This window comes from Rhinatrema bivittatum, chromosome 9 (genome assembly GCF_901001135.1).
Source record: "Rhinatrema bivittatum chromosome 9, aRhiBiv1.1, whole genome shotgun sequence".
NCBI lineage: Eukaryota > Metazoa > Chordata > Amphibia > Gymnophiona > Rhinatrematidae > Rhinatrema > Rhinatrema bivittatum.
In genome coordinates, this window is record NC_042623.1 from 193891570 (window position 1) to 194380878 (window position 489309).

General features: G+C 45.5%; 4 protein-coding genes and 1 pseudogene across 11 annotated transcripts; 3 read left to right on the plus strand and 2 right to left on the minus strand.

Moving 5' to 3' along the window:
• Positions 1–722: 722 nt before the first annotated feature.
• Positions 723–247265, minus strand: UGGT1 (UDP-glucose glycoprotein glucosyltransferase 1). 2 transcript variants are annotated; one of them, XM_029615445.1, is made up of 41 exons: positions 246950–247264; positions 227213–227355; positions 221819–221901; positions 216666–216796; positions 216290–216402; positions 215998–216172; positions 207687–207783; positions 194418–194496; positions 193593–193693; positions 191161–191260; positions 190723–190783; positions 185431–185522; positions 183764–183914; positions 182767–182886; positions 172521–172606; positions 159883–160018; positions 159193–159324; positions 157456–157620; positions 144150–144270; positions 135641–135739; positions 133736–133759; positions 132250–132344; positions 122313–122519; positions 111540–111671; positions 110688–110818; positions 110486–110581; positions 107227–107329; positions 97157–97236; positions 88793–88982; positions 78520–78678; positions 75501–75586; positions 66829–66913; positions 58518–58606; positions 56081–56185; positions 50331–50415; positions 35425–35607; positions 26207–26367; positions 15684–15798; positions 13620–13736; positions 11232–11397; positions 723–5782 (listed from the first exon to the last, which is right to left on the minus strand). In XM_029615445.1, the coding sequence occupies exons 1-41, from the start codon at positions 246995–246997 to the stop codon at positions 5757–5759; spliced, it is 4668 nt and encodes a 1555-aa protein (XP_029471305.1). In that variant the 5' UTR covers positions 246998–247264; the 3' UTR covers positions 723–5756. The 2 variants fall into 2 exon arrangements, with proteins under 2 accessions (XP_029471305.1, XP_029471306.1); XM_029615446.1 differs by lacking the exon at positions 133736–133759 and having other exon boundaries at positions 246950–247265.
• A 76847-nt stretch (positions 247266–324112) lies between these two features.
• Positions 324113–332003, plus strand: LOC115099045 (C-C motif chemokine 20-like). The gene is made up of 4 exons (XM_029616315.1): positions 324113–324323; positions 326091–326205; positions 330462–330539; positions 331561–332003. The coding sequence occupies exons 1-4, from the start codon at positions 324245–324247 to the stop codon at positions 331586–331588; spliced, it is 300 nt and encodes a 99-aa protein (XP_029472175.1). The 5' UTR covers positions 324113–324244; the 3' UTR covers positions 331589–332003.
• Positions 332004–341670: 9667 nt separating this feature from the next.
• Positions 341671–353381, plus strand: CCL20 (C-C motif chemokine ligand 20). Its single transcript, XM_029617190.1, has 4 exons — positions 341671–341826; positions 345109–345223; positions 349426–349503; positions 352623–353381. The coding sequence occupies exons 1-4, from the start codon at positions 341739–341741 to the stop codon at positions 352648–352650; spliced, it is 309 nt and encodes a 102-aa protein (XP_029473050.1). The 5' UTR covers positions 341671–341738; the 3' UTR covers positions 352651–353381.
• A 42934-nt stretch (positions 353382–396315) lies between these two features.
• LOC115098464 (mitochondrial fission factor-like) lies at positions 396316–456651 on the minus strand. 7 transcript variants are annotated; one of them, XM_029614970.1, is made up of 9 exons: positions 456496–456651; positions 455244–455461; positions 444650–444822; positions 434938–435026; positions 432033–432113; positions 430907–431065; positions 401815–401877; positions 397808–397892; positions 396316–397197 (listed from the first exon to the last, which is right to left on the minus strand). In XM_029614970.1, exons 2-9 carry the CDS (start codon positions 455458–455460, stop codon positions 397066–397068), a joined length of 999 nt encoding a protein of 332 aa, XP_029470830.1. In that variant the 5' UTR covers position 455461; positions 456496–456651; the 3' UTR covers positions 396316–397065. The 7 variants fall into 7 exon arrangements, with proteins under 7 accessions (XP_029470830.1, XP_029470831.1, XP_029470833.1 ...); XM_029614971.1 differs by lacking the exon at positions 456496–456651 and adding an exon at positions 456061–456296; XM_029614973.1 differs by lacking the exon at positions 432033–432113.
• Positions 456652–456783: 132 nt separating this feature from the next.
• On the plus strand, positions 456784–476091 carry LOC115098465 (annotated as a pseudogene).
• Positions 476092–489309: the final 13218 nt, after the last annotated feature.

Here is a 489309-nt window from a genome sequence, read left to right on the forward strand (position 1 = left end):
GAAGATGGGCATGGAAAGCAAATCCAGATCCTCTACATAGCATTATTTAGCAGAGTCAATGAGCCATCCAGGAAGACTGTTTAACATGTAATTTTCAAAAGTAGTAAGTTTACTTTTTTTTTTTTGTAATGCGTCTGAGAAATACACATTCCTATTTTTTGCAGGAGGCAGGGGCAGCTGCCAACTCCAACAGAACCAGCATCTTCTGGGCTACGGCATAATAAACCTTCATTTGCAACTGCTGGGGGAACTTCTCCTAGTTTATATCCCTTACCAAATCACTGAAATGCCAATGGTCGGCAAGAGGGCCATGCACCAGGGCACCGTCTGGAACCTTGCAACCATGGGCCCCACTGTCCTGATATAGGATACCTTTTCAGTTTTTCTCTGTCTCCCTCTGCTGGACAGGAGGCTCAACCCATTGTCTGGACTGATCTGGGTACGTACAGGGAATCATCTATTATGTGTTACTGTTGCACAATGACTGGGACTCCATGTGAACTTCCAGGGAGTGTCAAGTTCTGACCTGGGAATCAAACCCAGGTCATTCTGCAGGGCAGAGCACAACAGTGCCACTGAGCTAGTCCAGCACCCATTTTAACGTCTCAAGTCTTTCTTTTGTTGCACAACTGCCCCTGTTTATACTGGGGGGGGGGGGGGTAGTTACAGAAGCTCAGAGATCAACAAAATCAAAATCTCTTTTCCACCACATTTCCCAAAAATAATGGGAATTTTATTTTATTTTTTAAAACTACCACAAAAATCAGTAGGAAAATAAATGCCTCACTGATGCTAATTACCCATTTTCAGGAATGAGACTACTTAGAGACCTATCTAGAATTTGTGATCATCATCCAGATGCATTCTGGGACTTTAAGGGGTCAATTTTCAGTCACTGTGCAGCTCCGCTGAATATACCCGACCAACTTAAAGTTAGCCGATTATGTCTAACCGGCTATCTTTAGGACAGCCCTATGGCCCGACCAGAGTTATTTGCATAGGTCAAGCTGTTAACGCAGAATATTGGAGTTAGCCACATAAGTTAACCCCGCTCTGCCTGGAAACATCTCCCACACGCCCCAGAATGCCCCTGATTTATGTGGCTAGAATTTAGCTGCATATGGCAACGGATATTGCCGGGTAGCCATTTAGACGGATCGCTATTCGGTTATCCCTCTAAATGGCTCTTGAATATCGGCCTCTTACTTGTTTTGAGATGAGAACAAACTGCAAGTCTTATAATGCCCTGGTAATTAAAAAGAGGCACAACTGGATTGAAGTCTCACTCAGGAACCTAGGTAAGCTGACATCAGAGGCTCTCTCATTTGAAGGCAAATATTACAGGGAATGACATATACAGGTTTTAGCAACCGGTTTTCACTCTTTTTTTTTTTTTTATGAAGACTCATGTTGTCTACACCACAGGATACAAATGATCTTTAAACCATGACATGGAAGGGCCGAGTGAATGGGCCTGGCCTTAGCACTGCACATACTGTCACGTGGGAGACTGGTGGAAGCTCCTGCCCTTTGGATGGAACAGAGCAGGAAGCGCTGCAGAGATGGCATTCAGAGCCCCGGACAGACAGCGACTGTCATCTCTCTCCAAAGGGCAGCTGCAAGCATTGCGAGAGTGCCCTTGAGATAATGGAGCTTTGGGTTTGTACACCTGAGAGAGGAATTCGGTGGAAGCTGCAGAACTGTCACGTCCCGGCCAAGCTTGTCTGGGAAGCTCCTCCTTGGCCACAACCCCCACTCCCTGGGTCTTTTCGTTTTCAAGAAGGGATATAGGATTGGGTAATGAGGGTCACGAAAGCAAAGGCAATCTTCGGAAGAAAATGGGACCAAAGCAAATTCCTACAAAAACAAGGGAACTTCTTTTGTAAAAGATCATGGTGTCGGTCAGATCCAGTTAGACTAAACTATTAGGAAGATAATTCCATGGGGGGTACTACAGGAGCAGGCAGCAGCAAAACCTGGAAGTGGAAATCTTCGTACTAGCTGACAAAGAAGCCCTGAAGGATGGAGAGAGAGTGGACCACTCAACAGGATCCAAAGTGAACATGGAATGCAAGTTCCATCTCACCACAAATCTAGGTCTCTCAGCACACTCCCCCCGAGAAATAACGCCAGCTCAGGAATGCTTTTGTCTTTACCTTTGAGAAATTTTTTGTCACTGGATTTCCAGCTTTCTAGGCCCAAAAAAAAGGATTGACTTGTCCCAGGTTTTAAACTTGCGAGTGGTAGCGCCAATCACCAAGGTTTCAACCATGGCTGCTCTCTATCTAAGCGTCTTTCATAGACATCCATAATGTATCTATCTTTAAAAAAACAGGTGGCAGTCTGAAATGAAAGTGCATCTCAGATTCACTCATGCTTGGATCAGAAAAAGGCTGAGCTTTCTGGCTGCAACTTCTTAGGAAGCTCCTCAAGATTGCAGCCCAGAATCCACCCCCCTCAGCCTTTTCTGACTGGCACGTGGTGAATAAGCCTAGGATGTACTTCCATTGTAGCCAGATTTTATTTTATTTTTTTTTTTTTTTTAAAGATAATTGCATTTTGGATATACTAAGGTATAAGAAAGATGCATGAAAGCTGCATAAGAAAGCTGAAGACTCGACTACTTGTTACTTTTCACGAGTTTTAAACTTCTCCTAATTTAAGCCCTTTTTGTATCTGTTACCACATGTTCAATATGTGTGCACATATTTTTCCAGTGCTCTAAGGATATCTATTAGAGATGCATACAGTCAATCATTTTCACAACATTTCTACTTTAAATCCAAAGGAAGATACAAAAGAGTTCCTATTTGACAGGCAGAACGGTTTCCTCTGATCTGCGGTTTAAGGGCCTTTCCTGATCAGGCCTCGTGGAGTTGGATTCCTGTTTAAGCAGGTGAGGGAAAGAGAGGTTAAGCTTCGGGCGCTGATCTGAACAAGGAAAGGACTTTAATTCAATTGCAGGGTCTAGGTCCTGCTGCTGAAAAGATAATGAGAGTCTGAAGCTGAAAACCTGTTGGCTCTGATGGTACTTAAACTCAGAAGGATGACTGCTAGCTCCTGACTTATAGAATACTCTGGGATTACTTTTCAACCGCGCATATAAGGAACAAGCATGGAGACAAATGTGCCAGCTTCCCAAGGCAGCAGCACCAAGAAATGTTTTGTTTGATACTTCAGCGACAAACAAATTCTCTGAGATTCTGATCTTTCCCCCCCCCCCCCCCCCCCCTTTGCCAGATGTTCCTATTTCTGAATGCTCCTCTTAAGTCACGGGCAGCATTATAAATCTAAGAAACTCAGGCTCTGCTCTGCTGATCTCCCATCAGAGTACCCATGCCGACATCACACGGACACATGTAAAGCATGAACACAGCACGGACAAGCTAAGGAACAAAACTGAAGAAAAGAGATTATTAAACAGCTGTGACTATACAATTGAAAGAAATACTATATGCCAGATTGTGTTAACCTGGAAAACAAAAATGAAGTCAAATGTCTTGCTTTCAGTCTGGTCACAGGGGGCAAAGTCAAGGTTACAGAGCCTAGAATAGACCCGAGACAGAGGAAGATAAGGTGACTTGGTTCAGGATCAGAGTAAATTGGTGGCAGAGGTGAGTCAAACTCAGGACCCAGGATTGTTGAAGCACTGCGGTTTTTCACAGCCCCAAAGATCCTCATTTTTGGAAAGAAAATCCTGGCAGAGAGATCGCTTCAGAATAAAAGCTGGCAGGGCTTACAGACAGCACACAACTGCACATGGAGGGCAAGTTATAAACAGACCAGGGTGAAAATTTAGCTCTGACATCCCGGGAGGAGTATTTAAGTCAGAGACAAAGCTACGCACAACTACTGGATTTGTGAACGTGCAATGTGTAATTTTTCCCATGTAAGTCAGATCCTCCTAAAGTGTAAGAGTAGAAAGTAACTCCATAGTTAGGATACTGAGCAGGTTTTGGAAAATTCTTCCCTAAATAAACCTGATAGAAAAACAGACTAAACTAAGTATTTCTGATTGTCACGGGTCTTATGAAAGGAGGGATCTTTATTTCCTCTCCCGGCCATCAGACAAAAGCATTCAAGCTTCGCCTGGCTTTAGAAAAGGCACGCAGGTTGGTCTCAGCAGTGAGAATGGTTCTATTGCCCGGGATCCAGTTTCTTGGGACAACTTGGTTAATTGAACTACTATAAAACAATTTCATACCTGCGCTCTGAGGTCAGTTTTCAAAGTGATTTCTGCAAGTTAAAAGCAGTTTACACACACACTCACACATAAACTGCCCACTTCCGATGCAATGCAAAGTATGCAGTGTTGCTCCACAACTCATGGAGAGGAGGTGCTCCTGGGGGGCACATTTAGGCCTGGGGAGGAAAAGTACCTGTGGTACTTCTCATGCAAAAAAAAGCAGGTGCACGTAACCATGCATACACTTTGCACCTGCAGCAATTTTCAAAGCAAAAAGTTCACGTGTAGTTTTGCTTATGAAAATTGCTGCAAAGTGACCTTTCTCCCGACGCAGTTTGAAAGCTGCCCTATATCTGTTTCGATTTTCCAGAAACAGTAACATACTCTAGTAACAGTTAACATACATGGCAAGGTTACTGAACTAGTTATTTCAAAATCAGTCATACTGTTATCCAAAATATAACACCCCTGGGGATGGGAAAAGTGCAGCCCCCTCACTTCCCTCTGCTGATCTTATTCCTAAGTTCTTTGCTTTCTCCAGAGCTGTTCTAAGTTTTATTATGATCACACACTCTCTTTTTAAAATCTCTCCCTGGAACTCATTCTTGAAGCTGCTATCATGATTTGCATGACTCAAGTTGTTAAAATGGGTTTCTGATGACAAACAGAGCGGCAACATCTCTCAGTGGTGAAAATGCATGGAGAGTTTTCCAAAAAATATCAAATGCAGATTTCTCCTTACGGATGAAATCAAAATTAGAAAGGAAAACAGAAATTTCTGCCGGCCTTGTTGAAACCACTGCTAAAATTAAAAAAAAAAAAAAAAAAGGTTTCAGCGGTACTATCGCTTTCATAACTGAAATATAGTTCTTAACCAGTACCAGGATGTACCAGGAAGGGTCGCAGAACAGGGATCAGGGCTCACGTGCTCAGAAAGTCCATGGATGAGCTCCGCACGCACTGCCTGGTAAATGATCCTCACATCCACTCTCATTCCCTTTTTCCAACAGCAAAAAGCTGATCCTTGTTCTGTCATTGCCTTGGTGCTGCTGATTCACGCTCCCTCGTGCCTTGGTGCTTTATGAGGTGGGCAAACAGATGATTCTTATGCTCCATCACGCCTCAGTTTCAGCCGTTGATCCATGCTCCGGTCTTGCCCCCGTGCGGCACACAGTGGTGGTAGTAGCAATAGCAGCAGCCCCATTGGGAAAAATTTCCCCTGAAAGCTTCCCTTGTGCTTAACCCACACTATGGAGCCAGCAGGAGGCTCCCGTTTTCTCCTCCAAATCCCATTGTGCAGACACAGTATACATTGACCTTTCAAGCATCTAGAGCCCGTCCCTGCTAGAACCCTACGTATGTGTCAAGCTTTCAGGCCTGCTGCACACATAGGGCCCTTGTAGGGGGGGGATCTCATTGCTGGGACACAGAATCCAAAAACCCTCAAACACCCTCATATTCAAATCTTCAGCAGTTGAGCAGACATACGGGGGAAAAAAAACAAAAAACTCCTAGGCAATGACAGAAAAATTGTCTTTTAAACAACTTAACCCTGTGGCCTTCTCCTAGATCATAATTCCGCATGTGCTGTATGACCTACAGGAAAAAAAAAAGAAAAACACATACACGAGCGAATTAGACCCAGGAACGTGCAAAAAAGGCAATCAAAACACAAGAAATGCTTCAATACACGTTAAGAGGTGGGGGAAGCGAGAGGACAATAAGACAGAGTTGAGATGGGGGGACTTAGAGAAAGGGACTAAGTGGAAGCAGAGATTGGGAAAGAGACAGAGACAGAGAGAGATGAGGGTAAGCAGAGAAACATCTTAACTATAATAAAGTGGAAGGTTCACCTGCATCACCGGTACGCAAACTGAGCTCCGACCCCCTCTCTCTCCCTGTATTCTCCAGCTCTGCCCCTTTGCTCCTTGTACTCTCCAGTCCCACACTTCTAGTTCTTTGAATTGTCCAATCCAGATATAAAAATTGAGCTCTGCTCCCTCTTTTGGCTATACTCTCCAGATCTACCCCCTCTCTCTTTGAATTATCCAATCCTCTTTCTACTACCACACAGTACACCTGAGCTCGGCCTACTCTCTCTGCCACCACACAACTCAAGTATGAACTTCCTATTTCCATGTCTTTGGATGGGCTTTTACTATTAGTAGACTATGATAGTCCATAAAGGTCAATCTAGTCTGCCCAGTTTATTTCCTGGTGATTGCTGTAATGCCCAGTTGATCGCTGGTTTTCTTTTCGCTTCTTCGCAACTATAGGAAGTTTCACTTCCTAATAACCAAACAGAAAAGTTGCTTACCTGTAACAGGTGCTATCAATAGCTAGTAAGACAAAAAAGCCACACAAGTGGGTGATGTCACTGATGGCACCGAAATGGATAGGCCCTCCCAGAGCTCAGAAAGACTAAAGTACATCTGAGCATGTGCAGGAGTTTCCATGCTCCAGTTCCACACTAGTCTCTTCGGTTTCTTTCACTAGCTGATCTTCAACCCTAAGGGGAGGAGGCTGGGATTGCGTGACTGTTTTGCCTTGCTATCAATGGAGAACACCTGTTGCAAGTAAACAACTTTGCTTTTTCCATACAGAAGCAGGCAAATACAGCCACACAAGTGGGGACTCCCAAGCTGAGGGTTGCATAAGAAATGTTTTATTTCCTATATGATGGATAAGCTACCCAACTAACTGTGGAACGAGGTAAAGTTAAAGGTACTAATGAGGAGGGCTTTAAACTAAAATCGTCAGGGATGAGTGAACAAAATTCTAAGGAACATACATAAAACATGATATATTTGTATAGAAATGGGAAAAAAAAGGGTAATATTTGGAGAGCTACGTACGTTGATATTCATAGTATGGGACATAAATCCCGGATCTAGAGGCAATCATGAAGAAGATGATTAAGATATAGTGCCCATCACCGAGACGTAGTAAACACACAAAAAAGGAAGGGCTGGGTAGGAAGGAAGGGAGGAGGCGTGGCATCTACCTTATAAATGGCCTGTGACCGACGGCCCGCAAATGCGCAGTAGAGCTGCGCTCTACTGCGCATGTGCGGGCAAGGACGTCGGTCAGAAAAAAAAAATGGCGGTGGGGCCGCAGGAGCGGGAGGAGAAGTAGCGGCGCCGCGCATGCGCGGCGCCACTACTTCTCCTCCCCAGATCTGCCGGCAGATCTCGGGGGGGGGGGGGTCACTGCCGCGCGCGCGGGAGTGACACCCCCCCCAGATCTACCGGCAGATCTCGGGGGGGGGGGTCACTGCCGCGCGCGCGGGAGTGACACCCCCCCAGATCTGCCGGCAGATCTCGGGGGGGGGGGGGGTCACTGCCGCGCGCGCGGGAGTGACACCCCCCCCAGATCTGCCGGCAGGAGCGGGAGGAGTTAATGGAGCCGGGTGAGGGTTGCGGGAAGTCGCGCTTACGGCGCCGGGAGGAAATGGAGGTGGGTGTGGGCTGCGAGGAGTCGCGAGTACGGCGTCGGAAGGAAATGGAGGCGGGTGAAGGGAGGGACTGAGTGGGAGGGAGGGAGAGGGGGACTGAGTGAGTGGGACTGAGTGAGTGGGAGGGAGAGGGGACTGAGTGAGTGGGAGGGAGAGGGGGGGGGACTGAGTGAGTGGGAGGGAGGGAGGGAGAGGGGGGACTGAGTGGGAGGGAGGGAGGGGGGACTGAGTGAGAGGAGAGGGAGGGTGGAGAGGAGTGGGTGGGGGAGGGGGGGTGGTGAAGAGTGAGGGGAGAGAGAATGAGGGGGAGGTGAGAGACAGAGGGATGTAGCCCGTTTTAACGGGCTTTACGGCTTGTTTTATATAAAGAACACTATTAATGCAACAGCATTGCTGGGTTTACGAGGTGAGGAGGCATTAATTAATCTGGAAAGAGGCAATGGAACATCTATTTATATTGGTGCAATATACAGACCATCAAAGACTGAGGAGATGGGTAAAGATTTAATGGAGGATATTCACAGGATTGCTGAGAAAAGGGGAGGTGCTAGTGCTAGGGGATTTCAATCTTCCAGATGTTGATTGGGACATCCCAACTGCAGTATCTTCTAGAAGCAGGGAGATCCTGGATCCTCTGCAAGGAGAACTGTTCTGTCAACAGGTAACGGAACCCACACGGGAGGGGGGCGATACTGGACCTGGTGCTTTTGTCGTCCTCTGATTAGGGAAGCTCCTTAAAGCAGTACCTGGCCTCTCATAGAAATATGCTGCATCATTATCGCTAATTTTTCTTATTATTACAGTGTGATTTCCTCATGATGTGTGTAAATCTTGGATCCCACATTGTGGCCTTGTTAGCTATGTGGTATCTGATTTTTTTTGGATTCCTTAAATTTTCTTTTTATTTGTTTTTGCTGTAATACTACATGTATTGCCTTTCAAGTTAATACTTGATAATATATTGTAAATGAATACATTAAAAAACATTTAAAAAAAAAGTAATTGGTCCTTAGACCAGTTCTTTTCAATATTTTCATGAGCGGCACAGCAGAAGGATTATCGGAAAAGGTTCGTCTTTTTGTTTTTGATACGAAAATCTGCAACAGAAAGGTGTGGAAAACATGAGGCAGGATCTAGATAAGCTTGATGAATGGTCTAGAGTTTGGCAGCTAAGGTTTAATGCTAAAAAAAAATGTGGAATAATGCATTTAAGATGCAAAAACCCAAAGAAGAGGTATAGTATTGGAGGTGAAATTCTTCGAAGCACAAAAGAAGAGCGGGATCCGGGGGTGATTGTGTCTGATGATCTTAAGGTGAACAAACAAGTAGAAAAAAATGACAGCAAAAGCCAGAAAGATGCTTGGCTGCAAAGGGAGAGGAATGCTCAGCAAAAAAAAGGGCGGTGATGTTGCCCCTGTATAGGTCCCTGGTGAGACCTGATTTGGAAGATGTACAATTCTGCAGACCGCACCTTCAAAAAGATATAAACAGGCGGGAGTCAGTCCAGATGGTGGCTACTAAAATGGTCAGTGGTCTTCGTTCTAAAACACATGAAAGATCTAAATGTGTATACCTTAGAGGAAAGGCGAGATGATAAGGGAAATATGATAGAGACATTTAAATATCTCAAAGTTTTCCAGGCACAGGAGGCAAACCTCTTAACACAAAGGAGGCTCTAGAATGAAGGGTTATGGGATAAGGATGAAAGGGGGTAGGCTCAGGAGGAAATATTTCTTTACAGGGAAGGTGGTGGATGCATGGAACAGTCTCTCATTGGAGTTGGAGGAGACAAAAGCAGTATCCGAATTCTAGAAAGCATGGGATAAATACAGGGAATGAGGGAATCTCTAAGGGAGTGATGGAAATTATAAAACTAAATTAACTGGGCGGATGGGCAGACTAGATGGGCCATACATTATTTTTGTCATCATGTTTCCATGTTTCCATTAGTTGAATATTGTTTATCAATATTGTCTGTCTAAAATCATCATCTGAACAGGATTGTTCTTCTAGACCAGCGATTCTCAACCAGTGTGTCGCCAAGCTCCCGGATGTCCCACTGTCTCAGTTGTGCTTCCCTTCTCCCCAGGGGCAGATTGGCCTATTGGGAGATCAGTCATCCCCCAGTGGGCCGATGCAGTTGATTGCGGAGGGATTTTGTGTGCTGCCGCCTGAGGCCAGGTCTGTGGCGGCTGGAGTAATGCTGCGTGCCGCCACCGGAGACCATGCTGGTGGCAACTGAAGAGCAGAGGTCCCAAAAAGCACAAAGGTAGGCGATCTATGAAAGCCGTTAGGAAAGCCATTAGGAAAAACAAAAGAGATAGATGCCTTGGTCTTTTTCAATTCCTTTATTGAAGTGGAGACGTAAAAGAATGATATGGGCTATATCAATGGGTGCCTGGGTGTGTGAGTGAGAGCTTGTATGTAAGTGAGAGAGCATGTGTGTGATTGAGAGCGAGACTGGTTGGAGGAGATGTGTTTCTGTGAGAGAGAGAGACTGGTTAAAAGACAGGAAACAGAGAGTAGGGAAATGCACATCTACCATCTGCTGGAGATGGAGAATATTGGCAGGCTGATGTCACTGTAGGAGTATATATGCTATGACATCAGTTTGCTCTGTCTCCATCTGTTGGTAGAGGTGCATAACCCACTGGTCCTGAATCCATCTGTCTAGAATCTAGGAAACAATCTTTAAGGTGAGTAGCTTCAGTGAAAATGTCCCTATAGAACACTGAACCCATCAAGAAGGACAACATCCCAAGAAGGAACAGGTCTCTCACCGGAGACCTAATGGACTTGGACTCCTCTCAAGAAGCAGAAGAGGACTGGAAGGCTCATATGCATATCGATCCCAGCAGGCCCTGGGAGAGGACTCCAGAAGTCACTACAAACGATCCAGGCTTTGAACTCCACAGCCCCAGTTTCCAGAAGCCTTGCACCCCTTGAAGCAGAAGGGGACCGGAAGGCTCAGCTGTATACTGTTTCCAGGAGCCCCAGGGAGAGGACTCCAGAGATCACTGTGAGTGATCCAGGCTTCGAACTCCACAGCCCCAGTTTCCAGAAACCTTGCACCCCTTGAAGCAGAAGGGGACCGGAAGGCTCAGCTGTATACTGTTTCCAGGAGCCCTGGGGAGTGGACTCCAGAGGTCACTGTGAGTGATCCAGGCTTCGAGATCTATAGCTCCAGCTTCTAGAGGCCACACACCCTTTGCAGCAGAAGACAACTGGAATGCTTATCTGCATACCATTCCTAGCAGCACCCTCAAATATAATCAGACATAATACTAGTAACAGAAAACTTCAGCAGAGAATAAATATAAAGCAAAAATGAGAGTCATAGTTAATAACAATTGCCATCAGAACCCTGCAATTATCTTTATTTTCTCTCCTTTTCTGAGAGAGATTGGGAGGGAAGAGAGTGAGGAAGGGAGCTAGATAATGAGAGAGAAAAGGAGACTAACAGACAGAGGCAGAGAACGGTTAGGACAAAAGGAGGGAGACCGAGCACGTATATGCTGATGGCAACCCATGGGGACGGCGCTGACCGCACACAGGCTTTGTGGGAGAGGCAGGGAGCATTGCTCGGCGTACCTTGTGTATGTAGTTGTGTGTGGCTTAAGCTGGGGGAGGCATTGCTTTCCTTCTCCTCCAGGAAGGAACTATACAATCGCTTCACTTCCTGGTCATAGTCTTGCCACTCGGGCACGATCCGCATGGCCGCCTGCAGCTTGGGTTCCTTCGTCATCGGATTATTACACTGCAAGCAGCACAAGGTCAGAGAGGTCAGTGAACATAAACACATAAGATATGCCATACTGGATCAGATCAAGGGCCACTGAGCCCAGCATCCTGTCTCTGACGGTGACTAGTCCAGGTCACAAATACCCTGCACATCCCAAAAAGTGAGTTATTACTCACTCCCAAGGGATAGCAATGGCTTTCCTTCGTCTACCTTCTAATATTGTTTTATAGATTTGTTTCCCCCAGGAACTTGTCCAAACCTCTCTGAAACCCTGCTATGCTAAGTCACTTGTCCTTCTACAACAGATTCCTCAACTTGATTATGTGCTGCGCGAAAAAGTACTTTCTACCATTTGTTTTAAAATCTGCTCTCCTTTCCCCTCTCAGCTGTCTTTTCTCCAAGCTGAACAGCCCGACTCTGTGTAGCCTTCTCTTCATAGAGGAGCGATTCCATTCCCTTTCTCATTTTATTGTGCTTTTCTGCATCTTTTCTAGTTTCACTAGATCTTTTTTGGGCTGCAGTGACCAGAGCTGTACACAATGCCCATGGTACGGTCACACCCATGGATCGATACAAAGGCAATTTTGCTTTTAAGAATAGCTTCTGCTATTTTGCCTGGCACTGATGTCAGGCTCGCTGGTCTTTTGCTTCATGGGTCACTCCTGGAGCCAGGTTTCTGCAGAATAGAGAGTAAGGAGGGCATGGGAGGTGGGTGGAGAGAACTGTGACCTAGTATCTGTGATGATGTGAAAAGTGCAAGGAAGATAAGGAGCTCACAGGGGAAAGGGTTCACCCAGACTTGCTTCAAGCTGTTAAAAGTAGTTTCTGAAACTACCAAAAAGTTAAACGTGCAGCTGCTGAGTACTTATAGAAGGAGGGCAGGAGAGGAAGATACTCATCAGGACATTTACAGGTGTAATCAAAACAGAAGGAGAGATGGCTGTGGACGTGTGTGCGTCTGTGGTAACTGGCTGCTCACACATACACATATATAACCATCTTATCAACCCTCTCGTTTCTACTGTGTAAGCATTAAGAAGGGCATTAGCAGTACATTTGAGATATCCCAATTGTGTTTAAAGATATTATCTAAGTTTATCTGGTTTTTACGTTTTAAGATTTTATCCTTGTGTGTTTGTTCCATATTTTACTGTGTATGTTTACTTGGAAGCCATTGCAAACCTTGGTTATTAGCAGCCTATAAATGTGATAAATACATAAATAAAACGAATTAAGATCCTATCTAAATCCCTGGCTTATGAGTGAGGTTCATTCCTGTAATGGCATGCACAAAACCCTTTCGGAGACATTATTACCCCCAAGGGAATACCTAACTTCAGTTTTCTTTGGATTGGGCATTAAAGTAATGCCAGGCTATTCAAGCCATGTTTTTCAAAGCAAACTATTCTGTGAATCCACTTACAGTAATAAAATAATGATTTGCATTTATAAAGTGCAGTTCCCTTAAACAGAAGCCTAATGCACTTTATCATTTTTGTACTTCAGCCATCTCTGGGGTGGAAGGGCTGCCAGCATATCTGGCTACCAAATTTATATGTGAGCTTACAAGGGGAGCAGAGAAGAAAAGAGGAAATGTTAAGAGGTCACAGATAATCAATAGTTGTTTGTGCCAACCTCTCCAAACATCCAATCCCCTGAGCCATCCAGTCCTAGAGGTGGAAGGTTAAGTATCTCTGTACCATCTAGCCTTGGAAGTAATAAACTCTGGATGCCTGGTCCCAGTCCTCTTGGCCATCCAGTTTTAGAGGTGATAGGCTCTGTATCCTTGTGCCCTGAACCATCCAGTCCTAGAAGTCAAAGGTTCTGCGCAGTCCCAAGTTATCCACTCATATAGGTGGCAGGCTCTCTATCCCTGTGCCCTACACCATACAGGCCCAGAGGTGAAATGCTCTGCATCCCTACATGCTGGTCCTCTGAGTCATCCAATTATATAGGTGAGAGGCTTTGCATCTCTGTGTCCAGTACCATCTAGTTCTAGAGATGAGGAGCACCATATCTCTGTGCCAGTCTCCTGAGTCATCCAGCATACGGGTGAGAGGCTCTGTAATCCTGTGGCAATTATGATTGCCAGGTCACCCCAGATCGACTGAATCAACTGATCCAGTCATAGTTTTGCCCCACTGTATGCTTACAATTGATTCTTAGGGGAAATCATTGGGAAAATCAGGGGGAAAATCAGGACTACCTCCAGCATGAACAGATCAATAGTCTCTTACCAGATCTATAGTCTTGGCACTCTTCTTGGATGCTTCATCACACCACGTTTCACACCACAGCCATTCCTGGGGCAACGACTTGATGGGCACCTGATGGATCATATTATTGGGCAGATCCTGTATGGATGCCAGAATAATGAAGAAACTATCACAACCTCAACCCTATTCAATATTTACATTTTGCCCCTCTGTTACTTCCTTTCCAGTCTAAACCTCCCTCATTACATATATGCTGATGATGTTCAGCTGCTTATACCCATCACTGACTCTTTATCAAAAACCATGGATTTCTGGAATGAAACCCTCCACTCCATTAACAATCTCCTTTCCTCCATCCACCTTGCTCTTAACACCACTAAAACTGAAATTATGCTCATCTCACCCCAAAATCAACCGATCCTCCCCCCTATTCTGCAGTTCCAATTTGCTCAACAAGTCCGTGATCTGGGTATCATTCTTGATGGTCACGTCACACTAAAGAAATTCATTAATAACATTCTAAAAGACGGCTTTTTTAAACTCCACACACTAAAAAAACTCAAACCCTTATTACATCCCCCCGATTTCCGAACAGTTCTACAAACCACAATCTTCGCCAAAACAGACTACTGCAATTCCCTACTCCTCGGCCTACCTAACAATGCCATCCATCCCATTCAAATTTTACAAAACACCACAGCCCGGATCTTGACTAATTTACGTAGACATGACCATATTACACCTGTTCTAAAAGACCTACATTGGCTTCCAATAGCTTCCCGCATACAATATAAGGCTCTCTCTCTCATCCACAAAGCCCTATACAATCCCGAAATGAACTGGTTCAATGAATCCTTCCGTCTTCACCAGTCCAATAAGCCCACCAGACTAGCACATCTCGCAACCATGCCTATCCCCTCTCCTAAACTCTATAAACTCACTTCCACAAGAGCCCGTGCACTATCGATAGCCGGGCCGACCCTCTGGAACAAAATGCCTGTTGAACTACGGCAAGAAGAATGCCTCAAATCTTTCAAACGGAAGCTCAAGACCTGGCTCTTTGCAAAAGCGTACACAACTTTTCACTATACCTCACCACTTTCCCCTCTCTCCACTCTCCTCCCCTATTTTCCCATTCTACCGCCCCTCTCTCCCCTCCCCTTCTCTCCGCCGCCTCCTTTTCTTTCTCTCTGCCCCCCTCTTTCTTCGCTCTCCTCCCTTCTCTTCCCCTTCTTACTTCCTAGCCTGATTAAAATTAACCTCATAGTTCTTTTTTTCCTTTTGTACATATGTATATAATTGCAAACTTTGTTTATAATTTTATTGCAAAACTTCCCATGTTAATTTTCCCCCCCTCTCGTTAATGCCTTGTTATCATGTTTTTACTGTTCAATGTAAAGCGCCATGCCGTGCGTTTGTTTTGCGTTACAATGTGAACCGATATGATATCCTGGATGAATGTCGGTATATAAAAATTTTAAATAAATAAATAAATAAATAAATAAATAAAAACTCTGTAGGGAATCCCAGTTACCCATGTTCTGATGGGATCTATACAATACTTCAGAAGAACACATGGGAAGCAGAAATGCTCACCCGGCACCAAATCCTTTCCTTTCAAGTTATTGCACCTAACCTTCTTTAAGATGTTGCCTTGAAGCTGCCCAGGAGAGGTCAATGCTTGGAAACAGTGGCACATGCTGCATGATACATGACGGGCTTCTCACTGTTCCATTTTGACTGTGATGCCAACATTTGGAAAAGAGATGCAAGCTAGTGCAGCAGCTTCCTTATTCGCTCCGTAGGGATAAAAGGGCAGCAGGGAGTGAGAGTCCCCAGAAGGACTGAGAAAAGAACTGTTCATTTAATTCAAACTCTAACTGCAAGATGAGTAGTGTTTCTACCAAATAGAAGAGAACTTTCTTTTTGGTCAAACAGAGCTGCTGCTGCCCACTAAAGGAGGTATCATCACCATGCAGACTTTGCAGGATTTTCAGGTTTGGAAGTGGTGGGACAGACCGGCTGCCATTTGAGCATAAAGCATGCACTACTTGTATTGCTAGAGGAGGAGAAGATCCCACACACCTGATCGAGATTTGACAGACTGTTGGGGTCCTGGCTGAGACCTTGGTACTGTCCTCGCAAACGGTCCCCAGCAGCTATTTTTCGGAACTTCTTCAAGTCCACAACATAGAGGGCGCTGCGTGAGGGAGAGACGGAGCATGAAAACATTATTATCGGGAAAAGTCAGCTTGCAAGAGAACTAAGAAAGCAGCAGAGAGTTTGCAAGAGCATTAAAAAAAAAAAAAAAAGAAGAGACTACCAACAAGGTCTTTATCCTTCCCTTAATTTACCTTTTGAATACCATCTCAGTTCTCATTACCATTTACCCCTATCGCTCACCTGACCCACAATCCTCTTTAGTCAATGATTCTGATTCCTTTCTATTTTGCCTTGGCCCTAACTCTTCTTCTTGGTGACCAACATTCATCATTACAATCCCAACTCTTCTTATTTACTCTTCTTTTTCATTCTCTGTTCTTTCCACCAATTCAATTTCATGCTCTTTCAGCTTTCTGTCCACGGCCAGGATCCGACCCTTCTCATACTCACTTTCCATTTCTAGCACCTCTATGCCTGCCTCTTCATCTGTTCCCTGCCACCGCTTGGGCAGCTCACCCTGGGATCTGAACAATAAAAAGTCCTCTGAATACGATCAGGACTGTAACACTGCCACCCTCTGCTTTCACTGGTACACTTTACTGCGTCATCTCTTCTTTCTGCCTTGTGAGAGCTTCTGCTTTTCATTCTTCTATTCCAGAACAATATTTCAAAATTATTCTACCCTCATTTCTCAGTTTCTGACTGACCCAGGTCATTTTTTTTTATTCACTCTTACATCCTCCTCCTCCTCCATTTTTCATTCTTGCCTCTTTCTACCATTTTCTCATAAACAAAATGAACAGAATCCATCCTTCTTTTCCATCAGGTATGTATGACCTTTCTACTGTTTTCTCGTTAACAGTTGCCTCAAATGCTATCTCACTTAACTTTTTTCTCACTCTTGAAAGATGAGCTACTTAATCTGATTTTTCCCTTTAAGACTACTACTTCCCCTAATAATCCTTTCTCCATTCCTGTCCTTATTAAAATCTGATTTTTCCCTTTAAGACTACTACTTCCCCTAATAATCCTTTCTCCATTCCTGTCCTGCTTATTAACCTTGATTTACTTGTTCCTTCTACACTTGCTATCTTTAAACTGGCTCTTTCTTCAAGTACCTTCAGATATTTGTTAGACATATTTTGAAGAAGCCTTACTCTTGACCATCTTGATCTTAATCTGTTGCCCTGCCACAATAAATCCTTTTCTATCCAAAGTTCTTGAGCATTCAGAAAGCTGCATTCATTCACTCCCTGGGTAATGGCCAGGTTACAAGGAACCCGAGCTTTGTGCGCTACCTTGGAAACATCTTTTTGGGGGACTGAAGGCCTCACAAGTTTGTGCAGCGATTACATAGCTGTCACAGCATAACTTTGGCACATATTAAGACAGAAGATTATTTGGGGGTCTTAGCATTCCTTAGAATAGAGCTATATTCGAAGGCAATTATGTCCAGACTTCCTGAAGAAAAACTGATGAAACTGAAGGGACTGGTCTCCAGGAAAGAAATGCTGAACACTAACAGACAGCAGGCCCAAGTGTGGCCTGTCATGAACCTCCTAAGGTAATTTCATTTTGCACTGTTTAAGCTGAACTTATCAGCATGGGTAGGCATCTACTGGGGATGAAGAATATCATAACAAACCCACCCTATCATTTAAGTGTTCTTGTTCAGGTAATAAGCATGAGGAATGGATGAGTAAGGACTGACACACCAAAGGGGACTAGGGTACTTCAGGAAGTGGTGGCGGCTTGGGAGCTTCCCTGCGTATTTCAGCCCCTGCAACTCGGAGCACCTGCAAGAGTGGCTTTCCTAAAGCGTACTTCATACCGCAAAAGGGAATGCCAGCAACGGCCAGGTCATCCTGTGGAACCACAAATAAGGCCTTAATGAAATCCAAGTACACTGCTGGTCATTCGGTCAGGATATAAAGCAAATTAGCTCTCACCAGCTGCTGCAACTGTTCCAATATGCAGTGAAAATGAAAATGGGTTTAAGGCTCCAGGAATCTGTAGCAGCATCTCCTCGGGCAGCTCTGGCTCTCAGCTTGATTTAGCTGAATAGAGCCAGCTGGTTAGGTTCTATCTGCAATATTAATGACCATATAAACCTGGCCTGGATAAATCGTTGGACTTTCCTAAGTGTCTGATTAAAGACCACATTTACAGATCTGTCTCTTCTGCAATAGTCAGGATTTTATTCTGGGAGTTACATACTTCAGAGAGACATGCAGCTCCAGGAATGGACTGGGAAAGGGAGGGTTGGCAATAAGGGAGGAGTGATGCATGGCATAGTTTATAGGGGGAGGGAGTTAGTGTTACACTTTGACATACACTGTGCTTCACCTTTTGAGAAGGTAAAAGCACAGTGGTTCTTACCTGCTAATTTTCATTCCTGTAGTACCACGGATCAGTCCAGACTCCTAGGTTTTGCCTCCCTTCCAGCAGATGGAGACAGAGAAAGTTTTACTGGTACTGCTACTTAACCGCGTGTGCCACCTGCAGTTCCTCAGAATAAGACTGTACCCAAGCCAAAAGAAAAGCCAAGCAACCAAAAAATCTATCCAAAACTTCAAAAACTCTCTTCAACTAATTAACTTTATTTAAACAATCCTGTATTTCATATTAAACAGATTGAGTGGACGACTCTCTCTCTCTACCAAACAGGTGGGTTCTGGACTGATCTGTGGTACTATAGGAATGAAAATTAGCAGGTAAGAACCAGTTTTCCTTTCCCTGTATGTACTCAGATCAGTCCAGACTCCTGGGATGTACCCAAAGCTCCCTACTCAGAGTGGAACCTGGAGAGTCCCGCTCGCAGAACACTTTTGCCAAAAGATGGGGCACCCATGTCCCCCATATCCAGCCGATAGTGTCTTGCAAAAGTATGCAATGAATTGCACATCACCGCTATGCAAATCTCTTGTGGAGAAACTAGTTGCGCCTCCGCCCACATGGCCACCTGAGAACACGTAGAATGAATATGCAAGCCCTCAAGAACCGGACGACCCTTAGTAATATAAGAGAATCCAATAGCTTCCTTAATCCATCGTGCAATAGTAGTCTTAGATGCCTTCAAACCTCTTTTCGGCCCACTCCGCAGAACAAAGAGATAATCTGACCATCTGAAGAGATTAGTCACCTTGAGATATCTCAACAACGCTCTCCTCACATCTAACAACTTGAGCTCCTTCGCATGAGGAGCGGAGGCGTCCACCTCAGGAAAAGCCGGAAGCTCCACTGTCTGATTTACGTGAAACGTGGACACCACCTTAGGTAAAAAAGGAAGGTACTGAAATCTGAAGGAATGGATCACGGTAAGATAAGGCCAGCAACTCAGAAATTCTTTGAGCCAAACATATAGCCACCAGAAAAACCACTTTAAGAGTCAAGTCCTTAAGGGTAGCTCTTCTAATCGTTTCAAAAGGAGTCTCAAACAAACCCCCCAAGGACCAGATTAAGATTCCAAGATGGCCAAACTTTCCAAATCGGCGGACATAAATTCTTCGTCCCCGGAAGGAACCGGTCCACATCTGGATGAGCTGATATTGTAGAGCCCTCCATTTTGTTCCGAAGACAACCAAGAGCTGCCACCTGGACCTTAAGCAAGTTCAGAGACAACCCTTTGACCAAGCCTTCTTGCAGAAAAGAAAAAAATGTCAGATATTGAAGATTTGAGAGGCTGAACTGCCTTACAGCAACACCAGGACTCAAAAACCTTCCATATTTGCATGTACGAAAGATTAGTAGATGTTCTCATAGCTTGTAACAACGTAGAAATGACAGACTTGGGATAACCCTTACGTTTCAAACACCACCTCTCAAAAGCCTTACTGCTAGACAAAAGCGAATGGCCTAGTCTGAAAATATGGGTCCCTAACAAAGAAGGCCCGCTAGATGACCGAAGCGAATCAGGCCGTCCACTGCCAAGTTGATCAGATCTACAAACCATGGGCGATATGGCCACCCCGGAGCCACCAACACCACCTTGCTCTGATGCTTTTTTATGCGCTGCAACACTTTGCTCACAAGTGGAAAAGCAAGAAAAATATAAAGCAGAATCTCCTGAGGCCAAGGCACTTCTAGAGCATTGATGCCCTCGGCCCCGTGCTCCCTTCTCTGACTGAAAAACTGAAATGCTTTGGCATTTTGACGACTCGCTATTAGATCCACATGAGAGGAGCCCCACCTTTCATGAATGAGCTGCATTACCGGCTCCGACAACTCCCACTCGCCTGGATCCAATATCCTGCGGCTCAAATAATCTGCTTGAACGTTTTCAGCCTTGGCAATGTGTGACACCACTATCCTCTCCAGGTGTTGTTCCACTCAAAGAATCAACTCCTGCGTCTCCTGGGCTACTGCTCGACTCTTGGTTCTGCCTTGCCAATTTATGTAAGCTACTGTTGTCACATTGTCCGACAGGACCCGTACCGAACCACCTCTCACCATCGGCAGAAAAGCTGTAAGGCTAAGTGACCCGCTCTGGTCTCTAACCAATTGATAGATTTATTTATTTTTATTTGACAATTTGCAGACTCTTTCATGGACCAGCAATATTGAGCTGATTGATGCTGACAAATGGTTCCCCAACCAGAGAGACTGATATCTGAGATAATTACTATCCAATCCAGGACTTCGAGGTCTATCCTCGAAGGAGATTGGGAGTTAGAAGACACCAGGACAGACTGTCCCATGCGACTCCCTCGAGTGGCAAAGAAACTCCTCTGAGACCAGGTTCCAAAGCGCCAAAAGAGCCCTCTGCAAGGGTCTCATATGAGCAAATGCTCATGTCACCAAATCTAGGGTCGAAGCCATAGAACCCTGAACCTGCAAATAGTCCCAGATCATGGGCATTGTAAACCCTAACAAGCGCCTAATCTGCCCTTGCAGTTTCCAAACACACTCCTTCGAAAGGAATACCTTGCCTATCAGAGTGCCGAATCAAGCTTCCAGATACCCCAGGGACTGCGACAGCTGTAGGTGACTCTTTGCAAAATTCACCACCCAGCTGAGAGACTTGAGAATATCTATAAACTTCTGAACTGACTGGTGACAAAGAACCTCCAACTTCACCCTGATAAGACAGTGGCCCAGGTAAGGAAGCACCAGAACTCCTGATGCAACGCCGCTGCCATCACCACCATCACCTTGGTTAAGGTGCATGGAGCCATGGCCAACCCGAAAGAACATAAGAACATAAGAAAATGCCATACTGGGTCAGACCAAGGGTCCATCAAGCCCAGCATCCTGTTTCCAACAGTGGCCAATCCAGGCCATAAGAACCTGGCAAGTACCCAAAAACTAAGTCTATTCCATGTAACCATTGCTAATGGCAGTGGCTATTCTCTAAGTGAACTTAATAGCAGGTAATGGACTTCTCCTCCAAGAACTTATCCAATCCTTTTTTAAACACAGCTATACTAACTGCACTAACCACATTCTCTGGCAACAAATTCCAGAGTTTAATTGTGCGTTGAGTAAAAAAGAACTTTCTCCGATTAGTTTTAAATGTGCCCCATGCTAACTTCATGGAGTGCCCCCTAGTCTTTCTACTATCCGAAAGAGTAAATAACCGATTCACATCTACCCGTTTCTAGACCTCTCATGATTTTAAACACCTCTATCATATCCCCCCTCAGTCGTCTCTTCTCCAAGCTGAAAAGTCCTAACCTCTTTAGTCTTTCCTCATAGGGGAGTTGTTCCATTCCCCTTATCATTTTGGTAGCCCTTCTCTGTACCTTCTCCATCGCAATTATATCTTTTTTGAGATGCGGCGACCAGAATTGTACACAGTATTCAAGGTGCGGTCTCACCATGGAGCGATACAGAGGCATTATGACATTTTCCGTTTTATTCATCATTCCTTTTCTAATAATTCCCAACATTCTGTTTGCTTTTTTGACTGCCGCAGCACACTGCACCGACGATTTCAATGTGTTATCCACTATGACACCTAGATCTCTTTCTTGGGTTGTAGCACCTAATATGGAACCCAACATTGTGTAATTATAGCATGGGTTATTTTTCCCTATATGCATCACCTTGCACTTATCCACATTAAATTTCATCTGCCATTTGGATGCCCAATTTTCCAGTCTCACAAGGTCTTCCTGCAATTTATCACAATCTGCTTGTGATTTAACTACTCTGAACAATTTTGTGTCATCTGCAAATTTGATTATCTCACTCGTCGTATTTCTTTCCAGATCATTTATAAATATATTGAACAGTAAGTGTCCCAAAACAGATCCCTGAGGCACTCCACTGTCCACTCCCTTCCAATGAGAAAACTGCCCATTTAATCCTACTCTCTGTTTCCTGTCTTTTAGCCAGTTTGCAATCCACGAAAGGACATCGCCACCTATCCCATGACTTTTTACTTTTCCTAGAAGCCTCTCATGAGGAACTTTGTCAAACGCCTTCTGAAAATCCAAGTATATCTACCGGTTCACCTTTATCCACATGTTTATTAACTCCTTCAAAAAAGTGAAGCAGATTTGTGAGGCAAGACTTGCCCTGGGTAAAGCCATGCTGACTTTGTTCCATTAAACCCTGCCTTTCTATATGTTCTGTGATTTTGATGTTTAGAACACTTTCCACTATTTTTCCTGGCACTGAAGTCAGGCTAACCGGTCTGTAGTTTCCCGGATCGCCCCTGGAGCCCTTTTTAAATATTGGGGTTACATTTGCTATCCTCCAGTCTTCAGGTACAATGGATGATTTTAATGATAAGTTACAAATTTTTACTAATAGGTCTGAAACTGGAAATGTTGACCCAGAATCATGAACTGCAGAAAAAGCTGAGAGTCTGGCTGAATGGGAATGTGCAGATCCAGAGACACCAGAAATTCTCCCTTGCAAATCACTGCAATAACCAACGCTCTCCTGCTTGGTCTCCCGGCCTCCTCCACTAAACCTCTTCAGATGCTGCAAAATGCAGCAGCCAGGATCCTTACTAACACGCACAGGATGGACCACATCACACCGTTACTAAAAATACTTCATTGGCTACCCATACACTTCAGAATACTCTTCAAGACTCTGACCATCATTCACAAATCCATATATCATCAATCCTCTCTGCAACTCACCATACCCCTCAAATTACACTCCTCATCAAGGCCTACCAGATCTGCATACAGAGGCTTACTACAAGTTCCTCCCAGCAGTTCCACTAAACATAACTCCATCGAAAAACGAGCGCTTTCCACTGCGGGACCTCATCACTGGAACTCTCTCCCACCAGACCTACGCCAGGAACATTGTCATCTCACAGTCAGAAAAAAACTGAAAACTTGGCTCTTCGCCCAAGCTTATCGCTGAAGAAACCCATGGTACCCGCAAGGACCTCCACCCCCCGGTTGATGTCCTCTTCCAGCTACATTAAGTATCTGCTGTTCTAGAACCGCTCATGTATATTAACATTACAATTGAATCTCCACTATGTAAATATGTATTTAAGTTTAACAGAGAAGTAACCGCTCCTTGATGTTCGGCTCTTCTATACATTTAGAATAGAAATTGTTAATCTATCCTTTCTCTTCAAACAGCCATGTTCGACCTCCCTGTTTTAATGTAACTTTTCGCTTCCTGTGTTAACTGGTTTCCCCCCCCTTGTTTATTGTAAACTGGTACGATAAGACCTTGTCTTGAGCATTGGTATATTAAAAGAACTTAAATAAATAAATAAATAAATAAATAAATAAATCTCAGTGTCTCCATAGGGAATCATGGTACCTTGAGCGCTGCATTTACCTTTTCCAGATTTAGAATCGGACAGAAAGTCCCTTCTTTCTTTGGAACCACGAAGTAAACAGAATTCCTTCCCAATCCTAGCTGCTCGTGTGGAATCGGAATTAGCGGCCCCAGCTGTCACAGGCAGTCCAGCGTGTCTCAAGCTGCCACTTGTTTGTCTACGGAACCATAAGGGGAAACTAGAAACAAGTTTCAAACCGGCCGAGCAAATTCTAAAGCGTAACCATCTTTTACCACACTGAGAATCCATTGGTCCTGAACAATCTTGGCCTATTCCATGTAAAACCATGCCAGGCGATCCCCTAAAATAGGAATGACAGAGTGGACCAACCTAGCCTCATTGCGAGGAAATTCCTGCTGAGCTGCTCCCAGCAGTGCCCTGAATGGTCTCCAGGCTCCCCGAAAGGACTGACCCCAGGATTGACTCCGCAAAGAAAACTGCTTTTGCGGACCTTGTGCTGCCCTTGCTGGACGAGACCTTCGACCATCCTGAAAACGAAAACAGAACTGAAAAAATCTCTTGCCTTTAGGTTTATCTTCCAGCAATCTGCTCCAGGTCCTCACCAAACAGGAGCCGGCCTTTAAAAGGAAAAAACCTGAGACTTAGAAGATATGTCGACCAACCAGTTCTGCAACCAAAGCAACCTTCTAGTGGAAATGGCTGACACCATAATCCAGGACGATGTGTGAACCAAATCATACAGGGCATCCGCCCTGTGAACCACTGCCACCTCAACACATTTAGCCCTGTCTGCCTCATCGTCAGACCTTCCTGTATCTGCTGTACAGCATAAAACTAGTACAAATAGCAGCACGCAAACTCTGGGCTGAAAAACTCAAAAATCCTCTCGAGTTCTACCTCCAATTTACGATCTTGCACATCTTTCAGTGCAGCAGAACCAACCACTGGGATGGTCATCTTTTTAGTCACCGCCAAAACTGCAGCATTGATCTTAGGAAGGGAAAAAAACTCCAGTGTCTGCCTCAGCGGTGGATAGAGCTTTGCCATGGCCCTTCCCATCTTTAAACCTGAATTGGGAGTCTCCCACTCCCTCTCAACTGACGTGATAAGGGAAGGCCATCGGGGGACCCCACAGTCTATCCAGGACCGGGTCCACCCCCTCGAAATCAGAATCTTCCTGAGGGACTTTAACTCCCAACACTTGAATAGCCTGAGGAATTAAGGGACAGAGTTTCTCTTTTCTAAAATGATGGACTATCGTTGGGTCATCCCCCTCGGAGGCCAGGAGTTCCTCTGGATAATCCCCCAGGCCCATATCTCATGCTGCCTGATCTACTGGCAAGTCATCATCCAAAGGGTCCCCTGTCACCACAGGGGCCTCCTCTGCATCCTCTGAGTCATCTCCACCTGGTCCAGAACCCGAAGAAGGACCCAATAACGTCTGAACAGAGGGAATGCATTTTTTGACCGAGCCATCCAGCTTGGCCCCCAACGCACATCTGTCCGACAACTGGGAGTGGGAATCCGGACGAGAAAATGCTGCCTGTTGCTTAGCTAAATAAGCCTCATGCAGCAGCAATACAAAGTCAGCCAAAAAAAGATTAGATCTCCTGCTCCAGCAGCAGAGGAACCAGGACCGGGTAGCAGTGGAAAACTATCCTCCTCCGAGGCTCCCTGATCATCCCAGGAGCCTGAACGTGCTGGCAACAATTGCGAAGGGACATCTCCCTCCCCCCCACCCCCCCAACAATGTGGAAATGGATGAAAAAGAATTCAAAATGGCCGCCGTTCCCAAGCTGAGCGGGAAGAGGTCCTCCCCCTGTGCAAACCCGAACAGAAGCGGGAGCCCTCCGTGCCTTTCTCGCTCCCACCCGGCCATCTGACGAGCCCTCCCTGCCTGCCGAACAGCCAGAGCACAAACTGTGCCTATTAAGGTGCAAACGCACCAAACCGCACGCATGGCATGCTGACCCCCGGCCCATCACTAAAGGCAGGTAACCTACCTTAAAAGCAGGAGACAAATAGGTTCTAAAAACCCCAGCCAAACAGCCCAGCCGTCAGATAAAAGAGGAGAAAGTCACCCACATGGCAGAGCTGTGCTGCTGCCTGAGACTCTTTTTTTTTTTTTCCCCCAACTTTACTGAAAACTCCTCTAGGGCTGGAAGAGAGAGCCAAAAACAGAGAAACCATAAATAGTGTCCCTCAGAGTAAAAACTGTTACCCCGAGCCTGCAGCCGCCTAAGTGGCCTTATGAAGGGGAGGGATCTGGATCACCAGATTTACTCCCCACGGGCGCAAGGAGCAAGCGTACTAAAGTTTCACCAATTCCCAGCTTGTCCACCTCAACCAGACAGGGAAGGACCCACCAGGATCCAAAAAACCTCCAGGAAAAAGGCTCAAAAACACCAAAAAATTGTCCAGACTGCAGAACTGCAGGTTTTGCATTGTCTACCATCTGCTGGAGACAGAGAAATACTGAAGAACTGCAGGAGTATCAGTTAAACTTTCTCTGTCTCCATCTGCAGGAAGGGAGGCGAAGTCCAGGAGTCTGGACTGATCTGGATATGTACAGGGAACTATAAATATTTATTTTTTTTTCCGTCTAGAGATGCATAGTGATACTAGCACTGTTTCAATATGACTGAGTGCTGCTAGGCTGAAAAGACCCTCGCAAGGGGACAACAGGCGTCATTGTCCTGCCCAGCCTTACTCTGCGGTTTCGTACCTTATATGATACCTTCTTCCTGCCAGATGGCTGGCCCAGTAACCCGATCTCCAGAACCGGTAGCCATCCATCTCCTTGCGACTATCGCAGAATGGAGTGTAGCCGTAAGGAGCACCATCCAGATTAAAGTCTCTGAGTTCTTTCAGGTCAGTACGTACAATCTGAGGAGAGGAAAAGGACAAAGCCACTTAACTCAGTTCCTGCCCTAGCCCAAATGCAGCAGTGAAGGAGCAGAACATGTACTGTAGGACAACTCAAACTATCATCCAACAAGGGAAGCCTATTATGGAAGTCCATCCTATAGAGCAGTAATGCTGTCAAAATCTCAGAGCAAGGTTGTTATTTTTGCTGACTGGAAGAGCTGAACATACATAATGCTTACGGCAGGAGATAATTAAAACTGCTTTGCTCTCCTCTTTTAATACAGACCCCTCTGTGACACACATCATTGACTTTCAAACAATCTGCTAAGCCACTGCATGTCAAGAAGGCCAAACCTTTGGCAAAGCAATTGCAATCCTTTGAAGGACTAGGGTCCTGAACAGAACATGCACAGGGCAGTGATGGGAACAGCAGGAGCCTGCTCCGAGATGAGGCTCCCTTACTGAGACCTGAAGAAATCTTTCACAAAGCTTGCTGGAAACCTGGGAATATTTACTTAATGAAAATAAAAGGTCAAATTTAATATGCAGTTCAATCAAACAATAAGAAACAAACACAACACAAAAAGGCAGAGCCACAAGCATGAGAAAGCAGTAGGGCAGTCATAACAGACGCTCACACAGCTCTTCAGTAATGAGCAGAAAGCCAGCAACATTAATCATTTGCTCTTATGAATGCAGAACAGAGTAAAAAGCAGGGCAAGTCAAACAAACACCATAAAACTGAAATGGGATTTTATAAATCAAACAAATCACTAAATTATCCAACATGGAAACAAAATGAATCAATAAATTAACCATCAAGCAATTACCGCCTTGTATCAGCTGGTTGAAGTCCATCTAAAATAAAATAAACTTCAAACTCTGGAAATATTCTATCTAAAATGGAAAATATAATCATTGGGGACATTAAAATAATTTTACACAACAGTGATTCATTTTGATTCCTGTTTATTATCAGTTGGTACAGCAGTGAGAGTGTATATTATGACTGCTCTGTTTTATGCTCACATTTGTGATCCTACAGCCTTATTCCTGTCTTTTGCCAAATACGGCACAGGCAGCTAAAAAGTGGATCTTCATCCGAGCCCCAAGCAAGTGTCACACTGATACATGAAATCCATTTAATTAAGCTCATATCACTGAAGTACAGATCTTCATCCAAGCCCTTTGCAGGTGTCACACTGATACATGAAACGCATTTAATACAGCTCATATCACTGAAGTACAGGTCTTCATCCGAGCCCCAAGCAGGTGTCACACTGATACATGAAATGCATTTAATACAGCTCATATCACTGAAGTACAGATCTTCTTCCGAGCCCCCAGCAGGTGTGTCAATGATACATGAAACGTGTCTGATACAGCTCATATCACTGAAGTACAGATCTTCATCCGAGCCCCAAGCAGGTGTGTCAATGATACATGTAAAGCATGAACATTAGGGCTTCCCAAACCTGTCCTGGGGACCTCACAGGCACTCAGCTTTTCAGGATATCCACAATGAATATGCACGAGATCAATTTGTGTACACTGGAGACTTAGTATGTACTACTCAGTACTTGGATTTACTGTATATCCTGCCTTTCTGAATACGTAATTCACTCAAAGCAGGATATAGCATATTATAAAAACATTTTCTTACAAACAGGTAATTTGTAGCTTCACATTTCTCGAGTAACAGGTTTGAAAAGCAGCAGGATCTCAAAACAACTTGACAATAAAGTGAATAAAATAAATTGTGCCTTTAGGCCTAAATCTAAATAATCTGTAATAATGATTAAGCTCCGACACACAAATGCCAATGCCTAAATAAATAATACCACCAAAGAACACCAGATTGTAGCAGCATGTTTAAGGCCTTCAGGTGAAAATGCCAGTTTCACAGTCAATATCATGTTTAGTATTTGAAGACATGATAAAATAGCCAGGCTTGTATTTGTCAGAGCTCATCTGGAAGGGAGTTAGATAAGGCAGATACCGCTCCTGCGAAGGACCTATTTATTTATTAATTTGATTTAGATTCTGCTTTTATGTAAGCGGATTACGTTCAGATACTATAGGTATTTCATTATCCCCAGAGGGCTTACGTAAACCATAATATTTTATTGCTGGAGGGGCCAGTTATCGCAGGAGGTCGGTCCCTCCCTGACAAAAAATATCGTGGCAGTATTGTAGCATTCTTGTCTCGCAGTAAAAGTCTGAGGCCTTGTGAACGCACGATGGTGGCCCCAAATGCATGGGTAAAAAAAAAAAAAAAAGTCACTGGGGTCTCATGAGACCTCCCCCCCCCCCCACACACACACCGGGGCTGCCATTAGAGACAGCCCCGCAGTAAAAAGTTAAAAAACAGAAACAAGGCACAGTGCCATGGCAACCTTCCCCTGCTCAAACCCCATCCTCAATTAGGCAAAGGCCCTCCCCCAGGTCCCTTAGCTGCCCACCCCAAAGAGTGACCCTCCCTTTCCAAATAAAATACAGGCCGGTTCAGCCACTCCCCCTTACACCCTAAACCCCCCAAAATAAGCTGGTGACCCAGTCCCCTCCCCCACACTCCGGTCCCCCCTACACCCCACATGTCACAGGATGGGGCAAGGCCTGGTCGGCACCATTTTGGAAAATGGCGCTGACCTGGCCCAGAGCTAGGGGGCGCCCTGGGCCCTCCTGCTGGCCACCGATGCTTATTTTAAAGCTTAACTGGTGAGGGTTATTTTTGTGGACTTGAGAGTGGGGGAGGGGAGCAGCCTAACTGGCTTATATTTTATATGGAAAGGGGGGGGGGGGAGAATAGCTAAGGGATCTGGGGGGGGCGGTCCTTTGCCAGATTGAGGAGGGTTTTGGGCAGGGAGGAGAGTTGTCACCGTGTTTCTATCTTTTATGATTTTATTTAATGGGCTGCCTCGAATGGCAGCTCTGGGGTGGGGATGCGGCCTAGTAAGACTCACAGTGTCTTTTTTTTTTTTTTTTTACTTTTTTGGGTGATGTGGTATTGGGCCGCATGGCCCTTTAATTCTACCGTGGGAGCATCGGGATCCACGTTAGGATCTTAGTGCTCCCGCTGTAGAATACCATTTCTAGAAAAGGTGTAGATAAAATAACGTGGCTGAAAAATTTCTAACCAAAGGAGGAGAGCGTGAAACAATTAAAGTAGTCCTTACTAAACGTGGCGGTGCAAACAATTAATCTTTATTGCAATGGTGAAACTCCATAAGTTCTTGGCATAAAACAAGGTCCATTAAAACAGAATAATATCCCCCCCCACATGGCAACCATGTTTCGCCCAGTGGGCTGCATCGGGAGGGACCACGGAGGGTGTTTCAAATACACTGAGTTACAGCTTGTGGCTTCTTATTGACTGAAAGCGTTCACTGCGTTATTGTATTTACTTAGGATTAAGAACGCATGAACTGCTTTACATGGATTTGTAAAATTCAGACAAGCAAATTAGCTCCTTGTAATAGGGGTGTGTTTCAGGTCTGAATACTGCACAAGATACGCTGTTTAAGATAAATTATAGCCCTACTGGAGCTTGATAAAACTCCTTACAAGTTTGTACCTGAGGCGACAGACTTGCCCAGTCACAAGGAGCGGCAGTGGGATTTGAACTCTGGCTTCCCTGGTTCATGGCCCACTGTTCTAACCACTAGGCTACTGCTCCACTCTATTGTGGGTGATTTTTTTTTTTATTTCTTTTGTCAACAGAGTGATAATGGGAGCTTTAAGTGATGATCTTGGAAGTCTGGAAGGCGTATATGTGGTTAGTCTTCCAATCCAATACATAAGTCAATCTCCTCTTAGACAAGGGGTGGCCAAATCATGGCCCGTGGACCAAACCCAGCCCAATGACAGATTTATTTCTGTCCCTCCTCCTCCTCAATTTGCCCCATTATCTCCGGCCTGCCGGCACCTTGCAACAATATCAATAACAGCGTCCTGACATCGCAGCCTTTGTTGATGACTTCGATCAGTGTCGGTGGTCAGAGGTGATGTCCCCCCTCAGAGGCAGTATAGGGAAAGCAGTGCAGCCCCAGCAGCTGCCAATTAAAAGAGGAGCAGTGGGGCAGGAAGAGTAGGAGCTAGAATCAGCTGTGAGCTGAACAGAGAGGCCTGTGTGGCTGCTGGTGGACCCCCATCCCATCGGCAGCCAAAAAAAACCGAGACCCCCGTTCAGCTGCCAGTGGTCCCATCCCTCCGGAAGCAAAGAGGAGAGGATATGAAGCTGCACATCTGTAGCACCAGGCGAACCGAGTTGTCTTATCATCTGTGCAGGCCTCATGTCATTAAAAACGAGATCGGCATGGTGGAAGTGCTACACTTATTTTTTTTTTTTATTATTATTTATTTATTTAAGGTTTTTATATACCGGCATTCATGATAAGAATCACATCATGCTGGTTTACATATGAAGAGGAGTGAATAAATACATCAACTAGAACTATCGTGCAGGAAAAAGCAGTTACAAATAACAAGGAATGATAAACTGGGAGAAGATGGAAATAAAGGAAAGAGATTAGTAATGGCTAAAAAGTATGTACAAGGAGACGGAGATGAGCTGCTTGTTTTAAATAAGTAGAAGGTGAAGGCATTAGTTTGAAAAATTTTAATACCCTAGGGCCTGCAGAGAGGAGCAGCAGCAGGGCAGGCTTCTGTAATGATGGATCTTCTCATCCACAACTGACACATGGCGGTGGAGACAGCAGCAGCAGAGGAGTTAGAGAGGCTCCAAGGTGGGTATGGGTGTGTGTGTGTGTGTGGGGGGGGGGATGGGTGTAAATGAATGTGTGTGTGTGTGTGTGTGCGTGCGTGAGAATGAATGGGTGCCTGTGTGTGTGTGTGAGAAGGAAAGGGTGCCTGTGTGTGAGTGTGTATGAATGGGAGCTTGCTTGGCAGGAGTGTGTGAGGGAGCCAGTGACAATGAGTGCATGTATGTGTGTGTGTGCTTGTGTGTGTGAGGGAGTCAGTGAGAGTATGTATATATGTATGGGTGAGTGAGTGAGAGCACACTGTGTGTATGGGTAAGAGAGAGCATATATATATATATATATATGGGTGGGTGAGAGAGCATTGTGTCTATGGATGAGGGAGAGCATGTATGTATGTATGTGGGCAAGAGAAAGAGAGTACATGTGTGTGTAATAATCCCCCCTTCCTCTCTGCCTGCTAATGGATAATCCATGACATGGGGCATCTGGAAATGAAAAGTACCCAGGTATGGAATGTGGGTAACCTTTTAAAATCCTTACTAGTTTTAATTATTGGGTATTATTTGATGTGTCTGTATTTGTATGTGAATTTTTAACTATTTGATGTTATTATATTTGTTACTTGTTGAATTAGTCTTCTTATTGGTATGGTTGATGCTTTGGTCCTCTAACTGTGGGGTATACTTCTTACTGTACCCCTTCCACCCCCACAGAATTCTAAGGGCTCCACTAAGCTCCAGTAATGTGGCCCTGTTTAAAAAAGGTTTGCCCATCCCAGTCAGACCCTTGAATGTCTTAGGGTTTTAAATGCCATTCTGTACGGTATCAGCAGTCAGTATAGTTTAAAGGCGCGATGATAGTATTGTTTGCATCCTTCTACTAGTCATGCCGCTGAGTTCTGTATTATCTGGAATTTGTGTAGGGCCTTGCCTATTAGACCCTTATGTGACCAACACCTCCGCACCCCCGAGGTAGTTTAAATTGCCCGGGCTAAGGGAGGGGCAAGTTAAGCATAGAAAAAAATACTATGATAAATCCTTGCGGATTCGCTCACCTTGTCCCCCAACCCCAATACCACATCTGATGCCCCTTCTTAGAAACTCCTTGCTTGTAACATCATGTGCCATATAAAGGAAAGAAGCAGCTCTCCTCTGTAGGGCTGTAGAAAAAGAAAAGTTGGAGCCTTTGAAGATCTCTTTGATGCAGCTGGCAGAGGCCGCAAGGATAAGTGCCTTAAAGCAGTGAAGGATTTATAAATCTTAGGAAATGCTAATTCTCCAAGTAATCCACAGAAAGGAGCAGACTGAAATCAAGCTTTTATCGACAGATCCCTGGCACTATGAGCACCGTCCTCCTAGTAAGCTGTGCCCATGGAGGGGGGGTCTGTGCTCCTCTTAAAAAGAGCTACTTCAAACAGGGAAGGACGAAGCAAGGAGCATTTCTTACCTCCTCTCAGAGCCCCCAGTAGAAAGATTAGACAGTACTTAGCTCAGTCTCTGGGAAGAGAGACCCAGTACACGAACCTGGCGCTGGACACCACGCAGCTTTTGATCTTCTAGCATCCAGCCTCGTCCCTCTCTCTCTGGATGGTGACCCAGCCACAACTTATAAAGTCCGCTGCACTAGTCAACGTGTGCGGTTATCATGCTATGAACAAATGTGAGAAGATCTGACTTCTCAACAAGTGGCTGCAGTCTTTGTAAGTGGCAGCATTTTACCGCTGCCTGGATTTTATGGCAGCACACTTTTAGCTGTGATTTTAGTGGCAGCTCAGAGGTTCCAAATAGTATTTTCAGGTCAGGAACATGAGAACAGGCCATACTGGGTCAGACCAAGGGTCCATCAAGCCCAGCATCCTGTTTCCAGCAGTGGCCAATCCAAGTCACAAGAACCTGGCAATTACCCAAACACTAAGTCTATCCCATGCTACTGATGCAATTAATAGCAGTGGCTATTCCCTAAGTCAACTTGATTAATAGCAGGTAATGGACTTCTCCTCCAGGGATTTGTTTGTGCCTGTTTTGTATCCATAGTATTTCAATTTTGTTGGAGTTCAGGTGGCGTTTGTTGTTTTTCGTCCAATCTTGAATGGCTGTAAGACATGTGCATAGTTTATTTATAGCTGTTGATAGGTCTGGGTCCTTTGGTAGCATGAGCTGGACATCATCTGCATAGACATAGGCCTTTCTGTCAAAGGTTAAAATCAGCTGTGTGGATGTTGGAAAAGCACTGGTGACAGTATGGAGCCTTGAGGAACCACACAATTCAAGATCCAGGGTACCAACGAGTCATCAGCAAAGTTTTCTGATTGCTGCCTATCTGACAGAGAGTGAAGCCAGGATAGGACCTTACTGCTCAAGCAGCCTCTGCTAGACAGCATGAAATTGTGATCTACGATGTTGAAAGCTGCCGAGAAATCCAACAACATTAGAACTGCTGCCTGGCTTCTATAGTGGTTATTTAAGGAGATCATCCAATGGAGCTATGAGGACTGATCTGTGGCTTTTTCTGAAACTGATCTCATATATATTCATGGAGGTGTCCTGAGCACCTTACTAGCTGAGAGGTCACCAGGACAGGTCTGGGAAGCTATGATGATTACAGCCTGGACAGCTGGACAGTGGATCTTCATCAAAGCCCCATGCAAGTGTCACAACCCCTAGTTTTCTGTGGCAGTTCAAAAGTAGATCCTGCAGCAAGTGTTTGCAAATTGGGCTCCAAAGTATCTCAAATTCTGCAGCAATTATTCAGCACATTTGTATATTAAATATTGCTTTGTTTTTACTTTATATAAAGTTGCTTTGTGACACTGTGTGGTTAATTTATTTAGTTCTTTTAGGGGAAGGGGACCTCAGGAAGGATATGAAGAGGATTAGGAAGAGGGGGATCAGGTGGAAGGGAAGAGAGGAGGAATCAGAGAATAGAGGGAAGAAGGATCACAAGGAGAGGCAAGGGAAGGGGCGATCAGGTATCAAGAAAGAGATGGGAGAGGAAGAAACCACTCTCACACCTTCTCCAGACCCCGATTCCTTTTCTCACTCATTCACACCCGACCTGCAACTCCTTCCCATCCCCCTTACTCTTCCTTCTGCACCCACTCCCAGTTCCTTTCATTCCCCTTCCCCCCACCCCAGTCCATCCTGGCTTGGAGCCCTGAGGACAGCGGAAGTACAGTATTCAGGGCTGTTCTCCCTCCTGTACTGTTTGGGATCTGCCCCATTGCACTACGGCATCCTGTGTAGCTCAAAACATTCCAGGCTGGCCTCAAACAGCACAGGAGGAGGACGCAGTCTGAAATGACGCACTGCTGCTGTCCTCCTAGCCCCAAGCTGGGATTGACATGGGTGAAGAGGTAAGGATGCCCCATTGGTCACGATTTCTATTTTCTCTTCCAGCTGGTTTCCAGTCTCCCACAACAATTCCGCTGACAAATTCCACACAGCAAGGGATGGATTTTGTGGCTCTTACTGCACATATGGATGTGCAGAAAATGGGGGGCCTTGCATGTAGAGGACCATTTTATATGTCATTTACGTATGTCAATAGCGATTTAAATGTGGCAACTGGTCATCTGAAAACTGCCCTCTCTTTGGCAGCAAGTTTAGATCAGGAGAGGCTAATAATGTGTGTTGATTGCATCTTCAAATCCGCATGCATTATACTCCAGGAAATAAGTACCTGCAGAAAAATCAGGTGCAAATGTCCAGGGCAAGTGGGGTTACCTGCTGCAAATTTCACAGTGAAAGGAGGCATGCCCATTGAAATTTGGGATAAAAGGTGCTCACAGACTGTCCCAAAATGCACACTTTGAAAATTGCCCACAAAGGACACGTACACAGCATGGACAGCTGAAGAACGGATTTTAATTCGAGCCCCCCCCCCCAAAAGCACGTGTCACACTGATACACATAAAGCATGAATACAGCATGGACAGCCGAGGTGTGGACTCAGGGAAGGAGATATTTCAAAGCAGGGGGTTTATATTCTTAAATTATTAGGAAACAAATGAAATATCAAAAAAATTAAAGAGGAAGCAGCTAAGATCAGAAGCCAGCAGGCTGAGCAGCTGAAGAAGCCACTTAGTAATGTGGCTCTTAAGCTCTTATCTTCTCCAATCTTTGCAGTCTAATCCCCACCCCTCAATGATGGTAAAATATCAATCCACCAAGCCGAATGCACATAAAGTCAAAGCTACTAAGGAAAGCATGTCGGAAAACTGCAGAGAAATCTGAAATTGTGTCTTTCACCTGATTTTAACTACAGAAGCCAAGTCCCCATTTCTCTGCTATGCAGACAAGTTTGAAGGAACTCAAATAGTGTCCCCCCCTAGGGGCACTGAAACCATCCAACTTACCTGATCCGCATCTACAAAGAGGAACTTATCAACCATGAGCGGGAAGAGCACGTCCAGGAAGAGGATCTTGTAACCCCAGATAATCCGCTGCTTCTCTGTTTGCTGGTGGAGCCACCGTGGCCACTTGTACTGTACCAGCTCATACTGAAAGTTGTACTTTTCTGCCATGTACGGGATAAACTCCTAGGATGAGAAAACACACCAGTATGAAGAGGTTGCAAGGAAACGGCCATGCAGCGATACTGGATGGGTAACGGAGATGGAAGGAACACAAAGACTGAAGCCGGAGGCAGTGCCGTGTGTATATAATATTTAGAGCCTTCTGACCATTGACTAAAACCGATAAACCCTGAAAAATCCACCTCCCAGCTGAAAACTGGGGCTGTCCGTTTTAACCGATAAGCCCCTCTATCTTATGAAACACCTACCATACTACCAATTCCTCTACAACTCCTATACAAAAGAGCACAGCTTATCCATTAGCCAGAAACTCTCTTTATTGAGAAAATGGATCTCTGGTTTGTTTCTTCTCTTATCAGCTAACTTCAGCCACAGCTCCTCTCCCTCCTGCATGGTTCACAGCTCAGATAAGCTGCTTGAACCATGGTGTGCGCACAGATTTATCCATCCTGAATGCACAGCAGGGATAAGAGTGATGGCAGAAGGAACAAGCCAGAAGAGAGCTGGGTCGGGGTTAAACCATGGTAGTTGGGGGGAGCAGAAGGGAAACCAGAATTTCTATTATTATGAAAAAAAAAATGTTTTAATTGGAATGGTCTTAGTCCTGACCACTCTAGATAAACGGTGCTATACTGTATATCGATCTAAAAGGGAATGAGAACATGCTGTACCATTGCTAATGTGCTGCAAAATTCTGTCACACTATTTTGCTGGTATACTTGGGTGGATCTGTATTACTGCTCACAAGTCTAACAAGTTCTCTCTCTAATGCATTCACAATAATAGGAAATGCCTTGGATAAGCAGCATTGGGATGACCTCACTTATGTACCAGGTTCGGAATGCAAGCTTATTATGTGGGGTGTCCTGGCTATACTATTGGCCTGGTATAGCTTTATAGATTCTGTCATGTATATAGTTAAGGCTCCCTTGCTATTGCCACAACAGACCAGAAACAAAGACTATGGAAAAAATGTTTACAATCAGGAAAAAGAGAAAGGAAAAAGGGTGGTGGATTATACACATTATGATGGCAATTTTCAAAGGGATTTATGCAGATAAATGAGACCTTACCTGCCAAAAAAAAGAAAACCTCTTTGAAAACTGCCCAGATATAAAGGGCAGTACCAGGGATGGGTCCAATGTGAGAGGCTAAGATCATTTGCAGGTGACCTTCCGCCCATTCCATCAGCTGGTCTATTTCCTGCGACACTTGATGGCTCCTGGTTCCTCCCTGGCGATTGATATAGGCCGCCATCAACGCGCTGTCTGACATTACGTGAACTGCTTGATTCCACAGCCTGTGGCTGAACTGCAAAGCCTGCCAGCTGTACCGCCCGAGCCTCCAGGCGATTGATGTTCCACCAGGACTCTTTGGGCATTCCAGCACTCCTGGGCCGTTAACTCCAGACAGTGAGCCCCCTAACCGTGGAAACTCGCATCTGTCGTGAGAACCAACCAGACTGGAGAGGACAAGAGAACTCCCTTTCTCAGCTGATCCTCCTGAAACCACTTCTGGAGGTGGGAGCAGATTTCCATTGGCAAGTGCAGCTGAACCACATAATCCTGATTCTTCAGGTACCAACGAGATAGCAGAGAGTGCTGCAGAGGATGCATTTGCATCCTTGCCCACAGCACCATTTCCATGGTAGCTACCCTGAAGCAGAATACCTGTAGGTAGGACCACACCGTCAGGCGCATGGTGTTCATCAACTGTCGCACTTGAGACATCAATTTTTGGATCCGAAGTTCCGGTGGAAAACTGTCCAATGTCGAACTAGACCCCCGGATACTCCAACGACTGGGATGGTTGAAGATTGCTCTTGGTCAGGTTCACCTCCCAACCGAGCTTCTGCAATATGGAGCTTACCTTGTATGTCACCAGGTGGCTCTCTTCCTGAGACTTGGCTCAAATCAGCCAGTCGTCCAAATACGGGTGCACCAGGATTCCTTCTTTTCGCAAGGCTGCCGCCTTTGAGAACGGTGGCTAGACCAAAAGGCAGCGCCCGAAGCTGATAATGAGAACGGTGGCTAGACCAAAAGACCAAAAGGCAGCGCCCGAAGCTGATAATGTCACCTCCAACACCGCAAAGCGTAGAAAGTGTTGGTGTTCCAACTGGATGGGAATATGAAGGAAAGCCTCTGAAAGATCCAAGGAGGTCAGAAATTCCCCCAACTGCACCGCCATTATTACAGAGCATAAGTTTTCCATTCGAAAATGAGTCATCTTCAAGTGATGGTTGATTCTCTTGAGATCCAAGATTGGACGAAAGAGAAAAATAAATGGAATATCACCCCATACTTTCTTGAGAAGTGGGGCACTGGAACCACAGCCCTCAGTCTGAGGAGCCTTTGAAGCATGAACTCCACTACCTGCTTCTGCGGGGAGTGGCAAGGGGGCACCATGAACATGCCCTGAGGAATACTGCAAAATTCCAGTGCATACCCTTTGCATATCACCTCCAAGACCCTCTGGTCCGACGTGATCTCGACCCACCTCTGATGAGAGAGAGACGGACGTCCCCCTATTTCCTATAACGGAAGGTGGGTCAGCAAACCTTCATTGGGAAGCTCTGGAAGGTCCACCACCGAGCCCACTCCTCTCTTGGGCTGCCAGGGACGAAAGGACTGAGACCTACCAAAAGACAGTCCGCTGAAAGGCCATCCTCACTAGAGACGAAAACGCCTGGAACCCCAGAAACGGCCCCTCATACCAAAGGTGCACTAGACCTGTTTCTTATCCTCTGACAAATGAGGCACCGGAGACTCGCCCCACTTACTGGTCAATTTCTCCATCTCACTCCCAAACAAGAGTGAGCCTTTAAAGGGCATCTTGGTAAGATTGGCTTTGGAAGCTGTGTCAGCTGACCAATTTCACAACCAGAGTTGATGCCTGGCCGCCATCACCGAAGCCACTCCTCTGGCCGAGGTCTGGACCAAATCACAGCCTGCGTCTGCTAAAAGGCGGCAGCATTCTCCATAACCACTCTAGAATTCCCTCCAGACTCATCAACCTCCTGAGAGAGAAGCAGACAAGATATCATCACTAGGGCACAACAGGAGGCAATTTGTAAATTCATCACCACTGCCTCAAAGGCTTGCTTAAGAATCCTTCAATCATGTACAGCCTTCAAAGGCTGCTCCTCCCTCCACAGGGATAGTCGACCGCTTAAACATGCACGTACCAGATCATCCACTTTGGGAAAACGCAAATGTTCTCTCACATCTGGATCCAGGGGGTACAGGCCTTCCAATGTTCAACCCCCTTTAAAATTTGCCTCTGGGGCATCCCATTCCAGATCAATCAATTCCTGGATGGCATCCATCACTGGGAAAAAACAAGAGGCTTTATGTAAGGAAACCAAAATGGGATTCTTCCTTGGCTCTGACATAACATCTGAACCAGGAACACCCAGCTGTTTCAAGGTCTGGGAAATCAGGGCTGGCAGTTCATCTCTATGAAAAAAACGCAACATGGTTCGATACAGTTCCAGCCCTGGAAGAATTTCCCAATCTTCCGGGGAATCAGGATCAACCTCATCATCAGTGCCATCCAGATCCCTGTTGGGAACACCCACAGGAAGTCGAGGCGAGTCCCAGCAGAGAGGAGAGGATAGGAAAGGGGGAGGAGTGGCTCTTTATGTCAGAAACAATATCCAATCATCTGAGCTGCAAGGAAGATGGGGCAATGAAGAAGCACTATGGGCCGACCTAAAAAAAGATGGGGCATTATTTTTATTGGAGTGGTTTACAGGCTTCCAAACCAAAAGGAAGAGCTGGACAGAGATCTGGTTGAAGACATCCAAAAGATAGGAAAGAAGGGAGAAGTGGTGATCGTTGGAGACTTTAATATGCCAGATGTAGACTGGAGAATCCCATCTACAGAATCTAATAATAGTAGAGAAATAGTGGATGCCCTGCAAGTTGCTTTGTTCAAACAAATGGTAATGGAACCCACGAGAGAAGGAGCTATACTCGAGTTAGTGCTCACTAATGGAGATAATGTCTCTGATGTCCAGGTGGGCACCCACCTCAGCAGCCAAACGGTATGGTTTAATATCACAAAAAGGATACGGAAAAGAAGCACAAAGACCCAAGTTTTGCAGTTCAAAAACACGGACTTTGATGAAATGGGTAAGTACCTGGAAGAAGAACTAAAAGGCTGGGAGAACGAGAGAGGTGTGGATCAACAGTGGACCAATCTAAAAGGAGCAGTTACCAAGGCAACTAATCTATATGTTAGAAAAGTAAAGAAGAGCAAAAGAAAAATGAAACCTATCTAGTTCTCAAAGGAGGTGGCTGACAAAATAAAGGCCAAAAGAACAGCGTTCAAGAAATATAAAAGATCCCAAAGGGAGGAGCACAATGAAAAATATCTGGTAGAACTGAGGGAGACGAAGAAATTAATCAAGACGGCAAAAAGTCAAGCGGAAGAGAGGATTGTCAAGGATGTAAAGAGAGGTGACAAAACATTTTTCAGATATATCAGTGAAAAGAGAAAAGTTCAAAGTGGTTTAGTGAAATTGAAAGATGGAAAGGATCAATGTGTGGAGAGAGACGAAGAAATGGCAGAAATATTAAATGAATACTTCAGTTCTGTGTTCTCTAAAGAGGACCCTGGAGAAGGACCGTCGCTAGTTAACAAGAAACTGGAGGGGAGTGGAGTAGATGTAACTCCATTTACAGTAAAAAATGTATGGGAAGAGCTGGGGAAACTGAAAGTGGACAAAGCCATGGGGCCTGATGAGGTTCATCCCAGGATACTGAGGGAGCTCAGAGATGTGCTTGCAGGTCCACTGTGTGACTTGTTCAATAGATCCCTAGAAACGGGAGTGGTGCCAAGTGATTGGAGAAGAGCGGTGGTGGTCCCGCTTCCCAAGAGTGGGAACAGAGAAGAGGCTGGTAACTACAGACCGGCTAGCCTCACTTTGGTGGTGGGAAAAGTAATGGAGTCACTGTTGAAAGAGAGAATAGTGAACTATCTACAGTCGGGAGAATTGCTGGACCAGAGGCAGCATGGATTCACCAGGGGAAGATCCTGTCAGACAAATCTGATTGACTTTTTTGACTGGGTAACCAAGGAATTGGATCAAGGAAGAGCACTCGATGTCATCTACTTGGATTTCAGCAAAGCTTTTGATACGGTCCCGCATAGGAGACTGGTGAATAAAATGAGAAGCTTAGGAGTGAGTGCCAAGGTGGTGGCCTGGATTGCAAACTGGTTGACGGACAGAAGACAATGTGTGATGGTAAATGGAACTCTTTCTGAAGAGAGAGCAGTTTTAAGCGGTGTACAGCAAGGATCGGTGTTGGGACCGGTCCTGTTCAATATCTTTGTGAGCGATATTGCGGACGGGATAGAAGGTAAGATTTGTCTTTTTGCGGATGACACTAAGACCTGCAACAGAGTGGACACGCCGGAAGGAGTGGAGAGAATGAGACGGGATTTAAGGAAGCTGGAAGAATGGTCGAAGATATGGCAGCTGAGATTCAATGCCAAGAAGTGCAGAGTCATGCATATGGGGAGTGGAAATCCGAATTAACTGTATTCGATGGGGGGAGAAAGGCTTATGCGCACGGAGCAGGAGAGAGACCTTGGGATGATGGTGTCTAATGATCTGAAGTCGGTGAAACAATGTGACAAGGCGATAGCTAAAGCCAGAAGAACATAAGAACATAAGAAAATGCCATACTGGGTCAGACCAAGGGTCCATCAAGCCCAGCATCCTGTTTCCAACAGTGGCCAATCCAGACCATAAGAACCTGGCAAGTACCCAAAAACTAAGTCTATTCCATGTAACCATTGCTAATGGCAGTGGCTATTCTCTAAGTGAACTTAATAGCAGGTAATGGACTTCTCCTCCAAGAACTTATCCAATCCTTTTTTAAACACAGCTATACTAACTGCACGAACCACATTCTCTGGCAACAAATTCCAGAGTTTAATTGTGCGTTGAGTAAAAAAGAATTTTCTCCGATTAGTTTTAAATGTGCCCCATGCTAACTTCATGGAGTGTCCCCTAGTCCTTCTACTATCCGAAAGAGTAAATAACCGATTCACATCTACCCGTTCTAGACCTCTCATGATTTTAAACACCTCTATCATATCCCCCCTCAGTCGTCTCTTCTCCAAGCTGAAAAGTCCTAACCTCTTTAGTCTTTCCTCATAGGGGAGTTGTTCCATTCCCCTTATCATTTTGGTAGCCCTTCTCTGTACCTTCTCCATCGCAATTATATCTTTTTTGAGATGCGGCGACCAGAATTGTACACAGTATTCAAGGTGCAGTCTCACCATGGAGCGATACAGAGGCATTATGACATTTTCCGTTTTATTCATCATTCCTTTTCTAATAATTCCCAACATTCTGTTTGCTTTTTTGACTGCCGCAGCACACTGAACCGACGATTTCAATGTGTTATCCACTATGACACCTAGATCTCTTTCATGGGTTGTAGCACCTAATATGGAACCCAACATTGTGTAATTATAGCATGGGTTATTTTTCCCTATATGCATCACCTTGCACTTATCCACATTAAATTTCATCTGCCATTTGGATGCCCAATTTTCCAGTCTCACAAGGTCTTCCTGCAATTTATCACAATCTGCTTGTGATTTAACTACTCTGCACAATTTTGTGTCATCTGCAAATTTGATTATCTCACTCGTCGTATTTCTTTCCAGATCATTTATAAATATATTGAACAGTAAGGGTCCCAATACAGATCCCTGAGGCACTCCACTGTCCACTCCCTTCCACTGAGAAAATTGCCCATTTAATCCTACTCTCTGTTTCCTGTCTTTTAGCCAGTTTGCAATCCACGAAAGGACATCGCCACCTATCCCATGACTTTTTACTTTTCCTAGAAGCCTCTCATGAGGAACTTTGTCAAACGCTTTCTGAAAATCCAAGTATACTATATCTACCGGTTCACCTTTATCCACATTGTTTATTAACTCCTTCAAAAAAGTGAAGCAGATTTGTGAGGCAAGACTTGCCCTGGGTAAAGCCATGCTGACTTTGTTCCATTAAACCATGTCTTTCTATATGTTCTGTGATTTTGATGTTTAGAACACTTTCCACTATTTTTCCTGGCACTGAAGTCAGGCTAACCGGTCTGTAGTTTCCCGGATCGCCCCTGGAGCCCTTTTTAAATATTGGGGTTACATGTGCTATCCTCCAGTCTTCAGGTACAATGGATGATTTTAATGATAAGTTACAAATTTTTACTAATAGGTCTGAAATTTCATTTTTTAGTTCCTTCAGAACTCTGGGGTGTATACCATCCGGTCCAGGTGATTTACTACTCTTCAGTTTGTCAATCAGGCCTACCACATCTTCTAGGTTCACCGTGATTTGATTCAGTCCATCTGAATCATTACCCATGAAAACCTTCTCCATTACGGGTACCTCCCCAACATCCTCTTCAGTAAACACCGAAGCATAGAAATCATTTAATCTTTCCGCGATGGCCTTATCTTCTCTAAGTGCCCCTTTAACCCCTCGATCATCTAACGGTCCAACTGACTCCCTCACAGGCTTTCTGCTTCGGATATATTTAAAAAAGTTTTTACTGTGAGTTTTTGCCTCACTTCTTTTCAAATTCTCTCTTTTGCCAAATTCTCTCTTTTGCCAAATTCTCTCTTTTGCCAACTTCTTTTCAAATTCTCTCTTAGCCTGTCTTATCAATGTCTTACATTTAACTTGCCAATGTTTATGCTTTATCCTATTTTCTTCTGTTGGATCCTTCTTCCAATTTTTGAATGAAGATCTTTTGGTTAAAATAGCTTCTTTCACCTCCCCTTTTAACCATGCCGGTAATCGTTTTGCCTTCTTTCCACCTTTCTTAATGTGTGGAATACATCTGGACTGTGCTTCTAGAATGGTATTTTTTAACAATGACCACGCCTCTTGGACATTTTTTACTTTTGTAGCTGCTCCTTTCAGTTTTTTTCTAACAATTTTTCTCATTTTATCAAAGTTTCCCTTTTGAAAGTTTAGCACGAGAGCCTTGGATTTGCACACTGTTCCTTTTCCAGTCATTAAATCAAATTTGATCATATTATGATCACTATTGCCAAGCGGCCCCACCACCGTTACCTCTCTCACCAAGTCCTGTGCTCCACTGAGAATTAGATCTAAAATTGCTCCCTCTCTCGTCGGTTCCTGAACCAATTGCTCCATAAAGCTATCATTTATTCCATCCAGGAACGTTATCTCTCTAGCGTGACCCGATGATACATTTACCCAGTCTATATTGGGGTAATTGAAGTCTCCCATTATTACTGCACTACCAATTTGGTTAGCTTCCCTAATTTCTCTTAGCATTTCACTGTCCATCTCACCATCTTGACCAGGTGGACGGTAGTATACCCCTATCACTGTAGTCTTCCCTGATACACAAGGGATTTCTACCCATAAAGATTCAATTTTGTATTTAGTCTCATGCAGGATGTTTATCCTGTTGGACTCTATGCCATCCCGGACATAAAGCGCCACACCTCCTCCCGACTGCTCCTCTCTGTCATTGCGATATAATTTGTACCCCGGTATAGCACTGTCCCATTGGTTATCCTCTTTCCACCATGTCTCTGAGATGCCAATTAAGTCTATGTCATCATTTACTGCTATACATTCTAATTCTCCCATCTTACTTCTTAGACTTCTGGCATTAGCATACAAACATTTCAAAGTTTGTTTTTTGATTGTATTTTTATTCTGCTTTTTAATTGATAGGGATAAGTTAGAATTTTTTAGCTCAGGTGAGTTTTTAGTTACAGGCACTTGGACTACTTTTCTAATTATTGGAACCTCACTGTCGGGATGCCCTAATTCTAATGCATCATTAGTATCCTTTAAAGATACATCTCTCCGAACCATGCGCTGCTGAGCGACTGTCGGCTTTCCCCTTTGTTCTAGTTTAAAAGCTGCTCTATCTCCTTTTTAAAGGTTAGCGCCAGCAGTCTGGTTCCACCCTGGTTAAGGTGGAGCCCATCCCTTCGGAAGAGACTCCCCCTTCCCCAAAAGGTTCCCCAGTTCCTAACAAAACTGAATCCCTCTTCCTTGCACCATCGTCTCATCCACGCATTGAGACTCCGGAGCTCTGCCTGCCTCTGGTGACCTGCGCGTGGAACAGGGAGCATTTCAGAGAATGCTACCCTGGAGGTTCTGGATTTAATCTTTCTACCTAAGAGCCTAAATTTGGCTTCCAGAACCTCCCTCCCACATTTTCCTATGTCGTTGGTGCCCACGTGTACCACGACAGCCGGCTCCTCCCCAGCACTGTCTAAAATCCTATCTAGGTGACGCGTGAGGTCCGCCACCTTCGCACCAGGTAGGCATGTTACCAGGCGATCCTCACGCCCACCCGCCACCCAGCTATCTACATTCCTAATAATCGAATCACCAACTATGACAGCCGACCTAACCCTTCCCTCCTGGGCAGTAGGCCTTGGGGAGATATCCTCAGTGCGAAAGGACAATGCATCACCTAGAGAGCAGGTCCTTGCTACAGGATCCTTTCCTGCTACATCTGGTTGGTGCTCTCCCATTTTGAGACTTTCTTCCTCCAAGGCAGCACCAGGGCTGCCAGTCTGAAGTTGGGACTGGACTACTATGTCCCTGAAGGTCTCATCTATATACCTCTCTGTCTCCCTCAGCTCCTCCAGGTCTGCCACTCTAGCCTCCAGAGATCGGACTCGTTCTCTGAGAGCCAGGAGCTGGGCTGCATAGAGAAAGGAATATCGAGTAAGAAAAGGGAAGTGATAATCCCCTTGTACAATGTCACAAGTCACCCTGGACAGGCTTGAACCTATGAACAGCTTCAGCGCTAGTACTAGTGGCCCCAAATGAAACAAGATGTCAAAGTCTACATTTATTCATGCCTGACCTGTGCACAGAAAAATAAACTTTGCATGGCTGACCCTGGGGGCTGTTATAGCCATTGCCAGCCCCCAGGGAACCCTGGATCCTCCCCCTCTAAGACAGCACCACTGTGATCTGGATGGTCACAGATCGTTTCTAAAAAATGGCACACTTCACTCCTCTACAGGGCCTCCCTTCCACACCCGCAGGTATAAATGGCATGTGCTGAACCACACTTTCTCCCCTATTTTAAATTGAGCTGGTCTTCTGTGAACTTCTACCATCGTCTTCGCCCTGTCAGCGGCCTTTTGAATTAGAAGATTGGTCTGTGCTCAAAGTTCTTGCAATTCCTGGGCTGACAGTTGGGCCGTTGGCAAGGGCACTAGTCCAGGCAGTGAAAGCGGAGGCAACATTTGTCTCCTGTAGACCAGCAAGGAGGAGGAGGGAGGACCCAGTGGCTGCATTAATATGGGAGTTGTGGACAGACTCAGCCCAAGATAGGAGAGCAGCCCAGGTGTCTTGGTGTTCGTTAATATAGGAGTGGAGGAAGGGCTTGAGAGTCCTGTTGGTACGCTCAGCTTGTCCGTTTCCCTGGGGATGGTAGGCAGTAGTAAAGTTCAGTGTGATGAAAAATTTCTTGCAGAGGGAATGCCAGTATTTTGTCATAAATTGCACTCCTCAGTCAGACAGGATATGCTTTGGTAAGCCATGCAGGTGAAAGATGTGAAAAAAGGCATGCCAACTCAGGTGTGGATGGGAGGCCCGCTAGAGGAGTGAAGTGTGCCATTTTTTAGAAACGATCTGTGAACATCTGTGAACATCTTCCCTGTATTACACGTAGGGCCCATCACTTATCAACCGAAATTACTATCAGCTCTCAAGATACATAGCGTATTCCATGTCTCACTATTAAAATCCTTGATACTCTCATGGCCCTTTAGAATATTACTGGAACCTCAGGAATTAACCATTGATGGAGAGACAGTCTATGAGGTCAAAGAGATCTTACTCTTGTCGCAGGTGCAAGAGGCTTGAATAACTCATCTCTTGGAAGGATTAAGGCCCAGAGGAGAACTCCCGAGAACTAGCTTCTAACATCCTGGACGATAACCTACTGAAGGAGTTCCATATTTGTCACCCCAAGAAACCTCAAGGTCCTGAGAGAGGGCTTAAGATGGGGGGGGGGGGGGCGTACCTTTGCTTTTGGCGGTCTGCAGGCTCCTCCTGTGAGCCACTGCACTTACCCCTCAGGCTGGGCCTTCTCACTGGTCTCTGGACGCTGCCAGTCTACTGCTCTTTCCCATGTGGCAGGACACTACTGAAGTTCTTTGCTGCGAGATGCCATTGACACAGCCAGGCCCTGTTCCTAGGGCAGACATGAGCCTGATGTCTGCATTCTTAAAGGGCTTGAGGAGGGAAAGCCCGACGGGCGCCCCCTGATGACATAGCCATCTCTGGCCTATACAAGGCCACTGCAGACATTTCCCCAATGCCTCGGCAATAGGTCAGCACTGCCTCATAGTGTGTGAGTTGCTACAGGGTTTTCATCCTTGATTCCAGTTCTTCATCTTCATCCTTGGTTCCAGTTCCTTGTCTTCATCTGCAGTCCCTGTGGTCTCATCTCCTGTCCTGAATTTGTGTCTTTAGTCTTTCTCATTCAGTTCTTCAGTGTTTCATGTTTCCTAGTCTGTCCACCTGTCCAGCTCCTTTCCTACCTGCCTTGCCTCTCCATCCCGTCTTCCCTTCAGTCAGATACTCGGTATTAACTTCAGCATGATCACTGGACCTCCCTGAACTCTGCCTACCACTGACCTCAGCTCTCTCAGAGGACCTCCTGAACGCCACCTGCCACTGACCCCAGCCAGCTTCCGGATTCACCTGTGATCCCTTCTACTCTGACTTGATGGATCTCCATCACATCAGCAGAAGCCCCCACCTAAGACTTGCCGGTCGCAGCACCCAAAAGCTAACCTGAGGGGAACGTGGGCTAGTAAAGGTGAAACTCCAGTTGGGCCTCTGCCTCATCCAGATCCGCCAGCCAACGTTGGGGACCTGCAGGGTTCCTCCCTGCAGTTTGCACCAACTCCATCTCAGTCCAAGGGTCCATGAATTCAACAGTGAAAAACGAGGTTAGACCATTGGATCAAAAATAGATAACTCAATGATCCAACTAAAGAACCTAAGAGTAGTAAGTAGAATAGGAATTAGTAGAAAGCCAATTACTATGAACAAATACTAGATGCAGAGTGTGCCCTTGATTGTGGGTAGGAAAATGAATCATCTTGAGTCCAGCCCAGAGACTGCGTAATAGATAAAAATTATCTGCAAGCTCTTGAAGGGGGGCTAGCAAAGATCAACATGAATATTAAAATCACCAAGGATTATAGCGTTACTTATATCAGCCTTGGCACAAAGAAGACTGCCAACAAAGACAGAAAAATTAGCTGACATACAGCCAGGAGAGGAATCCACTAATCAAAGACCACAAATTCAGAGGGGAGGCTAAAAATAAAACTTCCAGAGGAGTAGTGTCCTCCAGTTGAATAGTTGACAGCTGTAAAGAAGATAGGGCAATAACGAGAAGCTCCCCCTCCCCTCTTCTTTTTAAGAGGTTTAGAAAAAGCAACATAATCAGCAAAACAGAGCTGATTTAGCAAAACTGTATCAGAAGGCAACAGCCAGGTTTCAGTCACACAGAGCACATCCGGAGTTTTCTCTTTCAACAGATCAATAAGCACAGATAAGCTTTTCCAAATTGCCTGGGCATTCACAAAAGCAAGGAAAATTGATCAGAACACGAATGTGGCTTGGATACGAAGGCATCATAAGGGATACTGACATTACCCATATTGAACCCCTTGCCCGGGGGTAAGCTTACGGTTACACAGCTGACCATATCTGCCTCTCCCAGAAATTATAGACACAGAGCTTTCCATGGAACCAGTCAACCCATCCAAACCACAGGAACAATCATTCACAAAAAATTGTATAAAAAAACCCCCAAAAACTTAAAATAAGACCCAACAAGAAAAACCTGCAGAGATACAAGAAACAAGTAGATAAACTGCCAACATTAACCCCCCCCCCCAAAAAAAAAATTAAAAAAAAACCACGAAATATCTGAGTCAGGCAGCCTAATCAATGTAAGGCACATGAATTCAACTCTACAAACCACAAATTGTGCACGAAGAAATAGGCTCCTTTCGTGTACACGACTGAAATGTGTGTATCCCCAGTGCCTCCGGCACCGTCGCAGGCTTCAAATAGAACACCATGTGGCATCATCCAGGCTAGCAAATGCCTCTGATGCAGAAGGCTCAGTCTTCTGATGCCCAAACAGATGTTCCAGCAAAGCCAGGCAGGAGCGGCATCGTTCTGGGGGTCATCTAGGCACACTTGCAACAACCCTGGACATCATGCAATGCCCCCAAGTAGACATAGTTCTCTTGCATTGAGGGCACTGCTGGAACCCTGAAGCCATTTTGGAGCGAAATAAAAGGGACCACTACAGGGAGACTGCAGGACCCCGCGGGGTGGTGAGGAAGGAAACACAAGAAAAAAAGCGCAAAATGCACCAACTTGTTGAGAAAACATTTTGTAGAGGCTTAAACTGTGAACACTGGGCTCCGTGGAAAAAGAAAGACTGAGGGGACCCCGTGTGGATGCTTGATATATTGCAAGACATGGGCACACTCGGTGAGGTGAGGCTCAGACAAAGTTCTAAACATTTTTGACGTCATGTCAAGCTCCATCGGATGATATTACCTATATGTGAAGAGTACCATCCTGCTTGTCTTAGGAGAAATGCAACAGACTGAATCCCATTGTGTAAAGCAAACCCTTCAGAGTGCTACTGTGGGCTTTTCTCTGCCCACAGAAGCAATCCTTCTTTATCAGGCCATTGTTCCCCTTCAGTAACCATCACCCCCCTCCCCATACATACAATTTCCCATTAGGTTTCCCCTCTTTTCCAATAAGGCACCCTCCTCTCCCTCTTCCCCCCCATCTGAGCACTCTAACCCCCTTCTCTATCTGGCTCCCCCATTCATTTCCCATCAGGGCACCATCCTCTCACCTTTCCCCATTGGACCTCCTACCTTTTTCATGCAGGCCCCCCTTCCATCTTCATCAAAGCACCCTACCCTCCCATCCTTATCAGGACCCCCATTTTTCTTTAGAATTCTCCCTTTCTTCTATCAGGGCATCTTGCTCTCCCCTTTCCCATAAGGGAAACCCTTTCTCCAACAGGACAACCTCCTCTCCTCCTTCTCCATCAGATTCCTCCCATTTCCCATCAGGGTCCTTCCTCCACCTTTCCCCTTCCAAATTAGTCCCCCCCATTTCTCTTCCCTGGCCAGGAATTAGACTGCCTGCTCCTATGCTCACTTTAAGTAGTTCAGCCATGGTCACTGCTAAACTGAAATCTCCCTCCACTGATCCAGCGGCGGCTGCTCTCCTAGACTCCTTGGTACACACTGCTCCCTTAAATGTGTCTCCCTTGATCTTCCTCAGTCTGCAGACCTGGGCCTGCCTGCAACCTGCAATATGACTTTAATTAAGCTGCTAGCTCCTTACGTACACCGCTCGTCAATGACAGGGCAGGTGGCAGGATATAGCATCGCTGACTGGTTGGCCCGACTGCAAAGCAGCTTTCTGTTCCTGCCGTATTCCTGTTCCCCCAGATTCACAGTGAGGAACCTCTCATGTTGAGCCTTTCGGGGGAATTCACTGAATCTCCTGAAGGCCTTGACTGCCCACCACTGCAGAGCAGTCACAAAACCTCATTGGCGTACACTAGGACAAACCATACTCTTTCTCTGCTCTTGTAGAGTTGAGCATCATTTCCAGGTCAGCAACAAACCTTGAAGGTGGGCGACAAGTAGTTTTTCAAAAACCAGAACTTCACGGGGGTCTGTGTGTGCTTCAGCACCGACAACATCATTATTCTGTCAAAATAAAAAAAAAAAAAAAAAAGAAATCATACATTGATTGTAGTAAGAGGTGGCAATATTTCTTCCCATACATGGCCTTCAAGCATTTTATACATACTAATTAAACAAATGTACTTCCTTCAGAAATTCTGTATTAGGACAACTCCCTACGACTGGAGCGGCATAAAACAAAGATTGTTCAAGTAGTGAAAACATATAACAGCTGAAGGATTGCATAGCTTTGTTTGCTGAATAACACAGACTATGAAGTCATATCTTCTCCAACTGATATGGAAGTGTTTCAGGTTTGCGTGTCTGTGCATACTTATTATTAGGGATGTGCATACAAAAAAATGTTTTGTTTTGTTCATTCATTTTGGTATAAATGTGTTTGTTGGTGCATTTTTTCAGTTTGTTTCGGTAGTTTATTGACATATTCTTTTTTGGGGGAGGGGTCTTGTTACTCTATCTTAGGGAGGGGGATAGAGATAGAGAATATGAGAATGGAAGGTGATCTGGGGGATGGAGGGAGTTGGAAAATGGATCTCAGGGGGAGAGGCAGAGACAAGAGATGGAGGGAGAAAGGACAGCAAGCAGATGATGGTAAGTGAAGGGAGATTATGGATTGAGGTGGGAGAAAGAGGGGGGGGATCCTTGATCAGGGAAGAGAAGGTGGGATCTAGATTGGATAAGAAAAAAAGTCAGGGATCTTGAATAAGGAGAGATCAAGGACCAGGACAGCAAAAGAGGATCCATTCTTTCATACCCTTCCTCCCAATGCAGATCCCTTATCTCATTCACTCACCCCCAAACCTCTATTCCCTTAAGTCATTCACTCACTTGCGCACATCTTAAACGTCTCCCCTTGCCAATCCCCCATCCTCCCCTCCTCTTTCACCACCCCTTCGCCCCATGTTAATCCCCTTCTTCCTTTGATCCCAGCCACCGATCTGGGCTTGGCAGTAGGAAGAAAGACGGGGTAGTATAGATAAGTCCGCGCCATTCTCCTCTAGTGCCTGGTGGGATAAGTACTGTGATTGAACCACGTGGGACACCGTAGTGCACAACATCAGGCTTCAGGAAGCAGAAGAGAACCAACGCTGCCCAAAGCGTTCTCCTAGCATCCAGGCAGGGTGCAAGGCGGGGGAGGGAGAGAGATGGGCAGGCCGTATTGCTCCTTCTTTGACCTGGCCCAAACGGTGTCCCACAATTCCACAGGGCTGGGAAATTTCACAGCAAGGGCCAGACTTTGTGACCTTTACCATACTTATCATGGGAGATGGAAGCCGTGACCATACCCCATTCCACTACTACAGACTGCCTGGATGCCTGTGAAAGTTTCACACTTGCTACAAACCGAACGGTCCCTAATTCTAAGGTTTCCTATGTCCAATCCAAGATCTCTGTCTCTATCATTTCAGCCCTTTGTTTACCAACTGAGGATTTTATTGGATTGGTAGAGCAGCTGATTTCCCTGTTCAGCTAATACAAAATCCCTATATTTCAGGGCTTGGTTAGTTCTCTCTTATATCTAGTCCTCTTATTCTTTCGTTTTCAAGCTGAAAACAGCTTTCTTGCATTTTCAGGTCATTTCCTTTTCTCTCCTGGATTCCACAGTTGCATGGATCTGTGAACGCTCCATCAAATACATTCATCAATAAGTGCAGGATCTGAACTTCCAAGAACAAGCCCCACAAAAAGGCTCCAGCACTGAGCCACATTAGCAGTGCCCTAAGCTGAGCTACCAAAAAGATCCCAATCATATACTGAATGTTCACTTACTTAACCACATCACTTCACGCGATCAAAATACGCTCATACAGCATACAGAAGACCAAACCAGAGTAACAGTATGCACACAGGATAATTTTGAGGATCAGGAAGATACCATTATTTTATACTGATGGGCATCGAGGTTTTAGGCCTTTTATCTTCTTAGCATATAAAGAAATCAATCAGTATAGACTATACTCACTGATCACATGCTCTTTATTCAAGCCTACACAAAGCAGCGATCAGAAGAGACTATACTCACTTTATTTGACCTACATAAGGCAGCAATCACTACTCAAAAAGGACTTGATTTACCCATTTTATGGCTAAAAAGCAAGCAGTAGCAACTAGCTATTTAGAAAAACTTTGGTATTCAAAGTTGGAGCAGAGGTAGTGCTACTCCTGGGGAATTCTGCACAGAAAAAATTTAAAATTCTGCACCAAAAAATTTAAAATTCTGTGCACACATTTTCTAAATTCTGCAAAATTCTGCACATTTGTCAAAATAACACAATATTTTTGCTAATTATCAGTCATATGTTTTCTCTCATATACCATCTGTCACACACATGTTCTGTCTCTCCACATAAAACTCTCTCACACACACAGATTCCCAGGAAGACACCTACCCACCCGCACCGGCTTACAACAAACACACTGGCTCACACATACACTCTCAGGGCCTGGGCCTGTTTTTCAGCTGCATGCTTCCAGTGATGCTTCCTCTTCCAGCAGGTGAGCATGCTAGCCTAGCAGTCTCGGCAGCAGTGTAGCCGAGACTGCTAGGCTAGGCGAGGGAGGAAATCTGCGATTCTGCGAGGTGAGGGAGGAAATCTGCAGGAAGGGAGAATTCTGTGCAAATTCTGCAATCCGCAATAGTGCAGAATTCCCCCAGGTCTATAGTGTGGAGCAGGAGGAAGGGCAAAGGAGGTGTTAATGAACATATATATATATATATTTATATTGTTCCTTTCAACAAAGTGGATAACATTGAGATACTGTAGGTATTTCCTTGTCCACAATCTAAGGGCCTGATTTACTAAGATTTTTCTCCCATTCTGCGTCTTTGGGAAAAATGCTTAGTAAATGAGGCCATACGTTTGCACCTGAGGCAATGGAGGGTAAAGTGACTAGCCCAAGGTCACAAGGAGCGGCAGTGGGATTTGAACTCTCATTTCCCTGGTTCACAGCCTGCTACTCTAACCATGAGGTTACTCCTCCATTTGTAGCCCACCCTGCTTCAAGTCATGAAATGCCTCAGTTGCCTCATTGTGCCATGTATAAGCTTCATTATTCCTTTTCAGACATGCACCTTTTTTCCTCACATTGAGGATCTATGTTTTGTTATACTCTCTCTCCCCTCACATCGAGGAAACACATTTTATTATTCTGTATTTTCTCAGCTACCTTTTACCCCCTTCCCAGTTTTTTGACTCCCCTGTTAAAATGTAATCTCTAAGCTTAACCAGTTTTACTGTAAACCGGCATGATGTCCACAACTAATGCCGGTATATAAAAATGTTTAAATAAAAAAATGAATGCAATCAATTGCAGGGAAAACCAAATTGATGTCGGCTATGATGTCAGCACAATCTAAGAGCAAGACATCAACAATGCCTGCCAGTACTTCAATCTCTACACCACCTCATTTGCATTCTCACTGAAATACTCATCCTGGCTCCACAAGATTCAATGGGGAACACCTCAGCATTCACATGTGTGCAAAAAAACCCAAAATTACATTCAGAAAACAAACCACCAATGCCTTAGAAACCTGCAGGGTATGAGGAACTGCTAGCAAGTAAGGACAGTGAGTCTTTATACTAATACTTTGCTCGGCACTTGACTAAGTCCATTAATAAGCATCTTCTTTATCTGCATGTTTTTCAGATCAACCGAGAGCCCATGAGATGCCTGCTTCAGAGGTCAAAGAAGGGCTTCCTGCCTCCTGAATACTAGGAGGCTATAATGGAGGGTGATACGGTACCCAAGTAGCTTATGGCGGACCATCAAAAGTGGAAAGACCCAGAGGACCAGCTATGGTGCATGGAGATCTATCCCTTGAGTATTTTCCTTTATGTGTACTTCATAGAATTTCTATTATGCTTGTTTAGCACTTACTGTGTTCTCCTGTCTTGTGTGCATTTTATTTTGTTCATCTTTACCATAATGCCTGTTCCCTCCTTCTGTCCCTTTTTATTATGCCTATGTCGGTGCAGTGTGGCTTTTTTTTTATATACTGTGCTTTTGGCGAAGTCCTCTGTTGGATGCAATGCTTATTATGCATCTGGTCATGTTGCTTGTCTTCGTCTTTCCTGGTTACATTGTACCATGTGGTATTTCTGTGCATACTGTCTTTGCATTCTTTGTTCATGCTTCTTAAGGTTAACTGCACCCTGTTGTATCAGAGTTTCATTCCTTTGCCCCCCCATCCGTCCCCCCCAACCCAGTCCTTCTTCACTCTAATCAGAGCATGCATTAGCCTTTCTAATGAGCCAGTCTCCTGCAGACCAGGCATGCAATCAGTGGATACAGGCAAGTATTCCATGGGGGCTTTCCTTGGAGGGGAACAGATAATGTCTTTCTGGGAGAAGGAGCCTGGTTTGCACCTGCTTCCGTTCTGATTTGCCTGGGAGCCATCATGAATGAATGTTCGCCCCCCCTTTTCACCTCACTAGGACATGTTGAGGTGGAAAAGCAGGCAGTGCTGGATTCGCACTCCACTCGCCAGTTTTCTGAAGTCCAGCACCCTGTTTCCTGCTCACATGCTGGTAAGGGGAAAAATAATATTTTCCTGTATTTGTAAGTTTCTTTCTACTTCTGGCTAGGACAAAGGTAAACATCAGGGAACTTCTGGGCTCTCATGCAACTCATACGACTCCCAGGGCTCTTCCAGTAGGGGCTGGGAAGACATGTTTCAGAAGCCTAAGAGCTAGAGACCTCCACTGTATTTCTGATCTAAGCAGGAATACATATATTCATGCTATAGAGCTCAGGGAGGCAGATACAGTCCACATAATTAGGGCATTAATCGCTACTTGCAAGCAGGAGCAAAGGCGGAGCAAAGCAAAATAATAGATAATATATGAGAATTATACCTCCCTTTTCACTCAGAATTTTTTTTTTTTTTGCTCTTGCAAATGTGTTTTGTAAAGTTTTAAATGATCAAATAGTGATGAAATATCCCTTTGTACAAAATACAACCTAATATTTGGCCACTCTTCACCTCCTGGAAGTCAAAGGGGCCGATGCAATACAGTACGCTTAGCCGAGCGCACTGTTTTACCCGGTGTCGGACGCGGATTAAATAGGCGCTAATCCACCCCCTAATGCAATAGGGGGATTAGCGCCTATTTAACGTGCATCCGACGCGGAGTGAATGAGTTAGCGGGGTCGCGTTAGCAAGGAGGCGCTAAGGTCAGCGCCCGCTTTCCGTGAGTAATATTGCATCAGCCCCAAAGCTACTAGAGCTGAATCTATCCCAGGATCTTTATTTAGCCTACAAGAGGAAGTGATCAGAAGAGATCACATTCACTGATCAGACGGTCTGTATACAGTCTGCAATCAACGTGCTGCTACTGAACTCCAGGATTAAATTCAATACATAAAACAGGGTCACACATAATCATACATAAATTATCAAAGCTCTAAGAAATAAACTGTTACTTAAACCCCTGCACTGTTTGTTGAAGACTGGTAAAATTTGTGATTTTTTTCCCATAGGATATAATATGCCATCATTTTTGTAAATTTAAAACACTTCCAAAATGACAGAGACTACACCAAATGTACTGCATGGTTTAGAAGATGTTTCATGTATACAGGAGGAAGAGATATGACATAAGGCCAATGAAATGACTGAGCCACACAGCCCAAACTACTGTCCCTCCATAACATATCCACTAACCGGAGAAACCTCTCATACAAATGTCCTGAGGCCACCGAGAATATATTAATCACATCATCTCTTTCCTGCTTCACATCTTCTGTCTTCTGCCCTCCTGTCAGGCCCCTGTAACACATAAAAAAATAAAATCTTTTAATTTCAGCCATTCTGACAGTGGGATGCAAGCTTCAGAAGGGAAGTCCTACGTTATACGCCAGGGGAAACCCACATCCTTTGCAATAGCAGAGAACAACAGACCTCCTGTCTTCTTCAAAAGACAGTGCCAAAAGGGGCAATTCATGCAAGAATGGAAGGGAGCAAAACCCGTTTGTCTGGTGATTCAAATGCAAAGTTTTATATAGTAGCAAAATTTCTGAAATCTTTTCAGAGTACAAACTGACCATCACAAGATGTATACACTGATTTCTGCCTGTAAATACCCAGGGCAATTCATTTAGCGAGGAATTTCAGTTCAGCTGATTCATGAATGCTTCTCTGAGCACAATGTTAAATCATTTACTAAACAGTGAAAAAAGTGAAAACTAAAAAAAACCCAAACAATTATTTGATCCTTGTTAAGGTTTTCCTTCTAGATGCATGAAACTGCCTATCTTGTGATTGTGCTTATTCTATTACAGGAGCATAAAGCTTTCTGATACACTCGGCAGGGTTTGGAGAATGTTGCAGCACGAGTATGCAGCTTCCTGATAGGTTCAGCAGGATCATTCAACCAATTCTCTTATAACGTAATGAGGTCCAGGGCCTATCAGTAACCCACATGCGGCTCCTGAGTCACAGGGCTGGCCACCCCTGCTCTATCACTTTCGTCGCCCTCCTCTGCATCTTTTCTAGTTCTACTATGTCTTCTTTGAGATGAGGTGACCAGAACTACACCCAAGACTCAAGATGTGGTTGCAGTATGAATCGAAGCAGAAGCAATACAATATTTTCTATGTTTTCCTCCATGGCTCTTTGGATCATCCTAACATTCTATTTGCTTCTTGTTTTTTGTTTTTTTTTTACTGCTGCTGCACACGGAGTTGGAGATTTCAATGCGTTGTTCACAAGATCTCCAGGGTCCTTTTCCTGGATGGTGACTTCTAGTTCGGAACCCAGCACTGTGTACCTGTAGTTGGGATTACTTTTCCCTAATTGCATCACTGCACTTTTCCAAATTAAATTTCATCTATTTAGATGTCCGGTCTCCTAATCTCCCTAGATCCCTTCTGTAGTTCCTCACAATACACTGCTATTTTAACAACTTTGAATAATGTTGTCTCATTTGCAAATTTGATTACCCTACTTCTTGTTCCCCTTTCCAGATTATTTATGAATATGTTAAACTGCATATATCCCTGTGGTATTTTACTAATGGCTTTTCTCCATTTGGAAACCTGATTATTTAGTCCTATCCTCTTGTTTGTGGCCTTTTAACCAGTTACAATGCACAATAGAACGCTGCCTCCTATCCCATGACTTTTTAATTTCGTGAGGATGACTTTGGCAATAGACTATATCAACCGGCTCACTTTCATCTACATATTTACACCTTCACAACAGTCTAATAGATTTGTAAGACAAATAAGTTAGCTGTTCCCCTTGTTTGAAAGGTAAAACTGATTCTAGACATGGCCTTTCCTTAGATATTCCTGCAGTCCAAACATGTGAATGAAGTATTCAGAGTACTAGCACAGTCTGAACAATTTCCAGAACTTCTATATTTTTCTTCCCCATTCTCTATGGAGAATCATAAATTTGAAAAAGCATTCAATAAATCTGCAGAAGTATTTAGGAACGTTGAGTGTAGCCCAGACCATGAGACGATTCCGTGCAGATCTTCAGATTTCTGCTCCAAAGGTCTTGTCATTTTATTCTAAATTAAAGTTTGAAAGCTCTTCCTGGAGACCCCCTACCCACAATGAGTAGACAGATTCTTTGCAAATATGCTGAAAGACCAATTTCTTGAAAGGTGTATAGTAGCAGTTTATGTTTCCTTATCACATCATGCAAGAAAATCAACTTTTTAAATCAAACATTTTCTGCACTGTGATCTGAGGCCTGGGTTGTGGTAGAACTGCAAAGAAACAGCTTTTGTGCCAGTGAGACTCCCTTCCATCCTGTGGCTGATGGGACTAGTGATTGGAGCAGCAGATAACACAGGCACAGAGAAGCCCTGGGACCCAAGCTCAAGCAGAATTAGCCCCATGGAATTAAAGAGGAGCCTTCCCCGGGGCTCCTGTAGGTCTATGGAATTTTAATTGTCAGAAAAGCCATTTTAGTTTCAGGCGGAGAAGTTTCAGAATAGATATTTTCCTCCCAATCCTAGCGCTCATCCCCCCACCCCCACCCTGCACACAAGCTCACTTATGATACAGAGCGCATAGATAAAGCACTCGCTGATCAATCCTACTACTTAACTCAAAAGGCTTTTCCAGATGGATTTTGTAAGAGCAATTACCATTTGATAGATTCCCAGAAACCAGCCTCGTTCTCACTGCTGCCATCACTCAGCAGGTCCTCGTTTATATGGTCAGGTTTCTTCTGAACCTGCACAGGAGAGAAAACACAAGGAGCTCAAGAACCAAAGCCAACTTGAAGGAGAAGCTAGTTTTACAACTGCTAGGAAGAACAAGAGGTAGTTATACTGCTATGGCGGGACAGGGGATAAAGGAAAAAAGAAAATTATTACTTACCTGCTAATTTTCGTTCCTGTAGTACCATGGATCAGTCCAGACAGTGGGTTATGTCCCCAATCCAGCAGATGGAGTCAGCACAAGCTTTGAGGGGGCGTATCCATATATACTACTACCCCCTCTGCAGGAGTTCAGTATCGAGTATATCAAAGCCAGAGTAGAAACCCCCGAAGGATCAAGTTTGTGGAAACAGATAATGAAAACAATTGTAACCGCAACAAGTAACTGCAAACATCCTACCAACTTGTAGGGAGCTGTGAAAAACAGCGAAAAGAAACGACTGTGAAGACACAGAACACTGCGAGCAAGAAGTAGCGCAGAGCTGAGCAGGATCAAGAACCCAAATGCGGTGGGCGTCTGGACTGATCCATGGTACTACAGGAACGAAAATTAGCAGGTAAGTAATAATTTTCTTTTCCCTGTACGTACCTGGATCAGTCCAGACAGTGGGATGTACCCAAGCTTCCCTAAATCGGGTGGGGTCCTGCGAGGCCTGCTCGGAGAACCTGCTCGCCAAAGTGTCCAGAGACCGAAGAGGCGAGGTGCAGACGATAGTGCCTCGAGAACGTGTGTAACGATTTCCAGGTGGCTGCCCTACAAATTTCCTGCGAGGATACCGAGCGAACCTCCGCCCAGGAAGCCGCCTGAGAACGTGTAGAATGTGCTACGATTCCGGGTGGGGGAGTCCAACCCGCCCCAATGTAGGAAGCAGCAATGCCGGCCTTCAGCCATCTGGCAATGGTAGTCTTCGAGGCCTGAGACCCCTTCTTAGGACCGGCCCAGAGTACGAAGAGATGGTCAGAGGTCCGGAACTCATTTGTAGCCTCCAGATAGAGGCGCAGAGTGCGGAGAAACGGAGATAGGGCTCTCTACACGACAGAGCCTGCAGCTCCGAGATGCATCGAGCGGAACAGATGGCCACAAGAAATACAGTCTTGAGAGTGAGATCCTTTATCGTTGCGCTGCGCAGCGGCTCGAACGGTGGTCCCGACAGGGAGCGAAGCACAAGGTTAAGACTCCAGGAGGGACAAGGGTCCCGTAACGGAGGACGCATATGCTTGACACCCTTGAGAAAACGAGCAATGTCAGGATACTGTAGAAGAGAGCCCCCATCGCTCAACAGCGAACCAAGGGCGGCCACCTGAACCCGTAGTGAATTATAGGCGAGCCCTTTTTCCACCCCCGCCTGTAGAAACTGAAGGATCTGAGGTACAGAAGCCTTAGCGGGTCTCGTGGCCTGGCTGGTACACCACAGCTCGAACACCTTCCAGGCTCGAACATAGGCCGCCGACGTCGATGTCTTTCGTGCCCGCAATAGCGTGGATACTACTGCCTCCGGGTAGCCCCGACGCCGGAAATACTGGGCCCTGATGTATGAGCTGGGGGAGGTGCCCCAGCCTGATTGGCCCGTCGATCACCAGCTGTAGCAGGTCCGCAAACCAGGATCGCCTGGGCCATTCTGGGGCGACGAAAACCACAGTCCCCTGATGGCTTTCTATTCTGCGGAGCATCCTGCCCACCAGGGGCCATGGTGGAAAAGCGTAGAGCAGAAGATGTGGCGGCCACGGGAGGACCAGGGCATCCGCGCTCTCTCCGGCGACTGAAGAAGCGTGGAGCCTTGGCGTTGAGAGCGGACGCCATCAGATCCAAGTGGGGGGCCCCCCACCGATGGACGAGAAGTTGCATCGCTTTGTCGGAGAGAGACCACTCTCCGGGGTCCAGCAGTTGACGACTGAGGAAGTCCGCCTGGACGTTGTCCACACCGGCGATGTGCGAGGCCGCTAGCCGGACGAGATGACGCTCCGCCCATTGCATCAGCAGCGCCGCCTCGAGCGCGACCTGTGGGCTGCGCGTGACTCCTTGTCGGTTGATGTAGGCCACGGTGGTAGTGTTGTCCGATAGGATTCTGACTTCCCGGTTCCGAAGAAGCGGGAGGAAATGTCGCAGAGCTAGCCGGACCGCTCTGGTTTCCAGACGGTTGATTGACCACTTCGCCTCCACCGTGGACCACGTCCCCTGCGTGGTGCTTCAATCGCAGACTGCACCCCAGCCTGCTAGACTGGCATCGGTGGTCACCACCACCCAATGTGGCAGATCGAGGGACACGCCACGGGCCAGGCTCGGCGGATCCAACCACCAGCCCAGACTGTCCCTGGCATTCTGCGGGAGCGGGAGAATCATCTGGTAGTCCTGCGATACTGGTTTCCAACGGGAGAGGAGCGCCCACTGTAAGGTCCTGAGGTGCGCGAAAGCCCAAGGTACAAGGTCGATGGTGGACCCCATCACTCCCAGGAGTTGCAGGTAGTCCCAGGAGGTGGGCTCTGGTAACGCAGAGAACCGTCGTGTGTGATCCCGCAAGGATTGAGCTTTGTCCTGGCGCAGAAAAACTTTGCCCAGTAGGGTGTCGAAGGTCGCCCCCCAAAAAAACCCAAGCGTTGCGAGGGCATGAGGGAGCTCTTGGAGAAGTTCACTACCCATCCCAGGGAATGTAGAAACCGTACTACTCGAGTCACCGCTGAGCGTCCATGATCGAATGACTTCGCCCGGAGGAGCCAATTGTCCAGATAAGGATGAACCAGGATGCCCTCCTTCCGGAGAGCTGCCGCCACGACTACCATGATCTTGGTGAAGGTGCGCGGCGCCGTCGCCAATCCGAACGGGAGAGCCGTGAACTGAAAATGCTGGTCCAGAATTTTGAAACGAAGGAAACGGTGGTGGTCCGGGCGGATGGGAATGTGCAGGTAGGCCTCCGTTAAGTCCAGGGAGGCGAGGAACTCCCCCCGATGCACCGCCGCAATCACTGAACGGAGCGTTTCCATGCGGAACCGAACGACTCGAAGGGATTTGTTGACTTCCTTGAGGTCCAGGATAGGCCTTCTTTGGTACGATGGAATAGTGGCCCGAGCCCACCTCTCCGAAGGGCACGGGCGCAATAGCGCCTATCTCCCGGAGTCTGTCCAGAGTCAGCTGCACCGCTCCTCTCTTGAGGTCAGAGCCACAGGGGGAAAAGATGAACCTTCCCTGCGGGGGGCGGACAAATTCCAATGCGTAGCCGTGTTTTATGGTATCCAGGACCCACTGGTCCGAGGTGATCCGTGCCCACTCCGCGTAGAAATACGTTAGTCGGTCCCCAATCCTGGGGACAGGGGAGTGGGCGAGACTGGCATCATTGTGAAGACTTGGTAGAGGGGTTCCCGGTTCCGGGAGTAGTGCGTGCGGGCCGACGCCCGCGAAAGGAGCGCGACCAGGGCTGAGACCTGGGGGCGGATGACCGGGAGCCCGCCTGTCTGTATCCCCTGTAGCGCTGTTGCGCCCTGGCTCTGGTCCGAGAAGAAGAAAATGCTCTGGATGGTCGAAACCTATCCTCCGGCAGCCGATGAACAGCGTTCTCCCCCAGGGACTTGATGATCTGGTCCAAATCCTCCCCGAAGAGGAACTTGCCCCTGAAAGGAAGAGAGCCCAGACTCGACTTAGAGGACGTATCAGCCGCCCAATTGCGTAGCCACAGTAGTCGTCGTGCTGCCACTACCGAAACCATGGATCTTGCGAGGACCCGAAAAAGGTCGTAAGAGGCGTCCGCCCCATATGCCACTGCAGCTTCTAGCCGATCTGCCTGGGCAGCCTCATTGGACAGCAGGTTCTGAGACGTGAGGAGTTGTTGCACCCAAAGGAGACTAGCCCGCTGGGCAAGCGAACTGCACATCACCGCCCATATACCCAGAGCGGAGACCTCGAAAACCCGCTTAAGGAAAACTTCCAACTTATGATCCCGTGTGTCCGCAACGCCGCACCTCCCGTCACTGGGATAGTCGTCCTCTTCGTGACCGCCGACACTGCGGAGTCCACCTTTGGGACCTTGATGAGGTCCAGAAAATCTTCGGGGAGCGGGTACAGCTTTTCCATAGCCCGGCTGCTCTTCAGGGAGGCCTCCGGGGTGTCCCATTTCCTGGTGAGAAGTTGTAAAAACGAGTCATGAATGGGAAAAGCCCGAGCCCTCGGCCGGAGTGCCGCCAGGACAGGATCTCCCTTCCTTGAAGAAGTGACGACAGCGGGAGCTACTGGGGCAGGCGGGTCTGGTGGCGGGTCCAAATCTAATTCTTGGATGATCTGCGGGATGAGGTCGTCCAGCTCTTCCCTCTGGAAGAGGCGTAGGGTACGCGGATCATCCCCCTCCTGCGTGCCGTCTCCTTGTCCCCCGTCCGGGAGGTCAAGTCCATGTCCCGCTGGGTCTGGCACCGCCCCCACTGCCGCGGGCGTGGATCGGACCCGGGTAGGAAGGCGGGAGGCCCCCACTCCCGGAGGGTCGGGGGGGGCCGGGGTCGAGGGCGACATCCGAGGGATCTTAGGAGGGGGGGGGTCCCACAGGTGCTTCCAGCCCCTGCAGATAAGCGGTATGCATGAGCAGGATAAACTCCGGAGAGAACCCCGGCCTGCTCGGGTGCGCTTCGGGGGCGGCGTGGTTCCTGCTCCCTGGCTCTGGGTGCTTGGTTCCTGCACCAAAATCGGGGGAACACCCCCGCTGGTAGAGTCCTCCAGGGATCCGTTCTCCCTCGTAGCCTCCAGGGATCCGTTCCCCCTCGTGGCCTGCGCCTCAGGGCGCTCAGAATGTAAAATGGCCGCCGTTCCCGCCAAAAATGGCGGAGTGGCCGGCCCGCACCGCCCGGGCAAAAAAAGAGAAATCAGTCAGGGACTGTGAGGTACCTTCCCCCCCCGGGAAGGCATCGTGCACAGATGCCCTCCCGGGAAATCCGGGACCCCGGGTCTCCGCAGGCCGCACAGCGGGACGGCCGCGGCATCGGGATCGCTGTAGGAGAAAAGAAAAAGCCACGGGGGGGGGCCACATGCACAAAAGCGCCGCTGCGGGGGGGCCCGGTCGGCCCGCACTGCCCGCTGTCCAAAAATAGAGGAGGGTGCCGCGGGGGGGCCTTCCCGGCCACACGACCCGCCCCAGACATCTTTCCCTAAATGGCTCAGCAGCCCATGAGGAGCTGTAAAATGGCCGCGGGTGAGGTTGTAAAGAGCGAAGAGGCCGGGTCCACCGGCTTTCGCGGGCACCAGGGGCTGAGCTGTGAAGGAAAAAACTACAAAGGAAAAACAAACTTACCCCTGGCTGCAACGAGAAATAAACAGCAAGGCCGCAGAGAAGAGACAAGGAAGATAAGCCACTCCCCAGAAGTTGAAAGAACTCTGCCTTACTTTTTTTTTTTTCTTTTTTTTTTTTTTAAACTTAATACAAACTTGATACAAACTTGATCCACAGAAAAAGACAACAACAAGCCATAATCAAGCAAGAAAGTGAAGAAAAAGGAAAAGGAGGGGAAGCCTGATTCCCCTACTCGCATCTGCTGGAGTCAGAAGATACTGAACTCCTGCAGAGGGGGTAGTAGTATATATGGATACGCCCCCTCAAAGCTTGTGCTGACTCCATCTGCTGGATTGGGGACATAACCCACTGTCTGGACTGATCCAGGTACGTACAGGGAACTGGTTCTTACCTGCTAATTTTCGTTCCTGTACAGGGAAGGCAAAACCCAGGAGTCTGGACTGATATGGGTAGAGGGAAATGGACACAGAAATAGAACAGGAATGAATGGGATGTAGTTTTACGTGGAATAATGCGAGGTGAAGGGTGTACCCTTACAGAAATCGGACACAATAGTGTTATAAAGGTGAGGCAAAACAGAATGTGGTTTTACAGAGATCTGGTGGGGAGGACTGCGGTCCTTCAGGGAAAGGATGGCATGTGGGTGTATTGTTACAGGAATACAGTATAATAAGAAGTGCAGTGTTACAAGGATAATACAAGTCCTTACATTCCTGGAAGCCCCTCCTGACAGCTCCTGCAATATCAAGAGCACAGGTCTGCAGACTTCTGAGAACTCCTGCTGCATAATAAGCCCAAGGTGAACTCCTGAGAGCTCCTGCTGATTAAAAGGCTCGTGGATTCAGCTTCTGAAAAATCCTGTTAAACAACAGGCCCAGAGGCTTGGCTCTTCAGTGGCTCGTGCTATATAGCAAGTGCAGTGATTCGGCTAATGAGAGCTCCTGCTACGTAATAAGCACAACGACTTGGCTCCCTGGTGGCTTCTATTGTATGATAAGCACAGGGACACAACTCCTGGGAGCTTCTACTGTATAAGTGCAAGGAATCAGCTTCTATGCATTCCTGTTAAACTAAAAAAGCCCAGGGTCTTGGCTCTGGCTGCATAATAGTGCAGGGACTTGGCTACCGAGGGAATCCTGCTTTATAGTAAGCCCCAAGCCTCAGATTCCTAGAAGCTTCTACTGTATGATTAGGGTCCTTTCTTTTCAGTTTAAACCGAGTTTTCACCCATAAATTCCCAGATAGTTCCAAAAGTGACAATTGGTTTAGATAGTCATCCTAGTTTTAGGCTGATTAAAGAGCAGCTCCACAGCTACAGTTGCGTCCTCAAGGCCTCCAACTACTGCTGGAAGCCAATGTGGGCTAAAACACCTGCAGTGTTTCAAGTCCTCCCCCCCCCCCCCCCCCCAACCAGTGAAAACGCTCGTCCCCCCATGCCACTGAGGTACTGTTTCAAGTCCCACCTCCCCCCCTCCTACACCAAGCAGCCAAAATGCCTGCTGCTTGGTACTGGACAAGGAAAGCATTTGACGTGTGCCACACCCAGCAGAAGCACTTATCGGCAGGCTCCCTGACCCTCACAAAAAAAAGAATTGCCCAGTGCTGCAGAGCGCAGGAGCCTCAGCAAGCTGGTGCTGAAGGAGAGAAGAGAGAACTGGGGCCAATGCTAGTGAGGATGAAGCTGTTGCAATGGTTGGGGGGGAGGGGGGCGGGGGAAGAGGGAGATTCTCACTGGGGACGTGGGGAAAGAAATGCTGCTGAGCGGCTGGATAGGAGAATCCGCTTAATATTCTTTTATTGTCCTGGCTTCCGTCCACCCGATTAGGGGAAGCTTTGGTACATCCCAGGAGTCTGGACTGATCTGTGTATGTACAAGGAAAGGAAAATTTGGTTCTTACCTACTAATTTTCATTCCTGTAGTACCAAAGATCAGTCCAGAGTCCCGCCCAATGGGGGAACGGAGATTTGGAGAGTCCGTGCGATCTGTTATTGTAATGATTCTGAAGCATGGTGCTGGTTCCTTGTTAGCCCTTACAATTAAAGTTCCAATTGGATAGAGTTACCCGTTATAAGTTCTCCTCTTTCCTCTGCTCATTCGGGGGATATTACTTCATTCGTTTATTAAAAATGTTTTTGCTATCTTAGCTTGGGTACTTAGTAATACCGAGGGACTGCAGGTAGCAACACCAGGGTTATGTGGCGCTGGCTGCGAAACTCTGTCTGGAAGGGAGGCAAAACCCAGGGGGTCTGGACTGATCTGTGGTACCACAGGAATGAAAATTTAGAAGGTAAGAACCAATTTTCCTACATCACAATGCCTCCATATCGCTCCACCGTGTGTCTGCACCTTGAATACTGTGCGCAGTTCTGGTCACCGCACCTCAGGAAATATACAGCAGAATTAGAAAAAGTACAGAGAGAGGCAACCAAAGTGATAAAACTGGGTGAAATGATTCCCCTATGAGGAAAGGCTAAAGAGATTAGCACTCCATCTTAGAAAGAAACACCTGAGGCACGGGCACTCAGGTCTCTGGTGGGGAAGGGGGATCTTGCACATGAATCAAAAGCCTTCTGAGCTTTTCTAGGTATACATCGTATCACTCCATCCTTGGTACCATCTGATAATGTTATCCATATATGTGACCGATTCATCCTGCTTGTACTTGGAGAAGGATTCCTATGAGATAGACATGCAGGGGCTCCTTTCTTTATACTTTATTTTCAGGGACGGCCAACTCCAGTCCTCAAGATCCACAAACAGGCCTGGGTTTCTTGATATTCATAATGAATATGCATGAGAAAGATCTGCATGGTACTGACTTCTATTGTATGCAAATTTATCTCATGCACATCCATTGTGAATATCCTGAAAACCAGACCTATTCAGAACCGGTGAAGGCCACCCCCATGTATTATTTGCTACCTCCTAATCAATTCAATAGAGAGTTAGAATATGAATATCAGAAACTTACCTTGACTTTGATAATTTTACTCTTGAAGTTGTTTAGCACCACAACTACCTCAGCAGCTTCTGGTGGGGAGTCTGTACCATCATGGCTACAATAAGGAGAGATTGCCAAGATTCAAAAGCAGCAGTGGCATGGCAGCCTGATTCCTTTTTTTTACATGGTATACAAATTCCTTTATGGTGAGAGATACTTTCAGGTGATGTAAGACAATGCTCTTCTGCCTAAAGCTGCATGCTCACTATTTAGAGTTCATCAAAAATGATTACAGAGATTTAGAAACTGATAGCCCATGAAGACTGCAAAGTCCACCTACTCTACCCATTTTGCCTACCTACTGTAAGACTGCAGATTTGATAGCCAGTTTTAACCTTGTGCCCCACCAAAAAGGATCTTCTGGGCCTGTCCCAGGCCTTCTTGAATTCTGTGATTATCCCCATGACCTTCATTGGGAGGTTCTCCAGCTTCAACACTGCTTGATTTAGATCTTCATTTACACTAATGCTTAATTCTTCTATATAATTTATGATCTGGAAATATCTGAATGTCTCTCGCAGATCTTCCAAGATATCTATGTTCTCTTACCTCACATAGCTATGATGTGGACTCTAGTACTGAATATAGGAGATCTACAAAGGGTAGACTAAATTTGGGAGGTGGCTTTCTGCCCAGTAGATAAGATGCAAGTAAAGAGGAGATAGAAACTGAGGATGTTGTTTTAATTTTATTTTATGAGAGTATATTGATCAGATTTTAAATATATGCATAGTTAAGCTATTAGTGGGTTTGTCTAAGGGTATTGTGTTTTGAGTTATTTTATTAAGTTTGTAAATCACCTTATCGACAAGACAATTCAAAGGTTACCATCAATAAATCAATAAACAATATTCCCTAGGAGATGTGACCTCCAAAACTGAATGCAGTACTCCAGATAAGGTCTCTCACCTCCTTTTTATGGCTGGTTATATGTTCTATGCATCCTAGTATTATACTCCTCCACACTGCTAAGCCACACATCAGATACCGAGACTTCCTAATTCCCTTACTTAATAGTCACCGTTATATAATCTTTTCCCTTTCGTGTACTGTTGCCCTTGGCTTTTACATCTGAAATGTGGAACTGAATTCTTTACATTGTGTTTCTGAGGACCTCAGGTTTTCAAATCCTGGCTTATTTTCACTGTTTTCTTAGTGTCAGCACTGGCACAAATCTCTGGATCATCTAGGAGACTGCACATATTCCACAACTCCTCTCTAATATCACTTATGAGAACACCAAACCAGTCGCAAGGCTAATTGCTGTCCTCTTCTCACACTCAGTGAGTTTTCCAATCCAGTTTTCCCCCTAAGGATCCACCCTGGATTCATTTCCTGGAGTTTCTTTTGTGAAAAAGTGTTGAAAGCCTTACCCAAAATCTAAGCAGACCACATCCACTGCTCTTCTTTGGCCAATCTAATAGTCATAGAACCGGTCACATTTGTTTTATATATGCCCTCTCCTAGTAAACCCCTGCTGCCTCAGATTCTCTAATGTTTTAAATTCAAGATATAACATTTCTGTTTATATTCCTTTTTTTAAATTTAATTTTCCTACGTCTACGTTTAAGGCAGGATCTCTTCCAAATATTCTTGCTGCACAGGAGGTGTGCAAGCTTGCAGAAACAAACAGCCTTAAGGAGCACAAACCTCCATGTACTAGCCCAGTGCTTCTTAACCTTTTTGATGCCAGGGACCGGTTGGCTAACCTAAACTGGCATGGACCAGCTGGCTGGTAGAGTTGGGGAAGACACCGTAAGAGTGGGGGGAAAAGGAGCTCCCTCTTGTGGATAAAGTGTGGAGGATGGGGATTTTCACACTCCCCCCCCTCCCCCTTCAAACGTCTCTCCCAAACTCAACCCAGCTACCTCCTAATATTTTAAATTACAAGAATTATGACTAAGGAGCTGTGCGCTTCTTGCACTCAGAGCAGGATAGGGAACGAATACTACTTCTCCTCATTCCAGAGGAGAGTGTATGCAGGGGCTAAAAATACTTACACTGGTGGCAGTGAGGGTAGATGGTACCTCTTTAAGGGGCCTAGTGCTGCCAGCAAACCGATAAATTTTTTGTTTGTTTATTTATAGAGCCGGAGTAGGGGTGGTCCAAGGCTCAGCTGAGCCTGATATTCATGTTCAGTCTGCCAGCCTGATCAGCTGTCCAGAGCCAGTGGTAGTGAAGAGCTGGAGAGAAGCGGCAACAAGAACAGTGTGCAGCTCTCTGGGGCACGGACTGAGGCCACTACTAGGACAATTTAGCCTGGAGGTTTACAGCAATAGAGAACATCCCACTCGTGGTTACAGGTGTCCCAGATAGGAGCAGGTACCTGTGCAGCTGCACCATGGGTATGTTTCCTCCTGCAAAGACTGTCACTGTCACTCTGAAGGCCAGCAATAATGCTACTGGTCCACATTCCAGTGATTGAGAAACATTATACTAGCCTATCAATACACAAAAATCCAGCTCTTCCAGCTTGGAAATGCTCCACAAAACTCAGCCAGCCTGCTATTTTCAGGTCTTTTATCCTCACACACACCTGTCCATGTAACTTTATATTACTTCAATCCTGTATCTCTTAGAAAAATGAAGTTTTAATGTGCTACAGACTATCGGGCAGGACGCACCTGGATGGCCACACATTGTCTGTCTCCCTCTCTCTCTATATATATATACACACACACACACACAAATATATACAGTTGTGCTCATAAGTTTACATACCACTGGCAGCATTTGTAAGATTTGCAGCATTTTAAGAAAACATGAGCGATCAGACAAAACCTGTCTGTTATTTTTAATGTGTTTCAAATTAAAACTATTATGCATCACAGAACAGCACAATCGTTACTCAAACCATAGCAATAAAGGAAATAATAAAATGGTCCTGTTCAAAAGTTTTCATATCCTTGAATATTTGGGCTGATAATATATATTTAAGTTGATACACACAGGTTGAGATGGCAATGAAGGACTGGTGTCCATACTTGTGCCTTGTTTGTAATTAGTGTCTGTGTAAAAACAGTCAATGAGTTTCTTAGCTCTAGAGAAACCCTTGTGTATTTCATCCAGGGCTGCACAGACTTTGATGATTACTGAAGCATGGGGAAAGCAAAAGAACAGTCAAAGGATCTGCGAGCAAAAGTAGTTCAACTTAATAAATTAGGAAAAGGATATAAAAAAATGCCAACCTAAACTGTTCAAACTTTGATCAAGAAGTGGAAAATTATGGGTAAATAACAAGCTAGACTAAGAAAGATTTCACACACAACCATCAGGAAAATTTGTTGGAATGCAAAGAAAAACCCACCAGCAACTTCTACTGAAATACAGGCTTCTCTGACACTTGCTGGCTCTTGATTCCCTCCCTGGCGGTTGATGTAGGCTACCGTTGTTGCGTTGTCCGACATTACAGTGGACAGAACTACATATTGATTCTCCTTGACTTGTCAGCAGCATTTGACTCAGTCAATCACTCCATTATGCTCGACAGATTAGCTGATATCGGATTGTCAAATACAACTCTACATTCGTTCATATCTTTCTAAACGGCATTTCCAAGTACAGATTAATAATTCCTCTTCAGACAGAATTTCCCTTCACACCGGAGTTCCACAAGAATCAGCTCTTTCCGCCACCTTATTCAACATTTACATGCTTCCCCTCTGTCACCTCCTTTCTGGACTTGGATTAACACATTTCATATATTCAAATGACATACAGATTCTCATTCCAATCCAAAAATCTCTTGAATCCACCTACAAAATAACAGCTATGTATTTAACAATTATCAAACAATTACTGTTCCATATGAAGTTTATACTAAACATTGATAAGACTGAAATCATCCTACTAGATAGAAGACCCACACCTGACAAACCACTTTCTTTAATATTAGAAGATCAATCAACTACACTAAACCCTGTACCACATCTTTGTGACCTAGGGGTGATCAGTGATACTGAACTTAGTCTCAAAAAACACATATCTACTAAAATAAAGGAAAGATATAACAAAATTCAAATTTTAAAACGATTAAAACCATTACTCAATCCATTGGACTTTAGAATTGCTCTTCAGCTACTTTACTTTGCAAACACAGACTACTGTAATTCACTCCTACTTGGTTTACCAACCTCCACCATATGCCCACTTCAAATTTTACAGAATACTGCAGCGAGAATTCTAACAGGCACCAAGAAACATGATCACATAACCCCGATTTTAATTTCATTACGTTGGTTACCAGTTAAACATAGGAAATGAATACAAAATCCTATGTATCCTACATGAAATTATATTTGGTGAACAAATGGTCTGGCTTAATGCCGTCAATCTCTGCTCTGCTAGCAAAGGTCTCCTAACTTTTCCTTCTGTGCATTCAGCACATCTCAGCCAAGTCAAAGACCGTGCTTTATCATTAACGGGCCCCAAATTTTGGAACTCCCTTCCAGTAGCAATGCAGCTTCAACCAGACCTAAAATCATTTAGAAAGGAGATAAAGACTTGGCTATTTAAGAAGGTTTATCAGGATCCAACTTAGGCCTCCCTCAAGGGTCATTAAGAACCCTAAGGATACAGACATATCTTTTAAATGAATGATATATTTCACTTTTTTGATGACAATATTATTATTGTGCTGTTTTTTATTTTTTTAATGCTGCCTGCTCCTTTTATCTTTTGATTTTTTATTATTATTATTTTATATACACTGTCTTTTGTATTCTTTTAGCACTTATTTTCTTTTTACCTAAAATCATGTAAACTGTTATGATGGTATACAAAAGCTACTAAATAAATAAATAAATAAAAGTACACAGACCGCTTGACCCTGGAGTATGTGGCTGAACTGTAGACACACCCATATGACTGCCCAGGCTTCCAGACGGTTTATGTTCCAGAGTTCCTGAGCCAAGAGCAAGTGGAGGCAAACTGAATAGTCTTGGGATAGCAGGTTCCAACATGACATTTATGTATGGTTTCAATTTATGTATGTTTTAATTTGTAAACCGCCTAGAAGGATAGATCCCTACCCCATTGTGCGGTATATAAAACTTTTAAATAAATAAATAAATGTGCGCCCTCGCCCACAGTACAACCTCCAGAGTTGATGCCATCAAACTGAGACCTGAAGATAGCTCCACACTGTCGGGCATATCGTGTTTGTTGACAGACGCACTTGGGACATCAACTTCCTTATCCGAGTGGATGGAAAGAATACCTTGCCCTCCTTGGTGTCAAACCGGACTCCCAGATATTCTAAGGATTGGGAGGTTTTGAGACTGCTTTTGTCCATGTTTACAACACAAGTGAGTTCCTGAAGCAGGGAGGTCACCCTGCTGGTCACCTGGAGGCTCTCTTCTACGAAATTTGCCCAGATCAACCAGTTGTCCAAGTATGGGTGCACCAGGATTCCCTCTTTTCTCAGTGCAGTCGCTACGACCACTATAATCTGGGGGCAGTGGCCAGGCCAAATGGCAGCGCCCGGAACTGATAATAGCAGCCCAGTACTGCAAAGAGTAGGAAACTATGTTCTTGCCAGATTGGAATATGAAGGAAGGCCTCGGAAAGGTCCAGGGAGGTTAAGAAGTACGGCCATTATCAAGGAACACAGAGTTTCAATGCAGAAATGAATTACTCGTAGATGCTGGTTGACAATCTTGAGATCCAGGATGGGGCGAAAGAAACCATCCTGGCACGCAGGTACTAGAATTATAGCCCTCATCCTGAGAAGCCTTACTAAGGTAGACTCCACTGCCTGCTTCTTGTGCTGGGAGTGGCAAGGAGTGCTGCAAAATTCCAGTGCATATCCTTCTTGTATGTACCCATTTATCCGAAGTGATCTCGACCCACTGCTGGTAGAAGAGGGACAATTGACCCCCTATCTCTTTGTTCCGAGGGTGTGTCAGCAAAACTTCATTGGGGGGTTCGGGATGAACCTGAACCTGCCCCTCTCTTGGGCTGTCAACGTCGAAAGGACTGAGACATCCCAAAGAACTGAGACGTCTGAAATATCAAGTTCTGTGGGGCTGAAAGTGTTGGGAGCCCTAGAACTGACCCCTCATGGGTGAGGGGCAATGTAACTGCTTTCTCTTAACTTCTGGTAGCTTGGGCACTGGAGAGTCACCCCATATACCGAACAGCTTCCAAAGAGAAGTGATCCCTTAAAGGGCATCTTTATGAGGTTTCCCTTAGAGGTTCATCTGCTGACCAATTTCAACAGCCATAGCTGTCTTCTGGCCGCTACCACTGAGGCTTCTCAGTATGGAGGCCAAGGTATGGACTAGGTCAGAGCTTGTGTCAGTGGTTCCATAACCTCTCTGGAATTCACCCCCGAGTCATCCACCTCCCAAGAGAGGAGCAGGCACAAATGAGCTTCCAGGACACCACAAGAAGCAATCTTAAGGTCATTGCTATTGCGTCAAAGGATGGATTCCATCCATCTATTATGCGCATCCTTCAAGGCCGTTCCTCCCTCCACTGGGATCGTTGTTCAACCATGCATCCATTCACACCCACAGACACAAGGTCCCACCCAGGCTTCCATTCACATCCACACACATAAGCTCTCACCCAAGCACCCATTCACATCCACAAGCTCTCACCCAGGCCCCATTGACATCCACAAGCTCTCACCCACATCCATTCACACCCACCCACACAAGCTCTCACCCAGGCATCCATTCACACCCACACACACAAGCTCTCACCCAGGCATCCATTCACACCCACATCCACAAGCTGTCACCCATTCACACCCACAAGCTCTCACCCAGGCACCCATTCACATCCACAAGCTCTCACCCAGGCATCCATTCACACCCATCCAACACAAGCTCTCACCCAAGCATTCATTCACACCCACACACATAAGCTCTCACCCAGGCATCCATTCACACCCAAAAGCTCTCACCCAGGCATATATTCACACCCACCCACACAAGCTCTCATCCAGGCATCCATTCACACCCACACACACAATCTCTCCCCCAAGCACCCATTCACACCAGCTCTCACCCAAGCACCCATTCACACCCACACACACCAGCTCTCAGCCAGGCACTCATTCACATACAGACGCACCAGCTCTCACCAAAAACTTCTCCCTTCACTGCAGGGATGGGCTCCAGTTCCACCGCGGCTTTACTCCGGCGGGCCTTCTTTTTTCGCCACCACGGAAATGGGCTCCCGTGGTGGCCTCGGTCGGGGTCGGGTTTCCTCTTCGCCGCCAAGGGAATGGGCTCCTATGGCGGCTTTGCTTCGTCAGGGTCAGGTTTCCTCTTTGCCGCCACAGTCCAGTGGCGGCCTTGCTTCGATGGAGTTCAAAACTTCCATTCCTCCCACCCCACGGCATTCTGATGCCTGCCTCACCGGCCAATCAAAGGCTTCCTCCCTTCTTCCCACTCCCACTGGTAGGTAGAAGGGAGGAGGTTTCCGATTGGCCTGCGTGGGGGCAGGCAGAATGAAGGAGGCTTCCCATTGGGCAATGGGGATAGGAAGAAAGGAGGCTTCCAATTGGCCCGCGGGGGCTGGAAAAAGGCAAAAGGAAAGTAGAATGGGGTAGTGGGACACCGGGAGACGCGACACACCTGCCAGTGTTTGGCGACACACTAGTGTGTCACGACATACCGGTTGAGAAGCGCTGTTCTAACGGGTACTGTGATCCCCATAGGGAAACATGTCCCCATCTGCTAGGAGACAGAGAGATAGTGAAGGGCTGAGGTCACTGCAGGGGTATCAGCTTTGAAACACGACTGTCTCCATCTGCTAGCAGGGGAGCAAATAACCCATTGGTCCTAAGTCCATCTGGCTACACGCTAGGAAAATATATATATACATATATATTGTTGTATAGGAAAACAATAGTGAGGCAGTGCACATATACAACCAAGTGTTCTAGTAGTAATATACTTCAAAATGACAAAACATGAACACTCATGTATAGATTTAAGTTAATAGGTTAAACAAATTAAAGCAAAAATACTTATCATACTAAACAAAATCTTTTTATCGTTACAAAAATCTTCTATTATATTTAACTTTTTAAAAAATATATATATTTGATAGAAAACCACAGTCCTTAAATAAATCACAGTCCTTTTAAGTTAGCCTATTATTAAGTTAAATCTATACATGAGTGTTCATATTTTTAAGCCTATTATAAGCCTATTATTAAATTAAATCTAATCATGAGTGTTCATATTTTTTTTCCAGCTCAGCTTATCACAGAGCTATGGATCATTAGACAGTCCAGCCAGTCTTTATATTGACCATCCCACTACATTCAGGGAATTTCAGTCGTAGCAAAATCAAAGCCACGAGTCTCAGATTGCAACAGGTTCAGTATTAAGAAAGAGGATGACTGATTGAGCTTCCTCCTGATGACCCCAACAGAGACTACAATGCAACATTCCTAATCTATCCCAGGCACACCAGACATTGCAACTCAGTATTCCTAAGCTATCCCAGGAATACAAGACAGTGCTACAAGAGGACAAAAACATTTGCATAGTGGAAACCAATAGACCTACCTCCTGTTCTTAGAACTACTACTATTTCTAATTTTTAAAGTACTACTAGAGCATCTTTTTATAAAGTTTGCTAAAGGATCAGTACATAGGAATGACTGACTTATCCCTGCTCACCTGTAGATTCTGTAAATATCCTCTGACCTCCCCTTCCTGAGCTGCAGAATCCAAGCGCCAGGGTTTGCCTTTAACTGGAAGTAACCCTATGAGATGAAAAGCACAGAGATCCAGAAAGAACAGGGGGAAAAAACAGAAAGGAAGATTGATGGGGAAGGGGAGGTAGAGAGAGAATATTTTACATGGTTAAATGATGACAAACAACCCATGAAGAGCCAAAATCAAAAGAAATATGTCAGGGGTATGTCATTATGTGCCCTTGCTCACTGCTTTTCTACGACGAACACAATCAAAAGTTCTGGGTGTTATAGTTGATATTACATTGAAATCGTCGGCTCAGTGTGCTGCAGCGGTCAAAAAAGCAAACAGAATGCTAGAAATTATTAGGAAGGAATGGAAAACAAAACTAAGGATGTCATAATGCCTCTGTATCACTCCAAGGTGAGACCACATCTTGAATACTGTGTACAATTTTGGTCATCGCATCTAAAAAAAAAGATATAATTTCGATGGAGAAGGTACAGAGAAGGGCAACCAAAATGATAAAGAGGATGGAACAGCTCCCCTATGAGGAAAGGCTGAAGAGGTTAGGGCTGTTCATCTTGGAGAAGAGAAGGCTGAGGGGGGATATGATAGAGGTCTATAAAATCATGAGAGGACTAGAACGGGTAAATGTGAAATGCTTATTTACTCTTTCGGATAGTAGAAAGACTAGGGGGCACTCCATGAAGTTAGCATGGGGCACATTTAAAACAAATCGGAGAAAATTCTTTTTCAATGAACGCATAATTAAGCTCTGGAATTCGTTGTCTGAGCATGTGGTTAAGGCAGATGATGTAGCTGGGTTTAAAAAAGGTTAGGATAAGTTCCTGGAGGAGAAGCACATAAACTGATATTAATCAATAGGGAATAACCACTGCCTATTACCAGCATTAGTAGGGATCTATTTGTTTGGGTACTTGCCAGATACTTGTGACTTGGCTTGGCCACTGTTGGACACAGGATGCTGGGCTTGATGGACTCTTGGTCTGACCCAGTATGGCCTACCTTGTGTGTTCTTATGGGCTGCAGCAGGATGAGTTCCTTCGCGGCCCTGCCAGCCTTCCCGCTCTGAGGGGGGAAAGTTGTGTGTGCCAGCAGAAAAAGTTGTGCACTGGCGCACACGCGCACAGCTTAGAGGCAACAATGACGCTCATCAATTACTCTAGTCACCTTTCATTAAAGAAATCAATAAATTTTGTCTGGCAAGATTTTCCCTTTGTAAAACCATGTTGCCTATGGTCCTGTAACCTACTGGCATCAATGTATAGAACTATTTTGTCCTTCACTATTTCCATCACTTTTTCCTTCACTAATGTCAAACTAACAGGTCTGCAATTTCCCCCTTCTTTACTGCCACCCTGGTACTCCCTGTGCCCTTTACCTATGCAAATGAGATCTTCTATTACCTTGTAGCTTAGCTAATGTGATCCTTGCTCTTACACACCAGACTTGTAGACATGGCTTACAGGTTTCTGTTTTCTTTCCAGACCTCAGGTGAAAAGTATTGTAGGACCAACTGAACTATTTGGGACAAATTTTTATTAAATGTTAGGTCAAGCTAGGTGGAGAGCAGCTGGATTCATATTATTACGCGTGACGGGGCTGTAAGAGAACAATTTTCAAAAGATATTTACCTGGGTAAAAGAGCTATCTGAATATTGCCCTCCCTTCTCTGTGGCTAAAAGAACATAAGAACAGCCAAGCTGGGTCAGACTAATGGTTATTTAGCCTAGCATCCTGACTCAACAGTGGCCCCAGAGTCATCAGATGAAAACCAGAGTTATCTAATTGCTCCCTGTAGATCTATAAACATACACACATACTTTTACTCACATAGGAGACATTCCTGGAAAGGGAGGGAGGAAAAATAATGTGCATAGAATGCATTTGAAATTTGTGCGCATTCTCTATGGAAAACGGACCTGCAAAAAAACAGTAAGCACAAGTTTCCGCAGGTACTTTTTTCCCCGTGGCAATTTGCAAAGAGAATGAAAACAGACTTTACATCTAAGCATTTATTTATTTGCTATACTTTGATTGCCTGTCTCTTCCGAAGACCGTCAGGTGGGGGGACAATTCAAAAGATTACAGCACAGTTAGCTATACAGCGTGCATTTAAAAAAACACAACCAACGTAGCAAAGAAACGCAATAATCTGAAAATTGCCCATTAAGAGATCAATATTCAAAGGCTTTATCTGGCTAACTGTTAAAGACAGCTGGACAAAAGCCAAGATTTTAAATCCTCCCCTCCCCCTTGCTAAGCGAATACATTTTGTTCGCACCACTGACTGCGAGCACAAAACGAATCTGGATAGGCAGAGGCCTATCCAGATTAGTTTTGAGCTCACTTTATGTGACCCAGAAGCTAAACTTTATGTGACCCAGAAGAGGTGGGGAAGACGAGAATGATAATGGAATTCAAAAAGGCATAGGATAAGCACTGGGGATCCCTACAGGCTTAAGGACGGAAATGGAAAATATGGGGTTAACCTATATTAACTTTAGGGGTAACGCTTCTGCATGGTGGTAACCTGCGCAGAGCGGCAGTTACTACCCTTAAGAGTAGGCAAGGGAGTAAGCTGCACGGAGCAGCAGTTTCAACCTAAAGCAACTTGCTGGGCAGACTGAATGGACCTTTGGTCTTTATCTGCTGTTATTTACTATATTACTATGTCCTTAAGTTATCCAGGTTAAGTTTTGCCCTTAAGTTATCCAGATAGATTCAGAGACAAGATTTATCCAGGTAAGACCTCCTGAATATCCAGATAAATTCATGTGCATAACTTTATCCACATAATTTGCTCGCTCACCGGTCCTTAAACTTCTATAGTATCAGATTTTATGGCCCTTAATTCGTCAGTTTTGTCCTGTATGCTGTGGTGTAATGTTTGGGTTTCATCAGGTTTATTCTACAATCAGGTGACCCGACCGTACTGAGCAGCTCTCTGGGAATGAGACCCCTTTTTCTGATTTACCAGGTTTGCCATGACGATGGTGTCCACAATGACCCGGTTTGTGGACGTTCCCAACGTAAACTGAAGTCCTCGCGGGGGCTGTCCCGTGGTGATGTCGTAGCAGTGTCCCTCCAGCAGCAGGTACTCCAGCTCGTATTCTGCAGCTACGATGCTGTCTACCTGTGGATATTAATCAGACACACGTTACCCCCGAATCCCAAAGCTCACCCCCAACTCCCAGCCACAGATACCCCTACCTTATACTCTGTAGCACAGCGCTGTCTGCCTGCAGATATCACAAACTCTGTTACCTCCAAGTCACTGAGCTCAAATCACCCCTTCTGCCTCACTCCAAACAGTAGGAACTGACCCCTTTTCGCAGTACTTACAATCTCCAAACACCCCAAGGGGTTCAGAGATTGCTCTTTTGCTCAGGGTCATTAGGGTGTTGCTCAATCTCTCTCTCTCTCACACACACACACACAGACACACAGAAACAACCTATTCACAGATCTAGTGTGTGGGAGCTGATTTGTGACATCAGAGTTACTGCCAGGGATTCAGGGGAATAACAGAAGAGCCGATTAAAGAATTTAATTTCTGTTACAACGCAATTTCTGTAGTGCAGCACAAAGATGAAAAAAGAGACTGTGCTGCATCTGCTACAGAGGCACCGGAGACTCTGCTGCCACCACTGCTGGTGAGAACTAAAAGCGGCAGTACCATAAGAACATAAGAAATCGCCATGCTGGGACAGACCAAGGGTCCATCAAGCCCAGCATCCTGTTTCCAACAGAGGCCAAAACCAGGCCATAAGAACCTGGCAATTACTCAAACACTAAGAAGAACCCATGCTACTGATGCAATTAATAGCAGTGGCTATTCCCTAAGTATAATTGATTAATAGCCATTAATGGACTTCTCCTCCAAGAACTTATCCAAACCTTTTTTGAACCCAGCTACACTAACTGCACTAACTACCTTCTCTGGCAACAAATTCCAGAGCTTTATTGTGCGTTGAGTGAAAAAGAATTTTCTCCGATTAGTCTTAAATGTGTTACTTGCTAACTTCATGGAATGCCCCCTAGTCCTTCTATTATTCGAAAGTGTAAATAACCGAGTCACATCTACTCGTTCAAGACCTCTCATGATCTTAAAGACCTCTATCATATCCCCCCTCAGCCGTCTCTTCTCCAAGCTGAACAGCCCTAACCTCTTCAGCCTTTCCTCATAGGGGAGCTGTTCCATCCCCTTTATCATTTTGGTTGCCCTTCTCTGTACCTTCTCCATCGCAACTATATCTTTTTTGAGATGCGGCGACCAGAATTGTACACAGTATTCAAGGTGCGGTCTCACCATGGAGCGATACAGAGGCATTATGACATTTTCCATTCTATTAACCATTCCCTTCCTAATAATTCCTAACATTCTATTTGCTTTTTTGACTGCTGCAGCACACTGAGCCGACGATTTTAAAGTATTATCCACTATGATGCCTAGATCTTTTTCCTGGGTGGTAGCTCCTAACATGGAACCTAACATCGTGTAACTACAGCAAGGGTTATTTTTCCCTATGTGCATCACCTTGCACTTGTCCACATTAAATTTCATCTGCCATTTGGATGCCCAATCTTCCAGTCTTGCAAGGTCCTCCTGTAATGTATCACAGTCTGCCTGTGATTTAACTACTCTGAATAATTTTGTATCATCTGCAAATTTGATAACCTCACTCGTCGTATTCCTTTCCAGATCATTTATATATATATTGAAAAGCACCGGTCCCAATACAGATCCCTGAGGTACTCCACTGTTTACCCTTTTCCACTGAGAATATTGACCATTTAACCCTACTCTCTGTTTCCTGTCTTTTAACCAGTTTGTAATCCACGAAAGGACATCTGTTTTAGAGGCTCAAACTAAATCAATCTTTCTCATTTGGAAAATATTCAAAAGGATTTGTCCGGCTAAATTTGAGACTTAGCCGTACAAACATGGGATCTAAATATTACTCCCCAGAGACCTGCTAAGTTTTAGCTGGTGATTCATTACCCGGTTAAAATTTATCCAGATGGAGGGGGGGGGTGAAGGAGAGGAGACCTACTCCCCGGACCGCTGACAAAGGAGCGGAGTGACTTTTGAAGCCTGTTACTATCAGGGAGAAATTGTCTGGCTGTGACTCCTGCTTGGCTCAGCTCTGACATCATTTACTGGCGACCACTGCCACCTTCCCATAAAAAAACAAGCTCAGTGGTGCAAAGCCACGTGCCAAGTGGGCATGCCCCTTGGGGAGATTCTTTTCTTTTCTTGTTTCGGTTTTCGTAGAATGGGGAAGAGAAAAATGAAGCCACAGACCTCTCCTCCAGCTCAGGCTTCCATCATAGGCCCGATGGATCCTCACCTGCAAAGGTTAGCAGGTACGCCACTAAGGGCTGCTGATTTAGAGGATCCAAATTCCTCAGGAGCCTCAACCAGTCAGTTCATTTTGACTGTTATTAAGGGATCACAAGATGGGGACATTGAGACATTTGACTCCTCTGGGGTGGATAATAGTGTGGTTTCTCTATCTACTGACCCAAATACTGCTGTGTTAGATAATGTAACTAGTAGAATTAATTTAAGAACTGTTAAGAGATTCTTTGGTATTGGGTAATATGGAGGAAGATATCAAACCTATTAATGTTACACTTGCAGATATATGGAAAATGATTTTGAAAATAGTTCGGACCTTAACCCAATCCACTTCTCAATTTATGCAGTTCATGGGGTTCGCCAAGAATAAATTGGAAAGCCAGTATCTACATTTATTTATTATTTATTTAAAAGTATTTATATACCGCTTTTCAAAACAGGGTTTTTTGTCAAAACGGTTTACAAAGTAAAAATGAAAATAAAATTAAATAAAAAATTAAAATAATATTAAAATACAAAAACTGGTATATACCTTAAAAGGTGGTAGTGTTAACAAAAAGTCTAACTAATAATGGAGCTGGGCCAAGGTTCATTTTATAATCAAGGAAAGGAAAAGGGTAGGGAGGGGGGGGGTTTGAAATGAGAAGAGAAATGAGATAAACTTATGGAAGCCCGGAGGGATAATAGGTAGTGAAGTGTTGTTGATTAGATTGTGAAGGGATGTTGAATGCTGTTTGAAATAGATATGTTTTTAATGATTTTTTAAATTGTTGAGAATTGGATAGAAGACGAAGTGGATTGGGTAAAGAATTCCAGAGAGAGGGGCCTGCTACTGAAAAGGCCCTTCTTCTGGTGATGTCTAGTCTAGCCTGTCGTGATGAGGGAATATCTAGTAAGTTTTGGGTTAGAGATCTTAAATGTCGTGCTGGTTTATAGATGCGAAGTAGTGAACAGAGCCATGTGGAAGATGAGTTATTTATTAGACCGTGAATGATAGTGAGGATTTTATATTTTATTCTGTATTTTATGGGTAACCAATGAAGAGATTGAAGAATGGGTGTAATATGTTTTCAAACAGGAGTACCTGATAAAATACGAGCTGCACTGTTTTGAACGATTTGTAAGGGATGAATTATGGAATCGGGAAGTCCTAAATAGAGGGCATTACAGTAGTCTCAGCCAGAAAAGATTAAAGATTGAAGAATAGTTCGGAAATCTTGGTAAAAGAGGAGGGGACGAAGACGTTTGAGGAGCTGTAGCTTATAAAAGGATTTTTTTATTAAGGAAGAAATGTGTTGTTTCATTGATAAATCTGAGTTTATGATAACACCTAAATTTGTAGCGTATTGCGTAATGGGAATAGATGCCCCGTTTATAAACCAATGTGAAGGTGGGCCTATAGAAGTATCTGAGATGGATGATAAATGGACAATTTCAGTCTTGGATGGGTTCAGTTTCAAGCGGTTGTGAGAGAGCCAGGAGTTGATGGTGGTAGGTAAAGGGTAACCATAGATAGAGTATTAGACCAGGATGTTTTGTAGGGAACTAGGAATTGTATGTCATCTGCATAAATTTTGAATTGTAAATTGAGAGAAGAGAGACTATGACAAAGAGGTAAAAGATATATATTAAATAATATAGGAGATAGTGAGGAGCCTTGTGGAACACCGGATGAAATTGTGTAAGGATTGGATGAATGATGGTTAATGTTAACTTGTTGAGGACGGTCAGTAAGAAAAGAAGTAAACCAGTTTAAGACTGTACTTGTAATGCCAATGGATTTGAGACCTGAGATGAGTATGTGATGATCTACGGTATCAAAAGCTGCTGAAATATCTAAAAAAACAATGATGTAGTCAGTATAAGAGTCAAAAGCGCGGAATAGAGTGTCAAAAGAAGCTAAAAGAAGAGTTTCAGTGGAATGACCTTTTCTGAAGCCATGTTGATTAATGTGAAGAATGTTATTATCTGATAGAAATTTGGTAAGCTGACATAGAACTGCAGATTCAATTAATTTGGCTAGAGAGGTAAGTGTAGCAATGGGTCTGTAGTTGTTAAGGTCTGTTGCATCTTTTGTTTTGGATTTCATGATTGGTAAAATAGAGGTTTTTTTTAAAGTATTTGGAAATTGTCCTGTCTCTAACGATTGGTTAACTAATGAACAGAGAAAAGTACTGGCATGTGGACCAAGGGCTTTAAAAACGGCACCTGAACATGGATTTTCAGGGGAGTTAGATGGTTTTTGCTTATTGATTATGGTAAATATGGTGTCTTCGGATATAAAAGAGAATTCAGACCATTGTTCATTGATGTCTTTTATAACAGTTGAAGGATAGGGTAACTGAGAGAATTCTTTAGAGATATTTGTTACTTTTGTTTTAAAATGAGTGGCAATTTTATTACAGAAGATATCGTCGTATTCGGTGAAGTTGTCGCTTTGAGGGGTAGTCAACTGGTTTACAATGTTAAATAGCATATTCGGATTTCCATTGGCTTTGGAGATTTTATTTGCATAATAGAGTTTCTTAGCTTTATCTATTTCCCTATTGTAACGGCGTAGTGTGCAGTGATAAGCATTTTTTGCTTTGGTAGTTCGGTTATGTCGCCATTTACGTTCAAGTTTTCTAAGAAGTGTTTTGAAGGTTTGTAGAGATTTTGTATACCAAGGGGAGGTTGCTTTCTTTTTATTGTTGTTAGGGTAAATTTGTTTGAAAGGAGCGATAGTATCCAGAGTAGATGAGATAGCATGGTTCCATTTTTCTACTGAATCTTCTATAGTTTCTGAGGTAGTATATGGTAAGGTGGGTGAAACTGCTTCGATAAAGGTATCAGTACTAATAAATTTTCTTTTAAATATCTTGGTATGTTTTTCGGTCCCTTGTTTATAATGAACTAGGTTAATGGAAAAATGAATTTTACAATGATCAGACCAGGGTATAGGAGACACTGTAATGTTGTCCCAAATAGGGGTGGCAAAAAGCGGATTGAAAAATACTAGGTCCAGTATTTGGCCTTTAATATGAGTTGGAGTCTTTATGAGTTGTTCCCAGCCAAGACCAGACATAGAATCCATGAATGAGTTTGTGAACATAGTGGAACTTGTGATATGTACATTAAAATCTCCAAGTAAAATGGTTTTGTTTAGATCTATAGGAAGTGTTGCAATAGTTTCTAAGAAATTAGAAAGTTCAATGTTAAGACACCCAGGAGGACAGTAAATAATGCCAATGTTTAGTAAAGTGGTAGTAATAAGTAGACTTTCAAAAGAACCAGAGAAAGTAAGTTGTTTTTTTATTGGTTTCAGGGATGATTTAATGATGGCTAGCAAGCCACCACCTCTACGATTTATTCTGGGTTCAGAGATAGCAGTATAACCATCAGCTATAGAGACTACATCTACTACCCTTGCTTCCCAAGTGGGTTCTCTTCAGGTCTCTAGTGCTTCCTTTATAAAGCGAGGTTTTACCTGTCACAGGTGCTCTCCTAGGACAGCAGGATGTTAATCCTCACATATGGGATGACATCATCAGATGGAGTCCAGCATGGAAAACTTCAGTCAAAGTTTCTAGAAACTTTGACTGGCACACTGAGCATGCCCAGCATGCCACTATTCATGCAGGGTCTCTCTTCAGTCTCATAAGTAGATTTCGAAAAAATAAAACAACAAACTAGAAGAACCCAAATCCGCAGGGTGATGGGCAGGTTTCTTGAGGACTAACACCCTGCTGTCCTAGGAGAACACCTGTTACAGGTAAACAACTTCACTTTCTCCTAGGACAAGCAGGACTATAGTCCTCACATACGAGTGAATCCCTAGCTACAGACTAGACCTGAAAAGAAAATAATGGGACCAACAGACACCAAACCGGGTGCCAACAGGCACAACAACCACGGTGCTGGTGGTAACAGCCGGGACAGTCTGAACCCAAGCCAGGGGCCTTAGGTAGGAAGACCTCATTTCACAGCTGGAAGAGATTCCAGAGGACAGACTGGCCAAAACTGCTATCTTAGCGGCCTTCCCTGTCCAGACAATAATGAGCTGCGAAGGTGTGGAGATAACTCCATGTCGCAGCCCTGCAGATCTCCCTCATGAGAACTGAACACAGGTTTGGGCTGAAGTTATTACTGAGCTTTAGGCTGTCACCTTTCTCTCTGCCGACCCCTGCTGGAAAATTGTTGAGGATAAAGAGATGGGGCTCATTACCTTTGGAAAGAGTGAAAGGGTCTCCTATGGTGAAAAGGCCATTTGTACAAAATGTACTGATGCCTGGATGCAATGGTCTCCTGGCACTGAAGACAGTGACTGAGGGTAGACTGATGCTCCTTGATCAGCATTACTGTCTTCAAGAGGTTCTCTCCCACAGATGGGACATCTACTAGGCAATCATGAACATCTTCCTGGAGCCTGCTTATCTGAAGCCAAGTTATCCTCCTGACTACAACAGATACTGCTGAAGTTCTGGCTGCAGTGTTGAAGGCCTCATATGTGAAACAGATTAGTTGTTCTTTGCATTCTTCTGCACCCACCAAGGACTACTGGAACTCAGCTTGATGAAGATCCTCAGAGTCCACCAGAAACAATTTTTTGAACACCTTAAGCTTTTGAATCCTTGAGCTGATCACTGAACTCTAGAAGACTTGCTTTCTGAAAGAATTCAGTGCCCTCTGATCTTTTCCAGGTAGTGTGTTAAAATGCTCTTTAGAGTATTTGGTATGTTTCAAAGCCAAGTCTACCAAGACCGAGTGATGTGGTAACTGGACCACTTTACACCCAGGAGAAACTTATATTCTCTATTTTAAATCAATCTTGTGTTCCATGGGTAGACAAGACATGCGAGTCTACCAACATCCTCATTTGGATGTCATTTAAAAGGCTATGGACTGGGACTGAAGTGAATTCTGTAGGGGATTGGATGAATTGAAACGGCCAAATACATCTGTCCTTCGATCCTCCTCCTTCCTGAAGTTAATGGAAAACATGCACACCATGCTTTCCATGAACCACAAGAAACTAATGTCCTCAGTAAGGCTGAGGAGGAATTAGATGACATCCACTTAGACCCTTCCTCGTCCAACTATGCAGCATATTCACTCATGACTTGGATGAGAGGATGTTGCCCAAGGAGAGCGGACTGGCAAGAACTTCAGATCACTAGGGAGGGATGCCTTGAGGTGAAGGGAACTAGTCGTGATGTTAAGAGTACTTGCTCTGGCTGTTGAAAGTTCTTGAGAGTATGCTTGGACATCTTGGGGATAGACTTTGGATCCCGCAGTGCAGAGAAAGCTTCTTCATCTGTCCTCTAGACTTCAGGAGTAAGAATATAAAGAAATTCCTCACCATGTCAGACTGGTGCAGGAGTGAGCAGGTAAAATCCTCCTCGGACACTCAGATAGATTTGTCCTTGCTTGGAGCTGCCATTGCTGGAGGCCCAAAAGATGAACTTGGTGGAGTGGACACTTGGCTCTGACAAGTTCTGTGTCAATTGCACTGATGCATTCTTGTTTGCTGGAGTCAGCTGAACCATCAAGTGCAGTAAGGATTTTGCTGCACCAAGGCTCTACTTTTCTGCTGGCTTCTAGGTGCCAAGGTGTTCTGTGCCGATGAAACTAATGCACCTTGGCCGGTGGCATTGGTGCTAGTATGCTCTGCACCGATGCCACTCAAGGCACCTTGGATTCTGCTGGTATGCTCCACAACAATGAGACTAAAGGTGCCTTAGATGGTACGAAGACTGGAACCTCTGTAAAGAACAGGATGCTCAGCACCAAGGAGGATGGCCGTCAATGCCAAGGAGCTCCTCATGGATGAGACCGAAGGCACTCTTCTTGGTGTGGAATCATGCCCTGCAGCTAGGGAGCCCTGTGCTTATGGCACAAACTTCTTTGGCTCCAAGAGAGGCATTCTCCTCAGTGCCTCTGCCTTAAGTTTCCATGCCAAGCTCAAACCAGTGCTAACATGAAGGAATCTTCCTAATTGATTTGCAGGAAGACAAATAGGCCAGCTCCCAATGGGATTTCCAGTGCTTCTTATGGTGACGAGAATTTGGAGAGGCCTCACTTGGGAAGGTAGAGTGACTATGCTGCTCGTCCTAACATCAAGGATTTAAGGCCTTAACCGATGACGACTTCTGCAGGTCTTCTATTTTCCAAGCAGTGGTCTGAAGTGCTACACTCAGGCAATTGGAAACATCATGGTTCAGACCTGGGCAGTGGCAGCAGATGGTATGAGTTTCTGTGATGGACCTTCAATGCTCACACTTACAGGCCTTAACCTTCTTACCAAAAGCTTCTTAGATTCAGGGTTTTCCATTTCATTTTTTTTTTTTTTTTGGTAGAACTAAAATGATCTTTTGAGAGGCTTCAGATGCTGCAGCAAAAACAGAATTTGCAAACTTACAAATTTTAGCTAAATAATGAAATTGCAAAAAAAATAAAGAGACAAATTGGGAATCCACCCATGCTGAAAAAAAAAAAAAAAAAGACTGAAGGATTCACGAGGCAGCGACCACTCGCGGGAACTCATGCGCAGGCTCAGAAAAACTTCTGAGCTCTGAGAGTTGGATTCCTATTGGCGCTATCAGATGTCGTCACCCACTGACTATGACTGATATAATCCTGTTTGTCAACAGGGAATGTGACAGACACAATCTGTGAGATAGCACTCCCCTCAATAAGCGCTTTGGGAAAAGGATCCGAATTCTCTCCCCTTAAAAAATACAAGACAGGACACACAAATACATATTTCTCTCTCTCTATTTCCACTCAAAAGGCCATTATTTACAGGTCACAATTCAGTTCAATGACCTTTGGTCCCCTCTAGTGGCCGGCTGCCCAAAATTCAAGAAAGACGTGCTTTCTTACATACCAGTGGGAGGAGGGGGTTTCTTTGATGTGTGGGGATGCCAGGTGAGGGGGAGGGAAGGAGATCATGGGGTAGGAATCCTTTAAACATGCCAGCAAGAAAGGAAGATGGGGGCTCTGGAGGTCAGGCATAGCAGCCTACATTTAGACCAGCTATCTTGTATTCAAGGATATAATGCAAAACTCAGCCAGTTAGCACTGAAAATTGGCACTAGCCGACTAACTTACTCGCCTGACCGATCTCCAACCCCAGAATGGACACAATTTGAGAGACTAAAATATATCCATCTAGTGAAACTAAGCAACAGTATTTAGTTATTCAGCAGCAGTAAATTTTCAAAGGCTCAGATCTAACTAGCTAAGCTATTACTTAGCCAGCTAGATTCCTTTGAAAATTCATCTCATTGTTGAGAGAGGACAATTTTCAAAGTGTCCACATTGGGACAAAGACCCCTGGGGCTCTTTACCCACATGCTTTGCACCAATTTCCAAAAAAAAAAAAAAAAATGTATGTATTTTTCTTTTGAAATATGCTGGAGGGTAACGAGTACCCAGGGTCATTTGTGTCTGCTTTTTTGCAGACACATTTTTTTCTGAAAAAGTACATGTAAAGATTTGAAAATGCCATCCACATAAGTACTTTTCCTCCCCTGGCCTAAACATGCCAACGCAAATGCCTCCTCTCAATGCAGTAGAGAGTATGCAGTGTGGAACAATGCACATACTTTTCACCACATTGAGGGAAGGCAATTTCCAGACAGCTGATATGGGTAAAATGTAACCATTAAAATCGCTTTGAAAATTGTCCTCCTTGTGTGCAACTTATTTATAACGTGAAATTTACTAATAACACAGCAACTTCATGACTTATTTGCAACAAGATCCTGAATGCATGCCATTTATCAGCCAGAGATATGCTATACAATAGGAAGCCATGGTAAGTGCCTGAACTGTATCACAACTTCTCCATATTTGGAGGTATGTGTCCGCTATCTCAGCAAGCATTTGGCGCCTCTGTGCATACCTCCTGGAGGTAGATGTTATCCAGATCATAGGGCGTCCTGACAGATTCCACCATCCAGCTCTCGGGCGTGATCACATTCAGAGTGAAAAGTGGAGACTGCGGCATATCCAGGAATTTTGCGATGGGACCGGCAGCAATGCTGTTATCCTCTGCAAAGGAGATCTCAGGTTCCAGCACATAGCGGTAGAAGCTGAGAAAAAGAAAAATCAGAACAGTGAACAGATGTCTATCAGCAGCTCCTAAACTCTGCCTGACAAAAATGAGTAAAATAACTTTCAAATAACGAGGGCAGTTTTCAAAAGCCATTTATTCAGGCAACACTCCAATCTTAAAAAGCCTCCATTGGTTACCAATCCACTTCAGAATAATCTTCAAGTCCATTCTTACCATATACAAAATCATCCATCAACTGGCTCCAATTGACCTACATATCCCTCTCCAATTACATAACTCTTCAAGACCGACAAGAGATGCATACAAAGGATCATTACAGGTACCTCCTTCCAAAACCACCAGACACATCACGTTAAGAGATCGGGCCTTCTCTACAGCCGGCCCACCTCTATGGAACTCCACCCCCCCCCCCCTCCCCCGATCTTAGACTGGAACCCTGCCTCTCAATTTTCAAGAAAAGACTCAAGACGTGGCTGTTCAAACAAGCATTTCCGGACTCCAATTAATTCAACATCTCAACATCTATACCTAAACATCAACTACTTCAACGTTAACTACCTGTAACGATCGTTAGCCATTATTGATCTCTCCTTTCTTTCCTTCTTCACCCAGTTCTATACACCCTGTTACATGTAACTGCTTTTTCTGCACCGTAGTTCCAGTTTAAAGTTTATTATGCACCCCCGTTTTATGTGAACCAGCATGATGTGACTGCTGTCTTGAATGCCGGTATATAAAAAACCTAAATAAATAAATAAATAAATAAATAAATAAATAAGTAAGTAGGATTTAGAAGGATAAAAGGGCTGTCTGAAAAATGCCCCACCCTTAACCCAGTTAAAGTAACACACATACTTTTAGTGGTATTAGAGGCAGCATTCACAGAAAGGTGTTTAGGTCAGAGGAGGAAAACAGGATGTGTAGATTGCATTTTCTTCTGAATAAAAATAAGCCACAGAAAAAGGAGGCGCAAGCATCAGGGCAATTTTCAAAGGGAAAAAATGCACATACTTTCCCCCTTTGAGAACTGGTGCAAAGCCTGCGGATAAAATACCCCAAACAAGAAGGCAAGAGGGTAACCTACATTACAACCCTGAACACCTTGCTGAGCAGACTGGAAGGGTCATTTTGCTTCTTATCGGCTGTCATTTACTGTGTGGGTAGTTTGAAAATTGCCCTCCAAAAGATTGAAAATGTTTGATTTCCAATAAGTTCTTTTTTTTTTCTTTAAAATTTGTGGCCTTATCATTTTGGTTACATAGAATTCCTCCATTCTTAGAGGAACCCTTTTACAAACATAAGTAATTTTGCTGGCTTGATTCAAGTGTTGTAAGCTTATTTTAAAAGGAGGATTTTTCTCTTCATTGCTTTTGTTTTGTTTATTTTTGAAAAAGGGATATTGATTACATTGTTTTTCTGTTTGCTGGGATTTACTGCTTAGGTTTAAAGAGGCATCAGCACCTCCCCCATTTCTCAAATACAAGTCTTTCAACTTTGCTCTATTAATGCAATCTTCTTGAAGCGATCTTCTTGCCTAGCCTGTGCCACTTGAGAATGTACTGCACAAGTGCTCTGTTCCACTCCATCCCTTGTCCCAGTGTTTCCAGGCTGTACTCGGTCCTGCAAGTCCCTAAGTTACTCGGAGGCCCTTCCCCTGGGGAAAGAGATTGTCTCTTGGGATAAATTCTTGATGGGGACATTGAGCCATAAAGTGTCCCAAGCCTCCACGCCACAAGCAGCAGGAGTGGGGTATGGTTGTGACTGTCAATTCTCGCTCCCAGACACTGGGGTTTCAAGAGGGGGCAGTGAAAATTTGCAACGGTTCTGGGGTGTCATGTTCTTCAACTACTGCAGACGGATTGCTTGGGGGGGGGGGAGGTGTTGCTCCCCTAGACATGTGTCCATTTGGATACATATATCGATTAACTCTTCTAGGGAGGAGGGAAATTCGAGCTGGGCCAATTCACCTTGATCTCTTTCCTTAACCCTAGACGAAATTGGTGCCACAATGGTTTTTCACTCCCCCCATGTCTGCTTGGAGCTGGCAGCAAATAATCAGACACAGTCGTATTAATCCTCTCTCAGCCATATGTTTCTGGTGGAGATTGGAAAACATTTTCTTAAACTCTTGTTCCATGTTATGATGTGTGGCTTCCGTTCCCATCAAAGTGGTGGGCCATTTCAGAGCATCTCTCTGTTTCTTTACTTCGATGGAAAAGAACTCTGGGTAAAGTTGAAAATGTAAGTTGCATTGATACAGGAAGCCTCAGTAGCTCCCCCTATTCCCCTCAAATTGCTCTGGGGTAGCAAGTTAGTTTCTGGGCAGATTTTCTGTATCTCAGCATCCAATTGTTGACATTTTTGTTCATACAATGTATATGCTTTTTCTAGTTGCCGATACCTCTGCCGCCATGAGTCAGTAGGTTCTTTGTGTTGCGCTTGGAGTGTTTGCACCTGCGGCATGAAGCATGCAACTTGCTGTTGATGATTTTCAGATATGGTCATTTTCAATGCTGTGCAGGGAAAGAAAACGCTACCTTGTACTTTTAGCAACTTTCCATGGATTAAAAGTCTTTTTCTTAACATTACCAGAGCTGGGTTTCTCAGATCAGTTACGGGTGTGATCCATGCTCTAGCAGTGTTAAGGCTGGCTGCACAAAAGAAAATCCAAGGGGAAAGAAATTCTAATTCAGCCAAGCTCTGACTGACCAGAAAGTTTTCCCTTTCTATGGGTAATTAAAAAAAAAAGAATTTGCAACCCCTGCCAGAAAAGGGAAACTACTGGTTTCTCCAGTTGGGCTAGCATAATCTCTGTCAAGGTCTAAAAGACAACATAATAGCTGAGCTTTCAACTGAAACTTTTTAATGTAGAAGCAAAAGGTAGAAAACAAAACACGTGCTTTCTGATTTACAGATTGCAGGGAAGCCACCAAAATACTCAAAAAAGATGCAGTCTCCCTTAGCGGGTAATCTGGGGAAGAACCCAATGCAGTTACTATACGTCTTCAGCACAGCCTTGTTCAGACCAGCACAATGGAAGTTCATTGTACTTCTTGTGTACAAATTGTTCATATTAGATTCTTTTTCATGGGTTAATTCAATGCTCTATATTTATAATCCGACAAGAGTACTGCAATCCTCCCAGAGGGGAATTTTAGACGTCCTGTTTGTACGACATGCCCAATTACCTGAAACAAGGGAACAGACATTCTCTGTTGCCTTTCCTGTATTCTTGAATTTGCTGCCTTAAGAGTTACAGCTAGAGTCCTGGTCTAAGACCTTCAAGGATCTATTAAAAAATATTTCTGTTTAGGCAGGCATTTTTATAAATGATGGCCCAGGGTCAGCTTCGAGTCTTTCATGTTGCTCTATCAATCTATGCTTGATACCTTTATCCATTTTTTGGTTTGTAAGCATTTTTCTATAGGAAGTGTTTTTGCAGGTTGTGATCTGATCTGTCTAAGACATACTTAGGGCTAGCATTGGCTTGTAGTAGTATTTTTTATTTTTTGCGTTTCTCTGTTTTTATGTATGATTTTATTATGTATGCTGTTTTATAGGTTGCCTAGAGCCTCGTAATAAGCAGCGTATAAAAACTCTAAATATATAAATATGATTTGCGTGTGAATCCTTCCTAGATGCCAGAAGAATATGAGACAATCCTTAAATAGGTTAAGGGAATTCAACCCTATCCTCTTAACATCCAGGCTGTAAGTGCTAGGGGGGCCTGATGTTGGAATGATGCAATGTTTTCTGGTTCTGAGTGATGAGAGTTATGGAATTTCTCAGCCTGGTTGGATCCCTGATGGACAGCTCCTACAGAAGTGGAAACCAAATCTGTCGTAGCCAAAAGGAGACTATGAGGACATGGTTCCCTGGTCTCTCATAAGTTTTAGCAAAGTTTTTGCCACTAGAGGACCTGATGACTAAGCAAATAGAAGATCCTAACCCCAATCCAGGAAAAAAGTATTTGAGGCTAGTTAGCTCAGTTCCTCTTCTGGAGCAGAAGTTCAGGACCTTCCTATTCAGAGGATATGCAAACAGATATACCATAGGTGTTTACCACTTATGAAATATCAGATTTGCTATTTACCCTGTCCAGGATCCTTTCAAAATGACAGACTGACAGAATATTCTCCTTGCCTGGTAGGTACCTGGCACTTAGGACCATTTTTTGAGAAATGGTCTGGGCCCACTTCTAAACTTCCTGACATAGGAGTTATGAACCTGTGCCTGCTTCTTCACAAAGAACACTGTTACCCAATTATCTGAACGAGGGCAATTTTGTCGGCCAACTGATCTCTGAAAGCCATTAGAGTGTACAATATTGTCCTTAGCTCTTGGCAATTGTGATGAGGTTTTCCCTGAACAGACCAAATACCCTGGTCTGGGTGTGAAGTTTTTCTACATGAGCTCCCCAGCCCGGGTTAGATACAGCTGTAGTTAAAACAATTTGAGGAACTTGGAAGGAGATTTCTCTTACCAGGTTTGATTGAATCAGCCACCAGGACAGATCTGGATGCTATCTCCAAGTTCATGAATGACTTGACTCCACTGTAATAGTAACTTCCATTGGGCTTGTCTCATATGGAGACATGCCACTGGGGAGACATGCCACTGGAGGGACATGAGCTGCTGATGCCGTAAGGCCCAACAACCTCAACATGTCCTATGCTGACGGCTGACAACTCATTTATTCCACTGCAAACATTAGCGTGATGATCCTTTCCTGTGAAAGACTTTTACCTGAGTTATATCTAGCAGAGCTCCAATAAATTCCAATTAAGATGAACTCTAAAGGGATTTGAGATAAATTTATGACTAACTCTAGCAACTCTAACACCTGGATTGGCTTTGCTCATTGAATCTATGGCACCTTGAGGTGTGCTCTAGACCAGCCAATCATCCTGGTAGAGAAATGCGTACACCCTAATTTGCGGAGATGCACCACAACCACTGCAAGACATTTCCTGACTATGCATGGTGCTCACACTAGGCTGGAACAGCCATATGCGATACTGGAAGTGGTGCTTCCCTCCTACAAATCTGATATACTTCCTGTGACCATGAAATTTCTTTATGTGGGTATAAACATCCTTTAAACCCAGAAGCATAGCCAGTTCTTTTTTTCCAAAGAAGGGAATTAAGGTGCTCAGGGAAATGGTTCTGAACTTTTCCTTTAGCAGAAATATGTTTTAGGCCCTTAATCTAGATGAGATGGAATCCTTTTTTGTTTGTTTGGAATCAAAGTACTTGAAATAAAAATCTTGCTCTCTTTCCCCTGGTGGATTGGATTCAACTAATTGGTTTCAGGAGAATTTTGTGATGCTGAGAAGCAAACCAATAATTTCTTGGAGAGCAATTTAGCAGGGTTTCTGACAGAGACAATGTGTTAATTTCTGATTATGCTGCAAGCCACAGTACTGGGCTAGACTCAGGATGCACAAACACAGAATTAGATATTTTATTGTACAGCTTGATATATACTAACAGAGGTGGAAGTAGTGAGGTAGTCTGGATGTAGCAGTCTCGGGACCTCAGCAGAGGGGACCCTTCTCACCCCATTGGTATAGGGGAATTCGGGTGTAGGTTTCCCAGCAAGGCAATGCTGTAGATGAGACAGACTGAGAGTTAGATTACTCACTAGATGGTAGCTGTAGGTATGCGATTCCACCAGGCTGAAGTAGATGATACTGGCACCGAGGCAGGGAGAGCAGGCCCTCGAGGAGCGAGTACCTGATCCCTGTAAGGCACCTGAAATAAAGCAGAGGGCCCCTGAGGAGCGTGTACTCAGGTTAGTCAATACCCTGAAGGGCAGAGACAGAGCTTCCAGCGGCAGCAAGGAAGCGGCAGAGTAGCTTAGACTGGGCGAGACCAAGCCGGAATCCAGTCCTTGCTAACTCGACTAGCTAGCAAGTAAGGGCAGGCTAAATACCCAGATGGCATGATGTCACTTGAGGGGGACGCCCCCGAGGTTCGCGCCAAGGTTGGAATAAAGATTAGGGTAGCGCGCGCATACCCTAGTAGACCTTGGGAGGAGCATGGCGGGAGGCAGCACCATAGCTGTTCTGGGGATGCCGGAGAGAGCGGCTTGCAGACGCGGCGGTAGCCATTTTCCCAAGGTAAGCGGGAGGAGTCGTGAACAAGGTGAGGCAAATGGGGCAAAGCCGTCTAGGACTGACGGACGCAACAATGGGAAGTAAAGTAGTGGTCACATCTGGGACACTTGAAGATCAGTGGCTGACAACTGAGATGCTGGAAGCTATCGTAATGCTCAAGACTGATGCAAGGATGAGCTGTCCTATAGGAATGCTTAGGGGGATTAATGGCCACTGCTAGAATCTCCCTGCTCCTGGCATCAAGCATCGACTGGGAGGATGCCAATGCTCGGTATCAGTGCTCCTTGATGCTAGTATCGATGAAACAGAATCTCACTTTCATCAGGTAGGGGGAGCAAGAAAACCTTTATGAGTGCTCGATGTTGAGGGAGATCAATGCTTCCTCAATGCTGATTCACCAATAACGTCCTTTGCAGCTCCTATGCTCTTCAGTGCTGATGGATGAGACTTGCTTTTCTGAAGAGCATTTCTAAATAGTTGTAAGCGTGAACACTGTCCTCTGAGAGTCATCTTCTAATATGTGGAACATTCCAAAATGTCAGAGTCATCTCCAGGCAGAGCACACACCTAGCATGGGGATCCATGGTATTTATTTATTTATTCACTTTTATATACCGATATTCGTGAAAGCTTCATATCGGTTTACATCACAAATCGAATTAAAATCCAGTAATGTGTAACATAATCAATTAATATACAATCTTTAAAAGAAAACGTTTAAAACATTATAAAATAAGGGGCGGATTTTAAGAGCCCTGCTCGCCTAAATCCGCCCAAATCCGGGCGGATTTAGGCGAGCAGGGCCCCGCGCGCCGGTGAGCCTATTTTACATAGGCCTACCGGCGCGTGCAGAGCCCCGGGACTCGCGTAAGTCCTGGGGTTCTCCGAGGGGGGCGTGTTGGGGGCGGGCCCGGTCGTCGCGGTGTTTAGGGGGCATGTCGGCAGCGTTTTGGGGGCAGGTACGGGGGCGTGGTTACGGCCCGGGGCGGTCCAGGGGCGTGGCCGCGCCCTCCGTACCCGCCCCCAGGTCGCGTCCCAGCGCACTAGCGGCCCGCTGGCGCGCGGGGATTTACGCCTCCCAGAGGGAGGCGTAAATCCCCCGACAAAGGTAAGGATGGGGTTTAGACAGGGCCGGGCAGGTGGGTTAGGTAGGGGAAGGGAGGGGAAAGTGAGGGGAGGGAACGGAGGTAGGCTGCGCGGCTTGGCGCGCGCCGGCTATACAGAATCCATAGCCTTGCGCGCGCCGATCCCGGATTTTAGCGGATACGCGCGGCTCCGCGTGTATCTACTAAAATCCAGCGTACTTTTGCTTGCGCCTGATGCGCCAGCAAAAGTAGGCCAAATCGCGCGGTTTGAAAATCTACCCCTAAGATTACAATAGTTCATTAAATAAGCATTTTAAATTCTAGCAACAAAGTAATTCTAACTGCCCTTAAAATAGACATGATGCAATTGCACAGAGGGCATTTGTTGACGCCAATAGCCCTCTTCTCTTTTTGAGACGACAGCTAAAAAAGAAGCTAGATAAAATTAAATGACGATTTTAAATAAAAAACACAGCCAATGCAGCCCGATGCACAGATACCAATGAGCATGATGAATTTGGAAAAAATAAGAAAACTTGAAAAATGTCGAGAAACCTAGTTGGTGAACTTAGGAGGGATGAGATAAGATGAACAGTGATGGCTCTGTGACAAAAAAACATGAGATTCAGAACATTTCTCTTCAGAGAAAGGAGAGATATTGATTTTCCATGGAGCTCAATAGTCACAACTAAAGGGGGCCTCGTGCATACACATGCTCGATGGAGCATGACAAAAACTTCTAGAAGCTATGAAGTCAACTTCACCAGTCTGGGCTCCATCAGATGACATCACCAACCTCTAACCTCACATCCTGCTTGTCCTCAAAGAAATGAAAGAAACAGACCCCAGCACATATAGAACCCAGCAATTTGATTCAGTTGCCACAACACTGTCAGACAAAAGGCTCTGAGTGAAGCTGCTGCTTCCTGCATTGTTAAATTAGTATTGCAGAGAAATTTCCCAGTCTGCTACACAATGGCTCTTACCTTTTCAAAGGCATGTCAGACAATTTGGACTGACAGTTCATGAACACCCGAAGGTTCATATTTATCAACTGGTGCAAAACCTAACAGGACAAAAAAATATGATGTCAGTAATTATTTAAAATAATTATTTTTGTTCACGTCTTATTTTCCCCTCTCCTTACAGTCCTCCAAATGTGATGGTTCCTTCACAGTCTAGGAGGCTGCAAGAATCCTCATTGGCCTGAGGGCTGGAGAAGTACGTCTTCCAAGGCACATCCTCAGTGCAACTTGACTGGCAGGGGCTACCACAGTAATGGCACAAATGAATCATCTTCACAGTGTGCCTACATGCAAATGTCTCTAATATGTAGGGGAACTAAGACTTTTTGATGTCTATATTCAGAAACAGTCCAGATAGCAAAGTTAGCCGGATAAACTTATCTGGCTAACTTTGAAGCATATTCAACATGCAGCCACACTATTTAATATAGCCGACTACCTTAATTAGTTAGCCGACTAACTTCGGGCAGCTCTTTGACTCGACCAGACTTAGCTGGCTAAGTCATCCAGCTAACTCAGAAAATTGGAGTTAGCCAGTTAACGTAGCTGGCTAACTCAACTCCTGCCAGTTACACCCCTGTACTGCCCCTAACTTATCCAGCTAAATTCTAACTTCCTTACTTATTAGAATTTAGCTGGATAAAGGCTAGAATTTAGCTGGATAAAGGATGAATATAGCCGGGTAAGCCATTTAGACTGATAACTATTACGTTCTCTATCTAAATGGCTTTTGAATACGGACCTCTTCTTTTTTTTAATGTAGGACATCATCGTTACATGAGGAACACTTTTAACTAAAGTCTTTACCTTGTGTTTTAGGGTCTTGCAAGTGTTGTGATAATTTTCTGACACCTCATTTTGATAGAAAGGTGAAATTACTTCATACCGGATAATTTCCTTTCCTCAAATACAGCCAGACCAGTCCATAGGAATGGGCTATGCATGTCAACCAACAGATGAAGGCAGGCTACCAGTTTTCAGGGGATGAAAATCCAAACAATGGCATGTGACCTGGGTGTTGCAATAGACACTACATTGTCAATGAAATATCATATATAGAACCTAGTTAACTCCGGCTATGACAAATTAAGAATGTTGAGAAGGTTAAAACTGTTCTTAGAGCCGATGATTTTAGGTTGGCACTCCAAACCATGATTTTCGCAGGGTTGGATTATTGTAACTCCCTGTTCTTGGAGTCCCATTTGTTTCCTTCTATATTTGATAGATTTGTAACTGTTATCTCTTGAATAAAGATATATTAAAAAAAACCCATCAGGCTCTTCAAAACTGCTGCAGAATTCTGCGGCAAGAATTCTAACAGTCACACGCAAATATGACCATATAACCCCAATTCTGCTCCAACTACATTGGCTGCCAACACAGTACAGGATACTATACAAAGTACCGGTGTTAACCTTACTTCACTACACAATCTTTAATAGTGATGCATCATGGGTAGGTACCAGATTACACTTATACTTCTTGAAACCTTCGATCAGAAAACAAAAGGTTGCTGTCTGTTCCAACTATTTAAGAGGCACACTTGGGAGACATCAGGGAAAGAGCAATTATCAGTAGTCAGCCCCATCATTTGAAACACAATGCTGGAAACCTTGAGGCTAACAACAGATAAAAAATTATTTAAAAAAAGGATCAAAACCTGGTTATTCCAGCAGGCATTCAATAAGCTGCTTTCAGGCACTTATTTGAGAATTGCAGTCAGAGCTTTATTTAATATTGTTTTACTTAGTACATTTTCATTTTAAGTATGAAGTGTTTTATGACATGCTAGTTTTACATTATATTAGATGGGTAGTTGGTTTTAATTTTCATAAAAAGCATTGTAGTTCTGTTGAGGCAATATTTTCAAAAGAAGATCAAGTGGTTTCAACAATAGATGCAAGAGTTATTTTGTTGCCTATATCAATTGGAATAGAGTTTATCAAATTCAAGGGTTTGGCTCTAAAGAAATTGACCAACTCGTTGCAGAGGGATTCTGCTTTTTGATTTATCTCTAGATTGGAAGAAGGATTGACTAAGTCTGAAACAAAGGAGAAGAGAACACTGGCATTGAATTTGAAGTCATGAATTTTTTTATTTTTTTTTTAATAGTGGTTACGTTTAGTATAATTGATTTTAGTTCAGTAATTATGAAGGGTGATTCTGTAATTAGTAAGTGTAGTTGGTGCTTTGTGCCATTTTTTTTTCCAAATTTCCTAAAACACGTTTCATTGCTTTTAATTCAGGAGAATACCAAGGAGAGTTATTCTTATTACTTAATTTAAATTCTTTTTTAATTAAACGGCAACAGTTGTTAGCAACATTGCTGGTAATATCCAACCAGGACTCATCAGCAGTGTCAATATTGGAGACATCTAACTTTTTAATAGCATCTGGGTGAAGATCGATAAGGTTCTCTATGGAGCATATCTTTCTATATTCAATATTGGTATTCTGATTAGACGGGATTACATTAGGATTTTGTACAGTGATCATGGGTGAAATCAGAAAATGATAAGACCAAGGAATTGGAAGAATTTTTGGTGGACCTTTATATTGCATTAGAGAGTTAATGAAGATGAGATCCAAGGTATGGCCTGCTTTGTGTGTAGGTGAATTGATAATTTGTTGAAAACCAATGGCTGTCATGGTGGATAGAAAAGATTCACAGTTGGATGAGAGTAATCCGAGTCAGCATGTTTGTTAAAATCACGCAGAATAATAGAGGGGATATCAGAATCAATGTTGTTCATAAAAAACTCAATTAATGTAGAGGGATTATGCTCAGTGCAGGTGGGGCATATATTAAACATATTTGTAGCTGTTTAGACTTTAAAAGACCAATTTCAAAATTAGAGGGAGACACAGCAACTTGCAGAGACATCTTGAAGGTTTTCTTAATCAGTAATAATAATCCGCCACCTCTTTTGTTCAGCTGGGGGATGGAATGAACATCATAAATGTTTTTTGGTAACTGATGTACTGTGACAGAGTCTGTTTTTTTGAGCCAAGATTCAGTTACTCCACAAAAGTCTGGTTTATTGTCCAAGAGAAGATCATTGAATACTGGCAATTTTTTTGTTAAGGATTGTGCATTTAACAGTAATATGGATATCATCGACATTCCTAGGATTAATACGTTATTTGATGTGGGAATTTGCAAAGACAACACGAAGAAGGTTTACTATATGGTTTTATACATCTCTGTCTGTTAGACGTGTTGATTGGCAGAATCCGAATATTTTCAATGTTGAATACCTACAAACTACAGTTTTGATAAAAACAGCTGCTGAGGTGATGGCAAGTCAGATAAGCAGCAGAGGGACACAAAGAGGGGGCACAAGGGGCATGCTCCTTCAGCACGCGGCGCCTACGGCCCACGCATGCGCTTTTGGCCCTCCCGGCGTGCAGGAGACGTCAGCTGGAGGGGGGGGGGGGGGGGGAGGGCACGGCTTGCTGATGCAACTGTTACTACCCTTAACCAATAAGCCTGATACTTTTGATGGGGAATTGGACTCAGACAGCAACCAACAAAAGCCCTGACTTTGACGGTTTGGGAAACTAAGTATGGGAGTGACCTGTATGGTGCAGCAGATGTTACCATTAGCTCAATGGACAGACTGGATGGAACATTTGGTCCTTTTCTGCTGTCATTTTCTATGTTTCTCCGTTAGACGATTGAGGGGTTAAAGGGGCACTTAAGAAAGATAAGGCCATTGCAGTAAAACTAATTGAATTCTTTGCTTTGGAGTTCACTAATAAGGATGTTGGGGAGATACCTGTTCCGGTAACGTTTTTCAAGGGTGATGATTTAGATGAAATGAACTAAATCACGGTTAACCTGGAAAATGTAGTAGGCCAGATTGACAAACTGAAAAGTGGCAAATCGCACGGACCAGATGGTATACACTCCAGGATTCTGAAAGAACTCAAAAATGAAATTTCAGATCTATTAATAGTAATTTGTAAACTATCATTAAAATCATCCATTGTACGTGAAGATTGGAGGGTGGCTAATGTAACCCTGATATTTAAAAGAGCTCCATGGTGATCCGGCAAATTACAGACTGGTGACCCTGGCTTCAGTGCCGAGAAATATCATGGAAACTATTCTAAAGAACAAAACCACAAAACATATAGATAGACATGGTTTAATGGGATACAGCCAGCATGGATTTATCCAAGGGAAGTCCTGCCTCACAAATCTGTTACATTTTTTTTGAATAGGTGAATAAACACGTGGATAAAGGTGAACCAGTAGATGTAGTGTACTTAGATTTTCTGAAGGCATTTGACAAAGTTCCCTGTGAGAGACTTCTAAGAAAATTAAAAAGTCATGGGATAGGATCAATGTCCATTTGTGGATCGCAAACTGGTTAAAAGACAGGAAACAGAGAGTATAATTTAATGGTCAGTTTTCTCAGTGAAGAAAAGTAAACAATAGAGTGCCTCAGGGATCTGTACTTGGACCAACACTTTTTAATATATTTAAAAATGATCTGGAAAGGGAAACGACAAGTGAGGATCAAATTTGCATATGAGACAAAATTATTCAGAGTTGTTAAATCATAAGCAGATTGTGATAAATTACAGGAGGACCTTGCAAGTCTAGAAGACTAGGTATCCATATGGTAGATAAAAATTCATGTGGACAAGCGCAAAGTGATGCACGTAGGGAAAAGCAACTACATAGTTACATTATCTTAAGTTCCATATTAGGAGCTACCACCCAGGAAAAAGATTTAGGTGTCATAGTAGATAATATATGGAAATCACCAGCTAAGTGTACTGCAGTGGTCAAAAAAAGCAAACACAATGTTAGGAATTATTAGAAAAGAAACGGTGAATAAAATGGAGAATGTCATAATGCCTCTATATCACTCCATGGTGAGATCATACCTTGAGTGCTGTGTACAATTCCATTAAAATATATAGTTGCTCTGGAAAAGGTACAGAGAAGGGCAACCAAAATGATAAAGGCAATGGAATAGCTCCCTATGAGGAAAGGCTGAGAGGGCTAGAACAGGTAATTGTAAATCAGTTGTAAATCAGTTATTTACTCTTTCAGATAATACAAGGACTAGGAAGCAGTCCATGAAGTTAGAAAATAGCAAATAGCATATTTAAAACAAATCAGAGAAAATTCTTCTTCACTCAACACACAATTAAGTTCTGAAATTCAATGCCAGAGGATGTGGTAAAGGCAGTTAGCATAGCTGGGTTTAAAAAAGGTTTGGACAAGTTCCTGGAGGAGAAGTTCATAAACTGCTATTAATCAAGTTGATTTAGGTAATTATTACTGCTTATTACTGGCATGAGATTTATTTAATGTTTGGATTAAATAAAGTACTTGCCAGGTATTTGAATCTTGGATTGGCAACTGTTGGAAAGAGGATGCTGGGCTTGATGGATCCTCGGTCTGACCCAGTATGGCAACGTCATATGTCCTTATGAGTTTTTGGGGGAGAATGGGGGCAAGAATTTGGAAAGTGCTTTAGGGGGAGAGAAAAATGAGCGGACAGTTTTGGAAAAGGGCAGAAATGTAGGGAGAGCCTTCTGGCTTCTGAGAGCCTAGGGGGTGTGAGGAGAGCCTTTCAGGGATGGGAGAGAGGATATGGGATGCACTTTCTTTAGGTTAGTGAAGGGAGATGTAGGGAGATCTTTCTGGGGATTGAGAAGACTGAACCTGGTCTGAGAGAGGGGCAGAGAGAGAAGGGATAGGGAATGAAGGGGAGGGAGAGAGGACTCATGATGTGAGGGAACAGGTTCAGAGAAAGGGAGAGAAGCCCAGGGATGGAGGGGGTGAAGTACCCTGGATTGGCAAGGGGGTTGACAGAGAAAGAAATGAAGATGGAGGGAGAGGGAAGGCGGACTGGTTAGTGGGTGGATGGAGTGGGAGAGAAGATAGAGGCAAGAGAGAAAAAGGAACCCAGGTTTTGTTGGGGGGAAGATTCAGGAAGATAATGTGGGAGGAAAGGGAAGAGAAATAGTGCAGAGGATAAAAAGGACAGAAAGGAGGTGGTATGGGGAAAGGCATGCAAGAAGAGAAGATGAGAAGACAGCGGAAAACAAAAAGAAAGGAAATGGGTGCCTGCAAAGTTGGTACTGTATTTTATAAGCAGAGCGGAAAGATTGTAAAACCCGAGTACATTTGCACACACACATGCTCGTGTATGTAAAAACCACAGGCTGATAGACAAACTGAAGAGTAGTAAATCACCTGGACCGGATGGTATACACCCCAGAGTTCTGAAGAAACTAAAAAATGAAATTTCAGACCTATTAGTAAAAATTTGTAACTTATCATTAAAATCATCCATTGTACCTGAAGACTGGAGGATAGCAAATGTAACCCCAATATTTAAAAAGGGCTCCAGGGGCGATCCGGGAAACTACAGACCGGTTAGCCTGACTTCAGTGCCAGGAAAAATAGTGGAAAGTGTTCTAAACATCAAAATCACAGAACATAGAGAAAGACATGGTTTAATGGAACAAAGTCAGCATGGCTTCACCCAGGGCAAGTCTTGCCTCACAAATCTGCTTCACTTTTTTGAAGGAGTTAATAAACATGTGGATAAAGGTGAACCGGTAGATATAGTATACTTGGATTTTCAGAAGGCGTTTGACAAAGTTCCTCATGAGAGGCTTCTAGGAAAAGTAAAAAGTCATGGGCTAGGAGGCAATGTCCTTTCGTGGATTACAAACTGGTTAAAAGACAGGAAACAGAGTAGGATTAAATGGGCAATTTTCTCAGTGGAAGGGAGTGGACAGTAGAGTGCCTCAGGGATCTGTATTGGGACCCTTACTTTTCAATATATTTATAAATGATCTGGAAAGAAATACGACGCGTGAGATAATCAAATTTGCAGATGACACAAAATTGTTCAGAGTAGTTAAATCACAAGCAGATTGTGATAAATTGCAGGAAGACCTTGTGAGACTGGAAAATTGGGCATCCAAATGGCAGATGAAATTTAATGTGGATAAGTGCAAGGTGATGCATATAGGGAAAAATAACCCATGCTATAATTCACAATGTTGGGTTCCATATTAGGTGCTACAACCCAAGAAAGAGATCTAGGTGTCATAGTGGATAACACATTGAAATCGTCGGTACAGTGTGCTGCGGCAGTCAAAAAAGCAAACAGAATGTTGGGAATTATTAGAAAGGGAATGGTGAATAAAACGGAAAATGTCATAATGCCTCTGTATCGCTCCATGGTGAGACCGCACCTTGAATACTGTGTACAATTCTGGTCGCCGCATCTTAAAAAAGATATAATTGCGATGGAGAAGGTACAGAGAAGGGCTACCAAAATGATAAGGGGAATGGAACAACTCCCCTATGAGGAAAGACTAAAGAGGTTAGGACTTTTCAGCTTGGAGAAGAGATGACTGAGGGGGGAAATGATAGAGGTGCTTAAAATCATGAGAGGTCTAGAACGGGTAGATGTGAATCGGTTATTTACTCTTTCGGATAGTAGAAAGACTAGGGGGCACTCCATGAAGTTAGCATGGGGCACATTTAAAACTAATCGGAGAAAGTTCTTTTTTACTCAATGCACAATTAAACTCTGGAATTTGTTGCCAGAGGATGTGGTTAGTGCAGTTAGTATAGCTGTGTTTAAAAAAGGATTGGATAAGTTCTTGGAGGAGAAGTCCATTACCTGCTATTAAGTTCACTTAGAGAATAGCCAGTGCCATTAGCAATGGTTACATGGAATAGACTTAGTTTTTGGGTACTTGCCAGGTTCTTATGGCCTGGATTGGCCACTGTTGGAAACAGGATGCTGGGCTTGATGGACCCTTGGTCTGACCCAGTATGGCATTTTCTTATGTTCTTAAGTTCAAACTTATCCGGATAAATGCCGATTTATCCAGCAAAGTAGCATCATACAGCAGGATAAGTCTGAAAAGTGCTACTCAGATGGACAAGCAGCACTTTTTAGACTTGTCTGGTTATGTAAGCCTGCTCCTAACTTAGCCGGATAAATCAGAATATAGCTGGATAAGTGTCGCTACTTATCTGAATAAGTTCAAATTTATCCAACTAATTAGCAGGAAAGGTACTACTTAGCCAAATAAGTTGGAAATTAGCTGGATAACTGTGCGCAACTCGTATACCTGCATATTTGTACTCCCAATTTTAAAAGGATACGCTTGTAAATTTTTATCGCATTGTCGCTTTTAGCCCCCATAATTCAGCTTTTACGCGCGTAAGTCAGGATATTTTATAAGATGCGTTTGGCAAAGAAATAACCAGGGATGTGCAATCGTTTTTCCTGAATTAGGCAATGTCAACGAAACGACCTAATTCGGAATGATTCGGGAGAACTGAAAAACGATTGAATATTTCCATAATTTCAGAAAAAATTCATTTTTTGAGTTAGCGCGCGCTAACTCCCATTAGTGCACGCTAACTCCTGATAGCGCGCACTAACCTGAAAATCGGGGCCCCTGGAAAAAAAAACTCGAACCACGGGAAAAACAAAATTCCCGCGGGGGGGGGGGGGGGGGCCATCCCGAAACGAAGCCCAACACGAAATTTTTACCCGAAGCACATCTGTAGAAATAACCAGTTTTTCCAATTAGTCTATCAGTTTTCCCAGTCTATCTCAGCTCGGGAAGCCCCTCCTGGCTCTTCAGACTGAATTCCCTCTACCCAGTCATTTTTTTCACTTTAACAATGTTTAGGATTACTTACACCAGATATTGAGCAGAAGTAAATATGCAGTATGCAAGTAAAAGACATACACGCATCACTTTGGCTTTAGCAACATTTGCGCCTTAATGTTCGCCCTGCCCTGGAACGCCTCTGGCACGCACCTTTCTTACTCGTGCAAAATTACTCACAGACCCCAATTTAGGCATGTAAGTTGCTGTTTTGAAAATAGCATGCACTTGCATATGTGCTATTTTATGCGCGCAAGTGCTAATTCTTACACGCACAATGTTAGAAAATTCTATTGTATTTTTTAGGATTTACATGTTGATAACAGCTGGCGTTTGTTGGCAGATCTGAATTTTTTTTGATGCATAATTAATTCCCTTGAACATAGGACATAGCCACTAGCCCTGAGGCTTTTGTGCTGAGTTTAACATATTTGGTGGCAAAAAAATTCAAATAACATGCTTTGAGCTATTTATTGCAAGTAGATTTACTACAATTTTTCCATGAGGGTAGCACATCGGACAACCACCCTTCTCCCTAAATGAACTGCCTATCCACTACTGGAACTATGGGGAATAGTGTTGCAGATTTCAGAAATCTGATAGTCTTACTTTAACTTCACCGCACCTGTAAACAATGTTCAGATATTCAAAATAATTCTTAGGAAAAAAAGAAAAGCCCGTGAAGGGCTCCATTAGAATCCATAGTGGAAGGGCGACTGCACAGTAATCATTTTCACAGGGCAGCAAGTCAGGTTACCCCCGCCCTGCCTGGACTAGATCATTAATGAATATATTAAAAGACACAAGACCCAGGAGAGATCCTTAGGGTGATCCACTCGTCACCAAAACTAGCCAGGTTAGTCCTACTGTTTGTTTCTTATCCTTTAACCAGATACCAGTGCACTATAAGACCATGCCTTCTGTCCCATGACTTATTAATTTCTTCAGGAGACTCATGAGGAACTTTATCAAATGCTTTCTGAAAATCCAGATATATTATGCAATGAACTGATTTGCCTTTATCCTTATGTTTCCTTGCACTTAACTCTAATAAATTAGTAAGGCATGACTTCCCTTTGTTAAATCCATGCTGGCTAGTTCCCAGCAAGTCATATTTACCCATATGGCCAGCAATTCTTCCTTTCTCCAAGGGATTCTGGCAGCATATGACACATCCCTTCTTCCAGGGAACCCGGGGCTGATCAGAAGCAAAAAGGTATCTAATAGTTGTAGTATGTAAGAAGCAGGCACAAGATGACACACAACAAAAAAAATTCCGTAACCTATAAAAACAATTAAGACTTGTGTCCCCCTTTTCTCAGCGAGCTTTCCGATAACACTAAAAGCAGAATCCTTACCATAAGTAACGGGGTGAGCCGCTGACAGTCACGGGTGACAGGATCAACAATTGCCACAACATCAAAGTAGGTCTCCCCCTCCCTCGGTCTCATCAGAAGTGCACTGTAAAGAAAAAAAGGCTAACGAACATGAGTTCTGTACCAAATCCTCAGCGAACTTACTGGCAGTGGCACAGAAAATCTGCTTGCATGAAGATACTGTGACCTCATTATTTAACCTGCTGGCACAGTATCAATAACAATCTGAAAAAAAAACCCAGAAACCAGGGACAGCAAACATCAGAATACAGAAAGAGATTTAGGAAAGAGCCAAGATTTTTGCTAAACATCTTTGGTGTGCCTGGGGAACATCCATGGTCTGCTATAGCAAATGGTAGCTTTTTATAAATGCCAATATTCAGTGCTGTTAGACATTCGGCATTTTTCTCAGCAATTTGAATCAGATCCATGCCATGGTGAATAAAACGTCTTCCTGCCCTGCTCCATTTTACCATCCTGTAGAGAACCTCTGATGTCCCTAACTAAACACTGGTGTGCCAACCAGCTGGGGAAGTTTAGACAGAAATTAGTAAAGAGAGATTTGGGTTTACTCCCCCTTGTGAAAGCTGCAGATGTTGTGACCTAGCAGTTTATCATCCTCAAGCACCATCTATCCTTGTGGAATCTGAGTTAGACATTCATGAAGACAGGAGAGGAAAATTGGTTCTTACCTGTTAATTTTCATTCCTTGTAGTACCATGGATCAGTCCAGACTCCTGGGTTTATGCATCCCTGCCAGCAGATGGAGACAGAGAAAGTTTAACTGACACTGTTTTATAATCACTGGTGCCACCTGCAGTTCCTCAGTACTGAACTGTACCCAAGCCAGAAAAAAACATTGGTAAAATACACTGGTAAATAGTCAAACAGCTTAAAACATAATAGAATATCTAAAAAAAAAAAAACCTTACAGAACTGAAAGCAACCAGTCCAGAACGGGCGGGTTCTGGACTGATCTGTGGTACTACAGGAACGAAAATTAGCAGGTAAGAACCAAATTTCCTTTCCCTGTACGTACCCGGATCAGTCCAGACTCCTGGCATGTACCAAAGCTCCCTAGTCGGGGTGGGACTTGGAGAGCCCCACTCGCAAAACACTCACCAAAAGAGCGAGCTTCCGGATCCCAGACATCTAAGCGATAATGACGTGAAAAGGTATGCAACGATTTCCAGGTTGCCGCCATACAAATTTCCTGTGGCAAGACTAATTGAGCCTCCACCCATGAGGCTGCGTGTGATTGAGTAGAATGAGCCCGCAAACCATCAGGTACCCAACGTCCTCTGATTATGTAGGATTACCCAATAGCCTCCTTAAGCCATCTCGCAATGGTAGCCTTGCAAGCCTGGGTACCTTTCTTTGCAACACTCCACAACATAAACAGGTGATCCGATCTGCTAAATCCATCTATCACCTCGAGATATCTCATCAAGGCTCTCCGGATGTCTAAACGTCTGAGCTCTCGCGCAACAGATGCAGACGCATCCAAATCCGGAAAAGCTGGAAGTTCCACAGTCTGATTAACATGAAACAACGAGACCACCTTGGGAAGGAAGGAGGGAACTGTCCGCAAGGACATGCCTGAATTTGAAATCTGAAGGAATGGATCTCAACAAGATAACTCTTGCAATTCTAATATTCTTCTCGCCGAACAAATAGCTATCAGGAAAGCAACCTTCAGAGTCAAATCCTTTAAGGTTGCCCTGCAGAGAGGCTCAAAGGGCGTCTCACATAAAACTCGCAGGACAAGATTAAGATTCCAGGATGGGCAGTCTCTCCTAACCGGAGGCCGTAGATTCTTAGCCCCTCGAAGAAATCTGACCACATCCGGATGAGAGGACAATGTCCCATGTAAGGACACCAAAGCCACCATCTGTATTCGGAGAGAGTTAAAGGCCAAGCCTTTGCTCAAACTTTCTTGCAGAAAAGACAAAATCTGAGACATCGAAGAGCGCAAAGCCTGAACATCCCTAGGTATACACCAAGACACAAAAACTTTCCATACCTGGACGTAAGATAGAGATGTAGACGTCCACCTAGCATGAAAAAGGGTAGTGATAACTGAACTCTGGCTAACCCCTACGCCTCAAATGCCACCTCTCAAAAGCCAAGCCGCTAGACAGAAGCAATCTGCCTGATCTGAAAAAATGGGACCCTGACGAAGTAGGCGAGGAAGATGGCAGAACCACAGTGGCCCATCCACCACCAAATTGATCAGATCCGCAAACCATGGCCGACGCAGCCACTCCAGGGCCACCAACATGACGTCTCCCGGGTGTCTCTCTATCCGGCACAATACCTTTCCTACCAGAGGCCACGGGGGACATACATAAAGTAGAACTTCCTGAGGCGAAGGAATCACCACTGTTTTTTCCCTCGGCCCCGTATTCTCGTCTGCGGCTGAAAAGCACGGTGCCTTCGCATTGTAGTGAGTTGCCATGAGATCCACATGCCCCGTTCTTCCGGAGGGACTGCACCACAGCTTCTGTGTTTAAAGTCTCCCCAACCACCCGCTGTTTTTCCAACGAACCGCTGGAGGAGACCAAAAAGAGGTCATGAATGGGGCGGCAAATTCTAAAGCGTAACCGTCTCTTATGACCGTGAGTACCCACTGATCCTGAGTGACTTTGGACCACTCCCCGTAGAAACAAGCCAGACAGCCCCCTAAAAAAGGAATGACGGAGTGGACCGGCCTTGCCTCATTGGGAAGATTTCGCCCCCGGAGCTGTGGCACTCTCAGTTATGTAGCAGTGCCTCAAAATTTGTAGTTCTCTGCCTCCATCTGCTTTTAGGGATGCAAAATCCACTTGTCTGGACTGATCTGGGGTATGAACAGGAATGTCTCTTACCCATTACCCTCATGCATTGAGGCTTCACAACTTCCTACTGCATGCATCTGTGGTTGCAACTATGTAGCAGTGCCTCAAAATTTTTAGTTCTCTGCCTCCATCTGCTTTTAGGGATGCAAAATCCACTTGCCTGGACTTATCTGGGGTATGAACAGGAATGTCCCTTACCCATTACCCTCATGCATTGAGGCTTCACAACTTCCTACTCCATGCATCTGTGGTTGCAACTGTGCAAAAGAACAGAACTCTTTAGGAATAGTTGCAACATTTTCTATGGTTTTGCACGACATGTTGTGATATCTTTACAAAAGTTACCAACATGAGAAAGTTTTCCAGGACACATTTTCAGACACATTTAAAAAGGATTGTCATACCTATGTCTGTCTTCCAGGAACTGGTACTCAATTCTTGCTTCTCCTTTAGGTTGAGAAGACAGAAGAGCATCAACTCTCATCAACAAGTCACTAGCACTGCAAGTGAAAGTAGGAAGAGCGTTACTGGAATATGGATAGGGCAAGGCATGGGCTGCCATAGCTGTAATATACTACTTAATAGTTACAAACTGCTGGAGCTTACTGATTCTCTTCTATTCCCAGCTGCTCAATCTGTGACTTGATCTTCTCCCCTGATGTCTTCAGAATGAGATTCTCCAGGAGGTGGAAATCATCCTGATTAAAAACTTCTCTGTCTTCTAATGGACCAATAATCTGAACAAAAAGAAAAAGGGAATGTATTTAACAATCGTGTTCTATCAAAATGGTTTCAAAAAAAGCTTTAGTGGATGGAACTCACTGGCTCCAAGAGGCTCAGTGGTAGAGCTGGGCAACCTTGGAAGGATGCTATAAGAACAAGCCAACACCAAGTCAATCAGGACACTCTGCTGCTCCAGCTCCCTCTTACCTCCCCCACCGTTGGTTCTTTAAATAGTCCTGCACAGTTCTCACAAGGAACATTAGTTTGCAGACATCACAAAAAAAAAAAAAATTAGGCTCGGGAGTGGAAGAAAGAGGGAAAACAAAGAGAGAGAACAGTTGGACTAAACAGAAGGAAGGAGAAGAAAAATAAGCCAGCGGTGGAAGAAGAGAGATGGAGGGACAAGCTGGGCTAGGAGAGAGCAAGAGAAAGCTGAAGATAGAGGCTGAGTTGGGAGAAGCAAGAAGGGACTGAGACAAGCTCACCTCACAAGATCAGAGTCCACTTTCAATGGGACACTTGGTCCCTGTACAGAGACTCACCTTTCTACTGCTAAAATTGCCTATCAGAGGCCTTTGCCCAGTTATTCCTCATCTTTTCTTTGATATTGACCTCAAGTTCCCACCACCCTCCTTCTCGGATGCCAATCTCATATTCTATAGCCTTCAAGTCATACATTTACCCTTTCAGCATTAATAATGCCCAGTCCATAGCTCTGCTCAATCATGCACTCACCCTTCCATTGCTAATAACAGCCCTCTGTCCTTTTTTCAGCTTCAATACATCTTGGCAATACAATGTGTGTGACAAAACAAAATCCATTTTGGGGGACTCATAGGCCTCTTTAAAAAGAACGACATCCATCCCCTGAAAGGAAAGAGAAAGATCAAGAATTCAGACTCAATGGTATAAATAACAAGTGATTTTACAGGACTTACACATCATACAGAGAAGATATTCCTGAATGAGCCATGTAGACAGGACTTCAAGGCAGTACCCTACAGTCTGCAAAGCCTGCCTCACACAGCTCTTCAGTACATCCTCTGGAATGGCTTAGATCAAACCAACCTTGAACCATAAATGCCTGGTCTACATGGGCAAGTAGTTCTATTGCACAGATTAAGTATCATAGTCAAAGCAACAATTTGGCCTTCGCTTACAAGAAAACAGTACTTGCTGCAAACAGTGTAATATTGAGAAAGTAAACATTACAACCAGAAATATTCACCATTTATGAAATAAACATTTTACTGTTAAATTACGTTTCCTGCAAATTTCTTAAACTGCTCAATGCTGAGAGAAGACCTGTTCAGAAGTATCACATGATGATTGCTCTTACATAAAACAGCTGGAACTTCCACCCTCATTCTATAATACAAGGAGGGAGGGGGGAAAAGGAATGACAGTAGCAGGAGAAGGATAAATATTAAAGAAGGTGAAATTACTACTTACCTGATAATTTCCTTTCCTCTAGGTCAGGCAGGCCTGTCCACGTAAGTGGGTTATGCATGCCAACCAGCAGATGGAGACAGAGATCAACTGACTCACTGATATTGCTGCACTAACATCAGCCTGCCAGTATTCCTGGAAAAGCCAGCTATGGACAACTGAGCAAATACTTGAACTTTACAACACCATACATTCCCTCTCCCAACCATTTACTGTTTTTTGTTTTACTTCCAGTGAGGAAAAGCACTGGACTCAGAAGAGAAGGAAACGCAATAACCATAACAGGTAAAGAAAGCACGCACTTACCAGGTACCTTGGCGACACAGAGATCTACATCAGCCTTTGATTTCTGATTCTGAGAACGTCCCTAAGAAGGACAAAGGCAATACAGTACAGTAGAGTAGAGGCAGCCCAGGGTGGGAATGAGGACTGGCCTGCCTTTCTTAGAAGAAAGGAAATTATCAGGTAAATACTAATTTCACCTTCCTCTGCATTCAGGCAGGCCAGTCCACTCAAGTGGGGAGTATCAAAGCTTCTTCCTTCACTGGCAACACCACTCTGGCAATAGACGAATCTTCCCGAACTCTAACATCCAAATGATAATGCTTGAAGAAGGTATGCAATGAAGACCACATTGCCACTCTACAGATCACAGTTCCCTGTACGTACCAAGATCAGTCCAGACAGTAGGGTTATATCTCCCTTCCAGCAGGTGGAGTCAGAGGTCAAAGTTCTAAGCACCTCCCATATCCCAGGGTGCCTCCTGCGATCCTCCAGTATTCCTCTGACTCCAGCAGGTGAAGGAAGACATCCCCTGCGGTCCTGATACTTTGGTCAGCTGAGTAAATTTACCTTTATTTGTAGTGAAGGGAGTTTTTTGTCCCTGGCTGATCTTTGACTAGATCTTATGTTTAAAAAAAAAAAAAAAAGAATTTAGAATTAATTTGAAGCTGTGTCCATTGGCCTTGACACCCGGAAGACTTTTATTATTCCCGGGCAAGGAGGGGATTTACCGGTGGGCCGGTCCCTCCCCCTTTCAATGCCAGAGAAGTTTATATGCCTCTGAAGGGAGCTTAGAGATTTTATGTTGATTTCCAGGGAGGTTTCATTCCCCTGAAGAGAGAGCTCCATTAACTGTATAGCAGTTTAAAAAAAAAAAAAAAAAAAAAAAAAAGACTTAAGTTCAAGGCAAATTTCAATATTGGGAAGGACACAAGCAAAATTTAATTTTCAGAGCTGTTTATTAATTTTTTTTTGGTTATGCCACGCGGTTATCGCTGTTCTGCCTGTAGAGAGCTGGCAGCACGGCTCTCCAGAGACAGTCTGTGCTTTCGCTGTGTTTCTGGCGGCGAAGGGCCATCAGAGCTGCCTCTTACTGGCAGAAAATGGCAGTTGCCGCGTATGCGCGATTCTAATGCTTCATATTTTAGCCCCAGAGCACTCTAGTTTTAATGAAAATGATAGTATTCAACATTCTTTACCCACGGGGGGGGGGGGGGGTATTAAAGCAGCCATTTTCTTCACAATTTATTTTGCTTATGCATAAGGCATATTTGGAGGCTGCAGCAGATACAGAAGCTATTCAGCCACCCTCTGCTAAGATTCCTAAGCATGCAAAGGAACCTATGTCACATTTAATTAATATGGGTCAGGATCCTGATTTATTAGACCCACTTCTGGGATCATCAGCTGATACTATTGATGAGGAGGTTATGGGATCAGTGCTGGTGGAAGGGGATGATCCCCAAGTACTGTGATTGTTTCACAAAGAGGAGTTAGATCCCCTTATTCCTTTTGTACTAGAGGAACTGGCAATTCCAGCACCACAACCAGTAACGGATTCCACTCCTGGGGATCCTGTTCTCGCAGGGATTAGGGCTCCGCCTAAATCTTTTCCTTTTCATCCTAAACTTTTCCAGTTGCTTACTCAAGAATGGGATTTCCCAGAAGCTGGTCTTAAGGTTACTAGAGCTATGGATAAACTTTATCCACTTCCACAAGAATTTTTGGATTTGTTAAAGGTCCCTCAAGTTGATTCTGCAGTTTTTGCTATTGCTAAGCACACCACAATTCCAGTAACTGGAGGCACTGCTCTAAAGGATTTTCAGGAGAGAAAACTTGAGGTTCTTCTTAAGCGTATCTTTGAGGTATCCGCTTTAGGTGTAAGGGCGGCGGTGTGCAGTAGTCTAATGCAGAGGGCAACTCTTCGGTGGGTCCAACAGTTACTTACCTCTCAGGATTTGCTGTCAGCAGAACTAGAGCAAGCCAATTGTTTAGAATCAGCAGTAGCATACACTGCTGATGCATTATATGACCTATTACGTACTTCGTCTCGTTCTATGGCTTCTGCAGTTTCTGCAAGGAGACTTCTTTGGCTTCGTCATTGGGCAGCTGATGCAACTTCCAAATCTCGCTTGGGTTCTTTTCCTTTTAAAGGTTCATTACTCTTCGGGAAAGAGTTAGAGCAGCTCATTAAGGATTTGGGAGATAATAAAGTTTATAAATTACCTGAGGATAAACCTCGTCCCTATTGTTCGTTCAATACCTTTAGAGGTCGTTTTCGGGGACAGAGAAGATTCCGAACTGGTAGGATTCCATCTTTTTCTACACGTCAACAGCTTTTAAGGGCTCAGGTATGGTCTCATTCCTTTCGTGGGAGACGGCCTCTCCATTCTAACAGCTCCCAAACTTTTCCATCCTCCAAAACTCCAGAATGAAGGTGCGCCAGCCCATTCCTTGGTGCCAGAAATAGGAGGACGCCTCTCACGTTTTCACAGGGAATGGGTCAAAATTACCTCTGACAATTGGGTCCTCAATATTATAAAACAAGGCTACGCTTTGGATTTTGCACGCCCATTAAAGGATCTTTTTCTAGTATCTCCAAGTGGTTCTCTTCTAAAGCAGCAACTTGTTCGTCAAACCTTACATCGGTTGCAGGATCTAGGAGCTATTGTTCCGGTCCCTCTGTCCCAATATCGAACCGGTCGTTACTCCATTTATTTAATTGTTCCCAAAAAGGAAGGAACATTTCGTCCAATATTAGATTTGAAGGAAGTAAGCAAGTCACTTCGGGTTCCTCGTTTCCGTATGGAGACCTTGAGATCAGTCATTGCGGCCTTCCACAAAAACGAATTTTTGGCTTCTTTAGATCTGTCAGAAGCTTATCTTCATATACCAATTCAAGAATCCCACCAGAGATATCTTCGTTTCATGGTGTTGGGCGAGCACTATCAGTTTCGGGCTCTTCCATTCGGTCTAGCAACTGCGCCTCGAGTATTTACCAAGGTAATGGTGGTAGTTGCAGCAGCATTCAGACGAGAAGGGATATTGGTTCATCCCTATCTCGATGACTGGCTCATTCGAGCGAAGTCAGACTCTGCAAACTAGCGATCCAAAAGGTTCTGCATCTTCTTCATATACTTGGTTGGGTAGTCAACTTCAAGAAAAGTCATCTAGTCCCGACACAAGTTTTGCAGTTTCTGGGTGCTCGATTCGATACGGCTGTGGGAAAGGTTTTTCTTCCACAGGACCGGATGATCAAATTGATGTCTCAAGTCCGTCGCCTTTTGGATCTAAATTTACCCACGGTATGGGATTATTTACAGGTTCTTGGTTCTATGGCATCTACTCTGGACATGGTCCCCTGGGCTTCTGCACATCTAAGACCTTTGCAAAGGGCGTTGCTTTCCAGGTGGGACCCCAAGTCAGAGGAGTTTCATCTTCCTCTACCCCTTCTGGAGCCGGTTCAGTCCAGTTTAAATTGGTGGTTGGTACCGCGTCACTTGCAGGAAGGAATGGACTTGGAGCCTCCTCACTGGATATTAGTGACAACAGATGCCAGCCTTTTCGGTTGGGGAGCTGTATGCCAGTCACATTCGACACAAGGTCAGTGGTCAGCTTCACAAGCCAAGTGGCCCATCAATCGTTTGGAAACCAGAGCGGTACGACTAGCTCTCCGCAGATTTCTACCACTTATTCAACATCAGTCGGTGAGGGTTCTCTCCAACAATGCCACGACGGTAGCGTACATCAACAGGCAAGGCGGCACAAAAAATCACTCTGTCGCCATAGAAGCAGCATGCTAATGACCTGGGCCGAATCTCATCTACATCGGTTAGCGGCATTGCACATAGCAGGAGTAGACAATGTTCAAGCAGACTTTCTCAGTCGTCAGTATTTAGATCCCGGAGAGTGGGAACTTGCCTGGGAGGCAATGAACATTCTCACTCAAAGGTGGGGGACACCCAGGCTAGATCTGATGGCTACCCATGTCAATACAAAAGCGGCTCGGTTCTACAGTCGAAGGAGAGAACATGGAGCAGAAGGGGTGGATGCCTTGGTTCTACCTTGGCCCAAAGTTATCCTTCTTTATGTGTTTCCACCATGGCCACTAATAGGAAAATTCGTGAGACGATTATAATCCCACGAAGGTCCGGTGATTCTCGTCGCTCCAGAATGGCCTCACAGACCATGGTATGCGGATCTCATCAACTTAGCGATCGACGGTCCAGTCCGCCTAGGCCACCTCAACAACCTCCTTCGACAGGGTCCAATATATTTCGACCAGGCGTTTTCACTTTTGTCTAGCAGCCTGGCTTATAAAAGGGGGCAATTAAAAAAGAGAGGCTATCCAGACTCAGTCATTACCACCATGCTTAGTTCAAGAAAACCTTCTACTTCTCTCACCTATGTTAGAGTATGGAAGGTATTTGATGCTTGGTGTAGTAACTCCGGTTTGTCTCCGCGCAGAGCTGCAGTCGTAGACATTTTGGCTTTCTTACAAGACGGGTTGAAAAAAGGTCTGGCTTATAATTCGCTCTGAGTCCAAGTTGCGGCAATTGGCTGTTTAAGAGGTAAGGAGAATGGTGTGTCTCTTGCTATGCATCAGGATGTTGTCCGTTTTCTCAAAGGAGCCAAACATTTGAAACCACCAATCCGGGCTATCTATCCATCGTGGAATCTGAATTTGGTTCTTCGTAGTCTTTGTGCTCCTCCTTTTGAACCTCTTAAGCGAACAACTTTGAAGGACTTAACGCTCAAGGCAGTGTTTCTAGTGTCAATTTGTTCTGCTAGACGCATTTCAGAGATTCAGGCATTGTCTTGCCGTGAGCCTTTCTTGCGAATTTCAGATTCAGGTATATCATTACGTACAGTATTGTCCTTTTTGCCCAAAGTGGTTTCCTCTTTTCATATCAATCAATCTGTTGAATTGCCAGCTTTTCCAGATTTGGATAAATCTTCTTCTCAATCACGAGACTTAAAAAGACTTGATGTCCGTCGAGTGCTTTTACGTTATTTAGAGATTACTAATGCCTTTCGTCTTTCGGACCACCTTTTTGTTCTATGGAGCGGTCCTAAAAAGGGCTATCAGGCTTCAAAAGCTACCATTGCACGGTGGTTGAAGGAAGCCATTGCTTCGGCATACATTTGTAACGGTCGTCCAGTTCCGGATGGTCTCAAGGCACATTCGATACGCTCTCAGGCGGCGTCTTGGGCCGAGAGTCATTGTGTTTCACCTCAAGAAATTTGTAGAGCGGAGACTTGGAAATCTTTGCACACTTTGGCCAAACATTATCGTTTAGACGTTTGTGTTCCAGACGTCGACTCTTTCGGTAGTAGCGTGCTGAAGGCGGGACTCTCCAGATCCCACCCCATTTAGGGCAGCTTTGGTACATCCCTACTGTCTGGACTGATCCTGGTATGTACAGGGAAAGGAAAATTAGTTCTTACCTGATAATTTTCGTTCCTGTAGTACCAAGGATCAGTCCAGACACCCGCCCAGTTTTCTTTTCCGGAGAGTTCGCTATTGATTATTGTTTATTTCCTTTTTATATTTTTTCTATGCAATGATTTAAGAAGCTCTGAATATTGTTATATTATTTTTTTCATGTTTTGTATTTGTTCTATTCATATATATAGTTGATCTAGTCATTGATTATCCTTCTTCATGAGTTTCTGCTTTGTTATTCAAAATATTGGAGGATCGCAGGAAGCACCCTGGGATATGGGAGGTGCTTAGAACTTTGACCTCTGACTCCTCCTGCTGGAAGGGAGACATAACCCTACTGTCTGGACTAATCCTTGGTACTACAGGAACGAAAATTATCAGGTAAGAACTAATTTTCCTATTTAACTGTAACTCCGCCTAAGACACAAGTCTGTGCTCTTGTAGCATGAGCTCCAATCTGTCTTGGCAGTGGCAGATCCGGATCCACAAAAGCTTTCTGTGTAAGAATAAACCCTAATTTGCCTGGGCAAAGGCTTCTCCACATCCACAGTTCCTTAATCCAACCTTCCACTGTAGCACATGAAGCCGCTTCCCCCTTCTTCACACTGCCAGGAAGGATAAAGAGACTAACTGTTTTCCAAAATGTACTGGTAGCCTTAAGGTACCGCAACAGATGCCACAAGCTGCAAAACTCTTGCTCATAAAGAGTCCTTTCCAAAGATGGCAGCGAAATGGACTGATTCAAGTGAGTCTCAAACAACCTTCGGCAAGAAGGAAGATACAGTCCTAATCTGCACCCTATCCAGGATTATCATTAAGGAAGGCTCTTGACAAGAAAGAGCCAGCAATTCAGAAATCCTCCAAGCCAAACAACAAGGAACACCATCTTCACCATTAGCAAGCACAAGGGAAGCTGCCGAAGAAGATGGAAGATCGAACCCGCTAAAAAGGTCAAAACTGGATTAAAAATCCAGTGTCACAGATATTTACAATGGCAGTCAAATATGCTTAACAGCTCTCAAAACATCTAGAAACATCCAGGTGTGAGGAGAGGGGTCCATCCTGAACATGCCCCCTATAACAAGGCAATGCTGCCACTTGCACCTTTAGCGTATTAAAGGCCAACCCTTTAACCAAAACTTCCTGTAGAAATTCCAAGATTAAGGGAATCATTGCGCTCAAGGGGAGATACTTCCACCACAGCATCAATTCTCAAAATTTCTCCAGACTCGTATGTAAGCCAATAAAATAGAGACTTTTTTATCTTGCAAAAAGGTGCTCACCACCGCCGAGGAATAACCATGCTTCAACAGCCATGCCTTCTCAAGGGCCAAACCCCAGAACAAAACTGATCCAGATTTTCGTGATGAATCGGCACCAGATACAGCAGGTCCTTTTGCATAGGAAAATTGGTTCTTACCTGCTAATTTTCGTTCCTGTGGTGCCACAGATCAGTCCAGACTCTTGGGTTTTGTCAGTGTCAGTGAAACTTACTCTATCTCCATCTGCTGGCAGGGAGGCAAAATCCAGGAGTCTAGACTGATCTGGGTACATACAGGGAATGGCAATTACAATGGCCTGCCTACTAGTAGATGCTGAAGATCCACAAATCAAGATCTTTGGTCAATCCTGGGCTACCAGAAGAACCAAGCCTGGATGCCAGGCTATCTTCTGCAGAAACCTGTGGATCATGGGCCATAGGGGAAACACGTAGAGCAACTCGTCCTGCGACCATGTCTAAATGAGAACATAGAGTCCGAGGGCTGGAGAGTCCTGTCTGAGACTGTAAAACTGATGCACCTTCATTTCCAAGCCCACAGGCTGTAAACCCTTAAAACTATGGGTCATTGACCACAGGATGCCCAATTCCTATTTCAACAAAAGGCAACAGCATAAACCTCACAGAGCGGTAGTTACAACCCTCAACAGAAGGCCTGTTGGAAAACTGCTCAGATGGAGTAGCTACTACCCCTATCGGAAGGTATGAGAGTAACCTGCTCAAAGCAGCAGTTCCTACCCCTTAGTGAAGGCACGGTAGTAGCTGCCATGAAGTGGCAGTCACTACTATCAATAGAGGGCCTGGGGGTAACCTGCTCAGAGCAACAGTTACTACCCTGCCCTACTAACAAATTGCATGGGGTAACCTGCATGGTGCAGGAGATACTATCCTTAACAGAAGGCATAGGGAGAACCTACTAGCCTAAATAACCTACTGGGAAGACTAGATGGAACCTTTTGTCTGCCACTGCTGCTATTACCAAGCAATCCCCACCATGAACCTCTCCTGCCTCCTAAACCCAGAGGGGAAGTAACGCTGGAGCAGACTCCTTGAGACCTCTGCCTCCGAGGACTCAATGCATGCCTAGCATAATGTAGGTAGTTCATAACCAGAGCATAAAAAATCCCAGGCCTCCCAATCACAGACTATCACTGAACAGGCCCACGACTCTGCATCTTGCACCTGATACATGGCTTGCAGCCTCCCTTGAACTACCTTGCAATATCGGAATATCAGGGCAGGATAGAAAGAGCAGAACCAGTATCTAATGCTTGGGGGAGACTACTATTCTGCCATCCTGAGCCAAGAGAAACTGCAGGAGGGGGAACCTGGAACAGTTATTGAAGAAGCATATAAACTCTGAAACAGAACAGAGTTCAAGGCCATGCAGGATCTAATATCCCAAAAGGGGAACAGCAATTATCTGCGATCAGGGTCCAAACTGAACTGTTCTGAAGAACACAGAGCGGGAGAGAAAGGAGAGATGTATTTGGGCTTTTTTTTCACCATATGCTAAACAATATGGCTGCTGTTACTGCTCTGAAATTGCCGGTGGGAACAAAAGTGTGGCTGAACCTTCATGGGGATCTGCCTTTTGGCGCATACCTAACTGCTTGAGCAGATTCACTGATCGGGTGCCTCAGCAATCCTGTTCAATGGACTGTGACTGACTTCCGCCATAAACTAGCAGGGCTGAATGGGCCTTCCGCTCAGACTCCGGCGCTACATTGCACAGTCACCTCTCCTTCTAGCAAGGCAGCACGGACTCTCCTGCCACGGCCAGTCATGCTGCTCCTCCGGCCCACTCGTTAATGTAGTGCACTCCCCATTGCTCTGAACAGCCATAGCAACTCCATTATTTCCCTGTTTGACATCTTTTATTTAACATGCCGCTGCTGCTGGTGTGCTTATGCTTCCTCCCGTGTTTGCAAGAGAAGCTAGCATGCCACCAAAACTCCCTGCGGGAGTTCACCAATACCCTCGGGCATCAAATGTAGCAAACTCCCTCCAAGCAGTCCCCCCTCCCCCCCCCCCCAATGGATCCCTTTGCCGTTGGCTTGCATGGTTCACCATTCCAGCCGAACCTCAACCCTATTTAAGGGTATCTTTGGGGCCACAATGAGGGGTGCCAGTGGCAGGGAAGGAGGAAAGGTGGGGGGGTCAGGGCAAGACAGAAACCCTTACCCCAAACCCCAGCTGGAAGCTCTCCCTGTCCTGGAATTGCTCCACTAAAGGAGGAGGAGGAAGCGAACACTGTCACCTTGGGAGCTGCTACCATCCTTCACTTCTAACAGAGAAGAAAAGGGGACGCTGACCCAGGATCCTGCTCAACTGAGGGAGGGAGTGAAAACTTTCACCTCAGGAGCCAACCTTTAACCAATTTGGCCTATCTAGGACTCAGTCCATAGCACGAAATGCATGTCCACCATCGGCCAGAGATGGAGAATACTGGCAGGCTGATGGTGCTGTGCTATATGAAAGTGACATCAGCGAGTCTGTTCATCTCCACCTATCTGCTGGTTGGTGTGCATAAGGCACTTGTGTGGACTGTCCTGCCTGAATGCAGAGGAACAGACTCCATTTATGCAAAGAGCTAAAATTTGATGCTAACTGGGCAAAGTCTGCTGCAGCCTAAGGAAGAATCTTATATGATTGCTTTGCAGGAATCCCACACCACCTAAGAATAACACCTGTAATCTATGGACGTGTGCCCAGAAAATAACCGCAATAGGGCTTGGGCAGATAAGATGCATGGAAATAAAGAATAGAAGAAAAAGAAAATCCAAACAGCCACAATAAAGGCCTCCTCATCCCATCACCATGACAAGTTGGGCAGGGATGTGTTGAGCCTGGGTGGAGGCCCACCTGGAGAACCATACCACACTGATGACCCTTCTTTATTGGGGATGGCTACGTCTTCTGCCCATGGCTTGTTTTACTGCTTCTCGTGGTTCATTTCACAGCAGTTTGGGTGCCTGCCCACTTTCAGGGACTTAAATTCTACAGCAAAGCATAAAGGCATTCTGCCACGAGAACAATCACAGGTACTTACACCAACGGCAAATTCAGCAATGTCAGCCCCCGCCTCCAGTGCTTTTGCAGTCTCCTCCTTTGTCATTTTCAATACGAAGTTCTTGGCGTTGTTGGAGCTTTGTGTCTGCAGAGCAGCCCAGATGGCCCTGGTGATGCGAGTGCCCTCCAAGCTGGGGTCAGCGCTGGGGTTATTAACCATGCCAATTCTCACGTTATTGCTGGACTTCTGCCAGGACAGGGACAGACAGAAAAATAAGTGGCATCAGATTCTAAAGCATTATATGGCTAACATGCTGATGTAGATTTCAGGATTCTGTATTTGTATTTCACATCTAATTACTCACACCTTTCCAGATCTGAGTTCAAGGTGAATTACAAATTCAGGTTTGACTGGCACTGCATTAACTTAGCATCGGTGACCATGCCCCTGTTAGTTTCATGAAGGCTAAAACATTACAAGAGGCAAGTTCAGGAGAAACAGACTTCATGCAACAATACAACCAATGTTGGCTCACAAACTGCTCACTTTTTCCTTTACCTCTAATTCAACCTGAAATGCCACTTCCAAAGTCCCAACCCAACAATTACATATTTATTTATATAATTCATATTTCCTTAGGCCTCTATTCTGTGAAATGCAGAGATATGCCTCAATTTAGAAAGAAAAAAGTTTCCACAACACAGAGCCCTCAAAATGGCACAATATCTTTTTAAAAGCAACAGACCACCCGACCAAGTGAACAATATCTCTATTTGCAGATATATTTGGAATATATAAACAAATTCTTGACTCTGTTTATTAGGGATGTGCATTCACTCAGGACGAATTAGGCAATTTTCAACGAAATTGCCTAATTCGTCCTGGTTCGGGGACCTCGAAACCCAAATGAATTTTTCCCAAAATTTCAGGAAAAATTTGGTTTCAGGTTAGTGCGCATTAACAGGAGTTAGTGCATGCTAACATTTTAACACTAGTGCGCACTATCCCGAAATTCAGGTCCCCCCCCTGAATTTCAAAGGCCCGAACCATGGGAAATACGATGGTATGAAGGTTCGGGCTTTGCACATCCCTACTATTTATTAAATATGTATATGTAGGGAAAATTACTCATAAAATGGTCACCAGCACTTAATAATACTGGCTGTAGAGCCACAATATCAGCATCATACCCCTTCATATGTATACATATGATCTCTATCTGATTATTTTTTAATATTTTCTGTATACAAATAAAAACATGAACTTAACCTGCAACGTGTGTTTCCAATGAGTGTTATAACCCGTGTTTCAAATCCTGTCTTTCTCAGGGGCACTGGTACAGCATTCATGAAAAAGCAACGTGACTGGAGGTGTGCACGCGCCTGAAGAAGACGTAATCCGAAAAGCAGTCTGTGTCAGGCTACAACACTCATTTGAAACATGCTTCGATAGGAAAATTGGTCCAGACTCCTGGGATTACGCCTCCCTTCCAGCAGATGGAGACAGAGAAAGTTTCACTGGCATATAAACCGGAGTGCCACCTGCAGTCCCTCAGTATTGACCTGTACCCAAGCCAAGATTATTCCTCTAAAAATCCTAATAAACATGCAAACAACTTCCCACAAACAAGCAAGGGGAAAAAAGGTTAAAACCCCACCTTGAAAGAAAACTCTTCACTTCATAACTCCAAACCAGGAGAACAAACTTGAAATCTGAAGTAGCTCTGCAGCCTATATACAATAGAACCATGACAGAAGTATGAGTGGACCCTCCTCCACACAGGGCGAAACTCTGGACTAATCTGTGGCATTCCAGTAATGAAAATTAGCAGATAAGAACCAATTTTCCTTTTCTGTTCATACCCAAATCAGTCCAGATTCTTGGGATGTACCCAAGCTTCCCTAATTTGGGTGAAACTGCGAGAGTCCCACTCAAAGAACACTCTCACCAAAGCCCATGGCCTCGGGAGCCTGGACATCCAAACAATAATGTCTGATGAAAGTGTGCAATGACTTCCAAGTAACCGCCTGACAAATTTCCTGCTGTGACACCAGATGACATTCTGCCCAAGAAGTCACTTGAGACTAAAATGAATGAACTCTCAATCCCACCGGGACAGGACGCCCCTTACAGATATAAACCGAGCGTATTGCTTCCTTCAACCATCATGCTATTGTAGACTTTGAAGCTTTCTGCCTCTTCTTAGGATCACTCGACAGCACAAAGAGATGGTTATTGGTAACTTTGAGGTAACGCAACAAAGCCTGCTTCTCATCCAAACACCATATGTCTTTAGCATGCAGAGCAGATGCATCCAAATCCGGAAAGACCGGAAGTTCCATAGTCTGATTCAAATGAATGCTGACACAACCTTCAGGAGAAAAGAGGGCACCATCTTCAAAGAGATTCCAGAATCCGAGATCTTCAGGAAAGGCTCTCTGCACGACAGTGCTTGAAGTTCCGAAATCCTACGGGCGGAACAAATGGCCACCAGAAACACCACCTTCAACGTAAGATCCTTTACCATTGCCCTTCTTAAAGGTTCAAAAGGAGCCACACACATCCCTCTGACGACTAGATTTAGGTTCCATGAGGGACATATTCTCTGCAATGGAGGACACAAATGTTTTGCCCCATGAAGGAAGCAAACCACATCCGTCAACGACACTCCATGCACCTTGCCTCGAAGACAGCCCAAGGCTTCAACCTGAACCTTAAGAGAGCTAAAGACCAAACCTTTCACCAAACCATTCTGTAAAAAAGCCAAGATGTGAGCTATCGTGGCCTGAATCGAGATTATTCCTTGAATAGTGCACCAGGACTCAAAAACTTTGCAGACTGTCACATATAATAAAGAAGTGGAAGTCCTTCTAGCCTGCAACAAGGTAGTAATGAAGTCCTCTGGGTATCCTTTCACTTTCAAACACTGCCCCTCAAAAGCCAAACCACTAGACAAAAGCGATCCGCCCAAACCTAAAATACTGGAATCTGCCGAAGATGGTTTGGCAAATGAATGAGCTGCAGTGGACCATCAACCACCAGGTTGACCAGATCCGTGAACCACAAACGCCACCAGAATCACTTCTCCGAGGTGATTTTCTATTCGCCATATCAGCTTTTCCATCTCGGGCCACGGAGGTAACAAATAAAGGAGAATTCCCCAGGACCAAGGTAGAGCCAGAGCATCTACGCCTTCTGCTCTATGCTCTTTTCTGCAACTGAAGAACCGGGGCGTCTTGGCGTTCTTCTGTGTCACCATCAAGTCCAGGTTGGGATTACCCCACCAGCGACATATCAGAGCCATCGCCTCTTCCGATAGTTCCCACTCACTGGAATCCAGTTTTTGCCGACTGAGAAAATCCGCTTGTAGATTTGTCCACTTCGGCAATGTCAAATGCTGCGAGCATCGCTAGATGCCACTCCACCCAGAGAAACAACTCCTGAGCTTCCTGGGCTTCTGTCCGACTACTAGTTCCCCCTTGTTGGTTGATGTGAGCCACCGAGGTCATGTTGTCTGACAAGATGCACACTGAGCGGCCGCTCAAGAGAGGCAGAAAAGCAAGTAACATGTACCGCACTGACCTCATCTCCAAACAATTGATAGACCAGGTCTTCTCTTTTATGGACCATTGCCCCTGAGTAGACTGATTCTGGCACACCACCCCCCAGCTGGAGAGACTGGCATTGATGGTAACTACCACCCAGTCTGGAACCTCCAAGTCCACTCCGCGTCTTAAATTCTCCTGACCAAGCCACCATGAAAGACTAGCCCTAGCAGGTTCCTTGAGCAACAGTGGAAGGTGAAACTGCTCCGACAAAGGATCCCAATGTGACAGGAGGGACCGCTGCAGAGGCCTCATATGTGCAAAGGCCCAAGGGACCAACTCCAATGTCAAGGCCATAGAGCCCAACCCTTGACGGTAATCCCAGACTCTGAGGATCACTGCATCCAACAACCTGCGTAGCTTGCTTCTGCATCTAGGGATAAATCCTTCCGTAAGGAAAACTTTCCCTACCCTAGTGTCGAAACATGCTCCCAAGAACTCCAGGACATGAGATGGGGTGAGATGACTCTTTGTCAAATTCACCACTTAGCCCAGAGACCACAACTGATCCAAGACCTGAGTTACTGCCTGAGTACCAGGGGCTTCTGACTTTGCTCGAATGAGCTAGTTTTCTAGAAGTGGATGAAACAAGATATCCTTCTTCCTGAGCGTCACTGCCACAACCACCATTACCTTGGTAAATGTCCATTGTGCCACTGCCAGACCAAACAGAAGGGCACAAAACTGAAAATGTTTCCCCGAGGACCATGAAGCACAGAAACCACTGGTAATCGGGGTGGATTGTAATGTGTAGATACGCCTCAGTCAAGTCTAGAGAAGCCAGGAACTCTCCTTTGTACACTGCTGCAATCACCGAATGCAGAATCTCCATTCGGAAGCATGGAAGTCTGAGAGCCACATTCACCTTCTTCAAATCCAAAACTGGATGGAAGGACCCTTCCCTTCTTCAGGACCACAAAATAAATGGAATACCTTCCTGTCCTTTGTTCCCCCATAGGAATGGGAACTACGGCTCCCAGTTCTTGAACCACCTTTCTCTTGCAGGCAAGAGCGCAGGGGGAAACATAAACAAGTCCTGGAGCAGGCAAGAGAATTCTAACGCATAGCCATCTTTTATCACACTGAGGACTCATTGGTCTGTTGTGATTTTGGTCCACTTCTCGTAAAACACAGACAGTCATCCTTCAATATGAGGAAGAGAGGACTTCTTTGGGGAGGACTTTGCTCCACCAGAACCCTGGCCAAGACCTTCTCTGCCTGATTTTCTGCACCGTCGAAAGGGTTGATTCCAGGATTGCTGCCTCCCAGTGCTTTGCCTCTGAGCTCCTGCTAAGGGCCTACTCGGACAAAACCGTCTGTTTGATCAAAACAGGGAATGCCCAGCAAAGGAACCTCTGTTTCCTTTTGGCTTATCTTCTGGCAGCCTATGCCCTTTGGTCTCTCCAAGACACTTCACAGGCTCCTCTAAGTCTTCTCCAAAGAGAAGCTTTCCTTTGAATGGTAAGGCTCCCAAGACAGACCAAACATCCGCTGACCAGTACCTCAACCAGAGGAGCCTCCTGGCTGACACTGCAGACATCATAATCCTGGACAAAGTTCTGATGAGGTTATACAGGGCATCCACAACATAAGCTGCTGCCACCTCCAGACAGTCCGCCTGCTTAGCCTCGGACGGAGACAGCGTCCCAGTAGCCTGTAATTGCTGCACCCAGTGTAAACTAGCCCTCTGCATGAAACTACTGCACACAGCAGCACAAATGCCAAGCGCAGGCACCTCAAATATCTTCTTGAGATGTATCTCCAACTTCCTGTCTGGCATATCCTTCAGCGCCGCTGAACCAGCAGACACCGATATATACACCTTAGGGAATGCCAACAACTCGAGCATGTCCTTAGGCAATGAAGACAACTTTGCCATCGCCTGGCCCACCTTCAGGCCCGTTTCCGGAGTGTCTCACTCCCTGACTGCCAGCTTTTTTACAGCTTGTGAAAAGGAAGGGCCTTCGTTGGACCCCTCAGGCCATCCAAGACTGGTCTACTCCCTCTTGATCCGACTCCTCCTGAGAAACCTTGATCCCCAGTTCTTTGAGAACATGAGGGATCAAGGGTCACATCTCTTCCTTCCGGAAAAGACGCACCACCTTTGGGTCATCCCCTTTCGCAACTGGCACCTGGTCCAAACTTCCATCAGGATCCGAATCATCTGAGCTATTATCAGGCACAGTTAGATCCTTGTCAGGTATAGTTGGATCTGGAAAAGCAGGAACCTGCGAAGCTCCGCCCTCTGAATCGTCAGAGTCGACATCTGGACTGCCTGGAAATGTCCTCATACCAAGGACCATGGGTACCTTCTGCGGCACCAAACCCAAAGACTCTCCAGGTCTTTTGCCCAGTCGTAGACCACCAGGCCTCTCTGAGAACCTTCCAGCGACCTTACATTCCAAATATGCCTCGAGCATAAGAAGGACAAACTCCGATGAAAACGGAGCAGGAGCCACCAATCCATGTCCAGGAGAACCTCTCTCACCATCAGAATCGGCCTCCCTCCGGTGAACAGAAACCTGACCCATCGGAAACAAACAGGGGGCTGTAGATCCTCACTCCCCCCCCCCCCCAAACAGCCCTGGCAAGCCTTCAGTTCTCAACAAAAAAGCCGCCTTTTCCATGCCCGAGGGGAAGGAGTGGTGGACTTCAAAGGCGCTCCCACACCTGCCACTCTGGCGCGAAGTCTGCCAGCCCTGACCCATCCTCTCCACCAGAGAGGCAGCAGAAACACAGCCCGGTGCAGGACAAACACGCACGAGCATCGCCACACGAGCTGCATGCACAGTCACGTGCCATCAAACTGAACAATGCTGAAATGCCTGCAATAAGACCTGACTGCATGGCAAAAGCAGCCCCGCCATGCCGTGCAGTCAAAAGCACCGCCGCCCGCGAACTCACCTTCCAGCAGCCCTGCAAGTTTTCAATGCAATCTTATCAGCTGCTAACAACCTTGCTGCTCTGCTTCCCTTCTTCCTCATCCTTTCTATTGGGTTTTTTTTTTGTAAAACCTTTTTTTTTTAAACTTTACTAAAACACAGGAAGGAAAGAAACAACACAAAGGGTACTTCCCTGACCAAAGAGCTGCCGGATTCTACCTGTTCTCCTGGGGGGTAGGGGAACTGGCCCCACCAGTTATTCACACCCCCCCCCGGCGCCAAAAAGCCAAGACAGAGAAGGCTGCCTGACCACCTATACATTCCCCTCATCACCAGTAGGGATAGCCCCATCAGGGCCTAGCAACCTCCCAGGAAGGACAATAAAAAGAATCTTCATTCTCTGTTTCTCCCTTTTTCCCCCCCCCCCCCCCAGACTACAGGGATTGCACCTCTGTCATCTGCTGGAGAAAGAGAAACACTGAGGGACTGTAGGTGGCACTCCGGGTTATATGCCAGTGAAACCTTCTCTGTCTCCATCTGCTGGAAGGGAGGCATAATCCCAGGAGTCTGGACTGATCCGGGTATGAACACGAACATGTTTTTATTTGCATAAAGAAAATATTAAAACATAATGAGGCAGACCATATGTATATATGTAGAGGAGTACGTTGCTGCTATTGTGGCTCTACAATTAGTACTGTTAAGCAATGGTGGCCATTTTATGAGCAATTTTCCTCACAAGTACACATTTAATAAATAAGAGTCGAGAATTTGGTTACATTCCAAGTGATCCCTGAAAATATACCAAATATCTTTTTGGCATAGCTAGAGGTAGAAAACAAAGGCACTGCCCAGTAGGTATAGATGTAATTCTTTCACAGCTACCTAAGGAAACATTTTCACATAGATCCTGTCCACACATGTATTCATATAGGGGATCTATGCTAATATATGGAAATCATGACAGAACTCAGGACACTTGGCTACCACATCAGATGCCAGTTGTCATTTTTAGATTGTGATAGTTCTGTTAAAATAGAGGGTTTCCTGGGACCTAGGAGGCATCTAAGACCACATGAATGTGACTGATACCGTGTTTCCCGGATAATAAGCCCTACCCTGAAAATTAGCCCTAGCTTGATTTTCAGGATTTTTGGAGTAGGGCTTGAAATATAAGCCCTACTCCAAAAATAAGCCCTGGTTATAGGTGGACACGAGGTTGCACCCCAAGACATGCCCAAACTCCCCCCCCCCCAAGACTTACCGAAAATCCGGGGGGGGGGGGGCAGGCAGACAGGGGGGATTGTAAAAAACAAAACAAAAAAAAATAACTCACCCAACCCTTCAAATTTACTTCATTGCAACACCCACCCCCCACCCTCCCGATCCCTCCAAAACTTGCCGAAATTCCCTGGGCCATCCATTGCTCCTACCATGTGACAGAGGCTGGCCAATGGCACCGATAGCCTGTCACATGGAAAGGGCAAAGGGCCATCGGCGCCATTTTGATTACTGGCAGCCAACGGCCCGAGAGCAGGAGATCGCTCCCGGGACCCCCGCTGGACCATCAGGGAATTTCGGCAGGTTTTGGGGGGGAGGGTTGGGAGGGTGAGGGGGTTGCAATGAAGTAAATTTGAAGGATTGGGGTGGGTTTGGGGAGATTTTGGGTTTTTTTGGGGGGGGGTTTTACCATAGAAACCCGGTTTTAATTAATCAAATTTGAAGGGTTGGGGGCGGGTTTCGAGTATCGTTTCGTGGGGGGGGACAGCTGAACTAAAATCGGCCCAAACTGCAGGAAAACGAAATTTCCCGCGGCGGGCCGATAACGAAGGCCGAACCGAAATATTCGGCCAAAATTTGAATCTGACTGGTGAATGAAAGAGGAGGCGGACTTAGCCTTGTCCTCGTTCACCAATCATGGAAAAAAAAAATTAGACATCCCCTGAAAATAAGCCCGAACTTCTTTTTCGGAGCAAAAATTAAATATAAGACCCATCTTATTATCGAAGAAACACGGTAGTTCACATCCTCAGTGTGACTGGAGTTATTATAAAAACCCTTTTGCACTTTCCATCTCCTGCACTATAACATGGTTATTGTACGTCATGACTGTGACCGTACTGACAGGGTACACAGTTATGAAAATATTTGCAATTATTCATGTAGAAACACCCTGACTCTTCCCCTGCTGCCTCTTTTATCCACAATCCTTCTCTGGATGCCTAGCTCTACCCCTTATTCAGTAGCGCGTCCAATCCCCCGAACCTAATAGCGCCCGCAACATGCAAATGCATGTTGATGGCCCTATTAGGTATTCCCGTGCTATACAGAAAGTAAAATGTGCAGCCAAGCCGCACATTTTGCTTTCAGAAATTAGCGCCTACCCAAAGGTAGGCATTAATTTCTGCTGGCACCAGGAAAGTGCACAGAAAAGCAGTTTTTACAGCTTTTCTGTGCACCCTCCGACTTAATATCATGGCGATATTAAGTCGGAGGTCCTAAAGGTTTAAAATAATTTTAAAAAGACAAATTTTAAATCGGCCTGCGGCTTGAAAACCGGACGTTCAATTTTGCCGGCATCCAGTTTCCGAACCCGTGGCTGTCAGCGGGTTCGAGAACCGACGCCGGCAAAATTGAGCGTCGGCTGTCAAACTCGCTGACAGCCGCCGCTTCCGTCAAAAAAAGAGGCGCTAGGGACGCGCTAGTGTCCCTAGGCCTCTTTTTACCGCGGGCCCTCATTTGCGTAGGCCACCCTCCTGAATCGCGATCCAGGAGAGTGGCCTGTGCGCGCGCCGGGAGAGCGGGCGTTCGCCAGCTCTCCCGTGCGTTTTTCTGAATCGGCCCGTTACTATTGATCCTTTCCAGGCTGTTAATTTATTTATTTTTTTTTTTTTTAATCACTGAACCTACGGAGGCTACCTTGTTTACCTCCAATCCTTCCCTTGTTGTCTCTTCTCCCTATCACCCGATTCTTTGTTGTCTCTCTTGCTTTCTGATCCTTCCTTTGTCTCTTTGCGAGGACTCTCTTTCCCCTTCCTTCCCTGTCTGTCTCTTTTACTCTGATCCTTTGCGGCCACCTTTTTCACCTCTTGATTCTTTTCCTTGCCTTTGCGGTCTTCTTCTGCCCCCCCCCCCCCCCTGATCTTTTTCTGGTACCTCCTTGTTTTGTACAGCAGAATGGTATGATTTCTGTGACTCTGCTGCTATACCAAGCCGAGAAGAAAGTGGAGAGGAGAGGTCAGCCTGACTGACCAACCGAACAGAATTAGGGACACTACCATGAACCAGTCAAGTGAGAATGGTCACTGCGGAAGTGCTTATCATTCCATCAAACATGGCCACAAGCAAGCGACCTCTGCACAGTATCTCAATGCATCGCTGCTAAGACTACTGGCTCTCAGCTTCAGGATGCATTACTGCTGCCAGTAATTTGCTCCCGTCGCACCATCTGCCTTCCTCGGGGGAATGGAAACGGGACTTTAAACACACCTGATGCCTGATAGCGTCATACAACAGCTGCTTCCCAGATGCGGTGTCAAAATCTCCAACAATCCAGAAAGTGACTGGTCGGATGAAAGAATCGTCTGGGTGAGGAAGAAAAGAAAAGAACAAAAAAAAGAACAAAAGTGTCAGGGGAAGGCAGCGTCACACACTTAAAAATGCAGAAATGAGGAAAAACCCTTAAGAGAAGTCCACATGCACCGGTAGGAAGGGAGGAGGAGCAGCAGAGGAGGCTGCAGATTAAAACTTCAGCATAAACTACCAACATGCAGCCACCTGAAGGAGAGCTAGTATAGGACAAACACTATTTTCTGATGTCCCTGGGGGGGTTTACTGATCTGCTCATAGAAGTGTGGTACCGGTGCTGCCTTCACACTGTTCCAGATGAAAGGTTTTCGGCATCGATGGGCTGACTGTATGAAACCAGCAAAGCAGTTCCATTCCACTCCAAGGACAGTTAGACTTGGGGCACCAATTTGATTTTTTTTTTTGTACATATATATAACATTCTTCTTGTACCTTGGACATTATATTGCCTGTAGTTAATTGTTAACCGCTTAGCACAGTTTTTCTGCTATAGGCGGCATGTAAAAGCCTGTAAATAAATTAAAAAAAAAATAAAGAAAAAAACCAAACCAACGTGGTTTTGCAAGTACGAAAAGCAGTAAAATTTAGAGAATGGAGACGGCTAGCTCTCCTTCATTCCAGCAGTGTGTGTGTACATGCATTACACATTCTCCAAGAAAAGACAGGCAAGCGATCGTGCGCCAGGCTGAACCCTAACCTGTGACCTCCCCACCTGCAATGTAATATTACCGAGCAGTCAACGTGCAAGCTCGTGTTGGTGAACAGCATAGCGTCTGTCTCGCTGGTACAGGCGGCAGACACTGTAACCTCTCCTGCCAACGTCCTTCGCATGGATTCACATGGGTTACCCTACTGGATAAGCCAGTCCCCCAGAAGGAGGCTATTCACATGAAAGTCTACTTCCAGAATGGGTATACAGTCATGAATACTGGCACACCAGCACACCGTGCAATAGCAAACAAAGTCAGGTTTACTCACAATGCACAGGGGTATTTATTTATTACAAATGTTATACACCGCCTATCAACATTTCTAGGCGGTTTACATAAGAACTGGCCCCAACCTTTCAAGACAGTGCTATGTAATCAGGCACGTCCAGAACATGGTTAAACATCCTTACCTGGAGGGCAACACCTCCGGCAGTGCAGCACTTCCCCTAGCACCGCTCTGCAGTGTCGGGATTGGTAGGACAGCACCTCACAGCAGGGCCGGTGCTAGGGGGAAACGCTGCTTGATATAAATCCAAGAATGCACAGAGACAGTAGAGTTTGCTGTTCCCCCACAGGTTTAGTGCTATCGCACGGCATGTTTAAAGAAAACCCACTGCACAGGCAAGAAAAGGCAGCAAAAGGAAAAAAAACCAAAAAAACGTAAGAGCTTCAGTTACCATAGATCTCCTTGGAAGACATCCCTGGACACAAGCAGCAAAAAGGGAAGAGACAAAGTTAAAAAAAAAAAAAAAAAAGGAAAGATTTACCTCACTATTGTCATTCACAAACGAAAATCACAATATTTCATCTGCAATTAGATAATGAGAGCCAGATATACTAGGGGGTGTTTCCCGTTAAATGCCGATGGAAAAAATACTTAGTACATGGGTTTGAGTACTCATCAGGGGTGCTGCTGAGATTTCCAGCGCCAAGTGTGTGCCCCCCGCGCTACAGAGATCCTCCAGACACCGAGGGAGTGCCTACTGTGCTACTGAGATCCCCGGATCCCAAGGGGATATTATCCCAAGGTGCACGGTGCCTCTGAGGTCCCTCTACACCGAGTGTCTACCTGTGCTGCACAAAGATCACCTCTGATACAAAGCGTCTGCCGCAGAGCTGCTTTAGGTCCAGCGGACACCGAATGCACGCCCATGGCAACTCTGAGACCAGTTCTTCGCCCAGGATGCCTCTGAGGCATCCGACGCTGGGTTTTTTATTTATTTAATTATTTGCGGCAACGTATAACCCAGCCCAATTACCAGACCGCCGTTCTGGGCAGTTTACATCGCATAATGATACAACCTTTAAACATCACTCAAAAGTCTCGCGTTACAAATAAGCCTTTACCTGTTTGCGAAAAGCACAAAAAATCCTGCGGCTGCCTAATTTTCTGAGGGAGACCATTCCACAGACACAGGGGCTATACAAAAGAAAGCCCTATTTCTCACCTCCTAGCCACCGCCTTCTTAAGATAATCCTGGCCCTCCCCCCTGCCGGGCCCCTAAAGGTCAAGGACAGTATTTTAAAATTTGATTCTCAATTCAACTGGAAGCCAATGCAAGGTCTCCAGCACGGAGGAAACACGAGCTGCAGCATTCATTACCAACTGCAATGCCCTTAGACGACAACGCGGAAGACCCACACAAAGGGAACCGCAATAACCCAATGTCGAAAAAAATAAATGCTTGTATTACACCACCCTGAACGCCCTCTAATCCAGAATATATTTTAACTATCGCAATTTATAAAAACCAACCCGTACCACCATTTGAAGCTGATCCCGAAAAGAAAACCCATTATCAAACACCACTCCTAAATGTTTCGCTCTAATCTGAATAGGCAAAATCAAATCATCCATAACCAGTTGGGGAGCGGGGGAGCTTATTAATGACATCACGTGAAATATGAAGAAACCTTGGTTTTTGAAATATTTAAAAGTAAACAATTTTGTTGCATCCGGTCTTTTCTCTTTTTTTATGACGCTATGTATTTCCTGAAAAACCTCCCCTATCACCCAATCCACCTTAAAAACCGAATGAAGGTCACCCGCATATGCCATAAAAAATGCACCCAAATACTGTAGCATACCACAAAGAAGAGCCATGAGGAACGCCAGTCCTCACCGGGATCCACTGGGACCTGGCTTCACCAACCTGGACCTGTTGATAACAACCTTCTAAGAAAGACCAGAACCAGCGGCGAACTATATCCCCAACTCTACCTCTGCTAATCTTACATACATTATTTCATATGACAAGGAATCAAAAGCGGCGGAGACATCTAACAGGACAATTATCACATCCTGCCTCCGATCAAGAGCATGTAAGACAAAATCGGAGACGGATGATAACATCTCAGCTCCCCATTCTTTCTTGAGCCCACATTGACGTTCATGGAGAATTTGATTATTTTCAATACGATCCATTAACTGGGTCAACGCCACCCTCTTAATGACCTTACCCAGTGAGGGAAGAATAGTAATCGCCCGGTAACTCGCTGGATCATTGGGAGGGAAGCGTGTGTGCTCACGGTGCTTTCAACAATGGAGTGAATCTGTAAAACATTGCATACATGGTTCTTACCTTTCTTTGTCAGGTAGGTCATGCTGTTTGCAACAGCTGCTGTCTTATCTTTGGAATCCAACACAGTAAATCGGGCAAAATCATCCACAAAGAAGTTATCTGAATGAATCCAAATAACATATGGGGAAAATTGATACAAGGTACACACATGATATTTATCAGTCAAGACAAAAATATTTAGGATCCATGCTCCACTATATTACAGAGTGCCACGGGGGGGGGGGGGGGGGGGGGGGCACTGATCAGGGAAGTCTGGAAGACTAGATTTTGAATGAGGGCTTTTTCGGTAGCAGTGCCATCTTTGTGAAGTAAAGTCCTGCTCAAATTTAGATCAGAGTTGAACTGCCTGGCTTTCGGGAAAACTGTAAAGTCAGGTTTAGTTCTTGTTTAGCAGTCTCTAGGCAGGCTGATCTTGTTTGGGATGGTCTTGGGATGGCCTGCTCTTACCTATATAGAGAACATCTCTGTAGATCTGGGAAGGGCTCAGAGTTTGGTTGCTTTATTGTACTGAGATCATGATCCTGCTCCTTTTAGAGCTCATTAGGGTTTTTAGACTGACATGGAATAAATTGTGCAGGTGTGGTTGGATGCTGTTTAGGCAGAGGGGCTTTTGTATTTTGAAAATCTGTATTTTTGTGTTTTCATTTTCATATTTGGTTTTTGCATTTTTAATGTTTTACTGTACATTTTGATCATATGCAAATTTTGGACACTGCTATGAGTGGCTCTGTGAACCAGTAAGAGTAGTATAAAAATGTGTTAATAAATAGAATGGAAAATGCTGTTTGGACATCAGTGGAATCTTCACCTTTCATTTATCCACAGAACTGGTACAGCGCAGACAGCAGCAGTATAACTTTTCATATATACACACACACACAGCCCGACGACAGAATAAGTACAGCACAGGTAGCAGCAATACGAGCTTCCATCACTGCCCTACCGCAGGCCAACCAGCACAAAGCTCCAATCTCCATCTTATTAAAAATGTATCGCCTAAGATCAAATCTTCTTACATATTTCCCAAGACAATTTTTGATACGTTACAGCAGTTAAAAATACTTCCCACTCTTTTCAACCTTTATCTGTCTTGATGAGGTGTGAAGGTGCTGACTTGTAGCAGAGACTCTGCGAAACAAAAATGCCTTAGGCCTGGTTGAAGAAGAGAAAAGCAACCCCTAGTGCAAACCTCCTAAAAGCACAATATTTACATACAAACGTAGAATACTACGGCAGATGAAGACCATTAGGCCCGTCTAGACTCTGTCCTGTTTACTGCCTTGTACAATGCCATAGATCCTGGTTGTTCCCTGGCTTTCTCCTCCCTTCTTCGCAGCTAGAGATCCTCTGTGCTTATAGAAATATAGAAACATAGAAGAGACGGCAGAAGAAGACCAATCGGCCCATCCAGTCTGCCCAGCAAGCTTCACACTTCTTTCCTTTCATACTTATCTGTTTCTCTTGGCTCTTAGCAACCCTTGGTTCTATTTCCCTTTCACCCCCACCATTAATGCAGAGAGCATTAATGGTGGGGGTGAAAGGGAAGAGTTCTTGAATTCTGCTACTATTTTTATCTCACCACCTCCACTGGGAGGCCATTCCACATAGCTACCACCTTTATCCACAAAAAATATTTTCAAATGTTGCTCCAAAGTCGCTGTATACTGCGACTTCATATTCTAGAGTAGGGGGGTCCCCCCCCAATTTTTTAAACAAAGGGCTGCATGCGACATTTCCAATCACCGAGAGGGCCAGAGTAGAGGTCCCTCAGAGAGATGACTTGGAGGGGGGTTATGCAGAGCGGTAAGTGGTGGGTTTTTTCTTGAGAGTCTGGCCCATTCAGTGATTTGAAACGCTGCAGAAGAGGGGAGGCAGGGGGGGCAGGGTTTAGGATTTCCGCAGAGCAATGGTTTATGAGAATCATAAACCAGTAGAGTTTCCAGGGGTAGAGTTGGAAACCCAACTCTACCCCTGGAAACTCTACTGTCCGCCTCCCTTTTTCCTCAGCATCTGCAGCTTTCTGCTAGAGGAGTGTGTGTGCGCCTGGGGGCAGGAAGGGTGTGATGTGTTTATGGCCACAGACCCTCCCACTCACTCACTCGTGCCACTCTCTCCCCTCCCCCTCACCCTGTAGGACACTTCTCTTTCTGCTGGTGGAAGCTGGAAATCCCACCAGCACTGCAGGCTTCTCCTGCCACCATGCATGCACTTTAAAAAAAAAAAAAAAAAAAAGTAAACTTTTCTCCACAGCCCAATTTAGTCACAGGTAGGGAAGTGTTTGGTGGGCTGGAAAGGTTTGCTCTGGGACCTCTGGCGGAGGAACGTGGCCACAATGGCTGGCCTAACTGAGGGAAACAGCTAGAAAATAGGGGTAAAATACTGCAGATGGTTGTGAATGAAAGTTCATGATGCTAGATATATAATTCCCACGGTCACGTCCTTGAATCGGTTCCACACCGTTCTCAATAAGAAATACGTAAACACCTCAATACTGAGATTTAAATAAATACATTGTTACCACCCTTTTCAGCTTCCAGCATTTCGGAACATCTCAGGGTCTAACACAGATGTTCTTTAATATTATTCATCTCGTCAAAAAAAAATCAGCTCCCTGGTGTTGTCCTATCATTAGATGTTGATAAAGCATTCAGATAAATCTCAAAGAAATATATGTTTGTAGTACTTCACATTTGGAAATCCCAGCTAACTTTGTAGCTTGGATTAAATTACTTTATTTAAATACCAAGGCAAGAGTGACAGGCAATGGTTGGCAATCTAATTTGTTCACAAGACGGCAATTTTAAAATGTATTTATTTATTTATTTTTGGCTTTTATATACCGATCTTCTTACATTAGATGCAAATCAAACCGGGTAAAAAAATGAGCGCATATGTGTCCAAACACGTCCGTATCAGCCCGCAAGCAAGGAGACACTGGAATTTTTAATCACGCACTTCCGCGCCAATTGTTTTAAAACGCACCAGCCATGCGTAAGTACGCTCCTAATTTAAAGAGGGTGTCTGAGCACGGCTGGCACGCGTGCATGTCTTCCACGGGGACTTTGTCGGCTTTTACGAGTGTTTGTCAGCAAATTTTAAAAAAGGGTTCACGTGAGGCTCATTCCCCGTTTTCCCCAATGAGCCCACCCCCGGTTTGTCCAGTTAATGGTGAGAGCCCTTTCAGGTCCCTCTGGTTTTTCGTCCTGCCCAGCTGACCCAGAACCCTCAAAACCCTGTCCCTCAAAGCCACACAACTCAGTAAAACACAGATATCTTGTGTAAGCGCGCTGCGATTTTCGGTTTTTAAAATTCAGAGTCTGCACGTGTTGGCACCGCCCATGCTTGCCCCTTTTCTACCCCCCCCCCCCTCTTATTCCACACGCATATTTTGTGGCTTTTTTAAAATCCACGTTGCTCGCACTCGGACCCGGATAAGCATTTATGGTGGCCATTTCTCCAAGAGCAATGATTTAAAAATCAACCTTGCACGCAAAGAGGTACTAAGCAGGGATGTCCTCCTCTCTGCCCTTTATTTTTCAGTTTGGCCTTAAAACCTCTGGCACAGAAGATTAGAGAAACGGCTGTAATCTCTGGATCTCAATTTGGCTCCACACATAAAAAGATAGCGCTGTATGCAGACAATGTGCTTTCATTCATTTCTCAGGTGGCGACATCCATACCAGTTTTTCTTGACGTTTGTTGAGGCTATAATTATCTTTCTAGGTATCAGACTAATTGTATCAGATTAATCCATTTCTAAGGTTTTGGCCTTAACTCCTAATACTCAGATTCCCCGTGGATGGAGACGATTCTGTTGCCTCTCCTAGTTGGGTTATAGGTTTCAGCTAATGTTACAGAATAATATATAGTAAATTACCCAGGGGTTATTAAGAAACTCCAATCTGATTTAGTAAGATGGATTCACCTGCCCCTTTTCCTTTTAGGGAGGTGCTAGTTGGTAAAAATGATGGTTTTGCCACACCTTTCATAGTTTATTTATTTATTTGAGTTTTTCTATACCAGCATTCACGGAGATTCGTATCATGTCGGTTTACATAAAACAGGGGTGATCAATACATTATAAACGTGCATAAATATAACGGGGCGGATTTTCAGAGCCCTGCTCACCTAAATCCGCCCAAAACCGGGCGGATTTAGACGAGCAGGGCCCTGCGCGCCGGGAAGCCTATTTTACATAGGCCTACCGGCGCGCGCAGAGCCCCGGGACTCGCGTAAGTCCCGGGGTTCTCCAAGGGGGGCGTGTCGGGGGGCAGGCCCGGTCGTCGCGGCGTTTCGGGGGCGTGTCGGCAGCGTTTTGGGGGCGGGTACGGGGCGTGGCTACGGCCTGGGGCGGTCCGGGGGCGTGGCCGCGCCCTCCGTACCCGCCCCCAGGTCACGGCCCAGCTCGCAAGAGGCCCGCTGGCGCGCGGGGATTTACGCCTCCCTCTGGGAGGCGTAAATCCCCCGACAAAGGTAAGGGGGGGGTTTAGACAGGGCCGGGCGGGTGGGTTAGGTAGGGGAAGGGAGGGGAAGGTGAGGGGAGGGCAAAGGAAAGTTCCTTCCGAGGCCGCTCCGATTTCGGAGCGGCCTCGGAGGGAACGGGGGTAGGCTGCGCGGCTCGGCGCGCGCCGGCTATACCAAATCCATAGCCTTGCGCGCGCCGATCCAGGTTTTTAGCAGATACGCGCGGCTCCGCGCGTATCTACTAAAATCCAGCGTACTTTTGTTTGCGCCTGGAGCGCAAACAAAAGTAGGCTATTCGCGCTCCTTTTAAAATCCGCCCCAACATGCGTATACATTTTATACATTTACAAATTATAACAAGTTATAAAAGTGCGCAGAAAAATCAGTTACAATAAAACAAGGATGGTTCTAACTGGGAGAAGAAGAAGAAGATGATAGAAATTTAACAAGATTAAGAACGTGCAGTGTTTGGTATGTCAGTATCAGTATTTGGTGGATCAAGCACCTCCCCTATTCACTTTCCTTACGAGGTCCATCATTTCTTTACTCATTTCTATCCTGCAGTTACTGTTGGACTGTGGTGGTCTTGATATTCCTGACTTTTGCTTATTATTTCTCTGCAAGACTGATGGGGGTTAGGTCATGGTTGAGCAGTGATTCTACTATGTGTTTCCTTGGAGGGCGTTTGAAAGAATTACAATCCAAAGGCACATCCTTGTTTCTTTATTATGTTGCCTCTTGCATGCCTGTTCTTGCCAAGACTCATTAGAGTCGTCCAGTTTTGTAACATACTTTAAAAATAAAGAGAAACAAGCAGATTTTCTCCTACGGCTCCTCTTTCTAATCATCCGCAGCTCTCTTTTTGCTTGCCTTCCTGATTATGGACTCAGATTTCTCGGTTAGAGGGCAGAATTTGGAGTATCCCCTCATGTTCTCTTCTTCTACCTGCAGTTATGCAGAAATGTGTTCAAGACTGGAGGAGCCGGGTAGACGAGCAGGGAAAAGATGGTATTGAAAGGATTCTCGTCAAAAATCTCAGACAAATTTATTTTTCAAACTTATGTGCTGAAACGCAAGACACAGAGCCCTAGTAATACATTGATTACTCAATGAAACATTGATCTCTCTTTGGACCTTTGAAAAAGTGGAATAAAAATCAAATCAAATAAATACATCTTGATGTAGGCAATGGGCCTACTAGTGCCCTATTCAGAAACTCTCTGTAATAAAAGTAAAGAATTAATGGACAAATTGTTGCACAGAATATATAGATATCCATTGTAATTTACTAGATTTAGTAACTCAAATCCCCGTTGTTGGAGGGGTTGCAGGAGAGAGGCATCCTATTTTCCTATATGATGGGATTGTATCATAATGTATACATTTTGGCCTGGGGTCCATATAGAGAAACGGGCAATTATTATGAACAACTTTGATTGATCTGCGACGTTGTGTCTGCTGGGAAGAGGGGAGGAAGGGGAGTTTGCTACCAAGGAAAAACAATTGGTCCCTCGTGTATTACATGGGGCAAGAATAACAATCAGTTCCACTGGAAGTCAACACCACAACTGGATTATTGGAAGAAAGACAGACCTGAAGGTTATGAACAGATATGAACAAAACTCTGGACATTAAGGGATGTGCTTTTCTGAAGGGATTGCCTTTCTCAGTTTCGATGTGTTGATATCTTTGACTGAATTATGATTCTTGGGGAAATCTTTCTAATATGTTCTGGACGGTATATCTTGTGATGCTCTGTGTGCTTCAGAAAATAAAAAGGTTCGAAAAAGAAAAAAAAGCTTTTGTGTGCACACAAACAGTGGCAAATGCGATTTAGACAAATTGTATCATTTCCATGTTAACAGTTACTCAGAACATACAATCATAAAAAAAATAATTAGGAGGAGGCCTGGATATATTAGATGGCAATCTACTCTAACGATAGCATCTCCTGTTTGTTATGTACATTCCGCCTTTTGGGACACTTCAGTGGATTCCATTCAGGCACGGTATAAATATATGTTCAGATGTAGCACCAGATGTAGAAAATACCAATACGAATCTTAAAAGTAATAATCTTGAGCGGACAACTGCTGACGTGACTCAAAACGCTTCTGTATCAGCTGCAAAAGGGGGATCAGCTGGATACTATAAGTCATGCTTCCCCTTCAAGGATATTGTCATCTTTTTACAAGGACATTAGCTCCCCTGTAAAATTTGAACCTTCGTGCATTTTTTCATTGCTTGGCTATCGCAAATCGCCTGGCCATAAGCAACTGTAATACCAAGTCTTGTGAATTTCCCCCAGTTATCTTCTCTTTTCTATAAAACCTTAAAGGTACAATTCGGGTCTGGAGGAGTTTCTAACCCTAGTAATTTCCTTAATCCAATTTTTAAATTACTTCCCAGCAAATATGACTCTCATGCATTCCCATCACACATGGAAAAAATTGCCATCTGTATCGCAACTTCCTCAAAACCGCGGTGAAAATCATGTCCCCCATATAACAATATAAAGGATGGAAATATCACTTTAAAAGGTTAACCATTTAAGCTACAGAAAATCAAATGGCTATTGTTTAAACCAGTGTTTCCCAACCTTCTCTTGGAGGCACATCTTGCCAGTCGGGTTTTCAGGATATCCACAATGAATATGCATGAGACAGGCTTGCACACATTGGAGGCCCAGTACATGCTAATCTATTTCATGCATATTCATTATGGAAATCCTGAAAACCAGTCCAGTTAGGTGGGCCTCCAGGAAAGGGATGGGAAACACTGGGTTAAACAACATAAACCCAGAGGAGTTCCATTGGACCAGCTCTTACTATCCCCTCCGCCCTGCACCTCTTCTTACCCCCCCTGACGTGCCCACACATCCATCATCCCCTTCTGCTCCCTTTCCCCTTCCCTCATTATTATTTATTAGATTTGTTTGACCACCTTAAAGTAGAACAACACAATAATACTCAATAAATCATAAACAGCACAACTTAAATAATAAAACATGAATAAACAGTATGTCATAGATAAGAAAACCAAAAAATTAATGGAGCATAAAAGTAAATACATCTTAACATGCCTGCACGCTACCTAGGCTGGCCAACAGTGTTACAGCCTGCCTCAATGTAGAGAGCAGCACAGCACGCCCGAAAAGAGAAACCCAGAAGTCAGATGTAGGCCAACTTTATTGAATCTCTGGCTCATGCCAGCAAATATCAGACATTTAAATGACTAAACGGTAATACTTTACTTTTTTGAATGTTTAATATGCCATGCTGAGTTCAACAAGCCAGGAATCCTGCCTCCGTTACCGGCTAATCCAAGTCACAAGTACTTGACAGATCCCAAACAGTAGATCCATTTCTTGTTGGCAACTTCCAAGAACAAGTGGTGGCTTTCCCAAATCCACCTGGCTCATGTTTATTAACGTTTCCTTCAGGAACTTGCCCCCAAACCCTTTTAAACTCTAAATGGCATAAAATAAAGTTCTAGGGATTACCTTACATAATTACTTATACAACGTAAAATACGAGCACTTACAACTTAATCAATGGTCTACTCTCTCTAGTGTGAGTGGTCTAAATGGCACCTAACCAAGCATGCCATGCGATAATATGAAGATATAGTTTTTAATAACCATTCCCCAAAGGTATTCTGTATGTTGTGGATAACTGTTTGAACCTTTTGTCTTTGTGTGAAGCCAGGAAGTTGTTTCGTTTTATCCAATTTACCTCTGGCCATGACATTTATCTCAAAGAATAAATAGAAGAGGCCATAGCCTTATTAGAAAAGTATACTGATATTTGACTTGGTTCTCAGATAGCACATCTTTCAAATGTCGTTTGACAGCAAGGTACTGAACATTAGATTCTTGGATAAAAGAGACAGTTTAAGCTAAAACCTTCCCCTACAAAATTAACGCATGCACATATCAATTGAATATACGCTTCACGCAAGAATTTCTGTAGCAGTATCATGAACTCAAAGAATCTGAACTGCTTTAGCTGAAAGTGGTTTAGTGTCAGTTGCACCTGATACTCACTGGTTGCTGTTAAGTCCAGGTACTGCCTCTCGGACTCCAAAATCCGAGAGTTAATTCTTGGGACAACATTTGGCTGGCTCATTATATATTCCACTACATCCTGGTCATTTGATATTTCTCCCTGTGCCAAAGAGAAGCAAAATATAAAGATCAGTAAGGACGTGCAAAAGAGAAAAATTCATTTTATTTTTTTCCATTCATTTTGTGGGGACCTAAATTCATTTCATTAGTTTCAAAAGGAAAAGAACAAATTTGTTTTTAATGTTTTGTTTGTTTGTTTCATTTTGGTCAGGTAGATGGTCGAACACTCCTATCACTATACTGTTCCACTCACCGACCAAGGAACCCCTAGGCCGGCTCCTCCTGCTCGGCAATGCCTCCCTGCCGTGCCGCCAGCCCCCGGGTCCTTGGCTTCAGCGGCCCTGTCTCCCCTATTCAGCTCTGCTCGCACTCTCTGATACCAGGGCCTCCCCGGCCATGCAGGCACAAGGAACCCCGCCAGCTTCCGGCCCTGCCCGGGGTTCCCCCTACTCGTGCGCACGTGGCTCCGGCCGCGATTTATAGGGCCAACGGCAGGAAACCTGCGCCCGCCCTGGAGGATGACATCATCAACTCGGGCCTATTTAAGGCTCCTCCGGGCTGAACCCAGATGACTTGGGAACGAATCTCCTGCTTTGCTTCCTCTCGGGATCCTGCACTGCATCCTCAAAGTACTTCTGTTCCAGTTCCCGATTCCTGTTCCAGTTCCTTGCTCCTTGTGCCTTCACTCCTTGGACGGATCTCTCTAGCTTCTGACCCTCGGACTGGCCCTCACCTTGCCTGCTAGCCTCCTGCCACTGGACCTCGGACTGGACTTCTGCCAGCCAGCCGCCTGCCATCGAACCTCGCTCTGGGCATCACCCTGCTGCTAGCCGCCTGCCTCGAACCCTCAGACACACTGACCATACTCCAGAGTATCTCCACAGGGGCCCACCCAGAACCCATGGGCTCGACCTGTGGGGAAGGTGGGCTGGTAGTGATGAAGCTTCAGCTGACCCCCGTCTTCCTCCGGTCTCGCTTCCTGACATTGGTGACCTGCGAGGGGTTCCTCCCTCAGATAGCGACAACACCAACTCAGGCCAAGAGTCCACAGTCTACGTCGTGACGCCAACATATACTTTTAGCCAACATACATAGGATTTCTACCCATAAAGATTCTACTGTGCATTTAGTTTCTTGTATAATATTTATCCTGTTGAACTCTATGCACGTCCAGATATAAAGTACCCCCTCCCCCACCAAGTTGATCCTCCCTATCATTGCGATATAATTTGTACCCTGATATAGCACTGTCCCAATTGGTTATCCTCCTTCCACCAGGTCTCTGAAATGCCAATTATGTCAATCTCATCTTTCACTGCTGTACACTCTAACTCTCCCATCTTACTTCTTAGACTTCTGGCATTGGCATACAGACATTTCAAAGTGTGGTTTTTGTTTGTATTAACAACCTGCTTTTCAGTTGATAGGGATAATTTAGAATCCTTTAGCTCAGGTGAATCTTTACTTATAGGCACATGGAATATGTTTGCTTTTATTGGAACCTCTCTGTTGGGATGCCCTAACTCTCCTGTTTCATTAGTATCCTTTGAAGATATCTCCATCCAAACCACGTACTTCTGAACGACTGTGAGTTTCCCCTTTGTTCTAGTTTAAAAGCTGCTCTTTCTCCTTTTTACAAGTTAGTACCAGCAGCCTGGTTCCACTCTGTTTAAGGTGGAAGCCATCCTTTCAGAAAAGACTCCACCTTCCCCTTCAGTTCCTTACAAAACTGAATCCCTCTTCCCTGCACCATCCACGCATTGAGACTCCGGAGCTCTGCCTGCCTCTGGGGACCTGCACGTGGAACAGGGAGCATTTCAGAGAATGCCACCCTGGAGGTTCTGGATTTCAGCTTTTCTACTTAAAAGCCTAAATTTGACTTCCAGAACCTCCCTCCCACATTTTCCTATGTCGTTACATAGAAACATATAAATGACGGCAGAAGAAGACCAAACGGCCCATCCAGTCTGCCCAGCAAGTTTTGTACTTTTTTTTTTTCTCATACTTATCTGTTACTCTTGGCTCTTAGTAACCTTTTGATTCTATTTCCCTTCCACCCACACCATTAATGTAGAGAGCAGTGTTGGAACTGCCTCTAAGTGAAATATCTAGCTTAATTAGTTAGGAGTAGTAACCGCCGCAATAAGCAAGCTATACCCATGCTTATTTGTTTACCCAGACTAAATAATTCAGACCTTGTTGGTTGTTGTCTGTATTTAGATCTACTTTTCTTCATTCCCCCTGCCGTTTGAAGCAGAGAGTTATGCTGGATATGCATTGAAAGTGAAGTATCTGACTTTCTCCCCTGCCGTAGAAGCAGAGAGTTATGCTGGATATGCATTAAAAGTTAACTATGAGACTTTCTCCCCTGCCGTTGAAGCAGAGAGCTATGCTGGATATGCGTGATGTATCAGTCTTTCTCCCCTGCCGTTGAAGCAGAGAGCTATGCTGGATATGCATTGAAAGTGAAGTACCAGGCTTATTTGGTTTTAGGTAGTAACCGCCGTAACAAGCAAGCTACTCCCTGCTTTTTTGTGAATGCAAATCTTTTTCCACGTTTCCTCTTGCCGTTGAAGCTTAGAGCAATGTTGGAGTCACATTAACCATGAGTATGTTTATTGAATAAGGGTATTATTTCCAGGCAGTAGCCGTCATTCCCGCGAGCCACCCACTCTTCATTCACGTCCTCTAGACTTTATGGATCCACAGTGTTTATCCCACGCCCCTTTGAAGTCCTTCACAGATCTGGTCTTCACCACTTCTTCCGGAAGGGCATTCCAGGCATCCACCACCCTCTCCGTGAAGAAATACTTCCTGACATTGGTTCTGAGTCTTCCTCCCTGGAGTTTCAAATAGTGACCCCTGGTTCTGCTGATTTTTTTCCGACGGAAAAGGTTTGTTGTTGTCTTTGGATCATTAAAACCTTTCAAGTATCTGAAAGTCTGTATCATGTCACCTCTGCTCCTCCTTTCCTCCAGGGTGTACATATTTAGATTCTTCAATCTCTCCTCATAAGTCATTCGATGAAGACCATTCACCCTTTTGGTCGCCCTTCTCTGGACTGCCTCCATCTTGTCTCTGTCTCTTCGGAGATACGGTCTCCAGAACTGAACACAGTACTCCAGGTGAGGCCTCACCAAGGACCTGTACAAGGGGATAATCACTTCCCTTTTCTTACTCGATATCCCTCTCTCTATGCAGCCCAGCATTCTTCTGGCTTTAGCTATCGCCTTGTCACATTGTTTCGCCGACTTCAGATCATTAGACACTATCACCCCAAGGTCTCTCTCCTGCTCCATGCACATCAGCCTTTCTCCCCCCATCGAATACAGTTCATTCGGATTTCCACTCCCCATATGCATGACTCTGCACTTCTTGGCATTGAATCTCAGCTGCCATATCTTCGACCACTCTTCCAGCTTCCTTAAATCCCGTCTCATTCTCTCCACTCCTTCCGGCATGTCCACTCTGTTGCAGATGTTAGTGCCCACATGTACTATGACAGCCAGCTGCTTCCCAGCACTTTCTAAAATCCTATCTAGGTGATATGTGAGGTCCGCCACCTTCGCACCAGGCAGTCCTCATATCCACCAGCCATCCAGATATCTACATTTCTAGTAATTGAATCACCAACTATGACAGCCGACCTAACCCTTCCGTCCTAGGCAGTAGCCCTGGGAGACTAGCCATTGGTGCGAGAGGACAATGCATCTCCTGGAGAGTAGGTCCTTGCTACAAGATCACATCCTGCTACACCAGGGTGATGCTTTCCAACCAGGAGACCATCCTGATCCAAGGCAGCACCAGGGCTGCCAGACAAGTTGGGACTTGGCTACTATGTCGCTGAAGTTCTAATCTATATACCTCTCTGTCTGCTTCAGTTCCTCCAAGTCTGCCCAGCCTTCAAACTCATTCTCAGACAGCCAGGAGCCTTTTGCAACAGGGGCACTTATACAACCTATTACCAGCGGGTAAAAACTCAGACATGTGACACTCAATGCAAAAGACTAGAAGACCCCTCTCTTTCTGCTGGACTGCTGCCTTCACCTTACTTTTGTTGAGTTTCTTGTTAAGTTTAGGTTGCTACAGGAATAGGAATGTGTACAATTACAGTCTTTTAAATTTATTGGCGTATTCACTCTTAATCTGCTAGTGGGGGTGACTGAACTCTCAATAAGGGCTGGTACAATAGTGTAGTTTAAATAAGAGCCTGATTGATTTTTAATGAAAATTGTCTCTTGCCTATAAATCAAAGGATGAGCTGGGGTGGGTGGGAGTGAGGTGGGAAGGAAGGAAAGACAGCCAATAGAATTAACTCTCTCTAGCTTGCTTATTATCTCAGAAACACACACAAAAGAACATAACCCACTACACACACTACAGAATACTCTTCCCATCACTGGAAAAGTTTCAAACTGGATGCAGAGATGAAAAATTGTGCCGTCAAAAATTAGATTCTGATTTATGAGTGGTTTTCTGAGTGGATCTTGCTTAGGTCCTTTTCCTAGGGCATGGTCTGCCTTGCTGAAATTGTTGCTAGGAATGAATAGCATTGCCTTCTGTAAGGTTGTGGAAGTTAATTACTATGAGCAGACTGTTGCTCAGAAGTAGCTGCTGATAGCATTTGGAGGACTGAGCAACAATCTTTAATAAGGTCAGCAGTTTCCTTTACTTTGTCCCCCGAATATGGAGTGTCCGCCAACTTGTCACATAAGTATTCCTGTAGGCCTGGTGCTCTCTTCTGGAATCTATAACTAACACTGATAATCTCAAAGCTGTTTCAAAAAAGGAAAATTGGTTCTTACCTGCTAATTTTTGTTCCTGTAATACCACAGATCAGTCCAGATTCCTGGGTTTTCCCTCCCTGCCAGCAGATGGAGACAGAGAAAGTTTCACTGACACTGTACATAACCCAATGTGCCACCTGCAGTCCCTCAGTACTGACCTGTACCCAAGCCAAAATGACAGCAACACCCATAAATTTCTAAGCAAGCTTCTAAGCAAACTCACTCTCCTCCAATGAGCCGGAAGAAGGCGATGTTGCCCAAAAAGCCAACGGAAAATACATTTCCCAAATTAAACATAAGCATTGAAAACCTCCAACCCCGCACTATATACAAAGCAACAGTAGAGTGACAGACTCTCCTCCCAGTAAATGGGTGGGTCTCTGGACTGATCTGTGGTACTACAAGAACAAAAATTAGCATGTAAGAACCAATTTTCCTTTCCCTGTATGTACCCAGATCAGTCCAGACGCCTGAGATGTACCTAAGCTTCCCTTAACTCGGGTGGGACGTGGAGAGTTCCGCTCATAGAATAATCTCACTAAAGCACATGGAAGCCAGTGTCCCGACATCCAAACGATAATGCCTAGCAAAAGTGGGCAACGACTTCCAGTAGCCACCCAGCAAATTTCATGCATGGAGACACCTGATGTGACACAGTGCAAGAAGTCGCCTGAGAACGAGTCAAGTGTGCCCCGGGAGCAGGCACCCATTAGAAATGTAAGTTGACTCGATCGCTTTATTCAACCAATGCACACTTGTAGCCTTAGTCGACTTATTTCCCTTCTCTCCACCACTCCACAATACAAAGAGGTGATACGATCTACAAAGAGAAGATGCGATCTATGGAAATCATAAGTGTCCATCTTGGAATCTGACCTTTATTTGACCTTTTGATATTATTTTATTTTAGTTTATTCTATTTTACTTTCTTAATGTTTTCTTTTTAGTTTATTTTATCTCTTTACTATGTTTTTTTAAAGTGTATTATTTTTCTTGATTATTTATTGTATCTTAATTTGCATTTTAGCTATTGTACATCGTTAAGATTGTCTACAGATCGACGCTATATAAAAGTAATAAATATATAAATTAATTAAATAAATAAGTGACCTTTAGATACCTCAATAATGCATGCCTCCAATCTGAGAGCCTAAGCTCCCCAGCATGAGGCGTAGAGGAATCCAAATCCATAAAAGCTGGAAGCTCTACTGTCTAAGATGGAATGCTGAGACTACCTCAGGCAGAAAAGAAGGCACCATGCATAAAGATACCCCCGAATCAGACATCTGTAGGAAGGGATTTCAACACGACAGCACCTGGAGCTCCGAAATTCTCCTGGCTGAAAAAACAGCAACCAAGAAAACCACTTTAAGAGTTAAGTCTTTAACCGTAGCTCTCTTTAGTGGTTCAAACAGAGCCTCACACAATCCTCTAAGGACTAGATTCAGATTCCAAGATGGACAAATGTTCCGCACCTTAGAAGACAAGTTCTTAGCTTCCTGAAGAAACCATAGAACATCCGGATGTGTGGACAGAGGATACTCTTGCACCTTACCCTGGAGACAACCCAATTCCACTACCTGGATACTCAAGAGAGTTAAAGGCCATTCCCTTGACCAGAACCTTTCTGTAGAAAAGCCAAAATATGTGACACTGTAGCCTGAATAGACAGGCAACAGCAGACCAGGACTCAAAGATCCTCCAAATTCGACCATACGTCAAGGATGCAGAAAGTTGAAATAACTGATCGGAATATCCCCTTCATTTCAGTTGTCTCCTCTCAGAAGCAAAGCCACAAGACAGAAGTGAGCCGCGTGACCCAAAAATAGTGGGCCCTGGTGGAAAACAGTCGACCGATATCTGAACCTCAGGGGCTCATCAATGGCCATGTTGATCAGATCTGGAAAGCATGGTCGATGTGGCCATTTTGGAGCTACCAGGATCACATTGCCTGTATGTTTCTCTATCTGCCGTATTCCCTTGTCCACCAGAGGCCATGGGAGGGAAGTCAAAGAAGAATCCCTTGAGTCCACTGCAGCACCAGAGCTCCGATTCCTTTGTACCATGTTCTGTTCAGCAGCTGTAAAACCACAATGCCTTGGTGTTTGCTTTGGTCGGGATATCCCCACCTTCCATGAATGAGACACATCACTGCCTCCAACAGCTCACATTCTCCGAAGTCTAACTTTCTCCAACTGATAAAATCCCAGGAGGAGGAGGATGGATCTATACCACAGTCCATTGGCCCACTCTTGCTCTTTCCAAACTCTCTCGAGGAAGCTTCTGCCCTTGGGGAGGAGAACTGACCATTGCCTTGCCTCCCTCTCCACAGCCTCTCCAGAGACACCATAGGCTGAAGGGATGTCCCAACATGGCACCCATTCACACACAGACACATCAGCTCTCACCCAGGCACTCATTCACACACGGACACACCAACATGGGCAAAACCTATAGTAGTTAAAACTGTGAGCATCTATACAAACGGAAAGAGACTGAACTGCTATCAGACGGCACATCTCACAGATAGCAAGGCGCTTGGACCTATTCACCCCTGTTGCCTAGCTCTCCTGAACTTCGGCTCTAAGCAGCCTCCTGTGCGCACACCAATGCCACCTGGGCGTACATGTACACCCCTCCAGGACACAACTCTCCTACTCCCTTTCCAGGCCAATAGCACTCACCAGAAGCAGCAAGGGCTGCTGAAGCTCTTTCCTCACAGTCATCTTCCTTAGCACCCACAATTAGTCACTCACACACACACCTCCAATTAGACCCCACGACCAGTCTCGGTCTCTCTCACACCAGTCATCTTCCTGACCAGTCTCTCTCTCACATACGCACACTAGTCATCTTCCTGACCAGTCTCTCTCTCGCATACGCACACTAGTCATCTTCTTGACCAGTCTCTCTCTCAATCACACTCATGGTCTCTTATATACAAGCTCTCAATCACACACAAATGGTCTCGCACCCATTCACACCAGCCCTCACCCAGGTTTCCATTCACACCCACACACACACACAAGCTCTCACCCATGCATTCATTCACAACCACAGACACAAGCTCTCACCCAAGCACCCATTCACACCAGCTCTCACCGTGGCACACACACACACAAGCTCTCACCCAGGCTTCCATTCACACCCAGAGACACAAGCTCTCACCCAGGCTTCCATTCACACCCAGAGACACAAGCTCTCACCCATGCATCCATTCACACCCACAGACACAAGCTCTCACCCAGGCTTCCAGTCACACCCAAACACACAAGCTCTCACCCAAGCACCCATTCACACCCACACACACAAGTTCTCACCCATGCATCCATTCACACCACACACATAATAACTCACCCAAGCACCCATTCACACCAGCTCTCACCCTGGCACCCATTCTCACCCACAGACACAAGCTCTCACCCATGCATCCATTCACACCCACAGACACAAACTCTCACCCAAGCACCCATTCACACCAGCTCTCACCCTGGCACCCATTCACATATCCACACATACAAGCTCTCACCCAGGCACCCACACACACCAGCTCTCACTCAGACTTCCATTCACACCCACAAGCTCTCACCCAAGCATCCATTCATACACAGACACACCAGCTCTTACCCAGGCACTCAATCACACATAGATACACACCAGCTCTCACCCAGGCACCCATTTACACACAGACACACCAGCTCTCACCCACGCACTCATTCACACCCACACCAGCTCTCACCCAGGCACTCATTCACACTCACACACACCAGCTCTCACCCAGGCACTCATTCATACACAGACACACCAGCTTTCACCCAGGCACTCATTCATACACAGACACACCAGCTTTCACCCAGGCACTCATTCACACACAGACACATCTGCTCTCACTCAGGCATTCATTCACACACAGACACACCCGCTCTCACCAAAAACGTATTCTTTCTTCACTGCAGAGATGGGCTCCAGTTCCGCAGCGACTTTACACCGGCAGGCTTTCTTTTTGCGCCACCACGGGAATGGGCTCCCGTGGTGGCCTCGGTCGGGTTTCCTCTTCGCCGCCATGGGCTGTGGTGGCCTTGCTTCGTCGGGATCGGGTTTCTTCTTCGCCACCACGGGGATGGGCTCCCGTGGTAGCCTCGGTTGGGGTCGGGTTTCCTCTTCGCCACCACGGGGATGGGCTCCCGTAGTAGCCTCAGTCAGGGTCGGGTTTCCTCTTCACCGCCACGGGCTGTGGCAGCCTTGCTTCGTCGGCGTCGGGTTTCCTCTTCACTGCCACAGGCTATGGCGGCCTTGCTTCGTCGGAGTTCGAAACTGCTATTTCTCCCATCCTACCCCTGGGCTAGGCGATGCCTGCCTCACCGACCAATCAAAGGCTTCCTCACTTCTTCCTACTCCAACTGGTAGGTAGAAGGGAGGAGGTTTCCGATTGGCCTGTGCGGGGGGCAGGCAGAATGGAGGCTTCCAATTGGCCTGCAGGGGCTAGAAAAAGGGAAAAGGGAAGTGCGACGGGCAGTGGGACACCGGGAGACGCGACACCCCTGCCGGTGTTTGGCGTCACACTAGTGTGTCGCGATACACCGGTTGAGAAGCGCTGGTCTATAGAATTGCTTCCTGACGTCCCTGCGTATGACCCTGCGGGCTATGGAGGGTGCATCTGAGGTGACAGTTGATAATTGACACAGGGTCTCATGATGGTCTTTTAACTGGGCCACTACGTCTTGGATCTTGTCCCCAAACAGGTTTTCTCCTGTACAGGGGAGATCCGCAAGCTTATCCTGCACCTCCGGGCGTAAGTCTGAGGCCTTGAGCCAGGCCAAGCATCTAGCACTGATGCCCACTGCCGAGACTGGATGCTTTTTCAAAAGCAGCTCTGACCTCGTGTTTACCTGCTTCCAATCCTTTGTGTAGGATGGAGGACAAGGTCTCTTGTTGTTGCTGTGGTAAAAGTCTCTGCAAATTCTTGGATTTGTTTCCAGAGATTTCTGTTATACTGGGTCATGTATAATTGATATGCTGCTATTTGTGCTATCAACATGGACCCTTGAAAGACCCTACGTCCCAATGCATCCAATAACTTTTGAACATTTCCTGGAGGAGCAGAGGAGTGTGGACGGGATCTTTTAGCCTTCTTCTGGACTGATTCTACAATCACAGAGTGGTGGGGCAATTGGCTTTTCTGAAAACCTGGGGCTTGTTGGACCAAGTAAGTAGCATCTGTCTTCCCGTTTACTAGAGGAACAGGACCTGGATGGTCCCACAGATGGTGCAAGAGGTCAAGGAGAACTTCGTGTACTGGTATCACCATCACCTCTTTTGGAGCATCTATGAATTGTTTATGTCGAGTGTCCTCCTCCATTATCAATGGAAATGGTATAGTCTCAGACATTTCCTTGACAAAGCTGACAAAAGAGAGGTCCTCCAGGACAGAATGATGCCTCTCTTCAGGAGGTGAAGGCTCTGAAAGCAATTCCTCGGAATCTTGTGAGGAATGACAGAGGATGCCTCCTCACATGGATCATAGGGAGTGTCTTCCTCTCCCACCGGGATTCCTGAGGGAGGAAGGATGCCAGAACCTGGAGGGCGAAAAGGCATCGATGGATGCAGCATCGACATCAAAGGAGGCTGTGTTGGCATCAAGGGTACCAAGGCAGATGCAGTGCGCTTAGGCACAGACAGTCCCGATGGCCCTGGAACGGGCTCCGGCATCAGTGGATTCCATGGTGGGATCGGGCTGGACGTCCCTTCTTCCTCCAAGGAATCCGGTATGGAATTGGGACCTGCGGAGGCCTGGATGGTCGACTCGGTGCCGGTGCATCCGATGGCACGGGCTGAGTTGGTAGGGCACTGATGAGGGTGTCCAGGCGCTCGAGGAGCGGTGCGAACATAGAGCACACTGGTTCCGGGGGCTGGTATGGGGGCCGGCACCGGTGGTGAATGGAAGCCCCAAAGGGCATTCAGCACTGCCTCTTGGACCATGCAGTCCAATTCCTCCCAAAAATCCGGCATGGATGGCACGACAGTTGGGGTAGGAGGCAGGCTAGGCATCACCGGAGCTTCCGCGGGGATTCATGGAGGCTCAGTGCCTGGCACCGGTATTGGTGGGGGAACGCCTTGGGGTCCAGGGTCCAAAGGAGGATGGGGGCTCCTCTCCCCGGGCCCTCTTTGCAGGCGGCTCGATGGAAGTCGATGCCGCTGCGGTATCAGTGCCGGCACCAGGCAGGGACACATGTCGGTGCCAGTGACGATGTTTCCCTCGGTGCTCGGTCCAGTCGTTCTCCAGCACTGAGGACGATGACATCGATGCCTTCGATGGTGTCAGTGACGGACGGTCACCCGCTCCATGATGCTCCTGGCGGGGCATCTCCAAGGTCGATGGACCCTCTCTAGTCGGTGACATTTGAACTCAAGTCAATGGAGCAGAACGTTTTGATTTAAACAAATGCTCCATCTTGTCCAGACGAGCGTGCCGGCCTTTGGGGGTCATTTGTGCGCAACTAGGGCATCGAAGGACGTCGTACGAGGGACCTAAGCACAAAACACAAACACTGTGCGGGTCCGTGATGGACATGGTCCTCAGACACACGGGGCATTTTCTAAACCCAGTCGCCATCGAAAAAGAGAGCGGGCACACGGTCGGTGACCATCGGGCACCGAGAGGTATGCCGCCAGGAACCAACCGCAAATCACGGGAAGAATCACTTACCAAGCATCAGAGGGACTGGAGCGCGATGGGGGACCCCAGTGAGGGTGATTTTAAGAAGTTAAGCTTCAAATATTTTCGTGAGGAAAGTTGTGAGAATTTCTCACAGAGCCCCTAACCGCGAGGCAACTGCTGCGCGGAAAAAAAGAGACTGAAGGGGGACCCCTGGTGGCAGCAGGGTTGGTGGCATGCTGGGCATGCTCAGTGTGCCAGTCAAAGTTCTAGAAACTTTGACAAAAGTATTCCGTGACAGGGCTCCATCTGATGATGTCACCCATATGTCAATCAACCCAAATATGTCACCCATATGTCAATCAATCCAAATATGTGCTCCAATTAATCAATCCAAATATGTGCTCCATGTACCGTAACTTTAAATTATCTAATACGCACCTAGACCTTCAACCAGGATAGCCTTAGCTCCACAAAAGAATCCTATTATTATTATTATTATTTATTCGTTGTTTTTTATTACCCTGTTCACCAAGTTTATTTCCCCTGTCTAATGTAATCGCATTCTTACATGCTTGTTAATGTTACAATGTAAACCGAAGTGATATGTAACTTTGCTACATGAATTTCGGTATATAAAAATGTTAAATAAATAAATAAATAAATAAATTATGTGAGGACTAGCATCCTGCTTGTCCTGGGAGAAATGTGCTTTATCTGTCCCATAGTGTTGAGAGGCTGCAGTTTATAAACTTATGAAAGCAGCATAGGACTTTAATATTATTCTTAATATTTTATATATGGTATTATCAGGTACCATGAGGGAGGGCTTTTTCCAATTATAAAACTTAAAAATTAGATTCCCTGTTCTTTGATTAGATACATGAGGTACAAAGTCATGGGAGTCACTACCTCCATACAATTAGAAAAATCATTGGGTATAGTATGTTCTAAAGAGACAGACAGGTTCATAAAATATACCCCTCCTTTCTATATTTAGGAGTGTCACTCAGCATATAGACGGCTTGCTGGGCAGGGGGAGGGGGTGGGACAAAGATATCCCCATCCTATGGTAAGAAACATCACTCACCATCTGCAATGCCAGTGATAACAAAAGTATATTATCTTCCTCAAGTTACACCGGCTGGTGAAGAGGAATTAAGGCAATCACCATCGTTTGATGGAATTATCCCAAGATACTGAAGTTACAAAGAGAAGACCGTTATTTGTTTCATTTGTTTTTTTGATGGACCGTAATAACATGCTGAAGCTTTTCTTTCAGAACAGGCAGTCCTTGTTCTATGGACGGAAGCTCTGGATCTATCCTGATGTGATTAAGTCTACTCAGACTCGAAGAAAAAAACTTTCTATCTATGCGTGCTGAGGCACTTCAATTGGGCGCACGATTCATACTTCGCTATCCGTGCAAATGTTGCATTAGGCATCAAAATGTTAATTATGTTTTCTTTGAGCTTATTCAACTCAGAGCATTTTTGGATGCGCACACCCACTATTGGTTTGGTATAAGGAAAATATGTCGTGAGCCTTCTCGACGTCCTTAGTTTGTTTTTGCTTTTGTTTCCTAATTGATATCGCCCGTTTGTATTGAGTCTCCTCTCTGTTTCCTATATGTAAGGTGCATGAATATTCCACTAAAGATGTATTCTAATATTGCTTGAACTATTTTCTCATTGATGTACTGTCATTACCTTTACTAGATGTATTCTTGTGAGTAATTCAAAAGCTTTGAAAATAAAAAATTAAAAAAAGAAACATCACTCACCAGGTAGACAGCTCGCTGGAAGAAGCTAGTGCACTCGAGAATTTTGTGCATGGTCACTGTTTCCATCTCGTCAGGATCCAGTTGGTCTCTTTGATATGGCATTCCATTAAAGAGCACCACGGGCAGGGGAACCACTCCTGTCTGCAGATAGTAACTTCTCCCCTCCTGAAAGATGAAAGACACGGAACTTCATCCACCTGCATTATACTCTAGGACTCTCTATCCCATCCAGTCATTAAAAGCATACTGAAGTCTCTGAGAAACATGCTCTACTCGTTGAGAGCATGTCTCTGGAATGGTAAAAGAAAGGTGTAACCAGTGGTCAGTGTCATCTAATAATATGCACCTCTTAGCAATTAAACATTTGACTACCAAGTCATTGTATTCCATACATTCTTTAGGCTGCTCTCTTGAAACTTGCTTGAATCACTGGGACCAGCCAAGTTCAGATTATCTTGCGTGGAATGGGATAGGATTGTCTCGTGCTATATATGCGATGTCATTAGTGACATCATAGCCTTCATGGGGGTAATTTTAAGAGTGGCCACATAAGTGTCAAGTCTGCCCATTTTTACCTGCAGACTTTACACCAGTTGTCCAAGAGAAAATACGCATGTACTTTCACTATGAAAATTACCCCAGGAAAACTTCCTGTGCACATTTACACTTGTGCAGATATTTTTTCCAAGAAAAAATACGCATACACTTTTTAAAATACAAAAGTATGCATGCCCTCCCCGACTTCACCCACAGGAATGCCTCTTGCCACTGTGGGTAAAAGAGTATATATATATATATATATATATATATATATATATATATATATATATATATATATATATATATATATATATATATATATATATCTAGAAGCCTTACATGTGAACTTTTATGCATATATAGGGTGGGCATATATAGGGTGGGCAATTTTCAAACAGTCCTTTTCTGCATGTAAAACACCATTTTACTAGTTTAAATGGCTTTGAAAACTGCCACTTATATAACAATTAGATCTAGTGAATTCGTAGTAATTTGCGACTCGCACTGATATAACTTCTTCCAGGAGAATTGTTGGGAGCTGCTTAAAATATTCTGTAAAGTGATTTAATAACATTTTTACCCCATGCATATTTTTAAAATGTAACAAACCAAATCAATGAAAAAGATCATCGAATGAGGTTCAAAAACATTCAAAAAAAATCAATAAAGAGAACCTCGTGAAAACAATTTATCAATTTCACGGGGCAATGACTTCTGAAAGTTTTTATAAAGTGGAAAGGGGAGGTTTCATATATTTTTTTGCAGGAACCATCCAGGTTATCCAGTATTTGTTTTCAATCATCAACACACCCACCTTCCACCACTTTTTTATATAAATCAATTGCGTGAACCACTGTGAAATGAATAAGTAATTTAAGTGCACTTATATTGTGACAAAATATGTTTTTTTTTTATGTTACAAAAATTGCCCAACGAGCTTTCCGGTTTCTATGCACAGTCCGCCCAGAATAAAAACTTAGCTGAATGAAGATGAGATGTTAATGTCGGTATTTCATCATGATGATGGATGATGAAATACCGACATTAACATCTCATCTTCATTCAGCTACCTGCCACCCAACAACCACAATTTTCAAAAAGAAAAAAAAAATTGACTACTCCTCCAAATATATTCATTACAAAATAAGCAATTGGTATCATTACCATCCTCAGTCCACAAGCTTTGCCATTCCTTACCTTCCTATTCTGGTCATATGGCGAGTTGTTTCCAAGAACGCTGGTCACGTCTACATACGGGTACTTCTTCTCTAGGACACTTACTACATGCTCCACCTTCAAAGTATCTCCAGAATTCAGCTTGTTATATATCTGTCACAGAAAGACCCACAGCATAGGTTTTATAAAAAAAAATTATACCCCAGCAATAAGAAAGAAACCTAAAATGCATGTATCAAGAGACATACTATCTTAACACACAGAATCAAGAGACAAAGATGTCCTGAAATGTTCCATACCTCCCAAGTGTTTGAAGGCATATGATTTAAACCAGCTAATCACACCTTATTATGAAAAAAGGTGTCAGTGCTTCAGCTACCCTAGGCATGCAGCTATCAGGGAATGCCTCAGTCACCAGCAGCCGTTTAAACTGGTTTCATGTTAATATAATGGTCATTATGGAGTTGATTTTAAAAGCAACTTAAATTCATAAAATAATGCTTTATGCATGTAAGTGAAATTTGAAAATCAACTAGGAGAGATTGTGCAGGTGAAAGTATGTGCAAAACAGGAGCAGATGGAATTTTGTACATGTATGTAGAGGACAGCTAACACATGTTCAAATCACACTTATGCAAGCTGTTTGAAATTTACGATCTCTATTAAAGACAAGAACAGCTTAGCCATTTGTCTGGCTAAACAGCCACTTACAGATATGAGTGTCTGGAAAGCATGGTGGTTGTCCATTTCATCTGCAACATAGTTAAAGACGCGGAGTAAAGCGATGCCAGCATCCTGTAACCCATCAACATCTTCAGAGTCATCAACCACCAACACCAACCCAATCCTGGAAAACAAAATGAGAACCATCGATCTTTGGAAACCTCTAAGTCAACAAAAGCTTACAATACCGATCTAACTGTAGCATGCCCTCCCCAAACATCTAATGCCAACATGTGCTCACCAAATTCACTAATCATATCTTCAAATCAATGCTAACATATCATCATGGTATCCAATGCCAACACATGGCCCCTCAATCATCCACCTAATCATATTCTCAAACTTGCATTATTAACAAAAATGCAGAAGAACTTGCAGGAAAACATGCCTGTCTGAAAATAGCACAAAAATCAGAAACAGATTAGCCACATTGGGAGGGATAAAAATAGAAAAGGTGACTTGATTAACAGTAGAATAGTGAACAGTTTGCAAATTGTGCTTCAGTGCAAAAAAAGTATAAAATCATGCACCTGAAACACAAAACACACTAGCCACTTATCAGAAGGGCAAGAACTGGCAACTGTCAAACAAGAAAGGGATCTAGGAATAGTCATTTCAAAAGACCTGAAGTCTGCCAGTCAGTGTAATAAAGCAGCAGGAAAATCTTCATGAGGTTACTCCTGGAGGAATGCTACACAACTGCACAATGCAGAATTTGCGAAGAATTCACCTCTAGTGCACAATTTGGTTTTTGCTCTGCAGAATTCAACATGGGAACCAGAAGCCAGCATGGCCTGCTACATGGCCAAAAGACAGAGAACGCTGAAGTAGTACGGGTGATGCAACCAGAAGGAAGTAGTAGTAACAGCTGCATGGGCTGGAAGAACTAGAGATTACCAAACTAGCCCGTGATGAAGAAGGCTACCATGCTAGCCCACAATGAAGGAGGCTGCATCAATATTCTTGGCATTGGTCCTGGTCCACAATGAAGGAGTCTGCAGTGGCAACCTTGGCATCAGTCATAGCCTACAGTAAAGAGCGTAAGAAAGCCAGCTAGCGGGTAGAGAGAGAGAGAGAGAGCGTGAGCTGGGGGGGGGGGGGCATGCCCTGGGGGAGTGGTGAGATGGAGTAAGCTGTGGGTCTTGCAGAGGGTGGAGAGGGAAATAAAAGCTGGACGAGAAATAGGGGTCTATCTGGAAGGTGTTGGAGCATGAGAAGGTCTGAGGTCTTGCTGGAGATTCTCCCCTTTGCATGGCACGTCAGCAAGTCTATCCTGGACATCCTTTCATTTAAAAAGTCTACAGTCAGGAAAATCTGCAGGTGCTAAAATGCACTGCAAAGACTCTCAATGCCAATTCAAAAACATCAAACAGATTACCGGTATGTGTTTTCCATACTCCATCCCTTGTCCACTAGTGACTCCAGGATGTCCAGCTGCTTTTGAGGGAGATGCTTTGACAACTCTTTGACATCTTTCAGACTGCTTCATATGTATTGGCACAAAAAGAGCTGATAGGAGACTACGGAGGCACTGAGCATGGCCCTCTGTGGCAAAACAGGGGTGTTGCTTACTATGTGATTTGTTATTCTGCCCTGTGACTGTTTTCTCTAGATAGCTCATTTCCTCTGAGATGGCCTGCAGTTGGTGTGTGACCTCTGCTTCAAAGTTCAAAAGAGACTTGATATGCTGGCTTAGCTCAGAATGAGGCTTGGACAGCATACATATCCTAGTGACCTTGAAGAAGCTATAAGAATAATATCCTGCGGTGCCATTGGCCAGAAAATTACCACCAGTCAGGCGGCCGTTGGAGAGTTAATGCTAGTACTTTGCTCCCTGACTGGCTCTTCAGACAGAGAATTACCTCTGAGGTTGCTAGAATGTTCTAATCTCGGCTAGGAGTACAAAAGCGAGCCAGGGCCAGTGCTTCCATTAGGTAAACTTGGCAGCCCTCCTGAAGCGCCAAAATTTTAGAGGCAGCAAAGTCCTGCCAGCACTAGGCCCAGAGGGGCGCTGTGCCAGAGTGACTACCGAAAGCAGGAGAGTGCACTATGCTGCAGCTACTACAGACAGGTAAACTGAGGGAGGGAGCTACATGACCAAAGATTTGCCAAGTGTGCATAAAATACTCTTACACCGGCCCTGGAAAGAGCAGATCTCTGTGATGAAACCCTGGCTCCAGTTCCGGTGGACAACGCATTTCCTGAAGCTTCCCAAGCACTCAGGTCAATACAGTAAAGTGCGGCCGCGGTTACCCTGCTCCTAACCCGCTTTCTACCCACTATTCGGCCGCGTTAGCTCTTCCTGCGATACACAATCCCCTTTAACCTACTCTTACTGCGTCCTTAAATCACCAGGTAACCCCTTCCGCCCGCGGCATGTATATTGCATGCAAACGATCGAATTAGCTATTCCCTCCCATACAGTAACGCGCGCCCCGACTATCGCTTTTTTACCCTGCCGTTTTGCCGCGCGTTTAACCTGCTAACTTACCGCCTACCCTTACCCCTGCGTTAGAGGCAGGGGTAAGGGTAGGCGGCAAACTTTCCCCCAGCCCCCGCTCACCTGCCCTGGCCACGTCCATGGGTGCTGGTCTCCGGGGCAGCCCCAGTCCTCTCCCCTCCTCCCGAAGCAATGAAAGCGGAAAAAAGCGAAAAAGCGAAAATAAAAAGTTGCAAGAGAGAGAGGGGAGAGAGGACAGGCAATCCTACGCTCGGGATTGCCAGTCTTCTCTCCCCTCCTCCCGAAGCAAGGCGCGAAAAGCAGCCTTTCTTCGGGAGGAGGGGAGAGAGGACTGGCAGTGTAAAGCAACGAAGCGACTTACTTTTTTTGCAGCCCCCCTCCGGAGACGGACATCGGTGAAGACGGACCTCCAGCTGCCCGCGAAGATGGAAGCCTGCACGGGCGAAAGCGGACCCTGTGCGTGCAATTGGGCCGCTCAAGACGTGACGTCACATGCCGTGACGCCAAATGTCGTGACGTCACGCCTTGAGCAGCCCAGTTGCACGCACAGGGGCCGCTTTCGCCCGTGCAGCGTCCATCTTCGCGGGCAGCTGGAGGCAGGGGAGCCGCGGTCCCTTGTCGCCGATGTCCGTCTCCGGAGGGGGGCTGCAAAAAAAGTAAGTCGCTTCGTTGCTTTTCACTGCCAGTCCTCTCTCCCCTCCTCCCGAAGCAAGGCTGCTTTTCGCACCTTGCTTCGGGAGGAGGGGAGAGAGGACTGGCAATCCCGAGCATAGTTATTTTACCTGTTGCTGGTTGCAAATTAAATCTTTTCCACTTACTGTTGCTGTTTTTTGTTAATAAACGAGATAGTTTGTTAGCTCTGCCTGTCCTGGGCTGATTACTGTGCCCCGTATTTTTTGCATGCGGTCTGCAGGTGTATTGGTAGGAACTGTGGAACCCCTGGCTGGTGTGGGATTCCAGTGTCCGTAAAAACCAGCAGGTGACAGCTCGCGGGCGGGGGGGCTTGCCCTGAGGAAAGCGGGACCCAGCTGGTGGAAGGGTGGTGGCCAGCGTATGAGAACGTGCGCTGGGCAGTGCTCGGCAGGACCCTCCAAGTGGCCATGGGGTTACCCCTGAATGGGTGTTAGGGGTGGCGCTGTTAATGGTCAGTAGGGGTTACTTTTACATATTTTATGCAGAAATAAGATTTTTACATAGGATTTAAAACCACAAATACAGGGGCTGGGGGGTTCTCTTCTTTATAGCTAATGACAGTCATATTCTGCCTTACACTGCAACAGAAAATCACGGGTGGCGCGAGCATGTTATAAAAACGAGTGTACATTTGCGCGCGCCGGGTAGCACGCACAAATGTACCCCGCGCACGTAGGATTTAAAATCAGCCCAACTTTGTGTAAATCATAGAGAGGAATTATTCATTCCCAGACCAACTAAAAAAAAAGGCTTGATGATAGAAAATGGCAAAAGCAACATGACCAATAGTACTATTCTGTCCTATGTACATATAGAGAGGAGATCATCATGTACCAAAAGATGTAATCAGATACCAAGAAAATGTGGCCTGAAGATACAGAAACGGTCCTAATTAGGCATCACTGGGACCTGGGATTATTACAGGTCCTGGGTTCGATGGCTTCCACATTAGAGTTGGTTCCATGGGCCTTTGCACATATGAGGCCTCTTCAGTCCGCATTATTGTTCCGTTGGAACCCGGTATCTGAACTATTTCATCTGCCGCTGCGCCTCTTACAGACAATGCACGATCCAGTCTCGACTGGTGGGTCCTCTCTGACAGTTTACGCCGCGGTGTGCCCTTGGAAATTCCAGGTTGGATGGTAGTCACCACAGATGCCAGTCTCTCCGGTTGAGGAGCGGTTTTTCAGGAGAGGTTGTGCAGGGACAATGGTCAGCGGAGGAATCCCGATGGTCGATCAATCGTTTGGAGACCAGAGCAGTGCGGTTGGCGTTGCAAGCCTTTCTACCACCAGGGGAAGTCGGTCAGGATTTTGTCCGACAATGCGACTGCAGTGGCTTATATCAATCATCAGGGAGGAACCAGAAGCAAGCCGGTGGCAGTCGAGGCTTGCTCCTGGTTCCTACCTGATGAGGCTCCTCCTCTGGTCGAGGCTCAACAGTTGATAAGCTGGGCACAGCAACATCTAGTCAGCATTGCAGCCTCTCACATCGCTGGAACCGACAATGTGCAAGCCGATTTTCTCAGTCGCCATCATCTAGATCCCGGGGAATGGGAGCTCTCCGAAGAAGCGTTCAATCTCATATGCCACAGGTGGTCCAGACCAAGCGTAGACTTGATGGCAACGTTTCAGAATGCCAAAGCCCCCCGCTTCTTCAGTTGTCGCAGGGAGACAGGAAAGGAGGGAGTCGATGCCTTGGTTCTTGACTGGCCGAGGAACGTCCCTGCTGTATGTGTTTCCGCCATGGCCTCTCATCAGCAAGGTGCTATGACGCATATAAGCTCACCCGTCAGAAGTGATCCTGGTAGCTCCGGAATGGCCGAGATGTCCATGATTTGCGGACCTGGTCAACCTAACGATGGAAGGTCCTCTCAGGCTTTGGGACATCCAGAACCTTCTATGTTAAGGTCCCATTTGTTTGGAAGAGGCAGATCGCTTTTGTCTAGTGGCATGGCTTTTGAGAGGCAACGTCTGAAGAATAAAGATTATTCGGATGCGGTTGTGACCACTCTTCTACAATCACGGAAAACCTCTACTTCCCTAGCCTACGTCAGGGTGTGGGGAATTTTTGAGTCGTGGTGCGTCGAGCACAAGGTGAACCCTACTCGGGCTTTCGTGTCAGATATCTTGTCCTTTTACAGGCCGGTCTGGCTAAAGGCTTATCGTGCAGATCTCTAAAGGTGCAGGTGGCGGCCCTCAGTTGTTTCTGGGGTAAGATACGAGGTGTACCCTTAGCCACACATCCGGATGTGGCAGGTTTTCTCCGAGGGGCGAAACATGTGCGTCCGCTGATTAGGAATCCTTGTCTTTTGTGGAGCCTAAATTTGGTTTTCAAAGCTTTGTGTGCGGTGCCATTTGAGCCTCTGAAGAGGGTGACGCTGAAAGACCTTACGTTAAAGATGGTATTTCTAGTGGCTAATTCCTCAGCTAGCCGGGTGTCAGAGCTTCAGGCGTTGTCATAGAGGGAGCCTTTTTAAGGATTACAGACACGGGAGTCTCGTTGGGGACGGTTCCTTCCTTTCTCCCGAAGGTGGTTTCCTCCTTTTATTTGAATCAGTCGGTGGAACTCCCATCCTTTACATGTTTGGACCGCACTGATCCCCATTCTAGAGATCTGAAGAAGCTCGATGTGCGCCAGGTGCTGTTGCGTTATCTGAAGGTTACCAATGGCTTTCATATGTCGAACCATCTGTGTTCTGGAGTGGCCCCAAAAGAGGGCATAAAGCGTCTAGGGCGATGATCGCTCATTGGTTAAAAGAGGCTATTGGTTCGGCGTATCTGCTTCATGGCCGGCCGTGTCCAGTCGGTCTTCAAATGCATTCTACCTGTTTGCAGGCAGCCTCATGGGCAGAGTGTCAGCAAATTTCGCTGCAAGAGATTTGTCAGGCGGCCACTTGGAAGTCTTTGCACACCTTTGCTAGACATTACCGATTGGACATTCAGGCCCCAGGTTCAGGGGTGGTTTGGTGAAGGTGTGATCTGAGCGGGACTCTCAGGGACCGACCCCACGTAGTGGAGTTCTGGTACATCCCAGGAGTCTGGACTGTTCCGGGTACGTACAGGGAAAGGGAAATTGGTTCTTACCTGCTAATTTTCATTCCTGTAGTACCACGGATCAGTCTAGAGTGCCGCCCTTTTCGGTATGAGAGTCTGCTCATTCAGTTCTTCCTTATATTCTCTGCAGACTAGTTCAAACGTTTTCCAAAGTTTTCCAAGTTTGTTTCACGGGTTCTGTTTCCACTGGAGGTTAGTGAGCGGAACGTGTGAGTTGCAGGGTTTATTAGTTTTTAAAAAAATGTTCTGCTTTGACACAGTGTAATACTGACAGACTGTAGGTGGCACCTCAGGGTATAGGGCAGTCAAAACTTCTCTGTCTCCATCTGCTGGTGGGGAGGCAAAACCCAGGAGTCTGAACAGATCCGTGGTACTACTGGAACGAAAATTAGCAGGTAAGAATCAATTTTCCTATAATTGTTAATTATATTACTTAAAAAGTGCTAGTCATAATGTTTTTAAAAAGCTTCAGCAGAAAGTGTTATAACCAGCTAAGCCAACAAATTATCTTTCATGATTAGACAACTCTACCATTTACCATATACAGCAGCCCACGGGGAGGGTGTGGGAGGGAAGCTTACATAACCCAGGACAAGAATTTGACATACCAGTATTCTGACTACTGTACAACATCTCCTGGTAATAACCACAATATCCTCTAGCTAGAGACCTGACCATTTAGTAAACTACAAAGTTGTTTTTTTTTTAACAAACAATATCAAACAAAACCGCACTATGCCTGTTGTATATCAAATATAAATCCACATAAGACAGGCCATCAACATACTTTTCCCACAGCTCACTAACTCTATTGTACAGGAATAATCAATCACCTTTTTAATGCAAATATAAAAATGTATTTATTAAATCAAAAATGTTTGTATATAAATATTTCCTTTTAAGATTTTTAAATGGGAATGTATACATTACTCCCTCCACAATCTAATTCGATACATATCCCAATTTTTCAATCATACCTACATATTTCTCTTTCGAAACATTCTCTTTCGAAACAGTGCTCAGGAGATCACCTAAGCAAACACCTAGCCAAAGAACTAACGAATCTGGACCTCACCGACGCTAACTCAGCAACTTCATCATGGCTCAACATCACCAACAAGGTTGCAGATCATGTATGTCCCTTGACTACTAAGTCTATTAACCCGGACAAAGATAACAGAAAACCTTGGTTCACCACAAAACTGAAGTCTCGTAAACACGAGCTTAGAAGCAAGGAAAACCTATGGCGTAAAAGCCCTTCTACAACAACCCTCCTCAACTACAAATCATGCCTCAACACCTACAGAAACGAAATCCACAAAACAAAAAGAGAATATTACTCCAAAAAGATACACCACCTCTCATTCGATTCAAGAGCACTCTTCTCTTATGTCTCAGCCCTCACTAATCCTCCTGGACCAAGCATCCCAGATGACCAAGCTCTAAAAAAAGCCAGTGAACTTGCCGATTTTTTCGACAACAAAATCACAGCCCTCGTAGCCCCCCTCAAAGGGCCTACGCCACACACTAGCCTTACAAGCAACCACAGCCAGCAATCAGATACAACAACCGCCTCTCAACCTAACACTCACACAGCAGTGCTTGAATCTCTCGAACCCACTTCCACCTTAGAAATAGCAAATATCCTTAAGAAGATAAAACCGTCCTCTCACCCCTTAGACCATATACCATCAAACCTGCTGAGTTCAATCCATGACACCATTGCCAAGCCAGTGGCTGATATCATTAACTGCTCCCTCGCCCAAGGCCAAGTTCCTAAACAACTCAAGTTAGCGCTTCTCAAACCTCTACTCAAAAAACCCAACCTTCCCACTACAGATCTGGCTAACTACAGACCTATAGCGAACCTCCCTATGCTAGCTAAAATTATGGAGAAAATCGTCAACAGACAACTTTCTGAATTCCTTGAAGACAACAACATCCTCACTAACAACCAATATGGATTCCGAAAGAAAAAGAGCACCGAATCCTTATTAGCCACACTAACAGACAACATTATCTTCAATCTCGAAAAAGGCCAACCTTGTCTTCTCGTGCTTCTGGATCTTTCCTCAGCTTTCGACACCGTGAACCACCCTAGCCTACTACAACAACTATCAGTCATCGGCATCACTGGAACAGCTCTCAACTGGTTTAAGTCCTTCCTAGAGAACAGAACATACAAAGTGAAGATAAACAACAAGGAATCTCACCCCATCCAAGTCAAGATGGGGGTACCACAAGGATCATCACTCTCACCCACCCTTTTCAACATTTACCTGCTCCCTCTCTGTCATCTACTTACTAACCTCAAGCTCACCCATTTCTTATACGCAGATGACATTCAAATTCTCATCCCTATCACGGAGACCATACACAAAACCATATCCTATTGGAAAAAATGCCTCTCATCCATCAACGATCTACTAACCAGCCTCAACCTGGTGCTAAACACCAAAAAAACGGAAATTCTCATCATAGCACCAGATCAATCTACCCCGCCAACATCCATCAACTCTCCAGACACCTCAGGATATTCCACCGCACCTCAAGTCAGAGATCTGGGTGTACTACTTGACGACAAACTCAGCCTCAATAAATTCATAAATAACACCACAAAAGAATGCTTCTTTAAACTACAAGTGCTAAAGAAACTAAAGCCCCTTCTACTCTATAGGGATTTCCGCACAGTACTCCAAGCCATCATTCTAACTAAATTAGACTACTGTAATTCACTCCTGCAGGGCCTTCCAGCATACACTACCAAGCCACTCCAGATGGTTCTGAATGCCACTGCAAGGATCCTTACCAATGCCAAAAAAAGGGACCATATCACCCCAATCCTACAGCACCTCCACTGGCTCCCCATCAAATATAGGATCCAGTTCAAGACCTGCATGATGGTTCACAAGGCACTACATAACATCTCCCCCCTCAACCTAACTTTCCAGCTTCAACTACACTCTTCTAACAAACCAACCAGAAGGGCATACCAGAACAGAATGATCACCCAACCTGCAAAATCTACCCTGAGGAAACGCGCTCTATCCACAGCGGGCCCGTCACTCTGGAACTCACTACCACCGGACCTCCGCCTAGAACCGTGCCATACAACGTTCAAGGTGAAACTCAAGACTTGGCTCTTCCTTCAAGCTTTCCCAGAGAGCTAAAGCAGGAAGAACAAACATCCAGCCTTGTCTTACCACAATAATGTAATGCTCACATTGAGTCAGTTTTTTGTTCCAAGTTGTTACCTAAGTTGATCTTAGTTGTTTCTTAATATAATATATTACACTGTATTATAGTTCTTCTGTTCATTATATTATATTTGATATGTTCCATGTAAACCGCCTACCCGGCGATAGCTATATCTGTTAAATGTGAACCGGAGTGATATGTATTGTATACAGGAACTTCCGGTATATAAAAACCAATAAATAAATAAATAAATAAATATTCCATTCACCCCTTTACCCCATTCATACACACCCCATAAAACATGTGTCAATACTGCCTGTGACACAAAATCTTTCAAACCTGATGTCGTGCTTTTTCTAATGACTCCTTCTCCAAAAACAAAATTGTAGTGAATGTCACATTAATTCTTGAAGAAAGTGTGATGAGTCACTTAGTCTGGCAAACATATGCTCAAGTTCACACATTTCCTTATATTTTGCTTTCTCAGGTTCACATCAATGTCCCAAATCATGTAATCCAGTAGAATTGGAGCATGTGACCATCAATTGTGACCAGCAGGTTTTTGGATTGATGATTTGAATTACATGATTTGGGACATTGATGTGAACCCGAGAAAGCAAAATATAAAGAAATGTGCGAACTTGAACATATGTTTGCCAGACTAAGTGACTCATCACACTTTCTTCAAGAAGGTTTATTTAAATATGTTTGCGTTAAGTTAATCTGGAGGATTCATTCTGACATATTGGCATTGAGAGGGTCTTGCCGGTATTTACAGTGAGCTGTGTTTTGGGGTTTTAACAAGTATTTGTGGTATGTGTTTGAGTCTGTTGGGGGGTTTTTTTGTTTTTTTTACGATATTATGTTTGTATGTTTCTTTTTAGAGTGAAAAGGGTTCCCCTGATGCAGACATGCCTTTGGTGCCGAAACGCAGCAGCGTCGAGAGATACTTTAAAACTGGGTGATGCTCCAATATCATCTACACCTTGAGATCATATGGCACTATATCCATGATACTGTTTACAGAATCGGGAAGTGGATAGTGTGTTCAACATAGTAGTGGATATATAATAGTACCATCAACTCAAATTAAGTTCCTGACCTCTTGTGGAGAGCGGATAAGGAAGCTACAGCTTCCTGTGGTTTTATAACAGTGATGTCGGTAAGTAAGTAACACAAATGAACAAGCAAAGAACACCTACACACAGCTGGAAGTCACCTAATAACATAATTGCTTACTTTATTATTTTCTCATAGTTAAGTATTAATTTAAGAGAAAGACAGTATAAAACGTATATGATTATCCAATTAATCACATAATCGGAAATACCAATTCACTTTCCATATAGATTATATTATTGAGAATGTAACCGAAAATTTATTGGCACCTTCTAGATAAATTATAAAACAAACCAAACTTATTTACGTGCCTATTTGTGAACCGTTGTGATGGTGCTTTACTAAACGACGGTATAGAAAAGTTTCTAAATAAATAAATAAATAAGCCTGTTGTGCAATAGCTTTGCAGTGGCTTCAAGAACATTATTTTTATGAGGAAAAAGTGAACCTATCTTCATCATGTCAGTTTATTTATACACTCCGAGGCGGCTTCAGGACTTCCTATATTTCCAGCTGCAACCTTTACTGTACTCTTCTACGTAGGACCCCTTTTTATTTTCTGCTCCATCCAAGGTAAGTGAATTCTTCTGATCGATATATAAAACTGGGAGTTTTCTCATATGACTCTATGATAAATTTTGGATTGTAGAATCTGTGTTGGGTATTGATGCCCCTTCTATGGCCCTTATAAGAAATATCTGGAGTGTCCATGTCTGATATTAGATTGTCTTTAGGGCTAAGAATGATACTGTCTCATGTTTTTAAGTGGGTGAGTGATGTGAATTGAATGGGCTGAGTGGGATGAACATTGTATGTGTGTGGAGGATTTTATTAAAGGGGACAGATTGTCTGACACTTGAGATTAGAAAGTCTTTTGAATTTCATTATCATATAATATTTATATTTTGCAATAAAAACATTTTTGATGTAATAAAAAATTATTCTTGATATAAAATTTAATGTGGCTTAACCGATGGTGCAATATTTTTCAGACTAAACTATTCTAAGTGGGTTCATTTGGTTGTTCCTTTCTAAACATTTTTAAAACATTTGTGAATTCTTAATTTTTGGATGTTATTCTATTCTTTACTTCTACCTTACCTTGTCTTGGCGCTTCCCGGTCCTCTGCCAGGCGGTCTCCGGCTGTGGGGGGGGGGGAGAGGAATTACCTTCACCGCCGCGCTCGGTTCTGCACCCGCTGCCTCTCAGCCGCTCCCTTTTCAGGGGGCTAAGTCCAAGCCGGGTCGGCTACCGGACCGAGGCTGCCTCTCAGCCACTCCCTTTCCCGGGGGCTGTCCACACCGGGACCGAGGCTTACTTCTGAGGGATCTCGGAAATCACCCCAGGAAATCTCGACTGGGGGAGGGACCCTTAGGTATCACCGTAGGAGAACGGGGCTTGTTTTGGAGGTAAGGTTTTCTTTGCTTCTTCTTTAAATTTGGAGTTTGGTTTTCTAACGCTGTGCAAGCGTGTGTTAAGTCCCGAACTGCTATGGAAATGGAAAAAACTGAAGATCAGAGCTTCGTGCACGGGTATACGTAGTGCTTACGTCAGATTGAAATCTGACTCCGTCCTCCAACTGCTATCTGGAGCACACTATACCCATTGGTCCTGAGTCCATCTGCTACACGCTAGGAAATGTCTCTGTTATATTCACCAACCCCCTTCTTTCATCTCTTCTAGGCTGTACATATTTAGGTCCTTCAGCCTAAACTCATACAGCTTTTGGTGCAGAACCCACACCATTTTGGTTGCCTTTCCCTGGACTAGTTTTATCTCTATCCTTCTGAAGGCATGGCCTCCAGAACTGTATAAAGCATTTTAGGGTAAGGCCTTACCAATGACCTGTTCAGAGGCATTTTCACTTCCTTTTTTCTACTAACTATACTTCTCCAGAGCTACCCCAGCATCCCTTTGGCTCTGGCCATCAACTTAACACATTGTTGTGCTACCTTAAGACTATCAGACAATATCGCCTCGTGGTCTCTGTCCTGGTTGGTGCACAACAGCTCTTCATCTCTCAGATTTTATTTTACAAGAGAGCATAAAGTAGTTCTGATATCAATAAGGAATCTGTTACGATCAGTACACACGCTCACCTCAATGGGATGTGATTACTTAAGAACATTTCAGCTACATTAATGAGATCCACTGTACTTTCATGGACTGGATCAATGATGAGAACCTACAAAGATAACAGAGAGAAATAAAAGTCACACTCACATGTTTGCAATAGGGTAAAACTTCAAATGCTTGTTCAATAAACAAATCACCATATCTAGTTTCTAAGTAAAAATAAAATACATAGAACAGGACTTTAATGCAGACAGAATACAGCTGGATGATTACAATTTACTGAATAGCTGCGGTCTGAGGTGTCATAGAGGACCTAATGTCATTACAAATACAATGAAATAAGAAATAAATTAATATAGGATTTATAAAATACAATTCTGGAAGAGAAACCTGTTCAATGCAGATTACAAAATAAGATTAAAATCTCTAAAAAAAAACCAAATACAATAAGAACTCCACAACAATATACCATAAACATCAAGTAAGTCCCCCTTCCCCTGATTCTCATCATTCAAAAGCAACGATATAGGAGTCACGCAGTTCATGAGCACATAACAGGTTGGCTGGACCATTAGATGACCGAGGGGTTAGAGGGGCTCTTAGAGAAGATAATGTCATTGCAGAAAAACTAAATTCATTCTTTGCTTCTGTGTTTACTAATGAGGAATATTTAAAAAGGGCTCCAGGGGCGATCTGGGAAATTACAGACCAGTTAGCCTGACTTCAGTGTCAGGAAAAATAGTGGAAACTATTCTCAAGATCAAAATCGTAGAGCATATAGAAAGACATGATTTAATGGAACACAGTCAGCATGGATTTACCCAAGGGAAGCCTTGCCCTACAAATCTGCTTTTTTTTTTTTTTGAAGGGGGTAATAAACATGTGGATAAAGGTGAACCGGTAGATGTAGTGTATTTGGATTTTCGAAGGCGTTTCACAAAGTCCCTCATGAGAGGCTTCCAAGAAAACTAAAAAGTCAGGAATAGGAGGCGATGTCCTTTCGTGGATTACAAACTGGTTAAAAGACAGGAAACAGAAAGTAGAATTAAATGGTCAATTTTCTCAGTGGAAAAGGGTAAACAGTGGAGTGCCTCTGAGAACTGTACTTGGACCAGTGCTTTTCAATATATTTAAATGATCTAGAAAGGAATATGAAGAGTGAGGTAACCAAATTTGCAGATGATACAAAATTATTCAGGGTAATTAAATCACAAGCGGATTTTGATAAATTGCAGGAGGACCTTGCGAGGCTGGAAGATTGGGCATCGAAATGGCAGATGAAATTTAATGTGGATAAGTGCAAGATGTTGCATATAGGGAAAAATAACCCATGCTGTAGTTACACAATGTTAGGTTCCATATTAGAAGTTATTACCCAGGGAGACCAAGATGGCTGCTACATGAGAAGCAGCGGGAGGAGAACTCTCAGTGCTTGCCTGGAAATTGCTAAATAACAAATACCTTTTTCAGATATAGATGTTTGAAATGCCACATACAAAGCAAAAAGCTCGTGTGAAAGATATTCTTACTAGCAAGGATGAAGGTTTACAGCAAGTGATCGAGAGCTTCTTTGAATCTACCCCCAAGACGCCGGGAGCTCAGGCCACAGAGGGAGGAGCCCAGGAGCTCGGGCCAATTCCCATGGCCGAGGAGATCTCGCTCAGTCCCGGGGCACCCGAGACGCCGACGCCCCCGCGAAGTCAAGCGAGAGCAGAAGCAGTGGAAACACCGCGAGGCTTCAAGGAAAGGCGGAAAGAGCAGCCCCCCTCTCTTGCAGGACGGAGGTGGCGGAGAGTCGACGCCAGGAGGGTTTGGAGAAGCCCTGGAGAGAGTGGCTATAACCACACCTAAGCCCCCCAAGGCTATACCGGAAAGGAACATCGAGGACACGGCATGCCAAGAACTGGTAACTCTTCAGTTTAAGAATATATTTTCTTTGCAAAAACCCCCTGTAGTAACTTTAGACTCTTTATGGAAAGCTATGACCTCTGTTGAATCAGCAACTGCAACCTTGACACGGGCTTTTCTTGATTTAAACAAAAGGGGTCTAAATGTTGAAAAAGCAACGACTATACATCAAGAAAAAATGGGAAAACGGGAGGAAAAAGTTGCCTCAATGGAAAATGTTCAAGGAACAATAATAAGATCTGAGATACAAGTGGAGAGAAAATTTGAAAGTATTGAAAATTCCTTACAATATTTAAATCTCCATATAGTAAATTTCCCAGTTGTGAAAAGATTAGCTCCGATGGAATTACTAAAGGAATATTTCTCAGAATGTTTAAAGATTCCCAAAGAAATAAATCCAGCTATCTCTAAAGCTTACTACGTTTCAAAGAAAGAAATACTATCTACGGGGTTGGAGGAAGCGCAAGAAATGAAATCTTTGAATGCCTCTGAATTGATTGAATTGTCCATACAGACTGAGATTAAGTATAGGGGCACACTGTTGATAACTTTTCCTTTTGAACAGGATAGAAATCTAACCATGTTTTCCTTTAGAAATAGATCTGCTCATTTTTATGGGCAATATGTGTGGATATATCCTGATATCGTACTCTCCACACAGGAGCGTAGAAAAAGGTTTTTTATTATGAGGCCCGAAGTAATAAATCGAGGTGCAAGTATGGTGCTTACGTTTCCTTGTAAGCGTAAGCAATTAAGGAGATTCTTAGACGGGAAGGGATGACCTGTGTTAAAATGATTAAGGGTAGTTGCATCCTGTAACAGGCTTATTTCTTATTCTATATGTAAGAGCTCCATTATTGTTTTATATCTTGGTCCCAATATTACCTGAGAAATTATTAGAGATCTATATACTGCAAAAATTTGGAGATAAATTTTCATGTGTATTACATTACTGTTAAGATCTCTTATACCTTTGTTGATATATGATGTAATATATCTGTAAATGCATAAAAAAAAAAATAAAAAAAAAAGAAGTTATCACCCAGGAAAAAGATCTAGGCATCATAGTGGATAACACATTGAAATAGTCGGCTCAGTGTGCTGCAGCAGTCAAAAAAGCAAACAGAATGTTAGCGATTATTAGGAAGGGAATGGTGAATACAACGGAAAATGTCATAATGCCTCTGTATCGCTCCATGGTGAGACCGCACCTTGAATACTGTGTACAATTCTGGTCACCGCATTTCAAAAAAGATATAATTGCGATGGAGAAGGTACAGAGAAGGGCAACCAAAATGATAAGGGGAATGGAACAGCTCCCCTATGAGGAAAGACTAAAGAGGTTAGGGCTGTTCAGCTTGGAGAAGAGATGGCTGAGGGGGGATATGATAGAGGTGTTTAAAATCATGAGAGATCTAGAACAGGTAGATGTGAATCGGTTATTTACTCTTTTGGATAATAGAAGGACTAAAGGGCACTCCATAAAATTACCCAAGTAGCACATTTAAAACTAATCTGAGAAAATTCTTTTTCACTCAACGCACAATTAAGCTCTGGAATTTTTTGCCAGAGGATGTGATTAGTGCATTTAGTGTAGCTGGGTTTAAAAAAGGTTTGAATAAATTTTTGGAGGAGAAGTCCATTAATGGCTATTAATCAAGCTGACTTAGGGAATAGCCAGTTATTACTGGCATCAGTAGCATGGGATGTACTTAATGTTTGGGTACTTGGCAAGTACTTGTAGCCTGGATTGGCCACTGTTGGAAACAGGATACTGGGCTTGATGGACCGTCTGACCCAGTATGGCAATTTCTTATGTTCTTACTGTACTGACACAGATATCTTACTGTACTGACACTGATATCTGCATGCATTTGAGCTATAAGTAACTGTATTACATGCACATGCACTTGAAGAAGCCCTACTGCATGATTATATGCATGCATTTGGTAAAGCAAGTTTTGCTGGAGGATTTAGTAGCTCAGGAGACTGCAGAATAGTAGGGTGACTACCTGGGATGCCAAGCCAGGGGTAGTCACTACACTGCACTTTTGGATCAGTCTGTGAATCTACAATTATACAAGTCCAAAAGGGAAGGAGTATGCAAGTCTTGACCTGGATGCTGTTTTGTCCAGCAACTGCCCTGATACAGAGCCTGTCACTTCTGGGACTGAATGACTGAGGTGGCTGGCACAGGAATACAAAGCCTTTCACCTCATACGATCAGCACAGGGATATAGAGACCTTCATATGTATATAGGAAAATTGGTTCTTACCTGCTAATTTTCGTTCCTGTAGTACCAAGGATCAGTCCAGACCGCTGGGTTATGCCTCCCTTCTAGCAGATGGAGTCAGAGAAAAGCTGAAAAGCACCCCCAGATAACCCGGTGTGCCACCTGCAATCCTTCAATATAATCAATATCAAAGCAGAATGAAGTAAATTTAAACAACCAATGACTAGATCAAGAGAATTTAGCTGAACAATAACCTGTGAAAACTATGTACAGGACAAGAGTACGGATTGAAATGCTTCCATGGATAAGCTTGCTTGAAAATCTGCTGATTCGTCTAAAAACTGCAGAAAGAGAAAAAATAAAACCAACCGAGCGGACTCTCCTGAACACTATACCCTGGGAGGGCGTCTGGACTGATCCTTGGTACTACAAGAACGAAAATTAGCAGGTAAGAAACAATTTTCCTTTCCCTGTACGTACCAGGATCAGTCCAGACCGCTGGGATGTACCCAAGCTGCCCTAAATGGGGTGGGACCCGGAGAGTCCCGCTCGAAGCACACTGTTGCCAAAAGAATCAACATCCGGAGCCTGGATGTCCAAACAGTAATGCTTAGCAAACATGTGCAAAGATTTCCAAGTAGCTGCCCTGCAAATCTCTTGTGGTGAAACATATTGGCTCTCTGCCCAAGACGCCGCTTGAGATCTGATCGAATGAGCCTTAAGACCATCTGGCACTTGCCGCCCGTGAAATCTGTATGCCGAAGCAATAGTGTCCTTCAACCATCGGGCAATAGTAGTCTTTGAAGCATTACACCCTTTCTTAGGACCGCTCCCATAAGACAAAAAGATGATCTGACAACCGAAAAGCATTAGTCACTTCCAAGTACGGTAGAAGTAACCTGCGGACATCCAGTCTCCTCAAATCCTGAGCCTAAGGAGAATTCCTCTCCAACTATGGAAAAGCTGGTAACTCAACTGACTGATTTACGTGAAATGCAGATACAACCTTCGGCACAAAAGAAGGCACCATCCGAAGCGAAACTCCAGAGTCCAAGATTCGCAAGAACGGTTCTCTGTAGTACAATCCTTGAATCTCCGATATTCATCTGGCCAGATAGCCACGAGGAACACCGCCTTGAGTGTTAAATCTTTCAATGTAGTCTGCTTGATAGGCTCAAAGGGAGGAAGGCAGAGCCCACGGAGAACCAAATTTAAACTCCACAAAGGACACACTGCATGCACCGGCGGGTGTAAATGTTTGGCTCCCTTCAAAAAACTCGCCACATCCGGATGTCTTGCAATGAACGTACCATCAACCTTACCTCTTAAATAGCCTAACGGCACTACCTGAACCCGGAGCGAGCTATATGCCAGTCCTTTCTTTAAGCCTTCCTGCAAGAACGCCAAAATGTGCACAATAATGGCCTGGTGCGGGGACACCTTCAACCCACTGCACCAGGAATAGAAAACCTTCCACACTCGAACGTAGGTGAGAGAAGTAGAGGTCTTTCATGCGCGTAGTAGAGTGGTAATCACCGCATCCAGATAGACCTTCTTTCTCAACTGTCTCCTCTCATAAGCCAAGCCGCCTGATCGAAAAATACTGGATCCTGTCGGAGTAATTTCGATAGGTGACCGAGACGCAAGGGACCGTCTACCACCAAGTTGATCAGGTCTGAGAACCACGGCCTCCGCGGCCACTCCGGAGCTACAAGAATAACCGTCCAGTGGTGGGACTCTATTTGCCTTAAGGCCTCTCCTACCAACGGCCAAGGAGGAAACACATAGAGGAGCGCGTCGTGAGACCACAGAAGGACCAGGGCATCCACCCCTTCTGACTCGTGCTCCCTTCTGCGACTGAAGAAATGAGCCACTTTCGTGTTCAGATGAGTGGCCATCAAATCCAGCCGGGGGACTCCCCACTGGCGAGTGAAGAGCTGCATCGCCTCCTCAGACAGTTCCCATTAGCCGGGATCTAGCCTTTGTCAACTGAGAAAATCTGCCTGGACGTTGTCCACTCCGGCTATGTGACGCCACAGACTGGCACAGATTGCGTTCCACCCAGACCATCAACTTATCCACCTCTGCGGCCACCGGCCGACTCTTTGTTCCCCCTTGACGATTTATGTAAGCCACGGTTGTCGCATTATCAGATAGGATCCTTACCGAACGATGCTGGATTAGCGGGAGAAAACGGCGCTAGACGAACCACCCTTGTCTCCAACCGATTTATGGACCACTTGGACTCCTACGCTGTCCATTGACCTTGTGCTGATCGTGACTGACAGACTGCCCCCCCCCCCCCAACCGGAAAGGCTGGCATCCGTTGTCACAATCATCCACTGTGGATTCTCTAGATCCATTCCCTGCTGTAAGTGATTGGGGATCAACCACCATTCTAGACTGGCCCTGGCTGGATCCAGAAGGGGCCAGGGCAAGTGGAATTCCTTGGACATGTGGTCCCAATGGGAAAGCAACGCCCAATGCAAAGGCCTCATAGGAGCAAATGCCCAGGGAACCAACTCCAGAGTAGATGCCATAGAACCAAGAACTTGCAAATAGTCCCATACCTTGGGCAATGGAAGGGCCAAAAGATGTCGAACCTGAGACATTAGTTTGCCCATCCTCTCCCAAGGTAGGAAAACCTTGCCCACAGATGTATCGAACCGTGCTCCCAGAAATTACAACACTTGAGACGGTACCAATTGGCTCTTGGAGAAATTGACAACCCATCCGAGCGAATGGAGGCGATGAAAAACCAACTGCACCGCCACCTTACAGAGCTCTTCCGATTTCGCCCGAATGAGCCAGTCGTCCAGATAGGGATGAACTAAAATCCCCTCCTGCCACAGACACACTGCCACTACCACCATCACCTTGGTGAAGATGCGGGGAGCCATCGCTAAACCGAACGGCAGCGCAGGAAACTGGTAATGCTCGCCCAAGACCTTGAACTGCAGAAACCTTCGATGATGCTCTCGGATTCCTATGTGAAGGTAAGCCTCCGTCAGATCCAAAGAAGCCAAAAATTTGCCTTTGTGGATGGCCGCAATGACGGACCTCAACATCTCCATTCAAAAACGAGGGACCCGTAGTGCTCTGTTGACATTTTTTCAGTCCAATATCGGCCGAAAGGAGCCCACCTTCTTGGGGACTACGAAATAAATGGAGTACCTGCTGGTCCGACATTCGTTCGGTGGCACAGACACAACTGCTCCCAGAGCCTTGAGCCGAGACAGGGTTTAGAATATGACCTGTTGCTTTGCCTGAGACCTGCAAGGATACACTAGGAAAAGATCCCGAAGCGGGCGAGCAAAATCCAAAGTGTAACCGTGTTCTATGATATCTAGAACCCACTGGTCCGAAGTAATCTTGACCCATTCCTCGCGAAACAGGGAGAGACGATCCCCAATCTCAGGAATGGAGGAAACGGCCGGCGCACCTTCATTGGGAAACCTTGTTGGAGGAAAATCCTTGGGAGGATCCGTCGCGCTGAGGCCATCCACCACGAAAGGAATGAGCCCAAGTCTGAGACCTTGCCGACGACTGCCGAGGGGCAAAAGACGAGCCCCTACCCATACGAAAACGGTGCTGACCCCGAAAACAACCCCAGGTCGCACCAAAAGGGCAAGATGGTCTGGGCTTGTCCTCCGGGAGCTTGTAAACCTTATTGTCCCCTAAGGACTTAACCAGTTGTTCCAGATCATCTCCAAATAATAGCTTTCCTCTAAATGGAAAGGCGCCCAGCTGGGACTTAGATGAGACATCAGCCGACCAACTACGGAGCCAAAGAAGCCTCCTTGCCGAAAATGCTGAGGATATCATGCGCGCAGAAGTACGAAGAAGATCGTACAAAGCGTCCGCTGTATAAGCAACCGCCGCTTCCATGCAGTCGGCCTGTTCTGCCTCCGCCGGAGGGAGCTCTTGAGTTGTGAGTAATTGCTGAACCCATCTAAGAGTAGTTCTCTGCATGAGACTACTACAGATGGCCGCCCTAACTCCGAGGGCCGATACTTCAAATATCTGCTTTAGTAGAACCTACAGCTTTCTATCCTGGAGGTCCTTGAGAGCTGCTCCTCCCGTTACCGGAACCGTGGTGCGTGTGGCAATGGCCGACACGGCCATGTCCACCTTAGGGATCTTGAGAAGATCCAAGAACTCGTCCGACAGTGGGTAAAGTTTTTCCATGGCCCTACTAACCCTTAGGGTGGCTTCAGGCGCATCCCATTCCCGGGTCATAAGCTGTAAAAGCATTGGGTGGAAAGGAAAAGTTCTAGGAGGAGCCTGCAGGCCTGACAAAACAGGATCTCCTGAAGAAGGATCCGTCACCGGCTGCGGAGCCTGAATATCTAGTTCCTGTAGCACATGAGGAATCAAAGGGTCTAGCTCCTCCTTACGAAATAACCGGAGCACCCGCGGATCATCCCTCTCCACCGGAGCAGCATTGTCAACATCATCGCTCGTATCCACCGGGGAGGGGTCCGGAAGCATGGACCCCGGAGGAGTGGAAGGCGCCGGTAGCTTAGTGTCAGGAGCGGGACGGGAAGGCCGGGTCCTAGAAGCCCCTTGATCCTCCGCAAGCCTGGGGATCTTAGCAGAATATTACCCATCCAAGTCTGCCTCAGCCTCCATATAAGCTTTGTGAAGGAGTAAAATAAACTGAGAAGAAAATGGGTGTTGTCTCTTTAAGAGCCCCACCGGAGGCATGGCAGGAGGAGAAGAATCATGTCCCAAATCACGAGGCCTTTGGGGGCTTAATGTAGGCGGAGAAATTGGCGGGAAATCCCCTCCCCCGAGCTCTGTGCATCTGAGCCCTGTGCAGCATCGGGGCCCAAATCGGGCAAAATGGCCGCCATTCCCGCGCTTGTCAGAGACGGGGCAGGCCTCTCCTTGTGAACTGTCTGACTACGGCCTAAGCCGCGCGATCGCAGCAATGCCGATCTTTTCCCTGCAATCGGCAGCTGCGAAGGCCCCCTCGCCCCCGGGGATACAGCGGGAGCAGAGGCCTTCATGAGAGCCACGCTGCCGGCTCCCCACACGCTGTACATCACGATCCTCGCAGCACGGCAATCTAAGTCGTAAGTAGAAAATCAGCTGAGTGAAACAATTCACCCCCTCCGGAGCCCCAAGAGATTTCAGCAGGCTCGCTCTGTTTAAAAGGCTTATCCTTTGTCTTTTTATTTATTTTTTCTTTTTCAGAGCTACTCAATCAGGAGAATGTATGTCCCTGGGCTCAATATACAATTTGTAGCTCCCACCAGAGGAATTAAGACGTCTCTGGCACTGTATGGGGAGGGGAGGGACCGGCCCACCGGTAAATCCCCCCCAACTTACCGGGCTGTGTTAATATTCTCCGGGTATTAAGGCCAAGGGCAGAAGCCCAGCCTTGCCTGCTATTACAAAGTGATCTCAGTCTTCCCCTTTTTTTTTTTTTTACTACTTACTACAAGTTGATCTAGCCAAAGGTACTAAAGTTAGGATACCCCCTTCAATTATTAATCAATCAAATAAAGAATTTTGCAAAGGATCAGGACCACAGGTTATGACATCTTTCATCTGCTGGAGTCAGAGAAATACTGAAGGATCGCAGGTGAGGGTGCTTTTCAGCTTTTCCCTGACTCCATCTGCTGGAAGGGAGGCATAACCCAGCAGTCTGGACTGATCCTGGTACATACAGGGAACACCAATTCAAATCTAGCTCACATCAGCAGTGACTGAAAGCTATTCAAGAGGCTTATCAAATAAATTAAGTATTTATGATTAGGCTGGGTATTGTCTGATCATTTGATGACAGGATTAGACTATTATGTTTATGAGTTTAGTTCACCTTTTGGGTTGATTTTAGTGTATAGAGGGTGATTATTATTTTGTATTTATTATGACTGATTATTTAAACGTTTTATTCAATGTAACCTGTTTATAAGTTGATGATGTACATCGTTATATATATAGTAGTGAAAAATAAATAAATGCAACTATTATTATTATTCAAAGCTTTTAGATGTAACTTGAGCACCACTAATAGCTCTAACATTTAATTGTCCACACAATGTTATTTTGTATTCTTGATTTTAATGAAGCAGCTTTGCTCTTCCTCCTTGCCCCCATACAGATGGCTGCTGCTCACCAAGTTGTGGAAGTTTTTGCGTATCTGCCGAATAACTCCAGGGAAAGTTGGCCGTAGCAGTTCTTGGACACTGGAAGGCCATGAGTTGTACCTGCTATCCAGCTCCAGGTTATTGATCCACTATGAAAAAAAAGAGAAAAAAAAGCACAAAAACATCACCATGGTGTACTTTGACAAGAAGGAACATTCTGAGGTCATACAGACTGCAATCAATTTGACCAACTTTAAAAAAGTTCTCAAGATCTTTTAATGGAAACATGAGACATATAACATAGAAACATGATGACGGAAAAAGACTATTACGATCTGTCTAGTCTGCCCATCCAAACTATTAAGCTTTACAGTCCCTACCACTATTCAGATGCCCTCAATGTTTATCCCATGCTTTCTTGAATTCAGATACTGGTCTTGTCTTTACCACCTCTACAGGGAGGCTGTTCGCTCTGTAAAGAAATATTGGATGCATTGAACAAGCTTTCCAGTGGAGATGGTGGAGACCAGGACAGGTCATCAGAACGAGAGCTTGCTGAAGTCTCTAGTAGTGGTAAAGCACTGGGACTGTGCAGCCAGCAGAAGTACAATGGAGATGATTTGATTTTACACTGAATGGGAGCAGGTAGGGAAGAATCTTAAACGTCAAATCACACAAGCAAGGTTTCAGCTGTATCATCAGTAAGTGAGAGAATGTAAACCATTTCAAAATAACTTTTTATTTTGCTTTCATTCCTCATTTTTTGTTTTGCTTTTTTAAATTCCTATTCCTTGATAGCAAGCGTATGTGGCTTAGCAGAAGATGTTTCTCCTAATCAGGAGCCTGACTTTTCTAGATCCTGGGATGCAGATGATCTCAGCTCCCCTTCCCCAGGTCCTAAAGAATGCTGACAAGAACAGACTCTCTTCCTACTAACCAACAAATATACATGAAAGAGGACACCAAAAAAAGCTCAACATAAGAGGGATCCACTGTACTACAGGAGCACAGAAAAGGGAGACTTACAGAGATAGCAGGGTTCCGGATGTCCACAGCATAATCTGAATCAGATGGCTGGATGTTCAGCTTGAGGATATTGTGCAGCGACATCCCTTCAATCCTAAGTCTGTGCAGTCCTTCCATCACACGAGCTTCATTGCGCAGCAGGTCAAACAGGCTGCAGAGACGACCAGTCACACAAACCACAAAAGGCTTAGGAAAGGGGAAGATTTACCCGGTTTTATTTTCCCCCTTACTGCATCTTCCCCCCCCCAGATGCCTTGAAGGAAATATGAAAGCTGTACACATATGTTTACAGCTGTGGTGCAGCAGCAGAGATATGCAAGCTGTAGCCATAGGATTAGTCCATGCTGCTGAGGTCTCTCCACTCTCAATTTGCACATTTATTTGGAAGTTATTATAACCCGCTTTCCCATAGCTTGGAACAGGTTACAAAAAACGAACATAATAAAATAAACAGTGCTTCATAAAGGTAAAACAACCTACAGGTTTTAAAAACCATACAAAACGCAAGGCAACATAAAAATCATGATACCTACTGGAGAGGCTAAGCCTTGAGTGTAGAGAGGTCATGGAAGGCAGTAAGCAAACGGCTCTCACAGTATTGTGACACACTATATTTTTACAACTTTCAAACAGGCCAATACAGAACGGTATGCTCGGCCGAGCACACCGTTAGCCCCCGTTTGGCAGCGCGTTTTCGACACGCTATTTTTACCCCTTAATACAGTATGGGGTAATAGCACGTGGAAAACGCAAAGCCAACCCCCCCCCCCCCCCCCCCGAAACTAATAGCGCTCATCACATGCAAATGCATGTTGATGAGCCTAATAGGTAGTCACCCGCAATACAGAAAGCAAAATGTGCGGCCAAGCCGCACATTTTACTTTCACAAATTAACTCCTGCCAAAGGCTGGAGTTAATTTCAGACGGCACCGGGCAAGTGTAACCCAGAAGTTCTCAACTTTTTTTTTCCATCGGGGTGCACTTGACAGATGATGCTCACCTGCATGTAACACTGAACACGAGACCATCATCATGGGGATAAATGTAAGCATATAACCCTACTTCTGCAAGACCACTCCCCCCCATGCAAAACTAGGATATTTCCCTGCACAATTCACCATAAAAAAAGAAATTCTGATTCTGTTGTCATCTCATTAAACAGCAACATTAACTCCATGTACTGCTAGGCAGATTGTAAAATACAAAACCCTCACACAATACATGTGTAGCAAACCTGCCTTCCCTGTACGTAGCAGGATCAGTCCAGACTGCTGTATTTTCTCTGTCTCCAGCAGATTGAGAGGCATAACCTGCAGTCCTGATCTCGGTTTCCCTGGGGCCCCCTCCTAAAGGTGGTAAGTTTTGTATCCCTTTGCCAGTCGCCACCCTTTCCCACCACAATGTTTCAGGAGAAATTAAGTCTTACACCTGTGAAACCCTCAGTGCATTGTATGCAAACCCTTGACCTCCTTCCCCCCCGAACGCACAAGTCCCACCCTGTGACCTCACCAACCTGACATCCCATTCCCATTTGCCCAAATATAGAAACTCTTATCCTCCTTTGGAAAATTACCATTTAAAAAAAATATTACACATTTCTTTAGTCACAAAAAAAGTGGTTGAATTTCTTCAGTAAAGCTTTGGCTGTCTTATGACGGAGTTCATACCTGAATATATCCTGAGTGTCAAGGTCGATATGCAGGCCGTTAATAAAGAGGGCCGACTCCCCGGGCTGCAGTCCCAGCGTGCCTTTGTAGTACTGAAAGTGAGGACACGCACACACACACAATTAGCACTCTAATGCGAAACAACCTGATAATTCCTCACCCTCCAAACCAATGCAGTTCCCAAAACGTCTCTCCACCAACTTAGAAGCCTCGTTTCATTCTTTCTGGATAAACCTCCAGCTCATATGCTCTGGTTCTGACTTACCACTTGCTAGTCTCAGAGTCTCTTTTAAACTTTGTGCAGAACTCCGCTGCTCACCCAGCCCACAGGCCCTCCCATTTAACACCCCACTCACCACCACCACCACCACCTCATCGGCATCCACTTCCACCTCCAATTTTACATCCTCAGCTCTTTATGGTGCTCTTTTTCATATAATTCCCCATCCATCTTCACTCCCTACCACCCGAGTTGCTGCTCCTCGTTACTTTTTCCGCTCTGGCTGCAGCGTCATCCTGGAATCCCCCATCTGCTATGTTCCCACCACCTCAGCGCCTCGATCGTTCTTAAACACCTTCTTGTGCCTGCAAGCTTCCTCCGACTCCTGCCAAGGCATTTCTCTATTCCCCTTTTTAGACAGAGTTTCTCTGAATAATCACCGTTAATCTTTCCCTTGAATTCAGAGGATCATACCTCCAGTTAACCAATGTGCAGATACTGGGCCCAAATTTAAATTTTTGCCATACCCCCTTCAAAAAATTCCAGTCTACGTTATCAAATGCTTTTTCAGCACCCAAAGAGATATGCACCAACAGCTTTCCTATTTTGGCTTCATGTACCAAGGTCAAATGACACCGCATGCAATGTCCAATGCCTGCCTTCCTGCGATAAAGCCAGTTTAGTTCATCAGTTTAGAAAAAATCTCAGACAACCTAGTCACTAGAATTGTTGCTAAAATCTTTTCTGGCCTATATGAGCTTCATTCTAATCTGTCTCTTTCTGGTTTAGAAATTACAAAAATGCCATCATCTACCACGGACTAGGACAGATTTTGTGCATTCAATACGAAGCTAAATAGCCTTCCCAGAGGCCAACTAATAAATCCTTGCATGTTTTATAAACATTGCTTGTTAGTCCATAAGGCCCTAAAAGCTTGACCACTGACCACGCTAGCTTTAGTTTACCTTTCAGCTGAAACCAGGGAGAATCCACTTCTCCCCAAATATTTCATTACCTATCTTACGGATCTCAAACTCTGAGGTATACAGAAAAGACTACAAAGATTTATTCCTTTTTCTTGTGATAAGAAAATTTGGTTCTTACCTGATAATTTTAATTCCTGTAGTACCAAGGATCAGTCCAGACTCCTGAGTTCATTCATCCGTGCCAGCAGGTGGAGACAGAGAAAGTAAAACTGACACTGCTTTATATATACTGATGACCCCTGCAGTTCCTCAGTATTAATCTGTACCAAAGCTGAATACAAACAAACCATCATAAAAAACCCATTGGAATATAAACTTTGAGAACTTGACAAAAAACTTCTGATATCTGTAATGTACGACAGTAAAGCAGACGACTCTCCATCCTCCTTAACCCCTGGGCGGGACTCTGGACTGATCCTTGGTACTACAGGAACGAAAATTATCAGGTAAGAACCAAATTTTCTTTTCCCTGTACGTACCGGATCAGTCCAGACTCCTGAGATGTACCAAAGCTTCCTAAACAGGGTGGGACCAAGTATGCAGCGACTTCCAAGTCACCGCTCTACAAATCTCTTGTGGCGAGGCCAAATGAGCCTCTGGCCCAAGAAGCCAACTGAGATTGGGTGGAATGAGCCCTCAAGCCCTCCGGTACTAGCGTACCTTTGAAAATGTAAGCTGATCCAATAGCTTCCTTAAGCCACCTGGCAATGGTGGTCTTGGAAGCTTGAAGCCCCTTCTTTGGACAAAATGAAAAGATGGTCAGATCGTCGAAAATCATTCCTGACCTTAAGATAGCGAAGCAATGATCGATGGACATCCAATAGCCAAAGCTCACGAGCATGTGGTTCCGAAACAGTCAAATCCAAAAAAGCCGGCAGCTCCACTGATTAACATGAAACGGAGATACTACCTTCGGGAGAAAGGATGGAACTGTCCGTAAAGACACCCCCCCCGTCCGATATCTTCAGAAAAGGATCATGACATGACAAAGGCTGTAACTCTGAAATTCGTCTTGCAGAGCAAATAGCTACGAAGAAAACAACCTTCAAAGTCACATCCTTCAGCGTAGCCCTACATATGGGTTCAAAGGGAGCCTCACATAAACCTCGAAGAACCAGGTTGAGTTTCCAAGGAGGACAAACTCTTCTCACCGGTAGACGCAGATTCTTGACCCCTTGAATAAAACAGACCACATCCGGATGAGAGGACCTTCCAGACTTGGACATACACCACTGAAGTGGACTTCCGCCTAGATTGAAGGAGGGTAGTAATCACCGGTTCCGGGTATCCTTTCGACCTTAAACGCCTCCTCTCAAAAGCCATACCACTAGACAAAAGCGATCTGTCTGATCCGAAAATATGGGACCCTGATGTAGTAGACTGGGGAGATGACCGAGTCGTAAGGGACCCTCGACCGCTAGATTTAACAGATCTGCGAACCAAGGATGGCATAGCCACTCCAGAGCCACTAGCACCACCTCCCCTGGGTGTCTCTCTATTCACCGCAGGATCTTGCCCACTAGAGGCCAAGGAGGGAACACAAAGAGCAGAACTCACCGCGGCCAGGGAAGGATCAGAGCATCTACGCCCTCGGCGCTGTAGTCTCTGCGTCTGCTGAAAAACAGAGGAGCCTTTGCATTGTGACATGTCGCCATCAGATTGACCCGTGGACAGCCCCACTTCTCGCGAATGAGGTGCACTGCCACGTCTGACAACTCCCATTCTCCCGGATCCAGAAGCTTGCGACCAAGATAATCGGCTTGTACATTCTCGACTCCGGAGATATGAGACGCCGAGATTTGGACTAAATGCTGTTCTGCCCACCAGATCAAGTCCTGAATTTCCAGCGACACCGCATGGCTCTTGGTGCCTTCCTTGTCTGTTTATGTAAGCTACAGTTGTTGCATTGTCTGAGAGAACTCGCACCGACCGTCCTTGGAGTAAAGGCTGAAAGGCAAGCAAAGCCAAACGCACTGCCCTGGCCTCCAACCGATTGATAGACCAAGACGCCTCTACGTTCAACCAGGACCCTTGAGCCACTTGACTCTTGACAAACTGCTCCCCAACCAGAGAGACTTGCATCCGTGGTCAGGATCACCCAATCCGGAATCTCCAAGGATACCCCTCGCAGGAGGTTGGGAGTGTGTAGCCACCACGACAGACAGTCCTTGGTCTCCGGAGGAAGAGAAATGGGCTGATGATACTTCACCGACACCGGACTCCACTGGGCCAGAAGTGCTCTCTGAAGGGGACGCATATGAGGAAAAGCTCACGGCACCAGCTCCAAGGTGGAAGTCATGGAACCGAGAACCTGTAGCATATCCCAAGCTCTGGGGACTCTCAACTGCACCAATCGCCGAATCTGCAATTGTAGTTTGCAGGCCCTCTCGTTCATCAGAAAGACTCTTGCCCTTGTTGGTGTTGAAGAATGCTCCCAAATACTCCAGAGTCTGTGACGGTACCAGGTGACTCTTTGCCAAATTCACCACCCAGCCTAACGATCACAAGGTCCAAAGTACCATCTGCACCGCTGTATGGCAACTGGCCTCCGACTTTGCACAAATGAGTTGGAAAACTGCATCTACCCCGAAGCCTGTCTTCTGGTAAGCGAGGTACCTTAGTGTCTCCCAACTGCTTCACAATCTGATCCAAGTCCTCCCCAAATAGGAGATGACCCTTAAAGGGTAAAGACACCAACTGGGACTTAGAAGAAACATCCACGGACCAGTTACAAAGCCAGAGCAGACGTCATGCCGACACCGCAGCCCCCATAATACGGGAGGACGTCCGGACAACATCGTACAACGCATCTGCTACAAATGCGATCGCCGATTCCAACCATTCTGACTGAGCTGCTTGCACATCCGTGAGTGTCTGCTCCTCCTCGGAATGCTGAGCCCAGCATAAGCATGCCCTCTGCTTGAAGCTGGAACAAATAGCTGCGCGAAGACTCAGAGCCGAGACCTCAAAAATTCTTTTGAGCTAAATCTCTAGCTTGCTTATCCTCCCTTTGCACTCTAGCCCAATTTCATTCGATGCATCCATCGGTTAGTTAATTATTTATTGTTAATTTTCATTAGCCTTTTGCAAGGCATCTGTATAAGATGAATACTTCAATTACCATGTTATTTTAATGTTCTTATATGTTCTTTGTTATATGTAATGCTCTCAAGCAAGTTTAATTGTTCAATGTAAACCGATTTCATTTGCATCCAATGCAATATCGGTATATAAAAAACCAAAAAAAAAAAATAGCTTGCGAACCTGAACTTCCTTCCGAGCTGCCGGCCCCGTAACCGGGATAGTCGTCTTTTTCGTAATGGCGGAGACCGCGGCGTCCACCTTGGGGAGGGCAAATAACTCTAGGGCCTGTGAAAAATGCCAGCGAGGCTCTGTGAGTGCCTGCAGGGAGTAACTAAAGGTTCAAACTACAGAGGAAAAAGCCTTCTGGCTCTAAATCATTTTTTTGGGTGGGAGTCAGACTCTTCTGGATATCAACCCTCATCCCCTAAAGTGCCTGCAGACTAAAAGCAGTGTGGGAGCCACCAACCCCCTCTGCTAGGCCCTACCCCACTAGGAGGAACTCCTCTCTTCTTGCAAACTTCAGCTGCACAGGTCTTGTACATCTACCATCTGCTGGAGACGGAGAATAACAGAAAGCTACAGGCTGCGTGGAATCTTACATAAGGCAGTTCAGATTTCTAGTTCTTTTCTGTCTCCACCTCCTGGTAGGAGGACAAAACTCATGCGTCTGGACTGGTCTGGTGGAGCAAAAGCAAAACTGAAATCATGCTAGTGGATGGCTACGGGGCAGGGAACCAACTGTGCATGCTGAAGATTGAATACTCCAAGCATTTTATAAATATGATGGCTTAATGACTCGCTCTCCTTGTTTAAAAGTAGCAGCTCTGGCCTTTCGTCTTGGTTTCTTCAACTATCAAATAAAAGAAAACAAATAGCTTCTCACAAAAATCTACCAGCCCGGGACTCAATGGCCAGGACATATTGTTAGCCCTTATTTACCAGTGAAAATCACTTCACATCGCTGACAAATTCACATTCCAAATTATCATCATGAATAATTACCTTCTGGTTTTCTTCCACCTCCATCCTTAGCTCTGGGCTTACGACCGTCCTAGTTAGTGCTCTAAGAAAAAACAGAAATGTACACTCGGTATCACTGCCTTTGGTCTCCTGTCTCGCATTATGTCAGCATCTTTCCCATAAAACTATTTACAACATGGTAAATCTTGGGTTGGAAAAGAAAACAATAAGATTAGCTGGAAGTCATTTGGAGCTGTGGGGCATCAGCTGGAAAACACAAAGCAATGCGAGAAAGGTTCTGCAGCATCAGAAGGCAAGCTCAGCACGACAGGTCCCATCTCTGCTGCTGCACCACAGTTGTAAATAACTGTCCACAGAGAGTCCCTTACATAGTAAGATGTCTTCAGTTATAATCAGCACAAAATGCCTCTACTGCTCTCCAGCTAAACAAGAAATGAGGTGCGGGATAAACAGGATTACCTGGCCTTGGTGGGAAAATTTTGACTCAGATCCTTCATGACCAGAAGAGCCTCTGCCTTGGGAGCAGCCAGAATGCGCGCAGCCGCCTGGAAACTCAGATCTAAAAGCGAGAGGAAAGTACAGCGAGAGAGATAGCGCACGCCGTCAGACAAGATAGCTAGCATGTCAAGTTTCTGTTACTGTCAAGACGCTCTTGCCCTGGACGTCTGCCAGACTGGTCCCATTTCTGTCAAGTTTCACTATTCCAGCTGACTGAGCTTCACACATTGTTGTGGAGTTGGCTGGGCAGCTCAGTCACCTGGAAGAGAGAGGGTTAAAAAGGGGAGAAAATAAAACTGACTTGCAGTGGTGGTGGTGGTGGTGAGACTGCCTCAAGCTCCCATGAAGAGGAGACGAAGTCAACCAACAAGAATCGGAGGGACATGTTGTGAACGTTGACAGCCGACAGGCTCCTGCATTACGGCCGCTATAGTTCACTCAGCCCCTGATAAGTGGTTTCGAAACGCTGCAGCGTTAGACTGAGGATGAGACCGTGCTTTTATGATTCTGAGTTCGTCAATCCCTAAGATAAGTGGTTGGTCTACTTTTCTCACCTCAACTAATAGTGACTTTTTGAAAAAGGAAATATTTTATTTACATTTTTTTAAAAACGGACTTAAAAAAATATAGATAGCAACTTGCAGGAATTACATCCAATTCAGACCAATGAATATACCATATGGTACTACATATTCATATCTGAGCATATAAGGCACCAGAAGAACCCGGTGCAGGGTTGGTGCCCTTGTTTATGAGGTCTATTTCATGCAAAGTATGCTTACTAAAACAACATTAGGAGTTTGTCTTATCAACATGGAAGTTGAAACCACTGAGAAACAGTGCTCTCGGTTGCTCCAGGATTCTTTCAAATATGGTTGTTAAGAGATTCTGAGAGATTTCATCCACTAGACAGAGGCCTCATTTGGGGTGGATGTTCATTTGTAGAAGATGGATTCCATTACGTTGAGTTCTTGGTAGGGGAGTAGGTTAACCAAGGGATTCCCAGAACACTACAGCCACCCCCCACCCCCTCCGTGCTGCTCAGTTTTGTTTGAGGAATGGACGTGCAGCCTGAATAAATTGAGATATATATATATATCCATATGTTAATGTGTAAGTAGATCATATTGAAAGTGTAGCTTGTTGTGGATGGACCTCGCATTGAGAAGTGGTACCTTTTGGGCTGGGATCTGGCAGGCGATTGTAGCTGCCATGTTTAGTGCTACTCTCGCTAGGTGGGTGAGAGTTCTATGGGACTTTGAGTATCTGAATGGATATAGTGTGTAGCATAGCGAGTCATCTGCCTTGCCCAGCAATTGTCTTTATGGGAGAAGAGGTGAGGTTTGGGGGAGAGGTGGGGTTTCAGGCACATGGTGATGGCAAGGTCTCTAACAGGGACAATATAATTTATTTCCTGTGAGGAATTAGTCACCCAAGGATTAAAGTGGAAATTCTTCTGCCTCCTCTTAAAGTGAAGACGAGTGGAAGTGAGGGCAGAGAGAACACCCATTCACCCTCAGACCTCCAACCTGTTTGTGCTAAAGGTAATACTCAAAATCTTTGTCTTCACCTTTAGACAAATCCATAGCTCAGCTTCTCATTCTGCTATCAATGCATCACTACATCTTCTCTATTCACGCTCACACACTTTTCTCTATGTTCCAAAGTGAATACCTCTCACTTTTGAGCTCTCTCTCTCTTTCCTAGAACCCTCCCCTTTGGAATAAGCATCTTCACAATGCCATGAAACTAATCCCCAGAGCACTTCTTAAGACTTATCTTTTCAAATTGTACTAGTCAGGTGCCTAGCTTCCTCACGTTGGTCCTGCTATGGCCGTCACCTTTTCTTTAGCATTACATCAGATTCTCTTGTGACATGCCCCCACAGGGTGCCAGGTGAAAACCATGAATAAAAATACAAACAAAACAGCGGGGGAACTATCTCATGGGTCCTTAAATGTTTTCTGTGTACAGATTACTTCTATTCTACTTAACATGCCCCTATACAGCTGTAAAATAATCTTTAATTCCCTAAAGGAACAATAAAGCTGAAACTTCTCTCAAAAGGGAAGTAGCTGAGTGCCTGACAGTCTGAATACACAAACGAATACTGGGAATGGCATGTTCAGCTCTGTGATAAAGCCTTGCTGGAAAACAAACCCAGTGCCCCTGCATCTGAAAACAAGAAATAAACTGCACCCTTCCGGACGACCCTCGGCTGTCAGCCTCACCACTTTATACAAGGCAGCCTTCACGAAATCTGGCAAGGGCAGACTTGGGCACTGAGGCCACTGGATTGCTGACTTACAGAGTAACGCCCCAAAACCTTTTCCAGTGGGCGTTTCGGGCTCAAAGGACACAGCTCAGCAACGTTCTCCTGGCAGGTCCTTTACCTTGCAGTTCCCAAACTTTCAGCGGTGCCATCTCATTGGTGCTCTCTACCAGGTGCTTTCTGAACTCCTTCAGCTGCTCCTTCAGATCAGGATATAACTCTCTGCAACAGAAGGAAGGGGAAGCATATTATTAACCACTGATAAGGACACAGAACATGCTACGTACCCTTTCAGTGGCAAACCACAGTGACTTCCACGAGCAGCGTCTCTGGTCATCTGCAAGTCACGTAAGCACTAGCACTACTAACTCGTTCCCTTCAGCGCTCATCTGAGCCATGCTACATGAACCTTTTCCTCACTTCTCCACCTTCAGCTCTCACCAGATAACCATTATGCACAATCTCTCTACCTATTCCATCCCGGCTGTTTTGGGTTGTTTATTTTATTTTTATTATCAAGGAGCCACCATGCAAAGTATCTTTCTTTATGCCTGTTCATCCGTCTCTCGGCAAAAAAAAAAAAATCCTCACATTTTATTTTGTTAATTTAAACTTGATTACCTGCCTTGCAGAAGCCCATCAAGATGAGGAATGTCATAAAATTATAGCCTCATACAATAACACTACGGAGCTTCTTTTCCTCACTTCTTGCCAAAGTGGCATCATTCACGGCCTCACGTCTTACCACGGCCCTCATTCAGAGCACAGCGCTGCGACAACTTAAGCCAGGAAACGCGATCCACTTGCTTAGCAGCAAAAGCCACCAATACCAGGACCACTGAGCTTCAATGAGTCTGACACAGTTAGGGAGCTTGCTGGAAACCACACATTCTCTCTCTCTCTCTAAAAGAAAAAAATAAAATAAAATAAAGCAGCTGAATGGTACCTCAGCTTTCCAAAGAGGAATCCTTGTACTTCATCAATAGGGTCGTTTTCATTGATCACAGTAGCATTGGTATCCGTCCCTGCCCAAAATACAGAAAACATGGCTTCAGCAGGGAATAAAGTGCTGGATCCGGAGTCAGTCACCACAAGATTCAGCTGCATCTGCAGGCATGTCCTGCACACAAGGAGCACAGAGAGAACCTAACAGGAAAGAAGGACCGCAACGTCCCTTCCTACTGCAACAACACAGGCTGGCGAGTCAGACAGACACGTTTTTAGGCTTTAAAACTGCGGAATGGTGGAAAGAATTATACAAAAGATGACTGATGTCTGCCCGCAGGCACAATAACTCTTCAAAAAAGGAATGAAAAGTCATCAAAATATGGCACGCGGAAAGTAAATGTGAATATCTCAGACGAGATGGAAAACAGCTCAGTATTTTCACAGAACCAAGGCCTCCCAAAAAAATCACCAATAATCTCAATGGGAAAAAAAAATCCTAATTGCTTTCTATGGGAAAACTGTTAAAATGCTGGCCGGCCTTCCACTCCAAATATCTCCCCTTGCCCTTCCAGCACTTTGGGCAAAGCCACACAGACACAAGGAGAGAGAGAGACAGGTAAAATAACTGAAGCAACTGCCAAAGGATGGCACAAAAAGATGCTTCCCGAAGTGCAAACACACCCCACACCACACATATTCGTATATCCCACCCTTTCCCATACATCCCCATCCCTCCTGCACATTCCATGGGCACCCATACACATAGACCCTTCCCACACATCCCCCATCTCTCCTGCACGTTCCATGGGCACCCATACACATAAACTCCTTCCCACACACCCTGCCACATCTCCCCACCTCACCCACCCATCACACACTCATAACCCCCACCTACACACATCCCCAACATACATTCCTACATCCCCCCCCCCCCCCCCCACACACACACACACACACACACATCAGACACACACCTCCCAGCATACTACACCTGCCCCCAGCCAGGGAAAACGAATGACACAACTTCTCAATTCACCCCTGCCCTCCACCAAAACTTACACTCCTGCTCTATACACACAGAGCCATACCGCCAAAAAAATCCACATAACCCTTTACACACACAACCATCCCTGCACATTAACCTACTCAAACACACACAGTCATCCCCCAATCCCCACACATACCCATTCGTATCACCCAGATACCCTCATGAACACAACCCCTCCACACACGTTTAACTTACACACCACCCCCGCATGCATACAACCTCTAACAAACACCCATATTCCCTCACTACCACATCTACTACATACAAGCACAAAGCCCTACTCCCCAAAAAGCACCTCTCACAACCCCTCCCAAACACACAACAGCCTAACCACCCAAAAACCAACACTCGTCCACTCCCCCAGATAACCCATACACACACAACTCCACATAACCCCCACATATATGACCCCCCACCTCTCTAAACACACATCTCCACCACCCAAATGCAAACATCCCTCCGCACACTCAAAACCCACCAACCCCCACACACAACTCAAACTCTCCATCCCCCCCCCCCCCCCCCAACCCACACGTATCCCTTCCACAAATCTATGTTGGAAAGCATCCCTGAAGCCTTCCCTGCATGTTGGTTCAATTCTAGTCCCATTTCTCTCTCTCGCCCTTCTCCTAATGTATCTGCCACCGTCTCTACTTGTCAAACTGTGTTAGGTTCCTGGATAGTTCAACACCATCTTATGCTAAACCCCCTCCAAAATTTTTTATTTTTATTTTTTATTTATTTAATTTTATATACCGACAGCCGTTTGCACATCGTGCCGGTTTACAGATAACTTACAAACCAAAAAATATATAGGCAAAGCCTTTACAAGGAACAGTGTGTAACAAACAATAGTAACAGAGTAAATAACTTGATAACTAAGGGAGGGAGGGGTGGGGGTGATTGCGACAAAGGAGGGGGTAGGGGGGGGTGAGAACAGATACATGAGGAAAAAATATGTACAGGGAATCAATGGGGAAATGATATGTACATAGGCTATATACAAAATTTGTCTAAGCGCATGGCCAACAGTGAAAGAAGTGAGAAGATGTGTGCGGTTCTGCTAGGTGGCAATTTATTATGTGCAGGAGGTTAAGTGTGGGGTTTGTAGTTCCTTCGAGAGGGTGGGTGGGGGTCCTGTAGTGGGGGTGTTGATATGAGAGGGAGGTTGGGTTTGAGTGCTAGTAGGTGATGGTGATGATTGGGGGTATGCTTGGAGGAAGAGCCAGGTTTTGAGTTTCTTTTTGAAGGTGAGTGTGGAGGTTTCGGTGCGTAGGTCAGGAGGCATGGAGTTCCACAGGGATGGGCCTGCGAGGGAAAGGGCCCTATTGGTGGTGGAGATGAGTCTTGTGGATTTTATGGAGGGGGGAATAAGGGTTCCACGAAGAGAGGAGCGGGTGGGTCTTGTGGAGATACGAGGTAGAAAAGGTGGGTTTAGCCAGTTGTAATGTTCGTTAATAATACTTTTGTGGATGAGGGTAAGGGTCTTGTATATAATTCGTGAGTGGATGGGAAGCCAATGGAGATTAATGAGGGTGGGAGTAATGTGATCTTTCTTATTGACATTGGTGAGGATGCGTGCAGTAGCGTTTTGAAGGAGTTGGAGAGGTCTGATGTGGGTAGCAGGGAGTCCAAGTAGGAGTGCGTTGCAATAATCAATTTTTGAAAAAATTAAGGATTGAAGTACTGTGCGGAAATCATGGAAGTAGAGAAGGGGTTTGAGTTTTTTAAGGGATTGTAGTTTGAAGTAGCAGCTGCTAAGGATAGATTTGATATATGGTTTGAAGGTTAGTTGGTTGTCAAGTATAACACCCAGGTTTCTTGTGTTAGAGAGAAAGTTAGGAGGCTGGAGAGTGGAGGGACAGGGTATGGGTGCATGTCTAGAGGAGATGAGGAGGAGTTCAGTTTTTTGCGGGTTAAGGGCAAGGTGCATGTCGGTGAGTAGTTGGTTTATGGAGGCGAGAATGGTGTTCCATGTATGGAGTGCAGTGAGTACAGTGTTTGTGAAGGGAATGAGGATTTGTACATCATCTGCGTAGATGAAGTGTGTAATACCAAGGTTGGAGAGGAGGTTTGTGAGGGGGAGCATGTAAATGTTAAATAGGGTGGAAGAGAGGGAGGATCCTTGGGGGACGCCACAGTCGAGATTAACAGGGGGGGGATGTGAAGTTGTCGGTGAGGACTGTGTTGGTGCGGTTTTGGAGGAAGGACTTTATCCAGGAGAGGGCAGTACCTGAGATACCTATACTGGTGAGAGTGTTGATGAGGATGTTATGATTTACGGTATCGAAGGCGGCAGATATATCTAGCATGGCAATGAGATAGGAGTTTCCGGCATCCATTCCTTTGATGATGGTATCGGTAAGGGAGAGGAGTAGGGATTCCGTGCTGAGGTGTTTACGGAAACCATGTTGTGTTGGTGGGAGTATGTTGGATTGTTCTAGGTGGTCAGAGAGGCGGGAGTTTACTAGTTTCTCAATGATTTTGGAGAGGAAAGGGAGATTGGAGATAGGACGGAGGTTGGATAGGTTGGAAGGGTCAAGGGAGGGTTTTTTTAGGATGGGTTTGACCACGGCTTGTTTCAGGGAGTTAGTTACCTGACCGTGTTCTAGGGAGCAGTTCACGATTTTGGAGAGTGAAGTGGCTATTGTTTTAGGAATAGCGAGTAGTAGTTTAGTAGGGATGGTTTCTGAGGGGTGGGAAGAGGGTCTCATCTTTTTTAAGATGTTTTCTATTTCTAGTGTTGAGGAGGGTTCAAAGGAAGAGAGGATGTTGGGTGTGTAAGGGGTGGGGGGGGTTATACTATTTGTGTTGGGGGAATTTTTGGTATTAGGGGTAAACTTGGCGGTGATGTTAGATATTTTGTTCTTAAAGAAGAGGGCAATTTCATTGCATCGGGTCTGTGTGGAGGGGACTTGGGGTGTAGACACGTTGGATTTGGTAAGATTTGAGACTAGGGAAAAAAGTGCCTTTGGATTGAATTGGAGGTGGTGAATTTTCTTGGCATAGTATTCCTTTTTTGTTGTTTGAATGGCGTTTCTATATGCATGCATGAGTTGGTAATAGATGGTTTTTGTGGCAGTAGTGGGATGTTTGCGCCAGTGTCTTTCTGCTGTTCTAAGTTGGATTTTTTGGGTTTTGAGTGTCTGGGTATACCAGGGTTTTTTAGATAATTTAGATTGGGTGATTGTTTTTTGAATGATTGGGCATAAGTTGTTAGCGATTTTCTGGGTAGTTTCTGTCCAGGAGGATATGGCACTATCTGCTGTCTCTAGGTCAATGTGATTTGGGATGTTGGAGCAAGCCGTAGCAAGCGTCTCTATAGGGCAGGTTTTGCGAAATTGGAAGGATTTAGGCTGGGGAGGAGAGGAGGTGGAAGGGGTTGGTAGAGAGAGAGTTGTGTTAATGATGGAATGGTCAGACCAGGGAACAGGCAGGCATGTGGGGGAGTGGATGACGTTGATGAGTGAGTTGGTGAAAATGAGGTCAAGGGTATGACCGGCTTTGTGGGTTGGGGAGTGGATAAGTTGGGTAAGGCCCATTGCGTCTAAGGATGAGATGAAGGCTTCGCATGTAGGGGATTGTGGGGTGGAGTCGACATGCAGGTTAAAGTCGCCAAGGAGTATCGTGGGGATGTCGGGAGAGAGGGAGATGGTGAGGAGTTCGATGAGGGGGGAGGGGTCTTTTTCTAGTAGACCAGGAGGGGTATATATAAGGCAGATTTGTAGAGATTGTGATTTGAAGAAGCCTACTTCGTATTGGTTGGGAATATTGCAGGTTTGTGAGGTGAGCTTGAATTCTTTTTTGGCTATGAGGAGTAGGCCCCCTCCTCTTTTCTTTTTTCGGGGGATGGAGAAAATGTCATAGGTGTCAGAAGGTAATTGGTTAATGAGGGGGGTGTCGCAGGGTTTGAACCAGGTTTCAGTTACTGCAAAGATTTCTGGTTTGGAGTCAGTTAGAATATCATGGAGGAGGTGTGTTTTTTGTTTTAGGGATTGGGCATTAATGAGTAGAAGGGAAATGAGGGAGATGGTGAGGGCTTGGGAGGTGGGAGATATGGGGATGGAGGTCAGACGCCTTTTTTGAGTGTTGTGGTGGCTGTAGGTGGGGAGGGATAATTTTGGTGGCTGTAGGGTGGGAGGGCTAGTTTTGAGGGGTGTCCGAGTGGGTAAATGGGGGTAAATAGGGTGTCCGAATGGGTAAATGGGGGGGCAGAGGTAAGCGTGTGGGGGCATTATTGGGTGGAAGGCTAGTAGAGGTGTATTGGAGAGGAGGATAACTTGTGAAATGCAGGCACCGTAATGCAATTAAACAGATAAAAGCAATTGTAGTAGGTTAATGCAGGTGTATACACTGTACTGTAAGAGAACAGATTAAAGCAGCTTAAACAAACTAGTGCACTTGGTCGGATTAGTGCAGTTAGAGTATATGAGAAGCAGTTGATAGGAGTAATGCAGGTGAGTAGATTACAGTAAAGGAACAAAACAACTGCAGTTGAACATGGTAGGCAGGCAATTAGATACGTTAAATTATGTTATGAAGTGCAGATACTGTAAGGTAAGTTGGCTGAGAGAAGTGAGGTGAAGGGGGCACACTTACGTTTGATACGCTTGAAGTGACGGAACACAGTATTGGAAAATTTATCATAGGGGGGCTGAACTTTGTGAGCGGTCCATGGCCTGTCCTTAGTGGGAGTGTTCTCTTGGTGCGAATTCTTGTCCCCAAATGACAGGCGGCAAATTATGGCAGGGTGTTCTTGGCCTTAGTCAACTTGCTGGATGCAGTTTAGGAGGTATAGTGGGGTGCTGCTCGGGGCGAACCGAAGGGGCGAAACAAAGGGGCAGGCCCCTTTGTCGCGCTCCTTCGGCGCGACAAAGGGGCCTGCCCCTTCCTTTGAGGTTGCTCCCTGCCCCTTCCTTTGAGGTTGCTCCCTGCCCCTTCCTTTGAGGTTGCTCCCTGCCCCTTCCTTTGAGGTTGCTCCCTGCCCCTTCCTTTGAGGTTGCTCACCTTAAGATTCCATTGCATTTTCCTTTTCTGACAAAGCCATAGAATGTATAGCTCGCTTTTCCCCCAAATTACAAATCAGTTCAAAGCGGTTTCATGATAAAAGTAAATATAAACAAAATCAATCACAATTTGCACCATCCCGGTTCAATCCCCAAGAACTCCACCAGATGGAGACAGAGAAAAAAAAGTTAAAAATCTCAGTTCATGAAGTACAATAGCATCACATTACAGTCTTCAAGAGTGTACATTCCCAATCTCCATATCATCCCCCAAAATACATCCTTAAAAGTGTATCACATGAGGTCGCATGACGCACTAGAAGAGGCAGCTCCTGGTCAGTACCCGATACATTTACAATTTGTTAAAATTTTAGCAGACCTAAAATTACTTCTCTCCTCTACTTCTCGAGTATAGGACGTGAAAACATTTGCCCCACCTACTGTAAGCAAGTTTAGAGGTGCAGGGGCCTGTCTGCTACAGGACACTTTCAGCTGTCCTCCCGCTTTATTTCACGATCCTAAGCTCAGGAAAAAGACAACGTGTTCTCCTCATAAACAGACTTTTATTTATCAGATTTGGCAGGACATAGCATTTAGAAAATAACAATTCCTGTCTTTAACATCCTGGCCACTAAGCACCAGTTTTCCCTAACGAGAGTTCTGTACCATGGGTGGTTACAACATGCCATAAACCTTAGCCTGCTTAATATGTTAACTTACTTGCCCCTGGTCCGGACTTCAGGCGACCTCCCCTATTTACCTCTGAAGCAGGCCGAGCTGGAGAATGTGGACAGGTGAGGAGACTTGACTCTGGGACGGGGGGTTCTGGAAGAACTACCAGCTGTCTGGGACTTGCTTCTGGGTCCCTTCCCATACTGGCAGTGCTGTCGGGCTGTTCTCGGCTCCCCATTGCCTCAGACTGCTCACCATCGTCAGGGCATCTCCTCTTTCCAGTCTCCTGGCCACATCTAGTCTTCTCCTTCCTCTACAGCAGAGAGTGCTGGTCTGCTTCGGACTCCCCTTTCACTCTTTCTTTCTGGGTCACTCTCAGGGTTCGCTCCCCAGCCTCCAGGGGGTCGTTCACTTCCAGGGTTGCTTTTTCCTCCTTATTTGATCCCCTGTCTTATACTTTTCAGCTGATAAATATGCATAAGCTCATACATAATCGTGGTGGGTGGAGGGTCTTTGCCTTATTGCAGGTCTTTTTCCCCAGTACCTACCTATTTCTTCGGAAGGGTCCTGCCATGTTGCAAGGTCTTTCTCCCCCTCCCTATTTCTTTGGGGGGAGAACTGCCACGTCTGAATGCCAAGCTGTTATGCCAGAGTGTTTTTTTCCATTTCCGACTGCCTCCCCCTTTCTTCTAATGGTGGGGTTCTTTCTGATCTCTGGACTTGTTGAGTTGATCCAAGACTCCTGCTTAGGGGCTTAGCTGCTTTATTGTCCTTCTGTCTTCTTTTTTATTTAAACAGGCATTTACAAACAGGCAGATCTAGATAACGTATCCTTCAGTGTAAAATTCTCATCAGGGCAAGATCTCTTGTTTTTCCACTGAGACAGTGCTTGGACTGTCAGGATTTGGTCTGCATATTTTTCTGCAGATAAGCAGGCTGAATTAGCCATGACTTTGGGGAATTTCCTCCGGTCCTCTAGGTGGCAGAATTTTCTCAAAGCACACGGAGCTGTTCTCTATGTGCCCATGTGGGAGTATCTCCCATGTGACTCTCATCCTGCCTCAGTCTGTTCTTTCTGCATTGCTGGGTGCATGCAGAGCTCTTTCTCTCTTACTTTATTTAGTTACCTTCATTTGCTGTCAGACCAGATGTCGAGTCCACTCCGGGGCCCACATGGAACTTCCATGAGAGAGGGCCTCTTCGTCAAGGCCCTATGGCGAGCCGGGGACTCTGTTAAGCACCCCATGCCGGTTCAGAGTGGAGCATCATGGAATGTCCATCCACTCGATGCATCCGATTGCTTCCAGCCACCTGAAACGCTTCCAGCCACTCGAAGCATCGAAGCACTTTTCGGCCGAACCTTACACATCGGTGCGCCTCATCGAAGCTGAGGCTTCCACATGCTTCATCGATGCGATGCATCCAATGCAGTGAGACATTTGCGTCGAAGCGTCGGTGTGACTGGTTGAAGCCTGGGCATCGGCTCATTTGGCAGCGGGTATCTTCTCATTTGGGGATCCCAAGCTGCGTACCTCCCTTCGCCGGCACAGAAGTGTTGCGACCTGATTGAGGTGCAGGGGAAGGTTGGCCAATGCATCAACATGCTGACCTGTGGAGGCATCGCTCTAACATAAATATAGGCAAGACCTAGGAGGCCGGCCAGCAGGTGTACGTGGTCTTACCTTGTTAGGCCTCATCGGAGGAGATCATCGCCAGTCAGTGAGATGACTGTAGCACTTCCGAGATAGGCTTACACGGGAAGAGTTTCTCAAAGGGGCCTATGTTCAAAATTCTCTGACTGAACACCTCTCTGATCAGGATGACAGAGAGGTGAGGCTGTCAGTCCATCTTGCTTACATGTATGGGTTGAACCATCCTCTTGTCTAAGAAGGAAGAATAAGTTATCTCCTGTCCAGTGCAGTGGTCATGTCGATTGAGGTTGCCTGACCCCAGGATGGAGGTTCTTGCCTTTTTACGACCGCTTCTGATATTGACGAAGCAGTGTTGTGATTGGGGCGCCAGTGATCCTGTCACAGCGCTGAGGAAGCTGGCCTCACTATAAGTCACATGGGGCCCAAACCCCTCAACTCATTGGAGAAAGGAATGACTTAGGGCTGTAACAATGTGTTACAGACCGGGAAAACGAAGTGCCAAATTCGGCAAGTTTCTTTGGCAGCCCTGGGCAACAGTCGGCATAAAGGAAAACAAAATGTGACTACCCAAATCCAAGGACCATGGTCTGCGGCTGGATTAGTGGCGGGGCACAGTGCCCAGCCAGCAAGGGTCAACCAGTCGGAAAATGATAGCAGTGTCAGCGTTGCAATTTATATGTAACCTGCTAATAATCGAGGCAGGCAACATGGGGATGCAATGCCTATCCTCCTCACCAGGCCAGATCAACATATGACGAGTGTAAGGTGGCAACTCTGGTGCTAGTCACCCTCCACGGCGGCCCAAAGGAGGGCCATCCGCCAACAGATGTACCACGCCCATATACATCAGATTCAAACCCAAGCAATTCCGGTGAGGGCAGTAATCATGGCCCAAACAGGTGACCAGAGGACGATCCCCTATACAGACGAAGGAGGAGGACTGACTCCGGAGTCAGCCGCCAAGAAGCAGGAATCATCTGGCAGTAGACAGGAGCCCAGGCCTCACACTCTGAATAGCCACAGCCTGTGCAGGGTTCCACAGTAGACAGATGTGGTGACAACTTACTCCTGAGAATGGGAATCTAGCCCTGTAGTGGCAGGCTACCTCGTCAGGCAGGGGACCGCCCTAGTACATCTTGGTCACCAAAAGTAATAGGGAATCCAAGCTTCCCCGTCTGCCCACATGGGATTCGCCTACTACAAGATGCTTCCCTCTTCCCAGAGATGAAGAGACTACCGTATAATTTCCTCGTATCCCGCATACAACGAGGACCACTCAGAGACGAAGCTCAAATTGGATCGGTATCACACTTAGGACCTCAATGGTCCACGGAGACCGTGGGACGCTTGCCTGGTTTGTCCACCCATTGGTAAGTTAACGCCCATGGATGTATATGAAACCTGCTGTCAGGATGGATGATCCTTCCTCCACCCGATGCACTCCTGCTAGCATCCAACATTGGGGAGGTTGAAGGACACAACAACATACCTGAACCTATCGATCCAGTAGCGGCATAGGGGGGTCTTCCAGTAAGTACCCTGCCTGGAAGGACTACCATGGTAATTGCGCCAAGCACACAAGATGGAGAACACAGATCGAACCTTCTCTGCTACCCCGGAAGTGTGTAGAAGATTTTCTCCCCCATGCCGGGCAAGAAAGGCAACGGCATCGGACAGGCGCGTCAGTGCCATCGCAGCCTATCATCTCCTCAGTATGACTCCCTGGTGTCATACCTAGCGTTGAACTCCAGATTACTGAAGAACCCTCCGGCTATATCAGCGGTCAAGAAGAGTGGTCCCATGAAACTCTAGCCTGAGCCTGACTCAACCCAGGTTTCTGCTATATGCATCGTCAGACAGCTGTCACCAGGGACATCGTGCCGGGGAAATTCACAAGGCTTTACCTTTGACTTTCACAAAATCATTTTTAGACCCGAAGGGCAAATTCATAATTCTAGAAATTGTCCTCTATGGGAAGTAAATGATGCTGGCTAATGTGTATGGGCCTTATGATCACCAAACTGACTTTTAATGTAATTTCTTTGCCTTGTTGACAACTTTCGATATTAGTTTCGTGGTCTTGAAAGGGCAATTGGCCACCCATTTTCATGAAGCTGATAGAGCTGGACTACCATCAGGCAGGAGTGAAATGCATGGTTAATGCTGTAGTGCAGTTATTTGGTTTGAGGGAGAGACTGTAATCCTAATGGCCTTCATTATACGTACTATTCCCTCCAGCACAAGACTCAGAGTCGTATAAATCATTTTCTCTGCAATTCATTGGCGGTGGCTAAAGTCAGGGACAGCAACATTTTGCCATGCTACCTCTTGGATCACCACCCAGTTTCGCTGACTTTGGAGATCTTTGATTCTAACTCTGGTGCACATAGGTGGAGACCCAATCTTTCTTTTCTGAAGAGCACCAGCATATCGATCCAGTAAAGTGCGGCCGCATTTACCCCGCTCCTAACTCGCGTTCTACTCACTTTCCGGCCGCGTTAGCCCTTCCTGCGATACACTATCCCCTTTAACCTACTCCTACCGCGTCCTAAAATCCTCGGGCAACCCCTTCCGCACGCGGCATGTATATTGCATGCAAACAAAGGAATTAGCTATTCCCTACCATCCAGTAACGCGCGCCCCGACTATCCCTTTTTTACCCTGCCGTTTTGCCGCGCGTTTAACCTGCTAACTTACCGCCTACCCCTACCCCTGCGTTAGAGGCAGGGGTAAGGGTAGGCGGCAAACTTTCCCCCAGCCCCCGCTCTCCTGCCCTGGCCGCGTCCATGGGTGCTGGTCTCCGGGGCAGTCCCAGTCCTCTCCCCTCCTCCAGAAGCAACAAAAGCAAAAAAAAAAATCGAAAAAAAAAGTTGCAAGAGAGAGAGGGGAGAGAGGACGGGCAATCCTACGCTCGGGATGGCCAGTCCCTCACCCCTCCTCCCGAGGCAAGGCGCGAAAAGCAGCCTTGCTCCGGGAGGAGGGGAGAGAGGACTGGCAGTGTGAAGCGACCAAGCGACTTACTTTTTTTTGCAGCCCTCCGGAGACGGCCATCAGCAGAAAAGGATCGCGGCTCCCCTCCCCTGCCTCCTGGCGAAGATGGACGCCTGCACGGGGGAAAGCGGCCCCTGTGCGTGCAATTGGCCGCTCAAGACGTGACGTCACGTGCCGTGACGCCAAACGTCGTGACGTCACGTCTTGAGCGGCCAATTGCACGCACAGGGGCCGCTTTCTCCCGTGCAGGCGTCCATCTTCGCCGGGAGCAGCGATCCATTTCTGCTGATGGCCGTCTCCTCCGCAGGGCTGCAAAAAAAAGTAAGTCGCTTGGTCGCTTCACACTGCCAGTCCTCTCTCCCCTCCTCCCGGAACAAGGCTGCTTTTCGCGCCTTGCCTCGGGAGGAGGGGAGAGGGACTGGCCATCCCGAGCGTAGGATTGCCCGTCCTCTCTCCCCTCGCTCTTGCTACTTTTTTTTTCACTTTACACTGCCAGTCCTGTCTCCCCTCCTCCCGGAGCAAGGCTGCTTTCGCGCCTTGCTTCGGGAGGAGGGGAGAGGGCTGACAATCACCAGCCCGCCGGCTCCCACCTCGATGACAGCCCGCCAGATGAACGCGCGCCCGCCGGCTCCCACCGCCGCCGCCTGGATAAACGCGCACCCGCCAGTTCCCACCGCCGCCTGGATAAACGCGCGCCCGCCGGCTCCCGCCGCGCCTGGATGAACGCACGCCCACCCGCCCGCCGGCTACCGCCTCGATGACAGCCCGCCGGCTACCACCTCGATGAACTCGCTCCCGCCTCAAACGCGCGCCCGCCGGCTCTCACCAGTAAGTTAACTTTTTTTACACTTTTGTTTTTTACACTTTTGTTTTAATTTTCGCCTGCGCCGTGCTTCGGGAGTGGGGGAACCATCCACTTCCTGGTACCTGTCATTTCAAATGTCAGTTGAAATGACATTTGAAATGACAGGTACCAGCGCACCCAGGATACTGTATAGGCGCTGTATTAAGCGCCTATACAGTAAAATGGGTTGCGCGGGCCTAACCCTTCGCAGACGCGGCTTGCATTTGCAAGCAATTTAAATAGAGTATCGAGCGGTATGTGAGCAGGACTGTGCGTGCGGGGAACGAGGGTGCGCCCGGCACTGCCGCACTCTTTCTAACGCGGCCTTGCTGTATCGACCTGCAGGTTTGGGGAAATGGTTCAAGAGGCCACTGCAGACTTTAACAACCTTCATCCACTGGACAAAAGTACCATCCTACCCTAAGATGTGAAACTTGGAAGTAGTTTAGGGGGTAGATAATAGCCTATGCCAGCTATTTCAACAAGCAGATACTTCATAGACAGGATACTTCATAGACATACCATTTGTCATCTTGAAGAACAGCATAAAAAAAGACCGTTCTACTAAAATATATCTTAAGCTGAGTATAGCTAGAGACAAATTAGTTTCTAGAACTTTGACTAGGCACACTGAGCATGCCCAACATGCCACTATACACGTGTCCATGCAGGGTCCCCCTTCACTCTCGTAACATTGAATTACGAAGAAGCTGAGGTGGGGACATAGGTTTTGAAAAGGAAGGATAGGAAGAAGAGAAAAAGAATCCAGAAGAACTCCCAAAAAAATAGATTTAAAAAATGAGCAAAAATAAGTACAAACAAGTACTAAACTAAGCACAAAAAAGAACAATCATAAGCAAAATTAAGAAAAAAAATTCCTGACTTCGAAAAACATCTGGCTGGTGCTCAAATTCCTTCCTAATAGATTTCAGCCAGTTTTCCTGTGACCCCAAAACAAAGCATATCCTATGACTATCAACTAGTCCCCACAGATATCGGAGACAAATGACTTTTTCCCACCCCCATTTGTTTTCACTTTTAAATGGCAATTCACCTTTCACCTGAGTATCATCTTTGGCCTTATACTCTGTGCTTTTGATGGCCAGTTCCACTCCGTAACCTGAAAGGTACACCTTCTCGTTACTGGGTCTCTGCAAGCAAATAAAAATTCAAAATAAGTTTTACAGTAACAAGTACTGCTAATGCAAGGGACAAACTGAGAGGAGACCAAGTTTCTGTACGTAGAGTATGCTTAGAAATGGCATTCACTTGTGATCTATATGATAAATCCCACCACAACAAATGAAGTCAGATTCCAAATGTGCTGTTTTTCACAGCTCTCAAGCTGGGATGGGGATGTAGTGTCTTTGCAGTGCTTTAGAAATAGCTCACTTTCTTTATATTTTCATGTGACCGTAATGGGGCTTCATCCTCTTACCCCTCTGCAAATTTTCTGACCCAGCTAGAGAACTTTTCACCTGCCCACATTTTCTGATTTACATATGGTACTGGAGACCCATAATCCCAATGCACACAATTCACAATTGACTGCTGCAGTGTGCTGCAGCAGTCAAAAAAGCAAATAGAATGTTAGGAATTATTAGGAAAAGGAAAATTAGTTCTTACCTGATAATTTTCGTTCCTGTAGTACCACGGATCAGTCCAGACACCTGGGTTGTGACTCCGCACCAGCAGATGGAGACAGAGCAAAACTTGACGGGATCCCTACATATAGTAAGGTGCCACCCACAGCCCCTCAGTTGAACATAATGTCAAAGCGAGATAAACAACAAGACTAACTAACTATGCAAACACCATAATTGAGGCCGGTTCACAACAGCCCCTCCAGCTGGAACCGGAAACCTCAGAACCATAGTAACCATGGTCGGAACTCAAAATGCAGAAGCCTGCAAAAATACTGAAATCAACCGAGCAGACTCTCTCTCTTTCAAGCATGACCAAACTACACAGACGGGCGGGAGCCTGGACTGATCCGTGGTACTACAGGAACGAAAATTATCAGGTAAGAACTAATTTTCCTTTCCCTGTACGTACCCGGATCAGTCCAGACACCTGGGATGTACCAGAGCAAATTACCTAGGGTGGGAAGCAGAGAGTCCCGCTCGGAGAACACTCGCTCCAAACCCCTGCGACTCAGCTGCCTGGACATCAAGTCTGTAATGCCTAGTGAAAGTGTGCAACGATTTCCACGTTGCTGCTCTACAGATCTCTTGTGTGGACACCCGAGAAACCTCTGCCCAGGACGTGGCCTGCGCCCGAGTCGAATGAGCGCGAAGCTCCTTGGGCGCCAACTTGCCCTGCAGGAGATACGCCGAACCAATCGCTTCCTTGAGCCAACGTGCAATCGTGGCACGCGAAGCCGCAGACCCCCTGCGAGAGCCTGAACAGAGGACAAACAGGTGGTCGGAAACCCGGAAAGGAATCGTAACTTCCAGATAACGAATTAGAATCCTGCGAACATCGAGCTTCCTTAACTCTTTCGCCCCCTTGTCCAAGTGATCCACGGTCGAAAACCCTGGAAGATCCACCGACTGATTCAAGTGAAAGGATGACACTACTTTGGGCAAAAAGGACGGAACAGTCCGCAGAGAGACACCGGTCTCCGAAAAACGCAAGAAGGGTTCCCAACAAGACACGGCCTGCAGTTCCGAAACCCGACGAGCGGAGGTAATTGCGACCAGAAAAACCGTCTTCAAAGTAAGATCCTTTAGCGTTGCCCGCTTGATCGGTTCAAACGGCGCCCTACAAAGGGCGGACAACACGCAGTTTAAGTTCCAGGATGGACAAGGATTCCTGACCGGTGAGCGTAAATGTTTAGCCCCCCGAAGAAAACGCCTGACATCCGGATGGCAAGCTAAGGACACCCCCTGGACCTTACCTCTAAGGCAACCCAGCGCAGCTATCTGGACCTTCAGGGTACTCCAGGACAGCCCCTTCGAGAGGCCCTCTTGAAGGAAAGCGAGGACCTCAGGCACAGCTGGCCGTATGGGGTTTACCTTGTGAGAACTACACCAGTCCTCAAAGACTGTCCAGACCCGCATATAGGTTAAGGACGTAGACTGTTTTCTAGCTCTCAACAACGTAGTGATCACTGCCTCAGAGTACCCCTTAGCCTTCAAGCGCGCCCTCTCAAAAGCCAAGCCGCGAGACAAAAGTGATCCGCATCCTCCAAACAGACAGGTCCTTGACGAAGAATGATTGCGTCTCCCCGAAATCGAAGCGGATTCTCCACCGCTAATCGTAGGAGGTCCGCGAACCACGGACGCCTTGGCCACTCCGGCGCCACCAATATCACCTCCGCCGGATGTAACTCGATTCGCCGCAGAACCTTGCCTATCAGGGGCCACGGAGGAAACACATAAAGTAATATGTCCGTGGGCCATGGAAGCACTAGTGCATCGACTCCTTCCGCGCCCCGCTCCCTCCGACGGCTGAAGAACCGCGGAGCCTTTGCGTTTTGAGCGGTGGCCATCAGATCCAGGTGTGGCTGACCCCACCTGGCACAGATGAGACGATATGCTACGTCCGATAGCTCCCACTCTCCTGGATCCAGCCGATGTCGGCTGAGGAAGTCCGCTTGGATGTTGTCTACGCCGGCGATGTGAGACGCCGCTATGCTGCTGAGATGTTGCTCCGCCCAGCACATCAGCTGACTCGCTTCCTCCACCACTTGCTGGCTCCTCGTTCCTCCCTGACGGTTGATATAGGCCACTGTGGTCGCGTTGTCCGACAAAACCCGGACCGCCCGGTCCCGTATCCACGGGAGAAAAGCTCGCAACGCCAGCGCCACCGCCTTGGTCTCTAACCGATTGATGGACCACCGCGACTGCTGGCTCGACCACAGACCTTGCACCAAGCGTCCCCCACAGACCGCTCCCCAACCTGAGAGACTGGCGTCCGTCGTGACCACCGTCCAAGTGGGCAGGATCAGAGAAACCCCGCACGTCAGATGGCCGGTGCAGAGCCACCACTGCAGGCTGGCCCTGGCGCAGCCTGTGAGAGGCAGCGGCCGATGAAACTCCTCCGATGCCGGCTTCCAACGGGAAAGTAACGCTGATTGTAACGGTCGCAGATGAGCGAAAGCCCAGGGGACCAAGGCGAGCGTCGACGCCATGGAACCCAACACCATCAGGTAATCGCAGACCAATGGGCATCGCATGGCCAACAGGCGTCTCACCTGCCCCTGGAGCTTGATCACCCTCTCCTGGGTCAGAGACACCGTGGTTCTCTCGGTGTCGAACAATGCCCCCAGGTATTCCAACCTCTGGGTGGGCTGTAACTGACTCTTGGCTAGGTTGACCACCCAGCCCAGCGACCGCAAGAGCTGCAGGACCCTGGAAATCGCCTGCCGACACTCGATCTCGGATTTGGCCCAAATGAGCCAATCGTCCAGGTAAGGGTGAACCAGGAGCCCTTCCCGTCGGAGCTGAGCTGCCACCACCACCATAACCTTGGTAAAGGTGCGTGGAGCCGTGGCCAGACCGAAGGGAAGAGCCCTGAATTGATAATGTCTGCCCAGGATGCAGAACCTCAAGTACTTGTGATAGGCCGGCTGAATCCCTATGTGGAGATACGCCTCCGTCAAATCCAGCGACGCTAGGAACTCACCTGGACGAACCGTGGCCACTACCGAGCAGATCGTCTCCATCTTGAAACTGGGAACACGAAGGCACCGGTTGACCCCCTTTAGGTTGAGAATTGGACGGAACGCCCCGTCCTTCTTTGGGACCACGAAATAAATGGAGTACCTTCCCATGCCCCGTTGCCTTGATGGAACGGGAGTAATGGCGCCCAGGTCTTCTAGGCGTTGGAGGGTCGCCCGCACAGCTGCTCGTTTGGAGATAGCCTTGCAGGGAGAAACGAGAAACTTGTTCCACGGCAGACGTGCAAAATCTAACGCGTAATCGTGTCTTATCACGCCTAGGACCCACTGGTCCGAAGTTATCTTGGTCCATTCCTCGTAAAACCGTTCGAGTAGTGCCCCCACGCGTGGAACGGCCTCTTGAAGCAGCGACGAGGAACAGACCTGTCGCGTATCATTGGACCGACTTGGACCCCGATCCCGCCGAGGGCCCACCTGTCCTGTTGAATTTCTTCCCACGAAAGGACTGAGACCAGGAGGAGGATCTGGTAGAGCCCGACCGGTAGGACTGTCCCGCCCCACCCGACCTCTGTGGCCTCTGGCGACGGTTAGGCCTAAAACGGTTCCTTGAAGAGAAGTTGGGCCTAGGCCTAGGCCTGTCCTCCGGCAGCTTAAAAGCCTTGTTCTCACTCAGAAACTGCATGAGATCGTCCAGCTGCTTGCCAAACAGCAGCTTCCCCTTAAAAGGCAAGGAGCCTAAATGAGCCTTAGAAGTACCATCCGCAGCCCAGTTACGGAGCCAGAGAAGACGGCGAGCCGAGACCGCCGACACCATAGCCCTGGCCGAAGTTCTCAGTAAATCGTGCATGGCATCAGCGCTGTAAGCGATCACCACCTCCAGATGATCCGCCTGAGAGGCCTCCCCATCGGAGAGACCCGCATTCGCCTGTAAATTTTGGGCCCAGCGGAGACCAGCCCGTAACGCAAAGTTGCTGCAAATGGCCGCCCTGACTCCCAGGGCTGATACTTCAAAAACCTTTTTGAGCTGCACCTCGAGTTTCCGATCCTGGACGTCTCGTAGCGCTGTGGCGCCTGTGACGGGGATGGTCGACCTCTTGGTTACTGCCGACACCGCGGCATCCACGCGTGGAAGACACAGCAACTCCAAGACATCCTCAGACAGAGGATACAGCTTATCCATAGCCTTGCTCACTTTAAGGCCCAGTTCCGGGGTATCCCATTCTCGAAAAAGAATGTCGGACGCAGAAAAATGGAAAGGAAACGCCACCGGAGGCCCAGCGAGCCCTAGAAGCACCGGATCCATATTAGCCCCCTGACGGGTTTCCACAGGTGGGGCCTCCACCCCGAGCTCCTCGAGGATCGCTGGAATAAGAGGGGATAGCTCATCCCTCTTAAAGAGGCGAACGACCTTGGGATCATCCCCATCCGCCCCCAGCGCGCCCTTGCCTGCGCCCGGCTGGGATGGACCCTGGTCATCAGGCCCCTCAGGCCCTCCTGTCGTCCCCGAGACTGACCCTTCCTCCTTCGAGGAGGTCGACTCCGATTCTGAGTCCCGGGGGATGTCTCGCGCCGGCCTCTTCTCCTTCGGAGGTTCCGACACGTCTCTAGGGCGGGCCGACCTCTTCCGGGGATGAGAACATCCTCCTGCACCCCCTGAGACTTTCCCGTGCCTGCGCCTGGACCTCTGGTACTTCGCCAGCTTTTTCAATAAAAAAGTAAAATCTTCAGAGAAGGACTCCTCCGAGTCCGAGGGTCCCTCCTCCGAGCCCAAATCTCCCGATTCTAAGGCACCCCAGGGCGCCCCCCCCCCCCCGAGGGCCGAGGCTGGGGGGAGAGCGGAGGAGGCTGGCCGCCATGTTCTATGGCTCTCCTCGTTGCCTCGCGCACAGAATCCAAAATGGCCGCCGTTCCCGCGCTAAGCGGGAACGGATCCGGCCCCTCAGCTTCGGCGGACACAGCGCGCGGTGGCGAACGGGACGTCCGGGGCCGGCCCCCCCCCGATCACCCCCCGACGGCCCCTCACCCCCGGCGAGGCAATTAGTGCACATCCCGTCCCGGGAGACCCGCGCACCGACCCGCACGCGCGGCAGGCGGAACCAACGGGCATCTCGGGCCGAAGCTGAAGAAAAAAAACTACGCCGGCTCAAAACCAAACAACCGCCCCTCCAACGCAGCGAACCGCCGAAACGAGAGGAGAGAAAGAGAGAGAGATGGCGCAGGAACAAAAACGGAAAACTTTTTTTTTTTTTTTTTTACTACTTATCCGCTGGCCAAGGTGCTGAAGGTTTCCTCGCTCCACCGGGGGTGAGTGAACCGGGCTCCCCGGTGTCACCCCCAACACTGCTGCCAGAGAGGGCCGGGTCCTCGACCCCAGCAGCGGCCTCTACCAGGGGGGGCTGATCCCCTCAGGACCTGACAACCCCCCTGGGAGGCACCTCCAACGGGAGCTTTCCTGAAAATAACTAATTCCTGAAAAAAAAAAATTCAAATTTTCCCTTTTTTTTTTTTTTTTGAAATAAAAAGAGAACCCTTAATCTAGAATCCGTGTCCTCTTCTAACCCTTTTTTTTTTTTTTTTATATATCCCTGACTAACTACAACCCCAGGGATCCCAGAGACAGTGGGTGGACCTGCCCCATCTGCTGGAGACAGAGAAAGACTGAGGGGCTGTGGGTGGCACCTTACTATATGTAGGGAGCCCGTCAAGTTTTGCTCTGTCTCCATCTGCTGGTGCGGAGTCACAACCCAGGTGTACGTACAGGGAAGGAATGGTTAATAGAACGGAAAATGTCATAATGCCTCTGTATCGCTCCATGGTGAGACCGCACCTTGAATACTGTGTACAATTCTGGTCGCCGCATCTCAAAAAAGATATAGTTGCGATGGAGAAGGTACAGAGAAGGGCAACCAGAATGATAGAGGGGATGGAACAGCTCCCCTATGAGGAAAGGCTGAAGAGGTTAGGGCTGTTCAGCTTGGAGAAGAGACGGCTGAGGGGGGATATGATAGAGGTCTTTAAGATCATGAGAGGTCTTGAACGAGGAGATGTGACTCGGTTATTTACACTTTCGAATAATAGAAGGACTGGGGGGCATTCCATGAAGTTAGCAAGTAACACATTTAAGACTAATCGGAGAAAATTCTTTTTCGCTCAACGCACAACAAAGCTCTGGAATTTGTTGCCAGAAGATGTGGCTAGTGCAGTTAGTGTAGCTGGGTTCAAAAAAGGTTTGGATAAGTTCTTGGCGGAGAAGTCCATTAATGGCTATTAATCAATTATACTTAGGGAATAGCCACTGCTATTAATTGCATCCAGTCTTCAGGTACAATGGATGATTTTAATGACAGGTTACAAATTTTAACTAATAGATCAGAAATTTCATTTTTTAGTTCCTTCAGTACCCTAGGATGCATACCATCTGGTCCAGGTGATTTATTACTCTTTAGTTTGTCAATCTGGCCTACTACATCTTCCAGGTTCACAGTGATTTCGTTCAGTTCGTCTGACACATCACCCCTGAAAACCATCTCCGGAACTGGTATCTCCCCAACATCCTCATTAGTAAACACTGAAGCAAAGAATTCATTTAGTCTTTCTGCAATGGCCTTATCTTCCCTAAGAGCCCCTTTAACCCCTTGGTCATCTAATGGTCCAATCGACTCCCTCACAAGTTTCTTGCTTCAGATATATTTAAACATTTTTTTATTATGAGTTGTTGCCTCTATGGCCAACTTCATTTCAAATTCTCTCTTCGCCTGTCTTATCAATGTTTTACACTTAACTTGGATCTCAATCACAATAACCGCCCAGTAGCTAATGTATTCCAGAAACCCTCAAAAAGTACAAACACTCACAAATCACAATAGGTTTCACTGGTCAAAATAATTCCATTTAAATCATAACCACATATCCAGTAAACTCTCATATATGCTTTGTAGGACCCGCACTTAATGAGTTTGTCTTTATACCAAACTCATAGTTATGGTTGTTGGTCCATTTGCTTTATAAGTTTTTTTGTTTTTTACTACGAGGTTTTACTAAAACCAACTGAAGCTAACACCTTCCGATATTAATCCCGCCAAGGGTGTATAATTGGAGAACGAACAAAGGAGCAAAATGTTTGTAATCCGTACGCCAAACTTTGCAATATGTTGAAAACAATCCCGTATAGATAGTCATATGAGAATCTCAAAAACTATACTCATCTGTACTTGATGAAGCAAAACAGTCCCAAGCTGTTTTGCTTCATCAAGTACAGATGAGTATTGTTTTTGGGAGGAGGTTACCAGTCCAGAAAGAGTTAATAGTCCTGACGGATTTGGCAACATGACATATTCTATCCATTATAGTTGTTTATTACGTTATAGCCATTACGCAATGGCAATACCTACTGGCCAGATTTAAGGCTCATACTGTAGAGAGTTCCAGAAGGAGCCTTGGTACATGCCCCTGGCAAAGGACTGTCACCAAAATGACTGGTCAAGTTGGGAGGGGATTTAAAATAGGGGGAAAATTCCCAGATATTTATAAATGCTCATGGTGCCTGAACCAAGCCCTGTTTATTTATTTCTTAATCCATATCTCTAGGTCACTTACCAATGCGGCACACGGAGGCTTAAATAAAAATTATACAATCAACAATACGTCAAATATACAAAACATAAGTTAATACAAAGGAAATAGAATAAATATACTAGTCAGACACACACAGCAGACAAAAAGTCACAACAGTAACACTTACAGCCACGTAATGCCGTAGTATATAATTGACTTCTCCATTTTGGGCCTTCGATGCCAAAAGCTGGTGAAAATCATCAAACTCCTTGGAGCCAATCTCAGCATAAAGGATCACCACAGGGCTACTGGAGGTCCACACCAGGTATCTGTGATCTCCTCTAAACATAAAGGGCTTGGGCCTAGAAAAATGGAACAGTTACTTAATTAAAGTCACACTACATAGAGAGAGAAAGACAAAGGGAGACTATATATATAAAAAAGAGGGATAAAGAACAAGAGAAACATAAGAGTATTACCTTTCTGAGACCGTCTTTAGAAGAGTTGGCAAGCTGTCTGAATCACATGTTTTTTCACCATGCACTACAAGAAAAGCTCTGCATCCCTCTGGGGGAGATTCATCCAGTGCCATCTGTGTCAGAAACACAAAAGATGAGAATTCACTGGAGGAGATGATGCTACCACCCGTACCAGCACTGGCGGGGAGGCAGCCAGGCAAAGGGATCTCAATCTTGTGATCCAAACAATGGACAGGCTGGACTGGCCTGCTAAGTAAATTACATAAGTTTAGTTATTTACAGGTTTTTTTCCTATACCGCCTACGGCAGTAAAAATGGAGCTAAGTGGTAAACAATTGATAAATGACAGTTTATAATCGCAACCATGGGCACTGACCTGCTGAAAAGTCTGCACCGTAGCAGAGTAGGAGCGCAGGGAAAGAGCAAATTTGAGTAGGTTGTTCTCCAGAGGAGACAGCTGCTGGCTGGCCATCTTCAACATAAGCTGATAGTTGGTATAGTCAGTGCCTATTTGAATACACCACAGACTGTTACAGAAGCATATTCCTTTTTATAACCATTATCACTTAACGAACAACCAGAATGAGCGGCACTCTTCATTATTCACTTTGAGTTAATGTGTCCCTGAGTCATGTGCTGAGGAGTAATATGGATTTCATATTTACAGCGCTCGGTTCTGATGACTGCACTAGGCTGTCAGCTTTGCTACTGCATGTGTTGCAAAGGAGACCAAGGAGATCTCGAGGATGTACATCTAAACAGATCAATGAACAGGCTACAAATGGGGCAGGAAAGGAAATGGATTGTTAAGTAACATTTATGTTCAAAGCACTCTATTAGTCAAGCCTCGAAACTCCCACTCACAGCCTCCCTAAATGCAAGCTACCTTTATGCCTTTATGAAAGGGAAAAATGTTGCCCCCCTCACTACCTGACAATGCTAGTGCAGACCCCTGGGCCACCCAGGAGAAAGACCACAGCCACTTATGGCTCAGGGTGGCCCCCTGCCACGGAGGGGAGGAACTGGAGCGCTGCAACCAGCGAGGTTAGGCAGAGAGCTAAGCCGACACGAGAGGGGTGGAAGAAGAGGCTGGAAGAAGGAAGGGATAGGCTAGAAGGAAGGAAGAGGTTGGAAAGTGAAAGAAGAAGGGGAAGAAGGAAGCAAAGAAAAGCCAAAAGAAAAAAAGCATAATAATAGAAATAAAAAAAATGCAACCAAAGGAGTACGTTATAAGGAAAAGAATCATTTTGCCAGGCATCCAAGTTTTCTAATTATTTCCCCGGCCCTGCATTCCTTCTCCAGCTGCACTCTGCCCCCTAAGCAGAGCCTGTCTTGGAGCAGCGGGCGCTCTGTGGCACTACTGGGGTCACAGGGAGTGGAGTCATGCTTTGAGAGGTACATGGACTAGGGAGGAATGTTGCCTGCAGAGCAGCACTGGCACCCATGCAAATGAATGTTGGGCAGTCTTCAGTAGGGTTTCGGTGGATTTCCTGAAGGCTGTTAATGGCTATCAAAAAGGTATAGGGTGCAACCACAAGGATGAGAAGCACTAAGAAAGCCTCCAATAAGAAGAGTTAATGGTGAGATTCGGCACGGAGTTGAATCTTCCTAAGATACTAGGGCATGCAGAGGCACAACCTAAATATCTGCTGAATATCTGCTGTTAGATAGCTTCGGCTCCATTCGCCGCAAATTTGATAAAGGATCCTGTTTTTGCTAATGCCCCTAAAGACAGTGACTTGCAAAAGTATGCAACGCCCTAAAAAATCAGATTTGTGTGGATTACAAATGACACTTACACAGATTGTTCCAGGCAAACCAGTAATGCTCTGAAAGTAAATTTTCAAAGTCACATGTCATTATTTCTCTGCATTTTTTGTAAAATAAAAATAAAAATTGAAAAATGCTGCTTGCATAAGTATTCAACCCCTTCAGACTAGTACTTGGCAGAATCACCTTTTGCTGCAGTAACAACTTTTAAGTCTGTTGGGGTAGGTTTCTGCCAGTTTTGTACACTGTTTGGGAGTGACTTTTGCCCATTCTTCCTGGTGGATTTGCTCCAGGTTGTTCAGGTTGGTTGGATAACACTTATGGACTGCAATTTTCAAATAGTGCCACAGGTTCTTGATTGGATTGATATCTGGACCTTGACGTGGCCACTGTAGAACATTCACCTGTGTTGCTTTGGCCTTGTGCTTGGGATCATTGTCCTGCTGAAAGGTGAACTTTCTCCCAAGTTTTAGCTTTTTAGCAGACTGAAGCAGGTTGTCTTGCAGTATCTCCCTGTATGTCGCACCATCCATCCATCCTTCAATTTTAACAAGATGCTCAGTCCCCACCGAGGAAAAGCATCCCCAAAGCATGATGCTGCCACCCCCATACTTTACTGTTGGGATGGTGTTTGCTGAGGAATGGTCAGTATTAAGTTTGCACCTCACATAGCTTTTTGAATTTTGGGCAAAAAGCTCCATTTTTGTTTCATCTGACCACAAAACCTTATCCCACATTTTAATTGGGTCACTTTGATGCTTCATGGCAAATGCCACACGTGCTTTGATTTGGTTTTTCTTCAGCAATGGCTTCTTTCTAGCCACCCTCCCATGCAGGCCAGCTATATGCAAAGCTCTTGATTTGGCTGACTGGTGCACCTCCACTCCAGTCTCAGCCACCGAACACTGTAGCTTCTTCAAAGTGATTGTTGGCCTCTCCGTGGCTTCCCTCTCAAGTCTCCTTCTTGATCTGATGCAGAGTTTTCAGGGACAGCCTTGCTTAGGCTGTGTCTGGGTGATATGCTGCATCTTCCATTTCCTCACGATTGATCCATCATTGCTCACTAGGATATCTAAGCACCTGGGTATTATTTTGTAGCCTTTTCCTATCTTGTGCATGTCTATAATTTTTATCTTTAATTTCCTTAGAATGCTCCTTGATCTTCATTTTCACAGCTTTCTTTCAGATTCACAGTTTGACCAATAGTAGGAATTAGGGGGTCTTATATCCAGAAAAATTGACCTGGTTTAATGATTCATAGGCAGAGGCCAATTGTTACATCTTTCATCTATGTAAACTTGGAGCTTACAAAAAATGCAGAGAAATAATGAATTGTGACTTTGAAAATGTACTTTGAGCATACTGGTTTGCAATGAACATACTGTCTGGAACAATCTGTGTGTCATTTGTAATCCACACAAATCTGCTTACATTTTTTTTTGGTGGGGGGGGGGGGGGGGGTGTCGAATACTTTTGCAAGCCACAGTATATCTTAAGCATTTGACACTGTGAACCACAACTTACTGCTTGCACGCTTAGAGTCAGTGGGGATCTTATCCACTGTTTACTCTTGGTTCACATCCTTTCTGTCAAAATGCTCACTTAGAGTTAGAATTGGTGACACTTTTTCAAAAGTTTACCCCCTAGTCACTGGCGTACCGCAAGGCTCATCTCTAACTGCGACTCTGCTTAACTTTACCTGGCACCGCTCTGTTCTGTCGCTGACGACATTCAGGGTTTTTGTTTCCTGATCTCTGCTGATTTAGACTCGGCACTTCCAAATTTAAATCTCTCTCAAAAATAAAGTGTTGGCTGACTGATAACAGACTGGCATTAAACATCAACAAAACAGAGGTAGTGCTATTCCCAGGACACCACCTGACAATTTCCTGTCTAGTTTTGTGTTCAATAACCTATCTATCCCGATTAAATACCAAGCCTGTGATCTGGGAATCTTTTTGGACTCCCGTCTGTCACTGAGCCCACAGATTTATTCACTGGTACAATCTTCCTATTTTAAGTTGTGTGTGTTTGTTAGCCTCTCTCAAACCTTTCCTTGGCAATTCAGATTTCCGATTACTCAATCCCTGATCCTATCTACACTGGACTATTGCAACGCCTTATTCTCAGCTCTTCCGCATTTACATCTGGATGTGTTGCAACCAGAATTCCGCAGCAGAACTAATCTCTGGTTCCCCCACACAAAACTATATTACCCCTCTCTTGTGATGTCCTTACATTGACTCCCAGTGGAATGGAGGATCAGATTTAAGGTTCTCAGTATTGTTTTAAAAGCCTCACATAAAATGGTTCCTCCGTGTCTCCAACTTGCCGTCCTCCGCTCTTCCTCCCAGCACTTACTGGAAGTCCCAACCTCGAAGCATGCCCGCTTAACCTGATCTAGAGAACAGATGCTTAGCACAGCTGGAACTACTCTCTGGAACACGCTGCCTGAAGAGCTTACAGCTGAAAACGACTTGCTTTGTTTCAGAAAACACCTTAAATCCCATCTATTTGCTGTGGCTTTTATGGACAGATGCCATATAACCTGAGTCAGGCCTTGCAGTAAACACAGTTTTGTCTTGTATGTTATTTGCATTAGTCGTGTGCTGCCTGCAATGACTTTAATTATGTAGGTATCCTTTGTTAGCCGCTGAGACTTGTGGATCAGCAGGCTTTAAACTGTTAAAATAAATTATCTAACAGTGCTTACAAACTAAGGGCCCGATATACATATCTGGCAAAAGTCAAAAAAGTTGGAAAAGAGCCTGCAAGACAATTTGCTTGCACAATTCTAAAACAGTGTGTTTATTGTCCAAGGATTAGGGCTCTCCCTAAATTGGATGAACCTCAAATAGCTGCATCTGAGTAGCAGACAAGAAAGAGATGTATACAGAACTGTGATTTAAGAATCCGCCGGAACAGGCTTTTCTATTGCAATTTGGATACAGCATTAGCCGCAACATCAGGAATGGAACATTTTCAACAAAAATAAATAAATAATTATGCAGCCAAAAACGTTGCAAAAAGTGCTACGGGACGTTCCCCTCAATTCTTAAACGTGGCACCTTGGTAGGAGGTGCAACAGCATCATTTTGGACAAGTTCTTGTTCATGCAATTATCTCTGTGGAATTATCTTCCCTTCCTGAAGTTGCAGGAAAATTAAATCCTTCAGCAGAAGATGTGCAAACAGATCTGCAGGGATTTGTGGGCCCTTTTGCCCCTATAATTGCCAGACCTCTGTCTGGTCTTGGACTGCAGGCGGTGAGAGAAAGGACTGCCTTTCCGAATGGGCCTGCCTGACATATTCTAACTCTCCCGTCGTTCTGTCTCCCTTTACCATGCACTGCGATGCAAACAAAGCGAGCAGAATCCTGACGGCTCTTGCCGGGAGCAGATTCCACTTTCACGCTGCAGCAAGGCAATGTGCAATAGAGGGAAATTAGCAAGTAGAAGCAGCAGAAATGAACTATAAATCAGAGCATAAGCAGAGAGGTAGCCCTTAGGTCCCACTTAACACAGAAACCCTATTTTATGAGCTCTGTTGTGCTGGGTCACAATTCCCTGCCATTTCTACCCACTGTAAGCGCACGGCTCTCCGTCTGCTCGCTTCCGTGTATAGGCCAAAGGGCAGACAAAGCTGACAGGCCCGTGCCGAAGCATCCGGAGCGTCCCGGTTTTCCCGTTGCTCCCCTCCCTCTGTAGCACACACTCCCCCCGCCCACCCCGGCACAGTCTACTCAAGTAACAAACTTCACCTCTGTGTCCATCTGATCCAAATTCACGAACGGTTTCTACGAAATGCCAGAATTTTTCTTGTCCCTCCTCAGCTAAAAACTCACTGAAACAGAAACAAAAAGGGGATTAAAACATCAGAGGACTGCTCATGACATGGAAGCAGAAGGCTAACAACAAACGATCACAAAACGTACTTCCCCCTAAGCACCCAACAGACCATACCGGCAGAGACTGCATCTGCTTTCTCTGCACACTCATTTTCCACTGGAAAATATGCAGGTTAAGTTTGAATAATCAAACCTATGCCCGCAATCTTCTCTCCATGGATAAAAGTATGGGTGGCATCGAACAATGTGCACACATTAACCTGCTGACGAGGCTGGCAATATCCAAAGCCCTTATTTCCACGAGTAAAATGCATTTTTAGCCCAAGGAAGAGCTTTGAGTATTGTCCTCTATGTTCTGAACTCTCACTCAGGTTCCACAGAAATAAAGTCAAAACAAGTCTCATTTATTCTCTTCAGAGGAAAATTTCAGTTACTGTGCCCACCCTAATGAGAAATGGCCAAACCTGCACAAAATAAAAAGGAAGGCACCATGAAGCACGTGGTCATCGTGTGACGGGCCACATCAGCCCATTAGCTAAATTATATTTTCCATCTCATACAGACACACAAACTTCTGAAACACATTTACTATAAAACAAAGAAATAAAAGTCAATTTTATATACTAACTAGTGCCTCTGCAGCCTTCATTGGTCCCGCAAGCAGAACCAAGCTAGCAACCAACTCATTCCGGGTCAGCAGTGAGTGGGACCCTGAATCAACTCAATCTCTGAGCATGCTGGGATTTGTAGTCATGTTGGATGCAATGATAAAATGCACTTTGGGGCCGATGCAATACAGTGCGCTCTGCTTTTCTGCACTTCCTCCGACTTAATACTGTGGCGATATTAGGTCGAAGGAACAAAAAGGACCAAAAGGTTTAAAAAAAAACTCAAGAACAGTATAGGTACTGCCACTAAGAAATGGGAATGGCACTAGGTTAATCATGAGGCCATGTTATGTATTCCAATCAGTTTATAATGTGGCTCTTTAATATTTTAGTTGATTTGTTTTATTGATCTTTTATATTTTTATTATGTATTTTTATTTTTTTCAGTATTGTTTTATGTTTGTCATTTACTTTTATCATGTTTTATTGGAAATAAGTTATTTTGTATTATTTTTGTGCATGTTTAAATTGTAATCCACTCTGAACTCTGTCTAAGTGATATAGAAACAAGTTAAATAAATAAATAGCCCAGCATGGCACCGCTTGCTTGCTACCCACCCCAACTCCCACTGCACCCAAAGATATCATACAATAAAAGCTTCTTTGTGAAAGTATTTTGGCAACAGCTTTAATTATAATCCAAAAGTATAGTTACATCTTATGCATCTTAATTAACTTTCCAAAGGTTTGGCTTTTACAACTAAAATATTCTGTCAAATTAATTAGTCATCTTAATTTGTTGATTGCAGACAGCATGCCTGCCCAGCTGCCATCGACCTCCCCAAATCACCGTACTGATGTGTGGAGCACACAGCCTGAAGACTGACCATCCATAACTCCATATTGTGAAAACACAAAATCCATTTATTTATGGATCTGGGTACCCAGTGTCTTTATCTTAGACTCTTCGCCCAACACCAATCATGGCCCTCAGGCGTCTGGCTGTTATACATCATAAACATGCTCACGTGGATATTAATCAACTATGCAACCTGATGTCGCCTAAACTTTCTGCAGGATCACCTAACAATATCAAAGAAGCTGTATTGCAGTAGCAGAGTCCACTCTTGATATTCTTGCACCTTTGAAGCCTATTAAGAATCAGCATAACCACTATCGTCCCTGGCTCATTTCTGCCATTTGGGATGCCAAACACAAACTTATTACTGTTTCTAGACATTCTGCTTGCTGGGCTTCCTCCGGAAGCAGATCTTGAGTGCCAAGTAGCTATTGGAACCAACGGAGACCAGCGCGCTTCATCAGAGAGCTACAGACTGTGGCTCTGACCCCTAAGGCTGAAACTTCAAAAATCCTCTTGAGGTAAACCTCGAGTTTCTGATCCTGTAAGTCCTGAAGGGCAGCTCCCCCCATCACTGGAATAGTAGTTCTTTTAGTGACATAAAGCGATGATAAAAGCCAGAAAAATGCATGGCTGCATAGGAAGAGGAGTGGTCAGCAGAAAAATGGAGGTGAAATTGCCTCTGGGCAGGGTCCCTGGTGAGACTTCACTTAGAATACATGTACAATTCTGGAGATTTGCCTTCAAAGGGATATAAACAGGATGGCATCGGTCCAGAGGATGGCTAAATGGACAGTGGTCTTCATTCTAAAACATATGGCGACAGACTTAAAGATCTAAACATGTATACCATAGAGGAAAGGCAAGACAGAGGAAATACGATAGAGATATTCAAATATCTCAAAGGTATCCATGCACAGGTGGGTGAGCCTTTTTCAATGGAAAGGAGGCTCTAGAACGGTCATGGGATGAGGTTGAAAGGGGGTGGACTTAGGAGTAATCTTAAGAAATATTTCTTTACAGGGAGGATGGTGGATGCGTGGAACAACCTCCCAGTGTAGGTGGTGGAGACAAAAATAGTAACTGAATTCAAGAAAGTATGGGATAAATGCAGGGGATCTCTAAGGAAGTGATGGGAATTATAAAGCTAAATTAATTGAACAGATGGGCAGACTGGATGGACAATACGGTCTTTCGCTGCCGTCATGTTTCCATGTTTCTAAGGCCTGTTTAAACATGGACTCTATTCTCTTATCCTGTGCATCCTTAAGCGCAGCACCTCCTCCAACCTGGATGGTGATCCTTTTTGATAATGAACAGACCAAAGCATCCATCTTTGGAAACCTAGTTTGTCCTTCATCTAGCCAGAGCTCTTCCCCCCCTTAAAGTTAGCCTCCAGTGAACTCCACACTCCAAACCCACCAAATCCTGTACTGCCTCATGGAGAGGGGGAAAAAAACAGGGTTTCCTGAGACTGACCATTATGGGATCTTCCCGGGTCACCTTAGCCCCGACCCCCATGTCCTCATCCAGGTGCAATGGGCACGGGAATGAAAAATTAAGGCAGACAACTCGCCCGTAAGAATGAAACACAGCATAGTCTTAAGAGCCTCCCCTTCAAGAGGTATTTCCCCCTCTTCCAACACCTCAGGAATGTCACCAGGAGGGGAGGACTGAAACTGCTCCAGAGAACGGGTCTGACAGGAAGGGATCCTCTTTTGCTCCCTCAGGTTCCAACTCCCGGTGAACCTCTATGACCCCTCTGGAAAGCAAAGGAGCGGAAGAAGAAATCGGAGTTTCACCAACTCTGGCCACTTCCCGCTCCTTACAAAAGACCTGTAATCTTCTAAAAATAAAAAAAGGAAAGAAAAGAACCATCCATCCCCAGGACCGATGGTCAAACAAGCACCGTTGAAAGGAACTTCTTCCAGGTTCCTGCCAGGGCTCAGGGGAGGAGGGCCACCCTCTCCCCCCCCCCCAAGACCTTCTTCAAAACAGCTGCAGCCGACTCCCCCATGGGGAGGGGGAGAGCCCACAATGCCATCAATCCAGATCCCCGGCATGCAGCTTTCCATGGCTGGGCACTCCTTCTCAGTCTGCAGAGCACTCGGCACACAGCCGCTGATCACTACGTGCCTGTATTAAGCACAGGCCGCATGCAGGAAGAGAAGAATGGTTTCCTCCCACACAGAGCCACAGGCACCATCTTTAGAATACCACGAGGATGAGAAAGGCCGCCCAAGAAAAGTTTCCCGCTCGGCTGCTCCTCCTTACAGGCCCCTACGCCGCAAACAGCAGCTGTCCCAGGACCTCCCCACTCCTGCAACACCAGCTGCCTTGACTGGAGCGCCTACCTCGCTGCTTCTTTTTTTCCCCTCCTTGGACAAACGCGACTTAAAGATATAGCATTCCTTCCAATATTCCTCCAATATTCCTCCCCTGAGCCCAATGTCCCCATAAATGGGAAGGGGGGGGAGCGAGGTGGCCAAAAGTCACAAGAAGAACACGGATAATAACCTTACCCTTCTGGAAACCCTTCACAAGATTGTCTGATTACCAGAGGGAGAGGATCCCACTCATCACTTCTGGACATCTCCCTCTCCCTGGCGCTATGGATCCTGCTCGACTGAGGGAGTGAGAGCTGAGCTGTCACCTCAGGCACCCACAAGCTTAACTTCCTGTAGCTAGGCCTTAATCCATAGTATACAGCCAAGAATGTCCATCATCTGCTGGAGACAGAGAATACTGGCAGGCTGGTGTTAGCACGAGGATGTATGAGGAGTGACATCAGCGAGCTCGTTGATTTCCGTCTCCATCTGCTGCTAAGCATGCACAATCCATGCGCAATGGACTGGCCTGACTGGACAAATGGGAATGGGTGGTTAGCCACTAACAAGCTGGCTCTTCATCACTCTTATATACTATACTGCGGGGGTAATTTTCCAAATGATTTACCCATCTAAGTGTAATATCTATTGTAGCAATTTTCATAAGCCCACTTACATAGGTAAAATGCACTTACACAGGTAAAACCCAATTTTAAGTGATTAAATGCTTTTTAAAATCAGGCCCTGTTTGCGCCTATAGATTGGAAATGCAAACAAACGGCCAGACCACAGATGGAGCCTACCAATTAAATGCCACTGTAAAAGGGTGGGCTTTTAGGGGTTTCCTAAAATGAATGATGGAGGATGCATTTTTAAATTCTTCTGGCAAAGTGTTCCACAGCATGGAGCTTGCTACTCCAAAGAGTCGTTCACAGGACTCAGCAAGACGACGGAGTCTGGCAGAAGGAATATCAAATGAAGGGTTCGAGATGGACGATACAGTTTTAGGACAGTGTGGGCCCGCGCCATTTATGGCTCTGTAAAATCACGGTTATTTAAGTATTCTTCTATTACAGTTTATTATTTGATTGTATCCTTCTGATTTTATTTTGATAACTTCTTAATTTTACTGTTAATTTTGCCCTGCCTCGTCTGTCTCAATATGTTTTACGATTTACATTTTATGTATATTCCCTTGTCGCCCACCGGGAACGGATGGTGAAGCGGGATACAAAATGTTTAAATAAATACATTTCACCCAGTTTGATACTGGCCAGATTCTGACCCCTTACGGAGCCAACGTGAGGGAATTCTACTCTAATGAAGCGGGATCCGCCATGCACGGTCTTTGGTACAATGATGGACGGGGAGCACCGCAATAAATAAATAAATAAAAGTGAAAGCACCACAACACTAATACTCCTGTGAAGCTGTATTAGTGGCCGACAGGCACCATATCCTTAGCTTGCCCTCTTCCCCTACAATGCGACGCCGCTGCGCTGGCAACCCTTACCTCGCCTCCAACAGGAGCGGCGTAGAAAGCCACTTTGCGGTCAGGGATGTGGTCACTGCTTTCGAATCCGCTCGGACCGTGGAGAAGCACAGCCAGAAGCCAACGAGAGCTGGAAGAAGTGCCATGGTGAACACTCCCAATACCTGGGGGGACATGAAGCGGCAGAAAGTCACGCCGAAGGTTAGCACACAGGATATACTCTTTAGCAGCTGGCAGGACAGGGTGGGAGGAAAGGAGGCACACAACTTGCTCCGTAGCTAGACTGCCTCAGATGTTATCCTTTTCCTATCCTCAGTGTCCCTCTCCTGGTGGAAACCCTTCCCACGAAGCCCTCAGATTAGCTGGCCAGCAGTGGTGAGCTTCAATTTTTCACTGGATTTAACAGGCGGGTCACTTCTCAACTGAACCCTTGCATAGATTTTCTAAGTCCTAGACATCCAGAAAGATCACAAGCGCCGACCTTATTGCAACAAAGTGTGAGCCCTGGTTAAAATCAAACATCAAGGAGTCTGCCAGTGAGTAAGGAGACAGTGATTTTTGAGAAGGCAGTTCCTTCAACCAAGCCAAAAAGTCTCAGTCTTAGAGCAGCGGGCTTTGACCCAGGGAAGCCAGGGTTCAGCTCCCACTGTCACTCCTTGTGACCTTGGGCAAGTCACTTAACCCTCAGGTACAAAATTAGATTGTAAGCCCTGTGGGGATAAGGAAATGCCTATAGTACCTGAATGTAATCAGTTTTGAAGTGCCGAAAAGCAGAATATAAAAATCTAAATATTCACAGGTAACAAAGACAAGCAGCATACTCTGTACAAGAGGCCCTCTTGTACCCCTTTCCACACTTCCCCTCATTTTTAAACCACCTGAAACCAGAGGGCATGCCAAAAAGCTGAAAGGAAATCTCCTCAAACACTGCTCTTTATGGCCAGCGGCGAGGGCACCAGCATGCCCGAGACCGGTCAGTCCCATCAGACTGGAAACGGAGCCTGCTGAACCACGGCAATACAGCATGAGATCTGTTCGCTTTAAAGCTAAAAGGAGGGACATGGTCTAAAATCAGACTCTCACAGAAGTCTACTGTCCAGTCAGGTGAAACTAAGCCCTCTCCCACTGAATGGGAGCAGCGATTTTATCTTGAAAGTGGGTCTCTGTCGTTTCCTGGGAGCATCTATCTTATGCCAGTAGCGGCAGAGCTAGCAGCAATGCCTTCAGTCCGTTCTTTGCCACACTGGATAGGACTTTCCGACATTGCTGCTCTGCAGCTGCTGGCACAGAGTGGACCTCTCCGGCAGCAGCCGAGAGGTTCCTCCTGAAGGTAAACGAGTGCACAGTGTAATGCAACATTTCTAATGTAATCAGGAGAGAAAGGCTTGTCTGGCTGAACAATTTTTCCCTTTGCATTTTAAATACAGCATTCGTCCTCAGAGCAGCAGCCCTGCCTATACGCCTTAAAATATTAACCTGCCTGGTTACTTATTTCTTCTTTGGATCTTTTCTTTGTTTCTTGTAGCTGTACTCATATTGTTAACTAAATGTATGTAATTTGTGCTATGGCCACGTTGTTGCTTGAAGACCCTTCTTTCTCCCTACAGCTCACGGTTCGGCTATCCATACTGTAGTCATACCTAAACGTCTGTGCTGGTCCAGAGTCTGGGTACCATGCAACTCAAACTCACTGCGAGCCAGATGGTGCCAACCAGCAAGAAACAACGGTTCTGGTCAGGGCTTAAGCTAGCCAGTTTAGGGGGCGGGGGAGACTGCTAGCTGGAGTGTGGCTGGAAATGGCTAGCTGGTGAGAGTGGCTGGCTGGAATTGGCTAGCTCAGGATAACTGAGGCGCGATGGAGACTGAAGCACACAGCTAGGGACAGGGTAGATACAATGAGAGAAAAAGACAGATGGCTAGGGACAGGGTGGATGGATGAGAGAGACAACTGGAGCAGGGTGGATGGATAAGAAAGAGAGACAGAGATGGCTGGAGGCAGGAGAGATGTTTGGGAACAGGGTGGCTGGATAAGAGACACAACTGAGAGCAGGGTGGATGAGAGAGAGAGAGAGAGAGAGGAGTAGCTTAAGCAAGCGCATACATTCACGCACAACCGGACGCTTATATTTACGCACATCGGGGGGATTTGTGCACATTCAAGCTCAGGCGCTGACCGGCTGAACACAAAAGCTACAGTGTACTATGGCTCCGGCAACAAAGAAGCACAAGTGACACTCCCTTTGTGCTGCCTGCCATATCAGGGCTACACAGTCTGACCTAGAATCCTTCCTGTGTCAGCAATATGAGGAAGCCCAGGGAGGGCTGGACTCTCAGAACTTCTCCAAGTCCGGCCCCTCCCATTCAGAGGCTCGATCAGCCACGACCTTATCTGGTAGCACCCCGGATCTGAGCAATCCTAGGGCTGCGTCCTCCCCAAGAGAGGGCAGTTCAGTGACCCCCACCCCAGTTCTTCCTGGGCTAGGTACGGACCCGGCGACCTTCTCTTGAGTGGAATTCTTTCAGGGCCTTCAAGCTTTTGTTCAGGCACAGTCTGCTGCTGCCCCTGCCCGGTCTGAGCCCCAGCTAGGAAGGCCTCGTCCTTCCAGCCCTATCAGCATGCCTCGCCTCACCAAAGGTATCCTGCCAGGGACCAGACACCACGGATGATGAAGGGAATGCAGACTCATTGGAAGATGGGGAAATTCCTCCAGGCCTGGAGCCATACCAGACCATGCTACGGTTATTCCACAGAAATGAATTTCCAGCCCTGGTTTCCCAGTCCCTGAAGACCCTGGCATGGACCCTATGTTGGAACCAAAGAAGAATACCATCCTGGTGTCTCCACAGAAAGCCTCTTCTATTTCGCGATGCTGGAAGCCATCCAGGAGTTGACTGACCTGGAGCGGGACGCCCCGGAAGCCAGTTTTAAAGGAAGTTGGACTTTGAAGGCCTTGTACCCTCTGGACCCAGTGGCCAAAGAATGCCTGCGTTTCCCAAAATTGGCGTCCTGGTGTGCCATTTCAAAGCGAACAACTATCCCAGTGGAGGGAGGAATGGCCTTGAAGGATGCACAAGATAGGCGGTTAGAGTCCATCCTTAACCAAGTCTTTGATGTGACAGAAATGACACTGCAAATCGCTTCCTGTTGTGCCCTAGTGGTTCGTCCATGTCTGTTTCTTTTGAGACAGGCAGATAGCTCAGACACACATTCCAGAGAGGCAATCGAGTCTGCCGTGGCCTTCCTAGCGGATGCAAGCTCTGACCTAGAATGTACCTTGGCCAGAGTTGTAGCCTCAGTGGTGGCAGCTAGAAGACAGCTATGGCTGCGAAATTAGTCAACTCTTTAAGGGATCCCTCTTATTCGGAAGCAAATTGGAAAAGCTAGCCAGTAAGTGGAGTGTACCTCCAGTGCCTCAGCTACCGGAAGATAAGAAAAAGAGGTTGCAGCGCCCCTTGCCCATGAGGGGGTTGGGCCAGGGGCTCTCAGCGCTTCCGACCCGTGGGTCGAGATCACATCGGACAAATGGGTACTGGATATCATACGAGAAGGATACGCTCTGGAATTTCACAGCATCCCTCGGGACATGTTCATGATGTCACCTTGCCACTCCCAGCACAAAAAACTAGCAGAGGAATCCATGTTAATAAGGCTCCTCAATTTGAGGGCTATAACCCCGGTACTTACATCCCAGGAAAATATGGTGCGTTATTCTATCTATTTCTTCGTACCCAAGAAGGAGGGTTCATTCTGACCTATCCTGGATCTCAAGAGTGTCAATCAATTTCTGCGGATAATTTACTTCCATATGGAAACTCTTCGCTCCGTCATAATGGCCGTACAACTGGGAGAGTTCTTAACCTCCCCGGACCTCTCGGAGGCCTACCTTCATATCCAAATCCGTCAAGACCACCAGTGTTTCCTACGCTTTGGGGTACTAGGCTGCCATTATCAGTTCAGAGCGTTGCCCTTCGGCCTGGCAACGGCTCCCAAATACTCTGCAAAATTATGGTGGTCGTGGCAGCGGCACTGAGGAAAGAAGGGATCCTGGTGCACCCTTACTTAGACAACTAGCTGATCCGGGCAAAGTCGTTGGAAGAGAGCCTCCAGGTGACCAAAAGGGTCAGGTCCCTGCTTCAGGAACTCTGTTGGGTCGTGAACATGGACAAGAGCAGCCTCAAGCCCTCCCAGCCCTATCAGCATGCCTGGGAATCCGGTTCAACACCAAGCAAGACAAGGTCTTCCTCCCTCCCTCGAGGATAAGGAAACTGATGTGCCAAGTGCGTCAGTTGATGAACACAATGCTCCCCAGGGTGTGGAGCTATCTCAAAGTCCTCGGCCTGATGCGTCAACCTTGGCGGTAGTACTATGGGCGAGGGCACACAAGCGGCCACACCAATTCTCCCTGTTCTCACGTTGGAACTCACTGTCTCAAGACTACTTGATTCACCTCCACCTACTGATGGAAAGGAAAATTAGTTTCTTACCTGATAATTTTCGTTCCTGTAGTACCAAGGATCAGTCCAGACACCTGGGTTGTGTCTCCGCACCAGCAGATGGAGACAGAGTAAAACTTGTCGGGCCCCCTACATATAGTAAGGCGCCACCCACAGCCCGTCAGTCTTACGTAATGTCAAAGCAAATGGAAAAATACTCCAACTAACTAGCTATACCGCCCGAAACCAGGGCCCAGTCAACGAACCCCCAGCTGGATCAGAACTCCCAGAACCAGAGGCCCCAACAACATACAAGTAAACAAAAACATAGAGTGTCAACCGAGCGGACTCTCCTCTACGTAACTCAAAACAGACTACGCGGGCGGGATCCTGGACTGATCCTTGGTACTACAGGAACGAAAATTATCAGGTAAGAAACTAATTTTCCTTTCCCTGTACGTACCAGGATCAGTCCAGACACCTGGGATGTACCAGAGCTGAATTACCGAGGGTGGGAGCCAGAGAGTCCCGCTCGCAGAACTCTCCCTCCGAAACCCCCTGAATCCAGGCCATGAACATCCAACCAGTAGTGTCTAGCAAAAGTATGCAGGGACTTCCAAGTCGCCACTCTGCAAATCTCTTGAGGGGACACCTGCGACGACTCCGCCCAAGAGGCGGCTTGTGCTCGCGTCGAGTGCGCCCGAAGACCCGCAGGAACAGGCTTCCCCTTCAGGATATACGCGGAAGCGATGGCTTCCTTGAGCCAGCGCGCAATCGTGGTACGGGAAGCCGCCCCCCCTCGTTTGGGCCCCGAGCACAAAACAAAGAGATGGTCCGAAACCCGGAAAGGATTCGTAACCTCCAGATAACGGAGCAGGACTCTGCGGACATCAAGTTTCTTCAACATTCTTGTATCAGGATCAGAACGCTCCCCCTCCGGAAAAGCGGGCAGCTCAACCGACTGGTTCAAATGAAAAGCTGACACCACCTTCGGGAGGAAGGAGGGAACCGTCCGTAACGAGACCCCTGCGTCAGAGAAGCGTAAGAAGGGCTCCCTGCAAGATAACGCCTGCAATTCGGAAACTCGCCGACGCGATTGCCACAAGAAACACCGCCTTGAGAGTAAGGTCCTTGAGCGTTGCACGCTTAAGAGGCTCAAAAGGGGACGTACACAGAGCGGAAAGAACCCAATTGAGATTCCAAGACGGACAAGGCTGACGTAACGGTGGCCGCAAATGCTTGGCTCCCCGAAGAAAACGCGCCACATCCGGATGTTGCGCTAACGACCTACCATGCACCCTACCCCTGAGGCACCCAAGGGCCGCCACCTGGACTTTTAGAGTACTGCAAGACAGCCCCTTCGCAAGGCCCGCCTGAAGAAAAGCAAGGACATCCGGTACGGAGGGCAGCACAGGATTTACCTCACGCATTCTACACCAATCCTCAAACACCGTCCAAACCCGAACGTAGGCGAAGGACGTAGAACGCTTTCTAGAACTCAGCAATGTGGCTACCACCGCATCCGAATATCCTTTATTCTTCAAGCGTTTCCTCTCAAAAGCCAGGCCGCGAGACAGAAGTGATCCGCGTCTTCCAAACAGACGGGTCCTTGACGTAGGAGCGCCGCCTCCCCTCGGAATCGGAGAGGAGGCTCCCGTGCCAATTGTAGAAGGTCCGCGAACCAAGGACGCCGGGGCCACTCGGGCGCCACCAGGATCACCTCTGCGGGATGCATCTCTATGCGTCGAAGAACTTTGCCTATCAGGGGCCAAGGAGGGAACACATACAGCAGAACGTCTGTGGGCCAGGGGAGGACCAGGGCGTCCACCCCTTCGGCCCCCCGCTCTCTCCACCGACTGAAGAACCTCGGGGCTTTGGCGTTCTGAGCGGTGGCCATTAGATCCATGTGTGGCGTTCCCCACCGCTCGCAGAGGAGGTGGTAAGCTCCCTCCGGCAGCTCCCATTCCCCCGGGTCCAGGCGATGTCGGCTGAGAAAATCCGCTTGGACATTGTCTACTCCGGCTATATGTGACGCCGCGATGTTGCCGAGATTCCTTTCCGCCCAGGTCATTAATTGTCGCGTCTGCTCCGCGACGGCTCGGCTCCTTGTCCCTCCTTGGCGATTGATGTACGCCACTGTGGTCGCGTTGTCCGACAAGACCCTGACCGCCTTTCCGCGGATCAACGGTAGAAAAGCCTGCAGCGCCAGCAAGACTGCTCTGGTCTCCAGGCAATTGATGGACCACTGTGACTGAGCTTTGTACCACTGTCCTTGCACCGAGTGTCCCATGCACACCGCCCCCCATCCGGAGAGACTGGCATCCGTGGTGACCACCGTCCAGGCGGGCATAACCAGGGACACTCCACGTGTCAAGTTGTCGGAGCTGAGCCACCACTGTAGGCTGGACCTTGCCCGATCCGATAGTGGAAGAGGCATGTGAAAATCCTCCGACACCGGTCGCCATCGGGAGAGCAATGCGGATTGCAACGGCCGTAGATGAGCAAAAGCCCAGGGAACCAATGCCAGCGTTGACGCCATCGATCCCAACACCATGAGATGATCGCAGACCAGCGGACACCGCCGGGACATCAACCTGCGCACCTGGCCCTGCAGCTTGGACACCCGCTCCTGGGACAGAGACACTCTGCCCTGCTTCGTGTCGAACAGCGCTCCCAGGTAATGTAGCGTCTGGGTGGGGACGAGACAACTTTTGGCGAGATTGACCACCCAGCCGAGGGAGCGCAAAAGTTGTAGTACTCTTTTGACTGCATGTCGGCATTGGCTCTCCGTTTTGGCCCGGATGAGCCAGTCGTCCAAGTAGGGATGTACCAGGAATCCCTCCTTGCGAAGCTCGGCTGCCACCACCACCATTACTTTTGTAAACGTCCGTGGAGCGGTGGCAAGGCCAAAGGGGAGAGCCTTGAACTGATAATGCCTGCCTAGGATGCAGAAGCGCAGAAACCGCTGATGTTCCGGCTGAATGCCTATATGAAGGTAAGCCTCCGTGAGGTCCAAGGACGCCAAGAACTCGCCTGGCCGTACTGAGGCGATCACTGACCGAATCGTCTCCATCTTGAAGCGTGGTACGCGAAGACATCTGTTGACCCCTTTCAGGTCTAAGATGGGTCTGAAGGTCCCTTCCTTCTTTGGCACAATGAAGTAGATGGAGTACCGCCCCCGACGGCGCTGCCCCAGTGGAACGGGCATAATTGCGCCCAGGTCTCGTAGCTGGCAGAGCGTATCCCAGACGGCCGCCTGCTTGCCGCGCCCCTGGCAAGGGGAGACCAAAAACTTATCCGCCGGAATCCGTGCAAAATCTAAAGCGTAACCGTGTCTTATCACCGTGAGGACCCACTGATCCGTCGTGATACTGGTCCATTCCCCGTAGAACCGCTCCAACCTGGCCCCTACGTTTGGCACGGCCGGAGGAGCCGGCTGCAGGGAACGGACCGACCGAACTTCATTGTGAGGCTTTCGGACCCGACCTGGACACGGGACCGTCACGCCTCCCAAACTTTCTGCCACGAAAGGACTGAGACCACGACGATGTTCTCAAGGATCCAGACCCCGGCCGGTAGGAGGGCCCGGATGGTCTCTGCGGCCGTGACTTCCGTGGTCCCCGAAAACGGGCCCTACCGGAGAAAGATGACCGGCTCCGGTGCCTATCCTCAGGCAGCTTGAAAGCCCTGTTCTCTCCTAGCGACTGCATCAGGTCGTCCAGCTCCTTACCGAACAGCAGCTTCCCTTTGAACGGAAGAGATCCGAGATGAGCCTTAGAGGACCCATCCGCCGCCCAATTTCTGAGCCACAGCAACCGGCGCGCTGAAACTGCCGAAACCATGGCCCTGGCCGACGTCCGTAGGAGGTCATGCATGGCATCCGCGCTATACGCTATCACCGCTTCCAGCTGGTTCGCCTGTGCCTCCTCTTCTCCCGAGAGACCTGCATTGGCCTGAAGTACCTGCGCCCAGCGCAAACCTGCCCGCAGCGCAAAGTTACTGCAAATGGCCGCCCGGACTCCCAAGGCCGACGCCTCGAACACTTTCTTCAGCTGACCCTCAAGTTTCCGGTCCTGAATGTCCTTAAGGGCCGTGGCTCCGGTGACCGGAATTGTGGAGCGTTTCGTCACTGCCGACACTGCGGCATCCACTCTGGGAAAACGCAGCATCTCCAGCGCATCCTCCGGCAATGGATACAACTTATCCATAGCCTTACTGACCTTCAGGCCCAAGTCCGGCGTATCCCACTCCCGGAACAGGATATCCGTAGCCGAAAAGTGGAACGGGAATGCCACCGCTGGCCCCTGAAGACCCAGCAGCACCGGATCCATCTTCGCATCTGTACGAGCCCCCACCGGGGGGGCATCCACTCCAACTTCCAGAAGGATAGCCGGGATCAGCGGCGCCAGCTCTTCTTTTCGAAACAAGCGCATGACCTTCGGGTCATCACCTTCCACCGCTGGCCCTTTAGCGTTCCCGGCCTGCACCGCCTCCGTCCCGGCGTGGGTTCCTGAGTCCCCTGGAGCCTCGACATCCACGATGTCCTCCGCAGCCGAACTCGACTCGGACTCAGATTCCTGAGGGACCCCCCGTAAGGGCCAGCGTCCCTTGGGCGGATCCGCGGGCCGCCGCGGAGCGTCCCCCGACCTTCTCTTCCGGGGCTCTGGCTGTCTGCCCGAACCCCTTTTACTCCTCTTCCGCTTCAATTTCTTATATTTAACAAGCTTGTGGAGCAAGCTTGCAAAATCCGAGGAAAAGGAGGCCTCCGAATCCGAAGAGGCCTCCTCCAGACTACGTTCCTCCGGCGACTCCCCGTCCCCCGGGGGGGCCCCCCCGGAGGGTCGCTGCTGCGGGGAAAGCGCTGGGGCAATCCGGGATCCCCCACGGCCTTCCTCGTGGCTTCTCTGACTGAAGCCAAGATGGCCGCTGTTCCCGCGCTCAGCGGGAACGGATCAGCCCTGCCCCCATCATCGGGCTCCTCGCGCGACGGCGATTGCGCCGGCCGGGGTCGGGGCCCCCGCCCGACCCCTCGCCGCCCGAAATGCACTTTGTGCACAGCCCCTCCCTGGAGACGCGCAAGCGCGCCGAGCCGCACACGCGGCACGAGGCCCCTCTGGGCATGTTGCGATCTGCCCGCGGTCGGGAGGGCCGAAGCAAAAACAAAAAATAAAATTGAGCGAGTCGGCCGGACGGACAACGACCCCCCTCCCCCGCGACGAACAAAATACCGGAGCGAGAGGAGAAGCCGCACAGCCGAAAACAAAAACAACTTTTTTTTTTTTTTTTACTTTACTTGTCGCTGGCCCAGGTCCTGAATGCTCCCTTCCAGCGGGGGTGAGTGAACCGGGCTCCCCGGTGTCACCCCCGACGCTGCTGCCTGCCCAGGCCGGGTCCTCAACCCCAGCAGCGGCCTCAACCAGGGGGGGATAGTCCCCTCAGGACCTTACAAACCCCCCTGGGAGGCTTACAGGACTCGGGCTTCCGCTGCTTTTCTTGCTTGAAGAATTCTTCTTCTTTTACCCTTTTTTTTTTTTTTTTCCAAATTCCCCTGACTATCTAAACTCCCTAAGCCAGGATCAATCGAGACTGTGGGTGGACCTGCCCCATCTGCTGGAGACAGAGAAAGACTGGCGGGCTGTGGGTGGCGCCTTACTATATGTAGGGGGCCCGACAAGTTTTACTCTGTCTCCATCTGCTGGTGCGGAGACACAACCCAGGTGTCTGGACTGATCCTGGTACGTACAGGGAAGTATGTTTTCGGCTCCAGTGGTGTCTACAGGAAGTTCACCTAAGCAAGGGTGTAAGCCTGTCCCCACTGAACTGGCTAGTCCTCTCAACAAACGCGAGCCTCCAAGGGTGGGCAGCTCACTGTCAGGAATTGACAACCCAGGGGCGATGGACCAAGGAAGAGGCTCACTGGAACATAAACCCCCTGCAAGTACAAGCTGTCAGATTAGCATGTCTGCAATTCAGCCACAGACTCCAGGAACAGGCAGTCCATGTGATTTCAGACAATGCAACAACAGTAGCCTACATCAACCGCCAGGGAGGAACCAAATGCCACCAAGTGTCTCTGGAGATAGACATAAGAACATGCCATACTGGGTCAGACCAAGAGTCCATCAAGCCCAGCATCCTGTTTCCAACAGTGGCCAATCTAGGCCATAAGAACCTGGCAAGTTCCCAAAAACGAAGTTTATTCCATGTTACCGTTGCTAGTAATAGCAGTGGCTATTTTCTAAGTCAACCTAATTAATAGCAGGTAATGGACTTCTCCTCCAAGAACTTATCTAATCCTTTTTTAAACACAGCTATACTAACTGCACTAACCATATCCTCTGGCAACAAATTCCAGAGTTTAATTGTGCATTGAGTAAAAAAGAACTTTCTCCGATTAGCTTTAAATGTGCCACATGCTAACTTCATGGAGTGCCCCCTAGTCTTTCTATTATCCGAAAGAGTAAATAACTGATTCACATCTACCCGTTCTAGACCTCTCATGATTTTAAACACTTCTATCATATCCCCCCTCAGCCGTCTCTTCTCCAAGCTGAAAAGTCCTAACCTCTTTAGTCTTTCCTCATAGAGGAGCTGTTCCATTCCCCTTATCATTTTGGTAGCCCTTCTCTGTACCTTCTCCATCGCAATTATATCTTTTTTGAGATGCGGCGACCAGAATTGTACACAGTATTCAAGGTGCGGTCTCACCATGGAGTGATACAGAGGCATTATGACATTTTCCATTTTATTCACCATTCCCTTTCTAATAATTCCCAACATTCTGTTTGCTTTTTTGACTGCCGCAGCACACTGAGCCGACAATTTGGAATGGGAGAAGTTAAATCTACAACGGATCTTGGCCTCCCATATCATGGGAAAAGATATAATCAGAACAGACTGTCTCAGCAGGGAGGATCGGGATCCAGGGGAATGGATGTTGTCGATTAGAGCCTTTTAGCTCCTAGTAGATCGCTGGGGCCTCCCATCCATCGACCTACTGGCCACATCTCACAATGCAAAGGTCCCCGATTCTTCAGTCACAGAAGAGATCAGTGCTCTCAAGGGATCTATGCCCTTGCCCAGACCTGGCCAGAGGAGGACTTATTGTAAGCCTTCCCTCCGTGGCCTCTGCTGGGCAAGGTCATCCGCAAGATCGAACGCCACAGAGGATTAGTCCTTCTGGTGGCCCAGGAATGGCCCAAACACCCTTGGTATGCAGACATGCGAGGCTTCTGGTAGAGAGCCCCCTATGCCTCCCCCCGCACAGGGATCTTCTCCATCAAGTTCCGATCCTTCTGTTTTGTCTTACGGTCTGGCCCTTGAGAGGGCTTGGCTGATGAAGCGTGGATATTTGGCGGCTGTAATCGCCACCTTGCTCCACGCGCAGAAGTTTTCGACATCCCTGGCGTACGTGCAGATCTGGAGAATATTTGAGGCCTGGTGCGAGGAACGCGGGGTACTCCCTCAGACGACCAAGATCCCCATGATTCTGGGGCCTGAACAACGGAATCCTCCTGTTGACGCATTCGGACTTGGCCCGTTTCCTAAAAGGGTTAAACACCTCCGACCACCCTTAAAGTGGCTGGTCCCCATATGGAACCTCAACCTAGTACTGGACTTTTTAGCAGGGCCTTCCTTCCGGCTGCTGCACAGTCTGTCTCTACGTCTGTTAGTACTGAAGACTGTATTCTTGGTGGCGATATGCTTGGCTCGTCGCATCTCTGAACTACAGGCACTGTCATGTCGGGAGCCATTCCTTCGGTTTACTCTAGGAACGTTATAGCTTCGCACCGTTCCTTTCTTCTTGAACCAGTCCATTTCCTTACTGGCCCTTGATAGACACAAGGACATGGAAGACTACCACCTCCTACGCCACTTAAACGTCAGTAGGCTTTTAGTACTGTATCTGGAACGTTCAGAACTGGAGCTCAAGACGGAGCACTTGTTTGTTCTTCACGGTGGAAGGAAACAAGGCAAAGCGGCTTTGCGAGCTACCGTAGCTTGCTGGGTCAAGGACGTAATCATGGAAGCTTATCTAGAGGCAGGGAAGCCTTTACCCCTTCAGGTTAAAGCTCATTCCAATAGGGCCCAGGCAGTATCCTGGGCGGAAGCTAAGTTACTGTCTCCTGTCGACATCTGTCGAGCAGCAATGTGGTCCTCCTTACACACCTTCTCCAGGTTCTATCGCCTGGACGTCCAGGTCCGAGAGGTCGCAGCCTTTGCAAGGGCGATGCTAATCGGACCACGAGCAGCCTCCCACCCCATTTTGGAGTAGCTTATGTACATCCCATTGGTCCTGAGACAATCTGGCTACACACTAGGAAATGGAGAAATGTCTTACCTGATAATTTCATTTTTCTTATTGTAGACAGATGGACTCAGCATCCCGCCCACGGCTGCACATGATTGGTACCAAGGAATCACCCATGAGGTGAATATAGATTCCAAGAGGTTGTGAGTAAGCTGTCGCTCTATCCTTAGATCAGGGCATCTATAATATTGCTGGAATTCAGCACTTATGTTTGGTTGAGTACAGTTACAGTCACCAGTTTTTTAATCAAGTTTTTAATCAAGTTATTAAGTCGTTCCAAATTTTACTCAAGTTTTTTTTTCAATAGTATGCCCACAATGGCTTTTGAAGAGAATACTGAATAGCTGAGGTCACTGCAGGGGAATATTTAAGGTGACATCAGTTTTGAAACCTGACTGTCTCCATCTGCTAGCAGGGAAGCACATAACCCATTGGTCCTGAGTCCATCTGTCAACACTAAGGAAAATGAAATTATCAGGTAAGTAATTTCTCCATTTTTAAAGGTTCTCCTCCTTTATGTTCCTCCAACTTAATATCGCCACGATATTAAGTCGCACTTTTCTGTACACTTTTTGTTGAAGATGGCACTGCTCCCTAAACTACTCTATGTATTACAAACCTTGCTGCCGACAGAGCCCATCTTCTAAAGGCTGAAGAAAAGAGAGAAGATACCCCAGATAAGTGCAAGGTGATGCATATAGGGAAAAATAACCCATGCTATAATTACATGATGTTGGGTTCCATATTAGGTGCTACAACCCAAGAAAGAGATCTAGGTGTCATAGTGGATAACATATTGAAATCGTCGGTTCAGTGTGCTGCGGCAGTCAAAAAAGCAAACAGAATGTTGGGAATTATTAGAAAAGGAATGATAAATAAAATGGAAAATGTCATAATGTCTCTGTATCGCTCCATGGTGAGACCGCACCTTGAATACTGTGTACAATTCTGGTCGCCGCATCTCAAAAAAGATATAATTGCGATGGAGAAGGTACAGAGAAGGGCTACCAAAATGATAAGGGGAATGGAACAACTCCCCTATGACGAAAGACTAAAGAGGTTAGGACTTTTCAGCTTGGAGAAGAGACGACTGAGGGGGGATATGATAGAGGTGTTTAAAATCATGAGAGGTCTAGAACGGGTAAATGTGAATCGGTTATTTACTCTTTCGGATAGTAGAAAGACTAGAGGACACTCCATGAAGTTAGCATGGGGCACATTTAAAACTAATCGGAGAAAGTTCTTTTTTACTCAACGCACAATTAAACTCTGGAATTTGTTGCCAGAGAATGTGGTTTGTGCAGTTAGTATAGCTGTGTTAGTATAGCTGTGTTTAAAAAAGGATTGGATAAGTTCTTGGAGGAGAAGTCCATTACCTGCTATTAAGTTCACTTAGAGAATAGCCACTGCCATTAGCAATGGTTACATGGAATAGACTTAGTTTTTGGGTACTTGCCAGGTTCTTATGGCCTGGATTGGCCACTGTTGGAAACAGGATGCTGGGCTTGATGGACCCTTGGTCTGACCCAGTATGGCATTTTCTTATGTTCTTATGTAGGGGAGGGTATGGTTGGGGATGGAGGTGGGGCACAAGGCTATAAAGTTTGCACAGGACGCCCAATAACCTCACACCAGCCCTGATGCTCCTCAACCACCCCTTGGTCATCTGGTGGCACAACAGACTCTCTCACGCTTTTTGTTTCAAATGTACTTGAAAAAATGTTTATTACTTGTTTTTACCTCTATGGCAAGCTTCTTTTCAAATTCTCTCTTAACCTGCTTAATTCTTTTTTTACATCTAACTTGTCAGTGCTACTAAATCAGTCATTATTAACAGATGTAATGAGGCTTATAATATTGACTGATTTAGTATCTCTGGGCTGAGCATTCAGAGTTATCTGTGTCCTGTATTTGTTCTATAAAACGTGCAGAGAAAACAAACCACAGCTGCACACTTCTCATCCATCCTATAATTACAAGCAGGAAATAGTCATGGGGTGCAGGGACACAAGGTGCTCCTTGGAAAGCCACACAGAGGGGCCGATGTAATAAGGTGCGCTGAAGCTGCTGTGGGTTTGTGCGTGTTCGTACGCGTGTTTTCCCACACAAAGTCCTATATGGGGATGTAATAAGGGTTTTGTGCACGGGAAAAAAGTGTGCGGTTTTTCCTGCGTGAATGCATGCTAACGGCATGCAAAGGAGGCGATTAGCTAATCATAGGCAATGCAGGGAGCCTCGCTAATCTAGTGCGGGTTTTTTAATGTGGGTTTTCTACCACCATGATCAGGGCACAAGTTAAGTGTCAGCCCCGATTCGGGGGGGGGGGGCTTATGTCGGTATCCGAGCATCCTGAAAACCACCTGAGCACCTGTCTCGGCCTCTGAGTGGCCAGCTTAGCTAGGCACTTTTCTGGGCGCCCAACTGTATAAATTTACTGCCAAGAATAAAGCAGAAGCAGCCTAATAAACGCCTAGCTGAGCGCCTATCTTGGCTTCAGAGTGGCCAGCTTAGCAAGGCGCTTTTCTAGGCATCCCAGGTAGGCGCTTCCCCGGGCGGACAGATACACAGCCAGAAGAGCGGCAAGCTTGCTAATTAACTCACATACAGGTCAATCCTATAAAGTGCGTCCGCGGTTTCCCCGTTCCTAACCCGCTTTCTACTCACTTTCCGGCCGCGTTAGCCCTTCCTGCGATCCCCAATCCCCTTTAACCTACTCTTACCGCGTCCTTAAATCCCCGGGCAACCCCTTCCGCCCGCGGCATGTATATTGCATGCAAACGAGCGAATTAGCTATTCCCTACCATCCCGTAACGCACGCCCCGACTATCGCTTTTTTACCCTGCCGTTTTGCCGCACGTTTAACCTGCTAACTTACCGCCTACCCTTACCCCTGCGTTAGAGGCAGGGGTAAGGGTAGGCGGCAAACTTTCCCCCAGCCCCCGCTCACCTGCCCTGGCCGCGTCCATGGGTGCTGGTCTCCGGGGCAGCCCCAGTCCTGTCCCCTCCTCCCGAAGCAACAAAAGCGAAAAAAATCGAAAAAAAAAAAGTTGCAAGAGAGAGAGGGGAGAGAGGACGGGCAATCCTACGCTTGGGACTGCCAGTCCCCTCTCCCCTCCTCCCGAGACTAGGCGCGAAAAGCAGCCTTGCTCCGGGAGGAGGGGAGAGAGAGGACTGGCAGTGTAAAGCGACTTACTTTTTTTGCAGCCCCCCTCCGGAGACGGACATCGGCGAGGACGACCGCGGCTCCCTGCCTCCAGCTGCCCGCGAAGATAGACGCCTGCACGGGCGAAAGGGCCCCTGTTCGTGCAATTGGGCCGCTCAAGACGTGACGTCATGACATTTGGCATCACGGCATGTGACGTCACGCCTTGAGCGGCCCAATTGCACGAACAGGGGCCGCTTTCGCCCGTGCAGGCGTCCATCTTCGCAGGCAGCTGCGGTCGTCCTCGCCGATGTCCGTCTCCGGAGGGGGGCTGCAAAAAAAGTAAGTCGCTTCGTCGCTTTACACTGCCAATCCTCTCTCCCCTCCTCCCGGAGCAAGGCTGCTTTTCGCGCCTTGTCTCGGGAGGAGGGGAGAGAGGGCTGACAATCCCGACGTCGGAGAACTGTCCACTTCCTGGTACCTGTCATTTCAAATGACATTTGAAATGACAGATACCAGCGTGTCCATGAAGCGTTAGGCCCGTGCACCCAGGTAACTGTATAGGCGCTGTATAGCTCTCTATACAGTAAAACGGGTTGCGCGGGCCTAACGTTTCACGGACATTTCTTAGACGCAGCTTGCATTTGCAAGCTATTTACATACAGGATCGAGCGGTAGGTGAGCTGGACTGTGCGTGCGGCAACCGCGGGTGCCCCGGGCACTAACACAGCTCTTCCTACCGCTCGTTACTGGATTGACCTGATACAAACTGAGCACCTATCTCGCTGCTATGCCAGTGTAAATTAGCATGCAAAAATATTTGCCATGTTTTCTGCAGCAGTTATTGGAAATATTAAAAATACTTTCACACACCGAGAGGGCAGGGCAGGTGCTGCCTCACACTTTATTTGCAGACGATATTCTGCTCTTTGTTCCGCAAGCACCTACCCTTCTCCCAACCGTCTTGAAGGTGTTTGCAGATTTTGGATCCTTCTCGGGGCTTAAACTGAACCTGAATAAATCCGAGATGTTGGATATCCTGGGCCATTTGTGTGCTGAATGGCCAGACATCCCCCTTCGGTGGGTGGGAAATTCTCTTAAATATCTAGGGGGTTTACGTAACGGGGAACCCTGCTCACTGGTATGCTATAAATATCCCCCCCCCCCCCCCCCCCCGAGTGTTGGAGAAGTTAAATAAACTGATGACGAGCTGGATGGCACTGCCGCTCTCCCACATGGGTCGGATGGCACTGTTGAAGATGGCGCTGCTCCCTAAACTACTCTATGTATTACACACTTTGCCGCTAGTTATTTCCACAACGGATATGCGCAACTTCAATCGGATCTGTACCACCTTTTTATGGCGTAACCACAAAGCCCAGGTAGCATTCAGGAAATTGATGTGCCCAACTACACATGGAGGCTGGGGTTTTCCTAATATCAATCTTTATAATATGGCTTGTACAAACCGCAGTCGGAGACTGGCTCTACGGAAGTGCCCGTTTCTCTGATTTTACCCTAGACTGCCGCCTGGTGAGCCCCCTAGATTTGAGATATGTGCTTCATGCTACCACCAAAGAGCTACTAGTACCTCCACGGGCCAATATCTTGGTGAGCTATAGCAGATATGGCTGGCAAGCCATGAGAACGCGAATGCAGCTACCATGGCAGTCCTCGCTAATGCTACCCATGTGTGGCACTCCTAAATTTATCCCAGGGCGAGGGGGCCAAATATTTCAAAAAATGCAGACGCGGGGCACTGGTACTTTTGCTGATCTTATAGACCCTCAAACCCCAAAAAATTGACTCCTTTGTGCAATACCAGGAACAGTTTGGCTGGACACCTCAAGACTTTCTCTTCTATCTGCAGGTGTCAAGTTTCATGATTAAAAACTTTGGAAACTTGAGGGCAGGCGAGAGAGCAGGCCCCTTTCAAAGATTGATGATCCTATTTAAAGTGCAGAAGCAATCTCTAGCATCCCTCTATAAACTGCTTCAAAAGGCGATGCCCAGTAGAATGCTTGGGGTACTGTCAGAGCTCTGGAGTCAAGACCTGGCTATTAAGATAGAGGCGGATGACCTATTAGAGGCGATCCAAATATTTTACAAAGCTATGCTCACTGCTACGGGTCGTGAACAATTTTTACGTATTGTACACAGAGTCATGATCTCGCCGCTACGAGCATATCAAATGCGTATAGCCTCCAGTCCTGCATGTCCAAAGTGTACTGAATCGCCAGCATGTCCAAAGTGTACTGAATCGCCAGCAACACTAGCACACGGTCTCTGGTCCTATCCTCAAATACAGGAATTTTGGACTAAAGTGAATTTACATGTCACCCGGATGGTAGGGGGACGAGCACCCATTAATGCCGCCATGGCAGTTCTGGGAGTGGGAGAGGCAGGTGAGGACTGGAGAGAGCGGAATGGTCTGCTGGTCTGTAAAGCAGTGGGTTAAGCAAGGAAATGTACACTAACCCATTGAATACAACCAACTATGCTGACAAAAGACTTCTGGGTCTCCAACGTGTTCATATTGCTGCAACTGGACTATCGCACATGGCTATTATCTTCACCGCGCAGGACGAGGCCTTCAAGAAAATTTGGGGATCTTTTATACAACAGTTACCCAAAGACAGGCAAGGTCAGTTCCAAGACTTCTCCGGTCAATACCATCCTCATCAGTCCACATGAGTTCCTTGAGACATGACTTTATTGTGTATTTTCATTCCAATCATCTCGCATGTGTAATCAGTGGCTTCGTGACTTCAGTATTCAGATAGTTGGGGAGGGAAGGTGAACTAAGGGGGGGGAGGTAAGAGTGGGGGGAGGGGATAGGGGCCTGGGGAGTACAGCTCATTGGCTTGCAATGATATCTGTATACAGGTGTGTATTGACTTTTTGACTGTTACTAAGATATGTTATGATTGTTTATTGTTAAACTTAATAAAAAGAGTGATAAAAAAAAATACTTTCCAGGGTCATACTTTCACTTAATAGGGAAACCCATTTGCTCGCTCACTTTTGTGTGTGGATTATTGGCGTGGGTTTTGAGCACAGATGCGGCAGCTTATTACATAGGCCCTGTACTGGGGCCGATGTAATAAGTCCCACGACAAAACAAGCAATCATTATGAGCACGGGTTTTGATCACTATGCACAAATGAAGCTGCCGCTTTCATGAGATGTAAAAAATCATAAATTATGCAAATGATTTGCACACAGAATCCACGCACGTATGAAAAAATGCATTTACCTAAGCGTGGTAGCCTGAGTTGTCAGAGTATCAATGTCAGGGCTGCACCTCAAACCAGAGCAGAATGTCTTAACGAAGAAGATAGTGCTAGGGGTAGCCGGCACGAAAACTGTTATTGTCACTCACTAGGCAAACGGCAGGGAATGGAATCGGAAATATCACTTCCGGTCGTTCCAATACAGGCCCTAAATTCTTCAGCAATGACACCAAGTACAGGTGCTCTCTCCCGCCTGCAATGCAAAGGTTCCCCACTTCGACATCCATACTCCATCCCGGCCATTCTCCACCCCCAAAAAAACAAGGTTGGATTTTTTGTAGCTCATATAATATAATGGATATTCATAGATCTCACAAGTAATCTGAGCTGCATCTTTGGGAACCTTGAAAAATAAGATCCTGCTACCTAACCGTGGAGCTAACTATCCACATCTGGGATGCAAACTGCGCCCTCAGGAAGTCCCAATACAATATTCCTTCCTCAAGCGACCGCGCATCACCGAGAGCACCCACTACCCCGGCACACTCCGTGCCAGCGGGGCCCAAACACCTGGCAAGTCTCTCGCTCTCACTTTCGGATACGAACATACGTGTTACAGCTGACATCACTCTCCATACCTGCAAGTCCGGCACCAACGAGTCTTTCCTTCTTACTTCCGGGCACATGCGCCTCCAGCACGCCGACGTCACGCAAGCGGTGCGCTTGGGAAGCCGATGCGCGTGTGCGGGAACGTAAGGGTACACTGGGAATTGTCGTTCTCGGACGGAAGCTAGTGTTATCAGATTAGGCTATTTTTCCGGCTAACCGGGCTACTTTTTTTTTCCCTGTTGTGCGGCAACATTTTCTTTGTGCGGGTTGGGTTAGTTCTGGGCTGGACAAATGAGAGGCTGAGCGCTAGCAACCCTCTTTGTTGTTGGTATCTTTTTTTTCTTCTTTGCCGCTGGCAGCCGGGCAGCCTTGCCAGTAGTCGCAGTGTGATGACTCGCTGGCAGCAGCCAATCAGAAGCAGTAGGATCAGCAGAAGGTGAGAATCGCTGCAATTTGTAAAAGCTCGCAAGGCGAAGTGGTATACTGTCCTATGAAGGTAGAGCACGTTGTTCTAATGAAATTATTTTATATTCAGCAATTTCCATATGCTTCGTCGCGGATTACAGTAAAAACATACATAATAAAAACAGCTTATACCACCGTACTCATAAAACGAGTTACAGATTTAAATGACTCATGTATTGTAAGCCTTCTGGGGATGGAGAAATACCTACAGTCCCTGAATGTAGTCTGCTTTGAAGTGCTGAAAATTGGTATACAAAATTAATTTAAATAAAGAAATAAAGCTGGCATTGTCTAAATCTGAATAGGAGAATCCCCCCCAGTTCTGAATACAGCCATCATTTTGCATTGGTCTGATTTCTCATTTTTATTCCCAAAAATATGGGTCTCAAAACTTGAGCATTAAATGTTAGGATTTATAGGTAGTTATTTTATGGAGAAAAAAAAACACGACAGGACTATGCACCCTCCAGTAAAGAGAGCATAAGGTGTGTTGGGCTTGCTATGTTACTGAGTTTATTGTTACAAACTGTTCTTTGTAAAGGCTTTGCCTATATATCCTTGTTTGTAAGTTATCTGTAAACCGGCACGATGTGCAAACGGTTGCCGGTATATAAAATAAAATAAATAAAAGACTTCTTTTAAAGCTCACAATTTTAGTTGCCTACAAAAACCTGAGATTTGTTCTTGTATTTCCTGTAATCTATAATTTTGCTTTACTATCATTTTTTAATTTTTTTCCTTTCTTTCCTTCCTCTTTTATTTTAATCATTATTTATATTACTTTAGCAACACATGTAAAATTGTCATGCCAATAAAGTTATCTGAATCTGCCCACTGACTGATTCATGCTGCTTGTAAGAAAACAAGTGTATATAATAACCACTCAGAAAAGCTGGAAAACAGAAACTTTCAAAATACTCAAATATCCAGCTGATATATGGAACTCAAGTGTGACTTGCTTACTTGCAACCGTCATACATAGCCTCAAGAGTATGATGGCTTATGGTGTCAAGCCCGTGAAACTCTGGGCTTGAATAATCATAGGTTGCTGCAAGTGTATTTAAGAGCAAATACTGTGTGAGTACTACTAATATTTGCACTTATCAGTTTCCACCGGAAGGGCTGGTAATGTATAACATCCTGAAGTGCTCGCTCCAACACTGCAATGTTTCGGAGTGTTCGACTCCTTCCTCAGGGAGCTTCAGGGATTGCTCTGGTGTAACTCTGTGTGGAAAAAACAGTATAAAGAGTTCTACAAAATGCCTACAGGCAGGGCCGGTGCAAGGGTATTAGGCGCCCTAGGCGAAACGTCAGCTATGCCGCCCCCCCCCCCCCCCCCGCCTCCACACACAATTAACTTACATTGTGCATTAATGAAAATAACGAAGTCTGTATTTATAACAGAACACTTATTTGACATTTTTATGCCATGTAAACCATTGAGATGATTTGTCTTATCGACGGTATAGAAACTTTTATAAATAAATAAATAAACATAAATAAAATAAACATAAACCAAAGCTATACTTGTTGCTCAAACAAAAAAAGCAGACACATCACATAATATTAAATAATTAAAATGGCAGTCAATCAAGAAAAATAAACTTAAAAAGCCATCTTTACTTACCCCCTCCAGCAGCTCTCTTACTCCTCTTCCATGCAGGCTGTAGTACACACCAGAAGCAGCAGTAGTGGCTAAGCTCTATACTCATGGTCCTCTTCCTTAAGGCCCATGTCTCTCACACACACACCATATCAGTCATACATGCCCCCATGACCAGTTTCTGTCTCTCACACACCAATCATCTCCCAAACAGTCTTTGACAAACACACCAGTCACCTTCCTGAACAGTTTCTCTCATGCCATACACACACACACAGGTTTCCCACTCCCGTGTTCCACTTACATATATGGGCTTCTCACTCTCATAATCACTTTCTCTTTCTCACACACACTCACCAGTCTCTCACTCCCATGCTTGTTCTCTCCACATGCACAGGCTTCTCATTCCCATAATCACTTTCCTTCTCTCACACACATACACAAACACACACACCAGTCACCTGATCTCTCTCATGCATACACACACACAGGCTTCCCACTCCCATGTTCTCTTTCAGATATACAGGCTTCTCACTCCCATGCTGTATCTCACACACTCCCAGCTTTCTCACTCCCATGCTCACTCTTCACATGCACAGGCTTCTCATTCCCATAATCACTTTCTTTCTCTCTCTCACATACACACAAACACACACCAGTCACCTGTTCTGTCTTACATATACAGGCTTCTCCCTCCCATGCTGTGTCTCACACACACCCAGGTTCTCACTCCCATGCTCACTCTCTTCACATGCACAGACTTCTCATTCCCATAATCACTTTCTCTCTGTTACACACACACACACACACACACTTACACCAGTCTCTCTCTCATTTCCATGCTCGCTCTCCAGGCTTCTCATTCCCTGAATCACATTCTCTCTCTCTCACATTCACATACACACCAGTCACACCGTCACCTTACCAACCAGTCTCTCTCTCATACATGCACACACACACAGGTTTCCCACTCCCATGCTCTCTCTCACATAATCAGGCTTCTCACTCCAATGCTTTCTTTCACATACACCCCCACAACACCAGGCTTCTTACTCCCATGCTTTCTCACATACCCAGAGTTCTCACTTCCATGCTTTTTCTCTCTTTCACACACACACACACACACCAGTCACATCCCTGACTGTCTCTCACTCTCACACATCAGTCATCTCCTTGAACAGTCACTTTCATTGTCTCTCACATATACACATACATCAGCTCTCTGACCAGTTTCTCTCAATCACACACACATGCTCTCGATCAAATACATTCTCTCACTTGTACACAGGCTCTCAATCACACACAGGCAGGCTGCTTCTCTCTCTTTCTCTCACTCACTTCCTCCCCCCCCCCCCCCGCACAAATGGTAGCTGCAGCAGCCTCCTCCAGCCCCCGCAGGCCAAAAAGGAAGAATCCCATCGGCCGCGGGAGGCTCGTGCTGCTGACTCCTTTCCCGATTACCGGCTGCTTCAATTGCTCGGGGGCCGATGCTGCTGTCGCCGCTATTTTTTTCATGCGGCACGGCTTTCTCCTTCCCACGCATCACTTCCTGTTCTGGGTCAGGGGGGGGGGCGGGAGGAAGAAAAGGCCAGCCGCGGATGCCACAGCTTTTTTTTTTTTTGCAGTGCTGCCGTTCCCGCTGGGCTTGAATGTGCTGATAGCCCGGCGGCAATGGCAGCAGGGAAGCAAGAGCAGCGGGAGAGACCGGGAGCACGCGAACCGCTGGGGGAGGTCAGATGGGTCTTTTGGGGCGGGCTGCCGGCAGCGGCTCTTTTATTTTTATCGGGGGGGCGGCGGCTTAATGCAGCTCTTTTCATTTTACCGGGGCAGCGGCTGAGCGCGGCTCTCTTAATTTTACCGGGGCAGTGCCGCCCCCGGGAAGCTGGTGCCCTAGGCGACCGCCTAGTTCGCCTAGTGCTTCCGCCGGCCCTGCCTACAGGCTAATAAATCCAACAGATGGCAGAGGTTTGGAAGTGAAAAACTTACTGTGAGATAATGATTGTGGTCAATAGACAAGCGGTGAAAACCACTGGCTGTACTCGCTGAAAAAAACAATTAGCGTTTAAAAGGGTTCTCTCATGAAAATAAGAATGAAAACTGAAATACATATGAATTTGAATGCTGTAACAAATTAACACACTGATGTATATTGCAGTCTCTCTGTGGGCTGAGTAATGCCATCTCACAATCTTCTTGGTGATGTCAAAGCTGAAAAATGCCGTTGCATTGAAAGAGGCTCTTTTGTGAAAATACAGGGAGAATGACATGTTCGTATGAGTGCTGAAAAATTTAAACTCGCTGGTGTATGTTAAAGTCTCTCAATGAGCTTAATAATGCTATTGCAATAAGGTTATAAAGTACTTATGTGCACCAAAAGTTAAGCAGCCTTGCCGAGGTCTATGCCGCTGAAATGACAAGGAACCGCGGGAAAACGCCGGTTTTAAAGGGGACCTGCCGACTGGAGTTAACAATAGCAGGAAATGACGTATGTAACTCCAAATTTGGAGATAACCATATATGGTGAATGACGTGTGTGGGGGAATACTACAACAACTAAAGTCCATATATGGGCAATGACGTCATGCGGGCGGCCATTTTGAAGAAAATGAAAATTGCAGGGAAAACTCCTTGTTTAAACGAGAGGGAATCCTTTTAAGTGTTGTATGCGATACTGACATGATGAGCGACCGATTGATGTAAAAGTCCAATATAAAAATGTGAGCGGAATCAAGCTCACATTGACAGGAAAACTGTTTTTGGTGAGGAACCGTGAACCGGCATCTACGTCAAAAACACAGCCATTATTAAGAACAATATGAAACAGCTTGCAAAAGCTTTGATTGCAAGGGAAACTGAACAGGACATCATGTGTGGTACATTATTAAACTAAGGAGAACCATTCGACTCTTTCGTTAAGCCCCAATGGTTCAATGGAGCGTAATTGAAAAATCCAACGATTTTCTTTAAAATTGAGCTGTGATGTTCTGTCGCCTCCTCTCCAGTGTAAGGGAATATGTTCAAGAATAGCCCACTTGTATTCATCAAATGTGTGTGTATGTGCCAAGCTATGTTGGACTAGAGGAGCTTTAATGTCCTTGTTGTTGATTCTGCTACGGTGCTCCACTAGTCTAATGCGGATTTTGCGCCGTGTGCGTCCTATGTAAATTTTATTGCAAGGACACTGTAAAACGTAAATTACAAAATCTGTGTTGCAATTTACGTTTTCCCTGCAATTTTCATTTTCTTCAAAATGGCCGCCCGCATGACGTCATTGCCCATATATGGACTTTAGTTGTTGTAGTATTCCCCCACACACGTCATTCACCATATATGGTTATCTCCAAATTTGGAGTTACATACGTCATTTCCTGCTATTGTTAACTCCAGTCGGCAGGTCCCCTTTAAAACCGGCGTTTTCCCGCGGTTCCTTGTCATTTCAGCGGCATAGACCTCGGCAAGGCTGCTTAACTTTTGGTGCACATAAGTACTTTATAACCTTATTGCAATAGCATTATTAAGCTCATTGAGAGACTTTAACATACACCAGCGAGTTTAAATTTTTCAGCACTCATACGAACATGTCATTCTCCCTGTATTTTCACAAAAGAGCCTCTTTCAATGCAACGGCATTTTTCAGCTTTGACATCACCAAGAAGATTGTGAGATGGCATTACTCAGCCCACAGAGAGACTGAAATATACATCAGCGTGTTAATTTGTTACAGCATTCAAATTCATATGTATTTCAGTTTTCATTCTTATTTTCATGAGAGAACCCTTTTAAACGCTAATTGTTTTTTTCAGCGAGTACAGCCAATGGTTTTCACCGCTTGTCTATTGACCACAATCATTATCTCACAGTAAGTTTTTCACTTCCAAACCTCTGCCATCTGTTGGATTTATTAGCCTGTAGGCATTTTGTAGAACTCTTTATACTGTTTTTTCCACACAGAGTTACACCAGAGCAATCCCTGAAGCTCCCTGAGGAAGGAGTCGAACACTCCGAAACATTGCAGTGTTGGAGCGAGCACTTCAGGATGTTATACATTACCAGCCCTTCCGGTGGAAACTGATAAGTGCAAATATTAGTAGTACTCACACAGTATTTGCTCTTAAATACACTTGCAGCAACCTATGATTATTCAAGCCCAGAGTTTCACGGGCTTGACACCATAAGCCATCATACTCTTGAGGCTATGTATGACGGTTGCAAGTAAGCAAGTCACACTTGAGTTCCATATATCAGCTGGATATTTGAGTATTTTGTAAGAAAACAAGAGCATCCTGCTTGCACAGCCCACACAGCACACTCTCTTGATGAAGTTCTCATTGCCTCCATCTTGGTCCTGAACACAAAGCTAACCTCCCCTCTTCACCCTGCTGAAGCCTTGTAATTTGGCCACTACCTGGGAACTAGAGACTTGATTGCCATAGGTGGTAAGAGGCAACACTAGGGGAAGAGATGTATGTTTGTTTGTTTTTTTGAAATGGTGGTGCCAAACGTTTAGCATCCTGGGGGACAAGTGAGGGGGGAGAAAGAGAGGATGTTGACTGCCATGGGAAGGGGGTTAAGTTGGGGTTGGTTGGGAAAGCTGGTGCTCTGTAGGGAGTGGGACAGGAAGAGAAGAAAGAGGTGGGTAGGAAACGGGAAGAGAGATGGGTTGGGAACAGAGAGAAGGGAGTATGGGATGGAGGAGGGGAAAGAGTATGAATGCTGTTTTCTGCTGGTATTCAGGAAGCACCTTCAGACAGCTTTTTGATCTAAAAGGCAAATTTATTGATAGCAATACAAAGACAATATATAAGAAGAAACAAGGAAAAGAGGAAGTCGTTGTTTCCTGGAGACGCAGGTCAGTGGCAACTGGGCATCAAGCTTGCTTCTCAGCTCTGGACTGCCCGGGTTGAGACTTTTAAACTTTTTTCATTGTCCAATAGAAATACATTGATGCACATCCTGGGTGTATTAATTTCTTCTAATATCCAATTATGAACGTAGCTTTATTGTCCAATCAGGCACCGTCTCTGGGGTGTTGCCTTCTTCCGGTAATGAGCTTTGCCAAAGCACATGGTTGTGGAATATGTTGCCAGCAGAATCAGGAAATACACATTCAGGCTTAAGGCCTATATACATTCCCCCCCTTGAATCGTTTGGGAACGATTCACCAATGAAAGGCTGAGATTGTATTTCCTGGAATGAAATGGTCATAGCATCAATTTAGTATGACCCACCTTTTTGTACTGTTAAAAATGGCTTCCATATTCCTTATGGTGTTGAATCATTCTTTTTATATAACTCACATTCACAATCACAATCACAATTGTTCAGGCATACTCATTTTGTACTTTGTTTTATTGTCATTCAATCTCACATTCATTCTTCATTCAGGTATTGTTCTGGCCTTCTTCCAGTTGATCCAAGGTTCTGTAATGTGTTCCTATTAGCAGCATATAAATCAATAGATCTACTTAATGATTGATTATTGATTGTAAATGAATGGTTAGAATAGTTGAAGCAGTAATCCATCATTCTACTCAGGGTTAATGCCACTGTCTTAGGTTGCCCAGGGTACGCAATCCTAATGATTTGCTACCTGGTGCTTACCCGTCATCGTGAAGCATAACAGCCTGAGGAAATAACATTGCTGCTGGTAAATGAAAGGCTTCCTTTAATATGGTATAGGAGTTCATAGTTGTCTTCACAGTAATGCAGGATGATGTCGTAGGCCATTAAAATAACAAACTTCATTCATTCTCACAATTAACCATTGCAAACTCACTTAGAAATGTAAGCCACTTTAAACTGTGTTTCCCGTCAATTAAACCAAATTATATGGAAATGCAATCTTTTCCTTAAGAAAATCTCACTCATTAGCTTCAGAAGGAGATTCAATCATGCTCATCATTAGGTGTTGTCTAACTGCGGTGACTTGAGAGTAACTTGAGAGTATTTGAGACATAGCAGAAGCAATAGTTATAATTAATTAATAGAAGCAAAACCATGCTTGGGAGTACTATTGCTTATGTCTTAGCCTACCATGCATTTGAACACTTTGGGAATATAAACAAATGCTTAAAATCTGAATTAGGAGTAGGATGTCGAAGGAGACATCCATATGGATGAGGGATAAGAAATCTCTGTAACCAATGGGATGGTATCTGCAAACTCTACTAAATGTGATGTTTAAGAATAGGGAGATCAAATGAATGTCATAATTCTGTCTTCAATTACCAAGAATAACTATATAAACATTTGGGACTACATTAAACCTTTAGACTTACTAAATGTACTTGAATTGAAGAGGACATACTTATTTGCGCAGCCAATTCACATGAGCTGCCCAAGAACGGTGTGTAGGCTGAACTGACAAACTATGCTGCGGCACACTGCGCCGGTCTGCCACTGGCTCGCAGACATCTGAACAAGTCTGGACTAGGAAGGGCAGAGTGTAGCAACTGGAGATGAATATAACGTGGAAAGCAATAATGAAATCATAGATGGTAAGTCAAACCAGTTATCTATGGGACCTAGGGATGAATGATCATCTTAATTAATCATATAATAGATATGAGTGAACTGGGAATAGCAGCAAAACTTTAGTATTTTAAATTAATGTGGTGTGTAACATGTAGGTGTATGTAGATGTATGTAGATATCCAAATCATGGCATTTGCAGAATGGCATATGGGCTTGGAGTATATGGCAATCAATTATCACTAACATTTGACAAAACATAGTGTGGTGTAATGCATAACAGTTAGTCTTTGTGTAAAGAGCTGACAATAATTGGAAATGGATCTAATCTGATCAGGGCAATAAGATTCACACAATCATGAGAACTGCATTAATGTAGAGTACAACAGCATAAAGGCAAAATATAATCAAGCAAGAGTAGTAAAGTTCAATGATGAGTGGAAGATGAATTCTATGTTAAGGCCGAGACTTCCATAGAAGGGATGGGAAGAATGGAGTGAGTCCCATAAATGTTGTTTTCACGCTTTCAGTGAGATGTATCAACTTTTCATTCATCACGGCCTAATGAGGATATGTGCTTCTTTAATAGTTTCAGATACCTAATATGGTAAAGTAGCATAAAAGCAAATTAAGCATTTAAAGAAAAGTCATCTGTGGTAAGCTAAACCACAAATAACACGTATTTCAGACATGACATTAAACATATGTCACACTGGACTGACATACACTCATTCATCCAACAAATGTACATTCCTTGTCTTCATCACAGAGGACGAACAACAGATAACATATAATTTGAGCTCAAAATTCGTATCAAAAAATGTATCAAAAGAAAAGTGGATCAAAAATTCAAAATTCAAAAATTCAAAAATGTGTATGAAAAATAAAAGTTCAGAATTCTGTCAAAAAGGTAGAAGTCCTATCGAAAAGGTAGAAGTCCTTGAAGACCTGAAAAGTAAATACTAGCATACAATTGAAATATCAAATTAACAAATATTGTACATATAGATTTCCAACCAATAATATTAAATAAATTTAATCAATAATGGTCTGAGCTTATAGTCAATGTGTCATACCAAATAATTAGAATAATTATAACTCAAATATCAAATAATTAATACTTAAATATGCTACATTTTAAACTAGAAACTATTTCTCCTTTTTTTTTCTCTTCCGTTCGTAGCACAGCTAGTGCTGGCAGAACAGATAAGCTGTACTCTGCAGGTTTGCAAGAGACAACTTCCCCTTTTTTTTTATAAAGATACTCTTTAGCTAAAATGTCCTTTCAAATTCATAATTCTCCTCTCAGAATCATAATTCAGCAGCTCAGATTCTAAATTTTAACACTAGTATATGTTCTTGTCAGTACTCAAGTTCAGTATTAAAGGAATGTGAAGTCAGTAACGTAATAAAGAATCAGTATGTAAAGTTGAGAGCAAAGGGGATTTATTTTGGTGGGAGACGTGTCTCTCTCCCCCCTTTGATCCCTCTTATACCACAAATGTACAGTTTAAAGCAGAAAGGAAATAACATGTTGTAAGAGGAAGGTATCGCATGCGCAAAGTGATCACCTTAATAAAAATAAATTTCAATGTGAATGCATTGAAAAGAGGAACTTAAACTTATAACTTAAAACTATATGGTACCGTTTAAAAATTAACTTACTTATACTAAAAATGCTTATACTACAATATACCTGCAAATGGTAACACAAATAAATCTTAATAGCTTGAACAATAAGACCAATAAATACATTAATATGGGAAGCCTAGCAATCTGTTATATCTGTCCACAAGCTTGTTACTTTTAGGGCGTTAAACATCTGTGATGGCACTACAAAAGTTCTCAATCAGATAACAACTGACTGGCCACATGCATCTGATCCCAGTGCACGGCTGCTGTCTTCAGTAATAGGGACAGCACGTAATTAGTCAGGCAAAGTCTATAGAGACATATCTATTTTTGGATTTTATATACCGGAGGACTTTATATACCGGGGGTTCCTGTATGCAACGCGTGTCACTCCGGCTTACATGACAGACATCGGGAAGGCTGGCAAGGATTTACTGGTCTTATGTACGCAAATATCCTAGGTAAGCAAATTCTTATTTTAGCTTCTTTGTCCTGAAATGAATATTGCAGTAAAGCAAGCAATAGCTATAAAAATAAGGCTCAGAATAAGGAGATCATCCTAAAGGATAGTCTTACTAAATGTGGTTCCGTTTAAAACTGTGTTTCATATTAAGTTCACACTGTGTTCTGTCCAAGCTTCACTAAGGTGGCAATGTAAGGTCCTACATACGCAGATACCGTCTCTGATAGGTGTGAACTCACTTTATCTGGGGACATGTATGTTGGCTATTAAAGCCTGGCGTCATTGTGATGGAGGGACGTATTGGCTCCGATTGCCACTGCTCCTCCAGTGATTAGGGTCAAATTGTGGTGGTGGTGGTGGTCTGCTCGGTCCCCCCCTTGCAGCATATCTGCCTCTAATATTCCCTCTTGGGAATGAGAATCTGTGGTTAGGCTGATAATGGCAATCCCTACTATAATGACCGTATTGTCCACATCGATAGCACTGTAGGTCTGATAGACGGCGTTGTGGTGTGGGCCAATCAGGGTGTGGTGTCTCCTCAGGAGATGCTGTAGGAATTAAATGGAAGTATCCTACTGCGGTCATCGCCTTCTCCAAAGGTGGAGAGGGTCCTATACTCTGCACTAGACATCTGGAGGCAGTGTCAGCAGTCCTATAAAGGGGCGGAGATGTGAATTTCTTACTAATTTCTTCCTCTTTTTCTAAAAAGGCCTTTGTCATGACAAACCACCTATAAATTTGGACATGGTTTGCCAGTGTTCTTACATCTTGCCCATTAGATTTACAATACTTGTTTTCCAGAAATGTTATAAGCTGTACGAGCAAGGGCGTGTCAAAGGAGCCTCCTGCTGGCCATGCAAGGGAAGCATCCTTCTCTGCCCACGCTACCCACTTAGAATGGTATTTACGAATTAACTTCTCATTGGGTTTAAGCAGGGCAATGACTTTGTTCAGGGGACATGACTCACTAACCTCTCCTACCATCTTGGGATCTCTCAATATTGCAGACCAAACTACGACACAAGTATTAATAATAAATTTCGTGTAGCCACTCCCTTATGAGAAAGAGTGGTTCAACCTTACCTTAATTGTAGTTTTCACCGTATCGTGAATTCACGCTTCCGGTGTGCTGTACTTCTTCAAACACGAAGGTATTCACAGCGGGACAGGGAGAGACAGCCTGCAGACAACTATCTAACTATCTGACTATCTATCTAACTATCTAACTAAAGACCTATCTACTCCTTTTCGTTCCGTTCGACTGGTTACCTGTTCCTACTTAAATTACTTGGGCTCCAGTGCGTTACCGCCAAAACAACCGGGATAGGGCCAAAAGGCAGCGTCAAGTCTGCCAATTGTTTTTGAACTTATTAGTACACTAACGGAAAAACCTATGACTCACTCGTATAAGACAAGTGTTTACTTACCTTTCCAGACTGTGTGGCCAGCTCCAAGTACGTATTCCTTGGAATGCTGGATCTGAAGGCTTCTTTTTTCTGGCGGTACGTATTCCCGCTTCGGGATCCACCTGACACTCCGTCCCTGTACGTGTTCCCTCGGGGGTTCCAGGTAAAAAGTCCCAGGTGGTTATGTCGTAATATTCAACTTGGGCTTATTGATTGGTACTGTACAAGATCTGCCAGATAGCAGTGCGCGCTAAGGTCTAGGAGATATTGGTGGAGAGATAATAAAAGTTAATGAACAGTTTTTTTTTTTCTTTTCTTTGAGAGTAAGACTTACTTCCTCAAAGTGGTTACTGAAGTGCTTCAGGTCTCAAAAATCTCAAAGTAGATTCAGGATGCTTCAGGGCAGTTTTTCCACTCCCGATCAATGGCACCCTCACTTCCTTCGATGCTGGCAATGAGGTATCCCTGAAGGTGTGCTAGCCCGCGATACCCGCATCAGGCATTAGGCTTTCCTCCGTCTTCTTTCCGGCTCGAAGGACCATATGTTTTCTGCTGGTATTCAGGAAGCACCTTCAGACAGCTTTTTGATCTAAAAGGCAAATTTATTGATAGCAATACAAAGACAATATATAAGAAGAAACAAGGAAAAGAGGAAGTCGTTGTTTCCTGGAGACGCAGGTCAGTGGCAACTGGGCATCAAGCTTGCTTCTCAGCTCTGGACTGCCCGGGTTGAGACTTTTAAACTTTTTTCATTGTCCAATAGAAATACATTGATGCACATCCTGGGTGTATTAATTTCTTCTAATATCCAATTATGAACGTAGCTTTATTGTCCAATCAGGCACCGTCTCTGGGGTGTTGCCTTCTTCCGGTAATGAGCTTTGCCAAAGCACATGGTTGTGGAATATGTTGCCAGCAGAATCAGGAAATACACATTCAGGCTTAAGGCCTATATACAATGCTCAGATGAAGGAACAAAACTGAGGACTGAAGTGCAAGAGCCAAAGCTGATGTTAGTAACTTGACAGTAAACTTTCAATAGGGCACAGACTTTTCAGCCTGCACAATCCCAGCTCATTTTCAAACACGCCCGCGTACAGTGCGTTTGAACCTCTGTTTGTGATGCAGATAAAAAGTGCATACCTTACTGCTGATTGATGGCATATGTTACATTGGCCAGTCATGGGGCCATCCTGCAACTGGCCACATTTGCCTCCGGGATCCATCGTTGCTTCACTCCTCTTTGCGGCACCAGGAAAACTGCTGCCATGCTGATTCTAGGCTCCCTGTAGATGCACGTGCACCTAATTATAAAGACTCCAAGGCAGGAACCCCAGCCCAGCCTTGCCTTGTCTGTCCAGTCTCTCCTGCCTTGCCATATACAGCTCTGCTTTGTCTGCCTGACCTGCCATGTCAGTTCCTCTTGCCTCATTCCTGTCTTCTCTACAGACTGACTTCTGGAACTGACCCTTGGCCTGGACTCAGATGACTCTTATTTGCCACCTGCCACTGACCCCTTGCTTGGACACTGATTGTCTTTGCTAGTTGGCTGCCTCAGAGCCTTGTCTGGCCCTGGACCATTATCGATATTCTCTGCGTTACTCTCGCATACGCCCAGCTGGAACCCAAAGGCTCAACTTGTGGGGAAAGGGGCTGGTAGAGGTGAAGTTTTAGATAAGTCTTCTTTCACGGAACCTCTGCCAGCTGTCTGTGTGGGCCTACAAGGTTTGCCCCAAAGGCTACGTCAACCACTCTTTCAACCGTTGCTGACCGACGTTTCCACTCCGCCCACCTTACCTCTTTGGCGACTCCCTCTTTGGTTGATGGAAGTTTGGCTGCCGCGGTGTCATCTTGCTGACCTCCGGCGACCCAGACCAGCTAGATGCTGCCTTCCGCCATGTTCTCCTGAGGCCTAAGGGTATGCGCGCGGAGCGGCCCCGACTCAAGTACCAGCTGTGGCGTGAACCTCAGGGATGTCCCCCTGAGATGACGTCATCCTCACCAGATACTTAAGGTCTTCGTTTTTGCTAGCTGTTCAAGTTAGCAAGGGCTTCCTCCAGGTATCGCTGCGGATGGGATTCGCTCTCCCCATACCTTGCTACTCTGCCTCCTCGGACTTTACCAGGGGTACCAGCTCCTCGGGGGACTTGCTCTCTGTCTTGCTTTTCAGGTCGCAGTCTGGAACCGGTATTCGCTCCTCGAGGGCCCACGTTCCCGGACCTGCTACCGAATACAGCTTCTGCCAGGAAGTCACCGCTGCCTACTACACTAGTGAGTTACCATCTCTCTCTCAGAGCTTTACCTGGAACCAGGTACTCGCTCCTCGAGGGCCTACTTCATTCCATCCTCTGGGCTGCTTCAAGAGACTATTGTGTGAGTGTTACCATCAAGGTTCTGTTCCTGAACTCTGCCTACTCACTATATTCAGTTTCTCTACAGCTCAGCCATCCTGGGATCGCTGTTCCAGTGCCTGAGGGACCACAGCCCAGCCGGGCTCTTCCAGCTCACTACTGCCACCTCTGGTGGTTTACTATACAGTTTAATAAAAGATCTAGTGTGTGTCTGTCTCCCAACTCTGAGCCTGACCGGTGGTCCCTCTCGGGATCTTCCCCCGGGGGCGTGGTCATCTGCCATCGGCCCAAGGATCCACCCACAATTATCACAAATAATAACAACCACTTCACAACAGCAAGGGTCCAATCCTGTTAGATTGCTGAGGCCATGGGCCCAATGGACCTAACCTCAATCCAGGCCATTCCAGGCCTGGCCCAACATGTCCAATAGCATTAGGGGGTCCTTGACCAAGTCACTGGGTTTCTCGAGAGGTGTGCAGCCCGTATGGATGCCTTCATGCTAGCACAGGCTCCTCTTCCAGTAGCTCTACTTCCGCTGAAACATGCTTCCACAGCTCCTGTCACCACCACACCATAATGGGGATCCCAAGGAGTGCTGCGGGTTTTTAAACCAGTGCCACGTGTACTTTGAACTCCAGTTGGCCTTGTTCCTCACTGACCGATCCAAGGTGACATTTCCTGCCATTGCTGGGTGGCATAGTTCTAGCCTGGGCATCTCCACTGTGGAAGCAAGTTGATTCTTTCCTTCAGAGTCTCCCAGAATTCATACACCAATTTCAGCTTGTCTTCGAGGAACCAGACCTTTCTTCCTCCATGGTGGTGCCACTTCTCTAGGTTCATCAAGGCTTACGTACTGTTGGAGAGTATGCCATCCAGTTCCACACCCTCGCATTGGAACTACAATGGGGAGAGGATAGCCTGATGCCATTTTCTGGAAGGGACTTTCCAGAAGGATAAAGGACGAGATGACCGGTTGTGAAATTCCTATTACCTTGGATGCTTTAATCTCACTGGCTGATCTTCATTTTTTAAGGAATGCTATTGAGTTATGAAGGTGTTAAATGAGTTTTGAACATAAAATCCAGGTTACTTAAATTGGGAGAGAAAGCACTGTGGGATTGGTGTTGGGTTCCAAGAGCAGGCCCAAGAAACTAAGGCTACCTTGCACTCTGTTTTGTTGGATCCCCGCTTTCAGAATCCACCAGTGCCTGTGTCTACTCCAGAACTCAGAAGAGCCCATGCAATTGGGCCGCACCAAACCGCCCCCATGGAAAAATTTCATGGAAGACAGTTGGGCCTTTGCCTATACTGCACAGTCCAAGGGCGTCTTGCATCCTAGTATCCTGCAAAATCAGGAAACCTTGACACCTAGGGTTGACCAGGGAGGCAGCCCTAGGCCAAACCCTCTCCTCTCCGTAGCTACTGATACCCATCTTTCTCTCCACAGAGCTCTGTCAGCTCTCTACCAAAGCCTTGCTTGGCTCTGGAGCAGGCGTAAACTTCATTGAAGAATCACTTCGCCAATACAGGATTTTGACAGTCTTCCTGGAGCACCCGGTCACTATTTCCTCTGTGTATGGGGACCCCTCCCAAGCTGCCTCAGAGATGTACTTGTACTTTAGACTGGTCTTCTCTGCAAGAAGACCATTTCCTTTCATGTTGTACCCAGAGCCATGAATCACGTCATCCTTGGTTTGCCTTGACTACAACAACACTAACCTGTAATTGATTGGAACTCCTTGGAGCTGGCACATTGGTGTCCCACCTGTGCCACCACCTGTCTGACTACTGTTCAGCCTCCACCTGTCATGGAGGGTTGCCACCACAGTAAGCCACCTACGCTGATGTATTCTCTAAGCATAGGGCTGAAACTCTGCCCCCCACATTGGTTCTATGATTCTGCCATTGACCTTCTGCCATAGAAGGTGCCTCCACAGGAAAGGGTATATCCTTTATCAGTTTCGGAAACAGAGGCCATGAGTCTATATATCAAAGAGAACCTGGAAAGGGGGTTTATTCTGCTCTCTTCTTCCTCTTCTTCTTCATGAGCAAGAAGGACGGTTCCCTCAGGCCCTGTATTGACTACTGGGGCCTTAACGCGCACCATCGAGGGAGCAGGAGTGAGGCAGCAATGCCGGAGGAGTGAGCGGCCGACTGACTCCCTGCCAGACCCAGACATTCACACCGACAGGGCAGATGAGTGTGAGGAGTGCTCCTCCTACCCCTGCCAGAGAGAGGAAACACCGACACCGGCGCCAGCCAGCTTGAGCCCACCCACCATCAAGGGAGCAGGAGCGAGGCAGCAACACTAGAGGAGCAAGCAGCCGGCTCTCTCCCCGCCAGACCCGGACATTCACACTAACGGGGCAGGCGAGCGTGAGGAGCGTTCCTCCTCCCCCTGCCAGAGAGAGGAAACACCAACACTTGAGCCCACCCACCATCAAGGGGGCAGGAGCGAGGCAGCAATGCTGGAGGCACGCACACAAAGGAGTCTGCCCCTGAAGTGATGCCTGAAGTAAGAAAATTGTAATTTTAGCAATAACCAAGCTCATTATAAAATGGAGCCAGTCCAAATAATTGAAACAATCACTGGACAAGGAAACCGTAGAAATCACCAGAGAACCTCAAAACACAAGCAAAGAGAGGGGAACAACCTGATCTATTACAAGATAAGTAACAATTCTCCTCCTGCAGTTTCTTCCAGCCTAATGTTAACTCTTCTATTACTAAATGTTCAGTTGCTATCAAAAAACAATAGCACTGATAAATGACCTACTAGAGGAACTAAATCCCACTATATTCTGCATTACTGAAACATGGCTGAAAGACAGTGATAATGTCCTCCTAAATCAAACTGATTATCCAACCTATGATATCGTTCACTTCCCCAGACACAAACGAAAAGGTGGGGTCTCTTAATAATCTGCAAAAAGGAACTTAAACTTAAATCCTACAAAACTGAGATAAACCCGCCCAACGAGACTGCAATACTAAAATCTCCACTTCTAAATATTGGTTTGATCTATAGCCCACCCGGAACACTCCAAAAAGACTGTTCACCTCTAATTGAAATCCTCACTAAAACATTTCCAACTCCAGAATCAACTCTAATCATAGGAGACTTTAACCTATATATAGACAGCACACTTAAATCTACAGCATGTGAAATTTTTCTAGATACCGTGGAAGCCATGGGTTGGTCACAATTTGTATCGACCCCACCCATAAAACAGGACACATCCTTGATCTAATTTTCACCAATCGCAATACCTGTATAATCAATTCTCACAAAATAATGCCATGATCTGATCACCAGCTAATAAAGGCAGAAATAACTCTCCTCACCACACAAACAAACTCACAAAACAATCAATCCTTTACTTACAGAAAAAAGGATAGAACCTGAAACACTTGAAGAAACTATTAAAAATAAAATAACTGAGTTTGATCATGATAATGTCTCCTTATCTTTTGACTCCTGGGATAAAATCATCAGTGAAATAGTGGATACCCTATGCCCAATCCAGATAAAAAACGTTCCAAAATGAAGGTAGCAAAATTAATCAAAAGAAACTTTGGTATGGCGAAGAACTAAGACACACTAAACAGACCCTGAGAAAATCCAAAAAGCAATGGAGAAAATGCAAATCTATGGCATCCCTAGGAAAACTATAAATCTCTATTCACAAAATACCTTGAACAAATCATGGTGTAATATTTAATTCAAAGCTACTTTTTGAAACAGTGAGAAACCTAATCAAAGACCCATCCTCCTCCATTTCAAATAACTACGCCTTTATAAAGTACTCATGCATTGAATTTGCTAATTCATTGTTAAACAATATCCACACACTTAAATCACAGTATTCTCATTGCTTATCAACAAAAGAGCCTGATGAAACATTTGGTCAAGTGAAATGGAACTAATTCAACCCAGTATCTAAACTTGAAGTAAACCAAATCATCATTAAAATGAAACCCACTACCAAGTACACTGCAAGTACACTGAAAACTGTAAACAATGTAATAACCCTGATATTCACAACCATAATAAACCACTCGCTAGCAGAAGGATTGGTTCCCAGATAGGGCAAAACAAGCTGTGATTAAACCAGTCCTAAAAAATAAAACAGGCAGAATCGATGATTGAGACAATTACTGACCAATATCCCACCTGTCTTTCATCGTGAAAGTCATAGTTAAAGCAGTCTTATCACAATTAGAGAACCACCTATATTATACCCAAACCAATTCAGATTCAGAAAAAAATCGCTCAACAGAAACCCTACTCATTTCACTGGTTGACCCTGTACTAGAAGGCTTTGACAAAAATGAATCATATATCCTGGTACTAATAGACATAACAGCAGCTTTCGACACAGTTGTCCATACCCTGCTATGCCACCAGCTGAGAGAAATTGGAATAGACGGAAATCTTAACAAATGGTTCTCATCCTTCCTAAAAGATAGGACATTCCAAGTCAAACTGGGAAATCAAATTTCAGCCACCTTCCCGATCGATACAGGTGCCCCACAAGATTTAGCACTCTCAGCCACACTATTCAACATCTATCTGCTACTTATATGCACATTATTAGCAAATCTAGGAATCAATTTCTTCCTATATGCAAATAACATACAATTCTATATCCCATTTGACAAAAGATTCGAAAAAACTGCATTGTCTCTCTCAACATACATGGAGGCCATACAACAAAAACTTTCTCAACTGAAACTAACTCTAAACCCCCCCCCCAAAAAAAAAAATGGGAATTGTGTGGTTAAGGAGAGAGACCATGATAAACAAACCACCAACCCTAGATCTAGGAATCACTAATTTTGATATTCTGCTTTTTGCACTTCTTTCAGTGCTTCAAAGTGGATTACATTCAGGTACTGTAGGTATTTCCCTATCCTCAGAGGGCTTACAATCTAAGGCCTGGATTTATTAAAATGCACTAAATATCGCCTGTGATACAAAAAGGGGTGTATTTTATGGTAATAGGCACTTTATCGCAATTTGCACTAATACCTATGCAAAGAGCTAAGTTACCGCAAATTCTGGTAATTGCACTTTGAGATAAGTGCCAGAATGTGGTATTTCCTCCATACAACCACTGGAGGGACCCATGTTGTGAGTGAGTGAGTGAGTGTGAGAGAGAGAGAGCCTAGCCATAATGCCCCCACACTAGATAGGTATTTATATCCCTATGGTAGGCCCACCTAGTAACTCGAGGTGAGGTTTAGGTATTAGTGTAGGGGTTAGGGGCCACTTTGACATTCAAAGTGAGACATACGAACAGAACAGTGCTCTCCAGTGAAGATTTGATGACCCTCTGAGTGAGGACACTCACCCAAAGATGAGATTTGTGCAATGTTCTCTCAACCTAGCTTGATGGACTCTCTACCTGGTAACATCCTGGGGAGGACTCTGAAAATTCCTCTGCTTTTTCTTCAGAGTTTGTGCTACTCCTGCACAAAGTTTATCTGGCCAGGAAAGCAGAGGGGCTTAAGAGGTCTTTGTCCGAGGTGCACCCCATTAGGGAATCGTGACCCCAGAAGAGACAAAAAGTCAGGAAAAAGAAAGGCTCTGCAAGTATCCAGAGGGTCCTGGGGCTGACAGCTTGCTCGAGTAGCCTTAGAGAGGAATCAAAGGATTCTTTTCTGCTGGAAGATGACTCTCCTGGCACAGGTTCTGATCATGACTTGTCGGATCTGGAAGAGGTCCCAAAGGAAGTGCCTGCAACTGAAGGGGACAATCCTAAGGTGGTGTGTCTCTTCCACAAGGAGGAGCTGTGGCCCTTGATTCCCCATGTTTTAAAGAAGCTAGGGATCAAGGTCCCACAGGAGGACTCTGACCAAGAGAGTGTGAACCTGGCCATGGATGGATTGCGGGATATGGCAAATGCCTTTCCTTTTCACAAATAGGTGAGGAAGTTGGTGGTCAGGGAGTGGGACACTTCTGAAACTGGCCTGAAGGTTGGCAGGGCGATGACCAAGTTATATCCGTTGCCAGAATGCACACACAAGCTTTTAATGCTTACAAACGTGGATGCTTCTGTGTCAGCAGTGACTAAGAAGACCACCATTCCGGTGGCTGGGTCAGCTACACTGAAAGATGCTCAGACTGGATATTGGAAGCTCATCATAAGAAGATTTTTGAGGTGTTCACGTTGGACAATCAGGCTGCAGTTTACAGTAGTTTAATGCAAAGAGCATGCTTGCGCTGGGTTCAGCAATTGCAGGCAAAGGAACCTACATCTGCATCTGCAGCGAAGCAGGCAGAGCGTATGGAGGCAGCAGTAGCATATATTGCAGATGCTTTGTGATCTGATCAGAACTTCTTCTAGGATTATGATGTTGGTTGTGTCAGTCATCTACTTTTGTTGAGGATCTGGTTGGCGGGTGTCTGGTCCAAGTCACAGCTGGGGATTTTGCCATTCAAGGGCAAGCTTCTGTTTGGAGAGGACTGACATCCTGCTGTCCTCGGAGAACTCTGCTTATTACTCCCCCCCCCCCCCCCTCAGGATTTTATAACCTTCTCTCATGGTCTCTCTCAGCCATCTCTTTTCCAAGCTGAAGAGCCCTAGCCTGTTTAGCTCTCATCGTAGGGGAGCTATTCCATCCCCTTTATCATTTTTTGTTGCCTTCTTCTGCACTTTCTGGTTCCACTATGTCTTTCTTGAGATAGGGGCGACCTGTACCTGAGGTGCTCTGCTCTAAGCCTTCTGGAAAAAAGTCAGGGTAGAAATGGAAACAGAGCACATAGAATAGCACAAGCATGCTGGCAGCCTATTTCTTGCCCTCATCTTGGTGTGTCTGATAACGCAGGCTGGGAAAGGTCTAGGAGAATCAGGAAATGCAGTAAGCAACAAGGCAGTTCCATTCATGGCAAGCAGCCCATAGGCCAATCGGACCTGCAAGCATGTGTCATTGAAATTTAGTCCTGAGTGTGTCCAAGTCTGAAAGCTGTACCTCCAGAAGGGGATAGACAGAGTAGAGAAGGGCTATCAAGTGAAGGATGTGCACCAAAAACTCTATGAAATAAGCCTTAAGGACCTAAATAATGCAGATCCGAGAAGGGAAGCATGGATGTGATAAAAGCATTCAAAAATGTCAAAGTTATAAATTACGTAAGTACCTGTTTTCCAAAGGAAAGGAAGAGGTGGTGAGGATGAGAGTGGTAATGCATGGAATGACTTCCCAGTGGCGATAACGTTCTCCAAAACTGTAGCAAAGAATAAGCATAGAAGATTCTTGAATGTGAGGGTAAAGCTTGGCATCAAATAGGCCCTGCAGTATTGATCATGAATAGGAAAATTTCAAAATGATCTTTATATACTGTCATTTTCTGTGATTGAAAATATTAGAATACACACTAGAGGGTGCTATATCGCTATAAACAAAACATTAAATACAAATGTAATGGCGTTTTTCTCAGTATGTTCCCTGTCCATAAACAGGTAAAATACCGGCCTACTGCTTGGAGTGATTTGGGGCTCGATTCACTCCTAGAAGTTTGAACCTCTAGGTGAATTGCAGCCATATATCCGGTTTTTTTTCTGTCTTAAAAGAGGAAATTCATCTGTGCTCTTTTGAAACACTCAAAAAGAAATTTGGAAGGGTCTGAAAAAGATATTTGGAGTGCACAGTTGGAGGAGTTAGCCTCTACTCTCCATTATCAGGCTTCACTCTGGCATCTCTCTCTCTCTCCATAAGATTAAACACTATATCCACCTTAGATGATTTTTCTTCTCTTTGCCAAGGCCTCTAGCTCAAATAAATGTTCTTCAACTCAGAGGACAGGTCTGGCCCTGCTTCATGCATTATTTCTTATGGGAGAAAAAGTGTATTTCTTTTGTTCATGGAAAATTATGGGATCCAGCCTGTATTACCCTCTCTTCCTTTTTTCCTATCCTTTTCCAATGGAATGAGTCATAAAACAGAGTTAAGCCATGACTTTCTGCATGTAAAGAGACAGTAACATGATCATCACACTGCTTGTCCTTTGAAAATCAGCTTTGCCATATTGGGCTTTGTTTAAAAATGTTTTGGTTTTTCCCCATACACACAGAAATAGAGAAAAGTCTTACCACATCAGCATTTTGTCCCTAGTGGCTCTCCCAGTCAAGATGAAAGATTGTCCCTTTAACAGAAAAATAGCCCGCAGCCAGGTAAGGCTGAGCTCAGGTAAGGTTTAAAAAAATAATAATAATATTAGAGGAGAAAGACAGAGTAGAACTTTTTTTGTAGGCCTTCCCCTTCCTCCTGTCTCTGTGCTCGGCACGTCGCTTTGACATTCATTCCCGCTCCAGTGGGAGGTTAAGGGACTTGGGCAGCCTGGCGGATTGAGCAGCCTGGGTGGGCTAGGCCCTGCTGTTAGGCTTTCTTTTCTGTGCGCCATGTGATATAGGCCGCAGCGACGTTTTCACGTGCTATTTTTTTATGCGCATTTGGCTGGCCTCTTCAGGATCGTTGGTGCTTGCCGAGTGCATTTGAGTTGTGCGCCCAGTTTCTTTTGGGTGCACCGCCTGTGCATAGAGTCTGGGACACGTCGTGTGCTTAAGTTTGGCACAGTGAAAGTGCGCCTAGTTTGTGATGCCTAGCTGTGGGGCGCCTAAATTTTGTGTGCATTAAATTTGTGCGCCTAAATTTTGAAGCAGTAATTCAGCTGGATGCACACCTTCAGTCGCCTGTTAAGCATACTGACAGAGTAATGGCGCTGCGGCTAAGAAACTTAAGCGCCTTTCCCTTTGTGCTGCCTGTCATATTTGGGCATCCCTAAATTGTGCCAGTGCTGCTTAGAGGCTGAGGGAGAATTATCTTCCTCTGATTTTACTAAGCCTGGTTCTTCCCAGCTGGATGAGGGCCTGGGTAAGGATGTCAGGAGGGACGCCTGACCTTGGAACTCTCTTAACTGGTTCGTCTGTGAGGGACAGTAGCTCAGCAGGTGCAGCACGGGTGCCTCCTGATTTTGGCGTGGATCCTTCTGCCTTTTTTTGGGTAGAAATATTTCAAGGATAGCAATCCTTTCTTTAGGCGCAGTCCTCCGCCCTGTCCAATCCTCTCAGGTGAGAATCGCGGGCAGTGACCTCTCACTTGTCTGATACTACTGTTAAGTGCCGAAATTCACCTAGATTGGTAGCAGGTCCTCTTGATAGGAATCCGGATAGCACCGATGATAAGGCCGATCCTGACTCTCTGGAGGATGGGGAAATTCTTCCAGGACTGAAATCGTATAAAACTATGTTGTAGTTCTTTCATAGAGATGAGCTACCGGCCCTGATTTCCCAGTCATTAAAGATGCTGGGAGATGAATTCAGCTTCCTGCCCTTGGATGCAGAATGATTGTGCTATGATCCTCCTGAGTGGCTACATATTCCGGGGGTTACTGGTATGTGTTAGTCTAGTCCCTAGCCTAGTTTTAATGCATTCATTGTCTGAGCTTGGTGTTTCCTATTGACTGAGTATTGAAATGGTTATCTGATATTAATCACGTTTTTGCTACTCTGTCCACAGTTGGCTTTTGAAGAGAATACTGGCAGGCTGATGTTACTGCAGGATTATATATATACTGTGACGTCAGTTTGCTCTGTCTCCATCTCCTGGTAGAGGTGCGTAACTCACTGGTCCTGAATCCATCTGTCTGGTTTAAGGAAAAAGAAATTATCAGGTAAGTAGTAATTTCTCATTCTTCTGTAGAATATTCCTTGGGGTACCCTCTAGGTTCTTGGCTGTCCTTTCTGTTTCTGTTTTAAGGTTTTCCTCTGAGGAATATAAACTTCATTATACACATACACTTGACATACCAGCACCATCATTCATGCTCACACATCACTAAATCTATTCCCTAACATACACAGGATACAAGTTATCAAAACTAAACACACTTTTTTGATTTTAGAAACAACTTTTTTTTCCTCATGCCCTCTTCCTGCAGGATGGTGTCTGAGGACGTTGCAGGTCTCCTCTTCCTCTTTTGAATGATACAACAGCAGAGAAATAGCAAATAGGAACAGTCCATGAGGATGCCTCACAGACAACATAGAAAGCATCAGGCACCAAGCAGAAAAAAATGGCTGCACGTAGTGAAGGTGTAGTTGTATCTCTTCACCTTCCAGAGAAAAACTGGGGGGATGAATGCATGCATTTATTAGAGGGCTGCTTGGATTGCAGACACTGGTCCTATGCAGAGACTGCTGCATGCTCTGGATAGTCAGTGAAAACGAAAAGACATGGGAAGAAACTTCAGTACCGAGGAGGTAACAAATAAACATAAGCATCAGCAAAAAATTGAAAAGCAGGACGCATTGAAGAGAGAAGACCTACAATGTGCGTATGAAAGATAAAGACAAGCAACATGACAGACATTACACAGGGAACACAAAAAAAAAACAACCCACATGCCTTTCTCTTGCATGCAACAAAATGACTGCACCCAAAACGCAGAGAGGAAATGACATCATAGCATATGCATACACACAAGCTCAACATACTGAGAGCAGAAGCTGCCTCTGCTAATGAGTGAACAAAATCTGTGATTATTGCTTTGCTAGGAAATTTTTGTGACCTAAAGCTTAAGAGAAAAGAGAGTTTGTCAAGTAAATTGGTTATTTGTCTGCTTGTTTTTAGAAGATAGCAATTAAATGTAATTAACTACCGCAGTTTATATTGTAACATTTATCATAATCTTTATTATTTCCATAGTAATCAATTGCTTTCCATGCATTTACATGTGAGGAAGCTGATTAATTTAGCTTGTATTGCATCCGATTTCTTTTGCAGAAATATCATGCGATAATGGTTTTTTAACCCTTGCTAAATGATGAATTTGGTTTTTCGCATATGTTAACACCCATGAAGAGAGGGACCTGAAACTGACAAAAGGAGGCAGTGTTTTTAATGTCCAAGTAACTGCCCACCTGAGCACTAGTGATCAGCAGATGTTATGGTTTGATATAATGGCAGAGGCAAAGTGAAATGTATTTTTATTTTATTTATTTATTTGCTTTTATATTCCATTGTACATATCACACCGGTTTGCAATGTGTTGAAAGGGTTAATCGGTGACGATTTGCCCTATACGTGGTTTGTGATGTGTTAGTAACATTAGTGGATGTTTCAATTTGAATGAGTATGATGGGGGTTAGTAGCTATATACAAATAAACACTTTTTATCGGTGGAAAAAGTCCTGGATTTCAAAAATAGCGACTTTGGTATAACGGGGAAGTACCTTGAAGAGGAGCCTGGAAGGCAGGGAAAAGATAAGTGAAGTAGAGCAACAGTAGATATTTTATTTGAATTACAAATATTTGCACTACTTAGAATGATGAGAGAGTGGAATGATGTGCATGGGCCAAGAGAGAGAGATCTTTGGACTGATAGTATCCGATGACATGAAGCAGTGTGACAAGGCAGTAACTAGGGCCAGAGGGATTCTGGGCTGCCATAGCAAAAGAGGGCAATATTAATACTCCTGTACAGGTCATTGGTTAGGCCTCACCTGAAGTGTGTTCCGGTCTGGCGGACATTTCTCAAAATGATAGAGAGAGATTGGAAGTGATCCAAAGAAAGGTAACCAAAATGGAGTTGCGGGGGTCTACAAAGAAATATGAAATGAGAACTTGAGGACCTAAATATGTGTACCCTAGAGGAAAGGAGAGACAAGGGAGATATGATACAATATGATATGAACAATTTTAAGTGCATGTTGAAAATAATTAAAAAAAAAAAAAATTGAGAGCTGGACCTATGATTACAAGGAAAACTGAACAAGGCAAATCCTATGAGAGTTGCCTCAGTTCCATATAATGAAGATCCAAAGCATTTTCATTTTCAACATATTATGATAGATCATCTTTATTAATATACTGATATACATTAGATACTAGCAAATCTACACTGCAAGGTTTGTGCACTATATGAGCAAAGTGAGAAGAGTTTTTGATATAAGTAATTTCATCCACATTTTGAACAGTTTTTAGTGGTATGTGTTAACCATTTATTACCGTTTCAGAGTATAGATCTGGAGAGATGCTTCTTGTGGCACATAACATTGTGAAGACGGCCTCGGCAAGCTCCAGATCCTGAATCTATTCCGTCTGTTGAAGAAATTAAAAACTATAAAACAATTCTACAAACTTCAAAACCAAAGTCAGGCTCATTGTTTCAGCAGGTACAAACCACCACTGCAAGAGATTGTGTTCCTGCAGTACTACAGTTTGTGAGAAACAAGTAGCTACAGCATATATTTATTTATTTATTTATTTTTAACTTTTATATACCGACATTCTTACATCAAATGCAAATCATACCGGTTTACATATATGACAGGGGTAGGCCGAAACCAGCATATATGACAGGGGTAGGCCCACTATGGGCAAATGGCCGAAACCAGCCTAGGGCACTGTTTTATCATACATTTTTCTCCCTTTTAAAAAGTGTGCCGGCCCACTAATGTTGAAGTGCTGTTTGGGTCCCTGGTGATGTGCTCAGCAAAGGTCTGATGTCACACATGCCTCTGCATAAACAGCATGGGCCTTTAATGATGGCATCTCCACGACTGGAGCTCCAAAGGAGAGACCCCTGCTCCCTGACCAGCAACCCCTCTCCTCCCAACAGCAGGAAAAAGAAAAAGGAGGACCAGCATTGCTGGCTGGAAAAGAAAATGATAGACCCCAGCGACTTGCTGGTATGAGTGAGAAAGCAGGAGATAGTGTGTGTTTTGTAAGAGAGCATGTGGGTGAGAGAATACGTATATATATATGAGAGAGCCTATAGTGTCTATGTGAAAGAGCATGTGTGAGAGCATCTATGTGTAAAACAGCATGTATGAGCATCTTTGTGAGTGAGAGCATGTGTGAGTAATGTGTTTGTGAAAGCATGTGTGAGCATCTGTGTGCATGTGAAAGAGCAAGTGTGAGAACATCTGTGTTTGTGAATGTGTGTGTGAAAGAGCATGTGTGAGCATCTTTGTGAGTGAGAGCATGTGTGAGAGTAATGTGTTTGTGAAAGCATGTGAGTGAGAGTATGTGTGAGCATCTATGTGCATGTGAAAAAGCATGTGTGAGCATCTGTATGTGCTTGTTTTATTTATTTAAACCATTTATCTCCTGCGCCCTCCATGGTTCAGGGCAAGTTACAATTGTCCATACACAATAAGTTTGTATAGGATACATATAACCAAAAATAAGACAATTGATGTCTTGTGGGGGTCAGGAGGCAAGACGTGCCAAAAGTCCCTGGTGGTCCAGCGGGGATCCGAGAGCGATCTCCTGCACTCGGGCCGTTGGCTGCCAGTAATCAAAATGGCGCCGATAGCCTTTGCCCTTACTATGTCACAGGGGCTACCAGTGCCATTGGTCGGCCCCTGTCACATGGTAGGAGCACAAGATGGTGCCGGCCGTCCATTGCTCCTACCATGTGACAGGGGCCGACCAATGGCACCGGTAGCCCTTGTGACATAGTAAGGTCAAAGGCTATCCACGCCATTTTGAATACCGGCAGCCGACGGCCCGAGTGCAGGAGATCGCTCCAGGACCCCCGCTGGCCCACCAGGGAGTTTTGGTAAGTCTTGGGGGGGTCAGGAGGGTGGGGGGTTGTAGTTAATTAAATTTTAGCTGGGAAACGAATAAGAATGAATGCATGAACAGATTGACGAATAGAAATACCGAATGCAACGTATGCGGTCCCTCTGCACATCCCTAGCAAGTACCAACCATTGATGAACATCATCTGCTTCCAGAGGGAGAGACCCTGCTTGTAACAAGCCTGTAAGAATCTGGCGCATTCCTGCTGTAAGAGCAGCCCCCGAAAGATGGAATGACTGCAGAGATAATGAACAAAATGCACTTGATGATCAGCAGGACATCAAAAAACAAGACGAGAGTAGTTTTTACCATGCCTGTACACGCTGGAGAGTATTCCCCCGAGACAGAGAGGTTTTCAAAACACAGTGCCATGTGAAAAGGATTCAGCACGGATTGGAGTGAAGTGATTTTTTAATGGAGATAAATAACTTTAAGGTCTACACTAGTCACATTTTTGGGATTACTACACATAGACTGATAATTATGAAGATAGCAATTAGCTGTTGTTTGATACAGTGAAGTACATCATGTATGATGGTCTACTAAAATTATAACTGTTGGACTTGAATTGACATATGAGATATTTCAAGTACATAATAAAGTGGATCTGTTGTATTGATTTTTTTTTCATCTTTTTTTAAAATAGAATATAGAATCATGATGGCAGAAAAAGTCCATATGCCCTATCTAGTCTGCCCATCTCTATAAATCCTACCACTCTTTCAGAGATTCCCTGTGTTTGTCACATGTTTTCTTGAATTCAGATTGTCCTTGTCTACACCACCTCCACTGGAAAGTTTCTCCATGCATCTACCACTCTCTCTGTGAAAAAAATAGATAATTCCCTGGTCTAAACTTTTCATCCTCATCCCATGACCCCCCCCATTCCAGAGCATCCTTTTGCTTAAAAGAGGTACACCTCTTATGGGTTCATACCTTGGAGGTTTTTAAATGTCTCTATCATATCTTCCTTCTTCTGCCTTTCCTCTATGTATGCATCTTTAGATCTTTAAGTCTGTCCCCATATGCTTTACAACAAAGACAACTATTTTAGTAGCTACTCTATAGACCGACTCCATCCGATTTATATCCATTTGAAGGTGCAGTCTCCTGAGCTGAATATAATGTTCCAAATAAGATTTCACCCAGGACTTATACAGGGGCAATATCACCTCCCTTTTTTTTTGTTTTGTTTTGTTGACCATTCCACTCCCTATACACCCAAGCATCTTTCTGGCTTTTTCCATCACCTTCACTTGTTTGGCCAACATGAGATCATTAGATATGTTCACCCCCAGATCCAGCTCTTGATTAATTTATAGAAGAATTTCACTGTACTGCTTTCTTGGGTTTTTGCAGCCCAAATGGATGGCCCTGCATATTTTAGCATTAAATCTTACTGGTGTTGCTAGATTCTAGACTTCCTCAAGTTTTGCTAGATCCCTCCTCATGTTTTCCACACCTGGTTGTCCACCCTGTTGCAGATTTTGGTATCATCCACAAAAAGACAAATATTTTCCATTCATAATATTGCTTATGAAAAGGACTGATCCCTACTGCATACTATTAGAACTCCCCTCTTCTTGTAGTGAATGCTATTTACCATTTACCCTTTGTCTTCTCTCAACCTATTGACGGATTTAGGATTTTACCACCCCTAAGCACTGTTGGTGCTGTCATCCTCACCCATAATAACATAAGAAGTTGCCATACTGGGTCAGACCGAGGGTCCATCAACCCAAGCATCCTGTTTCTAACAGTGGCCAATCCAGGCTACAAGTACCTGATAAGTACCCAAACACTAAGTAGATCCCATTCTACTAATGCCAGTAATAAGCAGTGACTATTCCCTAAGGGGCAGATTTTAAAAGGTACACGCGTGGTGTACATTTGTGCACGCAACCCGGCGCACACAAATGTATGCCCGATTTTATAACATGCGCGCAAAGCCACACGAATGTTATAAAATCGGGTCGGCGCACACAAGGGGGTGCACACTAGTGCACCTTGCGTGCGCTGAGCCCTCAGGGAGACCAGCTGGCTTTCCCCGTTCCCTCTGAGGCCACTCTGAATCAGAGCGGCCTCAGAAGGAAATTTCCTCCCCTCCCCACCTTCCCCTCCCTTCCCTTACCTGTCCCGCCCCCCAGCCCGAATAAAAAAAAACCAACCCCGTACCTATAGCTCACAAGTTACGCCTACCGGCCGACTGCTGACACAGAATCCCCCGGCCCAGCGGCCATGCAGAGGCCTCTGGCCACGCCATGCCCCCGGACCGCCCATTTTTTCAAGCCCCGGGACTTACACATGTGCCGGGGCTTTATGTGCGCCGCCGGGCCTTTTGAAAATAGGCCTGGCACGCGTAACCACCCTACAAGCGTAAATCTTTGAAAATCTGCCCCTAAGTCAACTTGATTAATAACAATTTATGGATGTCTCCTCCAGGAACTTATCCTAACCTTTTTTGAACCCAGCTACACTAACTGCCCTAACCACATCCTCCGGCAATGAATTCCAGAGCTTAATTGTGCCCCAAACCACAATCATAAGGTTGGACAACAAAGAGCAGGTGAAAGGCAGAGCTTTAGAGTTTCCAGTGGCAGCTCCGGGGTAGATTTTGCAACAAAATTTAGTAAATTCTGACGCCCATTGACAAACATTTCTGTCTTTTATTTTACATTAGAAAAGTAAAGTAGTTTTCCAACCTTGCTTGTGACTGTATCATTCATTTGCTTTTTATTGCAAGAGGAAAAGGGATCTCAAGTATCAGTACAGGGAGGAGGTCTCAGGGATGGAGAGAGGACCAAGAATGGGGAGAGGAGGTCCAGGAATGGGGTGAGAGAAGATGAGAGGACTAGGGATGGGAAGAAGAAAGGAACAAGGATGGGAAAAGTGAAGAAGTGGGATGGGGAAGAGGAAGGAGAAGGAGGTCGATGCTGGGATCCTGGAAGGGGAGGAAGGAGTAGCAGAGGTTGGGGTGGATTTCAGGATCTGGGGGGGAAAAGGGATCTAGGGGATAGAATCTGAGATAAAGTGAGAGAGGAAATGAATTGTGCTGAGGAGGGAAGAAGGAGGCGGCATATGCTGTGGTCCTGCTTCACCTTTTATCCCCTCTCAAGCCTTCCACCCAATCTGGCGCAAACACACACAGCACCAAGCCCTTCTCTCTGGCATACACAAGCACTGCCTCCCCCCCCCCCCCCCCCCCCCCCCCCCCCCCCCTCCATTTCCTCTCATACACACAGACCCTCCCCGTTTCATCCCTCGGCCTCCCTCTCGAACCTCAGTATTCCTCCCTCCCCCCCCCACTCATCCCTTCCTCGTTTCCCCCCAAAATCATCTACCCTTTGCTCTGTCTCCTCCAGGCCCATGCCTTTCTCACCTACCCCTGAATGACAGGAAGGGGAGGTATTGAGATTTGGGTGGAGAGTAGCTCTTCTTTGCTCTCCTGTGTCTGCTCCAGGCTTGTCACCCTTCTGTTTCCTGCACACCTTTCCCCGGGAGGGGAAGGTCTGGGGCTGGATCAGGAAGCAGAGGGCTCTTCCCTGCTTCAGTGAGATTTAGAACAGCAGGAAAGCAGCAAATCTTCAGCCGGCCTGCTGCTCCCAGATTTTTGCCACCCTAGGCACAGGCTCAGCGTGCTTATTGACAAATCCATGCCTGACTCTACCAGCGTCCAACTCAGCCAATTGCTTTTAGGGTTCATGCTAAGGGTGCTCAGATTATGTAAAAGTTGCCTATGCGTAACCGTGTCAAAGGCATTAGTGAAATCCAAATACACTAACGTCCAATGCTCTCCCCTGATCTGACCTTTTGGTCACCCAGTCAGAGAAATTGATCAGATTTGTCTGACAAGATCTACCTCTGGAAAAAACCATGCTGCCTCTGATCTTGCAATCCATTGGATTCCAAAAACTGCCCTATCCTCTGTTTTAGCAGCGATTCCATTCATTTGCTCATCACAGACTGAGATCTGTAGTTCCCCACCTCCTCTTACATTTTTTCTAAGGAGGAACTCTATGTGCCTGATCTGTCTCCAGTGCTCTAGTCCAATAATGTGGAATCGTTCTTCACTGCCCAGCCTGACCACATGGAAGGAATTTAATGGAAAAATTGGGGGCAGATGTTGAATGGTAGAAAAATGACATAACTGGTGCCATGTCATCTAAAAGACGGGCAGAGGAGGAGAAGGGGAAAAGTGTGTGTGTGTGTGAGGAAAGTTTTTATTTTTAAAGACAGATTGTTCCTTTTCTGTTATAGTAACTGGGTCATTTCCTGCGAGTTGTGAATTATTCTAAGCTGGCTAGCAATAGCTTAGTGCATCTCGATGGGGGAAAAAAAATACAAAAGGTGCTTACCAGTTTGTACAAAAACCAGGCTTTAATTTGCTCCTTACAGCTCTTTCTAATATAATTTGAGAATCAAGGTCACTTCTAAAAAATGACATACTGTTCTCTTCTTGTGTGGCTCTCTCTCTCTCTCTGTACCTCTGGTCACTGAAAAGCCCAGTGAAACAGCATACTTTTTTCATTGACCTGACGAAGGGTGCGTAGTGCCCAAAAGCTAATAAAAACAGCAAGACTAACCCAGGTTAGGGAATGCACACTGTCCCTGGCAGGTCCCATATTATGGAAAACAATGCCCCTCAATCTAAGACTTCAAAGTAATCATAAACTTTTCAAAACACACCTCAAAACCTGGCTTTTCACACAAGCCTTCAAGAAAGAGAACGACGCAAGCAAATAAGTAAGGATAAGCGGACTTAGAGCACCCAGCTCACAACTTTCAAATTGTGCCTGGAAATTATTTTAGCCCTCAAATAATTGTAGTCAAACCGATAGGTTGAATAGCAATAAAACATACAACCCCCCCCCCCCCATGAGAATTCCATCAATGTAAATTCCATGTCATATTGTTACCGAATAATAATGGCACCCCCTATTTAAAGTATGAACTATATTCTCCTTGATATATGTGCCCTATTGTAAACCGTTATGATGGTAAATAACTTAATGATGGTATATAAAAACTTTTAAATAAATAAATAAATAAACAATAAAAAAGTGTAACCTCCACCACCACACAATAGGTACAATGAGAGAGGAATCGCCAGTGAAGAAGTAGAGATATGGGTCTATGGGCTCACAACCTTTAAGGCGTAGACGGTGTCCCCCATCCCAATACCAGCCCAGCAAATATTTCCTTCCCCCGCCTTCTTTACTCACAATGCAGTCAACTCGCTGGGTAAACAACATTAAACATCTTTTATTTATAGCTGGGGATGGAACAAGGCAAAGCTGAAAAAGGCCACACCATAAAATGCAAGCAACCGGTATAGCTTTCTAATACAGTGGTAAGGATAAACTTGTTAACAGCAGCATAACTCCAGCAATCCTGAGAATCAAACTGAACAGGAATATAGTAGCATGTGCGTGAGTTTAGCCAGGTGCCTCGGGGTTTATTCCCCTTTTTATGATGCTTAGTCACTTTATAATGAGGAGGACTTGATGGGCCCATTGCAGTTTAGCTGAGTTACCCTGCAGAGGCTTCCAGAGTAAGGGAGGCAGTATGGGTGCAGGTTTGTTTTTTTTTTCCTTTCTGAAATGTGCTTCAATCCTTTATGCAGGCAGAAGGGGGGGGGGGGGGAATCCGGCTGATACGCCCCTGCTCTTGCAGATCCCTGGAATGTGGTTGTGATGGAGAAGGTACAGAGAAGGGCAACCAGAATGATAGAAGGGATGGAACAGCTCCCCTATGAGGAAAGGCTGAAGAGGTTAGGGCTGTTCAGCTTGGAGAAGAGACGGCTGAGGGGGGATATGATAGAGGTGTTTAAGATCATGAGAGGTCTTGAACGAGTAGATGTGAATTGGTTATTTACTCTTTCAGATAATAGAAGGACTAGGGGGCATTCCATGAAGTTAGCAAGTAGCACATTTAAGGCTAATCAGAGAAAATTCTTTTTCACTCAACGCACAATAAAGCTCTGCAATTTGTTGCCAGAGGATGTGGTTAGTGCAGTTAGTGTAGCTGGGTTCAAAAAAGGTTTGGATAGGTTCTTGGAGGTGAAGTCCATTAACTGCTATTAATCAAGTTTATTTAGGGAATAGCCACTGCTATTAATTGCATCAGTAGCATGGGATCTTCTTAGTGTTTGGGTAATTGCCAGGTTCTTATGGCCTGGATTGGCCACTGTTGGAAACAGGATGCTGGGCTTGATGGACCCTTGGTCTGACCCAGAATGGCAAGTTCTTATGTTCGTATGGACCGATGTCTTTACAGGCACCTGAGGAACATTTGTCCATATGAAAGGAGCTGGGACACTATGGGGTTGCAAGCATTTCATTCTCCACTTGATATCCCTAGAAAATAGCTTAGCCGGGTGTCCAGTATTTACCTGAGTCCTTATAGGAAACAAAATCAGTCCAGGCTGCAGCGACTTGAGTACCTTGGAGGAACTCCAGCAACTGCTGGCCCAAGGTCATCCAGCTATGCCTCTCTCCTTCCTTTCTCTCTGTCAGCTCTGAGCATGCGCTCTCAACTTTATTCTCTCTTGGGTCTCAGCTTCATTCCCTCCCTGGCCTGATACACTCTTTTCCACAACCACTGCAGCTCTCCTTCCTTTTCCAGGCAAAAACCAGATTAAAAAGCCAGTCTCTTGCCCCTAGTTGGCTGGGAACACACACTGAGGTCTCTCTTTAGCTGTGCCTTATCCTTATTGTTAACCATGTCATGCGACCTCCTCGGCAGTCCCAGCTTGCTTCAGGATGAAGTGAGTCCTAGAGCACCAAATCCTCTTGCACTGGCCCTGGTTCCTCTGCTCATGGTAAAATATTACACAGAAACAGACCAAAAATCGCTACAGTGCAAGAGTATTTGGTGCTCTAGGCACCCCCCTATCCCCCCCACCTTAACTACTGGCGGCAGGTCTAGCACATTGCTCCTTTCTTTGGCAGTATTTGGCTTTCCTCCTCTGGGCTTTGTGCTGGTGAAATATTGCTGCCCGCAGACGTTTGCTGCTCTCGGCGATTGCCTAGTTTGCCTTCTGGAAGCACCGGCCCTGAGATGAACTCCCTCATATGCATAATTAGCATGAGATTTCCCTATAGGATGGAATTTCAGTATGGGAATACAAATTAGCATTAAAACAAATGACCACATGTTGCAGTGCAATACCATGCTTTATTTAGCTTCTTCTGCAAGGTAACGTCTAAGTTGAAGTTATTTGCATTTTAACCTAAAATTTCTTGTGAATTCTGCCATTTTGACATGATATTTTTTGTCCACATCCTCCAGACACATCTGTCTAGCTCTAGGCCTTCTTATCAGGCCATGTTTCTTCCAGGCAAAATGTTTGGCCACAATAGTGTGCTTTTGGCATACTCGATGCCTCATGCAGCACCCCAGCAGTAGTAAGAGAGAAGGCAGAAATGCCCAGAATACAAGAGCCAGTGCAGGAGCAGATGGGGAAGCAGTGCAGGTGGGCGCTCGGGTACCGCCACATCGAAGCCTACACAGGGCCTGCCAGGAGTGAATCTTTTGTACCCATTACCACAGGAGTGGGTCTTCTAGGGGATGAGGTGATCAGGAGGCACCATTGAGCTCAGGACATGTTTTAAGCAACCTTTTCCAGAGCCTTGCACTGCCATGTTCGTGATCATAGTGTATTCAAAATAACATCATAAGTGGAAGCTGTTATTTCTTTTGTTTTATCTTATTTTGTTAGAGGGAGGAGACCTCATATATTCATACAGGGAGTACTGTATTCATGTACTCTCGCTTTTTTGATAGTAATTTCCAAAAGACAGTTTCATTGGCATTTCATATTTGCCACACTTCAAGATATATAATCATTGGTCTCTAACCCACTTTTTTCTTCTTTTATGTTTAAATTAACAAGCATAGGTGTAGATTTTAAAAGGGTTACGCGCATAAGTTATGCGCGTAACCCTTTAAAACCCCTCCCTGCGTACGCCGAGACTCGGTGGCGCGCACAAGTCCCGGGACGCACATAAGTCCTGGGGCTTTCCCTGGGGGGGGGGGGGAGGGGGGCGTGTTGGGGGTGTGTCGCGGTGGCACGTCATCCGTTTTGTGGGCGTGGCCACGGGCGTGTTCCAGCCGGGGGCGTTCCGGGGGAGCGTGGCCGCGGCCTCCAGACCAGCCCCCGGACCGGAACCTGGCGCGTGGGCAGCCGGCCTGCATGCTCAAGTTATGCCTGCCTCAAGCAGGCGTAACTTTCTCGACAAAGGTAGGGGGGGTGTAGATAGGGCTGGGGGGGTGGGAAAGGAGGGGAAGCCAAAGGAAAGTTCCCTCCGAGGCCGCTCCAATTTTGGAGCGGCTTCGGAGGGAAAGGGCGGCGCGTGCAAGGGGGTGCACAAATGTGCACCCCCTTGCACGCGCCGACCCCGGATTTTATAAGCTACGCGTGGCTATGCGCATATCTTATAAAATCCAGCGTACTTTTGTTTGCGCGGGCGCACTTTTATAAAATCTACCCCATAATCCATAACTTTTAACTTTTGTTAGGTGCTTTCACGCTATATATAGCAAAAATAGCACTTATCATTTGGAGTGGAAGCTGAGCGATGGATGCTGCGGTAGCGCTGCACAACGAGCTGCCTGACATGGCTCGTGTTTCGTCGGCTGCTTCGTCAGGGGCTCTCGGTGTGTCTATTTTATTGCTACGATGAAAAAAGACTAATTAGCATGTTATTCATCCATTTCGCAAAATAATTCAGAGAAAACAACCTTATATACACTCCGCAAGTCTCCTTGTCCAGGGAAGCGCTGTAGTGGGTCAAAACGAGCAACATTTTAAGAATTGGACAAGGAGACTTGCGGAGTGTATATAAGGTTGTTTTCTCTGAATTATTTCGCGAAATGGATGAATAACATGCTAATTAGTCTTTTTTCATCGTAGCAATAAAATAGACACAGCGAGAGCCCCTGACGAAGCAGCCGACAAAACATGAGCCATGTCGGGCAGCACTACCACAGCGTCCATCGCTCAGCTTCCATGCCAAATGATAAGTGCTATTTTTGCTATATATAGCGTGAAAGCGAAGCACATAACAAAAGTTAAAAGTTATGGATTATGCTTCTTAATTTAAACAGAAAAGAAGAAAAAAGAGGGTTAGAGACCAATGACAGGCAGAAGACTGGAGAAACCAGAGAGAGGCCAAGGTCAGGGCAGATGGCAGACAAACCTTCAGGTCCAAGGTGTGAGATCAGGTCCAGGCGACAGGTAAGCATGATCAGATCTAAGGCAAGAGGTCAATACCAGAAGATCAGATCAGAGAAGGATGAAGACATGCATGGGACACTGAACAAGTCTGGGACAAGAAGACAAGCTGGATGAGATGGACTGGATGAGACAAGGCTGAACGAGACAGGCTGGCAAGGCAGCCTGGAAGAGGAATACAGGGATCAAGCTGAAATGCAGGAGAGTGGGACAGGAACAAGCTGGAATGCAGGACAATCAGGAATACAAGAGCAAAACGCAGTGCTCATAGCAGGAGACCCACTGCTGAGGTATCTGTTGCTTCTGCCATGATGTCATCAAAGGGCACTGAGGCTGAGTTCCTGCCTCGGGCCTTTTAAGTGGCTGACAATCGGGCACGCGTGTGCCTGGGGGGGGCAGGAAAGAGTGGCATCCCGAGCCGCGCCTGGAAAGGTTTAGAAACTGGCGGCGTTTTAGCTGCGAAGACCCGCCAGCAGCCCTGGGGTGAGTGAGGCGGTTCGTAAGGCTGTCCCGCAAGCTGCCAAATGTAACACCTGGATCTTGAGGAGGATCCAGTGTTCCCCCTCCCAGCAGGTGATCAGGAGAACACAGAGAATGGAAGCCAGGTTCGCTGCAGAATCATCAAGCACTTCTTTGCCTGTAAGTCTAGATCCTGCCCTACTAAGACAATATATTACTTAAACGTAGAGTGGGTGTTTCAGAGATGGCTCCCCTATTGTCAGAGTAATTTCTTTTTTTTCAGGACAGCCTGTGATTTGACTTGCTTGTGGAAGGATTGCCTCTGTATGCCAGGTACATCTGAGGGAAAAAGTGGGGAGAGAAGTCACACAGGGCACTTTAGGGGAAAAGATGTATGCTGTTGAGTATGTACTCTTTGCATCCCTTGCAGTCATAAAAATGCTGATTAAAAAGCCTCCAATAGTATGTCTCCTTGAGAACATTGCCAAGGCTGCTCCCTTTTGCCATGTCGGGTCTGTAGCTCATACAGCTGACCCAGGGAAGAAAGCTGACTCACTTGCCATCACCTTTCCATCTTCCTGTTGATCTGTTTCCACAAGATGCCAGTCAAGCATCTAACATTTGTTTGTTTCAGGCAGGGGTATCTTGGGTCATTGGTGGAATATTGCAGGCTTTTATGCCTCTGGTGTATGTGAGTTGATGCTCATAGCGGCTGCTTTGCAAGGCTTGTGACTCTTCCTGCTAAGGAGTTTTAGTGAAGCTTTATAATGGCTCAGTTCCCATGCCAGTAACCAGACCTCTCTGATACCAAACTCCGTGGTAGAGGGCCTATAGCTTCTAAGATTGATTCCCATCCAGGGGCCTTTGCCTTGTCTATGAGTATTTGCTTTTATTTCACAGTGTCTTTAATGTATTTGTATAGATGATGTGCTGATGCATCCCCACACCACTTGGTCTTGGTCTTTTGGTTGGAGCCAGTAGGATATTTTTCGAGGTGGAAGTTGAGATATGGTACATGGGTTGATATGAGTGTCCAGTCAATCTATATATGTTTTGCCTTGTCAGGGGGACAGTTTGACTGTGATAGAAACATGTAAAGGAGAAAAGTGGCATAGGGGCAGTTTTCCTTCTGTGAAGAACACCTCAGAATGTCTATAAAGAAGGCCTGCTAATGCTTCGAGAGTTTTAAAAAGTGTGCTAAACAAAAATTTGCACATAGGCATACTTTACATGCATAAAACATGATTTATGTGCATAAATGTTTTCTGCACCAAAAACAATGTTTTGCACATGTACAGAACCTAAAGGATCTCTATAAGAAGGAATGACCCATTGAGTAGGGGAGGAACAGAGTTAGCTCTCCAATGTGAAGGCTGTAAATGATGAGCTCCTAGCCTATAGAAGCCCATGCCACCATTTTACTGTGTGGAACGGTTGAGCTTCCTAGAAGCAGCATATCCTTTTGCTAGGTAAGGAAAGTGTACCGTTTCTCACTCATGTGATGGCCCCAGGAGCAGCTTCACTCACCCCGAATGCGGCTGGAAACCGGAATCGCTGTCCTTGGAAGTCCTCCTAGGCACGCGCACACGACATTGTTTCATTTAAAGGGCCTGTGGCAGGAAAAGCTCACAACGCCCTTGAATGATGTCACAGCTTCTGCCCAGTAAAGAGGCTTCTCAGGCATTCACCCTTGCCTCAGCAAAGGTCACCTGGTTCCAAGTCTTCAGCTTTGCTCCAAGACTTTAGCTTTATTCCAGTCTTCAGCCTTGTTTCAAGTCTTCTGCCTTGCTTCAGATCTTGAGTCTTGCTCTGCTCCAAGTCTTCAGTCTTGCTTTCATCAACTTCATCCACAGCTTGTCTTCAGTCTCCGCCTTGCTTCCTCCATAGCCTCTTGGACTCTGTCTTAGCCTGGCCCGTGCCAAGACTAGTTCGCCCACCATCAGCACAAGCCTTAGGTCCGTTCCTACCCCCGAGGTTGCATCAGTTGCGCCATGGCAAGAGGGGCACACACTCAACGTCATTCGCAATAGAAAGAATTCTGGAGTCTCAGGGATTGAGACCTGGGCAAGGATGAGTAGCTTTGCCCACTTTTTTTGCCTGGTTTTGGAAACCTCTCTTTTTCTGGGGATGACATTTTTTTCCACCCTTCCTACCTCCTGTAGGTTTCCCTTTTTTTGAGCAAGATATTTCTTTTTGTGTGTTAACTGAGTACCCTAGGGCCCAGGGACTCAGATTCTGTAACAGCAGAGGGGTTGGTGTGTTTTTCAGAGAATGAACTGTAGAACCATCTGTGAACCCAAGGAGGAATTAATTCACATTTGTTCCCTTGGAGAAGGAGAATGGATGAGAAGGAGGCTAGTGGCACCACCTTGGGGAACCACAAACATCTCAAGGAGATTCACAGAGCAGGAGAAGGAGTCTGGAGAATACCCTTCAGGTACTGCAATAGGGACAACAGGAGGGAAGCAGAGCAAGAGCAGTACAAGGTAAGAACCTGCGATCGGGAAATGACATCTAAATTGAAACACACTTTTCCATTTAATTATGGGAAGGAAGCTTAAAAGTACTTCACAGTAAAAAGTAGACTAGATAAAAAGGAGGACAATTGGCCTTAATCCTTCAACTAAATAACTTAGAAGAGAAGAGTCACAAATGTATTATATTCATAAATTGTGAAGTTGAATAATGTAAATACAACAATGTAAAGAGACTTTATCACTTGTCAACAACAGTCAGTAAAACTGGGTTGGAAACCGCTCAGTGAATCCAGTGATTTTTACTGCTCTGTTCACAAGGAGAGAGTTTATGGCATGAATGAAATCTAAACCATGGTAAGGTCCCCACCCTAGCAGGGAATCATGGAGACTCAGATTAAATAATTTTAGTAAGGGATAGCAACATCTAAGATAGGATTTGAAGTGTGGCCCATAGGATCCTCAAGGAGGACCCTAGCCCAGGAATTACACACATAAAACACGATTTGTACCCAGAGCACGATGTACACATAAAGCACGGTCTCTGTGCATAAAATTGATTTTTGTACGCAAAGGACATGCTTTGGGACAGATTGTCTTTTATGCACATAAATAACAAGTACAGGATCCCTGCACCATGAACTCCAAGTTCAGTCCCAGAAACGTTGCTCCACCTCTGAGTAGGAGTTCAGTTTCCAGCGTTACGAAAACAGTAGGTAAGCCTACGCACTGCTACACCTTGATTAACATGGGATTTACATGGAGGAGCACTTGTTTTTGCATAGAGTTTTACTCATGTCTTTGCACACATTGTTTGTGTGCTAAACTCCTTAATAAATCGGGAATAAAGTTTTGCACATTAACAAAATGTGCATGCAACCATGCATGAATACACCCGCCCATCCAAGCACATCTTATTATGTCGGAGGCAGCGTAACAAAAGTCAGAGAGGGATTAGACAAATTTATGGAACATGAATCATCCAAATGCTCAGGGATGTCCCTCAGTTTCAGTGAATTCCTAAAATAGGATTACTAGAGGTCTGACGGAAATGGACAAATTCACCCAGGCCCTCTTTCTTTTACGCTTCCCCTAAGTACCTGCTGCTAGGCTGCTAAGCTATAGACCTTAGGTCTGCAGTTAGTTTGGCAATTCTTACCATCTGAAGCCATGCACTAGCGAGGGAAGACGTTAGAGAGATATATAATACTTTTTCTTCCCCATACCTTTGCATGCATCGATATTTCATAGCAATGCTGCAATAAATCAACAGGGACATAATTACATTCATCAAATGATTATTGACGACCTTATGTAGCAGGAGGGAGACAATGAGACAGAAGAAACGCTTCAGCCCATAGAACTATCGTATAAGTAAACAGTAGTGGGGTGAGTGGCTTGCGGTTTGGGCTTAGACTTCAGAAATGATTCGTGTTGCACAAATTCTGAAGCCACACGCTGACATTTCACTAAAACAAAACCCCAGCAGCTCACGTTGATGTAGCATGACCTACTTCTGCTAGACCCAATGAGGGAGACTAGTCCTAGCATTCCCCATGAAATAAGCACATTACGGCAGTGACACACTTTAGTTCGGTTTTAGCAGTGTTTTCCATCCATACAGACTTTCCCCACATGTACACAGCACGCCTACAGATCATCATGGTGCTGTTCCACAGATATGCCACGTCTGTTTAATCTGTGTATTGGATTATTTGCAGGTTGTGGTATCTCCCATTGGCCCAAGATAAAAGTTATACAAAGATAAAGTCCTTGGTCCAGACTATGAATTACTCCTACACTTGGGGTGGGGAGTACCACATGAGAAATGATATTTACTGATATGATTTATCTTCGGGTTGTCAGCCTGAGTGGGGGATGAGACAGGGTCCCGGTCACCAGAATTCTGTGCCCTTCCCAAACAACCTCTCACTTGTGGCGCCGCAATCCAGATAAAACCATCACACCAGAATAAAATAGTAATCAACCCTTTTATTAGTATTGTGTAAGTCTGACACTTCACGCATATCCAGCATCACCCTCTGCTTCAACGGCAGGGAAGAATGAAGAAAGGTGGATCTATATTCAGGCAACAATCAACAAGGACTGAATTACATAGTCTGGGTAAACACATAAGCATGGGTGAAGCTTGCTTATTGCGGCGGTTACTACCCCTAACTAATTAAGCTATTTCACTTAGATGCAGTTCAAACACTGCTCTCTACATTAATGTTGGGGGTGGAAGGGAAATAGAATAAAAAAAGGTTACTAAGGGCCAAGAGAAACAGATAAGTATGTGAGAGAAAAAAAAAAGTGTGAAACTTGCTGGGCAGATTGGATGGAGTCCAGCCTGTCATCAGACATGCCTCAAGAGGGTGGGATCACCCCCTGCGATTCCCATCACTGTGGCGGCTTCTAACCTTCTGTTACGATTCTGCCCTCCCGGGCAGTTTCTCCACCTTTTTCCCTTGCCTTCTTCAGCAGCTGGAGGCTGCCGACGTTTTTTCAGCACCGCTGGTGCCGTGCCGAGGCTGCACACTGCCGCGCTACCGCTCTTCTAGTGGCCCAGAGGCCGCCGGCGTTCTACACGTGGTTGGGCCGCACCGCTCCCTCCTAATGACAGGAGCCGCACTACTATTTTTAGCACGGCTCGGTGGCCGTCCATCTTCCCCATGCTGCTTTCTTTTATGTGGCAGGAAGCCGCCAACACCAATTCCATGCGGCCTGGAGGCCACCGGTCCTACCTTTTCCCCTCGGTGGGGAAGGGCCTCATCCGTGGTCTCTCCTGCAGCCCGGAGCCACCCACAGCTGTGCCTTAGCGGCAGGAAGTTGCCTGTTCATCGGGGCCTGCCTGCTGCCTACTTCTTCCTTCACCAGCATCTTCAGTGGCAGGGACGCCGCTCTCCAGGGTCCTGCCCCCTCCTCCTAGGGGGCGAGGTCGGCTTTCTCTGCAGCATTAAAAGGAACAGCGAGGGAGGAGGTCGACCCATGATATCATCTTTGGATCCGCCTCTTCTGCCTATAAAAAGGTCCATTCTTCACTTCAAACTTGCTTTCGCAAGGAGCCAGTTCTCCTTAGGACTTCTCTGAATCCAGTTTCTCGTTGGCACTCTGTTCTTCACTGGAATTCCATGTCTTCGTCCTGGTCTCTTGTCTCATCAGCTTCTGTGTTCCTGATGTTCGTCCTCACAATGTCTTCTCATCTTCGTATCATCTCAAATCTCAAGTCTTCGAATCTTCTAACCTCGGAAGTTCCAGATGTCCCACCACTGGTCCTTCTCTTCGAATCAAGTTTCTAAAACTGGAAGTTCCAGATGTCCTGCCACTGGTCCTTCTTCAAACCTTCTAACCTCAGAAGTTCCAGATGTCCTGCCACTGGTCCTTCTTCAAACCTTCTAAGCTCAGAAGTTCCAGATGTCCTGCCACTGGTCCTTCTTCAAACCTTCTAAGCTCAGAAGTTCCAGATGTCCTGCCACTGGTCCTTCTTCAAACCTTCTAAACTCGGAAGTTCCAGATATCCCGCCAATGGTTCTTCTCTTTGAATCTTCTAAAGTCCTTTCCCTCGACAGCGCCTCCATCGGATGGATCCTGCTTTTATCTCCGAGCTCCAGTGCCATACTCCGCATCCTACTTATCCTCCTGCGCTGAGTCCTGGGCCCCGAGTCCTTGGTTCCTGGGGTTTGGCCCCTAGGTCCTTCTCTAAGGTCCTATTTTACTGCCAGGACCTCGGATTCCTTTGTGACTGTCTCATCCTGATAATGAACGCTAATAGGGGTAGATTTTCAGAGCCCTGCTCGCCTAAATCCGCCCAAAACCGGGCGGATTTAGGCGAGCAGGGCCCTGCGCGCCGGGAAGCCTATTTTACATAGGCCTCCCGGCGCGCGCAGAGCCCCGGGACTCGCGTAAGTCCCGGGGTTCTCGGAGGGGGGCGTGTCGGGGGCGGGCCCGGTCGTCGCGGCGTTCCGGGGGCGTGTCGGCAGCGTTTTGGGGGCGGGTACGGGGCGTGGCTATGGCCCGGGGGCGTGGCCGCGCCCTCCGTACCCGCCCCCAGGTCGCGGCCCGGCGCACAGCAGGCCCGCTGGCGCGCGGGGATTTACGTCTCCCTCCGGGAGGCGTAAATCCCCCGACAAAGGTAAGGGGGGGGTGTAGACAGGGCCGGGTGGGTGGGTTAGGTAGGGGAAGGGAGGGTAAGGTGAGGGGAGGGCAAAGGAAAGTTCCCTCCGAGGCCGCTCCGATTTCGGAGCGGCCTTGGAGGGAACGGGGGGAGGCAGCGCGGCTCGGCGCGCGCAGGCTATACAAAATCGATAGCCTTGCGCGCGCCGATCCAGGATTTTAGTGGATACGCGCGGCTCCGCGCGTATCTACTAAAATCCAGCGTACTTTTGCTTGAGTCTGATGCGCAAGCAAAAGTAGGCTGATCGCGCTTCTTTTAAAATCTACCCCATAATGTCCTGCTCCGTATGACGTGGTTCGTGCCTTGCATTGACCGGCCAGGTGGGCGCATCTCGGTTCAGGTCTCGCTGAGTCTTGTCATACCTTACCCTGGATCTGCAATTAGCCTGGCTGGGGAACCTCAAGCATGGTCCACAACCTGCTAGGGCTAGCAGTATAGGGCGCATGTTGTGGCAGGACCTACTCAGTCTTTCTCCAAACAATTTGTGACTCTTTCGGAGTCCTTCTTCAACCAACCGTGAGTTATGTCTCACCACTTCTTCAATCAACCTTCTCTGACTTTTCAACTCTTCAAGAAACCTGTCTTGGGAACCTCAAGCATGGTCCGTGACCTGCCTTGCTGGGTAGTGTAGGGCGCGTCTTGTCGCAGTACCACCTCAGATCTCTAAAACCTTGAGACTCCATCTAAGCACTTCTTTTCTTCCAGTCTTCGTGAAGTCCTCACGTCTTCAAGTCTTCATCTTTGTCTGATGTTTTTGTCCTTTGATCACCATTCGCTCTATTGCAGTTGCTGCTCTGTGCGGCAGGTCTGAAAGTGCTAGGAGTAGTTGGAGGACCTCTCATGAGACCAAACATTGCGTTGTCTGAGTCTCTCGACTGTGCACAGGTGCAGCGGTGGTCAAGGTCCATCTACACCAGCCTGCACTCTGACGCCTCTCACCTGCCTCGGTGCTTGCTGGAGCTCCTCTACAGTTGTATCGTCGCCCAGGGGTACACATATTCCATCAGAAATGGGCCTGCTACCCGCGGTCCCACAACACCTTCCTCCTCCATATGCTGAATTTGAGGACATATTCTCTAAGCAAAAGGAGGATATACTTCCACCCCTTTGAAAGTTAGACTGTCTTTTTGAGTTGCTGCCCAGCACTATGCCTCTTATGGGCATGACTTATCCTCTATCTGTACCAGAAACCCGAGCTATGTCGGAGTATATCCAAGAGAACCTGGCTAAAAGCTTCATCCATCCCTCCACGTCGCCCATGGGTGCAGGCTTTTTCTTCGTCACGAAGAAGGATGGATCTCTAAGACCATGCATCGATTACTGCGGCTTATATGCCATTACCTGCAAGGACAGATATCCTTTACCCTTAATTACAGAGCTATTCGACTGTCTTCAGGGTGCCACCATCTTCACCAAGCTAGATCTGCATGGCGCTTATAACCTAATCCACATACATCCTGAAGATGTCTGGAAAATGGCGTTCAATACCAGGGATGGACACTACGAATACTTCGTAATGCCATTTGGACTCTGTAGTGCCCCTGCGGTATTTCAACGCATGATAAATGAAATTTTCCGCGATCTTCTGTACATCAAGGTCGTCACATACTTAGACGATAACCTTATCTTTTTGAAAGATCTGACCATTTACCATGCCAACGTCTGCACGGTTGGCACGGTGATTGGGAGAACCACTTGTTTGCCAAGCTTGATAAGTGCTTTTTCGAAAGCCTTTTTTAGGCTACATTATCTCCCAACATGGCTTCACGGTGGATCCCAGCAAGTTAAAATGCATCCAGGAATGGCCCAGACCCGTGGGCCTTCGAGCGCTGCAAAGGTTCCTGGGATTCACCAACTACTATGGCCACTTCATCGCGAATTACTCCCTATTGGTTGCACCCCTCACAGCCATGACCTGCAAGGGTAGTGATACCAAAAACTGGTCTCCTGAAGCCCTCACTGCCTTCCAGAGCCTAAAAGACGCCTTCCTCTCAGTCCCTTGTCTACGCCACCCGGATCTGAACCACCCCTTCATCGTAGAAGTGAATGCCTGTGCCATAGGGGCTGGGGCAATTTTGCGTCAACACTTGACCAAGGGAGTCCTCCACCCATGCTCCTTTTACTCTCAGAAGTTCTCCCCCGCCGAGCAAAATTACAGCATAGGGGATCGAGAACTCGCTATCAAGCTCACTCTCGAAGAGTGGCACCCCTGGTTGAAAGGCACCCAGTTCAAGTTTACGATCTTCATGGATCATAAAAATCTCGAGCATCTCTGACATGCCCAGCGTTGCAACGCTCGCCAGGCCCACTGGGCATTATTTTTCTCCTGATTCAATTTCGAGCCCCGCTACCATCCCACGGAGAAGACCCTCTGTGAGGACACCTTATCCCACTCCTTCGAGCCTGAAGACGCCCAAGACGAGACATATCACATCATATATCCTGCTCGCATCTGTCTGTATGCTACCGTAACTGTTCCAGCTGGGAAGATTGTAGTGCCTTGCCGGCTCCGAGAGAAGGTTCCGCGCTGGGCTCACGACTCCAAGCTAGCCAGCCATCCAGGACATGCCTGGACTCTGTCACTCTTCCAATGGCACTACTGGTGGCCCACCATGTCCTCTGATACCCATGCCTACATGGATTCTTGACCAGCGTGTTCCTAACAGAAGCCACCAGTAGGTCAACCTTGGGGTCTACTTCAACCCCTGACAACACCCGAAAAGCCTTGGACCCACTTGTCCATGGATTTTGTGGTGGACCTTCCAGCTTCCAAAGAGAGTACGGTCATCTGGGTCATCGTGGACCGATTCTCCAAAATGGCTCATTTTGTTCGCCTGCTTTACCATCAGCCCCGGAGTTAGCATGCCTCTTCTTTCAGCTTCCAAAGGGAGTATGGTCATCTGTCCTAATGACAATAACCCCCTCGCCTGCAACCCATCCTTACCTACAACAAGTCAGGTGAGAGACCTTGGTGCTATCCTGGACAACAGAATGAACCTCAAAAAGTTCATCAACAACACCACAAAAGAATGCTTTTATAAGCTACATGTTCTAAAACAGTTAAGACCGCTCCTCCACTTTCAGGACTTCCGCTCAGTCCTTCAAGCCATTCTGTTTTCAAAGATTGACTACTGCAATGCGCTACTGCTCGGCCTCCCTTCCTCCACAACTAAACCGCTACAGATGCTGCAAAACGCAGCAGCCAGGATCCTCACTAATTCATGTCGAAAGGACCATATCACACCGATACTTAAAAACCTACATTGGCTTCCTATCCATTATAGAATACTGTTCAAGACCCTGACCATAATCCACAAATCCATCTACAATCAATCCTCACTACAACTCACCATCCCGCTCGAATTCCATAACTCCAATAGACCGATAAGATCTGCATACAAAGGAACTCTCCAGGCACCTCCATACAAATCCTTTATTCACAATTCCTTTCAAAAACGAACACTGTCATCCGCCGGACCACAGCTATGGAACACACTACCCCCAGATCTACGCCAGGAACAATGTTTTCTGTCCTTTAGAAAGAAACTGAAAACTTGGCTGTTCTCTCAAGCCTTTCCAGTATGAAGCTCTCCCCAACTAGCAATGACTTGCAAAACAATTGTTTATAGTTGCCTGTTGCACATTTATTAAAAAGCGTTTTCTTAATCTAATTCCTTCTACTCTCAATGGTCCTGAATTATTCTCCCTGTTCATTGTAACTTTCATTTTCATAATTTATGGTTCTTCCCCTAGTTGTGATGTAAACCAGTACGATAAGACATGGTCTTCAGCATCGGTATATTAAAAAGAATTAAAATACATGTCTTTCACCTACACGACCTCGGATAGAGGTCCTCAGTTCGTTGCCCACTACTGGCACTCCCTATATAAGAAATTCGGGATAAATATCAGCCTGACTACTGTGTACCACCCTCAAGCCTACGGCCAAGCTGAGCGCACGAATCGCTCCCTCAAATGTTTCCTCCGTGCCTATTCCAATGACCAGCAGGACAACTGGGCGGAATTGCTTCCATGGACCGAATTCTCCCATAATTTCCACATTGCTGCAGCCATTGGAGTCTCCCCTTCTCGCTCGTGTATGGCAGACAACCCCAGCTACCTTTGCCGATTCCTCTTTCGGTACCCTCACCCACGGCCCAGGCCACAGCAGACGCCCTCCAGGCCCTTTGGACTCGGACCAACCTCCGTCTCCGCCAGGCCGCTGCACAAGCAAAAAAGTTCACTGATGCACATCGCCGACCAGCTTCAGAATTCAAGCAGGGCCAGAAGGTTTGGCTAAGTACTCGCTACATCCAACTCAAGCTCCCTTCGCAACGGTTCGCCCGAGATACATCGGACCTTTTCCAATCACTCAATGCATTGAACCTGTGACCTACCAGCTCTGTCTCCCACCGACCTTAGGAACACACAGTTCATTTCACAGTTCCTTGCTTAAACCACTGGTACTCTCTTGGCCTTCATGCAAGATTCCTGAACCTTCCCAGGTTGCCTCTGAGGCTGATACCACGATAAGTCCTCAATGTACGAAGGAGAGGCTGCTGTTGGAAGTACCTTCTCTCCTGGGAAGGCTACGGTCCCGAGGAGAACTCCTGGGAGCCTGCAAACAACATCTTGGATAAGGGACTCCTCCTCCAATTTCATTGTGCCCATCCGGGCAAACCCAGACCTCCAAAAGGGGGGCGAAAAGGGGGGGGGGGGGGGTACTGTTGCGTGTCCTGCCTGTGGCAGGCCCGCAACCGGGCCTACTCACCTCCGGCTGGCCAGTCCTCACTTGTGGCTGTGGGTAGCCAGCCACCTGCGCTCCCGCACCCCCATTTCCTCCTCAGGAATTCATGGCTCCTCTCTGGACCCCCCAGCTCCCAGCAGGTCTCCCCATGTGTGCCACGGGGAGACGCCGCCATCCAGTGTCCTGCTTCTTTCTAGGTGCGCGCATGTGCACCTTGCCAGCCTTTAAAGGGGCCTCGGCTGGAAATTAACCCGCGGCCCCGGATGATGATGATGTTATCAGGCCCTGCTACTTAAGGCAAGGCCCACCACTCCTTGCCTTGGCAACAGGTCTCCACGCTAGTCGTGTGCTTCATTGCCCTTCATGGTTCCTGTTCCTGACTCTGTTCCTGGTTCCTACCTAGCCTTGCCTTGGACTGATTACTGGCTTTGACCCCTGCTACGTTGGACCATGCTCAGGACTGGATTACTGGCTTTGACCCTCACTTTGTTGGAACTACGCTCAGAACTGATTACTGGCTTTGACCCTCGATTCATTGGACTACGCTTAGGACTGTTTAATGGCTTTGACCCTTGCTTCGTTGAACTTTGCTTTGGTCTGATTACTGGCATTGACCCTTGCTCCACTGTACCTCGCCTAGCTCTACCGCCAGCCTGTTTCAGACTGCACCTCTGAATCTCCTTGGACTTGGCCTTGTCAGGCTTTGACCTTCTGCTGCCCGGGCGTCACCTACTCTTGTTCCTGGCTCATCCTTGCCGCCCAGGCCTCTGGATCCCTGCCTCATTTGGACCTGCCTCGGTCCCTCCGATACCTTCGCTGGTTCCTGGCTACCTGCTACAACATCCACTAGGAGTCGTCTGATGGAGGCCCGCCTAAGACCAGCCAGCCCCGGCACCCAAGGGCTCAACCTGCAGGGAACGAGGGCTGGTACTGGCAAAGCTCCAGTCGGCCTCCGTCTCCTGGTCTGCTCCGCCTCCTGACAGTGGGGACCCATGGAGCTTGTCCTAAGGGGAAAGTGTCAACCCCACCTCGGTCCACCACCAGCACAACAAATGTTGTGTGGCACACCATCCTCCATGAAGCAGACACGGAAAGCACTTATATGGCCAAAAGGGCTAGGGAAGCTCTGAAAGCCCCCCAATCTCTCTTCCAAAACAGAAGAGAGGGGGCAAAGACACATATGAACCAGTCACAATGTATCAGCTCCCAAGGGAGAAGGAAGAAATCGGTGTGGTGTGAGCAACCAGCTCGATTAGTTACCTTGGCTGCCACATGTGGCTGACAGAGCTCCTTTGCTGCTGCTCTTAGCACTCAAAATAGGTCTTACTGTCTTACTCAGCCTGAGGCTAAGACAGAGGCTTCAAGAACTCACACAGGAAGATGAGGAGGGGCTGTGTGCTGCACAAAGTGGGTGCCAACTATTTCTGCTCAGAATTCTGAACATTAATTACCACACTCCTGCTGTAGCTAGAAGTGGCATGCATGATCACACATCTTCTCAGAAAGGAATTCCCATCGATTTAAGAGCCATTGCTGGTGTTTCTTGTTGCTGCAAGATGTTGAGAGCAGAGCCCAGGTGGTGCCTTGGATCAGAGCATCAGGTCGTGGTGACTTTTCCGGGGCACATCTGATCAGGTCTGGAGGCACACTAGTTGGATAAAACACTGCCATACGCTCTGTTCTGCCTACCTACTCCTGGGGAACCAGACGTGATCCGTACTTCCGGCTTCCTCCAAGGCTTAAGAAAAATAAAAATTAAGCAATGGCCAAAGTTATCTGCATCATTACTGGGGAGAGCCTGGCCTATGACAGCACAACTCCAGCTGGAATTCTGCTTTCTCAAGTGGAGCCAGTGCGACCAGGGCATCAAGCAGCCTGGGAAAACCTTACCGCCTTGCCCTAGACCTACCCTCCACACACCCAATTAAAAATGATGCATTTGTAATAAGATTTTACATGAAAAAAAGTGCATTCTTAGTACAGTCTTCTGAAGTAAAAATATTACAACATGTCTACTATATTTACATGCACTGCTGTGGTGCCAAATATAAAACCCTGCAATAGAAGTAAAAAGACACTTGGAACTCATATGGTATTAGGCCTAATATGTAACACACATTGAGTGTGAGCTTGGCACTCAGAAAGCCATGAATAAACTAAATTAAAATTACAATATAGTAAACCTCCCACTCAATAGTAACAACCTTATCTACCAAAAGGCAACTCTGCACCTATTACACCTGGCCCTAAAACATCAATACACCTCCTGTTAGGAAAAACAGAACAAGCTATGATGCTATAAATCCCAACACAGAAACTACACCCTAACAGAATACCTCAACTCCATCAGACACAGGCAGAACACAGACAGGCCATCATCAAATACAGAATAAAGAGGCCATAAGATGTAAATAGAACTGAAAACAGAATAAACAGAAACATCACCGTTCCTCATAAAACATCAAACAAATTCAAGAAATATAAACTAAAATAGTAAAATCATACTAAAAGAAATAAACAAATATTTCATGACAGCTGATGCATAGAACATCCAATAAACAAAAACCTTTTGAGGAATTTTTTAAATATTTTCCAAACATCAATAAAGTATTTCAAAACAGCAGATATATAAAATAACTAATAAAGATAAAAATATCCACCATGTGGGAACTTCTGATTCTAGTCACCATAAAATATAAATAGAAATGTGCAGGCAAAAACTGAACATGGAAACCACAACAAGCTAGACATTGTAATGGAAAAATAGAAACATTACCATTCCTCACAAAACCATATTAAAAAAATGAATAAATATTTCAAAACAGTTGACTAATAGAATATCCAATTTTTAACACTCAACTTTTTTTTTTACTGTTTTGAAATAAGTTTTTGATGATTGGGAGACATCAAATACCTAATAATTAAAAATAAGGATAAAAAAATCTCACTCAAAATAAGGATAAAAGATCTCACACTCGCCATACTTGGGAACATTTGATTTCCAGTCATCCTAAAATTGTTACAGATTAGCAGAAGAGAGGTAAATGCACAAACTTTGTTCTCCTTCCCTCTCTCTCACGCACACAGACAGAAGCACCTCCCTCTGTTGTGTCCATCGGTTCCTGATGCCCTCTCTCCACCCTCCTTATCTCTTTGGTGCCTCCCTCTTCGTCTGCGGGAAGATTGGCTGCCGCGGCGTCCTTCTGCCGAGGTCCTCCGGCGTCCCCGGACCGGCTAGACACTGCAACCCGCCATGTTTCCTGGAGGCCTAGGGGCGCACACGCGGCGCGGCCCCAGCTGAAGTACCGGCGATGGCGTCACCCACGACGGATATATAAGGTCTTAGAATTTGCTAACAGATTGAGTTAGCAAGGGTTGGGGTTTTTCTACCTAAGCTACTCTGCCTCCTCAGACTTACCAGGGGTACCCGCTCCTCGGGGGGGCCTCGCTCTCTCCTTTGTTTTTCAGGTGACACTCTGGAACCGGTACTCGCTCCTCGAGGGCCCTCGTTCCTAGACTTGCTCAGTTTCTCTTCTGCTTGGAAGTCATCACTGCCAACTATATCAGCTACATCAGTGAGTTACCATCATTCTCTCACAGCTTTCCCTGGAACCAGGTACTCGCTCCTCGAGAGCCTACTTCATTCCAGCTCCTGGGCTTCTATGAGACATTGTGTGAGTGTTACCATCAGGTTCGGTACATGAACTCTGCATACCCTGCCTACTCACTATATTTCAGTTTCTCTACAGCTCAGCCATCCAGGGATCGCTGTTCCAGTATCTGAGGGACTACAGCCCAGCGGGCATTCCAGCTCACTACTGCCACCTCTGGTGGTTCAGTATACTGTCTAATAAAAGAACTACCGTAGTGTGTTTCTGTCTCCTAACTCTGAGCCTGACCGGTGGTTCCTCTCGGGATCTTCCCCCGGGGGCGTGGTCATCTGCCACTGGTCCAAGGATCCACCCACAACTCTCCTAAATAACAACAGATTGCTAACTCTTATCTGATTGCTACTCCCAACAGATAGCCGCTCCTAACACCCTCCCTCACACACACAGACAAAAGCAGGCTTCCTCTCTCTCTCATACACTCAGATAGCAGCAGAAGCATAATCCCTCTCTCGCTCTCAAACTCACACAGACAAAAGCAGGCTCCCTCTTTCTCACACATACACACCCACACCCACACAAGCAGGCTTCCTCTCTCTCACATACAGACAGCAACAGAAGCAGGCTCCCTCTTTTTCTCTCACAAGGACAGAAGCAGGCTCCTTCTCTCTCTCTTACACACACACACACACAGCAGCACACTTCTCCTCTCACATATTCACAGCAGTGCACTTCTCCTCTCTCTTTCACACACACACACTGTCAAAAATACCTCCCACATATAATTGTGCCTCTGCTTTTTCTTCTCCATGCAGCCTGCCTCGTTCTCCAGGCTGAATGTATGAATGTATGATTTGTATGAATGTATGATTTTTTACCCACCAGTGAGAAGTTGTACATGTGCATGCGATGCAAAGAGCTCCTGGCTCTCAGAGAACGAGTCTGATCTCTGGAGGCTAGAGTGGCAGACCTGGAGGAGCTGAGGCAGACAGAGAGGTATATAGATGAGACCTTCAGGGACATAGTAGCCAAGTCCCAACTTCAGACTGGCAGCCCTGGTGCTGCCTTGGAGGAAGAAGGTCTCATGACTGGAGAGCATTAAGCTTGTGCAGCAGGAAAGGATCCTGTAGCAAGGACCTGCTCTCCAGGTGATGCATTGTCCTTTCGCACTGAGGATATCTCCCCAAGGCCTACTGCCCAGGAGGGAAGGGTTAAGTCGGCCGTCATAGTTGGTGATTCGATTATTAGGAATGTAGATAGCTGGGTGGCTGGTGGGCGTGAGGATCGCCTGGTAACATGCCTACCTGGTGCGAAGGTGGCGGACCTCACGCGTCATCTAGATAGGATTTTAGACAGTGCTGGGGAGGAGCCGGCTGTCGTGGTACATGTGGGCACCAACGACATAGGAAAATGTGGGAGGAAGGTTCTGGAAGCCAAATTTAGGCTCTTAGGTAGAAAGCTTAAATCTAGAACCTCCAGGGTGGCATTCTCTGAAATGCTCCCTGTTCCACGCGCAGGACACCAGAGGCAGGCAAAGCTCCGGAGTCTCAATGCATGGATGAGACGATGGTGCAAAGAAGAGGGATTCAGTTTTGTTAGGAACTAGGGAACCTTTTGGGGAAGGGGGGAGTCTCTTCCGAAGGGATGGGCTCCACCTTAACCAGGGTGGAACCAGACTGCTGGCGCTAACCTTTAAAAAGGAGATAGAGCAGCTTTTAAACTAGAACAAAGGGGAAAGCCGACAGTCGCTCAGCAGTGCATGGTTCGGAGGGAGGTACCTTCAAAGGATACTAATGATGCATTAGAATTAGGGCATCCCGACAGTGAGGTTCCAATTATAAGAAAAGTAGTCCAAGTGCTTGTAATTAATAACTCACCTGAGCTAAAATATTCTAACTTATCCCTATCAATTAAAAAGCAGAATGAAAATACAAACAAAATACAAACTTTGAAATGTTTGTATGCTAATGCCAGAAGTCTAAGAAGTAAGATGGGAGAATTAGAATGTATAGCAGTGAATGATGACATAGACTTAACTGGCATCTCAGAGACATGGTGGAAGGAGGACAACCAATGGGACAGTGCTATACTGGGGTACAAATTATATCACAATGACAGAGAGGAGCACCGGGAGGCGGTGTGGCACTTTATGTCCAGGATGGCATAGAGTCCAACAGGATAAACATCCTGCATGAGACTAAATGCACAATTGAATCTTTATGGGTAGAAATCCCTTGTGTGTTGGGGAAGAGTATAGTAATAGGAGTATACTACCGTCCACCTGGTCAAGATGGTGAGATGGACAGTGAAATGCTAAGAGAAATTAGGAAAGCTAACCAAATTGGTAGTGCAATAATAATGGGAGACTTCAATTACCCCAATATTGACTGGGTAAATGTATCATTGGGACATGCTAACCCTAACCCCCACCCCACCCTGGACCGCCCCGCCCCTTTTTTCAAGCCTTGGGGCTTGCTCGCGTCGCCGGGCCTATGCAAAATAGGCTCGTCACGCGTAGGGCTTTTAAAATCTGCCGCACTGTGTAACAGCACCTTTATCAGCACCGTATGGCCTATGTTGAAAAAGACTGGCTATGGACTTCAGGAAGCTGATCAAAATTGTACCCTTGTCCAGATGGCCCATGGCCCACCCGGATCAGAATTCAACCAAAATTCAGGGAGCCAAATATTTTACCAGCCTTGATTTAGCCTCAGGGGTCTGGGCTGTTCCTGTAGACCCCAAAGATCAGAATAAATTGTCCTTCTCCCTCGGAAAGAAACAACACAGCTGGAGCAGACCCCCCTCTGGGTATCTGAATTCTCCAGCGGAAGTCCAGAAGGATGGAGCCCCGAGGAGACTCCGATTTGCAAAATGCACAGCAGGTGTGGCCACACACACACACACACACACATAAAATTGTATTAATTCAAGGAGCTACGCTGCTGTTAAGCTTATGAATTAACATGGCAATTTTATACTGTGCATGCTAGTCAACAGGCAGCCAGTATAAATCTCGAAACGTTGCAGTGATGTGATCACACAAGTTGGTGCCTGCACAAAGGCTTGCAGCAGTGTTCTGCACAATTTGGAAAGCTGATAGGCTGATGCAGCAAGCCGAGTTCCAGCCAATGCACAGCTTTGCCCCGCATTTGAATGCACATTTTGTGTGTGTGTGTGTGTGAACTTTACGGCCGACGTAGCGAGGAGTTTTTATGCTTACAAAATGAGCCTTCTAAGATGGGAGTACTGCTTAGCGTCCTCTCATGGAAATCCCATGCAAACGAGGGCAGTGAGCAGGTGTCCCCAATGCGATGAGGAGCACTTAACTTCAAGGTCAGAGATGGAGTTAAGTTTCCAGTGGCCCTTAAAGCCTGTAAAACAGAGAAAAAAAATTGTCAGAGAAACACTTTGTGGATAAGTACTGACGTAGCCGGCTATCTGGCGAGGTTTGCCACTACTTATCCGGCTAAGAAGTGGTGAACCACACCAGATAGCCAGATAAATCAGTATTTCTTTGGATAAGTGGTGGCAGCTGCCACCCAGAGCACTATCTGCCTGTCAGGGATGTCCCCTTCCCATCCCGAGTTAAGATGTGCATTCACCCCGTGCTGACAACTCGCTTTTTTTTTTTTTTTAACTCCTGATACATTTGCACAGCATTAGCTTACTGCATCAGGAGTAAAAAAATATATATTTTAATCTGAGTGTTTAAAACTGTGTGTGCTGAAATAATCAAGCGGACAGTGCTTTTAACACTCGGCGTCCTGCATCGGCCTGTCAGTGTGGTGACGGGAAGGCCAGTAAATAATGAATGGCAGTAATGAATCCCAGTAAGCACAAGCCCCTGCAGCCTTCCCATGCAGAGCCGGATTTAGAGCGAAGAAATAACACATGGATCTTGCAAATTCTGTGTGTTTTTTTCCATTTTTGTTATACTAATGGTGTTCGACTGAACAGTAAATGCTTGTTACCACTTGCAAACGTGTTAGCACAGATTAGTAAATGATTCCCTTACAGAGTTAGGTGCCTAGATTTTGCTAAGTAAATGTTCTCCCCGAATCAGCTCCTAAATTTAAGTGGCCCATGTTTACTAGTAGCCTAGTAGGTGCCTTAACTTAGGGGAATCAATAGCTGTCCTAAATGTAGGTGCCTCAGATTTTAGGCACCGAAAGTTACATTTAGATTCCTATTTTCAGCCCAAAAAGTAGGTGCCTAAGATGAAGTGGAAAGTGATCTTTGAAGGTCAGCCTCTTAGCTACTGGATGCACCTGCTATATAATAAGCACAGAGGCCTGGCCCCAGGGTGCTCTTGCCGCATAAGAGTACAAAGACTCAGTCTCCAGGGAAGTCCTGCTGTGTCATGAGCACTGGTATTTGGTTCCTGGGAGCTCCCGCTGTATAATAAAAGCAGAAACCTGACTCCGTAACAAACAGGAGATCAGTAATTACACATTGAATCCAGCTTCTCTCTCTCTACTTGTCAATGATTTGCAGGCTAGTGAGAGGTGCAGATCTGGTACATTCCCAGCAGGGTTAAGAGAAGGAGTAGTACAGTGGCATCATGTGTGACGGAGGCTGGAATTTTGTATCATTGCTGACTTTTATTTTCTAGGAGAAGTGAGGACTTTACAGAATGATGCAACTGAGCATATCAATCATTAACAGCATTCAAGACGCCAGGCATGGAAAAACAGAAGTCAGCCCTGAAGGAAAAAACATTTTTTAAATTCAACTACAAGTCTGCATTTAAAATAGAAAATTATTAGAACATAAGAGCTTATCATACTGGATCAGACTGAGGTTCCGGCAAGCCCAGCATCCTGTTTCCAACAGTGGCCAATCCAGGTCACAAGTACCTGGCAGGATTTCAAGAAGGTAAATAGATTCCATGCTGCTATCACACAGTGATAAGTAGTGGCTGTTTAAGTCTACTTGGTTAATAACAGTTTATTCACTTCACCAGGAATTTGTCCAAACTTTTTAAATTCAGCTATGATAACTGCCTTAACCCCATCCTCCAGTAATGAATTCCAGAGCTTAATTGTGCATTAAATGAAAAAGAATTTTCTTCAATTTGTTTTGAATGTGCTACATACTAACTTCATGAAAAGCTCCCTAGTCTTTGTATTTTTTGAAAGTTTAAATGTACAATTTACATTTACCTGTTCTATTCCATTCACGATTTTATAGACCTCTATCATATGTTTCAGGAAACAAATAAAGACCTGGCTATTTGAACAGGCCTTTCCCAATTAACCGAGATCTTATTTTATTTCTATGGATGGAGCAGTTTATAGCAATTATAGCAAGGGTAGAGAAGGGTGAAAAGGGAGATGATTAGATGGACAAGGGTTTGGGGAGGAAGGGTAAACCTATGAGTAATAGGGAAGACAGGAGGGGGTTAAATGTATAGAAAGTAGGGTAATTCTACTAGTAATAAATGAATGGGTGGGATTCTATGATAATTTTGTAATATGTTTTAGTTCAATTATATAATGGTCATGTAAGAAGCATCAGGATATGTTATATGTTTGTGTATTTACTCGAGTCTTGCTACTGCAACTCAATTTTATTGTAAACCGCCTTGAAATGAACTTGAAAGTCGGTATATAAGGATATATAAATAAATAAATAAATAAATCTCCCCTCAGATGTCTCTTCTCCAAGCTGAACAGACCCAAAGTCTTTAGCCTTTCCTCATATCATTTTGGTTGCCCATCTCTGAACCTTTTTCAGTGCAACTATATCCTTTTTGAGATGTGGTGACCAGAACTGCACACAGTACTCTAAGTGTGGCCTCCACCATGGAGCAATACAGGGGCATTATGATATTCGCTGTTTTATTCTCCATTCCTTTCCCAATAATTCTTAACATTCTGTTTGCTTTTTTGACTGCCACGGCACAGTGAACAAAGGATTTCAAAGTTGTTTCGATTCTACCCTCGTGGGTAGCCTCTCACCTTCCCTTTGCCTTTCTTCCGTGGCCCAGAGGTCGCCAATGCTCCTTCACGTGGCCGGAGCACGCTGCTCGCAGTCTATGCAAACAGGGAGAACCGCCGAAGGCATCCCCCACACAGTCTGGAAACCGCCATCGTTCCCGCTGCTGGCCAGCGGCAGGGGAGTCGCTCGGGTGCTGTCTTGCGGTCAGGAGGCTGCCGACAGCACTCCCATGCGGTCCGGAGGCCGTCAACGTTTACCTTGTCCCCTCGTGGCGAGGGGGCCTTCATCCCCAGCATCTTTGCGGCATGGAGCCGCTCTCAGCCTTGCATCAGCGGCCTGGAAGTCACCTCCCACCCGAGGCCTGTTCTGCGGCCTGCTTCAGCATCTTCAGCGGCAGGGTCGCCGCTCTACATGGTCCTGCCCCCTTCTCCGTAAGGGGCGAGGCCGTGCTTCTCTTCTTTACTTAAAAGGCCAGCGAGGGAGTGGTGCATCTCTGACAACATCAAGGGAGTCTCCTCTTCAGCCCAATACAAAGGGCCTGGCTTCACTCCTTCCTTGCCTTCGCAAGGAGCCAGTCCTCCTTTGGACCTCTCTGCATTCAGCTTCTCCTAGGCACTCCGCTCCATGTTCTTCGTTGGAACTCCATGTCGTCATCTTCGTATGGTCTCTTGTCTGACCCTGCGTCTTCGTCTCCTCAGTTCCAGTTGATCTGATGTCCTCATCGTCTGTCTTGTGAGATCTGCTGATGTTTCGTTCTTCAGATCTTCAGAACTTCAGATGTCCTCCATGATGGCAGTGCAACACTCCTGATGTATCTGGCTTTTATTGTCCTCGCTCCGAGTCTTCTCGTCGCGCTTTTAGCCTCAGGTACCATACTCCGAGCCCACTCGAGCTCCGCGCCAAGTGATGGTCTCAGAGTCCTTGGATCCTGAACTCCTCTCCTACCCTGAATCCTGCCCGGATCTTCGGAACCTCTTGCACCTGCCTCCGTCTTGATATGAACTCTGTCTAACCTGCCCGTCCTGACGTGTCCTTGCCTTGCCTTGATTGGCTGGGAGGGCGCGCCTCGGTTCAGGTCTTGCTGGAGTCTTCATGTCATCTTCCTGATTCTTCAAGCAACCTGTCTTGGGAGACGTCTAGCGTGGTCTGCGACCTGCCTTGCTTGGTAGTGTAGTAGGGTGCGTGAAAGCGTGGTCCGTGACCTGCCTTGCTTGGTAGTGTAAGGCGCGTGATGTGGCAGTACCACTGCAGAACTCCACTTCAGAATTCGAAACCTCGTGACTCCGTCTGAGTCCTCCATATATCTAGAAGCTCGTCTTAGCCTACAAGTCTTTGTCTCATCATTGATTTCCCTGAGTCTCGTCTCAGCCCTTCAAGTCTTCGTCTTCGTCTCGACTCTTCATGTAACCAAGTCTCCATGAAGGCTCACGAATCCTGAGTCTTTGTTAGGGATGTGAATCATTTTTTGACGATTTAAAATATCGTCCGATATATTTTAAATCGTCAAAAATCGTTAGAGCCGCGATACAATAACAATTCCCCCGATTTATCGGCAAAAAATCATAAATCGGGGGAAGGGGGAAGGGAAGGGGGAGGGCGGGAAAACCGGCACACTAAAACAACCCTAAAACCCACCCCGACCCTTTAAAATAAATCCCCCACCCTCCCGAACCCCCCAAAATGCCTTAAATTACCTGGGGTCCAGAGGAAGGGTCTCGGTGTGATCTTTTACTCTCGGACCTCGGACCTCCGTGCGTTGTAGAAACAAAATGGCACTGGCGCTACCTTTGACCTGTCATATGACAGGCCGGCGCCATTTTGTTTTTTTGTACCCCGACGTCAGGAGCATAGGAGATCGCTCCCGGACCCCCGCTGGACCCCCAGGGACTTTTGGCCAGCTTGGGGGGGCCTCCTGACCCCCACAAGACTTGCCAAAAGTCCAGCGGGGGTCCGGAACGACCTCCTGCAGTCGAATCGTTTTTCCGTACGGAAAAACGATTCGCAGTAGGAGATCACTCCCGGACCCCCGCTGGACCCTCAGGGACTTTTGGCCAGCTTAGGGGGGCCTCCTGACCCCAACAAGACTTGCCAAAAGTCCAGCGGGGGTCCGGAACGACCTCCTGCAGTCGAATCGTGTTGCCGAATTGCCGGCGCCATTTTGCGCAAAATGGCGCCGGCCGTACGGCGTACTGTCGTATTTGCTGCTCCCGTGCGGCAGGTCCAAAAGGGCTATCGAGTGGCCGAAGGGCTACTCCAGAGACCAACATTGCGTTGTTAGGTCTCTCTATGCGATCAGGTTCGGTAGTGGCCAGGGTTCAGCATTCCTGAATCTTCAGCCCATGCTTGGACACTCCTCACGTGACACGGCGCTTGCCGGAGCTCCTCTGCAGCGGTGTCGTGGCCCAAGGGTACACAAAATCCCAGAGATGGGACTGCCTCCAGCGTTCCCTCAACAAAAGTATTGTCCACTATGACACCCAGGTTCTTTTCCTGGACAGAAACTGCTAGTTTGGAACTTAACATACTCTACTACAGTGTGGGTTACTTTTCCCCCATGTACATACATTTTCACTTCTCCACACTGGATTTCATCTGCCATTTAAATGCCCATTAATCCAGTCTTTCAAGATCCTCCTGCAATTTTTCACAATCCACTTGTGCTTTAACAGCTTGGAATAATTTTGTATCATCTGCAAATTTGATCATTTCACTTGTTCCCTTTTCCAGATCATTTATAAATATATCAAAAAGCACTGGCCCCAGTACAGATCCCTGAGGCACTCACTATTTACCCTTCTCCACTGAGAAAACTGACCATTTAGTCCTACTCTTTGCCTACTAACCTTTAACCAGTTTGCAATCCACAATAGGACATTGTCACCTATCCTGTGACTTTTTAATTTTCTCAGGAGTATCTCATGGGGCACTTTGTCAAACGCTTTCTGAAAATCCAAATACACTGTATCCACCGGCTGCCCATTATCCACGTTTATTAACCCCTTCAAAAAATATTGTGGATTGGTGAGGTAAGATTTCCCTTGTGTAAATCCATGCTGGCTGTGTCTCATTAGGCCATATCTTCCTATTCATTCTGTGATTTTGTTCTTTAGAAGAGTTTCCACAATTTTTCCCAGCACTGAAATCAGACTCACTGGTCTATAGTTTTCCCGATTACCCTGAAGCACTTTTTAATGATTGGGGTTACAATGGCCACCCTCCAGTCTTCAGGCACAAAGATTTCATAAAACAAGCATATTGCAAACATTAAAAAACAAAAACCAAAAACAGGCATATTTACAATTCAAACATATTAAAAAAGGATACATTCATCTTCCCAGGAGTTGGCGCTGATCTGAGAAGAGAAAAATGTTGAAGTCAGAATCCCATTCTTCACACCACCCGATCAATCTATCCCAAACCTACTGCGTACAAACTTACCTCCGAAATAGTCCGCAATGACCTTGCGATGGACCTCATTCCCCGTTGCTGTGCTGTCTCCTCCTGCGGGAGGTGCAAACATTCAGGCTGTGGCGCCAGGTCAGAATCCAGATCTTGATTTACGCCAGGCCGGACGGCCATATTGTGCAGCACGCAGCGCATCATTACAATGTCCGCTATTTTCTCTGGCGAATGCTGCAGCGCATCTCCAGAGCGGTCAAAGCAGAAGAAGCTGCTTTTCAAAACACTGAATGTACATTCAATAACCGCTCTGGGTTTTTTTGTGAATGCCTCATTGCAATGGATTTCTGCTGCCTTACGTAGTAGCACAAACAAGGGCGCGAGTAGTCATGCTTTGCAGCCCTAATCAGCATCTCCTGTTAAAAAAAAATAAAGGGAAAGTGAATACTATTGTTTAACAAAGTGTGCAGTACTGTTCAGCAAATTTCCAGACTTTTGAACCCATGCCTGAGAGCTGACATGTAGCAGTCTAATATGCACTTTGACACCATGTACGGGAAAGCACGCACTATTCTGCCTTTGGTACCCACCCCACAGAAATGACGCGTGTAGTGGATTAGTATGCGCTTTGGCATCACTTGGAAAGAATTATGTAAAGAAATCAATGTCCATCTAGAAAGTTAAAAAAACTCTCCTAAAAGGCTATTCATCAAATTCTATAGTAAATGAACTCACTAGCGAAGAAAAGTAAATACCAATTGCAAAAATCAAATTTCACTCAATATAATACACAACTAACTTTGTTATGAAATGACCACCATAGACATGCCGGTGGGCTGCATTAGTATTTTCAACGTCTTCCGTCACAGCAAGCATGTGGGGTCTAATCATTGTCAAACAAGGCAAATGCCTTATCTTGAACAAGATACCATCAATATATATATTTTTTTAGAAATGTTTGAAATGCATATAAATTGAATTTTGAAGACCAAGAACACTTATCTGCGCAGAGCTGCATAAAACTATTGCAAGGCACAAAGCAGACTGGTAATGTCTTTGTCAGCAGTGGCCGAAAACAACATCGCAACATTTCGAAGGAAACTCTTTGGGAAAATTGATAAGTGTTGAAGTTTAGAGTATATCTTGTAATATATCCATAAATTGACTATTTCAGCATCTGGTTGATAAATACAACAAAATATGAAATGGTATCATTGTTGAATTTCTTAATAAAATGAATATATATACAAAACATGTGTATTATAGCTTACATTGGTCCACAGGAAACATATTATAAATAAATAAATAAATATTGATTAAACGTGATTGCACAAAAACCATGATCATTGATGTGTATAAAACATTAAAGGATTTGTTGAGTAAAACTTACTGAATGAAGAAGAAGCGCTAACAAACAGACATCAAGGTAGTCAAACCACCGCTCAAACACTGGATCAAACATTGTGCGCGGGCTCGTGTGACATGAGAAATAAACCAGTGACAGGGTGGGAAACCAATTGTCGCTGGCAAAGAGACTACCGGCCTGCGTTTGTGCCTTGCAATAGATGTATGCAGCTCTACTCAGATTACGTGTTCTTGGGTCTTCAAAATTCAATTTTATATGCATTTCCAAAATTTATATTGATGTTATCCTGCTCAAGATAAAACATTTGCCTTGTTCGACCAATGATTACTGTGATGGTTTACAATGCAGTAAATATTGCATGTGTTAGGAAAAGGGGCGTGTCTTATGGTAATAGCCTATTTATTGCAATGTTGTGATATTAACTAGGAGGAAAAAGTAAACTCATTTAACAAAAAAAACCCAAAAACGCCGGTAGTCGGGTGCAGGAAATGAACGCTCAACTGAGAAGCGTCTGTTTCTGAACACACACACCCCCCCCCCCCCCTGGCTGTGTGGTGTTTAGGAAAACCAACGCCAATAAACTCGGCGTGGGGTTTCCTAGCCGGCGGCGGGCCGACACACTCGGGGCTCTCCTTAGCAAGGAAGCGCTAGGGGCGCGACCCCCCCTAATTTCTATATTGTAGGGCGCCCCCACGGACCACGGCAGGATACGCACCGAAGTTATGTAAATGCAGAATCTCCCAGTGTTTCTTTTTAATATAGCAGGGGTCAGAATTGGGGGTGGGGTCTGTCTTCTATGTGTCGAACCCGTTGCTGAAATAAAAGACAGCAACTGATAAATAAAGCCCATTGTCACACAGGATGGGGGGTACCTTCGCCCCTCCCCCCCAGGATTTGCACCGATTCTCAAAAGGAAAAAAGTAGGTTTATACTTCCCCTTTTGAAAATGAGCTCCTCCTCTCTGTCCCCTTCCTCTCCCACCTCATTAATCTCAGGATGAGAAGAACTCAAAACGTATGCTGAAGAGTTTGTCCCCATTTTGTGTCGCTAGGAAGATTGCTTAGTACATTAGGTCTATAATAAAGGAGGATCAAAACTCCCTAACGTGGCTTTTATCTCTCTCTCTCTCTCTCTCTCTCACCCAGACAATGATCCTGAATGGCTTTAATCATATTCTGTTGCTATTTCTAGACTCTGAACTTCCTTATGTACTTTCCAGAGTAAATACCTAAACAGCAACAGATTGTGATTAGCCCATGCAGGGCTGAAGAATCATCTGCCAGCAGCACATGACAAATGAGGTCAGTTCTCTGACCTTCTTAATCTGAGCCAGCCATTCGTTCTTAATCTGAGCCAGCCATTCGTTTCACTGAGACGTAGGTCTCAGTGAAACGAATGGCTAATTTTTGCTGTCACTCTGGTATTATTATGGTGGTAAGGGCAATAATCAGAGCCCTTTCCCTGGTAAGACAATGCTTTACCCATGGGCATGAGCTCAGTGCAGGTAGGATCGCACGTGTTATTCCGTGCTGTGCAAAAATCTCACCTGCATTGCTTGGAGGCATTCATGCAGGTGGGGGTTAGGTCTGCGGAGGCAATGATGCATGCAGTTTGGGCCACAAAATGACCCACAGGCACAAATCTCTCTATATTGTACTTCATCCAGGGGCGATAATCAGAGCGAAATTATCCACATAGTTTTTGCTTCCTTTATTGTTGCAAACACCCTGCAATTAAAAATTACCCGCAGAGAGTTTGCACTCCTGCAGGCAGTTTGATTATTGCCTCTGTGTGCATGGCTCCCAGTTTACAGCTGCAGTGCCCGCTTCCAGCTGAGATCACAGAGCCATGTGGCGTCCGGTGGGAGGTCGGTCTGTAACCGCATTCAGCATTGAAGGCATCGTTGGGAGATCCGTCCGTAACCAGGTTCATCACCGAGGGTATTTGCGGGGGGCGAGGAACCATTAAGGCTTTAATCTCTTTCATCACTGACAGGCCGATGCAATAAGACGTGCGTAAAAACGTGCGTCCAAACTGGGCTGTCCAGCGCAATATTTAAATGAGCTGCCGCGTTAAAAAGGCTGCGCTAGGAAAGTTTTGTGCGTCCCTGGCGCTCAAATGCATCAGACACCCAGGAGAGGTGGTTGTGCGCTCACAATTGCAACGGGTGCTCAGTACAAGCGTCTGTTTTATTCGGCCTCAGTTGATTTCGCCCAATATACACCTGTATAGTGTGCATCCAGAACATTTTTTTTTTAGATCAGGACGTTGTTTCTTAAAATCTAGAACACCGCAAACAATAGATCTTAAGTATTGCAATGATACTTAGGAGGAGGAACCACACAGAACAATATTTCTGCATTTCTAATGAGCCCTTAACTGAGGGAATGACAGCACCAGTTCCGGGGCTGGAGTTAAAATTTGCCGCCTTAAAAAGTGCGCGCCGGGCACACGGCGATTTTCTGCATCGGGATGGGGGGAGGGGTGATAGCCTCATCTACATGGACTTTACATGTGATGAGCGCTATCGGCTACGCAGTTGTTCCAGCATGCATTCGGGACACACTGATCCCCTTACTGCATCGGGTGCCAGTCTAGCGCGTCCAACACGCACGTCCAACCAGTTCGTCATCCCATGCGCACTGGGGCTGAGCGCGCTTTATTGCAGCAGCCCCCCGAGTGCGATTCTGGCGGTCAAACTTTGAGGTGCGAGAGCTGATGCGTCTATGTTTCTTAGTAAACCTGCAGAGAAAAATGAGTTCCTGGAATGCAAACACTGCCAGAGGACAGAGGGTGGGAATAATTCCCATGATACTGTGGGAAGCAGAGTCCTTCTGTGGGGGATCCTTGCTTGTCAGTGGGAACGGAAACAGGACAGGCACTAAGGCAGCAAGACCAGTTTGAGGAAGAGCAGGAGCAGCAGGTTTAGCAGGTGAGCCCGGGTCAGGTGTTCCAGCTTCCCTTCTGCTATGTCCTGCATTCCCATCCTAAGATGCTTCTGTGGAGGGTAACACGAAAAGAGCCGAGCCCTGCCTGCCTGTCTGTGCGGCAATAGGGCAACCTTTTCTCCCTTTGCCCAGCTTATGCCGAGCCACTGCACAGCGGATGCCAGGCTGCGAGCTGATGCGATGAAAAATGTCGGCAGCAGGAGCGTGGGCGACCAGGAAGTGCCGGAAAGCGTTACACAGTGGCACTTGCTAGCATGTGAAACTACGGCACAGGATACTCATTTGTCACCTTTTAAAGCAATTATTCCAATTACTTTCCGAATAAAGTAATTGGAATAATTTTCGAATAATTGGAGTAATTTCCGAATAAAGTGCCCTCTCTGCTTATCCGGGAGCTGTTCTTAGGCACAATGCTAGTCCAGTGATCTGACTGGCTGAGCACACATGTATGTAGAAACTATTTTATTAGCTGTTCCCTGGAAAGAAATGTTTGTGCCACAAGAATCAATAAAAATAGTATGCTTGTAAAGATAAAATCATTTTTCAAATACAGTAAATGTACTTATGATATACACATTTGAGCATCCAAATGGCAGATGAAATTTAATGTGGATAAGTGCAAGGTGATACATCTAGGGAAACCCCCCCCCCCCCCCCCCCCCGTGCTATAGTTACACAATGTTAAGTTCTATCTTAGGAGCTACCACCCAGGAAAGAGATCTAGGCGTCATAGTGGATAACACATTGAAATCGTCGGTACAGTGTGCTGCAGCAGTCAGAAAAGCAAACAGAATGTTAGGAATTATTAGGAAGGGAATAGTGAATAAAACGGAAAATGTCATAATGCCTCTGTATCGCTCCATGGTGAGACCACACCTTGAATACTGTGTACAATTCTGGTCGCCGTATCTCAAAAAAGATATAGTTGCGATGGAGAAGGTACAGAGAAGAGCAACCAAAATGATAAAGGGGATGGAACAGCTTCCCTATGAAGAAAGACTAAAGAGGTTAGGACTTTTCACCTTGGAGAAGAGACGGCTGAGGGGGGATATGATAGAGGTCTTTAAGATCATGAGAGGTCTAGAACGGGTAAATGTGAATCGGTTATTTACTCTTTCGGATAATAGAAAGACTAGGGGGCATTCCATAAAGTTAGCATGTGGCACATTTAAAATTAATTGGAGAAAATTCTTATTCACTCAACCTACAACTAAGCTCTGGAATTTGCTGCCAGAGGATGTGGTTAGTGTAGCTGGGTTTAAAAAATGTTTGAATACATTTTTGGAGGAGAAGTCCATTAACTGCTATTACTCAAGCTGACTTAGGGAATAGCCAGTTATTACTGGCATCAGTAGCATGGGATGTACTTAGTGTTTGGGTACTTGCCAGGTTCTTATGGCCTGGATTGGCCACTGTTGGAAACAGGATGCTGGGCTTGATGGACCCTTGGACTGATTCAGTATGGCAATTTCTTATGTTCTTATACATCATCCCTGCGTATATCTTTCTCTGATCTAGCCATGTAATATAATTCATTATCGCAGAGCAAACAGCTTTACTATCTTATTTTAACAGGGGATTTAATGTCCTCTGTGCTGAAAGCAGAAGTACTTCATGCTGGATCATTCAGCTGGCAGACAAAGCCAAATGAAATCATCCTAATCATCATTTAATTGCTCAGGAGATAATACTGTTTAACATTTTTCACAGCATTTCCTAACTAGCTGCTGGCACCATTATGCATCTGATGATAAATTAGGGGTGCTGCACTGCTGATCATCATCTGAAATCCAAACAGGTATCGCATTGAAAAGTAAAGTTTGAATACAGTGTAGACAACTGAAGCATGGAATTAGAAAAGGAGTATTAAAAGCAGGAAGTATACGATGGGGAAAAGTGCATATTAGGAATAGGAATAAGGCTTTACTGTTTTTTTCTATTTTGGATCTGTCTTCATGTTTTCCCAAGCTCAGTAGATTTAGGGTTAATTCATATTATTGGCTTCTATTTAATTAATTTTGTTATTTCTGATTCGTTTTCTATTGATCTGTGTATTTTGTTCAATTTTTTTTGTGTTTTTATTGTGATATGCCATACAAAAGCCAATATTATGACCCACAGTGATTGACTGTGTGTTTAGTTGTTATGAAAAAAAAGTCCCAAAATTGAAGGCGTAGAGCAGAAAAAGACACGTGGATCGTTGGACTATCTGGCTCGTACTGTCACTTTAAGAACTCGTTGCCACACACACAAGGAATCAGGGAGAACAGGTAAGGTGGGTGTGTAATTTCTGCTCCTACTTTCCTCACCCTCTGTCATGCCATAAAGAGGAAGCTGCTTTTATAGGTACTGTCACTGTCCCGCTGGCTGGATAAGGGGATTTCCCCAACAGGAGGGTACAGGGCACTCGAGCAGAGCAGAGCAGGGCAGGGCAGGGCAGTCCACCTGACCATCCACAGGTTCCGGTGGCCAGCAGGACTTTCGTGGAATAGTACATGGCTGGAGAAGGTCAGGGCTGGCAGTGGTCAGGCACGATCGGAGTCCAGGCACCAAGTCGGGGGGCAGGTAGAAATCAGCAAAACAAGGGCAGGTCAGCAGCAGATCAGTGCGAGGCAGGCTGACTGGGAAGTAAGGCAAAACAGGACAAAGATTCAAGTGAAGCTGAGGGACATGATAAGACAGGAACGGGGTAACATACCTACCGGTAGGCAAGAGCAGGGTAAGGCTACACAAGTGAGAACAGGGTAAAAATCACACAGACTGGAACAGGGTAAAACACAGGCTAAATTGTAACAGGGCTGCAAGGCAGGATTCAGACAGGCTAGGTAGGCCTGGCCAAGGCAAGGACCAGACAGGGAGGACAAGTAGACACAACAATGGGCAAGACCAGAACAGAGTGCAGGGCGAGGTAAACACAGGAGAGTTAATTTTCCCGGGAGACCCAAGGGAAGCAAGAGAGCCAGAGGGAAGGCCAGACAGGACAAGACAAGGTCAGGACAGGAAGACGAGAACAGGGCCAAGGTGTACACCGATACAGGCAAAGGAACCAATGGCAAGACGGGGTGGTTACCAGGCAGACAAAATGGCCGATGCAACATCAGCGCGGGAAAAACCGTGCATTCAAACTGGGTGCACGTTTTTTGAATGTGCGCGCATCCACGTGTCCTGGGCGCTCAACGCAATAGGCAAACGAGCTGCTGCGCTATAAGGGACGGGCAATGGATAATCTGTGCGTCCCAAGCGCTCTGCATCGGGTGCCCAGGAAAAGTGACGCGTGTCTAGAACAGCCTGGGTCAGAGCTCCCTCCCCACCGTCGGCAGGGCTGTTCCTGATTGGTCCTTTCACTGACATGTGACAGTGAATGGTTAATATCAAGTGCCTGACACTTTACATTAATGTATTCACTCCTTCACTTACTGCTGGCAGGGGTTCCCATTGGGCCAGACCTTGGGGGTGCTGCTTTCTAGGGTTCCCCCTATGAGGAACCACAGAAAGCAGGATTTTTTTTGGGTGGGGGTTTCGTTAGCCCTTGAACGCCACATGCTTTAATGCCTGCTCCCAAGCAGGCGTTAAATTTGCACCATTAAAATGGGTGTCGTAGCTGCACGGCAATGTTTTGCATCTGGGATAATAGCTAATAACCTTATCAACATGAATTTACACGTGATGAGTGCTATGAACTACGCGCTGGGCTGGATGTGCCTTTTGGACGCATAGGAAAAAAATCAGCAGAACCAGGGGTCACGATTTGAAGCTCCAGGGAGGAAGATTCAGAACCAATGTTAGGAAGTATTTCTTCACGGAGAGGGTGGTGGATGCCTGGAATGCCCTTCCGAAGGAAGTGGTGAAGACCAGAACTGTGAAGGACTTCAAAGGGGCGTGGGATAAACACTGTGGATCCATAAAGTCAAGATGCTGCCAATGAAGAGTGGGTGACTCGCCAGAATGATGGCTACTGCCTGGAGTCAAAACCCTTATTAAATAAACATACACATGCTTACTGTGACTCCAACATCGCTCTAAGCTTCAACAGCAAGAGGAAATGTGGAAAAAAGGATTTGCACTCACAAAGAGGGGAGTAGCTGGCTTGTTACGGCGGTTACTACCCCAAACCAAATAAGCCTGATACTTCACTTTCAATGCATATACAGCATAGTTCTCTGATTCAACGGCAGGGGAGAAGAAAACAGGGTTCGCACTCACAAAGCGGGGAGTAGCTGGCTTGTTTCGGCGGTTACTACCCCAAACCAAATGTGCCTGATACTTCACTTTCGATGCACATCCAGCATGGCTCTCTGCTTCAACAGTATGGGAGAAGACTGATACTTCACGCATATCCAGCATAGCTCCCTGCTTCAACGGCAGGGGAGAAGAAAAACAACCAATAAGGGCTGTATAACATAGTCTGGGTAAAACAAATAAGCATGGGTGTAGCTTGCTTATTGCGGCGGCTACTACCCCTAACGAATCAAGCTAGATATTTCACTTGGATGCAGCTCCATCACTGCTCTCTACATTAAAGGTGGGGTTGGAAGGGAAATAGAACCAAGAGCTAAGAGAAACAGATAAGTATGAGAGAAAAAATGTGTGAAGCTTGCTGGGCAGACTGGATGGGCCATTTGGTCTTCTTCTGCCGTCATTTCTATGTTTCTATGGACGCGCTAATCCCCTTATTGCTCGAGGGGTTTCGGATGCTTGTCCGAAACGCGCCTCCAGGCACGTGGAAAGCCGTGCACTGGGCCAAGCGCACTACATTGGGTGGGCCTACAAGAGGGCCACAGGAAGGGTCCAGGCAAGAACTAGGGAATAAACAGGAACTAGACAGGTACAGACAAGAAGTCCTAAACAGGCCACACCAGGAACAAGGCAAGAAGGCCCTAAGGCCTCAGAGAATAAGAGTAAGCACAAGGTTGGCCAAGGTTGACCAAAGCCATGACGAGGCACCAAGGACACTGTGAGGGAGGGCGGGCCTTGCTGGTTCGTGCACCCTTCAAGGCTCAGAGAGCACCCCCTGCTGGGGAGTGAGGGGTCCTGCCTAACCGCCAGGTTCGTTACGGGCAAACACAGCTCTGCCTTTAAATGATACTTAAGGACCTTCCTTTCAGTTTTTAGTTTATTTTGCCTGGTAATTTGTCAATGTTTATTGCAACCAATACAAAGAGAAGAGGAATCAGTGGAAAAAAAAGCGACTCTCCATTTTTCCACGTATATAAAATTATTGTTCTTGTTGTAATGTAACCCCGTTTTAGGGTGGTAGCCTCCTTCCAATGGGGCCATGAAAGAATTTATATAATCTAGGGGCCGGCTCCAATTCCAGAAACTCTTACATGGTCTCTTGGACCCCCCCCGGGGGGAGGAATTTCTCCTTCAAGATCCTGGGTGGCTCTTTTACTGGGTGAGCTGGAGGTCTTATAGGTGCTAATAAAATGCAGGAGACATGGATGGAGCGTCCAAAAGCAAACTGTACTAGGGATGTGAATCGTTTTAGGACGATTAAAATTATCGTCCGATAATTTTAATATCGTCTTAAACCGTTATGGAACACAATACAATAGAGATTCTAACGATTTATCGTTATAAATCGTTAGAATCGTGAGCCGGCACACTAAAACCCCCTAAAACCCACCCCCGACCCTTTAAATTAAATCCCCCACCCTCCTGAACCCCCCCCAAATGAGTTAAATAACCTGCGGGTCCAGCGGCGGTCCGGAACGGCAGCGGTCCGGAACGGGCTCCTGCTCCTGAATCTTGTTGTCTTCAGCTGGCGCCATTTTCCAAAATGGCGCCGAAAAATGGCGGCGGCCATAGACGAACACGATTGGACGGCAGGAGGTCCTTCCGGACCCCCGCTGGACTTTTGGCAAGTCTCGTGGGGGTCAGGAGGCCCCCCCACAAGCTGGCCAAAAGTTCCTGGAGGTCCAGCGGGGGTCAGGGAGCGATTTCCCGCCGCGAATCGTTTTCGTACGGAAAATGGCGCCGGCAGGAGATCGACTGCAGGAGGTCGTTCAGCGAGGCGCCGGAACCCTTTTTATCAGGGCCTGGGCAACCCTCACCCTCCAGGGCCTGGGCAGGGCTCTTCCTGTGTGCAGAACAAACCCCTCCACGCTAGGCGGAAAAAAAAGAATAATACAGTCTCTGCACAGAGTCCCAATTTTCTCTTTTCCCCAGGGGGTAACTCGTAGTGGAGGTCCTCAGAATGAGTTCAGTTTTGGTCTTACTCACGGTTTTCCCGCTGTCTAGTCTTCGGATCCTCTGCTGGAAAAAGGATTCACTCAGGAACACACTGCTCTCCGACGTTCCTCCTTCAGGGTTGGAAGGGGGCAGCAAAACTCTTCTTCCCAGATCTTTTAACCAAAAAGTTGTTTCCCCCCCCCCCCCCAAAACTAAGTCCAAAAACCCTGCAGCGGGTCTCCACCACCCACCATACCTTTGTCCTCACCGGAGGGTGCAACAGGTCAGGTCTTCCCCTATCCTGGCCCCCTCCCCCCCCCAGGAAAAGGTTTCCCCATGACCTCTCTCAAGGCCAACACCCAGGAGTCTCACAAGGCTTCTTCCAAAAGGCCCAAAACAATCCAAAATGTGAACCTTACGAGCCAGGAAGGGTGGCCTCCTTAACCTCTCTCAGGGACACCAACGGTAGGCCTGAAATTGCAAACTAGAGGAGCTGCTGGAGCTTTTACCTAACTCCAGGACTTGGACTGCACTGCCCTGGGCTCTCAGCTGCTTTTATAGCCTCAAGGGGAGGGTCCGTACACTAATAATAATGCCTCCCTTCTCTAGCTAAAGGAGTTCCTGGGGCAAATACTAGTGAGGAACCCCAGGCGGTCATTACAGCAATAAACACTGATAAATTAAAAACGGAAAACAAAGGTCCTTACTGACTCTTTAAAAGGGCCACTTTGAGAAGTGCATGGTGAAGCCCAGAAAGCTGTTATGCAGTGATGGTGGTAAATACCTTAATCTGTTTTCCCAGACTTTAAACAATCTTAGCCTACCCTGGGGGGCGATGACTTTCAGGATACTGTAGTGACTTCTGGTTACCTTCCAGAGCCCACGGCACCTGGGTTTTCCCGAGGTGTTCTCCTCTCCAGATATTCAGCAGGCCCAACTCTGTCTAACTTCCAAGGTGGGAGGGCTCACTCGCTGGCATTTTCCCCCTCTGCGGTTCACTGAGCTGCGATGCTGGGTGCCGCAACTTAAGAAGCTGCAGGGGTATTTTCCCAGGCTGTAAAACGGCACAGGTAAAAAAAAATACCATGGGTCAGTGTAACCCAAAATGCCTTGCTATGTCGGCCTCTTTGCCTGGGTCAGACATCTTGTCAAAAGGCCACGGCAGCTTGAATAAACTCCACCCCCAACGTGTTGGATCCCCCCCCCCCCTGAGAATCTTGTGAGACCCCCCCGTCACCCCTAGAGGTGGCCCGAGTGTAAAAAAATATAAAAACATGTGTGTGGCAAAGGCCCCTCCCTCTCTCCGCCCTTTCAGATACAAGCCCCCCCCCCTGGGCTCCAAATTCTACCCCCCTGGCCTTAGAAATGCCAGGCACAACTTTAGAAGCCTCTGGTGACCTAGTGGAGCCCGGCGCCGTCTAAATAAAAAAATGGTGCCAGCCGAGGCCGTCAACCAGTCACCGTCCTAATGTTAGATGACGACACACAAACAGTACCTTGAGCTTCAGACGCCATCCCGTTCATGACTGCAGTTGAGTTCAGAAACCGAGCGGATGGGCAACGCTGAGGGCTTTGCTTTAAGCACTGTAGCGCCCTTTACGTAGAAGCCCTCACGGACGTGCCCATTATACACTGCGGCCTTCAAACCAGGACTAGGAGATTCCTGATCATCAGTAGGTGGGTGGAACCTGCACGGCCAAAGCCCGCTTGGTACATTGGGGCTGAGGCCTGACGTGATGAAAGCAGACGTGGGCAAGCCTGAGTGTGTGGGTGACCAGAAGGTGGAGAGAAATGACCGGAGCCAGCGTGGCGAGGGAAAGACAGAAACCACCACCACATGGAGGGTCTGAAATGTAACCTTGACAGCACTCATTCCCATCAGCCACAGTGGTACCCGACCCCCTTATAGAGCATTCGTCTCAGCTCCTGTTTATTACCAGGAGAGAATATTCTTATTTTATTAAATGTTTACATGTTATAATGGTTAACTCAACATGTGAAATAAATCCACTTGTCACATCTTTTAGAACATCAGCTTCCTTATTCAGATGACCTTTCACCTCAGTTTCTCTGTTTGTTTCCAGCACTTGAATCGCACAAAAATCAAAAAATAAAAAGACAGCAGAAGTTGCTTTTTCGTTTGCTTTCCTGCAAGCGTACATTTGTTCTGAGAATCCCGCGACCCATTTGGGTCCTGCTAATTTCAGCGTGAGCGGCGCCCCGCCCCCGTGCGTGCTTTGGGGTCGCACTCATTCCCGTGTGAGTTTTGGTCATCGGATCTGTCTGGAAGGACTTATTTCCAAATAGCTCACAAGTTTGTTTCATTCTTTGCTAATATATATGAGGGTTTTGGTGTTTTCTCTCCCCCCAATGTAACACTTTCCTTCGCTTTCTGAAAAGGCAGAAATGGGAAGGTGTCCCCCAAAATCTACTGTAAGGAGTTGTGCGTTTTTCTACAATCGAGCTTCATGTTGGCTCTTCAATAGCGCTGTCAACGCGTGCAGTTCGATGCGGGCGAAGGTTAACACAGCAAATAGTGACATATACCCACACAAATTAAAAATTCTCCTGCCCCTCTTGGAGCTGCCACAAGGAGAGTGCCCCAAATGACTTCACGCGTGCTCTGCATCGGATTGGGCAACACATGTGACATCCGTCATACTATATAAATGGATCCCAGCTCGTGACATGATGACATTTATGACACTGTTCCAGATAGGGCTGTTCCCACTCAAATGACATTAAAGACTGTCACTTATAAACAGGTCAGGCTGCACATAGTCCCGGCTTTCTGATTTCCCCCTTCTGGGGCACTCTGGTCCTGATAGCAGGGGGAGACTGACCGTTCGCACAACAGGGCAGTGCCCGAGAGCCCACAGCACGCTCCCCTAGCCTCGGAAGGCCGGTTCGGGGGCCAATGACCCAATGGGGACCCAGACGACTGTCAGTCTGCCTCCCCGCCCTGTAGTGCTGAGTTCAGATGGAAGAAGCAGAACCACTAATTCCTTTCGCTTTATAGCCCACCTGTCACCAAGCTGCTCCGTGTGTGAGATTACAGCAGTATTAACATCAGACTTCTCAAATGCTACAATGCATTGCGATAGCACTTCAAAAATCAGGACTGGCCGAAAGCTTCGCTCCGAAAAGTGGGTCCCAAGCCAGCTGCATAATTCTACTGGTAAATATAATAATTCTCCACCTCCCTTCCCCCATGTCCAATTCACTCACACCATCCTCCACATACACACACACAGACCCCTTCACAGTCCTAGACTGCACCCACCTAAGTGACAGTAGTGTTATTGCACTACAAGTAACGTAGAAATATTCCTTCTGTCTGTCAATTCCCACAGCGCCCTTCATCGTTTCCCCACGCTGAGAGTGGAGGCGAGAAAGGCCCAGGAGGGGGAAGAGAGGGGCAATAAACAGATATTATACCTGCAGAGGAGACGGGGAGGGACAAAAACAAAATACTGAGAAGTCGGTATTAAAAAGAGTCATGCGGGTAAAAATCATCTTTTGCCCACAGAATTGGTCCCCTTTAAAAAAAAAAATGCCTCCTATGTTTGGATAAATTTGTCCACAGGCGTTTTCGTCTGGGCAAAGTTACCCAGGAGGAAGAGGGGGTGGGTTGGAGGCATGGCAAGAGTGGGTTAAAATATTTCGCTGGACAGCGCCATGTTGAGCATCATCTGCCTAAATCTGTGCGGATAAGGTGATCCACACCAACCTGCTACTCTGACGTCATCTGGATAGCTATATCCAGAGAGCTATACCGGATATTCAGTAGGAAACCTATCCAGTGAGCTCTGCTGAACATCCAGATAACTTATTCGTTTGCCAGCTTACTGAATATAGACCTCCTAGTTTAGAAGACAAATACGTACGTATATACTATACTGGAGACTCGATAACAGGCATCAAAAGATGCTGAAGAGAACGAGGCAGAAGCCGTGGTAATGAGTGATACTTGCTATAGACGTTGTGACTTCAGCTCCGATGCCCGGGACTGCATCCTAACTACTTTGAAAGAAATTGTGCTTCTCTCGCCAGGCCCCCCCCCCCCCCCCCCCCCTCCTATTCCCTCCTCTGCCCTCGCTGGACAATCGCCTCTATCCCAAAATAAAAAAAGCTCTTCCCCTATCGATATTTACATTTTCCCTGGAAACTCCATGAGCGTTTGCAACCTGAATGAATCCAAGCGCGCGATAAAGTAAACGCGAGAGGGTCTCCACTCCAAGATGAGGGAGTCCTGAATGCGCGTGACGGCTGCGCGAACGGGCAGAAGCTACGGCCGAAGCCTTGATGAGTGGCGCTACTGCTCACGAGTCTCAAACTTGTGCTAGTTCAGTCCCTTTTTTGTGTCTGATTTCTAAGAGAAAGACAAGAGAGTCAGAATATGCCTTGGAGGGAAGAGCAGCGAACCCTTTTCCTCCTGGGTTGAAATAAAGCCCCAGAGCCCTGCTCCGCCTGTGCACTGATATTCCACCGCACCGCATGCCTGGCCTGAGGCTTGTGCTCCCGCCTCATACCAGATCTCCTCAGACGTCCCACACATTTCCTTTCCTTCTATCTAACAGGTGTTTACTTTCATGCCACCTGACCTCCTATTTTTAGAAGTGGGGCAGGCGTCAGTACTGAAGTAACAAAAGTGTGGGAGAGAGAGCCTGGAAATCCCCATGACACTGGCAGAGGCGGTGGTTGTACACACACCTCTGCTTGGTCCGCAGGCTATATGAGGCTCGGGATCCTGGACTGAAGCAAATCCGTCTTCGAGGAGTCGTCAGAAAGCTTCTCTCTCTCGGCATCTCTGAACGTGATGGGACGTGCCAGCAATGCTCTGCTTCTGGTCTCTCTGCTGGCCCTGGGGCTGCTCTGTCTCCTCAGTGTCGTGGAAGGTGGGTGAGTGGGGGTCTCGTCCCCCGGAGAGAAGCCCTCTCCCGGCTGGTCCTGGCTCTCATTCTCCCTGTCTTGGCCTTGGACCCTGAAAAGCAGGCTTTAAGCTGAGCAGTGGCAGTGCTGGCCGAGGTCTTGAATTTGGATCTTGGGATTTCAACCTTCCAAGGATTCTTTACTATTGCAGCCTAAAGTTAGTTACAATGACAAGCAGCAATGACAGCTCTACAAATCGCAGGGAGCAAACAAAGCAAGCACCGTTTCTAAGCAGAGAATGCAACAGGACACTGCAATCTGATGCAGATAACTGGCCTGCTTATTATGGAGGCTTCATCTGAGCTCTGGGGTCGTTATTCTATGATTTCATGCCCCGGAGTATTAAAAGCATTTAGTGGACTGTGAAGAGAGGGGGGGCAGAGGCCAGTGGAGATCGCTTTCTGCCCATGCTAGACCCTAGGGACTTCAAGTTAGCCTACTTGCTTCTGCCCTGCCCGCCATGTTTTCAAAATGGCCCCGGCTGAGCTCAGGTGCTCCTTGGCTTCTCCTAGTAAGGGTACAAGGAAGCACCCGTGGGTCTGCCGGCGCCATTCTGAAACGCGGGTGCCGGCAGGGCAGAAGCACAGGAGATGGTTCCCACCCTCACTGCAGCTTAGGGAGAGAGGGGTTTGGGGGGTGGGGAGCTTACGTAATCAAGGGATGAGGGTTGTCTTTTTTTAACAGAGGGTGGGGTCAAAGGGGACTTTTGAAAATTTGACTTAACACCTACTGGAGGTACGGGACGGGGGTTGGGGAAGGGGGTCCCGCTAGATTCATAGACATATTTTCAACATGGCAGTGGGGGGGGGGGGGCATTTGCAGGGATCTCGCAGAACCTTTTAATCACGGTGGCCCCGGAACGAGGGGGGGGGTCACCGTCGCGCACTGCCCGAGACAGGACTGCGATGAAAAAAACTGACGTTGAATTTACTAAACTGCGGTGCTCGGGTACTGCTGTGAAGTAAACCCTTCGGCATTTTGCTGAGTGGTAACCCCTGCGTTTCTAGTGCTGTTTTTTCTGGGGGCAGAGTAAATCACCCCCCTAACGTTTGTACCTGAGGTAATGGAGGACTTGCCCGAGGTCACAAGGAGCATCTGCAGGATTTGAACTCTGTTTTATCTTTCGTTGGGCCGTGCTTCTTAACCGTCACCAATTTTATCCAAACTGCTTTTTTTTTTTTTTAAATTGTCAATGTAATTATTATTTTAATTAAAAAAAAAAAATCATTTGACAGTTAACCCAAGCAAAATCAGTTTGAAATGTGTTGCATTCCTGAGGCGGTAAATTAAGGAATACGCTTTTGAGTGCTCTCGCCATGATGAACCTAATTAAACTGGGGGCACCTACGAGAGACTTCCTGCACCCCGTTCCCCTACGGAGGTGTCCCGCTGGTTTAGCATGCGTAGCTGGAAAGAAGAGAGTCAGGAAAGGGAATTTTTCTGAACAGTGGCCAAGGTCATAATAAATCGCCCACATCTTTTTTTGTCAATAAAACACAAAAATATAATTAAAAAAAAAAACACAAAATGAGAGAACAGAAAAAAAAAAAAAAGGAAGACTTACAGATAAGACAGAAGACGAAGCAATAGAGCCACAAGCCAGATGACTGATCTGCTGCTGAAAGTAATCACAGAAATGCTGCCCGCTGCTCCTAATTGTAAATCATATTATCTGTGCAAAGGCAGAGAGGAAAAAAACATGATTTCTAATGAGTTTTCTTCCTTCCCTTTAGCGATACATAACCTGGACTGCTGCTACACCTACACCAAGAAAGCGCTGCCCTCGAAGGTCATCAGGCGCATCACCCTGCAGAGCGCAGCCGAGGTCTGCGACATCGACGCTGTCATGTAAGTCAGGAGGCTCACACACACACACACACACACACACACACAACCACACCCCTGCAGCTGGGGCGATAAAGTCTTGTAACTGCCCGGGGCCAAGCTTGCACCTTCACCGCACTCCGTGCTCCCTCTTCATTCCCTCTTGTCGTTCCGCCTTTAGTGCACAGGACGATGCAGGGGGGGGGGGAGGCATCGTCGTTCGGTGTCCATGCAGGCCGTGCGCCAGTCGGTGCCACCGCACGGTGCACTTGCAAGGGACGCCATCGTTCGGCATTTGTGGAGTGTGGGCTAACTTGCCACCTCTAACTTTAATTGTTACAAAAAAAATGGTTGGGGAGCAAGATGGCATTGGTAGCAAAGTGCTTTATGGTCTAAATTCCTAGCTCTCCGGTGAATTTTTTAATCTTTCAACGCTCAGCTTTATGTTTTGAAATGGTGAAGAGGGCTAATTCGACAGAGCCCTCCAGTTGGTAACATGCACAGACATTTATTTATTTAGATGTATATTCCACTTTTTGCACTTTTTCAGCACTTCAAAGTGGATTACATGCAAGTACTGTAGGTATTTCCCTATCCGCAGAGGGCTTACAATCTAAGTTTGTACCTGAGGCAATGGAGGGTAAAGTGACTTGCCCAAGCTCACAAGGAGAGACAGCAGGACTCAAACGCTGGTCACCTGGTTCATAGCCCACTGCTCTAATCACTAGGCTACTCCTCCACTCAGACATGGCAGATGGAAGTCAATACAGCCCCCTGGGCAAGGGTTGGTTTTTGGTGGTCTCCTTCCCTTTCAGGCTCGCACACGTTCACACTCATAGACTGATTCAAAAGGGCAGCTTGGCGCCCAAATCAGTTGCCCTTTCTGCCCACTTCTTGCAACAGCCCTGTGGACAGATATCCGGACCCGTGGTGCCTTGGGAGAGTCCTTCTCGCGGCAGGTTCGTTGTCGCTGGAGCTGGCATCTCTTTGAGTCCTAAGGTGCAGCTGCCCCTGGAGCTTTCGAATCCCCAGTGAGTGAAGTTCTTTTAATGGCCATTGGAGGGGAGATGCCAGGATCATCTGCTTGACACATACTCGTGGTTTGGGATCCGGCCTTTGGGGAGAGCTTGCTTCTCATCTGCCTGCCAGGAGCTGAGGCCCCAAGATGACAGCAAGAAGGCAGATACAGTAACCGGGAACCCTCCAATCGGCAATGATTTGGACCTCTAGCAAAGAGGAGTACTCTCTGGGAATTTTGGTCAAACAGCAAGAAGGAACAATTTGATAAGAACACAAGAAATTGCCATGCTGGGTCAGTCCAAGGGTCCATCAAGCCCATCATCCTGTTTCCAAACAGAGGCCAAACCCAACCAGAAGAACCTGGCAATTACCCAAACACTAAGAAGATCCCATGCTACTGATTCCAGTAATAGCAGAGGCCATTTCCTAAATCAACTTGATTAATACCAGTTAATGGACTTCTCCTCCAAGAACTTTTCCAAACCTTTTTTAAACCCAGCTACACTAACTGCACTAACCACATCCTCTGGCAACAAATTCCAGAGCTTAATTGTGCATTGAGTGAAAAAGAATTTTCTCCGATTAGTCTTAAATGTGCTACTAGCTAACTTCATGGAGTGCCCCCTAGTCCTTCTATTATCTGAAAGTGTAAATAACTGTTCAAGACCTCTCATGATCTTAAAGACCTCTATCATATCCCCCCTCAGCTGTCTCTTCTCCAAGCTGCAGCCCTAACCTCTTCAGCCTTTCCTCATAGGGGAGCTGTTCCATCCCCTTTATTATTTTGATTGCCCTTCTCTGTACCTTCTCCATCACAACTATATCTTTTTTGAGATGCGGCGACCAGAATTGTACACAGTATTCAAGGTGCGGTCTCACCATGGAGCGATATAGAGGCATTATGACATTTTCCATTTTATTAACCATTCCCTTCCTAATAATTCCTAACATTCTGTTTGCTTTTTTGACTGCTGCAGCACACTGAGCCGACGATTTTAAAGTATTATCCACTATGTGTGGTAATATTAACTCTGTTTGACTTCTGACAAAGGCACTGGAAAAACATTTCTTAACATTTTGATAAGAATCAAGAATCAACTAAGGAACTTCAAACAAATTTAACTGTCTATGATGCTAATTTAGTGTCTCATGTTTCCAAACTAGAATCCTTGGAATCTCAGGGGGGAGAAGTCAAGAAGATGAATGCAAATTCAATTCTTATAAATAAAACTGAAGACCTTAACAGCCAAAGACTGTTTAATAAATGTCTAAAAATGTCATCTATTTCTACTAAAAAGATATTAAGAAGTACCTATTGGTGGTTCTGAAATATCCCTCGGAGTTTTCCTGCCTATGGCAAAAGTTTTCTATTTACAATAAAGTTAGAAAGAGATGACAGAAAACCTCAATGAGGATGACTAATTTTGGACAGTTTAGATATGTCAGATATTGCAAACCTCCTTAGAGACTGAAGTTGTTCCAGTAACTTTGTTAGGAATGATCCGGAAAACTACAGACCAGTGAGCCTGACCAGGCTAGTCCATGGTGGAGTCAGACCTCAAGTATCATGTGCGGCTCTGGACACCCCCAACTCAAAAAAGACAGAGAAGGGCGACCAAAATGATAAAAGGGATTAAAAGCTCCCTTATGGAGAAAGGCCAAACAGATTAGGGCTCTTTAGCTTGGAAAAGAGACAAATGAGAGAGGATACGATTGAGATTTATAAAAATCATGAGTGGATGGAATGGGTAAATAGAGAACGATTATTTTCCCTTTCAAATAACACTAGGATTAGTGAAATTAGCAACCAGCAGATTTAAAACAAATCATAGGAAGCATTTTTTAACCAATGCACAATCAAGCTGTGGAACCTGTTGCCAGAAAACGTGGTCAAGGCAACTCACATAGTGAGGTTCAAAAGAGGATGGGACAAGTTCCTGAAGGAAAGGTCCATAAACAGTCATTAGGCAGGGAGACTTGGGAACGCAGGTGCTTATCCCTGGGAGTGAGATGCAAGAATCAGATCAACTATTGGGGATCTGCAGGGTCCTTGTGACCCATACTGGCCATGGTCGGAGACAGGATGCTGGGCTGGATGGACCTTGGCCTGACCCAGCATGGCACTTCTTTATGTTCTTATGGGTCAATATATTTAAATGTTTTGTTTTTTTGCTATTGTTTCTGGATCTCAGGACATGTATTTTCCCGAGCATTTCAATGGCTCTGCAGCTAAAGAGTAAACAGTCTCTTTTACATCACCCAAGCAGGTTTGGCTGTGTGCGTACAAACGTTCCTTAGATCCCAATACAATGAACCTTCTTAAAATAAGATTCCTTCACCCAAACATTTTCACCAGGATACAGTTTCAGCTGCGGCTATTGCTAGTCCCTTGGTTTTGATCCGCTTGTAGATTTGCGGCTTGATTAATTATAAATAGCTGCAAAAGGTGGATCTGCTGCTTCCCAACCTGGATTGTTAGTTGGAGGACTCTGGCATTTATTGTTACTTTGTCTTTTTCCTGATGGTTTGCCTCCTCGCTTTACTTTTGCCCTTACATTGTGGATTATGAAATTTTGGGTAGGGGGTTTCCTCTTTGCTATTTAAATTTTCCATTTATGGAACATTACAACATATTCCCAAGAACTAACACTCAGAAAAGAACGACCCAACAGTGAAAGAAATACACCAGAAAGAAATAAAAACCTTTTTTTTTTCCTCTTGGACCTCTCTGTATTTGTGGGCTGGAAGGGCATTAATCAGTCTTGTTCCCCTTTTTAGAGAAAAGTAATTTTCATTTTCATACATTAGATCAAATCTTTGCGTTATCTCAAATACGCTTGCGATTGTATATTTGAAACTTAATAAATATAAAGTGATTAAAAACCCTGGTTACAATGGCAGTTATAAGCTGGGACTTGGTGACCTCATGGCTTTGCCCTGAATTATTGGTCCTCCTGTTCACCATCTTCCCAGGCACATTTTTAGAGTTACTGCTCAGGCGATAAAAATGGTGCACGGAAGGGGGTATTTGTGTTTTCTACTGCTCTTCAGATCCTGCAGGCTCCATTTCTGAATGTAAACCGCTTTGAATCTAACTCCAATAAATAAAGAAATCTCTTCCCTAGGAACATTCTCCATGACTTCACAATGAATTCTACAGGAAATTTTCTGGGTAGTTTTTTTTTGTTTTGTTTTAGATGTAACTTGCTCCAGTGCCAGAAAAAGACATTCTTAATGGACTGAACTTTCTTCTTTTGCAGTTTTCACACTAAGAGAGGATTCAATGTGTGTGCTAACCCTCAGGATGCATGGGTGAAAAAGTTCCTGAAGTCAGCCAGGTAAGCTGCAAATGAGACATGAATTTCCTTTGCCGGTAGCCAGCCTGCCGATAGATAAACAGACAGACTAGCAAGTTATTCCTATCCCTACGAATTCTGGCATTTATAGCCTTGCAGGTCCTATCAAGAAATCGCACTGTACCGCTCTGAATGTACTGGGGGAGGAAGTTAATGGCAGCAGGTTAAATCCAGTCCTCAGTGCCAAGGAGAGATTATTGATTTAGCAAATATATAGAAAAATGCATTCTATAGCTTTTTTGCTTATGGACAAAAACAGTCTCAACCACAACCTCAGTTAAGGGACAGTTCTTCCGACCCCCCCCGGGTTTGATAGCCTTCACTCCCCCCCCCCCCCCCCCCAGTTAGCCACAATCCTTAAAACCCCAAATCTGGCTAGTTTTCTTTACATTTTAAGTCCCACAGCATCCATAGCAGGAGTAAAGTTACACGGCAGGGGGGCTCTGACGCACGCCGGGTCGCATCGTGGTATTTACACGCACGTCTCAGATTAACGCCCATTGCCGCACCCAGATCCCGCCCAAGCCCCCCCCCCCCCCTTTTTTGAAAGCTCTTGAGATGTTCGCGCCGCGGGAGATATGGGCGCATCTGGGTGGCTTTTAGAATCCACCGAGCCTGACTTCTTCGCACTTCCCCTAATTAATGCGTGCATAGAGCTTTTAAAATTCACCTTTAAGTGGATACCTTGGTGCAGTCTGCCTCCCTGCCCTGCAGTTATTGTTTGCTTATCTATAAAATAAACTATAAACAACGCTATCTAAAATTCTAGACAATGGGCAATAAAGTATACATACTATAAATATGAAATATAAACAAAACTAAAACAAACATAAACAGTGAGTAATAAATAATGTACTTTTCATTCATCTAAGGAAAGTGGGACTACAATTCCAGGCATTGCAATGAGAGCAAAATAGCTACTGGCTTATCCTGATACTGTCTGGTCCCTTTCTACAAGATCCTATTGATAACCCTGGTGTCTCCCTTGTTGCTGTTTTTCCAGAGGAAGAAAACTGAAAAGTATGTCTTAAGATTTCTGGAAGGATTCCCTTCTGCTGGGTTGAAGTGCAAGCGTGCGCTGTAGATCATCGTGTGCTGAGCAATTTTTGCTGGTTTCTTCAGAAACCGAAGATCGTGATCCATATTGCATCACTACCACGTTAGCTTGCTTAAGCTGCAGAGACTTTCTGTTCTTCTGTTTACACAATGTGTAATTTTAAGGTTATTGATTATTTATGGTTGTATCTTATTTCTCCATTCAGTGACTATTATAAGGTGTATTTTTATTTTTGTAGTTGACATTGCAAATGTTTTTCATCGATATCATTCAGCCATAGGTTTTCCTGACTTATCAAGGCATGAAACACAGTTATATGTGTGGAGCGTATTGAACACAGTGCCTGTACTAACAGAAGTTCTCCCTATAAATTATACATACTGGCCTTGTTCCCAGATGGTATTTTTTGTTCTTTTTTTCCCTAACGTGCTACTTGTTTGTCAATTAAATAATCTTTTGGGATAACTGTTTTCTAGGAATGGGATTTGGAGAATATTTTGCATTCATGATACTGACAAAAATTGCACACACTAAAATCTCAAGCAAACAAGAAAGGAAAATCGTTAGCACGAGTAAAAACTCTTTGTTAGCTGTAAATAATATTTATGCTCTAAACAGAGAACTGTTTTCAAATGCCCCAGCTCTGAAGGGAAGAATGGCAAGGCCTCAGTTCTAAAGGCCACATCTTGGTAAAGGAAAAGATTTAAACACTTCAGAAAACTTAAGGTACTCAAAATATAATCAATGGGTGGGGGAGAGACATGATAGAAACAAGCAAAATTTAGCACACTTCAATAAAGTACAAGAAGACAGCATTTTCCATTGGATTCATGTTGTTCAAGCCATAGTAGGCCTAGAATGACTGAGAAGAAGACTCTCGTAGTGGTTATGCATCATGGTTTATACAGGGGAGCCATCAATGGTCGCTACCATGATGCTTGATCCCATCTGCCATATGTGAGCAAATATCAGGTCTAGGAAACAAATGAACACTCTAGAGTCAACCATGGCTAGAGCAGGGATCCCATTATCTCCCAAGGAAAGTTGTACTGGGAGATAATATGAAAGAGACATGTCCCCAGGCCCATATCAATACCGAGAGGGAGAGTTACCTCATGACCTGTTCCTTCTAATGGGGCCAGGAGTCTGCATTTCCATGATTTCCTTTGGCTGGTAATTTGGAAGTGTTCTGAGAGATCATAATAGAGACACAGACCCTCTTGATGGAGCCACTCAGAGATGCAGCGTTTCATGCCATTGACCGGCATGGAGGTTAGTGGTCTGTTGATAGGGCCTTGCTTTCTCCTCATGGTCTATAACTACTTTTCTTTCTCTTGGCTTTGTTCTCCCAAACATTTCTCAATTCTCATACATGGGGTGAGTAAGGCCTCCAGGTTAGCTGCGGGATCTAGTGGGGCAAATTTATTCTTGATATGGAACCCTCGATCCCACTAGAAGTAATTACGCAAGGCTGGTTCATTCCAGTTTAGGTCATTGGTTAGCTCGTTAAAGTCCATGGCGTATTCAGTTATGCTATGCTGACCCTGATGGAGCCCCACGATCCTACTTTCTAATAGCTAAATGCAATCTGGGTTGCTGAAAGCCTGGGAGAAAGCAGCCACAAATAGGTCTATTTGTTTCAGAATTGGATCATCCCATTCTAGAAATGGCATTTTCCAAGCTAGGGCCTTCTTGGTGAGCAGGCTAATCATAAAATCCACCTTGAATGGTTCCGATGGATCTGAGTGCCAGTGAAACCATGGCTTACATTGGTGCAGAAAATCCCACAACTCACTTCTATTTCTGCCAAACTTTTCAGGAAGTGGCAATTAGGGTTCCTGTGTAGGTGGGCCCAGTGAGACTGCTCACCCAGACTGGCAGTAGGGCCATGAAGGGTGTCCACCTTCAGCTGCAGAGTGTGTAGCTGGACCTGCATCCCTTGCATTTCCCCCATTAATTCCTTCAGGTTTGGGGGCTGTTCCATTTTATCTGTATTTTGTTTTAAGCTGATTCAAGTTATCACCACTTGCTCCACCTAGGGCAGGAAAGAGGTACCATGACTGAGGAAGGCCTTACCTTAGAGAGGTCAAGCACTCTGGAGCAGGCGATCTTCTGCCTGAAGCAGCCACTGTTCTCTGCAGGTTGGGCCCTTGAGTATAGGCGATAGCAAGGGCTTACCAAGCAGGAAATGGGAACCAGGCAGGAAGCTGGAATAGAATAGGAGTCAGGAATGGAGCAGGACCCAGGAACACAGCAGGAAGCATGCCAGACAAACACAGCAAACTTCATGAACAACTGTTGGATCAGCCAAGGTGTGTCAGACTAGGGCTGCTTATATCCAGCTCTAAATTTGTGACGCACCCAGTGCTGGCCCCATAGGGAGTTTCCAGAAGTGGATCACCCTAACTCCACTTCGCTTGATCACTCCTACATGATGCTTGAGGAATGGCTCCACTACAGGTTCCCCTGCCCTTGACGACCTGGGACTGTGAGTTGGAACCCTGCTGCCTCTGACAGATGTCTACAGGTTATGTCACGTTGCATGCACTTTTAACCCCATTGGGAGGAGGCATTCCTAGCAGTGCGTCTAGGTCAAGGGAGGAAAAGTATGTGCATAGATTGCTTTTTCAAAACTACAAATGTATTTTTCAAGCAGACTTCTACCTGCAGAAAAAGCAGATGCAAGTGACCACGCACACTTTGCTCCCACTGCAATTTTCAAAGGTGCTTTCCCTTTCAAAATTGGTGCAAAGATCACAGGTAAAAAGTATACACGAACTTTGCACCAATGTGGGCATTTTGAAAATTGCCTCCATAAAACAGGAACAGTTGAGAAGTGGATCGTCATCAGAACCCTACATTGATATTACACAGATACATGTAAAGCATGAATACAGCCAAAGAACAGATCTTCATCAAAGCCCTGTGCATCAGGTTGATACAGGAAGTCACAAGCAACTGGTTCCTGAAACCGTGTCTTAAATCAAAATGACTTCAGTCAAAATCAGTTTTCCCTTAGAAACCAATGTTATATAGAAGGATTGGTTCTAGTGCCAAGGCCATGACCCCCCCCCCCCCCTCCTCCATCCCCCCTTTAACTTCAAAACTAGAATTTATTAACAACCACAAGTTTAAAGCATGAAAGTTTATGACATCGCCTGTCTTGTGATGGCAGCTGTATATTTGACTGGTCTGTGGTCTGTGTTCTTAAAGAAGGTTTCCAATGTTCTTTTTTTCCCTTGTAAAGGTCTTATTGCACCTTTAAATGCTGGAGATGCCCCTATTCACTATTACCTTCCTTTAACCCTGAATGGGGGAATACTTTAATAGTCACAAAAGATATCAGGCTAAGTCACATGCTCAGTCACAATCCACTCTCTTCAAGCCCCACACTGTGCGTTCTTCAAGGGGGAGGGAGGGAGTTGGACGTTATCATCTAGGCGTTAGATGTGTCAGTCACCAAGTATGTTTAAAAGAACTAGAGGTGATGCTTAACTGGTGTTTCAACATAAATTCTTTACTGGTGCCCTTGTGCAATAAAAGAGATTGGACACAGAATACACTTTTCCTTTCATAAAACCATAATCCAGAAATAAATACTCCAAGCAGCACGTGTATGGTTCTTCCGATAGACCAGTGAGCCTTTCAGTGTCGGGAAAAATCGTGGAAACTGTTATAAAAAATAAAATCACAAAACATATAGACAGACGAGTTTTAATGGGACACAGCCAGCATGGATTTACCCAAGGGAAGTCTTGCCTCACAAATCTCCTACATTTTTATGAAGGAGTAAATAAACGTGTGGACAAAAGCGATCCAGTAGAGGTGGTATATGTGGATTTTCAGAAGGCATTTGACAAAGTCCCACATGAGAGGCTTCTAAGAAAACTAAAAAGTCATGGGATAAGAGGCGATGTCCTTTTGTGGATTACAAACTGGTTAAAAGACAGGAAACAGAGAGCAGAATTAAATGATTTGTTTTCACAGTAGAAAAAGGTAAACAGTGGAGTGCCTCAGGGATCTGTACTTGGATCAGTGCTTTTTAATATATTTATAAATGATCTGAAAAAGAATACGATGAGTGAGGTGATCAAATTTGCAGATGATACAAAATTAATGAAAGTAGTTAAATCTCAAGTGAATTGTGATAAACTGCAGGAGAATCTTGTGAGATTGGAAAATTGGGCGTCCAAAAGCCAGATGAAATTTAATGTAGACAAGTGCAAGGTGATGCATATAGAGAAATATAATTCTTGTTGTGGTAACACAATGTTAGGTTTCACATTAGGAGTTACCACCCAGAAAAGAGATCTAGGCATCAGTGTGTAGTGGTGGTCAAAAAAGCAAACAGAATGTTGGGAATTATTAGAAAGGGAATGGTGAAAAAAACGGAAAATATCATAATGCCTCTGTATTGCTCCATGGTAAGATCGCAGTTCTGGTCACCGCATCTCAAAAAAGATATAATTGCACTGGAGAAAGTACAGGCAGGGCGACCAAAATGATAAAGGGGATGGAACAGCTCCCCTATGAGAAAAGGCTGAAGAGGTTAGGGCTGTTCAGCTTGGAGAAGAGACACTGAGGGGGGATATGATAGAGGTGTTTAAGATCATGAGAGGTCTTGAATGAGTAGATGTGAATTGGTTATTTTCAATTTCGAATAATAGAAGGACTAGGGGGCATTCCATGAAGTTAGCAAGTAGCACATTTAAGACTAATCAGAGAAAATTCTTTTTCACTCAACGCACAATAAAGCTCTGGAATTTGTTGCCAGAGGATGTGGTTAGTGCAGTTAGTGTAGCTGGGTTCAAAAAAGGTTTGGATAAGTTCTTGGATGAGAAGTCCATTAACAGCTATTAATCAAGTTTACTTACAGGTCGATCCAGTAAGGCCGCGGTAGAAACAGTGCGGTAGTGTCAGGCGCACCCTTCCTCCCCGCACGCACAGTTCTCTTCACTAACTCCCCGATACTCTCCTCTAATCGCATGCAAATGCATGCCGCGGCTTTAAAGCGGTAGGGAAGGGTTATGGCCGCGTAACCCATTTTACTGTATAGGCGCTTAATACAGCGCCTATACAGTAACCAGGGTGCGCTGGTACCTGTCATTTCAAATGACATTTGAAATGACAGGTACCAGGAAGTGTAAAAATCAAAATTTTTAAATACCTGTCGGAGGGCCGCGTGGGTCCAGGCGGCCGGCGGGATCCGGGGGGCCGGTGGTCGCGTGTTAAATCTAGGCCGCGGGCGGGTGGGCGCCTGTTCCGGGCGGCGGGGGGTGGACGCGCGTTAGTTTCAGACGGCCGCGTGGGTCCAGGCGGCCGGCGGCGGCGGGAGCCGGGTGGTCGCGTGTTAAATCTAGGCCGCGGGCAGGTGGGCGCCTGTTCCGGGCGGCAGCAGCGGCGGCGGGGGGACACGCGTTAGTTCGAGACGGCCGGCGGGTGGTCGCGTGTTAAATCTAGGCCGGGTCCGCACAGGCGCGCATTCACTGCCGGTGGGGGCTGCCTCTCCCGGCAGTGAATGAATTCATTCATCCAGGCGGAGGAGCCGGTGGCGAAAGCAGCCGGCTCTTCCGCCTGGATGAATGAATTCATTCACTGCCGGTGGGGGCTGCCTCTCCCGGCAGCCCCCACCGGCAGTGAATGAATGCGCGCCTGTGCGACCCCTGCGATTCGGCGCTCAAGGCAGTCACATGCCGTGACGTCACGCCTTGAGCGCCCAATCGCAGGGGTCGCACAGGCGCGCATTCATTCATTCACTGCCGGTGGGGGCTGCCGGGAGAGGCAGCCCCCACCGGCAGTGAATGCGCGCCTGTGCGGACCCGGCCTAGATTTAACACGCGACCGCCCGCCGGCCGTCTCGAACTAACGCGTGTCCCCCCGCCGCCGCTGCCGCCGCCACCCGGAACAGGCGCCCACCCGCCCGCGGCCTAGATTTAACACGCGACCACCCGGCTCCCGCCGCCTGGACCCACGCGGCCCTCCGACAGGTATTTAAAAATTTTTATTTTTTCTTCTGACAGGTTTTATGTGTCCCACATTATTACATTTTCTCGATCATCTCTGTATCGCTTTTTTTTTTAAATTGTGTTTTATTGTTTTTGAGTATCTTAAGCGGTGTCGATGGATTTATTACTAGACTCACAGTCCTAACTCCTACTAGGGGGAGGCGGTAAACTAACACGTTACGGCCGCGGCAAAACAGTGCGTTACTAATGAGATAACCTGAGCGCGCATTACGGTATCGGAGGGGAATAGCTAATTCCTTCATTATACAGCTAATTCGTTCATTTACATGCCGGGTGCGGGAAGGGTTACGCGTCTGTTTTAAGAAGCACTACGGATGCGCAAAATTGGAGACTGTATCGCTGGTTTGCCTTACGCGTCCGAATTGTGCGCAGCGAGCTCGTTACAGACGAGAAATCTTCAACTGAACTTTACTGGATCGACCTGTTAGGGAATAGCCACTGCTATTAATTGCATCAGTAACATGGAATAGACTTAGTTTTTGCGTACTTGCCAGGTTCTTATGGCCTGGATTGGCCACTGTTGGAGACAGGATGCTGGGCTTGATGGACCCTCGGTCTGACCCAGTATGGTATGTTCTTATGTTCTTATACACACAAGCTCTCTCGGTCAGACAACATATCCCCCCTCTCTCATACACACTTGCTCTCTCACACACACACACACACACGCGCGCACCCTCTCTCTCTCACACACACACACACACACACACACACACACACACACACACATACAAGCTCCCCCTCTTTCATTCACAAATACATATATTCACACCCTCTCTCTCACCCAGCCGCTCTCTCTCTTTTATATGGAGTCTATGTGGGTGGGGAAAAAGGGGTCCCATGGCTCACTCAGGCTGCCAGGCGAGCAAATGGCTTCACGGCCTCCTATAGTCTTCGGCCGCTAGCGAGATGGGGGTGTGCAAATGGCCCAGTGGCCTCCTTCAGGCTTCTACTGTTGGCAAGATGGGGTGTACCAGCGGCCCACAGCTTCCTTCATTCTTCAACCAATGCTGAGATGGAGTACACCTCCTTCAAGCTTCCACTGCCAGCGAGACAGGATGGACCGGCAGTTCCAAGGTCTCCTTCATTCTTCAGCTCCCGGTGACATGGGGTGCGCTGGCAGCTCAGCAGCCTCCTACAGGCTTTCTCCACTGGCAAGATGAGGTAGCACTGGCAGTCCCAAGGCCTCATTCATTTTTTGGCCACCGATGGATGGGGTACGCCAGCGGCATCAAGGTCTCCCTTCAGTCTTCTAGCCGATGAGATGGAGTGCACTGGTGGCCTATTAGTCCTTCTTTTTAGTGGCCATGGGATGGGATCCTTGGCAGCCTGTCCGGCCTCTTCTTGGTGCGGGCAGTTCACAGACCCCCCCTATTAAGATCTGACAAACCACAAGTTGGGAACCTCTGCCCTAGAATATACCAGACACCCTTCTGTCACCCGCAGACCCTCAGACATCCTGTACCCCCCCCAACACAGACTCATCAACCACCTTACTCCTCCCACTTATCAATTGAATACCCTGCTCCCCCACAAATACCCTTGCTCCTCACATACTTACCGGACACCCTGCTTCCTCCACATATTTAGGGATGAATTTTAAAAGCCCAGCACATGCCAAAATCGGGAGAGACGCAAGCAAGTTGGGCTCATGCGCGCCTACCGAATTTTAAAAGCCGCCCAGATATGCACCGTGCTATCTCCCGCAGCACGCTCCTCCCGAAAACGTTTCCAGAAAGGAGAAGGGCTGGGAGGGTGTCAGGGCATGGCCGAGAGGTGGGCACTCAAATACTTACGCGCCCGGGCCACGCGCCCAGGCCCAGTGACGCCTGCTATGGAAGAGGTGCAAGTAAAAAATAAATAAATAATAACTGAGCTGATTTAAGGGTCTGGGATGACTGGGAAGGCTACTAAACTAGGGGGTTTGGAGGACCTAGCTGTTAACTGGGCGAACTGGTGATGAACTGGTGCAACCGGCAATGGCGAGAGCGGGCGGCCCTCTTAAAATCCCCCGATCTACATGGCAGAAGCGGGATTTGTGCACCGCCCTCTTACAACGAGGCGCATATGGGCGCGCGCAGGCAGGCTCTTTTATCACGCGTGTGCGCGGATGCACGCATAAGTTATGAAATGGCCGTGTATCTGGGAGCACGCTCGCCGATGCACGCGTGCCGGTATGAAAGTTACCATCCCTTTCAGCGCCCGCTCCTCCCGTGCACTTATTCCCCTTCCGCTGCACACCCGTCAGATAACCAGCTCCCTCAAAGCATTCATCAGCCACCCCTGCTTCCCCAAACGCCTCCTGCGCACCCTGCTCTCCTGGCATGCCCGCTGGGTACCCTGTTCCCTCACACATTGGTCGGGCCATCTTTTTTGCTTGTCCGTTGCTTTCTGGCCTCTCTTGATGTCTAGTGGCTGCCAGCGACGTCCGTTCTACACGGTGATGTATTTGCCGTGCCGTGTGTTGTAGCAGATCCCGCTTTATGCTTGCTGATACGATGGGCCTTGGAATCTACTAGCGCTGCCTATAAATAAAATATTTATATTTTAACGTCTCTAATCCGTGACAAGAGCCACAGCATCAAAATAAGATCTTCGGATCCTCGTGTACAAAAGCCACAGGGCCTCATTTTCCAAAGCTATCGCAGGCTTGCGCTACTGAAATCGGGGCGGAGTCGGCCCCGGAAGAGGAGGAGTCGGGGGCGTCACCGGGGCCGACTTCGCGAGGAGAGCACGCAGAGCGGAAAGGTAAGGCCCTTTTCGCTGGCTATTTCGCACCCAATAACTACACCTTCTATGGTGTAGTTATTGTAGTTATGGTGTAGTTATTGGACGCGATGCCGGCAGCGAACGCACCGCGGCAGTGCGATCGCAGCCGGCTAGCGCAGGACCGCCCCCCCCCCCCGCCCCAGAGTAGTGCAATTTTCTAAAGTATCGCAGGCCTGCGATACTTTAGAAAATGAGGCCCACAGTGTCAAAATATGATCTTCGGATCCCTGTGTATGTCAATGAAAAGAACGCTTCCTGAGCGCTGCATTCTATTTTCTCTCTGCAGTACTCCAGGGTGCAGGACAGGTGCAGTCATGAGGATGAGCTACATTCCGTCACAGAGGTGCATCTGCCGCTATTCTCTTCTCGGTTTTATTTTATTTCTTATCATTTTAGGCTTCTTGTGACCTAAACCGTTGCGATGGTCTATAACTTAGCGACGGTATAGAAAAGATTTTAAATAAATAAATAAAACAGCTCATCTTTAAAAAAAAAAAATATATATATTTTCTTTTCCTGAATCTCCCTGTCAGCTGTCCATCCACGTGTGAGGCCTGTGTGTGCGGCTCATTTACTTTGATTCGTAATGGGAATGATTGAGCGGACCTTTTGAAAACAGTGCAGACTAACATCTCCTAGGGAATGAAATTAGAATCGGAACAAAAAGAATGAATCTTAATGAGGTTATTTAGATGGGCCACTTCAATTAGCTGCAGCTGTTTTGCTAGCACAGCTGCTTTAAGAGAGAGTTTTGAAAGCTGGAAAAAAAAAAAGGAGCTTTCGTTCATAGATATAAAAACTAGAGAACCTTCTGGAAAATGAAATGGAGCATTTTTCACAAAAAAAAAAAGTTCACAAGAGGATGTGCCAGAGCTGAGAGGCTGCTGCATGGAAAGGTACTTTCTGTTGCTGCTTTGCAAGCTGGAGCATCTCTGTGCCAGAACGCAGCTCATCTCCCTTTCTGCAGCCGGAGAATGCCCGCTTTGCAGCCGAGAAACACGGTCTGGCTCAGGTCCTCATTCCTCTCTCGAGTCTGCCTGTGTCGGAAGTTTCTAGGCAGAAATAACATTTCCAGAGGAGGTGCCCTTTAAATCATTTAAACAGTCTTGAACAGGGAGGTAAGCAAAAGCATGCCCAGCAGGTGAGGGGGGAATCCCCAGATATACCACCATCAGAGGGAGGGAAACGCCGCCCACCCACCCACCGCTGTGCTTTCTATAAAAGTTGCTCAGAGAAGCCTTCGGCAGGACTCTGACAGGACACAGTTCTAGGTCAAGCTGCCGCCTTCACCTTCTCTGTGTTTGTGTGCTGTCGGGCTTTGCTCCTGGGATGAAGCTGGTGAGATGCTCTAGTGGTGCTGTCCTTCTGGCCTCTCTCTTGGTTCTGGGTCTGCTCTGTCTCTTCGGCCTAGGGGAAGGTAAGGATCTGTCTATCCTTTTTTTTTTTTTGTCTCACAGTTAGACCTGGGGTAATACACAGTGGTAGCTACTGTTTTATCTGGTTTTTCCTACTTTAAACCCTTCAGTTATGGTCGTCCCAGGTAGAAAGTGGACTGTGTCTATAAACTTCTCAGAGAAAGCACCTTGGGCAAGAGAGGAACAGGGCAAGCAACCATCACTGGAAATTTCCAAGAGAAATATTAATGCGCATGATGCTGTAATCCAGGGCTGGCTAACTCCAGTACTGGAGAGCCACAAGCAGGCCAGGTTTTCAGGATAGCCGCAATGAATGTGCACGAGAGAGAGATTTTGCATGCGCTGCCACCATTGTTTGCAAATCTCTCACGCATGTTCGCTGTGGATATCCTGAAACCCTGGCCCATCTGTGGTTCTCGGGGACCAGAATTGGCCAAATCCATCAAAAAGATTTTAAGAGGTTCTGAAAACATAAGCTGTTTAAAATGGCATTTGATGTCCCTTAAAAGACGCAATATCCTGGAAGGGAAAAACGGGCACTCATGATTGAGCACCTGCTTTCCTAATGCCTGCCCATCCACCTCTCCCGGGCACGCAACGCAGTAGGCAAATGGGTAGGGGAAGTTGTGCCTTCCTAGCGGCTCCTTGGCATCGGGCACCCAGGAGAAGTGGCTGTGTGTGTGTTAGGAAAATGGATGCTCGTAAATCGAGCGTCTGTTTTTCTAATCTGACTGCTGTCGAGACTTTTTTTTTTTTTTTTCACTTTGCTGCTTTCTGTGGTTCCTCTGACTTAATATCACCATGATATTAAGTCAGAGGAACCAAAGAAAAGCAGTATTTTCTGCCTTTTAGTTCAACCTTTTGGGGTTTCTCAAAACTTAACGCCAGCTCCGGGGCTGGCATTAATTTTTGAGAGTTAAAATGTGGTTATTTTTTTTACATCGGGGGTTAATAGCTAATAGCCTCTTCAACATGGCATTTACATATGATGAGCGCTATTAGCTACTCCCTAGTTTGGATGCACTGATCCCCCTTAGTCCAAAATGTGTGTCCACCGCAGGTTAACCTGTGCGCTAGCCTGAGCACATTGTATTGCTTTGGTCTGATGTAGTATGATACAGAGCAGAAAACAACTCGGATAGGAATAACTCTATAGCCTATGATTCTAAATGATTTGAAGCAGAGTTTATTTGGAGAGTATGTAATATTATTATGCTTTATTTTTGTTTTATGTATTGTCTTTATCATCTTATGTATGTTTATTTTGTAAACTGCTAGGATTATGAACTGGAACTAATAGGTAGCACATTTTAAAACAAATCAGAGAAAGTGTTTTTTCACTCCGTGCACGATCAGACTTTGTAATTTTGTTAGGAGAGGAGGTGATGACAGCAGATAACATAGGGGGTTAGCTAAGTTTCTGCAGGAAAAGTCCACAAACCATTGTTAGCCGTGCTGACTTGGGAAAGCCACTGCTTATCCCCGGTTATGAACAAGAAGTACTGGATCTATTCTTTGCGATTCTTGTGACCTGGACTGGCCACTGTCAGAGACAGGATGCTGGGCTTGATGGACCCAATATGGTATTTATATTATTTGAGCATTTATAGAAAACCTGGCCTAAATAAGAGAATTTTAAAACAAATTAAGAGAGGTACAAGGAGTCCCTGCCCCAGATATCTTACAATCTAAGGCCCCAGTAGAACAAGACACAAGTGAAAAAATGCTAAGCTTTAGCATACATTTTATACACTCATGAGTTAAAAAAGTCAACTCCTGCTACAGTAAGCTAATGCACTGGGAGTTAAAGAATGTGCTGATCTGAGTATCAGGGATAGGGCACTGCATGCAGGAAGATCACAACACTCCCGGTATCAGGGATAGGGCACTGCGTGCAGGAAGATCACAACACCCCCGGTATCAGGGATAGGGCACTGCGTGCAGGAAGATCACAACACTCCCGGTATCAGGGATAGGGCACTGCGTGCAGGAAGATCACAACACTCCCGGTATCAGGGATAGGGCACTGCGTGCAGGAAGATCACAACACCCCCGGTATCAGGGATAGGGCACTGCGTGCAGGAAGATCACAACACCCCCGGTATCAGGGATAGGGCACTGCGTGCAGGAAGATCACAACACCCCCGGTATCAGGGATAGGGCACTGCGTGCAGGAAGATCACAACACCCCCGGTATCAGGGATAGGGCACTGCGTGCAGGAAGATCACAACACCCCCGGTATCAGGGATAGGGCACTGCGTGCAGGAAGATCACAACACCCCCGGTATCAGGGATAGGGCACTGCGTGCAGGAAGATCACAATACCCCCGGTATCAGGGATAGGGCACTGCGTGCAGGAAGATCACAACACTCCCAAGTTAATTCACTGATATAATAAATCAATAAAAAATTGAGTAGGTTGATAAAATAGATCTAGATTGAATAAAGAGCTGATGTTTCTCCTCTCCTCACACCAAACAAAAGCAACACACAAGCAGGGAAGCCCTTCTTATAAAGCTTAGCTGGTGAGTAAAAGTAGGAGGGAAAGTAAACGTACTGGCCACTTCAAAATACACTTACCAACAATTACCATATACATATATTCGAAGTGTGTATAATAATTCCAGGGCCACCTTTCTAAAATGCACAGGGATTGGCAAATTCAAAACATGCACTAGCATTTCACGTGCCAGTGCTTGGTAACAAAAATAATAAACAAACAAGTTCTAGTCACAGTGACTGATCACATTACTTTTTTTGTCAAGCTACCAACCGTTTCAATTTCCCATCCCCCATATATTAAACCATCACGTCAGTGGGAACCTTGGTAACATAAAAAAATAAGAGGGCAGCCAATAGGAATACATATTCATTCCTAAACTGACCTTAACTGACCTGAAAAGTGTCAAATTGTATCATTTTCTGTTAGTGCACACTAACAATGGATAGTGCGCACTAACTCCCGTTAGTGCGCACTAACCAAAAAAACGATTTGTCATGATAAATCGTGGGAATTTCTATTGCATCGCCCTCTCTACCGATTAATGACGATTTAAAAAATATCAGACGATAATTTAAATCGTTAAAAAACGATTCACATCCCTAGAATATTCTACTATTCCCTCACCCAAATAAATCTTTTAGCATTCTCCACTCAAGGGGATGTTTTTTTTAGGTGTCAAAACTTGTTTCAGTTGATATTATGTGACTGCTTAAAATCTGGTGCTTTATCATTTAACAAAATATATTCTTGTACTAACTTTATATTTTTTTTTTCTTTCAGCAACATATGATCTGGACTGCTGCTATACTTACTCCAAGAAGCAGCTTCCGCGAAAAGTCATCAAGAGCTTCACTCTACAGAGATCGAATGAGGTCTGCGATATCGATGCTGTCATGTGAGTAAGCTCACATCCTGCCTCCTCCAAACTCTTTTCTCCTAAATGTGCATGCCTACTGTACTATCACAGGTCTTATTTTATCTGTGCTCATCTCCCTTCCTCTGCCACTCACCCCTTCATGTCCAGCTCATGCATACCTAAATTCTGCCACTTTTTGGGCTCCTGTACTTTCTCCTGGAAGTCTATTTCAGGTGTCCACCAATCTTATCATTAAACGTATTTTAATCTCATTCCTTATGAGTCTGCCTCTATTGAGTGTCATATGATGAAGCCTGGAAGTTTGAATCATATCTCCCTTTTCCCTTCTTTCTTCTACAGAGTACATCTTTGGTGTCTTCACTTTCTCTTTATATGGCTTAGAGCAGGCAATTCATTATTTTGGTGGCCCTCTATGTTCTTAGACCATATGCATGCAATATATCTATTATGAACTGTTCTGTATAGCCTAGAAACCAAACCTACTTAGCAGCCTTTGAGAACCCCTGCACTCTCTTATAAGCACTGATGCAGGAATTTGCTTCAGTCACCTCGTGGGACCAGGAAGGAATTTTTGGGGGAATCTAACTGGCTGGCTCTGGAGAGTTTCTGCCCTTCCCAGAAATAGTTTTCCAGATGTGGAGAGCAGAAGAAGGGTGAACTCATGAGGTTACACAATGGCTTTCAGTCTGTAAAGCAAAAGCATGATGGATTCCTTCAGCAGAGAGGCAATTATTACATAGAGACTATATTGTTACATGTGTAAGGCTGATCCTAAAAGTGTCTCTTACTAATTGCATCAGCGTCTCTCCAGACTCTGGAATATGAGGTAGGAGAGTGTAGTGATTTCCAAACATTCTAGAAACATGACGGCAGGAAAAGACTGTATGGCCCATCTAGTCTGTCCATCCACCTGATTAATTTAGCATTATATTTCACATCCCTTCCTTAGAGATCCCTTGTATTTATCTCATGCTTTCTTGAATTCAGATATTAATTTTGTCTCCACCGCTTCCACTGGGAGGCTGTTCCACACACCTACCACCCTCTCTGAAAAGAAATATATCCTGATTACTCCTGAATCCACCCACTTTCAACCTCATCTCATGACACTCATTCTAGAGCCTCCTTTCTACTGAAAAAGGCTCACCTCCTACCTTTGAAATATTTAAATACCTCAATCTCACCTTTCCTCTAGAGATAGATATTTAGATCTTTGAGTCTATCCCATATGCTTTAGAACGAAGACCACTGACTATTTTGGTAGCCACACTCTGGACTGACTCCCTTCTCTTTATACCCTTTTGAAGGTGCGGTCTCCATAATAGTACACAGTATTTCAAGTGAGGTCTCACCAGGGACCTAAACAGGGGCAATATCACCTCCCTTCCTCTCCCTATGCAGCCATAGGTTTTTGCTGTCTCTTTATCCCCTTGTTTAGCCACCTTAAGGTCATCAGATACAAACACACCCAGATCCTGCTTTTCCTTTGTGCATAGAAGAATTTCATCTCCAATATTGTACCTTTCCCTTGGGTTTTTGCATTCTAAATGCATTACTCTGCATTAAATCTTAGCTGCCAGACCCTATACCATTCCTCGAGCTTCACTAGAGCCCTTTGCACACCTTCCTGATTTTCTACCCTGTTAGTTTGATATCACCAGCAAAAAGACAAACCGTTTTTTCACTCAAAACATAAACTCTGGAATTCACTGCCAGAGGATGTGGTGAAAGCTATTGTGTAGCTACATTAAAAAAAAAAAAAAAAAAAGTTCCTGGAGAAAAAGTCCATAAACCAATATTAAGGTACAGTTGCAGAAATCCCTGTCTTATCCCTGGGCATAAGCTACATGGAATCTCTCTACCCATTGGGATCCTGCCAGGTACTTGTGACCTGGCTTGGCCACTGTTGGACACAGGATACTGGGCTAATCCTCCTGAACAGGTACAAATGAGCTCCTGCGGATTTTTCCCATACAGTAGCTCAGAAGTTGATTTCCGACTCCAACCAGAAAACCAGCCTTAAAGTAACCTTTTGGTCTGTCCCAGTAAGACAAATTGTATGTGCTTTCCTGATTCTTTTGCTATGTCACTCACGAGAATGTTGACAAGAATTGGTCCAAGGACCGATCCTTGACGCATACTGATAGTAACACTCCCTTCCTCAGAGAAAACTCCCATTTACCACTACCCTTTGTCACCTCCCACCCAGCCAGTTTCAAACTCAGTCAGTCACTCTGTCTCATACAAGCACGTTCAATGTATTTGTCTCCTATACAGAAAAAGATTAGTTGCCTTTATATCTCCTTATAGTTTTGCCCACTGCCCTTCTACTTCCCTAGATTTTCCCATCCAGCTAACGACTCCTTGGGGTACTTCCCCATTTGGAAAGTTACTTTTCCTGACCTCTAGGACCCTCGCCTTTTGAATGAACCTTCATCTCTTGCGTCCTAATACTGAACCACACCATCCGGTGGTCGCTGGATCCCAGATCAGCACCTACATCATCAGAAATACTGTCCCCCTTGGTAAGCACCAGGTCCAGTATCGTTCCCCCCTCTCATGTGCTTTCCGTTACCAGTTGATAGAACAGTTCTCCCTGCAGAAAATCCAGAATCTCCCTTCTAGAAGACACTGAAGCTGGGATGTTCCAATCAACATCCAGCAGATTGAAATCCCCTAACGATAGCACCTCCCCTTTAAAGCAATGCTGTGAATATCCTTCTTTAAATCTTTACCCATTTCTTTTGTCTGTGATGGATGTCTATTGCATCAATATAAATAGATGTTCCATGCCCTCTTTCCAAATTAACACACAGTGCCTCCTCCTTACCACATAAGCCCAGCAATGCTGTTTTAATATTGTGTTTTAGTTTTTTTAAATAAATAATGCCACTTCTCCTCCCTTCCTTCCTGAATAGCTTGTAGCCCGGTATAACTATATCCCAGTCATGATTTTCCATGAGCCAGGTCTCTGGGACAGCCGCTATATCTAAATCAGCTTCTTCCATGACTGCCTCTAGATCCGGGACTCTATTTTCCATACTATGAGCATTAGTGTACATTGCCCTTTCTCCCATTTCTATATGAGCATTTAATGTGCTGAGAGGTTTCTTGGAAGGACTGTGTTTCCATAAAACTCATGAACCCATTTTGGCTCTTAGCCTTCTTATCCATCGTTTCTCCTAGGAGAGTGCTGAGGCTCAAGGAAGGAGCACTCGGATAGCCAGGATTTGTGAGTCTCTTGTGGTCTCAAAGGATTCTGAGACTGAGAAGACTCAGATATTGAGTGAACGGGGAGTTAGTTCCGTAGTCCTAATGTATCAGCAAAAGGTTACTTTAAGGCTGGTTTTCTGGTTGGAGTCGGAAATCAACTTCTGAGCTACTGTATGGGAAGAATCCGCAGGAGCTCATTTGTACCTGTTCAGGAGGATTAGCCCAGGTTTTTTTTCCATCTGCTGGACTACAGAGGTCTGCACATTTCCAAGCAGGTATCATTGCGGGGAAGTCCCCGGGTGAGAGCATCCCTAAAGAGTACATTATGAGGGGGATTTTGAAGAAAGTGAGTCTTATGGACTGTGAAATGTGTTTGGATATCTGATTTCTGTATGGATTGTATAAAACACAAGAGTATTGTTTGCCAAATCATTCATCTGTATTAAATATCTCTCTAAATGAATGTTTTGTGGACAACAGCAACTTGTGAAGAAGTGTTTATTGCTACTGGGAGGTGCTAGAGAACATATTGCATGCCCTAAGGGCTTTTAAAAGGCTTTTCCCCTTTTCCCCCCAGTCAGGAAAGGACCCTGGAAGCCAGGATCGCAGCCTGGACTATGGACTCCTGGGAGTCCCTGTGTCTGACCAGAGGGTGGAACGGGGATTACAGACAGATTGAAGCCACTGTGCTCTGCAGTAGGTCTTGGTTTGCTTTAAGCACAAAATGTCTCCTTTGCTATCGTGGCCAGTATTACCAGTATAATTCCTTGCCATCTTGAGAGAGAACTCCAGTTCTGCTTTTCTAACTTCCAACCTAACGCAGTCTGGAGCCTGCAGAACCAGCAAGGGATTATTGTGTTTGGCTTGGAATTAAGATGTTAACACTACTAAGCTTCGTTGTGGTTGGAGTAGTGCAGCGTCCTGTGCCTTCCTCCTGGCAGCACCTTCCTCCCTCTCCAGTAAAAGGGGCTCTTGGCACTTAATTCCTTTTATCTCCTTGTTTGCAGCTTCCACACTAAGAAACGATTCAATGTGTGCGCTAATCCCCAGGAACCCTGGGTCAAATCCATCGTGGCATCATTGAGGTAAAGTAGAAGGAGCTGAAGGAGAACTGCTATCTTCTTGAACCGTAATCCCGTAATTGATGTGTGGTGGAATCAGTGGCGTTACAGGAGAATTTCCATGACCTAAGCCTGTAATCAATGTGTGTTGTGAGAGACTATCAAAATAAGTTTACTAATAAAATGTCAATTATTTTCTTAACAAAGGGAGAGTTGATTTTATTGACTAAGGAAATCATCCAATATATCGAAAATCATTCAGATTTATGTCATCCCATGTACATAGGTCACACACATTACATTAAAACACATAGCAACAGGTAAACTAATCAGGGTAGTTTGAATTATGGGTAGGACTGGGTGGAGACAGAGCAGGACAGAGTAAGAGTGCGGGTGAGGCTGGTGACAGGGAAAGCTCTGCCAGGTATAGTCAGTGGTGCACCTTCCACTTAAGCGGCTAACTTTCCTACTTGTCTAGCGACTGAGTAGGGACCCCCTTAGAGAACGATTCTGAAGGTCCTTCACCCAAATTAATAGCAATTTGTGTGTGTGTGAATTGGCTGTCTGCAAATCACTCTCCCTTACTACAGCAAACGTGCAGAGTGCTCCGCAACTGCACACATTTTGAACTACACGTAGATAGGCGAGGCATTCATAGAGCGGCGTTTCAGTGGTGGGAGGAAGATACTGTTTTGTCCAAGGCAAATAATGCATGTAGACTTGGAAAATGCAATTTACGTACAAAGTGCCCACCTGAGAAGCAAGGGCAAAAGTTCATAGATATTTTTGTACCTGTTGCAAATGTCAAAGGGAAAGTAGACCCCCACACACACACACTCCCTTTGAAATTAGATGCATGGGTAGAAAGCACCCATCAACTTTATACCGATGTAGAGAGTTTGAAAGTAAATTATCCTCCAGCGCAAGGCAATTTTGAAGTAGATGCCTTAAAAAAAACAAAAACCGAAGAACGAGAGTACTTCTCGCTGCAGAGGACAAGAATCATTGCTATCTTGGGGAGATCTGTTTGTTGCACTCCTGGTTTGCACTGAGGCTGTTTAGTGGACAAGTTATCCTGCTAAAGATACCCGGATAAGTTGTGCTGCATATTCAGCGGGATAAACAGCTTGCCGAATATACTGGCTTAAAGTTATTCGGCTACATGTAACCGGATAACTCGAAAAATCTAACTGGCTCTCTTTGAATATTGCCAGTTAGGTTTTCAAAGTTATCCAGCTTCGTGTGGCCAGATAACATCTTCAGCCCCTCCAGCTAAGTAGTGCTGTCACTGTCTCCCAAAACAAAAGAAAATCAAAGGGCCCCACAGCCTGATTGTAAACCTTTCACCCCTCCCCGGAATGCCCTTTCTTTTATGCAGCTAAACTGTAGCCGGATAAGTAGTTATCTGGCTATAATTCAGCCGGATAAGAGGCCGATTATGTTGCATCAGCGATTTAGACAGAGAACTTGTGAGTCTGAATATTGGACTTCTGTGAGATTGAGTTGCATGTTCATTGGGAAAAATAACTGTTCCAAACTGGAGCAAAACTTTGAATTTCCTGGTCAGGGTCTTCCTTCAGCAGTAGTAGGGCTGTCGGCTTTCATTGGACCTAGCCCTGGAGGCTTCATCACATGCCAGGATATTGTTAAGAACTGGCTTTATTGTGGACTACGGTGACAGCCGTTTGCACTCTGCAGAAAGTCAGCTTCCAGAGTAGGCGTGTCAGATTTTTTAATTAATTAATTAATTTATTTATTTATTTATTTAATTTTATATACCGGCAACCGTTTGCACATCGTGCCGGTTCACAAGTAACTTACAACAGAAAGTATATAGGCATAGCCTTTACAGAGAACGGTGTATAACGTAAAACGCAGTAACAGAACAAATAACTAAGTAACTGGGGAGGGATGAGGGGGGGGGGTCGATACAAAGGGGGGGCAGGGGGAGGGTGCAAACAGATACGTGGGGATAAAATGTGAATAGGGATTCGAGGAAGAAATATGTACAATGGTTATATACAGAAGTTGTACACTGGATATATATACAGATGTTGTACACTGGTTATATACAGGAGATGTAGGAAACTTTAGAGGGGGAGGGGGTTGGGTGTAGGTTCTGAAAGGGGGGTGTTGGAGAGGAATGATGGTTGGGCTAGCGTGTTAGTTGGTGAAGATGATGAAGAATGGGGGTATGCTTGGAGGAAAAGCCAGGTTTTGAGTTTCTTCTTGAAAGTAGGTGTGGAGGTTTCGGTATGTAGATTAAGAGGCATAGAGTTCCAGACAAAATACAAGCAGCATTACAACACATTTTTTTTTTAATGTTTATCTTATAAAAAAAGTAGGATCTCCTATAACCTGAGGTTTTTTTTTAATTTTGTCTTTCACTGACTGAATTGCAGCAGCACGGTTTTACATTATTTTAAAAACTCTTTTCAGGGTTGCTTTCAGCAGTGGCCTGGGGGTTAATCCTTAATTCCTGGAGACTCTTGGTCAACTCTAAGGGCCTGATTTGAAAAAGCGTTTTACACATTATGGGCCAGATTTTAAAAAGCATTTACATGCGTAAATCTGGGTTTTACGCATGTAAATGCACTTTACTCGAGTAAGTGGGCTTTTGAAAATTGCTACAATATATGCCATTGAATCATCCATAGGATTTGTTCACATAAGTGCACTTTACGTGAGTAAATGGCTTTTGAAAATTGCTACAATAGTAGTTACATTTATGCGCGTAACTCCTTTGAAAATTAACCCCTATAAATGCACTTTACCTATGTAACTGAGCTTTTGAAAATTGCTACAAAATGTGCCATTGAATTGCCCATAGGATATTCACATGCAAGTGCACTTTACGTGCGTAAATGGCTTTTAAAAATTGCTACAACAGTATATGTACGTCCTTTTTAAAATGACCTCCCTTGGGCTCAGCTTATGTCCTGCACTTTTGCTGTAGATCTGGAACAAAGGGCCTGATTTGCTAAGGCTTTTTTTTTTTTTCCAATTCTGTATCTATGGAGGGGAAAAAGGGCTTAGCCCATCCGTCCCCAAAGTGATCTAAGTGAAAAGAGGCCTCCACTCTGCTCCTTCCAGTGCTTTTACATTTATTCACATTTCTTCTTTTTTTTTTCATTTTGTTTCAGGAGAAAGAACAAGAAAGTCAAAGCATAAGAGAAATCCTGCCGGGAAGACAGAAACTGGGCCCCCTCAGCCAGGCTGCAGGAACTCCTTTGCTATTGGGCAGAGCTGCCGTGCAATTCGGTATGGGCGCACTCGCCTGAAACCCTCCGTTTCTTTGGCCCCACCCCCGCGCAGATACCACCACCACTCTGCCTCCGCGCTGCATTAGGACAAGCTGCTGCTTTAAGCTTTCCTGCAACGTCCTTGCTGGAATTCTGTGCTGACAGGAATTGCTAGTGGAGGGACTTTAACCTGAACATGTCAGGGTTATTTGTGCGCTATGATCTGTAAAACCCATAGCCGTTCTCTTTATGGCACCATTTTTTTTTTTTTTTTTTTTTAGTCAGACTTGCTTTTCCTTTACCGTTTAAATTTAAAAGGGAATTTTAAGCAGCCACAGCGATCTTCCCATTTTATGACCACTGTGCTCTTCACCGGGGTGGGGGAGGACATCGAGAGACGTTGCAGGGCCCCCCCCCCCATAGGACGGGAAGGGTCTGAGACGGATACGCCTGCAGGTCCTTCTGGCTGCCCCGGACACAGCAACCTCCACCTGCCACCCACACTCGCACCCTCCCCCCCCCCCCCCCACTTCTGTCCGTCCCCCAAAACATTAAGAGGCCAATTCTCAAGTCGTTTGCCATGTAAAGGGCGAGTGACCCGGCTCGCAGGGCGTTTTTGAAAATCCCCCTCTCCCCTCCCGTATCTCCCCCCCCCCCCCCCCCCCCCACAACATGCCGCAGAGGTATTTCAGAGCGCACTTAGGGGGTAATTTTCAAAGGAGTTACGCATGTAAATGTGACATACTATCGTAGCAATTTTCAAAAGCTATTTACTCGAGTAAAGTGCACTTACTTGAGTAAATCCTATGGACAATTCAATGGCATATATTGTAGCAATTTTGAAAAGCCCACTTACTTGAGTAAAGTGTATGTACTCGAGCAAAAACCAGTTTTGCTCGAGTAAATGCTTTTGAAAATCTACCCCTTAGAGCGGGGGATACAACAATGCGCACGCTTCTTTTTTTTTTGTATCTTCAAAACTATGTGCCTTGGTTCTGGGAGGAGAAGAAGAAGCCGCGCGCCGAGGAGGAGAAAATCTCCTCCGCCACTTTTTTTTTTCCCAGCAATTTCTCCCCCCTCCCCAGGAAAGCCCATGGGCAAACGTCCCTGCAGTCTTTGCACGAGAACCCAGGCCCCTGCATCTTCAGCCGCCGGCTGTTTTGTAATTAAAACCTGGTTTTGCGGCTCATCTTTCGGCGGAAGCCCGCCGCCATGTTTCCCCTAGCGTCAGGAGAAGCTGAATCTGGGGTGCAACGTGCGCAGTTACCCGGGCAGATCTGGCGCGGGCCGAGCTTGAACGCTCCAGAAATCCCGGGGGGGGGGCTCTGTTTATGGAACATGCGGAACGGCAGGCCCGGTTCATTCTTTAACTAAGGTCCTACCTCTGGTCCCCACATCGCTACGCACCCCCCCCCCCCCTCTCCCCTCTAACCTCAAGCCCCTTCCAAACAACGCCCACCGCCCCTTCCCCTGCTTTAGAAAGTGATCCTTTAAAAAAAAAAAAGTGAAGTTTCTATGTCCACTTTAAAGCATTAGTACTAGCAAAAGAAATCGGCTATTGCAGTTAAAAAAAAAGAGCAAAGATCTCCTATTTTGGTTTTTCTAGGGCGGAGCTTTTAGTAATTAAATATATATATTTTTAAATGTCTCCGACTTATGACTGCAGCCAAACCAGGGTGCTGGCCTGTTCCCCTCCTCCTGAAACAGCTGCCTGTATCTTCTGCATCCAGAGGGGAGGAGAACTGATTCCTGCTTTTTAATTCAAGAAATGTGTAAAAGAAATATGGGCAATAACTTCCGCCCAGGCTTAACGGAGCCTGTTTTCTGGAACCCACCCATTCACCCCCCAAAAAAACTTACCTGTGTCGGTCATCATGTCCCTCTGCCATGCTTTGAAAATGTGTGGGGATAGGACACCCACACACACACACACACACACCCCCCACACACACACACACCCACCCACACACACCCACCCCCACACACCCCCACCCACCCCCCCACACACACACCCACCCACACACACCCCCACACACACACACCCCCACACACCCCCACCCACACACCCCCACACCCCCCCACCCCCCACACACACACCCCCACCCCCACCCACACACCCCCACCCACACACACACACACCCACCCACACACACCCACCCACACACACACACACCCCGAAGGCATAACAATCTCACAGCCGGCTTTGCGTTGGGAAAGTGGGCTTATAAAACTGAATTAAGAAGGAAAGCCTGAAGAAGCAGCACAGAGTCAGGGAACAGATCCGCTGCCGTCGCTTGAGGACAACACGGTCTTCCCTCCCCGAAGCGCTGACTGCAATTACCTTCCCGTACAAAAAGAGGGGCCACCGCCTGGACAGGCCTGGCTGGGCCTCCGCTCCGCGGGGGGGGGTCCTGTTTTCGGGGAATGCGCTTGCCTGCGTTAACTCCCAGCGCTGTAGCAGATTACGCGCTTTGGGGAAACGCCGCGTCTTTTCAGGTGGCCCCGTTTCTCCTGACTTGTAATGTTTGCGGCTTTATTTCTGGACTCGAAGTGCATGCGGAGAGGAGGAGGTTTTTATTAATGCTGGGATCGCTGTGTGTTAAGCGTTGTCTGTTCTAAACTGGTTTTGTCAGATGATTTTATTGGTAAGTGGTGACTTGTTACCCATACAGCCATGGTTGTTGCGATAGAGGCGGAATTATAAGAATTTAAAATAAACAAAATGAAAACACATAACCATGCCCGGAGGGGTACATTTATTTTTTATTTTTTTAATAGGGCACCTAACTGTAAGCTTGGGTGGATACTTTTCAGCCCCGTGCAGGTTGATTTCCAAACACAAGGGACCCATGGTAAATTGGATTTGAAGAGCAGGTTGTTCTGCGCACTCGAGCAAATGCGAAATAGGGGGTGTAAAATTAGGAACCATAGCGGCTTGCTGGCCGCACGTGTACTTTTCAAAATGTACCTCTTTCATGAACAGCCAAGTCGTGCACCTTCCGGAAGGAGGCGGCTACTTTCAGGTATCTGCCACTTACTCGCCTGTGGCTGACTGTGGCCGGTTAGCTCTGCTCTTCTTGCATGGTCTGGATAAATGTGGATAGAGTGTTTTGTTTTGTTTTTTGAAGTGCTCAAGCATGGGTTGGTGTCGCTCCTCTGTCATCCCCCTCGTCTCCCTTTCTCTCCTCTACTTCTCTCCTGCCCTCCACATCTCTCGTTACAGCAGCCACACCTCCACCCTCTGGTCACCGCCACTGCACATCAGCACTGCCACGCCCATCCCCTTGGTGCCAGGGAGGAAACTCTGCCAGCCCCCGACCACGCTAGAGGGTACCCGCAGCTGACCAGCCGCTCTTTATGACCACCCTGCAGTATTGGAGGCCGGGGCTGGCTTTGGCTCTGCAGATGACCTGTAAGGACAACTAGAGGACCCACAGGAGTAGGTTCCCCATGAGAACAGCTGGTGCCCTCCTACGTGGTTGCCATCCTTTTTTTTTTTTTTTTTGCAGATAGAACAGCAGGACAAAGTTCTGGGAGGGCCTGACAGATCTCCGAAAACAGCTCTGTAGGGAAACAAAATGAACTGTTGACCTTAAGCCCTCAATGTTCAGACTGCTGTTTTGGATCCACTATTATCGGTGATGGTCATTGGGCTATCAGAGCATCCTCGCTGGTGGGCTGTCTGTGTGCCTCCGGGCTGCCTGGGAGAAACAACAGGAGGGTCTGGATTAGGGAGCAGAGTAGCTATTCATTGCTCAACTCTGTCTGCTTAAAATTCACCCCTCTCCTCCTGATTCCTGCATGACAAGGGGGGGGGGGGGTGTGATGGATTAGGCTGTGGAGTGATTCTCTTCTTCCTGGCTTTCTATCTCACTGCCTCCCCCCCACTTCCCTGCAGGCTGCCAGAGGGCTGAGTGAGATTCATGCACAAACCTGGGCATCTATGCTTACAGAGGGGGAGAGTGCAGATATGCACATATCCCCCCCTCCCCCAGTTCACGTGGCACCTCAGAGTGACCAGAAATGAAAAGTTCCCAGGTATTTGGATTTAGATTTAATTACTTGCTTTTTGCAAATCCAAGCTCAAGCTGAGTTACAATTCAGATACTGCAGCATTTTCAGGGAGGGGTCGGGGTTGGGAAAGAGGTTGGAAGGAGTGTTTGCTGTTTCAAACGACACACACCATGCAAAAAATGTAGCTGGGCCTGGCCATGTCCTGTAAAGTGCGGTACGTGCTGATCACATTCATAAAAAGAAAAAAAAGGAAATTGGGTTAGAAAACATGAGGCTCTTTCCTATGTTTTTCTGCCCTGGTGCAGCTTCCTCTGGTTCAATCAGTAGGATTGTGTCTACAGCTTAATTTGTAGAAATCACTGCAATCCATGCTATAAAGGGGTTACATCAAGCCATGTGTATAACACAGGATTATTTATTTATTTTAATACTGGCTACAGCCAAACATATGTGATGCATAGGGCTGTGCATTCATTTCAGACTGCTGGGGTGAGAGGGAGACTGCTGGGGGTGAAAGTGAGACTGCTGGTGGGTGAGAGGGAGACTGCTGCAGATGGGGTGAGAGGGAGACTGCTGCAGAGAGGGGAAGGTGGGTGAGAGGGAGACTGCTGGGGTGAGAGGGAGACTGCTGCAGACAGGGGAAGGTGTGCAAGTGCACACAAGCTCACATTAGCATGCAGAAGCACACATAGGTTCATGTTCACAAGTGCACCCAAGCTCACATTAGCATGCAGAAGCACACATAGGTTCATTTTCACAAGTGCATACAAGCTCGAGCCAGCACGATCAAATTTCAAAAGCAGGCACAGGCTCCCACATGTGCATGAATTGGTTTGCGCACACACACTCAGGCTCACACACACTTATGCACACTCGCATAAAAGCAAACACACACACACAGAAGCAGATATACACAGGCACACACATACACACAGGCTCTTCGAAACACACACACACATAGACAGGCAGATACACATCCACAAGCTGTTATAGATCAGACCAGGGGTGATCATACCGAGGAGCAGATGCTCCCCAGGAGATGTGAACAATCCAGAAGGGGGGCACATTGTCTGCCCAGTCAGGCAAGATAAAAAGGTTTACGCTGTCGAGTCTCAGTGCTGTGGAGGCACTGCAAGCTCAGTTGGGAGGGAGGTGCCAGCACACAGTGACAGCGTTTGTAAGCCTGCCCTGGCTCAGCTATGTCTCTGCTCTGATGGGCCAGGAAGAGTGGCTGCTGCTCTGGCAAATCCAGATAGGGGAGCTGCTTACTCTGCAGCAGAACTGGACATGGAAGAGGCACTGCGGTGCTCCACAACCTAAGCACCATCTGCCACCGTCCCGGCTCAGCCCGGGAGGAGCTCCTGCTGCTGCTGCTGCCAGGTCCCTACCCAGGCAGCGAGAGCACAGCTGTCGCCCACTAGGGGAAAAGAAGGGGTGAGGATGGAGGAGGCCAGAGAGAATAAGGGAGGAGGTGGAGGAAAAAAAAAAGTTAAATAAACAAATCAAAATGTGAGAAAATAAAACAGGTGAGCAAAATACAAAAATAGACAGAAAAATAGGAGAAATGAATGTAAACAGTAAAAGAAAAAAGGAAAAGTTGCGCCTGGTGGGACAGAGCTTTTCTCAGCTCCTAAAATGTTGGCCGGCTCCTCATTTTTTGGAAAATTTTTCATACCCTGCCCATTATAGTAGGTGGCCTATGCGTCTGTCTGTGCCTGGGTGTGGTGTGTCTGTCTGTCTGTGTGTCTCTCTCTCTGTGCCTGGGTGTGGTGTGTCTGTCTGTCTGTGTGTCTCTCTCTCTGTGCCTGGGTGTGGTGTGTCTGTCTGTCTGTCTGTGTGTCTCTCTCTCTCTCTGTGCCTGGGTGTGGTCTGTCTGTCTGTGTGTCTCTCTCTCTCTGTGCCTGGGTGTGGTGTGTCTGTCTGTCTGTCTGTGTGTCTCTCTCTCTGTGCCTGGGTGTGGTCTGTCTGTCTGTCTGTCTGTGTGTCTCTCTCTCTGTGCCTGGGTGTGGTGTGTCTGTCTGTCTGTGTGTGTCTCTCTCTCTGTGCCTGGGTGTGGTGTGTCTGTCTCTCTCTCTGCGTACCTGTGGTCTGTCTGTGTTTTCCTGACTAGGTATGGTATATGTGTCTCTGTACCTGCCTGAGTGTTGGGTTTTTGCTCTCTGCATATGGGGTAACTGTCTTGAGTGTGGGATCTCTGTGGCTCTGTCTATCTGGGTATCTGTTTGGCTCTCTGTAGATCTGGGTATGGGGTATCTGTTTCTCTCTGTGTCTGCCTCGCTGTGCTTGGGTGTGTGAGTGAACTTACTCCTTTCAGCTATTTGAAGAGAAACCAAATGGGGGCTTTGAGGCACTGGTCGGCAGTGTGGCTGCCTGGTGAATACTCGCCTCATGTGTGTATGTGTGTTTGTGTATGTGTGTGTGTATAATCTATATTTATAGGGCCCTAACCATCAGCATGAAAGGAAGGAGGGCCACAGCTCAGAAAGTTTGCCCACCTGGTCCTAGAGGGAAGGCGAGACAGGGGAGATCTCAGAGAGACATTTAAATATCTCAGAGGTTGCCATGCACCGGAGGCCAGCCTCTTCCAGTGGAAAGGAGGCTCCAGCGTGTGGCGTCATGGGATGAGACATTTAAATATCTCAGAGGTTGCATGCACCGGAGGCCAGCCTCTTCCAGTGGAAAGGAGGCTCCAGCGTGTGGCGTCATGGGATGAGACATTTAAATATCTCAGAGGTTGCACGCACCGGAGGCCAGCCTCTTCCAGTGGAAAGGAGGCTCCAGCATGTGGCGTCATGGGATGAGACATTTAAATATCTCAGAGGTTGCATGCACCGGAGGCCAGCCTCTTCCAGTGGAAAGGAGGCTCCAGCGTGTGGCGTCATGGGATGAGGGTGAAAGGGGGTAGACTCGGGAAGATTTCTTTACAGACAGGGTAGCGGATGCATGAAACGGGAGACAGAAATGGTATCTGAATTCAAGACATCATGGGATAAATGCAGGAGAACTCCAAGGGAGCGATACAAGTTGTAAAGCTGAATGAGTTGGGTGGATGCGCAGCCTCGATCAGCCGTATGATTTTTTTTTTCTTTTTTGCTAGCAGGTTTCTCTGTTTCTATCGCAGGACAGAGGGCTGCCCACGATTTTTCTTTCTCGGGGAAAAAAATGACAAATTTGCGCCAAGTTCTGCTTGGGTTAAAGCTGCGTTTTAGACTTTTCTTGCTGGTGAAGGAAGGGATCTGTCACTCATCAGTGTTTTTGGGGAAGAAGTGAGAGCAAGGACGGTCCCTGATATCTCACTCTTTGGGGGGGATGCATGCCCAGTTTCCCTCTCTGGAACAGAGACGAGAGGTTTACTCCCCATTTTCTTTCTTTGGGCTCAGGTGAGGTAACCTCAAAGGTGCATCCGTGACGTCGGTGAAGAGTCAGTCCCTGGTTTCTGTCTCTGGCAGGGAGGTGAAAGGTCCATCCTTCCATCAAGCCTGTCTTTGGGGGGACGGGGAGGAGATATTAGAGGTCAAGCCCTGATTTCTCTCCTGCAGGGAGGGGGGAGAGTTGACGGTCCTCTGCTTTCTCTCTTTGAGGTCAGAGGTCAAGCCCTGATTTTTTTTTTCCCTCTGTGGGAGAGGATTGAGAGAAGACTGCTGAGCAATTTTAACTCATGCTTCGGCGTGTCTTCTATTGCGTGCACGTAAGCATTACGTGAAATGAGTTTTTATTTTCTCTCAGCGGCTTTTCGCTGTAGACAGGATGCGGCAGTGGATGATGAAGCCACAGAGGCCTGGCCGAGGTGCAGAGAACAGAGAGACTTACAGAACACAGGAAGTCACAGCCTGAGAGCGGTGGTGTGCTGCGGCTTACCTCACCCTTTGTATGCAGGCTGCAACGTGGGGTCCACATGTGCTGCAGCCAGCCCCATGTACCTTTTAATACAGGCAAGAGAACAAGAGGAAGGGGGATGCTCACTTTAGCATATACACACAGGGGCAGATTTTAAAAAAGTATGCGCGCGCATACTTTTGTTCGCGCAACCAGCGCAAACAAAAATCTGGGGTCGGTGCACGCAAGGCTGCGCAAAATCGGCAGCCTGCGCGCGCCGAGCAAGCCTGCCTCCGTTCCCACCGAGGCCGCTCCAAAATTGGAGCGGCCTCGGAGGGAACTTTCTTTCCGGCACCTCCCACCTTCCCTTTCCTTCCCCTAACTAACCCACCCCCCCCCCCCCGGCCCTAATTCCCCCTCCCTACCTTTATTTCAAAAGTTACGCCTGCCCGAGGCGGGCGTAACTTGCGTGCGCCAGGCCGGCTGCCGGCGCGCCATGTTCCAGTCCAGGGGCTGGTCTGGAGGCTGCGGCCATGCCCCCGGAATGCCCCTGGGCCGGAACCACGGCCGCAGCCCCACCCCCGGAACGCCCCCGATGACACACCAGCCGCGACACGGCCCCGACACGCTCCCCCCAGGAAAGCCCCCACGACTTAGGCTTGGCCCGCGCAGGGGGAGCTTGGAGCAGGTTTTTGGGGGGTGCGCGCGTACCCCTTTGAAAATCTGCCCCACTGTTTGCTACTTAGTGAACAGATACCATTAATGCCTAAAAGCTAGTTTAAGGGGGCTAACATGCCTGCGAATAGTATACACACACCACTGAGCACGAGCATATTTAGTGCATCACACATTAAAAGATGTTTTAGTGTGCATGTAAAATTTGTTAGCATTTGGTTTAATGCAGGTATTCCTAACCTTCCGGGGAGCATGGACCACCTGCGCATCTTTTAACTTTTCTGTGCAGTTAAATGCCATCCGGAAAACTGACTGATATAATAACAAATAAGAATATGCACTCCAGCATCACTGTTAAAGTATAAAACTTCCTATTAAAGACTGGCTGCCGATATTTAAGGAAGCTGGAAGAGTGGTCGAATATATGGCAGCTGAGATTCAATGCCAAGAAGTGCAGGGTCATGCATATGGAGAGTGGAAATCCGAATGAACTGTATTTGATGGGGGGGGGGGGGGGGGGGGGGGGGGGGGAAAAGGCTGATGTGCACGGAGCAGGAGAGGGACCTTGGGGTGATAGTGTCTAATGATCTGAAGTCTGCGAAACAATGCGACAAGGCGATAGCTAAAGCCAGAAGAATGCTGGGCTGCATAGAGAGAGGAATATCGAGTAAGAAAAGGGAAGTGATTATCCCCTTGTACAGGTCCTTGGTGAGGCCTCACCTGGAGTACTGTGTTCAGTTCTGGAGACCGTATCTACAAAAAGACAAAGACAAGATGGAAGCGGTACAGAGAAGGGCGACCAGGAAGGTGGAGGATCTTCATCGGATGACGTACGAGGAGAGATTGAAGAATCTAAATATGTACACCCTGGAGGAAAGGAGGAGCAGAGGTGATATGATACAGACTTTCAGATACTTGAAAGGTTTTAATGATCCAAAGACAACAACAAACCTTTTCCGTAGGAAAAAAATCAGCAGAACCAGGGGTCACGATTTGAAGCTCAAGGGAGGAAGATTCAGAACCAATGTCAGGAAGTATTTCTTCACGGAGAGGGTGGTGGATGCCTGGAATGCCCTTCCGGAGGATGTGGTGAAGACCAGAACTGTGAAGGACTTCAAAGAGGCATGGGATAAACACTGTGGATCCATAAAGTCAAGAGGACGCCAATGAAGAGTGGGTGACTCGCCAGAATGATGGCTACTGCCTGGAGACAATACCCTTATTCAATAAACATATACATGCTTACTGTGACTCCAACATCGCTCTAAGCTTCAACAGCAAGAGGAAACGTGGAAAAAAGGATTTGCACTCACAAAGAGGGGAGTAGCTGGCTTGTTACGGCGGTTACTACCCCAAACCAAATAAGCCTGATACTTCACTTTCAATGCATATACAGCATAGTTCTCTGCTTCAACGGCAGGGGAGAAGAAAAAACTGATACTTCACACATCCAGCAGAGCTCTCTGCTTCAACAGCAGGGGAGAAGAAAAAAGGGTTCGCACTCACAAAGCGGGGAGTAGCTGGCTTGTTACGGCGGTTACTACCCCAAACCAAATGTGCCTGATACTTCACTTTCGATGCATATCCAGCATGGCTCTCTGCTTCAACGGCATGGGAAAAGAAAAACTGATGCTTCACGCATATCCAGCATAGCTTCAACGGCAGGGGAGAAGAAAAAAAGATTCGCACTCACAAAGCGGGGAGTAGCTGGCTTGTTACGGCGGTTACTACCCCAAACCAAATGTGCCTGATACTTCACTTTCGATGCATTTCCAGCATAGCTCTCTGCTTCAACGGCAGGAGAGAAGAAAAACTGATTCTTCACGCATATCCAGCATAGCTCTCTGCTTCAATGGCAGGGGAGAAAAAAAAACTGATACTTCACGCATATCCAGCATAGCTCCCTGCTTCAACGGCAGGGGAGAAGAAAAACAACCAATAAGGGCTGTATAACATAGTCTGGGTAAAACAAGCATGGGTGTAGCTTGCTTATTGCGGTGGTTACTACCCCTACTACCCCTAACTAATCAAGCTAGATATTTCACTTGGATGCAGCTCCATCATTGCTCTCTACGTTAATGGTGGGGGTGGAAGGGAAATAGAACCAAGAGCTAAGAGAAACAGATAAGTATGAGAGAAAAAATGTGTGAAGCTTGCTGGGCAGACTGGTTGGGCCGTTTGGTCTTCTTCTGCCGTCATTTCTATGTTTCTATGTTATAAACGCCATGCTCTGCTCTCCCCTTATGACCCCTGGCTGAGAGCAAAGTCCCTCGAGCTCACATCCTGGACTCTGGCAGGGGCCAGTCCAGGTCACAAGAAATCCCATAAAGTAAACCCAATTCTTGTTATTCACTCCCAGGGATCGCAATAGCTTTTTTTTTTCTTTTTTTTTTTTTAAGTATACTTAGCTAATTATGAACTTTTCCTCCAGGATCTTGTCCGCTGTGCTCGGCCCCTAGATCCCATTCTCTAGCTTCAGCTTCCCTCGCTTCGCAGTGCGCTAAGTGAGGAAGCACTTTCTACAATTCCTTGAGTTTCATGGAGCGTCCCCTGGTTTTATTATTAGTTGGAAGGGTAAATAACCATCCTTTATGTACCCGTTCCACCCCCTCGTGATTTCATAAACGTCTCTCATGTCCCCTTCTCTGCTGTCTCGTTTCCAAGCTGAAGAGCCCCCAGGCCTGCGTAGCCTCTCCTCACGGCAGAGATGTTCCAGTCACCTTATAATTTCTGTCGCCCTCCTCTGCACCTTTTCTACGCCCGCTGTGTCTTTCTTGAGATGGGGAGACCAGAACTGCACCCCAATGCTCAAGATGCAGTCGCACCGTGGCTCGAGACAGAGGCAGCACCATAGTTTCTGTTTCTTCGCCACTCCTTTTCGAGTCATACCTAATCTTCTCTTTGCTTATTTTGACCCCCCGGTGGGCACGGTGCTGACGATTTCAATGGATTGTGCGCAAGGACTTCACGGTCCTTTTCCTGGGTCGTGACTCCCAAAATCCCAGCATTGTGTGGCTGTAGTGGGGATAATGTTTTCCTCGTGTGCATTACTTTGCACTTTTCCACATGAAATTTCGTCTGCCATTCAGTTGCCCAGTTTCCGAGTCCCGGAGGGTCCCTCCTGCAGTTTCTCGCAATCCGCTGCTATTTTAACAAATTTCAGTCAGTTTTGTGTCATCTGCAAATTTGATCACGTCACTCATCGCTCCCTTTTCCAGATCATTTATGAATATATTACACAGCACAAGTCCCAGAACTGAGCCCTGCGGTACTCCGCTCACGCCTGTTCTTCCTTGGAAAAGTGACCATTTCATCCTAGGCCCTGTTTCCGGCCTTTTAACCAGTTACCAGGCCTCACTAGGACACTGGTGCTGTCCCTCTTGCCTTCCTCCCATGACTCCCCTTCTTGAGTGCTCACCTTCCCTCCTATCACTTTTGTGGTCCCTTCCCGAGTGCTTTTCCTCCTGCATTCCTTCCTTTCCATGGCCTCTTCTTCCCCTTGTGGCCCCTTCTCGTCTTCCCTCTTTCCATGACACCACGCAAACTGTTCTTTTATTTATTTAGGATTTATCACCTGTCTTTTTGAATAAGAGATTTGGCCACGGTTGAAGATTTAAAAAAAAAAAAAAAAGATGCTTGGTTTCAGAAGTGTATACCTTCCTTATCGGAACCGCTAGGGCACCCTTCCCCCACATTAGTGCTTGGGAGGCCGATCTGGGGAGAACGTTGTCACCAGAAACATGGGATCGGGTGTTTCTGTCAGCAGGGAAATGTTCCATTTCTGCAACCCTGCAAGTAAACTGCTATAAAAATCTTTGTGAGGTGGTACCTTACACCGTACAGACTGCATCGCCTACATCCCTCTCTTAGTGCTCTCGATTAGAGATACTGTGAAGTGGGCACTTTCTTTCACATTGGTGGGGCTGCAAGAAGGTCTCGTTGTTTTGGGTTGCGGTTACAAAATGGCTAGGGATGATTTTAGGAGTAAGGAGACCTGTGCGATGCGGGTCTTATCTTACTTCCCCATCTTCAGATAAATATCACCAACGATTCTGCCAACAAGTGTTTATAGCGGCTAGATGCAAGCTTGCATTTTATTGGAAATGCCCTGAGGTACCATCCGTACAGATGGTAGAACAAAGTGTGCGATTCTATTATCGCATGGTTTCCATTACTGCTGCCAGCCATAGGCAGAAGCCGTTGTTCCAGAAAATATGGGGGGCCCATTTACGAAGTGGGAGGGATATCACTCTTAATTTCGCATGATTAACTCTTTCCACTGTTGTCTCCTAATCTTTCCAAAGCATCGTCTACCACTATTTTCTTCCGGGCTATACAGGAGACCACTTTCCCACTAATATTCTAGTTCGACTGGCGAAGCAACTAGGCGACATATAGGAACCTAGTCATATAATCAATTAGGTTGAAATGACTTGTTTTTGCTTGCTTATGTGAATTCACTTCGAGACTATACTCCTCTACTTAATCATATGATGGTCAACTCATTGTGCTATATACTGAATAGCAGTGCTAACGATTGGATAATCGTACTCTAGATACCGATTGGTGCAACAGTTTCTTGCTATTATTGGCTGCAGGATGGGGTGTAGGAGGGCAGAGTTTCATTGGTTTAAGTAAAACTGAAAGTCACTTCTTGTTTGTATTGCTTGCTGACCTTCAATAAAGCTTTTAATTAAAAAAAACAAAACAAAAAAAAAAACTTTGGCTGGATCCAACCTATTAGACAAGTGACATACAATCAGAGAGGTGTGGGATTAGCAGCTTAACAGTTCTAGTTTGAAGACTTCAGTAAGGACTAAAGTTGATATCCATAATCCATCAATGACACGATTAAACGAGGTACAATGTAGAACAGGTCTAGACTTAAAATAAGCCAAGAACAGGAGCAAGAATACTGCACATTCCAGTAAAACCAACCCGGAAGTAATTAGATAAGAATGCATACAGCTCAGCACACAGCAATAGGTTATAGCAACAGGTGCAAGGTACTCATATAGGTGCAAACATCTCCGTAAAACATTAAGCTGCAGTAGCACATTTAAGGCACCCTTATAAGACCCTATGCAGTTTCGAGAACATGCGCCTGCACTCCTTCCTCTTAAGGCCCTTTCGAAGTGCTTTCACTGCTTTGCTCTCCCCTCTTCTCCACCCCTTCCTGAGTGCTGATCCCACTAGGACTCTTTCCCTCCTGCCGCCCCCAACCCCCAACATGGCCCAACTACTCCCTCAGTGCAGGTTTTCTACATCACTATCAAGCCAGCAGGGCAGCCAGAGCCAGACGTAGGCGTCACCAGAAACCCTCCTTGGGGGTCACTATCTTGCTTGCTGCTACCTCTGGTTGTGTGGAGCAGTGGCTGTTGAAGGGATGCGTAGCAGTGCACTTCCTCTCCTCCTCATAGGGGGAGGGGGGGGGTGTCAGGCAGTGGGATTACGCTGAAGCAGATCCCGTTCTGTTTCTCAGCAGTTGCGGGGTGGTTGTCTCCCTGCTGGGGGAGCCCCTGTGATGGTCTCGCAGATTCCTAGGAGGCCACGGACCCCCAAGTTGGGAACCACTTGTTTAATTTATAGGACCTTTGTGGTACTGGGTGGGGTCAGAATGGCTAGAGAATAGACGCAGCTCTGGCTGGTTTTCCCATGCACGTTTATTAATATACAACAAAAAAAGAATCAGCTCTGCGGACCTTCGCAGTTTAGAACATTTACAGTCTCTCGCTCTGGGCCTTCATTCCCCGGGGCCTCCTAGGTATCCACCTTCCCAGCAGGCTCCACCCCCAACCATGATTCCCCGCTATCTGAGGCTTAAGATGAATCTGGGCCTTTGAGGGATGCTGGGGATTTCTTGTGTATACTCCTTCACATACCCTCCCCCTCAGCTCAAACTTATTAGGTTCAGCGCTTGCCTTAAGCGTATATTCTTAAGAAAACCTCTGTTCCTCTCTTCATTCCCCACCCCATGCTGGGGCTGTACAACTGGTTTACGGTTTTCCCCTCCCTAACTCTCTTTGGGAGACTGCTTCCAGATTTTCAGGGTGACAAGCCCTCGAATCTGGTTCGATTGCCCATAAACTGAGCCCACAGGGTTTTAAACTGGGGAGAAGTGCATCCTAAAACCACTGGATAAAGGAGCTCAGGTATCAGCAGATTCTGACTGATGGGATACTGCTGCCTGTCGCCACATACGCATACCAGCGTCGCCGTCTTCACACCGATATCCTCGCTCTTGATCAAGTCCTTATGAACAAGTCTCTTATTACACCCAGAGTCTACCAGGGCCTGGGCGGGAACTCCCTCCGGTTCCACCTGGATCCAAATCGCCTTAACTTCCCGAGGGGCCATAGCCCCTAAGTTTCAGCTTTGAAGTTTTGTGAAAAAGTGTTTGCCCATTCCTGTTCCCATTCTGGGGTCCGCCCTCCGCAGCCTGTTTCACCTTGCACGGTTCCGCTAGCTTACGCTCCCCACACTACGTCTTTAAGCCATGGGCACTCTTTGCTATGGTGCGGTCCTCTACCTTACAGTAGGAGCATGCTTGCAAGGGGGGGGGGGGGGGTTCCTGTATAACTTTACCTATCCCTCCCACTGCTTCTTTGTTCCTTAGGGGCAGCATTCTTCCTCATGCCCATTCCCTGCAGAAAGGGCACAGAAGGAGAACATATTTGTATGCTTATTACTGGGTTGTACAAGTTCCTCCAAGCCTCCGTTTTGTTTCTGGCTTGAGGATCAGCCTTGCTTTGACTACTTTCCTTTGTCCATGTGGACGTTAAGTCTCCAGTGACAGCTACGTCACCCTGTTAACCTCCATTGCTTCAATCATATCGAGTCTCTGGCCAAGTGACTACTCCTCCCACAGCTGAAGCAAATGGGAGAGGTTGTGGGCTGGGCCTAGGCCGAGCTTTCTGCTTCTGAGGTCCTCTGCTCTCATTACTGCACCCGGATGGCCCATCTGGGATGCCTTTCTAGCCTCTGGACCACATCAGGCACTAATTGAGGCAGGTGGAAGGCATTTGACACTTCTAGTGCTTTTTCCAAAGTGAGTTCTGGGTGCCAACAGACCCAATTGCTCATGGACTGGTCGAGCCCATCTAGGAACTGTTCCAGAAGCAGCTGGTTGGCTACCTCAAGGTCAATTTTTGCCTCTGATTGCAGCCACTTCCATCCGGCATCTTTCAGTCAATGGAACAGGTTTCACGGACTTTCCCTGGACGATAGGATGCCCCTTCAGAACTATTGCCTATACATTTATGAAGTATAACCCGCTCTTTTCAGGATAGCAGTCTTTATATCCACATAGGTGGACCTTCCATCTGGATTAGCTGCTTGAAAAGTTCATTGGCTTTTGCTAGTGAGCACATTTGCCACATACATGTTCCAGTTGGCTTCTGGCTAGCCCATCAGGCAGGCAGGCAGTCCTTTTAAAGTTATTCAGGAAGAGCTTCAGGTCCTCTCCCATCTTCAACTTAAAGAGAACCGGAGGCCTCCGTCATTGGAGGTTGCAGTGTTTGTGCCAGTTGATTCGGTATTGTTTCCTGGTGGCTCTCCAACGCCAGTGCTGGTCAGTTTGTTCAGTCAGGATGTGCCCTCCAACCCCCCCAGGTCTTCTGCTGTCCCTCAGTGAGGGCCTGTAGGGCTTGCTCCATGCTAGCCTACTGGCTTTGATACTACAAACGTTTTTTGCAGGGTGTAGTGCTGATCTGGAACACCCAGACAGCAACTTCCTTCATTTTACAGGAGAGAAAAAAAAAAAAGTGCCTGTTCGGAACTGACTTACTATTAAGTCCCTCTTTCCAGGCAGAGCTATTCTCCTTGGCCTGTTTTAAGTCCCCCTCCTAGCAGCCACTGTCACTAGGCCCCAGGAAAGAAAATTAAAAAAAAAATTTGGCTTCTTCTTTGTTTGCATGGGTTTCTGGCTGTGCAATCTTAGCTCAGAGATCCCTGAACTGACACAATAATGTGGCACTAGGTGCAGTCAGAATAGCCAGAGACTAGACACAGGCTAGGCTCCGGCTGGATTTTATTAATATACAACGAAAAAAAAAAAACAGCTCTGCACACCTTTGCAGTTTATAAACAAAGAACACTTACAGTCGCTCCAGCTGGGCCTTTTCTAGGTTCCTGGCCTCTTATATTCCTTCCAGGGCCCAGCAGGCTCCAACCCGACCATGACTCCCTGCTGTCTGAGGCTAAAGGTGGACCGGACCAGAGCTCTGGAAATAGTCCTTTAAGGTATTCTGCCATTTTCTTGTGTATACTCCTCCACATCCCTGTATTGAATGCATCATTATTTATTCAGACAGTTACATTACAAGAGGGGTTTCACAAACTTGCTCCCTACTTTGTAAGCCACACTATAACTAATATAATAAAAAAAAAAAAAGCCATTCTACTAGGGGACATCATGACAGATGAGGCTCCTGACATTTGTGCCATTACAGAGACATGGCTTAAAAGCACGGACGTCTCAATAACTAACCAACTACCTACAGAGTCATACGATATATTCTCGATTCCAAGATCCAAAAAGAAAGGAGGGGGACTTCTATTAGCAGCAAAGAAGTCTTTTAAACTCACCCTACAACCCTGCCATCTACCCTACAAGATGGAAATTGGCCTTTTTAAATCAAAGAACCTCAAAAAATGTTTAATTTATGCTCCCCTGGGCATATTAGAAAAAAACCTATCCTCTCTTACCGAATATATTGCGAAATATATCAACTTCAACATACCCACCATTATACTAGGTGACCTGAACCTTCACTTCGACTGCACCCCCCTCACCTCAGCTTGTGAAGCAACACTAGCTTCTTTGAATGCAATGGGATTTAAACAAGCGGTTACAGGCCCAACGCATAAAGCAGGCCATACTCTGGATGTAATTTTCACAAACTCCCTAATAATATCAGATCCACCTCAATGCACTCCCATACCATGGTCGGACCACTTCAGAGTTGACACTAGATGTACCATGAGCAATAATCTTCGCCAGACATACCCTAAACACAAAACTATTGAATTCAGGAAGAAATGTCAAATGGAAGACATTATAGAAGCTATAACGGATGAGAGCAACAAATTAGATCTCTCGAACGCCAACTCAGCATGTATGACTTGGCATCAAATCACCAGTGACATCGCCAAACGTCTTTGTGCACTTATAACTAAAGAGGTCAACTCTGAGAAGAAAGACAAGAAACCCTGGTACACAACTGAACTCAGAAAGATGAAACAAGAGCTTCGTAAATTGGAAAAAAAATGGATCAAAAACCATGACTCGATTCAGCAACAAAAATTCAAATCACTACTCCACAAGTACCGTAAATCAACCGATGAAGCTAAAAAAACTATTACTCAACAAAAATTCATCAATACCAGTTTAATCCACGTGCCCTTTTCCAATACGTTTCTAATCTAATCTCCCCCACAACTAACATCTACCCCGAAGATGAGACCAAAAATAAATGTGAGAAATTAGCCGCCTATTTCCAGGAAAAGATATCAAATATCATGGCTCGTTTTACATCTCCATATCGGCCAACAATTCCAGCACTAAGAAGCTCCCAAAATGATTCTCCCACACTCTCAAATTTTGAATTATCTACTGTATCGGAGACTGAAGAAATTCTAAAAAGAATCAAACCAGCATTACACCCCGTTGACATTATGCCAACAAAAACGCTCCTGGCCATTCCTACTAGAATAGCCCCTGCGATCTCCAACATCATTAACACCTCTATAACAGAGGGAGTCTTTCCCACACAACTCAAACATGCTATAATAAAGCCTACCCTTAAAAAAGCAGACCTGGATCCATCCGAACCGGCTAATTATCGAACCTCCCTTTATTATCAAAAATACTAGAAAAGGTCATAAACAAACTAACTGACTATCTAGAGGAAAATCATTTACTCTTCCCATCGCAATATGGATTTAGGAAGAACCATAGCACCGAAACACTACTAGTGTCCCTTTCAGACTCCATACTAAAATCCATTGATACTGGTAACTCTTATATTCTGGCCCTACTTGATATCTCCTCAGCATTTGACACGGTGAACCACAATACACTCCTCTCTCTTCTCTCACAAATTGGCATCACCAGCACTGCCTTATCCTGGATACAATCATTCCTGAAAGATAGGACTTACAGTGTCAAAGTGGGACACCATACGTCAAAACCTAGAAATCTGTCACAAGGTGTCCCTCAAGGATCCTCACTTTCCTCAACTCTTTTCAATGTATATCTATCGCCACTCTGTAAACTACTGAAGAAATTGGATCTCCGTCATTTCATATACGCCGACGACGTCCAGATCATTATCCCAATCAAGGATTCACTTGCTAAGGCCATGGAAACCTGGAAAGCAGCACTCACTGAAATAAAAAACCTACTCGTGGAAAACTTTCTTGCAATCAACACCAACAAGACTGAACTACTCATTATAACACCACACAAGAACACTTCAACCAACATGCAACATTATCCTCCCTCAACAACAGACCATACCAAGCTAAAGCAGGTCCGCAGCCTTGGGGTCATTATTGATAATCACCTTACTTTGAACAACTTCATCTCAACTACAATCAAGAGTGGCTTCTTCAAGTTACATACATTGAAAAGAATTAAACCGTTATTACATCCTCAGGACTTCCGGACTGTATTACAAGCCACAATTCTACCAAAGATTGACTATTGTAATGCACTACTACTGGGTCTCCCTAAAAGCACAATTCAACCTCTTCAGATGTTGCAGAATGCCGCTGCTCGTTTAATTACTAATACTCGACGGCATGAACATATTACTCCAGCACTCATGTTCCTACATTGGCTACCCGTATCCTTCAGAATTACTTTTAAAGTTCTCTCACTCATCCACAAATCAATTCACAACCAAGAGATGCAATGGTTCTCTGATCAGCTCATTTTTCGCACCTCTAACAGACCAATTAGAAATATTCACCAAGCGAAATTAGCTGTCCATCCACTAAAACACATCAAACACGTGTCCACCAGAGACCGATCTTTCTCCATAGCTGGTATCAAAATCTGGAACAACATGCCATTGGACCTGCTTCTTGAATCCTGTCACAAAACATTCAAACAAAACCTTAAAACATGGTTGTTTGAACAAGCATTCACTCTATGAATCTCATCTAACCTAAAATTCAGCTATCCCTTATTACTCCTTACTGGCTCCTAGTCCTTTTCCTCGCCTTTTGTATCATCATTCTGCTATCCCATACCCCCCCCCCCCCCCCCCCCCCCCCCCCCACTGTTACTCAATTTAGGCTATTGTATTTAATGTGACTTTGGTCTTGCCGCTGACAGTTAATTTGCTCCTGCGAATACATGGTTATTAATATTTTATTGTTTGATATTTAATGATGTATGCATATTATTTTTAAAACCCATGTTTCTGTAAAGCCTGTTGCTGTTAAATGTTTTACTGTTTTTAAACTGTTACATGTAAAGCCTGTTGCTAATTTATTGTTTCACTGTAAACCGAGGTGATGTATAACTATACGTACCGCGGTATAAAAGAATCTATAAATAAATAAATAAATAAACAAACAAACAAACAAACAAACTAATACAAATGTGAAAGTTGTTAGAACTATGGCTATGGCCCATTTAAATATATTTATCCTTGCAGACAGAACTAGAAGCGGACAGCACAGTATGTATACGTCATATCTATTTTGTGATTATTAATCACGTTTTTCTCAGATGGCCCTTCTCCACCGTTCCTGTTTGTTCACTGTGGGCTTAGTTGGACAGTGGCCTGCGTCTACAGCAGCCTTTCCTGTTTGCTAATGCTGTGTTCGTGTTTTTAGTCTGCATGGTTATACTGCCAGCTGGTGGTCAGCCTGCGTATTCACTCCTGCAGCTGTATTCGGTGCAGCTGCTTCTTGCCTTGGAAGCAGGGTTTCCTGGGTGTTTTCCAGTTAGCTCTGGTCAGGGTGTATGCATCAGCAGCTAATCTGGCCTAGCCCTGCAGCATCATCCTTTTACCTGTCTTACTACTTCTGTGGTCCAGCTTGCTCTGGTCGCTGTTTGCTCCCGTTTGTAGACAGTAAGATTTTGTTTACTTGTTTTACTTTTCAGTAAAGATTGGAGTTGAAGAAATGGCTTCCTCTGTCTGCAACGTAAAGACTGAGTTAAACTGTAAACCGGTATGATTGTACCAGAATACCGGTACAGAAGTTGAAATAAATAAGCTATTTAAGTTGGAAACAGGATGCTGGGCTTGATGGACCCTTGGTCTGACCCAGTATGGCATGTTCTTAAGTTGTGCATAGGAAATACAGAGCAGAGAATAGAGATTCTATATGTAATTATCTGGAAGGGGTGGACGGTTTCAAGCAGTCTGATCCCCTGTGGGTGAGGATGAAATGGTAGACTCTGGCTGCTGTGGGGGAGAGAGAGAGAGTGAGTGTGTAGGAAAAACTTTCACTGCCCCTGTTCATACTGTAGCTCTGTGGTGGGGCAGTGTATCAGGGAAGCTTGACAGTGGCTGCTACCTGTTTTGTGATAGGACAGAGTGCGAGTGAAGGTGAGAGTGTGCGTGGGGAGTCTGAAAGGCTCTTGCTGGTTCTGCAGCCGTTTCGTGGTGGGACAGTCCGTGCAACAAAAGCTAGCACTACTGCTTGCGCTGTACCTCTTGTATGCAAGGGTAATGTGTGGGAGGGAAGTAGGTAGCGAGGTGCCATCCTGTGGTGGGAGGGGAAACTTGCACTGCTATTGTCCGTGCCATATCTGTTCTGCAGTAGGGCACGGTGGATGAGGAAGATACATATAACAGCTGCTTGTGCTACATGTGGTCGGGGGAGGGGGGTAATGGAGGTAAAGGAAGATTTATTTGCTTGATTTTTTATTCCACCTTTACTATAAAGATCAAGGTAGAATATAATGTAAAAACAAACATTGTTAATCAACATCACAACATGACTATATTAAAATCCAAATAAAAACACAAGCATAAAACAAAAATATACATCATAAAACATTCTTTGTACAATTCTAAATTCTCACACCAATTCTATGCCTTATTTCATAAAAAATCCTTTCCTAGTGCCAACATTACCCAACTGCTCACCTTATCCTGGTGCTATCGCCAGATAAGGCCTAGAGTTAAGTCCCTTAACGAACCTAAAATAAAAATGCCCATTAACTTCAACAGACTTGGGGAAGCTGATATTCGTTGCGACTGATCCGGCCAAATGGCGGTGACTGAATATCCAGCTATGTTCAGTGGCCTCCTCTTAACCCGATAAGCCACTTACCCGCTAAATAGTTAGCCAGATATCTAGAAGGAGAGCAATGTGCTTAACAGAGCAGTACGACTCAGGCAGAAAACTCAACTGGATAAGAGCCGATATTTGGACTGAGATGGTTAAGTTAATCGGATAAGTTAGACCTGCTAATCGGATAACTTATCTGGTTAGCTAGCACAAATTGGGGGATATTCATCAGCATAGCCGTGCTGCTGAATAGCCCATCTAACAGGTCGATACAGTAACGTGCGGTTAAAGATTCCCCGTCTGTAACGTGCTGGGAGCACACAATACAGACGAGTAAGGCGATTCAGCGATAGTCTCCAGTTTCATGCATCCCTAGCGCTTCCTAAAACAGACGCATAACCCTTTCCGCACCCAGCATGTAAATGAACGAAAAAGCTGTATAATGAAGGAATTAGCTATTCCCCTCCGATACTGTAACGGGCGCTGATACTATCTCCTCAGTAACCCGCTGTTTTGCCGCGGCCTTAACGTGTTAGTTTACCGCCTCCCCCTAGTAGGAGTTAGAGTAGTGTAAAAAACATTGCTTACCTGCCCTGGTCCCGTCCGGTCTCCGGTGTAGCCCCAGTCCGGTCTCCTGCAGCCCCGTCCGGTCCCCTCCTCCCGAAGCAAAAAAAAAAACAAAACGAAAAAGTAGCAAGGCTCGGGCCTGCTACGGCAGTCCCTTCTCCCTTCCTCCCGATTTCGCACGGGCATCCATCCAGGCAGAGGGAGCGGGCGGCGAAACGGCCTCCGGTTCCCTCTGCCTGGATGAACGTACGGCCCCCGCCGGAATGAATGCCCGTGCGATTTTGGCGCTCATGCCATGAGCGCCAAAATCGCACGGGCATTCATCCAGGCAGAGGGAACCGGTGGCGAAAACGGCCCACGGTTCCCTCTGCCTGGATGAATGCACGGCCACCGGCAGTGAAGGAATGGCCGTGCGATTTCAGCGCTGAAATCGCACGGCCATTCATCCAGGCAGAGGGAGCCGGCGGTCGTCGGCTCCGGGGGGCGGGTGGGCCTTGGGCGGCGGCAGTAGCAGCGGGATCCGGGGGGGCCTTGGGCGGGTAGGCGCGTGTTCGATCGGGCGGGTAGGCGGCGGGATCCGGCTGGGCGCGTGTTTAAACGAGGCCGCGGGCCGGGTCACACAGGCGCGCATTCATCCAGGCGGAGGAGCCGGTGGCGAAAGCAGCCTCTGGCAGCCCCCACCTGCAGTGAATGAATGCGCGCCTGTGTGACCCGTGCGATTCGGTGCGTCGTGACGTCACGCCTTGAGCGCCGAATCGCACGGGTCACACAGGCGCGCATTCATTCACTGCAGGTGGGGGCTGCCAGAGGCTGCTTTCGCCACCGGCTCCTCCGCCTGGATGAATGCGCGCCTGTGTGACCCGGCCCGCGGCCTCGTTTGAACACGCGCCCAGCCGGATCCCGCCGCCTACCCGCCCGATCGAACACGCGCCTACCCGCCCAAGGCCCCCCCGGATCCCGCCGCTGCCGCTGCCGCCACCCAAGGCCCCCCAGATCCCGCCGCCGCTGCCGCCTACCCGCCCGATCGAACACACGCCTACCCGCCCAAGGCCCACCCGCCCCCCGGATGCCGCTGCCGCCTACCCGCCCGATGGAACACCCGGCTCCCGCCGCCGCCCGCCTGGACCCACGCGGCCCTCCGGCTCCCGCCGCTGCCTGGATGACCGCACGAAAGTGACAGGTATTTAAACATTTTTTTAACACTCAGGTTTTTACATATTTTTGGTTTTTTGGGGTTTTTTTTACACTTCCTGGTGCCTGTCATTTCAAATGTCATTTGAAATGACAGGCACCAGCGCACCCAGGTTACTGTATAGGCGCTGTATTAAGCGCCTATACAGTAAAATGGGTTGCGCGGGCCTAACCCTTCCCTAACGCTTCACAGCTTCGGCATGCATTTGTATGCAATTAGAAGAGAGTATCAGGCGCTAGGTCTAGAGAACTGTGCGTGCGGGGAGGAAAGGTGCGCCTGACACTGCCGCACTGTTTCTACCGCGGCCTTACTGTATCGACCTGTAAGTCAGCCGAATAAGTCTTAGCAAGCTGATTTTCACAGTCGGATAAATCTGAATATTGCACCCTTAAATTCTAACAACCTGGGGCAAAAGTGTAAACTCTGGGGCAATGAATTTCAGAGCCAAGGAATTAAAATATAAGAACATAAACTATGCCATATGGAGTCAGACCAAGGCTTGATCGAGCCCAGTATTCTGTTTCTCAGTGGCCAATCCAGATCACCAGAAATTACCGGGCAGATCCATGCCTTGTTGCTCACACCTAGAGACAAGGGCTGGTTTTCCCCCCAAGTCTACCTGGCTAAGAACTTTTAATGAACTTTTATTTCAGAAACTTGTCCAAATCTCTTTTAAAGCCTTGATTGCATTATCCGATGATAAATTCCACAGCTTAATTATATACAGAGTGAAAAAATACTTTTCTACAATTTGTTTCGAATCTATCACTTTCATTCTATCACTAGTGTCCCCTGGTTCTTGTACTATTTGAAAGGATAAAGAACTGTTACCTATTTATCTGTTCCACCTTACGATTTATAAACCTGGTAACTTTAGGTTTGGATTGGTTTTCCCTGTTTTAACTGCTTTGAATATTTTTGTGTCTTCTGTAAATTTCACCACCTTATTCATTGCTCCCTTTTCCAGATCCTTAATTAATAAATTAAACAAGATCCTTGAGGCACTCCACTATTTACTTTTTTTTCCATTGGAAAAAACTGACCATTTAGTTCTACTCTGTTTCCTATCTTTTAACCATAAATCCACAATAAGACTTTTTTAAATTTCCTGAAGAGTCTTTCATGCAGGACTTTGTCAAATGCCTTCTGAAAACCCAAATCCACTACATCAACCGGCTCACTTGATTCTGAAGCTGTAAATATTTTACTCATCGATCTGGATTCCTCAGTCTCAGATCTCTGCAAATTTCCTGAAGACTTTCCAGGTCAAACTTTGGTCTCTGAAGTAAACGTGTGGAATACTATTTTGGGGCTCCACCCTCGATAGGCTGCCCCCCCCCCCCCTCAAATAAAAAGAGTCATTTGATCAGATTTATGTTAACCTTGGTTTCATCCTGGGCTTAGACGGTTAAAAAAACAATCATTTGCAGGTTCATCAAGAGAGTGAAGGAGGGGATTTTGACAAGGGGGGGGGGTGTAGATGTGAGTTATGGAGGATGAAAGAGTCAAGGGATTAGGGAGGCGGGGTGTGAGTCAGGGGATCAAAGGGGCTACAGGGTGTGAATGAGGGGATGAGAGGGACTAAAGGACTAGGAGATGATCAGAGTGGGAAGGGCAATCTGTGAGTGAAGCATTGGCAGGGGTGCAGAAAAGACTGGGTGAGGTGGGGGGAAGGAGAGATAGAGTGAGAAGAGCATGTGACATTGCTTTCCATCACCAAAAAGAGCAGGCTATGCTTTTAGATTCCAGGTCCCGCATCCTTGCCCAAGGAGACTGAGGTCCAAAAAAGCAAACCGGAAACTGATCCAATATAGCAGAGGACAAGAGGATCGGTGAACACCAGGAGTTCTTTATTTTGCACAAAACATTATAAAAAGCCTGACTCTGGCCGAGTTGTGCTCTTTGAGCTGCTTCAGGGGCTAACAGAACAAATACAAACACACACAAAAACATGTAAATGTGAATTTAAACATATATACCAAACACAAATATTGAAATTATATAAAATATGACAAATCAAAAATAGACAGAAATATTAACATTAGACAACACTTAATGCCAACAGTAATAGTGACATGGTCTAAAAGGACCTCATTTCTTATATAAAAAAAATCCATATGTGCCTATATCTGTGTCCATATAAAGTTAAACTTTTTAAATACCTATTATGTGTAATGCCGGTGGTTTGTCTCCATGTAGCAGCTCAGCCTCTTTAGAACTATTTAAGCAATTGCCTTCAGGACAAGCAGTGGGGGATACTGTAACACATTAGAACCACTCAATGAAACAAAGTATCTTGCAGCAATAAAGACTAGTCTTTTTAAATACACTTCATTTTTTAATTTTAGTAATCTTGTTTGATATATGTAAGCAGCAAATGCACTGCATTTCTAAGTTTAGGTACACATCCATGAGATGAGTTTACTAAGACTCAGCAGTTTTAAATATATTTCATATTTTTAACTTTGGGTTTTAGTAACCTTGTTTTATTGCATGTCAGTAGTTAAGGTGTTTTATTTAGAGCACTGTTTTCTTAAGTCTAGACAGAGATTTATTGCTGCAAGATACTTTGTTTCATTGAGTGGTTCTAATGTGTTACAGTATCCCCCACTGCTTGTCCTGAAGGCAATTGCTTAAATAGTTCTAAAGAGGCTGAGCTGCTACATGGAGACAAACCACCGGCATTACACATAATAGGTATTTAAAAAGTTTAACTTCTTCTTCCCATTTGTCTACAAATTAAACCCTGCCTAATCTGATTTTTTTTGTTACTCCTAATGCAATTGGTACCCTAGTGTATGAATTAGAATCTAAAACTAATTCTTCTACTATTATTTCAAGCAGTAAATTCTCTGCTTTTAATATTATTTATTTATTTATTTATACATACATTTTTATATACCGCCGCTCATCAAAGATATCATGTCAGTGTACAGGAACTTACACCGGAGCGTTATACATTTAACAGAGTTATATAAGCGTTATACAGTTAACAAAGGTAAATAAATAAATATTTGAACATAAAACAAGTAGACTCTTTTAAAAAACAGAACTGTCATTTAGTTGTAAGTTAACTGAGCAGAATTGAACAGTACTAGAGAGTAAAAGGGTTCAAGGGGAATAGGTAAAAGCTGAGGGAAAGGGTTAGGAGGAGATGGAATTCTAAATTAGAGGTGGTAAGAGGGGAGAGATATGACGACGGTAGCAGGCTGGAAGGGATGTACAGAGTAGAACCCCAGAACACCTTAAAGGGCTTGGACTATCAATCTAGCTTGGTCCACTTTAAACGTCCAGAGCAGGATTCCAGGCCACAGGACATTTCCCTGGGTGGGGAATAAAAGCCCAGCTAGGAGCAAACAGGCCCAGAAAGTGCCAGGAACTATGTGAAAACTACTGTCCGGTATAAGGACAATATTACTTCTATATGCATACAGCTAATACAAGAGAGCTTGCCCCACTGCTTTAGCAGACTGGTAGTCTTCAAGTTGGAAAGGATTACTTATAGGTCTCTTTTCTCCTTGCTAGGTATCAGGGAGATATGAAGCAATAATAAACACAAAAGTGGTTATTTCAGGCTGATGCAATATAGTGCGCTCAGCCTAGCGCACAGCTTGATGCACGGTAGGATGTGTATTTTGGATGCACTAGAATAACTCCTGATGCAATAATGGAATTAGCCCATTCAAACCAGCACGTAGCTAATAGCGCTCATCACATGTAAATGCCATTATTGCATTACATGTAAATGCTAGTACTTCCGAAGACCATGTTTTTTTAATGTGTTTAACAACACAAGAAGCATAAACTAACAAATTGCTCAATCCACATTTGAAAAAGTAGTAAGATATAATATTAGTGTGGCATCACAAGATATGAACAAACACTTGTGCCCTGTTTATACACATTTTTTCCCACAATTTTCCCTGTCCCCACGTACACACTCCATTCATAAAACATTCAATCATTCCTACAAATTCCATAACCTGGACAATACTATGTCTCATGGGTCATTAATTTCTCCAACCTTTCCCATAAAAGACAATACTGCCTCTGGTATAACAACGACTTATGACCCTGCAAATCTGTTAATTTATAGTTTCTCCATCATGGCATATGCTAATGTTTCAGTCATATAAATAAGGACTGTTGAATGTATGATGCAATCTATGACAATTCTTCAAAGTAACATCATCTTATACCATCAATGTTTGCTGTAGCCCATTAGTAAGCTAGATAATGAGACCTCATATATACTATGGCAGGGTACTAGTGGGTTAGTCCCTGAATGCCAATAGTTCAATAATGCGGTGATAAATTCTGCATACACCGTCACAAAATTATAATCATAGGTCTCACAGAACGATCAGAGTACCGGCAATGTGTTGTCAGTTACTGGAAATTATAGACAGTAGAAAGGATAAACACTTATCGTAGCTTTTGTGTGGTTGCAGTCAGGGACTGGCGTATTGGCCCGACACGGCTCGTGTTTCTGGGGAACCTTCTTCAGGGGCCGCAGTGTGCCAGTGTATTTTCCAGACTGCCCACTTTTTCTGCTACTTGGCTGCCGAAACAACGCTGCAGCCAAGTAGCAGAAAAAGTGGGCAGTCTGGAAAATACACTGGCACACTGCGGCCCCTGAAGAAGGTTCCCCAGAAACACGAGCCGTGTCGGGCCAATACGCCAGTCCCTGACTGCAACCACACAAAAGCTACGATAAGTGTTTATCCTTTCTACTGTCTATAATTTCCAGTAACTGACAACACATTGCCGGTACTCTGATCGTTCTGTGAGACCTATGATTATAATTTTGTGACGGTGTATGCAGAATTTATCACCGCATTATTGAACTATTGGCATTCAGGGACTAACCCACTAGTACCCTGCCATAGTATATATGAATGTTTCAGTCAGCCATTCTGCAAAATGGGTGGTTGCTCAGTATTCCAGTGGGATAAGGTGACCTTCATGGCAATGGTGAATAAAATACTAATACAAAAAAGGGATCCATAATACTAATATCTCATGATGCTACTCCCAAAGGATTTTTATATTTTTATTCAAAATTTTATTATAGAAAAAAAACACATCAGCAAGCCTGACGACGTGTCTTATATCTTTAAAAGGCCGTCCGGACTACTCAATCATTTGCGGTTTAACATTATAGATTTTTCAAATTTTTTAAAATATTTTTTATTTTTCAATGAATTCTTGTTGCTTTGACAGTTGTTTGAAAACTAACCAGATGGCCATTAGTACAAGGGATATATCTGGTTAGTTTTCAAACGACTGTCAAAGCAACAAGAATTCATTGAAAAATCAAAAATATTTTTAAAAATTTGAAAAATCTATAATGTTAAACCGCAAATGACTGAGTAGTCCGGACGGCCTTTTAAAGATATAAGGCACGTCGTCAAGCTTGCTGATGCGTTTTTTTTCTATAATAGCATTTTGAATAAAAAACAATAAAAATAATATTAAAAATTTTTGGGCGTGGCATCATGAGATAGGAAAATTAGTACTTACCTGATAATTTTCGTTCCTATAGTACCATGGATCAGTCCAGACTGCTGGGTTTTGCCTCCCTTCCAGCAGATGGAAACAGAGAAAAACTTGAAAGGCACCCCCTTTTAACCTGGTGTGCTACTTGCCTCTCCTCAGTATAAACAATATCCAAGCAGAAATAACATGGAGGATAAAGGTGCAGCAAAGAATTCAGAAACTTGCATATCAAGCAAAAAATCCAACAAACTATTGAACCAATTAATAAAAGTGAATAACATGTAGCCTTCTTTGGTTTCTGCAGTAGAAAAGAAATTAACTAACAAACACAGACTCACGTGATAAATCCTTTAAGGGAGGGGCGTCTGGACTGATTCGTGGTACTACAGGAACGAAAATTATCAGGTAAGCACTAATTTTCCTTTCCCTGTACGTATCCGGATCAGTCCAGACTGCTGGGATGTACCAAAGCTTCCCTACACAGGGTGGGACATAGAGAGAGTCCTGCTTGCAGAACACCTCTGCCAAAACTACCATCATTTTATTTATTTATTTTATTTTATTTAAACAGTTTTTATATACCGTTGATTAGACAAAGTCCATCTCTACGGTTCACAATTTCTACATTACAATAACAGAGAGAAAAAAAATACAATTTCTCATAAATATAAAATTCACTAAAAGACAGTAAATTAATTAAAACTTCTAAAATGCCATCATCGGGAGCTTGAACATCCAGATGATAGTGACAAGGAAAAGTGTGAAGATTTTTCTAGGTCGCCATCCTGCAAATCTCCTGTGGAGACACTGACTGACATTCAGCCCAAGAGGAAGCTTGAGCGTGGAGCAAGTGTGCTTTCAAGCCCTCAGGAACCGGCCGGCCTTGACAAATGTAAGCCGACGAGATAGCTTCCTTCAACCATTTGGCTATAGTCTACTTGGACGCTTGTTGTCCTTTCTAAGCGACATTCCACAAGACAAACAAATGGTCCGAAACCTGGAATGAATTTGTCACCTCCAAATAGCGTAGGAGAACCCTCCTGACATCAAGCCGCTTCAATTCCCTAGCATGCGGTGCCTCCAAATCAATGCACGAAAATGCCGGAAGCTCCACAGACTGATTAAGATGGACGACGAAACCACCTTTGGTAAGAAAGATGGAACTGTTAAGAGAGCCCCCCCCCCCCCCCCCCCGAAACCAAAAAACGTAGAAAGGGTTCCAGACAAGAAAGCGCTTGAAGCTCACTCTGCGAGCTGAGCAAATAGCCACTAAAACACCGTTTTTAAGGTGAAGTCCTTCAGGGTAGCTCTCTTAAGAGGTTCAAAAGGAGCATCACACCAGACTCTTAGAACCAAATTCAGACTCCATGACAGACATATTGCATTGACTGGAGGATTCAAATATTTCGCCCCTCGAAGAAAATGTACCACATCAGTATGCGACGCGAGGGAACTGCCATGAAGCTTACCTAGAAGACATCACAAAGCTGCTACTTGTACCCGAAGGGAATTAAAAGATAATCTTTTAGCTAAGCCCTTCTGCAAAAATGCCAGAATCTGAGGGACTGATGACCTACGGGGAAGAACCCCTTGCTCCATAACTCTAATCCCTTCCAGACCCTAACATACGTCAAAGGGTAGTTATAGCTTCCTCCGGATAATCTTTCTTTCTCAATCGCCTCTGCTCAAAAGCCAGTCCACTAGACAAAAGCGAGTCACCTGATCTAAAAATAGAGGACCTTGATGTAGTAAGTGGGCCAGATGACCCAGCCGAAGAGAACCGTCTACCGCCAGATTGACTAGGTCCGCGAACCACGGGTGCCGGGGCCATTCCGGAGCCACTAGGATTATCCTTCCTGGGTGAACCTCTATGCGGCACAAAATTTTGCCGACCAGCGGCCTCGGAGGGGGGGGGGGGGGGGGGAGACGTAGAGTAGGATTTTTGGACAGCCACTGAAGCACCAAGGCATCAACCCCTTCAGTCGTGCTCCTGTCTGTGACTGAAAAAGCGGAAGGCCTTGGCATTCCTCTGAGTTGCCATCAAGTCCAGATGGGACTTGCAAATAATGAGGGCCATCGCCTCTTCGGATAGCTCCCACTCTCTGGGATCAATTCGTTGTCGGCTCAAGTAATCCACCTGCATGTTGTCCATGCCTGTGATGTGTGATGCCAGAATGGAGAGATGCTTCTCTGCCCAGACCATGAGCTGTGCCGCCTCTGCGGCTACCGGACAAATTTTGGTGCTGCCTTGATGGTTGATGTAGGCCACAGTCGTCACATTGTCGGACAGCACCTGTACCGCTCGATTGCGCACAATCGGCAGAAAAAGTTAAAGCACCAGCCGGACCGCCTTCGTCTCCAGGCGATTGATGGACCACTTTGACTCTTCTGTCAACCAGGTTCCTTGGACCGCCTACAATTGGCAGACCGCTCCCCAACCGGAAAGGCTGGCATCTGTGTGACCACTATCCATTGAGGCACTGCGAGATCCCGCACTGCGTGTCCCGTCAGCTAAGTGCTCCTGTGGGAAAAACACAACTCCGAGACCCGGACCGGCCATGCAGTACTCCTGCAGGAATCCGAGAAGGCTGTGCAATTAGTAATTTTTTTTCCCAGCCGGGACCAAAGTGGGAGGGATCGGACTACCGGTATCCCCCCAAGAGCCTTACCAGAGCGGAGCCCCGCAGGATCCCCAATCCCAGCTCCAGAAGTGCTTGCTACCAGGGGGGATGGCCTCTCTGAGACCTACCTACCCCCCCTGGGAGGCTGAATCCTCAGTGCCACTGGCTCGATAAAGCTGCCTTCTCCTTCCTTTTTTGTGGGTTGTTTTTTGTTTTTATAACCAAAAAGAACTTTATACGCTCTTTGCTGCTACTATCCTCACAATTTTATTTTTTTTTAAAGTTAGCCTACACCCCAATGAAAAGTGCAGACCACAGGTTTTGCACCACCTCCATCTGCTGGAGACAGAGAAATACTGAGGAGAGGCAGGTAGCACACCAGGTTAAGAGGGGGTGACTTTCAAACATAGAAACATAGAAATGACGGCAGAAGAAGACCAAACGGCCCATCCAGTCTGCCCAGCAAGCTTTCGCACTTTTTTTTTTCTCTCATACTTATCTGTTACTCTTGGCTCTTAGTAACCTTTTTTATTCTATTTCCCTTCCACCCCCGCCATTAATGTAGAGAGCAGTGTTGGAACTGCATCTAAGTGAAATAGCTTAATTAGTTAGGAGTATTAACCACCACAATAAGCAAGTTACACCCATGTTTATCTGTTTATCCAGACTATGTAATTCAGTCCTTGTTGATTGTTGCCTGAATATAGATCAATCTTTCTTCATTCCCCCTGCCATTAAAGCAGAGAGCCATGCTGGCTATGCATTGAAAGTGAAGTATCAGTCTTGCTCACCTGCCGTTGAAGCAGAGGGCTATGCTGGATATGCGTGAAGTGTCAAACTTCCTCCCCTGCTGTTGAAGCAGAGAGCTATGCTGGATATGCATTGAAAATGAAGTATTATGCATTGAAAGTGAAGTATTAGCTTATTTGGTTTGGGGTAGCAACCGCCGTAACAAGCAAGCTACTCCCCGCTTTTTTGTGAATGCAAATCCTTTTTTCCACATTTCCTCATTGCTGCTGAAGCTTAGAGCAATGTTGGAGTAGCATTAACCATGTGTATGTTTATTGAATAAGGGTATTATCCCAGGTAGTAGCCATCATTCTCGTGAGCCACCCTTTTCTCTGGAAGAGAGGCAAAACCCAGCAGTCTGGACTGATCCGGGTACATACAGGGAAATACCTAAAGCACCATTTTCAATATTACACCACTGTTCCCAACCAATTGAGCCACAATAATGCACCTCTGCACCATTCCTAAAATCTGGCACAAAATCAGAAAGCACACAAAACCTGCAATTCATCACATCACACGACAACAAAGACTATTACCAATAATGATCTCACCGATAACACAATTTCTAGGACTCTCATTATTTACCTTAACACTATTCAACGCTCAGTCGCTCTCCAAAAAAATGGACATCCTCAGTGACTACCTCATAGAAGCCAACCCAGATATCTGTGCAATTACAGAGACATGGCTAAAACACACAGATACTGTACTCATAAATCAACTGCCCATACAATCTTACGACTTATTCTCTGTCCCAAGACCCAAAAAAAAGAGGTGGAGGTCTCCTTCTTGCAGCAAAAAAAGGTCTTAATGTCACCTTACAACTTACCAACTCCTCCAACAAACTAGAATTTTCCCTCTTTAAATCTGAACAAATCCAAATAGCTTTAGTCTACGCACCACCAGGAACCTTAGAATCGGATCCCTCTCTACTGATAGAACTTATAGCCAAACACATAAACGCCGACAAACCTGCTATAATCCTCGGAGACTTTACTTTACACGTAGATGCTTCTCCACAATCCATCAACTGCCAAACAGTTCTTTCCTCTCTCAACCATTTGGGCTTTACTCAAATTATCAACAGTTCTACCCACAAGGCAGGCCACACTCTTGACCTCATCTTTATTAACGAACCCTTTAACATTCATACCAACCCCACTTACTCACCAGTTCCATGGTCAGACCGCAAAGTTATCCACACAACCCTCAATATCAACAACCCACCACCTCAAACCACTAACAAAACCACCATCCACTTCAGGAAACCATGCTCTCCAGACATACTCAGTGAAAAGATGTCTGAAGCATTAAAGCAACTAGACCTCACAGACGCAACAACTGCAACTACCTCTTGGATCAATATTAACAATAAAATTGCAGATCAAATCTGCCCAACTACAACCAAAACCATACAACCTACACTAGACAATAGGAAACCTTGGTTTACACCCGAACTTAAATCCCTTAAACAATCTCTTAGAAAAAAAGAACAAAGCTGGAGAAAAAACCCAACCACCTCAACACATGCCATCTACAAATCCCTCCTCAACAACTACAGGAATACAATCCTTAAAACAAAGAAAGAATTCTACGGAAAAAAAATACACCACTTTATATTCGACTCAAAGGCTCTCTTCTCTTACGTCTCCTCTTTAACCAAACCATCTCCTCCTACTATCCCAGACCACCAATCGCTCAACAAAGCAAACGAACTAGCTAACTACTTCAAAACAAAAATCACCAACCTTACCCAGTCAATCACATCCAACAGCCTTACCCTAACACACCATCTCACATCCTTGCCGCAACAAACCACAAGCCTGGATTCATTCGAGCTCACTTCTTCACTGGAGATTGAAAACACACTCAAAAAATTCAAACCTTCCTCCCACCCATCAGACCCAATACCAACAAATCTCCTCATCGCCATACCAAACACCATCTCAAAACCAATTGCAGAAATTATCAACACATCCCTTTCTCAAGGTTTAGTTCCTAACCAGTTAAAATTGGCAATACTGAAACCATTACTAAAGAAACCAAACGCTTGCCCATCAGATCCAGCTAACTTTAGACCCATCGCAAACTTACCACTTATCGCCAAACTGATGGAAAAAATTGTCAACAAGCAACTGTCAGATTATTTGGAAGATTATAACATTCTATCCCCAGCTCAATATGGATTCCGAAAACGCCTAAACACCGAATCTCTCTTACTATCTCTCACTGACACAATCCTCGTTAACCTGGAGAATAAACAATCTTACCTGCTTATTCTTCTGGATCTTTCCGCTGCATTTGATACGGTAAAACACTCTACTTTAATAGACCAACTAACCAACATAGGGATCAAAGGCACAGCCCTTAGATGGTTCCATTCCTTCTTAAACAACAGATTCTACACAAAGTAAGGATAAACAACAAAGAATCGCATCCAATTCTGACAGAGCAAGGAGTCCCACAAGGATCGTCACTTTCACCCACCCTCTTCAATATCTACCTCCTCCCTCTCTGCCATCTACTCTCAAACCTTAAGCTCACCCATTACCTCTATGCAGACGACATACAAATCCTCCTTCCGATTACAGAATCCCTTCAAAAAACCATCACGTACTGGAACGAATGCCTACAGCCCATCAAAAACCTACTCTCAAGCCTCAACTTAGTTTTGAATGCTAATAAAACCGAAATGCTCATTGTCTCCCAGGATCCACGCACAATCTCTTCCAGCCTTTCTCTACCAAAAACAAACAACTCATTCTCATCTGACGTCAGATACCTTGGAGCATGGCTTGATAATCATCTAAACCTAAAAAAGTTCGTAAACAATACCACAAAGGACTGCTTTTACAAACTGCAAGTCCTCAAAAAACTTAAACCCCTTCTTCACTTCTCCGACTTCAGGCTAGTACTACAATCCATCATTCTTTCTAAGCTCGACTATTGCAACTCCCTGCTACTAGGTATACCCGCCAACACTATCAAACCATTACAGATGGTTCAGAATTCAGCGGCTAGAATTCTAACTAGCACTCACAAAAAAGATCATATCACCCCAATCCTTCGGAACTTACATTGGCTCCCCATTAAACAAAGGATACTCTATAAGGTACTCACTATCATCCACAAAGCGACAAACAAACTAGCTCCCATCACACTAAGCTCTCAACTACAACCACACACTTCCTCCAGACCAATCAGAAGCGCATACAGAGGAACACTGCATGCTCCTCAAATAAAATCATCATTGAGCAAACGAGTGCTATCTTCAGCAGGCCCACACCAGTGGAACACGCTTCCCCCAGATCTTAGACTGGAACCCAGTCATCAAGAATTCAAAAAAAGACTGAAGACATTTCTCTTCCAACAAGCTTTCCCAGACGCTTAATCTTACTGTGACGGACAGACTTCCTAATTACTAAGTATCCCCTAATTATGGACACTGTATCAAGTACTACTTTTAAGAATCTGCAACTGGACAATTATCTTTGAGCTCAAAAATTACTTTATTTCATATATATATTTGGCATTGCTTATATTTATATTTATTGCTACGTTAAATAGTTAAACATCTTATATAAAATATATTTCTTTATTTATTACCAGTTAAACTATTATTACTTTATTTAGCACTATGTTAAATTGTCAACCAGTTATACTGTTACATATGTTCTACGGTTCCATGTAAAGCTCTGCTCTCTGTTGAGCAGTTTTTCGTTTTATGTAAACCGGAGTGATTTGTAGTCCCTACAAGAACTTCGGTATATAAAAATTAAAAATAAATAAATAAATAAATAAATTAGTATTGTGGATCCCTTTTTTGTATTTGATGTGATTGTGTGGGGATCTTATTTGCTCTTTTTTGTCTGAATAAAATACTAAGCAATTTCAGGCCTCCTGCTGGAGACTGCCCTCCCATGAGATTGTTCACCCACTAATCTTTCCACTAAATCCCATATTTGGCCCCATAACTGCTGTAGCTTAAGACAATCAGTGAATATGTGACATAATAACCCTAGATCAGTTTTACATTTTAAACAATTCCCAGATTCCCACAATTGCATCTTGGCTCCCCTTTCTCTAGTTTAAGTTCTATGTAACAACTTAAATTGTATTTCCCTCAAATTAGCAGGCTGTAAATGCTTATAAACAACTTTAAAAGGTGCCTGTGGGGCCTCCGCATCCAATGGTGCGCCTAAATCTTTACTCCAAAATGTTACTAGCCTAACTAAAAATTTGTTAGTTTGATGTTGTCATATGTGAGCAATCCAGATATTTATTTTGTTTCTAGAAAACGCGTCATCACCCCAAAACAGCAAAAAAACAAACAAACAAAAAAACCTGCTATTCTGTAGTTCTTCTGATTTAATATCGTCGCAATACTAAGTAAGAGGAACCACAGAAAGCAGCATTAAAAAAAAAAAAAAAAAAAAAGTCTTGAGGGCGATCAGGTTAGGAAAACAGCTGCTCAATTTACCAGCATCCATTTTCCAAACCCGTGGCTGTGCATGGCTAGGAAAATGGATGCTCGTAAATTGAGGGTCCGTTTTCCTAACCCGCAAAGCCACGTTCTCCTGGGTGCCCGATGCCAAGGGCACGCTAGGGATGCACAATTTATCCCTAGTGTGTCCTTTTTAGCGCAGCACCTCATTAACATATCACACCGGGCACCCACAAGAAGTGGATGGGTGCGTGTTAGGAAAAAAACAGCTCAATGTGGGTGCCCGTTTTCTACGCGCTTTTATTGCATCAGCCCCCTTGGGTTTTATACTGTCCAGGAAAAAAAAAATAGGTATTTAAATGTTCAAAGTAATTGTATTTGTTAAGAACAGTCTCCACTGAAGTTTCTTCAGGCTGAGATGAATATGTTCAGTGGTGATTTTCTAAAACAAAAAAGGTGGCAAGTTAGAACCAGCAGTAGCCTGCTTTTACATGCCAGCTGCAGTGGGGAAAAGAATGCAAATTTCCGATGTTCAAAAAGGTTCTAGGGTCAATGACCAGGAAGAAAATCGGCACTGAATACCTTTCGCCTTGTAGTTTAAATCTGGATTCAAATGTAAAACAGTGTAAAAATTACTGGGTATAGAAACTTTACTGCTAATAGCCTGAATGCTTCAAGAGGGTCAGCTGACCAAGCAACCACAAGTACACTAGTGAGATTTGTTCTAGATGGAGAAGAGGGGGAGACCAGCTGAGTGAGGAGAGCCTGCCAAGAACAGGCGGTGGTGACTGCCTTTTCCCTCTACCTGCTGATCAGAGAGAATGATCGCTGACAGCAGTGCCTGGGATATCTGCCTCTTCAAAATCAAAACCAATGCGGCAGTGACACGCAGCCGCCAGGACCCCTTCTGCTTGATTTGAGTTTGAAAGTTTGGGATTTCAATGGGCAAGAAAAGGAAGGGGAACATTTTTCCATTGTTATCTTCAGTCTCCACCAAAGCCCCATGTGACCAATTTATGGTTCGGCAAGATTTAAGTACCAGATTGGACGGAAAATAGGAGACTTCTTTATCATCTGGAGCCTCACTGAGTCCAGGTACAAACCTACCCAACACCACAGCCTACTTTGGATATGGATCCATCTTTGTCCACTTTGATCTTGTACAAGCTCTCCATGTAGATAGACCAAGTGGTTCTGAACTTAATTTGGTGGCCAATTTGTCCTCTAACCCCTCCTGAAATTGAAGGGCATCCTCATCTAATGCAGTAGTTGGGGGAAAGACATCAGCTATCCCCCTTGAAACCAATTTAACTATACGGGCACCTTTACCAGCTGTACTAGTTTTATCTCAGGATTTAGGAGAGGTTCAGGAGCCCACAAGTATCACTATGCTGGATATTTGGAAGGTGGCATCCAAACTGGATAGGATTTTAACTGCTACGGTACAACAACTGAATCAGATAAGAATGGATACTAGAATAAAAATCCAGGAAGCAAGACCATCGGCAATACTATGGACAATTCTATAGTAAAATTGAATTCTCAAGTATCTGCTTTGCAAGTAATGGAAACTGCACATGTTAAAGATAGTTTGCTGTTAAATGGTCAGAATGAGAAAATAGAAAATGTTACGAGACGTAAGAATCTGTGCTTTTTTTTTTAATGTTCTGGTAACCAGATTGAAGTCGACCCTGGAATTACCGTATTTTAACAATATGTTGCAGATATTTGCTTATCCCTTCGGAACCGTGCTCTTCCAAAATACAGAAGGGTTGCACTTTCTCATGAGGGGGAGTTGGACTCTCTTCAAGCGCAAAGTCCCTCCCTAGCCACATTTCTTGAGTCTTCGTTTGATGATATTTCCTTAACAGTAACCCTCCTGTCATATTTATTTCAGAGCAAGACAGGGAATCTGATGTTTCAGAAATGTTGTCAATATAAAACCAGATTGTTCTGTGGACAACAATGAACCCTAACCTGACAGCTTCCCAGCTTCCACGTATGCAGCCGTGACTACCTCCTTAATCCAGTGAACTATTGTAGCCCGCGAGGCCAGTTCTCCCTGTCTAGTACTGCCATGAAGGACAAACAGGCGATATGACTTCCGCAAAGACTTAGTAACCTACATTTCTCTCTCTGTCCATAGAAGGCATGGAGATGGACTGATTCAAGTGATAGTAGAAAGACTAGGGGGCACTCCATGAAGTTAGCATGGGGCACATTTAAAACTAAATCGGAGAAAGTTCTTTTTTACTCAACGCACAATTAAACTCTGGAATTTGTTGCCAGAGGATGTGGTTAGTGCAGTTAGTATAGCTGTGTTTAAAAAAGGTTTGGATAAGTTCTTGGAGGAGGAGGAGAAGTCCATTACCTGCTATTAAGTTCACTTCGAGAATAGCCACTGCCATTAGCAATGGTTAGGTTACATGAAATAGACTTAGTTTTTGGGTACTTGCCAGGTTCTTATGGCCTGGATTGGCCACTGTTGGAAACAGGATGCTGGGTTTGATGGACCCTTGGTCTGACCCAGTATGGCATTTTCTTATAGCTCTCTTCAGAATACATCCCTTTTATCATTAAATGCTGTTTCCTATCGGTCAACCAGTTTGTAACCCACACCACCACCTTGGTGCTCACTCCCAAGCTTATTTTATTCATAAGCCTCCTATGCAGGACCGTATCAAAAGCTTTGCTGAAATTCTCCTCAATCCAATTCTCTAGTCACCCAATCAAAAAAAAAAAAAAAAAAAAATTAGTTGTCTGACAGGACCTTCCCTGGTGAATCCATGCTGCCACAGGTTAAGCAACCCACCAGACTGTAAATAGTTCACCACTATCCTTTCCTTCATTAAATTTCCAACCACCAATGAGACGCTAATCAGCCTCTTGTTTCCAGCCTCCTCTCTACTACCACTCTTGTGAAGCGGGACCACCACCACCACTCCCATTTCAGGGATATATTGAAAAGGTCCTTCAGCGGACCCACCAGTACATTTATTTATTTATTTATATTTATTTACCGACATTCGATTTGACATATCACATCGGTTTACATATAACAAGATGTCTAAGGCCAGCCTTATAGTGACACGATACAGTGTAACAGGATTAATTGAATAACTAGCTAAGTACATATAACTGTTATACAGGATAGTAATACGATATAATTTGCTTAACCGCATAACTTTTTACAGAATATGTTATGTTCAGAGTTGAGCTAACTATGTACAGAGGCAGAGTGGGAGCTGGGGGGGGGGGGGGGGGGGGGGGCAGTGGTAGAATTAATTATCTGGTGGGAATGTTTTCGGAAGAGCCAGGTTTTGAGGTTCTTTCGGAAGGTGGGTGTGGAGGAGTCAGTTCTGAGGGAGGGAGGAAGGTTGTTCAAGAGGTGAGGGCCTGCAACGGATGCAGCGCGTTCTCTTGTGGAGACTCGATGTATTTCTCTGGCGGGGGGGAATGGGGAGTAAGCCTGTATTGGTTGAGCAGAGATTTCTGGTGGGGTTGTGAGGGGTCAGAGGTCCTTGTAACCAGCTGGCTTTGTCATTATGGATTGCTTTGTGTATGAGCATGAGTGTTTTGTATTGCAATCTGAGCGGGACGGGCAGCCAGTGGAGTTGTTTGAGAGCGGGGATACTGAGTTCCCTCAGTATCCTGGGATGTACCTAATCCAGCCCCATGGGACCTTGTCCACTTTCAGTTTGCCTAGCTCTTCCTATACATTCTGTTCTTTAAACGGAGTTTCATCTATCCCATTCCCATCGATGATCTTGTCTACCAGCAACAGTCCTTCTCCAAGGTCTTTAGTGAACACCAAACTGAAATAGTTCTTTAATATATTTCTGCCATTTCTTCATCTCTCTCCTCATATTGCTCTTCATCACCTTTCAATTTCATTATACCACTGCAGACCTTCCTTATTTCTCTATCTGAAAAATGTTTTGTCACCTTACTTTATCCTTTCTTCTGCTTGACCTTTTGCTTTACTGATTTCTTTCTTTGACTTCCTCGGTTTCACCAGGTAGTCTTCCATGTTCCTCTTTTAGGGATCTTTTATACTTCTTGAATGCTGCTCTTTTTGGCTTTATTTTTTCAGCCTCTTCCTTTGAGAACCAGATTGGTTTCCTTTGTGAAGTTCAAAACTTCAGTCTTCATGTGTCTTCTCTGTATCCTGTTTGCGATATCAAAACATACCATCTGATGATCATTGGTGCTCAGGTGGGCACCTACTCAGACATTTGAGACATTATCCCCATTTGTGAGCAATAGGTCAAGTATCACACCCTCCCTTGTGGGTTCCATTACCATTTGTTTCATTAGAGCCCTTGAAAAGCATCCACTTTCTCTCTACTTCTTATAGATTCTGTAGAAGGGATGCTCCAATTCACAAACAGCAGATTAAAATCTTCAACTGGCAACATGTCTCTCTTTTTTCCCACCTTTTGGATGTCTTCCACCAAATCTCTGTCCAGTTCTTTTTTTGAGTCGGAAGCCTGTAGACCATAAGAACATAAGAAATTGCCATGCTGGGTCAGACCAAGGGTCCATCAAGTCCAGTATTCTGTTTCCAACAGAGGCCAAACCAGGCCACAAGAACCTGGCAACTACCCAAACACTACAAAGATCCCATGCTACTGATGCAATTAATAGCAGTGGCTATTCCCTAAGAAAACTTGATTAATAGCCGTTAATGGACTTCTCCTTCAAGAACTTATCCAAACCTTTTTTGAACCCAGCTACACTAACTGCACTAACCACATCCTCTGGCAACAAATTCCAGAGCTTTATAGTGTGTTGCGTGAAAAAGAATTTTCTCCGATTAGTCTTAAATGTGCTACTTGCTACTTCATGGAATGCCCCCTAGTCCTTCTATTATTCGAAAGTGTAAATAACAGAGTCGCATCTACTCGTTCAAGACCTCTCATATTCTTAAAGACCTCTATCATATCCCCCCTCAGCCGTCTCTTCTCCAAGCTGAACAGCCCCAACCTCTTCAGCCTTTCCTCATAGGGGAGGAAATTTGATAACCTCACTCGTTATATATATATATGATCTGGAAGGGAATACATTATATATATATATATATATTTTTTTTTTTTTTGGAAAAGCACCAGTCCAAGTACAGATCCCTGAGGCACTCCACTGTTTACTCTTTTCCACTGAGAAAATTGACCATTTAATCCTACTCTCTGTTTCCTGTCTTTTAACCAGTTTGTAATCCACAAAAGGACATTGCCTCCTATCCCATGACTTTTTAGTTTTCGTAGAAGCCTCTCACGAGGGACTTTGTCAAACACCTTCTGAAAATCCAAATACACTACATCTACCGGTTCACCTTTATCCACATGTTTATTAACCCCTTCAAAAAATGAAGCAAATTTGTTAGGCAAGACTTCCCTTGGGTAAATCCATGCTGGCTGTGTTCTGTTAAACCATGTCTTTCTATATGCTCTACGATTTTGATCTTGAGAATAGTTTCCATTATTTTTCCCGGCACTGAAGTCAGGCTCACTCTGTAACAGTAACAATGTCCAAATCTACTTCCACCATTACAGCCTGCAAGTCTGGGATTTTATTGCCATGACTATAGTCATTTGTACTCATAGCTTACCAGCTTCTCTACTTGGTCATCTTTTCTGCCCTATTTAGCTGATTTTTGTTAATTTCTCCACCCACTTCTTGGAGATGTTGGGGGTGACAATTCAATTACCTTTTGCAACCCCCATCCTCTGATTTAAATGCTTTAGAGTAGAAAATTTGAATTTTTCACTTAGAATCTTTTTTCCTGCCGCAGACAGATGTAAGCCATCTTGGACATAGAGCCTCTTACTTTTCCATACATGGCCCCAGCCCCCAATATATATCCAAAGCTTTCTTCCTTACACCAGGTTTTGAGCCATTCATTGACATTATTTATTTGGCTTAGCCTCTCCTTCCTCTTTCCATTAACAGGTAACACTTCTAAAAAGGCAATAGTCTTCACATGTGCCCAATCTGCTTCCCCAGAGTCTGGAAATCTTTGTACGGCTAAATTAAAAAAAAAAAAATAATTTAAAAAAAAAAAAAAAAAAAAGGAAGAGTCTGGGAGTGCCTGAAAATCTATGCTACCACAAAAGAGACATTTAACATTTTTTTTAAAAATCAGTACACTAACTAAGCATAACCTTAACAACACACTCTGAAAAGCAACTTCAGGTTTTCAGTGGCAATTATCAAAAATGTTGAAAAAGGTTCTCTCTAGTTTTACTTCTGACTTGCGTAATGTAGTTCTCTGCTTCATTTGAATATTTATGAGGTGAATGAAACAAGTGATTATTTTCCAAGATGAATAATGGATGTTCACAAATCATAAAACAATTGTCTATCTCAGATGTTCACATATGGCACGGATTAATAATTTGGAGGGATGTCTCCAATGTGTATTACTAGTACAGCTAGATGGAGGAGCCAGCCAGTAAAGTTAGGGCGCCTTTTACATCTTCCTCCTTCCAAAGACGATTTAGGGCAATCAAAAGCAAAACAAAAATGAAAGGGGATACAAAAGATCAGACCTGTTCCACAGAATGGAAATTTCACAAAAAAAAAAAAAAAAAATACATTTTACTTTGATTTACCATGTGCTTTTTATATTTAATTGTACTGCTAAAAACGAAGCTGATGATATCTCAGCACCAACTATTTAAATTAAAACCTTTGGGGGAAAAAAAAAACCAAACCCAATTCTGCTGGTTTGACAGTTTATTAAATTCACTACATTAGTCCCTTTTGTTTGTAACATTTGGTCACAACCAGGTTCCGTTAAAATGTACTTCATAGAAAAACATCTGCAAAATGAAAGTTAAAATAAGAAAATACATATTACACATCTCTGTCTAATTTACTGTACTAGGGTTAGTCAAGGATTAATGTCACCTTTGGCAGCTTAGACTAAAAAGCCACCCGTGATAAATTGGAACAACATATTCTTGTGTCTGGCATCATGCTGTGGCTTCCAGTGTGTGCGGAAGTAAAACAGAGTGCAGAAATCTCCCACCATTTAAAAAAAAAAAAAAAAAAAAAAAATTTTCATTAACAATGGAAAAATAATGACAACAAAATAATACTTTTCAAATATATTCTAGTGTGTTCACTTCATACATACAATGATTATTTTGTCCCAGTGGATTATTCCTGTAGCTTGTCCTCATTCTTTCCAGAAAGCCAAACTTTCTTTTTTTCTTTTAAATAGCTTAATGCATATTTACATAAAGACATGCAAAGTTAAGGTATCACAGGACATTTTACGCAGTGCTAAAGAAAATAAATACAACTGAGCCACGTAACGTCCCTTTCTTGTTATAATCTGATATGTTTTGTTTTTTTTTTGAATGACATTCTGAGTGCATGAAATATAACTTAGCATATAGCGCAGACAGAAAGAGTTACTAGTTCTTCACACTTCCAGCTACCTCCACAAACTCTATAAACAGAGTTCTAACGTCGAAACCACAGCCAGCTGTTGAGTAGCCAAAAAGCCACAGTAATAGAGTACAGGACCATTTCTCTTTTGGCACGTTCTTTATTTTCTTCTTCCAGAAGCAGCAAGCGACGATTTAGTTTAATTATCTAGGAAAAGGAAATAAAGTTTATAGTTTATTATATGTTAATTGCAAACAATCTCTGAAAAAAAACACACACATGCTTTCAAACCAACTAGAGTTTTCATTTATTTCAATTTAGTTGCCTAAAAATAGGCTTACACAGTTCAACATAAAATACACATCAATAAGGCAAATAAACAATGAATAGCAATAAAAATAAAAATGTCAAAAATACAAACAAAATTGCTAATAACTTCCAAAAAATAGATGCATCTGGGCTCAATATTGTTTCAAAACCCTCCCTTTACTCCTAAGACTGCCAACTGCCCTTTAACAGCATCCATTGACGGTTCATTTTCAATACAGCCCAAAGAAGGAACTATTGCTTAATTTCAGACAGTAACAGTCAACTTCAAACTGACTTAAGTAGATGTGAGAGCATTAAACTTTCTTTTCAATACTCCAAGCTTGATGCTTTGCAAATAAATTTTAAAAAGCCGAACAGAATTAAAATCTAGGGTTTTTTCCCCCTGTGTTTTTTTTTTTATACAGAAGAAATTCAAGCCAATTAAATAAACAATACTTTAAAAGATGACCTTTGAGTATTTAAGCTCAGCTGGCAGTGTGACACAAACCTGTCTTCTCAAGGAAGCAGCATCCACAACAGACATGTCATCAGGAGTTCCTTCAAGCATAGAATTTAAATTTGACATCCCATACCTGAATAAAGAATAAGGAAAAGGTATAATATGTAGGAAAGGTCAGAAAATATGCTGACTGCTCATCACTAATAAACACTTATGTAAGGAGCCACTGTGCTTACCAGAGGTTCCGTGTACTATTTAAATCTAGCTAAGAGATATTAGAGAGCATCTCTAATTTGCAGTGCATAAATGCTCTGTTCCACTGAATGAGCATTAGAAACCTTTGGAGGTCCAAGGAGCTGGGGTTGGTCCTCAGATTGGAAAGAGGAGCAGAGGGCTTGAAAGGCTCCATCTGCATGTAAAAAATGGAGTGAGCAGTAGTTCCTTGGAATACTCCTACTGAGAAACCACTAGAAAAGCAAATCGCAAGGAGGATTAGTACAATATAAACTCAGGAATGATCAAGTTTACCATGACAGTGTCTGCAAGGGAGATAAGAGTGAAAGTATACAATGTCTGATCACCATTCCATGCGATATTTGGGATAGTTCTTGAAAAGTTCAGAGAACACAAGCAGAACATTGTGGTGTATATTTGGGAGCAAGGCATCAAGTCGACAGTGCAGTAGATATCCATGCAAACTACTTTTGGATGCAACAGCAATACATGGAAAGAGATTGAAGGAGGGCATGACAAATAAGAGACTCACTATCATCAAGTAACTGAGTCACCTTTAGTTGAAACTGGAGAAAGTACTAGTTGATCCTGTAAAAGGATTTTTGTTTAGAGGTTGTGTCCTACACCATGACAAAGCATGGATAGTTCCATATCGGTTTCTATCTACTGCAACATAAATTGTCCTGACGTTAATTCCATAGTAAAGAACTCCTTAGGAACAAAGATCTACATGCATGGCTTTGTGGCACAATGCAATCACCAGTAGGGCCTTGGAGATGCATCATCCCCTATATGGAAAGGGGCATCTCAGTCCCCTTGGAAGCTACCAGGCTACAATTACAGACTTTGCCTGGGATGTGTTATGTCCAATGTCCTCAGAACACACTGCAATAGGATGCCTGCTGGACAGGTTTTTGTGGAATCATTTGGGAAGCTCTTTGTCAAGTAATGGAGTTTCCTATGGGTGCCTTAGAAAGCGGACATTTTAGGTTAATGGACACCACTCAGTAGCCACTTCATACCCCTCCAACTGGAAACAACAAGAGAGGTAATTTAATGAGTCACAGAATCACAATGTCTCATGCCAATAACATTGTGCTGTTCCCAACTGCCAGGTGCCAAGTTTCTGTGCCATTTCCATTAGGGTCAGTTATTAATGTGCCCAATAATATGAACCCTTTCTGTACTTCATTAGGCGTGATTAGGTAGGACAGTAATTTATTTCTTTTTATTTTTTTTTTAGTGTTTCCAATTTTATTTTGGTCTGCAGCCAGACATGTAAACTGGATTGCTTAGTTGTGGTAATTTGATTTTTTTACTAGTTTGTTTTTTATTTTCGTTATTTCGCCAAAATCTGAATGTATGCTACAAATTCTTAACGTGTCAGCACCAAAGCATAATATTCATCCATCATTTCCTAGCCCATTTGTAAATTTTATTGCCTTTGGAAACCTGTATTCTCTGGAAATACAGAAAAAGTTCCACATGCATTCTTTGTGACTGCTGTAATGGCATGGCTCAAAATGTACTTGGTAATACCATTAAATCTCTTCCTGGAGGCTAGCTTCATGCCCAAATACCAGGCCTCCCCTACCCCATAGCAACCCTCAAGTCTGCACTATTCTTTCACTATGCCGGCAGAATTAAGGATGGAGGGACAGTGTCTCTCCTTAATACATAATAATGAAAAAGAAGAGAATGTGTGTTATTAGGCATTTTTACCTGTTTCAAATTACTTCAGATCTATCTTAAATAAAAAAAAATTCTTATTTTTCAGTATCACAAAGTTCAACAATGTTGATTCTTTGGATACTGAACTTAAGTGCCAAAAAACCAGAAAGAGTATCAGCAGAAAAAAAAAAAAAAAGGATGAAATTAGGTGGTTTGGCAAAAGCCAATATGAAAGAGGTTGATCAAATTCTGATGTTATGAGATTATTTTATAGTTTTGCATTTATAAAATGCGATCTCTGTAAAGCAGAAAAGGATTGGTAAATTTTACTCAAATATTCCCTCATATACTGTGCTTTTGATTACTAGGTAACAGGAGACCATGTTTCACGTGCCTCCTACATGAAATCTTTGCACATGGTAGGTGGTTTCTCCTTGTCAACGACGTCAGGTGGGTTTGTTCTAAGCACACCATGGCAGGGAGGAATGCTGTGCATTACTTTACTCTCAAAATGTGCTGCTAGCACACTTTTTAATACTTGTGTTAAAGAGTGCATCTTACGAGCTCCAGAAAGATGCTATGTGTAAAGGCAACATTCAGAAATGTGCTTGGAAGGTTTTTCTAAATTAAGCACTTAGGATAACTGCTACTTTCTCTTTATGTTTGAGCACATTTTCCTAGTTATTTTAGCAGTTTGAACTTTCACTAATCTGAACAATGTAAGAACATATCAACTGTAAATACATCATTGTATTTAACTTCATGCTGACTTAAATTCATATTTAAATCAAGTTTACTGGTCTCCTTTGAAGGAACAAAGGAAAAGGTTGGTATAATTAGAACACACACAAATGTTTTAAAAAAAAAAATGCTACTCCAATATTTTGCGATTTTGCATCCACCTCCCTCCATCATTCTAAATTTGAAGCAAGAAAGGCATTGGAGTGCCGTGCTGCAATGGCTGACATCTGTTTATAATCCAAGGGAGCTCATTTAAGTTCTGCAGGATGGACCAGTCATGTTGCTTCAATCTACATATATTTGCAACCATAGTAGAAAGCAAGATGAATTAAAAAAAAAAAATAAATTATATACTGTAAGTAATTCATCCACTGCAAAATTTCTGAGTATGTACAAAAAGAAATAACAACTTATTAATGTCACTGCTTGAGCCTCTTCTGTGGGGCAATAGCAAAAATGTACAAACAGGGCTGGCCCATCCGACTGAACAAGTGCTATTGCTTCTCTGCATCAGAGCCACCCAATTCTGATTAAATGCTTAACAGTATCACTATAAGAAAGAATTTCACCCAGGCAGACTCAAAAGTTGACCATAACAAACATGCCTCCCAAACACTAACAATGTGTATTTCTCATAGTATCCAGATGCCCGCTAACCTTTTCCCAGAGCAGCTACAGCACCATGCAGGTTTGTGATACTCAGCAGGGTACTGGGATGCCACATAGGAAGCAATATGTCCTCAGCACATATCAAACCTTGAATTAGCCAGAACCCAACTTTTACTAAACCCGTTTTTCCCCTTCTTCTTTTGGATGTAGTATTATGTATCCGAGAAGGTATTTTAGCTTGGTCAACTTCTGAATTGACCAAACGAAAGTGACTTTTCAATCATAACATAAAAATTGCACTGCTGAGTTAAGTATCTATCAAACAAACAAAAACAAAATGGATAAGAGTCACCATCCAAAAGTATCTTAGTCGTGCAAGTCCCAAGAACAAATCATTCAAGGGCTCGTTTATGAAAGTTTTTATTCTACTGCACCCAGATCTCCCTTTTTTCAGTATAGTCTTCAGATATTAACATGCTTTCTCCTCCAGAGAGTTTGCATTTTTCAATGCTCGTCATTAAAACACAAGAAAGCACCAAGCTGTGAATTGGCAGAGTTGATAAAAAGCTTAAGTCTGCTTAAGCATTATTTAAAATCGAACCACATCGGTGGGGAAAAAAAACACAAAACCCTGGATTACCCATGGACAAAGACAAAAAAAATATTCTGAATGACACCTATTACTTTTCTATTTACCGAAGTGCCAGAAAAAAGCAATATAACATGAAAGAATGCTGCCGAATTAGTGCACTGTATGCCAAGCCCATGTGTATGCACCACAGCCAAACAAACAGGTTTACCTGGTGTTGTCATGATGAGAGCTAGAGGAAGTGGCAGCAGCTGAACCACCACGCAGCACTGGCCTGGGGCAGGTTTTTGCAGAAAGGAGACACAAGGACAGAGTTGGGAAACAGAATGACAGAGAGCAAGCAGGTTACAAGAACCACCACAAAATGGACAATGAAAAACGTCAACATGATTATGATGGCATTGTATTTCAAAACTATTTCCTTTCATTTTCATTAATTATGGTCATCATGCAAGTTTTCAGTCTGACTTTTTAATCTTAAATATTATAAAAAAGCTAAAGGAGAAATTACTACTTACCTGATCATTTCTTTTTCTTTAGTGAAGGGTAGGTCAATCCCAAATGAGTGGGTTATGCACCTCTGCCAGCAGATGGAGACGGAGCAAAGTAGACGTCACGGCTATACAGTCCCGCCCCGACATCAGTCCACCAATATTCTCTGGAAAAACCAAACTGCCGACAAACCTGATTAAACTAACATTAGTAGCAACAGGCAACCATTCTTGTTTCTCAACCAACAGTAACACTGAGCTCAGCCAAAAGAAGGAACATATCTGGAAAACTAACCAGTTATCAACGAAGAGCAGGAATCCTACTCTGCATCGCTCATCCTAAAAAGGCTAACCACAAAATCCAACTCCGGCAGCGAGGGCAGGTACCTTTCATTAAAGGAAAGTAAATAAGGTAAGTAGCAATTTTTTCTTCCTTAGCATTCGGGTGGTCAACCCCAATGAGTGGGATATACAAAAGCTAATACTGAAAAGGATGGGAGGCTGCCAGCAGCCCAGTCAAAACTGCCTGTGCAAAAGCGGTGTTCTCCCTAGCCCTAACATCCAAGCGGTTATGCTTGGAGGTGGTGTGTAAAGATGACAAAGTCATTGCTCAGAAATTTCAGCAAGCAACAAACAGAGCTCTGCCCTCGATACTGCTTGAGCCTTCATGGAATGTGGTCTAATCTGCTTCGATAAGTCAACCTCAGAAGCCATATAGGCTGCCGTAATGATCTCCTTAACCAGGCGGGCATCATCACCTGCGTCGCTGGTGCTCCCTGCTTACCTCCACTGAGAACAAACAGGCGATCAGACTTCTGAACAGTCTTAGTCACTTCCAAGTACTGCAGTAAATGACAGCTGATGTCCTAGGAACGCAAAAGGCGGTACTCGGCTTCATCGCTATCGCTGTCGCTGTCCCTGTCTAAGGCAGGCAGAGAAATGGACTGATTCAAATGAAAGTCTGAAATCACTTTAGGCAAAAAAGGAAGGCACAGTCCAAAGCTGAACCACACCCAGAGTCATACAGAGAAAAGGCTCAAGGCAGGAAAGAGCCTGCAGCTCAGAGACCAGACATGCTGAGCAGATTGTTACCAGAAAAACTGTCTTCAAAAGTAAGCAGCCGTAAGGAAAGAGTACACAGCAGATGAAAAGTTGGACTTGCCAAGAACCTGAGGACCAAGTTAAGATCCCACAAAGGCACAATTGGGGGGGGGGGGGGGTGTGTGTGTGAAGATGTTTAACTCCCCACAAGAAACAGGACATCCAGACAAAGGCCCTCCATTGACTTCCCCTATAACAAGCCAGTGCCGCAACTTGAATCTTCAAGGTATTAAGGGCCAAACCCTTAAGCAAACCATCCAGTAAACATTCTAAAATCAAATGAATATCCACCTTGAGCTGTTGAGTATCCTCGTTCAGAACACCAGGCTTCAAAAACCCTCCAAACACTCTAATATAAACTAGAGAAGTAGAAAATTTCTAGGCCCAAAGAAGAGTGGAAATTACAGAAGGTGAATAACTGCATTTCAACAGCCAAGCCCTTTCAAAGACCAAACCATAAGAGAACAGACCTGGATCCTTGTGCAGAATGGGCCTCTGACGTAAGAGATCCATCCAAGACAGTAGCTGGAGGTCAGTGTACTAATGCCTTTGAGTCCAATCTGGAGCTACTAAAAGGACAGTGTTGGTTTGACTTGCAATCTTCTGTACCAGCCTGCCTATCAAAGGTCAAGGTAGGAACACATACAGCAGGGCACCATTTGGCCACTCCTGAACAAAAACTTCTATGCCCATCATTTTTGGGTCCCGCCTGTGACTGAAGAAGCATGGAACTTTTGCTTTGTTGAAATTTGCCAAAAGATCTAGATGCAGTAGGCCCCCGTGGACTACCAGGAGCTGAAAAGCCTAGTCTTTCAGCTCCCATTCTCCTGGGTTCAAGCTTCTCCTGCTGAGGAAAATCAGCTCCGATACTGTCCTTTCTGGCAATGGGAGAAGTGGATCTCTTAGGAGTTGCTGTTCCACCCATACCATGAGCACATCTATCTCCTCCAATAACTGTTGACTCTTGGTTCCACCCTGATGATTGATGTAAGCCACTGTTGTCGCAGTCTGACATTATCCAGTCTGTTTCAGCCTCTAGCCACTCTGTGAACCGCAGGCATGCCAACAAAACTGTTCATGCCTCCAATCTGTTGATGTTTCACTGCATTCCAGCGCCCTTGCACCACTAACTCCTGACAGCGAGCTCCCCAGCCCCGAAGGCATGCATCTGTCATGAGTACCAACCAATCTGGAGTCATCAGGGGAATTCCCTTCCTGAGATGGTCTGCATGTGACCACCAGTTCAACTGGAATTTCACCTCTAATAGAAGGTTCAGCCGCACCGCATAGTCCTGCTACTAAGGACTCCATTGGGAGAGCAAGGCGCACTAAAGAGGGAACATATGTGCCCTTGCCCAGGGAATCACTTCTAATGTGGCAGCTATCAATCCCAGGACCTGTAGATAAGACCACATAATCCGCCGAACACAGTTCTGCAGGGACTGGACTCGCAGCACCAATGAGTGGATCTGAGACTCCAGCAGAAACGTTCTGCCCTGCATTATATAGAATCGAACCCCAAGATACTCCAGGGTGCAAGACAGTTGCAAATTGCTCTTGGGCAGATTCACCAACCAGCCTAGGTCCAGTAGCAAGGAAGCCACCCTGCAGGAAATGTGAAGACTCTGCCAATGTCTTGGATCAAATCAACCAATCACCCAGACAGGGGTAAACTAGAATGTCCTCCTTGCAAAGGGCTGCCACTACCACTATCATGACCTTGGTAAAGGTCCTGGGCACTGTGGCTAGTCTGAAAAGCAAGGCCTGAAACTGGTAATGACGATCTAGGATGGAAAATCTGAGGAACTGTTGATGTTCCTACCAGATGGGAATATGCAGGAACACCTCCATCAGTTCAAGGAGAGGTACTCTCCTGCTTGAACTGCCATTATGACAGAGCGCACAGTTTCCATCTTGAAATGCGTGACTCGTAGATGTCAACTGATGCCCTTGATAATCCGGTATGGGATGGAATAACCCTTCCTTCTTGGGCACGACAAAATAAATGGAATATTGGCCCATATTTTGCTGCAATTCGGGAACAGGGATCACTGCTTTCAGAATCAACAGTCATTGTATGTTGCTTCTACTTCTACCCTCTTCTGAGGTGAGTTGCATGGAGAGACCATGAGGGCATCCGAAAGCATGCAAAGAAATTCTAGAGCATAACCATTCTGAACCACTTCGAGAACCCACTGATCTGAAGTAAGCTGGGCCCAACCTGTGATAAAACTGGGGTAGACCACCTATCTTCTGCACCACCAGGTGAGCCTGCAAACCTTCATTGGGAAGACCGAGGGGCTCCGCCTCTGGACCCCATATCCTTTCGAGGACCTCGGGGGCGAAAGGACTGAGATCTGTACAAGGGATGGGATCTCCGAGAAGAACCTCCTCTATAAGGCCGAAAATGCATGTAGTCTCAAAAGCAGCCACTTGCCTGAGAAGTCAGGGAAACTGTCCTCTGGCAAACGCGGTACCTGGGTCTCTCCTCATTTACTTGCCATTTTTTCCAATTTACTGCCACACAAAAGCAAGCTTTTGAAAGGCAGCTTAGTCAGATTGGACTTTGAATAGTATCTGCAGAGCAATTGTGCAGCCACAGCTGTCGCCTGGCCACAATAATTGAAGCAGCTGTACATACCAAGTCACAGCCCGCATCAACCAAGGAGGCGGCCCCTGGTTCTACCATAGGTCCTAAATCGGATCCAACGCTGCCAGACTCTTGACAAAGTCACAAGACAGCCCCCAGCTACCAAGGTGCAACAAGAAGTAATTTGCAAATTCATTGTCACTGCCTCAAAGACTTGCTTCAGGATAGCCTCAATCTTCCTATCCTGAGCATCCTTCAGAGCCGCACCTCCTCTACCGGGATGGTGGTATGTTTTGTGACAGAACACATCAAGGCATCCACCTTTGGGAAATGCAACTGCTCTCTGGCCTGCAGATCCAAGGGGTATAAACCCACTAAAATGCATCCTCCTTTAAAGGACGCTTCTGGCACATTCCATTCCAGATCAATCAACTCATTGATTGCATCCAAGAGGGGAAGAAACAAGAGACTTTGCACAGGGTGACCAAAATAGGATCCTCCTTCTGCGTCCCCAAGGAGTCAGGCCCAACCATTCCAAGGGTCTTCAGAGTTTGAGATATCAGTCCCAGCAACTCATCTCTCTAAAACAAATGTAGAAGAGTTCTATATGGCACCAAATCTGGGGGAATAGTCCTTTCTTCACAAGAAGATCCCCCACAGTCATTATCGGTATTGTCCTGATTCACTTGCATTCGAGCTCTGTCAGACTGCACTGAGCTACTGGCACAACCATGGAGACAGGCGGAGGAGCACTCTGAGTGCCAAGACCTACCTTAGTAGGAACTGCCACTTCAGCAGACCAGCCCTGTAGAATGTCTGCAATCGCTAGAAGAATTCCACCCAGGAAAAAGGAAACTGAGCCCATTCCAGGTCCCATTGGCCCGAACCTGACATCCTGCGAGCCAGAGTCCCCTGAGGACTCAACCCGCGGACCAATCAGGGGAGGAGACAACCTTGCAGTGACTCCCTTGGTCCCACTACCCTCAGACTGAGGAGAAGGACCACTGTTGGCAAAATCGGAAGGAGGCAAATCTCCAAGCATCCAGACAGTGCTTAAATACGCTTAAAGAAAGCTCCGGCTGAATGGCTCTGATGTGGCAGGCAGCACAGATAGACAGGCACTTAGGTTTTTTTTGCTGGGGGCACCATGCTGTAAGCGCATAGCCCAATGAAGGCTCATGCCTAACTTCCCCATGCTTACAAGTACACTTAATATGGACACAAAAAATGTGCGTCCAAGCCCAAGCGCAGAGGCTACTTGTCCTACTGGACACCCAGAACCAACGCATAAACTGGGCATACAAGATAAGCGTCCAGAAGGAAGAACACCCAAACTGCATGCACAAACAATTGCCAGGTTATTGTGGCCTGGTTTTGGCCTCTGTTGGAAACAGGATGCTGGGCTTGATGGACCCTTGGTCTGACCCAGCAGGGCAAGTTATGTTCTTATGTTAATGGAAACACACTCAGATGCGCAAGTGCGCGCCGATGGTCTGCAGCAAAAAAACCGCTCGGAAGTACCCCGCGGCCTACCACACACCAAAATGGGAGAAGCCTGAAAGTGAGGTCTAGCCAGTTGCTCAACCCACCATGCTTGCATTCTCTTCTCACCTCACAGAACCCCAGAGACTTGAGCAGGACAGCTGAATGCAGAAGAAACAGACATGTCTCCTGCTGTCTTCCTGTCACTGACTTTATTTTCTTAAAAGTTAAAAATTTTAAACTAAGCTGAGCCCTCCCTGGCTGAGAGCAGTAACAGGTCCCGGCTACGGGGGGAGAGGGCTAAAAGCCTTCAACACTGAGCCTCTCTCGGCTTGCAACTGCTAATTGGAATTTAGGTTCACACCAGTCAAAGCTACCAGACTGAAGGCACTCTGAGGGAGGGACCGCATGGTATCACCTCAGGTGGCAAGCAGTGCTACACAGACACCTCCTTTCCATCTTTTTATTTTATTTATTTTTTTACACTCACTGGCAATCCCCCAAAGGGAATTGCAAGCCCACCATCTAATGGAGATGGAGAATACTGGTGGGACTATATGGCTGTGATGTCAGCTTTGGCTCCGTCTCCATTCTGCTGGCAGAGATGCATAACCCACTCATTGGGATTGACTTACCCAAACGCTAAGGAACTGTAAGATATCAGTTACCATTAAGGGAAGCAGAAAGTTAAGCAACTAGCAACACAATTTATTAATTTTAATAGAATGCAGAAATTACTTACCTGATAATTTTGTTTAGTGTAGACAGATGGACTCGGGACTAGTGGGTTATGTGCTCTTTTGCTAGCAGATGGGAGACAGAGTCAGATTTCAAAGCTGACATCACCCTAGATATACCCTTGCAGTGACCTCAGCTCCTCAGTATCTGTTGCGACCCTCGCTGCCCGACGTCTCCACTACGCCCACCTTACCTCTTTGGTGACTCCCTCTTTGCCTGTTGGAAGTTTGGCTGCCGCGGCGTCATCTTGCCGTTCCCCTCCGGCATCCCCGGACCGGCTGGATGCTGCACTCCGCCATGTTTCCTAGAAGCCTAAGGGCGCGTGCGCGGCCCCGACTGAAGTACCAGCAGTGGCGCGAACCTCAGGGGCATCCCCCTGAGGTGACGTCATCCTCACCGGATATTTAAGGTCTCTGAATTCGCTAACTAATCGAGTTAGCAAAGGATTGGAAAGGAAAGGTTTATCTAGCTTCCTCCAGGTATTGCTGCGGATGGGATTCGCTCTCCACATACCTAGCTACTCTGCCTCCTCAGACTTTACCAGGGCTACCCGTTCCTTGGGGGCCTCGCTTTCTCTTTGCTTTTCAGATCGCAGTCTGGAACCGGTACTCGCTACTCGAGAGCCCACGTTCCCGGACTTGCTACTGAATACCACTTCTGCCTCGAAGTCTTCGCTGCCTACAACACCCGTGAGTTACCATCTCTCTCTCAGAGCGTTCCCTGGAACCAGGCCTACTTCATTCCAGCTCCTGGGCTGCTTCTATGAGACATTGTGTGAGTGTTACTGTCAAGGTTCTGTTCCTGAACTCTGCATACCCTGCCTACTCACTATATTCAGTTTCTCTACAGTTCAGTTATCCAGGATCGCTGTTCCAGTACTTGAGGGACTACAGCCCAGCCGGGCGCTTCCAGCTCACTACTGCCACCTCTGGTGGTTCCATATACTGTTTAATAAAAGAACTAGTGTGTGTCTGTCTCCATACTCTGAGCCTGACCGATGGTCCCTCTCGGGATCTTCCCCCGGGGGCGTGGTCATCTGCCATCGGCCCAAGGATCCACCCACAACTACCTCAAACACCAACAGTATCCTCCTCAAAAAGCCATTGTGAATATATATCTTTGCATAAACAATTTGATTAAACTTCTTAAACTTCATTAAACTGATTCAACTGGTTTCAAAAACTGGTTTCAAAAACTGGAAACCGGCAGTGCACTCAACTAAGTTAACGCTGACACCAGACTAACTGCAGGTGTCTTGAACTAGAGGGTAGGCAACGGCTTACCCGTATTTGTTTAGTCTCTAGGTTCACTTTCCGGGGTCCTCCTTCTCTGGGGCAGCTGTGGGCCAAGTTAATCAAGTTATTCAAACACACATATATCCACAATTGCTTTTCAAGGAGAGTACTGAAGAACAGAGCTTCCTGCAGGGGGTATATGTAGTGCTGACGTCAGATTGAAATCTGACTCCATCTCCAACTGCTATCAGGAGCACACTATACCCATTGGTCCTGAGTCCATCTGTCTACACCAAGGAAAACGAAATTATCAGGTAAGTAATTTCTCCATTTCCTAGCGTGTAGCCAGATGGACTCAGGACCAGTGGGATGTACAAAAGCTACTCCCAGATAGGGCGGGAGGCTGCCCATGGCCCACTTAGTACTGCCCTTGCGACGGCTGCGTCTTCTCGGGCCTGAACATCCAGGCGGTAGAACCTGGAGAAATGTGTAGGAAGACTACGTCGCTGCCCGACAGATCTTGACGGGTGACAGCAGCTTGGTTTCTGCCCAAGATACTGCCTGGGCCCTAGCAGAATGAGCCTTAACTTGCAGTCGTAAAAGGCTTTCCTGCCTCTATGTAGGCTGCCTTGATTACTTCCTTGATCCAGCGGGCTATGGTTGCCCGCAAGGCCGCTTCTCCTTGTTTTTTCCTGCTATGAAGAACGAACAGGCCATCCGTTTTGCGCACCGGTTCTGATCTTTCCAGGTATCGCACCAGGAGTCTGCCAATATTTTGATGGTGAAGAAGGTGGGAGTCTTCAGAGTCCTTATGCTTATCCAGAGATGGTAGGAAGATCTGGTTCAAATGAAACTCGGAAACCACTTTCGGTAGGAAGAAGGGGGACGGTGCACAGCTGTATGGTTCCTGACAGGATAATGCCTGTAGTTCGGCGATGCAATAAGCTGAACATATTGCCACCAGGAATACAGTCTTCAATGTTAAGAGGCGTAGTGACAGACTGTGCGCGTTGGTCTGAAGGAAGCCCCCGCTAGGAAGTCTAATACCAGATTGAGGTGCCATGGGGCAGTGGCCACTTTAGGGATGGCCGAAGTTGCTTAACCCCTTTTAGGAAACTGGTCAAATCCGGATGAACTGATAGACTGATACCGTTCACTTCAGCTATGAAGTAGGAGAAGGCGGCTACTTGTACCTTGAGGGAGTTGAGTGACAACCCCTTCTTCATACCGTCCTGTAGAAACTCCAGAATCATGGAGATCTTGGCCGTCCGCGGGAGTATCTCGCGGACCTCGCACCAGGCTTCAAATATTCTCCAGATCTGTATGTATGCCAGGGATGTTGAGAACTTGCTCGCTCAGAGCAGGGTGTCAAATCACGGGCTTCGAGTAGCCGCGCTTCTTCAGGCAAGTCCTCTCAAGAGCCAGACCATAAGAGAGAATAGAGATGTATCTTTGTGAAGAATCGGGCCCTGCTGGGGAAGATCCCTGTGTGGAGGCAGGCACATAGGACTCCCCGCAAGGAGTCTTTGCATATCTGCGTACCGTGAGCATCTTGGCCAATCCGGGGCCACTAGTAGAACTAGTCCCCTGTGGTGTTCTCTCTTGCGGATGACCTTGCCCAATAGTGGCCATGGCGGGGAAGGCATACAGTAAGTCCTCCTCTGGCCAGGTCTGGAAGAGAGCGTTGATCCCTTGGGAGTGTGGCTCTCGTCAGCGGCTGAAGAACCTGGGGAGCACTGAGATAGGTGGCCAGTAGGTCCATGGCTGGGAGGCCCCAGCGATTTGCTATCAGTTGGAAGGCTGTGGTCAACAGCGTCCATTCCCCTGGGTCTAGGCTCTCTCTGCTGAGACGCTGTCTTTTCCTGCGATGTGGGAGGCCGAGATCCCTTGTAGGTTTATCTCCACCCATGCCATGAGAGGCTCTATCTCCAGAAACACCTGCTGGCTCCTGGTTCCTCCCTGGTGGTTGATGTAGGCAACCGTTGTAGCGTTGTCAGACATTACTCAAATCGCTTTGCCTCGGAGTCTGTGGCTGAATCACAGGCACTCTAGTCTGACTGCTCGAGCTTCCAGGCGGTTTATGTTCCATCCTACCTCTTCCTTGCTCCATTGTCCCTGGACCGTCAGTTCCTGACAGTGGGCTCCCCACCCTCGCATCCGTGGTGAGCAAGATCCAGTTTGGTGGGGATAGACTTACTCCTCTGCTTAGGTGGTCTTCCTGTAGCCACCACTGCAGCTGAGAACGTATCTCTGCTGGTAGTTGGAGGCGAATTGAGTAGTCCTGGGACAGTAGGTTCCAGCGTGACAGTAAGGAGCACTGGAGCAGTCACATGTGGGCCCTTGCCCATGGGATGACCTCCAGGGTTGATGACATGAGGCCAAGGACTTGAAGACAGTCCCATACCTTTGGGCCTACATTGGTCATCAATCGTCGTAATTGTTCCATCAGCTTCCTTCGCCTCGGGGGAGGAGGAAGACTTTGTTCTGTTTGGTGTCGAAACGGGCCCAAGGTACTCTAGAGACTGAGAGGGCTGCAGACTGCTCTTGCCCGTGTTCACGACCCAACCGAGCTCCCGCAGTAGGTTCTTGACTCTGCTGGTCACCTGCCGGCTCTTTAGATTTTGCCCTGATCAGCCAGTCGTCCAGGTAAATATGTACCAAGATCCCTTCCTTCCTCAGTGTTGCTGCCACGACCACCAAAATTTTGGAGAATGTTCTGGGAGTGGTTGCTAGGCTGAAGGGTAGCACTCTGAACTGGTAATGGTGAACCAGTATCGCAAAGCGCAGAAGACGCTGGTGATCTTGATGGATTGGAATATGAAGGTAGGCTTCAGAGAGGTCCAGGGAGGTTAGGGACTCTCCTGGTTGTACTGCCATTATTACGGAGCAAAGAGTCTCCATGCGGAAGTGAGTATCCGCAGATGACTGTTGACGTTCTTGAGATCCAAGATGGGTCTGAATGATCCTTCCTTCTTGGGAATGATAAAATAGATGGAATAGCGCCCCGTATTTTGTTGGGGCGTAGGAACCTGAGTTATTGCCTTCAGACTGAGTAGTCTTGTCAGAGTGGCTTCCACTGCCAGTCTCTTGGTGTGGGAGTGTCAGGGTGACATCATAAATTTGTCCCGAGGGATGCTGAGGAACTCCAGAGAGTAACCTTCTCGAATGATGTTTAGTACCCATTTGTCTGACATGATCTCAACTCATCTTTGGTAGAAGAGGGAAAGTCGACCCCCTATTTCCTCTTCCTGTGGATGGGTCGGCCCATTCTCATTGGGGAACACGGCTGGAGCCTGCCCCTGGGCCTGTTCCTCTCTTGGTCTGTCGGTTCCAAAAGGGCTGGGACCTTCCGGAGGGACGAGGTGCCTGGAACTGCGAGTTCCTGTAGGGTCTAAAGCATTGCGAGCCTCTGCCCCTGGTTCTTCTGGGGGAGGGGCGCTGGGATCTTTTGCCCCTGTCTTCCGGTAGCCGAGGCACTGGAGATTCGCCCCACTTGCTGGCTAACTTCTCCAATTCGCTTCCAATTAAGAGAGATCTTTTAAAGGGCATTCTTGTGAGATTCGCTTTAGAGGTCACGTCAGCAGACCAATTCCGCAGCCATAGTTGTCTTCTGGCTGCCACTACAGAGGCTACTCCTCTAGCTGAGGTACGCACCAGATCTGAGCTTGCATCCGTCAGGAAGGCTACTGCAGGTTCCATCGTCTAACCGGTATACGTTCTGGAGTTATTTGCCTCTCTCGAAAAGAGCAAGCAGGAACGTGCCACCAGTGTGCAACAGGAAGCAATCTGCAGTGTCATTGCTGTTGCGAAGGCCTGCTTAAGAATGGATTCCAATAGTCTATCTTGAGTATCCTTCAATGCAGCCCCTTTCTCAACGGGAATGATTGTTTGCTTTGAGACGGCACAGACCATGGTGTCCACTTTTGGAAAATGCAGGCAGTCACTGGTTCCAGAAGGTTTAAGGCTTCCAAGGCCCGACCTCCTTTAAAGCTGGTCTTCGGGGTATCCAACTCCAGGCCAATCAATTCCTGGATGGCTTCCATCATTGGGAAGTAGCATGAGGCTTTACGAAGGAACACCAAGATGGGGTTCTTCTTTGGTTCCGACATAGGGTCCGTGCCTGGAATACCCAGAATCTTCAGAGTCTGGGAAATAAGGGCAGGTAATTCATTCCTGTGGAAGAAGCAAAGCATGGTTCGGTATGGATCCAGACGTGGAAGGATTTCTCCTTCTTCCAGGGAGCCGCCATCATCATCATCTGAGGTGTCTGGGTCCTGTCAGGGAAATTCTTGGTTAGGCGAGGCAAGTCTCGAGGCATCCGAGTAGGACTGGGAGGATCTTGTGCTTTCGGCAGGGGTTGAGCCCGGGACGCAGCCAGGGCTGATTGCGCCTGAACGAAGGCTTGCAGACCTTGGAAAAATTCTAACCAGGAGAAGATCCCCGGGTCCATGTTAATTCCAGGGGGAGTCAAAGTAGGGGCCCCTGAGATGCCCTCTTGTAGAGAAGCCATCTCGGAATTGCATAGATCCGGGAAGCTATCGCATGTAGTAGTTCCGGACCCATCCTCAGACAGTGAGGGACCAGGCTTTGGTCCCCCCTGGGCTTCTTCGCAATGCTGACACAGGCAGGTCTCCAGTTCAGGCTGCGCGGCTCTTATGTGGCAGGCTGAGCAAAGAGAGAGTGCCTTCTGGCCTTCTTGGACACCGGTACCATTGCCTCTATGTCTATGCGCACAGGTAACGAATTTCAATGCGCGCGTGTAGTTGTAAGCGTGGCTGCGCTTGTAGTTGTGCATGCAGTGTGCGCCGCTGTGCGTGCATCTGTATTGGACACGTATAAATTAGGCACATCGGCTGTCCGGCCTGCTCCGCACGTACCACCGGGCGAGAAGAAAAGATGGTGCGGACGCCCCCTGCACGTAAGATGATGCCCCCCCCCCCCGAGGGTCTCCATGTGTGTGGACCCTTACAACAGATCGTGGCCTAGCCCAACCAAGGCTGCTCAACCCGATTGGTGCTCCCTTTGTTACCTCACCGGAAGAAAGGAGGAATCGGTACAGCAATCTGAGCTCTGGAGACCGGAGACCTGAATTTAAAGTTTTCTGCTTACCTGGTCTCGGCGCTTATCGATCGTGTGCCGGATGGTCTCCAGCTGCGAAGGGGGGGGGGGGGGGGGGGGGGAGGGGAAGGAAGAGGGTTTTACCTTCACTTCCGCACTCAGTTATGCATCCGCTGCCTTTCAGCCACTCTGGGGGCTGAAAGGCAGCGGATGCATAGTGTGCAGCGGATGCAAGTGTGCTTTGGTCCACGCCGGGAACCGGCTACTGGACCAAAGCACACTTCTCAGGGATATCGGAAATCACCTCAGGAATTCTCAACTGGGGGAGGGACCCTTAGGTATCACCACAGGAGAGCAGGGGCTCGATCTTCTTTAAGGTAATTTTGTCTTCTTGCTGTAATTTTCCCAATACTGTGCTAGTGTGTGGGATAGTGTCCGCATCTGCTAGAAGACTGAAAGATACTGAGGAGCCGAGGTCACTGCAGGGGTATATCTAGGGTGACGTCAGCTTTGAAATCTGACTCCGTCTCCCATCTCCTGGCAGAAGAGCACATACCCCACTGGTCCTGAGTCCATCTGGCTACAAGCTAGGAAATTATATTAATTTGCTCTAAAACTGGACAAAAACAATACCACCCCAAAGATGTGGAAGTACAGAAATGTTTGAGACCACAGATGGCATCTGAAGAAGGGATGTAGTGGCACATCTTTGCATCTTTCTACTACTGATTCAACAGATATGAAAGTCTGCATAGAATCTAATTCTCTCTCCTAATGTGGCCACTAAAATACTGCACTCAAACTGGCAAGTGGAGGAGGAATTTGTTTACTCACAGGCTAATCAGTTCTGCTGTGAACCTTTTCGCTATTTTTTTCTCTAAAATGTTAGATTTATGTACAATCTTCAGAGAAGCAACCTTAGCCACCCTTTACTACTAGTTTAGTTAATTTATCTTGATTGATTCTCTTACATATGTAAGCCTGAGCAATGTACAAAAAGTAAAATAGGGTAAAAATAATAAACATATACCGATCATCAACATCAAATACTACATGACAAACAGACTAATGAATCTGGTTGCTAGATAGGCCCCCTCACCAGCAGGGACCCTCACTGGGCCATACTCAGAACAGCTCTAGCCACTGCCTTGAATATTGCATGATGCAGAAATGCCAGCCCTATAAAGAACCTCCCTCACATGATACTCCCCACCTCAATGTAGCATCTCTTCTCTGCCTTTGGCCTCTTGTCTTTGTACTTTTGCCTGTATAACCTTGCCCTTGTTCTGTGCCTAGGTTCTCCTGTGTTTAGACCTTCCTAGCCTGTCAGCCCTGCCTTTGCCTATATTCCTTTTCTTGTCCTCTCCACCTGCGTGTATTCCATATCTTGTCCTGTCCTGAATAGGCTTTCCTCTAGCCCCCCCTTGTTCGTGTGTTTCCTAGCTGTGCTCTTGCTCTCCCAGTGGCCTTTCTATGTCCTGTCTAGGTCTCTTGGTGGCTTTAGCTTTCCCGCTTGTTCCTTGCCCTGGAGACTGTTTTGGTCTTGCCCCGTCTTTATTCTTTCCTTGTCTTCCCTGACTTGCCGGCACATTCCTTATTCATGCGAGTACCCTGTTCCTGACACAGTGCACTGCCCCTTCCAGCCACCGGCATTGGAGGGCTCAACCCGAAGGGAAGGTGACTTGTCAGGCAGAATACCTACACTGGTCCTGCTTGAGGTAATCCCCAAAATCAGCCTCTGCGGGCATGACATCATGCTGAGCCATGCTAACTTCCAGGAGAGGCAACTATGGTCAAGCAAGTCAGTTTTACTTCCTTGTTCCAGAAATGCTCCAATTTAAGATTAACCCATGCGGGACCAATGTGCACAAGCTGCGTCGGTCCAATGGAAAACCTGGAAACTGGACTCATGCCCCGATACAACCTCTCCTCACCTCTATTTCCTGTACCTCTTCCAACTCCTGCTCTTTACTGGGGACTGCAACAGATGCCAACGCAGAAACCCAGTGTTGCTACCAGAAGGGCCGCTGCAATAAACCGCGCATAAAAATGTTCGTCCAAACTGGGCAGCCCCTTTTCTTTTTTTATGCATGCACAGCCACTTTTCCTAGGCACCTGATTTAATATGTAAATGAGCTACTGCGCTAAAAAGGACACGCTAGGGATCAATTATTTGTTCCTAGAGCGTCCTTGGCATCGGGCGCCCAGGGGATGTGGCTAAGCGTGGGTTAGGAAAACTGACTAGTAAATTGAGCATCCTTTTTCCTAACCTGACCACCGTCAAGAGACTTTTTTTACGTGTTAAAGCGTGCGTGTCGGGCGCATGGTGATTTTTTGCATTGGGGTAATAGCTAATAGCCTCATCTACATGGTATTTACATGTGATGAGCGTTATTAGTTACACACTGGTTAGGACGAGCTAATCCCATTGCTGCGACTAAAACGCGCGTCCAAGTTGCTCTGTCTACGGTATTGCCAGAAATCTTGCCCCAGCCAGCTTCTCCTGTGGCACCTAAGCCTCTGCTCCAGCCTGCACCAATCACAGCACCCGGGAAGACTATTTCAGCCTAAGCTCATTGCAGCATCAAGGAGACTGTTCCGGACTGCGTCCATAGCAGTCAAGTCTCCATCCCAAGCTGTGCCAGTTCCAGCACCCAGGACTTGGTCCCCGGCTACCTTCTCTACAGCAGTACTGGAGACCTTGCTACAGGCTGCAGTGCCCACTGATTCAAAGACTATTCACACTGAATCCAACTGCCGCCGTTGAGTCCTCGGAAAAACCCTACAATATCTTTGACTTCAGTTTGTCTTACCACACGTCCACAGCGAGATAGACAAGTCCTTGCTATACCACCACAGCAAGCTGAGCCAGTTCCTGCTACAACTCTGCCCCAGGCTGAGCCTACCGTGTTTCTAGGATGCCGAGCTAAGCCAAATTCCAGCTACAGATTCTGATCCAGCTACTTCGCTCCAAGTTGCTCCTACAGCGCATCTCAGGACCTCAGTCCAAGCTGCGTTAGCAGTACCCAAGCTATCCTCTCTGGGGACACCTGCAACTTCCCATCTATGGGAGTATGCCTTCTCTTCTATGAAGCCTGTGCCCTTGCCTCGATGAACTCCAAAGCCTACTGTTCAGGCTGCTAGACAACCCCCTCACCAGTAAGGGCCATCAGTGGGCCTCGCTCTGACCCGCTCTAGCCACCTCCTTGAAGGTTGCACTGATACAGCAAGGTCAGCCGTATAAGAACCCTCCTCACAGAATACTCCCCACCTAGGCCGGGAATCTCTGCTCTGCTTTTAGCCTGTTGTCTGTACTTGTTCCTGTATTACCTTGCCATTCTTCTTTGTTCTTGTACTCTTGCCTATATAACCTTGTCCTGTGCCTAGGTCCTCCTCTATTTAGACCCTCCTGGTTTGTCTGCCCTGCCTTTGCTCATCATCTTGTCCTTGCCTTGTTTTGGGCCTCTCTTGACTGCGGGTATTCCACGTCTTGTCCTGTCCCTGACTAGGCCTTCATGTGGCTTATTGGCTATTTGTTTCCTAGCTGTGCTCCTGCTCCCTGTGGATCTCCCAGTGGCCTAGCCCTGTGTGTTCCTTGCCTTGCACACTCTTTCGGTCTTGCCCTGTCTTTGTTCTTTCATTGTCTTCCCTGGCTTGCCAGTGCACTTCTTGTTCATGAGAGTACCCTGTTCCTGACCCAGTGCACCACCCTCCAGAAGACCTGCCAGCCACCAGCACTGCCTGCTCCTGACTCCTGCCTGGGAGTTAACCCAGATCCTTCCCCATGACCTTGATGTGGATTTTTAAATTAACAGTGCATTCAACTTCCATTTTTGACTCCCATTTTCTCTCACTCCCTGGGTCACATTTTCACTTCTGAAAGCACAGGTTATTGATATTTCACATAAACTAAAATGCTGATCGCTGAATCTCAAAGACACTGTTGCACTAGAGAAGGTACAGAAAAGAGCAATCAAATAATACAGGGATCCCTTGTGAGGAAAGGCTAAAGAGATTAGGGCTGTTCAGCTTGGAGAACAGACGGTTGGCCGGGGGGGGGGGGGGGGGTGTATGTGTGTGTGGAAGGAATACAATAGAGGTCTATAAAATCATGAAAGGACTACAATGGGTAAATATGATATTAATATTATTTCAGATAATAGAGGGACTAGGGGGCACTCCATGAAGTTAGCAAGTAGCACATTTAAATCAAATTGGAGAAACATTTTTTCACTCAACACACAATTAAGCTCTGGAATTCATTGCCAGAGGATGTGATTAGGGCAGTTAGTGGAGCTGGGTTTAATAAAAGGTTTGAACAAGTTCCTGAAGGAGAAATCCATAAACTACTATTAATGAAGCTGACTTAGGGGCGGATTTTAAAAGCCCTGCTCGCGTAAATCCGCCCGGATTTGCGCGAGCAGGGCCTTGAGCGCCAGTGCGCCTATGTTCCATAGGCCTGCCGGCGCACGCAGAGCCCCGGGACTCGCGTAAGTCCCGGGGTTTTTCGAGGGGGGCGTGTCGAATCGGCGCGGCATTTCAGGGGCGGGCCCAGGGGCGTGGCCGCGCCCTCCGGAACCGCCCCCAGGTCGCGTCTCGGCGTGCTAGCAGCCCGCTGGCGCGTGGGGATTTACTTCTCCCTCCGGGAGGCGTAAATCCCCCAACAAAGGTAGGGGGGGGGTGGGTTAGATAGAGGAAGGGAGGGGAAGGTGAGGGGAGGGCGAAAGCGAGTTCCCTCCGAGGAGCGGCCTTGGAGGGAACGGCGGCAGGCTGCGCGGCTCGGTGCGCGCCGGCTACACGACATTGGCAGCCTTGCGTGCGCCGATTCTGGATTTTAGCTGCTACACGCATATCTACTAAAATCAAGCATTCTTTTGTTTGCGCCTGGTGCGCCAACAAAAGTACGCGAAGGCGCACTTTCTTAAAATCTACCCCTTAGGGAATAGCTGCTATTGGATTTTATTTATTTATCGCGTTTTATATACCGTCGTTCGGTTTCGCCATCACAACGGTTTTCAAAGTTTTGTGATTAACAGTGTTCAAAAATTCATACGCTTGTTAACAGTTATCTTATTCGCTATAAACATAGCTTGATTGTAAATTGTACAGATTAAATTATATGTTTTGGATTGGGTCTGCATGTTTATCTGGGTCGATAGGGAGGGAATATGTATCAAAGAGTCATAGGGTGTTTTGATAGGCTTTGGTGAACATCCAGGTTTTTAGTTCTTTTTTGAAGGCACTTGCCAGGTACGTGTAAACTGGATTGGACTCTGTTGGAAACAGGATGCTGGGCTTGATGGAGCCTTGGTCTGACCCAGTATGGCAACTTCTTAAGTTCTTTTACCCAACTTAAAAGGCTATATTTCATCATTTGTTTGCTCTCTTTTTCTGAATTATTATTAGATAACTGCAGATGTGTTGCAGGGACATCCTTGTGGCTCTTGCAATACTGGGGTGGGGCGTGCCTAAAAGGTCCATAGCCTCGGACATTCTCCCTGCCTTTTGCCATCCACCCCCTTCATCTATGATTGGAGAGGTGGGAGCCCATTCCTGAAGCTCTCCAAATCTTCCTGCCTTTCTCCAACTCTGTACTTAACTGTTCACACCAGCATCATTTGAAAATCTCATGGGCTCAGATGACAAACAACAACATTACTGGCTCCACAATTTTTAGAACAAGTGGAGAGGCACTCCCATCGTTCCAACCACAGGAAGGGGGTGGAAAGGAAAGTCCTTCGATGACTATAATACTGAAGGACTGATTATGCTCATAAGTAACTGATGACTGGGAATCAAAACTTTCATATCATCCAGAAGTTTTAGTGACATTTATTACTTTACTAAGACTTTTTCTCTTCAAATGAATGTCGTAATGAGTCTAAAAGTTCGTAGAAATGATTATTTTCTGACACATTATAGGCCAAATTTTAAAAGGCAGCGTGCGTAAAAATCGGGGGGTGGCGTGCGTGGCCGGACCTTGCGCGCACCGTACACATTTTAGAACGGGCCCAGCTACCGCGCATAACCCCCTATGTGCGCACAAGTGCTGGGCCTGCTGAAAGGGGTGGGACTCGCGTGCCGGTGATTACTTCTGCTCCGAAGGAGAAGTATCAAAACAAAAAAACCCAAAAAAAAGGGGATAGGGTTAGGGAAGTTCCGGAGCAGACTGGGAGGGAACCGGGGAAGGCCTACTCACGTCACCGCGCGTATTATTCTAAATCCCCCCCCCACCTGCCTGCATATGCGTGCGGACATGAAAATCCGGCGCGCGGGAAACGTATTTTATAATATATGTGCATGTTATAAAAAGGCTGCGTCCATGCGTGCGCAGCGGGAACTGCGCGCCTTTTAAAAATTGACTCCTATGTGCATATATATGGATCAAAGAAAAAAAACAAGCTATCAGGACCCCCCGACATGTATGGAAAATTTGCTGTGGGTAGGACGCTACACACAAGAGTCATTAAATTTGGGGAGGACACAGACACGGATAAGACTCTTCCGTTAGCAAAGTAGGCTACAAAATGGAAACCACGTTTCTAGAAAAATGTGCTGTAGCAACTTCTGCTCCAAAACGCAAAAAGAGATCGTACTAACAACCCATCACAAACAACGAAGTCTGGTACAGCTGGAAAGATATGAGACTCACCCTTGAATTTCATAACAAAAACTTTACTGCTATCCTTGATGAAAACAAGGTAGAAGTTTAGCATGCTAAAGCTTCTTGAATCAAATTTACTAGATCATTCTTTAAAATCAGTGAACAGACAGTAAACCATGCATGCGCAGAGTGTGTGTGATATCTGCACCTCTGTGGAAGGCCTCTTCATGACACTGAACAAAATCACTCAGATTTAGCTTTGAACCTTCATGCCTCTCTATGGAGGGCTTCATGGTTCCTTGTGTTTCGGGAAAGCTTCCACAAACAGCTGAATTTTCAACCTCATCCCAGAGCAAGAGCACAGCATGAGGAGGAAAGATCCATTTCAGATTGAATGCAGCCGAGTATAAAACCAGCAGGGACATTTTCTAAGACATTTCTGGTGGTAAAACAATGCTTCACCTGCAGAATTGGCCCATTATAAAACTGCCTGCCCAATATGCAGTGAGCAGGGGTTGCATTTTCAAACATGTATTTACATTTTCTCAAAAAACATTCTGCACACAAATTAGAAGGGGCAACTGGGTGGGGTAATTCTCAAACGAGACATTATATGCATACTTTCCCTTAAAATACTGACGTTATGTGCATAATTGATAGGAAAACGTATGCAGGCTGCTACAAAACTATCCCTCCCCCCAATCGTTTAGGTAAAGGTTTACTAATGATCTAGTAAAATGGCAATGCCGGGCATTACTGCAACAGTAGATTTAATCCTACCGTGTGCTCAAGATCATAAACATAACCACATGAAGAGAAAGGATTCCAAGCAAAGCAGGTTCTCTCTAGTTCCTCTAAAGTGGAAATAAAATCATTTATGCTAAATCCATTTAACTCCTGACTCTGTACGAAAGAAATCCTGTTTTAAATCGGACAGCCCAGTGAAAAGTAAGAAGCGCAAGTTAAATCTATTTTAATATTTCTGTACTTGTCTTCATTCTGATACTGCAATGATTTTTAAAACCTATATAAACACCACAGGGATATCCTCAATGATTTGTAATTATGAGCCATGGGCATCAGCTGCCTTGATTGGCCGGACCCAAGATCTTGTCACTCTTTCTCCGGAGCCCGTATTTGGAAGATAATCATTCTTCCATGAAAGAGAGAACAAGTGGTTTGCAGGCCTATTTGAACTCCTCCCACGAAAACCGACAATGTTCCAGCTCAGCAGAAGACAGAACGGATTTAGTCAAGCTGGGGGAAGGAGTAAGCGTGGATAGTTTGAGAAAAGAAATGAAGCATTTATAAACCTGTAGAGCAGGACAAAAATACAAAACTGTGTGTTAGTTCAAAAGAGGAAAGGCAGAGTATAGAGGAAGGAGATCACAATGGAACAGTGTGACTGATAAATATATTTAACATTGCAATGTTAACTGCAATGTTGAGCCTAAAACTGGCAAGGAATGATTAAAATCCAGGCGCAGTCTTTCAAGTTTCCATATTACAGTAAAGTAACTATAACGCTTCAGAGCTAGAATGGGTACAAATGAAGTCCTGAATAACTTACCAAAAATGTGTTAGCTGTTAAAATACAACGGAGCATCTCAAAGACAACAGACAGCCATCAAGCACAATACAGCACATGCAAGTTAGTATTTTTGGGAGGGGAAAAAAAAAAAAAAAATAAGAGTTAAGAGTTCCACCTTCACAACGACAAAAGAAGCAACACTAACAATGCACAAGGAACATTATTCAAGATTCACATTCCAAGTTTCTAGTTCTGTTCTTTATCACTGGCAATGGGGTTGCTCGTATAATGTTATCTCGCCATTTTAGAGCATGCCTGTTAGTCCCCATTCCTTCACTTTAAAGCTCCAAATCATTCATAGATCAAGAATTAGCAGCAATGCCGGTTTCTGCACTCAATCCTCACCACTTACATACGAGCTGTGCTTTGTGCTGCCACATTTAACGCTCTGCTGTAAAGTTGCAACTTGAGAGGAAGATTCATAGTATTGAAATGTTTGTGTATGTTAATTTTGACTCTCTCAAAAGCATTTTTCATTTCAAAAATCAATAGTCTTACTGTATGCAAGTGCATAGGCAAGAGATAGATAACAAAGGAAAGCAAATTTATTGACTATTAGTTATGTAGGTTTTGTTCTGTGCATTTTGGTTTGTGGGCTTTTATTTTATACATTTGTTACTTTTATCCTTGTGTACACTGCTTTGGGCAGTTTAAGGTGGAGAGGCCGTTAAGAGATTTTAAATAAACTTAAAAAAAAAAAAAGAAAAGAGAATTCTTTACACTCTGGAAATCTACTGAGACACAATGTATCCACATATGGGAAAAAAATATGACCTTACCCAATTGTCACTATTGTGCAAAAGCATTAGTGGGTAGTCAGCATGAATATTTAGTATATCGTACAAGAAAATAATGCGTCAAAGAATTAAGATAATACAAAATATGCAGTAATGCAAACAGGTTTGCAGGCCTTAGGAAGAAAATAAAGAATATTTGGTTGGTTGAATTAACAACATGTAATTGCTTGACAGAGTCCAAAACATGTCAGACACAGTGCAATGGACAGGCTAACAGAGGGTAGCGCAATGACTGGGAAATACACAATCCTTCTCCAATCCTGGCCCAACTATGTAAGGGTATTTAAAACGTCTACAATACTCAAGGACTGGAGGATGGCCAATAAAACACACTGATTTTTAAGGGCGGCTCCATGGATGATCCGGGAAAACCATTGAGCCCAATGGTTCTGGCCAAAATGGTTGAAGCTACTCTTAAAAACAAGATCACTGGCCACAGAAACAAACATGGCTTAAAAGGAAAAAGAGTCAACATGGTTTTTAGCAAAGGGAAGTCTTGCCTCACCAATCTTGGGTTTGTTTGGGTTTTTTTTGAAGATGTGATGGTTGATATAGTACATTTGGGTTTTCAGACAGACAAAGTCCACCATGAGAGGGATTTCAGAACATTTTTAAAAAGTCATGGGATAAGAAGCAGTGTGCTATTCTGGATTGATAACTGGTTAAAAGACAGGAAAGAGAGGAGAGGACTAACTGGTCAGTTTTCTGAATGGAGAAAGGTCAGTAAGTGAAAGGCTACAGGGAAAATTACCCCATACCTGCATCACCAGTATGGAAATTGAGCTTTGCCCCCTCTCTCCCTGGACTCTCCAATTCCATCCCACTGTAGAGATGCTTTATTACTACTATACTGTGAAATTGCACTGATCAAACTTACAAAACTATCCAAGGTTGCTGAAATACCAGAACATTTAAGCCCGAATTTTAAAAGCCCTGTGTGTGTAAAATTTGGGGGATATGCAAGTGGCCGGGCCCTGCGCGCATTTTCAAAAGGGCCCGGCCACATGCATAACCCCCGATTCACGCACAAGTGCCGGGCCTGAAGAAGGGAGTGGGCTAGGACAATGCCATTAGACGCGTCCTGGGGAAGCGTGAGCCGGCAGCTGGCCAACACGTGGAGTTTACTTCTGCTCCAGAGGAGCAGTTAGGGTAGGTTTAGGGGTCATGCAGGAGAGGGGAAAATGTAGGAAAGGGTAGGGTTAGGGAAATTCCCTCCCAGTCTTCTCCTTAATTGGAGCCCAATGGTGCTGGACAAAATGGTTAATTGGAGCAGACTGGGAGGGAACTGGTCTAGGCCCAATTGTGTCATCGTGCGTATTTTTCTAAAATTCCAGCCCCCCCGCCCGCCCGGAGGCCACTCTCCTGCACGGACATGAAAAAGCGCGGGAGAGGGCGTGCTTGTTGGCTGGAGAGAACGGTGTATGGGTGGGTATCGCATGGTGTGAATGGTATGCTTGGGTTCCATGTGAGTTTGACTCGCTTGGGGATTTCTAGTTGTATCTAGGGGTGGAGGATATTGTATAAATGAAGATCTGAACACCCTCTGTATTACTTGTTACCATGTTGCTATCGTTTTTTATTGTTATATCCTTCTGTGACATTGTACATCTTCACAATAAAAATGAATTTGGAAAAAAAAAAACAACCCACACAAAACACGGGAACCGTATTTTATAATATGCGTGCATATTATAAAACTGGCACGTCCATGTGCAGGCGCCTTTTAAAAAAATCGACCCCATACTGAAATGTATGCGAAAGGTCAAAAAGTATGTTACAGTTCAACACAGTTTCATTTTGCATTCTTGGTTCAATTTACAAAAAAGTACATGACATAGAAGAATTCAATCAGCATGTACGAGATGAAATAATGCCAACCAATTAATAAAATGTTTAAACAAATAAACTCAGTTTATAGGTTAGAGGCAGTTATGTATTTAACTTGGTGTAATGGCTCAGAAGAGCCGAGCTGGTGTTTATGCTGTATTGTTTGATAAGCTATACTGCTCCTATTATAAGATAATGAAATAAAAAAAGAGATTCTTCTCTTACTGGCTGGGGTTCAGTGCTTACTAGCAGCCAAACCATCACTCTATATTGTCCAATCCATTGTGTCTGAACACAACATATGGAAATTTGAGCTCTGCCCCTTGCTCTCTGAATTATTCAATACCCTTTCTCTGCTACCACACAGTACATCTGTGCTCAGCTTGCACTCTCTGCCACCACACATCTCAATTACGCACTTCCTACACTTCACAGTATTTCCCTGTGCTTGGATGGGCTATAAATGATCTAAAAAAAGGGAATGATAAGAGATGCGATCACATTTGCAGATGACACAAAATTATTCAAAGTTGTTAAAACTGCAGCGGATTGTGAGGAACTGTAGAAGGGCCTTGTGAGACTGGGCATTTGAATGGCAGATGAATTTTAATGTGGAAAAATGCAAAGTGATGCACATAGGGAAAAAATAAATCCAACCACATATACATAATGGTACGAGCACATCTCAAGTATTACATGCAGTTCTGGTCACCCCAACTTAAAACATAACAGAAGTAGAAAAGGTGCAGAGGAAGGCAAGAAAAATGATAAAGGGGAAGGAACTGCTCTCCTACGATGAGAGACTACAAAAGATAGGGCTTTTCAGCTTGGAAGAGAGACAGCAGAGATGAGACATGATAGAAGTTTATAAAATCATGAATGGGGTGGAAAGGTAAACAAAGGACGGTTATTTACCCTTTCAAATAATACTAAAACAAGAGGACGCTCCATGAAACAATCAACAGAATTAAAACAAACTGCAGAAAGTACTCTTATTCTATGCACAATCAGCCTGTGAAATCTGTTACCTGAGGGTGTGATCGAGGCAACTAGCACAGCAGAGTTTAAAAGAAGTCTGGACAAGTTCCCGGAGGAAAAGTCCATAAAATATTATTAGTCAGGGAGACCAGAGTAAGCTATTGCTGTGCCAGGGAGCAAGTAACAAGAAATAGATCTTTTTGGGATCCGCTGGGTATTTGTATCCTGGACGGGCTACTTTTGGAAACAGGATGCAGGGCTCGATGGATCTTGGTTTGACCCAGCATGGCATTTATTACATTTTTTCAAGCTTCTGCTCCACTCTGTTCTTTAACTACAATTCTCTCATTTCCTTATTTTTAACACTTTCTCTTCCTGCTCTTTGCATTAACCTAGGCCCAATACAGCTTAATCTATTTCCTGTCATGTTGTCATGACAAGTATGTTTAAGGCTAGTCATCTAACTGTGGTTGGGGCAAAAGCTACTTTTCCCAAATAAAAGAAAGCAAGACTCTTCAATATATGTTCTGTTGATGTCAATGCATAAAAAGAAACTACAGAACGAGTTTTCCCAGCCAGAATGAGCTGCATCTACAGCAGCTAAGATGTAAAATCTAATCAAACATTTGGAAAAGAAAGCATGAAATGAACAACTGAGGCCTTTTTATATGTCGGGATCTGATTTTTACAGAGTGGTTTGTTTACTCCTGGGGAAATTCCGCACAAAAAAAACCCCAAAACCTTAAAATTCTGCAAATTTAATATTGGTGAAAACAACAATATATATGACAGTCTAAGTAATTACATTTTAAATTAATACAGAAAAGAGTCATTACTTAAAGTTGCAGAATTTTAAATATTTCGAGAATTTCCCTAGAAGTTCACTGTAAGAGTGTCCCTTCCTACTCCCCTGGCCACTTTGCCCTCTAGGCCCCAACTCTTCCACCTGCCAGTATCTCTTCCCTCCACCTCTAAACTCAACCCCTTCCACTCAATCGCCAGTCCCAGAGTTTGACCCTGTTCTCAGTACTGCCCCTCACACAGGCTCCCTCTCTCTAGTGCACACACACACACATCCTAGAGGGCACTCCATGAAGTTAGCATGGGGCACATTTAAAACTAATCGGAGAAAGTTCTTTTTTACTCAACGCACAATTTGTTGCCAGAGGATGTGGTTAGTGCAGTTAGTATAGCTGTGTTTAAAAAAGGATTGGATAAGTTCTTGGAGGAGAAGTCCATTACCTGCTATTAAGTTCACTTAGAGAATAGCCACTGCCATTAGCAAAGGTAACATGGAATAGACTTAGTGTTTGGGTACTTGCCAGGTTCTTATGGCCTGGATTGGCCACTGTTGGAAACAGGATGCTGGGCTTGATGGACCCTTGGTCTGACCCAGTATGGCATTTTCTTATGTTCTCATACAGGCTCCCTCACTCTCTTGCACACTCACACATCCCCTTATATAGGGTCCTTCTCTCTTGCATACACACCCACACAAGCTGCCTCTCTCTTTCACACGTACATCTTCACACAGGCTCCCTATGTCTGTCTATCTCTCACGCACCCCTTCACACAGGCTCCCGCTCACACATACACAATCCCTTCAACACAGGCTCGCTCTCTCACAAACATCCTCACATACGCACAATCCCTTTTTCATAAAACACCAGCTCTCAATCTCTCTGGCACCCACACTCAAGCACCCACCCCCCTGCTTTCTCTCACCCCCCCTTCCCAGGGCCTTCAATTTTGCCGTGGCGCATGCCCTGCTTGTGGCACGCCAGGGATTCCTCTGCCATTTTCTGCGCAGAATTTGGCAATTCTGTGCGGTGGGGTGGGAATTCTGCGCTCTGCAGTAGCGCAGAATTCCCCCAGGACTATTTGTTATATAAGTTATGATGAGTAGTTAAAATATGTCCCCCTTACCTGTACAGCTTCCTCACTGTTACAAATTTTAAATAATTCACATTTTCTTCTTTGCCTACACGTGTGTATTGTATTTTTTTTATACTTTCATTCACCACCAAAGGATAAGATATTATGATCAATCTATTTTAAAGCAGTCACAGATAAGAACGGACATAAAGTATCACACCCACCAATTAGTATTTATGATGAAACTATGTTACCGTAACCTGATGGCACCTGTTTAGTGAATACAAATCAAGACATCTACCAACACTAATATTTGTGCCTTGTTGTAAACCGCTGTGATGGTACCAAGCTTAACGACGGTATAGAAAAGATTTTAAATAAATAAATAGCTACATTTAATCAATTTCCCTCCATACATTTTTTTAAATACCTTAAAACTATCATCTCTCACCCTTTCCTGCAAAACAACGAGTAAACCTATGTAAAGGAAGTAACCCGAGTACTGGCCATACTCAGGTGAACAGATAGTGACTAGTTTATAGGTCTCAGGACAATCTCCCAGTGAACTCATGTTTTGCTTGTAAAAAGTACAAAATAGTTAGAGGAACAATGAAGAGGCAAGCAGGCCTATGAAAAGATGCATCTGGCCTGCTGTAGCTAAAACCACAATTTTCTGCCAGGTACTTGTGAGCTGGATTGGGCACTGTTTGTACGGCAAGTCTCGTGTTATCTGTCGCAGTCTAGTTTCAAGAGCCCAGTACACTTCCTGAAATAGCCTATAGATAGAATATAACGTAAGAGCAAATATATAATAAAAAGATGAGCAGTTCTGTGAAAGCTCAGATCTCTTCACATTTCAGACGTCCGGAGTAGCAGAGCGATTCTTTGGGCCCACAGTAAGGAATGTATGTATTGTTTTATTTATTCTTGCTTATATGTGCAATTAACCAATCAGTGATTCTTTGCTTATTTGCCATTTATTTTATCTGTTAAGTATATATTCATAATAAAATTATTATTTTTATTTATTTATTTAAAGTCTCTTCTATACCGATAGCCGTTCGCACATCGTATCGGTTTACATCAAACAAATAACTTTTGGGCAGGGCCCTTACAAGTAACAGTTGCAGAAAATTAGCTAATGACAAAATAACTAAATAAGGGGGATCCATATGCAAATACAGAAACAGTAACTATAGAGAAAACTGACTGGCATAATAATAAATAAATAAATACGCCAACTATAATACAATAACTACAAAGTAGAGTATTTTTACAGCATTCTTAATCATGTTCGGTGGAGGAGGTAACAGGTCAGCTATTCGAATTGTTACTCGCTTGCTGTTGGAGATTTTTATGCGTATTATTCACCTGGAACCGAACTGCGTCTCAGTATGTGCATGTGTTAGAATCACTGTAGCAGCAGTGGGTGTGAATTACCAGGAGTTTCTCTACGGGATAAACTGCAAAGCACTCGGAGCAGGGAGCTCCAATAAGGGATAAACTGCATGTTGTGTATGTGATTGTAGGATAAGCCCGTCACAGCCACAGGTTAGATACATCTCATTCTGTTTTAGGTTCCTGAGCTTGGAAGCTCCAAGTGTGACAGGTAACCCCAGCTGAGTCCCATTATTCAGGAGTTACAGCTTTCGAGCTACAGCATAATCCTTAGCCTAGGCTGTCGGTCTGAACACGAAAACAACCTAATAGTGAAAAGGAGACTTTCTGGTTGCCCAACAAAGCCAGTTTCTGAAAATGTCAACTGTGAGAGAAAAAAAGATCTTACGTTTTCCTATATGTCCACTAAAGTCATCTGACTTCTTTGAAAATAAGATTTTACTGTGGCAGGTTTCACAACAGTCTGCCTAACAGTCTACAGGGTTTTGTTACATTGTATTATATTTTGTTTCTTTGGTTGCAGTGTGAGCAACCTGGGATAAGGAGATAAAACAATTGAACATGAAGTAGTTTCTTCCAGCGAGTTGAAAGATTATTGTATAGAAAGCTGGGCTTTAAAAGACAGGAGGTGCAAATTTCAAGGCAATGAAGAGAAAGCAATATAAAAAAGGTAGAATTTGTGATTTGATGGGTTACAGATATTTATATATTAGTGGCTGTTGGAGTGCTTATAATGTTTTTGAATTATTTTTAAGACAGTGAAAAGAGGGCAATGTAGAAGTTCGTTGGCGATATATTTTCCCTGACGAAGCCCGGGGAGTACGGGTGAAACAAGGTGTCCTTGTCGGATGGATCCAATGGATGGTGCTTGACCTTGTCTTGGAAAGTTTTGGATAATACAAGTCATCAGGTGGAAGCTTTGTGAGGATTTTGGAGAATAATTGATAAACTTTGTTGAACTTGCTGTGATAATGTGAAAGTATTTACCAAGTGTTTATCCTTTTCAAATGTTGAACAATTAGAGTGCATTATACATTTTGGGCTAAACTGGGTTTTATTGGTATCACATGGGATTTGTGTAATTCATGGTGGGTGGTTTTAAAGTGAGAGATTGAATGGTGGGGTGAGGTGTGTATGTTTGCGCTAGATAGTAATCTTTTGTCTAGTTAGGATGTTTTAATATGTTATCTTTTGAATAAAGTACGTAAATTATATGAATACTATATGTTTATATTCATGAGTTCTCTTATGTTGATACAATTATATACATAGAGAGAACCTAGTATAGACTTTACCCTCAGTGTGTATTACCTAACAGTCTACCTGAACATTTTGGAGAACAGCAAATATCAAACCTATGGAATGTGAATTTTGAATAATAAAGCTACTTATGAGACAGGATCAATTTGCATTCTTTGGCTTTCATCTTATTCTATTTTGCAAGCAAAGGCAAACCACACCTCACTGAAAAAAAAAAAAAGGAGCAAAAGAAAAACACAGCAGCAGCAACAGTGGCAGAGCCACTCCTGGCCAATCACCTGTGATTGTCATCCAGCACCTCCAAGACTTGCTGGTAAGCCCTGCGAGTGGAAGACTGGATAAGCGACAAAAGGCCACGAGCAGAGTAAAGGTTAGCTCCGTCTTCAGGCAACGTTTGGGAAGGAGGACAGACACGGGCCTGTTGTGTTGGTGTCACACTGCTCATACCCCGCACAGCATATAAAGAGAGAAACACGGCAGTCAGATTAAAACAGTGTTATCCAGTCACCTGCACTAACATGGCTCCTTAGTTGCAAGGACAAGGATTTTTTTTTTTTTAACAAATGAATTTCTTTAGTATAACTGCAAACATCTGTCTTTACTAGGTACTGTACAAAAAAAAAAAAATAAATGTCACAACATATATAAACGTATATTTTCAGCAGTACAGAAGAAATATTGAGGTCGATATTCAACCGCGGAGCGGCTAGTTAAGTTAGCCTGATATATCAGGCTAACTTAAGGGGGATATTCAGTGCCGCAGCTGAATATCCCTGGCAATCTTAAAACTAGCCGGTTATGTGAAATTGGCTAACTCTAGCCCGCCCTGAAATGCCTCCTGCTCACCCCCAGAACGCCTCCGACTTAGGAACCTAAATTCTAAGCATAAATCTCAAAGTGTACCTAGAATTTAGTGGCACATGGCACTGAATATCCCCATTTAGACGGTTAACTTTTCAGTTATCTGCCTAAATGGCTTTTGAATGTCAATCTCACCAGTTGGATTTGTGACGACAAAGAGTGGAAAATCTGATAAAAATATAAGATTTTACGATGCGACAGACAGGTAAATAATAAAAGTACTACATTAAAGTTCAGACTATCATGCAAATATATTAAAGCAAAATTCTGTTCTTAAACAGGAAATTATAATGAAGAATACTAAAAAAAACTGTGTCACCCATTTTAAACTTATGTTTACTCAAATGCAACATTAAAGCACAGATCTGTTTTTAACACAGACATTCTCAATTGCCAAGCTTTCAGTGTTAGAGTATTTTAAGCTCTCTCATGAATACTTGTTACATAGTAAAAAGACCAGGTTAGTGTTTTTAATAAAAAAAACAACAGTGCAAGTAATTAAAACTATTCTTGATTTTTACGAAAGTCAGGAGGAAAGCTTACGTGATACGTTTCTTAGTAGAAACAGATGACCGGAAGCTTGCCTTTAGCTCATGTCTTGGTACACTGTTTGCTCCATGCCACCTTGAATGATAATTGTGGTTCTCTTAAACACTTAGCTTTACAATAAAAGGGAAGGTTACACAAAGTGAAAGCAACTACTGAAGATCCAGAAGTCTTACACACACACAAAAAAAAGTGACCAAAATCTTCAAGCACTAAATCCCAAAAGGTACAGGAAATGTAAGCTGGTTATGAAATGCCGAAGCAAGGCACAGTTTTTATTGAGGTGCTGAAAATATCAATTAAAAAAATGGACTGTGGACTATACACACACCTTTGATTTGATGGAGAAACAAGATTTCTATAGCTCAGTTTACATTGAATTTATTTTTCACCTGCAAAAGATTTATAGTAGCAATACTGAATTAGGAAAAAAAAGCCACACAGACTCCAGGCAAAAGTTTTCATCTTCCAAGTGATGCCCTCCTATCTGATCATTCCTGCTTAATAAAATGATACTAGCAGGGTTGGTAGGATGTAAGAGGTGATTTTTTTTTCGGCATGGCAGTTCTCTTTCTGCTCCAGCTCAAATGTATTTACTTACTTACACAGCTTGTGACTACACACCCTTATCATACATCAGAGCATGGCATGATAACCAAAATACAAGCATCCTAGAATAACTTAAAAAAATTAACCAGATCACTTCAGAACTGGCTTCTGTTCAGCCTTCATTCATAACTACCTGGGGAATTTTTTTTTTACTCTATTTTATATTCCCCTCCCAAGTCACTGCAACACTATTTAGCATGGGTATTTTTTGAATGTGTGCATTAAAATACATGCACTAATTTTTTGTACATTTTGTAGTACACTTTTAGCATACAAGCCATATAGCATACACATGCAAACTAATAATCAAAAACTGCATACCTTTCATACTGAGGAATTATACAGTAAAACTCATTTAATACAATTCAGTAAGAAATCCAGGACCTAAAAAATTGATAACAATAAGAAAAACCAAGACGCACGCTAATTCTGCTTAGATAATTAGTATGAAGTCCTTTGAACCTAACAAGTCAGGCTACTTCCCAATTTACAACGTACCTCTTAAAAACCTCAAAATGGCTCAACTAATACAGAAATTTAAGGGCACCTGATTCATCAGGGTTATTCTTCTTCCTCATTTTGTGCCTATGACAAAAAAATCTCAATAGTAAAAGAGCTAAAAGTGTGTTTGGATCTGATGCATAGAAAGTACTGTACACAGACAACATCCTCCTTTGGTCTGCAGAAAGGAAATCCAGAGGCAGTCTGGGTACCGCTCACAAATACGGAATGCCCAAATTAATTCTTTTATTTATTCGGGATCTGATGCACGTCTTGCTTTCTTTGCCAAAGGAATACAGTATCAACACATAACAGGGAAGTCACATTCACCTCCATGGTTTAAAGCTCTTGTATGTGGCTGATATGGGCATACGGAAGTTCGTATAGACCCCCCCCCCCCCCCAGTTACTCTCTATAACTATTCCCCTACTTGACTACCAAACATGTCTTTTTTTTTACTTTTAAAATTTTCTTGCTCATGCAATTTCTGCTTTTATCATTATCAGCTGTTATTGTTCCTATGGAAAAAGAGAATAAAGAGTAGATATCTATTAAACCCTGCAAATATTTCACCCACAGCCAAGTAAAATATAATTGCATGATATGAAATGACAACAATTATTAGTGGTCCCATGCCAGGGGGGGGGGGAACCCCCCCAAAAAAAAACCAAACATGTAATTTCTAGGTAAGAAGTGGCAACAGTATCTCCCCTGTGGCAGGTCATTAAGCACATTCTGAATATTCAGCCATTGCCCCGTCAGATGCCAGCACGGCAGGAAATCGGGACAAGGATGAAAGACCACATGGCCTGCTTTTCGGAACAGCGGCCAACTGGCCCTTGGAAGTCTCGCTGCTGGTGAAACAAAGTCCTCAGATTTAGGACTGAACCATCAAGTCACAATCTCTAACTTCAAAAGACCTTCACCTAATTCCGTTTTCTGGGATGTTGCTCTTGACTGTATAGGAGATCATGATCACATTTAATTTGGGGAGAATGTTTTTTTGTTAGGCTTACTATGAGCTTTTTGGAATAAAAATTGAAATATAAAATATGGACAAGCATGACAACCTGCAATGATACAAGAACCACTTAAGTGATACTGATTAAACAAGGACCCACCAACAAAAAAAAAAAAGAGAGGAACCGCTGCTCTGCAAGTAATCATATAACCAGTAATCAAGAGGATAGCACGAGATATCTTTTTCTGCATCTGCAAAGCAAGCGCAGATGTCCCTTTCACATTATAACAGAAAAGTATCATCCCTGCGGCCAACTGGAAGGGAAAATCTCCAAAGGCTTCACATCCCATATTTTACAAATATATAAGAACAGCCCCATGTCTGTAAAAATCACCAAAGCCTTGGGGGAAAAATGGGGTTCTCCAAGACTGATTTACTCTTGTGACAACTCTGCACGTCTGTGATTGTAACCTTTTACTTATTAAAAAGGAGCACATTTTGTTTTCGAAGGAGAAATGCTCTTTACCAGGTAGACAACTCAACATTTCAAGAAGTGCAAGTTGGACAATGCGTAGACCAAAGTCCATTATAGCTGCCTGTGTAACAGAACTAAGAACTCAAACAAATCAAGAATATCGCACCACACATCTCATCATTAGTAACGAGCAACAAAGCGAATGGGACTACAATGATCACTAAGATGCTTAACAGAATTCATCAGGTTAAGGGATTCAGTGTTTGAAATAAACACACCAAAAACAGTAGAGAGAAGAAAAGCAGGAAAAACTGAATAAAATGGAAGAAAAGGCAATACCCTAGGTTTCCACTCACATGGAATCATTCCTGACGAGCTGGCCATTTTGTCGTATTGCATTTTCACTCATGGAACGTTCTCTCTTCAATCGACCCCCTGTTCGGATCTAAAGAAAAAAAAAAAAAACGAATGGCAAACAAAGTTCAAGCTCACAAAAAGTCATCAGTCAACTGGATGCTGCAGTGATGGGGAAGAGAGACTTTCTAAAAACTGTTCAGAAAGTAGGGAAGGAATCTATTTATTTATTTGAGAGTTTTTCTATACCGAAGTTTGGTACAAGCCTTCACTCCAGTTTACAATTGTAACACTTTTACAGAAATAATGTTAATAATATTGATAATAAAATAACAGTCTTAACAGATTAAACAATAAGTAATAAAATATAATGTAAATAATACACATTAAGTTGTATTGGGCATCGGTATAGCGAGAGACTTCATTGGGACCTAAAGAATTTTTTCAAATCAGACTTCATTAAACGGAAACAGATTAACATCTTTTATCAGTGTTTAAAAAAAAATCAAAAAAATCTGAATAGTCAACCCCAGATGATACTCCTGTTCTGCAGCAGTGGTTTGATGCTGCTGTAAAACAGCTATGATGAATTGCTGTGTTTTATGGGACATTAACATAGATGATAAAATTGGAATAAGAAAAAAAAAATGAAAAAACAAAGACACAACTCTAAAACTGAACCTTCTTGGTGGTATCAACTATTTAGATTGTAAATTTGAATACTAAGTGATCCTATGATTCTTTTTGGGTTAGGCTTTCAGTTTAATTATGTACTGGACAACTGTTTGGGTGTTATTTAAATGTATTTATATTTTTACATTTTTCAGTATAAGCCGCATTGATCTCTTATTTGGATTTGCAGGTAATCGAGAATAAAACTAAAACCTTTGTTATGCCTTTGCTTTCTGTTTGCCTTTTGGCTGTTTTCCAACTTTTATCGAAAGAGAATTACAATTGTGCTATACTGCAAAGGCTGTGGCAACAAATTAAAACACTGTAAAGCAAGTGAGAGCAATGGACTGGGAATCAGAAGATCGAAGTTCAAATTCTGCTTCTCCCACTGCATGCGGACGTGGGAACAGTATTCCCTTCCCACACCACTCAGAATTTAAATTCTTTGGGACAAGCAGCATTATATAAATGCTAAAATAAAGAATGAATCTGATTTTAATCGACTAATTTTCTTTCCACGACTGTAACAGGCCAGTGCACGTGCATGGGTTATGCTTACTACCAGCAGACAGAGACTGAGAACTAAACTGCTGACCTTACTATACAGTGATCCGTGCAGCTAGCAGCACGCCAGCATTTCCATAGCGAAGCAATGAAAATGTATTTTTCTCTCCCCACCAAGCAGAGGACTTTTAACACTCACTTGCAACAGTTAGGAAAAAGGTCCCAAAACATCAAGAGTCCCAACAGTAACAAGACTGATGAAAAATATCTGCGGAACAGGAAGGAAGGATAAATAGGCAGGATCCTGGACTGGTAGGACCCAAGGAAAGAAAATTAGCAGGTGAGAACCACGTTTCCTTCCTTTTTGTCCCACCACACTATTATAGACATATGAGATGCACATAATCAAGCCTCAAACTGGGTGGGAATCTGACAAGCCTGTCCCAAAAGTAGCAATGTCTGATTCACACATCCAGACTGCAATGCCCGATAAAAGAATGAAAAGATCACCAAGTTTCAAATCTTGAAGATCTTCTCTGGCGGAATTAGGTGATGTTCTGCCTGAGGAGCCGCTTGTACCCTTAATGGAATGAGTCCCAAGCTCCCCTTTAGAAATGATCAATTCGATTACTGTATCTTTAGATGCTATTTCTCCTTTCCTTTAACCAGAAAGGAGAAGGAAGAGATGATAGGACCTTCTAAAGGCACTGATCACCTTTAGATATTGGAGCAGGATCTTCGCACATCTAGTAAATGAAGATGCCTCAAGTGGTACCCTAGTCTTCCTTCTTGAATACTGACAGAAAGACTGCCTGACTCAGATGAAATGGAGACACTACCTTAGGAAAAAAAAAAGAGAAGGTACTGTGTGGAGAGACACTTCATAGTACAAAACATTCAAAAAGAGTTCTCTGCACAAAAGGGCTCCAAAACAGACTTAGCCAAACAGATCGCTACCAAACCCACCGCTTTGAGAGTCAGATCCTTAATCGAAGCTTTTTCAATTGGCTCAAATGGAGCTACACACAAGGCTCCAAGAACCAAATTAAAATCCCAGGGTGGCATGGTCACTTTCACTGCAGGGCGGGAGATATTTTTCATTTTCTTTAGGATGTAACCTATCTGGATGAATAAGATTGTGATGCAACCTGCACACCACCTCGGTAGCAGGTGATCATGACCACTTGCACCTTGAGAGAATGCAGAGCAGAGTCCTTTTCCAAATCAGCTTGTAAGATGCCCAAGATCAGAGAGAGTGAAGATTTAAAAATGGATTCACCTTCTTCCATGAACACCCTGACAAAAGCTAGGGAGAGAGAGACCTCTTCTGGGCCTGCAACAAAGTCGAAATTGCCCTTTTCAGAATAGCCTCTGTTCCTTAACCTTCTTCCTCTTAATAGCCATGTCAAAAGACAAAATGGAGATGGGCTGGTTAAATGGATTGGACCCTGGATTCGTCCTCTCTGTGACAACTTCAGCAGATCCCCAAATAAAAGCCTCTTAAAAATCTGCATTTCACAGCCTTCCTGGCCAATCTGGAGTCATCAGAACCACCAGACCTCAATGAGACTCAATCCTCTGAAGTATCTGTCCCACTATCAGCCATAGCAGGAATATATACAGAAGACAGTGGCAAGACCATGGCTGTGACAGGGCGTCCAGCTGTGCAGACGCCCTGTTCTCTCCTTCGGCTGAAAAAGCTTACAACCCTTGCATTTCTTGAAGTCTCCATAAGATCTATCAAGGATATGCCCCATTAGTGAAAAGGCTAAACTTGCTAACTCCTTTTTTCCCAGCTCCAAGCTGTCCAGCTGAAAAAAAATCTGCCTGAACATTTTCTGCTTCCAGCTATGTGAGCTATAGAAACTTCTACCCATTTCCAGAGACCATGTAAGCTCCATGTAAGTAGTCTCTGGGGCTTGGTCTCACCCACATCCTTTACCAGCTTCTCCAGATCTTCCTCAAATGGAGAAATTACTTACCTGATAATTTTGTTTTCCTTAGTATAGACAGATGGACTCGGGAGCGGTGGGTTATGCTCCCCTGCCAGCAGATGGAGACGAAACAAGCTGACGTCACAGTATATATACTCCTGCAGGGACCTAGCTTGCCAATATTCTCATCAAAAGCAACAGTGGACAGACTAGTAGAAAATGTTTTAAAAAACAGTCAATCATAACTGTACTCAACCAACAATAAAACACTGAACTTAAGCACACAGGTACCCCGAGCTAGGGACTGGATAAACACAAATAACCCCTTGGCAGGAGGCCTATTGATACAAAAAGGTTGGCAGCAGAGGGCGGGAAGCTGAGTCCATCTGTCTACGCTAAGGAAAATGTAATTATCAGGTAAGTAAATTTCTCCATTTCTAGTGTGTAGACAGATGGACTCAGGACCAGTGGGATGTTCCAAAGCTACTCCCAAACAGGGTGGGAAGCTGCCCGCAGTCCAGACAACACTGCACGTGCAAAGGCTGTGTCCTCCCAGGCCTGCACATCCAGATGATAAAGCATGGAAAAGATGTATCAGGACCACGTCACAGCTTGGAATATGTTGACAGAAAACAACCTAACCTCCGCCCATGACACTGCCTGAACCCTAGTGGAATGAGCCCTAACCTGAGTAAGCAACGGCTTTTCAGCATCCACATACGCGGCCATGACCACTTCCTTAATACAGCGAGCTATCGTAGCCTGAAAAACTGGTTCACCTTGCTTCCTTCCACCATGAAGGACAAAAAAACAATCCAACTTTTGGAAAGGTTCAGAAACCTCTAGATAACAGCACGACAAGTCTCTTGACATCCAAGGAACGCAGGAGGAAATATTCCTCCGCACCCCTGAAGAAATGGACTGATTCAAATAAAACTCCAAGATCACCTTAGGCAAGAAGAATGGAACAGTATGCAACTTCAATGGCCCTGGAGTCACCTAAAGGAACAGCTCCTGGCAAGACAAGGCCTGCAACTCGGAAAAGTGATGCGCAGAACATATAGCCACCAAGAACACTGTCTTTGGGTCTAATAACCACAAGGAAAAGCTATGTAGTGGTAGAAATGCATAGCCCGCTAAAAAAATACAGTACCAAGTTAAGACTCCACAAAGGAACCAGCAACCACAAGGATGGCTGAAGATGCTTCATTCCCTTCAAGAAATGGGCCACATCAGGATGGGACGATAGGAAGACACCACTTACCGTGCCTCTGAAACATGTAAGAGCCGCAACTTGAACCTTCAAGGAATTTAGGGTCCATCCTTTATTCAACACATCCTGCAAAAGATACAGAATAAGTAGGATCTTAAGCAAGGAGAGTGCTTGAGACCTCGCACCAGGTCTCAAGCACTCTCCAAACCCACACATGAGATGGAGAAGAGGAGAACTTCCAAGTACAGAGTAAGGTAGCAATCACTGCAGAAGAATATCCAGGTTTCAACAGGCGAGTCCTCTCCAGGGCCAAACCGTAAGACAGAACCGAGCCAAATCCTCACAAAGAACTGGCCCCTGCTGAAACAGATCCATGTGTGGCAGAAGACGAAGGGGGTCCTCCAGCAGCAGTCTCCGCAAAACCACATACCACGGATGCCTGAGGCAAACCGGAGCTCCAGGAGTACTAGCCCCCTGTGGATTTCAGTTCTGTGAAATGACCCTGCAAAGCAAGGGCCACAGAGGAAAGGCATAAAGCAAACAGTCTTCCGGCCAGACCTGTATGAGAGCGTCAATGCTCAAGGACCACGGATCTCTCCTGCGACGGAATAAATTGAGGAACCTTCACATTGCGAGAAGTCCAGGGTCAGAAGGCCCCAGCGATCCACAATCAGTTGAAATGCCTCAGGGGGCAACACCCATTCTCCAGGGTCTAGACTCTCCCTGCTGAGAAAGTCTGTTCGTATGTTGTCTTTTCCTGCGATGTGAGAGACCGAGATCATCTGAAGATGTCCTTCCACCCATTCAAAAGTTGGTCTATTTCCTGCGACACTTGCTGGCTTTTAGTTCCTCCCTGGCAACTGATGTAATCTGACAATGGAATGACGGTGGCCATCATGTGGACCACTCGACCCAGTAGTCTCTGGCTGAACTGCAAGCACGCCAACCTGACCACCCGGGCTTCCAGGGAACTGTTGTTCCAGAAAGCCTCTTTGGCCAGCCGTTCCTGACAGCAAGCTCCCCAACCCTGGAAACTCACGTCATGAGCACCAACCAGTTTGAGGAGGACAAGGAAACTCCCTCTCTCAGATGAAACTCCTGCAACCACCACTAGAGGTGAGAAAAGATTCCATTGGCAAGGGGTTCCATAACTGCTCTGGAATTCACCCTCGAATCATCCACCTCCTAAGAGAGAAGCAGACAAGAATGCGCTACAAGAACGCAACAGGAAGCAATCTGCAAGGTCATTGTACATCCTTCAAGGATGCTCCACCCTCCTTCGGGATAGTCGTCCGTTTAGATATGATGCAGAGAAGCGCATCCACTTTGGGAAAACAAAAATGCTCTCTCACAGCTGGATCCAGAATGTATAGGCCTTCCAATGCCCTACCCCTCTTGAAATTTGCCTCCAGGGCATCCCATCAAAAGCAATCAATTCTTGAATGGCGTCAGTAAGTGGCGTGAATCTCCAGTTCCCTGGTTACCTAAATATGTACACCCTGGAGGAGAGAAGAAGCAGGGTGATATGATACAGACTTTCAGATACTTGAAAAGTTTTAATGATCCAGGGTCAACAACAAACCTTTTGTTGGAAAAAAAACAGTAGGACAAGGGGGTCACGATTTGAAACTACAGGGAGGAAGAGTCAGAACCAATGTCAGGAAGTATTTCTTCACGGAGAGGGTGGTGGATGCCTGGAATGCCCTTCCGGAGGAAGTAGTGAAGACTAAAACTGAAGGATTTCAAAGGGACATGGGATAAACACTGTGGATCCATAAAGGCTAGAGGATGGGAATGAAGATAAGAGCCATGGGAGTGGAGGCTACTACCTGATGATTACTACCCTTACTCAATAAGCCTTTGCAACTCCAATGGCAAGGGGAAATATGGAAAAGAGGATTTTCATTCAGACAACCACCAACAAGGACTGAACTTCACAATCCGGGTAAACAAATAAGCATGGGGATAGCTTGCTTATTACGGCGGTTACTACCCTAAACCAATTAAGCCTGATACATCACTTTGAATACATATACAGCACTGCTCTTTGCTTCAACAGTAAGAGGAAATGTGGAAAACAGGTTTTACATTCAGACAACATCCAACAAGGCATTGATCTGTGCAGTCTGGGTAACCAAGCATCGGGGTAACTTGCTTGATGCTGCGGTTACTACCCTTAACCATTAAGCCTTATGCTCACCATTGATGCAACTCCAACATTACTCTCTGCATTAATGACAGGAGATGGCAGAAAATTTGAATCAAACTGTTACCAACAAGGGCCCTGAACTTGGTGGTTGATGAAACAGATAAATATGGGAAAAGAACTGTGGAAGCTTGCTGGGCAGACTGGATGGGCCGATTGGCCTTTTTCTGCCGTCATTTCTATGTTTCTATGTCCATAAAAGGGAAAACGCAAGAGGCTTTAAGCAAGGAGACCAAAATGGGATTCTTTTTCAGCTCTAACATAGAATCTGCCCCCGGCACTCCCAACATCTTCAATGTCTGGGAAATCAGGGCCGGTAGTTCATCTCTGTGAAAGAACCATAACACGGTTCGATGCAGCTCCAAACCATCTTACAAGGAATCAGGATCCGCCTCATCATCCGTGTCATCCGGGTCCCCAGCAATAAGCGAGGCAAGGTGCACGCACTACTAGTGCGCCACACTGGAGCGTATCACAACGCTCAAAAACATTATGTACACAAACGTCGCGCCTAGCGCAGCACACACTGCATACACAGACGTCTTAGAGAGCAGAAAGCATGTACAAGAGCATGCAAAAACGCCACCACAACCTACCACGTGGCTTGCTAAGAAAAGCCTACCACGGGGCCTAGCCCACTTGGGCCTCTCAACCCGCCAGGCTGCCCAGTTCCTCTAACCCCAAAGAATTTTGTCGGGACGGCACTCCGAGCACGAAGACCGAAGGAAGGCCCTAAAAACCCCCTAACTGCCTCTGAAGGTAAAAGTTCTTTTCTTTTTTTAAACTTACTGGAGCTCAGCGCTTACTGGCTGAGTACAGAGACGGTCTCCAGCTGTGGGAGGAGAGGGCATCTGCTGTCCCTGCCACACTTGGCCTTCTGCATCCGCTGCCTTTCAACTGTACAAGCTGCTAAGTCCACCCCGGGAACCTGCTACTGGACCAAGGAATACCTCTGAGGGACACACAAAAATCACCTCAGGATTTCTCAACTGGGGGGGGGGAGAAGGACCTTTATGTATCACTGCAGGGTTTTCTCGATATAAAATTCTCCATGCAAAATTCACAGCAATCCCCATAGGGAGATGCATGTCCACCATCTGCCGGAGATGGAGAATACTGGCAGGCAGAGGTCACTATAAAGTATATATACTGTGACATCAGCTTGCTCTGTCTCCATCTGCTGGCAGAGGAGCATAACCCATTGGTCCTGAGTCCATTTGTCTACACGCTAGGGAAGAGGAGTTTACCTCAGAAGGGAAGCTTACTCAGAAGTGCTTTAGAAGCCACATATGCAGCTCTAACAAATGCCTGGCTGATCCTGCCACCACCATGCTCCCCATGAGGTCATATTATGCAATCACTACAAACCATGATCACTGCCTCCAGGTGCATAACTCCTTAGCAGTGAGGCCTTCTTTTTTCAGGTTTCCCATTGGAATCCGCTGAACCCAATGCAAATGGCACCTGCATCGAAAGAATGGAGGCCTCAAAAGTATGCTTGGGAACAGCCTCCTGTGCATCCATCCGTGCTGTCCCCCACCCCCGATACCAGTGCATCCACCTTCGGGGCCTTGAGCATTTCCTTCTTGCTGATAGCCAGAGGGTAAAGCTTCCCTGTCGCTTTGAGACTGGCTTCCAAAACTTCCCAATCTGATGAAATAAGTACACGAAATGTTTGATGCACAGGGAAGGCTTTCGGGGGTTTGCGTCGACCTTCCAGATCAGACCCTGACCTTCCCTTGCTTCTCGGAAATACCCAGGGCGGATAGCACCTGCATGACAGAGGTTAGTACTTCTCTTTTAAAGAGATAAGACAACTAGGGGAGCAGCTCATCTCTCTTTCATCTAGGTCCCCTCTTCTCACAGTCCCCCTGGAACTCAAAGCCCATCATCAAGGACCCCAAGTCTGAAGCTGTGGAACTTTCAAACCCGTCTCCCACCCAGGCCTTTCTGCTTGGTCGAAACACCAGCACGGAAAAGCAAGGAGTAGAGGAGCCACCGCAGCTGCCACAGAGGCCGAAGACGTCTGCTTCAGGCAGAATGTGGTGTGAAATGATAAACTCTGGAGAAATGGGATGGGGGAAGGGGGGACCTGGAGGAGAAACTCTTTCCTCCTGCCTTAATAGTCCACCCCTTGCGCTGTTCCATTCTCTGGATGCAATAGAGAAAGGCTAGGACCATCTCTTCCAAAAAGAGGTTTAAGGAACCAAAAATGCCCATGGTTCCTGCCAAACTCGGATCTCCCTTTCTCCCATCCCCACCTCCCAGGAAGAAATCAGTTCAGAAATCGTTGTAACCTGCACGAGAAGAGCACCAACCCTTTTTTTCCCCCACCATGGGAGTGTTATGCACAGACTCGGCTCACACATGTGCATTAAAAAAAAAAAAAAAGGGACCCTACAGTACCCCCAACAAGCAGTGCAGTGCATCCCACACTCTGCTTGAGCCAGCATAACTGCAAATCAAAAGCTGCTTTCTGCACTCCCAACCACCACTTTTCTGCCTGCTGTGGCACAGCAAACCTCTGCCAATAGTAGCCTGAAGACCTCCAGCAACTCTTCCCACTCCCCAGAGCCAAAAAAAAAAGAGCAACAGAAATCACCACCAGGCTCACTGTGTTCTTGCATTCAGCCACACTTCTGGGTTGTTTTTTCTTCACCATCACAAAAGCTGTATAACTTGGTTTTCTGCCTACTAGACAGCGTTATCTCTATAATTTTTTTTTAGAGGAGATCTGGGGAGGAAGAGATTCAGGAAGAGGATGCCAGACTGCTCTGGCTTTCTTCCCTCACAAAGCTGGCGGGCCAATAGTAGTCAGGAGTCAACCCACCCCCTGCTCGGCCCTATTTCAACTGAGCACAAGACCCAAGGCCTAACTCTCCGGACGTTTCTCTCTCTTCAACACTAGCGCAGCTGCACATCTACTATAAGCTGGAGACAGAGAAATACTGGATTGCTGCTGACTGCATGGATCAGCAGTCTACAAGCTGATGGAGACAGAGCAACTAAGCAAGCATAACCCAAGCATCTGGACTGGTCTGGTGAGGTTAAAACAGGATTAGTCCAATCCACACTGGGATTTTTACTGAAGGCATGCAAACCTTTTAAACAAAAAGGTGAGCCATGCCCATCTCAGCAATCATGACAGAGATCATGTAATATACGCAGATGCACGAAGTCCTTACCTCTTCATTCTGAGGCGTTACAGGCAGAGATCTCTCCAGGTCCAGAAAGTCCAGTGGTCTCTCACTCAGTGTAAGAACACGGGGGGGAGTTTTTAGTGCTAGTGGCTCAAAGGGGGTAGTCTGGATGAGGTCAAGATCTGGTGGTCTGGAAAACGGAATGTCTTCACTGTCACCTGTAAAACATAGACAGTTACAAAAAAAAAAAAAAGACTCTTTGCAAATACACTGTGTGAAACGCTAGCATTTAGGACAGAAACATTTGGGCTGGGTGAGTGGTTGTGCTGCGCGCTGCCATACAAGAGACTAAAGTTTAATTTCCAGGCCCCTGCCACCCAGAATTGGGGAGGATGTGGAAGCAGCAATAACAGGTTTTGGGAGGAGTGTCAGCCATCGCTTAATGGTGACATCTGGGGGGGGGGGGGGGGGGGGCAGGGGTCCAACGTTAGCCGGAATTCAGAGAGAACTATTGTAATGGCTGGGCTGAAGTGGGAAAGAGACATGGCTGAAAAGATGCACCCCCCGTGGAATGTACAAAATATCCAGAGGTGTTCTTTACACTGGGCGCAAATTCCCAAACTGCGAAAGCAGCCGTGTGTGCGTAAAACTGAGGCCGTATTTGAAAGACGGCTTGAATTGGTTTGGGTATTTTGCTGACCCAGATGCTGTCATTTATGTGGGTGTGTGTCAGAAAAGGAGCGTCCGCGTGCCCAAGTCGATTTCTATTTGTCCTTTCCATTGCTGGTCAATTTGTGCAAGATCCATGGCAAACGAAAAATACTGAATCAGATGCAATCTTGCTGCGTCCCATATAGTCGACATAGGCTGGTTTTTAGGATGCCAGAGAACTTACACACAATCAGAATCTGATATTGGCACAGGGCGTCCTTCAGCATTTTCTGTATTAATAATGCCTATTAAAGGAAAATCCTCAAATGAAGGCCGACTGTGTAGTAGCCCAGTGAAGATCAGTTCTCAGCTGGAAGCCCCAAAGAAGAAATAGCCAGGCAAAAACCCCCAATGCCCCAAATATTTTTGTAAAGATTCTACCTCGTGTTTCAAGAATTTCAAAACACCATTTCACGTCAGTTTTGACTCTTTTCAGTGAGGACATAAGAACGTCTGGCTAATTATTTTCTACGCAGGGAGCTCAATTTTCAAAGGTCATTACCCAGGTAAATATCTGGGGCTGAAGACTGCCACTACCGGGGCTGAATCTAGCCAGAGAGTTTCACAAAAGGAAAGGTGGTCCTGGGGAGAGAGGGAAGTACACACAAGGATTTGAAACCAAAATGTCTGCACCTCCTTTGCCTGCTGGCAAAGTAGGGGCAAAGTTCACGGGTACTGCCCTACCCGAGGATTTGGCCCAAGCTCATTTTCAAAAAGGGCAACCGTGGAGGTGGTTTTTCTTTTAAAATTAGCTTGCAAGCTATTCCTTCAACCTGGGTGGGGTTTGGAAAGTTGTGCCATGTCTAAAATAAGAGAAGTAAGAAACATTCGATGAAATCCGATGTTCTAAGACCTAAATACACAATAGCTCAGATTTTTTTTTTTAATTGTGCCCTATAAAAGCTGCTTGCAGGTTGCTTCTTTTGTAGAATTTAGTATGTGCTCAAACAACAGATAAAAATCACATTGAAATAAAGACCAGACTTCTATAAAACTTTTATATAACTGTAAGTTTAAGGCAGTATTACTACGAAAGGCCCTAAAACCAGCAACAGCTTTTGGTAGTATACCAACACTCTAAGTCTTGTCTGGGCTATCCTCAAGGAAAACAGATAATCCAACCAATAGACTGAAATCAAATATTAATGCAAATGCAAGTTACTCAGCCAATCTTATCGATTTTTCCAAGCCTTTGGCTTGGTAAAAGTCTACAACTAAACGTCAAAGGTCTCTAAGCTGTCAAGCAAAGTCTCAACGGTGTCATCTCTGCCAGTCAAAACACTGTCAATTGACATATGTCAAGAAAGATGAAGGATCCAAGCTTGCCTGCTTTGATCTTTGCAGCCTGCACATGAAGCATGGTTCTGCTATGTATGTTTCAACAGTGTTGACATCCCTGATGTTTCAATAACCCACTGTGATGTCATAAACATTGGCTTTCCTATTGCCAAGATCTACAAGCCATCTCACAACTCATAGCAACAGGCAAGGCCTTTCAATACGGAGTCCTCTGGCTGCCTATTTGGGCAGTTTTAACAGTCAATCCTGTCTGGAGGTATGAAAACCGGATACCAATGGAGAGTTGTTAGTTGAACGAACAGCAAACAATGACCTTCAGCTCATCCATGAACTGAAGCAGACTGGCACACTCAACTTTGAAGACATGGATTCAACCCTCTCTGTTAGGTGAGGCCTTCGGACAACCATCCTCAGTCGGCTTCCTGGACAATAGTGAATTACTTTCCCCACTGCTCCCAATGATTAAGTATACTCAGAAGCCCAGATGAACCTTCTGGAAAGCAATGTGTAACGTGTCAACAGAAGGGCTACAACATAGCACTCTAATAATATTTTCCCAATTTACTCCTATTTAGGAAGCTTATAATCTATTCTCTACACCAGTGGTTCTCAACCTTTTTTCGGCCGAGACACACCTGACAGATGGTTCTCACATCCGTGACACACTGAACATGTGACCATCATGGGGCTAGATGTAAACATACACGCTGCATCCACGGGAACCCCCTTGACCCCTAACAATTGATGCAGAGCAGAACTAGGGCATTAACCATAGAACTCACATAAAAAAGATTCTGGTTCTGATGACACCTCAGTAAAAGCAAAACAAATTCCCTATTGTGCCTGGTAGTAATTTTATTTTTATTTATTTATATCATATCCTATTGAGAAACACAACAAATAAGATTGATACAATTGCCTACATGCTAGTAAAATACCTCATTTCGGTCACACACCCAGAACTGACCTTCACCAAGTACAGAAAGACCACAAATTATAACTATGGAGACAGAAACTGGAATGGAAAACCAAAAAAGCCACGCTGCATGCAGTGCGAACCTGGAGAAATGAAAGAGAAATATAGCACCTAACAGTCCCAGGATCTGTAATAATGAACACAAACTAACCCGCACAAAGTTACACCTGTATTATGGAACACACTCAAACAGTAACAATCCTATCTAAGAAATACAACTATTAAACCAGGCCCTAAACACTAATACATTTCCTATTGGGAAAACAGAATAAGCCAAGCTGCTATAGAGCCCCACACAGAAATAACTGTAAAACTATATTAATAAATGTTTCAAAACAGCTGATGAACAGAATAAGGTCAAACAATTAAAACTCATAAAAATGATTAAAAATTGTCCAAATAGCAATAAAATATTTCAAAACAGCAGACACATCACATAATACTCAATAATTAAAATGGCAGTCAAGAAAAATAAACTTAAAATGCCACCTTTACTTACCCTCTCCACCTACTCCTTTCCCTTGAAAGCACATACCAGGAGCAGCAGCGGCTGCTGAAGCTCTGTCCTCTTCTTTAGGGCCCACAAGTTACTCTCACACACACACACCCCCCAATTAAACCCTACGACCAGTCTCTCTCTCCCTCACACACCCCCCAGTCACCTCCCTGCCCAGTCTCTCTCTCTCTCCCTCACACCCCCCCAGTCACCTCCCTGCCCAGTCTCTCTCACACCCCCCCCAGTCACCTCCCTGCCCAGTCTCTCTCTCCCCCTCACACTTTGCTTAGAGCCCCAATGCTGTGTTCCCATTCAATTTCGCAATGGCAGATTTCCCAGTGCTGCTGCCTTCTCAGCCGCACTGAAGCAACAAACATTTTAGAAAAATATGCCACAGCACTCAAGGCTTTCTTCTGGCTGTCGGGATATCCCTAGGCTGCCGCAGCCCCCCATCTGCCTGCTTTTATGGCCGCTGGGAGCTCCAATTGCCCCATCTGTAATCAGCATGGCTGATGTCACTTTTACTTTAAATGTGGTTCTGCCGCACTCATTGTTGCATCGGGGGGGGGGGGGGGGGGGAGAATCCCCAGAGCAACCAGCCTCCGTGCTTGCGACTCACTGCCACTTTGGGGTAGCCCGTGGTGGCCACAGGGTCGGGCTTCTTCGCCGTCACGGGCTTGGACACTTCTCCTCCCAGCCCCTCTCAAACCACCCCACCCCCGGGCTATGAGATGCCCCCCTTCTTCCTGCCCCACCGGCCAATCAGAGGCTTCCTCCTCCCACTGGCAGGAAGAAGGGAGGAGGCTTCTGATTGGCCCGCGGGGGCAGAAAGAAGGGAGGAGGTTTCCCATTGGCCTGCGGGGGGCAGGAAAAAGGTAAAGGGAAGACTAACTGGGGCTGTGGGACACCGGGAGCCGCGACACACCAGCTGGTGCTTGGCGACACCGGTTGAGAAGCGCTGCTCTACCCATTGTACCAGTTTTAAACAGAATCCTTGCCATAAGAACAACATCCAATGGCCACACTACATTTGTACTAGGAGTCTGCTGCCCTTCTGAGGCAGTCTAAAGTGTCAGACAGACAATCAAGACATTGCTGACCATGTGAGAATTGCACATTTGAAGTTCAACCTTACAATATCAGTCAAAAGTACTTGAGCCTCATTCACCAATTTGGGGCATACTTAAATGTCCCCTTGATTCAGTTTTGCCAGTCATCATCTCAAGGTGGCTAAAACCTTTTGGGTGAGAAGCAAAAGCAATTGTTTCATGACTGGACTAGATTTTTGTTGTGCAGCATCATATAGTGCCGCTTCCCTGCAGAGTTAACAGTACAGTCTGACACGGTGCTAAGAAGCCTAAAGTCAGCGATTGCTCCAGAATGAGCAACATTCCACTAGAACAATTGAGACATTTTGTATCTATGGCTTGTGATCACCCAAAGTTATTTTCTAGAAAAGGCAAACTTCCCTGTACTTTGTGTCAATCTAAGATTATTACCTTATTAAAGCCAGGAAAAGACCATGGTATTGACCAATATTATTGCTGTGAATCCATTTCAAAATTACTAGAACAGATGGTATGTCAACAGATATCTACAACGCTGGATACTATGTGGAACAAAAATAGTTTTTGTCAAGGTCACAGTACAAATGATCAGATCATGATGCTACCTTTTTTTTTTTTTTTATTTTACTGAAAATAGCATTCAAAATAGAGAAGATAATTTCCAAAGGGACTTCCGCAGGTAACGTAGTGCTTTATCTGCAGAAATGGGCCTTAGAAAATTGCATGACCGATATATGTGTAACTTTTACATGCGATGGGGAGTTCTTTCCAGGGGATGAAGTTGGGACTTATGGGCATGCTTCAGATTTTAAGACCTATGCCTGCAAATTATCTGAGCAAAATTCCAACCACCAAATGGCAGCTGTAATGGTGTGCACATATTTTTGCCAGGAGAATTTTCAAAGCGGAAGTATGCATGTATTTTCACTTTGAAAAATTGGTGTAAAGTCTGCAGGTAAAAAGCACCTACAAGACTTTATACTGACTGAAAATTCCACTCTTAAAGCCAGTTTTCTTTGACATGACTGCTATGCGTGGTACTATGTGGCATACAAGTCTAGTAGTGAACGTTTCTTTATAAAATTACCAGTTTTACTATCTACTCTGGTGACAAGAAAAGCTCTGGGAGGAATCAAGCCAGCGGTCTACCTCAAGGGTCAGTGCTGTTTCCGACACTGTTTAACTTTTACAATCGACACCATATCTCAAATGTTATTTGTTGTGGTCTCCAGGTTTTACTTTTTTTCTAAACTGAAAGATGACCTCAATGCCAATTTGAAAATTGCAAACATAACAAGCTAAAAAACAGAGGAAGTTAACTTAACTGTAAACAGAGTTCTCCGTAGGCAGACAGATGAAATAAGATATCACACATGGACAATGCCATGCGACAGTGCCAAATGGACCCATCTTGCAAAGATCACTAAAGCTTTACTAAGAATGGGTGGGAATTCTTTCATTGCCTCTTGACCCCCTCTTTCTGTTTGACTGAGAGGGTACATTTCTAACCAAGTAGTCATTTTTGTAAGCACTGATTTTTGCTACCTCTCCCATACCTGCTCCTATCACTGAACAAAATACATTGTTTGAGAAGACATGATATGGCAACCCTGCTGACTGCATTACAAACATTAAGGAGGTAAGGGAATGCCATAAGCAGGATTTCACATTTTGGAGTGGTAGGAGAACAGTGCTGCTGCTACTACTACTGTTTGGGGTCTATTCTATAAAAAAAAAAAAGATCTAAACTACTTGATACAATTACCTGCAACTGGTCAACCAATAGGTCATGGTTGGCCATATCAAAGGCAGATGATAAATCAAAAAGTATCACTACTCCATTTCTTTGTCTATACAGCAGTGTAGACAGTCAAGTAAAATACAATTAGTGTCTCTGTCCAATGCGGTTTTCTAACTCCTGACTGGAAGCTACTTAAGTGCTCAAGAGTCCACAAAGTCAACCAACTATAATGACCACTGCCGTCTGATTTTTCCCCACATATAGGAAATTAGACATGGATCTATATTTGGTCTTATCCTGTGGGTTTAGAGAACTTTTTAACAAAGATCTGAAAAATATAGTTGTCAATTACTCAAGAAAAACCCCTTCCTTCAAGGATATATGTTTTTTAATCTACTCAGAACACTCTTGCTGGTCCCCCTTAATTAGGGCGGATGGGCATGGGCCCAGCTCACAATATGCAACGTTCAATTTTCCCATTACATATCTTAGCAAGTTTGCGCCAGTTGCAGAGAAATTCCCCCAGGAGTGTTCAACTTCTACTTGCAAATCTATTTCTAACAATGAAGTCCCTATTTATGATTATGCTATCACTACTTGAGGTGTTTTTACACCCTTTTTATTTTATTTACTTATATTCCACTTTTCAGGCACTTCAAAGCAAATTACATTATAAGTTATCTGAGGAATCCAATTCCCTACAAAGAGTTAGGGGCTCCCTTGGAAGTAATCCACACATGTATTATATAGGTCTATGGCTAGTTCTGGCACCATTTTACACATCTTTACCACAGAAAATAGCTCTTTTAGACCATTTTGATTTTAGTTAATTATATATGAATAAAAGAAGTCTTTCTGGCCCTTTTGATGGCTTTAGAATATTTAGTAGCCTGTCTTGTATATTCTATTTTTAATTCATCAGTTTTCCCTTTTTACCAGTGAAATTTGCTTCTCCCAGTTTGTAATTACGGTACCTATCAAGTGAAATATTCCCATAATTAGGTTCAATTGTGTGTATTTCAGTAATTTGTTTTGCTTCTTTATATATGATATACTCCATTCTGAATGAATTAATGTGGTTGCTATGTTTGTGCATTCTGCTGCACATAAAGTGTGAACGCTTCAGCAGAAACCTCAGTCCAAAACCATCCTGGCTTTGTTTTCCCTCAGGTTTACTCTTGAAGGCCACTGGTAATGTTTACAAATTTCACTATTCTATAACCATTTTAGTTGCAAAACCACAACGTTTTTATTTTGTTTCTTTTTCATCTGAATTCCTGTTTTTTTTTTCCCTCTTTATTAAACTTTTATAATAATATACAAAGCATTACTTTGTTAAAGAAAAATGGTGTAGTACAACAAAAACAGCTAATAACTCAGAAATATCATCCTCAACATATCTCAACTTGAAATGTCTACACCCACTAGACCTCAAACTGGGAGGGTGGAGCACTGCAACAAAGGGAGATCAAAATTACAATACACATTTGGGAAATAGGTGCCCTGTATATCGAATTTTACTATTAGGACTTCGTTAACTGCCACCCATTTGCTTTTCTACTTTTTTGGACTCGGGGCTTTTTAGCTGGTCCAGATGGAAAAAAATATGATTCTCTCTCCCATACTTAAGGACAACTTGCTCAGGAACCTTAGTATGAAGGAGGCACCCACTGCTAACACTTCCTGCTTTAAAAGCTAAAAAGTTTTTCCTGTTTTGCTGCATCTCTTTTGTTAGATCAGGGAAGATTCTGACGACAGATCCCATAAATGGGGCGTTAATTTTTTTGGAGCGAGTGCGCGTTATTTCTCCCATATCATTTTCATTATGAAAAGATATTAATAAAGTAGCTTTCTCAGCAATTTCAAGCGATGAAGATTCTAGGAAGTCAGTTAGATTTTCTAATACACTGGGAGTTGATTGTATTTGCTGATTTCTCCTTGTTGGTAGGAAATATACTTTTTCTAGGGGTGGAGTCTCCAAAGTATCTTGAAATACCGCTTCATGGTCATTCTGGGGAATTCAACAACCCTTGCAAAATTTGTTATTCTCAAATTTAGATGCCTCAGCATATTTTCTATATTTTCAATTTTTCTTTTAGCTACTCCACAATCTTGAATCTATATTGCTTGAACTTTTGACCTGTTTTATATCATTTTATATCATTTTCCAAATTTATAAATTTCTTGGAAGGACGACCGGACCTAGTGTCCGGTTGGCCGGGGTAATGTGGGCCCAGGCTCACTGAGGAGGAAATCCCTGGCCCACGCCAGGTATCGGGAAAGTAGCGGGGGAGGGGGTATTTTGGTTAAGGGTCAGCGGGAGGTCACGAGCGGCGCGAAGGCAAAGGAGGTGAGGTAAGTGCGCACACGGGCTGTAGCAGCCATAATTGGCCAGCCAGCACGAGTCTGCAGAGGGTGGGGGGAGCGCGAGGAAGCCTGCTAGCTCAGTCGTTTTCGGCGTCTGAGCAGCAGGCTGGTTCTCCCTCCCACCCGCCCTGTTATTCATTCCGTTGCGTTCGGTACTTGGGTGTTCGGGGGAGCTTGTTCGTCGCAGCTGGGGGAGGGAGTTGTTTGGCGGATGGCCCGAGCCGCCACAGTTTACAATTGTTAATGGGCAGGATGATTGCCTGTGACAACTGGGGCTGTTGTCAGGTGCGGGCTCCTTGCTAGGAGGAGGCGGGGGCCCATTTGGCCTGACTCCTTGCTGGCTAGCGGCGGGGGTCCACAGTGTTGGCTTCTTGCTAGAAGGAGGCGGGGGTATGAACGCGGTGTAAGGGCTGGAGGGACGAGCCGGGTGGCTGGTGCTGACCGTCTTGCTGGAGAGGCGGCGGATGGCTAGGGGTCGGTTGTTTAAAGTTATGAATGTTATTGTTTGTGAGGCTCGGGCCTCCATGGTATTTAATAAAGCTGCGGCCCTGTTTAACCCAAATCTCTGTTATTTAGTGTTTTTGATTTGTGAAAGAGGGCGGATGTGAGTAAGTGAGGTCCTGGATGCCCGTATCATGGTCGCTTCCATCTTATGACCTTCAAAGTTCTTATTCAGCGTATCCAATTGGTAGGAAACATTATTGATCTTAATCAAGCATTCAGCTATCGACTTTGCCATTGCCGATTACAATTTCCATAAGCAGTCCAGAGTGACTACTTCAGGTTTGTTTGTTTTTTTAAAAGTTATCTCACCATCGGTTCGGAGAAGGGGCTCCTGCCCATGAGTTTCCTCTCCTGGGCTCTGCCTCTCTTCTCCTGCTCCTCGATCATTCCCACCGAGAGTTCTCTCCATATTCTGTGGAGGTCTGCGGTATGCCCTCCAACGGCGTCACCCCTTCAGGCTGCTGCACAGGGAAGTCCACTTCGGGGCTCCCGGAGAGCCGCGGCGTCGAGGTGGCACGCGCAGCCGGTGGAAGTCGGTCGTCCAATGGGCTGAGGGAAGCTTCCTCCGAGGTCGGGTCACATTCTCCCCTCTGTGACCCGACAGCCGGACCTCTCAGCTCCTTCCCTTCCGATATGGAGACGCACTGGTCGATCATTTTCTGTCCTGCAGGGATCGCTGAAGCAGAAGGGTAAGCTCTCAGCTTTCCTCTACGTTTGGGAGGCATTTTTCTTGAGGAAATTCAACTTAGCCAGGAAAAAACGGTAGAGCAGTTTTTCAGCCCGACTGGTCAGGACGCCATCTTGGCTCCATCCTGAATTCCTGTTTTGTTGTATAATTGTTTTATTGCACATTAATCTATATATTTCTGTAACAAAGAAATTACTTAACATCCATGGTCATCTCCACAGCAATTTTACTTACTGTAAAATTGATTACAACTAAATATGTGTAAACTGAGCTCAGGAAGGTGGACATAACTTCCTGTCAGAGGAAAAAAATAAATAAAAAAGAGGACCATAAGTGACCAAACCTGTTAACACTGGTCTTATGTGTGTAAAATCACAAAGGTTCCCAAAATTTGTTACACTTGAGGTCACCATAGCTGAGAACTTTTTTATTTTGCTCTGAGAATAAATGGGTAGTGGTGGTAGGAAGTAGGAGGAGGAAATTCAATCAGCATTTTCAGGTACACACGATAGTTCAATCAATCACCATAGGTGTACTGATGAGACATGCTTGGAGATACCACAGACAGGTAAGGATGTAAGAAACAGAGTGACCCACCTACAGACATGCAAGGTACATCATCATCATTATATATATAAAAAAAATAAGAGAGAGAGAGATCATACCCGGCCCCTCCCCTCCTTCACAGTTCCACTTCCTTTTTGTATACAAATTAAGCCCTGTCATGTAGCTATAGAAGCAGGCAGGCTTTTTTTTTTCATTTTCGTTATAATTTAAATGTTGTACATACCTGCAATTACAATCCTCTCTGGAACTTGCATAATTACTCCAGAACTTGGATGCCCCTCTTCCGTCTTCTGTTCAAGGTTTGCATTAGTTGGTGCCACCTTTAACTTTTCTGGGACCCTCATTCGTTGACTAATACCTTCTGTATACTCAATTTCATACTGAATGCGATTCATTTCTGCCATCTCAGCAGCAGGAGAAGGGAATGCTGCCTCATTCATTCTGTTTCAAAAAAAACAAAACAAACACACACACACAACACATATGCCATGTGCATTGTACGGGGAAAACAATCGATCTTTAGAACAGACACCTTTTCTAAAATCACACATTCTTATGTTTAGCTGCAATATTCCTGACAAAATAAGGTAGCCATTCTGCACGTTAGGATGCGACTGCTCTGAAACGACCTCTTAGCATAGACTACAGTCACTCTTTTACCTTCTCTTGGGATGTCAGAACCACTGAGCTCTGCTTTTTGGGCCCTTTCACTCTCAGAATACACAAGTTAATTCCTCAATATAAAAAAAATAACACCTTGGATCTACACACAAATCCCCGACGTAAACAGATTAGTACACATAAGCAAAACAGCAGCAATCTGGCCACATCCGCAACAAACGGATTAGCTGCCTACACCTCTTGTTACCACATAAAGGAGCTTACGGACGAAGCATTTTCCCCGTAGACACAATCAGGAAGGCCCTTCAATACAGCAGGCTCAAAGCCAAAAGCCAGCACACGAAAGTCGGATGTTGTCGTCAAGCGCGCCACATGGGAAGCAATGTTTTTTTTAATATTTGGTGGTACAAAATCATTACCGGCTTTTATTTCTAAATTCCACCGAACAACTGGGTCAAAAAAAGGCCTCCTAAGGCGGTCGGATATCTCCGAGAAGGGACATGAACGAGCCAGGCCAGCCGGTCCCCCCAAAGCAGCAGCGAAGCACCGCGAGTGGCTCGGGATGAACGTGGCTCGGTGCGCGGGGGTCCGAGGCCTGCGGCGGTTGCGCAAGCACCGACACCACCTTCGGCCACCCTCTCTTGTAGCTCAAGCTGCAGCTAAAAAAACAAACAAAAAAAAAAGGAACGAAAGCCAAGGAGAGGGGTAGGGAGGCTGCGGCTCTCGCGCCATCCGCCGCTTCTCTCCCGGCATGCGGCGAGTGACGGATTTCGTGCGTTGTCCACCGGCGCCTTAAAGCAAAGAACATTGACCCCCTCCCCTTCCTTCCCTTCTTCTCTCTGGAAGAAACTCACCCGCATCCCCCGCCACCTGCGGCCAGCACATGAAGCCCGGTCCCCTTGACTGCGGCCTACAACCGTCCCGTCCCCCCCACCACCCCGCACGCTAAGCAGGAGCAGCGGGCGCGTGTCCTCGAAAGGCTCCCGTAGATTGAACGAGCTGACGTAAACAAGGAGAAGACGGAAGCTGTCGCTTCGGGGGCGGGGCGCTGTTGCTAGGTGCTCGGTTCCCCCCCCTCCCGATTGGGCTATTTGGAAAGCGTTGCTATGGAGATTTGTTTTGGGGGGGGGGTTTGGTTGCCTTAGCCCTCATTGGAGAAGAGAAGACTGGCGCTAATCGTGCCCCCCCCCCCCGTACTCAGCCCGGATGGAAGTAGCGGGACCCAGCAAGGCGGTTATCCGGGGCGCTGCTTGTCAAGAGAAGATGCTGTCGTCGCTGATGTCAGGCATTAGGGAGCGTTTCGTTGGGCGGAACTAAAGTTGCGGCGGTCTTGTTTCCCTCCGGATCCTTATTCTCCCTCTTGGTGGCCGTTATGGCGTCGGGGCTGCTGGGGAGTCGGGTCGGCGCTGCCTTCAGGCTGCTGCCCGCTTGGCTGGGCCGCGGCGCGGTGTACACGCAGAGCCGGGAGAAGCATCGCTGGCTGCGCCCTTACTTGAGGCTCTTGGAGCGGCAACGGCAGCTGGAAGGGCCCCCGCCGCCCACACCACGGTAATGTAGGCAGGCCCCGGCCTAGCATGGGATGGGGGGGAAGGTTGAGGTTGCTGACCTTAGTGATACCAATACCGTTAAGGAATGGGGGGAAAAAAAACCATGGAGGATCCTTAGTAGCTAGAGAAGGGAAATAAACTAAGATGATCTGCAGTAACTTTTGGTGTAACATTTCTGAGCGGCAGTTACGACTCTCAACTACTTACTGGGCAGAGTGAATGGACCATTTAGATTTGTATCTGCTGTCAGTGTTACTGACGGGAAATGTTTCTGCTGTCAGTGTTACTGACAGTGTTACTGACGGGAAATGTTTGAGCTGTGGGAACCTCTGGCGACTCTTGAGTTAGAAGGGAAGTGACGGGCAGAAAAGTTATCACCGATTTGTAAGTCGTCCCCCCCCTTTTATTTTATAAATAACTTTCATGCGTTAGCAACACGGTGTTCAGATTGCACCTAGCTAGAGACCCGTGATCTATGACCAGTAATTTATTACACAGATTTAAAAGGTATCTTAATATGAAAGAACTGAGCCAAATAGCAAAAGCGAAACTAGTGTTGGGAAAACGAGCTTACCGTTGCTATCATTGAAGACATGGAAAGCTGCAATTCTGCTGCCCTGGAAATAAATCCTAAAGGGTGCGGAGAAGCCGTCCACTTGTCTCTAAGCTAAGTCAGATTTAGACAGTTTTATTGGTGTCAAAGTAACTAAGTTGCTTGCAGTCTACCAGATTTTTTTTTCGATCACGTTTTACTGTTGAAACAGTCCCCGATTCCAGAATAGAGCTAATGTAATTTCTATATAGTTTTATATAATTCTTGGTTTATATTGGCTTCTGAATGACTGCACTGTGTCTCTTGATTATAAGGTGAATTTTAAAAGCTGGGTGCATGCCAAAATTGAGAGATGGGCGCACATGTAATATATGCACAAGTCCACCCAATTACCTAAACTGCCCACATGTGCACAAGTCCTGATGCACAAATATCTTGCTTCAGTGAAAAAAAAAGGAGTGGAAGGTGTGCATTCCAGGATGGGGCCAAGAGATGTGCATTCAAGAACCTGCGCACCCAGATATATTTGAGCGTAAAGTTCCCTGTTCGTACCCCGATCAGTCCAGACTCCTGGCTTATTCATCCATGCCAGCAGATGGAGACAGAGAAAGTAAAACTGACACTGCTTCAAGTATCCTGATGCCATTTGCAGTTCCTCAGTATTTCTCTGTCTCCAGCAGATGGTGGCTGATGCTTAAACCTGCAGTTCATTTTTCCTCAGTGATTTTTCTTTTGCTAGTTTTGAGCCTTACTCCCAGGGATCGGGGTTGTCGGATGGGCTGGGGGTTGGTGACCCTCTTGTATGCCCAGTCCCGAGTACCGTGGGATGCACATCTGGTGGTCCAGAGCCCTCCCCTCCACGAAGTCACTTAGCTGACTGTTTTCTTGGGCTCCTTTTCCTCTTTTTCCCTCTCCTATTTGTAGCTTGCTGATTTGAGCTGGACAGCTCTCTTCAGTTTCAGGAGGGGGAACTTTAGTGAGGCTCCTTCTTCTTCTTTAATTAAGAAAAAAAAAAAAAAAGGAACCACAGGAACCGAGGCAGAAACAGCACAGTGGTGAGATGTCGTCGTCGTCCCCGTCCGTCCCCCCCCCCCCCCCCCCGTGCGGTTTTTTATTCTCCCGGGGTGTTTATTTGGTTTTCAGGGCTGTTCCGGCAGCTTTTTTATTTGCCACACAGATGATTAGAGGAGCATGTGTGGAGCAGCTCCTGCGCGCTTGAATCACCGCGGTCTTTGTGCATCTTGTTTCGGCTTGTGAACTCTCTCCACCCGCGAAACGGCAAAAATCGCATCTGCGTCAGCTCCTGCTGCATGGCACAGCTTTGCCCGCGTGCAGCTCCCCGCTGATATAAGTGTGAGAACAGTGGCCATTTTGGAGCCCCCAGAAAACAGGCCTGTGATTTTGGGGCCTGATGTGGAAGTTCCCCCGGCCCTTTCCCCGGTCCACCTGGGTCCTGTTGGGAGACAGGGGGAGGACATGGGGAGGTGTACAGCTGTTGCTGCAACGCCACACCCCTTCTCACCAGAGTATTTTGCTTCTGCACCAGGCCTACTTGGTGCAGCAAGGGGGGCTCAAGGTACCATGGGAAGGGGAGGGTCCTCCCGTTTTATCTCCGGTGTCCAGCTGTGGGCCGGTCGCTTCGGGGGCGGCGTGGGCCCCGTCGGCCAACAGGGTCACTCTTTCCACTGGTGCCCCTCCGTGGGGGGCTGTCTTAGACCCGGGTGAAGCGCTCTCGGGAGATTAAGCGGCTGATTTAGTGTATACGGACATGGGGCCGGGCACTGATGTGGACTCGGATCCAGCGGCCGAGGGGGATGACTCCAAGATACTCCACTTGTTCCACAAGGATGAACTTGCCCCTCTTATTCCCCAAATTCTAGAGGAATTTGGACTGCAGCCTCCACTTGAGGACTCCCTCAAGGATGGGGCGGATCTGGTCTGGAAGACATACAGAGGCCATCTTCAGGTTTTTCCGTATCATGCGTCCATACAGAAAATGGTGGACCAGGAATGGGAGGGCTCCGGATGCTGGTCTGCTTGTAGGTAGGGCAATGGCAAAGCTTTATACCCTACCAGAGCAGACCTTGGAGCTCTCTGCGCTTCCCAAGGTGGAAGCAGCGGTCTCGACTGTAACAAAAAAGACGACCATTCCGGTTGTGGGGGTGGCAGTGCTTGCTGAAAGATGTTCAGGACCGCAAGCTGGAGGTTCATCTCAATGGATTTTGAGGTTTCTGCTTTGAGCCTCCGGCCTGCCATTTGTTCTAGTTTCGAGCAGAGAGCTTGCTTGCGCTGGGCGCAGGGTCTCCCAGAGTGTCAGTCGACCGTAGGCACCCAAGGGTCTCCAGTTAGAGATTGGAAGCTTCTATTGCATATGTAGCAGATGCCTTATATGATTTGGTGCGGACGTCTTCCTGTATTATGGGGACTGCAGTAGCTGACGGCATCTTTTGTGGCTCCATAACTGGTTGGCGGACGTCCTAGCTGGCTTCCCTGCCTTTCAAATGCCATCTCATATTTGGAGAGCAGCTGGAACAACTTGTGAAGTAGTTAGATGATAATAATGTGCATAAATTGCCGGAGGACCAACCAAGGAGCAGGGTCAATTTTCCTTCCCGTGTGTTTTTTAGGGACAATAGGAGGTCTCATCTACCGAGGGGGGGGCTTCAGCGATGCAATGGGCCTTTTCATCTCATGGTCAGGCCTGGGGGCAGTCCTTTCGAGGAGGATGTCAGCCCTTCAGAGCCCCTAGCAGTGGGGGATCCTCAGGGTCCAAAGCTGCGCAGTGAGGCGAGGTCGGTCCACTCCGTTCTTTTATAAGGGGTTGTTTGACTCGTTTTTATGAGGAGTGGGCCAAGATCACTCAGGATCAGTGGGTTCTCAGTGTGATAAGAGAAGGTTACATGTTAGAATTTGCTTGTCCCGTGCGCAACCTGTTCCTGGTCTCCCCCTGCAGTTTGTTGCAAAAGCAACAGGTGGTGGAGGAGACTTTAGACAGGTTGCAGCGCTTGGGGACCGTAGTCCGAAGAAATTCGGACAGGTCGCTATTCCATTTACTACTTCGTAGTCTCGAAGAAAGAGGGAACTTTCACCTCATACTAGACTTGGAGAGTGAATGTGGCCTTGAGGATTCCCTGGTTTTGGAATGGAAACTTTGCGATCGGTGATAGCAGCTGTGTGCACTCAGGAGTTCCTGGCGTCTCTGGACCTGTCTGAAGCATATCTACACATTCCGATTCGGAAAGATTATCAACAATACCCGAGGTTCATGGTCTTGGGGCAACATTTCCAGTTTCAGGCACTTCCGTTTGGGCTGGCCACGGCCCCCGTACCTTCACCAAAGTCATGTTGGTCATGGTGGCGACTTTGCGGCAACAGCGCATCCTGGTCCATCCTTATCTCGAAGACTGGCTCATTCAGGCCAAATTGGAGGGCAGTTGTTGCTCTGCCGTTCACACAGTGATTCAGACACTGCAATCTCTAGGCTGGGTGGTGAATTTAACCAAGAGCCACTTGATCCTGTCCCAGAATCTGGAATATTTGGGAGTGCATTTCGACACAAGGCAGGGCAAGTTCTTCTTGACTGAGGAGAGAGTGCACAAATTACAAGTTCAGATTCTGCCCTTGTCACGGTTGCAGATTCCCAGAGCTTGGGACTTCTTGCAGGTTCTCTGTTTGATTACATCCACTCTGGACTTGGTGTCGTGGACCTTTGCTCATATGCAGCAGCTTCAGAGAGCTCTCCTGGCACAGTGGAATCCCTTATCAGAGGAATTTCATCAACCCTGTTTCCCTCACTCCTCAGGCCAGGGACAGTCTGTCTTGGTGGCTTCAAACACCGAACCTGGTGTAGGGTGTGGCGTTAGAGGTTTTGGATTGGGTCATCCTTTCTACCGATGCCAGTCTTTCTGGCTGGGGATCAGTGTGCCAGAAAAAAGCGGTCCAGGGCACCTGGTGGAGGAAGAAGTTTCTTGGTCTATCAATCGCTTGGAGACCAGGGCAGTATGCTTAGCGTTATTTGCCTTTCGGCCTTTGGTTCAGGGTTGCTCGGTACGAGTTCTGTCGGACAATGCAATGACCATAGCTTACATCAGTCGGCAGGGTGACACCAAAAGTCATTCAGTGGCACAGGAGGCGCAGGAGTTAATCCTTTGGGCGGAACAGCATCTTGTTCAAATAGCATCTCACATCGCAGGGATCGAGAACATTCAGGCTGATTTTCTCAGTCGCAGTCTTCTCGACCTTGGAGAATGGGAATTGTTTGACATGGCGATGTGGCTGATTTTCAGAAAATGTGGTCCTCCTCATGTTGATCTGATGGAGACCCGCACATTGCGAAGGCACCTCGTTTCTTCAGCAAATGGAGAGAGTATGGAGCCGAGGGCGTAGACGCTCTCATATTGCCCTGGTCTCGGGGGAAACTTCTATATGTTTTCCCTCTGTGGCCTCTGGTAGGCAAGGTCTTGCACCAGATAGCGAAGCATCCGGGGGATATTGTACTCATGGCCTTGGAATGGCCTCGCCTGCTGTGGTTCGCGGATCTAGTAAACCTAGCAATCGAGGGACCTTTGCAACTCAGTCACCTTCCTCGTCTTCTACGGCAGGGCCCTATATTTTCCGACCAGGCAGATCGCTTTTGTCTAGTGGCTTAGCGTTTGAGGTCCAGGGGATACCCAGAGACAGTGATTACTACCCTTCTTCGGGAAAGACGGAAGTCCACCTCTTTGTCCATGTCCACGTATGGAAAGTCTTTGAGTCATGGTGTGTGTCTAGGGTTGGTCAGCCCTTGCGTTCTTTGTTGTCTCATGTTTTTTCCCTTCAGGAAGGGTTAGTCAAGGGCCTCACTTTCAACTTTCTTAGAGTTCAGGTGACAGCTTTGGCCTGCCTGAGAGGGAAGGTGTATGGATACCAATTATCTGCTCATCCCAACGCAGCTAGATTTATTCAAGGAGTCAAATGTGTGTCCTCCCATGCGGAGAGTTGCCCTCCTTGGAATCTTAATCTCGTGCTTCAGTGTTTGTGTGGGGCTCCGTTCGAACCTATCCGCAGGGCAACTCTTAAGGATTTGATTCTGAAGGTCATTTTTCTTGGTAGCCATTTGCTCTGCAAGGAAAATTTCGCAGGCTTTGTCGTGCCAAGATCCTTTGCTTCGCATATCGGAGACAGGAGTATCTTTGCGGACGGTGCCTTCCTTTCTCTCGAAGGTGGTTTCCAACTTTCATGTTAATCAGACATTGGAATTGCCAGCCTTTTCAGACTTGTGATTCTGAAGTGGATGCTCGAGATCTTAGGCTGCTGGATGTTCGTACGGCATAGTCACAAATGAGTTTAGGTGGTCTGATCATCTTTTCGTCTTGTGGTGTGGTTCAAAGAAGGATTCTCAGGCCTCCAAATCTACCATTTCAAGGTGGCCTAGGGAAGCTATTGGCTCGGCTTGCATCCTTAAGGGTAAGCCAGTTCCGGAAGGTTTGAGGGCCCATTCTACTCGGTCTCAAGCAACCTCTTGGGCGGAGGCCCAGTTGGTCTCTCCACAGGAAATTTGTAGAGCGGCGACTTGGAAGTCGCTCCATACCTTCACTAAGCACTTTCGGTTGGATATGCGGGATCCAGAGGCTCAATCCTTTGGCGAGAGTGTTTTGCGAGCAGGACTTTCCAGGTCCTACCCTCATTAGGGAGCTTGGTACATCCCAGGAGTCTGGACTGATCCGTGATACTACAGGAATGGAAATTAGCAAGTAAGAACCAATTTTCCTTTACTTCGGCTATGGAAGAGGTATAAGTTTAAATAAAAAAAAAACCAAAACTTCCAAGCATTTATGAAGTGTTTGAGGGGTATCTGATAACTGAGGGGAGTACAAGGTGGACCTGGCTGTAGACAGGGAGAACTGGTGATACTGGTCATGGTGTGGCCGCGTGCCTGTTATAAAATTCTCTCACTTGCACTGCTCAATGCTGTCATTACGCTACTGTGCACACACAAGCTTACAATTAGGTACACACATGCGTGCGCCAAGGCAATTTTACAACGTGTGCAGGATATAAAATTGCCATATATTTGCCTCCACGTGCCCATTTGAAAGTTACTGTCCCTGTGTGTAATTTTTTCTTAATTTATTGCTACTGAAAAGAATAAAAGCAAATTTTGCAGTTTGTATTTTTGTTTTGTGCGAGACTAAATCGGATTCATAGAGTAAAAAGTCTTGCAGATGGGGCTATCCAAATGCTTTTGTCAGATGGTTCTGCAGAATTGAGCCTTAAGTGTTCCAGGCCTGTAACTAAAGATCTTATCAGAAACCAGCAGTAACAAAGATTATACAGCAAGATTGGACATGGATTTAAAGTAGTAATGCAAGAGAGAGATAACTCGGTAATCAGAACACACACACGTGAGACAGACCAGTGATTATGGTGAAAATCTGACATACGTTCAGGAGTAGAATTCAAAAAAATTCCAGGATGAATTTAAAAAAAAAAAAAAGGCATAATCAAATAGCAACGAAACTTTAAACTTCATGCCCAAAGTAAGCTTTTTCTTAATCTATATTTTTATTGATCATTCAGACATGAAAGGCAATATAAATACTTCACAATTTTTTCTTTTTTGTCTTTTGATTTGTTCAGCTTTATAGGAAGTGCTCTTTGACAGATAATCATATGGCATCCATGTTTCATAGTACTGCTTAACATTTCAGCATTTCATCCTTGAATGGTTAGTGGTAAAATGCATCATTGTACACCTTTAACTAGACAAAATTGTTTCATGTAAACTTGGATGTTTTCTGTGATTTGGAGATTAGTGCATGCCAAGCTGTAGCTTGGCTTTTTTTTTTTTTTTTTAATTTTGGTTCACTTTGTATGTTTTCAGCTCACATAAGCCTAACTGGGACACTGAAGCAGAGATTCAAGCTTTCTGTCACCGCTTGCATGAAACATTTCCATGGATCTTCTCAAAACGGCTTTTGTGAATGCCTGCTATATTAAAAGCGAGGAGGCCAGGCGACGAGAACTTGGGTTAGACAGAGAAGCAATTGCTCTGAATCTGAAGAATAATCAAGAGCTGTCTGACCTTGGGGCGTCCTTTGCTCACACTTACCTCACCGACTGCTTCAAAGACGCTTACCCAAAGTTGCCCTCTGAGGGCGTTTGCTGCTATCGTTGCTTTCATCACCAGCCCGGAGCGCGTGTGCTACGTGGCTAGAAACCCTGGCGTGGAGGATTGACACTGAGCGCTGAATTTCCTGTCCCACAAGATGTGCTGCTACAGACTTTCAATGCCGTGCTGGGAGCACTGCTACAGAGTGCAGGGCCACAAAGGACAGAGTTTTTTATCAGGGTAAGCTAGTCCTTGTTAGTTGCAAGCGAATATATTTTAGAAATCCACCAGATGAACAGAAATGGGGAAACCAGATCACTAAACTGTGTTATGGCATAGGTTAGCTGCTAAGTTGCCTACATTTATGTGTTGGTTACTCTTTGGAGCATTCCAAAAACTGCCTTTGTGCTGCTTTTTTCAGGAGATGTATTTATTATTTAATTTCCATAGGGGTCTGCTCTTGGTATCCCACCAAAAAGTGTTCCTTAACTGAACACAAAATACAGTTAGAACGCTTTACTATTTACAATTTCTATAGGTTTCACATGGTAAGCACGTGTTTACAAGCATAACAGGGGCTTCTGAACATTCCTCGAGCTCCGTGTGGGTAAAAGTATATGTGCGGCATGTCTTTTTTTTTTAACCCCCTACCCCTAATCTAGTTTAGCACTATAGCTACAGTCCTTAGCCAGAGGTCACAGACTGCAGCTCCCTCCTTAACTGGAATGTGTGTATCCTGAGTTTGGCCAGCATTCCTTCCTCTTCCAAATCCCTTTCCCTTATACACAAGACTTTACACAACCAGAACATCACCTGGCTAAACAACTCGGTCCTCTTCAACACCTCCAACAGACCAATCAGATCTGCCTATAAAGGAACCCTTCACATCCCCTCTCCTAAAACTACACAACGATCCTCCACTAGGGACAGAGCCCTCTCAATAGCAGGACCCATCAAGTAGAACTCAATGCCGCCCGACCTACGCATTGAACCCTGCACGCAGAAATTGAAAAAAAAAAATTAAAAACGGGGCTCTTCAAGCTAGCCTACCCCTAATCCCCCACCGCCCCCCCCAAAACATCTGCTAACTTATCTGCTCGAGATGACCCAATCCCCTTCATTGCTTGTTCTTCACCTTGTCCAAAGTTATCCCCTTACTTTAAATTGACAATTTTATATATAGTTACTGATATAGATATATTTATTTCAGCAGTTATGTGCTCTCTTCTTAATGTTGTGTACTTTCTCTTACCATGCTATGCAAACTAATGGTTCCATGTAATCTCTCTCTCATTATTATGTTCAATGTAAACCGATACGATGTGCAAACTGTTATCGGTATATTAAAAACCTTTAAAGAAATAAATAATCAAAATCCTTATACTCTGCTTATTTGGATCTGATATTTGGAACCCTGATTTCAGTTTATGATGGAGGAACAGTCGCTTTATTCTTACTCTAGGAAGCATTTATATCGTGGTAATGTATTTTTCTGTTACAGTGTTTGTTGCAGGCGCATCGTTTATTACAGCTTAGGTTCTTCCACTCTCTCTCTTCAGCTGATTCTTTTTTTTTTCTAATTTTTTAGGACTTTTGATTACTCAGATGATTGGCAAGGATCTCTTGATGTCTGGACCCTTGTAAACCCATGGGTTTGCTGGTGGAGGAACTGGCCAAAAGAACATTTCCGCTCCCGAACCGAGGCTCACCAGGCATTCGGGAGTCAGCACACCGTGGTACCGCTGTATTTTGTTGGATTGTATTGGTTATAAACTTCTTCTTCTTCTTTTTTTTTTTTTTTTAAGCTTGGTCTTGATGCTTACCAGTTTTTACTTTTATCTTTTCTAATCGTTTTCATCTGTTTTTCCCTTGAGGGGTTCATAGCCTTACAGGCCCTGTGAATACTACGTTGCAGTCTAAAACATCTCTGGATTCTTTGTCCCCTTACACTCAGGTTTCTTGAAGACCAAACTTTAAAAAACTTGTAGTTGTGCTACCTCATTATCTAGTGAGGAAGGAGCATTCATGCAGCTTAGCTTGAAGGCCCTACCCGTGTGCTAGTTCAGTTAAGGTTAACCTCCGAATTACTGCAGCCTAGAATGGCAACGAATATTAGAGCTGTCAACATGCAAAGCAGCTCATTTAGTATTAAAATGGGGTTAAAGCAAATAGTGTTAAGCGGCAACGATTTACATGCATCACTGGTAATGCAAAACCCTAGTTTCACCTCCATAAGATGTAAATCAACTCACTTTTCCATTATCCCTCTTGCTCTGCCAGTGTTATTTTCGCTGGCTGACCATTATGTAGTCGTCTGCCCCATTGTGAGCACCTATGTTAAAATAGGCTGCTATTGTGTGTAATCAGTTGATTTTAGTGCAACCTAGAAACATTGGCCCAGGGTGGAAAGATTTTCTTGAGAAGTTAGATGCCAGCCAAAACATTTTAGGAGCCAAAGTAAGATATATATATATATATATATATATATATATATATATATATATAATTTTTTTTTTTTTTTTTTGCTTTAAATGTTTCTGCTAAACTTGCTTTTTTCTGTCAATAAGCAGGGAACTAAATTAGCCATTACATGCAGATAATATCATCTGTTACCTTTTTCTTAGAGGAAGACTACAAAATTCTTTCCTCTTTTTTTCTGGCCTTAGGTCTTGTATTCATTTTTTCTTCTTAGTTGCCTCGGCAGCCCCTCTGCAGCATTTAATACTAAAAAAACAATGAGAAGGAAAGATGATTTGTTATCAGAAGGCCACTCCCTGCAAGCTCTGGCTTGCAGGTTGACTGGTTGAGTAGAGCTTCTCACACAGGGCTCCCCATAGCGCTGGATTCCAGATCCACCGTGGGCTGTGGGGAGCACAATAAACTTTCCTAGTCTTCAGGAAACCTGGCCATACTAGTGCTAGCGACACTCCAGCTCCATAGGAGCAGCAGAGTTTCTCTATGCCCTATGGCTAAAACGCTGCCCCATAGCGCCGTTGTCTCCGTGCTGTTGAGGAGGCGTTACACTTTCCAGCTGTGCGCCATCCGGCCCTGTCAAGGATGTGGCATTATGATCCTGTCAATGTAAGGCATTCTCAGCACCGTCATCTCCACTGATGGCAGCCGTCACTCTTACCACTGTCGACGCAGAAGTCCTCGGAGTCCTTTGACAGGCTACCCCTGGAGGTTTAAACGGTAACGCCCCCTCTATTGCCAGTAAACTGGTAAAAGATGGTTATTTACTACTGCAAGGGGGGTTCCACCCTCTCCTTGCCTAGATAAAATCAGTCCAGCCTACTTCTGAGGTCCCACCCTAATCTACATCTGTCTAAATGGGAAGGAAATTAGACCTCAATACCATGCAGAGATCCCTGGAATTTGGGATAGTGCAATTACCACATATTGCAGCTGTGTGTAGAATCTGCTCCCTGGCAGAGTATGTGAATGTTTTGAGCGCAGCAACACAAAACATACTCTGCCGGGGAAGGAATCACAGATTCCTGGGAAAATTTCAATAAAATATTTCAAAAGCGCCATGCTTAACGCTCACCAATTCTACAGGATTCAATATTTTGCACAATTGTATACAAAAACTGAAAGTTTTTTCCCCACAGGTGAAGGTAGAATCGTATACTCTCAGCCACTTGATTCTGTATACTCCATCTTATTTGTTCTCTCTATGCAGCATTCAGACCTACATATACAGTCCTCAGCCAACTCCACTGGAGCTAGCCATATGGCCTGCAAGGATATCCACGAAAAGTTGGCAAACACATCCTGCCGGAGTGATGACTTTTTATTTTTTTTTTTTCAGAGAAATACTCAGAGAAAACAGTAGCACATGGAGGTACATGTCCATCTCCCCAGGACCGGAACAACAGTCTTTAAGGCATTACCTTCTGTGCTTTTAAAAAGACCATATTTCCAGAGACTACCCTTCCAGCAAGTCTCTGGGTACCAGATGCCGTCTCTACTTCCACAACAGCAACAACTTCTGTCTTGCACTTGACAGCAAAAAACACTATCGGCCAAAACTGACACAGCAAGTCCAGCCTAAGCCTGGACCAAATTTTCAAACCCATCAAGTAGCTTCTCCAGTAGAGGTGGTAGAGAATCCTGCACTACCTGAAGGAGTGGTGCAAGGTCCTCAGAGATTGCTGGGTTCTCATGATGATGTAGTCTGGATACCCCTTGCGGCTTTCTTGTTATCCTTCGATCCAGATCTGTCTCACTTGATGTAACTCGGCCTGAGGTGGAGTTGCTCCTCGAACAGCAGGCGCTAGAACCTGTTCCTCCACAACACCATGTCCAGGGGTTCTAGTGCTACTTCCTCATCCCCCAAAAATCTGGGGGACTGAGACCCATCCTGGATTTAAGGGAGAAATCCAGAATGATTTCCCTCTTCACAATTCTCCCCTTTATCCAGAAGGGGGGGAGTGGATGTGTACTTTGGATCTAAAAAATGCTTATGCACATATTTCCATCCATCCTTCCCACTGGACATTACCTGCAATTTATAGTGAATTCTTACCACTATCAGTAAACAGTGCTTTCTTTCAGAAGCACTAAGGGTCTTCACCATGTACCTGGCTATAGTAGCAGCACATCTGCAGCGTCAGGTCTTTCCTTACTTGGACGTCTGGCTTGTGATTACGAACTCCAAGGAAGGTATATTATCCTCCTCATACAGTTGCTAAGATTCCTAGTACATTTTGAGATACCAGTTGAGTTTCCATGTTGGGAAATCATATTCATTGGATCAGGGAGAGTTTTCCTTCTGTCAGGCTAGGCAAATACTCTCGGATCACTGGCATACAAACTGTTGACTGGATCTGGTTGTTTTGTTCCACATGGCAGTGGGCAATTCATGTTGATTTCACTTACCCGCCTTCACATACAGCTCCTGTAATGGTGTCTCCCGCTCCCAAAGGGGCCAGTTTAGTCAACCTTTGTCAATCAGGGAAACAGGTTTTCTAATCCAATTACGAGAAATCCATGATCCTCCTCTTAAATGGGTACAGTTCACAGGCGCACAGATTCATTGAATCCAGAGTGTATCTCCCTTATGAGTGAGCCCTTAAACTTTGCTTTACAGGAAACAGATTTCTAAGGTGCAGAAAGATACCACACAATATTACTCAACGCACAATATTGTTGTGAACCGTTACGGTGGAACCCGAGTGACGGTATACAAACCAATAAATAAAGCTCTGGAATTTGTTGCCAGAGAATGTGGTTAGTGCAGTTAGTATATCTGGTTCAAAAAAGGATTGGATAAGTTCTTGGAGGAGAAGTCCATTAATGGCTATTAATCAAGTTTACTTAGGGAATAGCCACTGCTATTACTGGCATTAGTAGCATGGGCTCAACTTAATGTTTGGGTACTTGCCAGGTAACCTGGATTGGCCATTGTTGGAAACAGGATGCTGGGCTTGATTGACCCTTGGTCTGACCCAACATGGCAAGTTCTTATGTTCTAAGGGTGACAATTTAACAACAATGAAACAGCTAGGCTGATGGCTAATTCCCTGCATCCTTCAAAGGGGTCTCCATGTTTTATTCTTCCTCACTAAGTCTTGCTAGCAACAGATACTGCCACAAAAAGTTGGGTGGGCCCATACAGGACCTTTTCAAACTCAAGAAATATGATCATTTATGGAAAACAATTTCAAATCAACCTAGAATTGAGAGCAATCAAGTAAGCTCTAACAGCATTCTCTCCTTTCAGGGGAAGAGCATTCTCATTCAGACAGATAATCAAGTAGCCATGTTTTATGTGAACAAACAAGGAGGCACAGAGCCATGGAATCTGCCATGAAGTGATAAAGCTACGAGAATGGGCATGCAGACATGAAGCTGTTTTCTAAGCAACCTACTTTCCAGAAATGTCCATGTTAGCAGATCGCCTCAGCAGAAGTTTTTGACCACGTGAATGGTTTCTCTAGCAGCCATCAGACTATTCAGCCTATGGCAAGGCTGGCCAACTCTGGCCCTCGAGAGTCACAATGGGCCTGGTTTTCAAGATGTACCCAATGAATATGCATGAAAGAGAGTTGCATACAATCTCATGTACATTCATTATGGACATCCTGAAAACCTCGTCTGTCTGTGGCTCTCGAGGACCCGAGTTGGCCACCCCTGACCTCTGTGTCAGAGCAAAACAGGAACCTGGAATTGTTTTTTGCCCCATTCTTTCATGTGAACTAAGATCAGCTCAGGATGCTTTCCTGCTTAATTAGAATCCAGATCTCCTGTATGCTTTTCCACTAATGGCCAGAATGGTGCAAAAAATGGCCCCATCTGATTCTAATAGCCCCAGCATGGCCCAAACAAATTTGGTTCGCATATTTAGTACAGCTGTCCAGCATTCTCCAATTCCTCTTGGGTAAAATGCATCCTTGTTAACTCAAGAGGGGAGCTCTTTCATCCAAATCTTCCCTCATTCACCTTGATGGCTTGGATGTTGAGCATTCAGTAATCACTGGATTGTCTTTACCCAAGTGTCTGGCAAAAAAAAAACAAAAAAACTAGAAAAATCTATGGGTTTAAATGGAGAAGGTTCTCCACATGGTTTCAACACCATACCTTGGATCTGTTCGCATGCAAACCCAAAGAGTTACTGAACTATTTACTCATTCTTTCAGATTCAGGTCTTAGCACCTCATTGGTGATAGTACATCTCAGTGCCATAGCAGCTTACCATGCTCAATTCGAAGGCAAACCTAGCTCAGCTCATCTGTGAGTTTCCAAAGTTCATGAAATGCTTATGGTTTACTAATCTTCCAGTCATAAAACCACCTGTCCCGGGATCAGAATGGGTGTAATGAGGGCATCCCTGCTGCTGCTTCATGAGCCCTTTCGGACTGGTTGGAGGTGGATATGTGAGCCCTTGAGGCCAATGCTAACAGGAGAAGGTCCAGCCTGCAAGCAGCCCGATGTCTGTCAACTGACAAGTGGCGGGCCACAACCAGGCCATAGGGGACAAAGTCTGAAGAACAGGCAGAGTTCAAGGCAGGTAACAGGTGAGGTCCGGTAACAGGCTGAATTCGAGGTAGGCAGCAGACAAGGCAAGGATCCAGTGGTCAAAGTCCCAGGATATGCAGATATAGAACCTATTGCTCAGGCATCGCTCAACAGAATATATGCAGGAAGAGTGCTGTTACCATCCGGGCAAGCCACAGGAAGTCCATGGTTCTGGGCCTATAAAACCAGAAAGCAGACTAAGGCCAGAGACTATGCCAGGTTGCAGAAGTCAACACTGGAGGTATGTTACAACATTGGATTTGGCTTTTTTCAAGTTCCTAATGTCGAAAATAATCCTGGTGGCAGGGCTGTCGGCAAGGAGAGTCGGCAGGCTTCAAGCATTACTTCATTTTCCACCTTATACACACAATTCTTCCACAATAGAGTGGTGGTCTGCATCCACCCAAATTTCTACCAAAAGTAGTATCGGCTTTTCATATTAGTCAAGCCATTGTGTTGCCTGCATTTCTCCCAAGGCACACACATGGAGGTGAGAAAGCCCTTTCATATTTTACTGTATCACAGCCTCTTCAGGCTTCTCCAATATTCGTCTTTTACGATCTGGATGGGCTGGGAGTAACAGTAGCCAAACATACGTTATCCAACTGGCTAGCATAATGCCTTCAGGTGAGAGCCATGGCTGCATCAGTGGCTCGTTTGCGAGCCTCTCAAAGACATCAGTAAAGCTACAACTTGGTCATCAGTACAAACCTTTGCATCCCATTACTATCTGGACAATCTGTGAGAGTGACAGTTAATTCGGAGGAAGCCATTTTATGTTGCCTGTTCACTCAGTAGTCTTCTCTCCATGCTGGGGTCTGGGTTACTTACTTCAGTAAATGCTCCGCTGCAACTCCCAGCTTGGGACTTCCATACATGTAATGGCTAATTCAGCCCTGCTTATAGACGGAAAATGCAAGTTTGCATATCGTAAATGGTGTTTTCTGTAGATGGTGGGATGAATTTTGCCATACTAAGTACCCATCCGCCTCTCTGGAGAGTTGATTACCTAGCTAGACTGAGGAGACTCACAAGGGTAATGCCCCGAGGCAGGAATTCATGCACATTTTCAGTAGAGTTAAAGCTCTATCATTTGAGAGAGGACCATTTGGTGCTGCCAAATGACGTCACCCGCATTAGTCCTGGTGGAATTCTGCGCTAAATTCCCCCCCCCCCGGCTCAGAATTGCCAAATTCTGCCCAGAAAATGGCAAAGGAGACTCCAGCATGCCACAAATGTAGCTGCACCATTTGCAGCAAAGATGAAGGCCCCGGTGAGGTGAAAGAGAGAGCGTGGGGGTGGGTGCCAGAGAGAGAGGGAGCCTATATGAGGAGATTGTGAAGGAGTGTGTATGTGTGTGAGAGATTGGGAGCTTGTGTGTATGTGAGGGTGCTAGCCCGTGTGAAGGGATTGTCTGTGTGTGAGACAGAGCCTGTGTGAAGAGGTGCGTGAGAGAGAGACATAGGTAGTCTGTGAGAGAGAGAGAGAGAGGGAGCTTGTGGGTAGTCTGTGTGAGAGAGAAGTACCCTATATGAGGGGATGTGTATGCGAGAGAGAGGGACTCTGTGTATTTATTTTTGTTCTTTTAATCCTATTTTCCTGGAGGGTGTCCAATCTTTTCACTTTTTCTCCTATGACGTGTTGCCCTAGAGATCCCTTCCCTCCCTTCCGTAATTCCAGTTGTCCCTCCTTTAACTCTTCTGTTTAATCTGTTTCTTACGCAGTCTTCCCCAGTAGATCTAATATGCTTGTCTTCAACATTTTCCAGCATTTCTTGGTTCTGTTGTTCCATCTGTCTAACTTCCTGTTTCTCTTCTTCCGTTGCATTCAAAACCTCTTGACCACGTTCAGTCGGTTACTCCTTACTTGAATTCTAATGCTGCTCTTAATAAGCTTCAGCCAGGGCTTTGCTCTTCATATTGCTTCCAGTCTTCATTCTGCTAGCTCACGTGGTTCGTCTTCAGCCTTTTTTAATGTGGTAAATCCTGCGCATTTGCTTTCTGCCTCTGGTACTGTTAAGGCTTGGTGCCATTCATAGTTTTCTAATTATACTTTTCTCTGTTTCTCACACACTGCTTCCTTCCCCTAACTCTTAATAGTTGCTGTATCATGGAATTCTGCTCTTGGGCCAGCTTTCTTCTCCCTTTACCCACATTCCTTGAGTTCCTTTCTATTTCTCCCTTGCTTTTTTTTTTATATGTATACAGATGATATGCAATTATTTCTTTCCCCTCCATTCATTTATTTTTGAATGGCTTTTCAAATTGGACATCTGCTTGTAAAGTCTTCATTGGGCCCAGAAGAAGGAAGAGAGGTGGTACCTTGGGCCCTGGGAGAACAGGGGTGGGGGGGGACGTTAGGGAGGGGAGAGAGAGGATTGTACGAGGGGTGGTGGAACTGTTACCCCCTGCAGTAGAGAGGGAGTGGAGGAGGAGAGTGAGAACTGTATGGGGAAATTGGGAAATACATTCACAGGTAGTCCCGTTTCTGCCTTGCCCTACTCCTTCCAAGTTCCCTTCCCTCAAAACAAATGATTTGGTTTAGAGAGGGGTTGGCGAGAGTACACGGCGTGTACATTTTCTCCCTGATGAGTCCTAGAGAAAGTTTTAGAATCCGTCCCTTCCCGTTCTGTTAGGAGTCTTTGAGAATTAGATTCTAACCTTGTGTTTAGGCCTTGGATTACTGCTTGTCGATATCATCTCTATCGTAATTGGTATTTGTTCTGATCTTGTAGCATCATCCACTGAGTGTCCATTCTGTTAGTTCTAGACTGGATTTCTGTAATGCTCTGCCTCCGATCTTATTCTCTTGTTACAAAAACCTGTGCTTGTCTTATTTTACTTGAGGTTTTCATTCTCCTGCTCCCTCAGATTGGATTGCTAGTCCTTTTTTATTTTACACTTCTTTTATTTATCATGCCTGTCAGTTTTCTGCACTCCTGCCTCTTTCCACCCTTCACCGTTAGGTTCTGGCCAGCCATTTCTGCTCTTAATGACTGCCTGCCTGTCTCTGTGCATCTTGGCCCACTCCTCAGACTAATACTGTGCTGCATGCGACGCCTTGCCCTCTTTCCGTGCGCTCTGCTCCCTCTTTCCACAGGTAAAGAAAAGGTTGATCCTCCTTCAGGTTGTGCATTGTCATCCATGAATATTTTGATTTGATTGTTGGTTTTTATATACTTTTACTAAGCTTATTGGTGCTGCCTTCCTCTCTCTGGCACCTTGGAGGTTTTTCTGGATTAATTTTAAGTGCAGTTTTTTTAATCCTATGTACTTCTTATTTTTGTCGTTTTATATGTTACTAGCTGTGCAACCTGTTAAATTTAACAGAGGGTATGTAGCCTTCCCTTTCTGTCCTCTGCGGCTGCCAGTGTTCCCTTCCCCCCTGTGGCTTGGCACAGCCAAGAACGCCCTCTTGTGGTAAGAGCCGGAGCAGTACAGGTAGAGGAACGCCGGGAGTTTGAAAGCTGTGCGTTATATGTATAGATACATGGACGTAAGGCGCCAAATGAAAATAATGTACAAATGTGTAGTCTGAAGTCTGTTTTAAAGCTCTTCCCCTGACTTCTTCTTACAGTGAAAGAAGCTGATAGCAGAAGGCCCTGGAGAAACTATGCTTGCTGCAGAAAGAGGAGGCTGCTCGGGTGGCACTGCGCAAGCTCTATGGTTACACTGAGAACAGACGACCTTGGGATTACTCTCGATACGGACAGAGTCCAGGAGTAGTAAAAGCTCTCGTCAGTAACTAGATCGCTGAAGCTGCATCTGTCCCACGGTACTTTCTGATGATGGAGGAAGGATTTGCTTTCTTTCTACTTTCCCCAAGATGCTTATGAAGTTATTAAAGTCTCCTATTCATTACCGATTTTAATTTTACTGTGAGTAGGTGGGGAGTGGAAACCAATGCAATCCGTAGAGTTAATTCATTAGGAGAAGAAATGCTGAGCAGCCAAGCACCCTGCTGTCTCTTAGCCTGCCCATCACTCGCCAGAGGCTGCGCCAGCTGTTGGGTGCAACTCACATTAACATTTTCGCTGCAAGCAGGAGGGCACGGCTGCTTTAGTCCTGGATGTGATCGTACAGTTTCGCTACCAAACCCCATCATCTTCAGAGGGCATTGTCATTATAAAGTTGATGGCGCTGCGATTTTTGTCTGTATAAAAGCTTATGCGGAAGAGAAAATCGTGACAATTATCCGTGTAACAGTTTTTGTTTTTCTATAAATCAGAAGTATAGTTTTAGTCTGTTTTAAATTAATAATGTGAATATTTTCACAACCGTACAGTGCAAGAAAAAAAAAAGTATTCATCTTGTAAGGATCTTTGACAAATGCTGTCTCCTTGAAAATTTCAGAAGGGCAAGAATCCCTCCAGTTTTGTTTTATGTCTAAACTAAGGACCCAGTCCATCCCTATCTAGGAGCCGCGCAGTGCTCCACCTCTGGCTCCCGAGCTGCGGCTTGGGGAGAAGCCTCGGGCCAGAGACCACGGATATAAACGTGGGCCAGTCTGCCCTTCACCCTTTTTTTGAGTGGATGGGGAAAGAGGCAAGTTGCACCTGTTATGGTTGTGTGCTCCTTTTTTTTGGGTCTGCTGTTTGTGGGTTTCCTGCTCTGTCAGAACTAGGATTGGGATCTGGGACCATTTAGCTTTCATCTGACATTGCTTGACCCTAAATGCTGCCACTAGGTGTCGTGGTTGTGCAGTGACTGGGTCCCCCTTCCCTTTGGGGTGAATGCTACTTGTTCTTGCGGGGGGCTATAGAACCATGTGTGTCTTCTACAGCCAAATAGGGGGTTTTCCCCCATTTTAACTTTCTTTTCCCCCCTCACCTAGTCCAGCCATCATAGCAGTAAACTTTGGCAACCCTTACTCCCAGTCATGGGGTCCCTCTAGATTTCAGTGTATGTGCACCCCGAGTCTGACCAGTAGATTCAGTATTGCACAATAGGTGGGACTCTCTTACCGGGGTTATGAATGAATATTCAGCAGAATTCCCTGTGCACTTAAGGTATCTACCCTGTCTTGTGCCACCAAGAACAAAATCATGTTTGGGAGAAAAAGAAAGTTTATAGTCCAGAACAAACTCTGGACTCATTAATGGACTCCCTAATCCCAAAGTCTTGACAATTAGAATCCCTAACTGCAGCAAAAAATAGATAAATGTGTGACCACATACATATGTGCACTTTGCTTCGTGACATTACTAGCGCATAGATGTTACTACAGGGTGGCAAATGCCCTCTCCCAAAGTCTTGGCTGGCACCTCTAACCCACTGTGACTGCTGCTGCTTCCAGGCTGAGCTCTCTTCTTAGCTCTCCTGTGGTCCATGCAGTTGAAACATGAGATACATGAAACACACAGGGCTCTATGTATGAAGCCCCGTCCAGTTTAAACATCATCTGAATTGCAAGAGACCCCCGTGCTTCCCACAGATGATGTTTGAACCATGGCCATGCTGAGGGGGTTGACTTGATGTGTTGAAATGCCACTTTGACTTGCCCACCTCCAAATATTACTGTACTAGAGATAATGACTCTCAGCGTAAATTAGTATTTACTGAATTCATTGAGCAACTTTGGTCTGCTATGTTAAGAAAATAATGTTTGCTCAGGAAATCCTAAATATTGCTATTTATGCCTGACCAGAATCCGTGGCACTGAAAATAAGCAAATTATTCCTTCTGAATTCTGCTTTGCAGACCAGCAGATTCAATTAGCTTAAAAATGGGATGCTAAACGAGCTTAGCTGCATTTTTTTTTTTGCCAATAAAAAGCGCCTTCCTGCACCAGAGTTTCGCAAGACCTGATGGAAAAGTATAAGTGCAGAAATCAAACAAAAACACTTTAGCTTCTAAGGCAAGCAACACACCCATTACTTCATGTAACCATGACTGCACATCCCTCCAATAGGCTTGAATACACTCACATTACCAGAAACTGTGCCCCAGTGACCCCCACCACGATGACATTTCAGACGGATATCAGAAGACACCAAATAACACTGAAACGCTTCAGCCACAGTAAAATACACATAAAAGAAACAAACTGACAGGGTCATTTATCAATAGCGTTTTCGCATATGTTAAGCACCACTCTACAAGACAGACACAAGACCGACAAGAGATGCTTACAAGGTTCACTTCAAGTACCTCCAGCCAAAACTACCAGACACATCACGCTTAGAGATCGGGCATTCTCCACAGCCGGTCCAACTTTATGGAACTCCATTCCCCCGGATCTTAGAATGGAACCCAGCATCTCAACATTCAAGAAAAAACTCAAGACGTGGCTGTTCACGCAGGCATTTCCTAACTCCAACATTATTTAATCTCCCATCAATCAACACGCTTCGCTAGTAATAACGTTAATAAATGTTATTTATTCAATGCTATCTATACTTATATATAATTATCTGATCTTCATTTTCCTTCTCACTCCAAGTTATTGATTTCCTTGTTATATGTAACTGCTTTTTCTGCACTATTGTTCAAATTGTAAAGTTTTATTATTATTGCACCCCTGTTTCTTGTGAACCAGCATGATGGGACTATCGTCCTGAATGTTGGTATATAAAAAAACTTAAATAAATAAGCACCTTTAACGCATGCGAAAACGCCTTTAATGCATGCGATAGCACCATAACGTATGGTGCGATGCAAATCAGAAAAAGAGGAGTTGGGGCGGGAGTGAACACAGATTTTAGCTACACCTTTTTCAGTAGCGTTAAGCCGTTGCACGTGAAGAGCGCTATTACATTCACTCCGCGTTAGATGCACGTCGAATAGGTGCTAATCCTCTTATTGCATTAGGGGATTGATTAGCGCCTATTCTACCTGCGTCTAACTGCACGTTAAGAGTGCGCTCGGCTCAGCGCACCATGTTGCATCAGCCCCTTTGTCAGCAAGCAATTTAGCAAGGTTTGTGGGAAAAAAAAAAAAAAAAAAAAAACACGTTGATACACATTCGGACCATAAACATTACAGAGAGTGACCGCTTGACCAAAAAGCGTGCCTATAACTATTCATTATCGACCACCAGGATCAGTGATCACTTGAATCAATTGAAAAGAGGCCCGTTTCCCTATCAAGATGGCGACCTCAGATTTCTTGGGTTCTGCCTGGGAAGAGTAGACCTCTCCAACCCAACCCTGTCGGAGCTTCGCATGCTCCTTCATATCCAACCAAGTTTCTTGTAGCATAGCAATAAACACAAGCTGCCTACATAATGTTTGCAGCACTTTATAACGTTTAATTGTCAACCCCAAACCTGAGAACATCTAAGTGCCCACTCTTACTAAAGGTTGCTGCTGGTGACGAATTACCTAGGGATCATATCAGAACATACAGGCAGCATTTCCCATATCACAGCCCAGGTCAAGGAAGCCGTATCACCCAGGTCGTACAGTAACTAAACCTCTCCAAAATAAAGTCTACCCCAATTGCTCCCCCCCCAAAAGCACACCCCACCCCTTCCCACCAATACCCCATCTCAAATCACCCCCCACTCCTTTCGCCTTGTATTCCTCCTCATTCCAACCATGATCCCCACACAGGGGACTAGAAATCAGCTGTCAATCGTGGAGATCCCCAACTCCCAGCACATCAAACAGAAAACATCAGAATACATGGCATGTAGCAATTTAAAATGAAAGAAGAGAATGCCAAGAATATGTGACATACGATCAAGTATACTGCAGCTCCTGGAGATCAAAAGCAAAATAACCTCCCTGAGGCCCAGATATTACCTGGCAAAAAGGAGGTTGAGCCAGTCACACTGACTTCCAGAAAACAAATAGCAGAATCTACCAGCACTTCAGCTTGGTAACTGGGACCACTGGTCTAGGCAGCTCAACCAACAAGAAAACTCAGTTAATCATTTGAGATAGGATCCACTGAAATAAACCCAGCACACTTGCAACTGCTGGAAGCCTTTTATTAACCAGTCCGAGCTTCAGACATTGTGGTGAGGAACACGATGGCAGCATCCACTGATTCACAAATGATCACAGTGTCGTTATAGGTGATCTTAAGCTTAGGAGGAAACTGCAGTACAAATGGTCCTTTTTTTTTTTTCCCCAAAGAGTTGGATGCAGATCAGTTCAAAGACTTTACACTTGGCTGCCACCTGCGCCGAATCCTGAAGGATCAAAACAGTTGGCCTTTCAAGTTTCTGATGTCCACAATAGGTTTGCAATATCTCCAATCTTATGAGCTGAGTTCAGCAGCTTAGCAATCACAGGCTGTGGATGTGTTCTTTGTGATAGGAGCAGCCCTACACGGTTGGCCTGCTTGACTCTGAACTTGCCATGCTTCACTTCCGTCTGCAGCGCTTAAGAACATAAGAAAATGCCATACTGGGTGAGACCAAGGGTCCATCAAGCCCAGCATCCTGTTTCCAACAGTGGCCAATTCAGGCCATAAGAACCTGGCAAGTACCCAAAAACTAAGTCCATTCCATGTAACCATTGCTAATGGCAGTGGCTATTCTCTAAGTGAACTTAATAGCAGGTAATGGACTTCTCCTCCAAGAACTTATCCAATCCTTTTTTAAACACAGCTATACTAACTGCACTAACCACCTCCTCTGGCAACAAATTCCAGAGTTTAATTGTGCGTTGAGTAAAAAAGAACTTTCTCCGATTAGTTTTAAATGTGCCCCATGCTAACTTCATGGAGTGCCCCCTAGTCTTTCTACTATCCGAAAGATTAAATAACAGATTCACATCTACCCGTTCTAGACCTCTCATGATTTTAAACACCTCTATCATATCCCCCCTCAGTCGTCTCTTCTCCAAGCTGAAAAGTCCTAACCTTTTTAGTCTTTCTTCATAGGGGAATTGTTCCATTCCCCTTATTTTGGTAGCCCTTCTCTGTACCTTCTCCATCGCAATTATATCTTTTTTGAGATGCGGCGACCAGAATTGTACACAGTATTCAAGGTGCGGTCTCACCATGGAGCGATACAGAGGCATTATGACATTTTCCGTTTTATTCACCATTCCTTTTCTAATAATTGCCAACATTCTGTTTGCTTTTTGACTGCCGCAGCACACTGCACCGACGATTTCAGTGTGTTATCCACTATGACACCTAGATCTCTTTCTGGGTTGTAGCACCTAATATGGAACCCAACATTGTGTAATTATAGCACGGGTTATTTTTCCCTATATTGCATCACCTTGCACTTATCCACATTAAATTTCATCTGCCATTTGGATGCCCAATTTTCCAGTCTCACAAGGTCTTCCTGCAATTTATCACAATCTGCCCGTTGACTTAACTACTCTGAACAATTTTGTGTCATCTGCAAATTTGATTATCTCACTCGTCGTATCTCTCTCCAAATCATTTATAAATATATTGAACAGTAAGGGTCCCAATACAGATCCCTGAGGCACTCCACTGTCCACTCCCTTCCACTGAGAAAATTGCCCATTTAATCCTACTCTCTGTTTCCTGTCTTTTAGCCAGCTTGCAATCCACGAAAGGACATCGCCACCTATCCCATGACTTTTTACTTTTCCTAGAAGCCTCTCATGAGGAACTTTGTCAAACGCCTTCTGAAAATCCAAGTATACTATATCTACCGGTTCACCCTTATCCACATGTTTATTAACTCCTTCAAAAAAGTGAAGCAGATTTGTGAGGCAAGACTTGCCCTGGGTAAAGCCATGCTGACTTTGTTCCATTAAACCATGTCTTTCTATATGTTCTGTGATTTTGATGTTTAGAACACTTTCCATTATTTTTCCTGGCACTGAAGTCAGGCTAACTGGGGCAAACAGTCCTCTAAAATTTCAATAAGAGGAGACTCGCTGACGCTCTCAGGGATTCCAATAAATCTTAAGTTATCCCTTCTCAACCGGTTCTCTAAACTGTCCAGTTTATGAGACTGTAAATCTCGGTCAGCCTTGAGCGAGGCTACCTTCGCCTCCAGGGCCTGCATGCGGTCTTCCATTGCAGACACTAGCATCTGCACCTAATGTATCTGCTTGCCCGTCTCAGTCAAGACAGAGAAAACGTCATTGAACTTTTCATAAACTTTATCAAATTTAGATTCCAATGCAGCCACTCCCTCCGAACCATTAGCTTCCGTCACTGCAGGGAACGCCATCTTGGATATCGCTGACTTCAGCTTATCCTGCTCATGGCTCTGTGGTTTACAGGCCATAAACAGAGGTAGGTAGAAGCAGAGAAATGAACACCCAAATCACTGATAATTGCAGATTAAGCCAGGCAAAAATGAAAAAAAAAAAAAATTGCTGCAGGGAACATTTTAAAATAAAAAGATTGGGAGATGGGGGATCTGAAACTAGGCAGGCACATGATCTACTCTACCATCGCATCACGTGATCTCTGTATGATAGAGGCCTAGAACAGGTAGATGTAATTTGATTATTTACTCTTTTGGATAATAGAAGGACTAGGGGGACACTCCATGAAGTTAGCAAGTAGCACATTTAAAACTAACCAGAGAAAATTCTTTCATGCAATGTACAATTAAGCTCTGGAATTTGTTGCCAGAGGATATGGTTCGTGCAGTTTAAATGTAGCTGGGTTTAAAAAAGGTTTGGATAAGTTCTTGGAGAAGTCCATAAACTGCTATTATCAAGCTGATTTGGGGAATAGCCACTGCTATTACTGGCATCAGTAGCATGGGATCTACTTAGTGTTTGAGTACTTGCAGCTTGGATTGGCCACTTTTGGAAACAGGATGTTGGGCTTGATGGACTCTTGGTCTGACCCAGGATGGCAATTTCTTGTGTTCTTATAGGCAGCTGTTATCATTGTAGCCAGATGTCTATGGCGTAGAGCGAGATTACGGAAGACACAGCAGAGCAGCACTATCGGGTCGATACAGTAAGGCCGCGGTAGAAACAGTGCGGCAGTGTCAGGCGCACCCTTCCTCCCGCACGCACAGTTCTCTAGACCTAGCGCCTGATACTCTCTTCTAATTGCATGCAAATGCATGCCGCAGCTGTGAAGCGTTAGGGAAGGGTTATGCCCGCGCAACCCATTTTACTGTATAGGCGCTGAGTACAGCGCCTATACAGTAACCTGGGTGCGCTGGTACCTGTCATTTCAAATGTCATTTGAAATGACAGGCACCAGGAAGTGTAAAAAAGTGTAAAAAAGAGAAAACCAAAAATATGTTTACCGCCTCCCCCTAGTAGGTGTTAGTGTAGTAAAAAACGTTGCTTACCTGCCCTGGTCCCGTCCGGTCTCCGGTCCAGCCCCTGTCCGGTCTCCTGCAGCCCCGTCCGGTCCCCTCCTCCCAAAGCAAAAAAAAAAACGAAAAAGTAGCAAGGCCCTTCTCCCTTCCTCCCGATTTCGCACGGGCGTCCATCCAGGCAGAGGGAGCCAGTGACTGCCGTGACCAATCAGAAACAAGTAAGCGTGATTTATGTTTGCTTAGTCAAACCCGTATCAAACGAGTAGTACGTGACGTCACGACACACGGGCATTCATTCCGGCGGGGGCTGTGCGGTCATCCAGGCAGAGGGAGCCAGCGGTCGTTGGCTCCCTCTGCCTGGATGAATGGCCGTGCGATTTTGGCGAAATCGAGAGGAAGTCGAGAAGGGAGGCCGTGCGATTTTGGCGAAATCGGGAGGAAGGGAGAAGGGACTACCGTAGCAGGCCCGAGCCTTGCTAAGTTTTTGTTTTTTTTTTGCTTCGGGAGGAGGGGACCGGACGGGGCTGCAGGAGACCGGACGGGACCAGGGCAGGTAAGCAATGTTTTTTACACTACACTAACGCCTACTAGGGGGAGGTGGTAAACTAACACGTTAAGGCCGCGGCAAAACAGCGGGTTACTGAGGAGATAGTATCAGCGCCCGTTACAGTATCGGAGGGGAATAGCTAATTCCTTCATTATACAGCTTTTTCGTTCATTTACATGCTGGGTGCGGAAAGGGTTATGAGTCTGTTTTAGGAAGCGCTAAGGACGCGTGAAACTGGAGACTGTATCGCTGGATCGCCTTACTAGTCTGTATGTGCGCTCCCAGTACGTTACAGACGGGAAATCTTCAACCGCACGTTACTGTATCGACCCGTATGTCTCCAACTTGGGATGGAGCATACTTTAAAGCTCCCCCATCTTATCCAAACAGCGAAATTGACTTTTAAGAACTCCGAAGGTGTGTTCAATGACACAGCGGGTAGCACATAAGGCCTCGTTGTACCTAGTCTCTGCCAGTGTTTTGCGAATGGTAATGGGCGTGAGAAGCCAGGTCCTGCAACCGTACCCAGAAACTCCTGTGGCAAAGACACACTCAAATACTCAAGCTTTAATTTGCATACACATTTTGTATTGTGTTATTTAAATCGCACACGTTATAGCATTAACATGCACGATAAAGCCCCTAATGCAAAATGATAAATGACCCAGTATGCTGGCTTTTTTAGCCAGATAAAAAGTTAGTCAAGTGGCAGCTGCTGACTGCAGTTGCATATTCAAATGGTGTCATTTAGTCAGTTAAATTCACACTTGTCTGTTTTTAATCTTAACTAACTTTTTTTCCTTTTTAACTATTGTTTTGCTTTATTTATTTATTTTATTAAAAAAATTTTCTATACCAGCGTAAAGTTAAATACCATCACAACAGTTTACAGAAGGGCACGATAAAGAGAAATATGGGTGGTATATATTACTAATTACTCATGTGCCATCATAGTACGGTAACAATTTAAAATAATAAACTAGGTGTGTAAATTAAACTGATTGTTAGGAACAAATTAGGCAGTTGAAATACCCCCAAGTCTCCTGTCTTGTATGTTTATTAGATTGTAAGCTCTATTGAGCAGGGACTGTCTTTAGTATGTTTGTCATGTAGCAGTAGTACATTGGCCTATTACCTATTACATATTACCTAGGACAGTGATGGCCAACCTTTGAGCTCAGTGTGTCAAAATTCATAAAAAAAGCCGAGCATAACTCGGGTGGTGTGTCACTTCTAGAAAAATCCATAATTGTGATATTTGTAGCTCTAATTAAAACAAGTTATAATTTTAATATATGTACTGTATTTATTAATAAAGCAAAAACATAATTCTTTACCTTGCCTGCTTAGTGACTTTTTTGTTGCTGAATTTCGTCAGCTAAATCTTCAATTAAACACACGCTCCCCCTCCACCCCCCCTCCCACACAAACTCTTACTCCCCTGGATTTTCTCATACACACTCATGCTCTCACACTCACTGGCTCCCTCACATACACACAAACACACACACCCAGGCAGGCTCCCATTCATTTTCACACCACTCCCGCTCCATCCTCCAGGCAGGCACCAATTCATTGTCACACACACAGACCCCCAGGCAGGCACCAATTCATTCTCACACACACAGACCCCCAGGCAGGCACCTATGCATTCACACACATACACCCCCAGACAGAGTCCCAATCATTCACATGCACACACTAAAGGCAGACCCCCCTCTCTTTTGCCAGCAACCTCGGAACCTCTCTCATTCCTCTGCTGCCACTGCTGCCACATGACTATTGGGGATGTTACTATTCTTGCACATTCCCAAAGATTACATGTGCCAATCACTAAAAATATATATATATTTTTAACCTTGCTGTCTGATCTTAGTTTTCTAATTGATTGGTCACAGGCTTTTTTTTTCCCACCTTCCCTTTCTTATTTTTATTTTTTTTTTTGCCAATTCCTTTTATATTGTCTTTTTTTCTGTTTCTTTTCTCTCCATCTTCTTCCCTCAAACACACAGTCAGGTTCTCATTCTCACATGCATTTCTCTCTCTCACACACACACAGGCTCTCACTGGCACATGCTGTCTAACTCTCACACACACAGGCTCTCTCTCACTCCCACATGCTGTCTTGCTCAAGCACATGCAGTCTCTGCAAACATTCAGGTCCTCACTCTCACACACAATCTCTCAACTCATGTCATACACACGCACACACACAGACCCTCAGCCTCAATGCTGAAAACAGGCTGAATCCATGCTTTTAGTTCACGTTCCTCTTCCCATGCTTTGCAGTACTTTACTGTATTTAGCCCAGTTCTTTACTGTAGCCATAGTAGATCAAAACCATTTAGTAGTGTAGCAGCCAAGGACGGAAACAGTAGGTATAGACTGGCTTTCTTACAGAGTGATCTTCTGCAGGGAGAAGAAACGAAAGAAAAAAAAGGCAAAATTAGAGGAAAGCAAAAGTGGTGTAGAAAAATAGAAAAATAGCATTACAAGTTTCCATGTCACATTTTTTTACCTGTAGTCAGCAGGTATGGACAAGCTTTCTTTTGTCAAAATAAGGGTTTTTTTTTTTTTTTATAAAAGGTGATCAGCTACAGGGAAGAAATGAAAAAAAAAATAGATGAAATCAAGTGGAGTAGAACAAATTGGAGAAATTACTTACCTGATAATTTCGTTTTCCTTAGTGTAGACAGATGGACTCAGGACCAATGGGTATAGTGTACTCCTGATAGCAGCTGGAGACGGATCAGATTTCAATCTGACGTCAGCCCCTAGTACAGTGATGGCAACCTTTTGCGCTCAGTGTGTCAAAATTCATAAAAAGACAGAGCATAACTCGGGTGGTGTGTCACTTCTAGAAAAATCCATAATTTTGTGATATTTGTAGCTCTAATAAAACGGAAAATGTCATAATGCCTCTGTATCGCTCCATGGTGAGACCGCACCTTGAATACTGTGTACAATTCTGGTCGCCGCATCTCAAAAAAGATATAATTGCGATGGAGAAGGTACAGAGAAGGGCTACCAAAATGATAAGGGGAATGGAACAACTCCCCTATGAGGAAAGACTAAAGAGGTTAGGACTTTTCAGCTTGGAGAAGAGACGACTGAGGGGGGATATGATAGAGGTGTTTAAAATCATGAGAGGTCTAGAACGGGTAGATGTGAATCGGATTTACTCTTTCGGATAGTAGAAAGACTAGGGGGCACTCCATGAAGTTAGCATGGGGCACATTTAAAACTAATCGGAGAAAGTTCTTTTTTACTCAACGCACAATTAAACTCTGGAATTTGTTGCCAGAGAATGTGGTTAGTGCAGTTAGTATAGCTGTGTTTAAAAAAGGATTGGATAAGTTCTTGGAGGAGAAGTCCATTACCTGCTATTAAGTTCACTTAGAGAATAGCCACTGCCATTAGCAATGGTTACAAGGAATAGACTTAGTTTTTGGGTACTTGCCAGGTTCTTATGGCCTGGATTGGCCACTGTTGGAAACAGGATGCTGGGCTTGATGGACCCTTGTCTGACCCAGTATGGCATTTTCTTATGTTCTAATATTAATAACAAAAGTTATAATTTTAATATATGTTCTGTATTTATTAATAAAGCAAAAACAAATAATTATTTACCTTACCTGCTTAGTGACTTTCATTGGCTAAATCTTCAATTAAAACACTCTCTCCCCTCCACCAAACTCTCACTCCCCTGGATTTTCTCACACACTCATGCTCTCACACTCACTGGCTCACACACACACCCACAGAACCCCAGGCAGGCTCCCAGTCACTCACACCACTCCCGCTCCATCCTCCAGGCAGGCACCAATTCATTCTCATGCAGGCACCCATGCATTCACACACATACACCCCCATGCAGAGTCCCATTCATTCACATGCACACACTAAAGGCAGACCCCCCTCTCTTTTGCCAGCAACCTCAGAACCTCTCTCATTCCTCTGCTGCCACTGTCACTGCTGCCGCATGGCTATTGGGGAGGTGCCGATTGCTGCTACTGACACTGATGCCCATTCTGCTGCCTCCTCTGTGCAGGCCCCGTGGGCTTCCATTTTCTCCATGCTGATCTCGTACATTGTGAGATCCGCATAGAGAAAGTGCTATTCTTGCACATTCCCAAAGATTACATGTGCCAATCACTAAAAAGTAATTTATTTTGTTTTTTTACCTTTGCTGTCTGATCTTCATTTTCTAATTGGTTGGTCACAGGCTTTTTTTTTCCCAATTCCTTTTATATTGTCTTTTTTCTGTTTCTTTTCTCTCCATCTTCTTCCCTCAAACACACAGGTTCTCATTCTCACATGCTCTTCTCTCTCTACACACACAGGCTCTCACTGGCACATGCTCTCATACAATCATTCATACACACAGTCTCTCACTGGCACATGCTTCTACTCATTCATACACACAGTCTCTCACTGGCACATGCTGTCTGACACACACACAGGCTCTCTCTCACTCCCACATGCTGTCTCTGCAAACATTCAAGTCCTCACTCTCACACACAATCTCTCAACTCATCTCATACACGCACACACACACACCCTCTACAGACCCTCAGCCTCTCTCTCACCTCTGGGACTCCTCTTCGCGGGTCGTCACAGGATGGGCTCTGCGGCAGCCCTGCTACCAGGCCTCTTCCTCTTCTCAGGCCGCTGCGACTTGGGATTCGCGGCTGCCCGTAAACGCAAGTGCTGCTCTCTTCTGCACGCGCCGATGCTTCACCTCCTTCCAGCCCACGTGGCTCCGGCAACGTTTACTTCCGGGGCCGCACAGGCAGGAAGGAGGAGGAGCATCAGCGCGTTTAAAACGTGATCTCTTTTTCTTCGGGCCGTGGCCCTGCCTATCTGCTGCGCCCGGGGCATTGGGGAGGTGGAGGGGTGGGGGTGGGGGGATACTAAAAAACTAGTTTTTAAAGGCTCGGCGCAGCCGAAAAAAAAAATTCCCGATAGTCCACGAAAGTGCGTGGTGTGTCACCTCTGACACGCTGTCATAGGTTAGCCATCACTGCCCTAGTACACATACCCCTGCAGGAAGTGCAGCTCCTCGTATTCTTCCTTGAAAAGCGTTGTGGATATATGTGACTGACTGATTAACTTCATATTATGGTTAAACTTAACTAACTTGTTAGAACGTTTAAACTCGATTAAACTGATTAACTTGAACTGATTGGTTGACTATAGCTGGAGCCTGCCAGTGTACTCAACCGGAAAGGGTCGACACCGGGCAGTTGGACGTCTTAGGTAATAAAGACATGGCTTACCCGTAACTCATTGGCACAATGCCTCAGGGCAGCCCAGGGTGGGATGCTGAGTCCATCTGTCTACACTAAGGAAAACGAAATTCAGGTAAGTAATTTCTCCATTTCCTAGCGTGTAGCAGATGGACTCAGGACCAAGGGATGTATAAAAGCTACTCCGAATCGGGTGGGAGGCTGCCCGGGGTCCACTTAGAATTGTCCTTGCAAATGCCGTGTCCTCCTGAGCCTGTACGTCCAGACGGTAGAATCTGGAGAAAGTGTGGATAGAGGACCACGTTGCCGCTCTGCAGATGTCCGCAGGTGACAGCATTCTAGTCTCTGCCCAGGACCACCGCCTGGCTCTGGTTGAATGGGCCTTGACTTGTAGAGGTGTGGTTTTTCCTGCTTCTACTAGGCCGCCTTAATGACTTCTTTGATCCAGCGGGCAATGGTTGTCCGCGAAGGCCGCTTCCCCTTGCCTCTT

What these genes read in the sequence shown, in the direction of transcription:
- LOC115099045 (XM_029616315.1), top strand. Translation starts at nt 324,245, where the DNA reads ATGGGACGTGCCAGCAATGCTCTGCTTCTGGTCTCTCTGCTGGCCCTG. An exon ending in TGCGACATCGACGCTGTCAT is followed by an intron (nt 326,206 to 330,461) that starts GTAAGTCAGGAG and finishes CTTCTTTTGCAG; the next exon opens with TTTTCACACTAAGAGAGGAT. An exon ending in AAGTTCCTGAAGTCAGCCAG is followed by an intron (nt 330,540 to 331,560) that starts GTAAGCTGCAAA and finishes CTGTTTTTCCAG; the next exon opens with AGGAAGAAAACTGAAAAGTA.
- UGGT1 (XM_029615445.1), bottom strand. Translation starts at nt 246,997, where the DNA reads ATGTGCCCGGAAGTAAGAAGGAAAGACTCGTTGGTGCCGGACTTGCAG. An exon ending in CGGTGCAGACTTTTCAGCAG is followed by an intron (nt 216,403 to 216,665) that starts GTCAGTGCCCAT and finishes TTTCTGACACAG; the next exon opens with ATGGCACTGGATGAATCTCC. An exon ending in GACCTACCTGACAAAGAAAG is followed by an intron (nt 133,760 to 135,640) that starts GTAAGAACCATG and finishes GCTTGTGTCCAG; the next exon opens with GGATGTCTTCCAAGGAGATC.
- LOC115098464 (XM_029614970.1), bottom strand. Translation starts at nt 455,460, where the DNA reads ATGAATGAGGCAGCATTCCCTTCTCCTGCTGCTGAGATGGCAGAAATG. An exon ending in TCTACTAAGAAACGTATCAC is followed by an intron (nt 431,066 to 432,032) that starts GTAAGCTTTCCT and finishes GGGTATGAGCAG; the next exon opens with TGTGACACCAACACAACAGG. An exon ending in TCTCATCATGACAACACCAG is followed by an intron (nt 397,893 to 401,814) that starts GTAAACCTGTTT and finishes TTCTTTATTCAG; the next exon opens with GTATGGGATGTCAAATTTAA.
- CCL20 (XM_029617190.1), top strand. Translation starts at nt 341,739, where the DNA reads ATGAAGCTGGTGAGATGCTCTAGTGGTGCTGTCCTTCTGGCCTCTCTC. An exon ending in TGCGATATCGATGCTGTCAT is followed by an intron (nt 345,224 to 349,425) that starts GTGAGTAAGCTC and finishes CCTTGTTTGCAG; the next exon opens with CTTCCACACTAAGAAACGAT. An exon ending in TCCATCGTGGCATCATTGAG is followed by an intron (nt 349,504 to 352,622) that starts GTAAAGTAGAAG and finishes ATTTTGTTTCAG; the next exon opens with GAGAAAGAACAAGAAAGTCA.